This window comes from Dendrobates tinctorius, unplaced genomic scaffold, assembly GCF_039654945.1.
Source record: "Dendrobates tinctorius isolate UK_male_01 unplaced genomic scaffold, ASM3965494v1 ptg000133l, whole genome shotgun sequence".
Classification (NCBI taxonomy): domain Eukaryota; kingdom Metazoa; phylum Chordata; class Amphibia; order Anura; family Dendrobatidae; genus Dendrobates; species Dendrobates tinctorius.
The window spans coordinates 43,312,695-43,747,475 of NW_027361801.1; the positions used below are offsets into that span (position 1 = coordinate 43,312,695).

General features: G+C 43.5%; 1 protein-coding gene across 1 annotated transcript; it reads left to right on the top strand.

Annotated features, from left to right (window-relative positions):
• The first annotated feature begins 13,397 nt into the window (after nt 1-13,397).
• MAMLD1 (mastermind like domain containing 1) lies at nt 13,398-310,942 on the top strand. The gene is made up of 5 exons (XM_073543599.1): nt 13,398-13,655; nt 193,011-194,681; nt 302,209-302,346; nt 306,344-306,425; nt 307,821-310,942. The coding sequence occupies exons 1-5, from the start codon at nt 13,602-13,604 to the stop codon at nt 308,837-308,839; spliced, it is 2,964 nt and encodes a 987-aa protein (XP_073399700.1). The 5' UTR covers nt 13,398-13,601; the 3' UTR covers nt 308,840-310,942.
• The last annotated feature ends 123,839 nt before the right edge of the window (nt 310,943-434,781 follow it).

The window sequence follows — 434,781 nt, forward strand, 5'->3', positions numbered from 1 at the left end:
TTCTGACTGGGTAACTGCTCAGAAGACACCCATCGCCTGAGTAAAGCCAATTCTTCATCTTCCTGCTGCACCCAGACCCACTCGTCCTGGGACTGGTCCAATGGACGGGCTTGGTCCGTCATCTGGGTTTGCTCCCATGTGGCTACTACCATCCTAGCAGAGTCTTGAAACACTGGAACCTCTTCAGCTTCCAAGTCTTCATCACGGTTGCATCCAGGCTTCCCATAGTTCACTCAGGACAGGGCATCAGCATGGGTATTCTCTGCCCCTCTTTTATAGGTAACCTTGTAACAGAACTTTGCCATCCGAGCCACCCAGCGCTGCTCCAGGTCCCCAACTTTGCATTCTCCAAATAAGCCAGAGGATTATTGTCCGTGCGCACATGAACTTCAGACCCCGAAAGGTATTCAGCGAATTTCTCTATCATGGCCCACACCAATGCCAACAGCTCCAGTTTAAACGAACTATAGTTGTCTGGATTCCTTTCTGAATCATGTAAAGAACGCCTAGCATAAGCGATCACGCGCTCTTCTCCCTTCTAAATCTGAGACAACATGGCCCCAAGTCCGTACAAACTTCCATCAGTGGGCAAAATGAATGGCTATATGATATTAGCATAGGCCAACACAGGTGCCTCCGTCAGAGCCCGTTTCAGAGCTTGAAATGCCTCTTCTGGTCTCTCTCCCCACTGTACGGCTCAATTTTTAGCACTCACTGGTACCCTTTTTAACAGCTTCTGCAACGGGTTCGCTATACGGGTGAAATTCTTGACAAAACGCCTGAAATATCCTGTGAGTCCCAGAAAACCTCTCACATCCTTCGTGGTCTTTGGGGTAGGTCAATCTTGTACCGCGGCAACCTTTTCTCAAGACGGCCTCACTCCCTCTGCAGAGACAAACATGCCCCAGGTACTCAATCTGAGTGTGGAACAGATGACACTTCTGGGACTCCACTTTTAGCCCACGTTGTTGTAGGCGACTAAGCACTTGTTCTAGCCTCCGTAGATGCTCTTCAAACGAGGGAGCAAAGACGATGATGTCATCCAGATAAATTAGGGTGGCCTCGAAGTTCAAATCCCCTAAACATCTCTCCATGAGCCGCTGAAACGTGCCATGAGCGTTGGCCAGTCCAAATGGCATTCGATCAAACTCGAATAATGCCATGGGAAATATGAAGGCCGTTTTAGCTCGATCCTGTTCAGACACGGGCACTTGCCTGTAGTCACTCGCGAGGTCTAGAGTGGAGAAATATTTAGCATTCCCCAAAGCAGAAAGGGACTCTTCAATACTTGGCAATGGGTACGAATCTCGCACCGTAGAGGCATTTGAGCTTGCGATAGTCCACACAGAAATGAAGCGTTCTATCTTTCTCTTGGACCAGCACAATGGGGGCAGCCCAGGGGCTTTGGGTCTCTTGAATCACCCCTCTCTGCAGCATTTGAGATAACATCCCCTTCTCCTCCTGATACATTTGGGGAGGAATTTGACGGTAATGTTCTCTGATAGGCGTGGCGTTTCCATCGGGTATCTCAAGCGTAATTGCTTTGGTGCATCCAAAATCCTCTTCGTGTTTTGCAACTACCTCCTGATACTTCCCTAGCAGTGTCTCTACCTGTTGAATCTGCTAAGGCGCAAGGTCAGTCAGCTCGGCTCTCAGTTGATCCAAAATATGACATCCCTCCTGCAAGTGAAGCGGATCAGGTTATAACGTTGTTTCCAGGGTCACCATCCAGGGATCCCCTTCTTTGATGGAAACCTGTATGGCCTGGGGCGGCACCAATTCTTCTGGCATGCACATGACCTGGGCCACCTCACACCTGGGTGGTAAAGTGACGTCCTTCTCCCCCAGATTTACACAGCGTACGAGCACTGTTCCGTCCCGTACTGTAGACAAAGTTCTAGCCATCAGGATCCCAGTTGGCAGCTGATTGGAATTGCTCGACTCAATCTGGACCTCTACGCCATCCAGAGGGATGCAGGTCTGAACAGGGAGAGTCAGCACTGATTGACCCAGTGGTAAGACTCTGCTGGAATCAGAAGGGGCAATTATTTTGCCTAGTGCCTTTCCTCCGCTGGAAGTCTCCTGAGCTTGGGTCGCTCTTATGAGCTGTTTAAAGATCCATCTTTGAGGCGATTGGGTACTACATTGTCTCAAAAATCTTTCGGGGGACTCATAATTAAGAAGGTTTCCAAACTCCTTCAGTACATTCATGCCCAACGTGACGGTGTGCTCTTTATGTACTTCTCCAGCTGTCAGCACTACCCCTTTTCGCCACAAGTCCTTACCACAGATCACAATATTCATTCATACTATCACTGTGAGTGTTTGACAAGCACTCACCAGCTGGGGGCCACAGTCCGGACAGCAGCAGACAGGAGTCTCCTTTCACTAGACACGGCAGCGCTCCAACCACTCAGAAGCGGCAGGAGTCAGGAGCGGTGCAGCAGCGCTGGAGGAAGCTGAATGCTGGGAATGGAATGTGCTGACAGGATCTGTGGTCACGTAACCTCAGGTCAGAGGAAAAGGGGAGACAAGGGGAGCATGTCCGAGATCCTCGGGCCAAAGAGGAGTAATGGGTAACTGGGCACCTAGGGAATAACGGTGCGTATTGATTTAGACAGGTCAGGGACAAGCCAAGGTCAGTAGCCAGGAGTAGCAACGCAGTACAAAGGGAGCAGACTCACAGGGAAAGTCAGAAAACCTTTAGAGGAGATAAACAGCACCAAGTCAGCAAGCCATAACACAACAGAGGACAAACTGGGTCAGAAACATGCAAGCAAATCAGAACACAGGCACAAGGCACAACGGGGTCGACACACTCAGCCGAGGGCAAAAGTATAACCGACAAATAACCTGAGGCTATAAAAAGCCTCAGAGAAGTCAAAGTGAGGCTGCCCGGATTAACCCCTGACTTTCCAACCAGAACCAACCATGACAGTACCCCCCTTTAACGGAGGGGGGCCACCGGACCCCAAGGTTTCCTAGGATGCCGAGCATGGAAAGCCCGAACCAAACGGTCGGCATGCACCATTCGAGCAGGAACCCAAGACCGATCCTCCAGTCCGTATCCCCTCCAGTGCACAAGGTACTGCAACGACCTACGGACCAGACGGGAGTCCACAACGTGTTCCACCTCAAATTCCATGTGTCCATCCACTATCACCAGAGAAGGAGCTGAACCAGGATCTTCCCGTACTGGTCATAGGGTTTTAACAGAGACCTATGGAACATGTCATGAAGTTTCAATGAAGGCGGAAGTTGTAACCAATAAGCCACTAGATTAATCTTTTCAATAACCTCATAAGGACCAATAAATTTAGGGGCCAGCTTGGTCGAAGGTAACTTAAGACTGATGTTTCGAGTGACAAGCCATACCTTATCCCCGAGTTGATACCCCTGGTCAGAGTTTATTTTTCTATCCGCAAAGGATTTATACCTCTTCTGCGCTTTGGAGATATTTCTCCGAACTTCCGCCCATAGGTGACTGAGCCGTTTGACCGACTCCTCCACCCCCGAGTATCCGGAGTTGAACCGCGAGAATTCCCCAAAGTGTGGATTAAACCCGTAATTAATCAAAAATGGAGACCTACCCGTGGATTGGCCCACCCGATTATTGAAGGCGAACTCTGCTAGAGGCAGAGCATCACAACATTCATCCTGCAAAACCGAAGTCAAACACCGAAGAATCCGTTCTAGAGACTGATTGGTGCTCTCAGTTTGGCCATTACTTTCAGGATGGTAAGGTCCTGGGGTTGAACCCACTCAACTATAGCCTGTACCTTCATGGGATCCATCGAAAACCCCTCAGCTGACACAATGAGTCCAAGAAAGGATAACTCTTGTACAAAGAAAGAACATTTTTCAAGCTCAACAAACAGTTGATTCTCTCTGAGTCTCTGAAGCACAGTTTTTAGATGACACAAATGAGCATGCTCGTCAGCACAATAAATCAAAATGTAATCTAAATAAATTACCACAAAATGGCCTATGAGGTCCGCAAAAACCACATTAATAAAATTTTGGAAAACTGCTGGGGCATTAGTGAGACCAAAGGGCATCACCAAGTTCTCAAAAAGCCCCTCGGATGTGAGGAAGGCCGTTTTCCATTCATTCCCCTCCCGCACCCTTATCAGATTGTAGACCCCCCGAAGGTCCAGTTTGGAGAACCATTTAGCCCCAGAGAATTGATTGCACAAATCCGGGATGAGCGGGAGGGGATAAGTATTTCTTATGGTAATCCTGTTAAGTTCCCGAAAGTCGAGGCAGGGGCGTAAACCCCCATTCTTTTTCTTAGCAAAAAATAATCTGGCTGCCACAGGAGAAAAGGAAGTTCGTATATGCCCCTTATGGAGGCTCTCAGCGATATACTCCTTCATGGCCACTCGTTCTGGGCCTGATAAATTAAACAAACGGGCCTTGGGCAGTTTAGCTCTGGGAATTAAATCGATGGCACAGTCAAATGGTCTATGCGGTGGTAAAACCTCAGCCTCACTTTCGGAGAACACATCTTATGCGCCACTGAGCTACCATACCTTACACTAGTGTCCATCAGTGACCGCTTCCCCGGCACTGACGTTAAGCGGCCTCAGTTTATGCCGCGCTGCAGTCAGCAGCATCTCTTGGCGTTCGCGGTTGCGACGCCAAATGCCGGCAGCCTGTGAGGTTAACAGGTCCGGCGCTTACGCCTTATTTCCTCTAGGGCATCTCTGTGCCTGTAACAGAGCCGCGCCTAGCACCTCGGGTGACGCTAACCCGAGAGTAGTGCTCCGCCTCCTAGCTAGTCTGCCATTGTCCAGCAGCGGTCTTATCACCTACCGCATGGTGGAACCCGGGCGGCGAACGCACCTCCTATTATTTATATTTGGTGCGTTCCGCCCTCTCTAACATTACACTAGCGCCAGGGTCTGGCTGGTAATGGCAGACCTGCAGCGCTACATTCGGCAGCTGGAGAGCAGGTTTGCGGCTATTGAGAGCACCAATTTAGCTGCGAATGCTGCGCTAGCTGCTGCCCAGACAGTCGCTGAGGCTGTCTCACGTGTGCCCGCACTTTTGCCCATGCCAACAATCTCTCGCCTCCCGCTTCCCGACAAGTTCTCGGGTGACAGCGCCACTTGTAGGGGATTCGTGAGCCAGTGCTCTATTCAGCTTGAGTTACTGGCTGCGCGGTTCCCTACAGAGCAGGCTAAGGGGGCGGTTTATCGTCTCATTGCTGTCTGGCAGGGCATTACAGTGGGCTACACCATTGTGGGAACGTGATGATCCCGTGGTTCAGGGTGCTGCTCAGTTCCTCGTGGCCCTGACACAGGTCTTTTTGGGACCACGGATCACGCACGATACCGCACTCCAATTATTATCCCTAACACAGGGGTCGCTCTCGGTTAGCCATTATGCCGTCCGGTTCCGGACATTGGCTTCCGAATTAGAGTGGCTGGACAAAGCATTAGTCCTGGTATTTTGGAGTGGGTTGTCTGAGCACGTCAAAGATACTCTAGCTACCAGAGAGGTTCCCACAAGTCCGGAGGAACTGATTGCCATCTCCACTCGCATTGACCTCCGGTTTACGGAGCGCGGGCTGGAACGTGCACAATCCAGACGTAGGGTTAATTTGGCTCCCACCTTCACCGAGCCGCTAAGAGATCCCGCACAGGAGCTCTCATCCTCCGAACCTATGGAGGTGTATCGCACCGGCCCCAAGCCACGTCCGATGCGAAGCTCCGTAAGTTGCTATCAATGCCGACAGTTTGGTCATTCGGCTAGCACGTGTCCACAGCGCTCAAATAAACTACCAGTGGCCGTAGGTGGTGGTCAGTCCAATAGGCAACCCTTTTCCCCTAAACCGGTTTTCCGGGGCACTTTAGATAGTGGGGCGTCCATCTGGGAGGCAGAGGTTACCGTGGATTCCGGGGCCGAAGGAAACTTTATGTCCTCGACCTTCGCCCAGAAACATGCTATTCCACTGGTGTTACTCCCTCAAACTCTGACCATTAGGGTGGTTAACGGTGCACCTTTACCATCTCAGGTGACCCACCAGACAGCTCCATTCGGGCTCTCTATCTCACCCTCTCATCGTGAGGTCCTGTCCCTGCTCATCTTGCCTGATGGCATCGACCAGGTGCTTCTCGGGGTTCCCTGGCTCCGTTGCCATTCCCCTCATATTGATTGGGCTTCGGGGAGTATACTGGGTTGGAGCAAGGACTGTGAGGGAAGGTGCCTGGGGGGCAGTGTTCAGGTAGCTTCCACGGAAGTGCCTGCGGATCTTTCCGCACTTCCGAAGCCCTACCACCAGTACGCGGACGTCTTCTCTAAGAAGTCTGCGGAGACGCTCCCGCCGCACCGTCCTTACGATTGCCCGATAGATCTCCTGAGAGGCACAGAACCTCCTAGAGGCTGTGTGTATCCGCTATCACTCCCTGAGACAGAGGCTATGTCGCAATATATCCGGGAGAACCTGGCTAGAAACCTTTTCTTACTTTTGACTCTGCAAAAACTCTGACTGTTTCTCTTATTCATTCTCGTCTCGACTATTGTAACTCCCATCTAATCGGTCTCCCTCTTACCAAACTCTCTCCCCTCCAATCTGTCTTGAATGCAGCTGCCAGGATCATATTCCTCGCCAATCGTTACACCGATGCCTCTACCTTGTGCCAGTCATTACACTGGCTACCCATCCACTCCAGAATCCAGTACAAACTTATTACCCTCACCCACAAAGCTCTTCATTGCTCAGCACCACCCTACATCCCCTCCCTTATTTCAGTATACCATCCTACCCGTGCCCTCCGTTCTGCTGATGACCTGAGGTTAGCATCCTCAATAATCAGAACCTCCCACTCCAGTCTTCAAGACTATACACGTGCTGCGCCAATTCTTTGGAATGCACTTCCCAGGTCAATACGATTAGTCCCCAATCCCAACAATTTTAAGCGTGCCCTGAAAACGCATTTACTCAGACTGGCCTACCGCCTCAACACATAATCTATCCCTATGTGGCACAGCCAAAAGTTTTTTACCATAACCAGGTTCCCCGCATCATGTTCCCACATGCTTTAGGCATCCATTAGCCCTCTGCATCCGTATTGTTACACACTTAACATTATGGCTGGTCAATACAATCAGGGCAACTGTTACCACCCACCTTTCGTGTCTCCCCTTTTTTCCTCATAGATTGTAAGCTTGCGAGCAGGGCCCTCACTCCTCTTGGTATCTGTTATGATCTATGTGATTACTGTTATGCTGTAATGTATATTGTCTGTACAAGTCCCCTCTGAAATGTAAAGTGCTGCAGAATATGTCAGCGCTATAGAAATAAAATTTATTATTATTATCAGAAAATCGGTGTCGCCGGCAGGTGCAGAGTTCTTCTTCGTACAGAAGAACGGAGAGTTACGTCCCTGCTTTGACTACAGAGGTCTCAACGCTATCACGGTCAAAAACAAATACCCTCTCCCGTTGATCTCTGAGTTATTTGACAGGTTGCGAGGGGCCCGGATATTTACAAAATTAGATCTACGGGGGGCATACAACCTAATCCGCATTCGCGAAGGAGACAAGTGGAAGACAGCTTTTAATACTAGGGATGGCCATTACGAATATCTGGTCATGCCCTTTGGCCTTTGTAATGCGCCTGCTGTCTTCCAGGATTTCGTTAACGACGTCTTCCGCGACATGCTCTCTACCTCGGTGGTGGTCTATCTGGATGACATACTCATCTTTTCGCCAGATTTGACCACCCACCGGAGAGACGTCTGCAGGGTCTTCGACCGTCTGCGGGCGAACTCTCTCTTTGCCAAGCTGGAGAAGTGCCAGTTTGAGCAGGAGTCTTTGCCGTTCCTGGGCTATATCATCTTGGCCCAGGGGTTGGCTATGGATCCTGCCAAACTGCAGGCGGTGATGGATTGGCAGGAACCCCATTCACTCAAAGCGGTGCAGCGCTTTTTAGGGTTCGTGAATTATTACCGCCAGTTTATACCGCACTTTTCCACACTGGTGGCTCCTTTGGTTGCTCTCACTAAAAAAAGGAGCTAACCCCAACGCTTGGTCTGAACAGGTCTCCAAGGCCTTCACGTCTACAAAATCTCATTTTGCTGGCGCTCCCTGCTTACATCGTCCCGATGTAGATAAGCCATTTATTCTGGAGGTTGATGCTTCTTCCGTCGGTGTAGGAGCAGTCCTTTTCCAGAAGGATGCTCAAGGTCGGAAGCATCCCTGCTTCTTTTTCTCAAAGACCTTCTCACCGGCGGAGAAGAATTACTCCATCGGTGACAGGGAGTTGCTAGCTATGAAGTTGGCCTTTTCCGAGTGGAGACACCTCCTGGAGGGAGCTCAGTTTCCCTTCCAGGTATATACGGACCATAAAAATCTGGTCTATTTACGGATGGCCCAGCGCCTGAACTCTAGTCAAGCTAGGTGGTCGCTCTTCTTTTCCCGCTTCTGCTTCACCCTGCATTATCTCTCAGGGGAAAAGAATGTCCGTGCGGATGCTCTCTCACGCTCGGTAGTTTCTGCGGAAGAAGGAGAGGCTGATCCTCGGCTAATTCTCCCGCCGGAGAGTTTTACGACCGTGGCTCCAGTTGCTCTCGAGTCAGTGCCACCGGGCAAGACCTTGGTGCCTCCCCAGCTATGGCCAGAGGTTCTCACTTGGGCACATGCCTCCAGGGTAGGTGGTCACTTTGGAAATAAGCGGACCACTGAACTCCTGGCAAGGTCATATTGGTGGCCACATATGGCTCGAGATGTTAAGGAATACGTACAAGCATGCGTCTCGTGTGCACGGAACAGACCCTCAAGACAAAGGCCGGCGCGGCATTTGTATCCAGTGGTGGATAGACCTTGGGAGATGGTTGGCATGGACTTCGTGGTTGGCCTGCCCAAGTTTGGCGGCAGTACGGTCATCTGGGTGGTCACCGACCATTTTTCCAAAATGGTGCATCTGGTGCCACTCGCATGGTTGCCTTCCGCTCGTGGTCTTGCCACTCTGTTCATAAAGCAAGTATTCCGTTTACATGGCATGCTGGACAAAATCGTTAGTGTCGAGGCCCCCAGTTTGCATCTCGGTTTTGGAGGGAGCTCTGCAGTCTACTCAGCATTGAGCTAAACCTGACCTCCGCTTACCATCCCGAGACGAACGGCTTGGTTGAGAGAGCCAACCAAACCTTGGTCACGTACCTGCGGCATTTTGTCGCTGCCAGGCAGGATGACTGGGCATCCTTGCTACCATGGGCTGAGTTTGCCCTGAATAATGCAGTGGCCGATTCCACTGGTCAGACGCCCTTTCTTTTAAACTACGGCCAACATCCACGCGTCCCTGTCCTGATGCCAGTGTCCTCCGCTGATTCCAGGGTGGCAGACTGGGCAGTGGAGGCTCGCGACATTTGGGATCGCACTCAGGATGCTATCCGGGCCTCTAAAGAAAGGATGAGGGCTACTGCCGACACACATCGGCGACCCGCTCCAAGTTTCTCCCCCGGCGACATGGTGTGGCTCTCTACTCGAAACATCAAACAGCGAGTAGAGTCCCCCAAGTTCGCGCCGCGATACATTGGGCCTTTTAAGGTTCTCGAGCGTATCAGCTCGGTGGTCTATCGCCTGGCTCTTCCTCCACACTTAGCCATTTCGGACGTTTTCCATGTGTCCCTCCTCAAACCAGTTCATATGGCCCGGTTCACCGAGTCATCTGCCAGGTCGTCAGACTTGTCATCTGACGAGTTCGAAGTTAACGCCATCATGGGACGCAGGATTGTCCGTGGCAAAAAATTTTATTTGGTGGATGGGAAGGGTCATGGACCGGAGGCTCGGACCTGGGAGCCGGTGGAGAATATCCATGCTCCACTTCTGATCGCGGCCTTTGAGCGTAGCAAGGCTCAGAGGGGGGCCATAGGAGGGGGGGTAATGTTAGGTGTCAGATTTCTGACTCTGCACAGCAGGAATCCAGAGCCATATATCCAGCGGTCTCCCATTCCCCTCCGACCGCTCAGGGTTCTGCTCAGCAATCTCGGCAATCCAGGCGTCCTGCTCAGAGCCACTCTGTGAGTCTGGATGTTGCTGCCACCTCTGGTGCAGCAAAGGTAGCACAACCTGCTTTGCAGGGAACCGCTCCAGAGGCTAAGTCCTCTTGCCGTGCTACTGGGCATGCCCGCAAGATGACCTCTCAGTGGAGAGCAGGGGTCACATGCTCAGGTCCTGCGTCAGATCTGATTGGTCCTTTCCAAAGTACTGGAAGGTCCTGGAAGTGCATGGCTATAAAAAGCCCTCATGGCGGCTCGGCCATGCGCTAGTGTAGACTTATTATGCTATGTGTGAATGGTGATGGATACATGTGTCTGGTGACTGACTTATTTGAAACCCCTACCCTCGGATATTACGAATGGTGACAGAGTGTTGGTTTAGTCAGCGCCAGGTAGTGGCTAGCTATGCGCCACTGAGCTACCATACCTCACACTAGCGTCCGTCAGTGACTGCTTCCCCGGCACTGACGTTAAGCGGCCTCAGTTTACGCTGCGCTGCAGTCAGCAGCATCTCTTGGCGTTCGCGGCTGCGATGCCACACGCCGGCAACCTGTGAGGTTAACAGGTCCGGCGCTTATGCCTTATTTCCTCTAGGGCGTCTCTGTGCCTGTGACGCTAACCCGAGTGTAGTGCTCCGCCTCCTAGCTTGTCTGCCATTGTCCAGCAGCGGTCTTATCACCTGCCGCACGGTGGACCCCGGGCGGTGAACGCACCTCCTATTATTTATATTTGGTGCGTTCCGCCGTCCCTAACACCTCCAGACTAACAGACGACGCAAAAACAGTTTTTGCAGGTTAAACACACAAGATAGGTTTATGACAAGAATTGACACAATTAGATTCCTGAATTGACAATAACCCCCGTCTCCCAGTTAATGACCGGGTTATGGCGTTTTAACCATGGCATCCCCGGTATCCAGCCCAAAGGGCAGATTGTCCAAAACAAAACACCTTTACTCCTTCACATGAGATGAACCAACTAGGAGGGAAAAGGTCTCTGAAACAAAAAGAATCCCAGAACCAACCATGACACATACCACCTCAGCCACAGGGATGGGCAACTGATTGGCCGCTGTGAGCCTAATCACAGGTCCCCATTCAGGCCGCAAGGCCTCAGTAAAGTGGCGGCGGAAGTATACTTCGGCATCGTGGTCACTTGGGAGTCCGTATCAACTAAACAATGTACAGCTCGTCAGTCCATCTCTGCCCAGACCAGGGGGCACGCAGACACCATACTGGTGGGACTTCAGTGCTCCTTCTAGACAAAACGGGCTCTGGACAGTGTCCCCTAAGCTCGGAGCCAGCTAGTTTAATTGACGGCGCTGAAGAGTTCTTCCCCTCCGCGTACACCACCGAGATACATTTCCTAATTCTCCACAATTGTAACACACAGGGAGCCCTTCTCTGCGGCCCATTCTCATCTCTCTCCTGGGAGCGGGACCTGTTCGGTTTTCAGGTAGGCTGACAGCTACAGCAGGGGTTTCCTTTGCTTCAGCCGGTTCTTCGCGTATCTGCTTTATCTCTTTGCGCAAATCTTCTACCCATTAGGGCACAGCAACTGCAGTGGTGGACACCTCTCCACTCCGGACCTTCCCCACCGGAACCATCACCCCCTGCTCTTCCTCATGGGTGCGCACCTCACTTCCTATCTCTGAGAAGGTCATAGTGGGTTTGACTCTTAGGCGCTCTCGCAAGGCTTGCTTTAACAGAACATCACGCAGTCCCATCACCAACTGGTCCCGCAACACTGTTTCTACGGTGCCTACCCCTACTCCGTCTTTGCGAGCAATAGCAGTGTGAAGCTCCTGCAGCGCATTCATAAACTGAGTCACCGTCTCCCCCTCTCTTTGAATACGCCTGAACAGACGCATGCGCAACTCTCCCACGTCAGTCAGGTCCCGGTGTGTCCCCTCGAGTATCAATAGGACCTTATCTAATGTGTCTGGACTGTGTAGAACTGGGAGCAAAACAGGGTTGGTAAGGGACGACAGAGAGTTCAGTAAGAAAGAGTTTAAACTTATCGGCATGTAGTTGTCAGGCGTGAGGAGGTTCAGGGTTCCAATGGTGGCACCGACAACAGCGGCGCGGGCCGTCCCGACGAAGTCCTGACTTGGCAGAAGTCCCTTAGTGGCACCGTCAACAGCGGCGCAGTTCGTCTCATCACAGTCTCCGAGTGACGGGCAGTTTTCCCGTACCTTATGATATCTGTCATGGTACTGAGTCCAACGTAAGATGCCGCTAGAACAAGCCTTTGCTCTGAGGCGTATGACAGTTCTGGCCTATCAAGACCTGGCTCCGCCTGGGGTCTCTCCTGGCGTTTAGTCAACAGTCCAGTCAGTAACTTCAGTTTGGAAGCTGTCAGAGAGGGCAGAGGTCTGTCTGCGGATCGCCTATCAACCGAGAGTACCGCTGCAGGGGGTCTGTCAGGGTGCTCGGCACCCACGAGAAACTCTGTCATCTCAGCAATGGCAGCACTCAATCTGCCACTCAGCTTTCCCGCGTGGGCTCTGTCTGTTTTCCTGTGCAGCGCGCTATATCTGCCTACCTTCCTCAAGTCAATCACATGACCCGGTCTGTCCTGCGCTTTTAGTCTCCCCCCCACAACATGGGTGACAGTCCTGGCAGTTCCGGCACCAGCGTGTAAAAGGCTCCCCGGCTCTGGCACTTCTCCTTACATAAGTAGAAAACATCCGGAAGAATTCTGGAAAAAGGGGAGACCAAGTGGACTCCCAGAAGAGTCAGTAGATATCCTAGGCACTGTAGAAACCGGAAAGTCACTGTGCAATGTTTCGCAAGCCTGTATTTTCCCCAGCATAACCTACAAAAGTTGTCAGGGATGCATATCATCTCATGGAGTATCAGGATGAGTTATCCCTCTGTGCTTGTGTACTTATCATAATTGATTGACATGAGATGCCATCTGGTATTCTGCCTCCTGTGACGTTTAGTAATCGGACATATACACTGACGATCAAAGCGACATTGTTAACGTCTACTTTTATACAGTATGGATGCTTTATAAAAAAAACAATAATTCTCCGTACGTCTTCACATAGCTATTGTTTACCTAATTATATTTGTGTCATTATTAGTCCTAGTGCCGCTGCTACAATGTAAATATGATTGTGCTACTCCAATGTGAACATCATGCTTTAACAAGTGGGGAGGGGGAGGAGGGCTGGCTGCTGCCATTGCTCCCTGTCCATTACTTTCCCACACTGGGTTGTAATTGTCAGGAATGAACAGTGTAAAGTGAATGCTTGTTTCCCCTTTAAGATTGAATGACTCCAGGCTGTCTCCTCCTCCCTTGGTGACACAGCAGTTGTAAATGTCCTATCAGTAATTTAAAGCCCAGAGACTCCTCCTTGAAGTGAGAACTGTGGGCTGATGGAAATGTAGTGAGCAGTCTGAGACAGGCACTGGGTGAATCATTAGCCAACTGCCTCACTGGGATGCTTTTGTCTGGAGTCTAAAAGGAAAATATATACATTTACACAGACACTGCAATATCTACTTCCTTCCTGACTGTATCTTTTGATTTTGGGGTTTTACCAATAAACCAAAGTGGATGTAATATCTGGTGGATCTCCAGTCCAAAATGCTGCTGGTTTCCCAGCGCACAGAAGCACCACGCATGGAGCCCTATATACCAGTAAGTAACACGCAGTGCCTATAGCTACACCTCTCCCTAAAGTGTCATTGTATCTGATCCAAGTGTCATTGTACCCCATCATCCCATACGACAAACCTCCGGGCTTGTGACTTGGACCGTGAAGTGTCAGTCAATCCAAAGTGTGCAGTATGTATCTTAATAGGTTACGGCGGCGAATCCATCAGCGAAGAGTGATCGGCGAAGGGTCGGACATGATTATAGGGCTTGTCATTATATAATGAGCATTACCAGACTAAACAATTGGCAAAGCCTGACTGATCAGATTGGAAGAAGCGGCAATTCTGGCCAGGCGGTCTCTTATATAATGGGCAGCATAGAACAAGGACAGCTGCCCAGCGCCTGGATTATTGATAGCCGCCTGGCTCCTGGTGGCGCTTTATTTTACAGTTGCGGTGTTACTGAAATAATGTCTGAATTATCCTAGATTAATGCCACCGACTGCAGTGGGGTGCGGAAGGGGGGGGACTAATAGGATTAAAATTTGCCAATAAACTCCGGCTTGAACGCAGGAATATCCCTGTGTAAACAGAAGGGTCTGCCTTATGCCCCGAATGTTGCTGTAAAATAGCCATCATCCTTGCGCCGCGGCGGGTTGTATTCAGCACCCTGGCCTTGAAGGGGTTACAGCACCCAGACTACATATGGGCTCACACTACACTGTACTACTGGTAGCAAGTCTCTCATTCAGAGTGCTCCATGCAGCCTTCTGGCAGCGACCATTGCACAGTAATAGGCAGAATGACTTCATTTGATGCCATTCTATGCAGGTCACAGGTCATCGCAGTGTCACCAGGAATTAATAGGCCACAAGGCTTTTTAACTGCAGTGCAGATCTGCGCGTTATCCATTTTGTTATTAATTGTAATCGCCATACCGCGCGTTATCCTACGCTTTTCCATACCACGAGTAGGATCAATGAAGCATGTGTTAATGCATCAGGTCCACCCCTCCATATCCAGTTATTGTTATCTTTTGTAAGCTAAAGACTTTGATAAATGCGCTGCCTCCTCTCCTTTGGTAAAGTGACACCTGCCTTGCAGACTTGTATTGTCAACCAGTGGCAAGGCTTGAGCTGATGTGCTTGAGTCCTGTCCAGCAGGGGGTGAATGTGTGTTTTGTGTGCTGAGCTATCTGGGATTACTTGATGATCATTGTGTGCCTTGTATGAGTAGGGATGTGGAAGAGCTGGGTTTGTCAGGCGTAGCAGGGCTGAATTTGTCCAGCGCAGCAGAGCTGAGTTTGTCAGGCTCAGCAGTGTTGCATTTTTCAGGCGTAGCAGTGCTGAATTTGTCAGGTGCAGCAGAGCTTAGTCCGGCGCAGCAGGGCTGAGTTTGTCAGGTGCAGCAGAGCTGAGTTTGTCAGATGTAGCAAAGCTGAATTTGTCAGGTACAGCAGAGCTTAGTCCGGCGCAGCAGGGCTGAGTTTGTCAGGTGCAGCAGAGCTGAGTTTGCAATTTTTAACAGATCACCCAGTAATGGCTCAATCAATGTTTTAACCTATGATCTCCTGTAAACCAACTGCAGATACGTATCCGATCCAAATTTTGCCCCCTCTCCCCACCAAAAAAAGGATGAATCCACCTTTGCTACATTACAGCTGGGTTTGTAAACAGAAGGGCCAATATTTATGAATATGTATGGAAACGTTCCCACGCTAGAGATGGATGACATGTGGTAGTGATCACGCAGGCAGACATTTTTCGATACTTTCTGTCACTAAACCCATTAAGATCACAAATGGTTGCTTAAAGGGAACAATAGATTGCAGCCGCTGGCAGAGCAAATATTGATGAGACAGGCCTTGCATTTAGCGACCCTTGCAATCGTCCTGGCACTGAACATGTTAATAGTTTGTGTTTCTGCAGCACATTGCACAGCCAGGAGAAATAGATTTTGTTGCAAGGAGGAAAACACCCTCAGAGCCTCCCAGACACAGTGTGGGAGCTTGGAGCTGGCTCATGTTTTTTAAAACTGGTTTATTTTCCCCCACCCACTCATTGATTAACCCATGCGTGGCCGCGGCGTACAGGGAGCACGGCCAGGGTTAAAGCTGTGGCTCCCTTGTGGACTGTCCTCTAGAAGTCAGTGGCAGTTCATGTCAATCTATTGTGTACATTATCCCCCCCCCCCCCCGCACATGGCAGCAGGTTGTGATGCAGTATTATAATAATAATCTTTATTTATATAGCGCCAACATATTCCGCAGCGCTTTACAGTTTAACAGTTTCAAAACACAAGTCATAAGTAACAACGTTAACAATACAATAATTAAAGTATTAATAAGCGTTTCCTTTCTTGTGTGCAGAGGAGCGAGTAACAGGTTCTGTACAAGGAGCCTCCTGATGCAGTGCTGCAGCGCGCCTGTCCCTCCAAGCAGTGCCGGACTGGGGTGCCAAGGGCCCACCCTAACACTGACTGTGGGGAGCCACTTTTCACCTGCATACAAATATTACACTACCCTCGTTCACAAATGTACCTATATCTCTATATAATAATAAGCTGGACAGTTTGGTGAATGAGTGCTGATATACTGCATTTTTCTGTATAGAGAGAATCAAGTGAATAATGCCAAGTACTGCCTTACAGAGGGGTTGGGCCCACCGGGAGATTCCCCTGTTACTCTATGGGCCAGTCCGAGCCTGCCTCCAAGAGAACCAACACGCTGCTGCCCCTAGGAGCTGGCCATCTTCATTCGATATCAACCTACCTACCTGTTGACTTTAGAAAGGTGCAACGTTCTCTGCAATCATTTTACCTTGAATTTAACGCTACGTCTTGCAGTCGCTTAAAAGAAAAATATTCCTGTACCCCGTGTCAGCACAGCCGTTCGATTCAGGAATTATTTTTAGATATCCCACAAAATGAATCTGTGGCAGTGATGGGGTGCCCTGCTAATGATCCCATCACCTGTGCAATACTAAGAAAATCCTGAAAACATGACCTGTTTTAGGCCTTGACGACTGGACTTGAGAATCACAATCAACTGATTTTCAGGATTTTTCAAATTTGAATTAATGGTAAATGTAAATAAGTGTGATTCTATTATTTTACATGGGACTGCAAGCATTGTTGTACCATTTGATAAACAAGAATTAAGAGTTAACGCAGGTTTAGCTCTGCTACATCTGCAGCATGTTGCTGAACTGCAGCACAGAAGATGGCAGTTATGAGTGTGGATTGATCGTTTTTTGTTTTTTCTTTATAAGACCTGCAGACATTTCATGGAAAATTTTATCAGATTAGCGATGAAAGTGTTGATAACTCACTTTTACTGTCTGGTGCCAGCAGTGCTGGCAGAAATGACCTCCATCGTTTGTCAAGAAGGGTCAAGTAAGTTTTTTGTGTGTGTGTAAGAGCGCACAGTGTTCCCCTCCCATCCCCAGGTCCCAGCGGTGCCAGGCCCTTGGATCACAGTCTTGGCTTTTGTTAGTGTGGCATCCTGCAGCTAATCCCTCTTGTCTATATCTGGAAAGCGGAGCCAATCCTTATTTACACTCCCATGGAAAATAGGCTGGCGGTCATGGAAATAAAAAAAAAAAAAAAAAAAAGCATTTTTTTCCGTTCTCTTTATTGCCGATAACGTCCTGACTCGGTATCACAAAGCCAGTCCTTGTTTTATAAGGCTATTATTGAAAAGCACACAATGCAGGATGCTAATATGGGGCAGCTCTTTATTCCATGATTGCATTTATTGCTATTATTGCCTGCTACCTTCCTGATAGATTCCTCATACACCATAGGATGGACGACTATGAACAAGTTATGGTAACCTTGTATTTCAGTCCTGTTTATCCTGCATGTAATTATGGTTGTGCCCACAAAGTACCTGCCTAAGGCTGCCATACACATTAGGTACCTGTCGCAGTCAGCCTATGGCCAATTCTCCAGACCCCTTACCTCTACCCCCTACACATGTAACAGACCCTACCATTACACTCCACCAAGCTCTGTATGAGAAGAGTGGAATAGGCTGCTGCCAGACACCTCTGGCGGCAGCTTATCTTCCCTGGTAACAAAAGGATTGGGCAAATCTAAATCCAGCTGCCCAATCCTTCTCTCCAGCCATGTGCTGGTGGTAGGCTCCTAGATACCCGCTGTTTACCTTGGAAATCGCCGTACACGCTGGTTTCCAAGGTAAACATCGGGTATCTAAGAGCCGCAGCGATGCATGCTGGCCAGCGGGAGACCAGTGATCGAAAAATGGCCCAGGCCGATCGAAGACGATCAGCGATAACCGGCTGGGGGGCCGGTCGCTGATCCCCGTCACACAGCGATCTCGCTGGCGAGATCGCTGTGGCTTCACAAAATCAGCGAGATCACTGTGTGTGATGGGGCCTTTAGTCTGCCAGTCCTATTGATATCAACAGGTTTAGCAACATTAAAGTGGATTTGTCACTAGGTTTCCCAATACAAACTGTATACATTATTAAGTAGAGCTGTGGACCATATGAGACTGGTGTATTTACTTTGAAAATCTGTCTCAGATTAGCTGTATAAGATGTTAAAAAGAGCAGTGAGAGAGCTCCAAGTCTATTATTATTGTTATAGCGCCATGTATTCCATAGCGCTTTACATGTGAGGAGGGGTATATATAATAAAAACCGAGTACAGTAATCTCAAACAATAAAAGTCACTACTGGTACAGGAGGAGAGAGGGCTCACAATCTACAAGAGTATGCAGTCTCTGACAGCTGCAGCTTGTACTGAGCAGTGTGAGATCTCAGCAGAGAGGCGGTACACTGAGGAGCTGTCGGTGAGGATAGGTGTTGGATTTTTATAAAGAATTATGCAGCAATTTTGACATGGCTCTTTAAAGTAAATACACCAGACTCGTCAGGTCTAAGAGCTCTACTCAATAAAGTATAGAGTTGGTATTGTGAAATCTGATGACCGATCTGCTAGAACCTAACAGGTATGGCCAATTGGAAAGTGTATGAGTATTGAGCGCATTTACCACAAATTAGTGTCCCATCAATGGTTGCCATGTAATATTGGCTGGGACTGGCTTTTGTGAATCAGCTGATTGCTGTGACAGCTCCCATATGAAATGGGTTATCTATAATAAGACAATCCTGTTACATACCAATTTATTAATATACCATTGATGTTATTCGGAGCAGCCATAATCCGCAGGTCTCCGGGCTCCTTTGAATGTGGACAAGGTATTGTTTCCTTCCATTTGTCTGAAAGGAAGAGACACACTCAGAGCCCTAATGTTTTGTGTCCACCCCCACTGCCTTATATCTGAGCTCAGTGTCAAGGGACCTGATGTAACAATGCAGTCCAACAGGAAATTAGAAAAAACAATTATTCCACTTATCAGATATATTTCTTAATAGAAGGAAATTGATCTCTTTGGCCACAACCTTAGGATTATACCCAGATAACCATAAAAAAAACGTACAGGGGTCTGTTCTGTAAAGAGATACCAATTTATATCTTATGTACAGCACCACGGAATCAATGGTGCTATATAAATAATAATATAATCACTGTTATGTAATAAAGTATCTAAACCCCATTTATTACAGTCATATATGGTTTTCTCCTTTAACTGCTTTTCTGTAAATATCGCTCTAGTGTGTGGTTTTCTATGTGTATTAATGTTACTGTCCAACACATAACTGGATATTGAGTATTATGGGGCACAGTAGGCTTCTGCCTATGGACAGCACAGCTTGTGGGGCAACTCTTTTTTTTTTTTTTTTTTTTTTTTTTTTTTTTTTTTTTTTTTTACAAAAGGAATTTATCAGGTAAACTCTAGCCTGTATTGACTAGTTTGTGGAAGGGTAACTTCAAACTACTTTAATAACTTTCATTGTATTAGGCAATTAAGTGATATGTGAGCTTCACCAGCGATCAGCACCAGCGACACGCAGGTAACAAGTGACGCATGTCGCTTAGTTACCACTGTGTACCTTAGTTACTAGCGCACTGGTGCAGGGAGCTGGTAACCAAGGTACACATCGGGTTTCTAAGCGCCGCGCGGCACTTAGAAACCCGATGTGTACCTTGGTTACCAGCTCCCTGTACCAGCGCGCTGGTAACTAAGGTACACATCGGGTTTCTAAGCGCTGCGTGCTGCTTAGAGACCCTCTGTTTACCTTAGTTACTAGTGCCAGCTCGCTGTTCTCCCGCCTGTCACACGCAGCGATGCGTGCTGGCCAGCGGGAGACCAGCGATCAAAAAAACGTCCTGGCCATTCCAGGACGATCAGCGATAACCGGCAGGGAGGCCGGTCGCTGAGAAATGTCACACACAGTGATCTCGCTGGTGAGATCGCTGTTGCGTCACAAAACTTGTGACTCAGCAGCGATCTCGCTAGCGAGATTGCTATGTGTGACGGGGGCTTTAGACCTGATGAGGCTGGTGTATTTACTTGGGAAGTACATGTCAGAATGTCTTCATAATCCTTTTTGAAAATAGACTTAAAATACTAATTTTAATATTAGGTGGACAAAGTTGGCAAAATTATCACACAGCAATTTTGACATACATTTTTCATAGAAAGTACATCATCCTCATCAGGTATAAGAGATCTACACTACTCACGAAAAGTTAGAGATGTTTGGCTTTCAGGCAAAATTTAAAGGTGATCCTAAAATGCCCTCTAACCTTTTCAGGTGAACTTTATGTGACCGTCTCTAAACTTCTGAATGCCCATGTCCTAGTGTTCAGTGTTTCAGTATTTTTTGCATAACTTGCTGTTGTCTAACATTGGCAAAATTCACAACATTTGTTGGATCCATGAATCGCCCATTACATTTTGGGATTCAATTAGAAATGGTATTTGGTCCTTTGGCCACATCCCACAATGCTTCACTGTGAACCTTCGGAACCGGATGATGAATGTCATACAACTCCAGGCACACTAAAGGGAGGGGAGAGGCACCCAAGTGTCACATCAGACCACTCGAAACCATTTATATCAGCATGGTCTGCGTGCCAGACGACCAGACACGGGCATCATCATCTTGCGTGGGCCAGGGAGAGTCTACACATTGGAGAGGAACCAGTGGGCGTCAGTGCTAGTCACTGAGCAGAAATGATGGCCACCAACGATGTTGGAGACGTCAAGGAGAGCGCTCTGCATCAGCCACTGTTGACCACCAAAGGCTTGTCTGCTGACATGTTACAGGGTGGCAAGGGTGGCTAGTTAATACAGAACTGCCGTACACTTTGTGACAAGCCCCTACTACTTCAATAACATCACAGACCTCATTTCATCTTCATGGACGACAGTTCTCCGGCTCATCGAGGTCACGGAACGGTTGCTGGAGACTGGGGGACCTCAAATGGAGTGGCCTGCGCTCTCTCCAGGGCTGAATCCCATTGAAAACCTATGGGATCAGCTGAGTCACCGTGTAAAGGCTCGTAACTCTGTACCCCAGAACCTCCATGACCTGAGGGCCACCCTTCAAGAAGAGTGGGATGCCATGCCTCACTCCACATGTGAATAGCAGGAGACATCATCCTCAAGCTGTAGGTGATGGTCAAGGCCACAGGACAAGTTATTGAGACACTGACATTATTTGTGGGTTCAGTTGCGACCCGCAAGGTACCACAACGGCGACAAGCGAGGCACAACAAATCCAACACTAACTTGTCTCCGTGGTGGCAGTGGTGGTCCACTGCTGGTCCCAATGTGACATCAATCACTGCTTTATGCTGCGACGTAACAGCGGCATAGAGCAATCTTTGCCCGCGTGACCTGTCTTCCTGCCAAAGTCGATGTGTAGCTCCAATGTAAATATTCTTCTAGTGCAAATAAATAGGGGATTTTTTGTGGGTCTGACTTAAAAAAGATATGTCTTTTTCAGGTATGTTCCACCTGGAATCTTGCCTAAAAAAATGTGCTGCAAAAATAAACATAATGTACATTATTGTAAAAATGACATGTGCACATGTTCAGTCTTTTGTTACTTCTTTTAACCACTTCAGGGTTCGGAAACCATGAAACAAGTAGCATGTCCATTCTTCGGGCAGTTTCCACCCAAGTTTTCCTGAAGCCGCTTTGCCTAGAAAAATAACAGAAAAAAAGGCATTGCCTAAAGTTGCGATCACACGAACGTATGTTTTATGAGCTAGCACTCGGCTCAATGTTATACTATTGGGCAGTGCAGAGCCACCTTTTAAGTCCTTATGCCCAATTGGCAAGAGAAAACAATTGCAGCATGCTGTGAATGCATCCAATGATTGAATTCAACCATACAAGTCTATGGGTGTGTGTGAAACATCTGACTGCACTCGGATGTCATCTGAGTGCAGTCCAACATCTGCGGACACAGTGAATGGAGAAATTAAGTTCTCTGTCTTTTCCATACCTGTGCTGTGATTCTTTCATGCAAGAGAATCGGATCACACTAAGGTGACCCTCTGCTCAAACTCTCACAGAGTTTGATCCGTGTGTCATTAGCATAATTGGTACAATTCTCATCCCAGAAAAACAGTCCAATTATTGTGATGAGACTTTGATCACAGTTTAATCAGACTTTGACCAGTGTCCTACAAGTGTCATCAGCTTTTTCTCTGACATGGAGAGGAAAAAAAAAAAGTTTCTCTACGTTCTCCATTTTGTCAGTCCATAAAAATCGGTCTGCGCTCAGATGTCATCTGAGTGCAGTTGGATGTTTTTCACAGACCCATAGACTTGCATTGCTGATTTTGATCTAACACTGGGATCTGAAAATTGGTCTGCACTCAGATGTCATCCGAGTGCAGTCTGATGTTTTTTCACAGACCCATAGACTTGCATTGCTGATTTTGATTTGACACTAGGATCAAAATCAAACATATCTCCAATTTTTTTCCGCGGGAAAAAAATCAGACATGTGCACATAGAATATCATGGTTTTGAGTGTTACCCGTGAAAGCCATAGTCAACACTCGTAGGAGAAAATTGGTCATGTGCATGAGCCCTTACACTGTACATCACAGACTTGTGCTGCAGAAAATAACCAATCTGTGTCAGAAAAGAGACAAGCCCTTTCTTCTCTGGCTCACAGAGTGTGGTCCCAAGCGAGAAACCCCCTCCTTATGTCGGCCAATAATAAGCTCCCAACCTTCTGTAGTATTCCGGCCCTTGTGTGTAAAGTTTACAGGGCACTTATAGTGACTGAGTGAGTGTTCTGTAGGGTGGTACCCGGCCGCGACACAGCCCATCGTCACCGGCTCCAGTAAAGGGCTTTAGTGGTTTTGTTCTTTACCTTGCTGCGTTCGCTACATTATACTGGCGAGAATAACGATCATTACGATTAAAGTCGTGTGAGTGGTCAGAAGTAAAACGTTGTCAGCGATTTCTGCGTGCGATTGAATAAAACCCGAGGAAGGAGCGGCCGGGGACGCACGCTGCGCTGACCCGCCTCTCAGTTGGGTGACATTGTAAGATTAGACCTGAAGATCTAACCCTCTGTAGACCAGACTCGATGACGCTGCGCCCGGTTTGATGTCAAGTTCGGAGCTGTTGCAGTCAGCAGAATATCTCTGGTTTAACCCTTCGCTGTTCCCTTTTGCGCGGCGGGTGTCAACTTGGGGCAAAAGGCTGATTAATCCGACTCGAATGATCCCTAATGTTTGTGTATGTTCCTATTTCAATGTGCGCCGCCATCGTCTTTGTTTCCATGACACTGGAGAAGTCTTTCGAGATTCCTTCCCAGAATTCAGCCCTCCTCCCTACGTCTGCATCGGTCCAGGCACCGGCTAAGAATCTGGATTTGCATGAGAAACAGTGCAGGCGAGGAGGGCTAGTTCAGGGGAACCACATCTGACTTTTGTGTGCGTTCTTTCCTTCTAAAACGGCGTGAGAAGTGAAACAGAAGAGGAAAAAAACAACATATTCTCAGAAAAGGGAGCACAGAAACCAAATAATACTCAGAAGCTGCGAGAGAGTTACAAGCGTAGCCCTATATGGACGGTTTATGGCCCCGGACCGAATAAACTCTAATAAACACCCAACATAGAAGTCCGACTTATAAGATGGCTTTCTAAGAAAGCAGATCGGCAAGTTTCCACCGTCTGCGTAGTTTTGCTGTTATGGAGTGTATTATTTGGCAGGATTTATTGATTTTATTTAGTGAAAAAGTTCTAGGAAGCAAATGTCGCTAAGAAAAGTTCCAAAAAGTAACTTATGTTTGACTGTCTCGTGTAATCCACCACGCGTTTCGCAGCCCGGTAAGGGTTACTGGGCTGCAGACGGAAAAGAGTTAAACGCTAAGCTGTTGAGACATGAGCGACCGCATAGGATAGGCTCTTGCCATAAATAGGCTTATTTCCCTACCAGTTTCCTGTTGCTGTGGTCATGTTGCCTCCGTGTGTCCTTTTCATGGCAAATCTCCCATGTCCGTTACATAAAACTTCTATTGAGAGTGCAGGGAGTTGCCGCTGCAGCCTGGCTGGCTACAGATTACTTTACTGCATGTTACTTGTAATAATTTCCCCCCCACCACCATGCTGCTGACCTTTATAGCATTTCACCGCCGTACACGTCAGTACACCGGCACCGACAAGCACAAGAGACTGTTACGTACGATAAAGAAATTGTATTCTCTGACATTTACATTTGTCTGTTTGTCTTCAGCTGCAATGTATATAATGAAGGGTGTAGAGGAACGGGTCTACAGATTATTAAGTGTCAATGTCCATGTCGTACGGGTCTCTCGTGATTTCCTCACTGTGTTCTGGAAATGTCCAAGAGAACCATTATGGGCAGCACAGTGGTTAGCACTGTTGCCTTGCAGTGCTGGAGTCCTGGGTTCAAATCCCACCAAGGACAACATCTGCAAGGAGTTTGTGTGGGTTTCCTCTAGGTACTCCGGTTTCCTCCCACATTCCAAAGAATAGGGAATTTAGATTGTGAGCCCCAATGGGGACAGTGATGATGATGTCTGTAAGGCGAGGAGGAATTAATGATGCAATATAAGGAAAGCAGAATAAAATAATAAATATACTGCTCAAAGAAATAAAGGGAACACAAACAGCCTGTTGCAAATGGAATACTGTTCCCTTGATTTTTTGAGCAGTATATGTGGACCTCATAGAGGGGTCAACTAGTATATGCCAAAAAAGGAGAGAAGGTTATGTCAACTATGACCTAAAAGTGGTTATTAGGTTTCTTGCACATGGCAGAACCAAGTGTATTTGGTGGCACACTTACTATGGAGACCTCAAATGATGCAGCAGCAGTGATATTTTCCTTAGAAAGTAAAACATAGAATATGCAGTGAGGTTTATTGGGGGCATCATAGTGCCCCATAGATGTCTATGGGTGGTCTACTACAGCTCTTGACTATATGAAGCTGTAATACTATAAGGTCTAATTTCCCCTATAAACGCTGATAAAAATGAAAAGCTTCAGACAATACACTCGTGTGAATGGTTTTGTTAGCTAGCCAATCTCAGGCATCATTAAGTCGACCATGTTTGGCTTTTTCTGCCATAAGTCGGAGGAAAGAGCTTCTGTTCAAAGAAAAGTTGTTCGTCCATGAACAATCTTCCATCGGGAGAATATTCCCAGAAAGAGCACTCATTTTCCCAGCCGGTGTTACTGAACTTGTATAGCCAGGTAGACCGACTATAACTGAGTTTTATGTGCATCGCTTCGTCGGCATTATGATCGTTCATTAAATGATCATTCAACCAACTACTTTAATCTGTTAGGTCTTTAGGGTTTCTGCTCCAACAAGACAGATGTCACCTACATGACATTTCCTCCTTTATGCAACAATCCAACAAAATCATTTGGTTTGGCAAATAAAAATTATCGTGACAGCCATTAAGAGTTGAATTGTGACTTGTCTTCATGTGCCATAGACTTGGTGTCACAGCCACCGGTGCATTCTCCTGGAGGCTAGACACCTGGGACTGTTAGTTTGTCTTGGCCACAAACTTGCTCACATCTGATTTGCAATCAAAAGGAATACAAAGAGATTCCATGTATTTCCATGAAGATATTAAATACTTGTTTTATTAATTACAACTATTGTACGTGGGATGCCATTCGGCCCAAGAGTGTTGGTCTGGTCTGGTAGGGTGCCAAAGCTGGAAATCTCCATACAGGGATTAACAAGGGTGCCTGCTCTGTATTTTATGCTAACATCCCCCTTCTCTCTGTACAATTCACATCCTTCCGTTCTGTACTTTTCTGGAGTGAGATATTAAAGAGCAAAGCTGCTGATGTGAGAGTTATAACATATGGTGCCTCCATGAAAGGGGACTCGAATTGGCCTTGAACCTGTCGGACTGCCCAGCTGTTTTTTGCCAGCAAGAACAGCTAATCAGCTTTTTGCTTAAAAAAGAGTCGTCTCCTTGGCAGATTCACTCATGCCATAATGTTCTGTAGGTCTGATAAAAGACAGGACCTTATCTACTAGTGCTGACTATGTAGGCCGTGTGCAGCCTAGTACCATATCCATGACCGTTGTATTGTGCGCCGTAGTAGTGAACACGCTGGGTACACTCAGGATCACATTTGTATCACGAAGTTCATCACTGATGTTTGATTCGCTTGTCTAGATAACAAATTAATTGCTGCCTGGTTAGTGCATCAATGTATGTAAGTTCTTAAAGGGAACTGGTCACATAGGACCATATGTGCAATCTGTGGGCAGCATGAGAAGGAGAACTTGAATTTTATTGGTTTAAAGGGGTAAAAGGTCCTCTCTCCTTCTGTACTTGTGTTTTCCCTTTTTTGCTCATGTTTATTGTACTTGTCTATATTTGCCCCCTTTTCACATGTAAAGCGCCATGGAATAAATGGCGCTATAAAAATGTATAATAATAATAATAAGAGTCTGCAGCCACTCTATGACTATGACTCGCTGGTGCCAGGAGCAGGCAGTCATGTGACCACAAGAGTGCAGTTTGAATACTTCTGGCCACATTCCGACTAGACTTGTCTCACCTCACTCAATGCTCTTGCATTGAGTGAGGCTGTGTATGCCTAGTCGGCATGTATGTAAATCGCATACTTGCGGTTATGCTCCTGACACCAAAGAATCCTCATAGTGCGCAGAGCATAGAGTGACTGCACACTTGTACCCTAAGGCTGAGCAAGCCCTTAAAATTCCTGCTATTTCTATGCTAAGGAGTCCGGTGGGCGGTCCTACTTAGGAATTGGCATATGCACCATAGCTGATGCAAAAACGTTTTTCGACAAGCAATGAATGGCATCGCGTCAATCAATAAAACGTTATTCCCACAATCGTCAGCCTCACTACATGCTGTAATCAGTATTTGCAATAATAAAACAGTCCTAAAAAAAAACATGATTTCTAAGTACCGTAATCGCTACAAAAATATGTAATCTATTTACTAACTGGTTGCCATCAGTTGTGCCGATTATGCAGATGATTAAGATTGCGCAGAACTCCGCTACTATCTGTGCTGTGCCCATCCTAACAGTACATCGGGCACAGATGTAAAATTGTGCTTTTCCTCTATAAAACAAAAGTGTCAGAGCAGGGTTCAGACCGAGGAACTACAGGTGAGAACAATCAAAATGCACAGTACGTGTCTTCACACTGCGTTCTGTGTCCCCGTCAGGGCATACGTTCGAAATCCCACACAAAACGGGGCATATGCACCAATGGGGACGTAGACGATAATGATACAGACAAAGCGACCATGCGCTCTGATGTGCCTCATTTTCGCGAGTCTACAGGAGGCGGACACTCAGACGCAAACTACTATGTCTGTGCTTCCACCTCCTGTAGGCGTTCGTTGTGTCTACATCATTACAGTCTATGGCCCCGTCAGTGCATACATCCAGTCCCTGATTTGCGGGGGATTTCGGAAGTAAGCCGCGATGGGGACACAGAAGTCAATGTGACAGCACCATTAGGGTAAGTGATATTCTGCTTAAAGCTGTTGCATCCATTCATAAAAGTTAGTCCCTGGATACAGGCTACTATAAAGAAACAAACCATGCTGTACTCATCTCCGCACGGCAGCCAATCAGTGAGCTCCTTCAATATGGGACTGCGCAACTGCGCAGCTAAGAGCTGCTGAGCCCAATAATTGGCCATCGTTCTATTGACGTGATGTTTTCTCCGCAGCCAAACACCAAGAGCAGTGGGGATTCTCGCCGGCGGACCCCTATAAGGGGACTACAGCACAATTTGCTTCCTTATAATAGCCTGCAGCCAGGGAAAACCCCTTTAAAGGGGTTGTCCAGGCTTTTCACATAATCTCAGTACATATCTGGGCTGCAGAATTATGCCAATAAGTAATTTACTTTCTGTTACTAGTTTGCACGGTTTTCTAGATATTCTGAACAGAACGTCCAAGGGGGGGGTGTTATGGCATTGAAATGAGAACTAGTCGTAACCTCCTACTCTACTCCAAACATGCCCTCTATAGCAACAACTGCACCCTCCATAGCTACAGGCCCTCCCAGTCCACATGAAGAAGCCCTCATCACACAGTAACAAATCCTCCCCCTCTAGCAGCCTCACTGCAGAGAGCAGCTGCTCCTCCTTCAGACACACGCTGAACAGTGATCTATGGAAAGTGAAACTAGTGAGGAGGAGGGAAAATCGTCCTGAAAACGCGCAGAAAAAAACGCACGGTTTCTGGGAAGGGAGTCAAGTTTTTCAGCAGAAATTTTCTGCTACGTGTGCACATAGCCTAAAGCTTGTTTTCTATACTCAATGTGTATTTTATAAGGATAGATTTTGCATATACATTTAGGCTCAGAAATATTTGGACAGTGACATGAGTTTTGGCATTGTAGCTGTTTGCCAAAACATATTCAAGATACAGTTTTGTAATCAATAAGGGCTTAAAGTGGAGACTCTCAGCCTTATTTTGAGGGGACTCACATCCTAATTGGAGTAAGGAGGAATTAAAACTCTATAATATGTAGCTTTCAAAGGACCAAAAGTAATTGGACAATTACCCCAAAAGCTCTTTAATAAGCAGCATGGGATGTTCCCTTGTTAATACATCATCAAGTAAGTAATTAAAAAGTTTGGTGCTGATTCCAGGTGTGGCATTTGCATTTGGAAGCTGTTTCTCTGTTCCCACAATATGAACCCTTACTTTTTTTGAGACTTTTTATTGAGGCCACCTTCAGTGTCAGAGGACACCAGAGCTCAACTGAACACTTCTGACTCTAGGGTTTAGTGAATGGTGGCGTTCACAGCACCCATACCCCAACCACTCATATCTCAGTCCAGACACATTAAATGTTTTTAGAAAATATAGTTTCAAATGTCTTTTAATTCCTGGATTACTGTGCACAATAATTGGTAACTGGCTTCTAACTGATCGTTATTTCATATGTAACTTGTGTATATTTTATATTTTCTTTCTTTAGTCATCCTAAATATAGGGAATATTCTTGCTAAAATTGCAGCCACTGGGTGCAGTAGTTATATAATTGACCTGCATGAAACTACTTTCTCCTTGTTGGTACACGCCTCAAATGGCAGGAAACTGACAAACAGATGTGGACATAGATTAGTAGTTTAAGCTGAAAGATTCCGAATGGTTGAGGTTTTTCTGTCAACCATTGCTAACCTAGGTCCAAAATGGTGGTGTTGCACATGCATTGCTTCTTCTTTAATAGAGATATAGTAACAAAATCCAAAACACATGAGAATCCTGGAAAAAACGGGAAAAAAAAGTGTGTTTGTTCTTTCTAGTTGAAAGTGTCAATCACAGCTTGTTACACTCCATGATATCATTACTGACTTCACTTCTTTTACACATGTAAGGCCTGTTTCACACTTCCGTTTTTTCAAATCCGTCAAAATCCGTTGGTTTCCGTAAAAAAACGGATCCGCCATTTTTTTGCAGGATCCGTTTTTTTGTCCCATAGACTTCCATTAGTGGTTACCGCGGATCCGTCAAAAAAACGGATCCGTTTTTTTAAAAACGGATCCGTCTGCATCAGTTTCCGTCAAAAAAACGGAAACGGATTCGTTTGGCGGACACAAAAACGGAAGTGTGAAACAGGCCTAAGATGCGTCCTCCACTTCTCCAACTCCTCATGCACTTGTTTTATCTGCAGACCTGAGTTCTGCAGCGTCTCCCCTTCATCTGATATTTCAGGGTACCGATGTACTGAGCCAGATGTGTTTCTGTGCACTTTGACTATGTGGAACATTAACCTTTTTTCAGGTTGATGATGCGTTACGAAGCAGCTCTTGTGGAAAAACACTTAGAGATACGTAAACAAGCGGTATTTTAATCCTGTTAAAGGAATATTAGCCTAAAGCTCCGGTCTGGTACGCTTTGTGTGACATAAATCTGAATACTATGTTAGATCGATACAATATTTGACCACCAGGGGAACGGTTTCATAGGATCAGTGCTATGGTATATGTTGGCACTATATGAAGAAATAGGATTCTGTCCTTATTTTGTACCTGTTGAAAAAAAACAAACATTATGTATAATACACATCTAATGTGTAAGGGTCCAACTGACTCCTCCTGTAAGCGGAAACACAAGTTTAACCAGTCGGGTTGTATCCTGATTTTTTTCTTAGTTAAAAGGGTTGTCCACTACTCGGACAACCCTTTGAAAATAACGTCACTTTTACTCCCCTCCGGTGTCGGCACGGTTACAGCAGTGTCAGCACTGTCTCTCCTGACAATCGTGTAACAGTATGATGTCATGTGATCACTGCAGCCAATCAGCGGTTGCGTCACTCACCCCGCCTTCGGACATATCACATACATCTGGAGGAAGAGACAGCAGCAGCGTTCACTTCCTCCAGATATAAGCGATTTGTCCGAAGGCGGGGCAAGTGACGCGACCAGTGATCACATGACATCATACTGTTACGTAATCCTTCGGAGAGCCGGTGCTGATACCACTGGAACCGCGCCAGCACCGGAGGGGAGCAAAAGTGGTGTTATTATAAAAAGGGGAAACACACAGATTGAGAAGGATTTGGACATCGCCTTTAAGACGAGTGGTACATAGCTAGCTGGAAACCATTTATTCACTATTTAAACCTGCAATCCAAATATGCATGTTTATAAAGATGAGACAGAAAAATGCCTGTTAGCCTAATGGTTGTTCACGCAATAACTATTCTATATTTAAAGGGAGTCAGTCGGCACAAAATGACTGTTGAATCCGAGCAAAAACACACGCTGCACTCTTGGAGTGGCCATACAGTGGCCATACAGTGGCCATACAGTTCAGTGCACCATGTCACTTAATTGTTTGCCTTCTATTCCTGTCTTCCTCTTCCTTGAGCTTTACAGGAACCAGAGAATGGTGAGAAATTATGAAAAACAAGTGGGTGGGAAGATGCACCAAATTATTTGGCCATACCAAGGGTCACTGTGCTAGGTTTGAATAGTCTGGTGGGCCAGTCCAACCCTGGTTGCTCTCATAGTAGGATGTTCTGCACTAATCCATATATACAAGGGTCTTTCCTGTAATTTGAAATGTACTTGTGTCAGTGGACGATGGAATATTTCTATGTGCTAACCATAGGCCAAAATCTTGAAAACACTTGAGGAATCGATATGGAATCGATATGCAAAATGTATTAGAAAGTTGCATAACTTTTCACTACACAAACTTTAGGCCCGTTTCCATCTGAAGCCAGATGGAACTGGTTTAGATTTAATAAGAGTCTTGACCTCTCGATAAAGTTCCCAGTCTGGGTAAGAGTTAGTAAGCACAGTAAAATCACGACTGAAAAGGACCAGGATATTCCAGACACGGCGCCCGATGTACAGTCCTGTTTTCCTGCTGCTGACGTCGAACATGACAAAGATGTGCTGTGTGGGCTGAGACCAGAACGTCACAGAGTTTTAGCTCAACCAGGAAATGGCCTGTTGCTGAGAGGTGGAAAACAAACAAGACATCATAAAATACACGTCTCGCAGCTTAGAGCTTATCCCCTGCACATATCACTCCGTTGCCTTGGATTTATTCCACGAGCAAAACTCCGTCAAGCTTTAAAATGTATCTGAAACTGTATTAAAGTATTTATTTGTATCATTGATCTTTGCATTTATAACTACAAGTAGTCACCTATAACGGTGTTGGATCAGGTGCCAAGGGCCCACCAGTAACCAACTCCGGGGCCCAACTTTTCAGCTAATGTGACATTATCCTCAATCAAATGTATATAACAATGAGCTGGGTAGATTGTTACATGAATAAGATGCCTCCTGTGTCTATAGTGACTCGTGTGCCAAGTACTGATCTCTCACTCTTGCACAGCGGCCCACCAGAGGATTCTCTTGTTCTCCTGTGGGCCAGTCCGAGCCTGTCTAATTATAGGGGTGACAGAGGTAGCAGTTCCGTCTGGATCCTAAAGGAACCACAACCACTCCCCCACACAGCCAAAGAATTCACATGCAAATTTGTAAATGGTAGATTTTTTTCTTAAGGCTATGTGCACACGTTGCGGATTCCGCTGCGGTTTTTTCCGCGCGGAAACGCAGGTAAAACCGCAGGTAAAGTGACCTGCGGTTTTCCTGCGGTTTGGTCTGCGGTTTTGCCCTGCGGTTTCACACCTCTACTATGGTAGAGGTATGAAACCGCTGCGGAAACCGCCCAAACAATTGACATGCTGCGGTTTGTAAACCGCAGCAAAACCGCGCGGAAAAAAACGCACCGTCAGCACAGCGTTTTTGAAACCCCATAGGGTTTCATTGTACTGTACTTGGTCTGCGGAACTGCTGCGTTTCCGCAGGGGCAAAACCGCTGCGGAAACGCAGCAGAAACCGCACCGTGTGCACACAGCCTTAGACCCAGGAGTTTTAAGTTACATTTCTGGTCATATTAATCTGTTCTCATTCAAAATGAGAATTTAACCTCTATAGTAAGATTATAATCAACATTACCAATTTCTTCCATAAGCAGAACCCCAACTGTCCATCGACTAGCATATAATTATTTTATATATCATAATATATACATATATTTATTACTGTATAATATTATACCTTGCAAAGTCAAAACAGTCAACCCCATTCCCAGAAATACCCCCAAAATTGCACTCTTCCTTTGATGCAATGTTTCATAGACTACTCATTTTCAAGGTTTAAGATTGTCTCACCGAAATCAAGACTGTTTGGCTCTAGGGAAGTTTTAAGGACTGGGCTGCAATAATATTCAAAATCTGTGAACAAGTGTGGCACTGTTTTTGGAAAAGGCAGTCTTGTTTTTCATAATTAGGACAGCACCTTTAATAAGATGCAGTCCGCAGGATTTGTCAGTTTTTTGACATCCAATGTACCTAGCAATTTGTTCCCAAAGTGTTGATTGCAAGACTGTTGTTACAGGTAAGAAGGACTGTCATGCCCGACATACATATTAGATGGCTGTTGGCCGAATGGTAAGCCAGTAGCCATTTTTACACGCTCTTCCTTACACATGAGCATTTGTAGGCTGAACGCTGCTGTGTTCTTCTCTATGAGAAAGATACTGCCAGACATGAAAAAGAAGAAATTTCACACTGACCACCTGGGCTTTTTTAGACTCTAACTTCCTGTAGTTTCAGGAAACAACACATGTATATAGCCACGATGGTAAGATCCCAGCCCTATCTTTTGAATTGAAGTGTTTAATCAGGGTGTGCAAAGATAATTGTGAAGGGAGGGTGAGCTGTGATATCATCTATTTTGATTGATGGATCTTGTGTTATTCGCTGTGCATAGAGGTGAAACTGTCATTGTAATCCTGCCTCTGCTGTTAATGAGACTGCTGAAAACTCTTTCTGAAAGTATAGGAAGTATGAGTCTAAAAAAAATCCAGTGACTGGTGTGAAAATTGCAAGATTGCTAATGTTATTTTTTTTTTTTTTATAAAGATTCCAACATGAAAAAAATACATTGCCAACAGTTTTCGAAATACATTTTACACAAAAACATGATTTAATCAGTAGGTTATTTTCTGGTGTGAAATTCTATTTGTATTTACTGTCATCTAGTCCATGAATATGTAACATAGTAACATAGTTAGCAAGGCCGAAAATAGACATTTCTCCATCCAGTTCAGCCTATATTCCATCAGAATAAATCCCCAGATCTACGTCCTTCTAAAGAATCTAATAACTGTAAGATACAATATTGTTGTGCTCCAGGAAGACATCTAGGCCTCTCTTGAACTCCTCGACTGAGTTTGCCATCACCACCTCCTCAGGCAGGGAATTCCAGATTCTCACTGCCCTAACAGTAAAGAATCCTCTTCTATGTTGGTGGAAAAACCTTCTCTCCTCCAGATGCAGAGAATGCCCCCTAGTGACCATCACCTTTCTTGGTATAAACAGATCCTCCTTGTATTGCCCCTTATATACTTACGTATACATGGCTATTAGATCGCCCTTCAGTCGTCTTTTTTATAGACTAAATAATCCTAATTTAGCTAATCTCTCTGGGTATTGTAGTTCCCCCATCCCCTTTATTAATTTTGTTGCCCTCCTTTGTACTCGTTCTAGTTCCATTATATCCTTTCTGAGCACTGGTGCCCAAAACTGTACACAGTATTCCATGTGCGGTCTAACCAGGGATTTGTACAGAGGCAGTATAATGCTCTCATCATGTGTATTCAGACCTCTTTTAATGCACCTCATGATCCTGTTTGCCTTGGCAGCCGCTGCCTGGCACTGGCTGCTCCAGGTAAGTTTATCATTAACTTGGATCCCCAAGTCCTTCTCCAGGTCAGATTTACCCAGTGGTTTCCCATTCAGTGTGTAATGGTGATATTGATTCCTTCTTTCCATGCGTAAAACCTTACATTTATCATTGCTAAACTGCATCTGCCACCTTTTGGACCAAGTTTCCAACTTATCCAGATCCATCTGTAGCAGAATACTATCTTCTCTTGTATTGACTGCTTTACATAGTTTTGTATCATCTGCAAATATCGATATTTTACTGCGCAAACCTTCTACTAGATTGATAATAAATATGTTCAAGAGTTTAGGTCCCAACACTGACCCCTGCGGTACCCCACTGGTCACAGTGACCCAGTTAGAGAATATACCATTTATAACCACCCTCTGCTTTCTATCACTCAGTCACTTACTCATTTACAGTCCAGAGGCGTTTCGGTTCAGCGGGTGCGAAACTTCTGAGTGGGCCCCTAACTAGGTAACTTTGATTACAACTCGGTGACGTACCCTAATAGTGGATGTAAGAGATGACTGCGCTGTTACTGAAAATAATCCCTATATAAAGACCAACATTGATATTACCGCAATATGGTCAGTGGTAAATACCAGTCCTACAAAACATATGTGATTACTGCACAGGTATAGTTGGTGTCTTACCGCTGACGTTCTTTCTGATGGAATGGGTCACTTTTCACGTCTTTTCCATCTGGCCCAGACCGACATGACAACTCCTCCAGCCAGGACTCGGCTACAGAGAATACAACAACGACACATTTCACTTCTCATATTCCAGCCCCATCACCATGTATCCCCAACCTGCACAAACTCCTCATCCTGCTGATACCCTAATGCTGAGCCGCTGCTGCCGTATGTGTCCCTATTACTGCACCTGATACCCCAATGCTGAGCCGCTGCTGCCGTATGTGTTCCTATTACTGCACCTGATACCCCAATGCTGAGCCGCTGCAGCCGTATGTGTTCCTATTACTGCAGCTGATACCCCAGTGCTGAGCCGCTGCTGCCGTATGTGTTCCTATTACTGCACCTGATACCCCAATGCTGAGCCGCTGCTGCCGCATGAGTCCCTATTACTGCACCTGATACACCTTATACACACGGCTCCGCTCCGCACCCCCTATACACACACGGCTCCACTCCGTACACCTTGTACACACGCAGCTCTGCTCCGTGCACGCTGTACACATGCAGCTTGGCTCCGTATGTGTACCTATTACTGCACCTGATACCCCAATGCTGAGCCGCTGCAGCCGTATGTGTCCCTATTACTGCAGCTGATACCCCAATGCTGAGCTGCTGCTGCCGTATGTGTCCCTATTACAGAACCTGATACCCCAATGCTGAGCCGCTGCTGCCATATGTGTCCCTATTACTTCACCTGATACCCCAATACTGAGCCGCTGCTGCTGTATGTGTCCCTATTACTGCACCTGATACCCCAATGCTGAGCCGCTGCTGCCGTATATGTCCCTATTACTGCACCTGATACCCCAATACTGAGCCGCTGCTGCCGTATGTGTCCTTATTACTACACCTGATACCCCAATACTGAGCCGCTGCTGCCGTATGTGTCCCTATTACTGCACCTGATACCCCAATACTGAGTCTCTGCTGCCGTATGTGTCCCTATTACTGCACCTGATACCCCAATGCTGAGCCACTGCTGCCGTATGTGTCCCTATTACTACACCTGATACCCCAATACTGAGCCGCTGCTGCCGTATGTGTCCCTATTACTGCACCTGATACCCCAATACTGAGTCTCTGCTGCCGTATGTGTCCCTATTACTGCACCTGATACCCCAATGCTGAGCCGCTGCTGCCGTATGTGTCCCTATTACTGCACCTGATACCCCTATACAAACACGGCTCTGCTCCACACCCCCTATACACACGGCTCTGCTCCGTACACGCTGTACACATGCGGCTCCGCTCCGTACACCTTGTACACACCTGGCTCCGCTCTGTACACCTTGTACACACACGGCTCCGCACCATAACCTTGTACACATATGAGTACGGTTCAAATCTGTACACTTTGCACACACGGCTCCACTCCGTACACGCCGCACACACACGGCTCTGCTCTGTACACCCCGTACACACACGGCTCTGCTCTGTACACCCCGTACACACTTGGCTCCGCTCCGTACACAAACGGCTCAGCTCACCCCATACACACACGGCTCCGCTCCTCTGTACACCTCATACATGCATATCTCTGCTCCGTACACCTTCTACACACACGGTTTCCCTCTGTACACCTCATACACACACAGCTCTGCTTTGTACACCCCATACACACATGGCTCCGCTCCTCTGTACAACTCATACATGCATATCTCTGCTCCATACACCTTCTACACACTCGGCTCCGCTCTGTACACCTCATACACACACAGCTCTGCTACATCCACCCTGTAAACCAATCCTGACCCCATACAGAAACTTACTTCACCTCATCCAGCACCATGACAACCAGCACAGCAGAGCCCTGCAGCAGCTGAAGCCCCTGATCATGTGACCCCCTGACTCCGCCCCTCCTGTGACCTCATCACAGGTCCTGTGCGCACAGAAATTAAAGCCCAGGAGTCCAGGATGACATTGCTGGGTGTGAGGTGGGGGGCCCACTGCTGGCACAGGGCCCCCCACCGCCTTTTCAGGGGCCCATAGCGGCTGGGCGGCAGAGTAGGGAGATCTATTCTCCCTGCTCTGCCACAGAATGTAACTGTATGGGTGCGCTGTGCACGCAGATACAGTTACAGTAGCATAGCTCAGTGGGCCCCTTCAAAGCTCGGGGCCTGGGGCGATCGCCCCCTCTGCCCCCCCGGTAGCTACGCTACTGATTTACACACATTTTCCCCCAGACCCAGCATTCTCATTTTGTGTACCAGCATCTTGTGTGGCACGGTACAAAACGCTTTGGAAAAAATCAAGATATACCACATTCAGTGACTCACTTTGGGCCAGTCTATAGCTTACCTCTTCATAAAAACTGATTAGATTGGTTTGACAGGAGCGATTCCTCATAAACCCATGCTGATATGGTGTTAAACAGTTATTCTCATTGAGATAATCCAGAATAACATCCCTCAGAAACCCTTCAAATATTTTACCAATAATAGAGGTAAGACATACTGGCCTATAATTTCCAGGTTCACTTTTAGAGTCCTTTTTGAATATTGGTACCACATTTGCTATGCGCCAGTCCTGTGGAACAGACCCTGTCACTATAGAGTCTCTAAATATAAGAAATAATGGTTTGTCTATTACATTACTTAGCTCTCTTAGTACTCGTGGGTGTATGCCACCCAGACCCGGAGATTTATCTATTTTAATCTTATTTAGCCGGATTTGCACCTCTTCTTGGGTTAGATTGGTGACCCTTAATATAGGGTTTTCTTTGCCTCTCGGCATTTCACCTAGTATTTCATTTTCCACCGTGAATACCGTGGAGAAGAAGGTGTTTAATATATTAGCTTTTCCCTCATCATTTACAACCATACTTTCCTCACAATTGTTTAAGGGGCCTACACTTTCACTTTTGATTCTTATACTATTGATATAGTTGAACAGCTTGGGATTAGCTTTACTCTCCTTAGCAATGTGCTTCTCTGTTTCTTTTTGGCAGCTTTAATTAGGTTTTTAGATAAAGTATTTTTCTCCCTATAGTTTTTTAGATCTTCAGCGGGGCCATCCTGACACATTGGGTTTCTCCTATTTCTTTCCTTATTTTTCCTATTTCTTTCCTTATTTACATGCCCCATAATCATGCACTAAATGGTATAGAGTATATTCTGAAATCAGGGCAAGTCCTGTCTGATAATTAAGCTATATTTATATCCACTCAAGATAATTCCTTTAATTTCCCCAGAGATGTGTGCAGGTCAATGTCTGTTCCACCATCTATGTGTCTGGTAGTATAGGGGTTGTAATCAGATCTAAGCAGTGAGTTTGGTCACATGAGGACTATATTGCTCCTTTTGATCATATCTGCTAAATTTCAAAGGTATTACAACTAACTGGAGATGAATCTATAAAGGAAATGACCACTGTATGCCTGTTTTGTATACAAGGACACTTTTCCAATACTCAGAATATTCATTCAGCTTAATAAATAATATATGGAACAGGATATTTCATAATTTTAGCAGATGTGTAAGATTAGAGAAACCAGTCTGCTTTCTTCTAGAAACAGTGCCACTTTTATCATCAGGCTGTGTGCGGTATTACAGCCTAATCTTGTTCAAGTGGCATTGAGCTGTAGTATGAGACATAATCTATGGATAAGGAATGCTCTTCTTGAAAGAAAGAATACATTTTTTTTAATCTCCTACAATCCCATTAAACAGCTGCTAAATCAAAATGAAATTTGGAATTTCTAAAAGTGATTATTAGTCGTGAACATGAAATGAAAGGAATGATGACACCATTTTTCCCTTAAAGGAGTGAATGGAAAAAAAAAACTACATAAATAGTGAAAATGTAATTTGAATTGAATTTATAAATGCCTTTATTTGCAAATCAAATTTGTATTGTCTGGTAGGTAATCTGTCCCATAATGTCAGTACAGGTACCAGTGAGCACGTGCAGTAGGATGCTTTGCCGCTGTGACCCAGAGATAACTTATACCACATAGTGTCAAGCTATCGCTGGGTCACAGAGGCGGAGCATCCTACTGCACATGCTCACAGGCTTGTATTATTCTAGGACAGGTTTCTGTCAGTGTAACAAGTGAGTGGCCATTTTAATGTACTATAGTGATTACCTCCCTAATAAAATTAATACGGTTTGATAATTAAAGATGTGTGGGAATTTATTTATAATGACATTTCCTAACTTTCTTTACTTTTTTTCTCTATTTTGGAAAACCCCTTTAAGGTGGTCATACTTTTTTTTTTTTCGGGGGGGGAGGAATTCCAATACAATCTTTTCTAAAGTGATGTTGGTTCACACTATATAAAGAAGAAAACACATATTCATAATTTGTCCTTTTCTGTCAAGCTGCTAAGTCTGCCTAGTGATATCATCAGTATTAAAGTGTTCATTTACTAGTCAATATAGCGGCATTCTTCTCCATGTTTTGACCTTAAGAGGGTTATCCATTAATCGACAACCCCTTATCAATAACTCCAGTGTGCAACATAAAGTTTTTTAAAAAATGTATACTTACCTCTTGGTCATACGCCTTCACTCTTTTCTCAACCCTGTGTCCCCTGCTGGTTTCCTGACATAAAAAATGCCACGTGACCACTGCAGCCAACAGGCTAATTAACTGCAAAATTCACATTTTTATGAAAGCTACAACCAATCGGGGGACACAGTGGTGAATGCAAAAGAGTGACGCCAATCCTAAAGTATAGATATATTTTAACTTTTTGCCTTGCCCTGGGGACATTTATTAGAGACTGTTCGGTAGTGGACAAGCCTTTAAAGGGGATCTATCGCCAGTTCAAAAGTGGTCAGTTTTAGCATTTATGTTATTCCCTCTGATCCTTTGAGTATTCCATTCTTATTTTTTTCTAAATCTGCCATATGGTTCCTGAGCTATAGGCTTTTTTATTTAGTTATAATTCTTATGGTCTATACAAGGGGGCGTGACTCACAGGATCCTCTTGGGTGTGTCATTATTCTGCTCTGTGAGCCACGCCTCTTTAGTAAAGACCATAGAAACTTGCAGTGAATAAAAAGGCTCATATCTCTAGAACCATATGTAGGATTTTAGAAAACCAAAAAGCAACATAGTCAGGGGAACAGCGGGAATAAATAAGATCAGAAACTGGTCACTTTTTAGTTGATGTTCCTTCAGTCAGAGTGAGAAAATACAATTGGGTGAATAAACCCTAGTAAGACTCTTCATATTTTGTATAAGTCTATATGCCTGATGAAGAGACCTGAGTAGTCTCGAAAGCTTGCAATGTGTTACCATCTTTTCAGTTAGCCATTAAAAGGTATCAACCACTGAGGACTCTCAATCCTGAATATTTTTAAACCCTAGTACTCAGCTTTCCTAGAAAAAAAATAAAACATGACTTTCAAAAGTTAGAATATTTAACAATGTGACAGAGGTGAAAAGCGAAAGAACGAGCGCACAGTAAATATATTTTCTTCAGAAGGGTGACACCAGATGTGTGGGGATTCTCTTCTATAAGCGAGAGCAAGGTCACAATGGCTGTCCTCAACGTCTCACTTAGAGGTGAGAAGCGAGTCTTCGTCCCCAGGGTGTCAGTGACACAGCTAAATAACCTACAATAAGGCTCCTCTTGTAAACCTCCTCCCTGTGAGCTTGCAGTCATGCAAAACCAACATCATAACAAGGAAATTCCTTTGAGCCCTTTAACTGAGCCCACCCCTTTACGAATGATTACAGTCACGTTATTTGGAGATATAACACAAGCCTTTTTCCTGTGTTACCTTTGTTCTGCTGCATTTTGTAGCTGTAGCTAAAGCTTCGTTGGTTTATTTTTTTCTTTAAAGTAATTCATATTAATATTGATTTTTTTTTTCAGGGGGCTTATGTTATAAAGAGGGAGCTTTTATTCCCCTGAGCTCTAGGGCAATTATCTTGCTGCCATAAATGTTGATACACACATAATGGATGTAACAAAAAAATCTCCTTATCCAAGCAGAAAAAGGCAGAGTGTTTGTTGGAGCAGACAGAATGCTGAGAGTGTGAATAGACAGACCCATATGTCACCGGCTCGGGAGATAAATGATGGACGAACAGAAGTTGGTTACTATGGATCAGCACAATAAACCAATTCCCATCATACACCTCTCTTAATAATGTACCAGACTTAATGCCATTGAAGGGTAACCTAGGTAGCGCCAGTCATCTGTAAGTTTTCAAATGTCCCTTTTATCTGTAATATAGAAATCTCCTAGTATATATTCAGCTGCAGAGAAATAAGCAGAACGTAGAAAAATGGGGAAAAAAAAACAGTTTGCCCTGTGTTATATCAATATGGAAATTTATTTCATTATTTCCTTTGTGCGTCTGTTAAATACGTCCATTTATGGTTCCACAATGGTTGGCACGCGCAGCATTACTGCATGCCAGCGCCTGCTTTTTCCAATTAGGATGGTTACTGGAAGACCACACTCGCTCCAGATGAGAAGAAGAAGAAATGGTCAGAGCTGAAGACAACTAAATGGGTTGAAAGGGTAACCAAAAACCTATGATAAAAATGTATAAAATTATTTTTTAAAAAATGGAATTTTTGGTAGCTGTGCCAGTAATAAAAATTCTTCAGCTTACAATTCTATCATCCTACAATTTTTGGTGCTAAAGTGGGAATTAAACTTCTTTCCTATTTGGATCATCCTGATCCTTCATGAATAGAACAACAACATTTAGCCAGGACTTGTAATAACGCAGGTAGAGATGTATAAGGCCTGATTCACATCATGTTTAACCAGCCCGTTCAACACATAGCGTTAACGGGCTGGTTAAACGGTCTAGCATAACACGATCGCGTTATGCTATACCCTCTAGCGCTGATGATACATCAGCGCTAGTGGTGACGGAGACTCAGACGCTGCAGCCCGCTTACGAGGCTCCGTCACTGAATGACGGCACATCGCGAATGCGTGCCGCTTTAAGGTAAGCGTCGCGATGTGCCCAACAATGGTGGTCTATGGCGGCATTAACGGACTGCGTTACACCATGTTATGCCACGGTGTAGCGCAGTCCATCTAACAGACTGCCATAACGCAGTGTGACCCGGGCCTAAGACAAGTTGCAAGAGGTTTGTAGCTTTGTATAGTAATGTGGATTTTTATGTTATTATATACTAATCAATGTTAAAGCGGAATGTATGACTGACTGATATTACATTTACACCTATCACGCCCACCCCTGATCCTGTTACCGGACCCTCTATCTGCCAATGAACCATTTACTGATGTCTCCTCTTACATGAGGTTCCTGGACCTAAAGTCTAATTTAGACATCCATGAAACACGGTACAAGGGTACAAGTACAGACCGTGTGTTTCCGATTTGAGCTCAGCAGCCTCACATATGACTGTATGGCTGTCAAGTTCACATCCAGAGACCCACATCCACTCCGTACATTATAGCCTGTACTTGCATCGTGCTTCATGCATAAAGAGAACCTATCGACAGGTCAAAAGTGGCCAGTTTTTACTCATATTTTATTTTGTTTCTTGGTTTTTTAAAATCCGCCATACTGGTCCAGAAATATGGACTTTTTTATTTGGTGCTAATTTTTATGGTCTTTACAAAGGGGCGGTGCTCATGGGATTCTCTAAGGGTGTGTCTGTAGGCTGTTTTGCATATTTACCTCATCAGTCACGCCCCTTAGTAAAGGCCATACAAGTATTCACTATATAAAATGGCCCATATCTCTGGAACCATATTTATGGCCAATTTAAAAAAAGCATAATTATCCAAGAGGAGCAGGAATAAGCTAAGAGCAAAAACTGGCCACTTTTGACCTGGAGAAAGGTATTCAGGCAAAATGTGTTATAGGATCTTCAACTGCTACCTTAGCACCGTATTACATCTATGTAGGAAGGAGAGGTGAGCATCAGTAGACACCACCAATTGAGCAAAAAAAGTCACAACGGAGCATAGTAAGCTGGTTAGGTATGAAGAGTCCAGAAACCTTAAGACCCCCATACACATTAAACTAAACTCCAACGAACTCTCTAATGAGGCCTCCAGAATTCCCCTTACAGATGATGCTGGAGAAGAGAAGGATCCAGTTTGTTACATTTCCAATGGCTGACCCCTTTGTTCTCCGAGAGATTAGCCACCAGAGGAGTCTTGTTAGATCATAGCCAACCAGAGTGCCCCTATGTATGGAGGAGTTGAGGGAGATAGCTAAATAGAAGCTATCTAAAGTGTATGGGGGGCTTTAACATGACCATACACTTTGAATTGCTGTTTGTAGCTTGTTCATCCAACAGTCATCTCCCCCAACTTCCCCATAAATGTGTGTGGTCAGCTTGGCCAAGTGTTCATGTGTTTTCAGTAGGAAGAGTGAAGTAGATGTTCATGTCCTTGGAGAATGAAAAGATCAGGCCTTAAAATCTAAGATGTCTGATCCTTCTCCCTTCAAAGTTTTCTGGAGGCGATTTGGAAAATTCCCATGAACAATAGATGGTCATTATGGTGGTATGGGGAACCTTTACATTGTCAAAGGATCACAGCTAAAATAATAAGTGATGCCACCAAAAAAATAAAAAGGGGCAGCCTATTGTATCAATCAAGAAAAGATACGGGATTGGAACTTAATAATGAGTATTAGCAGAACAATAATTACTTCTAAGAAAATGTCCAGATCTCACCACTGTAAATGCTGCCCGCGCCCACCCCAGTGCAACCATAGTGCAGGGAACAGTATTATTGTAGACAACGACTTCTGCTCTCCTGGTATCACAGTGGTTAAACTAATTTGGAGCAGTGCTGTATGCGTCTGATTTTAAGAGTGTTATAAGTTGACCCACTGAATGTCAGCTGTGACACAATGGCTGGAAATGATTGAATGGTGTCAATCTCTTTCCGCAGCCTCTCTTTCTCTGTAATCGAGATCTGTGTTGATAACCCCAGCAGTCAGGTATGTTTCCCGGCTGATTGATCTGATGTCTGGAGAGAGACTTTTCTGCTAAATATAATGCAATATAGGCTTTATACCCGTAGGAAAAAAAGTATATTGGAAAAGCATAATGTTTATTTATTGTCACATGTACATTTTACATTTATATTGCCAAAATTAATCTTCATTAATCTGAGACATTTTAAATAAGCAGCAAATTAATAGAAAACCCTAGGTTAATGTATTTGGAAAGTCCTCTAATAATGTAATACATCAGCATGTGAAATGCGTTGGGTACCTGTAATATTCTTCCTGGATATCTGGACTTCCTGGCAAATTTTTTTTAGCTACTCCTATAAAATAAAACAAATCTGGACCAACGTTCTGGAATAATTTTCATGACCATTTCATTTGTGCATCAGCCTAAAATTGCATTTCTCGTTAACTACCGCCGTACCAGTGGTTTTTTTTTTACCTGTTTTCCATGTTTTAGAAATCATCGGTTCCTGCCAGTTGTTAAGTTGCTATCTCACTTTAACACTCTCTACTCTTATTGGAAGCAAGAAATAAAATGCATTTTACGTGTTTTTGTAATTAATGATGATTATCAGATTAAACATGAAAAACGTGTTAAAAAAACCCTGCATTTTTTGTGTGTTTTTTGGTGCCCTTTTGATCAATTATGTTCCCTGAGTAAAAACATTAATGTGATAAAGCATGCTTACATTCCTATATTGGAAGTGTCCACAGCACACAATGAAGAAGAATGGCTTTGGAGGTCCACTACAAGTCTTTAGCTTTGATTTATCAATTTTAATTTAGGCTGGCACATGGATATACAGTATTAGCAGTCCCTGCCTTGTAAAGGTTCATATAAAGGAAGATGTGATCTCACCTTCTTTATTCAGGAGCACAGTTTTTCTTTCCCCCCAGCTTCTTAGAGGCTGGGGGGCAGTACGATCCAGATAATTGACAGATCAGGCCAGGAGCATGGTGGCACCACTGGACTGAAGTGAGCGCTCTCCGATGCTCCTAGCAGAGGCAGATTTGCTTTGAGGGACAAATACGGTGACTTAGGTTGGCCCGATCGAGCGAATCAGCCAGCTTCAGAGTGGCGTGTGTAGGCTTTAAAGCTTACATGCGCTTCTCGTCTAGGAAACTGGCCACTGAGACAGCAGAGTGGCAGATAAAATGGGCAGCAAGGTGCACACTGTAGAATCCATCTGTTCTTGATAATAGAGTATTTTTAATAAGACGTTGCATGTTCTTACAAGACCTTTGAAGTTTTATCCCCTTAAGAACTTTAGACCACCTTATTAAGTAGGCAGATAATCGGCAAGAAAATGGCAAAAAAGTATATAGCATGCCAACTGACGCTTACTTGCTTCATTTTACAAGAATATCTAACAGGCAATATGTTAGGCTAAACCAACATTTGTATGATCGTTCGTTCCCATACAGTCTCATTATTGTGGGCAGCGCATTTACACAAGTGGCTGTGCCGCTGACAATGATGATTTTTATATCCACATAAAAGATGCAATCAAATGAGGTTTTACTGGTTGGTAATTTGATCTGCGGACATGTATACACCGGTGCAATGAACGGGAACAAACTTTCTGATGAACGATCATTCATCAAATTGTCCTGTGTAAATGGACCTTTACGCTACACTGTTGTCGAGATGGAATTCTTTAAATCATGTTTTATACATTTTGCTGAAGTTCAATGAAATTAAATTATGTGCATATAGACTAATTGTAGGGATATGGGTACGGTCACCTCTGATAATCAAAAATTGCTATCTTTAGTAGATGTTCCGAATCATTTTAGAAGTTCATCAGCAATGCCAAGTCTCGCGTAAATGAATCCTACGACCAACCAGTGAGAGCTGCTGAGGAGGAAGAAGCTAGAACTCCACCACCTGTTGTACCAGTTTGACCATAGTGATACAAAGGATTGAATTAACCGAAGAGCTGGAATTTTGGTTTAGTTGATCATACTTAAGTCAGCTTCACACATAATTTTTCCACTCATATGTAAAAAAACAGTTTTTTGTTAGTTTGTACTTTTAGTGTGCTGGATCCAGTTTTGAAAAGTCACTTTTTACAATCTTTGTTGAATCTGTTTTTTGAGTAAGGGGAAAAAAATCTTGAGGCATTTTCTACCCGTTAAACAGTAAAATATGGACAGCTTTGTTTTTTTTTCACAGTCCATTGACTCGTGTTGGCGAATTTGATCCACTTCATGGATCAAAGTAAGGCATGTTTTTTAATTTATTTTTTTTTTGCCGGGGGGTGGAGAGCTTGTGAAAAACCCATCTATAATAACAAAAAAAATGTGAAAAGGTTCATTCATTGTAATAAGTCAGCGATTCATCTTCAAAAATAAGGGATTGCTCATGCACCAAAAACCTAATGATTATTCAAAAGCAATTATTGGTAACTTAGTGCTAAATAGAAGAGTGGTAGGTAGGTTGGACCAAACTATGACCATTTATTGACTCAGCATCTGTACATTTACGTATGTAGTCCATATTTTTATTTAAATTTTTGTATATTTTTATATATTATTCAATTATAAAGTGTCCAATGTGCATGTTACTTGTGAGAGTTATGGTATCTGCAAGAAATACTGTATTCATATTAGACAGCTGTATGTAGACATAGTAATGTGTCTTCTATTAGCTCTAAAGACAAGTTATGGATTGATCCAGCAGAGAGAATGGTAACAGCATTAAGCGATTTTTTTTTTTTACCTTCCTTCTTTATGTGTCAATCAATTGACTCTATGGATGTGTTCAGAAGGAAAAAGAACACTTTATTGAGCATCCTATTTATGATGTGAGTGTAGTGTTGCATTACAAGGGGATTTCATACACAGGATTTTCGGGAGAATGCTAGTTTCTATATTAGCTTTTCATACTTTTTTTTTATTCTAGGTTTTTGTTAAATCTAGAAGTTGATTCAAAAGGAATGAGAATTATAAAAAAAATAATGTTTTCACCGTCAGAGTTTTATCAGTATTTTTTTTCCTTTTTTTTGCATTAGAGAACTTTTTTCAAGCTTCCATCGAACACAAAATATGAACTGCACTAGGAAGAAACTAGTATGGCACCAAAGTGCTGTCTGAGTGTTTCACGGACCCATTGCCTTGCATTGGAGGGTTTGATCCATTATTCCGATCAAAATGAGATGTTTCTGCTACTTCTTTTGCAGACCACTTGTCTATGTGAGCTGTCACATTGAACTCGCAGACATTATAGTCTGTCTGTAAAAAACACGGATAGAACTGGTACATGAAAAATGGATGTCTGAATGAGGCTTTTTCCCATAGCAGTGAAAGTTCAGCACATATGCACTCATTTGCATCAAAAGTCTATGACCTCAATTCATCCAGACAGGTGTTTTTAAGATGGTCCAAATTCATTAGGACGCCTGTACAGTCAGACAATAGCAAACATTTCTGTGGTAATTTACCTCACTTTGGGGGCATAAATTGTGTTGGATTTGTTGCCCAGTCATACTTCCTCCAAACTTATCAAAACGTAGTCAGAGTTGGCCCGGAATGGTTTAAGCATGCCAAGAGTCGCAAAACTGGTGCGCAACGAAGAATTGCACAAGAATTTTCAAGCAATTTCATGCCAAAACACTACCGTAAACCCATTAAGGAATGATGCGGTCATAAAGAGATGTTTTAACTTATATTTTACTACATTGACCGTCAGTGTCATTTTTTTCAGATACTCCAATGCTGCTAAAAAAATGCTCCTTTATGGACAATCATCTATGAAAAATCAAAAACGTAAATTTGCTGAAAACTGGATTGCATCTAACCTCAAGTTGTTTGCTTTCCTTACTTTGAGACTGGCGAAGACAGGCCCTATTGGTACATTTTTTAGCATAATTTTTTAATAGGACAAAACTGTCCGATCCAATGGGAATTCACCCCTTACTAGTACAATGTAGACATGTGGTCTAACTTGCAGGTCCAATAACAGTATAGCATGACTTATCGCTGCACTTTGGGATGCAGGAAGTATTAGGCTGTCTTTTCCCTAATATATGTGTTTTTTTAAAGTAGTATACTCATGATGCCTCTTTTTGGCGTACCATGTACTGGATTAAAGGGGTTGCTAAACCTCTTTCTTTAGCAGTACACCACTCCTCTGCCTCCCGGCTTCCTGTTTGTCAGAGGGCAGTGTTCTCCTAAAGATTGACAGTTCAGACCCTTGGCATAGTTACTCCACTGTGTACGCATCAGGAGTGGAAAAATTGCAAGCTGTATAGCAAAGAGTTTGGAAATGGAATCTTCTTACATAGGAAACCTGCCACCTCTGATAGACTGGAGGAGTGTCCCGCAACAAGCTGTAAACTATAGAATTAAATATTCCTCTGTTCTTCAGAAAGAAGAGGACTTTTAATAAGAATTAAAGTTGATTGTTGTTACAAGCACTTTGCAATTCTTAAAAAGTTCTGCTAACGTCTTTAGGGTTCACTAAGCAGGGGGATGAATGCTAATAAAATCCCACAAGTAGTTATTGCTTTTGTTTGCCCTTGTTCCTTCTGTGAACGGACCATGACTAGTAGAAAGATTTAAGAAACCCATTTCATAGAATATGTAATGACACACCAGGCAAACACACCTAGATATCATAGACAAACTATACTTTATAATTGGTTAATGACCAATGTGTCATCTCAGTTCTTGTGCATCGTACATAACAGAGCTGGGAACCTTAGAGACTTCTAAAGCCTTCATAAATTCTTCATATTGCTCGCACCCTCATTAGTCTGCATTCATGATTCACAAGATAATGGTTTAGATTATACAAGTTTAGATCAATGTTTTCCAAATTACAGCTAGTTTGCTAATGGTTTCTCAGCAGTATGACTCTGGAGGATGAAATGCCCTATTGTCTCTTGGTAATGTGTGGCTAAAGTTTGGATTCTTGCTCCTCGTAAATGTAAAAAGCTTATTTAAAGGTAATGCCAGAGGGGGTGGAACTGTTCTCCACTGCTGGATTGATATAAAACAAGATCCAAGTACTGAGAAAGACATATGTGGTTGTTCGAATGGAACGGTAGTCCATCACGCTCTATTCAAAGTGGACAGGACTCAGAGTTACCTGATTGATGGTATTAAGCTATATACACTCACTGGCCACTTTATTAGGTACACCATGCTAGTAAGGGGTTGGACCCCCTTTTGCCTTCAGAACTGCCTCAATTCTTCGTGGCAGAGATTCAACAAGGTGCTGGAAGCATTCCTCAGAGATTTTGGACCATATTGACATGATGGCATCACACAGTTGGCGCAGATTTGTCGGCTGCACATCCCTGATGCGAATCTCCCGTTCCACCACATCCCAAAGATGCTCTATTGGATTGAGATCTGGTGACTGAGGAGGCCATTTGAGTACAGTAAACTCATTGTCATGTTCAAGAAACCAATCTGAGATGATTCGAGCTTTATGACATGGCGCATTATCCTGCTGAAAGTAGCCATCAGATGTTGGGTACATTGTGGTCATAAAGGGATGGACATGGTCAGCAACAATACTCAGGTAGGCTGTGGCGTTGCAACGATGCTCAATTGGTACCAAGGGGACCAAAGAGTGCCCAGAAAAAATTCCCCACACCATGACACCACCACCACCAGCCTGAACCGTTGATACAAGGCAGGATGGATCCATGCTTTCATGTTGTTTACGCCAAATTCTGACCCTACCATCCGAATGTCGCAGCAGAAATCGAGACTCATCAGACCAGGCAACGTTTTTCCAATCTTCTACTGTCCAATTTCGATGAGCTTGTGCAAATTGTAGCCTCAGTTTCCTGTTCTTAGCTGAGAGGAGTGGTACCCAGTGTGGTCTTCTGCTGCTGTAGCCCATCTGCCTCAAAGTTCGACGCACTGTGCGTTCAGAGATGCTCTTCTGCCTACCTTGGTTGTAACGGGTGGCAATTTGAGTCACTGTTGCCTTTCTATCAGCTCGAACCAGTCTGCCCATTCTCCTCTGACCTCTGGCATCAACATGGCATTTCCGGCCACAGAACTGCCGCTCACTGGATTTTTTTTCTTTTTCGGACCATTCTCTGTAAACCCTAGAGATGGTTGTGCGTGAAAATCCCAGTAGATCAGCAGTTTCTGAAATTCTCAGACCAGCCCTTCTGGCACCAACAATCATGCCACGTTCAAAGGCACTCAAATCACCTTTCTTCCCCATACTGATGCTCGGTTTGAACTGCAGGAGATTGTCTTGACCATGTCTACATGCCTAAATGCACTGAGTTGCCGCCATGTGATTGGCTGATTAGAAATTAAGTCTTAACACACAGTTGGACAGGTATACCTAATAAAGTGGCCAGTGAGTGTATATGCCAGTCACAGGGAGCAAAAGTGTAGTATGGTTTCCCCTTTCCCGATTCCTCCTAACAGTGTGTCTGGACACAGTGAATGACAGTTCTGCCAACCAGTCTAGGACAGGGGCATGCTGAACTGTCCCTATGGTGATGGACAGATTAACCATCCAATCAGATGCTGGGGTGTACTGAGCTGTCAGCTTCTTGAGTGACAGTTTAGCCATCCAATCAGGGCCAGGGCGTGCCAGGGCTTCATTCATGTGTTTCCTATTTGGAGTAATTACATGGCTATTTAGCCAGCTCTCTGCCATAGATTACTGCCAATTGTCTCTTTGCTCAAGAGGTGTGTGTGTGGTCTGTGCTCCTAGTCTTGTATTGTGATCTATGTTGCTTGACCTTGGATTTGCCGTTGACCTTGCATTTACCCAGTCCTTTAGATGTGATCAGCTATTTTCTTGGAATTCTGATCCTGGACTGTGACCTGACTACGCCTTTATCTCATTCCTCTGTCTATTATGTACCCTCCTGGCTCTTGACCTCAAACTTTTAGACTACCCAGCCTTGCAGCCTGTCCGTGAGTAGTGACTAGCATCACATCTCCGTTCTTGTGATTGTTGCAAATACCAGTGATCAGCGACTTCTCACCTATCTTGTGGATCAGGAATAGACTGTGAATGTGGGACAACGTCTTTAATGGACCAATGTTTTTGGATCAGAACAGAATTATTAAAAAATACTAAGTGACCCATAAAGGGAATAATTCAGTTTATCCATACAAACAACTTTCGTGATTGATCCCACACTTAAAATAAACCTAACATGTTGTCTCAGAGTGAACTCCACATTCATCAAATTCTCCAGTATGTCATCTCTAGCGGCTTAAGGATTTCACTTGATTAATTATGGTATCTTTGACAGACCAGTAATCATTAAGGGGGCTAATTAATGGTAAGATTGGGAAAAAGTTGCTACATTAATTCTTTGAGAAAGTGGGAAACTGCTTTGTATACTTAATGCAAACATTTGAATGGGTGACACTGGACAGCTCTCCATAGCCCCCAAAATGGCTACCTTACATCTTTTACACCGCAAAACCGTCTAGTGTAAATGGATCTTTTAGTATCTGATTGAAACGTCATGTTCACATCAACAGTAGGAGTTCAGCTCTGTAGAACAAATCTCTAATGTAGGAAGCATGCGGATGAGCTTTGGTAAACTGTTATTCTGGTACTAGATTATGGCCCGATGCTATCGCATCGGGAGGATGCGATAGCATCACACCTCTTGCCATGTTAACCCTCAACACACACACTCCTCAACACACACTCCTCTCACCTTTCACCATCTCCACTCACTCTTTCACTCCACATACGACCCCTTCTCTCACTCCGTCTCTCATACTCACGCCGTCATCGCCGCTGCTCCACGATCCCCGACATCTTCTTCCGCCGGCGCCATCCTGGATCCAGACGTTGTCCACGCCGGCGACATGTTCTTGCGGCGACGCCATCTTGAGTATCGTGAAATCCCGCGATAGTCAAGATAGCGTCGCCGGAAGAACATGTCGCCGGCGTGGACTACGTCGGGATCCAAAATGGCGTCAGCGAAATCTCGCGAGTTTTCGCCGACGCCATTTTGGATCCCGACATCGTCCTCGCTGGCGACATGTTCTTGCGGCGACGCCATCTTGACTATCGCGGGATTTCGCCGATCCAAAATGGCGTCGCCGCAAGAACATGTCGCCGGCGTGGACGACATCGGGATCCAAAATGGCGTCGGCGTAATCTCGCGAGATTTCGCCGACGCCATCTTTTTGGATCCCGAGTCGTCCATGCCAGCGACATGTTCTTGCGGCGACGCCATCTTGAATCTCGCGGGATTTCACGAAATCCAAGATGGCGTCGCCGCAAGAACATGTCGGCGGCCTGGAGAACGTCTGGATCCAGGATCGCGGCGGCGGAGGAAGATGTCGGGGCAGCGATGATGACGGTGTGAGTATGAGAAATGGAGTGAGAGAAAGGAACGTATGTGGAGTGAAAGAGTGAGTGGACATGAGTGGAGGTGAAAGGTGAGAGGAGTGTGTGTTGAGGCGGTGTGGTGTGTTGAGGGTTAACATGTGCGTGTGTGTGGTGACGTCACCGGTTACAACTGGACGGAAGTTGTTACAACCGGAAGCTGCTTAGGGCATTTATTATTATAGATGATGAGGAAGAAGCCGTCTGTTGTTGGCGGTGATGGCGTGTAGAGGCTTCTTCAGCCAATGTAATAGATTTAGAGTTAGGGGATTCGTGTGTGAGACGACGGCGTTTATAAGCCTTAATCTTGTCAAGTCGATGCTGTTTTTCCTCAGGAGTCTCATTAGCACGGCGTTGTTTTTGTCGTAGTGCTAAAGCTGCTTTCCTTTCACTGGCATTGGCATACTGTGCATCGGTATTGAATGGTGGTATTGATAGGGCAGAAACAGATTGCTGATTAGTTATGTCAGTGAACGGCATATGGGATGAAGTGTAGCAGTAAATTGTTCCACATGCTGATGTGGAAGCATCCTGTTGTGAGTCTAATAATAATGATGAGGAAGAGGCCGTCTGTTGTCGGCGGTGACGGCGTGCAGAGGCTTCTTCAGCCAATCTTATGGATTTAGAGTTAGGGGATTCGTGTGTGAGGCGACGGCGTTTATAAGCCTTAATCTTCTCAAGGCGATGGTGTTTTTCCTCAGGAGTCTCATTAGCACGGCGTTGTTTTTGTTGTAGTGCTAAAGCTGCTTTCCTTTCAATGGCATTGGCATACTTTTTGTTATGACTCATGTTGGCACAGGTAAAGGAGTCTATTTGGCAGTTATCTGGCAGTGAAGAAGGCGTCCTGGAGTATTGTAGAGTAAACAGATACTAATTGACCCTGTAATTGCCCAGCAGTAGTTATGAAGTGGTAGTGGCAAATTGGCCCTGTAGTTAGACACCGGCAGAGGAGCAAGGCAGCAGTAGTTATGGCAGTAGAGGCAAATTGGCCCTGTAATTAGACACCGGCAGAGGAGCAAGGCAGCAGTAGTTATGGCGGTAGAGGCAAATTGGCCCTGTAATTAGACACCGGCAGAGGAGCAAGGCAGCAGTAGTTATGGCGGTAGAGGCAAATTGGCCCTGTAATTAGACACAGGCAGTGAACAGTCAGAGGAGCAAGGCAGCAGTACTTATGGCGGTAGAGGCAAATTGGCCCTGTAATTAGACACCGGCAGAGGAGCAAGGCAGCAGTAGTTATGGCGGTATAGGCAAATTGGCCCTGTAATTAGACACCAGCAGAGGAGCAATGCAGCAGTAGTTATGGCGGTAGAGGCAAATTGATCCTGTAATTAGACACCGGCAGAGGAGCAAGGCAGCAGTAGTTATGGCGGTAGAGGCAAATTGATCCTGTAATTAGACACCGGCAGAGGAGCAAGGCAGCAGTAGTTATGGCGGTATTGGCAAATTGGCCCTGTAATTAGACACCAGCAGAGGAGCAATGCAGCAGTAGTTATGGCGGTAGAGGCAAATTGATCCTGTAATTAGACACCGGCAGAGGAGCAAGGCAGCAGTAGTTATGGCGGTAGAGGCAAATTAGCCCTGTAATTAGACACCGGCAGAGGAGCAAGGCTGCAGTAGTTATGGCGGTAGAGGCAAATTGATCCTGTAATTAGACACCGGCAGAGGAGCAATGCAGCAGTAGTTATGGCGGTAGAGGCAAATTAGCCCTGTAATTAGACACCGGCAGAGGAGCAAGGCAGCAGTAGTTATGGCGGTATAGGCAAATTGGCCCTGTAATTAGACACCGGCAGTAAACAGGCATAGGACCAAGGCAGCAGTAGTTATGGTGGTACAGGCAATGCCAAGCGTCCGCACAGCAAGTCGGCGTGAGGTAAATTACGCAATTTCACGAATGCAAGATGGCGTCGGTGAAATCTCGCGAGATTTCGCCGACGTCGTTAAGGCTGTGTGCACACGCTGCGGATTAGGTGCGGATTCATCCGCGCGGATTTTGTAAAATACGCAGGTGAAACCGCAGGTCAAAAGACCTGCGGTTTTACCTGCGGATTGCTCTGCGGTTTTGCCCTGCGGTTTTTCATCTCCTCAGTAGAGGAGATGGCAAACCGCAGGAGAATCCGCAGAAAGAATTGACATGTCAATTCTTTCTGCAGATTGAAAACCGCAGATAATCCGCGCGGAAAATTCCGCACCGTCTGCACTGTGGTTTTTGATTCCCATAGGGAATCATGGTACTGTACACCTCAGCAAAAACTGCTGCGGAACCGCAGCAAAATCCGCAGCGTGTGCACACAGCCTCACACCTCTTGCCATGTTAACCCTCAACACACCACACCGCCTCAACACACACTCCTCTCACCTTTCACCTCCACTCATGTCCACTCACTCTTTCACTCCACATACGTTCCTTTCTCTCACTCCGTTTCTCATACTCACACCGTCATCGTCGCTGCCCCGACATCTTGCTCCGCCGCGATCCAGGATCCAGACGTTCTCCAGGCCGCCGACATGTTCTTGCGGGACGCCATCTTGGATTTCGTGAAGTCCCGCGATATTCAAGATGGCGTCGCCGCAACAACATGTCGCTGGCATGGGCGACATCGGGATCCAAAATGGCATCGGCGTAATCTCGCGAGATTTCGCCGACGCCATCTTTTTGGATCCCGATGTCGGCGGCCTGGAGAACGTCTGGATCCTGGATCGCGGCGCCGGAGGAAGATGTCGGGGCAGCGACGATGACGGTGTGAGTATGAGAAACGGAGTGAGAGAAAGAAACGTATGTGGAGTGAAAGAGTGAGTGGACATGAGTGGAGGTGAAAGGTGAGAGGAGTGTGTGTTGAGGCGGTGTGGTGTGTTGAGGGTTAACGTGCGTGTGTGTGTGGTGACGTCACCGCTTACAACTGGACGGAAGTTGTTACAACCGGAAGCTGGTTAGGGCATTTATTATTATAGATTATAGTATGTTGCAAGTTTAGATAGCAAATAAGTAGAAAATTCACCTAGTGTAGACATACACTTAAGGCCCCATCACAAACAGCGGTCTCGCTAGCGAGATTGCTGATTTTGTGACACCACAGCGATTTCGCCAGCGAGATCGCTGTATGTGACGGTGATCAGCAACCGGCCACCTTGCAGGGTATCGCTGATCGTGCTCAATCGGCCTGGGCCATTTTTTGATTGCTGGTCTCCCGCTGGCCAGCACGCATCGCTGCATGTGGCAGCAAGAGACCAGCGATCAGAGACGCTGGACGCTGGTTTCTAACGTAAACATCGGGTATCCAGGAGCCGTGGCTCCTGGATACCCACTGTTTACCTTGGAAAAAGCCGTACACTCTGGTTTCCAAGGTAAACAGTGGGTATCCAGGAGTCGCGCGGCTCTTAGATACCTGATGTTTACCTTGGAAACCAGCGTGTACGCCGGTTTCCAAGGTAAACAGCGGGTATCCAAGAGCCGCGGCTCCTGGATACCCGATGTTTACATTAGAAACCAGCGTCCAGCGTTGCTGGTCCTGATCACTGGAGGGGCTGTCTTGTGACAGCTCACCAGCGATCAGCCTAACGATGTCCCAGTGATCCCATCCATGTCGGATCATTGGTGGGATCGCTGGGACATCGTTATGTGTAACGGGGGGCCTTAGAGACCACTGCACTACAAATGTATCAGATCCTCTGATAGTTAAGTGCAAAATTGTTGAAATATTCAGATCATTTACACCAATGGTTCCCAGAATATGCCCTGAATCAATTAAGTTGTTTTGTTATTGCTCACATCAGAGATTGGAGAATTAGAGAGCTCTTAAACATTATCTGCAAAATTCAGCTGGTTTAGGTGTACATCTGTCTTGTATTTTGCAGGCAGTATGAAGTGCATTTGCTGATTGAATTAATGTAGAGGTAGAGGGTAAATTGATGTAATTTATTACATTTTGACTATAATTATAAATTGACAGCAAGTACAAATTGTCACAATCTGAAAAAGCAGAACAATCTAACCCATTAACTGTAGAAATGGATCCTTACGCTCACACAATGCATTGAAGAAGAATCTGCCCAGCTTAACTGCATGGGAAAGTAGCCATATAGTAGGACAAGTAGCCATAGGACCTAATGTTGTCCTTACCAGCTAATCGAAGTCCATGTTGCATTTTCCCAGAACATGTAAGCTGGACTTGGATTGGTAGGCTTGGGAAGATTTTTGAAGGTCATAACATGAGACCTACCATAATTTCAGAAAATTGCCCATTTTCTACAAATTGGAAATCACTAACAAACCTGATAACTATAACCAACTTGTACACATTGCATACACTATATTAAAGATAAATGTTCTGTTTTCTATAGCGCTCCCTAGTCCCTATGTAATTTGCCATTTATCAGAAATCACTTATTGGTTACAAAATGACCAGTTCACAGCTCAGTGAAAATGTGAACGTAACATCTGAATTCCTGGCTAATTGCAAAGTCTGACTATCGGGATTAGGAATTTGACCTGCCCTTTTTATGTGTTCTTTCCTTCTTTCATAACTTCTGCAAGATGATGTAAGCTGACTTATAAGCTGTTTTATTTAGTCCTATATTCAGACATTACTTTATTTTATGTTTTATTATGCCATAGTAGAAATAAGAGAATTTTTTACTTGCCCCAAGTAAAAAATATACATCTCGGCAAGCATTGAAGTCCTGTCCTTGTTGGAGACATGTCACTTACAAATAAAGATGTCACTTTTTCACCTGGTATAAATTCTGCCGTTCTTCTGAATTTGGCATTTTTCATTTGATCCTCCACCTCTCCATTCCTGAGATATGGGCCCCTCTTCTGTTTACATAGATCTCATCTTTATACCCAAACCCAAGAAGAAGCCCATGGAGAAACGTTGAGGACCACGTCTACTTAGCTTAAAAACTAGATTTACTTGCAGAAAAGAGACAGACATATCTCAGGAACGGAAAGGCACATGAATTAAAGTACAATTAAGCCACATTCAGGACAACAGCGGCATCGACACCAAGTAAAAAAAAATACATATTTATGGCAAGTTACAGGTCCTCTAGTCTATAAGCCTAATACAAGCATATAGCTTTCCACAGAGAAGTCACAATCTATCAAAGATGGGTCTATATGCTGAAAATGTATTACAATATTCATTAGAAACTGTATTTACTTATATAAATAATCAAAAATATATTTATTTGTATTTAGAGGACACAATAGGTGCTACCTATTGTATATAGAAATCCTAAAAGTCAATATCGACCCTTTTAATAATCCTTGCCACATGAAGCCAAACCAGAAACTCCATTTGCAGACACCTGTTTTAGAGTAAGCAATTTTTAGATCACCCATTTTGATTTCTAAAGAGTAACTAAAAAACATGAAAATTTGAGAGTCCTCAGTGGCTGATACCTGCTAATCAATAAATTCCCTGTAAGCTCTCCCAAAAAATTTGCATTAGTGAATACTTGTATTCTTTGTGAACTAAAAATATTGGAATATCTTTTATTCCTCTTGAAAATCTATGAAAAACTTGACAATTGGGTGTTACCAGTTGGGGGTATGTCCATACCCTGTTTTTCCAATGTCCAGTGCTGCTCATTGTACATGTGTGTATATGCACACCTCTTTGACATAATGAAAGTTAACGCCTATTTGTCAATTAATTTTTGACATTTCTAAAAGGAATAGCAGAGACTTAATAACTATAGTTATAAGAAAATGTTTTACAAAATTGTTATTTTTATTGAGAATATAAGCATTTGTTACAATAGACGTGCAAAAACCTCAATGCCCCCTTTGTTGAACTTGGCAGGAAGAACAATCTTTTCCCTAGAAATAAAGGGAGGTGCAACTTTTAGGCTCTTTAAACCCTACATGATTGTTCATTTTATGTGTGAAGAGGGTAGTATGATGCAGGGTAACAACTCCAATTTAGAGGATGGATGACAGATGTGCTAGCCTCTCCTTTGATGCCATAGTAGTTTTAGGCGTTTGCTCTGGAGTCCGTGTACGATTCAGCGCTATACCTACGCTATAGTTGAATGTTTGCATTGATGTGTACTCAGTGGTGTTTCATTATTCTAGTAGTATTAAATGAGCTGAAAAACACGTTCATGAAAAATATGCAGCTACTATAACATTTTATGTATTTCTAACCTGTTCCTGAAAGTCAGTTTTATAAGACTAGACTGCAGTGATGTAGAGGACAGGGCTGGCACGGAGGCTGGGTGTGAACGATATGCAATTGGATTGTTGAAAGCTGTAATATCTGGCAGACAGTTGCCGTATATAATCTGGGTGAAAGTTGCTGCAAATCAAAAGCGGCGGCGAATTGAAGGCAGGTTATTGATGTGGCTGGATCACAATGTGACAGATTTGCAGAAATTATAAACTTGGTCATTGTCATTGTGTTCCGTCTCAGAATATGAAGGGATGTCCTGCACACAGGGATGACCTATTCATCCAGTATAGAACATACCACATCATGTGTACCTTACTGTATAGTATTCTAATGCGTGATTCTTCTGGTTATGTCCCTATGTTAACATTAGGGCCCCGTTACATGCTTAAATGTCCCAGCGATCCCACCAACATTCCGATGTGGATGGGATCGCTGGGACATAGTTAGCTGATCGCTGGTGAGCTGTCACATAGGCAGACTCACCAGCGATCAGGACCAGCAAGCACGCTGGTATCCAGGGTAAACAGCTGGTAAATAAGCGCAGCACGTCGCTTAGTTACCCGCTGTTTACCCTGGATACCCGATCAGGACCAGAGAGCATGCTGGTATCCAGGGTAAACAGCGGGTATCTAAGCGCAGTGTGGCGCTTAGTTACCTGCTGTTTACACTGGATACCAGCTCCCAGCGTCTGCTGTATGGCGCTGGGAGCTCGCTGATTGTTGGTTTCTCGCTGTCACACGCAGCGATGTGTGCTGTCCAGTGGGAGACCAATGATAGACTTATGGCCCAGACCATTAGGCAATGATTAGCGATCAGCCAACTGATCGTTGATCGATGCTATGTGTCACACGCAACGATGTCGTTTCGACATGGCAGCAATGTCACCAAACTGGTGATGTTGCAACGATATCGTTCACAATATCGTTGTGTGTAACGGGGCCTTTAGTCTGCACTGCAGATGTAGTCTAGTAACTGATTACATTGATTTACTCATCATCATCATTGGTCATTGGCCGATATTTGTCATTGAGTTCAATAACACCATACAGTCTACGTGAGAAGAAACCCAAACAGATCTATTCTGAAAGTACAGTATCCGTTATTCATACATGCCCCCTTCTAATATAAAACATGTCAGAGCCATCTGTAGCATCTCAGAACATGGTGTAATTATTTCAGATATGGTGGATGTTGCAAGCACAACTCTACTTTGCTCTTTATGTACTGTATTTACTGTATATCATTATTATTATTTTTTGAACACTAGTGATTCCATGCTGCTGAACATAAGGGCTTACATACTGAATGCTAATATAAATTACAGTAAACAAACTAATAATGACAGACTGATACAGAAAGGAGAGGATCCTACTCTCGCGGCTGACAGTCTACAGGATAATGGAAGGAGACAGTAGGTTCAGGGGGTTTGCAGGATCCGGTGGTGTTGAGGTGGCAGCAGGGTCATTGCAGGCTGTAAGCTTTCTTGAAGAGATGGGTTTTCAAGTTCTGTCTGAAAGTTCTGAATGAGGTGGATAATCTGAGGTGTTGAGGCACAGAATTCCAGAGGATGGGGATACTAGGGAGAAGTTTTGGAGGCATTTTTGTGGGGGGGAGCGAATAAGTGCCCAGGAGAGAAGGTCTTGACAGGAATGGAGATTATGTGTTGGAAGATATCGGGAGATAGGTTCAGAAATATAAGGCTGAAACAGATTTTGGACGGCTGTGTAGGTCAATGTCGGCAGTATGAACTGGACACATTGGTGAATTGGGAACCAATGAAGGGATTTGCAAAGGGGAGAAGCAGAAGAGTAGCGAGGTGGATTAGGTGGGCAGCAGAGTGAAGGACAGACTGGAGAGTGTTGGCATGAAGGCCACAGCAGTCGAGGCGGCAAACAATTAGGGTATGCACTAACATCTTAGTCGATTGAGGGTTGAGGAAAGGATGGATTCTGGAAATATTTTTGAGTTGGAGGTGGTAAGCGCTTGGATGTGCGGTTTTGAAGGATAAGGCAGAATCAAGAGTACTCCGATGTAGCAGGCCTCCAGTACAGGGTAAAGCATAATGTCACTTATTGTGATAGATAGATATATGCATGTGTGTGTGTATATACTATATTTATATAAAATCTCAAGTAAGACAGAAATAAAGATATTCCTCATGAATTTTTATATATGTTAGGTGTGGATTAGTGATGAGCGAACTTGCTCAGATAAGGTGTTATCCAAGCATGCTCGGGTGCCAAGCGAGTGACTTTGGCATTCTCGATAAATAAGTCCCCGCCCCTGCATGTCTCAATCAACAGCACAAAACATACAGTGATTGCCTTACAAACAGACAAAATCTGCATGTGTTGCGGCTGTCAACATATTTTTCGAGCATGCTGAAGACACTCGGTTAGCACCTGAGCATGCTCGTATAACACCTTATCCAAACACGTACGCTCAATAATAGTCGGGATCAGATCGCCATAATTCATGGATCACCACACCAATATTTTGGAGTTGAATATGGATTTCCTGAACCAACCTTGAAGCCTCAAAGCATTTATGAGTTCGGATCAGGAGACCCACAACCAATCCAAGCAGCGCAGTGCATATATGGACCATGACATATGGCCTTCCAAACCCAAGTTATCAGCCTTTTCCAGGAAAAAAAAATAATATATCCACAATTATGCTATCTAAATGTTGTTTTCAGTGTTGTACTAGCATTGCCACATGAAATATCTAGTTGACTTTTTGGCATTAGCACATGCCTGGGTCATGTTTGTCTTCAGTGTTTTATCTTCTGCTATTTTTCTCCAACTTTTTTCAATCTCTTCTATCCTGGTGAAGTATTTTAAAGCCTGTCAGTTCTTTTAATGAGTGTGCTTTTAATTGATCTTTATTATCTTCGGTTATTCTAATGCTGTCAGGTGTGAGAGAGACTCGCGTGCCGAGCGGTGTTGTAACTGTCTGTACCCATCTGTTGGTTGTGATACAATTTCTACCATGCATTAAAATGCCACAAATAATTTCCAATGAATGTATTACAGGCTCATGTGTGCACCTGCATTACACAAGCTAGCCCTGGCCAACCTAGGGTCTCATAGATGCCTACAAAAATGGTGCGCATGAGAGCCTATTATTGTTGTTCCCCTACTAATAGAATGAAAAATTACACAGTTCTTGGCTGGCAAGTTGTTTTGTGTTTTACAGATTAAGGCTATGTTGATATGACAAATAGTTATTTCCATTTTTGGATTCACCTTGTGATGAGAAAGATGAAAATAAAATGTTTCAGTACATGACTCAAATACCGGTATATGAATGGGGATGGAAATGTCCTAAACTTTCTTCCATTTTTCTGGATTTAATTTTTTACATTTTTGAAGTCTGTGGGAAATGGATCCTAACAGCTAGTCATTTGTTACACTATCTGTTACCAGATCTGTTTTTAAGGCTTGCACATGCCCAGAAAGCTAGAGGTGTTCAGAGACAATGGAACCAAAAGTGATGCAAAATGGACACCAAATTTTGCGTCCTTTTTTTCTCTGTTTTTAGTGGATCCAGTATTTTTTAATATTTGATCCATTACAAACAAATGATAACTAGACACATGAGCAAAGTTTCCTTCATGGAAAACCTCCTGTTCCTATCATTCCCTTTAAAATACTGTAAAGTGGAACAATTGAAAATAGATCTTTAGAAATTGAGTAGAGCTTCATAGAGACACCACTGAAAGGAGATAGAAGATATAATGGCTAGCGATGCCCCAGAGCTCCCCTTACACAACCTGTCAGCTGGTGTAGAGTGATTTCATTACTCTGTCGCGTTAAACTTGGAGAATAAATCTCGGCATCTTGGGAACAGGGAAGCAATCCAACAGTCAGAGGACAATGCTTGAAAGATGTGAAGTGCCAGTGTCACTAGTAATAAAATCCCATTACTACAGAGCTTATTTAGCCACTACCAGTATTCAGAGTTGAATTCCCTCTGCACTTCCATACACATTAACACTGGTGTTTTTAAAGGTTTTTACGCTACTATTAGTTAAATCAATTCTAAATTAGGGTGGCCCAAAGTAGGTATACAGCTGTATCAATGAAATTCTTTGTGATTGCATGGGTGCACATATTTACTGGCACACAAGTATATCCTAATCAAAATGTAATGTCACTATAAGAGTTTAATAAAGGAATAATAATAATAATAATACATTTTATTTCTATAGCGCCGACATATTCCGCAGCACTTTACATGATATGACTATACATACTTGTCTCCAAAACAAAATGATATTTTTTTTATAGATCCGATGCTCCAGTCCTGAAAAATCTAGAGTAGATTGTGGAAGTGCATTGGCGGCAAGTCCGTGCACTTGAACCTCTTTGACACGCCCCCAGTGCACTTCCACCTGATTTGCATATGACTTTGATGCCAAATTTTTTAATGACTGGTATATCGGATCTCTACAAAAATGGAATGATTTGATTTGAAAGATAAGTGCCTACACAGACATCCCATTACTTCCATGCGTAATAATGTGCCTATAATTGAGTAAGGTTGGATACTTTTGCCAGCACTTATCAGAATCGAAAGGGGTTCTTTAGAGTCATCAGGAATATATGAAATCTTTTATTTGCTGTGTATAAACTCTGAATTTCTGGAGTTGAATTAGCCCCTCCCTTAAGTAAGTACACCCTAGAATGTGTAGTAATCACACTGCAAGTAAAAGGCACCTTTTTGCACCTGTATGTACGAAAGTAGCCAAGATTTACCATATGTAAATTAAAAAGAAATCCTACTCTAATCCAAATTTTGTCTTTTGCTTGTTCAGAAAATATCCCGCAGAAGCCAGAACAGCTGTTAAATATTGAAATAATTTTCAGTGGAACAACTCAATTTCAATTTTTAAATGCATTGTAAATGACAAATTACGGCATAAATGAATTTAATCATAGAAAGCTGTTACCAGAGCAGATAATCTTTTTAAAGCCACTTGCCTTTATATTTCATTTTTTTAAAATAAAAAACATCTCCTTTGAAATGTAAAATTCTGCGTATCCCGATACTAGTTACACTAACGCTCGATAAACATTGGATCTTTTGTACGCTTCCGGGGCCCAAAAAAAAATTCTTTGCATGATCCAAGCGAGTGGACTATAATACAAGAATTGTTTGTATCGCCATTGTGCCGGAGTCTACGTCTTAAGTGCTGATTGCAGATGACTTTTTCTTTTCCAATTTATCTAGTAGCTTAAGAAACAATGCAGTTTTTGTGTTTGGCGTATACTGTGCCATTAAGGACTCCGAGATTCATTTCCCTGTTTTTGAAGGAGAATTTGCTGTGTTTTGAGGCAGAAAAGCCTTCTTTTTTTCACCTGGCTATTACAATTCCTAGTAGACAGCCTGAGGTCTGTAACTGAGAGGTGTTCAATTACAAGAAAGGGGACAGGGAGGGGGGAGAGCCTGCTTAATGGATAGCAGAACTATGCACTTAAGCTAATTTACAACAGTAGACAGGTTTGCCTAGCACTGAATCCGAGGGTAAAATTGTAAGTGTGAACACATCATTCTGACTTATCTCCCGAAAGCTTGTGAACATAAAAAGGTTTTATATACAACATGGTTCTCCTTAACTCTGAACTGCCTACAATGGAGGACATGTACTAAATGCCCAAGTCCTTTTTTGATTTTATAACCATAATATTCCAATTAATAATCCAGTAGCGTCCAAAGAAACGTATGTCTGCACACGTGGACCCAACATCCGAAAACTTATGGATAGAATAGCATCTGATTTCTTATTGTATATTTGAATATACCAGTATAGGATTTGAAGAACTAAAAGAGAACTCATTGCTTATAAGAAAAAAGTAAAAAAAATGACAGCGGATGATATTAGTTTTATTTTACTAAAAATGTATTTATCCTACTTTTCTCATAAATTCAACAAAATTAGATTGGCAAAGGAAATGCAAATCATACTGGATATAGTTATTTAGCAGCCATGTAATAAAAAGTCCCAGTGAATAATGTAGCCATAATAAAGGATGATGACACAGCTGCTTCTAAAGGACTAATCTGTAAATGGAGGACATGGCTGCATGTAAAAGGCTGACTTGCAGAAGAAGGAATCAGAAGTTTCTGAGTCTGTCACTATTTACAGTCAAATTAACAAATTAAGAAGATGTGGTGGGATTTACCCCTGTGATTGTTTGTAGCCTATTTTTCCACATGGATCCATCTTACATCTCTTCTTAACTACATTCACAATGAAAACGACAGCACATATCTCCCTTGTGCTTGCGTGCTGCATACACGTTTCCAACCACAGAGTGGATTCTCGTAATTGAAAAGAAGGGCGTCTCACATAGCCGCGAAATTGTGAAAAAGAAGAGAGCCCTGACTTCAACCAACTTCGCCATCTCCTTTTTAATTGTCCAGAGTTGTAATCCCTAAATTTGTCTTGATTTTTTTTGTATGTATTTGAGAAAGGTTTGTATGTTTGCCCTTTTTTACATCATGAAGTTTTCCAGGAGGTGATAGGTCCTCTTTAAAGGCATATACATATTTGCAGTTTAGAGTCCACTCATAGTATCCTATGCCTTTGTTCCCCATTTGTCCTTGTCTCACTCCCTCAGCACTGTGACTGTCACTGTGACTGTCCAGTTCCGTGTTTTCCAGGACTAAAAACCATGCTTGTTTCCAATAACAGCACCACACCTGTCTATAGGCTGACTGTGGTATTGTAATTTAGTTTTATTCACCTCAACTTTTAATATATTGCAATCATCATATTATATAGCACTGTGTACTTACAATTGCTCATTTTTACTTTCTACCCAGTTAATTCTTCTCTTTTCCATTAGGTCTATGACATCACATGATTAAAAACTGACTAGCTGAATCCTTAAAAGTTCTATGTAGAAACAGGAGGTCAAATTTCCCTGCTTGAGTCATGAGTCTCTTGAAAAGTCCCTGTCAGGTGGGGTAGGGAGCAGCTGGGTCAGATGTTGAAGAGGGGGATGATAAATGCAGGGACAAGAATCATAGAATCGTAGAGTTGGAAGGGACCTCCTGGGCCATCTTGTCCAACCCCCTGCTCAAAGCAGGATTTGCTAAATCATCCCAGACAGATGTCTGTCCAGCCTCTGTTTGAAGACTTATATTGAAGGAGAACTCACCACCTCTCGTGGCAGCCTGTTCTACTCATTGATCACTCTAACTGTCAAAAAGTCTGTGTCTACTCCCATTCAGTTTCATCCCATTGCTTCTAGTCTTTCCTTGTGCAAATAAGAATAAAGATGATCCCTCTACAATGTGACAGCCCTTGAGATATTTGTAGACAGCTATTAAGTCTCCTCTCAGTCTTCTCTTCTGCTAGCTAAACATTCCCAAATCCTGCAACCTTTCCTCATAAGACAGGGTTTGCAGACCGGTCACCATTATGGTCGCTCTTTTCTGAACTTGCTCCAGTTTGTTGATGTCTTTTTTAAAATGTGGCGCCCAAAACTGGACACAGTATTCCAGATGAGGTCTGACCAAAGAGGAGTAGAGGGCAATAATGACTTCACGTGATCTAGACTGTATGCTTCTGTTAATACATCCTAGAATTTTATTTGCCATTTTTGCTGCTGCATCACACTGTTGACTCATATTCAGTCTGTGATCTATTAGTATACCCAAGTCTTTTTCACATGTGCTGTTGCTTAGCCCTATTCCTCCCATTCTGTATATGCTTTTTTCATTTGTATTGCCCAGATGTAGTACTTTGCATTTTTCCCTGTTAAAAACCATTCTGTAATTTGCTGCCCACTGCTCCAGTTTATTTATATCTTTTTGAATTCTCTCTCTCTCTTCTCTAGTATTAGCTATAGAGACTTCCTGTTTCTACATAGAGCAGAAAAAAAGAGAAGCATTAGCTGGGTAGAAAGGCAAAATGAGCAATTGTAAGTACACAGTGCTGTATAAAATGTTGCCTGCAATATATTAAGAGGGTAAAAACTTTGATGGGAGGAGGAGTGCTTCTTTAACACAAGCTTGAGATACTGACATTTAAGAAAAACTAAATTTTAATCCTGAGCTCCTAATCTATTGCAACATATTATATTAATCTCATCCATGGTCTCTACCACACTACACTAACTCTCCAATAAACTCTTTTAAATCTGTAAAAATAATATTTCGCTTGGTGAAAGTCCATCAGGGGATTGGATATAAAATAAATGTGAATCCACTTAAAAAATTGAAAACTTGATGGAGCAGATCCAATCTTGTATACCAAACATTTATTTAAACCGCTATACATAAAATATTAAGTAAACCAATTTCAGTTCCATTAGCCAATAAACTTAGAAAAAAAAATACACATAGATGCCCAAATGTTCTGCATTGCCCAAACTGTAGATTTGTTCGAGCATGTTAGCGGCAAATAAGAAGATGTCAATGTAATTAATTATAGTAAAACAACGTGGAAAAGATTATTAAATGTAGTAAGTTTTTATAGTTTAATACGCTTAAGAATTTCTGCAATAATTCTGCTTTCTAAGCCTGTCAGCAATTAATTTCTCTTCCTAGTGTTTTGCCATATGCTAATTATATTGATATTTATTACAAAATATAAATAAATCAAATTTATATATCGGTGTTATGAAAGCTTACCAGGCCTAAACTTGTATTATGCTTTATGCTGCGCTCTGTAATATATGAGATAATAATCCTTGTATTGCACTTTATAATGAGATTAGAAGTTAAATTCTTTCTGGTAATTTACTCATTCTAAGGGTACCATTACACCTAGCGATGCACCAGTGATCCCGACCAGCGATATGACGCGGTCAGGATCGCTGTTGCATCGCTAGGTGGTCGCTAGTGAGCTGCCACACAGGCAGATCTCACCAGCGACATCGCAGGGGTTGGGGATCACTACTTACCTGTCAGATGCGGCGATCCTGCGTCCTCCCGCCCGGCTCCACGCGTCGCTCGTCGTCACAGCAGGAAACGCCGCAGGAAGTGACCGACGAGAAATGGTCCAGGAGCTTCTCGCGCGATCAGCGATAACCAGCGGGGGAGCCGGTCGGAGGTAAGTATCACATGCAGCGATATCGCTAGCAATATCGCTGCAACGTCACAAAATCGGTGACTTTACAGCGATATTGCTAGCGATATCGCAGTGTGTAACGGGGACTTAAGTCTTCCAATGAATGAGCGGTTGCTATCTATGATACTCCATATGGGCAAAAGTATTGGGACAATCTCTGATATTCCACAATCATCTGTGAGTGGTAGAGATGGGAGAATCGATTTGCAGGACTCCAGCCCCTCGGTCAAGTCAGTAATCTGCAACCGCTGAACGGGAAGCCTGCAAATCTTCTTACCTCCTGGCATTCCCGTCTTCTTTTGATTAACCTGGCTGACATGACATCATCATTGCAGTGTGACGCACGTATGGCATCGCACCAGTCCAGCTAATCAAAAGAAGAGCCAAAAATGCCAGAAGTAAGGAGAGTCGCAAGCCTCCCGTCCAGTAATCACAGATTACTGATGTGGCTGATGGACTGGAGGGCTGCAAATCATTTCTCCCTTCTCTAAAAAGTGGAAGTGTTTAGGAACCACGACAATTGTAAAATTACACACCGGGGTTGCTTACTGAGGGGCATAGTGCATAAAAAATACCCAATAACTGCATAGTACCTCCCTCCGCTGGTACTAATATTAGCACAAAAACTGTGCACCGGAAGCTTCACATTCTAGGTTTCCATTGTCAAGGATCTTCCCAAAAATCTTACATCACCAAGCACAATGCCAAGTGATGGATGGAGTGGTGTAAAGCGTCATCCCTGGACTCTGGAGCAGTAGAAGCAGTTTCTGTGGAGTGAAGAATTATTCTTCTGTATGTCGCAGTCCGATGGATGAGATTGACTGTTCTGTGCCAGCTGTAAAATTTGGTGGAGGAGGGATAATCCTGTAGGGTTGCATAAGAATAAAGATAATAATGTGGGATTGTTTATCAGGGGTTGCATTATTCCCCTTAGTTCCTGTGAATGGAAATCATAATACTTCAGCATTCCAAGACATGTTGGACATTTGTAGACTTTCAATTTTATGGGAACAGTTGGCACAAATCAAGGTCCATAATGGCAATGTTGGGTGAGTTTGATGTGGAAGAACTTGACTGGCCGCATAGAGCCCTGACCTCGACCCCACTGAAAAATTGTCTCTCATCTCCCTACAGAAAAAAGAATGTTCTACCAAGTTGCGCAGTCATGTGTATGGGAGCGCTTGGAGAGGTACCTGTATGGGTGCCTTTTAAAGCAAGATAAAATTAGTTCATTCCTACTGTCCTCTGGTAAGGCCTTGACCATGAGTAATGGCTAGGAAACATCACTATAGGACCATGCTAGATTGTAGAGAAATCCTGCTCTATGTTTATTGACACATCTCTCCTCTATACCCTCCATCCTTGTAAATACCACTATATCCTAAAATTTGTGACAAGGTTCTAATTTGCCTAAGGTCCAGAATTAAAGGACTCCTAGCTTATGCTTGTCTTTTTATGGGCTAGGAATACTCATTACTTTTATGATAAGTGAATTATTCGTGCTTGTCGTCAAACACAAATTTAGCCTAACTCAACGCAGAACACTGGCAAGTACGTCATCTTGATTAGTGTCGTCCTGAGCATCTAATACTCCCGTAGATTATATACAGGGTATGATGAGCTGTCATGTTCTTTAATTCTGTTAATGGCTTACTGCACCTCTTTAAAAGGCTTCACACTTGTCTTTATGACATAGTAATCTGTGGTCTGATTGTTCTTTACAGCAACATAATTCCATCATTCACTTCAGCAAACCCATTACTTTCACATAATAATACTGGTACATTGGTAAACAGAATGTTCTCCTGCCAGCAGGATTTGTGGCAAAACAAAAATTGGCTGCAATAAAATGATTGAATTTAATTTCTACATGATATCATTACATGTGTCGCCTGCTCCATCTGAACCTGCAATCAAAATGTCATGTTATCATGTTGCTCATATTAGGTAAAGATGATATATAAGATTCATTTTCTCCATTGCATTTGATGTATAATCCACTTACAGATGTCAGCTTTGCACAGAGGGATGTAATTACCAAAGTAGGACAACCTAAAACATGCTGTAGCCAATGTATAGTTGGGCTTCTATCGCAGAACCAGTCTCTCAACATGGACTTCTATGATGCCAATCATATCATGAGAATATCGTGTTTGCCCCTTAAAGTTAAATATATTTTTGCCAAGAGTAATAAACTAATGCCAATATTGAATTATCTTAAAATGTTTATGTATGACAACATTAAGAAACCCATTAAATAGTTTTCCCATAAGTAGATGTCCTGACTCGAATTCTTTAACTCCATTTGCTTTATGCCAGTCTAGATGCCATCAAAAGAAATAATCAAGCAAGACTCAAAAGCTGAAACCTTGTGACATACTACATGAAAATGGGTGATACGCAGTTTCAGGTGCCTTGTACCCAAAATCCCAATAGAGGAAAGGATGCAAAATTTGATCACCTTGTATTTCATAATCATAAGTTTGCCTGTCTTCCAAGTTGGGTGTATAAAGGCTCTATGGTGGCACTCAAAAGTCACATTATATAACTCAAGTTTATCGATGGGAAATTTAGTTCCCTTGATTATGATCAATACTGACCATGATAGACCATACTTGCCAAGTCTTCCAAAACTTATGGGAAACCACTGGACAAAAAAAGAAGCCTCCTAGATTCCCAAAAGAGTTCCAGGCACTGTTGAAGCTTCTCAGAAAATAGTGATTCATGAAGGTTTCTTGTGTGTGACACCAATGTGTGAAGATGATGAAGCTTTAGTATTCAGGGGATGTGGAAGAGGTGCGGAAAATATGTAAAAGTTCAGGAACATTTATGGTATTTGAACAATGTTCTCTTCAAAGTTGGCAAGTAATTGAAAGGGTTACATTTGTGCAGAAAAAGTAGTTTAAAATTTTGGAATGAAGTAACATTCTAAGATTAATTATGTATGTAATATGTGCAGGAAGGGTTTCAACATTTAGACTGGAGGGCCCAATATCTAAGCGTTTTCTATTGTGCCTCGTGCAGATTAAGGAGCAGTCATTGGAGGAGAATATCGTCCCAATGTCCTCTTTTGATGACCAGTTGACTGTTGAAAGGAAACTAATCACAAGCCATAAATATGTATTTTTTTACTTGGTGTAAATGCTGCTGGTCTTTTTAGCTTCAGATTCCTGTAGTCCTTTGACACTGAGATATAACCTTCTCTTCCTATATATAAGTCTGTTTATTTTAGTCTACCGGGAAGGTTCCTGAAGAAGACACAAACAGAGAAGAGTTGCAGACCTTGTCCAGTTAGCTAAAAAAAAGGTTCAGTGTACATACAGGGAATACAAAAATGTTCAGCAGACCAGCAGCATTTACACAGGGTAAAAAAAAATACAAAGGAAGTGAAAATCCTCTTTAAATGTGATTGACCAGTCTTAGGGCCCGTCATACACAGCGAGATCGCTAGCGAGATCGCTGATTTTGTGACGCATCAGCGATCTCTCCAGCGATATCCCTGTGTGTGACAGCTCTTGGATACCTGCTGTTTACCCTAGATACCAGTGCACGCTGGTATCTAGGGTAAACATCTGGGTATCCAAGAGCCGCAGCTCTTAGATACCCGCTGTTTACATTGGAAACCAGCTTGCTCGCTGGTCCTGATCGCTGGAGGGGCTGTCTATGTGACAGCTCACCAGGGATCAGCCTAGCGATGTCCCAGCGATCCCATCCATGTCAGATCGTTGGTGGGATCGCTGGGACTATTGGGGCCTTTAAGCTACAAGTCTGAAGTCACTCTTTGTGACTGCAAACTTGTGACTCTTCACAGCATGCAGTGTGCAGTCACATACTAACTAGACGTGCATGGCCTCAATCAATGTAACTGCATTGAACGAGACCACACACTTCTAGTCAGAATGTGGCCAGAAGTATGTAAATAGCATACTTTCGGTCATATGATGGCCTGCTCCCAGTGCTGGCACCAGAGAGTGTGTGTGCTGTGAGGATTCACAAGTCTGTCGTCTCATAGGGAGATTGTGGAGTTGTACCCTAAGGCCAGAAAAGCCCTTTAAGTATGCATGTTCTAACCCAAGCCTAGGGCCCCCGGACCCCTTGGATTCACCCCGTTTGGCTCAGCTCATCATGTTGATATAATATAAGCATTGTATATATACTTTCTTAATTCACTTTGCAATGATCTCTTTTTCTGAAGTAAAGCATAAAATCCTGCGGGTCGGATACTGACATTGTCAATCTGCTCCTCGGGATCCTGCCATTTTTCCGTAGAGCTAAGCCGCATCATGCTCTCCAGTGGGGAGTTGCCATGAAAACTGCCAGGGTTTACAGAGAAATGAACAGTCTGAACATTTGCTACAATTAAATAGCTTATTAACATGAAACAGTCTCCGCTTCACACAAACACAGCACTATTTGTTTAAAGGGATAACAATCTGCTACCGTCAGCTAAATGGTTTCTCTGTGATAAATCTTGTGGTTTATTGTTTTAAGCTGCAAGACTTTTGTAAACCGGTCGCTGCAGTTTGTTGTCCAAAGTTCTGCATCCAATTCATAATTATTCTGCTGTGCTGTTTAATACATAGCCACTGCCTATGACAGCAATATTGTAGCGGGCTCCGGGCATCTGGAAGAAGTGATCGGTGCCGGAGAGGTGAAATGCACTGAAGGGTAGACCATGGTGTAAGCTTAGACTGCACCATTATTGAGAACGAATGATCCAAGGACTGCTCGTTTCCCAATAATTGCCTATTGTAAACCCAAAACATTCGTTCATCAGGTTAAGTGATCATTTAGTGTGCTTAAAAAATCATTATTCTCGGCAGCACCTTTTCTTGGGTAAACCGAACCTTAGCTTTACATGGTCTAGTGTGGATAGATTTGTCACTTTAAAAGACAACATGAATCAGAGCCAAAAAATGAAAGGTTAAACCGCACCCTATAAGCGTCAAAGTCTTTAAGACAGATTTGTGAAGGCGCATGTCAAAATCAGGGACTCCATCCTGGAGCAAGTTCCATAGCAATAGATAAAGACAGCGCCTCAGACAGTGATGAAAAAAAAGCTTTACATTTTATTCTGCCTCCTGTGGCGACGCTTCGGTCCGAAGACCTTTTTCAAGCTGGCGCTGTCTTTTTTAACATGAATCAGAGCATGACGTCACGATTGTAGCCAGGGGTTTCTGGAACGCACCAGTGTTTCACAGAAAATATAGCTTCAAGATCCATAACCCAAACGTAAAGATGAGATAAGTCCAGTGCGGTCCCTGGGCAGCTCCTCCCAGGGCTACTCCAGTTGGTTTACCTGTCTCACGCTAACTATACACATGGGAGAGACTTTCCCGGGGGCTGACAGGTCTACAAACTATATTTTCTATATGCTGCAATCCCTATAAGGCAGGGATCACACTGCGTTAATGCAGTCCGTTTAACGGATTGAGTTACACCGCGGCATAACGCGATGTAACGCAATACGTTAATGCTGCCTTTCCCTCCCATTATTGGGCGCATCGCTAACGCATGCCACAATCTGCATGCGCTAGCGATGTGCTGTCATTCTGTGATGGACTCTGGGACGCGGGCTGCAGCATCCGAGGGTCCGTCACCGCTAGCGCAGATGAAGCATCTGCGCTAGCGGTATAGCACAACGTGATTGCGTTATGCTATAGTGTTAACGCAGTCTGTCAACGATACAGTATGCATTGAACAGACTGCATTAACGCAGTGTGACCCCAGCCTAAATATGAACATGTCTATGTTGGCTTTGTCTTGCAACCTAAGTCTGTCTTCATACTACCATTATGTCTTTCACTATAAAGGGGAACCATGATGGAACATTGGTTTCACCATACAATGAACACCATCAATGCCCATCCAACCAGACTGACTTATAATGGGGTCTGTTGGGGTTCTTTTGTGGTTTCCAAAAATTTTGATTGTAAGAAGCGAGTTGTGTGTTGCACTACTGTATTCTTCCCATCAAAACTGATGGACGTGCCAACCCTACAGAGGCTTTGAACGCAGCCTTAAAGATTTGGGCTCTACGATTGGTTGGACCCATCCCCTTCATTCTTAGGTGGCATAAACCCATGAAGGACCCCCTCAGCATTTCAAACAAACAAGGAGGCCTATTTTAGTTTTTGCTATGGGTCCCTCTTTTTTCTGTACTCTAACAAAAAGCTTTTTTTTATGTTTCCATTTCAGCCCAAGACTGTATTTGGGACCTATCTCCATGGAACAACCCTAATAAAAGCAGTTTTTGCTTTATATTAACCAATTTTCTATAACCCATGCTATGTGGGCTCTCAATCTAAATATTTACACAGCTTTTCCTCATTACAATGTTTTCCTCATTCCGAAAACAAAAAAACACCCTCTACTGCTGGAGATGCAATATTGTGTAATACGCATAGGTTGAAACAGCTACAGGATGTCCCTCTGGTTCCCCACTAATATTAGACATTCGAGGCAATAAACTACTTTTCCATATACAAGCCACGAGACTGTACTTTTATAACATAGTTTAAGCCTCCGCGCGAAGATCATATTTAATTAGCGGTATGAAGCCCAATTTTAAATCTAAATTTCAGAAATATTGAAGCAGGAGGTTCGAAAAAATGAAACCATATTTGGTTTGAAACAAATGAAGAAGATAAGAAAAAGTAAAATAGTAATGTATATGAGCGAAATCCTAAAATATCAGTATACGTAGTGACAATGAAGGATCGATTTCAGATAGATAGATAGATGGAATAGATAGATAGATAGATAGATAGATGATTGATAGATAGATAGATAGATAGATAGATAGATAGATAGATAGATAGATACGGAGATAGATAGATAGATAGATAGATAGATAGATAGATAGATAGGAGATAGCTATATGAGATAATAGATCATAGATATGAAGATGATAAAAGATAGATGATAGATAGATGATAGATGGATAGAGATAGATAGATAGATAGATAGATAGGATGGATACATAGATGATAGATAGATAGATAGATAGATAGATAGATAGATAGATAGATAGATAGATAGATATAGAGGATGGATACATAGATGATTACCTACATATTGCATTAAATATTCCGTTTGCAGTTTTCCTATCCCCGTGTTGTGTTTTTTAGCTCAGAAATGACTCTCCTTTGCAGTGCCATTCTGGCGGTGTACTATTTCTGCATTATTCCCAAAGTGCCAGCGACTTCATATTACTTTCAGGAAGAAACCAGTGAGTCTCGAGCCTTGTGAGTAAGACCTGTTAGAGATTAATTGTACAGGATGCTTTGTTGTGGCAATAAAACCTTACCCTCTTGAATAATGACAGATGTTCATGGCCCTGAGAGATTGCACCAGATTTTTTTTTCTTAGAGGCAAATGGTAATTTATTATTAACCCTTTCAATGAACTTGGTGTTTTCCGCCCTTGTACTAATTTGTTGAGTGACAAAAAAAGAAACCGCAAGTCTATAATATTATTGTATTATTTCATGACAAATGCTGATTTTCTCTATCATCAATGTAGAGTTTATATCTTAATGCTTATTTTTAATGGAGTTTGTAAAACCATCTCTTCCTCTACATCCTAATCTTTCTGTTACATTTAAACTGGTTTACTTACATATCTCATAATAGGGTTTTTCGGGATTTTAAAAAAAGGCTCTCCCATCAAACTTTTTATCCTTGATATATTGCAGTCACATATTATACAGCACTGTGTACTTACAATTGCTCATTTTACCCAGTTAATTCTTCTCTTTTCCATTAGGTCTATGACATCACATGATTAAAAACTGACTACCTAAATCTTTCTAAGCTCTTTGTAGAAACAAGAGGTCAATTTTCTCTGTATGAGTCATCAGTCACTGCAAAAGTCAATAGCGTGGTGGAGGAGGGAGCAGCTGGGTCAGGAGTGGTAAAGAAGAATAATACATGCAGGGACAAAAGACTTCCTGTTTCTACATAAAGCAGAGAAAGAAGACAATTAGCTGGGTAGAAAGGCAAAATGAGCAATTGTAAGTACACAGTGCTATATAATGTGATGAAGGCAATATATCAATACCACGGAGAGTACTCATCTGATTTATACAGTCATGTTCATGAGCCCTAATATATAGGGGGTCTTGCTGACGACTCTCCCCGAACACATGATGTTGGAGGAGAGAAGAATCCAGCATGTTGAATTTCCAATGACCAATCCTTTTTTTTTCGGGGAAATACAATGTTGCAGCCTTCACATACAGAATACAGGAGCGCTTGGCCGAACCAAGTTTTTCTGTGTATGCGGACTTAATAGAAAAGATTTGTTCAAATAAATCGTTTTGCTATGAGAATTGCAACCCATAAATATAATTCTCCGAAAATGATATATAGGAGCTGTGGATCCAAAAATGTTCTGTGGCTTATACGAACAATCCAATATTTATTCAATATCAGAACATCTGTCATATAACACTATCCATGCAGAAATATTAGCTGTGATCGAAAACAACTTTCCTATTGTGCAGTGTTATCCATTTTTGTAAAAGACCCATAAAGGAAATTATGGTGATTTGGTTCAACTGCTGGGTTAAAGCAGATCTGTTACCACAGTTCATAGTACAAGCTGCATACATTAATAATAGATCGCTTAGGTCAAATGAGGCTGCTGTATTTATTTTGTTAACCTCTATCAGAATGGCATTATGAAATTTTAAACCAATCTCCACCCCCATTGTCAAATTGACAGCTCATCAGGGCTCCTCCTCCCTGCTGTTACATAATCTCACATAATCTGATTGACAGTTCCTCGGGGCTCCTCCTCCCTGCTGCTACTAATCTCCTCTCACTTAGCCTTATTGACAGTTCCTCAGGGATCCTCCTCCCTGCTGTTGTATAATTTCTCCCATAATCTGATTGATAGTTCCTCAGGGATCCTCCTCCCTGCTGTTACATAATCTCTCACATAATCTGACTGACAGTTCCTCAGGGCTCCTCCTCCCTGCTGCTACTAATATCCTCTCACTTAGCCTTATTGAGAGTTCCTCGGGATCCTCCTCCCTGCAGTTACATAATCTCTCACATAATCTGATTGACAGTTCCTCAGGGATCCTCCTCCCTGCTGTTACATAATCTCTCACATAATCTGATTGACAGTTCCTCAGGGCTCCTCCTCCCTGCTGCTACATAATCTCCTCTCACTTAGACTTATTAACAGTACCTCATCACCCCTCCTCCCTGCTGCTACATAATCTCCTGTCGCTTAGCCTTATTGACAGCTCCTCAGGGATCTTCCTCCCTGCTGTTAAATAATTTCTCACATAATCTGATTTATACCTCCTCCTCATCCTTTCTCTCTGCTGCTTCATAATCTCCTCTCACCCTCAGGTCCCCTCCTCCCTGCTGTTACAGGCACTCCTCCCACATAGCCTGATTGACAGCTCCTTAGTGTCCCTTCTCCCTGCTGCTGAGATACCACACTGCTTAGTACACACTGCAGCTATCAGCCAGGCTGGTTGTGTGGGTGGAGACTTAATACAAATGAATGAACCAATGAGATATTTAATTCTGCGGCTGGACTCATAAAATGCTAATCTTAATATCAGGATTGAACAGGTCTTTTGACATGGATTTTCCAAGTTAGCACACCAGCCTCCTCAGGTCTAAAAGATCTCTTTAGTAATGTATACAGTTTACATTGTGAACTCTGGTAACCGATCTGCTTTAATAACTGCAAATAATCAAGAATAAAAGGGGTTTGAGACTAGAATTAAGGGTCTGCCACTCTTGCCATTGGCCTATATCAGGCATTGCCACTCGACACTACTCAAGGGACTGTTCCATAACACTGGTTGTGTTCTCATGAATGATGGTACATGATACAAGTATGTCTTCATATTTTATTGTAGTGCTCAGGATCTAACAAAGGAAACTGTAAAAGGGATTTTATTGTTGGACTGTACACTAAGTGCCTACCTGGCACAGAACAAAAAAAAAACAATTTTGCTGAAGTAAGCAGAGAATATTGCTGGATAAGGGCAATGGGTAGATTAGAGCACGCTTTGCATGTCCTGTGGCTTTACATATTTTCTGCTACGTGCAAAGCCATCTTTGCTAGGATGTCTGTCTGGGTGCAGTTTGTACAATGTATCGCAGTCTGTTTAAGCTATATGTGGGATCATTATAACACACAGAGGATAAATATACTGGTTTTGCTGGAGGCAGTCCTCAGGCTGTTTGTTATGTGCATCTTATACTGTCACTACATCACAGACTCGCTATTGCCCTACAAGCCTGTCTAATGGGATCCTCCGCTGCTGATTCCAGCTTACCCTGACCTACTTCTTTTCTTGTGTCCCAGCAAGCTGTCACGAGCTATCAGAGCACTGGGAGCTGAAATAAACACTCGCAGAGGAGAAAAAGCAAGCGCATCTACTGAACATAATTAGCTAGAACTAGCTTGTCTACCTCGCTGAATTTGCCCCGTTTTACTGGGTGATATTTATCTATATAAAAATCAGAGATGTAGCAGATGTGACTCAATCATGTAAACTTTGTGCAATACCGAGTAGTGTCATTTTATTGTTTCCTGATACATTGGTGTCCATGCAGTTGGCTGTCCATCAGGTTCATAGATTATAATATATCTGCGCATTATAAGGAGATCAAACTTAAGAGAAATCAAAATGGGCCCTGGGTGCTGGTAGTTCTCTAATTCATGATTACACCTTATCCTTTACAACCAACCTGTCCCTCCATTCTCCCACCATGCCTGCAAATGTGGGTAATCTACCACCAGAAATTGTCTTCTTCTTTAAATCAGGTTCTTGTGTTATATTTTTTTATATCATATATTCTGTATATATATATATATATATATATATATATATATATATATTTTTTTTTTCCCTGTCCTTTCATGATGTGTCTTGAGCAGGCTCCTTATCAGCAGAGGCATTATTACAATGACCAGTTACACCTGTATGCACAGCTTATAACAAAGGATTTATAAATCATTATAGGTAACTTTACATCTGACCCTGCTTCCTTCCCTCTACAATGACCTTTGCACATGCTCATTAGATACTTTAGCATAAAAAATAGTCTGGGTGTAACCATTGAAGCTCTGTACATGTGTTGTTTCCTGAAACAACAGGAATTTTGAGTTTCAAAAAAGCCCCAGTGGCCAGTGTAAAAATGACAAGATTTCTATTTTTAATTTGTGATCCAGATTGTGACAAGGAGAAATATTGCAAAAAATATTTAAAAAATACAAAAATCTGATTTAAACTATGAGTCATTTTCCCATTATAGTATCTCTTTAAGGGAAAAAGAGCACTATCTATACAGTCATCCACTATAATATAATCCGATGAAGACTTCCCAAACTCTCCTTTCGCTCCATAGACCCTGTAGGGTCTGCATTCATTGATAATAACTCATTGCATTGATATATATTCCCATTATCCTACCTAGGTACAGGTTGATAATACTAAACTTACACATCTCTGTGCTTTATGGAACTAGGACTCTCAGTCCAGAAAGGAAATAAAAAGCAACAATCCAGTCCTTGTAATACAATTACAAATCTATACAAAGGGGATTCCTACAGTCTAATCTTCATCATTTCTTATTCATACAGGTAGTGATGCAAACAAAACCCCCTTGATCCTGTGACAATAGATCAATTCAATAAAATAAAAAAAATCATTTATGTGATCCGACAGTCTTCTGTCAAACTGTGAAAAACTTATGTGAAAATTCATTTGTGTTGAGCTTTACAGGATTCTACTACAAAAGGAAAACAAACTTTTTACTTGCAGCTTGTGTGTAATCTGGAAATGATGGAGTTAAATATGACTCTGGGTAGAACAGATCCGGTGCTAGTACATATTGGAGCACACCTTGTGGATTACTTCTACTTACAGCCCTGCCCCTGTACTTGTAACCTGAAACCATTGGCAAGTACGGGTGCAGTGCGCACTTAGTGGTAAACCATGTGCGGTACCGATGTTTCAGCCACAGGTGTCATTGCATCCTTATTGTATTAACAGTTTTCTCTCAAACCGCCACCAACCTGTTATCAGAGACAATGACCGGTCACATCAATGATCTTCTCTCTACTGGTAGATCAGAGATAGGGACAAAAACAAACTGATCGCTACACAGGACATCCCCCCGGCCAGTTATATTGGGACAAGCCAACGTCGGCAGGATTTGGCGCATGCGCAGATAAAGCTGAGGCCAAGCGCTTCCTATCACTCCACATGCCGGATGCCAATGGAAGTTGCTTGTGATGATGTACCCAGCCTGAGGGATTTCAACCAAGCCAGAAGGGCAGCTGGCCAGAACGGTTTGTAGCCCTGTGACTTCTTATTTAGCTACATTACCAGCATGAGTACTTGGTGAATTTTTGATGTTGCAGATTTTTTCCACTTTTCATATAAATTAGGTTACTCACCTTTTTCTTTACTGCATTTCTTTACTTGTGTTTTTTGACGCTTAGTTTTTGTCTCTTTTTGATATGTCATGTTTAAGTAAAGCCTGTTTTTGGATTTGACAAAACTTTATTGATACATGCAAACTCTCTTCAGAGAGAAAAAGGACTAGTACTCTAGCGCCACCTATAGAAAGTACAAAGGAAAAACAAGGGAGGGGGTGCAGACATAGGGCTTCACCTGGTATAAATCAATGAAAATGAAAGAAGTACTCTGAAGTACTCACCCTTTATGGGTTGTGTTCAGACACAACCACTCACAACATTTTTTGCAGTTGTATAGCTGCTGCAGAGCTCGTGCAGGTGGAAACGTCCACTGGGAATCACAAGTTGAGGATCAAGTAAAGCACTTCTGAGCAACAGCTCTGCTACAGTGACACGAATTCTTCAGAAATCCATATAAATCTTTCAAGTTCTTTATTGAATGTACTACAAAAACTACGCATTTCGAGGAGACAAACCGCACCTCTTCTTCAGGTTGCAGTACTGTAACCTGAAGAAGAGGTGCGGTTTGTCTCCTCGAAATGCGTAGTTTTTGTAGTACATTCAATAAAGAACTTGAAAGATTTATATGGATTTCTGAAGAATTCGTGTCACTGTAGCAGCGCAGTTGCTCAGAAGTGCTTTTCTTGATCCTCAACTTGTGACCTATAGAAAGTACCAATCCTAAAAATCAATTTCGACCCTCTAACGAGCTTTGCCAGGTTACTTAGGATAAAAGCCAAAACTAAAATCTCAATTTGCAGACACTGTGTTTTGGAGGACTTCCCCTCATCAGTGCAAAGTGTGAGCTCTGGTTTGGCTGTGTGGGAGGCGTCTGACCGAGATCCAAAGGGTAACATTTCTCCTTGCGGAGAGTGACATGTCATGATTTAAACATGTGCGGATTGCTTTTTTCTTTTTTTGGTGACAGTCTGCATTTTTGCATTTTTACCTGCAGTTTCTCCACATCAAATGTAATTTTATGGGGAATCATCTGCACATAAAACTCAGCATATCAGATAAATTAGTATATTGCGGATTTCAAACAATCACCATAGGTCAGTTTACTCTGATGTTTTTAAAAATCCTATCCACTGTGCTGGAAAGGTAAGATGCTGCATTTGCACTCTGTGAAAATTTGCAGTGTCAGTAACTAATCATGGGAACTAAATCTAACTGTTTTAACCGTATAAAAAAATTTTTTTGTATATTCTAAGTTTACCAGGGGAAAGATGATGATTGTGAAACTTCCATCGTTCTAGATCGCAGATGGGTGATGGTTTGGGAGTTGGAATCCTGCTACTGTACCTGGTTCCCTTCAACTGTTCAATATCTGGAGATGCAGCAAGGGTCTGGGGTCAACTGGATAAGTGTCAAAGAGCAAAGAAAACATGTGAATTTTCTTATTTGGTGTTTTGCATGGGGCAGCATGGTGGCTCAGTGGATAGCATTGCAGCGCTGGGGTCCTGGGTTCAAATCCCCCCAAAGACAACATCTGCAAGGAGTTTGTATGTTCTCCCCGTGTTTGTGTGAGTTTCCTCCGGGTTCTCCAGTTTCCTCCCACATTCCAAAGGCATACTGATAGTGAATTTAGATTGTGAGCCCCATCGGGAGGACAGCGATGATAATGTGTGCAATAAAGATTCTTATTATTATTACAGTTAAAGAGTAAACCTCATTTTATTTTATTTATTTCATAAATCAGTATTACAAATGAGAATATGAAATTTTGCAATATATTCTCCTCCTGGACTGATCATTCATTCCCAATATTTTCAATTCACAGATAATTTCTGACTTTTGCATTACTGAGACAGGAGATGATAGTTGGTGCTCATAAAGTTCTATGGAAAGGGAGGAGGAAAGAGGAGCTACACAGACATTCTTCTGCATGTTCTCCTGAAACAACAGTTACATAATTCTAAAAATCTGTATACACTGAGTCCGGATTTTACGACTGCATTCAGAGTTTACAAAGTGAAATATCCATCCAGAAGTAGAAAGAAGCAGATTTCTTCAATAAAATCTATTACAAAGGTTCATATGTACTATTGATTTATGGGGAAAAAATAAAATGACGGTTACTCTTTAAGTTAAGGTCTCGTTTGTCATAATATAATGTATCAGATTTTCTCCTGTTTGGGGTATGGACTCTGAGACCCCCGCTCTTGTCTATCCACTAAAGCGCTCATTAGCGCTTCGGCTTTTTCTGCCATGACCCCGGAGACCTCAAGATGGTAATTCAGCCGTCGTCAGTCTCATTTGTGCTCCCGTGGATCCAAGTACCTGAGATTTCATTTGACATAAGGGTAATAATAAGTAATCTTTTAGCAAAGCCGCAATTTTATTAAAAAAAATTAATCGGACACCAATTTATTGCATTTGTGTAAGTGAAAATGTGGAACCCACCACACAAGTTCTCATACCTTCTCTTTTAGGTTCCACCTTGAATTGGGGAGTGGACTTTTGCGGGATCCTAAGCATGTAGATAGCTTGCGTTTGGCTTTGATTTGCCTCATTTGGATCTAATGGAAAGACGTGTCCTTGCATCCTTCACCTCCGTTTTATTAGGTTATCTCAGGCAACCTTCCTGAACCAGTTTCCTCCACTCTGCTTGGTATAAAATTAAACGCATGATCTGCTATGGGGAATGCCTCAGCGCTCGCTCAGTCACACGGAGAAATATAGAATGGAGCGCAGAGGAATTTTCCTTGATTATCATATAGAAATTTCCATTGTCTGCCTACAAAGACATCATCCTCTCCCTGCATTAGTGCCGCGCGCCGGCTGTTCTGCTGCGGATAAATATAGACACCGAGCACAAATCTGTCGCACCATCTTCCTCCTTTGTGCTATTATACTGAATGTGAGATCGGTTTTATTTTAATACCCAAACAGAAGTGAATTGATTTTCATCTTGAGAATTCACTACCATTTTGGTAGCAGGGAGAAGGAGCCAATTTATGCCTGCACCTTCCACATGCATGGACCTATAGGTAAGGATTTTTGACTTTTCCCATCACACAGCACCAGCCCCTAACTTTTTATACTGACACATAATCTGGATATAGGTCGTAATTAGTGGTGGAGAAACGTGCTCTGATAAGGTGTTATCTGAGAATGCGCGGGTGCCAACCAAGTGACTTCAGCGTGCGCGAAAAATATGTTCGAATCCCCGCAGCTGCATGTCTTGTGGCTGTTTGACAGCTGCAACACTTGCAAGGATTCCCTAACAAACAGGCAACCCCTGCATGAGTTGCAGCTGTCTAACAGCCACGAGACATGCAGCCGCTGGGACTTGAAAATATTATTCGAGCACGCTGAAGACACTCGGTTAAGCACCAGAGCATTCTCAGATAACACCTTATCCAAACACGTTTGCTCATCACTAGTAATAATGTTTCATTTGGATCAAACCTAGAAATCTTAAAACAAACCTTTCAAACATAATGATGTACTGTACATTCTATAGAGGAAGGTGCTGGGATGGAATCATTGAAAGGAATCTGTCAGCAGGTTTTTGCTATGTAATCTGACTGCACCTTACTTTAGGAGCAGAGACTCTTTATTCCAGCAATGTGTCACTTACTGAGCTGTGTTTTGCTGTTTCAATACAATCAGTGTTTTATCAGCAGGGGATTATCACTACAGGACAACTGACCTCGTGCCTCTTAGTCCAACCACACCTCTTCCAATGATTAGCAGCTTCCTGCTGCTATACAATGTACACAGAAATCTGTGGTGTGGTCTGGATGATACACAGATCAACTGCTGAGCTCTTCTAGATCTGCTGCCGAGAAAACTGTGATTCTATCACCCAGTAAACCAAGGGCCCCATCACACATAGCGACTCACCAGCAATCCCGACAACTATATGAAATTGTCAGGATCGCTGGTGTGTCACTACATGTTCGCTGGTGAGCTGCCAAACAGGCAGCTTCACCAGCGATCAGCACCAGCGACGATGTCGCTGTGTACCTTAGATACCAGCGTGCTGGTGCAGGGAGCTGGTAACCAAGGTAAACAGCGGGTTTCTAAGCGCCGCGCGGCACTTAGAAACCCGCTGTTTAGCTTGGTTACCAGCTCCCTGCATCAGCACGCTGGTATCTAAGGTACACAGAGGGTTTCTAAGCGCCGCACGCTGCTCTCCCGCCTGCCACACGCAGCGATCCGTGCTGGCCAGCGGGAGACCACCGATCAAAAAAAAGGCCAGGGCATTCGAGCACGATCAGCGATACCCAGCAGTGGGGGCAGTTGCTGATAGGTGTCACACACAGCGATTTCGCTGGTGAGATCGCTGTTGCGTCACAAAACTTGTGACTCAGCAGCAATCTCGCTAGTGAGATTGATGTGTGTGACGGGGGCTTTAAGTGATACATCACTGGAGTCAGGTTCTCTGTCCCTACATCATTCTGTTATCAGTTTAAATAGCAAAACCAGCCTGGTGACAGATTCCCTATAACATGTGCCCCGGTAAGCCAATACCAGTCTTGTTCGCTGATCAGCCTCCACTTTTTTTTTCCTTTTCTTCCAGTAATAGTAGCAGTCCCTGTAACTTATCCTAGGCAATTTCCCAGATCTCACAAATGTAAGCTTGTTTTCATTGCCAACTGATGTATAAAGTATTATCAGTTATAAGCAGAGGCCGACTAGGACAACCTACCAATCAGTTCCGCTGTGGAACATTTAATACTATGGCCATAATCTGTCTTTTACTTTATTTGTGCGTCTTTCCATGTGCATGATGTCATTTTTGAGGTGGTACATTATCTACGCTGGCAAGTCACTATGTGGCTAATTAATGTAATCATACTCTGATTTTTTAACTGTTCGGCAGGAAATGAAACTTTTGGAATAGATCTTGATTGCAAAAACTTTGTTTTATAAGCCATGTTCGGACAAGCCGCATTTAACTCAGTGAGTAGCACTCCCTCAATAGCTTTCTGCTAATTAAGTCCCCACGAAATGCTGTAGTACCCCTTTATTTCTTGCAGGCATTGAGATCTCTAGGTAGATGGGGTATGGAGGAGGAGCTGTGATAAGTCCCCGTGCACACTTGATTGTGCCTGGAACATAACAGTTGATGCTGTTCTTATCTTTCCCACCAAAAATTAAGAGAAAATTAATGTTTGATATTTAAATTGTTTGAATCTCGTTCATTTGAATTGATTGTCTGAGATAAGACAATGCGTCTTCATTTTCAGAAACGCTGTCCACTCTCATCTTGTAGCACTGTCATATTCACTTCCTCCAGATATGAGCTGTATGGAGCCATGGTATGGCATGCACAGAAGTGTCATACCGTTGCAGATTTCGATTGTCATAATAAAAACTTAGTGGGATAATGAAATGTATTACTTGTGGCAGATATCAATCAATTTTCATCATCAAAAGAGGGAAAATTACAGGCAACTGTAAAATCATACAGGAAAGAAATTACACCTATCAGCAAACAGTAAGAGTTAACACCACACCATTTTCAGTATAAGCCTGCAGCTGTTGTACTCACCAACTCAGACTACAACATTATACATTTATGTATGCCTTTTTTTATCAGTGTGCTCTGCCACCATAACCTTTCCCTACAGTTTGTTTGTCCTTCATTTGTTGGAACATATTTCAAAAATATATTATATAGAGCTATTAGCCAACTCAAAACCTGTCACTAGTTCAGACCCCTTTGGATGAGGGCATCTTTGTGACCATATGTGCATGAGCAGTAGTGCCTTGTGTGACCAGCAAGCTGTTATGCATATGACCTGATGAATTAGATACTCTTGTGCTCCATGTTGGGCTTGGTGTGCTCCAATGTCTTGTGTCGTCACCACGTAATGCGGGACGTTCTGAGACGTTGTGCCTGTTCCAAATTAAATTGTAAAGTCCAAATACGTGCACAGATAGCCACGCTGATACATGGAGCACTAAGGCAGACCTCTCTCTGTTTATTACATCATCGGTCATTCATATATATAGGCTTTCACTGGACATACAATGTAACAAGATAATTGGCTCAGCATATCTCTACATACGTGCTGGCATTAGCATATAATCATCTCGTTGGATACAGTTAATATCATCTACACCCACCTGAAGACTTTAGGTGTGGTTCTACTTTGTACTTTCACTTTTCTATGTTATCCCTATGTTCCATTAGACATAACATTTCCTGCAACTTTTTATCTCAAAACACAGTCAGACTCCATTTTGCAAAGCAAGGAGATGCACATAGAAGAACTAAAATGGAGTCAAGATAGATAAATAAGTCCTGCTCTCACACTTGCATTTCCTATGTCTATATAAAGGCCTCCGAAGACACACACCTGTGGCTTTAGTATTGTAGCAAGGCTTGTCAGTAACTCGTTTAGTTGTCTGTGCGCAGTTCCAGTTCACAGTCATCAGGACGTCTCCTGCCTGCCTGTGGTTTCCCATCCATGAGTTACTTATCTGCAGTTTCCAGTAGCCTTCCTAACTGTCAGTGGAGGACTTCACCTGCTTGTCTGTGGCTTCCTGGACCTCTTTTAGACTTTCAGTTTGCCTTTAACTGTCTGCATGTTGCTTCCAGGACACCTTTAAGACATTCAGTTTTCCTCTGCATGTCCACCTGTGACTTCCAGGAATTCCGCTGTTTCCTGCGTGCTACACCCAACTACTTGGGATAGATGTTGATCATGAGCTGTAAGCTGGGTGAGGCTATGAAAGACGGTTGACATCTCTGTGATAAATCACACCTCTGCAGTCTTCACGAGGACATTTGGTCATACCAGGAATCAAACGTGTTTTTCAGAAACAGATGTAGCAAAACAAAATAAATTGAATTATTAGCAATGAATCAGAAGACAATCACAGACTTTTTTTTGGTGATTTATAACTAATAATAGATGAAGGTTTTGCAATTAATGATGACATTGGCAGAAGTGTACAGCATTACATCCTATATACTGGCATGCATATTGGTGCCATCTGCTTCTTGTTTAGTGATCCAGTGCAGATATTTTGCTTTTCCATACCATATATATACTCACGACGTGCCTATTATCTATCGTAGTTGTAATTACCATTCTGCCATTTTCTAAGCATATCAGATATTATATTTTAATGATGTTACCAGGTTTATAACCAGAGGCTACCAAATCATCACATGCTGTAGATCTCTGTAAAAATGTTAATCTCATTTAACAAGGAAAATATGTAATATTAAACTGTTCTATCAAGTTCTATTGCACCATATATTTAGATTGTGTCACATATGCCATCTGTTTGCTTGCAGTGCAATTTGTCGCTCTATCTGGAGCTCCTTTGGTTAAAGTCTGCATCTGCATACTATCTACTGAAATATTTAAGGGCCCAATGAGTCATGCCTAATTGCACAAGTACTACATCTTGACTCACATAGCAGCCAATAGGAATGTCCCCCTGTGCAATTCACCAGGAGGACTGTTCAGCCTGCAAGGACATCTATTAACAGTAATGTTCCTATTCAGGCATTAATCAGATGAGGTTTGACTTTCAACTTCTAGGTCAAGTGAGTTGATGCAGTGAGCTCTGTACAGAGGTTTATGAGGCATTGGTTAAATACCCATTGGCAGTAGCTGGCCAAACCGTCTCCAAAATGGACATGTTAATTCCTATACATACCTACAGTGGGGAAAAAAAGTATTTAGTCAGTCAGCAATAGTGCAAGTTCCACCACTTAAAAAGATGAGAGGCGTCTGTAATTTACATCATAGGTAGACCTCAACTATGGGAGACAAACTGAGAAAAAAAAATCCAGAAAATCACACTGTCTGTTTTTTTTTCATTTTATTTGCATATTATGGTGGAAAATAAGTATTTGGTCAGAAACAAAATTTCATCTCAATACTTTGTGATATATCCTTTGTTAGCAATGACAGTGGTCAAACGTTTTCTGTAAGTCTTCACAAGGTTGCCACACACTGTTGTTGGTATGTTGGCCCATTCCTCCATGCAGATCTCCTCTAGAGCAGTGATGTTTTTGGCTTTTCGCTTGGCAACACGGACTTTCAACTCCCTCCAAAGGTTTTCTATAGGGTTGAGATCTGGAGACTGGCTAGGCCACTCCAGGACCTTGAAATGCTTCTTACGAAGCCACTCCTTCGTTGCCCTGGCGGTGTGCTTTGGATCATTGTCATGTTGAAAGACCCAGCCACGTTTCATCTTCAATGCCCTTGCTGATGGAAGGAGGTTTGCACTCAAAATCTCACGATACATGGCCCCATTCATTCTTTCATGTACCCGGATCAGTCGTCCTGGCCCCTTTGCAGTGAAACAGCCCCAAAGCATGATGTTTCCACCACCATGCTTTACAGTAGGTATGGTGTTTGATGGATGCAACTCAGTATTCTTTTTCCTCCAAACACGACAAGTTGTGTTTCTACCAAACAGTTCCAGTTTGGTTTCATCAGACCATAGGACATTATCCCAAAACTCCTCTGGATCATCCAAATGCTCTCTAGCAAACTTCAGACGGGCCCGGACATGTACAGGCTTAAGCAGTGGGACACGTCTGGCACTGCAGGATCTGAGTCCATGGTGGCGTAGTGTGTTACTTATGGTAGGCCTTGTTACATTGGTCCCAGCTCTCTGCAGTTCATTCACTAGGTCCCCCCGCGTGGTTCTGGGATTTTTGTTCACCGTTCTTGTGATCATTCTGACCCCACGGGGTGGGATTTTGCGTGGAGCACCAGATCGAGGGAGATTATCAGTGGTCTTGTATGTCTTCCATTTTCTAATTATTGCTCCCACAGTTGATTTCTTCACTCCAAGCTGGTTGGCTATTGCAGATTCAGTCTTCCCAGCCTGGTGCAGGGCTACAATTTTGTTTCTGGTGTCCTTTGACAGCTCTTTGGTCTTCACCATAGTGGAGTTTGGAGTCAGACTGTTTGAGGGTGTGCACAGGTGTCTTTTTATACTGATAACAAGTTTAAACAGGTGCCATTACTACAGGTAATGAGTGGAGGAAAGAGGAGACTCTTAAAGAAGAAGTTACAGGTCTGTGAGAGCCAGAAATCTTGATTGCTTGTTTCTGACCAAATACTTATTTTCCACCATAATATGCAAATAAAATGAAAAAAAAACAGACAATGTGATTTTCTGGATTTTTTTTTCTCAGTTTGTCTCCCATAGTTGAGGTCTACCTATGATGTAAATTACAGACGCCTCTCATCTTTTTAAGTGGTGGAACTTGCACTATTGCTGACTGACTAAATACTTTTTTTCCCCACTGTATATACTGTATATTTAATGTTTTCATTACACTTGTAGCAATTTTTTGTAGCAAATGTATAAAACGCAATATTCAACTACTAGAAAAGTTTACTTCTTTGGACCGTTAGGCCCCAAATCATCAAAATCAGCAATTTTCCAGCTGGTCTTGATGAGGGAAAATTGGAGGCACGTGCATTATTATAAAATGTAAGAGTTTAAAAGGAACCTGATTTATTTTGCTCAAAACAAGGGAATCAGGTATATTTTTCTTTGAAACACTGTTTAAGAGGAAAATATACTTTAAAGGGAATCTGTCAGTAGGATCACCTCTTTTAAGCCATCTATATGGGCATGGAGGTCATAGAAAGTTGAATGATAATGACAGATACCTTGATATCCTCTGTCCGATGTCTTATTCCAGCAAAATCCACATTTTTTATTTATGTAGATAAGCAGATCAGGACTAATACAGAACAGGAAAGCTAACAGTACAGCAGAGCTAGCACAGCTGAGTTAGCACTGTACAGAAGAGCTAACAGCAAAGCAGAACTAGCACAGTACAGCAGAGCTGACATAGCACAGCAGAGCTAGCACAGTACAGCAGAGATGACATAGCACAGCAGAGCATACATAGTACAGCAGAGCTAACAACACAGCAGGGCTAACACAGTACAGCAGAGCGAGAACAGTACAGCAGAGCTAGCACTGTATAGAAGAGATAACACAACATAGTGGAACTAGCACAGTACAGAAGTGCTAATATAGCAGAGCAGAGCTAGATCAGTACAGCAGAATTGAACTTTGTCTCATTACAAACATTTGCACTGTAGTTCTGGCAACTCTGCTGCTGAGCTAAGCCTTATTATATCCAACACAGGACAGCAATGTTGTGTCATTGCAAGCACATTGCAGTGATGTCAGCCCTGCTGTACGCCCCTCTTACCCTGCCACACAGACATACACACACATACACTGGCTGATGGTGAGATGAAAGCTGAAGCAGAGGACTGCAGTGCAATCACCTGAAATGTAAGGGTCCCTTTACACATAGCGACGCTCCAGCGATCCCGAAAGATATGGCCTGGTAAGGATCGCTGGAGCGTCGCTACATGGTCACTAGTAAGCTGTCAAACAGGCAGATCTATTCAACGACGCAGCAACGATACGGCGATCCTCTGCGGTCGTTGGGACCTTGTCACACAGCAGCTATTCTGACGATACAGACCTTGATACACATGCTTCAATGAGGTCGCTCATCGTTGTTGCAGCGTCAAACACAGTGTGTGTGAAGTACCCTTAGAATAGTACTGGACTAGTCTTGCCTCTGGCTATGGTCCCTGGCCACATTAAGATCTGGCAGAGACCATAGCCAAAGATGAGACTAGTCTGGCACAAGTATATTTTCTCAAAAACTAAGAATTTCAGAGAAAAATATACCTAACTGCAATTGTGCAGCCGGGCTCTGATTTGTGCTGCTGATGGTTTTGGTCACATGAATCAAGTGACAGTTTCCCTTTAAGTGAAAATTGATCCTAATGTAATCCTTTCCTCCAAGACCTAAGAAGCAATGGAAGTTTAGAAGGGCAAACAGTAAACAAATGTCCTGCTCCTGCCACTTAAGGCCCTTTTACATTTAGCGATGCACCAGCGATCCAACCAGCGATCCGACCCGGTCAGGATCGCTGGTGCATCGCTAAATGATCGCTAGTGAGCTTTCATACAGAAAGATCTCACAGCGATGCAGCAGCGACGCAGCGCACGATACTTACCATTCACACACAGCGATCCTGCGTCCTCCCGCCCGCGTCCAGCGTCGCTCGTCGTCACAGCAGGAAGTCTCAGCAGGAAGCGCTCGACGAGAAATGGAGCCGGACATTCTCGCGCGATCAGCGATGGACAGCGGGGGAGCCGGTCGCTGGTAAGTATCACACATAGCGATATCGCTAGCAATATCGCTATAACGTCACAAAACCAGTGACGTTTTAGCGATATTGCTAGCGATATCGCTTAGTGTAAAACCCCCTTTAGAATTAGCACCCACACAGCTCAGTGATCCCGTGGTAGATTGTGGTGAGCCGGTCCTGGCTCAATGACCCTATTATCCATCACACCACAAAGATAAGCAGATCCCTATTAAATTACGTCCAGGTTAATACCTGTTTGGATTGTTTATACTAAATGGCTCTTCCAAGAGAAAATGATTCCTGGAATCTTTTCAAATCTGTGCAGCGATTCTCTCATTATTCTCCGACCAAACAGCTCTCTCATTGTTAGCTACTGTCAGACGGCACAAATACCTTGTAAATTAGAATGCTTTCTGCCGCAATACGAACACTCTAGGATTTATCAGCACTTACTGGCCAATTCCTTCATTTTTAGTAACTTTTCTAACAATCCAATGTAAACCAAGCAAGTAAAAAGAATGGGAAATACAATCAAAACTTGACATTAAGAGGAATTTGCCACCCACTTATTTAAACTGTTTTTACAGTCACATAGAGGACTTTGCCCCTATAAAAATCAGTTGTATCATTTTTGCTGCATTCACTGTCTGGCATATAAGACATTAACTTTACTCTGCGAGTCAGTGGAGTTAAGGCAATAACTAATTTATGTAGGTTTTTTTTTACTTTTAACTTCTTTTGAACACTAAGATCACTTTTTCTTCTAATGGTTTTTGTTTTAGCATAATAGTGTTATGTTTCCATTAATTGAGCTGTATTAGGGTTTTTTTTTTGTAGTTGTGGAACCAAGCTTTTATTTTTATTATTATTTTGAGGTTCACGTGACTTTTTGGTCACATTTATACGCAATGTGTCCAGTCTTTATATTTTTTTAATTTTTAGCCTCTGCAATTTCAAACTTTAAAAAAGGAATTAAATGATTGATTTTTGCCATTTGTAGTTTGATTACACAACTTGACGCTGTGATTATCTACATTTCATCACTTAGCACAAATTATTTTAGGCTGAGCCTTTGATAATTAAATGTCACATGTTTTTGACGCTTGTTCCCTCGAGAACACCACATAGGCACGATGCAGAGAGCTGAAGTCCTGAACATGGATTTCGATAGATAGACTACAACTGTCCGGACTGTGTGATCCTATATTGCTTGGTAATTGGGAGTAAAAATGCTCCATGTCCACTAACAACTGGCCAGACCATTCGCTGTTAGAAACACATCGCTGTATGAGTCTTTCATTCATTCATTGAAGATATGGTAAAAAGGCATCAATTCCTTGAGTAGAAATACTTGTGACTCATGACATGAGCTTTCCTTGGCTTTGCAGATGAATGGAAAGGTGGTGGGTAAAAGCCGTAGTGTAGTGACCCTTTCAGTGAGGAATTGTATTGAAGTGTATTCCAAAGTCTTTTTTTATTATTATTTATTTTAGCTGTGAAATCAACTGCATGTTTTCATTTTTCAGAAATATGTTTTTATATAATAAAGCCATTTGAAAGAAAATTGAAGTTGCCTGTAATTTCCCCAGAATGGTTTTAACAATATTGCAGGCTCAAGCAACAGTTCTGAATCTTAAGCACACTTGTTGACTTCGGAATGTCTTTTGTTTTTTGTTGTTGTTTTTTTATCATTATAAACCTGTAAAAAAAAAAAGTTTGCCAAAAAATTGAACTTCTAAGGCTAGTTTCACACTTGCTTTTTTTTGCAGCGCGTTTTTCCCGCAAAAAAAGCATTGAAAAAACGCATACAAAAGCATACAACTGCTGCGTTTTTTTCAAGCATTTTTATGAGCATGCATGAAAAAAACGCAGCGTTTTTATGCGTTTGTATGCGTTTTTAGTGCGTTTTTACCGCGTTTGCGTTTTTTTCCAACATTAGGTGGCCCCTCACACTAACCCAAACCATGACTTTACTAACCCTAACCCTAACCCTAACCCTGACCCTAACCCTAACCCTGACCCTAACCCTTAACCAAACCATACTTAACCCTAACCCTAACCCTAACCCTGACCCTAACCCTTAACCAAACCATACTTAACCCTAACCCAAACCCTAAACCCTAACTAACCCTAACCCTAACCCTAACCCTGACCCTAACCCTTAACCAAACCATACTTAACCCTAACCCTGACCCTAATTCTAACCCTAACCCTAACCCTGACCCTAACCCTTAACCAAACCATACTTAACCCTAACCCAAACCCTAAACCCTAACTAACCCTAACCCTAACCCTAACCCTAACCCTGACCCTAACCCTTAACCAAACCATACTTAACCCTAACCCTGACCCTAATTCTAACCCTAACCCTAACCCTGACCCTAACCCTTAACCAAACCATACTTAACCCTAACCCTGACCCTAACCCTAACCCTGACCCTAACCCTTAACCAAACCATACTTAACCCTAACCCTGACCCTGACCCTAACCCTAAACCCCTTTAACTAACCCTAACTCTAACCCAAACCCCTAAATTCCATGGTTAACAAAAAAAAACGCATGTGCAAAAAAACGCATACATAAGCATGCCAATGCGCACATATGCGCACCCATAGGCTATAAAGGCCATTTTTAGCGCAAAACGTGCGCATACGTGCGCATGCGCTTTTTTGCAGGGCCAAAAAATGCAACATGCTGCGTCTGGAAAATACCAACACACACCCCAAAAAAACGCAGCGCATGAAAATCGCATACGTGCGCATGCCAGCGCGCAGGTATGTGCACCCATGTTAAATATAGGGGAAAAAACGCATGCGCACGTATGCGTTTTTTTCCAGCGCTAAAAAACGCAAATGTGAAATCAGCCTTAGATCTACCAGTTTTAGCATTCAGTACAGTCAGTACAATGCTGAGTTTCCACAAGCCAATCATTTCCATTAGTTGCATGGGGATCAGTTAATGGCCTGTTTTAGACTGACTGGCAGCACTTTCAAACACACAGAACGATTGTGAATGATCATTTTTGTTGGCCAAAATCTTGCGATACATGACCCCATTCATCCTTCCTTCAATACTGTGCTGTCATCATGTCCACTTTGCAGAAAAACATCCCCAAAGTATGTTTCCCACACCATGCTTCACTGTTGGGATGGTATTCTTGAGGTTGTACTCATCCCTCTTCTTCCTTCAAGCATGGCAAGTGGAGTTGATACCAAAAAGTTCTATTTTGGCGTGAACACGGAGACGTTGGGTGCCCTGCAGGATTTTAATATTTGATGGTGTAATGTGTTACTAATAATCTTGTTTAATACTGTGTTCTCAGCTCTCTTCAGGTCATTGACCAGGTCCTCTTTTGTAGTTCTGGGCTGATTCCTGACCATTCTCAAATTCATCCTTACCCCGCAAGGCGAGGTCTTGCATGGAGTCCCAGACTGAGGAAGATTAACAGTAATCTTGTGTTTCTTCCATTTTCTAATAATTGCACCAACAGTTGTTGCCTTCTCACCTAGCTGCTTGCCTATTGCCCTGTAGCCCATCCCAGCCTTGCGCATGTCTACAGTTTTGTCCCTCGTGTCCTTATACAGCTCTTTGGTGTTGGCCTTGGGGAAGAGGTTGGAGTGTGATTGATTGTATGGGCAGGAGTCTTTTACACAGCTAACAAGATGAAACAGGTGCAATTAACCCCTTAATGTCCGTCATGTCCAGGTGTCAGTTCCCGCACCAGGATGTACTGTGTCCGTCATGCATTTAAACTATCACTGTGTGTAAACACGCAGTGATAGTTCAGTGCTGACAGCTGTGAGACACACGAGAAGAGGTGCAGGGACCCATGCTGTTGGTCCCCGCACCCAGATCGCTGTGATCTTCCTGCCCGATCGGTTCAGCAGCTCAGCTCTGCCAGTGGCTGAGCGTCTGCACTAGCAGCCAGAAGCGGTGTCAGCTTCGCACTTGGTTGTTAACCCCCTAAATGTTGCGATCGAACGCGATAACGACGTTCAGGAGGGAGGCAGAGGGACGCGTGCATCATTGCCATTGTGACCCGGGGTCGTCATGACGACTCCTTGGTCATCAAGCTACAGAAAGCTTCTGAGACCATGCTCACATCATGGTATCAGAACCTTTCAGTATAGGTATGATGCATTGCAATGCTGGTGCATTGCAATGCATTATACCTTCAATCAAAATGAAAAAAGTGAAAGTCCCATAAAGGGACTAGGTAAAAAAGCAAATTAAAAAAAAAATATATATATATATATATATATATATATATATATATATTTACACAATAATAGTAATAATCCACTAATAAATACACATTTTTATGTAAAAGAAAATAACAAAAAAATACACATATTTGGTATCGCCATGTGCGAAAAATCTGGTCTATAAAAGTTAAGACTAGTTAACCCCTTCAGTGAGTGAAAGAAAAAAACAAAAAAAGTAGCAAACTAGGTTTTATCATGATACTGCTTGGAAAAAGTGGAATAAAACACAATCAAAAAGATGAATGTAAATAAAAATGGTAACACTGAAAACACCATCTTGTCCTGCAAAAAACAAGCCACTGTACAGCTGGATCAGCGTAAAAATAAAAAAGTTATAGCTCTCAGAATAAAGCAATGCAAAAATTATTATTTTTTCTATAAAAGTTTTTATTGTGTAAAAGCGCCAAAACATAAAAATAAACATAAATGTGTCATCGCTGTAATCGTACTAACCTAAAGAATAAAACTGACTTATCATATGCCCAAAAATGGTATCACTAAAAACGTCAGCTTGTCCTGCAGAAAACAAGCCATATTATGACTTTGTGGGCCAAAATATGGAAAAATTATAGCTCTCAAAATGTGGCGATGCAAAATCTTCTTGCAAATAGCGTCTGTTAGTGTGTGACAGCAGCCAAACCTAAAAAAAGGATGTAAATCTGGTATCCCTGTGATCGCATCGACCCGAAGAATAAAGTCGCCTAATCACTTATACTGCATGAGGAACGGCGTAAAAAATAAAATCAATTCTTCACCTGCTGTGGATTTGTTCTTTCTGCCTCCCAAAGATCACAGCAAGGCTCAGCACACATTTATCCTGCTCTCTACACTGAACACTTATACCGGGGTTTCCGTGTAAATCTCTGAAAAATGTGATTCAGACAGAACCGCCGGCGGAAGATTCCCTATAATGAGGCAGATGAAGGCACTGTGAACGCCCTAGGACCTGTGATCTGGCGGTGTCCGTCTTTTTAGGTGTTCATAAAACGCTGAACAGCCAATTTTGCGTTCAAAACATGAAACGTGTTCCTTCCTTTCCTTTCCCTGCCGTGCGCCCAAACAGTGGTCTTCCTCCACACATGGGCTATCGGCATACTCAGGAGAAATTGCACAACAAATTTTGTGGTTTATTTTCTCTTGATACCCTTGAGAAAATAAAAAAAATTGTATCCGAAGTAAAATTTCTGTGAAAAAAGTTAAATGTTCATTTTTTCCTTCAACATTGCTTCAATTCTTGTGAAGCACCTGAAGGGTTAATAAACTTCTTGAATGTGGTTTTGAGCACCTTGAGGGGTGCAGTTTTTCGACTGGTGACATTTTGGGTATTTTCAGTCATATAGACCCCCAAAGTGACTTCAAATGTGAGGTGGTTCCTAAAAAAAAATTGGTTTTGTAAATTTTGTTGGAAAAATGAGAAATCGCTGGTCAACTTTTAACCCTTATAACTTTCTAACAAAAAAACATTGTTTCAAAAATTGTGCTGATGTAATGTAGACATGTGGGAAATGTTATTTATTAACTATTTTGTGACATAACGCTCTGATTTAGAGGCATACAAATTAAAAGTTTGAAAATTGTGACATTTTCAAAATTTTTATCAAATTTACATTTTTTTTTCACAAATAAACACAAGAAATTTTGAAGAAATTTTACCACTATCATAAAGTACAATATGTCATGAAAAACCATTCTCAGAATCAGCGGGATCCGTTGAAGCGTTCCAGAGTTATAACCACATAAAGTGACAGTGGTCATATTTCAAAATTAAGGCCTGGTCATTAACCAACAAAGTGGCTTGGTCCTTAAGGGGTTAATACAAGTAATGAGTGCAGAGTAGGAGGGCTTCTTGAAGAAAAAACAGACAGGTCTGTGAGAGCCAGAATTCTCGCTGGTTGGCAGGTGATCAAATACTTATTTCATGCAATAAAATGTCATTTAGTTATTTAAAAATCATACAATGTGATTTTCTGATTTTTATTTTTAGATTCAGTCTCTCACAGTTGAAGTGTACCTACGATAAAAATTACAGACCTCTGTATTCTTTGTAGGTGGGGAAACTTACAAAATCGTCCATGTATCAAATACTTATTTTTATATATATATATATATATATATATATATATATATATATATATATATATATACTATACTAGTCCTTTGGATGACCTGTACAGTTTACTTGAGATCCAAAGACAGGAATCAACATAAAATAATCCTCTTTATCATGTGCAAAACATTTAACTTGTCGTTTACTTTGTGGCTAGATGTGTATCTTGTCGTATTCGTATAAATACAACTTGCGTGACATTTTTACAATGGTTACAAAGTTCTTGCCCACGGCCTTTGCAAATAATTAGATACAAACATTCAGGTACATCTTGGTCTCCTGCTACTGCAGAGGCAAAATCCTGTTGTACATGACAATTAGGTAACAGATGGCTCTGAAATTAATAACAACAAATGACACCTGAAATTTTGTTTCACAATGGCCAATTATTTTGAGACTCAGTGACATTTCCCAGAGGCCGTGCATCTTAGATACACATCATATCTGGTTGTTTAACACATTGTAGCTGCAAATATGTAAAATTCTTTGGTTTAACAGGATGAAAAGTGGAAGTTTTTGTAGCCCTTACTTGGCTTCTTTAAATCTTCTCCTTTTGGATTCCTATGGAAGCAAAGTTGTGACTTGTGCAAACAGTTATTGCAATGTTTATTTCCTAGGAGATTTCTAATCTTATATATGGCATATCACTAGGAAATACCATAATTTTACTCACCTCTAAGAGTCCAACTATCCTTAGACTAGAGGATGCATGACTAGTGCAGCGCTGCATCTCGGTATTTTCTCTGCACAGCGGCACTTTCCACCACCTGGCAGAAAACTGCAGCCAGCACCATTTGCAGACTCTTGTGCAGTTTTCTCACTGGGGACCACTGTTCAAAATACTGTATCACATTGAAGATGGAGCAGCTTTAAGGTACTGTCACACTTAGCGATGTACCAGCAATCCCGACCAGCGATATGACGCGGTCAGGATCGCTGGTACATCGCTAAGTGGTCGCTAGTGAGCTGCCACACAGGCATATCTCACCAGCGACATCGCTGGGGACGGGGGTCGCTACTTACCTGTCACACCAGGCGATCCTGACGTCCTCCCGCCTGGCTCCACGCGTCGCTCGTCTCTCCACAGGAAGCGCCGCAGGAAGCTGACGACGAGAAACGGTCCAGGACGTTCTCGCGCGATCAGCGATAACCAGCGGGGGAGCGGGTTGTAGGTAAGTATCAGACACAGCGATGTCGCTAGCAATATCGCTATAACGTCACAAGTTATAGCGATATTGCTAGCGATATTGCTTAGTGTGACAGTACCTTTACTATAGCACTCATCTCAGTCATTCTCTAGATTTGTGGGGTCTCAGAAGACGGCCCCCCACCGATTATAAAGTAATCATTGGGATATGCCATTGGTTGATGAGATGGGAAAACCCCTTTAGGCAATGTTCACACGTCCAGCAATCATCAGTTAGAACGGTTCCAGCAGCGATCTGCTGTCAAAAAAGAGGTGCAGATACTTTTTTGTTTGTCTAAAAAAAAACTTGATTTCAACTGGATTCGTTTTTCTAACATTGAAGTCTATGGAAAGTACAGTAGATTCACTAAATAGCCTTCTATTTTCGTCCCCTAGAGATTGATCCAGTAAGCAAAAAAAGGATCCTTTTCTAATGAATGAAATATAGATGGCTATTTTTTTTTAGACGGACATCTACACATCTTTTTTGTCAAATTATATCCGCTGGATCCATTCTAAACAATGATTGCTTGACATGTGAGCATAACCTTAACATGCCTACTCTTAGTTAAAGGGGTTGTCTACTACTTTAAATTAACCCCCCAATGTATCCCCCCGGGACCCCTAATGAATTTTATAAATACCTTATGTTGCCTATACTGCCTGTGAGCGGCACTATCCGTGGGCCCTCACAGGTAACCGTGACCAAGCACTGACGTCACGTCAAGTGAGGCATGACTCAGCGCTGGGTCCCCCACGGTGGCTGCTGGGTTGTGGGTGGGATTACCCCCGCATCACACCCAGCATCCACCATGCACTTTCTCAATGAATAGGCACGCAGTGGATGCCAGGTGTGACGTGGGGGGGATAACACCGCCCACAGCCTGGCAGCTAGCGTGGAAGGAGGAAAATGGACGCCTGGCTGCTGCCAACACTTGACGGGATGTCAGCGGAAGCAATAGCCATCTGCAGCCGGTGGTCACGTGCTGCCTGTGAGTGGCCAGCGATGGCGCTGCTCAAAGGCAGTATAGGCAACATGAGGTATTTACAAAATTCATTAGGGGCAAAGGGGGGATACATTGGGGGGTTAATTTAAAGTAGTGGACAACCCCTTTAATAGAGGGAAAACCTTTATGGGTGGCGAGCCTATAGTCTGAGTGTTGATTTTCAGAATAGAGAGGGAAACCTTCTGGATTTCCTCACGTATTGTTTTTCAAGGGATGGTCCTAGATGGTACAAGAGGGTCCTACAGCTGCTCACTCCTCCATGTAGCACACTGCACGCTAATGGGGAGAGGGTCATTGATAATTGCCAGCTGTACGAGATGTAACCCACAGTCATCTAATGTCTATGGTCATCCCAGAGCAGCCTGGGACATATGAACAGTGATATATTGTGGTCTTCCTGGGCTGATCATCAACACTTTTTCCATGCTACATATAATATATGAGGTTTGACCATTTCTCTTAGGATCTACTGTTCCATAACCATGATACGAGTATCAATACTTTGTTCATTTCTTTTGCCAAGTCTTTAATAACCCTCTATCCCGCTACAGTGACTTTTTTAAATGAAAACATTGATACTTGGCCATTGATTGCTCATGCTTTTAGATGTCAGGCTTGTCTCCTCTATAATTTCTATATAGCGCAGTGACAATGTCTGCTCTGTGTAGCCCGGTACTGTGCTGTGAAAGTGGTTTTGCTGTTTGGCAATGCACCAGCTCCCTTAAGCTGCCCCACAGCTGTAACTGATCATGTGACCAAACTTCCGGTCACAGCCGTGACCCCGGTGATTGCCGGAATACAGCGAATTTCTGACTCACAAGCTCCACTGTGAGATTCTGGAACAAGAGCAGCTTTTGACACTTTTAGCCTTAGCAACTGTTTTGTAAGACATCCTCAGTGTATTACATTGCTGGTATTCTCTTCTTCAGAGTGGATTAAAGATGACTTTAAAAACAAAAAAACAAAAACAATTTCTTATATTCCAAGGGCATCATTAGTTATTGGAAATAAAAAAATAAAAAGTTTTGCTAGTTTGTTTGCCTGGTTGCTGGTACAGGCTGCACACCTATATAACATCCTTATATATTACAATAAAACTGTTTCAGCAGCATGAATCCGGTGACATGGTACCTTTAATATCAGACAAGAAAACTTTAAAAATATTTATACAGCCATACTAATATGGATTTTCAAAGTAAGTACACCAGCCTCTCCAGATCTTAGGCCTGTTTCACACTTCCGTTTTTGTGTCCGCCAAACGGATCCGTTTCCGTTTTTTTGACGGATCCGCGGTAATCGTAATGGAAGTCTATGGGACAAAAAAAACGGATCCTGCAAAAAATGGCGGATCCGTTTTTTTACGGAAAACAACGGATTTTGACGGATTTGAAAAAACGGAAGTGTGAAACAGGCCTAAAGAGATCCACTTAATTTGCAATGTAAAACCTGTAGACTGTGATCCCTCGCGGGCAGGGTCCTCTCTCCTTCTGTACTTGTGTGTCCCTTGTCTTACACATGTTTATTGTACTTGTCTATATTTCCCCTTTTCACATGTAAAGCGCCATGGAATAAATGGCGCTATATAAATGCATAATAATAGTAATAATAAAACCTGATGACTAATTCAAATAAAATATATATTTTAGCTTACTTTACATCTGATTTGTTTCTTTATTATTACTACTACTACTATTAGATCACTGTATGTTGGTGTCCATTGAGCAGTGAATGATAGAATTTACTTGGGCACTGTGTGTCCCTACTACTTAAAGCAGTTGTCCGGTCCAAATCGATAAGTCTTCAGTTACTCTGTGTGACTGCAGAGTTATTAATCCCCCAGCGTATGGTACACACTGTGCACTGTGGGGATTTGCCGGTTTCTGACCTGGGATGGGAGGATATGTATGAGATATACTTACTCCCGCAAGTGGGCACAGCCTTGCTTCCATACACTTGTATGGAGCAAAGCCGCCCCCTTTAATCAACCACACCCACTGGACGGGGCTCAGACTTGCCCAATAGAAGTGTGTGGAGCAAGGTCACACCCACTAGATGAGCCCCGGCCAGGAGAATATATAACACATGCATGCCTTCCAGCAAATTCCCGCAGCGCACAAAGTTTGATGTCATCCGAGTGCCATCCTATTTTTTTCCACGGACCCATAGACATGAATCGTTGAGTATGATCCGAATTGGATGCAACTTATTGTGCTTCATGTTTTTCTCCAATCATCCCGATCTGAGGAAAACACTGGACATGTGCATGGCCCATAGAATACCATGGGGATGAGTGCACTCTCTCATAACGACGGGTAGCACTAGTCTGGTTTTTACCGTCGTGTGCACGAGCCCTTAAAGGGAACCTGTCACCACTTTTTTGGCCTACTAGGTAAAAATATAATTTAATTGAGTGTCAGCTATGCGTTCCACAACTAGTTCTGAAGCCCCCTGTCTCCCCATGTATCACCCATAAAAACCTTTTTTATTTGTCCCGCGCTGTATGTTAATCTGTTCGGTCCAGTCGGAGTTGCCTCTGTTCCATCACTCCACCCCTCCTCGGCTTGCTGTACGCATTCTTCGCTGTGAAGATCGCATGTGACCTCACGCGTGCGCAGTATGCTTTGCCCAACTGAGGGCAAAGCCGAAAATCAGTAGTGCGCATGCGCCGGCATACGCAGTTGTTTCTTATGTCCCGGAAGTAATTTGTGGCCTTGCGCACTACTGATTTTCGGTTTTACCGTCAGTTGCGCAAAGCATACTGCGCACGCGTGAGGTCACATTTCAATGTGTACGCACAAAATATGTACGCGGTCTGCGATATTCACAGCAAAGAATGCGTACAGCAAGCCGAGGAGGGGTGGAGTGACGGAACAGAGGCAACTCCCATCGGACCAGAGATTAACATACAGTGCGGGACAAATAAAAAAGTTTTTATGGATGATACATGAGAAGTCAGCTGACACTCAATTAAATGATATTTTTACCTAGTAGGCCAAAAAAGTGGTGGCAGGTTCCCTTTAAGGAGTTGAAGGTAACGTTTCACGTGCTAATTACCGGTGTCAAGTTAGGTATTGGGTTAGGCTTTTTTTGTGCAGTGATATTCCAGTGTTGTGTTATCGGGGTCTAGATAACCTTTACTAGATCTGTTTAACACCCTTGTTTGGGTTCCATGCAGTATGGTGGCTACAATTAAACAACGTATAAAATGATTATGACTAAACACCTGCAAAAGTGTTGGACATGGCGTCATCCAAGAAAAGGCCAGCCCAGAATGAAGCCATTCAGATAACACTGGCCTATTGGGCATTTTATGTTGTCGCATGTCCCTAATGTAATCTGTGGCTCCAAAAGCAGCGCTGCATTTTAATTTTAGTATTAACTAGACATTACTGACAGATCCGCTTTCGGCACTCCATGGCTCCATGGACTATGAGGCCAGTTTGTTAAAAGACATGGGTTAAATGGAAAGTCTTTTTCTATGCCTGTCTATAGAGACGCTGGGAAAAGGAGTGTTGTGAGCAGATCAATCATTGTCACTAGTAAAAGTGTTGTTACACCAGAGTCATTGTGCGTACCTGACCAGAAATTGGTTATACAACACTCCAGTAATGTCAGGTGTTTGCTCAGTAGTAGCATCTAAATGAAATGAGTTCTACATAACACAAAACTCAATAGGGACTGTCGCCTTTCCATGAAGTGCGGCTGCCATCTGACTTGACTGGGAGAATTATCCTTGCAAATTGTGTTTTTCCACTCTCCTTGACCGGCGTAATCAGAGCTCTTTTACATTACACTTTCCTGGAGAAAGAAGCAATTGCGCTTAAAGGTTATTGAATTGTCTGTGCCAGAAAATAATTTATTGTTTCTAAAGCCTAGATATCATTAAATAATTTGGAGAGGTGTTACATTAATTTATGAGATGCGGTGCGTGATTGGAAGAAAATGTGCTTTTTAAGCTCGGGCTGCCGGGATATGTCTATGTGGTTTCAGTCTTTACTCATTACTTGGCCAATTTGCAGAGGTTAGTGTAACACTAGAGCGTTAAATATGGATGGTGTATGGATTGTAACAATACGCTGTGTATCATTTGCATTAATGCCATTTACTTTAGGTTTTATGCTGCTGATATGAAGCACATTTTTGTTCTTTACACACTACGCATCTACCATGATGGTAGAACACTATTATCAACTCATCAACCCAAAAGACGCAGCTTAAATCTGCATCATGAGATGTAATTAGGATTTAGCGCATACCTGTCCTATCACACTAAACATGTAGAATAGTATAGTCTTTCTACCTTTATGATTCAGTTAAAAATTCTTACCAGGACATACCAAAAGCTCTGTAATTTTGTACCCACTGTTTTTCAATAGGACGTTTCCCTTTGTTAGCATTCTGCCAACACTATAAAGGCCCCTTTACATTTAGCCATGCACCAGCGATCCCGACCACGATATGACCCGGTCAGGATCACTGGTGCATCGCTGAATGGTCGCTAGTGAGCTGCCACACAGGCAGATCTCACAGCGATGTAGCGACGCAGCAGAGGTTGTTACTTACCTTTCAGACGCGGCGATCCTAACGTCCTCCCGTCCACGTGTCGCTCGTCGGCGCCAGCAGGAAGCCCAGCAGGAAGCGCCCGACGAGAAATGGAGCTGCACGATCTCACGCGATCAGCGATAGACAGCGGGGGAGCTGGTCGGAGGTGAGTATCACACATAGCGATATCGCTAGCGATATCACTGCTGCGTCACAAAATCGGTGACGCTTTAGTGATATCGCTAGCGATATCGCTATGTGTAAAGGCCCCAAGAGCTGGAACTTTTTTTTATTCATTTCCCAGTGTGCACCTCCCTGCCATTGTCTATCGGTCTCTTATCTCATGTCAGTCAGAATAATTCCTAGAGAACAGAGGGTGAGGCTACAAACTTCAAAAACAGAAGAAACCTACAAAGAAAAATTGAAGTGCTAGATTCAGATAATATGTAAATCACAACATTATATATTGCCTTGATATGAGGCACTTCCAATTATCAACAAAATCATACAAAAAGGAATGGAAGCTATATACCATAAAATCAGTAAAGTTTTATTAGGAATAAATTCAAAATGCCTTATAGCACAATATAATACATATGTTATTATATGTATTATATTGTGCTATAAGGCATTTTTAATTTATTCCTAATATATCTAATATATAAAGCTAAATGTGGGTGTGTATGTATGTGTGTATGTGTGTATGTCCGGGATTGGCATCCGCACCGTCGCAGCTACAGCCACAAAATTTGGCACAGTCACACGTCTGGACCCCGAGAGCGCGTCATAGGCTATGTTGTGATCAAAATTTTAACCCCGCACGTTCCAATTCACCAAACAATTTTGCCCCTATCTACATAATGGGGAAAAAGTGTATGTATGTATGTATGTATGTATGTCCGGGATTGGCATCTGCACCGTCGTAGCTACAGCCACAAAATTTTGCACAGTCACACGTCTGGACCCCGAGAGCGTCATAGGCTATGTTGTGAGGCGAAATTTTAACCCTGCGCATTCCAATTCACCAAACAATTTTGCCCCTATCTATATAATGGGGAAAAAGTGAAAGGAAAAGTGTTGGAGGCAAATTGACAGCTGCCAGATGTGAACAAAGAGGACTTAAAGAATGAGAGCGATGGCACCAAAGAGTATATACCGTACAGTTGCTAAGGTGGGGCCCTGACATGGGATACTCACCACACACGGGGATATGAACACACACACAAAATGCGCCACACACTACCACGTGCTTCAATACATATACCACCCTCAGCACACATTTCACCACACATACACCAACCTCGCCACATAAAAGTCGCCACTCAAAACTCACCACGCTGTCCCAGAGCTGTTTAAAAGATGAAAAATGAGCTGTGATTGGTTGCTATCAGCAACAGTTTTCTTTGTAGACAGTTGTGGTGACTGAGGTCTATTATTCTTATCATTTCTATGGTGTTATCATCTTTCTGTAAAGCTGGAAATAACACAATTTATTACCCTGCCAACACAGACCACCCTCTGACACAGACTGCAGGGGGAGCCCAGTATCACACAGGAAAGGATTAGATATACAGCTCAGCAGTCAGTATCACACAGGAGAGGATTAGATACACAGCTCAGCAGTCAGTATCACACAGGAGAGTATTAGACACATGGCTCAGCAGGCAGTATCACAGGATAGGATTAGATACACAGCTCAGCAGTCAGTATCACACAGGATAGGATTAGATACACAGCTCAGCAGTCAGTATCACACAGAATAGTATTAGATACACGGCTCAGCAGACAGTATCACACAGAATAGGATTAGATACACGGCTCAGCAGTCAGTATCACACAGGATAGGATTACATGCACGTTTTTTCTGTGCAATATAATCATTATAATTTGTTGTAACTAACCACAGTTGGTTACTATGCCCAGGCAACGCTGGGCTCTTCAGCTAGTTCTTAATAAAACTTTACTGATTTTATGGTATATAGCTTCCATTCCTTTTTGAACAATTTTCAGATAATATGTATAATGTTTATTGGTAATACATAATAAAATCAAAAATAATTTCTTTAAAACTACAAAAAAGGGGGAGGACAAGAGAAACTGCCGGTGTGTGACCATACAGATGAAAAAATTATCCAAAATATGTGAAATCTCCAAACAGTTAAATAAATAATATCAAATGAGAAGTATTATTGAATGAACATATACATAATTGGTGAATAAAGTGCTGTGCAAAGAAATATTAAAAAATATTTGATCATACTGATAAAAGATATACCTATGCCCTAAATAAACTGTTGTGCATCCATACTAAAGAATCCATACTAAACTGTCCTGCTATTTAACTCTGAATATATAGGGTAAACTTAGAAGCAATAATGTGCAAGTGCATGTAATCAGCTAACTGACCATCAAATCTTGGACAGGAAAAAGGCACAACCTAAAGTGCAAATGCAGTGCATGAACTATGTAGCCATTAAATACTATACAAATGAATAGGCATGGTATACGTGTAAGGTGCAAGTGCACACAAACCTGAATTAGTGGTCACAGCCTGGCAGCCAGAGACCCCGACGCGCGTTTTGCATATGGCTTCATCAATAGGGGAAAAGCTGATTTTAAAGAAATTATTTTTGATTTTTTATGTATTACCAATAAATATTATAAATTTTACCTGGGTCTAGCACTTCAATTTATCTTTGTAGGTTTTCTCATGTCAGTCAGACTGCATACAGGCATAATATAGAAGCTGACTATCACAGTTCAGGGTATGGGAAACAAAGACAAAGACTTGTGAACATTTTCAGTAATTCATCTTGGTGTCTCTGCTGCTAGAAATGTATTACAGCTGTCAACACAGAGTGGACAGCAAGTTGGATGAAAAGGATGTCCCTTAGGGAAGAGTCAGGCAACTGAATAATTTGGATGGGAATCACAATGCACTGCTCAGACTGGCCATCAGCTCTCCCCACCTGAGCATGACAGCTTCATTGAAATATATGTTGTCACTCTCAGGTCAGGAGAGCTGCCGGCCAGTCCAAGCATTGTGTTATGGTCACCATCTGAGTTATAATAATAATCTTTATTTTTATATAGTGCTAACATAATCCGCAGCGCTTTACAGTTTGCACACATTATCATCGCTGTCCCCGATGGGGCTCACAATCTATTTTCCCTATCAGTATGTCTTTGGAATGTGGGAGGAAACTTCTTGTAAATGTTGTCCTTGATGGGATTTGAACCCAGGACTCCAGCGCTGCAATGCTAACCAATGAGCCACCATGCTGCCCGAGTTATACAGCTATCTGACTGCACCCTTAGTAGTGTTTTTTTTTTTCGTGGGTAAGTCAATAGAATTTTTAACTAAAGTGAGTGGATTTTTGGCATTTTTTTACCAGTCTCTACCTAGCTCCTCCAACTTTTTGGAAAGTCGGCAGATTTTGCTAGGAGGGGGCATGGCCATCAAATTAATCATAATCAACACGAAAAGTGTTGTGTAATTTACAACAGAAATATATTCCACTCCCGAGTACATATGTTGAGGCAGTGACGCATCTTACTCCAAGACTTTTATTTAATAGGCAATGCCCTAATTCAGCAGATCAAGTTATCCAAACGTCCAGTGACTACTATATTGGAGATTTACCAAAAAGGCGATTCTGTAATACTTTTTTGTTTTCCAAACTGCTCCTTTATTAGTGCAAATATTTTAACAACAAAAATGAAAGGTACTCCAAGGAGGCTAGTTATAGAGCAGGGGTCCCCAACCTATGGCTCGCGGGCCCATGATGTGTGGCTTGCGGCTCTCTGTCAGCTCGTTGAATTAACAACAGGTCTAGAAAACAACTATGAAGATAAGGTCTCCAAATAGTGACTTTTGGGAGTAGCCCCGCACAGTAGAACAGATCTAAATGCACATCTAATAGCTTAAGGGTTTAAAACATCAATTAAATGCAGTCAGCTGCAGATAGGATGCTACTGCCAGTTAAAGAGTTGCTTGGAGCTGGATACAATAGTGTGGTGGAAGTACCAATCGGGTGTAAGGTGGGAAGCCCTGGATGTAAAGGTACTGCCTATTTCTATGGGGATGTTTTGGCTGTTATTTCAGAAATGGGGGCTTTGGATATCGCTACTGAGGGAGTTAGGGGGAGCGGTATCTTAATGTCACTACTCGGGGGAGGGCTCTGGATGTGGTTCGCAACACTTTCTCAGAGATGAATGTGGCTCTCAGAGTAAGGTTGAGGACTACTGTTGCAGAGCATGTGTTCACACCAAAGTCATGGTACTTGGAGGGGTAGTCCATATGTCCCTCTGCCATATAAATAAGAGGACACATTTTGCATTGGGATCCAGGAACTCAAAGTTACATCACTGAGATACAGTAACTCTGTGGCTTTATAGTGTGTACTTTCAAGGGCAACAGATGGGAAATTTTATTCCTTTGAGTCATGCATGTTTATTATTGAATCGTACTTGTTTTTGAAGGAAGCTATTCCAGGAATAACAATGTATTAAGAATTGCTCCTCCTCCAGTTTACACATGTGCATACAATTCATTTGATCAATTGGTACATTTGGTTTAAACATATGACTGCTTACCATGAATTTTAATAAGCTTGGTTGGACTGTATGAAGCATCAATAAATATTTATGTTGGACTAGGATGACACCTCTCACCCACTCCTAAAGTTGGGAAAGACTCCTTTCCCCATCGGCAGTGATCAGAGTACATCGTCTGGTGATTGCGTAATCTGCTGGTTGTTCCAGTTGGTTAGAAAGTAAGCTTCTTGACTCTGTCAGCAATTACACTCACAGGAAAGGCATTTTGAGGTCAGGCAGTAAAGAATTACCCAGGTAATGTAAAGCAGGATGGATTTCAGGCCTTTATTTACTCAATGGGGTCATGAAGGTTCAGCAATTCCTGTACATCTGTGAAGTTCTTGATTTATAGGTATTTTCTAATTTGAAATATCTTTATGATCTCTACCTCAATTAGCCATACTGCCCAGTAAACTTCCTGCTGCTGTATCATTACCTGGATATAATCTAGCCTTAAAGGGAAAATTTATTTACAGCAATAAGGGGATTTATAAGGTAAAAACCTGCATTGCTCATGCTATACAGTATAAATGGTAAAATGTGAGCTGATCCTCAGGACAGACACTAAAAACACCAGCTATGTACATCAAGACTTTACCCAAGAGGGTTCTGTTCTATCACTCTCTGGTTTGTGGTCTAACAGTCCTACTGCTAGTAGAATTGAGTTATGGAGTGCACAAAAGGGTTAGTCCAGAGAAGCCATTTAAAGTGTTCTTACCAATTCAGGTGATTTTTCAGAATAGGTTGTCATGGGTGTGTACATGAGGAGTAACACTATTTCATACCATTGTAGGGATTATATATGGATTTTTCCATCCTTTTTCCATCCATTTCCTCCTCTACATCCCTACATATCATTTCCATCAGCTAGTAGATGAAGACTTGCTGATGTTTCCTAATACATAGAAAACCGGTGCGCCTACTTCCTTATCTCTATGCATAAAACACCCAGGAGCAGCAGCATAGAGGACAATATCCAGCTGTACTGAGCTGTGTAACTGTGAATCCTACAAGGGGTGACATAAAGTACTTACTAGAGTTTTCTGCAGCAGCATTTCTATAGCTCTGCCTCTCAGTTGCTTCCTCCTCTTCTCCACTCTGCATAGATTTATATGGGCAACATATAATCGAATCACTCAGAGTGTTTATGTCAGGAACACCGCACTACACTCGCTCACTGAGCCAGTGCACGTGTCCTGAGTACAAAAACAGTGCTCAAAGATACCTGTGGAGCAGGGCAGCAGCGTGCTTCAAACTATCAGGACCTGAAGCATGTGACTGCTGGGGGCGTCGCTCAAGTTCCACAGAGCTAGGAGCTGCAGAGAAAGTCCTAGAAAGGTAACTACGGGATAAGTTACCAAGGGGCATAGACAGGGGCGGAAACCAGATCAAGCCGGGGTCAATGCATGAGATAGCAGGACAGTACCAAAGGGTTAGAAAGAGCGGATAGTCAGGACATTGCAGTAGATCAGAAAACCAGAACGGGAAATAGACGGTACAATAGGGGCAAATGGTAGTGGAGTAACAATAGCCAAGCCAGGAGGTCAGAGCCAGAGAAGACAATAGTACCTAAAACGTGAGACGGAGTTCAGAGTGAGGGGACAGGCCGGGTCATACACGGGAATCAAACAAGCAATGCAGTACATGCACACCAGGGGGGTCGGTCAGACACACAGCCAGAATAGCAGTATAGCTGACAGAGAATGCTAGTCTGGAGTGAGTATAAATACCCCTCCCAGATCCAAAGAGAGGCCTGCAAAAGTTAACCCTGTGAGAACAGGACATTAACCATGTCCTAGCCATGACAGTTTATAATCCATCTCATCTTTTGAAGGGAAGCTAGCTTCAAAAAATCACCAATTCTTTATATTAAATAAAGTTTTTATGTTAAGTGTATTTTTTCCCTTTTTTTGCAACATTTTCTTTTTTAAGATTACAATCTGTATGAAAAATAAAAATAGAATTATTGCTATTTTCACACCTGTAATTGAGGGTGACTCATACTTTCTTTTGTTTCAGGAAACAACATATGTACAAAGCTGCAATGGTCAGACTTTGACCCAATGTTTTCTGTTGAAGTGTCTAATGAGCAAGTGCCAAGTTCATTATAAAGGAAAGGGGAGAAGGATAATTGCCTATTGTAATTGGTGGATCCTGTGTTATCAGTGTGTATAAAGATGTTACTTGTCACTGTAATCCTGTCTCTACTAATTGAAAAACTCCTGTAAACACTTCCTGAAAGAACAGGAAATAGGAGTATAAAAAAGCAAGCCTGAAAATTGCAATTTTACTCTGATGATAGTTTTCATTATGAGTGATTTTGCCAAGAACTGCATGGTAAATGAAAAGTTCAGTAAGCAGAGCAGAGAAGTGGTTCATAAGTGGAGAAAGAAGCTTATATCTCTGATTATCATATATTACAATGACGTTTGTTATATTTACTTGTACTTACCTCCCTTTCTTATCCTATTATCTCTAACACTGAGAGAAGAGAAGGGGAGACCAGGGGCTCTGATCATTCAGCCAGACAAATTATTTAAAGATACTCTGTAGCAATCAAAATGGTGGAAATTTTGCACTGAAGACTATTTAGAAAGTTGCTTACCTTTGCATTTAGGAAGCAAATATGCAATAAAAATGCAATGCAATAGAGTACATCGCTCTTCCCTTCTTTTATTAAAAAGCCAAATCCAGGGCAACTGTAAGTACTAGGGGTGTAGCAATATGAGATGGTAGGTAGTAGCTACACTTTGGACCTGGTGCCTGTGGGGACCCATGGGCCATGTGAAACATAAGAAGACCGCCATATTGAAAATACACATGATAAAGGGGTTATGCATCTTGTGTTGAGTCCCAAGGAACCTCCTAAGGAAGCCATATTTTAAACAACAGATGAAAAATAAAGCTATAACAGCACCAACATTTTGGTTTGCACACAGTAAAGAGCTTTTTAGTGACTCTATCAACAGTAAAAACTCTTGAGATCAGGTATACCAAATGTGGCCCCATGGCTTCTGTGCTACCAGTGGCTCATAGTATGTGCTGTGAACAGTACAATATATGATATATATGATTATCCTATAGATTAAAAAGCACACATTGTCCCACTTCATCATTGCCTTTGCGCCTGTTTTTTGTCTAGTTCTCTGTCTCTTGCACCTTTTTTTTTGCTCCCAATTCATTATTTAATTTGTGCCTTTTTTAAGTCTATTTTATAGGTCCATTTCCACCCTACCCCCCATTTTCCACTTTGTGAGCGGAGTCTACAAATTCCATCTATGTTCACTTGATTCATCAATTACAACTTTCTAGCAAGTCACAAAATTTGGTGAAACTCTGGTTTATTTTTCTCAATTCTTGCACAACTTTCGACTTTTGGCTCTAAAAGTCATAAGAACAATTGAAGACAGGAAGAAAACCCATTTTTGACTTTGCACCAAATTCATGAATCCCTCGAGCCATTTTGATGAATTTTATGCCAAAAACGGCAATTAATACCACGAGACAGAAAAGGAAAGTGTCTTTAAAAAAATGGGTCTAAGAAGTAAGGTTTCTCCTTGCGGAGAGTGACATGCCAGCTGTGGCTTGTCAAGGTAAGGAGACTTATTCGCCGTGCAATGCTTCTCTGGGAAAATAATATGCAAATTGCCTCTTCAGAAAGAAAGAGGACTTTTACTCTACAGCGCCACCTATTGGTAGTAGCGATCCTACAAGTCCGCAAGGAGAAACCTTACTTCTTAGACCCTAGTCCAGAGCCTCTCACCTTGCCAAATCAGATCTCATACTTTGCACTGACGAGAGCCAACAGCTCGAAACACCGTGTCTGCAAATTGAGATTCTGATTTGGCTTGTATCCTAAGTCATACTACAAGACTCGTTAAAGGGTTGATTGTGACTTGTAGGATCGCTACTACCAATAGGTGGCGCTGTAGAGTAAAAGTCCTCTTTCTTTTTAAAAAAATGAAAAACGTAAATAATGAATCAAGGCGTAGTAATCACAATAGATCTGCATCTTCTGCTTCTACCACTAATCTCTCCTCTTGTTTCATGCATTCTTGGCTTTTTCGCGTTCTTAATGGGACAGATGGTGTTTATAAATAACATCAGCATGCAAATCTCTTTACACTATAGAATGGTGTTTATGCATTTCATATGCTGTAAAGTGGTGAAGAATATATTGTTCTTCTAAATATTATTCATAAGTGACAAAGTGTTAGATTTGTCAGATTTGAGAGAGATTTTAGGAACAGAATGTCACAATATAGCAATTTTTATATTAAAGGAAGCAATGGAATTTGTAATAATATAATGTACATGAAATCTCCAGATCTGATACTCAGTGGGATTACTAGAAAACCAGTATTATATGTGACAATGGTGCTAACTGGGTAGCTGATATTTTAATTAGCTTTGTAGCACAATCTGTGGAGCCATCTCTTTTGTTTTCAGTGTGTACATTTGTGTCGTGTTCTGAATGCCCAGTGGGCAAAGCATGAAAGCTTGTGAAAGGCTGCCCTGTGAATGGCGTTCTTTTATTTTCTATATTCTCTAAAGGCCCCGTTACACACAGCGATCTCGCTGGCAAGATCGCTGATTTTGTGACACATCAGCGATCTCTCCAGCGAGATCGCTGTGTGTGACATCCAGCAGTGATCAGCCCCCCCGCGGGGTATCGCTGATCGTGCTGGATTGTCCTGGCCCGTTTTTTCATCGCTGGTCTCCCGCTGGCCAGCTTGCATCGCTGCGTGTGGCAGTGGGAGCCAGCGATGAGCGACACTGCACGCTGGTTACCAACGTAAACATCGGGTTTCTAAGGGCGGCGGGGCACTTAGAAACCTGATGTTTACCCTAGATACCAGCGTGCACTGCAGGCAGGGCGGGAGGTGGAGGCAGAGCGGCGCACAGACCGGAGTAGCTCTGCTATCTGCTACTCCAGTCTGTCAGACCGGAGTAGCAGATAGCAGAGCTACGCCGGTCTGTCTGCGCCGCTCTGCCTCCACCTCCCGCCCTGCCTGCAGTGCACGCTGGTATCTAGGGTAAACATCGGGTTTCTAACGGCCCCGCAGCCCTTGGAAACCCGATGTTTACGTTGATAACCAGCGTGCTCGCTGGTCCTGATCGCTGGAGGGGCTGTCTATGTGACAGCTCACCAGCGATCAGCTAACAATGTCCCAGCAATCCCATCCACGTCGGATCATTGGTGGGCTCGCTGGGACATCGTTATGTGTAACGGTACCCTAAGACTGCCCTGGCTTCAGTTTAGGATCATTTTAGGCTTAATGTATCCCAAATAGCTGTTCAATATAGACAGCCTTCAATGCCATTGAAAGTCATTAGATCTTATGTATCAAAAGTTGAACTTGACGTGACCGAAAACAATCCAAATTTTATTTTTCTTGAGTGGAGTTTTTTGTGAAACCTGCACTCTTATTGGCTGCATGTCCACAAAGGCTGTGATTTATCAGACATGGTGTTTAGACCCTACAACTAGAGATGAGTGAACCCGAACTTAAAGCGTCGAACACGGACTTCTCCCGGAAGTCCATTGCAATGTTTGGCGTTCCAGGGAAGTCCGTTTCAGAGAGAGAGAGAATTTTCCTACTCAAAAGTCAGGGTCCCCATTTTTTTCAAAGGGGTTTGGGTTCAAGTTCGGCTACAATTCTGGTACCTGAACAAACTATGGAATAAAGCTCAGGTTGGCTACCATAACCCAAACTTCCACAGGTTCGTGCATCCATACTTACAACCATTTTTCCTTTTTGTTATAGGATTTTTTCTTACACTAGTGGTGGGGTTTATACTTACACCAGGAGGGTAAGTAGATGTTGGTGGGCAGATAGTCCAGAGTTTAACCCCTTTCTGACATAAGACGTACTATCCCATCCAGGTTCCCTGGGCCTGAATGCCCATGGATGGAATAGTATGTCATACGCGATCAGTCGCGCTCACGGGGGGAGCGTGGCTGATTGTGGCCGGGTGTCAGTTGATTATCACAGCTGAAACCCGGAACTATGTGCCAGGAGCAGTCACGGACCACTCCCAGCACTTTAAAACCCAGCACAATGCGATCAAACATGATCGCAGCGTTCCGGTGGCATAGGGAAGCATCGTGCAGGGAGGGGGCTCCCTGCGTGCTTCCCTGAGACCCTCAGAACAACGCGATGGCCGTGGGGTCCTTCAGGGTCTTGCAGGGAGGTGGCTTGTTAGTGCCTGCTGAGAGCAGGCACCGGCAAGCCTCCTTCCCTCCTGTCTTTTCGCTGATCTGACGCAGTGCTCTGCAAAGTGTCAGATCAGCGATCTGATATAATATAGTGATATCTCACCCTGGGACAAAGTAAAAAAATAAAAGTATCGCCGCGTCTGTAACGACCTGCCCTATAAAACTGTCCCACTAGTTAACCCCTTTAGTGAACCCCTTAAAAAAAGGCAAAAAAACAATGCTTTATCATCATACCGCCGAACAAAAAGCGGAATAACATGCGATCAAAAACACGGCTATAAATAAACATGGTACCGCTGAAAACGTCACCTTGTCTCACAAAAAACGAGCTGGCATACAGTGTCATCAGCGAAAAAAGAAAAGAGTTATAGCTATCAGAATAAAGTGATGCAAAAATTATTTATTTTTTATATAAAAATAGTTTTTATTGTATAAAAGTGCCAAAACATAAAAAAATTATATAAGTGAGGTATCGCTGTAATGATTCTGACCTGAAGAATAAAACCACTTTATCAATTTTACCACATGCAGAATGGTATAAGCGCCCCTCCCCCAAAAGAAATTCATGAATTGCTGGTTTTTGTTCATTCGGCCCCCCAAAAAGCGTAATAAAAAGTGATCAAAAAATGTCATGTGCCCGAAAATGGTACCAATAAAAACTTCAACTCATCCCGCAAAAAATAAGACCTCACATGACTCTGTGGGCCAAAATATGGAAAAATTATAGCTCTCAAAATGTGGTGATGCAAAAACTATTTTGTTGCAATATAAAGCATTTTTTAGCGTGTGACAGCTGCCAAACATAAAAACCCACTGAAATAGTAAATCAAACCCCCCTTTATCACCCCCTTAGGGAAAAATAATAAAATAAAAAAATGTATTTATTTCCATTTTCCCATTAGGGTTAGAGATAGGGTTAGGGTTAGGGTGGGGGCTAAAGTTAGGATTTGGGTTGAGGCTAAAGTTTGGCTTGGGGCTAAAGTTAGGGTTGGGGCTAAAGTTAGGGTTAGGGTTGGGGATAAAGTTAGGGATAGGGTTGGGATTAGGGTTAGGGGTGTGTTAGGGTTAGGTTTATGGCTAGGGTTATGGTTACAATTGGGAATAGGGTTAGGGGTGTGTTGGGGTTAGGGTTGGAGTTAGAATTAGGGTGTTTCCACTGTTTAGGCACATCAGGGGCTCTCCAAACGCGACATGGCGTCTGATCTCAATTCCAGCCAATTCTGCGTTGAAAAAGTCAAACGGTGCTCCTTCTCTTCCGAGCTCTGCCATGCGCCAAAACAGTGGTTTACCCCTACATATGGGGTAACAGCGTACTCAAGACAAATTGCACAATAACTCTTGGGGTCCAATTTCTTTTGTTACTCTTTGAAAAATAAAAAATTGGGGGCGTAAATATCATTTTTGTGGAAAAAAATGTGATTTTTTATTTTTATGGCTCTACGTTATAAACTTCTGTGAAGCACTTGGAGGGTCAAAGTTCTCACCACACATCTAGATAAGTCCCCAGGGGGGTCTAGTTTCCAAAATGGGGTCACTTGTGGGGGTTTCCACTGTTAAGGCACATCAGGGTCTCTCCAAACAGGACATGGCGTCCGATCTCAATTCCAGACAATTTTGCGTTGAAAAAGTCAAACGGCGCTCCTTCCCTTCCGTGCTCTCCCATGCGTTGAACCAGTGGTTCCCCCCCACATATGGGGTATCAGCGTACTCAGGACAAATTGAACAATAACTTTTGTGGTCCAATTTCTCCTGTTACCCTTGCAAAAATTAAAAAAAACTGGACCTGAATTAATTTTTTTGTGAAAAAAGTTAAATGTTCATTTTTTTTTAAACATTCGAAAAATTCCTGTGGAGCACCTGAAAGGTTAATAAACTTCTTGAATGTGGTTTTGAGCACCTTGAGTGGTGCAGTTTTTAGAATGGTGTCACTTTTGGGTATTTTCTATCATATAGACCCCTCAAAGTGACTTCAAATGTGATGTGGTGCCCCCCCCAAAAAAATAGTGTTGTAAAAATGAGAAATCGCTGGTTAACTTTTAACCCTTATAACTTCCTAACAAAAAAAAATTATTTCCAAAATTGTGCTGATGTAAAGTAAATATGTGGGAAAGTATTTTGTGTGCCATATCTCTGTGATTTAAGGGCAAAAAAATTCAAAGTTGAAAAATTGCAAAATTTTCGCCAAATTTTCTTTTTTTTAAAAATAAACACAAGTTATATCAAAGAAATTTTACCACTAACATGAAGTACAATATGTCATGAGAAAACAGTGTCAGAATCACCGTGATCCATTGAAGCGTTCCAGCGTTATTACCTCATAAAGGGACAGTGGTGAGAATTGTAAAAATTGGCCCGGTCATTAATGTGCAAACCACCCTTGGGGGTAAAGGGGTTAAAGGTCTTGTAAATGGGAATGCACCTTTGATGGTATTCATACATGATGACCACTTAAGCACATATAGTCAGTGTGCCTGAGCAGAATAGCCATCATTGTATATTTTTGCAAACGTCCATGTCAAGCTTTCAACAGTAGCCTTTGCCTTTTCTGCACTGCAATATAATTTGTTGTTGTTTTTTTTTTTCATGATCAGGTCTTAGTTTTGTAAAGGAAACCGCTCAAGAAACATTTTTCAGTCAAATTGTCCGATTGAAGGGGAAATGGAAAACAGTTTTACAAAGGGGGGAAATGCTATAAAATCACAAAAGAATCAGTATCCACCTGATAAATCCATATCTACAGCAGCAATGTCACTAAGGTTCTCCGTGCAAGTCTCTGTTTACTTCACTGTGGCAATCATGTACCATCAAGCTTCTTGACAGGTGTGGCCTGGCGGTGGTCTTGTGCCATAAAGTACAGCATCACAGCTGAGGCCAGAGATTGTCTGCAGTGGACACATGGGTAGATGGCGCATGATCCCTGCAAGAAAATAAACAGAGGCCCCTGGACACTACCAGAAGGGTGGGAGATTTATTTGTTGAGTATTGGTTCTTTCATTTTTATTGACATTTCCACCATGTAGCCAAGTTTTTTCCGATTTCAGAAAACTTCTTTAAAGTTAAAAGCTATAGAAAATCATGGCGCACGCACGGTGGCTCAGTGGTTAGTATTATAGATCTGGCGTCCTGGGTTCAAATCCCACCAAGGTTCTCCTGTTTCCTCTCACAGTCCAAAGACAGACTGATCAGATTCATATTGTGAGCCCCAATGGGTACAGTGATGGTAATCTACATAAAGTGCTGTGGAGTATGATGGTGCTATATAAGCAAAGCATAAAAATATAAATATATATTAATATTATAGTACATTACAATATATACTGCTCAAAAAAATAAAGGGAACACTAAAATACCACATCCTATGTTATAGTGTTCACTTTATTTTTTGAGCAGTATATATTATAATGGAATAAAGAAGCATAAGAACCTAAAATCAATCAACTCTTATAGAAAATGTAGTTTATCGTAGAAGACAACTGACCATGGTGGTGGTCTACCAACACAACTGCTCGCTGCACGCTTTTACCTAACTAGGCATTTAGTAACTGCAACCTAAGTGGTAATGTTGTTGAAACCAACCAGATATTATACAAACTTGGCTATTTAGTGACTTACCACAGGAATGTGCTGTCTGCGAATCTGAGCGCTTTGTATTCCTGAGAATCAGCCCTTTGTCTATAGGAGAGCAGTCATTTTGTCTGCATTCCTCAGGAGGTTCAGAAGAACTTTTCTTGTTTGTGCTTGCGCTGCTGCTCAGGTTCTCAGTCTTATGACACAAACCCGTGTGTTTCCACCTTAAATCAAGGATCTTCCTAGTAACAATGAGTCTTTACCAAGACTTCCTAATCTTAGTTCTGCTGGGCTACATTAGTACATAATGCTAAGGACAGTAGTGTCCTTGTGGGACCTGTGGTGGTGGTCATATTGTGTCCCCCACCCTTCCCAGAAACGCATATCTATAAATCATCTAAATTGAATGTTTAACAAGAAGAGAACTCAATGACTTGCATTTTAGGTAGAGAAGATCTTTATCATTCTGTATTAGAGGCTTTCTTGCTGGCAGAGCTCTGATTCATCTTGTTATGTACCTAGTCTTAGATGTCACGGTAGCAAGTATCGGAGTTATATAGCCTATGCCTCTGGCTTTGTGTCTTCCGTACACGAGGCTGGTTCATGTCTTCTATTTCATAAAAAGCAGGATGTGTCAGAAGACTGGATACACCGTGGTAAAGGCCATTACCTTATTGAAGGTCATTGCATATTTCTTATAGACTGTGGGGAATTTGTTTGACAACAAAAGGGAAAAGATAATAGATTGGAGCTATATTACGTTATTGTAGCTGGCAGGTCGGCCAGCTTCAGCAAGATTAATGCAATTGTTACAGAACAAAGCCTTGAAATATTGACTTATATATCAGTATCATCTCAAAGAGTGTGGTCATTATGCGCAAATTCCTACTATAGGCTTCTTACAGGGGTCATTTGGGTAAAAACACCCTGTTTTTTTCGAAAACATGCTCTCAGGAGATTATCAGGTGCAAGAGAGTTATCCTCTATTCAAAGCTATTCTCCAGACTAGAGAGTGGCTTCAAAGAGTATCTCTACTTCTGGAAGATGTAACATGTGCATGGATTAGGCTACTTTCACATTAGAGTTTTTTAGCGCTGCGCTTCGTGCGCAATAGAAACGCATGTAAAAAACGCATCATGCGTTTGCATGCATTTGCGTTTTTTAGGCGCATGCGTTTTAACCTGTTTCTAGCCATGTTAACTCTTAAAACGCATGGGATTTCAAATGCAGGCGTGCGCATGTCCATGCACACGCCTGTGTTCCCATAGGCTGTAATGTGTTATTTTGGCGCTTTCCGTGCACATGCGTTTTTTTTACGCCATTTGACGGACCCAAAAATGCAACAGGTTGCGTTGGGCGCGCCTAGGCGCACACTACAAAAAAGCGCATGTGCACGAAAACACATACAAACGCGTGCAAACGCTAGACCATGCGCCCTCCATGTTAAACATAGGGGCGCTTGGCCGCGCATGATGCACTTCGCTAAAAAACGCTAATGTGAAACCAGCCTAAGGGTATGTGCACACGCTGCGGATTCCGCTGCGTTTCCGCAGTGGTTTTGACCGCTGCGGACCCGCAGCAGTTTTAGCTGCGGTGTACAGTACCATTCAAATGAATGGTAAAAAAAAACGTTGTGTAGACGTTGCGGAAAAATCCGCGCGGATTTGCTGCGGTTTTGAAACCGCAGAAAGAATTGACATGTCAATTCTTTCTGCGGAATCCGCAGCGGGTTCCTATCTCCACCATTGTGGAAATGGTGAATCCGCAGGACCAAACCTACGGTTTATCTGCGGTTTTTGCAAAATCCGTGCGGATTAATCCGCAGCGGATTCCGCAGCGTCTGCACACACCCTTAGATGGACACTATATAATGCTTCATTTTCTCAGTAGTGACTGCAGAACAATTTCTGCTGAAATTCGATTAAAGCTGACACAAGGCTCTTAATAGAGCGACACCCTCCTACATCTCCTCCCTCATCTCTGTCTATTACCCATCCTCCACAGAGCAGCACCGCTCTACATCTCCTCCCTCATCTCTATTACACATCCTCCACAGAGTGGCACCACCCTACATCTCCTTTTTCATCTCTGTCTATTACCCATCCTTCACAGAGCGGCACTGCCCTACATCTCCCTCATCTTTGTCTATTACCCATCCTCCACAGAGCAGCACTGGCCTACGTCTCCTCCCCCATCTCTGTCTATTATCCATCCTCCACAGTGCGGCACCGCCCTACATCTCCTCCCTCGTCTCTATTATCCATCCTCCACAGAGTGACTCCTGCCTACATCTCCTCCCTCATCTTTGTCTATAACCCATCCTCCACAGAGAAGCCCCGGCCTACATCTCCTCCCTCATCTCTGTCTATTACCCATCCTCCACAGAGCGGCACCGCCCTACTTCCCCTCCTTCAGCTCTGTCTATTACTTATCCTGTGCTCTCAATTTAATTAATGATATAAGACTAAAATCCTCCATCTTTAAGACTTTTCTCATGCTGCACCAGCTTTCTGGATTGTGCTAACCATGACAATCAGGTTAATTCCACAGATTTAAGAATGCCCTAAAATCACATCATTTTACCCAGACCTATTATATCACCTCTATCTTTTTCCTCAGAATTTATTTTTTCCACACTACACAATACTTTATTTTTGTAGTACTCGGATATTGGGTAATAAACAGTTCATGCAGCTTTACATGAATGCTCTTATTTATTTTAATGGTGGCTGGACCTTACACGACGAGCACTTTTTACATTTTTGTCACCCCTATTTCCTTATGGATTGTTAACTCTTGCAAGCAGGACCCTCAATCCTCTTGGTTAAATTGCTGAATTATATGTTGCTCTATAATGTGTGATATTGTTTGCACACATACCTTCTGACTTGTAAAGTGCTGCACAATTTCTTAACCCTGGATTCCTCAAAACCGTCTTCCCCGCCGCTCTGGATTTCCCCACCAATATCAGGAGTGCTTTGTCCCATCTATTAGTTATCTGACCACTGCAGCCAATCACTGACCTCAGTGGTAACAATAACATCCACAGCATGTAACCACTAAAGCTAGTAATTGGCTACAGGTGACTGGTCTATATTACGACATCACTTCCAGTAATTATTTCCCTAACATAGGGTCAAATTTTGTATCGCAGAAAAAAACCTTAATGTGAAATATATTACGTTTTCCAGTTAGCTTAAGCTGTATTTCAATATATTTTTGTGTTTGGGACTGTGTATCGCAAAAATAAAGCTCTGGCTGCTTTTAAGATGTATTAAGAAATGAATCAGCAGAGAACATTGGTCCCATTCCTAAAGAACGTTCCTCATGGGTGGACATTCATTTTAAGGAATTGCCATTTATTGCACTTTCTTTGGCTGCAATGAAATATTTGTACATGGTCAATAATAATATAAGAGGTTGTCCTATTATAATTATCAACATTAGAAATAAAGAGAGATCGGATGAAACTCTTCCACCGCGCCTCGTTGCTTTATTGTTCCCTTAATAAAAGCTCAGCTATGAGATGTTTAATAGTGAAATTGCCAAAATGTTCAATGGTTTCAATTTACTCAGAGGCAGTATGTTAATAAGTACTTTACGGGAAAGTGCAGCGTTGCAGTGTAGATTTTTCTGAGCTAACCCCGGCTTAGAGAACCTAACAGGTAATGACTAATGACAAGAGAAATGAAAATTGACTTGAACATCAAACAGTTCCTCAAAATGCACCTTTTATCTAGCGCTTTCGTTTTCATAGCACAAAGAGCTCACAGCAAGTCTCTCTCTGATTCCATCACACTCGGCACCGTCAAGAACTTGCCGCTAATTACAGGAACACGGCTTGTTACCTTAACCCTTTCACAACTGCTCACGGGAGGATAACCGTGGATATCACGTGTTCACAGCCAATTACCTTCCATCAAGCCCACTCAGGGATCCTCCGCACAATCAAACTGCTGGAATGTTAATGAGTGCTGGGACTTCTGGTTCCATCATTTTATTTCTAAGAGAATACTGTTTAGATATGGCCACAGACTGGTCATTTATTTTCTGTAGAAGTGATACACGATCTGACATGTTTCAAATAAGCATATGACTATTTAATGAGAATGATTGCCAATGCAAATGGCTTACAAAATGACACTTTTGGATTAAAAATATCACAAGTGCTGGCTATGAGGTGTCGCGCTTGTATCTTGCCATCTACTGCCTGCTGCCAAGTATAATCCATCTCTCGCAGCAAAGACGTCGAGACGGATTACAGGAAGTGGAGCAGGGTTTTTGGCTCTCTGCTATTGCATATTTGTAAAAGTGTATAAAAGCATAACAAGAATGTGGGCTCTTGGTGCAGGCATGTAATCCATTCAATGGGCAGCACTGTGGCTAACACTGGCGTATTGTAGCTCTGGGGTCCTGGGTCCAAATACCACTAAGGACAATATGTACATGGAGTTTGTATGTTCTCCCCGTATTTGTGTGGGTTTCCTCTGGGTTCTCTGGTTTCCTTCCACACTACAAAGACATACTGATAGGGAATTTAGATTGTGACCCCTTATGGCGACAGTGATGATGATGTCTATAAAGATCTATGGAATTAATGGCACTGTATAACCAAGAAAAATAAATAAACATAATGGTAGTGTTAGGCGTCGGATTCCTGCAGCGACACAACAGGAATCCAGAGCCTCACATGCTGCTCTGCAGCAAGCCATTCCTCAGGCTAAGTCCCTCTGCTACTCCACTGAGCATGCTCACGCGATGATCTCCCATTGGAGGTCAGGAGTCACATGCTCAGGTACTTCTCCAGATCTGATAGGTCCATCTCAGAGATCTGGAAGGTCCCAGCAGCGCACGGCTATAAAAGGCCCGCATGGCCGCTCGGCCATGCGCTAGTATAGACTTTACTTGCTAGATGTGTGAATGGTAATGGATGTATGATTCTGGTGACTGACTTATTAAGATTCCCCTCCCTCTGATATTACGCATGTGGATAGGGAACTAGCGAAAGAGTCAGCGCCAGTCAGTGGCAAGCCTTAGGCCACTGTGCACACCGCACCTCTACACTAGTGTCCGATCGTGCCACACCTCACGGCACTATCGTATAGCGGCTGTGTTTGCCGCTGCGCTGCAGTCAGCAGCACTTACCGGCGTCCGCGGTAGCAACGCCGCACGCACGGTAGGTCTAGACGGACACCGACCTCAGCCTTGGGCCCGTGTCCTGTGACCGTATACCGCGCATGCAATTTAGCTGAGATCTGTGAGTCTAACAGGCTCGGCGTTTATGTTTATGTTACAGCGTCTCTGTGAGCTAACAGAGTCCGCTCAGAGCACATCGGGTGGCGTTTAACCCGTGCACGTTATACCGCCATATAGCGTGTCTGCCATTACTCAGCAGCAGTGATAACACCTTCTGCACGGTGGACCCCGAGCGGCTTACGCACTTTATTATTTATTTATTTAGTGCTTTCCGCCATTCCTAACAGGTAGGCACAGTGTATTGTGATAAGAGAGGGGGGAAGGCAGTTCCAGCACCTGTAAAGCTGGCAGAATGCAGATGAACTAGAATGACCCATTAAAAATCAGTGAATGGAAAGTTTAAGAGCATGACAGTAAAGTTTCTTCTTCATTCCAAATGGCAGTCTTAACCTTTATTTATAGAGGATATATTTTTTCTGGTAAGGTCGAGGGATGACATATGATGGTGCAACCTGTGCAGCCACACCGGAATCCAGGAGGTAGCGAGCCCACTTCCACCTCCAAAGCAGGTGAAACTGTACATTATGATGAGCTATTGGCCTGCAAAGAGCCCTATATACTATTCTTGCACAGGGGCCCTTTCCTGTTTGTGTCTGCCAGTGGGTGAGATGATGGGTACATTTTAAGTCAATTAGTCATAACCGTGTACAACTGGAGTCGGACATATAGAGAGAGAGAGAGAGTCCCTACAGCACTGTAATAAATCAAGTGGGCAAAAATGTATATCTCCAGATGATTTCGGGTTGTGTCGGCTCCCATAGATTTTTCATTCAAAGCTTGAATGGAGCCATGATATTCCCATTGTCTTCAAAGTAATTCATGACCAATGCAAATTCCAGACTCTTGTCCACTTGCAAATACATGAGGTCAAAAGATAAAACTAATAGATATCCAAAGTTGTATTGTGGCTGTGAATAGTGATGAGCGCAAGTGCTCGTTATTCGAGTTTGCCGAGGTGCTCGGGTATGGCGGGTGCTCGAGTGACACGTTCTAGTCCCCGCAGCCTCAGGTGTCGTGGCTGTTAGACAGCTGTAAATCATGCCGGGATTTCCTGATGAATCCTGGCAATCCCAGCATGTTTTGTGGCTGTCTATCAGCCAGGAAACATGCGTCGCGGGGACTCGAACATGTCACACGAGCACCCGCCATACCCGAGCACCCTCGGCAAAATCGAATAACGAGCCCTTACTCTCATAACTAGCTGTGAATCATGCTATGAGATACCTAGGGTACAAAAAGAGATTTTGTATTTCTATAGTTGCCCTGCTTTGTTTCCTCATTGTTACTTTTGATCGTAGAAGCCACTTTGTTAGTGACATTGCAGAAGGGAATTGACGCATTATCTCGAATATTTCATTTCATAGTTTTTATATACATTTCATTATTGTTGCTTGCTTATGTCACTTCATGCTTCCCACTTTATCCTTCTAGTACCATGGACAGGGGCGGCACGTAAAGCAGGTATGAACAGGAGGGTAACTTTTGGTTAGCAGGGTAGAGGCATGTTTACTATGAAAACACTGAGTTATTAGACTTTTATAGACCATAAACACAAAACTCAATACATACGTAACCGGAAGACATAAATTGGGTATTGAGATCTCTGGCGTATAGACCAAGCTACATTCTAGAAAGTTAAAATACTACAAAGGACCCGATTGGCTTTTCTAGATAACGGCTCGGCTTCTGCTCAGGCTCGTTATATAGAATCATCCGGATACATTGGGAATAAGTTGATTACGGTGAAGTGGATTTAAACCTCTACAGAGTTGATAAGTTTTAATTGTGTCGGGGTAATGTAGACATTACATTTTGCAACCAAGACAAAGAAACTGTTCACAGCCGGACATGATGATTGTTTCATGAGGTGGAAAACCAGTCCTGGCTGTGCCTGTCCATATCTACTCGGATAAGCTGGCAGTATTTCAAGGCTTTCCGCAGAGCTGTGTGTGCCTGTATGTTTGCCTCTCTGAATCCATCTCCACCAAGCCAGAGGCAAGAATGAAAAGTCAACATATATTTATCTTTTCTGGATATATGGGGCACTGTTCTGGCATTTCTTCTTTTTACTACTCCTCATGGTAACTACTGGACATGGAATAAGGAAATATTTCTTCTTTTTTGTCAGGAATGTAGAATTTTGATAACGCTGCGAGCCTTCCAGGCATATAACAACAGTAAACCAATAATCTTATAGAAATATGAATGGTTTATAGCCATGGGGAAAAAAGAGCAGTGGATTTACACAAAATGCATCATTCTTTTTCTGCAAACTGTAAGAAGTGAATCCTGTTACTGTATAAATTCAGTATCTTAAAGGCATTAAATAAACACCCACACAAATTGTGCCCTCCCTACAGCAAAAAAAACGCTTTAAAGTAAAATATCTCATTTCATCTAGAAATTTGTGATTGCCGACTTCTGGCACTGGTAGAGAGCAAAAACTTCCCAATCCTTTGGTACCTTCACCTATCTGGCTTTCTATCACATCACTGCAGAAGGTAGTTCATACAGTAAAGTTGTTCTCCATAATGTATCCTTAAAGTGGTTGTCCACTAATTTTTCATTGATGACCTATCCTTGGGATAGGTCATCAATGCCCGACCTGACATGCTACCTGACCTATGAAAAGCATGAATCAGAGCCTCATTCCATGACTGCCGTCAGGTATGGTTTTCTCTGAAATCTTCCTTTCGTTTCAAACAAAACATAGATTAAAGACGATAAGGAGAGATCGTGATTGACAGGTATCTTCAGATATACACACATGGCATAGACCTGTCAATCAACTGGGGCAGGGTAGTGGGAAGCTGCCCAGGGGCGGCACTAGACTAGTCTTGTCTCTCCGTCTGATCTCGGCCAGATCATTAAAGTAAGTTTCCTCTGAAACGCCAGTGTTTCAGAGAAAGACATAACTGACTGCAATTGTACAGAAAGGCTCTGACTCGTGCTGAACATGGCTGAAGCAGCACAAATCATCTGATGGGTTCACTTTAACAGCTTTTCTTTGCAATAGATGGAGTACAAACACATTAACAAAACTTACTGACTTTCTTACCGGTGCAAATTTTGGAGAGAAAAACAAGTTTTCATGTTGCAATTTTGTTCCGGCACATTAGCATGACCTTTTTCCAATGTTGGCCAAGCCTTTTACTAATATAATATGCAATTAGAGAAGTGGATTAACTAATGGCTGCAGCTACCCTTATTACCATAATTGAGTGGGTCAGGATTAGGAAACCATAGCTGCTTTCTTTCAGAAAGAGCACCACACCTTACCATGGGGTTGGCATAGGCCCATCTAAATTCACTTCAATAGAATTCAGTTCTAATCCCGGGCAACCTTTTTAAGTTTATAGTGTTTTTCTTTTATTTAGTATTAAAGGGGTTGTCCTCTACTCATACACACCCGTGTCAATCAGCATGTAAAATAGCAAAACTGATGCTGGCGCCATTCCAGTGGTATCCGGCTATTGTGTCACATTATGTCATGCGATCCCTGAGCCCAATCCATGCTGGCTTAACTCAGCTCTGTTGCCTTCTCGATGTCTGATTCGTCCGGAGGCCAGGAGAATGAAACCAATGCTGATTGGTCGCAGGTATCCCATGACATAACAATTCAACGCGAGTCCCAGGATAGCCAGGGCCAAAGTTGCTGGTATGGCGCCGGCACCAGAAGTGAGGGCAAGTGTTGTTATTCTACTGGAAGCAAACAGGGATTCAGAGAAGGTTGTCCGAGTAGTGGACAACCCGTTTAATGAGCAGCAATATTACAAGACGAGAAAGATGTTTTAAAATGGACAACTTGTCTCAGACATACACCTTTCCTGTGTCATGCAGAAGTGACTCTTCCTCTTCTGATACAATTTTCTTATACAAACCTTAAAATCTGTACAAACCACAATAAGACTTGGCAAGTTTCTCTCTTTCTTGTTGAGCTAGTGCATTTCTTTCATCTCTTATGACGTACATATGAGATCTGGAAATCATCTTTGTGCAACTCAATTCAACTGTCAACTTATGTTCGGGATGTGACGTGGTCGCTTTAATACATTTTATTTGGATTGTTTTGGATACCCCGATAATCTCAGTGTTGCTGATGGAAGGAAACAAGGGAGAAGATATGTAAAGTACTCCGCTTCTTATGTGTGTTCTTCATGTTCTTGTCAATATTTACCCTGGAAGACCTCCCACCTTATCTTTACCTTTAATATTCAGTTTCAGCAAATCAATTTCATGCATTATGGAGTGAAAAGTAATGTAACTTTCTAATATACAGTATTTTGTATATCAATTACTTATGGAGCTGTAATTCGCTGGGAGCCTCCAATACTTGCTGTGGGATGTTGAACATCTGCCCATCGAGGGGTGTCTTATTGCAATAAACTTATCTTATTACAAAACCTATGTGACCATCACATGACCTAGAAAGTAAATCTGGTAGGACGTCATCAATTGACATCAAGCACAGATGAAGAATTAATACATAGAGTAAAATAGAAAATTACATAACTTTTTATTGAAGATGATTAATATCTGAAGGCAGAATATCCATTTAAAGGAGACCTGTTGCAACTCCAAATGCCTATTTTGATTAATATATAAATTCTCTTATAAATAACAAATCCTAAAGAGGACCTGATCCTAGTGATATTATTTTAGCCCCTCTGCTTCCCTAAGTAATGTGCTATTTTTTTGAAAAAAAAAATGCACCATGCGATTTCCGAAATATGAGCGTTTTTATTTGCTGTCAATTTTTATGGTCCTTACCAATGGGGATGTGCTTACAGGGTTCCTTGGGGGCGTGTCTTTATGCTGCTCTGCATGATTAACCTATAAGTCACGCCCCATTGTAAAGGTGATAAAATTAGCACTAAATAAAAAAGATCAATAACTTGGAACTGGTCACATGTCCTCTTTAAAGGAAATGTGTTGCCAGAAAATGACCTATTGTTTAAATCAGGTTTTTGTGTTACATGTACTTTAAAAAAAAATGCTAACAATGTTTTTCTTTCATATGATCCTTATTAAAAAACAAATTTGGTAATCTTGAAACTTTCACAATGGTCTTGAATTTTCTCCATTTGAGCACATTCTGTCTGACTGATCATTAGTGGAGCTCAAACTCTTTACAGCCCGATGAGAATCAACAGCTCTTGTTCTGAGGTCTTCAGAAATCTTCTTTATTCCTGTCAAATACCCTTATTCCCTATTCTTTAAGTAAAGCCCCCGTTACACATAGCGATATCGCTAGCAATATCGCTGTAACGTCACCGATTTTGTGACGTAGCAGCGATATTGCTAGCGATATCGCTATGTCTGATACTTACCTCCGACCGGCTCCCCCGCTGATTATCGCTGGTCGCGAGAGAATGTCCTGGACCATTTCTCGTCAGGCGCTTCCTGCTGGGCTTCCTGTGGCACCGACGAGCGACGAGTGGACGCGGGTGGGAGGACGTCAGGATCGCCGCGTCTGACAGGTAAGTAGCGACCCCCAACCCCTGCGATGTCGCTGGTGAGATCTGCCTGAGTGGCTGCTCACTAGCGACCACTTAGCGATGCACCAGCGATACATATCGTTGTCGGGATCGCTGGTGCATCGCTAAGTGTAACGGTACCCTAAAACAAGTCACCCACTCACAACTGATTGTCATCCCATTGATCTAAAACACCTGAATGACATTTTGTCTTCAAATTATCTATTAATCTTAAAGATTCATATACTTCCGCCACTCACAGACATGTGATCTTGGCAAAACATTTTTTGTTAATTTGTTATTGTCATTTGTTAATGACAGGTTGAATGCTGCCCACACCCTGCTTGGCTTTTTTCTGTCTTTGGCGCCAGTATTTGAATTGGACACTCTATTTAAGGCACAGTTCTGTTGTTTTCTGTACTCGTGGTTCTCCTGATGGAGAAGTGAGTGCACTTTGAATCGCGTTGATATAAAACCACATTATCTACTAAGATAATCTAAGATTATCTACTAAGACTAATATTTGTGACTCGTTTGGTTGATGTTGTTCTCTTTATCTACTTTTAAGATTTATGTGAAAATCTGATGTAGTTTTTGGTCAATTTTAGGCAGAAATATGGAAAAATTCTGAATGGTTCACAAACATTCGAGCACCACGATACATTTCGATTTGCTGAAACAACCTGAAATTAGAGTATAAAATATTCCTCAAAGGCCTAGATTTCTAAATTATATTTTAATAAATTTTATGATATGGAGATAAAATAGCCAATTTGTTTAAAAAAACACAGTTAATGCAAAATCCTCTTTTTAAAAAATAGCTAATTTTATCATTGATGACATAATAACTTATGCATCTATTCTCAGAACTCGTTTCTCTGTTATTCCTCCCGGATAATTAAGAATACATTAATAACTTGGCGTTAGCGTTCCACTTAGTCAAAGGGGTTTGTCCATTTCTAGCCGTATTGATTGGACAGAGTCAGAGTGTGTAGGGACACGCCCTCAACTGGGGGCAGCACATTGGCTCAGTGGTTAGCACTGTTGCTTTGGAGCGCTGGGGTCCTGGGTACAAATCCCACCAAGGACAACATCTGCAAGGAGTTTGTATGTTCTCCCCTTGTTTGTGTGGGTTTCCTCTGAGTTCTCCAGTTTCCTCCCACATTACAAAGACATACTGATAGGGAATCTAGATTGTGAGCCCCATCGGGGACAGTGATGCTAATGTCTGTAAGGTGCTGTGAAATATAATGGAGCTATGTAAGCAAAACCATAATAATAATAACAATTCATATTTATTCATTAAAGGAATAAAAGAGGGAACAGCACATCTAGGGAAAAGTGTTATTTCATGAGAAATAAAAGTATATACTAAAATGGGCAATATCAGAGGAGGTGACCGGTTATATTTAAGACGTCCATAAACATTAGATTGCTGGCACTTCCAACCAAAATTGCCAACAAATTTATCAGCTTTCCTCTTCCAGCAGATTTCCTACACTTTTTATATTTGGGATGTGTGCCAAACACCTAGCTTGCAACCAATTCTCTTCCAAGATCCCTAGGGGCGGTGTTGGATTTCTCCCAGAGTTGGCGTGGAATGAAGGTGTTTCCCTACTTCCCGGCTATATGTGAGAAGCACTGAAAGTACTGGGAAACCCAATTTAATGTTTTTAGTAGGAAGCTTGAGTTACTTATTTTAACTCTTAAAAAAGATGTGCTGAGTAGTGATGAGCGAACGTGCTCAGGTAAGGCGTTATCTGAACATGCTCATGTGCTAACCAAGTGTCTTCGGTGTGCTCGAATACCATGTTCGAGTCCCCGCGGCTGCATGTCTCACGACTGTTAGACAGCCAGAACACATACAGAGATTGCCTAACAAACACCATGCTCGCTCATCACTAGTATTGAGTATAGTTACCTCCTTCTTCTTGGGTTAATAGTACTCCATTGGTGGAACAGTGAATTTCAAGCGGCATTGTGCTGTTTTGAGTTTTTGCTTTTGCCTTCATTTCTTTCCTAGAGCAAGCACGACGGAGAATTAATTGCTAAAAATACAAGCACATTGATATTACAATACTGCAATTAGTTCTTTAACACTGGCGGAGAAACATTTTAAATAGTCTAAATACAATTTCTATTGCAACATTATCCTGCAGTCAAGGGCCTAACATCATCAAATTTAGTATTCCGCTTTGTCTCTTATCATTTGTAACCTACATTGCTAAAAGGATTTTGATTGTAGCAGCAGCAGTTTTATCAGGCAAATGTGTTCTATCCAATCTAAGAGCTTGTTAAGATTGTACTATCCTTATTAAATCCTTGGCATCTGCAGCGCTAGAGGGACCACTGAATTGTGATGCAGATTAATAGATTAATCTTCACTATATTACTTTATTACATTGTTGTTTTTGTAATATTTCTATCCGTTTTATCTTCTTCAAACACAGAAAGGATGGATTATAGTTTTTCTTACTGTTTGATAGGTTTCAGCTGCTTGACAATGCTTTCTGCCCTACTATATAAACAATGGCCTTTGTTCTAATCATAATGTTATATGTATAGTCTAAATATTGTCTCCCGAAAGGCTCATCCATCAACTGAGATCCATCACGAGGACAGGGCCATTTAGGAGAGGGCATTGGGCATGATTCCGCTAAATAGGCATCTAGCATAGTGAAAAATGAGTCACAATGACGTTATTGTGGAGCATCGGTGGTGGCCACTGAATAACTAGGAGAAAGGCTTTAAACTGGTGTCAACAAGCCACTTTGGGGGCCATCAAAATGCCACACTGGGGGGGGGGGGCATCAAAATGAAACTCCACCGGGGCTTCAACAAGCCATCTTGCTTAGATCATAGTATTTAGACACAGGAGTAGGATAAGCAAAATATGGTCCCATTCTTCAAGTGGTTTACACCACAAAATGGCTTAAATTACAACAAGAATATATGAAAAGTTGACAACACCTGACCTGCATATATTTGTTCCTCTGGCTCATGGCAGGGACAAATGTCTAAAATTCATTAAAGAGGTACACACGTCTTATCGGGAATCTGTTGGCAGATTTTTGCTATGGAATCTCATTGCAGCATAATGCAGGGGCAGAGACCTTGATTTTGGTGATGTATCACTTGCTTTACTGCTTGGTGCAGTTTTGATAGAATATTTGTTCTCTATGTTGTAGATGCAGCAGTGGTCAGAATGCTGAGCTGTGAATAATCCCGCCCACACCCCTGATTGGCGTCCAATCAGTGCTGGGAACTGGGTTGCATATTACATAGTTTTGAAGGCTGAAGGAAGACCTTATGTCCATCTAGTTCAGCCTATTTTTAGTGCAGCTGTTCTGCATTGTTGATCCTGGGGAAGGCAAAATCCCACAGAGTAGAAGCCAATTTTCTCCATAGGGAAAAAGATTCCTTCCCCTAAGCTGGGTCAACCATCTACCTATAATATTCTGCTATTCGTAACCTTCTATACTGTTACTCACAAGAAAAGCATCCATTCCTTTCTTAAATTCATTCAGTGAGTTGGCCATCACCACTTCCTCAGGAAGAGAATTCCAGAGCCTCACTGCTCTTACCGTGAAGAACCCTCTTCTATGCTGGTGCAGAAATTGTCTTTCCTCCAAACGAAGAGAATGCCCCCTTGTTCTTGTCACAGTCCTTGGTACAAACAGTTCATTGGAGAGATCTCTGTATTGCCCTCTGATATACTTGTACATATATATTAGGTCTCCCCTAAGTCTTCTCTTTTCTAGAGTAAATAGACCTAATTTTGATAACCTTTCTGGGTATTGTAGTGAACCAACTCCATTTATCATTTTAGTAGCCCGCCTTTGAACCCTTTCAAGTTCAGTAATGTCTTTCTTGAGCACCGGCGTCCAAAATTGCACACAATACTCCAAGTGTGGTCTGACGAGTGATTTGTACAGAGGGAGAATTATATTTTCATCTCGTGTCCCCAGACCTCTTCTAATGCATCCCATGACCCTATTTGCTTTAGTGGCAGCTGCCTGACACTGGGCACTCCAATTTAGCTTCTTATTGACTAAGATGCCCAAGTCTTTTTCCATGTCTGATTTCCCCAGCAGTTTCCCATTTAGTAAGTAATTGTAGCATCTGTTTCTCCTTCCCATGTGCATAACCTTACACTTATCTGTGTTAAACCTCATTTGCCATTTTTCAGCCCAATTCTCCAATTTACTCAAATCTGTCTGTAGTTGCAAAATGTCGTCCTTAGTGTTAACTACCTTACATAGTTTTGTATCATCTGCAAATACTGATATTTTACTGTGTAAGCCATCCACTAGATCATTAATAAATATATTAAATAGTAGGGGGCCCAATACAGAACCCTGTGGTACCCCACTAGTAACCCTGGCCCAATCTGAGTATGCACCATTAATAACCACTCATTGTTTTCTATCACTAAGCCAGCTACCTATCCATCTACACACATTTTCCCCTAGCCCAAGCTTTCTCATCTCACTTACCAAATATTAGGTGGACTGGTTTGCATGGGATGCCTAGTGATAATTTCCTGTTGATAAAACAGTGATTGTATGGAAATTACAGCAAGTAGCCCAAGAAGTGACACACCACCGGAATCAGACAGATTTCCTTTAATGAATATGGTGTATCCAGCACAATGTTCATCAAGACTTGCATGCGAAATGCCATTTTTTATGAATACCCAAACTATACTATAAATCCATGGTTACTTTGCACTCTTTAGTGATTCCTGCCAAAATGCCAAAACATGTATGTGTGTATATATATATATATACAGTATATCTCTCTCTCTCTCTCTCTATCTCTCTCTCTCTATATATATATAGATATATAGATAGATAGATAGATAGATAGATAGATACACACACCGAATATGCTCGTGTATAAGCTGAGTTTTCCATCACAAGATGCGGGAGCCACGCATAGCAGGACAGGGACAGGAGACAATGCATACCTGGCTTATACTCGAGTCAATACTCTTACCTCGATTTACATGGCAAAATTAGGTGCTTCAGCTTATACTCGGATCGGCTTATACTCGAGTATGTATGGTACATATAAAAATATACAGTATATATATATATATATATATATATATATATATATATATATATATACACACGGGAAAAAATTATTTAGTCAGCCACTAATTGTGCAAGTTCTCCCACTTAAAAAGATGAGAGAGGCCTGTAATTGACATCATAGGTAGACCACAACTATGAGGCTGTGTGCACACGCTGCAGATTCTGACTAAAAGGGATAAACGGGCACCATCCACATTATATACTCAGGTGGGATCACCTAGTGCAGGGGTCCCCAACCGCCGGTCCGCGGCCCAGCACCGGGCCGCTGCAATGCCCTTGCCGGTCCGCGGACACAAGGGGAGCCAGGGGCGGTCAGTGGCGTAGCGGGGGCTGGGGCGCCGCGCAGCAGTTCTTAGCGGCGGCCAGGGAGCGATCCAAGCAGCTCCGCTGCCTGCATGAGGGAATAGCAGGAGCGGAGCTGCAAGGACCCGTCCACTGCGTCCAGCTTCCTGCCCGCACTTCCTGTCTCTGACTGACACAGAGAGGAGAGCGCGGCTGCTGTGTCAGAGCGAGGAAGCGCGGGCGGCGGGCAGGTGAGAGGAGAGAGGTGGTGTGTGTGTGTATATATAATGTGTCTGTCTGTCTGTCTGTCTGTGTGTGTGTGTGTGTGTGTGTGTGTTGGTCTGTGTTTGTGTAGCCTGGCCCTGGAGGAGATGGGGACATGAGGAGAAGGCCATGAGGGGAGTGATGGAGAGACGGCAGTGATGGGGAGTGATGGGGTGAAGGCAATGATGGGGAGAAGGGAGTGATGGGGTGAAGGCAATGATGGAGAGACGTCAGTGATGGGGTGAAGGCAATGATGGAGAGACGTCAGTGATGGGGTGAAGGCAATGATGGGGAGACAGCAGTGATGGGGTGAAGGCAATGATGGAGAGATGGCAGTGATGGGGTGAAGGCAATGATGGAGAGATGGCAGTGATGGGGTGAAGGCAATGATGGAGAGATGGCAGTGATGGAGAGAGGGGAGTGATGGGTTGAAGGCCATGATGGAGAGACGGCAGTGATGGGGTGAAGGCAATGATGGAGAGACGTCAGTGATGGGGTGAAGGCAATGATGGGGAGACAGCAGTGATGGGGTGAAGGCAATGATGGGGAGACAGCAGTGATGGGGTGAAGGCAATGATGGAGAGATGGCAGTGATGGGGAGAAGGGAGTGATGGGGTGAAGGCAATGATGGGGAGAAGGGAGTGATGGGGTGAAGGCAATGATGGGGAGAAGGGAGTGATGGGGTGAAGGCAATGATGGGGAGAAGGGAGTGATGGGGTGAAGGCAATGATGGGGAGAAGGGGGTGATGGAGCACTTATTCAAAACCTATGGTGAGTTGAGTCACATTATAAATGTTATTTAATTATAAGTATGCACTGCTACACTACAACCGTGTCCATAGCCCCGCCCCCTTATGACCAAAGCCCCACCCCTGCCACACCTCCATCCCCGCCCTGCCGGGCCATGGAAGAATGGTCTTGCTTGAAACCGGTCCCTGGTGCAAAAAAGGTTGGGGACCACTGACCTAGTGCATCTAAATAAATTAACACAGTAACAAATTAAGAGAAAAGTATATGCACACAAATAGGGATCACCATACACTAATATAGTCAAAAATCAAATTTTATTATAGTGAACACATCAAGCAAACACTTAGTTTAAAAACAATTAAAATGTCTGAACTCACAGACACACATAGACAAACAAAAACAATGGGTCATGTTAATAGACAGTTAAATACTGTGGGCCCCAGAATTAACCATTTAATCAAATAACAAATATCTACTGAATTTCAATATCTGGGATCTAACACCACAGGTTAACAATCCCAATCTTATTCATTGTCATAATATCATGGTGTTAATACAAATAAACCAGAATATCTACATATCAAGTCCTATAGGGAAACACTGTAATTGCATAAGGGATACACAAGCAAAATAAATGCCATGTGTATGCATCAAATTCTCAACATGTTACCACTAAATCAAATACAAGAAAATAGGGACAACATAACCCCTTTCCCTAACATGATATCACCTGGTTTCTGAGGACAAGCAGACCAATGGTTAAATTGTATGGGACCCCCAAACCCACGCGTATCGACACTATGAAGTGTCTTTCTCAAGGCAGTTTCGGTCCTGCGGATCCGCAGCAGTTTCTGCTGCTGTGTACAGTACCATTAAAATCAATGCAAAATGAAAACCACTGTGCAGGCAGTACGGATTTTTCTGGGTGGATTTGCTGCGGTTTCAAAACCGCAGCATGTCAATTCTTTGTGCGGATTCTGCTGCGGTTTGGCACCTGCTCCATGTCAGGTGTCAAACCGCAGGGGAAACCCGCAGGCTAAACCGCAGAAAATCTGCAGATAAACCACAGGTCTTTTGACCTGCGGATTTACCTGCAGTTTTTGACAAATCCGCGCTGATAAATCCGCAGGACAATCCACAGCGTGTGCACACAGCCTAAGAGGCAAAATGAGAAAACAAATCCAGAAAATCACCTTGTCGGATTTAGCAAGATTTATTTTGCAAATTATGGTGGAAAATAAGTATTTGGTCACCTAATAACATGCAAGATTTCTGGCTCTCACAGACCTGTAATTTCTTCTTTAAGCGGCTCCTCTGTCCCCCACTCATTACCTGTATTAATGGCACCTGTTTAAACTTGTTATCAGTATAAAAGACACCTGTCTACAACCTCAAACAGTCACACTCCAAACTCCACTATGATGAAGACCAAAGAGCTGTCGAAGGACACCAGAAACAAAATTGTAGCCCTGCACCAGGCTGGGAAGACTGAATCTGCAATAGGCAAGCAGCTTGGTGGGATGAAATCAACAGTGGGAGCAATAATCAGAAAATGGAAGACATACAAGACCACTGATAATCTCCCTCGATCTGAGGTTCCATGCAAGATCTCACCCCGTGGGGTCAAAATGATCACAAGAACGGTGATCAAAAATCCCAGAACCACACGGGGGACCTAGTGAATGACCTGCATAGAGCTGGGACCACCGTAACAAAGGCTACCTTCAGTAAGGGCCCTGTTACACTCTTCAATGTCCCAGCGATCCCACCAATGATCTGACGTGGATGGGATCGCTGGGACATAGTTAGCTGATCGCTGGTGAGCTGTCACATAGACAGACTCACCAGGGATCAGGACCCAGCGAGCAAGCTGGTATTTAGGGTAAACAGCGGGTAACTAAGAGCCGCGCTGCTCTTAGTTACGCACTGTTTACCCTGGATACCAGCTCCCAGCGCCGCTGATTGTTGGTCTCTCACTGTCACACGCAGCGATGTGTGCTGCCCAGCGGGAGACCAACGATCGAATTATGGCCCAGACCATTAGGCAACGATTAATGATCAGCCAACTGATCGTTGATCGTTGCTACATGTCACACACAACAATGTCGTTTCGACATCTCTGCAAAGTCACCAAACTAGTGACGTTGCAACGATATCGTTCACAATATTGTTGTGTGTAACGGGGCCCTAACACACTACACCGCCAGGGACTGAGATCCTGCAGTGCCAGACGTGTCCCCCTGCTTAAGCCAGTACATGTCCGGGCCCGTCTGAAGTTTGCTAGAGAGCATTTGCATTATCCAGAAGAGTATTGGGAGAATGTCATATGGTCTGATGAAACCAAAGTAGAACTGTTTGGTAGAAACAAAACTCATGTTTGGAGGAGACAGAATGCTGAGTTGCATTCAAACAGCACCATACCTACTGTGAAGCATGGGGGTGGCAACATTATGCTTTGGGGCTGTTTCTCTGCAAAAGGACCAGGATGACTGATCCGTGTCCATGAAAGAATGAATGGGGCTATGTATCGTGAGATTTTGAGTGCAGACCTCCTTCTATCAGCATGGGGAATTGAAAATGAAATGTGGATTGGTCTTTCAGCATGATAATGATCCCAAGCACAAAACCAGAGCAACGAAGGAGTGGCTTCGTAAGAAGCATATGAAGGTCCTGGAGTGGCCTAGCCAGTCTCCAGATCTCAACCCCATAGAAAACCTTTGGAGGGATTTGAAAGTCCGTGTTGCCCAACGACAGGCCCAAAACATCACTGCTCTAAAGGAGATCTGCGTGGAGGAATGGGCCCAACATACCACCAATAGTGTGTGCCAACCTTGTGAAGACTTACAGAACACGTTTGACCTCTGTATTGAGATGTATATTGAAATGTACTTTTGTTAATGACCAAATACTTATTTTCCACCATAATTTGAAAAATAAATGTTGACAAGTCAGACAAGGTGATTTTCTGGATTTTTTTTTCTCATTTTGACTCTCATAGTTGTGGTCTACCTATGATGTCAATTACAGGCATCTCTCATCTTTTTAAGTGGGAGAACTTGCACAATTGTTGACTGACTAAATACTTTTTTCCCATTGTGTATATATATATATATATATATATATATATATATATATTATTTTTTTTTTAAGCTCAGAGAAGCACTTTCATCTTTATTACCTGATCAAATTTGAAAGTCATTTTCTAAAAAAAAGAAAATAAATTCGAAAACTAAAAGGGTTGACTGTGATTAAAAAAAAAGTTCTGGTATAGACTTGAGTCTAGCAATTTGCAGGTCCTTGTTACACTGGCCACCTCAGTACTCCAATGTAGCCGGGTTAGAGCACTGCGATCACTCTGCTACTTGATGGCCTCATTGGTGCCTCTTCTGGCATACATGGCACCATGATGTTGTGTTGGACCAGGGTACTGAGAATCATTTTGCTCGACCCTAATCTGCTATTTTCCCAGAACCAGCACTGCTTTTGTCCATAGGCTGTGTTTGGTTGGGAATAAGTTGTAGTATAAAACACAGCCAATACAAAAGAATGGCGATGTTGCTTAAAAAGGGTTTCCTCCGGGTTCCCTGGTTTCCTCCCACACTCCAAAGACATACTGATAGGGAATTCATATTGTGAGCCCGAATGGGGACAGTGATATTGTCTGTAAAGTGCAGCGGAATATGATGAGCATAATAAATAATACTAATGGCCCCCGTCAACACAAAATTCGAATCCTGTTCTCCAAAGCTTCAGATATAAGCCCCGATGGAGCCACTGACTGTAGACTAAAACGCAATGTGAACCCATCCTTAGCAAAACCTACTTTTTTATTTTTCAGAATCCTCAATCTGCAGGGACCCATCTTAACATCCTGTGCTGTATTTAGTTTGTATTTTCTGAGCAACGCAGTGCTTAATGTTGACCTAAGAGTCAAGGATTTGGTGATCAGCATAATCACTGATAATTAACCAATGTCTTCAGATTAGACTATTTATTACCCCTTTATTATCTCCCACTGACATAAATCCACTTAGATTTTCATGCTAACAGCACACTCTTAAGGTACTGTCACACTTAGCGATGCACCAGCGATCCCGACCAGCGATATGACGCGGTCAGGATCGCTGGTGCATCGCTAAGTGGTCGCTAGTGAGCTGCCACACAGGCAGATCTCACCAGCGACATCGCAGGGGTCGGGGGTCGCTACTTACCTGTCAGACGAGGCAATCCTGACGTCCTCCCGCCCGGCTCCACAGGTCACTCGTCGCCACAGCATGAAGCTGGCGACGAGAAATGGCCCAGGACATTCTCGCGCGATCAGCGATAACCAGCGGGGGAGCAGGTCGGAGGTAAGTATCAGACAGAGCGATATCGCTAGCAATATCGCTATAACGTCACAAAAACCAGTGACGTTATAGCGATATTGCTAGCGATATCGCTTAGTGTGACAGGGCCTTTAGTCACTGACAAGACTCATTCCACCAATTTCCACCCAGTGGAACATGAACTGTCATTTTCCCTTTTTTTTTTATTCCCATTTTTCTTTTTCTTTTTTTTTTTCTTTTTTTAATTGTTCAGCCAAATGAGAAAATGAGTGTTGGAGTAATTATAGTTGTGTGATATTTTGTGTTCCTTTTCCCGTGTGCTAATCATGTGGGTTTAATCATTGCATGATTTCTGGGTCAATCCAGATGTTGATAGGATTTCTTTGTTTGGATCATTTAATTGAAATAAGCGCATTCACTAAAGGTCGTGAAGGTTTCAGCTGCCACGGTTTGGAGCCGGGAGCAGACGGCCGTCCAGCACTTTGGGATGTGGCAGGAAATCTACATGACAATAGCCATATCCTGTGCTGCGGGGTTTATTCTGTGAGCAGTAAAATACAGGTGAATTTAAGATTTTATTCTAAAACCAAGCCTGTCGCCACTTAACAGCCGTTTTGTTTTATTGTTGTTTTTTTACAATAGATGTAAATTTCAAATATTAAAATTCTTTTATTGATGCTGATTTTAACATTCAAGACTCATATTTCCCTCTAATTTCGCTTCCTCACACCTTGCAAATTGCGTTTCGCCATCACCGCTCTTTCCAGTGAGTCTTGTCATTGTGTAATTAGTCATACAGGTACAATAGTGAATCCCTAAGGACAGCAGAGCTGCTGGCGAAGTGATTTCATTGTAGCTTGTAACAGATGGGCATGTCCTGGGGCCTCAGAATCAAAAGCACTTCAAGCGTAATACTACGAAGCTTAATGTATAATGCTACATTCATGGGAACGGTGTTGGTGGAATTCACAAGTTCCAATTAGGTTGTTATACTCAATAGACCTAAAAGTGGTTTACAATTACCTAAGGATTCTCACTGTAAAATATTCTTTTATCTTTCCAAATTTCTGCCATAGGGACATGAATAGTGTGACTACTGGGAAAATACAAGAATATGATTGGACCAGAAGAATACTATTCTATAAATAATGGCATAGATATAAGTATATGGCAAGAAACTCCAAACAACAGTAAGGTTATATTCACACTTTACTGCGAAAAGCAATGCGTTTTACTTTATCAGCAAAGTGAAACCTCATGCAGACGCTGCTAATTTTTCCTTGCACCGAAGAGTAATTTGTGGCGCAGTGGTGGATGCAGGCACCGCCGTGCTTCCTGCATCCACCACTGCGCCACCAATTACTCTTCGGCATACTCCAAGGAGCTCTGATCTTCTGTAAGCAGGACCTCTGACCACATCAGATAATCCGCTTCTTTTTGAAATATTGCCTAGCAGTGATCATAATTACCCGGTGACTACTGAAACTCTACTTTAGAAGGGCGACTATATGATAAAGGCCTTTGTTAGGCCGAAACGTCAGCTGTCGCTTCATCACCGTCAAATAAAATAAAAAGTTCACTTTGAGCATATTCCACGTGTGCAGTGATTCTATATTGAACTCATGTTTATGGGGCCACTGGCTCCTTCTCACTAGCACTGTAGACTCAACTTCTCAGTCGAGTGCTAACCATCTCAAGTATCTAGTGTACATGTGCGGGGAGATATGTATCACGGAGATTGCTTTCTTCTGTGATCTAGAAACCCATAAGTTTCTCTCCAGCATGATATGTGCTGAAGGAATTAATCAGTCATGATAAGGGACGGGTTTTTTAGATGAGTAGGTCAGAGATGGGTGGGACGCCTACTCACCATATCTCCACCTCAAGGCAGTGGCTGGAGAGTTAAATGTTGAGCCGCTGTTTTTTTTCTCTGTTTTACCGTATATACTCGAATATAAGCCGAGATTTTCAGCCCGTTTTTTTGGGCTGAAAGTCCCCCTCTCGGCTTATATTCGAGTCATATACACCGGGGGTCAGAGGGGGAGGGGGGCGGGGGTGTCAGGTCATACTTACCCGTCCTGACGCTGTGTCTTGAGCCCCCAGCTTCTCCCCGTGCTCTCTCTTCCTGCCTTCAGCGGTCACGTGGTGCCGCTCATTAAAACTCATGAATATGCGCATATTCATGAGTTTTAATGAGCGGCACCACGTGACCGCTGAAGGCAGGAAGAGAGAGCGCGGAGAAACTGGGGGCTCAAGACACAGCGTCAGGACGGGTAAGTATAGCGATACTCACCTGTCCTGCGTCCATGGCTGCTTGCTGCTGTCTGTCATCGGTCAGTGACTTCAGACAGCAGAGGGCGCGGTGACGTGATTAGTGCGCGCCGCGCCCCCTGCAGTCTGAACGTCACTGACCGATGACGTGGCAGATAGCGGTGAGCAGCCATGGACGCAGGACAGGTGAGTATCTGACACCCAGCGACGGAGAGGTGAGTATGTCATTTTTTTTATTTTTACATGCAGCAGCAGCACATGGGGGCATAATCTAAGGAGCTTCTTATGGGGGCAGCATATGGGGGAATAATATGGAGCTTCTAATGGGGGCAGCATATGGGGGAACAATATGGAGCTTCTAATGGGGGCAGTATATGGAGCTTCTAATGGGGGCAGTATATGGGGGAACAATATGGAGCTTCTAATGGGGGCAGTATATGGGGGCACAATATGGAGCTTCTAATGGGGGCAGCATATGGGGGAACAATATGGAGCTTCTAATGGGGGCAGTATATGGAGCTTCTAATGGGGGCAGTATCTGGGGGGACAATATGGAGCTTCTTATGGGGGCAGTATATGGGGGAATAATCTATGGAGCTTCTTATGAGGGCAGCATATGGGGGAATAATCTATGGAGCATTTCCCACCCTAGGCTTATACTCGAGTCAATAAGTTTTCCCAGTTTTTTGTGGCAAAATTAGGGGGGTCGGCTTATACTTGGGTCGGCTTATACTCGAGTATATACGGTATGTTTGGAGAGGAAAGACTCCAGACATGGCTCCAGGAGGAGCTGAGGACTTTGTATGTTACCTGCGGGTGAATCCTGCAGGAAAAAGAACTCTATAGAACTTTGTCTTTGTTTTTTTTGCTATTAGACCAGAAAGGCCACGTTTACTTTATTTAACCCTGCTACGGTTTATGCTGTGCTCTAAAAAAACAGCAGGTGATTTACCCCAAGAGTCGATCCCGAGTTTACCTCTACAAACAGCTGATTGAGTCAACCCCTCACAATAGCAATACTCGGCATGTGTCACTGGTGTTAAGGCCCTTTTACATTTAGCGATGCACCAGCGATCCGACCAGCGTTCTGACCCGGTCAGGATCGCTGGTGCATCGCTAAATGATCGCTAGTGAGCTTTCATACAGAAAGATCTCACAGCGATGCAGCAGCGACGCAGCGCACGATATTCACCTTTCACACACAGCGATCCAGACGTCCTCCCGCCCGCCTCCAGCGTCGCTCGTCGTCACAGCAGGAAGTCTCAGCAGGAAGCACCCGACGAGAAATGGAGCCGGACATTCTCGCGCGATCAGCGATGGACAGCGGGGGAGCCGGTCGGAGGTAAGTATCACAGATAGTGATATCGCTAGCAATATCGCTATAACGTCACAAAACCAGTGACGTTTTAGCGATATTGCTAGCGATATCGCTTAGTGTAAAACCCCCTTTAGTCCACAGGTAGGTTTTCAGCAGAAAAACATACTTATGTGCTTTTTTTATACTACGGTATATTTTAACTCATATGTACATCATAATTGTATATTACATATAGCATATTTTTAAAAGGATGATGTGCTTCTGAGAATGATGATTATTTTTAAAGCAAGCTTAAAACTCATCTCACCCAAGTTTTTTGCTCGTCTGTCAGGTGATTGGCAGCCTGTTTACACTGGATGATTATAATCGGCTGGTGTTAATTACTCCCAGACAACGTTAGCCTTTCAATGCATATTCCATTCTCAGAAGGTTATCACATATCCTTTGAGCGCAGTCAGATGGCCGTATAAATCGCATGGAGATCGGAATGTAATGCTGGGACTGGCCGGCGGCCCTCCCAACCCAAGGGTGACAGCTACATAGAAATATATTGAGCTGTCACTCTTGGGTTGAGAAAACTGTCAATCCTCTCATTAAGTTCCAATTTCCTTCCAATTAATACGGCTATCTGACTGTTTCCTTAGGACACACAATAAATGAGGATGCTGCAGCTCAGTGACATTTACTATTGGAGAAGAGCTGCAGTACCTTACGCAGCCCATGCACAAGAGAGGTGCTGTTTCTGTGTACATTTTAAAAGACCCTTTATTCCAATTTCAGAAAATCTCTTAAAGTTGGAGGTCCCATACACAATGGGTAGCCGTTCGCCAAATAATGACCGTTCGGCCAGCACCCATCTATCCTGCTGGTCCTGTACACAGAAGTGCTAGTTCTGTTGTGCTCTTCCATATTCTCTATGAGAGAGACACTGCAAGACTCCTCTGATAGTGTCTTATGTAACCGTGAACAAAAGGATTATGTAACTGAGAACAAAAGGATTTGCAGTCCCAAAGCAGACATGCTGGATCCTTATTTATCTCCAACATCATCTGTCTGGGAAGAGCCAGGAGGCCCCCATATATGTTAGGGCCCCATCACACATAGCGACTCACCAGCGATCCCGACAACGATATCAACTTGTCAGAATCGCTGGTGAGCTGTCAAACAGACAGCTTCACCAGCGATCAGCACCAGCGACGCCGAGCGGGCACGTCACTGTGTACGTTAGTTACCAGCGCGCTGGTGCAGGGAGCTGGTAACTAAGGTACACATCGGGTTTCTAAGCGGCGTGTGTCACGTAGAAACCCGATGTGTACCTTGGTTACCAGCTCCCTGCATCAGCGCGCTGGTAGCTAAGGTACACATTGGGTTTCTAAGCATCGCGTGCTGCTTAGAAACCTGACGTTTACCTTGGTTACCAGCACGCTGATCGCTAGTCGTTGCTCTCCCGCCTGTCACAAACAGCGATGCGTGCTGGCCAATGGGAGACCAACGACTCAAAAAAAAGTCCTGACCTTTCAGGAACGATCAGCGATAACTGGCAGGGGGGCCGGTCGCTGGTCAGTGTCACACACAGCGATCTCGCTGGTGAGATCGCTGTTGCGTCACAAAACTTGTGACTCAGCGAGATCGCTATGTGTGACTGGGGCTTTACACTGTTGGGGGAGCTTGCTGATATTGGCCAACTTTAGTCTAATGTGAATGGGGATCTTGACATAGGTTTGTATACAATTTCCCTACTGTAAATGTTTCCTAATGATGTGTCTGGACAAGACATAACATCAGAGCCATATCCTACTGTAGGTCTCTAATTGCCTCTAATTGCACATAATTATATTTGTTACCTTGGCAATGCTTTCAATATTAGGCCTCTTTCACACATCAGGTTTTCGCCGTCAGGCGCGATCCGGCGCTTTTGACAGAAACCGGATCAGGCGAAATGCAATGCCGGATCCGGTTTCCCCCCCATTGACTTGCATTTGCGCCGTATCGCGCCGGATGGCCATGCGTTTCATCCGGTTTTCGCCGGATCCGGCAATGTGTCGCAATGTGTCGCGATCCGGCGTCTGGAAAAAACGTCTACTGTAACGTTTTTTGTCTCCGGCGAAAAAGCCGTACCCGCCGGATCCGGCGCGTCCGGCTTTTTCACACAATGAAAGCCTATGAGCGCCGCAATGCGCCGGATCCGGTTTTTTGGTCTGAGCATGCTCAGTAGCTCTGCCCACAAGACATATATAAAAGCAAGACAGTGGGACCCACAGCCACACCCAACATGCCACCCAAGAAAGCAACCAAGCGAAGCAGGAGAAGGCAGGAGACCACTGCAGCACCATCAGCACCACCACCACCCCAAATGGAGCAGCAAATAGAACATGCTGAGGAGGGGAGGCCAGCAGCAGATGAGAGACGGTAATTATCAAATCCCCCATTCCTCCAAACTAGGGCCATGGAATATCAAGATATTCATTGGCCCTTTGTTTCTCTTTATTCAACAGCCGCCAAAGAGATGCAGCAGCAGCAGCAGAAATGGCATCACTGGCAGCAGCAATACCCACAGCCATGGAGTCTGGCCATCAACAGGACAGCACATCTTCTTCTGGGAGCCCTCCCTCGCATCGTCAGCGTTTGACGGTAAGTTTTTATTTCCAAAATCCATCATCTCTGTAATATAGGTCTATTCATTGCCTTTTATTTCAAAACAGGAATCACAAGATGAAGAGGAGCTCCCAGAAGAAGAAGGAAGGGGTGGACAGACACCTGGAGTGGGCTCACAATTGGTAAGTTTTTTGCATCAAACGCAGAAACACAACATCACACTACACACAACACATAGAAAACAATGTTCTGCAGACCACACACAGCAAACAAATGCCTACATCCAAAGACATAACATTTTTTGTTTTCTTCTCTAGTCTTCCCAATCTGGTGCTCGGCCAAGAGGTCCTCGCAGTGCCTCCCAGGGTCGTCGGCGACAGCAACGCGGCGGTCACCAGCGTGTAAGTATAAATATTTTTGCTTTTTTTTTGCACTTTTTATTTCATTTCTTTTGTGGAGGCTAATTATGTTATTTTTGTCTTTTTCTTTAACAGCCTTCACAGCGTGCTCCCGACTCTGACGGTGAGGATGGAGGACTCGATGTGGACCACCTCATCGATCTCGTCAGAGAAAGGGAGCCGCTCTGGAATATGGCTGACCGCCGCCACGCTGACCTTATCGTTACCCGACGACTCTGGGAGGAAATCTGTTCTCTCCTTGTGGGCCGCTGGGAGGACCTCGAAGCTCGGGCCCAGATTAAAGAGCGTAAGTATATACAGTACCGGTTGCTTGATGTAAACCAGTGTTTCCCGAACTCCAGTCCTCGTGGTCCCCACGGATCATGTGTTCAGGATTTCTATTTACTATGGAAATCCTGAAAACATGACCCCTGGGGACCATGAGGACTGGAGTTTGTGAAACACTGATGTTGTATACTAACCACTCCTTTCTCGTTTCAGGGAACAGAATTGTGAATCGGTGGCGGTCTGTGAGGGATCGTTTCAAGAAGGAGTTCAATAAAGAGATGCGGGCCCCGAGTGGATCTGGAGGACGCAGGAGCAAGTACAAGTACGCACAAGCCCTGTCGTTCCTCCGGGAAACAATGCTCACCAGAAGGTAAATATTACACACCACATGTGAAAAAAATGTTAGATGTAACTTTTTTTTTTCAGCCAGGGCCATACCATGTCAGTATTTTAATTGTTTTTTTTTCTCTTTATTCCACAGCACGGTGAGCAGCACTCGGGAGCCTGCACGATTGGACCCTTCTGAGGCGATCCCTGAGGAGACCGGCACCGAGGGACACTTCGACCGCCCCGGTACATCTGCACCTTCCCAGCCTTCCCACACATTCGACCCATCTGTCCCATCCACCAGCACAGGAGCATCGTGGCCGCCTACATTACATGAAGCTGCTGGTGAGGAGATCGATTTCCCTTTACCCCACCCTTCTGCCCCTGCCACCTCTAGTACACCTGCGGGTACTGGGCGGCTGCGGCAGAGGGGTCAGGAAAAGAGTTATGCGCAAGAGTTCTTGCATCTGAATGCATCTTTCCAGAACTGTCTCAAAGTCTTGTCAGAGCAAATCTCCGCAGGCTTTCAGCAGATCAACTCCAGCATTCTGGAGGTGAAGACACTTCTGCAAACCATGCATTCAGAAGCAAGATCTTCGCCAAACCACACCTTTTTCAGGTCTGTTGTGGAGCGCATGGCAACACTATCTCCTACCCAGCAGATGCATGTAATGCATTCGTGCCACGGAGCTCTACAGCAGGTTACCTCCCAACCTCCACCTCCCACCACTGTAGTTCCTCCACCTGCACCCCCTCCAGCCACTTTCCATCCTCCCCCTCCTATTACATCTGCACCCCCTCCAGCCACTTTCCATCCTCCCCCTCCTATTACATCTGCACCCCCTCCAGCCACTTTCCATCCTCCCCCTCCTATTACATACCAGCAACCTCACCAGTACCAGACATCTCCCCACTTCCAGCAACCTGCCCCGTACCAAACTCCTTCCCCGTACCAAACTCCTTCCCCGTACCAAACTCCTTCCCCATACAACTTTCCATCAACATCATCTGCTCCTACAGTCCCTGCCCAACCCTCCACTCCACCGCCCACCACCTCTTCTGCCTCCCACATGTCCACCCATTCTGTAGCTTTTTCCACACCTTCACCTCTAACTGTTCCTTCCCCACCACGATCCCAGTCCTCTCTCCACACACCTAGTGTCGAAGTGTCCCGCAGCCCCTCCAGCAGTATTTCCACCCCACAGTACACAGAGTTGTAATGTTTTTTTTTTGTAATAAAAATGCCCATTGGGTTTAAAACCTTTATTAAAAAAGTTTTTTGCACTTTAAAAACATAAAAAAAAAAAAAATTTAAATAAAAGTTAAATTATCGTTTCACAATGGTTGTCTGTCATTTCTTTCTGCGGCGAACTATGTTTTAAAAAAAGGTTAAATACAGGGTATTTCAAAGGTAAAAAGGTATTCAAAACCAGGTATATAACTGTGGGTAAATTTTAGCTTTTTGCCACAGTTGTGTTCCTGGTTGTGTTTGAAGCAAAGTATTTCACCTAAAAAGTTGTGTTTATTGTTGGTGATTTCCTACCAATGTACACAACTTTTGTTAAAAGGTGAAATACTTTGCATAAAACACAACCAGGTACACACCTGTGGCCTAAAGGTAAAAATAGTAAGACCATGACAAGATAGCCAACTTTGGTTGGCAAAGGTATATACTGTTGGTCCAGAAGGTACACAAGTTTAGGGCACAAATCTTTCACACTCTGTCATCCCAGTGTACTCTGCCTTGAGGTGACATAAAGTATAGTGGAAAATTGTCCCTGAAACCGTCACAGAACTTCTAGTGGTAATATTTCCAATGACAACATCCATCTTCGCCAGTAACTTGCTCTTCTCTCCAACCTGCACTTTCTTCTCTACAACCTGTCAAAGAAGGGCTGTAGGAACATGCTATATCTAGTTTTCCAGAAGCCAATCCCGTTCGGAAGGCCACAAGGGTCAATTTTAAAAACCGGATCCGGCGTAATCCGTCGAAAAACGGATAGAAAAACGGATAGAAAAACGGATGAACCGGATGAGACGGATCCGGTTTTGTCTGTCAAGAACTAGACGGATCCGGTTGAAAACCGGATCCGGCACTTCAGGTTTTACAAAACATTTGCCGGATCCGGCATTCCAGCACGACGCCGGATCGCGCCTGACGCCGAAAACCTGATGTGTGAAAGTAGCCTTAGCTGTTGCTGACTTTTACAATTTTCAAATTTCTACCCAAAATAAGTCAATGCTTTCCTCCTAATTAACTGTATGAATCCATATCCCGCTTGGTTATGTCCATACATCACGTCTTGATGCGATTGAAAAACGTGAAGTTTTAGATATACAGAATAATAATGGCATTATTATAATGATATGATTTATCCATAATTTATTTTCTAGATGAACAGTAAATTAAACATATAATAATAATAATGCTAAAAATAATTATCTATTATTCAATTAGAAAGGAAATTAAGGATAAACTAGTTTCCACTCAGTGGATGCAAATCCTCATAAGCCACTGTGACAGGCGGCACTACGGAGATAAAGGGAAGTCTTGTGACACGTACAACAAACCCCTTCAATTGTGTGTCTGTAGCAGCTTGTACAGTGCGAATAAGAAGTGATTAGAAGATAAAGGGGGTCTTTTATCGCAACCACTTTACAAAGTATCTGAGTGATCACAGAAAATCCTTAGTATATCATAGGATCCTCGTGTTATGTCTGCAATGGGAAGTGGAGTACTTTTATGTAAATAAAGATGTTTAGACCAAATATGTTCCCTTGTAATGTAGGGACCATTTACCGCTGCCAGTTAATTGACAAAAACAAGGCTTTTGGTTTATTTTCTATGTCTGTAAATGGGAACATATTTTTCAGCTAAAAAACAACAACTTTTTTTTTCTGTTGGGGAATATTGTGCAGGGGTCGAACTGATCACAATGGGTTCGGTTCCTGGAAAATACGATAAACAGTTGTCTATGCCATACATGGATGATTTTGTCCGCTATAGCACTCTTCTCTGACTCACAAAGGTAGAGCCACAAGGCTCAATAATGCCCATAAGACACTAGAAGGCATGTGGCCAGGGGTGGTCTTAAAAGGTGGGAGAATAATGTGTTAATTATTTATTTATTATGCATTTTTTATATAGAGCCTTAAATTCCACAGCGTTTTACAGACATTATGATCACTGTCCCCATTGAGGGTTCACAGTCTGCATTCCCTATCAGTGGGAATGTGGGAGGAAACTGGAGGAAACCCACGGAAACATGGGGAGAACATACAAACTTCTTGCAGATGTTGTCCTTGATGGGATTTGAACCCAAAAACTCAGCACTGCAAAGTAACAGTGCTAACCACTGATCCACCATTGCATGTATTTCAGCAAATGATTGTTGGTGTTATTGTTCATTCCCCCTTATCATAACTTTCATTGCATGCAACAGACAGATGCATGAAAATGCGATCAAGACCTAAGAAAAGAATTATCATTCACCATTTGATCAGAAAGCATCATTCATACAAAATATTTGAACAATTATTTTCCCTTGTAAGAGACACTTAACCCCTTAACGAATGACAGGCAGAGTCCGTCATTGGACGCCTCCCCCAGTTTGGTGCGGGCTCCGGCGATGAACCCGCACCGTTTCTGGCACATGACAGCTGATCTGTACAGCTGACATGTGCCCCTAACAGCCACTAGTGGAATCGCGATCTACCTGGGCTGTTAAAATGTTAAATGTCGCTGTCAAACTCTAAAAGTGGCATGTAACATACACGTGCAGGAAGCGCGTCATTACCTCCTCCCATCGGCACCCGTGTCACAAGACTGCAGATCGCAGATGTGTTGGCATGACAACCCGGGGTCAGCAGAAGCCCCCTGTGGTTGTCATAGCCAGATAGCTATGAGTGCTGCCCAGCGATCGGCGCTCATAGCAAATGAGCATATCTTCTACATAGAGCAGGGCTGCAGCCCTGCTCTGTGTAGCACAAGTGATCGGATGATCGCAGCTTCTAGTCTCCTATGGAGACTATTGAAGCAAGTAAAAAGTTGAAAAAAGTGTTTTTAAAAATATAAAAGTTCAAATCATCGCCCTTTCGCCCAATTCAAAATAAAACAATAAAAAAATCAAATATACACTGTGGTGTGAATGGTGGCCGCATGGGTAATGGGAAGTATATGTCACAGGGATGGATGCTCCCTGTGATGCAACCCGGAGTATTTTGTCTCTAGCGCACATGAGCACTAAAGATGTCGTTTAGTGCACCTGGGTCCGGGTTGCGGGTAGCTATGAGAGATGGGAGGGTCTGGCTACCCATGTGCTCACTGTACCCCTTTTCCCTGCAGGAGTTTGAGGACTGCAGTGATGTCATGGTCACGTGACCAGTGCATGTGATGTTACCTCACCTGTGGTTGTGGTTACAGGCTGCCTAATGGAGCCTGTGTGTTTGGCATATGTTGCAGTGCTGGCTAGTCTGAGCCAGAGGAAGGAGGTCTGTGAGATACCTCCAGAGTGGACAGTCTGACAACCGTGAGTTATACTGACCGGGGTCAGTGAGGAGTGTTTATGGAGATACCTCTGAGGATAAGAGGCATCCGGAAAACTGTGTGACTGACACCAACAGGTAACCGACAGGAATCCGTGGTAAACTGACTGGAGTCAGTGAGGGACTATAGAGACCCTGTAAAGCTGATTGTTTCATAGACATTGTACTGGCGGCTGCATGTTATTAAGTTCCTGAGGAGCGGTTTATGCTGTACTTAATAAACCGAATAGACTTTTTTTTAACCCTAAGTGTCCCGGTATCTTGCTCAAACGACCAGCCAAGTGAGTACTCCACGTCCACTCATAGTGTGGGATGTTACAACACATATTTGGTATCACTATGTTCAGAATCGCCTGATCTATCAATACAGAAAAAGAATTAATCCAATCGGTAAACGGTGTAGCGAGAATAAAAATTGAAATGCCAGATTTACTTTTTTTGGTTGCTTCAACATTGCAATAAAATAAAGTAATGGGTGATCAAAAGGTTGTATACACACCAATATGATATCAATAAAAAAACCAGATCTCAAAAAATGAACCTAGACATGACCTCGAGAATCAAAATGGCAGGTCAGTTTTAGCATTTAGTGAACATGGTAAAAAAAAATCCAAAAAACAAATGTGGAATTGCATTTTTTTTTTTTTTTGCAATTTCACCGCATTTGGAATTTTTTTCCCATTTTCCAGTTCATGATATGGTGAAATCAATGGTGCAATTCAAAAGTACAACTCGTCCAACAAAAAACAAGCCCTCACATGGACACATTGACAGAAAAACAAAATAGTTATGGCCGTGGGAAGAAGGGGGAGAAAAATGGGAAAAATGGAAATGCAAAAACAGAAATATCCCTGGCCCTTAAGGGGTTAAGGCATGTGTCTACCTTTTTTTAACTGCACAAATTAATGTGGGTGGACAAAAGGTGGGTTGTGTCAGCTCACCAATCTGGGTACTCTAGAAGAGGGATTTCAGGAAGTCCCAGGTCAGAGCAACATATAAGGTAATGGAACAGCAAGCCAAAAAAAAATCCAGCATGGGACTTACAATCCTGGCTAAACAAAATTTCACATTTATTGGATATAATTAAAATACTACATAATAAAAATACTACATAATATAGTGCTGAACACAATATGGTAGTGATCTAAGCCTTTCGGTGTGGAGCCTTGATCATGGTCTAGTTGGGTAGATCCTTACGGCAGAATTATATGTATTGTTATCTCCCAAATGTTAAGACAAACTAGAACATGCCGAATCCTAATTTTCTGAATGACTGGGAATAAAGTTACCGAGTTAAATGAGCATTTGGACACCAGCAATTTTTTCCAACATATCCACAAATGTGTTCTCAATGTAGAGAGTAGAGTAAAGAGTAAAGGCCCCGTCACTCACAGCGATTTTGTGACGCCAGCGATATTGCTGTGTGTGACGTGTATCAGCCACCAGCCCCCCTGCCGGGTATCGCTGATTGCGCTTGAACGTCCTGGGCCATTTTATGATCGTTGGTCTCCCGCTGGCCAGCATGCATCGCTGCGTGTGGCAGCAGGAGAGCAGCGATCAGCGACGCTGGGATCTGGTTTCCAATGTAAACAGCAGGTATCTAAGAGCTGCGCAGATCTTAGTTACCCGCTGTTTACCTTGGAAACCAACGTGCATGCTGGTTTGCAGGGTAAATAGCGGGTATCTAAGAGCCGCGCGGCTCTTAGATACCTGCTGTTTACAATGGAAACCAGCTTGCTCGCTGGTCCTGATCGCTGGTGGGTCTGTTTATGTGACAGCTCACCAGCGATCAGCTAACTACGTCACAGCGATCCCATCCACGTCAGATCGTTGATGGGATCGCTGGGACATTGATGCGTGTAACGGTTCCTTAAGCCTTTGATGGCAATTTTCTTCTTCAGAGAACAGGAGGATTGGGTATAAAAATTCAAGGTGCACAATGCTTTTCTCATCCAATATCATCTGTTGAGGAGAGTCGGAAGGCCTTGTGCACAATAGATGGTCTGCCAAGACTGTAGACATTAGTTTGGCCAACTAATGTAAATGAGGTCTTCACCCATTGTGAAAAGTCAATGACAGCAGCTTGGCTTTCTCTCCCTATTAAAATATCATATTTATGTGGCCAGTAGAGATAGTAATGGGCTGAACGATTCTTCAGCCGGCATCTATTTGCGTATAGATGTGACCATCATTGAAGGCTAAATCTTCGCTGGATGCTTTTTGACCAGAAGGCTGGACAACAATGGGAAAATCTTACCAGAATGCTTCCATGACTGAAGATCGTAACGTCAATAATATCGTTAAAGCAATAACTATTGAGATATGAGCATTGTTTGCAGCTCACTGTACTGAGTAATAATATTTGGCGACTGCAAAGTTGTGTTTTTCTTTAAATTACTTTATAAGGCTAACATTTTTACATGTCCAATTCTAAAGAATTCATCATTGCAATGTTCACAAAAATGTTTATTAAAACGAGTTTGGTTATATCAGTTAGTGAGCTAATATTACTACAGAATGGAAATGTCGATGTCTCCTGCCTGTGTGCACATATCCTTTTTTAATATTTATGCGCCAAAGCGACATTGAACAAAGGGTGAGGTACAGAAGGTCAGATGTGTTTATGGGAAATGAATAGACTGTGCTAATTACAGTGGTAAAAAAAATGTGTCTTTTGGAAGAAAGAAAGATATCCATTACAGTCATCAAATGCAAATCCTGCTACAGGACAAAAGAACAGAAAATTAAAGTTCTGATTTTTCCAAATTAGTCAAAGCAGGTAACTGTATTTCAGCTGTGATATAAAGCGCAGATCAATTTTATGTGCTAAAATGTATTTTTTTAACATTAATTTTTTATTTAGATTTAAAAAGGAAATTTTGCTAAGTTTTCAAGTGCAGCCATAGGACTAATGAACCTCAGCTCCCCAGTGCATGGTTTATATAGGTTTATTTATCTTTGGTATAAACAATTTACAGGTTTTCGATTTATTTATAGCAGCAGTGCACCATAGGTGGAGGCGCCCAATGTATTTCCCATTTTAAAGAGGACCTTTTGCCACTTTTAGTATAGTAAACTTCCCACATCAAGGAATAGTGACTGCAGAGCTTAGTAAAATCTTGTATTTATGTTTTAATTTCTCCTCTCCATTGCAGAGATATTTGTTTGTTAATTTAGGTTGTAATTTATGATAATTCCAAGAAAGCATAACCAGAGGTTTGTCTTTGGGGGCGTGTACTTTTTCACCTGCATGAGGTTGACGAATAATAAATAGGAAGCATCTTGTAGTGGAAAAAAGAACACGCCCCTAAATAATCTTAAAGCAGGCGCTCTCCTGTGTGAGACATGTAATGACAGACAGCCCTGCTCTCAACCCTGTTCTATGCATGTGAACTGAGTGTGATTACAAATGCCTGCAGCTCTCTTAGGCCTGTTTCACACTTCCGTTTTTGTGTCCGCCAAACGGATCCGTTTCCGTTTTTTTGACGGAAACTGATGCAAACGGATCCGTTTTTAAAAAAACGGATCCGTTTTTTTGACGGATCCGCGGTAACCACTAATGGAAGTCTATGGGACAAAAAAACGGATCCTGCAAAAAAATGGCGGATCCGTTTTTTTACGGAAACCAACGGATTTTGACGGATTTGAAAAAACGGAAGTGTGAAACAGGCCTATGGTGATCAGCGTGAGTGTGTGTACAGGGAATACTGCAGAGCTGAATGTGATTACAAACACTTCCAGCTTTCATCTCATGGAAGTTAATACTTCTGTTCCCCCACACTAACTGATGTGAGATCAGAATGGAAGTGTTTCTAATCACACTCAACTTTGCTATATCTACACTGAGTAGGTGCAAAGATCAGGGTTGAGAGCAAGGCTGTCGGTCATTACATGTCTCACCCAGGAGAAAATCTATTCTAAGCCTATTTAGGGGTGTGTTTTTTCCCCTGCATGATGCCTCCTGCTCATGATTGGTGAATATCATGCAGGAGAAAAAGTACACACCTCTAGACATAAAGCTCTGGTAATAACCCGTTGGACTTATCATGATTTATAACCAAAATTTTACAAGTTAATATCTCCACAACTGAGATGAGAAATTAACTAATAAAAACTATGTTTTACTCAGCTGTGCAGCCACTGTTCCTTGATTTTGCTAGTTTAACGTTCTAAAACTGGTGAAAAGTCCTCCTTAAGCATTGCAATTGGTATTTAGAATTATAATTTACCTTTTTTTAACCCCTTCCTGACATCCGACGTACTATCCCGTCCATGGGACCCGGGCCCCTATGCCCATGGACGGGATAGTACGTCTACCGCGATCAGCGGCGCCCACGTGGTGAGCACCGCTGATCGCGGCCGGGTGTCAGCTGATTATCACAGCTGACACCCGGCCCAATGTGTCAGGGGCGGTCACGGACCGCCCCCGACACGTTAACCCCTTGCACACCGCGATCAAACATGATCGCGGTGTACCGGGGGTTAAAGGGAAGCATCGGCAGGGAGGGGGCTCCCTCCGTGCTTCCCTGAGCCCCCCACGGCAGCGCAATGTGCAGCGCTGCTGCCGGGGGCTCCTTTCCTGCAGGCCCCCGAATCCAAGATGGCGACGGGGGCCTTCGGGGGCCTGCAGGAAGCTGGCTTCCTCAGTGCCTGCAAAGCGCAGGCATGAGGAAGCCTTGTGCACTGCCTGTGACAGATCGCTGATCTGTCACAGTGATCTGTGATGTGACAGATCAGCGATCTGTCACAGGACAGTGATGTCCCACCTGGGACTATTTAATAAAGTAAAAAAAAAATAAAAATAAAGTGTTAAAATAATTTAAAAAAAATCGCCAAATAAATTACAAAAAAAAAAAAAATATTCCCCCAAATAAATCCATTTTTTGAAAAAAAAAGCAAAAAAAAACAATAAAAGTACACATATTAGGTATCGCCGCGTCCGTAACGACCCGCCCTATAAAACTGTCCCATTAGTTAACCCCTTTAGCGAACCCCTTAAAAAATAAAAATAAAAAACGAAGCAAAAAATAATGATTTATTATCATACTGCCAAACAAAAAGTGTAATAACGCGCGATCAAAAAGACGCATATAAATATCCATGGTACCGCTGAAAACGTCATCTTGTCCCGCAAAAAACGAGCCACCACACAGCATCATCAGCGAAAAAATAAAAAGTTATAGCTCGCAGAATAAAGCGATGCAAAAATAATTATTTTTTATATAAAATAGTTTTCATTGCATAAAACCGACAGAACATAAAAAAACGACCTAAATGAGGCATCGCTGTAACCGTACCGACCCGAAGAATAAAACCGCTTTATCAATTTTACCGCACGTGGAACGGTGTAAACGCACCCCCCCAAAAGAAATTCATGAAACGCTGGTTTTTGTTCATTCTGCGTCCCAAAAATCGGAATAAAAAGCGATCAAAAAATGTCACGTGCCCGAAAATGGTACCAATAAAAACGTCAACTCGTCCCGCAAAAAATAAGACCTCACATGACTCGGTAGATCAAAATACGGAAAAATTATAGCTCTCAATATGTGGTGATGCAAAAACTATTTTTACAATAAAAAGAGTCTTTTAGCGTGCGACAGCCGCCAAACATAAAAACCGCCATAAATAGTAAATCAAAAAATGATTTTTTTATTTTCACGTCCGAGCATTATAAAATTCTGTGATGCACTTGGGGGTTCAAAGTGCTCACCACACATCTAGATAAGTTCCGTGGGGGGTCTAGTGTCCAAAATGGGGTCACTTGTGGGGAGTTTCAATAGTTTAGGTACATCAGGGGCTCTCCAAACGCACATGACACCCGCAGACCATTCCATCAAAGTCTGCATTCCAAAACGTCACTACTTCCCTTCCGAGCCCCGACGTGTGTCCATACAGTAGTTTTCTCCCACATTTGGGGTGTCAGCGTACTCATGACAAATTGGACAACAACTTTTGGGGTCCAATTTCTCCTGTTACCCTTGGGAAAATGAAAAAATTGGGGACTAATTGATCATGTTTGTGGAAAAAATACGATTTTTTTATTTTCATGCCCGGGCATTATAAACTTCTGTGAAGCCCTTGGGGGTTCAAAGTGCTCACCACACATCTAGATAAGTTCCTTAGGGGGTCTCGTTTCCAAAATGGGGTCATTTGTGGGGGGTTTCCACTGTTTAGGTACATTAGGGGCTCTCCAAAGGCAACATGACACCCGCAGACCATTCCATCAAAGTCTGCATTCCAAAACGTCACTACTTCCCTTCCGAGCCCCGACGTGTGTCCATACAGTAGTTTTCTCCCACATATGGGGTATCAGCATACTCAGGACAAATTGGACAACAACTTTTGGGGTCCAATTTCTCCTGGTACCCTTGGGAAAATAAAAAAATGGTGACTAAAAGATCATGTTTGTGGAAAAAATACAAATTTTTTATTTTCACGCCCGGGCGTTATAAACTTCTGTGAAGCACTGGGGGATTCAAAGTTCTCACCACACATCTAGATAAGTTCCTTGGGGGGTCTAGTTTCCAAAATGGTGTCATTTGTGGGGGGTTTCCACTGTTTTGGTACATCAGGGGTTTTCCAATCGCGACATGGTGTCCGATCTCAATTCCAGCCAAAAACGTCAAATGGCGCTGCTTCCCTTTCGAGCTCTGCCATGCGCCCAAATAGTGGTTTACCCCCACATGTGGGGTATCAGCGTACTCAGGACAAATTGCACAATAACTTTTAGGGTCCTGTTACGCTTGGAAATATAAGAATTGAGGGTGAAAAGATCATTTTTGTGGAAAAAATATGATTTTTTAATTGTACGGCTTTATGTTATAAACTTCTGTGAAGCCCTTGGGGGTTCAAAGTTCTCACCACACATCTAGATAAGTTCCTTAGGGGGTCTAGTTTCCAAAATGGTGTCATTTGTGGGGGGTTTCCACTGTTTTGGTACATCAGGGGTTTTCCAATCGCGACATGATGTCCGATCTCAATTCCAGCCAAAACGTCAAATGGCGCTGCTTCCCTTTCGAGCTCTGCTATGCGCCCAAATAGTGGTTTACCCCCACATGTGGGGTATCAGCGTACTCAGGACAAATTGCACAATAACTTTTAGGGTCCTGTTACGCTTGGGAAAATAAAAATTGGGGTGAAAAGATCATTTTTGTGGAAAAAATATGATTTTTTAATTGTACTGCTGTACGTTATAAACTTCTGTAAAGCCCTTGTGGGTTCAAAGTTCTCACCACATATCTAGATAAGTTCCTTGGGGGGTCTAGTTTCCAAAATGGGGTCACTTGTAGGGGGTTTCCACTGTTTAGGTACATCAGGGACTCTCCAAATGTGACATGGCGTCCGATCTGAATTCCAGACAATTTTGCATTGAAAAAGTTAAACGGCGCTCCTTCCATTTTGAGCTTTGCCATGCGCCAAAACAGTCGTTCCCCCCCACATATCAGGTATCAGCGTACTCAGGACAAATTGCACAATAACTTTTGCAGTCCAATTTCTCCTGTTACCCTTGGTAAAATAAAAAAAATTGAACCTGAAGTACTTTTTTTGTGAAAAAAAGTTAGATGTTCATTTTTTTTAAATGTTCAAAAAAATTCCTGTGACGCACCTAAAGGGTTACTAAACTTCTTGAATGTGGTTTTGAGCACCTTAAGGGGTGAAGTTTTTAGAATGATGTCACTTTTGGGTATTTTCTATCATATAGACCCCTCAAAGTGGCTTCAAATGTGATGCGGTCCCTAAAAATAAAATGGTGTTGTAAAAATGAGAAATCGCTGGTCAACTTTTAACCCTTATAACTTCCTAAAATTGAGCTGATGTAAAGTAAACATGTGGGAAATGTTAGTTATCAAGTTTTTTGGGTGCCATATCTCTGTGATTTAAGGGCATAAAAATTCAAAGTTGGAAAATTGCGAAATTTTCAAAATTTTCGCCAAATTTCCATTTTTCTCACAAATAAACGCAAGTTATTTGAATGAAATTTTACCACTAACATGAAGTACAATATGTTACGAGAAAACATTGTCAGAATCACCGGGATCCATGGAAGCGTTCCAGAGTTATGACCTCATAAAGGTACAGTGGTCAGAATTGTAAAAATTGGCCCGGTCATGAACGTGCAAACCACCCTTGGGGGTGAAGGGGTTAATACTGCACAATTGGTTAGACTGTGGGGAATAATAGCACACTGGCCTAAATTGCTTTCTGTGGCTCAATGTGATGCGTCCATGGTCGAAACATCATGTTGCTCGTGCGAACTGGTCTGACTGACATATTGTTGCATTACAATAGATGATAACATGATATTAAATTTTAGGTCCTTATGACACAAGATACATTTAAAGCACATCGATCATAACGCTATGTCTCCATGTTCAGGATTCCCTGCGCTTTGGACCCAGCGGATACCCCGCTCAGCCCTAAGCGCTGCCACCTATTGTACGCGCGGTGATTCTGGATGTGTTCATTAAACACATGCGGAATTACCGCTTCGTATTCATAGACTGGGTTATTTATCTTGCGGAGACAGAGTGTCTTCGCAAGATAAATAGACATGCTGCGGTCTGGAAAGATGCGCCACATGTCCAGTTACGCAGGGCCGCCGCATGCGGGCCTGGACGCATAGTGGAGATGGGATTTCATAAAATCTCTTCCACTATGCTGTAACATCTGGCCGCTGTGGATTGGACGCTGCGGCTGTACGTAGTGTCCAATCCGCAGCAAATCCTGAAGGTTTCCTGACCATGGAAACATAGCCTTACAATCCCTGCTTAGGCATCTGTGGATAGATATTAATAATTTTCAGTAATAGTGGAGGCACAACTATCTTGTCTTACCTACATATTTTAGGTCTTTTGTCTTCTCTGTGTTTGGAAATATTTTGGTTTCCCCTTAACTATTATTTTGCCTGGTATCTTAACCGTGCTTGAAGTCATTTGGTTGCTTGGCTTAACATAAAATTCTGGTTCCAACTTGCAAATTATTTATATCTTCACATTTTGTGTGATCACAGCGAGAGATTAGGTTTGCCAAGATATCGTCTAGAGAAAAGTTCCTGAAGACAATCCTATGACAATGGTCTCAAATTGGATGCGCTCCAGCGGCTGTGAAACTGCAACTCCTAGAAAAGCCCGTACATGTTGAGAAAACTGGGAGCTGTAGTTTTCCAACTGCTGTAGATGCACCGTTGTCTAAAATGATAATAATGGCAATGTAACAATTGTATCATATCACTAATTAATATTGAATGATATATCTTTGTATAAATGGCATGAATAAAGGAATTTTTCAAAATTGTTAATCTACATTCTTCAACATTGAAATTGCAACATCAAGAAGGAAAATTTGTGAAATTATGGAAATCACAGGTTGGATAGACATATTAATGATATGCAAATGAGAATAAAATATACACAATATTTTCAACTGTCAGTGAGCATTATAGGGGCAGAATGTGCTGAGCAGAGACCAGCTCCACCCCGAAAGTAATATCTGTTTCAGGGGAGGGGATGGTCTGTGCTCTCCTTGCTTCTTGCATTCTCTCCTTATAATGTCTGCTCTCTTGCCAAATTGTCTTTTCCCATTAGAGTTAGAGAGGGAGTGCACTGTCACTGTGCATTGAAAAGAATACTGCACAGTGACAAGGGAGCGCGTACTGAGCATATCTTAGAATTGACAATTGGCGCATGCTCAGTATAGCAGGGAATAACCCAGTCCATGAAACGGATGTCACTGATGACACTTTGTTTCAGGCTGGGGGCAGTCATCGCAGCTTCTGCCCAAATGATGTCCAGTTTGAGCATGCTCTGGGGTTCTCAAACGAAGCGTTATTAAAACTCAGTTACAGAGAGTAGAGCAGGAATGATAGGGACTTTTATAGTATATTAGAAAAGAGATTAGATTATTACAATAAATAGATATTTAAGATTAAAATGAATATTAGTTTCGGACCATTACTTTAATGGTTGCTTGAGGAATGTTCTGTCTCCCTGAAAGCACTTGGGCAAATCATCAAGATCCAGTGCAGGCAGTTCCCTTTGCAGTTGATGACCAATTATGTCTCCGATTTGCTCAATGGGAAACATGTACGAAGACTTCAAAGTTTCTCAGGAGCCATTTTTTAACATAACAATGGCAGGAAGGATGTTACTCATATCACTGTGAGCAACCTGTTTGGCATAAGCATGCTTACCATGGCCTGCAGCATCTCCTTAATCGTATCCCATCGAGCACATCTGGGAGATCATTGGACAGCCAATGCAAAGGGAGGTGCCAGCGGTGGATTTTGATGATTTGTTTTCTAAGTGCATTCAGCAAAGCAGAACATTCCTCAGACAACCATTAATAACATCATAGATAGAAGCAAAGGCACTTTTATTTGATACTGAATATATTGAGATGTTTTGTACAATTTATTTCTATTTTTTCATCATTTGCATTTCATTAACATGTCTATCAATCCTGTGATTTCCATGATTCCATCACTTTTCCTTATTGGTGTTGCGATTTCAATGTTTAGAAGTGTATATAAGCTATATGTATTCATTTCTGCAAGGGTATACGTTTTCATTTTCTGCTGAATAACTATTTTATCTTCCGGTTCTGTAACATTTATCTTCCTGCTGTAACTTTAATAGACAGAGCGATAAGCCTCTAAAAGCCACTTGATGATACAAATCTATTCATTGTGCTGCAAAATATACTGTATAGACCATATGTGGTCATACCAAAGATTATATTTTGGAGTCAGACATAATGAACATGCTAGAAGCCGCTAATCCCTTGTCAAGAACATTTCTATTTAACACCTGTAGTCAAATAAACAGGCTTGTGTACTGATTGCAGTTGACTGTGGGGCTTAAATGGCATTATAAATCAATCGCTAAACAGTGCCACACCTATTCACAGGTTGTGAATGGTATTGCTCCTCGGCTTGATTAACTTGAAGAAGCCCATTTACTGAAAGAAAGCAGCCATGTTTTTCTCAGCTTGTACAGCCCCTGCAGATCAGTAGCATGACAAATAATCATATAGCCCCACATCAAGAATTAAGAAGCATTCCATTTAATTTCTTTTCTGATAAACTTATGTAAATATTAGTGTATTAATATATTGTCATCTCCTCCGATGTCCAGCACCATTCCGCTCCTCTTCTGAGTTACATGACGGCAATTCAGACTCTCCAGAACACATTTGGGTCTATTTGTGACCTGGAAGTGATTTTACAATGTAAGTATATAGAGTGTTATAACGAGGCGCTGAGAGAACTGGAGAGTCTGAATTGCTGCCATGTGACCCAGGAAAGGAGCCGGATGGTGCTGGACACCGGAAGAGAAGACTATTGGTGAGTATACTGGCACACTGACACCTCATTGGGTGGGCTTATTTAAGAGGGGACCCAACCCTACCCCGAATACTATGAGCAGTTAACGTGTTGAGGACAAGAGGTTTAAGGGACTCTGACAGCACAAAATGACTGTTCAAACCAAGTGCAGGCGCATGGCAATTAGTTTAGTGCAATGGAACGACCTTCAGCTGCTTGTCAGCTCTCATGCATGACTACTAGTTATCTTACATCAGTCCCTCTAATTAGATTAGGACTCACAAAATACCTGCCAAGCATGAATGATACTTGTGAATACCTGGCAACCGGTGATGGACGCCATATTAGCAGCACTTCCCATCTGGAAAACTGCATTAAGGATCATATAAGTAGAATATTTTTATATGAGATCTAAAAGCACTAACATGTACAAAAGAAAAAAATTGTAAAAATCCCTTTGCCAGATGTTGGGATTTCATTTTCATGGAGTCAGCTTATATCCCATGTTACGTCAACCATGCCATGATCTCGTCTCTATTCTGTATAAAAAGAAATCACTTTACCAGGCATAAAGTTAGGGCTACGTGGCAATGTGTGTTGCACGACATTGAAATCGCAGTGTCCTATTGCAACAACGCATCTAATGACCTCCTATGGTGTCGCATTGTGACCTGCAAGAAATTATTCCAAATCTTGGTGGATTTTCTGTTGCTGCTTGCAACTTATTTGTGAGTTCGCTAATATTTTTTACATCACATTGCAGAGAAGTTGTAGAGATGTTTTTGGTCGAGCAACAGGTCTGAAAACTGCTGTTGCACGACATATAGCCTTAGCCGTATTGAACAAAATACATCAATAGGGCCACAGACCAATTAATATTGCAAGCCAAATACCGTAATTATATTTCCAGTCTATACATACACTAAAATACATATTAATATATGTCATCCTAAGATTCCATTTTGGCGATACATATCACAGTGATGTATCAGATATTCTGCTTGGACTTCTGACATCGCCATTGCATTTCCTATTACCAACCTTGCCTATTTAGACATCCAACTATTGTATCTCGTAAGCAGTTTCTAATACTGACCCAGAAGAAATAGATTTGTGGAAAGAAATGTACAAACAAGTTGTTAACAATCTGAACAGAAAGAGGTAACTCTGGGTCATCAAAACTAAATGGAGAAAGTTGTGTAGAAATAGGCCATGCTTTGTAGTCGCGTTATTCGTTCTGTCCCTTCATTCCAGTGAACATGAAACCAATGAATATTTTTCGACAATGACAGATCTTCAAGTGCTACAAGAAATTCAATCAAGCCACATACATATCTTATTTTCTTCATGTTCCACTTAACAGCAGCCATCACTTCTCATCCATTGTCTTCAATAACCTGGTCTCATTGGCCATGAAAGGCTGTAGCCTAATTCCTTTCCTCTAATTCCTCTAATCACTTTATTAAAATTGACCACTGGTGTCCAGAACAATTGATGTCATGGAGAGCAATATGACATGCTTTAGGCAGAGCAGATTAGAAGAAGGAAAAAGCAATATTGGTGGAGATGTAACAGAGCGAAGAATATGGTAGTATAATGGAGTGGCGTATTTCTTGTATTGCAAAACAATACAGGGTGGCCCATGGAAAAGTACCCAATCTCCAATACCTGTGCAACTTACTTGGAAGAGGCAATGCACCCCATGTGCATCATTGCTGCCTTATTTTGCCTCCTTCTGGTGCACACTGTGTCTGAAAGACTGTGCTCTCACTGGAAGGCTATGCGGGAACCTGATTGATCACGGAAATGCAAGAGGCCTTCACCGACAAGTTCTCAGGAACAAAACCACCAGCTAAATCACCAGCTAAATGTTGCATTCAGAATGTGGTTCAGAAATGGCATTAAACCGGTTCATACGCAAAAAGGAAGAAACTGAGGCCACAGTGGCTGAAAACCTGGATGAAATTCAGTAGGCTACTTCTCCATGGGCCAATCTGTAGTTAACATTTATCTCTAATACATCTGTAGATCACTATGAATACTTGTATAGACATTACGTTAGAGAGATGCATAGATTCATATTTATGTTAATGATTTATTAATTGTAGGGTATTATAATGCATGAGAGGAAGAAATCCTTTTTCCGTAGCTCAAACTTATATTAATAGGTTTGAGCACACAAGTGAATAGAGGTATGTATTTACCATAAGGCTGGCCAAAGCGCCAATTTTTGCACACTGAAAACACAAAACTTAAGAGGTCAGTGAGAACATAGTAAGACCAGTAGAGTGTGACACATTGACCAGCATGACCAATTTAAAGAGGTAACTTGCCAGAAATATGTACTTTTTAATGTTGCGTAAATGCCGGTGTTCTCCTGAACAAGGCGCTATTTTTCTTTTGTTCCTGTGCCTTTCCTTTTCTGAGATATGGCCTTCTCTTCACTATAAGTAAATTATGTCTTGTAAGCCAAGTGGGCATGGTCCTCAACACTTTTCTGTAGCAGTCTTCTTGAGGATCACACCACTATGGCTAGCAAGATTGAATGTACAGTATATACAGGGACACATTTGCCATATCTTAGGAATGAGAAGTGTGGGAGCAAAAGAAAACCAACACCAGACTCTAGGATATACAGCAGATTAAAAAAATTACATATTTATATCAAGTTACAGGTCGTCTTAAAGCAGCAATAGTGATCATCTTGGTATCATACCTAATACCAAAACAAAGACGCTACACATAGAAATCCTGCCTATATCCAAAATGCCCAAAGGAACACATCCAGTTCTCTTTGAAGTACAGTGTTATTTTATTAGGTCACAAAAGACAAAACCATCAACACAAAGACCATCATTTAAAAGCATACAGAAATATTATGGGGTTTGTATTATTTTTTATTTATTTATGTGTAGCGGTGTCTTATTCCACAGTGCTTTACAGACATCTTTATTTCTGTTCCCATTGGGGCTCACAATCTAAATTCCCTATCAGTATGTCTTTGGAATGTGGGTGGAAACTGGAGAATCCAAAGGAAACCCACCAGTGGCGTAGCAACTGTTTGTGGCGCCCGGGGCGGTCGAAAAATTTGCCGCCCCTTTGGTCAATGATAATCCGGATTCCGGAAGCATCTGAAGAGCCCACACTACACTCAAAGATATAATTTTTAGTCTGCTACTAAAGGTACAGTCACACTTAGCGATCTACCAGTGATATGACGCGGTCAGGATCGCTGGTACATCGCTAAGTGGTCGCTAGTGAGCTGCCACACAGGCAGATCTCACCAGCGACATCGCTGGGGACGGGGGTCGCTACTTACCAGTCAGACGTGGCGATCCTACGTCCTCCCGCCCGGCTCCACGCTCGTCGCTCGTCTCGCCGCAGGAAGCTGACGACGAGAAACAGTCCTGGACGTTCTCGCGCGATCAGCGATAATCAGCGGGGGAGCGGGTCGTAGGTAAGTATCACACACAGCGATGTCGCTAGCAATATCACTATATCGTCACAAGTTATAGCGATATTGCTAGCGATATCACTTAGTGTGACAGTACCTTTACTCTGCTGTTATTATTTCTAAATTTCTAGACTTTCATCTTCTTGCAGTTCTCTATATATACACGGGTATAGGATGTGTATGAAATCCAGCAGACCTGTGTATGCGGTCATACATGATGAGAGAGGAACCCCGGCCCCTGCACTCGGCTGGGGGCCACCGTACGGCTGTGTACTTAAGGAGCATCCCCAGAATGACAACCGATGGCGGCGGTGTGACATCACATCACTACGACCATTAGACAGGACGGCTAGATGAGGTCTCCACCATCATCATCTACGACGCAGGACAGAACGTGAACACTGCAGATGATTGGTGGCATTGGACTGGCTGCAGCGGTCACGCGACACCCCTTCCAGACATTGATGACCATAGATTGCCCAAGACTCTGCTGTGAGCGTGATGAGCGGCGCTGATCCAGGGGGCAAGAATAGGATTTGGGGGTCTCGGCTTAATTATTCCACCTTGGACCCAACAATAAGTGATGGAAATCCCCTTAAACTGTGGTGTAGAGATGAGGAGACCACCCAGCACCGGCCTCACTATCAGGGGGCGCAGAGAATTGCCCCATTTATATCACATCAGGACTACAACCCCCAGCAGACACCCCCACAGTAATGTGCCTGCCCCACACCCCAGGACGCAAGTAATGAGGGGAAGAGAACTGGTGACAGTACAGACCCCAAGGAGCCCTTGTGGGGTCCCAGACGAGGACTGTGGGCTGTCAGTGTGTGCGCCCACCTCCACCTGCCCTGCTGTACTGGGCACAGGAATGGCGCTGGTGTCGGGCACTCACACACCACCGGAGACCTCTCACCTAGTCAGACGACGGCTCCGCCATGAATGAATGGGGCCTCGGCCCGTCCTCCCGGGAAGGCTGCCAGCGTCCCCACTTCCTCCACAGCCCCCAGCGCCGAAGCCGCCTCAGTACCGAGGAGCAAAGGCTGGAGGGGGCGGGACGCTGCTGAACGACGTCACAGCCCGCCCCTTCTATCGATGGCGAACAGGCCGCTCTGCTCAGCCTCATGTGCCCGCACACAGGCCGGCCCGATGCTGCTGCACTGTGCCTCCGCGCTTCTCCCACAGAGGAGATGAATTGCTGCTGCTGCCGCGCCGCCCCCACACACGTGCCGCCTGGGGCGGACCGCCCCCCCCGCCCCCCCCACGCCAAGCCACTGAAACCCACACAGACACGAGGAGAACATACAATCTCCTTGCAGATGTTGCCATGGTGGGATTTGAACTCAGGAGCCCGGTGCTCCAAGGCTGCAGTGTTAACCACTGAGCCACAGGGTTTAATAGAGACCTACCAACAAGCAATGTCTTTAATTTGGGTTTCGGGGTTCCCTATATACTCCCTCATAAGTCAGTAAAATTACAAAATGCACATCTATATGCTAAATTAATTGCCACATATCATTAGGGTTAACTTATTACCAAAAATAGTAGGATAAAAAGTCTCAGATAATGTGACATTGAAATAAAAAGTGTCAGTGTCCAGTACTTACCAATGATAATAGGAATGGAGCATCAGTAGATGAAGTGTTTGCTGGTAAAAGGACTCAAGCATATCACTGCCGCCACAGCTTCCTCAGGGGTCGCCTTTATGATGGATACATACTTTACATGTAAAAACAGTACATTATAATTACAAAATTGCATCTGATTTGATAGTGGTATCTACACCCTCAGAATATGTAGTTCATTAGTATAGTTTCTTCAGGTGTTATTAGAAATGTCTGCTGCAATAATTTGTCTTTGTAATTTTTCAATATTGGAGATTAGTAAAAGTCTTGTATTATCCTCACTGATATTCTTTTTTTCTTGTAGTATCCAGTAGTGAACTTAATAAGATAAAAGGATAAACCTAACTTTATATAAAATACTTGTGACTCATACACCTTAATTACATGTGCTACCTATGGGTTCTAGTATTTGCCTTTCATTGTGCTAGAATACCTTTCCAATAACTATCTTTTATGGTAATGATTCAAGGTTTACTGGATGCCATATATTTCATGATGGTACAAGTGTTCACATTTTCGACTAGGGAAAGCTAATTGGGTAACTTCAGAAGAGTATATCTATCCATCTAACCTATTCTAATGGCCTTATTGACTGTGACACCTGTAGTCTAGATACGACTGGTATCCCGCAGTTTTGAAGTTGGGAAACACAATCCTTGCAGAGAAAGAACCAGCATTTTACTCCACCACTTATATGTCTGTCTTAGTAAAAACTATAATCCCCAGTGTATATATCCTTTCATATCTTGGCTCTGTTAAATGTCGAGAAGCCACAAGTCTGTTGATCTTTGTACTTAGCCTTTCCTTTCAGTGTTTGAACAGCCTGTTTTCAGTTTCTTCTAGTGTTTTTTTCTTTTATATCGGCTGATTGAACCTCTGTGCTTTGGTAAACTTTTCAAAGCCAAAGTATTGTGCACCATTTTGGTGAGAACCTCATTTGTTAAAGACTAAATCCATAACTAAAGGTTACATTTCACTCCCAACACCAAGTGTTGTTAATCTGAGCTTAAAGATGTACAAAAAATATTGGTGAAGGAGATGGGTTCCATGGATACGTTATTATTTGCCTTCAGATCCATACTGTGAGCATTGTTTCCCCCAACAACTGAGTCCCATGCGCTTTTTAAAGGCATATACTGTAGAAATATAGAGGAACCTTTCTGAATAAGCCAAACTTAGAGCAGGTAACAAAGTGCAGTGTCCTCTATGGTGGACCAGCTGTGCCCATGGTCAACCATTCATTGACATGTATTACAATTCTACTGCAAGATGAAAGCATAGCCATAGGGTTTTATGTTGGACATCGGTACATCTAGCTTTGTGGTTTTAATATGAATCCTAAAATGCATTTCAATTGCAATCACTGGAAAGCGGCCTAATGCTTTGTTTTGGCATAAACACTATTTATTATACTTTCATATAGCGCCATAATTTTCCACAACACTTTACAAATATTGGCCTTACTGTACCCATTGGAGTTCAAAGTCCATTTTCCCTATCAGTATGTCTTTGGAGTAGGGGAGGAAACTGGAGAACCCAGAGGTAACTCATGCAAACATGGAGAGAGCATCTAAACTCCTTCCAGACATTATTCTTGGTGGGACTTCAACCTAGGACTGAAAACCTTCAGAAGAAAATTTGCTAGGTTATGGAATCCCAAGAAATATAGTTCCATAATTATAAATTTGAAAGGGTCATATGTGGAAATAATAGGGTTATGTAGATGGGCATTATTGCTCACATTGGTCCATATAGGAGCCTAGCTATACCCAAATTGATCTAAACAGCCTTCAAATCAACATGATGATTTCATAAAAAGTTCACAATTGTGACATTGAGACTTTTACATATAACACCTTCTTTCTTGTTCTTGTATTTATAGTGGAACTTCTCCAAAGACCATCTCTCAGAAGACTATCTCGCTATCTCCACCAAGTTTTCCCTGATAGATTTTCTCAATAAGGTTTCTTTGTAATCTGCCTTAATCTTAGCAAAAGTCGACTCTGGGATTGCGTTGTCCCATTCCATGAACTGTGTTATTTTAGACCTGAATATGCTATGCTATAGAACACATGTAGATATTTTTACAGAGTTATACTATTCTAACTTAATACTGGTGTTTTCCAAGATTATATATATATATATATATATATATATATATACACACTCTACAATATATATGTATATACAGCACAGACCAAAAGTTTGGACACACCTTCTCATTCAAAGAGTTTTCTTTATTTTCATGACTATGAAAATTGTAGATTCACGCTGAAGGCATCAAAACTATGAATTAACACATGTGGAATTATATAATTAACAAAAAAGTGTGAAACAACTGAAAATACTGTATGTCTTATATTCTAGGTTCTTCAAAGTAGCCACCTTTTGCTTTGATTACTGCTTTGCACACTCTTGGCTTTCTCTTGATGAGCTTCAAGAGGTAGTCACCAGAAATGGTTTTCACTTCACAGGTGTGCCCTGTCAGGTTTAATAAGTGGGTTTTCTTGCCTTATAAATGCGGTTGGGACCATCAGTTGTGTTGTGCAGAAGTTTGGTGGATACACAGCTGATTGTCCTACTGAATAGACTGTTAGAATTTGTATTATGGCAAGAAAAAGCAGCTAAGTAAAGAAAAACAAGTGGCCATCATTACTTTAAGAAATGAAGGTCAATCAGTCCGAAAAATTGGGAAAACTTTGGAAGTGTCCCCAAGTGCAGTGGCAAAAATCATCAAGCACTACAAAGAAACTGGCTCACATGAGTACCGGCCCAGGAAAGGAAGACCAAGAGTCACCTCTGCTGCAGAGGATAAGTTCATCCGAGTCACCAGCCTCAGAAATCGCAGGTTAACAGCAGCTCAGATTAGAGACCAGGTCAATGCCACACAGAGTTCTAGCAGCAGACACATCTCTACAACTGTTAAGAGGAGACTTTGTGCAGCAGGCCTTCATGGTAAAATAGCTGCTAGGAAACCACTGCTAAGGACAGGCAACAAGCAGAAGAGACTTGTTTGGGCTAAAGAACACAAGGAATGGACATTAGACCAGTGGAAATCTGTGCTTTGGTCTGATGAGTCCAAATTTGAGATCTTTGGTTCCAACCACTGTGTCTTTGAGCGACGCAGAAAAGATGAACGGATGGACTCTACATGCCTGGTTTCCACCGTAAAGCAAGGAGGTGTGATGGTATGGGGGTGCTTTGCTTGGTGACACAGTTGGGGATTTATTCAAAATTGAAGGCATACTGAACCAGCATGGCTACCACAGCATCTTGCAGCGGCACGCTATTCCATCCGGTTTGCGTTTAGTTGGACCATCATTTATTTTTCAACAGGACAATGATCCCAAACACACCTCCAGGCTGTGTAAGGGCTATTTGACCAAGAAGGAGAGTGATGGGGTGCTACGCCAGATGACCTGGCCTCCACAGTCACCAGACCTGAACCCAATCGAGATGGTTTGGGGTGAGCTGGACCGCAGAGTGAAGGCAAAAGGGCCAACAAGTGCTAAGCATCTCTGGGAACTCATTTAAGACTGTTGGAAGACCATTTCCGGTGACTACCTCTTGAAGCTCATCAAGAGAATGCAAAGAGTGTGCAAAGCAGTAATCAAAGCAAAAGGTGGCTACTTTGAAGAACCTAGAATATAAGACATATTTTCAGTTGTTTCACACTTTTTTGCTAATTATATAATTCCACATGTATTAATTCATAGTTTTGATGCCTTCAGAGTGAATCTACAATTTTCATAGTCATGAAAATAAAGAAAACTCTTTGAATGAGAAGGTGTGTCCAAACTTTTGGTCTGTACTGTATATATATATACTGTGTATATATATATATATATATATATATATATACAGTCATGGCCAAAAGTATTGACACCCCTGCAATTCTGTCAGATAATATTCAGTTTCTTCCTGAAAATGATTGCAAACACAAATTCTTTGGTATTATTATCTTCATTTAATTTGTCTTAAATGAAAAAACACAAAAGAGAATGAAGCAAAAAGCAAAACATTGATCATTTCACACAAAACTCCAAAAATGGGCCGGACAAAAGTATTGGCACCCTCAGCCTAATACTTGGTTGCACAACCTTTAGCCAAAATAACTGCGACCAACTGCTTCCGGTAACCATCAATGAGTTTCTTACAATGCTCTGCTGGAATTTTAGACCATTCTTCTTTGGCAAACTACTCCAGGTCCCTGATATTTGAAGGGTGCCTTCTCCAAACTGCCATTTTTAGATCTCTCCACAGGTGTTCTATGGGATTCAGGTCTGGACTCATTGCTGGCCACCTTAGAAGTCTCCAGTGCTTTCTCTCAAACCATTTTCTAGTGCTTTTTGAAGTGTGTTTTGGGTTATTGTCCTGCTGGAAGACCTATGACCTCTGAGGTAGACCCAGCTTTCTCACACTGGGCCCTATATTATGCTGCAAAATTTGTTGGTAGTCTTCTGACTTCATAATGCCAAGCACACAGTCAAGCAGTCCAGTGCCAGAGGCATCAAAGCAACCCCAAAACATCAGGGAACCTCCGCCATGTTTGACTGTAGGGACCGTGTACTTTTCTTTGAATGCCTCTTTTTTCTCCTGTAAACTCTATGTTGATGCTTTTGCCCTAAAAGCTCTACTTTTGTCTCATCTGACCAGAGAACATTCTTCCAAAATGTTTTAGGCTTTTTCAGGTAAGTTTTGGCAAACTCCAGCCTGGCTTTTTTATGTCTCGGGGTAAGAAGTGGAGTCTTCCTGGGTCTCCTACCATACAGTCCCTTTTCATTCAGATGCCGACGGATAGTACGGGTTGACACCGTTGTACCCTCGGACTGCAGGGCAGCTTGAACTTGTTTGGATGTTAGTGGAGGTTCTTTATCCAACATCCGCACAATCTTGCATTGAAATCTCTTATCAATTTTTCTTTTCCGGCCACATCTAGGGAGGTTAGCCACAGTGCCATGGGCTTTAAACTTCTTGATGACACTGCGCACGGTAGACACAGGAACATTCTGGTCTTTGGAGATGGACTTGTAGCCTTGATATTGCTCATGCTTCCTCACAATTTGGTTTCTCAAGTCCTCAGACAGTTCTTTGGTCTTCTTTCTTTTCTCCATGCTCAATGTGGTACACACAAGGACACAGGACAGAGGTTGAGTCAACTCTAATCCATGTCAACTGGCTGCAAGTGTGATTTAGTTATTGCCAACACCTGTATGGTGCCACAGGTAAGTTACAGGTGCTGTTAATTACACAAATTAGAGAAGCATCACATGATTTTTCGAACAGTGCCAAGACTTTTGTCCACCCTCTTTGTTATGTTTGGTGTGGAATTATATCCAATTTGGCTTTAGGACAATTCTTTTTGTGTTTTTTCATTTAAGACAAATTAAATGAAGATAATAATACCAAAGAATTTGTGTTTGCAATCATTTTCAGGAAGAAACTGAGTATTATCTAACAGAATTGCAGGGGTGTCAATACTTTTGGCCATGACTGTATATATAAACTCCACCTTGCTGCCTTTGCTTTATAATTGTCCACCATGAAAGTCCTATAAACCTCAGTCAACAAGGAACCTCACAATTGCAGCTTATAAGATATTCGATATCCTACAACCCCCTCCCAAAGAAATGAGCTATGAGGATGAAACATTAAAAGCTTTCGTTTTGCATTCTTAAAATAATGAAAGTATCAGCTGAACCAATGGTTTTTAAGAACTTCTTTTTTTTATTATTTAAAGATGAAAGTTACTATATGGGATTAACATTCTCTTACTTGTTAAACCATGTGTTGCTGTGTTTGAACTCTTAATTCGAGCCTACTTTTTGGCACATGTTGTAATGTTTCGGTAAGACTACTTCACAGTTTATAAACTGCTTGATAAACATCTCTGCAAACATATTAATATGGCCGTGAGTCAATCTTTCTACACCATAAATATATTTACTCACCTCCCCCACTAGCTATAATGACTATCGCATAGAAAACAAGAATGAATGGACGCTTCCTCAATTAGCCGACCGCCTTAGTTAAGTATTTATGAAACAATCCCAGTAAAGACATCAGAGTACAGTCGCCATTGTAAAGCCCCCCTTTCTCTTTAGCATTCACAGCACATTGGATCGTGTGTGCATTGGTGAAGCATACTGCCCTCTAATATGTAAATAAGTGACTAAAATAGAATCGCCATTAATTAATTGCATTCTGTTTTAGGAATTACATGTATATGATCTGAGCCTGGTGCTGATGGGAGATTTCAATGCAAATTATCCTTGCGTTTGGTCACCAGCCTGATCAAAATGGGAAAAAAATACAGCATTTAATTAAATAGCAAGACAGCCGACCTAGACGTAAAACAACAGTACAGGTTATTTTATACAGCTACTTTTTATTTTGCCATCATTCAATGTTTGAGACCCTTTTTACATGTTCATCAGAGGCAATGGTGAAGTAATTATTCCGAATGTTGATATAAAATGCCATTTCTTGCCATGTTGACTACATAAACATTGCTTCATAATATACATCTGTTACTTTGTATATTAGGTCATTTGTACATCATAGATTGGGGGACGTCCTTATTCAACAACTACAGCTGGTTATTCACATTAGATTAATGTTACCAAACCCAACAATATTGTCATGATCAACTAACCATATAATGTGTATGGAGCCACTGACTCTCCGAAAGGGGAAGACATGACTGATCCTTCTGTTCTCGGAAAAGTCAAGCAGTGGCTTATTTCCCTCTTTCCATTCAGAACACATTCATTCTCATCCAAGCCAATGTGTGCATATGTTGGTGAAGTCAGAAGAGGCAGCCGTTGGTTCAACAAGTTCTTGGTTGGCACCTATCTGAAGTGTGTGCCAGCTTGTAGGGATTCGCCACTACTAGACAACTCTTTATTAATTGCCAAAGCAGGTGAAGAAAAAAAGTTATTCACCTCCCGGAGCATCTACACTCCTGCAAACTCAGTGCTGCGCCTCTTGCTGATTTCCTGGCATAAACATCTGGTGGAGGCACCATGTGAGCACCACAGCCTAAGAGCAGCGACTGATTGGTGGCAGGATTCACATTTCTTGTTAGTTGGCTTCTTATTTGAATAGATATCTACTTTTTATGGTAGATCCTTCTGTTCTTGGAGATGTCTGACAATGGCTAAAGGCCCTGTCACACTAAACGACGCACCAGCAATCCCGACAATGATACAACCTTGTCAGGATCGCTGGTGCCTCGCTACATGATCGCTGGTGAGCTGCCAAACAGGCAGCTTCACCAGCGATCAGGACCAGAGAGGACGCTGGTATCTAAGGTAAATGTCAGGTAGCTAAGCGAGCGTGTCACTTAATTACCCGCTGTGTACCTTAGACACCTGCATGCTCGCGCTAGGACGCTGGTATCTAAGGTAAATATCGGGTAACTAAGCGCGCGCGTCACTTAGTTACCTGATATTAACCTTGGATACCAGCTCCCAGCGCCAGCACGCAGGTATCCAAGGTACACAGCGGGTAACTAAGCACCGCGCATGCTTAGTTACCCGATATTTACCTTGGATACCAGCTCCCAGTGTCTGCTTACAGCGCTGGGAGCTCGCTGATCGTTGCTGTAATGGTCAACGTGTGACTGGACACAGCGCCTCCAGCAGGGCGAATTTATGACACACGTGACCCTGGATACAGCGCCTCCAGCGGGGCGAATTTAAATAATACCGGGATGTGCAGCCGGACACACCGCCTCCAGCTGGCGAATTTAAAAAGTACACGTAAAACTGGATACCCCGCCTCCAGCTGGCGAATTTAAATAATAAGGGGAAACACAGGAACAATTACAGTGGTGGGCCCTGTAATAGGAAATAGGGATGTGGAGACCTCCTGAGCTCCCCTGAGGCAGCGTCCCTACACTCCTTACGTTCCCTATACAGGCTCCTCACCTGTCGCCGCACGCGAACCTTATGCCCTGACTCGCCCTGAACCTAGTCCCTCGCTAGGGCATTGGCCGGTGCGGAAACTAATCCCACCACTGCACTAGATCACACATAAGGAAAGTCACAAACAGGGGAAATAGAAAACTTAGCTCTCTCTGTGCAAATGCTCCAGCACAGAGTCCAGCAACCGACTGCAGCCTTCCTCCTGAATAGCTGCCACCAAGTTCAGTCAGCGCTGCAAAGAACTCCCTTCTGTGACTCCTTCCACACCAGGACTCAGACTGAGCTGAGCAATCTCTCCAGCTCCTTCCACCACCAAGGTTGGTTGCAAATGAACAACTATCACCAACAGTGATTGCACCCCCCTAGCACACCTTTATAGGGTGTCACACCAGATACATGATTAAGTGCACAAAAACCTAAAGTGCAATATCAAAACCACCACCGGGGACAGTCAAGACACCTTGGAACTTTCCAAAGTAAAAAAAGTTCACCCAGTGATTTTAATACCGCCAGATCCAAAACTGGATCATGACAGTACCCCCTCCTTAATGAGGGGCCTCTGGACCCTCAAGACCAACCCTCATTAGGGAAACACCTACAGCGGGGACGCCCAGACCCTGAGTTCACCCCACCACTACCTGACACTTCAGGTTTATGACAAACGCACCGCTGGTATTGGCAATAAAGTTCATTTTGGAGGCACCACTCATCTCCACAGCGCCGACCTGGGGAACGAGTTTATGTAAGTGTATGTTTGTTTGTTATGAGCTGATCAGGCTCCACAACACACTTCCACAAGATGTTTTTTGGTGGCACACATACACGCTCGTTCACACACAGGTCCGGACCTGAACGTTTATTGCACACATTCGTTTGTCATAAAATAGGTGAACTAATTCTGGACCTGATAACAGAGGCGTCCCCCTGTGTCACCACACTCACACCCCCGCACTACACCATAGGGTACACCACCCTCCAACCCTTTCCACCACGAGGTCTGCCTCTCACAGGGTTTGGTAGCGGCGAGGGCTGAAACTTGCCCCTACTCTCCCGCCGCACAATCGCTGCTCTCACAGGAGAGGAAGGGGTCCCCTGAAGAGAGACGGCAGAGACAGTAGTCCCAAGGCAGCAGCCCTCACACGACTGCCCCCAGCTAACTACTTCCCTTGCTCGCCAATCTATCCCCGGGTTGTGTTTTTTTAGCCAAGGGAAGCCTAAAACGATAGGTACTGGCATTCCCTCCAAGACGTAGCATGACAAGGACTCCTCATGACGTCCTATACGCAGATGGATGTTTTCTACGACTTGGGTAAGGCTCCCCTGGCTCAGTGGAACAGAGTTAATGGCCTGGACGCTTATAGGTTGGGCCAGCGTCCTACACTTCAGGCCATGAGTCTGGACAAAACCAGCATCCACCAGACTGACTCCTGCTCCGCTGTCCACAAGCACCGGTACTACCTCCGGTACCCCGCCAGCCAACACTTCCGCTGACATAATACCTTGGGAGGGCAAAATGGAGGAAATGTACATTCCCTGGTTGTCTTCCTCCAAACGACCAGGGGTCTGCGGCTTCTGAGATGACACAGATATTTTGGCACGTAATGGGCACGCCTTAAGGAAATGACCAATCTGCCCACAGGAAAAACATGCCAACCCCACTCCCTGAACCGTAGGCAGGCCTGAACACAACCCAACACCTCCTACTTGCATAGGTTCGTCCGGAGACTTGGCACGCCCTGGGCAGGCTCCCATGAAATGGCCTGGCTTCCCACAGGAAAAGCATACCCCCCCACCACGGCGAACCCCAGGCAACCCCCTATTTGTACCAACAACCCCGGGCTGCCTGGGTTCCACCAACCGTACCGGGGGGTCCTCCCCCCCGGAGGGGACTACAGGGGGCACATTTTGTGTATGTCTTTCCCTAAGGCGTCTATCCACCCGGATGGCGAGGGACATGGCGGCCTCCAGCGACCTGGGGGCGGCGTACTGCACCAGAGTGTCCTGCAACTTTGGAGACAGACCCTGCACAAATTGACTCCTAAGTGCAGGGTCATTCCACTGAGTGTTAGTGGCCCATCTCCTAAACTCAGAGCAGTACTCCTCAGCAACCCGGGCTCCCTGTTTACACCTACGGAGTCGGGATTCCGCCAGAGAGACGCCATCAGGATCCCCATACACAAGCGCCAAAGCCGCAAAAAACTCGTCCACGGACTCTAAAGATGGTGAATCGTCCGGCAGGGAGAAGGCCCAGGATTGGGGATCCCCCTTCAAAAGGGACATAATGATTCCCACCCGTTGCTCTTCGCTCCCTGAAAAACGAGGGCGCAGCCTGAAATATAATTTACAGGCTTGCTGAAATACCAAGAATTGATCTCTCCCTCCAGAAAACCGGTCTGGGAGAGATATCTTGGGTTCTGGCTGAGCCTGTGCCTGAATCAAACCTCCAAAACCCACCAACAGCTGCAGTTGCTGCACCATCTCACCGCGCAGCCCCCTAATCTCTTCAGTAAAGGTCTGCAGTACCTGGGTAAAGGTTTGCATTAGGTCCATGGCTCAGCAGAAGAAAAAAAAAAAACTTTATTGGTTGGTGATAATGTAATAGTCAATGTGTGACTGGACACAGCGCCTCCAGCAGGGCGAATTTATGACACACGTGACCCTGGATACAGCGCCTCCAGCGGGGCGAATTTAAATACCGGGACGTGCAGCCGGACACACCGCCTCCAGCTGGCGAATTTAAAAAGTACACGTAAAACTGGATACCCCACCTCCAGCTGGCGAATTTAAATAATAAGGGGAAACACAGGAACAATTACAGTGGTGGGCCCTGTAATAGGAAATAGGGACGTGGAGACCTCCTGAGCTCCCCTGAGGCAGCGTCCCTACACTCCTTACGTTCCCTATACAGGCTCCTCACCTGTCGCCGCACGCGAACCTTATGCCCTGACTCGCCCTGAACCTAGTCCCTCGCTAGGGCATTGGCCGGTGCGGAAACTAATCCCACCACTGCACTAGATCACACATAAGGAAAGTCACAAACAGGGGAAATAGAAAACTTAGCTCTCTCTGTGCAAATGCTCCAGCACAGAGTCCAGCAACCGACTGCAGCCTTCCTCCTGAATAGCTGCCACCAAGTTCAGTCAGCGCTGCAAAGAACTCCCTTCTGTGACTCCTTCCACACCAGGACTCAGACTGAGCTGAGCAATTTCTCCAGCTCCTTCCACCACCAAGGTTGGTTGCAAATGAACAACTATCACCAACAGTGATTGCACCCCCCTAGCACACCTTTATAGGGTGTCACACCAGATACATGATTAAGTGCACAAAAACCTAAAGTGCAATATCAAAACCACCACCGGGGACAGTCAAGACACCTTGGAACTTTCCAAAGTAAAAAAAGTTCACCCAGTGATTTTAATACTGCCAGATCCAAAACTGGATCATGACAGTTGCTCTCCCGCTGCCACACGCAGCGATGCGTGCTGGCCAGCGGGAGACTAACAATCAAAAAATGGCCCAGGACATTCCTGCATGATCAGCGATACCCAGCGGGGGGGCTGGTCGCTGATGCGTGTCACACACAGCGAGATTGCTGGCGAGATCGCTGATGCATCACAAAATCAGCAATCTCGCTAGCGATCTCGCTGTGTGTGACGGGGCCTTTACTTCACTCTTGCCATTAAAACTTAGTGCTGCACCTCTTGCCAGTCTTATGGCGTCAACATTCGGTAGAGGCATCGTGTGAGCACCGCAGCCAGAGACCAGCTGCTGATCGGTGGCAGGGTTCACATTCTATCTAAGTCGGCTTCTTAATTGAGTAGATATGTACTTTATTATGGTTTTAAGTGACTCTTTTAGTGAAAGTTATTGACTACAAATTCATTATGTTAACAAACCTGTTATTTTCTTAAAAATTGAATACTATTTTCTCTAAAAGGCAACTATGTATTCTTTACTTTTTAAAGAACTAAAAAAAATATATGTTTTTATATTTTACAATAATTATTATTTTTGTTTTCATTTCAAATTATATTCATGGTCAGGGCACATTAGGCATGTAGGGAATCAACCTTGAAATGATCTTGAGTTTCTTTGACTGTGATACAGTATACTGGTATGTTTATTCTGCCATATGCATGCATAGCTGTTATATTTTCATACCCCGCTGTTAGAAAAGAAGGCTTACCAAGATTAATGCTCTCTGCTGATATTAGCCACAAACAAAGGTCAGAAACTCGGCATGTTTCTGGAATAAATCACTGGAAATAAAACTCCTCTTCCTTACTCACTAAAAGAATATTTGGTTCAAAGAAGGGCACATTAAATCTTCAGACATGTAGCAATTAATGTTCTACAGACAATGCCCACAAAGCTCTGTAACCTATCATCTGATAGCATTCTGTCAAAAGTACAAGGAAAATAAAAGGGAAAAAAATCTCCTCTTGTATCTTTTCTGGTAATAAAGCTGGCACAAAGTGGCATAAAATCGGATTGTGGAGCAGGAGATAGCAACAAGATCCAAAACTCTAGACGTTTCGTAAGCTGCCTACAACATTGGAAGCAGACATATAAGTGGACACAATGGCGCAACATGGCTCAATGTTGATTTAAATAGTCCATAAAACACATTTACGGTATGACATCATATTCAAAGTAACAAAAAAAGGCAGAAACCCAGCTCACCAAAGCAGAAAAACGTCCTCCAGAGCCCAAAGAATAGCCACTGCCATGGACATCAAACTGTTAAAATATAGAGAGGAGATACAGCTCAAGACGGTGCTACATAGTAATTGGTGCATTTTTCTGATGTTATCACTATTTTAGCGCACATCAATAAAATCTGAAAATTAATCATATACAAAGACCTGTGAAAATCATGCAAGGATAACTGATAGACTCCAAAGAAAAAATGTAACTTGACCTAAGTGCCTAATTGTAACGACTGGTGGCACAGCCTAACTGAAGTCTTATTGGACAGATCAATTATTTAAAAAAAATTATAAAAAAATCTACAGATGTACCATAAACTATTTATTACCAGAACTTTCATCACAATAGAAATAAAAATTTCAAAGGGGGTTGTCCCGTCAAGATAATTTCCTTCTAAAATGCAGCTGACCTGACTGTGGGGCTCACTTCAGTGCCCCTCCTGTGACCAACTGTTATCACCGGGGAACCTGAGGCATATCCTACAATGTGGTACGACATGAATGACCAACATAGTAAAACATGGCCAAGAAGGAGCCATGAGAGATGCTCTTTGTAAGTCAGTTTTTCACTCCATCTAGTTCAGGGGGCTCTAAGGGAGGGACCACCTTTTATGATGCTCATATTCTCCAATAGGGCATTTAGAAAGTGTTTGGCCTAGCCAGTTTAATTAAGATTATTTCACAAGAAATGGTAGAAAACTTCTGCATCTTATTTTGCAATTTACCAACATCCCAAATGTTCTATTACAAAAGCTGAAGTTGTTCAAACCAACCAATCGGACCACTTCTTCCATCTTATAGAACTGAAAAATATAAAATCTATGGGTAAGGCTAGTTACACACTAGCATTTTTTAGCGCTGCGCTTCATGCGCAATAGAATCGCATACTAAAAAACGCATTATGCGTTTGCTTTTTCTAGGCGCATGCGCTTTAACCAGTTTCTAGCCATGTTCACACTTGCGTCTTTTTGCGCTGCGTGTGCAGTGCAAACGCGCATAAAAAAACGCATTATGCGTTTTTAATGCGTTTTCTTGTTTTTTGCGCATGGTTTTTACCTAAAAACGCATGCGTTTTTAAACACTGACATGCGCATGACCATGCGCACGTCAGCGCTCCCATAGACTTTAATGTGCTTTTGGGTGAATTCCGTGCGCAAGCGTTTTTTTGAGACAGGTCGGACGGACCAAAAATGCAACAGGTTGCGTCCGGCGCGCCTAGGCGCACACTAAAAAAAACACATGGGCACGAAAACGCATACGAACGCATGCATACGCTAGACCATGTGCCCCATGTTAAAGATAGGGGCTCAGTACGCATGCGCATGGACACGCATGAAGCGCAGCGCTAAAAAACGCTAGTGTGAAACCAGCCTAACACTTTTTTTTTGCACTTTTTTTATTTTATATCGTTATTGTTTGTATTTTTCTATCATCTATTAGTTTAAATGATTAAACATAGGTTGCGATATTTAATGTCGAGAGGTGATTATTGTTGTTGGTTTAGACCAAAGATATAACAGAAGAACTATCGCTAATTGTTGCTTAGACTTAGACTAACTACTTTTCCTAATTAATTGCATACTAAACCCTACTGTTCCTTATTTTACAGTGCTTTCATCGAGGCCACAGTGTGCCATCTATGCAATGTTCTCAACACAAAAGCACTGTTATGAATAAGTAATTCCGATGCCTGGGTGTTTCCTATGAAATTATGCTTTTTGTTATGTTTTGTTACTGGCTGTTCTTTTTTTAGATTTCACAGCATGAGTTCATGGTTTTATTTAGTAAAGAGCAAATAAACTCTTCTTTGTGTTCTATAACAGTCTTTCAATACCTCCTGATGGCGCACAGCTCCTGTCACGTGCTCCGCACCGTTACTATCTGAGTGATTTGTAAAGCTAGATATTAAGATTTTGTAACTTCCGAGTCATATTTGAAGTGACTCGCCGAAAGAAATGCGATTGGATATTTTATTGATTAAGACATGGGTTTATGAATACAGTTGTTGGAGCATACACCACCGGACACGCATAGCATCCTTTTTGTTACAAGGTCCTAGACCAAGTGACATTAGCCTTAATTTCTTACATAGGCGGTGCAGATTATAGGGTAGGAAAACATATTACCGTGAAAGCAAACAATGTTTATCAAAGGTTTGGTGACCAAAAACAGGGGTTTGGATTAGGTGATGCCCTGCACGGTACTTACAATTGACACAACCCCTTCCTAGCACTTACAGCTTGCCATAGTATTCCTGTAGGGTCGGTAGGCCGGGCTGGGGGGGGGGTGGTCCCTCTTCTTACCGTGCAGAGACGAGACAGAGACAAGATGGAGACAGGTTCGGGGTGCAACAGGTCCAAGTTTATTTTTCCACCATCCGACTGACGGCCCTTACAGCACACCGCAATATCTCTTTCTCACGGCCCTCGGTGTCCAGGGCTGCTTCACACACCGTACTTTTACACCAGGGACGTATTTGTACTTACCGCCCCTTTTCCACTCGACGATCCTGTCAGCTCAGTCACTGTGGCCGCCTTAGGCCCGTACACCATCAGCACTTTACTGGTCAGTTTCGTCGTCACAAATACGGTGTCCTACACCCAGAGCCTCGTCTCTACTGTGGTGCTTCCTGTCAGGACCACCCCCCTGACGTTCTCTCTCCTCAGTCCCCCTGGTTCAGTTTTCCTCACAGTGCACAAACTGTCATAGTCCTCCTGTCACTGGAGCTCCCACTGGGGACTGGAACTTTCTGGAACCCTCCTGTCAAATTTATATCAAACCCGGTTCCCTGTAACTCCGCCCCCATGACCAAAGGTTTCCTAAGCTGATGTCAAGTCCTTTGCTCACACTCCTCCCTGCCCTCTAATGGTCAACCCAAGGTTCTGCACGTCCACTACACTTTCTCAGCTGTTTCCCTACTGTAGTAACTGACACCTATCTTAACTGTGCAAACCTTCCTTTCTCTATTCTGACAAGTCCGTCCGTCAGGTCACCTTCCCTACACTCCTATAATACAATCCTACACTTCCTAAACAAGCAATGGATCCAGCAGGAACAATTTCTGGCCAATACGACTGAAAAAAGTCACTGTGGCGACCACTATACTGAATCTTTCAAAATGGTGAATTGCACAGTGATGCTCAGAAGCTGATTTCTTGGGCCTTGAGCAACGCGTTTCAACTTCGGCACAAGGTGATCAATAGGCTCATCATGCCAAAGTTGAAACATATTGCTCCATGCATTATAAATCAAATGTTCATGACTGCGAAGTTCACCATCCTCGATGTTTTTCAGTAGAGATGGTAATGTAGCTGCAGCTAATTTTTTTTCAATGCCCCCATATTGGCTGGAGATTAGTTAAGAATGATGTGGATTCTCCGACAATGGGGTTGTTTAAAGCATAGGAGCAGATTATTAAAACATAGTACTAATACATTCCTGGAAATTAGGAAACAATTGGCAACTATGTGTCTTGTTTAAAAACATCAAGGGTTGGGTGGTATAAAGATAGTACAACAGGTCATGAAACCATTTACATCTATATTTATACATTACATACTTGTGCATCATTATTTCCAGCCTTCATTGTATCTAGACTCAATGTTAAAACCACCCAACTTCATCATTTATTACACATCCCATGTAATTATTCCTTGTTTTTAGTAATACCATCTTTCTTAGAGGAAGTCACATTAGTATAGGTCACTTATTCATACTTTCTCCTTTTAAGGCCCCGTTACACACAGCGATCTCGCTGGCGAGATCGTTGATTTTGTGACACATCAGCGATCTCTCCAGCGATATCGCTGTGTGACATTGAGCAGCGACTGGCCCCCCCCGCCGGGTATCGCTGATCGTGTTGGATCGTCCTGGGCCATTTTTTCATCGCTGGTCTCCCGCTGGCCAGCGCGCATCGCTGCATGTGGCAGCGGGAGCCAGCGACGCTGCACGCTGGTATCCAACGTAAACATCGGGTTTCTAAGAGCCGCACGGCTCTTAGAAACCCGATGTTTACGTTGGATACCAGCTTGCTGGCTGGTCCTGATCGCTGGAGGGGCTGTCTATGTGACAGCTCACCAGCGATCAGCCTAACATGTCCCAGCAATCCCATCCATGTGGGATCGTTGGGACATCGTTATGTGTACAGGGGGCTTTAGATTACTTCACCTTGGCAGCTAATGTCGCTGGATGTAATCTATGTAATTAGTTATTTATCTTGGTATTTTGCTGCTAGATTCATATCTTAGTACATGGCTTGTGAATCAAGGTCTGCAAGGAATGTTTTTGGCAAAAGAAACATGCCATTTGAAATTCGCTGTGGTCATATATTGGAGCTTTGGAATGGCAAAAGGTGTAAATATTGTGCCATGGATTTGGATGGGTATGTGTAACAGATAGACCTAGAAATGGAACTTCCTATGAAAGAATGATAACTAGTGATGAGCGAACAAACAGGCAATCCCTGCATATGTTGTGGTTGTCGAAAAGCCGCGAGACATGCAGCCGTGGGGACTCGAACATATTTTTTGAGCACGCCGAAGACACGGTTAGCACCCGAGCATACTCAGATAATACCTTATCCCAGCACGTTCACTCATCACCAATAATAACCAATCACATACTATTAACCTTGCAGAAACATTTACACTCATTTTGAGTTTTGAAACATTTTTACCAGCAGTGAGTTGATACTTAAAGTGGTTGTACAGGATTAGTAAACATGGCTGCTTTTTCCATCACATGTCCACCTGTGCCAGATCTGCCTACATTTTGTGTCTGGTCATTTCAATAAAAAAATAACTTTAATTACTCTTTAAATATTTAATTAACTTTTGGATTGGCAGTTCAAAGTTATTATTCTTTGTAATATATTGCATCAATTTTATTTTGCATCCTTAACGCTCAAACACAATTCTCTAATGCTGTTTCAATACTGAGTTCAAGCTCCTTTAGAAGCTGCTTTCAACTGCTGCTCACAAAAATCCATCCACTATATTCACTCAGTGTATGTTAAGTCCCCCTATGAGCCTTTCTGTCCCCACTCCTGTACTCAGAGAGCAGAATTCTTTTACTCTGATATTTTTTATTATAGTGTAGTGATCTTTGCTGAGCAGTAGGAGTATAAACTGGGCATTGAATATCGTGTTTGGGAGAGAAGGAAGCAAAATAAATTAATGAGGTATTTTTTGGAATGCAGAACATTGCAATGCTTAGAGGAAAATAATATTAAAAAAAATAAAAGTTGAGCTGCCCTGCAATACCAAACTCAACCTATGTACCGATGCAGTAGAAATATGATTTTCTAACTTTTCACAGCCCCTTTGTGTTGCTCAAAGCTCAAGTTGGTCACACGCTTCAAATTCTTCTTATACATGTACTCTCAGGTAAGAATATTTCTGGCCACAGGGAGAGGATATTCGATGACCGGCACCTCTTATGATGCTGAATTCCTAGAAGAACATGGCATCTGGTATCTTAAAATTCAACATGGCTGGACGTCCATTCTTAAGGCTAGTCAAGCTGTTCCATACACGTTAGACCTCATATGTCTACAATGTATAGAATATACCATAAGAAGAGTAATGTTTAAGGGTTTAGACCTCCTTCACAATTTGCATTCTAGATCTTATTACAAGAAGTATGAATCATTAAATCATTGGAGCAACATATTGTCACCTAATGCCAAACACAGAAAAAAATCTCCTTGTTATGGGCAACCTTTTTTCCTTGTGAATTTGAGGCATATGGAAGATCTTGTAAAGGAGACGATAAGCCATGTAATGCTAAAATAGAATGTCTGCGGAGAGTAGACAAAGGATAACTGCAGGGGGGCTATTAAAATGGATGAGTACCTCATCTTTCCTAAGAATTGCTGGCTCTGTGACAGAGGAAAGGGGCTTAGGTATTACTAAGTCTATGCTTAAATTCTCCTGCCGTAGGCATATAGCACGTATATTTACCGAAAAAAAAAATTGCAAACTCCGCAGGACTTTTGCATTCAAAGTGTACACTTTGTACGGCTCGAGTACTTGCATAAAGCTACAGAGATTTACTGAGCTTCAGGGAATATTATGCTCATCTTGGAAACAAAATATGAAGGTAATACGACAGATTATTTTGTAGCAGTGTGTAAAGTCAGGCAAACCCTTAGTGAATACATTGTATTTATTGTGGCTTGTTTCTAGCCTCAGCATATATACTATATGAGGTTTCTATAAGCTTCTGATGGGCAAAATATGTCTTCAAAGACCCTTCAGGGCATAATCTAGTTGTTCTGTAAATAATAGGCCAATGGCTAAGTATTTTATACTCCCGTTTTGGTTTCCCAAGGGATTATATACTTATTTTTCTTTGGCTGCAAATACTCCATATGTTAGTTTGTACATTCTTAGTGCATGCGGACGCGGAAATTGAGTGGAAAAGCAAAGTTTTAGAAGTTTGGAGAAGGACTTAGCGAGTTTTCTGTCACGAGTCACGACTCATTTTTTGAGTCCTGACAGCTTTAGTTTTGCTGTAATTTAAATGTGGTTTTTACTTTTGGGCCAGCAAGGGTTCATGTCAGTTTCCTTGCTGGCAGCTGCTGTGTTGCCGGTCAGCTGATGTGAGTGGGGACCATTCCCTCCATCCTTTAAATAGACACATGATGCATCAGCTGACTGTTGGTAATAGAGTTTTCCTATGATGATCAGCCTAGAAGTGTGGAGCTTTCTGGTGCCAGCGGCTTATCTGCTACATCTGTGGAGTTTTGTTTCCTGAGTCCGTGTCCACTGCTGTGTGGAGCTTGGCAGCAGTGGTGGGACCTTCTTGTTCCTCTCTTCTTATCTGTCTCATACTCTTCACTACCCCACCTGTGTTTATACCATCAGCAGTGGTGGGGCTAGCATCCTTGCAGGCCAGTGCACTAGCCAGGGTTTAGTGAGGTGACAGCTAGGGACTTGGCACGTGATGGCAGCAGGGGGAAGGAGCCGCATAGGGCAATAGGGGAGCTTAGGGATAGGCACAAGCTGTGTTAGCTCGTTCCCTGCTGTTAGGGCCTTCCTCTCCCTTTTTCTGTCCCGTTTTTGGTGTTTGTTGTACTGTCCGCTGGACTGACCTTTGTGGCTCGTGCCATTTTCATTCCGTTTCTGCTCAGTCTTTGAAAACCTCTGTGTGTACATAGCCTTAGGATGTTATCATACTGATGGCTTTATTTATGCATTTTTAAAAATGGATTCGCTCCAAAATCCACATCAAAGAATTTTCAACTGTATTTGAAAAAGGATTTTCATGTTGATTTTGAAACGGATCAAAATCCGCATAAAAAAATAATGTACACACAGTTAGAAATCCAGAACAAAAGTCATGGGGACTGATTCATAAAGCGGTTCACCACAGTTTTTCTGGTGTAAAACTACTTCAAATGTTTCAAAGTTTTTATGACTTTTGGCCTTTTTATGAGGGTGTAGTTGTGTGTGCTTGACAAATTCATCATAATTAATGCCGCACAAGTGGTGACGCTCAACAGCTGAAAACGACGCCAAAATTGTTAAGATTAATTATTAAAATTAAGAGAAGCACGCCTTCTAATGATTTTGACGCATCTTTCTTTAGCGCATGCTTCATCAAGACTGGAGTACAAAATGCTAGTCTTGATTAATTAGAATCCAAGTGTATAAACAGCCAAATGAATCATCTACTATACAACACTAGAAGATAATATGTCACCAAGATGATAAACTGGTAGAATAGGCTCCAAGTGATCCGTTCATTACACTCATCACCGAGTGAAGTAAATGTGTGAATAATTAGCGTAAAACTGGCATTCCTTTCCACTGACCCAGAATTAGCTGAGATAATTAGGTTTGTACGTCCATTGTTTCATATCCAAAATTATACCTCTTAGTTGGGGAGAAATATGTCTAGCTTTATGGGATCTGAGCTGAAATGCCACAGATCACCCACTACACAGTGTATGGAGACGTGGTCTCGTGGTTCTATACAGTATTTACATCTGGCCACCATGGGATGTGCCAACAGCCTGATGTCCATCTGGGTCGCCCTCCCAGGGCTGTGGGGTACTCGGTATCGGGCCGGTATCAGTGGGATGTGTCACAGCAGCAGTGACCCGGACCGTGGCCCTGGACGCCCAAGTAATAGGAAGATGTTGTGAATGGTGGAATGTAGTTAAATTAATAGTTTGTGACGCCACCTGTGGTGTTCGGCAAGGGAGGTGTTAAGCCGACGCTGCAGACAGATCCTCCGGGACAGATGGTGTGGTGCAGCAATGATGTTATAGCCCTCCACAGGCAGGGCTGTTGTCCCAGGGCAGTGTAGATGTGGAGACACTTAGATGGTGTAGTGTTTGGAGCAGGGGATGTAGCAGTGCCAGGCGGACGGACGCAGGAAGGAATGGAGGACACCAGGGCATGTAGTTCCAAAGCTTTACTCACAGTCCGTAGTGCCCGCTTCTGTGCCGTGTCCTCTGGGTCAGGGACTCAGTCAACCTCCAGGCAAGATGGAATGCTCCCTTCCACACTCCGCCAACTTATGTGTCTTTTCTGAACGTCTCCTCTATAGTGCCTTTAAGTGTGAAGATCTCCTAGTACTGAGTTACACTGCAGTTCCTCCTGACAGATGTTCCCAAGAACTCTACTTGCACGGCAGACAGCTGTAGCCTGCTTCCGGGACTCTACTCCTGAGTCCCGGCTCTCTATCCATGTTGCTGTTGTGCCCTCAAGTATTAGATGGTAGTAGTGCATTTACAGCCCACTACTCCACCGGTGTCTGCTGCAGAACCATTAGCGTTCATACAACCTCGGGGACCGGGCCCCGGGCTTGCGCTTAGAACTTCTAGGCAGGCTTCTTCCTCTAACCCACGTCCTCTATGTTCCCTTTTACTCCTATGTTCCGTACTTGTCCTTTCCCTTCTATGGAAGCTCAGGCTTCGATTCAATGTCCTTCTCCTTCTTTCCTTTCCCGTGCCAGCTGGCTCAGATCACTGAGGCAGCTGCAGCACTCCTTCCTCCATCCCTCCTCCAGGGATCCCCACTCCTCCCGAGTGGCTTCCTCTCCCAGACTCTCCGTCTGACTCACTGAACCTAATCCTGGAACCGTCCCACTCTTTTATATCTATTCTAAACTCCACCCACCTCCCAGCACGTCTAGTGTTCCAAGCAGGGAACCACCAAAGGTGCTCCGCTTCTCTCTAAGCAAGGAGCCGCAATGTGGTTTTGCTGAACTACTCTATTGTGTGGGATGCGAGTGTTGGAGCGTGGTCAGGAGCCTCCATCTTACCTGGATGGTGGGGCACCACACCTTAGGGGAAGGTGCAGTACCTCTGTGGCGACTGAGCCTCAGGGGCGCCACACATCCCCTTCTGATCTGACATTGTTGACCTATCCTAAGGCTATTCCTTCAATATAAAAGTCTTAGACTAATTCTTTAAGGCACTGTCTCAAGATGTAGCTTTATTGACGAATTGTTCTTCTGCCTCCCACTTTTTGCTTTGGTGGTAGCATGTTCTTGAAGATTGACAGTTCAGACTAGTGATGGAGAAGCGCAGTGGGATTGAGATCCAGTGATTCAGCTAGCTTCAGAGCTGCCTAAAGCCTCATTTTGTTGGGTGGCCACTTATGGATAAAAAAATGCTTTTTGTTACATTTTTTGTACCATCCAACTAAACACTGGAAGCCAGCTGTTAAAATGGTGTAGGTACCAGGGTAAGATGAGCGCCTCTGTTTAGTGTGTCTGGGGGATAAATTAATGAGACTTACAAACTGTGAGGGAAAGTCAAACTTTTGAATTTAGAAAAATGAAAAAATCACATTTGGCACCGAGAAAACTTGAACATCTTTATATAACAGAGCCCATTGTGTATCATGTTAATGTTGCTTCTACGGAGGAGATTTATTTCAACCAAGTTCACCGTCTGTTTTTTTGCAGGTAGCTTGATTACTTGTCAAATTATGTACTCAATGTTATTTTTGCTGTTTTTTTGTCTTGTTAGAGTCTTGTTAACACCTTGATGATTTGGTGTCTTTGTTTGTTGTGCTTCTTATGAGCTATAAAGATTTTTCCTCATTACATGAGGCAGTGGTGTTAATGATAGATTAATCAAGTTGACACATAGGTCATAGCTATTAAACCAGTGGCTGAACGCACTGTAATAACACTTATATTGGAATGCTTTGCTCTGTTTGCTTTTATTTATATACTTGCTACATTTTTTTTCTATTCTTCATTTTTTTACGAATTATTTTAAAGGGAAAGTATCAATTTTAACATTTAAAGTGTAACTCTCATTTTAATTTTATAACTCAATAGTGCATGTGAAAATAAGAAACTTTATAATATATCTTAATACAGAAATCTGCTTCATTCATGCTCAAAATGTTCAATTCACAGATAAAATCTATATTTAGTTAAGACAAAATGTAACAGTTGACCCTATCTTTGTGTTTGGTCATCTCAGTTGTGACCTCTCAATTAATATCTCACAAATCTATGTCATACTACAAGATCTACAAGATACCAAGAAGCTATGATCTGTAGTTGTGTTCGTTGGAGAGCTATAATCTGTAATTCTGGTCCATGTAAAGCTATGATCTGTGGTCCTGGTCAATATAGAGCTATGATCTGTGGTTCTGGTCCATGTAGAGCTATGATCTGTGGTTCTGGTCCATGTAGACTATGATCTGTAGTTTTGATCCCTGGAGAGCTACGATCTGTGGTCCTGGTCAATATAGAGCTATGATCTGTGGTTCTGGTCCCTGGGGTGCTATGATCTGTAGTTTTGGTCCCTGGAAAGCTATGATCTGTGGTTCTGGTCCCTGGAGAGCTTTGATCTGTGGTCTGGTCCCTGGAGAGCTATGATCTGTGGTTCTGGTCCATTTAGAGCTATGATCTGTGGTTCTGGTCCCTGGAGAGCTATGATCTGTAGTTCTGGTCCCTGGAGAGCTATGATCTGTGGTTCTGGTCCATGTAGAGCTATGATCTGTGGTTCTGTTCCATGTAGACTATGATCTGTAGTTCTGGTCCCTGGAGAGCTATGATCTGTGGTTCTGTACCATGTTGTTTTCGTTTTGAACAGTAAACCCTGCATAATCATTGTGACTTAATTACATATAGAAAATTACTGATGGTCACAATATATCCTTCATGTCGCATGAAAACCAAAGAAATTAGCAGAAACACATGTTGGTGTAATTACAATGTGTAGGAGCACATTCACACTGTGGTCATTAAGAAGCAGAATCTAAGATAAAAGCAAAATGAGCAGTTGCCCCGCAGTAAGTAAATTAATAGTAATAGTACATGGCAACTAATACCCTGTTATTGACATTGTATCTATCAAAACAGTTTAAAAGTTATCTCACCGCGACAAGGTGAACCCAATTCGGGCCAGCAGGTCTCAAATTCGATGGAGGCAGAGCAGGATCTAGACCTGACCAGAAACCTGCCCGGGGAAAGCTATATAGACAAGATGGTCATCGTCACATCCTATAAAAGGGGGAGCTAGACCCCTGTGTTTACAAAGTACAAGAAACTAAAGCAAAACTACAATGTCACAACCAAAGAAAAGGACAGAAGCCTTGTGGTGTTAGGATCCCTTCAAACAAGATCTCATATCTCCACTTCCTGGACCTTCCTGGGTATGACCTAGGGTCCAGGTTCAGATTTACGTATTTTATGATCTGTCAAAGGACCAAGATACAAGGACTTGCCACTGGTCTCCTGACACAAGCCAACAGTCTCATGGGAATATACACAGGTTTATATGAGACTGTTGATTTGGGACAGAAGACGTGCAGTCGGTCCAGGCATTGTGATCTCCACAAAAGGAGATGGGATGTTGCGATTTATCGCAGTATTGCTGTTGTGTTAAAATCATGGATTTGCAAAGATTTTTTAATGTGTTCCTTCACGTGAGACGGATGTTGGATTAATGTTTGTATAGATAATTTTAGTTATACACATGATGATAAGAATCATGTATCAGGGACCAAGTGGTAAAGAATTACATATCATGGATCAGTAGCATCTATCCTCCTCACATTTGACATATTGTAAAGAGACGAATGTAAAATATTACAGCCTGGTGACAGTATTAATCATTTTGACAATGACATTTTAATATGAAGATTTGTAAAATCTTTTATGCTATCTTTTTCTGTTTGTAATCTTTCTAATGTGACTTAAATGCCGTGATTAACAAATAGAGATAACAATGTCTGTTCTTATCTTTCAGCTACAAGGATCCATAAAGAGAAAGCTGGAAGATGACAGTTCCCCTGTGTCCTCTGGCATAAACGATATTATATTTTCAAGTGACAACAAACGACTCTGTCTCGATGATGTTACACTTCCCATGGGCCAAACGCAAAGTACCAGCTCAAGTGTACCCTGTTCTGATTTGCAGCATTCTCCTTTCTCCAATCATAGCACTTCATCCATGGGGGTCAGTGGACACCAAGTTTTGCTTGAAAATAACCACATGAATGGGAGAGGGATGGCTTCACCATTCTCAAACACAGATATGAGTCAGAAAGTAACATATGAAGAAAAAAATCCCAATCTACAATCTGTGGATCAAGAACTTCAGGACCTTTTGGAAGAATTAACCAAAATGCCTGATCCATCTCCAAATGACCTGGATCTTGAGAAAATCTTGGCAGGTAAGCCAGATGAGCCACTTGTCATGAGCCATTCTCAACCTAATTTAAGTACAACTTCCAAGCTCTCCCCAGCACAATCAACTCATTTGGACAACCATATCTCTGGCAAGGATTTCTCTGGTGGCTGTAGTTCTGCAAATGCAGGATCTCCTCAAATTAGACCTTCATCTGCTGGAACCAACTATCCAATTGCATCATCAAGTAAGCCTGTTCAGTCACCTATTCCTGCAAGTCAGAGTAAGAGTCAGTCACAGCCTATGTTACCTGGATCAATGGCCAACATGCCTGGGACAAACTGGCATGCACAACAGTTGAAACAACTGGCAGCAAGCAAACAAGTACCTCCAGGCAAGCAGCAAGTGCCAACACCAAACTGGCCAACAATATCACCTACAGGTCTGTCTCCGCCATACAGACCTGGCTCTTCTCCTCAGCAACCTTTCAGTCCACAAAATGTCATGGTACCCAGTATGAGCACAGGGAATTTACAGGGGAGCGCTATACAGGGTTCACAAAATGCCATGTTGTCAAGCATGCCTTCAACCAACAACCCAAGCAACAGACCTTCCCCACCTTATGTGTCCGAAAAGATTGCAAGTCCAGCTCTGAACCAGCAACCCTTCAGCCCTCAGAACTCTATATTACAGAATATTACAACAAGCAACATCCCAGCAAACACTATTAAAAGCCCCCAAAACAACATGGTGCCAAGTATGGCACCTGCCAATGCTGGACCTTCACCTCCCTATCAACCAGAGAAACTTTCAAGCCCAGCTTTGCATCAACAGCCATTTAGCCCCCAGAACACGTTGATGTCCAGTCTCACCCCTACAGGCAACCAGTCGAGCCTACAGAATTCTCTTTTCAAGTCAATGACCACAAACCAGCCAAAAAACATGAACATGATTATGCAACAGCCTTCCAACGGCTTGCAGTCCTCAATAGTCAACGATAATTCAGGAGGTCACGACCAGTTTTCCTTTAACAACACCAAGCCACTGTCTCATTTTGCACCTGATTCTGGTAACCAGAAAATGAACTTGTCATCAAATCCTGGATCACTTATCCATTATCTCCAGCAGCAGCAACAACAGCAACAACCCCAACATCAGCCCACAACAGTGCAGCAGAATCCGCAGGTCAGCAACAATCAGTTTCTCCAACAACAGATAAGACAACTGATGCAGCCTACAAGGATGCAGAGACAGATGCAGACCAGTGGATTGCCTCCTCAGTCCAGACAGGTAAGGTTTTTTTATCTGTACACTGCTGTATTCAAGTCAATAAGATTCATGTCATTTATATTATTTCTTAACTTAATAGTATACATCAAAATAGGAAATTTTGTTATGTATCTTATCAGAGAAATCTGCTTTTTTCTCCTCCTGATGGGTAAAATCTGTAAAATATATATTCAGTCAAGGCAGATTTTCCCAGTACTGAGGTAGGAGAAGACAGTTTATCGTATAATTTAACGGCCTGCGGCTCATTCTCGAGCCATGGCAGCTTGATGGATGAACGATCGGTAGGAAGATCAATCTTGTGCAAGTGTAGATAGGTCCACCAGGGGCTTCTCTGCCATTATCTTGATAGTATCAAGCCATCGGGTTGCTGGTCTTCCTCTACGCCTTGTTCCTTCTAGTCTTCCAACCATGATGTCCTTCTCCAGTGATTGCTCTCTTCATATGATGTGTCCAAAGTAGCTTGGTGATCCTTGCTTTGAGTAACATGTCTGGCTTGATTTTGTTCCAAAATTGATTTGTTTGTTCTTCATGCAATCCATAGTTTTAATAACATTGTTCTCCAGGACCATATTTCAAAGGCGCCAGATCTTCTTCTGCTTTTTTCTTTATCGTCTTTGTTTCGCATCCATATGTTACCAAAGAAAAGAGCAAACTATGTAAACAGTTAGTTCTCATAAAGTTAGTTCTATGGGGAGCTCCACTTGTCATTTCAAGAAAACTTTTAGGCTGTGTGCACACGCTGCGGATTATGTGCGGATTCATCCGCGCGGATTTTGTAAAATCCGCAGGTGAAACCGCAGGTCAAAAGACCTGCGGTTTTACCTGCGGATTGCTCTGCGGTTTTGCCCTGCGGTTTTTCATCTCCTCAATGGAGGAGATGGCAAACCGCAGGAGAATCCACAGAAAGAATTGACATGTCAATTCTTTCTGCGGATTGAAAACCGCAGATAATCCGCGCGGAAAATTCCGCACCGTCTGCATTGCGGTTTTTGATTCCCATAGGGAATCATGGTACTGTACACCGCAGCAAAAACTGCTGCGGGTCCGCAGCGGCCAAAACCGCTGCGGAACCGCAGCAAAATCCGCAGCGTGTGCACACAGCCTTAGGAGAATGTCTGCCTCTGCCTTGAGCTGGCCCTCCCTCTCCATAGAATTACAAAAGCACCAACTGGCATCTCCTATTACTGAGATAGGAGAACGAGGAGGGAAGAGATAAAGACAGACAGTCATTCTGCTGCAAGTTCTCCTGAAAGTTACAGATACTGATCTCTATAGAACTTTATTGAGCACCAACTGTCTTCTCCTATCTCCATAATGAGAAAATCTGTTTTCACTGAAGACAGATTTTAATTGTGATTTGAGAATTTTGAGAATAAAAGATCAGTCTTGGAGAAAAAAGAAGCAGATTTTTCTAGAATCATAGAATGGTAAAGTTGGTAGGGACCTCCTGGGTCTTCTGGTCCAACCCCCTGCTCAAAGCAGGATTCACTAGATCATCCCAGACAGATGTTTGTCCAGCCTCTGTTTGAAGAGTTCAATTGAAGGAGAACTCACCACTAGAGTTGAGCGACTTTGGTCGGATCGGGTTTCATGAAACAAAATTTGTTTCAGATGAAACTGGTCTGACTAGGGCAAAAAAGTCGGAGTTTCGTCCGAAACCCGACCCCAATGCAAGTCAATGGGAAATAAAAGTCGGCATTGAGCGGATGACATTCATTCACTCAATGCCGACTTTTGTTCCCCATTGACTTGCATTGGGGTCGGGTTTCGAATGAAACTCCGACTTTTTTTGCCCTAGTCGGACCAGTTTCATCTGAAACAAATTTTGTTTCATGAAACCCGATCCGACCAAAGTCGATCAACTCTACTCACCACCTCTCGTGGCAGCCTCTTCCACTCATTGATCACCCTCACTGTCAAAAAGTTTTTTCTAATATCTAATCTGTGTCTCCTCCCATTCAGTTTTATCCCATTGCTTCTAGTCATTACTTGTGCAAATGAAAATAAAGATGATCCTTCTACAATGTGACAGCCCTTGAGATATTTATAGACAGCTATTAAGTCTCCTCTCAGTCTTCTTTTTTGCAAGCTAAATATTCCCAGATCTTGTAACCGTTGCTCATAGGACATGGTTTGCAGACCGGTCACCATTCTGGTCGCTCTTCTCTGAACTTGCTCCAGTTTGTTGATGTCTTTTTTAAAATGTGGTGCCCAAAACTGGACCCAGTATTCCAGATGAGGTCTGACCAAAGATGAGTAGAGGGGGATAATGAATTCACGTGATCTAGACTGTATGCTTCCAGTAATACATCCCAGAATTGTATTTCCCTTTTTGCTGCTGCATCACACTGTTGACTCATGTTTGTTTTATGACCTATTGGTATACCCAAGTCTTTTTCACATGTGCTTTTGCTAAGCCCTATTTCTCCCATTCAGTATATGCTTTCTTCATTTTTATTGCTCAGATGTAGTACTTTGCATTTTTCCCTGTTAAAAACCATTCTGTTAGTTGCTGCCCACTGCTCCAGTTTATTTATATCTTTTTGAATCCGCTCTCTCTCGTCTCTAGTGTTAGCTATCCCTCCTGTATGTCATCAACAAATTTAATCAGTGTACCTACAATTCCTTCATCTAAATCATTGATAAAGATGTTGAACAATACAGGAACCAGAACAGAGCTCTGGGGTACCCCATTTAAGACATTCTTCCAACTGGATGTGCAGCCATTTACGACCATTCTTTGGGTCCGATCACTAAGCCAGTTATGAATCCACCTAACAGTTGCCTTGTCCATTCCATACTTAGTCATTTATTCAATAAGGATGGTGTGAGATACTTTGTCAAATGCTTTGCTGAAGTCAAGCTATACTATATCTACAGCATTTCCCTGATCCACCCAGTCAGTGATTCTGTCATAGAAGGAAATTAAGTTAGCCTGACATGACTCTGCTGACTCTGGTTAATCACTTCATTCTTATCCAGGTACTTACATACATGTTGTTTATTAATTTGTTCAAAGATCTTTCCTGGTATAGAAGTCAGACTCACTGGCCTATAGTTCCCTGGGTCTACCTTCTTCCCTTTTTTTGAAGATAGGAGCAACATTTGCTCTTCTCCAGTCTTCTGAGACTTCTCCTGATCTCAAAGAATTTTCAAAGAATATGGAGAGTGGTTCAGAAATTTCTTCTGCTATCTCCTTCAGTACTCTGGGGTGTAATTCATCTGGACCTGGAGACTTGAATTCATTTATGTTAGCTAAGTATTCCCTCACTATCTTTTTGTTTATAATTAGCCTGGATTCTTCTATTCCTTTAATAGAACAGTGAAGATCAGTTGATGTTACTTTTCCTTTCTGAGAGAAAACAGATGCAAAATAGGAATTTAAATGTTCGACTTTCTCAACATCCTTTCTTACTATTTCATCATTTTCATCTTGTAAAAATCCTATAGCATCTTTGACTTTTACTTTTGACATATCCTGAAAAACCTTTTTTATTGCTTTTGACGTCTCTTGCAAGCCTTAATTCATTGCCAGCTTTAGATAATCTGATTCGTGCCCTGCAGGTTCTACAGACAGCATTACATTCTTCTTTAGATATGCCTCCCTCTTATATTTGATAAACATTTCCTTCTTCCTTTTTAGCACGTGTTTAAGTTCTGTGTTCATCCATCCTGGCTTCCTTAAATGCTTCCTATTTTTCCCTCTTTATGGAATTGTTAACGATTTTGAGAATCTTATTTTTCAAAATTTCCCATCCTTCCTGGACATTATTGTCCTTAAGGATATCCAGCCATTGGATCCCTTCGATTCTCTTTCTGAGTCCCTTGAAGGGAATCTGTCACCCCTTTTTTCGAATATGAGCTGCCAGCACCGCCATCAGGGGCTTATCTACAGCATTCTGTAATGCTGTAGATAAGCCCCCGATGTAACCTGAAAGATAAGAAAAAAGAGTTAGATTATACTCACCTGGGGGGGGGGTCCAGTCTAATGGGTGTCGAGGTCTGGTCCGGCGCCTCTCATCTTCATACGATGCCGTTCTCTTCTTTCCTTCCTGTCGTGGCGCAGGCGCACTGCTCTGCCCTGTTGCGGGCAGAGCAGAGTCCTGCAGTGCGCAGCCTTGGGAGAGGTCCGGCGCCTGCGCACTGCAGTATTCTGCTCTTCCATCATCAACAGGGCAGAGCAGTGCGCCTGCGCCGGAGCCAAGACAGGAAGGAAAGAAGAGGACGGCATCGTATGAAGATGGGAGGCGCCGGACGGGATGGCAACACCCATTGGAGCGGACCGCCCCCCCAGTGAGTATAATCTAACTCTTTTTTTCTTATCTTTCAGGTTGCATCAGGGGCTTATCTACAGCATTACAGAATGCTGTAGATATGCCCCTGATATCAGTGCCGACAGCTCATATTCGAAAAAAGGGGTGACAGATTCCCTTTAAAATCTGCCTATCTGAAATCTAACCTTGAAGTTTGAGTCTTTACAGGTCTTCGTCCTCTAGTTATCCAAAATTCTAAAATAGCATGATTGCTGCCTCCTAGGGTCCCAGCCACTCTTACCTCCTCAACCAGTTTCTCCCTGTTTATAAAGATTAGATCCAAGGTAGCAGATCCCCTTGTTTTCTCCCCTACCTTTTGGAAAATAAAGTTGTCAGCAAGAGAGGATAAGAATTTGCCTGACCTGTTAGTTCTGATAAGAATATATTACAAAGTTTCTTATTTTAACATTACTATTGATTTAAGAAATAAAAAAATAATGGTTGCTCTTTAAATATTATAACCATAGGTTTTGTTGCATTTATCATTTTCTATAAAAGTCTTGAATGACTCCATTCTGCTTTACTTTACGAATGTATGCAGAGTATGTCGGAAAATGACTTTGACTCATGTTCAAGTCTTAATATTTGGGCGATATTCGATGCTTTACACTTTTTGAATGTATTGCATATTTGATGTGAGAATTCTTTTTGCGTCGTTTTCCGTTCTTTAGGGCATTTCCACTTTTAGGATGTCTGCTTTTATGGAGAAAAAAAAATCCACCTAGATGAATATTGAGCACGAGGAGAAGTTATGCTCATTTTTCCTAGTATGTAGCTTATACTGGATGTAACAAAGGTCAGGAAGGAAGCATATTTCAGAGAAAGATAAGAACAAGAATAGCTGTGAAACAGGAGGATCATAGGCTAACAGGAAATGCAAGGAAATTCTGGGATAAAGAAAAACCAATAAATCTTGAAAGATCTGAAACTAATTTATAGTGCATCTCCGGACTGGAAGGATCTTGGCATTATGGAATTGCAATATTAGCAATAGCTACATTGGGGGTTGCAGAAAGAAGCAATATAAGCCTGAATCCATGAAATGAAGATATCCCATAACTGTGTTTGGACAACTAGGTTCAGTATAATATATAAAACATATTTTAAAGGGAACCTGTCATCTAGTTTTCCAAATATAAAGTACAGCCATCACCTTTAATCCCTCTTTTAGCACTTGCCAGTAAGCTGTATGTAAGTCACCAATCCCTTCTGCATAGTACAAAAAAGTAATTTTATTATACCCACAAACTGTGCCATCCAGTCCAATCGGCATCTCTCGTCTTGATGTAACGATTCTTCTCTTCCCACTCTCGCCGTCCTCCTGCCCTGCTTCATGTGGATGACGAGTCCAACATCATCCACGCAGTGGCCCCATCACGCTCCTGCACAGGCGCACTTCTCTCGACCCTGCTGAGGACAAAGCAAAGTACTGTAGTGTTCATGCACCAGTTTTATTTTCAAGTCACCAGCGCTCTTTGACCTTTACTGACGCATGCACATTACCGTACTTTAGTATGCCCTTGGCAGGGCTGACAGAAATGCATCTGTGGGGGACCGTGATGGGGGACACTGTGTGGATGATATAGAACTTGTCATTCACATGAAGCAGGGCGAGATGATGACGGAAGAGAAGAGGCACCGGATCAAGACCAGAGACGCTCATCAGACTGGACCACTTTATGTGCTATGCGGTGGGGATTGCGGACATACATATAGCTTACTAGAATGCTGAAACAGAGGGCTTAAAGGTGCTGGCGGCCGTACTTCATATTGGAAAAAACTGGTGACCGTTTCCCTTTAATATTTAGCTAAAATAACATCAAGAATATAATAAATATAAGTATAAAATATAGCTATTAACAATAAATTACATATTTATTAGCAATGAATACTCTATTACAATACATGAGCTAAGCGTACAAAACAATGATAAAAAAAAGTTGGTCCTTAAAAGAGTTGTTTGGAGCTTCTCGTTTCCGCTTCGGAAGGTAATAGGCGCTGATGGCGTCTCACGTGCGCTCACCATTCAGGAAACATGCATGTTCCGTAGGTGTCATGTAACTTTCTTATTTATTAAAATAGGGTGTTTTCATGATACCTGCCAATCATGTTCACATCCCGACAGATACAGTGGGGCAAAAAAGTATTTAGTCAGTCAGCAATTGTTAGGGTCGGCGGAACGCACCAGATATAAATAATAGGAGGCGCGTTCGCCGCCCGGGGTCCACTGTGCGGTAGGTGACAAGACCGCTGCTGGACAATGGCAGATACGCTAGGAGTGCGATACAGCGCTCGGGTTAACGTCACCCGAGAGCCTGAGGGCGGACTCTGTTGAGTCACAGAGACGCCTAAATATACAATAGACGTGAAGGCTGAACCTGTTAGCTGCACAGGTCAGCCGACGTGTGGCGTCGCAGCCGTGAACACCAAAAGCTGCTGCTACTGCAGCGCGGCCGTAACTGAAGCCGCTAAGCGACGGTGCCGGAGGAGCCGGGCGCCGACGGACGCTAGTGTAGGTGAGGAAGGCTCAGTGGCGTGTAGTTTGCCACAATCTGGAGCTGACTAACCCAGCATACAGTCACCACTCGTAATATCCAAGGGAAGGGGTTTCATAATAAGTCAGACACCAGTCCATGCATCCATCACCATACACACACAGCATAATATGCTACACTAGCGCATGGCCGAGCCGCCATGCGGGCTTTTTATAGCCATGCGCTTCCGGGACCTTCCAGTACTATAGGAAGGACCAATCAGATCCGACATAGGACCTGCACATGTGACCCCTGCTCTCCACTGAGAGGACAAGTTGCGGGCATGCCCAGTAGCACGGCATGAGGACTTAGCCTCAGGAGCAGTTCCCTGCAAAGCAGGTTGCGCTATCATTGCTGCACCAGAGGTGGCAGCAACATCCAGGCTCACAGAACGAGTCTGCGGGGAATGCCTGGTTTGCCGAGATTGCTGAGCAGGAGTCCGAGCGGTCGGAGGAGAATGGGAGACCGCAGGATGTCTTTCTCTGGATTCCCGCTGTGCAGTGCCAGGAATCCGACGCCTAACATGGCCCCCCCTCTGAGCCTCACTGCGCTCAAAGGCCGCGATCAGGAGCGGTGCATGAATGTTTTCCACCGGCTCCCAGGTCCGAGCCTCGGGCCCATGACCCTTCCAGTCCACCAAATAAAATTTTTTGCCACAGACAAACCTGCGCCCCACGATGGCGTTAACCTCAAACTCATCAGACGATAAGTCTGATGACCCGGCAGATGACTCAGAAAACCGGACCATATGAACTGGTTTGAGGAGGGAAACATGGAACACGTCCGAAATGGCCAAATGTGGAGGAAGAGCCAGGCGGTAGACCACCGAGCTAAGTCGCTCGAGGACCTTGAATGGTCCAATGTATCGCGGTGCGAACTTGGGAGACTCAACCCGCAGTTTAATGTTTCGGGTGGAGAGCCATACCACGTCGCCAGGGGAGAAACTTGGCGCGGGCCGCCGATGCGTGTCGGCGGACGCCCTCATCCTTTTTTTAGATGCCCGGATAGCATCCTGAGTGCGATCCCAAATGTCCCGGGCCTCCACTGCCCAGTCTACCACCCTGGAGTCGGTGGAGGACACTGGCATCGGGACAGGGACACGTGGATGTTGACCATAGTTTAGAAGAAAGGGCGTCTGACCAGTGGAATCGGCCACCGCATTGTTTAGGGCAAATTCAGCCCAAGGTAGCAAGGATGCCCAGTCATCCTGCCTGGCAGAGACAAAATGCCGTAAATAGGTGACCAAGGTCTGACTGGCTCTCTCGACCAAGCCATTCGTCTCGGGATGGTAAGCGGAGGATAGATTTAGCTCGATGCTGAGTAAACTGCAGAGCTCTCTCCAAAATCGAGACGCAAACTGGGGACCGCGGTCACTCACGATTTTGTCCGGCATGCCATGCAAACGGAATACGTGTTTAATGAACAAGGTGGCCAGACCTCGAGCGGAAGGCAGGCGTGCGAGTGGCACCAGATGCACCATTTTGGAAAAATGGTCGGTGACCACCCAGATGACCGTACTGCCACCAGACTTGGGCAGGCCAACTATGAAGTCCATGCCAACCATCTCCCAAGGTCTATCCGCCACTGGCAGGGGGAACAACAGCCCCGCCGGCCTCTGTCTAGAGGGTCTGTTCCGAGCACACGAAACACACGCTTGCACGTACTCCTTGACATCTCGAGCCATATGTGGCCACCAATATGACCTTGCCAGGAGTTCGGCGGTCCGTTTTTTACCAAAATGGCCACCCACTCTGGAGGCATGTGCCCAGGCAAGGACCTCCGGCCGTAGCTGAGGAGGCACCAAGGTCTTGCCCGGTGGTACCACCTCGAGGGCAACTGGAGCCACGGTCGTAAAACTCTCCGGTGGGAGAATTAACCGAGGCTCAGCTTCTCCTTCTTCCGCTGAGACCACTGAACGTGAGAGAGCATCCGCATGGACGTTCTTCTCTCCAGAGAGGTAGTGGAGGGTGAAGCGGAATCGTGAGAAGAAGAGCGACCACCTGGCCTGACGGGAATTCAGGCGTTGGGCCGTCTGTAGATAGACCAGGTTTTTATGGTCCGTGTATACCAGAAAGGGAAACCGGGCTCCCTCCAGGAGATGTCTCCACTCAGAGAAGGCCAACTTCATGGCTAGCAGCTCCCTGTCGCCGATGGAGTAATTTTTCTCCACCGGTGAGAAGGTCTTGGAATAGAAGAAGCAGGGGTGCTTCCGACCTTGAGCATCCTTTTGATAAAGGACTGCTCCTGCACCGACGGAAGAAGCGTCTACCTCAAGGATAAACGGCTTATCCACATCGGGACGGTGTAATATGGGAGCGCCAGCAAAATGTGATTTTACAGCCGAGAAGGCCTTGGAGACATGTTCTGACCAAGCATTGGGGTTAGCTCCTTTCTTGGTGAGAGCAACCAAAGGAGCCACCAGTGTGGAAAAGTGTGGTATGAACTGGCGGTAGTAATTTGCGAACCCCAAAAAGCGCTGCACCGCTTTGAGGGAATGGGGTTCCTGCCAGTCCATTACCGCCTGTAGTTTGGCCGGATCCATGGCCAGCCCCTGGGCCGAGATGATATAGCCCAGGAACGGCAAGGACTCCTGCTCAAACTGGCACTTCTCCAGCTTGGCAAATAACGAGTTCGCCCGCAGGTAGAGAGCATGTCGCGGAAGACGTCGTTGACAAAATCTTGGAAGACAGCTGGCGCATTACAAAGACCAAAGGGCATAACCAGGTATTCGTAATGGCCATCCCTGGTATTAAAAGCTGTCTTCCATTCGTCTCCCTCGCGAATGCGGATCAGGTTGTATGCACCCCGCAGATCTAATTTAGTAAAGATCCAGGCCCCCCGAAACCTGTCAAATAACTCCGAGATCAACAGTAGGGGGTATTTGTTTTTAACCGTGATGGCATTGAGACCTCGGTAGTCGATGCAGGGGCGTAGCTCTCCATTCTTCTTCTGTACGAAGAAGAACCCGGCACCAGCTGGTGACACCGATTTTCTGATGAAACCCCTAGCCAGGTTCTCCCGGATATACTGGGACATAGCCTCCATCTCAGGGAGTGATAAGGGGTAAACACAGCCTCGGGGAGGCTCTGTGCCTGGCAGGAGATCAATCGGGCAATCATAGGAACGGTGCGGCGGGAGTGTCTCCGCAGACTTCTTAGAGAAGACGTCCGCGTACTGGTGGTAGGGTTTGGGGAGCGCGGAGAGATCCGCAGGCACTTCTGTGGAAGCCACCTGAACGCTGCCCCTCAGGCACCTTCCCTCACAGTCCTTGCCCCAGCCCAGTATCCTCCCCGAAGCCCAGTCAATATGAGGGGAGTGGCAACGAAGCCAGGGAACTCCGAGGAGCACCTGATCGATGCCATTGGGCATAATTAGCAGGGACAGAGTCTCCTGGTGTGAGGGTGAAATAGAAAGTCCGAGTGGGACTGTCTGATGGGTCACCTGAGATGGTAACGGTGCCCCATTCACCACCCTGATGGTCAGAGGTTGGGAGAGTAACACCAGAGGGATAGCGTGTCTCTGGGCAAAAGTCGAGGACATAAAGTTCCCCTCGGCCCCGGAATCCAGGGTGACCTCTGCCTCCCAGGAGGAGGACCCACTATGTAATGTACCCCGAAACACCGGTTTGGGTGAAAAGGGTCCCACCTTGGACTGACCACCACCTACGGCTACTGAACGTGGTCGCCTTTTCGGCCGCTGAGGGCATGTGCCAGCCGAGTGGCCGAACGGTCGGCATTGATAACAGCGCACAGAGCTCTGCATCGGACGCGACTTAGTGCCGGTGCGAGACACCTCCATAGGCTCAGAGGCAGGGAGCTCCTGTGCGGGATATATCAGCGGCTCAGTAAAGGTGGGAGCCAAATTAACCCTGCGTCTGGATTGCGCTCTTTCCATCCCGCGCTCCGTGAAGCGGAGGTCAATGCTGGTGGAAACGGCGATCAACTCCTCCAGACTGGTGGGAATTTCCCTAGTAGCTAGAGCATCTTTTACGTGCTCAGCCAGGCCTCTCCAAAACACCGGGACCAACACTTTGTCCGGCCACTCTAACTCGGAAGCCAGTGTCCGAAACTGGACAGCATGATGGCTAACCGAAAGTGACCCTTGTGTTAAGGATAAGAGTTGGAGAGCCGTATCGTGTGTGACCCGTGGTCCCAAGAAGACTTGCTTCAGAGCCGCGAGGAACTGAGCAGCCCCCTGTACCACGGGATCATCACGTTCCCACAATGGCGTGGCCCACTGTAGTGCCCGGCCAGACAACAGAGAGACAATAAATCCCACCTTAGCCCGCTCCGTAGGAAACCGTGCAGCCAGCAACTCCAGCTGAATGGAGCACTGACTAACGAATCTCCTACAGGAGGCACTATCACCCGAAAACTTATCGGGGAGGCGAGACATTGTCGGCAGGGGCAAAAGTGTGGGCACACGTGAGACAGCCTCAGCGACTGTCTGAGCAGCAGCCAGCGCAGCATTCGCAGCTGAGTTGGTGCTCTCAATAGCCGCCAACCTGCTCTCCAGCTGCCGAATGTAGCGCTGCAGCTGCTGCACGTCTGCCATTGCCAGCCAGACCCTGGCGCTACTGTAATGTTAGGGTCGGCGGAACGCACCAGATATAAATAATAGGAGGCGCGTTCGCCGCCCGGGGTCCACTGTGCGGTAGGTGACAAGACCGCTGCTGGACAATGGCAGATACGCTAGGAGTGCGATACAGCGCTCGGGTTAACGTCACCCGAGAGCCTGAGGGCGGACTCTGTTGAGTCACAGAGACGCCTAAATATACAATAGACGTGAAGGCTGAACATGTTAGCTGCACAGGTCAGCCGACGTGTGGCGTCGCAGCCGCGAACACCAAAAGCTGCTGCTACTGCAGCGCGGCCGTAACTGAAGCCTCTAAGCGACGGTGCCGGAGGAGCCGGGCGCCGACGGACGCTAGTGTAGGTGAGGAAGGCTCAGTGGCGTGTAGCTTGCCACAATCTGGAGCTGACTAACCCAGCATACAGTCACCATTCGTAATATCCAAGGGAAGGGGTTTCATAATAAGTCAGACACCAGTCCATGCATCCATCACCATACACACACAGCATAATATGCTACACTAGCGCATGGCTGAGCCGCCATGCGGGCTTTTTATAGCCATGCGCTTCCGGGACCTTCCAGTACTATAGGAAGGACCAATCAGATCCGACATAGGACCTGCACATATGACCCCTGCTCTCCACTGAGAGGACAAGTTGCGGGCATGCCCAGTAGCACGGCACGAGGACTTAGCCTCAGGAGCAGTTCCCTGCAAGGCAGGTTGCGCTATCATTGCTGCACCAGAGGTGGCAGCAACATCCAGGCTCACAGAACGAGTCTGCGGGGAATGCCTGGTTTGCCGAGATTGCTGAGCAGGAGTCCGAGCGGTCGGAGGAGAATGGGAGACCGCAGGATGTCTGGCTCTGGATTCCCGCTGCGCAGTGCCAGGAATCCGACACTTAACAGCAATAGTGCAAGTTCCACCACTTAAAAAGATGAGAGGCGTCTGTAATTTACATCATAGGTAGACCTCAACTATGGGAGACAAACTGAGAAAAAAAAATCCAGAAAATCACATTGTCTGGTTTTTTTTCATTTTATTTGCATATTATGGTGGAAAATAAGTATTTGGTCAGAAACAAGCAATCAAGATTTCTGGCTCTCACAGACCTGTAACTTCTTCTTTAAGAGTCTCCTCTTTCCTCCACTCATTACCTGTAGTAATGGCACCTGTTTAAACTTGTTATCAGTATAAAAAGACACCTGTGCACACCCTCAAACAGTCTGACTCCAAACTCCACTATGGTGAAGACCAAAGAGCTGTCAAAGGACACCAGAAACAAAATTGTAGCCCTGCACCAGGCTGGGAAGACTGAATCTGCAATAGCCAACCAGCTTGGAGTGAAGAAATCAACTGTGGGAGCAATAATTAGAAAATGGAAGACATACAAGACCACTGATAATCTCCCTCGATCTGGTGCTCCACGCAAAATCCCACCCCGTGGGGTCAGAATGATCACAAGAACGGTGAGCAAAAATCCCAGAACCACGCGGGGGGACCTAGTGAATGAACTGCAGAGAGCTGGGATCAATGTAACAAGGCCTACCATATGTAACACACTACGCCACCATGGACTCAGATCCTGCAGTGCCAGACGTGTCCCACTGCTTAAGCCTGTACATGTCCGGGCCCGTCTGAAGTTTGCTAGAGAGCATTTGGATGATCCAGAGGAGTTTTGGGAGAATGTCCTATGGTCTGATGAAACCAAACTGGAACTGTTTGGTAGAAACACAACTTGTCGTGTTTGGAGGAAAAAGAATACTGAGTTGCATCCATCAAACACCATACCTACTGTAAAGCATGGTGGTGGAAACATCATGCTTTTGGGGCTGTTTCTCTGCAAAGGGGCCAGGACGACTGATCCGGGTACATGAAAGAATGAATAGGGCCATGTATCGTGAGATTTTGAGTGCAAACCTCCTTCCATCAGCAAGGGCATTGAAGATGAAACGTGGCTGGGTCTTTCAACATGACAATGATCCAAAGCACACCGCCAGGGCAACGAAGGAGTGGCTTCGTAAGAAACATTTCAAGGTCCTGGAGTGGCCTAGCCAGTCTCCAGATCTCAACCCTATAGAAAACCTTTGGAGGGAGTTGAAAGTCCGTGTTGCCAAGCGAAAAGCCAAAAACATCACTGCTCTAGAGGAGATCTGCATGGAGGAATGGGCCAACATACCAACAACAGTGTGTGGCAACCTTGTGAAGACTTACAGAAAACGTTTGACCTCTGTCATTGCCAACAAAGGATATATCACAAAGTATTGAGATGAAATTTTGTTTCTGACCAAATACTTATTTTCCACCATAATATGCAAATAAAATGAAAAAAAAACAGACAATGTGATTTTCTGGATTTTTTTTTCTCAGTTTGTCTCCCATAGTTGAGGTCTACCTATGATGTAAATTACAGACGCCTCTCATCTTTTTAAGTGGTGGAACTTGCACTATTGCTGATTGACTAAATACTTTTTTGCCCCACTGTATGTGCGGCGACAACGTCATCACCTACTGGTGCGGAAGTGAGCAATGGCAGACAAGCCCTTTAACCTGTGCTCATGTATAGTTAGTATTCCTCCCTTGCATCACCAAAGCCATTGGTTTACCCTCGGCGACAACATCATCTGCTCATTGCTTATATTCTATGATCGTATAGGTCTTCCCAGGGTTTGTATGTTTGCAAAAATAAATTTCAAGTGCTTTGTAGAGTTCCACCCATGCCGAAATAGAGACTATAGTGTTAATGAAGTACTGTAGGTCTGTGGTGGTTTCACTGCATCCCCTGCTGTAATTCGAGGCGTACACTAAATACCACTCCAGGGCCCTAATGATGGTACTGTCAATTTTGACCTTCAGTATACTTATCCTCACCACAGCATTGCGCGAGCCCTTTTGTTAGCTGGCTCCTCTTTATTTTCCTCTAGTCATATTAGATCTTATTAATTAAACTGCCCAATTAGGTGAAATGGTTCATTATTTCCAATAAAGAGATCTAGTGCAATTTAGGACAGGAACTAAAGCTGCACAGCATTTTTCCCATATAATGGAAAGAGGTGCAGCTTGTGTACTGAGAAGGAATGTGGATGGCTGCCAGTTGGAGTAGGAACACAAAGACATGAAATTTGATCTTTGTAGCAAACAGTGGAGCAGAGGGAAAGGCACAGCTGTTGTGACATAAACCCACAAGAACAGTCGTTTAGGTACTCTTTATATTTCAAGAAAAGACTCCTAAAGACACTAAACTTTTCAGAGTCGAAGGAATGTGCCAAAAGGAACCTGTGAATCAAACACATGGATGCTTAGGGCAATGGATGAGCAATTGTTTTTTATATATATATATTTCACCTAAGACCCTTAGAGTTCATCAACTATTGGATAGAAAACCAAATGTGTCACTATACTAGAGCCCCAGAGGAAGCAGATTACAAGAGGAAGCAGATTACAAAACACATTTGGGAATGCACAAATTGCAGGCATTTTTTAAAGTGGTGACCCAACATTAGTATATTTGGTTCACATCTTTCCTACACTCCCTACATCCAATCACTCACCCGTAGAGTTGAGCGACTTTGGTCGGATCGGGTTTTGTGAAACCTGAATTAAACAAAATTTGAGTCGGACGAAACTGGTCCGACTAGGGCAAAAAAAGTCGGAGTTTCGTCCGAAACCCAACCCCAATGCAAGTCAATGGGAAATAAAAGTCGGCATTGAGTGGATGACATTCATCCACTCAATGCCGACTTTTATTCCTCATTGACTTGCTTTGGGATCGTGTTTCAGACGAAACTCCGACTTTTTTTGCCCTAGTCGGACCAGTTTCGTCCGACTCAAATTTTGTTTCAGTCGGGTTTCACGAAACCCGATCCGACCAAAGTCGCTCAACTCTACTCGCCCGCTCATGTCACCTACACCTCAAAAACATCTCTAGAATTCAACATTTGACTCGGCAAAAATTCTTATTGAAGCTCTTACTCATTCTCATCTGGATTATTGCAACACTCCTCTAATCCGTCTCCCTCTTACCAAACTCTCCCCTCTCCAGTCCTGGATACAGCAACCAGGATCATATTCCTCTCCACTCGTTACTTACACTGATACCTCTACACTGTGCGAGTCATTGAACTGGTTGCAATCTCTCTTCCGTCTCTGCACAGCTACTCGCTTCACTTTCAGATGTCTCTCCTCTCCAGGGTCTTACTATCTGCCTCACTCGTCTCCCTCTTGCCACAGAGACACTCACTACATGCAGTTCTGCTATCTATCCAGACCTGAGGTCTGCTGTAACTGCAAGCTGTGCCCTATCTCTCCAACTACCAGGAAACCATCACCTGTACATTCACATAGCCCCTCCCATTCTTGGCTAGTCGCACCTGTTAACTCGGTATATGCCTACTAACTACCGATTGCTGAGCATTGCACAACCTCATCACATAACAATGCAGAATCGTAAATGGGTAAAACAATACATTATATTAGCACAGATTCTTTCAGTGGTGTGCACAATATCTCCACTTCCTTACAACCCAAGACAAGTAATTGGCTCCAAAGTGAGAGTCATATGGGGTTGTCTTTTGTTGGACATTTGTAGCTTATTGTGTCATAGACTGGGCTCTCTGGTACACCAGTCTGGCATTGACACATACAGGTGCTTCTCTTGGGCTCTCTCATCTCCAAGGCCTGGGAGCAATTGCAACTCCTGCAACTATTATAGTTACGCCCCTGGACATAGTATAAATTCTTTATAGTCAAGTTTTACTATTTTACAAAACAAATGAAAATACATTGGTAGATACCTGAAAATTTCCCTTAAGTGAACAGGTCACCATATTACACAATACAATATGCATACAACTATAAAACTATATCTTGGTCCTAATGAGGCTGGTGTACTTAGTTTGAAAACCTATAGAAAATGGTTGTGTAATCTGGATATTAAAATAAACACTCTAAAAGTCCAGAGGGAGGTGGATTCAAAACATTCTAATTTTAATATTAGGCAGGGAAACTTTTAAAAAAGGATTATGCAGCTCTTCTATCATGGATTTTGAAAATAAATATCATAGCCTCATCAGGTTTAAGAGATCTTTTTAATATTGTGTACAATTTGGATTGTAAAATTTGGTGACAGCTACCCTTTAAAACGTAATTTTCTTAATATTTGTATTTAAATCTGTTAATTCTAAAGTTTTACCCGTAGAAAGTGTAGTCTTTAAATGCTTCATCAAAATAAAAATACCATAAGGAAATACAATTGGCCACAGCTCTTATCATGCCTTTCTAAATGTTTTTTTAATCAAGTGCACAAAATGATTTAATTTCCATCAAATATGAAAAGCAGCTGCCATGAGAATGTGCATGACTGAAATGTAGATGATTAAACAGTGTTCGGCAGAGAAGTCGAAGCAAGCAAAATCCTAAAATAACACTAGAAGCTATTTATACAATAAGATTATTTTGGTGTGGAGTCAATGGAGCTTGATGGGTGCCAGATCATCAGATTTTCTGGATTATTAGACGATCTTAAACAAGTATGTAATAGCAAAATACGCTGTTTTAGATTATTTTTCTCATTTCTTCTGCACCTGTTCTACGGGAATTTTATATTATATTGCAGTTCTGAAAAGAAGTGCCAGATAACCAGATTCTCAGGAGTACTGAATGCCGAACTAAAGGAATTTCGTATACACAGTGTTTTGCCCCAAAATTTTGAGACTGACACAAATTTTAGTTTACACAAAGTTTGCTGCTTCAGTGTTTTTAAATCTTTTTGTCAGATAATCATTTCATAAATTCTTCAATTTTTATTGAAAAACACATCAAGTTTATGCAAAGACTCCATATCTACACAGTTTACCCTTACTTTTTCTTTATATTTTAAGATTTGGCATGCTAGATCTAAGTTTCTGGGCAAAATCCTGACTAGTGGCAACTAGAGATGAGTGACTTTGCCTTTTTTAGGGTCGACTCGGGTTTCATGAAACCCGACTTTCTCAAAAGTCGGGTCGAGCGAAATCGGCCGACTGTAGCGAAAAGTCGGAGGCCGACTGAAACACGAAACCCAATGCAAGTCAATGGGGAAGCAACGTTGGCAGGGAGTGGAGGACAGTAAACACACCTACAGTGCCCATTTCAATGCCAAAAACATCAATTCTTATTACTGAAGCTTGTCAACCTTAATTTACTTCATAATAATAGTTACGCATTGAAAACAGGGGGTTATTTGGCTAAAGTTGTGGGGGGGTAGGGCTGGCTCCAGATTTTCGTGTGCCCTGGGCCAAAGAGTGTCAGTGCGCTCCTTTAAGACATACCACAACTCATGATGCTCCGATACGGCACAGAAATATAGGTATAGTACAATGACACATACTTCACTGCTTACATGACATGACTGATCTATTTTAAATTGTACAATAGCTCAAAAACAGGACAGTATGTTACTCCATACAGTGTTATGGCCACCACATTGTGCGCCATACAGAATAATGAGCCCCATATATTACTCCATACAGAATAATTGGTCACATATAATGTTCCATACAGTATATGATGAGCTCCACATAATGCTACAGTATATGATGGACCCTATGGACGATGCTCCAGTGTGTTATGGGCCCAAATAATGCTCCATATATAATGGGCCCCATTTCTAATGCTCCAGTGTATAATGTGCCCCACAGATGTTGCTCCAGTGTCTGATCTGCCCCATTTACAATGCTCAGGTATATGATGGGCCTCATGGATGATGCTCCAGTGTATGATGGGCCCAAATAATGCTCCATATATAATGGGCCCCATTTCTAATGCTTCAGTGTATAATTTTCCCCATAGATGCTGATCCAGTGTCTGATCTGCCCCATTTATAATGCTCCAGTATATGATGGGCCTCATGGATGATGCTCCAGTGTATAATGGGCCCCATAAATGCTGCTCCAGTGTCTGATGTCCCCAATCTGGAATGCTCCAGTATATGATGGGCCTCTTGGATGATGCTCCAGTGTATGATAGGCCCTAATAATGCTCCATATATAATGGGCCCCATTTCTAATGCTCCACTGTATAATGTGCCCCATAGATGCTGCTCCAGTGTCTGATCTGCCCCATTTACAATGCTCCAGTATATGATGGGCCTTATGGATGATGCTGCAATGTATGATGGGCCCAAATAATGCTCCCTATATAATGGGCCCCATTTCTAATGCTCCAGTGTATAATGGGCCCCATAAATGCTGCTCCAGTGTCTGATGTCCCTCATTTGGAATGCTCCAGTATATGACGGGCCCCATTTTTAATTAACCCAGGCATGGTATGTGAAAAGATCTCAATGGAGTAGTCTGAAGTGTGTGCTGCCGCATCCTTCACTTTTGGTGTGGGTGAAGGACACAAGGAAAGGGGTTGCTCCTGACCAGAAGCCTGCACTTATGACTCAGTGCTTGCATTTTTTTAAACTTCAGAAGAGGAGGCGATAGAGCTGGAGGCTGTTTCAGCAATGTAAGCCAAAAACAGTTCCTGATGCTCCTGCTTTAAAAGCAGTGTACCTACTCCCAGAAAACCGAGCCTTACTGGCCTTCCAGAGCTACACCATGATGCAGGCTGAACACCTCCTGCCTTAGCTGCTATTGTGTTTTTGGCACTACCAGCAGATGCACCACCACCACCATCAGTACCAGGTGGCCCTCCACGCCCACGTCCGCATCCTCTTCCACCATACTTCCTCATGGTTTGTAAAATGGACCCAAAATACCAGCAGATATATGGTACTGTATCAGAAGCGTACAGCTCTAAACAGTCTAGGGATAACAGTAAATCTCTGTATATATTTCATGAGTCATACACAGACGCTTACAGGCTCAGTATGAATTACCCAATAAAATAAAAAGTTGTAAAAGGGTACAGTATCACCAGATACAAGGTATATATAGTATAGTGTAAACATTCTGAATCTCCGTATACATTTCAGGAGGCAAACGCTCTCAGACCCAGTATGGATTACACAAGAATATGAAAAGCTGTAAATGGGTAATGTAACACAAGCATACGGCTGTATACAGTATTGGGGTTATCATAAAACTCCAAATATATTGCCGGAGTAACAGACAGACGTTCACAGGCTCATTATGGATTACACCAGAATCTAAATAGCTAAAAAGGTTACTGCATCAGAAGCGTACAGCTGTATACAGTTTTGGACAAATTTTAAATCTCGGTATATATTTCCGGAGTCACCCTCAGACGCTCACTCAGCCTGGGTTTGACCATAATAAAAAATGTTGTAAAAAAGGTACTGGATAACAAGATAGCAAGTATATATATTATAGGGTACAATTGAAATCTCCATATACATAGTCCCGTAGTCACTCTCAGACGCTCACTCAGTATGGATTTGACCGTAATACTAAATGTCGAACAAAGGTACTGTATAACAAGATACATGCTGTATCGAGTATAGGGTAAAAATTGGTATCTCCAATTCACCGTGTATATAGAAGGCGTAAACCACACACGCTCACTCACTATGGATGATACCATAATACAAAATTTTGAACAAAGGTACTGTATCAGCACATACCAGGTGTATCCAGTCTAGAGGTAATTGTAAATTTCCGTCTATACTTCCGGAGTCAGACACAGACACTCACAGGCTCACTATGTATTACATCAGAATTTAAAAAGTAGAAAAAGGGAAAGGTAGTAGAAGCGTACAACAGTATACAGTGTTGTGGTACTTTTAAATCTTCGTATATATTTCAATCTCAGTAAGCCAGTCCAGACTCTCCGCTACTGGAAACTACATGGATACATGTATAGACGGAAAGTTGAGTGTTAGCAGAAATTTGGGAATTACTCATCGCGGGAAAACCTACCGGTAGATGTTGCAGAGGTGATGCAGACCCTCAATTACTGTGTCTGTGGAGACAGCGAAAACGGTTCTTTGTGAAGAAAGGATTGCTTTATCGCAGTAGCGTGGATTACATCACCGCTACTCGTCTCCATCAAATTGTGATCACAGGGAGAGATGAAGACATGGTCCTCAATGCCTATCATGATGTGTCTGGTGCAAAAGACAGAAGCCACAGGCCATTTGCGATTCTATTGGATTGGCATGAGAGGAGACATTGAAAAAAGGTGGCAGGAATGTCACACGTCTGTGACTATCACAACTGTGAAAGGTGATCATAAAGCACCACTGCATCCGCTTGTAAGTTGACGTCCATTACAAATGGTAGCCATTAATCATCTGAAGGTAGAGGCCAGCAGGACAGGCCATAGCTACATCTTAACCATCATCGATCATTACACCAAATTTCTAGTGGCCGTCCCTGTGAAGGATTTAACTGCCCAGACTACACAGCGGTGGAGCAGGGAGAGGTAAGTATTGCAACTTGCAAGTGCTGTGACCATGACCAAGCAGAGGGGGAACACTCGTGGTCGACGGTACTGGCAGAGGGCCCCTCATAGTACGCTGGTGTGTCTGATGGCGAGTTGGCCCCCCACTGTCAGAGACACTGTATTGTACTAAGAGGGGCCCTGTGCCAGTGCCGTCGGCCATCAGTGGGCCCATCCACTTGTTCAGAGCAACGGCACTTGCCCGGGTGTGCCAGGTGTTGACCCCAGCCCTTGGGGGGGCAGCCCAGTTAGGGTGGTTTAAAAAATGGCATATGTTGATGTGTTGGCTGGACATTCAGCTGCTGCAAAGGGCGGAATTGGGCAAGTCCGAGGAAGAGGAGGAGAAAAGCGAGGCAGTTTTCTGGCAACCTATGTGTCATCAGGGGAAGGTGGGACAAAATTCTTTGAAACCCATGCATGGTTCATTTTAATGAAGGTTAGATCATCAACATTTTGGGTCGACAGATGGGTCCTTTTTTCTGTCAGGATTGATCCAGCAGCACTGAAGACTCTTTCAGATAACACACTAGCAGCAGGGCAAGTTAACTCCTGTAATGCATATTGTGCCAATTCAGGCCAGGTGTCCAGTTTAGAGGCCCAATAGTCAAAGGGGAATGACCTGTGAGGGAGAACATCGATATGGGAGGAGAAGTAGTTTGTAACCATAGTTGACAACTGCTGTCTCCTGTCACTTTTAATCGATGCAGTATTATCAGTCGTGTGAGCGGTACTTGAGAAATCATTCCACAACATGGTCATTAAACCCCTGTCTCCAACGTCACTTCGGCTGTGTGCACCACGAACACCTCTTCCATTGTGCCAACTATGGCTAGTGGGAGAACCAGCACCGCTGCTGTGTGCTGGGAAAGCCTCAAACAAACGGTTTACCAGAGTTGCTTGTTTGTTAGCCAATATTATCTCTAGGTTCTCCTGTGGCACGAAGTTGTGTAATTTGCCTTTGTAGCGTGGATCGAGGATGCTGGCCAGCCAGTAGTCGTCATCCCACATCATTTTGGCAATGCGGGGGTCCCTTTTTAGGATCCGCAAGGCATAATCGCACATGTGGGACAATGTTCCTGGTGTCAATGATGCACTGCCACTGCTGGGTGGAGGAACACTTTCTGGCAAATCCACATCCCTACAGTCACGCGCAAACACTATACCTGACCTTGGAGAGCCAACATTTTCTCTTGCCCCCTGAGAAGCATCCTCCTGCCCAAAATAATAATCCCCCTACTCCTCCTCCTCCTCTTCTTCCTCCACCTCGTCCAGGACAGTTCCCTGACCAAACATTGGCTGACTGTCATAAAGGCTTCCCTCCTCCTCCGCTGCAGACGCCTGATCCTTAATGTGCGTCAAAACTTTGCAAGAGCAGACGCATAAGTGGGATGCTCATGCTTATGATGGCGTCGTCTGCGCTTACTAACCGTGTGCATTCCTCAAAACACTGAAGGACTTTACAGAGGTCTTTCAGCTTTGACCACTGCACACCAGACAAATCCATGTCTTCCCTCAAACTGCCTGCCCGTGTATCCTCCCACAAATGCATTACAGCCAGCCTCTGTTCGCACAGCCTTTCAACCATGTGCAGGGTGGAGTTCCACCTTGTTGCAACGTCTATGATTAGACGGTGCTTGGGGAGGTGGAGCAATCGCTGCAGCTTCTGCATACGAGTGGAATGGACGCTTGAGTGACGGATGTGCGAGCACAGTCTTCGCACCTTATGTAGCAGGGATGTTAACTCCGGATAATTATTAAGGAAGCACTGCACCACCAGGTTCAAAGTGTGAGCCAGGCAAGGTATGTGTGTGAGTTTTGCGCGGGCTATGACTGCCACAAAATTACAGCCGTTATCACTGACTACCGTGCCTGTCTCAAGATGTAGACTGCCAAGCCATGACTCCGTTTGTCGCTGCAAGTAGTCGGTCAGTACCTCCGCGGTGTGTCTATTGTCGCCCAAAGACATCATCTTCAACACAGCCTGCTGACTCTTACCACTAACTGTTAGATAGTGGGACACCTCGTGTGCAACACTGCCAGCTGCGGATGGAGTGCTCATGCGACTGCGCTCTGTGGACGAGCTTTCGCTTAGGGAGGAGGGTCGAAAGCCTACAGCCAACTGTTTCCTATACCGTGGGCTAGGCAGCACTGATCCACCGCCGCTGTCCCCTGTGGAGCCTGCATCCACCACATTAACCCAGTGCGCAGTGATGGACATGTAACGGCCCTGGCCATGCCTTCTGGTCCATGCATCTGTTGTGAGGTGCACCTTTCCACTCACTGACTGTTTTAGTGCATGGACAATGCAGTCTTTCACATGCCAGTGTAGGGCAGGGATGGCTTTTCGAGAAAAGAAGTGCCGACTGGGTAGGTCATAGCGTGGGACAGCGTAGGCCATGAGCTCGCGGAAAGCTTCGCTTTCAACCAAACGGTAGGGCATCATCTCTAATGAGATTAGTTTGGCAATGTCAAACACAGTGTACATGGATGAGAGGATGAGTACTTTCTTGTCCTACTCAGAATGTCTGGTAGGGTGAGCAGGACTGGAGAGCTGCATATGGGGGAAGTAGCGGTGGACCGGACGGAGTGAGAGGGGTATTGGTGGTGATGGCCTAGATTCAGTGTTGTGTTGCAAAGCCATTGTGATTCCCTGAGTGCTTTGGCCTTGCGACGACACCTCCACATTTAGTGCAGGTGGTGTGCTTAACGGTGGCAGTGGTCTTACAGTGGGGGAAGCGATGGAGCGTTGCTGGCTACCTTCAGTCGGAGCAGGTGCACAGGTGCTACCTGAGGTTTTGTAGTCGTCCACGCTTGCAAGTGCATGTTGATTAAATGTCTAAGCATGCAACTGGTATTCAAATTTCGGAGTTGTTTACCTCGGCTAAAGGTCCTTCCGCACTTCTTACAGGTAACCTTTGCCTCATCAGTAGGATTTTGGACAAAGAAGTGCCACACTGCACTCTTCCTACTATGGTATACATTTTCTGGCTTTGCTCGCTGTGCTAAGTTGACCGTCTGGCCAAGCTGTCCTGCAACTCTATTAGTTTTTGGTCCACGTTTTTGGACAGCTACGGGCCTGCCAGATAACCGCTGCTGCGATGTCAGTGCCTGCTGCGGATCCTTCTCCTTATCTGAACTATTGCCAGTGCCACCCTCCTCCCCCAATGGATGCCAATCTGGGGCAAGAACTGGGTCATCCACCACCTCCTCTTCAAAGTCATCTGCACCTTCCTCTTTACCTTCCTCTGTGTCTCCGTGTAAGGTGGTTTAGTATGTGGGAAGGGGCACCTGAGTTTCATCAGGGTCATATTCTGGCTCAGTAGACTGCGAGGGCAATGTAGTGCTCTGGGTCAAAGTAACAGCAGAATCATCTAGCAGTGGCTGTGCATCAGTGCACTCCATGTCTGATTCATCTTGGACTGGGGAATTCGGGATTTGACTGGATAACCCAGGCATGGTATGTGAAAAGAGCTCCATAGAGTAATCTGAAGTGTGGACTGCCGCATCCTTAACTTTTGGTGGAGGTGAAGGACACAAGGAAAGGTGTTTTTCCTGACCAGAACCCTGCACTGATGACTCCGTGCTTGCAGGTTTCGAACGTTCAGAAGAGGAGGCAATAGAGCTGGTGGCTGTTTCGGTAATGTATGCCAAAACCTGTTCCTGATGCTCCGGCTTTAAAAGCGTTTTTCCTACTCCAAGAAAAGGCAACTTTACAGGCCTTCTTGGGCCAGACGATGATGCAGGCTCAACACCTCCTGCCTTAGCTGCTATTGTGCTTTTGCCAGAACCAGCCGATGCACCACCACCATCAGTACCAGCTGCGCCCCCTGCCCACGTCCGCGGCCTCTTCCACCATACTTCCTCATGTTTAGGAAAATGTACCAAAAATACCAGCAGAGAGATGGTACTGTGTGAGGAGCATCCAGCTGTGTAAGGTGTATAAAAAAATTAAATCTATGTATATATTTTGCTAGTCACAGACGCTCTCACAGTATGTATTTGACCGTATTCCAACAAGCAGATATACGGAACTGTATCAGAAGTGTACAGCTGTGTTCATTTTTTGTGTAATTAACAATCTCCTATATGTATTTACTGAGTGTCACACACACACGCTGACTCTGTATAGATGTGACTGTAATGCTAACGGCAGATATGCAATACTGTTTGAAAATCGGACAGCTCAATATGGTGTCTGTATGGAAAATTGTCAATCTCCGTCTATTTGTATACGGACTGACACACGCTGTCTCTGTCTAGTTTTGACCGTGATCAAACAGCAGATAAACAAAACTGTTTGAAAAGCGGACAGCTCTCTAAGGTGTATTTCTGGAAAAATGGAAAATCTCCTCGGCTTGTTTTTCCAGAGTCACACACAGATAGCTTCTATTTGTCCGTGATACAAGGTGGCACACGGTAGTGTGTGAGGAGCGTACACCGCTATATGGTGTGTGAAAAAATGAACGCTCAGTAGCTCACCAGAACAAAATAATAAAAGTTGGAGTGCTTTGAAAAAAGCAGTTTTGAACAGCAGTGTGTACTCAGCAATGCACCTAGCAGGTAGCCTTAAAAGGCAGTCTAATCACCACCAGCGCTGCTGCACACAACAAAAATCCTCCCCTTTCACTGCACTCTAACTGTACAGTGAAAAGCCCTATCAGCAGAAGCAATTTTTTTTCTTCCTCCCTGCCTAACGCTCTCCCTATTCAGAATCAGCAGCAGCAGCACCTCTCCCTATTCTAAGATCGGCAGAAGTAAGATGGCGGTCGGCGGTCACGGCCTTTTATACACACTGTGATGCCACACAAAGCCAGCCAATCACCTCAATGCCCTTCTCTAAGATGGTGGTGGCCACTGCCCATGTCATCGCGTTGCCCACAGTGAGCGTCCTCCATCATTGGCTGAGAAAAAGCACTGGAAGCATTATTTGAAACGCGACTTTGGAGCTCGGCTCGGCGACCTCATTGCCGACCACACTATGGTCGGGTTTCGATCGGCGAAACCCACCTTTAGCTAAAGTCGGCGATTTTTGAATTTGACCGACCCGTTTCGCTCAACTCTAGTGGCAACCCATTCCTGCCTAAACCGTTATTTGGAGTTTATCACAATTTCTGTGTTTTTGTATTTCTTCCTAATTGACGATTGACAACAGGTTCTCATTGGAATTGAGATCTGTGAAGGTTCCTTGCCAAAATTTCAATGTTTTGTTCACCATCTTTTGCCTTGTGACATTATGATCCATTATGCTGATAAAACATTGTTAATCACCAAACTGCCTTTGGATTATTTGGAGTTGATTTTAGATGATCTTTAAATGCAATTCTTTATTAAAGGCAGTGTTCTTAGGCAAACATGTGAGTGAGCCCACTCCCTTGGATGAAAAGCCCCCATAGGATATTTTACTGTTGACATGACACCAGACTCATGGTATTCTTCTCCCAACAATAAGTCTTTCAGAACCCCACACAGTCCAAAAAGGGCTTCATCAGTGAGATTAACTTCAGTCCAGTCCAATCACTGTATTTACGGCAAAATGTCAATCTGTCTTTGATATTTTTCTTTAAGAGAAGTGGGTCTTTGCAGCCGATCTTGACACCAGGCCAGCCTCTAAAAGTCTTCTCTTCAGTGTGTGTGCAGATATAATGACACCTGTTTGCAGCGGAATCCTTCCTGGACTTTCAGCCATCTTTACAGTAATTGAATTTCTTTTTTTGAAGTTCATGATGATCCAATACATGGTTGATTTAGGGGCAATCTTTAAGCAACAATCTCCTTGCCTGTAAAGCCCTTTTGATGCAAAGCAATGATGACTGCATATGTTTTCTTGTAGCTCTTTTTAACAGAAGATGACAATGATTTCAAGCTCCACACCTATTTTAAAACAACTTGTCTGCTATTATAATTCAAATCATTAGCTGCCTTGTCCTCCTTATCACTTTTTCCTGAGCTATTGAGAAGATCACTGGAATGCTGTAAGCAGGTCAGGGCAGGTTTGTGGCAGGGCTGAAATTTAGTGGAAATTTAGTTTTTGTGATTAAGCTAATTTTAATGGCAAGGAATGGTATTACATTTGTTTTGTAATTCATCTGATCAATCTTTAGAACAATCTGAGTGAATACAAATTTCAACCATAAAAATAAAAGAAAACTTTATAAAAAGCTAAATTTGTGTCCAGCTAAAAACGTTATCCTCATCAGTAGTTATTTAAATATAAATGTCATTGAGTGATTGAAAACATTTCATAGAAACATAAGTCTTGCAAGGCACTTATCCTACTCATTACAACTACTCCAGTTGCTTCCTCCCTGGACTGATTTCCGGTTGCATAAAATCACACTACAAGCTATTTAATTTTTTTTTTTTGCTTATTTTGCTCCACTGTGGCTCACACTCGCCAAAGCTAATATTTCAGTGTACTTACATAAATTCAATAATAAGTCATAATGTCGGGCAGGCATTGTGCAATCTATTATCTATTTATTTTATTTATGAGGGTATCGAGCACTTGGAAATGTCTTCATAGGCTGTAGACTTAAAGGTAATCTGTCACCCTTTTTTGGACTATGAGCTGCCGGCATCGACATCAGGGGCTTATCTACAGCATTCTGTAATGCTGTAGATAAGCCCCCAATGTAACCTGAAAGTTAAGAAAAAAGAGTTATATTATACTCACCCCGGAGTTCGGTCCGGTCCGATTGGTGTTGCCGTCTGGTCTGGCACCTCCCATCTTCATACGATGCCGTCCTCTTCTTCCCTTCCTGTCGTGGCTCCGGCGCAGGCGCACTGCTCTGCCCTGTTGAGCGCAGAGCAGACTCCTGCAGTGCGCAGTCCCCGGGAGAGGTCTGGCGCCTGTGCACTGCAGTATTCTGCTCTGCCCTCAACAGGGCAGAGCAGTGCACCTGCGCCGGAGCCATGACAGACAGCAAAGAAGAGGATGTCACCATTAGAAAATGGGAGGCGCCGGACCGCAACACCCATCGGACCAAGACTGGACCGCCCCCCCCCCCCCCTTGGTGAGTATAATCTAACTATTTTTTTCTTATCTTTCAGGTTACATCAGGGGCTTATCTACAGCATTACAGAATGCTATAGATATGCCCCTGATGTCGGTGCCGGCAGCTCTTAGTCCAAAAAAAGAGTGACAGATTCCCTTTAAAGAGATCGTCAGCCCTATCAGCCGCCAGGTGCTTATTCTGACCCTGCTGGCAATTTCTTCTGCTCCACCTCCAGATTCTGAGTTTATTTCTGACTTTTTTCTTTTGGTATGGACTATGGCTTATCCCTATGCTGCCGATTCAATATTTGTGCTTTCCTGGCTCCTGTTCTTACTCTGTCTTTAGACCTTGCCATCATTCCCAACAACTATCATTGATTACTGATTACACAGAGAGCTGTAACCGCCTTGAGAAGGTTAAATTCTATTTAAAGTGCACCTGATCATGACTAACTCTATAACCAAATGGTATATATTTTGGTGTTTCGCTTGGGTGAACAGTCTGTGCAGTTTATGCAATACAGTCTAGTGCCAGAAAAATAAGCTATTTTTGCCATCTACTAAATTGCCAAAATTCCTAGAGTTCACAATTTAATCATAAATTCCCCTAAAGATATTGCCAGTTCGATGAAGAATGTGCTGTTGAGCTATTTTAGAGGTTTTCTAAGATAAGGGAGAGCTTCAAAGGAAGCTTATGATGATTCAATATCCGGTACATTATAATTTATTATTCCTTAATGTTTTAGATTTTATCCCTTGATAGTTTGTTATACATGAGGTTCTTTTGCAGTCAGTTTTTTGACACCTTTTGTATATTACATTTTCGTATTCTGCATGTCCAAAATATCAGAGTTGTTTCAGCCTTTTAGCGCTCATCAGTATGAGGCTCAATGAAATTCAGAAAAAAAGGTATCAAATAGCCATTAAAATTTCCTCACACAGCTTTTTTTAAGATAAATATCAAAGCCTAATGTTTCTCTTCCAGTGCCAGATGCTAATGTAGGGACAATGGAAAAGACATCTGTACTACAGTGCTGTCAGATCAAGAAAGCTTACCCAGAATCCTGCCGGCATCAGTGTGGGCCTTCCCTGGTGGATTTCTTTTCTTTAAGTGTAGATGGATTTGGGACACTAAACCTAATATCTGCTTCATATCCCAGTCTTTAATCTTAAATCTATTTCTTAGGGTGTGAAAAGCTATTAATCACTACCGCTGCTTGGCACACATAAGTAATCCGGAATGTCAATACATCTTTAGCGTGCCACCATTAAGCAACCGTAGGAGGAATTCAAGACAATTAAGGCTCATAGTCTGTGTAATGTATTACTAGTGTACATGCCGGTAGTAATTTCAAATGCTTGCGAAAATGCACTATTCTAAAATGAGTGACACGGATGATAACAATAATTCCGCATGTTTGTCCAAAAGTAATATCCCTCTCCTGTCCCACAGAAAACAATATTGGGAAAAAAAAGAGATTTGATTTGCCAGCCAAACCACCTATCAGAGGACAAGTTCAACAGCTATTCCGTACTCCAGTTAAATCCCTGGAGTCCTGTTACCAGTGACAACTGTTTTATACTTTTGGTGCACTCTTGAACTGTTTTTCTCTGTTCCAACCCTGCCGAATTCTTGACCATTTTTATGACTAAACCCAGGATGGTTTGACTCTCTGACCTGACTCTTTTAAGTCTTTCATTCTGTCTGACTTTCTGAACGTGACTATCTCTGTCTACACATTTGGATCCAAATTTGCCACGCACTCACTTTTTCTGATCTGGTTGGGTTGGTATTTTTCTACAGTTCAGTCAAACAGTTTGCAGCTACTCTGCAAATGCAACCAGGAAAAAAGTGGGGTCTTCAGCAGAGCCTAGATCTCTGTAATGTATTAAGTGTGATAACAAGGGTTCCCCTAGACCCCGCTAAGCAGAGTGGCTATCGCAAAGTCAGCCAAAGTTACCAAAAATTCTGCACTGATGACCTAACGGAAAATTAAAGGAGCTGAGAGATTCTTCATAATCCAGAAATTTCAGAATCTTCTCTTAACAATTAAGGAATTATTCTTGCATCACAAAATCAAATGTTCACTGGTTAATGTGCAAGGGTTAGAATGGCATGACTTCTGCTCAAGGTATAGATGTTTACATTTTTTTGGTAGCCACACAGATATTTTATAAGGATTTCCCTCTGATATTGAATATGCATAATATCACTAATAAGTTAAAATTTCCATAAAAAACGATTAGTTATCCAGTGAAAGTTATTCTTGACAAGTCCATCAGATGATGATTCGTCATTTCAATGGAAAGTGACCAATCATGCATGAGCACCTCACCTTCGAAATTGGAAAACTGGATCCATTTCTCAAAGTATGGGTGTAGATCTTGACATCTAAACCATTACTTACCGCAGTAATATATTATTTCCAGCTGACACATCAAAAGAGTGTTTTGGGAAACACCTACCCGTGTTTCCCCGAAAGTAAGACCCTGTCTTACATTAATTTTACCCCAAAAAGTCCCACCCTGTCTTACTTTCGGGGGAGGTCTTACATTAGCCGAAAAAAAATGACAATTTCTTTTTAACCAATAAATTAACATTTATTAACATGCTGTTATACCCCATAACAGTGCCGTATCCCACTGCACACAGCCCCACACCCCATAACAGTGCCGTATCCCACTGCACACAGCCCACACCCCATAACAGTGCCGTATCCCACTGCACACAGCCCCACACCCCATAACAGTGCCGTATCCCACTGCACACAGCCCCACACCCCATAACAGTGCCGTATCCCACTGCACACAGCCCCACACCCCATAACAGTGCCGTATCCCACTGCACACAGCCCCATACCCTATACAGTACATATTTCCCTACTTGGTTTTTAAATGCTGGACGTTTTCCTCTGCGGTGCGGCTGTGGGTGTGGAAGGCCTGTGCTGCAGGGAACGCTGTGCCAATCAGCAGGGAAACAGCGGTGACGTGGGGCTGGGGCGGCCAATTACAGCCCGAGCTGCTGGACCAATCAGTGCTCGAGCCGGGGGCCGGCGGTGACGTGGGGAACAGGGGCGGCCAATGAGCTGTTGAGCTGGGCGGATTGCGGGGTTAACACGGCGAGTTAACCCCATGAGCGCTGGACCCGCCCAGCTGCACCTGAGGACACCTCTGGAGCCTGGGGACCCAATGGGAGACAGCGGCGGCCCAAAGGTAAGGGCCTTACATTTCACAGCGGCCCCCAACCCTGCCTTACATTCTGGGGAGGCCTTACATTGAAGGACCCCCCCCGTAACCCCCACCCTGTCTTACTTTCGGGGGGGTCCTACTTTCGGGGAAACACGGTAATATACCGGTCAGGTTTACAGTATATTTTTTCTACTGTAGAAGAGATAGTTGTTTGTCAGTCTATAAAGAATACACATTATTAGCTCTATAAAATGTAACTGCTGTAATTATACCCAGTTATTGCAAGGCACTTCTGTTAAAAGGAACTAAGATGGCCAAAAAGGCATGGCATTACCAACTAACGAAGTAAGTAGTGGATAAATATTGTTAAGTAAACTCTAGAACATACGCACTATGAGGATTAGATTTCACTGCTAGATAATAGATCTTATATCAGAATACAACAACCTTGAGAGACTCCACCAATGCGCTGCAAAACAGAGAAAAGGTTTGCTCAGCAATTAGCATTCTCTCAAAGATATGTGCTTCAAACCTTATTAAGCTTCTTCTAGTAAGAAAGCAGCTTTTGACGTTTTTGAAGTGCATAATCTGAGATGTCTAGACCTACTTAAGGCTTCAGGAAAATTCTGCGGGAGATCCTTTCCCTACTGAGCAATTTTATAAATACAAGAAGACTTATTCTTAAGGTGGCCATACAAGTTCTGATTTTTTTCTTGTAGCCATGTTGACGTATGGGGATATATTAGCAGCATCTGACTATTAGCAAATACTGCATATGATACATAATTTCCAAAATGAACATAAGGGAAGTATTGGACAGCTTGGTGGTTCAGTGCTTAGCACTAGGGTCTTGGGTTCAAACCCCACCATGGACAACTTCTGCAAGGAGTTTGTATGTTTGCCTGGGTTTCCTCCATGTTTTCTGTTTTCCTTCCACATTCCAAACAATTACTCATAGGGAATTTAGATTGTGAGAGCTGATGGAGATAGTGATTACCGTATTTTGCGGTTTATAAGATGCACCGGATTATAAGACACACCTCAAATTTTGAGGAGGTATGTGGTGCCCCTGAGGCTCGGGCGCCACAGAGGTACTGCACCTTCTCCTAAGGTGTGGTACCCCACCATCCAGGTAAGGTGGGAACTCCCGACCACGCTCCAACACTCGTACCCCACACAATAGAGTAGTTCAGCAAAACCACATTGCGGCTCCTTGCTTAGAGAGAAGCAGAGCACCTTTGGTGGTTCCCTGCTTGGAACACTAAACGTGCTGGGAGGTGGGTGGAGTTGATGATACATAAAAGAGTGAGAAGGTTTAGGATTACGGGTCAGTCAGTCTGAAGGAGAGTCTGAGAGAGGAAGCCACTCTGAGAGGAGTGGGGATCCCTGGGAGAGGGATGGAGGAAGGAGTGCTGCAGCAGGCCTGAGGGACCGGGGTCTGCTGGCACGGGAAAGGAAAGAAGGAGAAAGACGTTGAACTGAAACCTGAGCTTCCATAAGAGAGAAAGACAAGTACGGAACATAGGAGAAAAGGGAACACAGAGGACGTGGGTTAGGAGAGAACCCTGCCTAGAAGTTCTAAGCGCAAGGCCGGGGCCCGGTCCCCGAGGTTGTATGGACACTAATGGTTCTGCAGCAGACACCGGTGGAGTAGTGGGCTATAAATGCACTACTCCCATCTAAGACTTGGGGGCACAACAGCAACATGGAAAGAGAGCCGGGACTCAGGAGTAGGGAGTCCCTGAAGCAGGCTACAGCTGTCTGCCGTACAAGTAGAGTTCTTGGGAACATCTGATAGGAGGAACTCCAGTGTAACTCAGTACTAGGAGATCCTCACACTTAAAGGTGCTATAGAGGAGAAGTTCAGAAAAGGTACATAAGTTGGCGGAGTGTTGGAAGGAGCGTCCTATCTTGTCTGGAGGTTGACTGAGTCCCTGACCCGGAGGACACGGCACAGAAGCGGGCACTACAGACTGTGAGTAAAACTTTGGAACTACATGCCCTGGTGTCCTCCATTCCTTCCTGCGTCTGCCTGCTTGGCACTGCTGCATCCCCTGCGCCGGACACTACACCATCTAAGTGTCACTTCACCTATTCTGCCCTGGGACAGCAGCCCTGCCTGTGGAGGACTATAACATCACCGCTGCACCACACCATCTGTCCCAGAGGATCTGTCTGCAGCGTCAGCCTAACATCTCACTTGCCGAACACCACAGGTGGCGTCACGAACTATTCCATTAACTACATTCCACCATTTCAATTCCCCATTACTTGGGCGCCCAGGGCCACGGACCGGGTCACCGCTGCTGTGACACATCTCCCTGACACCGGCCCGGTACCGAGTACCCCACAGCCCTGGGAGGGCGACCCAGAAACATAGGAAAAAAAGCTTTTTTTTAATAAAATGGTGGTGCTTCTTACAATCCAGGTGTCTTATTACCAAGGGTGGTGGCTGCAGTGAAGCGGGGTCCCAGGGTCACTGCTGATGGAGGCAGGAGTGGGGCGATGCTGCTGACCCCAGACTGGGAGAAAGGGGTGTTCAGTGATGCAGGTCACATTGGAGCAGGGTCCCAGGGTCGCAGCTGGAGGAGGTAAGAGTGGAGCTGCATGTGTTCGGTGGTGCAGGCCGCAGTGGAGCAGGGTCCCAGGGTCACACCTGGAGGAGGGAAGAGTGGTCCTGTGGGTGTTCGGTGGGGCGGGAGCTCCGCCGACATTTTGTGAAAGCCCAGAGCCCCTGCACAGATTACTATGTGGTGGACTCTGGGAAAATGGCTGCCGGGGCGGCACATGTGCAGATGGAGATCTTGGTGCCGAGATCTCCATCTGCACCTGCACCGCATCCACGGCCATTTTTCTTGAGACATCGCGTATAGGCAGGCGCAAATGAATATCTCAGCTTTCCTCCATCTGCACCGAGTGAGAAGCCGGACCCCGGAAAAAGAATGGGGGCCGCCATATGCCAATGCCGCAGGGCTATTGCTTGCTGCCGGACCACCACCGCAGGACCACCGCTTGCTGCCATGCCACCACCGCACCACCACCGCAACACCCCCAACTCCTGGCCCGCAGCATTGACTCTTCGGTAAGAACAGTGTTCGGTTTATAAGACGCATCCCCATTTTCCCCCTAATTGTGGGGATCATAAAAGTGCGTCTTATAATCCGAAAAATACGGTATGTCTGTACAGCGTTGTGGAATATGATGGTGCAATGTAAGTGAGTAAAGTAAATAAATTGGAACTCCATATCTAAGCTGTATGTCTAGTGCAGATGAGTATGGGAAAACTTCTTACTATCTAAATTTAATTGAGTTTCATATTGAAAATATAATTTTTTGCTTATCAAACGGTGGCTACAATCTGATTAAATGGAACTTGTCAGGTGATTCATGCTGCTCAAACCGCAAGCAGCATGATTGGTATATTATTTTCTGAAACGCTCCGGTTGGGGACAATAGTCAGAGATGAGATTAGTCTGACGCCACCATTAACTTTTTCCAGCACTGCTAGAAGTGATCGACAGGTCCCTCCTATTTATACTAAATGGTGATACCTAGCAGTTTGGGCAGCATGAATCAAATGACAGGTGCCAATGTAAGTATTGGTGAGCGCACACATCCATGTTATTGATACATGACCATAATATGGTGCCAATATCCTTGTATGGATCAATACTGTACCTCAATGTGCCTAAGTTTTATTTCAGAGACACAACACCTCTTCCTGCCCATGCCATAGTTATCATGGACCCATGTGTATGTGGCTCTCATGTGTGCATGGACCCTATTGTTTCCTTATTTTCGCATGTGCTAAACCTTATCTACATAACCCAAATTTTGTATTTATTTTTTTCACTGCATTCCGATTGACATCTTGCTATTAAATTAAGAGACCACTAACTAACTTGATTAAAAGGTTAAATACTTTTCATATCTTATTCTTAGCTCATTCATAAAATATGACCATCATTTGACAAGCAGTTGTATTAGCATAATGTTAATTATAAATGGCCTATTAGTCTAATATGAGCAGGATATAGAGTTCGTTAGTTCCATGTTTCTGTAATCATTGTCCAAAACAGTTGTGATGTGATATATACAATTTTTCTATATTTTTATTGCATATGTTACATGTATCAGCCTAGTTGACAATGAGCAGTGAAAGTGATTGCTATTTCTAATGAGTGCATTACAATTATACCTACACTGCATATCAGACGCTAACATGGACTAAGCCTCGCTAGGCATTGGGCATGTATGTTTTTAATAAATGGTATTCCTTTACTGCCCCGGGCTCGACCAGATGCTTATAATCATTTTGTTTACATGGATCCAAATCTTTTCTTACTGTGATCCAGTACCGGCCACACAAAGCTGCTCCCATATAAAATGCACTCCGAGATTTTGGAGACATTTTCGTTGCCTGTGTGGAGAAAGGGACTGAGCTGTAAACAGGAAGCGATATGTCAGGTGCTGACGGATGGAAGTCCTGTTTCTTTTGCTGCGTTATATAAACCACAGAGTGGAAATCTTAGATGAAAAGAGGCTCAACATCAAAATTTATTTGTACAAAAACCTAATGACTATCATGCCTCTTAATTTTCAGACATATGAACGAGAAACACCCTTCTATTCTTGGTTCTTTTGGGGCCTCCTAAAAGGTGTCAAGTATAGGGGGAAATAATTGTATTTGTTTATACGGCGCTATCATATTCAACAGCACTTCACAGACACTTATTCAGAATCATAAATTCCCTATCAGTATGTCTTTGGAGTGTGGGAGGAAACCGGAGAGCTAAAGGAAACCCACGCAAACACAGGGAGAACATACAAACTCCTTGAAGAATTTGCCCTTGGTGGGACTTGAAGCCAAGACCCCAGTGCTGCAAAGCAACAGTGCTAACCACTGAGCCACCTTGGAAGTATCGGGCACATTCTCTACCATACAAAGTGCCAACAAATACAATGTACCCCACATATGGCAACCACATGCTCCACCACAGAAAACACCTACCACATGTCTCACTGTATAAAGTGTTTACGAAACCCACCATGCACAGTGCCAGAGAGTTGCTTCCCGTAAGAGCCAACAACATGTCGTTACGCAGTGCTTGCTACATGTTCACCTCACAAATTACAAAAATAAATACACTATATTAACCAAAGTATTTGGCCACATGTCTTCATTGAATTTTTTTTATTATTTAATCCCATTGACCAGGTATATAAAATCTGTCATCTCGCCATGCCATCTGCCTTTACTAACATTTGCAAAAGAATAACTCACTCTAAATATCTCACTGAATTCATCTGTGGTCCTGGAATAGAATGTCAACAAGTTGGTTCATGAAATATTCCTCGATCAACTGCAAAGTGTATTATTGAAAGATGGAAATGTCATTAACACTAGCACAAAAACTGTGCCACCACTGGGAGCTTCATGACATGGGTTTCCATGGTCAAGCAGTTCTATGCAAAAGCATGCAAACCTTATATCACCAAGTACAATGTCAAGCATCGGATGGAGTGGTGTAAACCAGCCACTACTGGGCTCTGGAGCAGTTGAATCGTGTTCTATGGAGTGATGATTTATGCTTCCCTACTGGCATCTGATGGACAAGTCTGGGTTTGGCATATACCAGGAGAATGCTACCTGCCTGTCTGTAGTGTAATGTAAAGTTTGGTGTACAAGGGATAATACTATAGGGGGGTGTTTAAGGGGTCATTCAAAGTCCCTTAGTAAAGGAAAATCTTAATGCTTCAGCATACAAAGATATTTTGGACATTTGGATGCTTCCAACTTTGTGGGAACAGTTTGAGGAAGTCGAGTTTCTGTTCCCCATGACTGTGCTTTAGTGGAAAATGAAAGTCCAAAAAGACTTGGTTGGGTGAGTTTGGTATAGAAAATCATGACCAGCCGCACCCTAGTATAGGTCATCAGTGTCACATTAATTGAATCCCAACTCCTTACATTTCCAGCAATCATCTGTTCCAGCTCTGTCCGGATATAAAAAGTGATTGGAGCTGAACCAGCACAGCTCCATACATAGTGGTCGCGGCTAAATTCTGCACCTTGATGACCTATCCATCACAAGGATGGACAATAATCTGTTGGTCCTGGACAACTTTTTCATTGCCAAAAACTAGAGTCATCACTTCTACAGAACGAGCACCTTCATGTGTAATGCACTTTGCAATTTAAAATTTTGACAATATGCACAAAATCACATCGCAAAATGTTCAAAATCTCCGGTACTTGGGAATTTCAGAAAATGTGACAGAAATTCGATTTGCATAGAATCAATTCGCTCTAATTTTGATCATAAAGAAATCAGTAAATAAGATCGGATATTCCACTTAGGTTTCATTGTAATAGACTTATGGCACCTGCTGATGTCCTGTTCTAAACTATTACAACTTACATATATCCCAATTGCTGGCTAACTTATACAATTATGAAAAAGATTATTTCCCCTTTAGATCTTGTATAACAGATACATCCTATTTAATTTCCCTCTTCAGCACTAGCCTTTGAGCATAAGCTCTTAAATCTTCAAGTTCTGCAAATACAATGCACAGAGGGGTCATGTTACATTACAAGTCATATTTCTCCGTTCTGCAGAGATTGTCTTTATTTAACAGGTCTGTGTAATGATGTAACAGGTCTGTGTAGTGATGTAACAGGTATGTGTAGTGATGTAACAGATCTGTGCAGTGATGTATCAGATCTGTGCAGTGCTGTATCAGATCTGTGCAGTGATGCATTAGATCTGTGTAGTGATGTAACAGGTATGTGCAGTAATGTAACAGATCTGTGTAGTGATGTAACAGGTCTGTGTAATGATGTAACAGGTCTGTGTAGTGATGTAACAGGTATGTGTAGTGATGTAACAGATCTGTGCAGTGATGTATCAGATCTGTGCAGTGCTGTATCAGATCTGTGCAGTGATGCATCAGATCTGTGTAGTGATGTAACAGGTATGTGCAGTAATGTAACAGATCTGTGTAGTGATGTAACAGGTCTGTGTAGTGATGTAACAGGTCTGTGCAGTAATGTAACAGATCTGTGCAGCGATGTAACAGATCTGTGTAGTGATGTAACAGGTCTGTGCAGTAATCTAAAAGATCTGTGCAGTGATGTAACAGGTCTGTGTTGTGATGTAACAGGTCTGTGCAGTGATGTAACAATGTCTGAATATGGACCGATTTTTTTTCTCGGACAGCACACGGACCCATAGCGTTTCATGGATCTATTCACATATCTGTAAAAATCATAGATCTGGTCCTATTCTGATCTGTGTTTTGTGAATCAGAATCAGCCATTAAAGTCAGTGGGGATTCATGAGAAATGCATGTCTCGCGGATCTGTTGTTTAGTGTTAATTTTGTATAAAAACATGTTATTTTCCAAGGAACTTTTTAGTGGCTTGAAAGCAAGAACAACTCTTCAGTGAATAGAAGCGCAAGAGAAAGAAAAAAAGGAAACATCTAAAAGGCAACTAGGATAATGACTGAGAAAAGATTTGTCCTTTTCTCACAAATGGTAACACACGGATGTGTAAATGTAGCCTGAATCAGAAGTGGACCTTTTAGTATTTTAGCGAGTCTTGGACATTATTGACATCCCTGCATAAACTTGGGATTTTGTCAATTGTACTCAACATTTGAAGATCTCTATTACATTGTAGAAGTTCACCCTCTCTTGTTACTACAAGGTTTTGCATGACCGAACCAAGACCATGTTTCAATGTAAGTGTAATGTAGCCCAAAAGGTAAGCGAATGCAGAACAGCCCGTCCTGCAAAACAATCCAAAGCTGCAATCGTTTCCTGGAGAAATTGTGTCCAAAGGCTGCTACACAAGTGAAGGCAGAAGTGATAGTAGGAGAGTTGTGGGTCATTGTAGTCAGTAAAGATAAAAGAAGATTACTGGTAAATTGATGCCAGGCTATATGCCAGACAGGAAAGAGACTGGGCGGCATGCTTAAGTGTTCAAATCTATGTTCCTATGAAAGATAAGCCCAGAGTATGTAAGGGATGGCACCTAGAGACGCAGAATACAAAGTGGGACATTTCTAGGGGGTTCTGATTTCAAGAATACAGTAAATGGTTTACAAATAAACGACAACTTCAGAAGTAACTGTACTGCCATCTTTATAGTTGGTGAGGCTTTATGTATGAGTATGGGGCCAACTGGTTATCTACAGTGCCAAACAATACATATTAAAGGGCATCTGTCAGTAGGATCCATCCTCCTAAGCCATTTATATGGGCATGTAGGTCATGGGAAGCTGAATAAAATGATACCTTGATATCTGCGATCTGATGTCTTATTCCAGAGAAATCTGCATCTTTCTTCATATGTAATGAGCTGTAAAGATCTATGGGCTGAGCATTGATCTGCCTGATACTCTGCCTCCAGAGCTTATTTTATATGAAGGTGGAGTTACCAGTGTGAGGTATATAGAGCAGGAGAGCAGACTGTCAGTCATTACATGTCGCACATTAGTATCGCCCTTTCATATAATATAAGCTCTGGAAGCAGATTCTCAGAGAAACCTATGTCCGGCCCATAGATCTTAACAGCTCATTTACATATTAAGAAAAATGTGGATTTCTCTGGAATAACACATCGGATCCCAGATATCAAGGTATCATTTTATTCAGCTTTCCTCTATGTTTCTAAGTTAGTTTTACAACTAAACTGTATATAGAAAATCAGCTTTCTAATGTTTCCAGCTTCACATGAGCCCATTTGCCTCTCTTGTATTGTAAAATGTGTAAATTGTGTAGGGGGTAGTTGTTGTTTTTTTATTTTAATTTCATTAATATTCTAAAAATTAGAAAAAAAATTTGCAGCCACTCATTCTGCATTGTCAGCACTTGTTTTAACCCCTTATATTTTCGTTTTTGCGTTTTCATTTTTCGCTCCCCTTTTTCCCAGAGCCATAACTTTTTTATTTTTCTGTCAATATGGCCATATGAGGACTTGTTTTTTGCAGGACGAGTTGTACCTTTGAAAGACACCATTGATTTTAACATATCGTGTACTGGAAAATGGGAAAAAAAATTCCAAGTGCGATGAAATTGCAAAAAAAATGCAATTCCACACTTGTTTTTTGTTTGTCTTTGTTGCTAGGTTCACTAAATGCTAAAACTGACCTGCCATTATGATTCTCCAGGTCATTACGAGTTCATAGACACCAAACATATCTAGGTTCTTTTTTTATCTAAGTGGTGAAAAAAAACTACAAACTTTGTTTTAAAAAATTGCGCTATTTTCCAATACCCGTAGTGTCTCCATTGTTCGTAATCTTGGGTTGAGTGAGGGCTTATTTTTTGCGAGCCGACGTTTTTAATAATATAATTTTGGTGCCGATACGATCTTTTGATTGCCTGTTATTGCATTTTAATGCAATGTCGCGGCGTCCAAAAAACCGGAATTCTGGTGTTTTGACTTTTTTCTCACTACGCCGTTTAGCGATCTGGTTAATCCTTTTTTTATATTAATAGATCGGGCGATTCTGAACGCGGCAATGCAAAATATGTGCATGTTGGCAATGCAAAATATGTGTATGTTTGATTTTTTTTTATTGTTTTATTTTGAATGGGGCATAAGGGATGTGATTTGAACTTTTATATTTTTTTATTTTTTTATTATTTTTAAAAACTTTTTTTAACTTTTGGCATGCTTCAATAGCCTCCATAGGAGACTAGAAGCTGCCACAACCTGATCGGCTCTGCTACATATAAGCGATGATCACATCACCTCTATGTAGCAGAATTAATCACTTGCTTTGAGCACAGATCACTGGGCAGCACTCACAGCAAGCCAGCAGTGACAACCAGTAAACCTCCAGTTGTCATGCCAACCTACCGGTGACCCGCCATCACGTGACGTAGGTCTCCGGTGTCCGTATTTCGAGAGCGATAGTCGCAAGTGCTTGTTAAATGCCGTTGTCAGCTGTTCAAAACAGCTGACATGTATCAGGAAAGATGTGGGCTCACCGCTGGAGCCCACATCAAAGGGAGGAAGTGTGATGTCAGCGTAAATGTACGCCCAATGTCAGAAAGGGGTTAAGGGAAAATAGTTTCTAAAGTTGTCCAATAGTATTTAAATAACTGTCAGCTAAAAACTGCCCCCCCCCAGGAGAATAGGTGAATGATTTCATCCATTTTAAGTTTATGCTTAGAACATACAACACTGCCCTTCACCTCTCCAAACAAACCTATTTCAACACCCTCATCACCTCACTGTCCAATAACCCGAAATGTCTCTTTGACACTTTTCATTCTCTACTCAATCCAAGAGTACAGGCCCCAACCACGGAGCTCCGAGCTGACGATCTGGCCAATTAGTTCAAAGAAAAAATTGACCAGATCCGACAGGAAATTATCTCCCAATCACCTCATACCATGCACTGTCCTCCCTCCCCCACTGCATCTAACTCACTCTCTGATTTTGAACCAGTCACAGAAGAAGAAGTAAGCAGGCTCCTTGCATCTTCTCGCCCAACTACTTGCACCAGTGACCCATTTCCGTCACAGCTCCTCCAGTCCCTTTCCCCTGCTGTCACCCCTCACCTAACTAAAATATTTAACCTCTCTCTCTCTTCTGGTATTTTTCCCTCCTCATTTAACCATGCCATCATACATCCACTACTTAAAAAACCATCCCTCGACCAAAACTGTGCCGCTAACTATAGACCTGTCTCTAATCTTCCCTTCATCTCTAAACTCCTGGAACGCCTGGTCCACTCCCGTCTTATCCGCTATCTCTCAGAAAACTCTTCTCGACCCTCTGCAATCCGGTTTCCGCTCTTTACACTCCACCGAAACTGCCCTCACTAAAGTCTCTAATGATCTGCTAACAGCTAAATCAAATGGTCACTACTCCATGCTAATTCTCTTGGATCTCTCGGCAGCATTCGACACTGTGGATCATCAGCTCCTCCTCACTATGCTCCGTTCCATTGGCCTCAAGGATACCGTTCTCTCCTGGTTCTCCTCCTATCTCTCCGACCGCTCCTTTACTGTATCTTTTGCCAGTTCCTCCTCCTCTCATCTTCCCCTTACTGTTGGGGTCCCCCAAGGATCGGTTCTAGGCCCCCTCCTCTTCTCCTTGTACACTGCCCCTAATGGTCAAACAATCAGTAGATTTGGTTTCCAGTACCATCTCTATGCTGATGACACCCAATTATACGCTTCTTCTCCTGACATCACGCCAGCCTTTCTAGAAAACACCGGCGATTGTCTAAACGCTGTGTCTAATATCATGTCCTCACTATATCTGAAACTGAACCTGTCAAAGACTGAACTCCTGGTGTTTCCTCCCTCTACTAATGTAACTATACCCGACATTGCCATTTCTGTGTGTGGTTCCACTATTACTCCCCAGCAACAGGCCCGCTGTCTTGGGGTCATACTTGATTCCGAGCTTTCCTTTGCCCCCCACATTCGATCACTGGCTCGCTCTTGTCATCTGCACCTCAAAAACATTTCTAGAATTCGACCTTTTCTTACCTTTGACTCTGCAAAAACTCTTACTGTTTCTCTTATTCATTCTCGTCTCGACTATTGTAACTCTCTTCTAATCGGTCTCCCTCTTACCAAACTCTCCCCTCTCCAATCTGTCTTGAATGCTGCAGCCAGGATCATATTCCTCACCAATCGTTACACCAATGCCTCTACCTTGTGCCAGTCATTACACTGGCTACCCATCCACTCCAGAATTCAGTATAAACTTATTACCCTCACTCACAAAGATCTCCATGGCTCAGCACCACCCTACATCTCCTCCCTTGTTTCAGTATACCACCCTACCCACGCCCTCCGTTCTGCTGATGACCTGAGGTTAGCATCCTCAATAGTCAGAACCTCCCACTCCCGTCTCCAAGACTTTACACGTGCCGCGCCAATTCTTTGGAATGCACTTCCCAGGTCAATACGATTAGTCCCCAATCCCCACAATTTTAAGCGTGTCCTGAAAACGCATTTATTCAGACTGGCCTACAACCTCAACACATTAACCTAATCTATCCCTGTGTGGCACATTCAAAAGTTTTACCATAACCAGGTTCCCCGCATCATTCTCCCACATGCTTTATGCATCCATTAGCCCTCTGTGTCCGTACTGTCACACACCTAACATTATGGCTGGTCCATACAATCAGGGCAACTGTTACCACCCACCTTTCGTGTCTACCTCTTTCCTCATAGACTGTAAGCTTGCGAGCAGGGCCCTCTTTCCTCTTGGTATTTGTTATAATCTACTGTATGTGATTATTGTTATGCTGTAATGTCTATTGTCTGTACAAATCCCCTCTGAAATGTAAAGTGCTGCGGAATATGTCGGCGCTATAAAAATAAAATTTATTATTATTATATTATTATTATTATTGCCAGACCCCTTTTACGCCACTCTTCCCCATCTCTAAACGGGATGAAAGGATGCCAGGGCTGCTGGCATCCATACACATTAGATTGTGGGCGGATCCCACTGAAAATACATGCACAGCCTCCTTAATAGTAAAGGAACCATAAGCTTTCTGTTTAGCGGGTAAAGCTGGTGTTTACATCAAATTATTATGAAAATTCATTTTTATTTAATTTTTTTCTTTTTCCATTATATTTCTGGTAATTTTTTTTTGTAATGTTAGAAATATTTCTTGGTTATTTTTCTGATAAATGAAACAATTAAAATGCAAAGTAACCCTCACCCACAAAGCTCTTCATTGCTCAGCACCACCCTACATCTCCTCCCTTGTTTCAGTATACCATCCTACCTGCGCCCTCCGTTCTGCTGATGACCTGAGGTTAGCATCCTCAATAATCAGAACCTCCCACTCCCGTCTTCAAGACTATACACGTGCTGCGCCAATTCTTTGGAATGCACTTCCCAGGTCAATACGATTAGTTCCCAATCCCCACAATTTTAAGCGTGCCCTGAAAACACATTTATTCAGACTGGCCTATTGCCTCAACACATTAACCTAATCTATCCCTGTGTGGCACAGCCAAAAGTTTTTTACCATAACCAGGTTCCCCGCATCATGTTCCCACATGGTTTATGCATCCATTAGCCCTCTGTGTCCGTACTGTCACACACCTAACATTATGGCTGGTCCATACAATCAGGGCAACTGTTACCACCCACCTTTCGTGTCTACCTCTTTTCTCATAGACTGTAAGCTTGCGAGCAGGGCCCTCTTTCCTCTTGGTATTTGTTATAATCTACTGTATGTGATTATTGTTATGCTGTAATGTCTATTGTCTGTACAAATCCCCTCTGAAATGTAAAGTGCTGCGGAATATCTCAGCGCTATAGAAATAAAATTTATTATTATTATAAAGTAACACATGCTATAACTGATGTAAACTTTATGGGATACTTGGGAGAAATTCACATTTAGATACCGAACAGGAAATGAACCTGCTCCCACTGGTAGTTAAATACTATATTGAGGAAATGGATACACATACCCAAAAAGTTTGAGAGAGGCCGAGAGCACTACAACACCTCTTCCAAGTTTAGAAAATCCAGGCAAACACAATACCGCTGCCAACCACAGAAAATAAGATGGCTTTTTAACCAGCGGCTTTCAGTCTAAGCATGGCCTTATAGGAGAATGAAAAGGGGGGTAATAATTTATTTCCGCACTCCAACTCATAGAGAGCAAAAGAAAACACTTTGACACCTCAATTATTATTGAAATGAATTAACGCCTTTGAAATGTGTCCACTGTTGAATTAGTATTCATAATACGTCTGGAAACATTACCCGGTACTTAAGATAAAGTATGAACACATATATTACAACGTTATCAAACACTGCCGTATATTCACTAATTTACCTGCATCCTTATATTGCCTGCTGAATGTGTGCAGCCATTTCTGCCACGGATGCTGAGCACAGCTGAGATTAAAGTCGGTCATTTCAAATTGAGGGAAAAAAATACAAAATTTTACGTTTCCAAATTTAAAGCCAGGACCTGCAAATTCTGCGATTAAAACATTACTAGTAACCACAGAACTACTGTGCCGCGCATATTACTTTACTTGGATTCATTTTTTTTTAAAGTATAGGTTTCAAAACAGGAACATTAATAAATGAGGATAACTATTAGAATGAATGGTGTATACGTTTTTTTTTTACAGGAAACATACTTTTTTAGAAATAGAAATGAGTTAAAAAAAAACATTTCTTCCATAGTAGTAGTACCTGTATTTAGTTTTAGTAATTAAAATCTGTATTATATATACTTATTTGTAGTCATCATGTTTCATTTATGATAATGTAAAATATGGAGACAGATTCACCAGTTAGTGCCAAAAAACTGGTGTAAAAAAAAAAGCACGGACGACAATCACATCGCAGTGCACGGACTGGCCGGTGGCAGGATGACAGCCTGTATTTCTATGCAGCTGTCACACTCAGATCAGGGAAGCTGAAGGTCAGCCCAAGTATTGAGATGCGATGCGATTGTTGACAGTGTTATCGGCCGTATGACTGTGCCCTTAGACTGACAAATGCAATATAATTTTTGAGACAAAGATGCTGTAAGTTCTGTCTCTGGTGCGCAGCAACTGAAAGATAAATCCGATTCATTAAAGTTGTTATGCACTACTCAGACAATCCCCTTCTCAATCCTTATGTTTCCTCCATGTAAAATAACGACATTTTTATTCACCTCTTTTGCCAGCGTCGTTCCAGCGGTGTCAGGACTGGCTCTCCCAGGGCTTGCATGACATTGTTATGTCATACAATCCCAGCAGCCAATCTGCACTGGCTCCCCTCCATCAGACAAACTGCACAACTGCAGCTGCTCTCTCACTTCCTTCGGATGTGTATTACATATCATGGCGAGGACAGTGAAACCATTGCAGATTGCAGCAGGGATCTCGTCACAATGTCAAGTGAACCCCGAGAGAGGCACTGACGACACTGCTGGAATGCTGCTGGCACTGTAGGTGAGTATTTGTTATTTTTTTACCTTTAAGAAGTGTATGCCTCTATGTGAATTTTGATTATTTTACTCCAGCTAAGGCTAGTTTTACACTAGCGTTCTCAGGCGCAGCGCAGGGCCGCCGCTTAGCTCCGCCCCCGGCCGCGCCCCCTCCGGTCAGCTCCTCCTAGGATCGCATGACACTGCATGCGATCATCGTACCGTATATTTAGCGTTGGGTGTGCTGACCGTGTTCTGGTCGTGCACTGATCTGATTTTGCTGGCGTTGAGCCCTTTTGGCACTGCGCCCAGTGCACAAAAATGCAACACAGAGCATTTTTGTGCGCTGGGCGCAGCCACAAAATCAGACCAGCGCACGGTCAGCGTACCCAATGCTAAATATATGGTATGCTGATTGCATGCAGCATCATGCAATCCTAGGAGGAGCTGACCAGATGGGGCGTGGCCAGGGGCTGAGCTAAGCGGCGGCCCTGCGCTGCGCCCGAGAACGCTTGTGTGAAACTAGCCTAACTCTGCATAAAGACTGGTATGTAAAATGCCGTTCTACATGAATCGGTCCCAAAGTATAATATATAGTGACAAATATTGACCAGGCATAATCTATGGGATTATAAGAGAAGTCCTGGGTTCATATCTCACCAAGGGATTGTATGTTCTCCCTGTGTTTGCGTGGGTTTCCTCCCACACTACAGACATATACTGATAGGGTATCTAGACTGTGAGCCCCAATGAGGACAGTGATGATGTCTATAAAGCAATGAGGAAATGAATTGCGCTATATAAGAAAGTCAAATAAATTTATAAATAAAACTGGAGGATTTTCTAAATTTCATTCTTCATTCTATATGCTGGAAGGTAGAGAAAAGCATTATAATATCACCAGACCAGTTTATCTTTATGTTTTTATTTACTTATCATTCAAATTTGTTCAATTTTTGTAAAAAACAACATCATTATAAAGGCTTCTATATACACAGGACATCGGCCAGGTCTACACATGGCATTTCTGTAACATTTGTCTGGGACGCAATTTTACATATATTGTCCCGTAGAAGAAAAATATTACAATAAAACTATAAAAATATGTGAACTACAACCTTTTCTGAGGCTCAGGCGTTTCCATTTGTTATCACGCTTATTTCTTCCATTGCACTCTATCGAAGTCAATGGTTAAAAGAAAAGAAAACAAAAAACAAAACAAGGGCCACTGTTGCACTGTAAGCTGTAATTTAGTTTTGCACTAAATGGATGACTTCATTTATATATTATTAGCAATCATTTAGCTGTCTGACAAATTTTACCGAAAGATTCTATTATGGATTCAGGTGACTCCATTTACTCGGTTGCTTTAGCCACATTATGCAAAACGTAAAGTGATTTGCGCTTGTTTTAATCTGGCTTAATAAGGCATTACTTCCTAATTAAACTTGGTATAAATAAACAAGACTTCCAGAAACTTGGAAGAAGTGGAAAAATCTCCGTACGGTGGTTGTTTAGTAGAAGATGGGGAAAACACATTTACAACTCTCTTAACCCGTTCTGTAAAGAGAGGATAGCGGGAATGCTGAATAAAGACACAACTCCCAGACTACTAAAAGGCTGTAGTGCTTTGTTTGATCCATATCTTAAGCCAAGTCTTTTTTTTTTCCTTGGAAGCACTGACTGGGAAGGGCCTTCTTGGCTGCGGAGATGAAGTGGGCAGACAGCCCCTTTCCTGAGTCCTGGGCAGGCACCAGACGGCTGAAGGAAGAAAGGCACCAAGCTGATTTAGGTTGACTGCTCGGGACACCGAGAGGGAGTCACATCTAATTGGATTGCAGCTGTTGTTATTGTTCTGTCCATTTTCATCTCCCAGATTTCCAGATCCAATATTATTACAGCTAAGAGAAACATTGTGAAACGCCAGGATACAAAGTGTGTTCTTAAGCAGTTGTTTATGATATTTCCACTACTCGCAATCATTGTCAGTGAAATCACTCTCTCAAATTCATCCATTACAAAAATAAGTGGTCCGATGGCAGCTTCTCCAAGAAGCTTAGAATCCATAAAGTGGAGCATTTCTTTTCTTGAGTTAAACACCTTCTATAAACTTTTTGGATTACTGTCAGCATTAGCTAAAACTTATTCTGAAAACTTTGTTTACTTGGAAACTTAATCATGAATTAGTTACAGAAATGAGTTGAATTAGGGAATTGCGTTAGAAGTGTTCTCTCATCACGACAACCCCTTTTTAAGTTGAAGCTAAAAATGACCATATATTTCTTTATGCACTACTAGATTCTGGGCCTAAATGCAAAATAGGTAGGTGGGCCCCAAAAGCATCACACTTAATTTATCACATACACCTCATGGGTCATTGTGAACATCAAGGCCAACATGCAAACAGAACCTATGCACCTACTTGCGGTACATCCCTGACTACATGACACTCATGGGCTTTCCAAAATGAGGACTATTTGTTAGTGACTCTTCCATCTGAAAAAATAGAGTTGGTAGGGGAGTACAGAGTATGGATTCTAAGGCTATTCAAACAGATTAGATGGATGTGTGCCGAACAATGTGTTGGCTAATCGTTCGATGGACAGCAATCTCAACCAACTATCCAATACATAGGAGCACTTTTGTGTTCTCTATGAGAAAGCCGCCAACTAACATGTCAGCTTACAGATTATTTCTGGGAGAACAATGTGATCAGCAGTCCAAAATCAGACATGATCGACTGACATCTGTTCAGACCATCAGTCGTACATATTAAGCCACCGGTCGAACCCGTCAACATTGGTGGAACCCACCACTGAACCAGCCGGCGTTATTCTAATGTGTATAAGGGCCTTAACTCTTAAAGAGGAGTTGTGCAACACAAAAAAAACTTCTTTTTTTAGGCATGGATGTTTTCAAAATAACAAGCCGAAACACCCTAGCCTTCTGTTACCATTGTGGATCCAGTGCAGGCCATTCCAGAGGTCTGTGCTGCCTTTAGAAGCAATGGCTGTACTGTCTGGATTGAAACAAGATTTCTTTGATTGGCTGCAGAGGTGTCAAATAAGTGGAAGGGAGCAAAAAAAACATCAGATAGCACGCTCTTCCAAGTAACCTGACCACTGCAGCCAATCACTGGTTTCAGTGATCATGTTAAGATCTGGACTGACATTACTTCCAAAGGCAGTGCAGACCACCAAAGTAGCTTGCAAGCTGTTTCCGTGGAGGAGATGGAAGGTGAGTATACCTTAATTATTTTGAAAACAACCATTCCCCACCCCCCCAAATTTTTCACCGTTCGATCAATATCTACTGGCTAACACGGTACAAAGATATATATCTTTCCTGTACTTGAGACCAATCATTATCCTTATCAGAATTTTCCCTTTTTGACCATGAAGAAAGCCAATTTCACTGTTTCCCTGAAGAAACCACCAGCATTACCCACACATCTGCAGTGCTCTCACCCATGATACGATACAGGTCTCCACGGTTAAGCACCCTATGTAGGCAGCAGATTGACAGAATGCAGGCTGCTATGAATGGAGCCTGTATTCTGCTGACAGCTCCGGCAGTGAAGTAATGGGGAATGGAGAGCATGTACATATGCGTATCTGCATAACATACATATACTGAACTCTATTCCATCTTGTATCAATTGAAAAATAATCTGAATCATTACATTTTTCATGTGCAGTAGAACATAAAAGCCAACCTGGGTTTTCTAGAGAAAAGCCATATCGTTTTAAAGTTCCAAATTGCAGGTAATTTAATACTGCATACGTCATCCTGCCTGTTAGCATTGTAATAAGAGTATTTGTGTCCCGGTTTATGCAAGTACATAGTTACCAGTGAGGTCAATGTCTGGAATTTACAGGAAAGTAAATCAGTCAATTGTAAGGCTTAATGCTGTTTTCAGATTATTTAATAGCAATTTCTAAGCTCAGCCTGTAATTAAAACAAAGCAGACAGCGGTGTCGGTACTTCAGGTACAATAAGTGCTAGGCAAGCAGTCTATATTCTCCAGCCATGAATATTTTATACCTTAAAACAGAGCAGTTTGGGCCTTAGCTGATGTGGAGATTACATTCTGATGAATATACAGAGGCTGAATGACCTTTAGAAAGAATCCCCAGGAAATCCTTGGGTTAAAGGCAGGGATGAAACGATAGTTTGTGCAGGGCTTGCGATTGCCCCTGTGCCCTGTAGCCTATGGGGGGCATAAAAGGTTCATTTAAGTAGACCAATTCTTTTTAAGTCCAATGATCGTTGAGAGAGCACTCTTATTTTTGCATTAGCGCTCACAGGCTTGAAGTTATGGTACAGATTGAAGGCAGTTGTAGAGGTGCCACCCAACACTAAAACTCAGCCCTTTTTTAGCTTTGGCTAACCGGTTGTCCACTTTTGCTTATGCTCCTTCTTTCAATATGGAGTCACTTATACCTCCAATGATTGCTGATGTACACGAGCAGTCTGAGTCACATTATTATTCTTTTGTATTTTTGAATATCTGTGACCATTTTTCCCCACAAAATGCTGAATGCAGAAGTACTGGTGGTTGATGATTAATTTAATGAGTACATTTAATGACTTATCAGTAATGTCACTCTTTTCAAGCTACACCTGTAGATAGGCAATTTCCCAAACTTAACTTCTGATATTAATACAGTACCATTGCAAATGATCAAATAGCTTAGAGCTAAGCCAGTAGGGCGGCCAGTTAGGTGGCAACCAAACCTGGGCATAATTCACTTCCTGATATCTTGGGCACCTCTTGCACTTACTAGGCTCTCACAAAATGTTACGGCACAACATTTGCCATGATATTGCTTAAAGGGTTTGTCTGGCTTTAGGCTAAAAGTCTTAACTCACTCTGTGACTGCAGACTTGAGAATCCTCATAACTAGTGTTGAGCGATACCTTCCGATATCGGGGAATATCGGATCGGATTGGATTGGACTGATACCCAAAAAGTATCGGATATCGCCGATTCCGATACCGGAAACCAATGCAAGTCAATGGGACAGAAATATCGGAATTAAACCCTTTCTTTCCTTGTAGGTTAATTCTACATGAAGGAAAACAACTAAGAATAATGTAGAATGTATTGGGGGAGGTGGAGGAGACATTAAAGGCATAGAGGTTTAGCCCAATCAAATGGAATAGCGGGAATTAATTTTTTTTTAAGACGTTCGGAGTTACAAAGACATTGACTATGTTAAGGGGTTGTGTAGCAATAGAAGGAGACGTTCAGAAAAGGCACATGTTGGCGGAGTGTTGGATCGGAGTGCTTCATCTAGCTTGGAGGTTGACTGAGCCCCTGACCCAGAGGACATGGCACAGATGCGGGCACCTGTATGCACAACAGACTGTGAGTAAAGCTTTGGAACTACATGCCCTGGTGTCCTCCAGTTATTCCTGCGCCAACACACTCAGCACTGCTACATCTCTGTGCCTGGCACTGCACCATCTGCGTCTCTTCACTACCTCTCCATCTACACTGCCCTGGGACTACAGCCCTACCTGTGGAGGGCCACAACATCAAAGCTGCACCACACCATCTGTCCCAGAGGATCTGTCTGCAGCGTCAGCTTAACATCTTCATTGCCAAACACCACAGGTGGCGTCACGAATCATTCACTCATAAACTTTAATCATCATCCACACGTTCAACATTTCCCTTTTACAATGGACACCCAGGGCCACGGACCGGGTCACAGCTACCGTGACATCTCCCATTGAAACCAACGGGCCCGGTACTGAGTACCCCACCAGCCCTAGCGGGCGATCCAACTTGGCGGAAATACATAACAGAATAGGTTGTCCGGGCTTTTCACATAATCTCAGTGCATATCTAGGCTGCAGAATGCTGACAATAAGTAATTTACCTTCTGTGGCTAGTCTGCACGGTTTCCAAGATATCATCTCTTGCTTCTAAGATAAACGTCCAGGGGGGGTGTTCTGGCATTGAAATGAGAACTGGTCGTTTCCTCCTCACTAGTTTCACTTTCCATAGATCACTGTTAAGCGTGTGTCTGGGGGAGGAGCAGCTGGGTGGTCTGGTCGCAGCCAATCACAGCCATGCCAATAGTTAACATGCATACATGCCTAACAGGATGTGCCCACACTTCTTAGGATTCCTCATTGGCTGAATCAAATCAAACTGGCTCATAGCATTATGGGAACTTCTGATTCCGGTATTCGATATGCAAAAAGTATCGGAACTCAGTATCGGAATTCCAATACCGCGAATATCGGCCGATACCCGATATTTGCAGTATCGGAATGCTCAACGCTACTCATAACACACACACTGCGCACAATGAGAATTTTCCAGTGCCATGACTGCAAGTATGTGTTTTGAATACATGCGGTCAACTGCCGACTAGATGATACTGTTTAGTCAAAATATGGCTGGAAGTGTGAAAATCACATACTTGTGATGACACGACCACCAGCTACTGTGGTTGACACCAGAGAATCCCTAAAGTGCGCACGTGCATGCGATGTAGAGATTAACGAGTCTGCAGTCACATAGAATGACTTCAGATTTATGGCCAAAGGCCAGACAAACCCTTCGAGGCAGAGTCAGTAGGCCTTACATGGCGTGATGATGTCACCATGAAGTCTAGGATGTAAGGTAGAGGATCGCCAGCACAGGAGTGAACGCTTTCCTGGTCCATCTGGCGCGGAGGACCCAACTGGATGGCAGGTAGTTTCCATCTGTGTGCTTATTTCTAAGTACCATACTGGGTGCATTGAAGTGTAATTTCATCACAGTTTTATGTGATATTAGAATCAAATGATATCGCAGTTGACAAGAAATTATACATACAACTTTATTCATAAAGATTCACTGACATGTTACAAAAGGCTAACACTGTAATATGATTGTCCCTATAAGTAATACCCACATACTGTTACATGGAAACCTTTCTAAAGAATAATGAATTATTTATCTGTGGACGACTGTCTCTTGCCAGCTATTTCTTTTAGAATACCATTTAGAAAAAGCCATATGAATGTTACCTTAGGTAAGGTGAAAGGGAAAAATCCTCATGCATCAGTAGCTGCTCCTTGTGAGGAATCATTTCTTGTATTAATACAACTGTTATTCTTTATACAGGCCCTGCCCAGGTTTTGTGTCTCGGGGACTGTGGGCAGCACAGACACTAGATGTGATCATGATGATAGGAAATCTAAAGTAGAGTAATGATTTTATGGGACAATTAAAGGGGCCTGCCACTGTCTTTATTATAACAAAAGTGTTGTGGACACGCCTTTGTGATACTTATTGTTATATATGTAGAATACTTAGGTATTAAAGAAAACCAGTCATGTTAATTAACGCTGTTAACCTGTAGAAATCTGTGGCTAATCTACAGGATAATGGCATTCTGACACTTTGCAGTGCTGGCACTGAGAGCCCTGCTGCCGGGAGGAAATTAAGTTTATTCCCTACGCAACATTAAGCTTACAGTCATAGAGGTGGCGCCAGTACGGTTTCAGTCACCGCTCAGTTTATAGAGAGCAGCAGCTGAAACCGCACCGCAGCACTGTGTTAGGGCTGGCGGAACGCACCAAATAATAAAGATGGTAATAAGGTGCGTTCGCAGCCCGGGGTCCACTGTGCAGGGGTGGTAACCTGCTGCTCAGTAATGGCGGATGCTATATGGCGGTATACTATAAGAACACACACGGGTTAACGTCACCCGGTGTGTACAGGGGCGGACTCTGTTGCTTCACAGAGCCGCACTACCGCTGAACATAAACGCCGGAGCCAAGGACACGGGGTTAGAGTCCTTCTAGGCCCACTGAACGCGTGGCGGCGCTGCCGCGAGCGCCGCTATAGACGCTGGCTATGGAGCAAGTGCACTGAGGCGTGCCGAGTCCCTGGTGAGTCCTGATGCCTGACTCAACCTCAGACCTACCTACGCCTAAGCCTGGGCGCTAGCAGGCTAGGCTGCACAACACATGCGTACCAAGGGTAGGGGTTTCTTAATGAGTCATTCACCAGAGACATTCATACGTGCATACATCACTCACTCCACATAGTCTGTAAATACAGTCTATCCTAGCACATGGGCGAGCTGCCATGCGAACCTTTTATAGCCACGGGCGTCCAGGACCTTCCTGGCTTCTCGGATGGGCCAATCCGAACACGAGCAGGACCTGAGCACGTGACCCTCGATCTCCAATGGGAGATCACTCCACGGACATGCTCAGTGGCCCGACATGAGGACTTGGTCCCTGGAGAATCTCGCTGCTGAGCAGCATGCATTGTCATAGCTGTGCCAGAGGTGGCAGCAGCAAGCAAACCCATGGAGCTGGCCTGGGCAGAGCGCCGGGATCGACGAGTCTGCTGAGCAGGCTCCACTGCGGCTGAAGAAGAATGGGAGACCACTGGGTGCATGGCTCTGGATTCCTGCTGTGCAGTGGCAGGAACCTGACGCCTAATACACTGACTGACAGCCGCCTCAGCATTAGGGCCGCTGCTGTCTATACACTGAGCGGTGACTGAAACTGTGCCCCGACGCCCCTATTATTATTGCAAGCTGAATGCTGCCAATGGGAATGACTTTAATTTCCTCCCGGCAGCGGGGCTGTCGGAGCCGGCGCTGCATGATGTCAGAATGCTATTAACCTGCAGATCAGCCCCATATCTGAAAGTTAATAGTGTTACTTTACCTGACAGGTTCCCTTTAAAGGTTCTCATCCTGCACTTGTTAGTGAAGCCTTCCTGACAGACTGCACAGCTCTCCTCTCGACAAGAAGGATGCTAGTTTAGGAGCATGGGACCAGACCTTCCAACCATCCTCCTCCCATTGAAAAACACCTCAATTGGACAAGGCACATGCTCCTCCTACAGCAGCCATTTTGTGGAGAGGAAAGCTGTGCAGTCTGTGAGAATGGCAGCACTATCAAGTACAGGAGGAGAACTTGTAATACTGAGATATTAGTAAGTGACACAAAATCATGTCCCCAACACACCTGGCAAAATAAAGTTAAGGTGGTCAACCCCTTTACGAATTCTCAGAAAAGGTAAAACAAAAGTTATCAATATCTCAATATCCTGAAAAGCTAAGGCAGTTCTAGTGGGAGACCCTACATTTTAAACACTTCCACCCTACATATTAGACTAATATCTGCTGCACCCTCCCAATATAAATGGGTATAGCTGAAAGTCTAATGATCATGGGGCTCCGACTCTCATCCAACTTATGATGTAGGCAGAAATAAGGTTTCTGCGTGTAGGATTTTCTGATTTCATGCTGCTGATTCTTTTGTTCACTAGAGATAAGCCACTGCTAGAGATGCAATGACTGATCTTGACCATGGCTCAGCACCACCCTACATCTCCTCCCTTGTTTCATTATACCACCCTACCAGCGCCCTCTGTTCTGCTGATGACCTGAGGTTAGCATCCTCAATATTTCAAACCTCCCGCTCCCGTCTCCAAGACTTTACACGTGCTGCACCAATTCTTTGGAATGCACTTTCCAGGTCAATACGATTAGTCCCCAATCCCCTCAATTTTAAGCATGCCCTGTAAACGCATTTATTCAGACTGGCCTACCGCCTCAACACATTAACCTAACTGTCCCTGTGTGGCACAGCCAAAAGTTTTACCATAACCAGGTTCCCTGTATCATGTTCCCACATGCTTTATGCATCCATTAGCCCTCTGTGTCTGTACTGTCACACACTTAACATTATGGCTGGTCCATACAATCAGGGCAATTGTTACCACCCACCTTTCGTGTCTACCTTTTTTCCTCATAGACTGTAAGCTTGTGAGCAGGGCCCTCATTCCTCTTGGTAACTGTTATGATCTATGTGATTATTGTAATGCTGTAATGTCTATCGTCATGTCTCCTCTGAAATGTAAAGTGCTGCGTCATGTGTCGGCGCTATAGAAATAAAATGTATTATTATTATCATTATTATTATTATAGCCATTTATTCCATGGCGCTTTACATGTGAGGAGGGGTACACATAATAAAAACAAGTGCAGTAATCTTAAACGATACAAGTCATGACTGGTACAGGAGGAGAGAGGACCCTGCCCATGAGGGCTGACAATCTACAAGACCATGACCTCATCTTGTTCACCAATACACTAAAAACACTATGGGGGTCTAATCACTGGTAAATTCAAAATCTATTTTCTCCATCCATTATCCTGTACAACATAACACATAACCTTCACACAGTGGTGCTTGTGGATAGAGATGGCAGAAGAGGAAATTTGGGAAGTATTGACTACCCCAATGCACCAAACTGAACCCTAGAAATATCACATAGACCCCAAACCATGACTGGCCTTTTGTGCTGACATTAGGGAATGTTATATAAGTTTTTATTGGTTTTACCTTTTTAATAAACGAATGTGTCTGCAGGGTTTTACCATTTAATCTGAAAGTATAATAATGTACAGCACAAAAGCCTGATTCCAGGGATGTGTCATTTATTAGACTGTGTGTCATAGTTTCAATACAATCAGTATTTTATAAGCAGTAGATTATCACTGAGTGACTACATCTCAGGTGCAGAGCTGTCAGGCTAATCTGTGTAACCCCGCCCCCACCACTGATTGGTGGCTTGCTGACAATGCACAGTGTAAACAGGAAGCTGCCAATCAGGGGGTGTGGGTGGGGTTATACATAGCCCAGAAGTCTTAGCTTTGCTACATCACACAAGACAGATATTCAATCAAAACTACACAAAGCAGCCCAGTAAGTGACACATCCCTGGAATCTAGCACTTGTGCCCTATACTATGCTGCTATCTGATTATATAGCAAAAACTTGCTGACGGATTCCCTTTAAGACTAATAATGTGCCTCCTTAATGTCATATTGAATGTTTGGAAGCACAAAGATGGCACCACTACTTAAGTCTGCTATACTTGAAATGTAAATTAATGGTGATATTAACCGATCATAGTTGTGATCTTTCAGTCTGCCCAATATGATCATTATACCCTTGGCTTTTCTAGCCCTGTCTAACACTGACTAAAACATTCTTGTTCCGTGCACATATTTTTACTGCCTACATGAACGTGAATGAGTTAATAGAATTTTTCATTGCCTCTCGATAGTGAAGCAACTGTTTACAGGCAAAAGAAATCCAAGATTTCCAGACATAAGCAGGATCAAATTCCTAAAATAGTTTCCAAGTCCACCCTGTGAAAGAGACTTGCACATTTTTAGTAGCCTATGTGTATAGCCGTGTCTTCCCATAAGTATGTGGCAGTGTTTTGTGAAGGATTACTGGTCTTCTTCCTAGACACCCGTCTGTTAGATGTTCCGAGCAGGGACCGCTGAGGTTAGTCGTGATATGCTCGTAGGCTTGGATATGCCTTGGAGTAATTAATCACTGAGTGGAATGTATTCTACTATCTAAACATCAAATAAAAGCTGTAGCAGCACAGGAAAGTAGAGGTAGCAAGAGAGTGCATGGTATTAGGGAGCTGTTAAAGGGGAACCACTATTAACCTGCATATATGGGGTTAATCTGCAGGTTAATAGTGTTCTGACATTGTGTGGACACCGCACTGAGAGCCCCGCTGCCAGGAGGCTGAGCCGGCACGGTTTCATAGAGAGAAGCTACTGGAACTGCACCCCTGCCACTGACTGTTAGCCGGCTCTAAAGCTGAGCCTTAATGCTAAGCTGCTGTCAGTCAGTGCTGGGGGTGCAATTACATCCTCCGCTCTCTATACACAGAGTGGTGACTGAAACTGTGTCTGCACCACCTCTATGACAAAAAGAGAGAGTCTGGCAGGGGAAATAAAGTTAATTTCTTCCCGGCAGTGTGGCTCTCAGTGCTGGTGCCACATGGTGTCAGAATACTATTAGGCTATGTGCCCATGTTGCGTTTTTTATGCATTTCCGCCACATTTTTGCCGCAGCGGAAACACTTAAAAAAACGCTAATAAAACGCACCCCCATGCAATCCTATGGGATTCCGCAGCTGCTGTGCCCATGTTGCGGATTTTACTGCTGCGGAATCGCGGTGATTCCACCGCCATAGAATTGCATTAAAACGCTCACTTTACGCATGTGGCTACATGGTTGTACCAGCTCTACCAAACCAAAAGTCACTGTTGGCAGAGGACGCTCCACTCTGGGTTATAGAGTCAAGTCTTCCAAGTGTCAAAGGGAGTATTCACCAAATGGCTGTTGAAACTAAACACAGGCGCTTGGTGCTCCTTTTCCATGGCAAAACCATTCTACCCACCTACTTGTCTTCCATCTCTCATTGTTCATCTCCAGTTACTTTAAAGCAGGGTTCCCCAACTCCAGTCCTCAAGGCCCTCCATCAGATCATGTTTTCAGCATTTCCTTAGTATTGCATCACCTGTACAATGCAAGGGAAATCCTGAAAACATGACCTGTTGGTGGGCCTTGAGGACTGGAGTTGGGGAACCCTGCTTTAAAGCTCTGTCAGAGAGGGAAGGAACAGATGAAAACAATAAGGTGGCTGGGTGCACTTTTTGACAATGATTGTCCCTTTAAACTCCTCTCCATAACATGTGGACAATGATTGAACAGTTGGGATGTCCCTTTAATTAAGGTAGGTATCAATGATCCACACTATCAGTGTTTGATCGGTATTTTACCTCAGTATTTGGTCGGTATTTTACCTCAGTGTTTGGTCGGTATTTTACCTCAGTATTTGGTCGGTATTTTACCTCAGTGTTTGGTCGGTATTTTACCTCAGTGTTTGGTCGGTATTTTACCTCAGTATTTGGTCGGTATTTTACCTCAGTGTTTGGTCGGTATTTTACCTCAGTATTTGGTCGGTATTTTACCTCAGTGTTTGGTCGGTATTTTACCTCAGTATTTGGTCGGTATTTTACCTCAGTGTTTGGTCGGTATTTTACCTCAGTGTTTGGTCGGTATTTTACCTCAGTATTTGGTCGGTATTTTACCTCAGTGTTTGGTCGGTATTTTACCTCAGTATTTGGTCAGTATTTTACCTCAGTATCTGTAAGCCAAAACCAGGAGTGGATGATAAATCCAGAAGTGGTGACAGGTTTCTATTATACTTTTCCTCTGACCATCCCACTCCTGGTTTTGGCTACAAATACTAAATACTGACCAAATACTGAACGCGTGAACCTGTCCTAAGAGTCGTGCTCAGTTATACAGGCGACGCCCTAGTATAACAGATAGAATGGGATAATCTATGTCAAGACGACTCCTTTAAAACTAATATTAGCATTATTGCAGTGGCGTCAGTTGCTATCCCAATGGACATTGCGATTTCCTAAGGACATGGGTATTATTTGCATATATTCCTTAAAGGCACATTAAGTTATTAAATAGAAAAAAAGTAGCCTTAGAAGCTAAGACACTGTGACATTTAAGCATAAGAACATAATTAATTTCATCCAGCAAAGCTAGTAACCCATGTGATTTCAGATTACCCATCTGCAGAAAGAAGATGGAAAGGGAAAAAAAACAAACAAACAACCCTCACCATTTAACTTCTGGCAAATCCTCAACATTCCATGTCACACATGCCAAGTGTATCAGACCTTCCAGTCAAACAAGCGCTTACCTAATCATTTAAGCATGAAGCAAATGTCTTCCCTCTTGACTCTCCTGCTTTGTTTTAGAAGTTCATTACAAAACTCATAGCTCTGACAATGATGGCTGTTGTATTAACACTACATATATGTTTCCATAGGCTTGAAAATGCAGCATCATAGGTCATTAAAGGTCATATTATTGCATCTCCATTTAATGCAAACACATACTCTACATGTCGCCTATAATCAGTGCCTATTATTGCTGCTTAAGTAGGTTTTTGCTATGTAATCTGACAGCCCCATCATGTACAGGCAGAGATCCTGATTCCAGCAATGTGTCACTTAGTTTACTGGGTGCAGCAGTTGTGACAAAATCACAGCTGCAAATGACTGCTGTAGATCTAGCAGAGCTCTGATTGAGGTGCTCTGATTAACCCCACCCACACCACTGATTAGCAGCTTACTGTGTACTTTATATATTGAAAAGAATGCGGCCAATCACTGGTGGGGGTGTGGTTGGACTAGGAGGCACAAGACACCTAGTCCTGTAGTAATAATCTACTGTTGCTAAAACTTGTATTGTAACAGCCTAGTAAATAAGATCACTGGAATCAGGGTCTCTGTCCCTACATCATGGTCTTTTCAGATTACATAGCAAAAACCATCTGACAGATTGCATTTACGTAGAAGTAATTATTTATCTTTGGGCTCTAGATCATTGTTCCCATCAAACTCTTGTCTTGCCTAACATCTGAAATGGGGTGCATCCTTGATAGTCATCACTTTTCCTCCTTATTGATATATATACATGGATCGCCCGCCAGGGCAGTGGGGTTACTCAGTAACGGGCCGGTGTCTCAGAGGGATGTGTCACAGTGGCGGTGACCTGGTCCGTGGCCCTGGGCGTCCATGCAAAAGGGGTGAAATGTGGCTGAATAAAGTTTATAGGTGGATGATACGTGACGCCACCTGTGGTGCTCGGCAATGAAGGTGTTAAGCCGACGCTGCAGTGCAGATCCTCTGGGACAGATGGTATAAGGCAGCAGAGATGTAATAGCTCCCCACAGGTAAAGCTGTAATCCCAGGGCAGTAATAGTAGGAGTTGAGATAGATGTTGTAGTGTTAGGCACAGAGATGTAGCAGTGCTGAGTGGGTTGGTGCAGGAAGATTGCAAAGACACAGCTGAGTGCAGTTCCGATAGTTTACTCACAGTTCAGTTGCATGCAGATGCCCACTTGGTGCTGCGTCCTTCAGGCCAGGAGTCCAGCAAACTTCCCAGACAGAGTACACCTTTCAAGCACTCCCCTCAATATGTACCTTTCCTGGCCATCTCACTGTGTTGCTTTTCCCGCCTTCTCCTACGCAACACCTCACAGTCAGTGTCCCAGGCTAGCAGCTGCGGATCCTGTCAGATAACGTGCACAATTCGTTTCCTTGATCCTACTCCTTGCTGCCTTTCCGGCGAGATAACTGTGGATAGTGGCTGTGGCCCCTAAAGGGACCACAGCTGTCGGCTTTGCTAGTTAAGTCCTTAGTTCCACTCCACTAGGCTAAGGGGCTGAGTCCCTTCTGCGACCTAATTCCTGGGATGATTTAGCGAATCCTGCTTTGAGCAGGGGGTTGGACCAGATGGCCCAGGAGGTTCCTTCCAACTCTACGATTCTATGATTCTATGATTCTCCACCTGATGGCTATCAGCGTGAAACGAGTCCCACGGGTGGCCTCTGCCTATCTCGTGCCTCTAGAATCCCTTCCCTCTTCCAGGGAACCTTCCTTCCGTCCTTATCTTCCCCCAGCAGCTCCTCCAGCATAGGAGCTGCTGGACCATATGTCCGTTCACTTCCTCCCCCAAAGGAGAATCTCTCTCACTTCCCCTTCTGCTCTCCCTCAGCCTACAAGCTCCACCCACCTCCCAGCACCCATTCCTATCCAAACAGGGCAAGTCAATCCCTGTCGGGCCATAGTGTAAGTGTGAGGTGAGTGTCAGAATACTTGTCAGGTCTTCTGAATGTGGTTGGGTGTCTCTCCCTTACCTCGGAAGTGGGATACCACACCTCTGGGTGAGATGCAGTACCTCTGTGGTGACTGAACCCTCTGGGGCGCCACATACGCACAGTAGATATTTCTTTTACTGACACTAAAGCTAGGTCTCTGAAGTCCATTCATCTAGAAATCAGTATACGTACTGTTACAAATGTTTATGGTGCTGCTCATAGTTTGTATATAGCACAGATGGCCCTTTCTCATTTTATGTGTAGAATGTTTTGGCACCTCCATCGTAACACACCTAGCTCCGCTCTCTGTGTATAGAAAACTCATCATCCGCTTTATTCATCTCGAACTATTGGCACCATAAAATCGGGACCATCTCTGTCATCACATAACTTATGTATTTGATATGCTGGAGCATTTCTGAGAATGCATAGCTTAATAAATTAGCCAGGCAAGAGGAGATATGTCTACAGAGCAGCTTCCATTGGTTTCTCCATGCTCCATTTGCGTAAGCTTGCCAGTCAAACCTAGCCTTGTGGGGAGATGCTGGAGGGAGATGATCAGTGGACTTCTCTCCTTGATCCTGAATCGTTTTTTAGTTTTTTTCTGAAACACATTCTGCTGTACTGAGGTTATGGCATGGACCACAGTCTATTGCTAGCTGCACAACTCTGTAGACTTCTCAGCTCCAACATGCCACTCTTCCCTGCTTGTTGCAGAAGTTAGACAGGTGATGTGTAGCGTAGACATCTCCATATTCATCATACACAATGCCTGACATCTATCATGTCCATTCGGCTGACAGATATCTTTCCCAACTCCCCCATACACAGGAACACTCGGCTCAGCAGAGCGCTCCTCTACTCTCTAGGACAGAGGCGCTGATCGACTCCTCCAGGAAGAAGTAAGGGATCAGCTGCGGAATATCAGCAGGTCAGATCCTTCTCTCTCCTGAGATCACCTGTTGGGGAGGAGTAAGGAGGTCCCCATACACATTAGACTGCAGGATGTTTCTTTTGATATGGGTGGGTTTGACTGACTTTTCTCGGATGTGAAAGGCAGCATTTAGGCTTTACAGCAGACATGAAAAAGTAATCCCTTTGTAAAAACTTGCTTAAAACTAACAAATTACCAGCATGGATTATAACAGTATTATTGTAAGTGAAGGAAAGCTGGAAAAATAATAGCGCCATAGGGTCTTATCCGGTGTATGGGGAAGATTATGGTGCTGGGGATTGTTCACCTGATGGATCTGTGTGAAACACAACAAATCAAACAGCTTCAAAATATTGGCTGCTGCCGATCCGGTAAATTAAAGGAGAAGAACCAATGGAGAGACATGGTTCACTGCACTGCCGAAGATACCAGTAGATGAAACCAGGAAATATTGGTAGATGATTGTATGGTTTGTCCTAATGAAGACGTTTGTTAACCTTGAAACGCGTCGACAATAAAGTGCACAACACCTTGGGTTATTTAGTTTGGAAAAACGAAGGCTTAGGGGTGATCTTATTACAATGTACAAATAGATCTTTCTAATGATTTTTTTTTACATCTAGGCCTGAGATGGGGACAAGGGGGCATCCTCTACGTCTGCAGGAAAGAAGGTTTAATCATACTCACAGACGCGGATTCTTTACTGTAAGAGCAGTGAGACTATGGAACTCTCTGCCATATGATGTGGTAATGAGTGATTCCCTACTAAAATTCAATAAGAGCCTGGATGCTGGATCAACATGTTAGGCTGTAGGTTGAACTCGATGGACTTCAGTCTATCTTCAACTTTCATATCTATGAAACTATAATAGCAAACAACAGAACTATCAATGCAGCTCTGGAGTATAAGTCAATAATAAGTAGCACGATGTCATTACAAAGTTACTCAACTTTTTATTTCAATTATACTCATGTTTAACGTGAAAATGGTGTTCAAAGACTGACATGTGCCTTAATAGCCTTAGTGCTAGCCAATGCCATATGTTCCGTCTTACTGCCAGTTTGGCACCCAGCTCAGGACCGGAAGCAACTTGGCAGAATTGAAGAAATTCTCTTTCCCACCTCAGCTGGAAACAGTAATGGAAAATGGTTTGTTCTCCATGGCCTGCACTTATAGGGAACCTGTCATGTCCTTATTAGCATGTAAAGTGTCCACAGTGTGTTGTTAGTGATGAAATGTGCATCACTAACACGTTTTTATCATTAAAAACGCTGGTCTAATCATGTGCAAAATGCACTTTATATAGTTATATCATCGTTGCTCATTTATTTCATTCAGTCATGGTTGGCGCCTCCTGCGCAATTTGAATGATGTTCCCGGGGTTGCGCCAATGTGGCGCCCCTGAGGCTCAATCGCCACAGAGGTACTGCACCTCCTCCTGAGGTGTGGTACCCCACCATCCAGGTAAGGTGGAGACTCCTGACCACACTCCAACACCTGAACCCCACACCACAAAGTAGTGTAGCAAAGCACCTTCGGTGGCTCCCTGCTTGGAACACGAAACGTGCTGGGAGGTGGGTGGAGCTGAGTTTAGATTAAAAAGAGCGGGAAGAGTTTAGGATTTTAGTAGTAGTTAGTGAGGAGTCAGTAAGAAGATCCCCAGAGAGAAAGATAGATGGATGGAAGTGCTGCAGCAGAACCCAGTGACCTGGGTCTGCTGGCACAGGAAAGGAAGAGAGAGAGAGTGACATAGACTGAAAGCCTGATTTTCCATAGAAAGAAAGATTAGTACGGAACGTGAGGAGTAAAGAGAACAGAGGACGTGGGTTAGAAGAGAACCCTTCCTAGAAGTTCTAAGTGCAAGGCCGGGGCCCGGTCCCCGAGGTTGTATGGATACTAATGGTCCTGCAGCAGACACCGGAGAAATAGAAGTTATCACTTTATTCCCACACAAGACTTTGGGGCACAACAGCATGAGAGAAGTGAGCCGGGACTTAGTAGCAAGGAGTCCCCGAAGCAAGCTACAGCTGTCTGCCGTACAAGTAGAGTTCATAAGAACAACGGACAGGAGGAACTCCAGTGTAACTCATTACTAGGAGTACTTAATTTAAAGGCACTATAAGAGGAGACGTACAGAAAGGCACATGTTGGCGGAGTGTTGGAAAGGAGTATTCCATCTGGCCTGGAGGTTGACTGAGTCCCTGACCCGGAGGACACGGCACGGAGGCAGGCACCTGTTTGTACAACAGACTGTGAGTAAAGCTTTGGAACTACATGCCCTCGTGTCCTCCACTCATTCTTGCGCCACACACCTGGCACTGCTACATCCCTGTGCCTACACTGCACCATTCCTGCAACGCTTATCTACACTGCCCTGGGACTACAGCTTCACCTGTGGGGAGCTATAAGATCTTTGAAGCGCAATACCATCAGTCCCAGAGGATCTGCATGCAGCGTCGAATACCGAATACCACAGGTGGCGTCACGAACCATTCAACTTTATTCCATCATTCAATTCCCCTTTTTACTTGGGTGCCCAGGGCCATGGACCGGGTCACCGCTGCTGTGACACCTTCCCCCTGAGTTACTGGCCCGGTACCGAGTACCCCACAGCCCTGGGAGGGCGACCCACCAACGTCACACAAATCTGCTTTAAAAACTCTCGCGCTTGCGCAGTGTATTTATTCAGTTTATAGTCCTATGAGTGAAACAACCCTAATTTCATGGGTGACACTTCCTAAATAGTAAACTATATATCACTTTTGCACAGATGTCTGTTTATCCCTAGGTGAATAGGAAGTATTACAAATAGCAGGTTAAAAATTAAATTTTATGAATATAACAATGAAAAAATTCATTTAAATTTGAGAAAAGGTGCAGGATTGAAAAGAGAGACTGAGATCTACATAAATAATTTGCATATCAGCAATAGTTATCTTCCATCTTCTAAAATCACATTATCAATATATAATATAATTTATATAGGAACAATAAATAATCCAATAAGAAATAGTAGTAGTTATGTAGTTTGATTCAATAAAGTGCCAAAAAAGTGCATATAAAATGTTAGTGTGGTTAATATATTAAGGTGCTAAGTGCATTTTTATATTCCTTTAGAATAACTCTTAGAAACTTAAATATAAGGTATTCAATAGCGCTAGCACCTAAGCTAACAATTGCACAATTAGTGAATCAGATAAGTAATCATTAGACAAGTCTATCTCTGTACATGAAATCAATCACAGCTGAACATCACATAGCACATAACAGCACTAGTTGAACTGACCTAACAACAATCCTGGTTTTTTTTTTTTCATTGGTGTTTGTCATGACTGCTCTGTTACTAATGATAGGATGGGCAATCAAACCAATTTATATACCTGAATAAGTGTATCGCAGTGTAACATAATGGAGTCTCGTTCCTCTACCCCGACGCGCACCTTTCTCCTACCCCGACGCGCACTTTTCTCCAATCTTCTTCCTTCTGGAGATGGCTATTCCTGATATGCGAATTATTTATGCAAGTCTCAGTCCCTTTTTTCAATCCTGCACCTTTTCTCAATTTTGAATGCCATTTTTTACTACATTAATAAAATCTAAATTTTAACTTGCTAATTGTAACACTTCCTATTTACCTAGGGATAAACAGACACCTGGGCAAATGTGATATATTGCACAGTGCATTGTGGAGCCGCGCTTGCGCAGTGTCGATCGGGGAGTCGCGCATGCACTGTGATGAGTGACTCTCCAGCGCTTGCGCCGTGACAAGTGGCTCCTGCCGCACTGTCAGTAAAGCTGGGTACTACACACAGCTTCAGTGCGCAAATGCGGGGAGCCGCATGTCACGGCGCTAGCACGGCTCCACAGTACACTGTTCAAGCGAATGATTTTTCAAAACATATTTGAGTGTTGTCGGTGCAACCCCGGGAACCGGGCGCCGGTTGACAGCGCCAACAGTGATTGAATGAACTGAAGCACACCCCTATGACTAAATGAGCAAGAGTGATAAAACTATAAAGTGCATTTTGCACATGATTAGACCGTCATTTTCTATGAAAAAACATGTTAGTGATGCACGCTACGTCACTAACAACGCATCGGGGACAGTTTACATGCTACGAAGGACATGACAGGTTCCGTTTAATACCCAAGTGATGTCACTGTCTGCCGTCAGCATGTTGATTGCTCTATGACAACTATAAATTACGAGCAAAATGGCTTCCTTCACTCAATGTAAAGCGCAGGTAACACACTTTAATCCAGCAGTGTGAAAATGATCATCTCCAGCTCCAGATTTAATTAGCTAATGCATTTGAAACGCTTGCTAAATGAACCGCAGGCATTGGAAGCATAGGTCATTGGATTACATTTTACATAAACTGCTTTGTAGCAGGAGCAGAAATAGAAATGCGGTCTGGAGGCTTAATAATAGACGCTATGCCTGGTTATACAAGGAAACATGTTGATAGAACGCTTGTTGTTATTTATTTTTTTTGCATGGGACTGATTGGCTAATGTTAATGGGAACTGCAATTTGGAGGCTTTTGGAGAAGGGGAGGCGATCTCGTCTAGAAAGTGTTTGCTTAGATTATATTCTCATATGAATGTTTAATAATGGCGTAGATCGCATTGCTTGTAGGTGATAAGCCTATGACAGTTAGGGGTTTGACGAGGCTTAAAATCAAGACGAGCTTGATGACCTAATTTATTTTTTTCCTCTCTCCAGTTATCAAGCTTACTCATTCTCCTTTCCCCAGAGAAAACCTATTTAAATGCACAGTTCAGCTACCTTTTAAACTGGAAGATTAATTGGATTTTATGTTTCACAGAAAGGAAAAATGGATCAGACGGTATGCCAGGTCCTCTGCTCTGTGTCACATATGTGCAGGCGTTGTTGATTCTTTCTTTTTTTTTATTTTTCTGTTTATCGCTGTAGAGCCATGTTATTAAAATATACAATTACTTTCACTTGCCAAATCACTGCAACATAAATGTACACCCCCATTGCCTGTCCTATGTGTCTGCATGCAGCGGATACAGCCATCTTCCAGGCTATTTCTCAGTTCTGTCTGTCCCCTAGAGAGCTGAAGGGGTGTATCTATTGGGAGTGATAAAATAAAGGGCTATGCTAAACGAAAGGGCTCAAAGGGCCGAAATGCCACAAAAGTGGTGAATGCTGGATGGGGACTCTGTTCTTGAAGCTTTAAGATATGTCTATAGATATTTGAACGTATTCATCAACTTTTGTAACTGGTATACTGGGATACCAATATTTTTGTGACAATAAAAGCTATATCCCTTTTGGAGGCCAAACTCTTCTTGCCCGTGCCTCACCATACCCTTTTTCAGCCCCTTCTGAATGTGTGATTGGACACCAATGCAGGAGAATCCTAGAATCGCTGAATTCTAGATATTTTGGGCAGTTTTATTAGGATCCTGTAAATTTCTTTACTCTTACAAGAAGTATCCTTTTTATGGGACTCTCCAAAAAGTTCCAGCAAATGTGCAACGTGACCCAAAAAAAGTTCAATATGAAAGTATGTATTTATTGACATATGCAGTCATAGGGTATGTGTCCACAGTCCGGATATGCAGCGCTTTGGACGCAGCGGAAACCGGCTCCACCCAAAGTGCTGCCCCCTTTTGTACACGCGGTGATTCCACATGTGTTCATTGAACACATGCGGAATTACCGCATCGTATTCATAGACTGGGTTATTTCTCTTGCGGAAACGGAGCGTCTCCGCAAGATAAATAGACATGCTGCGGTCTGGTAAGACGCGCCGCATGTCTGGTTACGCAGGTCTGCCACCTGCATGTTTGTACGCATGTACGCATAGTGGAGATGGGATTTCATAAAATCCCCTCCAGTATGCTGTAACATCTGGACGCTGCGGCTGTACGCAGCATCCAATCCACAACAAATCCTGGAGGAATCCTGACTGTGGAAACATACCCATATAATACACTCCTCACAATTTAAATTGCAACAGGTAGGAAAAGTCATGGAAATATGGAAATCACAGGATGAATAGACAGGTTAACTATATGCAAACGATTAAAAAATGGAAACAACATTTTCAAAACATCTCAGTTTATTCAATATTGAGTATGAGCACCACATGCTAAAATCCCCACACTTACACATCAAGCCTGCTATCAATGAGGTCATTAATGGTTGTGTGAGGAATGTTCCACCGTGCTGAATTCATTTGGGCAAATCATCAAGATCCGCTCTGCCATGTTAGGTCACAAAGGCTGCTCACAGTAGCATCAGCAACATGCAGCCTGGTGTTGACCTGTTGAAAAACGTCTCTTGGGACACTTTGGGGAAATGGCTGTACCAGTAGTTCCAGCACCAAGTCAATTTCCTGCTGTGCTGTTAGTATATCTAGAATGAAGACTAGAGGGGTATGGCTACCGCACATCATGCCACCCCACACCATAATCCCAGGTATAGGATGGAAGTGACAACCCTCTTATTAAGGCCATGCATGTATATTCATATATACACATGACTCAATGGGTTTCTAATGGAGGTCCTCTTTAAAAAACACTTTCTCATCATGACAACCCTCTTTGCAATGGAGCCCATCGGGCGGTGACTTGATTACCAAGGGTCAGGCTGCAGAAAACGGTTATGACTGCCTGTTATTACCAGGGAAAACTGTGACCAGCCATAGAAACGTATTATATCATCTGGTTGACCATCGTAGTGAGAAAACCTGTTAGATAGTAATTGGGCACCACCCTCGTTATTGCCCCTGTACCCTTACAGGACGCATAGAAGAGGTTGTCTTAGTGCTATAACCTGTTTAGTTCTCTAATCTGAGTCTTATTTGCTGAGAATACTTCGAGAAATGAATCAATTTCTACCATCTCTATATATTAATGATGTATTTCCTAAGGATAAATATTTGCCTGGATACCACCATCAGACATGTTCCTGCTCGGTCTTATTTGATACAACGCTGCTTTTAAAGGTCTTTTATCTGAGCCTGTAAAAATCAATTGCCCCTGACAACCTAGATAGAAGTCAGCAAGGTCCCGCCGAAATAAAGCTCAAACCCCCATTAACCACTGTAAAGCAGAGACATTTGTAAGCAGAATATTCCACGTGCCAGATTGCAATGCAGATTACAGTCAGGAAGCCTGTGTGAGCCCCTCCATAATCAGACCACCCACTTTTTTGCAATCTTACATATGCACATACATACTTGTGCAAGGACTTGCTGTTTTATGGGGGCAGCTGGTAGTTTTTGTGCATTGAGTGCAGTTATTGTTGTGCTTGATAGAATACAGAGGACCCCAGAGCATATGTTAATGTGGAAGGAGGTCCTGTTCCCTGACCCATAGCTAATAACTAACCAATCATATGGAACTGCAGAAGATTCCAAAGCTAAGACTTGAAATGCCTCAGCTATCTACAAATAAACACCATTAATTGCTCTTGCCTAAATACTTCAGCTCCTTGTTAATGTGCCTCTGCCTGCAGTCCCCCCCCCCAAAAAAAAAACATAAGAATCTGAAAGGGTGAAAAGAGTTTGAAATAAGCAAGCAGATTTACAGGAAGCATAAAGAATTGTCAGATGTGAGAAGCTTCAGTTTTTGTGCATGTCCCAAATGACCTTGCTCCAAGGATATAAAGAGAGGCTGATGAAATGAGTCTACAGATGGCGAGTGATCTCAACTCTGCAATAATGAAATGACACAAGGAGAAAAAATGGGCCAGATACAGTTTGTAAATACAAGGACAAGGGACTTCCAGCATCTCCACACATCTCCACCGGAGTTATTGAAATGGATAAACAAGTCAGCCCCTCCAGAGGGACACGATGGGTTTTACACCGGTCTTACCGGGCTTATCGATCATGGGCAGATTGCGGAAGGATTCATAACACATCTGAGAAACGAGCAATCAAGTATGTACCATTGTAACAGGCAAGCAGTGCCGTCTAATCCCCTGTACAATGGTTCACTTTAGACCCGCAAACTTAAATGATTTTACGTGATATACCATCACAAAGTAGCAAGTTTTATTGTAGTGTAAAGGAAATTATACATTGTTTTCTAATCATTTCAAAAATATAAAACTGAAAACTGTGACGTTCATTTGTCATCAACCCACCTGACACTACTGTCTACGACCACCTTTCACTACAATTATTGCTCAAAAGTCTTTTGGGGTATGTCTTTATCAGCTTTTCACATCTTGAGGCTGAAATTCTTTACCACTTTCCTTTGCATACTTGCTCTAGCTCAGATTGATTAGATGGAGGTGTCTGTGAACAGCAATTTTCTAGTCTTGCCATAGAGTCTCTATGGGGTTTAGGTCTGGGCTGTGACTGGGCCATTCACACACATGAATATGCTTTGCACACTTGCTCTAGCTCAGATTGATTAGATGGAGGCATCTGTGAACAGCAATTTTCAAGTCTTGCCATAGATTCTCAATGGGGTTTAGGTCTGGACTGTGACTGGGCCATTCACACACATGAATATACTTTGATGTAAACCATCCATTGTAGCCAGGCAGTATGTTTAGGGTCGTTGTCTTGCTGAAAGATGAACCTACACTCCAGTATCAAGTCTATTTCCATTAGGATAGTCCTGCATTTGGCTCCATCCATATTCCCATTAACTTCAACCAGATTCCCTGTCCCTGCTAAATAAAAGCATCCCCACAGTATGATGCTGACACCACCATGTTTGACAGTGAGGACGGTGATTTCAGGGTGAAGTGCAGTGTTAGTTTTCCTCCACACACAGGGTTTTGCATTTAGCTCAGAAATTTCTACTTTGGTCTCTTCTAACCAGAAAACCTTCCTACACATGCTCGCTGTGTTCCATGTACATGGCTTTTTGCAAACTGCAAACAGGACTTGTTATAGCTTTCTTTCAAAAATGTCTTCCTACTTGACACTCTTCCATAAAGGCCAGATTTATGGTGCATATGACTAATAGTTGTCCTGTGGACAGATTCGCTCACCTTAGCTGTGGATCTCCACAGCTCCTCCAGAATGACCATGGGCCACTTGGCTGCTTCTCTAATTAGTGTTTTCTTTGATTGAGATGTCTGTTTAGGTGGACAGCCATGCGTTGGTAGGTTTGCAGCTTTGCCATGCTCCTTCCATTTTTGAACGATGGATTGAAGAGTTCCCCATGAGATGTTCAGAGCTTGAGCTATTTTTTTTTTTACTACCTAACCCTGCTTTACTCTTCTCTACAACTTTATCCTTGACCTATTTCTTTTGTTCTATGATTTTCATGGTGCTGCTTAATGTGAATGGGGGTGTATAAATTGTAATTTGCTGCATTTTTATATTATTCTATTTATTAAAATGTAGTAAGAAAGTAACATTCTTGGTTTTATTGTTGTTATTATTATTTCTCTAGTCCTTCTCTCCAGGTAGCACAGGATTCAGTCATCCACCCTGGAAAACCTTTTGCTGCTGTAGTTTGTTCTGGCCATGACATCATGGACCTTAATCACGACCCCATGACCACTTTGTTCAATTCAATGCATTTCCATAGGCCATTACATTGCAAATGCAACCACTGTAAATTGTGTTACCTAAGTATTTTTCTAACACTGACCTTATTAGTATCTGTGTTGTACTTCACTGCCCAACAGGATTTGTAATCTTGAGAAATCCCATTTTTCTCATGCATTGTACTTCCCGTTCTATGTATCGACCATATTAGTAAAATGACTGTAGTCGAAAGCACCTAAGTAAAATAAGATGGATAGCGCCTACCGATTCCAAACCAGAAAGTATTTTTGCATTGTTTGCATATTACCTTTGCTCCCTTCTCCCTGTTCTTCAAATCTCCGCACTCACCAGGGTAAGATAGACAGTTTTTATAGAGATCTTCCAGCATGGAAAGCTACCCATACATTCAGCAATTCATTGTTTCAGATCAGAATGGTATAAATCACTGCACTCCAGAGCCTGAAATGACAGGCAATTCATCCAAGAGCTGATCAAGGAAAACAGATGCAGTCTGATAGTGAGCGCAGCTGTCAGGTGACCTCATAGCGAGGGTCTTCATAAGAAATGGTGGGGAAATTTACTATGGATAATAGTGACAGTGAAAAAATATTTGACAACATTATTAGAAGTCGGAGCTCAATAAGACTATACTGCAATCTAACCTATTCCCAATTTAATGCTTACGGCTTTATATTCAGTTGACTGTTATATGTTTATAGGAAAGTTTCATCTGTTCTGACTTATTTTAGTCATTTGCCATGTTATACTAATGCTTTGTACAGGACATTGGGTCCTAATCCCAAAAAAGGGACGACATTCAATGCTCTTATGTAAATCAACATACAGTCATATGTTAAAGTTTGGGCACCCCTATTAATGTTAACCTTTTTTCTTTATAACAATTTTGGTTTTTGCAACAGCTATTTCAGTTTCATATATCTAATAACTGATGGACTCAGTTATATTTCTGGATTCAAATGAGGTTTACTGTACTAACAGAAAATGTGCAATCTGCATTTAAACAAAATTTGACCGGTGCAAAACTATGGGCACCCTTATCATTTTCTTGATTTGAACACTCCTAACTACTTTTTACTGACTTCCTGAAGCACTAAATTGGTTTTGTAACCTCATTGAGCTTTGAACTTCATAGCCAGGTGTATCAAATCATGAGAAAAGGTATTTAAGGTGGCCACTTGCAAGTAGTTCTCCTATTTGATTCTCCTATGAAGAGTGGCATCATGGGCTCCTCAAAACAACTCTCAAATGATCTGAAAACAAAGATTATTCAACATAGCTTTTCCGGGGAAGGCTACAAAAAGTTGTCTCAGAGATTTACCGTAACCTGTCAGTTTCCACTGTGAGGAACATAGTAAGGAAATGGAAGAACACAGGTACAGTTCTTGTTAAGCCCAGAAGTGGCAGGCCAAGAAAAATATCAGAAAGGCAGAGAAGAAGAATGGTGAGAACAGTCAAGGACAATCCACAGACCACCTCCAAAGACCTGCAGCATCATCTTGCTGCAGATGGTGTCACTGTGCATCGGTCAACAATACAGCGCACTTTGCACAAGGAGAAGCTGTATGGGAGAGTGATGCGAAAGAAGCCATTTCTGCAAGCACGCCACAAACAGAGTTGCCTGAGGTGTGCAAAAGCACAATTGGACAAGCCAGTTACATTTTGGAAGAAGGTCCTGTGGACTGATGAAACAAAGATTGAGTTGTTTGGTCATACAAAAAGGTGTTATGCATGGAGGCTAAAAAACACAGAAGAAAAAGAAAAACACTTGCTACCCACAGTAAAATTTGGTGGAGGTTCCATCATGCTTTGGGGCTGTGTGGTCAATGCCGGCACCGGGAATCTTGTTAAAGTTGAGGGTCGCATGGATTCAACTCAGTATCAGCAGATTCTTGACAATAATGTGCAAGAATCAGTGACGAAGTTGAAGTTACGCAGGGGATGGATATTTCAGCAAGACAATGATCCAAAACACCGCTCCAAATTTACTCAGGCATTCATGCAGAGGAACAATTACAATGTTCTGGAATGGCCATCCCAGTCCCCAGACCTGAATATCATTGAACATCTGTGGGATGATTTGAAGCGGGCTGTCCATGCTCGGCGATCATCAAACGAAACTGAACTGGAATTGTTTTGTAAACAGGAATGGTCACAAATACCTTCATCCAGGATCCAGGAACTCATTAATAGCTACAGGAAGCGACTAGAGGCTGTTATTTTTGCAAAAGGAGGATCTACGAAATATTAATGTCACTTTTATGTTGAGGTGCCCATACTTTTGCACCGGTCAAATTTTGTTAAAATGCTGATTGCACATTTTCAGTTAGTACAATAAACCTCATTTGAATCCAGAAATATAACTGAGTCCATCAGTTATTAGATATATGAAACTGAAATAGCTGTTGCAAAAACCAAAATTGTTATAAACAAAAAAGGTTAACATTAATAGGGGTGCCCAAACTTTAACATATGACTGTACATAGTTGAGAGTGGCCCCACCATTGTAATAGAGTGCACCTCTCAAAGCTCCTTTTATGTCTTACACCATTTATATCACTTATGCGAGTAGGAATGTGAGTCCGTGGTGTAGCAAGTCATTTTAAGTTCCAGTTCCAACACCAACATCCAGCAAACCTGGACAAGCGCTAGCGCTCCCAGTGCCGGAGAGACACACTTGACCCAGGTTTCCATTGGTGACATCTGCCGTACATACAGCACGGATGCCGGCCTTGTTATACAGCGGCATTGGATTCTAACTGCTGCACACGTCACAAAGCCATCTCTGATCGCAACAGATTAATCTCCTAGATTGTCAATTATGAGAGCAATATTTAAGAGATTGGAACTGAGAACCAATCGGCACTACACCCGCTGCAGTATTGTGGGGTGCTGATGATATTATCATGTCAGCCTGGGGCCCCCTGCCTACAGTATTTGTATACTTGTGAAGGAAGCTCAGGCTTAGGCTGGGCTTCCTAGACGATGGATAATTTTACAATACACTGCAATATTGTACTATCGCTATGTAATGTGTAATTAATAAAATGATCAAAAAAAGAGAATGAACCTCACCTCCAAAAATCATACAATGATCTAATGCCACTGGGAAAAATTATATAACTGAATATGAGGTTCTTAGTTTAACAATCTGATCAGACTGTATGAAGCCCACTACCACGTCATGGCAAACCTCATAGTGGGTCCCTATCATCCTAATGGAGCAGAGCCGTACGCCGACCACCGCCACAGCAGCCATGCACCAGCAGGGCAGACAGCCCGGCGTCACCAGACTGCGCTGCTCCACCAGCACAAAACCACAGCAAAAATGGCCACCACACAGCACCAACACCAAAAGAAAGGCGTCCCTGTAGCCCCAAAGGAGCAGAGCCGTGCGCTGACCACTGTCACAGTGGCAATGCAACGTTATTTTTTTTCCTTTGGATATGCACTCCTCCGATTTGGCACATGTGATTTTAATTAACAGGAGACTGCAAAGTAAGGGGTCTAGCCCATTTCTGCACTCACTGAAGAGCTAGAGGAAGGTGAGTTTCTTTGCTTCTTACATTTGGTGTTGGTGCTGTGTGGCGACCATTGTCGCTGTGGTTTTGTGCTGGTGGGCGTCGCGGTCTGGAGTTATGGGGACTTTGTCTTGCAGCATGGGTGCTGTGAGATACCAGGCCATGTGCCCTACCGCTGCATTGCCGCTGTGGTGGTGGTCAGCGCCCAGCTCCGCTCCGTGGGAGCGATGGGGACTCCTTTCATTTGGTGCTGTGTGGTGGCCATTGTTGCTGTGGTTTTGTGCTGGTGGAGCAGCGCGGTCGGGAGATAAAGGGCCATCTGCTTTGCTGCTGCATTACCGCTGTGGCGGTGGTCAGCGCACGGCTCCGTTCTGTTAGGGCGGTAGGACACACTACAAGGTTTGCTGTGACATGGCAGTGGTCTTCATACAGTCTGATCAGAATGTTAAACCTAGACCCTCATGTTCAGTTATATAATTTTCCCGAGAGGCATGAGATCATTGTATGATTTTTTGAGGTGCTGTCCTCTCTCTTTTTTCAGCATGTTTTAATGAAATGATCACAGTTTCATGTTCCCTAGTGGGACTATTCTAAAATTTTAAAAAATAAATAAAAATAAAGGCATTTATAAAAGCTTATATCACCCCCAATTTTTCAGAATATAAGTAAAGCCTAAAAAATAAGATATTTTTTTATTTCCGTATGTGTAACTGTCAAAACTAATAAAATATCATAAAAGTTCTCTAAGACGGGAAGCATGCATTAAAGCATGTCTTTTCATATAGGACAATGGGATTTTTTTGGCCACTAGTCTACATAGCTCGGGGGCAATTGCAATCCCTGCACCTATTGTAGTTACTCCTCTGATTAAGATTTGATTCCTGCTTACTTAGCTTCTCTACACTTTGTTTTCTCTCTTCCATCTTCTTATGCCTCTCACCTCAGAGGTTTCATTAACAGTCAGGCTGGTCCATTTAAGCTCCATGGCACCTGCTGTGCCCACCACCCTGCTCGTATACATTGACCCTTGTATTAGAATGGGAAAAAAAAAACATTTTTTTCCATAAAACCTCTCAAGCGTCAACTTATAATAATAATCTTTATATAGCGCTAACATATTCCGCAGCGCTTTACAGTTTTCACACATTATCATCACTGTCCCCGATGGGGCTCACAATCTAAAGTCCCTCTCAGTATGTCTTTGGAATGTGGGAGGAAACCCAAGCAAACACGGGGAGAACATACAAACGCCTTGCAGATGTTGTCCTTGGTGGATTCAAACCCAGGACTCCAGCACTGCAAGACTGCAGTGCTTACCACTGAGCCACCATGCTGTCAACTTAGATTTGGGTTCGCAGCAGAGGATACTGTAAAATTCCAATGTGATAAATGGGAAGCCTAACAGAATTTGCAAAAAGCCCTTTGTCCACATGTATCACAACGGAATAAGTCAGTGGAGCACATACTCTGCTGGAGATAACCTTTTTTCCTATATTTCCTCTCACATTGACTGGTACAATGATCTTTTCGGCTACACCCTGTTAAAAATCTTCTTGCCGGTTCAAGCCAAGTTGAATGACTTTTCTTCACATGAACCTTCATATTAGCCACTCTATTCATTGTTACCAAGATGTAATGGAGGAATAAAATGTTTTACAGAGGACACACTAAATCAACTTGTGTAGGAGGCAGAGCGGCCTCACATCACAGATTCTGGCTGTACAAGGTCATGGAGGCTAGGTAGCAATGTTCAGACAAGATACTATGAAGCCTTTATTTTATTCAGTGATGGAACTAAGTGATTGAGTTGGTGGCTTCTACTTCTAGGGCTTTAAAATGTACAGTTTCCCTGTGAAAATGTTTTAATTTTCACCTGATCCGAGAAATGTCACTTGTGTGCAGCGTGTATAGCCTTGTGTTCTGTACTCTGATAATTATACAGAAAGGGGCCATAGAGAGCTATACTGAGGCATTCCTGACAACGCATCCATGACCAGGAACAATCATAATGTTGTTTATTATAGTAATAATTATTATTTATATATAATCCTATAGATTGAATATTATTGTATATTTTAGTCATACTGTATATATATTTATATAATTTTATATAAATAATTGTATATTTATAATATCCTATATAATTACACATATATGTGTGCGTGTATATATTAATTATAATTATATAAATAATACATTATTTAGATAAATATATAAATTATTATTATTTATGAAATTATAGGATTACTACAATATTTAATAGTAGTATTAATAAAATTGTATAAATAATTATTTAATTATCTAACTAATTTATTTATATAATTCTAATATATATATACATACGCACACATATACATATATATAATTATATAGGATATTATAGATATGCAATAATTTATATATAATTATATAAATATATGACTATAACATACCGTATGTGTGTGTGTATATATATATATAAATAATAATGAGTATATATAAATATATACTGTAGATATGTTTACACATATATGTTAACTATGTTACTCACTTGGGAGCGATGTGAGGTATCACAGGAACAGTTTCTATTTAAAGTCCGGCTGGTTCATTTCAATCCTCATATTGCACATCACAGGAAAACTTGAACACAGCCTTTTTCCAGTACATAGTAAAACATGAAGTAAAAGGAAACCTGTCAGCTGTTTTGGCCACTATAAGATGCGGCCACTGCCTATCAGGGCTTATCTACAGTATTCTATAATGCCGTAGATAAACCCCCAGTCCGACCTGCAAGATAAGAAAAATAAGTTTTATTATTCTCACCCGGGTAAGGGGGGGCGGTTCCATGCGGTCTGGTCTGATTAGTGTCGCAGGTCTGGGTCCGGCGCCTCTCATCTTCTTGTGATGCCGCCCTCCTGCTTCCTTCATCACTCCTCACCATCGCGCTCCTACGCAGGCATACTTCTCTGCCCTGTTGAAGGCAGAGCAAATTCCTGCAGTGCGCAGGTGCCGAGAATGGTCAGAGAGGCCCAGTGTCTGCACACTGCAGTACTTTGCTCTGCCATCAACAGGGCAAAGAAGTACGCCTGCGCAGGAGCGTGATGCCGGGGAGGCAAGAAGCAATCAGGAGGGTGGCGTATCAAGAAGATGGGAGGCGCCGGACCCAGACATGCGACAACCATCGGACTGGACTGCACCGGACCGCCCCCCGGGTGAGTATAATAAAACTTATTTTTCTTATCTTGCAGGTTGGATCAGGGGTTTATCAGGGGTTTATCTACAGCATTATAGAATGCTGTAGATAAGCCCTGAAAGGCAGTGGCCAAAACAGCCAACAGGTTCACTTTAGCCATCCATCAATAGTGCAGGTTTGCCCGCTTGGCTTAGAGTCCAAATTCTTAGTCCTTTTGCAAAGCGACACAATCCAGGAGGTCTTCAACCTCCATACACAGCACCATGTGCTATATAAACAGGTCCCATTTTACAATGTGTACCACACCCAAGGGTGGAGATATGGTGAGCAGCCTATCTACAATAACTCTTCATCTGCTCACAATTAGAGCTGAACCTAACATGGCCAATTAACTCTTCTTAGCACTATGTGTACTAGAGAATTACTCCAGGTTTCTATCATGGAGGACATGCACCTTGCAAGTTTTCCCACCTACAAAGAATGGAAAGGTCTGTAATTTTTATCTTAGGTACGCTGTGAGAGACAGAATTTAAAAATAAAAAAAGCAGAAAATCATATTGTATGATTTTTAAATAATGACACCAGGGACAGAATTATAGACCTGCACAAGGCTGGGATCGGTTACAGGATAATAGTCAAGCAGCTTGGTGAGAAGGCAACAACTTTTGTCACAATTTTTAGCAAAAGGAAGAAACACAAGATGACTGTAAATCTTAATCGGTCTGGAGTTCCATGGTAGATCTCGCCTCTTGGGGTAAGGATGATTCTGAGAAAGGTCAGGAATCAACCCAGAACTACACGGGAGGAACTGGTCAATGATCTGAAGAGAATTGGGCCCACAGTCTCAAACATTACCGTTATTAACATATTTATGCCATCATGGATTAAAATCCTGCATGGCACGCAAGGTCACCCTGCTCACGTAAGCACATGTCCAGGCCCATTTGAAGTTCGCCAATGATCCAGAGGAGGCATGGGAGAAGGTTATGTAGTCAGATGAGACCAAAATAGAACTTATTAGTAGCACCGCCACTCACCATATTTGGAGAAAGAAGAAGGATGAGTACAACCCCAATAACACCGTCCCAATCGTGAAACATGGTGGAGGAAACATCATACTTTGTAGGTGCTTTTCTGCAAAGGTGACAGGACGACTGCGCCGTACTGAAGGGAGGATGGATGGGGTCATATATTGCAAGATTTTGGCCGCCAACCTCCTTCCCTCAGTAATAGCATTGAAAATGGGTCATGGATGGGTCTTCCAGCATAACAATGACCTGAAACACACAGCCAGGGAAAATAAGGAGTGGCTCCTTTAGAAGTATTTCCAGGACCTGGAGTGGCATAGCCAGTCTCCAGACCACAACTCAATAGAAAATCTTTGGAGGGAGCTAAAACTCAATGTTGTCCAGCGACAGCTCTGAAACCTGAAAGAACTGGAGAAGATCTGTATGGAGGAGAGGGTCAAAATCCCTACTGCAGTGTGTGCAAACTTGGTCAAGAACTAAAGGGAACGTATGACCTCTGTAATTGCAAAGGTTTCTGTACCAAATATTAAGTTCTGTTTTTCTATTGTATCAAATACTTATTTAATGCAATAAAATGCAAATTAATAATGTAAAAATCATACAATGTGATTTTTTCGATTTTTTTTTTTTCGATTTTTTTTTTTTTTTTAGATTCTGTCTCACACAGTTGATGTGTACCTGCGATAAAAATAACAAATCTATCCATTCTTTCTAGGTAGGAAAACTTGCAACATCGGCAGTGTACAAGATACTTATTTTCTCCACTGTATATCTGTAACTGGCAGGTACAAAGCTTGCACCTCACACGGACACAAAACTGTTGCAAGTTACCCTTTTGTCCAGGGGGCATACCACAACCTTAAAAGAAATATAGCTTTCTATTTTCAATGCTTGCGTGGGACTGCAGTGATCCTTATGATCATAATTACTTATAGGCTGTAATCCATTATAGACATTTCCATATTGATGAGAAATTTGTGAAGATGGTGCTTTCCCATCAGCCCCTTAATATTGGCATAAATAGCTGTTGAACAATAAGGTGTCCATATACTCATGCTGAGCATGGATTGTCTGCTGTCGATGCCTATTTTATAGTACTGTATGTGATCCTTTGTGACAAACATATTCAATAGAGCTGTTCACACTAGCAATTTTCATGTGCAAATACCACTAATAAAATTTGCCTTTATTGGACTATATAGGACCGCTTAAAATGATGAAAATGTGAAATAATGTTTTAAATAATTAAAGGATCTGTTTGCTAATAGCTTACAAAAGTTAAAGCTGGAAATCATTGGTAGGACTAATAAATGCAGATTACAGGGCTGCTCGGATCATGTTTTTCTGGAAGCAAAGCTAGTTGCTCTCAGCTTAATGATCCCACAAAGGACCTTCCTCATTTATGCAGCAGTTTGTGTCTGTATCAAAGGGATCTATTTATGCCTTCAATAGCCCAGTAATAGGGGTTGAATTCAATGGTAGCAAGACTGCGCAGCCTCGTTTATAAACCGGCTAATGTGCTGACTATATGTTTTATTTGGCTACGGAGAATAATGTAATATTTGGAAACTCTGCATGTCAATGCAAACTGTCATAATTCTGGACATCATTGTCTTCATTTTTGCAAGCAGCCTATGCTAAGTATGGTTATTTTATGAGGCTTTTATACAATGTGACATTTTCAAGTAATGTATGCAGAGTTGAGCTGGCCCACAAGAGGGTTCTTCTGGAAGCCCAGATATGATAATGGGACCCAAGGAAGAAAATTATGTCCATAGTGGGCAGCCTTACTTGAGATAAGTTACTGTTGGGTCACTTTTTAGATGCTATTGATAAATGATACATGCCTTTACCTTGGATAGATAAAATGTGTACCCAAGATTGTTAAATATCTCCAATGATGGGTACCACCACTGCAGTCAATATTTCTAGCTGCATCAGAGGCCATCTTGATTACTTTTCAAACCAATAGAATAGAGATCTGCTTGTTTTGTCATGATAGAAGAATTATGCCTAAGTCATTATCAGTCAAAGCTAGCCAAAATATTTCTGTGTCTACTATTTCCAGTCTGCGGTGAGAGCTACACAACCGAAACAGGGGCTTTAAGCCTTTAGTTTTCTACTTATCATTAGTTTAGAACAGTTCAAGGCAAAACAAGGCGCTGGTATCTCAAACATCTTTCGTCTTGGCTCCGTTTTGCAGTAGATATCTGACTAACTGCTCAGTTTTGTTAAATGCCTAGAACTTTCCCTGCCAGGTGTGAGAATCTTCTCATGGCTCCCATCAAAGCTATTTTGCTTTGTTGTGTGCAGTTGGATGTGCCAAGCGCCACAAGGACAGAAGAAAGACAAACTTAAAAGAACTTCTTCACAATAGCATCTACTCATGGATCACTTACAGCCTTCAAACAAAACCTGCCGTAACTGCCAGCCCCCGAGATAAACTCAGAAACCCGAGCTTGATACTATTTCCACATAGCTGTACATCAAGAAGGGAAGAAGAGATAGAATAAATCTAAGGCTACATTATGGCTCCTTTTATCAGCGTTCATATATCAGGATTAGAAGAAAAGGAAAATACAAGATGAATCGACCCGAAACACAAATAAATTGGTTTAAAATCACAGACTTATAGTACACAAAGTTCATTTCTGTATACTGGGATCTTTAACGACAATACGAGTGTATCTGACAGTTTATCTGTAGCTTGGAAGATAATACCTTCAAGGGGAAAAATAATTTTTCAATCCCGTGGATCAGTTTTTGCCTATCGGTACAATATTTAGCAAACCCCTCTAGGAAAGTGGTGTTTGACTATGGAGTTACAATCAGAGATAGCTCAGTAGATGTGTAAAATTACAGTACTGGGGAAGAGTCAGACAGCTGTATAACGCGTACGAGGATCACAACGCAATGCTGGGACTGGCCAGCAGCTCTCACGAGTGTGACAGCTGCATAGAAATACATGCTGTCAGGCTTAGGTTGAGAGAGCCACCAGCCAGTCGGAACATTGCGTTGCAATACCTGTCCGAGTGTCTGACTTCTCTCTTAGTTATAGCAAAAAATTGTACCAATTCAGATATCTTTATTAGTTCAAACTGGTGTCCATCTGTTTTAAGATGATCATGTAATGTCCTTCAACCATGACTGACTGTCACAACAGGATGTATTCTGCTTTGACTTATACCTTTAGTCCTGTTGCAAGGCTTGTTAAAATTGCTGGACATTGATTCTTAGGATAACTACTATCAGCGGATTAATCTGCTGAGGATCGACTTTGAATCAAATTCCCTAAAATTCACTGGTCCCCAAGAATTTGAACAATCTGTGATTTGATTTGCAAAGATCTAAAAAAAAAATCCTGGCCCCATTTCACTCACTGCTGCAGACACAACGAGCAAGCTAATGACATCAGGCATGAGCGTGCGTACTTCCCCATAATGCCATGCAGCCATCACGTAGTCCAGCTCAGCCAATCGAAGGGGGGCTATCACAGTCGATATCAAAGATGAGTGGGGCAACCAAGGAGCGCCGTTATATGCTTGTACACTGTAGGGATTAGACCTCAGACCACACAGTTCATTCTAGCTAGTGATAAAGAAAGGCCTAATCTAATTGAGGTGTACTACTTTCAGTACTTAAGCAGATTCAAAATGAGAGTGGTACTCTGTGAGTGAATACTAATCCAGAAAAATTCAAGTGATATAGGAAACTGTTGTAGTCCCTCAGTGTGACTGAATTGATTGATGTGTGATGTACTACGGTAACAACACCTTAATAATAGCCTTTTTTTTATTCTTTACACACTACAAAAAAAGAGGGGCAGTATTAAACCCCTCAGTGCTATTTTGAATTTTTCTCTCTCTAATTCCTTTTTCTAGACAACTCAAAGCTTTGCAGTGTTATAATTTGCAGCAAATTTCATAAAATATAGATCAAATATTTGCAGAAAATTTGACGTACCCAGCGAATTCGATTTTGAAAAGATATGCTCATCTCTACTAACTAACTCCATTTATTGGCATTATAAAGAAAATGTTCTTCCTTATTATGGTTCTTTCATAGCAAATCAGTGAACTTTATGTTTTATTTATGACGTGGATCGTGGATGGCTTCCACTTTGAACAAGCTGTATACAAATCTATACAAAAACAGTAAAATATAGTTTTTTCAAATTGACTTAAACTCATTAATATAATGGGTCACTCATTAATATAAGATGCCATACATATACAGGTGCATCTCACAAAATTAGAATATCATAAAAAAGTTAATTTATTTCAGTTCTTCAATACAAAAAGTGAAACTCATATATTATATAAAGTCATTACAAACAGAGTGATCTATTTTAAGTGCTTATTTCTGTTAATGTTGATGATTATGGCCTACAGCCAATGAAAGCCCAAAAGTCATTATCTCAGTAAATTAGAATACTTTATAACACCAGCTAGAAAAATTATTTTAAAATCCGAAATGTTGGCCTACTGAAATATATATTCAGTATATGCACTCTACAATAAAAAAAACTGTTTTTATCAAGAACTTTGGTACTGGATTTATCTTTGGTTTCTTCAATACCGTACTTGAGAAAGCCTTTGACCTGTGACGCCGGTGAGGCTGAGCTACATTAACTCCTTGTACAATAAAAAGATTGGGTTTGCTGAAATACAACATTCCCAATAGTGTTTTCCCTCATTATCTGCTGTTGAGGGAAAGTCTACATATTAAATGTTTGTACAGTCTTGTAGAAATCTGCAGGTCTTTGCCAACTTGTTTATATTTTTTACTTCCTCAAATTTCCAGTGAATTTCCCAACTTTTTAAAACTTGTCATAATACGAGCAGCTTTTGAGAATACAAAATCGTCAATAAATCATTTGACTGAATCATAGACAATTATTTCTACTTTCTGAGAAATTTCAGCTCTGTAGCCTGCATAATTTTGAATGCAGCCCTAGACTTTGAACTGCAAGTATAATTTACAAACCTTTTGGAAGATCATTGATCATCTATAAACACACATAACACACATTTATTACCCTTTAAGTAAAATATCATTTTTACTGCCAATATTAGCCCTATACAGCTGCACGCAAATCAAAACTAAGGGCCAACAACATAGAACGCTACCTAGTAACTATATGATATAACGGAAGAAAATGGACTATCTCTAACGTTGATACTACAGTGAGAGGAACCTTTTGTCATAAAGATACAGCAACAAACGTTATATATTTGTCACACAATATGTTTCAGCTGTATAGAGCAATAGAGTGAGCCTTCATCAGGTATTTACTCTATAGAGCCAAAACGCGTTGTGTGCCTAATGAATAGCATTTGTTTCTGTACCTTCTGTCTCACGCTTCCTTTCACTGTAGCATCGTTACTAGAAATAATTTCTTCCAATGGACAACAGTACAACATTTAGCTTAGAGGTTGAGTTTAACGAATCTCCCAGTTGGACTATAATGGCTTAAAGCCCCATGATATCTCACTGTGTACAATGGAGTTGTGCACACTCATACCACATCAGGATGACTGTAATCCTTCATCATTTAGTATCCTTTTAATCAATTACTAAGATTATAGCGTCATCTCTCCGGCTGCTTACTAGAGCTGAGCGAATATGTTTGGAAATGATCGCCAAATCTGAATTTGCCATATTTGTGCCATATTGGTACCCTATTAGTACCGAATTTATGTCTGAAGATCGTTTCCGAACATATTTGCTCATTTGTACTCCCAATGACATTCGGCTATGTTCGGCGAATATTGCAAAAACCATTTTACCAGCCAAGCGTAATCCGAACCGAATATTGAAAAATTCGCTCAGCTCTACCGCTTATTTAAGTCACTGCATCCATCTATTTAATGCGTGAATCATTTTCTTTACTAGCAAGACTAGGGGTGGTGGTACACTGGACAAATATCGTGAAGTAGTGTTCCTAGTCATACTCATCTCTAGAGATGAGCAGATCACTTTGCACAACACCTTTCCACCACCCAGATCAGTGTGCTCTGGCCAGGGATAGGAGTTACATAAATTTCCTTATCCTCGAGGATCCAAGGCTAAGCTTATGAGTAGCCGGGCTGGCAAGGTTTCACCTACGCACTGCACAAACAATGTCATGACAAGGCTGTGATTGAATTGCCTCATCAGAGAACCCAACAGCTCAGGACATTTATAAAACTGCATGTCCATAGCCAGAGAGCACTGACCTACACTGTTGACCAGGGTTGTGCAAAGCTATCTGCTACCGATCACCCAAGGAATGAGCAACATACCTGGTCAGTACATCGTCCTTTGTATTTATTACAGGTCATTCCGTGGGCAATGGGAGAATGGTCAGCCTGTGAAAACAGACTATTATGCAACCGATCTGCCAACATGAGGCCAACTGGTGGTAATTTAGTCGCCTAGTGTGAACCCACCTTAATTGTCTGATATACCAGGCCAGCAGCGGGGAAATCAGATTCCCCTATGTCTGCCTTCTCAACGCAGTCGGCAAGAAACAAGCAGTCTGTATAGTGTAAAACGAGGGGGAAAATAGATAGACAGGACATTATTGCCTAAATTGCATTATTTGACAATGAAAGATGAGGAACTAGGGTGTAACAGCTTCCAATTCACAAACATAAGAGAAAGCGGGCTCCAGAGGCGGTGCGAGTGTGTGTCTGTGTGTAATATCTGTGCTGCATATGAATTTGCCTTTAATAACGAAGCCCCAGGGCACATGCTCATACCTGAAAACATTTGCAATGCTAATTGCATACAGATTAACTGGAAACATATTATGATTACAAGTGGCATAAATATAAAATTGTCATTTGATACTTCCTGAAATGTAAAGAAAGCACCGACTGATTGAAACCCGGCAAACGTCATCTTTTTTGTGGCATACCGAATTGCTGTGAAACCCTTTCAAATCTTGCCGAACATTGACCACCCAAGAAGCCCACGTCAGATCATAATTCCTGTAAATAATCTTTACATTCTGATCTGACTGCATGGACGGGTGGTGCATGATGCCTATGAGCTGTCGCTTTAAGAGGAAATTCAATTGTTTCCTTGAAAAGAAAATGAAGGAATGTGTTTCAATATCCACAAACATCTAACAATGTGATAACAAAGCTGCACTGTTAGCTGCTACTGAGCCATAAGAAATACAGCACTTCCCACTAGTGGCGATCCACTTACCTACACGTGCGGCTGCTCTTGTGAAAGAGAGCACATTCTTATAGCAGTTCATGGAAAAGCTGAGGAACAACCAATATGGCCGGAATTACAGAACCAGCATAAATGGTGCCAGGTCCATGGGTGGAGGTAACCCTCGATATTGTATGTGGTGGTGTATTTCTATACTCTGATGACCCTTGCTACTTGTAATATGCCAGGAATATGTTCCAACCTATTTGACAAATAAGACATTCAGATATCAGAGACCTCACTGTAAGAAGTGATTACCTACCACCCTACTTTGAAAAGCATAACGGCCACATCGCAAGAAAAAAAATCTAAATGTATGCAAAAGGGCAATAGGCATCCTAGATGTGTATATGCCGAAGAAACGTAATAAGATGTGTTGTGCCTTTTTTGTATGTTATATTTAGGGTGTGCATTGAATACTATACTAGATATATAATACTAGAAAAGTATTGGGACACCTACAGATTCCACCTCCAAGAGCTTTTATGACCTCCCAATCTAAAGCCATATGTATTAAAAATATCTGCTTGCACTCTTCTGGGAAGACTGTCTGCAAGAATTTGGAGATGCCTAAGAATTTTTGCCCATTTATCCAGAAGAGCATTTGTGAGACCATACATTGATGTTGGATGAGAGAGCCGGGCTCACGATCTCCATTCTAATGTTCAGTGCTATCACTCCAAACTCACCCAACTATGCCTTTACGGACCTTGTTTTGCACACTGGGGCACAGTCATAGGGAACAGAACATGGCAGTCCCCAAATCATTACATCAAAGTTGGATGCAACAATTGTCCAAAATGTTGTCAGGGCCCAGTGCCACTGACATTGTGTTTGGTGATGTAAGGCGTGTCTGTAACTTCTTGGCCATAAAACCCATGCCATGATGTTCCCAATGGGGGCATAGATCTTGTGCTGATGTCCACAGGAGGTTTAGATTCTGCAGTTATGGAGTCAGCAGAACGTTGGTTTTATGCACTACACGTCTCAGCACATGGCAACCCTTCTCTGTAACTTTATGTAGTCTCCATTTTATAGTGGAGTTTCTGTTATTCCTACATGTATGCATGTATATGCACTTGCCAATCCAGGGCAGTGGGCGAGGAGAAGCCATCGGGGACCCGCCTGTCCCAACTAGTTTATGCCGCAGAGTCATACCTGGCTGAGGTCTTACAGCCAGTGTCTGATCCATGCTGCCTATTGATTGGGCAGCATGTGTCAGGTTCATTTTAAAGGGTTAATTCAAGTACCTATCTTCAGGAGCGCACTGCTCCCTGGTCTTCTGCTACTTGGGGGGTGCTCCTGAATATTGGCAGTTTGAGCCAGAGGCACTAGCCCACACTTTCCACTCTCTGAAGCTGCTAGCAGTGGCAGCTTTGTCTCTGCAGCATGGGAGGAGCACTGGAGCATTGAAGTTGGCTGGATCCAGGGACTCGACCACCTTCAGATCAGCGCTGGCAACATGTAGAGCAAACAGGTGGCTGGTAGAGTTGAGCGATACCAGCCGATACTTGAAAATATCGGATCGGAATGGATCGGCCGATCTTAAAAAAAAGTATCAGTATCGCCGATTCCGATACCGGGAACCAATGCAAGTCAATGGGGCCAAAATATCGGAATTAAAAAAAAACCTTTCTTTCCTTGTAGGTTAATTCTACATGAAGAAAAACAACTAAGAATAATGTAGAATGTATTGTGGGAGGTGGAGGAGACATTAAAGCCATAGAGGTTTAGCCCAATCAAATGGAATAGCAGGAATTAAACTTTTTTTTTAAAGATGTTAGGAGTTACAAAGATATTGACTATGTTAGCCTCATTTATATTTTGCCAGACATGTATGTCTTCTTCTTCTTTCTTCTTTCTTCTTCTTTCTTATTCTTCTTCCTTTTTTTACCTTCTTCTTCTTCTTCTTATTCCTTTTTTTACATTCTTCTTCTTCTTCTTCCTTTTTTTACATTCTTCTACTTCCTTTTTTTACATTCTTCTTCTTCTTCCTTTTTTTACATTCTTCTTCTTATTCCTTTTTTTACATTCTTCTTCTTCCTTTTTTAAATTCTTCTACTTCCTTTTTTTACATTCTTCTTCTTCTTCTTCCTTTTCTTACATTCTTCATATTCTTCTTATTCAACAATTATTATTCTACATATTCAACTTCTTCATCTTCTTCCTATTCTTCTTCATCATATTCTTGTTTGTGTCAGGCATTCCTGTAGTTGTTATCTAGAAAAGTTAGAAGTTTACACCTTCCGTTCTGCCTGTCACAAAAGATTTACAACAGGATTTGTCCGCGTTCAGTTTGGCCTGCAGCAGCAGGCCTTTTCCAGGGGCACCACGAGGAGGAACGGACTCACCCCCATACACTGCTTAGTCTTCTTCTGCTTATAAATAAGATAATATCATTTGCTCAGAGTATTAGTCTTATGCTTAATGTTCTTCTGCTTTGTTTTTTTTATGCTTCTTTGTCTTCTCTCTCTTGTTGTTCTGCATCTTGGTGGTTGTCTTCCTGTTCTTTGTCCTCTTGAACCAGCTGACGGTACTGGCACCCGGAGGGGCAGCAGAAGGAACAAGAGCCAATGGCACTACCGAGGACCAGCTGACGGTGCTGGAACCCGGTTACTAAGCAGGAGGTACCTGTGCTACAAAGCACTACCAAGGACCAGCAGATGTTGCCGGAACTCGGATACCGAGATGGAGGCACCTAGGCCAAAGGCTCTGACGAGAACCAGCTGACGGTGCTGGAACCCGGAGGGGTAGCATAAGCTGCAAGAGCAAATGGAAATAGCGAGGACCAGCTGACAGTGCTGGCACCCGGAGGGGCAGCAGAAGGAATAAGAGCCAATGGCACAACCGAGGACCAGCTGACGGTGCTGGAACCCGGTTACTAAGCAGGAGGTACCTGTGCTACAAAGCACTACCAAGGACCAGCAGACGTTGCCGGAACTCGGATACCGAGATGGAGGCACCTAGGCCAAAGGCTCTGACGAGAACCAGCTGACGGTGCTGGAACCCGGAGGGGTAGCATAAGCTGCAAGAGCAAATGGAAATAGCGAGGACCAGCTGACAGTGCTGGCACCCGGAGGGGCAGCAGAAGGAATAAGAGCCAATGGCACAACCGAGGACCAGCTGACGGTGCTGGAACCTGGTTACTAAGCAGGAGGTACCTGTGCTACAAAGCACTACCAAGGACCAGCAGACGTTGCCGGAACTCGGATACCGAGATGGAGGCACCTAGGCCAAAGGCTCTGACGAGAACCAGCTGACGGTGCTGGAACCCGGAGGGGTATCAGAAGTTACCCCTGAAAAGCAAAGTTGGCATGCCGCAAGCTGGCCGCAGTTACCGAATCACACAGTCCTACAGGGGGTGCTTGTCCTACTGGCACTATGGAACAAGCCTTTCTTACCAGAACCCGCAGTCCACATAGGAAGCACCTAAACTGCTGGCACCCTAGCCTCGGCTAACCCAACCGCAACACGACATGGCAACTTGGGGTGGCAAACTGACATTGACACTTCCCGGAAACAGCAGGCAGGGCTGGAACCAAGCTGGGCAGGAGGGAGTACCCGTGCCAAAGTCAGTTATGAGCAGCAACTGGCGATGTTGGAGCCCAGGACAAGCACTTAGCAGGCTGAGGCCTGATGTGCTGTCAATTGGGAGGCAGCAGGACAGATTGCCATCAAAACAGCAGGGGAACAGCTGACGTTACTGAACCCCACAAACACAGGAGCTAGTGTTTTACTCTGTGAAGACGGCACTTCCGAGCAACAACTGGCTGTGTTGAAGCCCAGGGACAAGCACGGAGCAGGCTGAGGCTGCATTGAAGAAATTTTAAGATCGGTTGTAGACTACTAATTTGAACCAAGTTCCACTTAGGCCTGTGGCTTCACTGATTTTCGTATTTCCCCTGTCCTCCAACCCCGCCAGTTACAGCTCCGAAGTGGCGTCTGCACAATCCACACTTGTTCCTGTGTTACAGGTGTTCAGTCCGGTCAGTTAATCCCCTGATGTGTGTCCGGCAATGTCGCCTGCTCTGTACACATTCCCGGAATGTGTACAGAGCAGGCGACATTGCCGGACACACATCAGGGGATTAACTGACCGGACTGAACACCTGTAACACAGGAACAAGTGTGGATTGTGCAGACGCCACTTCGGAGCTGTAACTGGCAGGGTTGGAGGACAGGGGAAATACGAGAGACAGTGGAGCCACAGGCCTAATTGGAGCACGGTTAAAAATCAGTAGTGGTACGACTGTGTAGGCAGCAGGAGACTTTGCCATCTACACAGCAGGGATCAGCTGACGTTACTGAACCCCACTGAGACACGGGAGCAAGTGTCTCTTTCCGTGTGGACGGCACTTCCGAACTACAACTGGCTGTGTTGAAGCCCAGGAAATAGGAGGGTGTAGGCAGAGGCCTACTGTATTTTGAATGAGGTGACAGCAGGAGAGACTGCCATCCACAAAGCAGGGGATCAGCTGACGTTACTGAACCCCACTGAGACACGGGAGCAAGTATCTCTTTCCGTGTGGACGGCACTTCCGAACTACAACTGGCTGTGTTGAAGCCCAGGAAATAGGAGGGTGTAGGCAGAGGCCTACTGTATTTTGAATGAGGTGACAGCAGGAGAGACTGCCATCCACACAGCAGGGGATCAGCTGACGTTATTGAACCCCACAGAGACACGGGAGCAAGTATCTCTTTCCGTGTGGACGGCACTTCCGAACTACAACTGGCTGTGTTGAAGCCCAGGAAATAGGAGGGTGTAGGCAGAGGCCTACTGTATTTTGAATGAGGTGACAGCACGAGAGACTGCCATCCACACAGCAGGGGATCAGCTGACGTTACTGAACCCCACTGAGACACGGGAGCAAGTATCTCTTTCCGTGTGGACGGCACTTCCGAACTACAACTGGCTGTGTTGAAGCCCAGGAAATAGGAGGGTGTAGGCAGAGGCCTACTGTATTTTGAATGAGGTGACAGCAGGAGAGACTGCCATCCACAAAGCAGGGGATCAGCTGACGTTACTGAACCCCACTGAGACACGGGAGCAAGTATCTCTTTCCGTGTGGACGGCACTTCCGAACTACAACTGGCTGTGTTGAAGCCCAGGAAATAGGAGGGTGTAGGCAGAGGCCTACTGTATTTTGAATGAGGTGACAGCAGGAGAGACTGCCATCCACACAGCAGGGGATCAGCTGACGTTACTGAACCCCACAGAGACATGGGAGCAAGTATCTCTTTCCGTGTGGACGGCACTTCCGAACTACAACTGGCTGTGTTGAAGCCCAGGAAATAGGAGGGTGTAGGCAGAGGCCTACTGTATTTTGAATGAGGTGACAGCAGGAGAGTCTGCCATCCACACAGCAGGGGATCAGCTGACATTACTGAACCCCACTGAGACACGGGAGCAAGTATCTCTTTCCGTGTGGACGGCACTTCCGAACTACAACTGGCTGTGTTGAAGCCCAGGAAATAGGAGGGTGTAGGCAGAGGCCTACTGTATTTTGAATGAGGTGACAGCAGGAGAGACTGCCATCCACACAGCAGGGGATCAGCTGACATTACTGAACCCCACTGAGACACGGGAGCAAGTATCTCTTTCCGTGTGGACGGCACTTCCGAACTACAACTGGCTGTGTTGAAGCCCAGGAAATAGGAGGGTGTAGGCAGAGGCCTACTGTATTTTGAATGAGGTGACAGCAGGAGAGACTGCCATCCACACAGCAGGGGATCAGCTGACATTACTGAACCCCACTGAGACACGGGAGCAAGTATCTCTTTCCGTGTGGACGGCACTTCCGAACTACAACTGGCTGTGTTGAAGCCCAGGAAATAGGAGGGTGTAGGCAGAGGCCTACTGTATTTTGAATGAGGTGACAGCAGGAGAGACTGCCATCCACACAGCAGGGGATCAGCTGACATTACTGAACCCCACTGAGACACGGGAGCAAGTATCTCTTTCCGTGTGGACGGCACTTCCGAACTACAACTGGCTGTGTTGAAGCCCAGGAAATAGGAGGGTGTAGGCAGAGGCCTACTGTATTTTGAATGAGGTGACAGCAGGAGAGACTGCCATCCACACAGCAGGGGATCAGCTGACATTACTGAACCCCACTGAGACACGGGAGCAAGTATCTCTTTCCGTGTGGACGGCACTTCCGAACTACAACTGGCTGTGTTGAAGCCCAGGAAATAGGAGGGTGTAGGCAGAGGCCTACTGTATTTTGAATGAGGTGACAGCAGGAGAGACTGCCATCCACACAGCAGGGGATCAGCTGACATTACTGAACCCCACTGAGACACGGGAGCAAGTATCTCTTTCCGTGTGGACGGCACTTCCGAACTACAACTGGCTGTGTTGAAGCCCAGGAAATAGGAGGGTGTAGGCAGAGGCCTACTGTATTTTGAATGAGGTGACAGCAGGAGAGACTGCCATCCACACAGCAGGGGATCAGCTGACATTACTGAACCCCACTGAGACACGGGAGCAAGTATCTCTTTCCGTGTGGCGGCACTTCCGAACTACAACTGGCTGTGTTGAAGCCCAGGAAATAGGAGGGTGTAGGCAGAGGCCTACTGTATTTTGAATGAGGTGACAGCAGGAGAGACTGCCATCCACACAGCAGGGGATCAGCTGACATTACTGAACCCCACTGAGACACGGGAGCAAGTATCTCTTTCCGTGTGGACGGCACTTCCGAACTACAACTGGCTGTGTTGAAGCCCAGGAAATAGGAGGGTGTAGGCAGAGGCCTACTGTATTTTGAATGAGGTGACAGCAGGAGAGACTGCCATCCACACAGCAGGGGATCAGCTGACGTTACTGAACCCCACTGAGACACGGGAGCAAGTATCTCTTTCCGTGTGGACGGCACTTCCGAACTACAACTGGCTGTGTTGAAGCCCAGGAAATAGGAGGGTGTAGGCAGAGGCCTACTGTATTTTGAATGAGGTGACAGCAGGAGAGACTGCCATCCACACAGCAGGGGATCAGCTGACGTTACTGAACCCCACTGAGACACGGGAACAAGTATCTCTTTCCGTGTGGACGGCACTTCCGAACTACAACTGGCTGTGTTGAAGCCCAGGAAATAGGAGGGTGTAGGCAGAGGCCTACTGTATTTTGAATGAGGTGACAGCAGGAGAGACTGCCATCCACAAAGCAGGGGATCAGCTGACGTTACTGAACCCCACTGAGACACGGGAGCAAGTATCTCTTTCCGTGTGGACGGCACTTCCGAGCTACAACTGGCTGTGTTGAAGCCCAGGAAATAGGAGGGTGTAGGCAGAGGCCTACTGTATTTTGAATGAGGTGACAGCAGGAGAGACTGCCATCCACACAGCAGGGGATCAGCTGACATTACTGAACCCCACTGAGACACGGGAGCAATTATCTCTTTCCGTGTGGACGGCACTTCCGAACTACAACTGGCTGTGTTGAAGCCCAGGAAATAGGAGGGTGTAGGCAGAGGCCTACTGTATTTTGAATGAGGTGACAGCAGGAGAGACTGCCATCCACACAGCAGGGGATCAGCTGACATTACTGAACCCCACTGAGACACGGGAGCAAGTATCTCTTTCCGTGTGGACGGCACTTCCGAACTACAACTGGCTGTGTTGAAGCCCAGGAAATAGGAGGGTGTAGGCAGAGGCCTACTGTATTTTGAATTAGGTGACAGCAGGAGAGACTGCCATCCACAAAGCAGGGGATCAGCTGACGTTACTGAACCCCACTGAGACACGGGAGCAAGTATCTCTTTCCGTGTGGACGGCACTTCCGAGCTACAACTGGCTGAGTTGAAGCCCAGGAAATAGGAGGGTGTAGGCAGAGGCCTACTGTCTTTGGAATGCGGAGACAGCAGGAGAGACTGCCATCTCCACAGCAGGGGATCAGCTGGCAATGATGAACCCCACTAACACTTGAACGAATGTGTTTGGCTCTGTGGAGACGACACTTCTGAACACCAACTGACGCTGTTGGAGCCCAGGATTAGGCGTGGAGCAGGCTGGGGCCTACTGGATTTTGGCAGGTGAAGGCAGCAGGAGACTTGCCATCTCCACAGCAGGGGAACAGCTGGCAGTGCTGAACCCCACTAACACTCTAACGAATGTGTTTGGCTCTGTGGAGACGACACTTCTGAACACCAACTGACGCTGTTGGAGCCCAGGATTAGGCGAGGAGCAGGCTGGGGCCTACTGGATTTTAGCAGGTGAAGGCAGCAGGAGACTTGCCATCTCCACAGCAGGGGAACAGCTGGCAGTGCTGAAACCCACTAACACTCTAACGAATGTGTTTGGCTCTGTGGAGACGACACTTCTGAACACCAACTGACGCTGTTGGAGCCCAGGATTAGGCGAGGAGCAGGCTGGGGCCTACTGGATTTTGGCAGGTGAAGGCAGCAGGAGACTTGCCATCTCCACAGCAGGGGAACAGCTGGCAGTGCTGAAACCCACTAACACTTGAACGAATGTGTTTGGCTCTGTGGAGACGACACTTCTGAACACCAACTGACGCTGTTGGAGCCCAGGATTAGGCGAGGAGCAGGCTGGGGCCTACTGGATTTTGGCATGTGAAGGCAGCAGGAGACTTGCCATCTCCACAGCAGGGGAACAGCTGGCAGTGCTGAACCCCACTAACACTCTAACGAATGTGTTTGGCTCTGTGGAGACGACACTTCTGAACACCAACTGACGCTGTTGGAGCCCAGGATTACGCATGCCGCATGCAGAGGCCAATGGGCAGCGGTTTTTATGGAGGTTGTGGACTACTACTGATTCTAACCATGCTCCACTTAGGCCTCTGGCTCCACTGTCTCTACTATTTACCCTGGCCTCCAACCCCGCCAGCTACATCTCTGAAGTGGCGTCAGCACAATCTACACTTGTTCCTGTGTTACTGGTGCTCAGTCCCGTCAGTTGATCCCCTGATGTTTGTCCGGCAAGTTCGCCAGCTCTGTCCTCATTCCCACTACTGGTTATGGGAATGTGGACAGAGCAGGAGACCTTGCCGGACACACATCAGGGGATAAACTGATGGGACTGAGCCACAGGAACACAGGAACAAGTGTAGATTGTGCTGACGCCACTTCAGAGATGTAGATGGCGGGGTTGGAGGTCAGGAGAAATAGTAGAGACAGTGGAGCCAGAGACCTAAGTTGGGCACGGTTAAAAATCAGTAGTGGTTTGAATGTTGATGGAGCTGGTGACTTTGCCGTCCACACAGCAGGGGATCAGCTGGCATTACTGAACCCCACTAACACAGGAGCTAGTGTGTTTCTCTGTGCAGACGACACATCTGAGCGACAACTGGCTGTGTTGAAGCAAAGGGATTATAGTTCAGGTGGTAGAAAAATGAACACACCAGCAGACCTGGATACAGTTGCCAACCACTAATTTAGTCTGTAAGAGGAATGGCAAAGTCTTTGGAGATCCAGGCCTTGTTCATTTTCAGAAAAGTCAGCCGGTCAACATTATCGGAAGATAGTCGCGTGCGACGGTCTGTTAGTACACCACCTGCGGCACTAAAGACACGTTTCGATAATACACTGGCAGCAGGGCAAGCCAGCACCTCCAATGCATACTGGCTAAGCTCTGGCCATGTATCCAGCTTAGAGACCCAAAACTTGAAGGGGGAAGAGCCATCTGGGAGTACAGCGACAGGGCAAGACATGTAGTCTGACACCATCTGACGGAAGCGTTGCCTCCTGCTGACTCGAGGCGTCGCTGATGGTGTAGACAATTGTGGTGGACACACAAAACTTTGCCACATTTGGGCCATAGTGGTCTTGCCTTGTGCTGCGGCGCTGCCTCTGCTCCCTCTTTGTGCAGAGTTTCCTCCACTGCCTCGACGCACAGAGCTGCTTTGTAAAGCACTAGCAACAATGCTGTCGGGTGGAATGGAAAACATTATGGACTGCACCAGTGACTCTTCGTACTCCCGCATTTTACGCTCCCGGTTCAACGTTGGTATGAGCCTTTGTACGCTGTCCCGGTAGCGAGGATCTAGGAGGGTGTACACCCAATAATCAGCCGAGACGAGAATGTGGGCGATGCGGCGGTCGTTTCTCAGGCACTGCAGCATGAAATCAACCATGTGCTGCAGACTCCCAACTGCCAAAGAACCGCTGTCCCCTGTTTGAGGCGTGACCTCGGCCTGCTCTGCATCACCCCACCCTCGCTGTACATACTGAGTAGAGGTTTGTGTACCTCCCTCCTCTGGAGAGATGTCTTCCTCCTCCATCGACTCCTCCTCATCCTCCTCACAAAGTGTCCCCTGCCTAGGCCTTTGTGAGGAAACACGTAGCGCAGACTGTCCAGAAGCAGATGGCACTTGGGACTCCTCATCCTCCACCTCTTCTGAAACCTCATCCCTTAGTGCTTGCAGTGTTTGTTGAAGCAGGCAGATAAGGGGGACAGTCATGCTGACTAGTGCATCATCTGCACTCGCCATCCGCGTGGATTCATCGAAGGCACGCAAAACGAGGCAGATGTCCTTCATAGAGGCCCACTCAATGGTGCTGAAGTGTGAACGGCGCACAGTGCGACTTGTTTGCGCCTGATGCAGCTGGTACTCCATGACTGCTGCCTGCTGCTCACACAACCGCTCCAACATATGTAACGTTGAATTCCACCGGGTGGGTAGGTCACATATGATGCGATGTTCCGGAAGGCCAAATCGTCGCTGCAGAGCAGCGAGGCGCGATCTTGCCGTGCTGGAACGTCGCAAGTGAGCGCACTCTATGCGGACCTTGTGCAACAGTGCAGCAAGATCCGGATAGTCCCTCAGAAAGCTCTGCACGACCAAGTTAAGAACATGTGCCAGACATGGGATGTGTGTGAGATTGCCTAGGCCAAGAGCTGCCACCAGATTTCGGCCATTGTCACACACTACCAAGCCCGGCTGGAGATTCGCTGGCCCAAACCACACATCGCTCTCCAGCTTGATAGCATTCCAGAGCTCCTGCGCTGTGTGGCTTCGATTCCCCAAAGAAATTAATTTGAGTACAGCCTGTTGACGTTTGGCCACGGCTGTGCTCATATCGGTCGTAACAGGCTCCTGCTCTGCTGTTTCTGAGGAACTTGAGTAGGAGGAGGAGTCTATGTGTACAGACTGGAGTCCTGCAATCCGTGGCGTTGGAAGAACACGTACAGCGCCACTCTCCAGATCCGTACCCGGCTCCACAACATTGACCCAGTGGGCAGTGAGGGAAAGGTATCATCCCTGTCCATGGTTACTGGTCCACGCATCGGTGGTCAGGTGGACCTTGCTACTAACGGCGTTTAGTAGCGCATGTTTTATTTTGCCCTCAACATGTTTCTGCAGGGCAGGGACGGCTCGCCTGCTGAAATAAAAGCGGCTGGGCACGTTGTATTGGGGGACTGCCAATGCCATTAAGTCCCGGAAGGTGTCAGTGTCCACCAGCCTGAATGACAGCATTTCAACTGCCAGAAGTTTGGCAATGCCAGCATTCAGAGACTGTGCTCGGGGATGGTTTGCCGAGTAAGGGCGCCTTTTATCCCATGCCTGTGCTACCGATGGCTGTGATGGATGGGAACGTGCTGCTATGGGTGTAATCTGACAGGGTCTCCGGACAACAGTGGCAGAGGTTCTTCCTTGGCGATCCTGTGAGGAAGCCGAACCAGCAGTGTGTGAGCTGGAGGAAGAGGGCCCAACACGAACTGAAGAGGTGGTAGGTGGTGCTGTACGTTGGCCTACGTCTTCAGGGTGTCTCTGCAACTCCAACTCGTGCTTGGTGCGCACATGTTTCCACATATTTGTGGTATTGAGGTTGCTGACATTTCTCCCTCTTTTGACTCTCTGATGACACAGCTTGCATTTGACAAAGCAAATGTCATCTGCAACTGTGTCAAAAAAGGACCACGCACTGCAACTCTTGTGAGCGCCCGGTTTGCCTTTGGAAGGAGGAATGCTCCTAACGGGTGCCGAAGTGAAGGGTACTGGCAACCAAGTCTTCCCCCTCCCTCTGCCTCCTGTTTTGGCCGGTAGGGGAATCTCTTCCTCCGAGCTGCTCCCACCACCTTCCTGTTGCTCACGCCATGATGGGTCAAGGACCTCATCATCTTCCCTCCCCTCTTCAAACAGCTGCTTCTCCGGGGTTGTCTCGCCAGCACCGTACGCACCAGAAAGTGGCAACTGAGTCTCGTCATCATCTGATGCGTACTGAGGTGTGCTGACCATAGGCACTGGCCCACTCGCCTCTTCAGATTCAGAGGGACAAAGAAGTTGCGCATCACTGCATACTCCCTCTTCTTCACATTCAGGAATGCTGCTTGGCTGGCCCCCTCTTTCCAAGCCAACAGATTCCGAGAACAGAAGTAGAGACTGTGATGGCTCCTGTCCATGTCTCTCTGACTGCCTGGGCACTTTGGCAGGTGGTGAAGAGACAGATGGTTGCTCTTCGGTGCTCTGACCCTGAGAGGATGCGGAAGTAATTGAAGTCGATGCGTTAGCTGCCATCCATCCGACAACGGCTTCAATTTGTTCCTCCCGCAGCAGTGGGGTACGTTGAGGTCCTACAAAGCTGCGCATAAAGGACTGTTGCCTGCTAAAACTGGGGGATGCTGATCCACTGGTGCCCGCAGCAGGCCCAGAATCCCCACGTCCTCTACCTGTAGAATCCCCACGTCCTCTCCCTGCAGAATCCCCACGTCCTCTCCCTGCTGAAACTCCACGCCCACGCCCACACGCCTTACTCCCTGCCTTCTTCATCTTGCAAGACTGCTTAAGATAGGCAAAAAAGTACAAAGGGGGGCCTTAGTGTGCTTATTCCTGAACAGCTGGTTACAGGTACAAGAAACACTAATTTTATGAAGTGTGTGTGTGTGGACTAGACTTTAATAGGAGCTGATGTGGCCTACACAAGTTCCAAATGTAGTGTTTGGTGAACTTTTTTTGTGGTTTCTTTGTTGGAAACAAACTCAAAGTATGTGAACAAAGAATTGAAACTGATAGTATCACCAACTTTTTGGAGCTATTACAATGCAGGCAGGTAACCTACAATGCAAAAGATGAGGCTCCAAAAAAATTGGGTAATACTAATCTGGCTGCGCCGGCAGGGCACAAGCCAGAAAAAAAGGCTCCTCTATCTACTCCTATATAGTGTTTGCAACCAACCAATGTTGATGGATACGGATGGATGCACACTAATAGGAGAAGAAAAAATGAGCTGCACTCAAAGACAAATATGTGTGAGGCAGTGACGCACGTTGAGCGTCCTACAACCAGACGTAGCTGCAGGACACTCTACTCAGCGTGAGCTGCACTCACACACAGTCAGAGGCCTCTCAGACAGCCGTCAACAGTGCAGCTAAGTGGGCACTGGCACTGACAGGCTGCAGAAAGGCTCCGCTGTGTACTCCTATATAGTGTTTGCAACCACCGTAGATGGAGACGGATGGATGCACACTAATAGAAGAAAAAATGAGCTGCACTCAAATAAAAATATGTGTGAGGCACTGACGCACGCTGAGCGTCCTACAGCCAGACGTAGCTGCAGGACACACTACTCAGCGTGAGCTGCACTCACACACAGTCAGAGACCTCTCAGACAGCCGTGAACAGTGCAGCAAAGTGGACACTAGCACTGAAAGGCTGCAGAAAGGCTCCGCTGTCTACTACTAGTGTTTGCAACCAACGTATATGGATACGGATGGAAGCACACTAGATTGAAATTATGTAAAAAATGCAGCTCAAAAAATAAAAGATGTATGAGGCAGCAGTGATCACACTGGGTGGCCTACAGCCTGACGTGGCTGCAGGACCCACTCCACAGCGTGAGCTGCACTCACACAGCCCTTGCAGACAGCTGTGAACACTGCTGCTAGGGCAAAGAAGGCTACAGTGGTGGTTTATGTAGCCTGGGTAAAGCACTAGATGTTTGGTGGAATCGCTATTTCTAACTGTCCCTCACAGTCTTCTACAGCAGCCTGTCCCTAACTGAATTCACAGCAGAGTGACCAGAAATGGCGGCTGCAGTGGCTTTTATAGTGCATCATGACATCATTTCAGCAGCCAATCACAGCCATGCCAATAGTTAACATGCCTACATGCCTAACAGGATGTGCCCACACTTCGGAGGATTCCCATTGGCTTAATCAAAGCAAGCAGGCTCATAGCATGATGGGAACTTCCGATTCCGATTCCGATTCCAGAATCCGATATGACAAAAGTATCGGAACTAAGTATCGGAATTCCGATACCGCTAATATCGGCCGATACCCGATACTTGCGGTATCGGAATGCTCAACACTAGTGGCTGGTAACCTTGGTTGTGAACAGTGCATTATGGAATTAAAAATCCCTTTGTTCCTAAGAACTGAAAAGGTTTTTAATTATGGGGTAAAATGAAAAGTTGCTTGATTTTACAAGAGCTTCTTCAATTTTAAGGGCCTGTCACACTAAGCGATATCGCTAGCAATATCGCTATAACGTCACAGGTTTTGTGACGTTATAGCGATATCACTACATGTGATACTTAACTCCGACCTGCTCCCCCGCTGGTTATCGCTGATCGCGCGAGAACGTTTCTCGTCGTCAGCTTCCTGCGGAGAGACGAGCGTGGACGCGGGCGGGAGGACGTCAGGATCGCCTCGTCTGACAGGTAAGTAGCGACCCCCGTCCTCTGCGATGTCGCTGGTGAGATCTGCCTGTTTGGCAGCTCACTAGCAACCACTTAGCGATGCACCAGCGATCCTGACCGCGTCATATCGCTGGTCAGGATCGCTGGTGCATCGCTAAGTGTGACAGTACCTTTACCCATCTAATAAAATTAGGCAATCCCTGTAAAGGCCCCGTCACACACTGACGCATCAGCGATCACTCCAGCGAGATCGCTGTGTGTGACGGAGATCAGCGACCGGCCCCCCCGCCGGTTATCGCTGATCGTGCTCGATCGGCCAGGGCCATTTTTCGATCGCTGGTCTCCCGCTGCCAAGCACGCATCGCAAGAGACCAGCGATCAGCAACCCTGAACTTTGGTTTCTAATGTAAACATCGGGTATCCAGGAGCCACTCACCAGCGATCAGCCTAACGATGTCCCAGCGATCCCATCATGTCGGATCGTTGGGACATCGTTATGTGTAATGGGGCCTTAAGAGAGAGAACCTTCTGTGATAACATGGTGTGAGCTGAGCCAAGATAACTTTTAAGACATCACTACATCTGTGTTGATTGAACTGAATGACAAGCCTGAATATAGTTAATTACTAATTATCCACAGGTTTATCCATATAGTGTACCTCATATTCCAAAGCTCTTTACAGACATTATCATCACTGTCCCCATTGGGGCTCACAATCCAGATTCCCAATCAGTATGTCTTTGAAGTGTGGGAGGAAACTCACACAAACACAGGGAGAACATACAAACTCCTTGCAGATGTTGTCTTTGGTAGGATTTGAACCCAGGACCCCAGCACTGCAAGGCTGCAGTTCTAGCAACTGAGCCACCATTGCAAGTACAGTGTTTCAATATGCCCAAAGCTCTTTTTTTTTATCACGGAGAACATACAAACTCCTTGCCCTAATAATATCTCAATGACCATTCCGAATTTCCCCAATGATACCTCAATTAATGTGTAATAGCAGCCTTGTTTGTCGTCACCTTGAAAGATTTTTGCGGAATCGGACAATTTATGGACTCTTAAGTGAATTATCATTTTATCCCATGAAGCTAATAGGGCATAGACATGTACAGTGATGTAAGGAGGAGAAGAGGATCTTATATTGATTGTTTGATCATATGGTTAACAAATCCAGATGTCATCTAGCAGGGCAGCATACACTGAGATCTATATACAGTATACACATAGGGGAGCCGACTTTTGGAAGATGTCAAACCTCCATTCATAAGTGTCAGTGAAGGAAGGGAGGGCGGACTGCCTGGGTTAGCTGCCTACATCTCAGGGGTGAACACAATGATGCTATGTCACCCATTGTTGTGACTAGTAATAGCCGTAAGCAAAACATCAGAAAGGATCTTAGTATGTGAAACTTGCATGCAACAAGCGGCACCTAGGGGAAGGAAAAAAGCAAGACGGCGGTAAGGCTCGTGGTGTTAGAAGCACTGCGGCCTCTTTCATGTAAAGAATATACAAACTGGATCCGTTCTTTTTTTTTTTCAAAATATTCCCCCAGAGGTGATCCATATTATTCAAAGCTTACCAGTAAGTGTGGGATAATAGATAGCTTGTGACACAGAGGCAGCCAGCCAGCTGGAGATCTACGATGCTGCACTGTTTGCACTCACTGCTTATATTTTAAGGTGCTTTGTTAAGCAACAATGGAGGGGCGACGGTATTCACCTAGTGACACATTGAGAAATAAAGTGATTTTAGCAGCACCAAGTACCTGGCGGGGAATTCTGTCTTTCCAAGGTACATACAAAATAGTGATTTTTCAGTGGTTGACTTTGAATTGCTCTGACAGGCATCACGATGGGATTGTTATACTTCGTGGATTGCAAAAAGCAGCATTACATGGCTATAAAAAGCACGTTATTTTAGTATTGCATAGTGATTTCATTCAGAGGCTTTTCTAACCACATTTCTGGAATGGCGTTCAGATCTGCTCGTCTATATGAATGGGTTTCCAGTAAATGAGGTCATGAAGTGATGTAAATTCACTATACAATATGTAACATCTATGCCGGTTCCTGTCCCCATTGCTCCTGTTTTCTCGGCACCTCTGCTGCGGGGGATGCGTGACAGCATCGGTTCTGTTCAATTCCTGGGACTTTTGGTGCCGCTAGATCAGGGAGCTATGGGGTTATTTGCCTGATTTTTTGATTACTCCTATTTGGTAGCCTTGGTCAGAGATGTCTGCTATTTAACTCCCTGGGGCTCTGACTTCCACTGCCAATTAGTTTTGCTACCTGACTTGTACCCTGGTCCTTGCTTCCACCAGTTTCCTGAGTCCTCCTGTTTTATGACCTCGGTAGGAAGTTTGACCATCCTCTTGTCTTACAATTCTATTCTTGATGTGACCTCTTTGCTCTGACCCCGCTTGGTGACCCATCCTGCCTCTGTTTTGCTCCTTTAGATAGCAGCCCTTCCGTGGAAGTAATCTACTGTACTCTGTTGTAAGACCAGATCCCTGTATAGGGGATAAATGGCGAAGGTCGGGGTTCTTCAGGAATCTGTCAGATGGAGTGGCTTGTACCAAGTCTGTCCGGGGCAGCCTATTTGAGTCTGTGGTCTCTTACAGTCGTGACATTATAGAAAAGCAATATGGACCCAAATATCCACATCCAAATATTATGCATTGATCTATTGTGGACAAGCAAAATCTACAAAACTGAACACTAGGTTCTAACTTAACATTTGACCAGCCCACTACCACGTCACAGCGAACCTCTCAGTGGGTCCCTAACTTGTTAGGAGTAGCATTGTATGACGAACACTACCGCCACAACACCATGCCACCATAGGGAGCTTCCCAGGAGGACCACAACACCCATGCTGCCAAGCAAAGCCCCCATGACTTTCATTTGTTCCCTACATTTCTGGTATAATGACGTAGATTAAATATTCTACGATTGCATTGTCCTTGTCTTTTCTATTGCACAAGTCCAATGCTAGATCAGAGGAAAATGAGCAAATCGTATTTCAACTCATATTTCACTTCTGGACACAAAAAAATGGAGTCCTGTATTATTAACCAAATAAAAATATCATACTGCATCTCAATGCTACCGTACAGTGCCAAATGTTCACTTTAGGGCTAGTTTCACACTAGCGTTTATGAGCGCAGCGACGGCCTGCGCACGGCCGCCGCTAAGCCCCGCCCCCTGCCGCGCCCAGCCCGTAGCTCCGCCCACCGGCGCATGACGCTGCATGCGCCCTGCGTCCCCTATCTTTATCACAGGGGGCGCAGGCCGTGCGTAGTATGCATTTGGCGGCGCATGCGCCTTTTTGACGGTGCGCCGACGCAACCAAACTGCAGCAGGTCAAAAGGACGCATGCGCCGCCAAACGCATATTGCGCACGGCCTGCGCCCCCTGTGATAAGGATAGGGGACGCAGGGCGCATGCAGCGTCATGCGCCGGTGGGCGGAGCTACCGGCGGGGGCACGGCAGGGGGCGGGTTTTAGCGGCGGCCGTGCGCAGGCCGTCGCTGCGCTCATAAACGCTAGTGTGAAACTAGCCTTAGATATATATTTTTAGTGATCCGTAGGAAAATTTTGTGTATAATGTCAAATCGCTGATGCTGATGATTCTGTTAAAACGTGTAAAAAGAATAGACGTGCTACCAGTGCTGACCACTAGATGTCATCCCATTTCAAAGACATATGAGTTAATTTGTATGTTATATTGGTTAGTATTAGCATTTATAGGATACAATGTATAGATTTATTGCTCATGAGAACTAATATTTTTCTTTGTAAATGACCCAGCTAACTTTTACCTAAAATGTAGCTCATATAGGGAAATGTCTGTCTGAGAATAATAATAATAATAATAATAATAATAATAATTAATTTTATTTCTATAGCACCAACATACTCCACAGGATTCTGTATGAAAAAAAGTTCCAATAATTTCTATATCTTATATGGGATTCCAAAATATTACTGCAAATACCAAATAGAAAATTACTCCCTCCGTGTACAGTGGGCCACAGACTTCCTCCAGGCTTGTGCTGCCTCCTGGTTTCTGCACTGCAGCCCGGTTGTTACAGCACATACCGCCTGGGTTTTTTTTCTAGGAGTTTATCTGTTGATAACACTGAAGTCGAAACTAAAGATGCTAAGCCTAGATGTATACATACAGGAAATTATTGTTTTGCTAACACAGCACCTTAATCACAGAATACAGTGGGATTTAAAGGGATGCTGCAGAATACTCTGCAATAAAGAAATTCCTTGAGACGGATAAATCATTTTTCCAATATTCCCTTTGAATCCATACACAGCATTTCCTTGTGGGTTTTTAGGCTTATTATCTGTTGTTAGGCTCTGATTTCAGGAAGCCTGGTGAAAACTGCTGTTTTTTTTTTTCGCATTGCATTTATTTGCCATTCAATATATATTTCTGCTGTAAGAATGGCGCAGCGAACAACTGTAGAAATGAGCTATTAAGACGTAAAAAATGTGGTTCCGCCACGTAATAAATGGCCAAGTGGCACGCGTCTTCTTAAGTGAATCCAGCCTTAATGGGAATATTTCAGCAGATTTTTGCTATGTAATCTGAAGACAGCATGAGGGCAGGGACAGAATTCAGTGATGTGTCACTTATTAAGCTGTGTGCTGATATTTGCAATGAATGTTTTATCACCAGGACATTATCACTGCCCAGACTACAGTTCTTGTGAGCCCTAGTCCGATCACACCCACTCTTGTAAGCAGCTCACTGTCTATACCCAATGTGCACAGAGATCCTGGTGTGGGCGAGAGAGCAGCATTTCCGAGCTCTGCTATGTCTAAAAATTCTGATTGAGTCACAACTGTTGCACCCAGTAAACTTGAGTGATACATCACTGGAAACAGAGTCTCTTTTCTTACATTATGCTGCTCTCAGATGATGTATCAAAAACCTGGGGACCGATTCCCTTTAAGGATACACATCAATATAATGTGTAGGGGGAGTCTGGGTGAGCGCACATTTGTATCCAATGAAAATCCTCAATGAATTGATGACCTTATCTATTCAAAGGAAATCAAATTTACTGCAAATTAAACAAAAAAATGGATTTGCCAGAATACTTTTTTTTGTTGGTTCCAATACACTCGAATCCAGCAAAGGATGACGGCTAGCTATTTATGGAGCTGGGAAGGGGTTAATAAAAAAAAATACTAGACTATGATTACCCCTCACCTGTCCTTAGTAGCCAACTGGTCCTTCAGCGCTGACTCCTAGTCTTACAGCATGTTCCGCAGTGACTAAGCTGCTCCCATGTTATTGACATCTATGACGTAAAGGCAAGCTAGTAAGTGGGGATGTGCAGGAAACCTACGAGTCACCATTGAAGAACCAGAGGGGAGAGCGGCTGACGGGCAGGTGTGAGCTCTTGCAGCAGGACACAGAAAGTATAATATTGAACTTTTTTAACCCTTCCAAGCCCTCCTTTGCTAAGCTTTGGGTTCTAGAGGTCTCTCAGCGCATATTAAAGGTGACCTGTCATGTCCTCAAACGCCTTTAACTTTCAGATATTGGGTTAACTTTTGGTTTAATAGTGATCTAAGGCCGTCTTTATGCCACACTGAATGACCGACTGCCAGGAGGTAGTGAACTTTATTCCTCCGGCCAGCTTGTGATTGTCAGTCATAGAGGTGCCACCGATGCGGCTTCGGTCACGGCTCAGTACATAGACATTTCTCAGGTCCCCTCTAGGGGGCAGGCTAGCAGCCCACAAGCATGAGTTCAGCTTTCCAATACCGACTTGTACTTAAAGCAAATGTAACTATCTTGGTGATCGGTCCCCTTAAATAATGAGCGCCATCTTTATTACTGCGATGCTGTAATACTGCATAGCCAAAAATATTCTCATCATATTCTGAGAAATACATTAATCCATTGTTCTTCAAAACAAAATAAGGAAATCTGGGAGAAATTTGCTTGAAAGGACCTTAAATGATATGAATGCTGCAAAATATGGTTAAATTCCAGTTTAGTAATCATTCTCATCTGATTTATTGTTTCTGTTTTTTTCAATTTTTTTTTGCTTCTTTATTTTTTGGCAGGATCCAAATGTTGGAATTGTTCCCAGAATGCAAGAACCAGGCTCCATACCAAGTGCCGGCCCAGGGCCTGCGCCTCTCACGGCTAATGGCTACATACGCAACGCAATCTTGAAGGAGCAAATAATGAGGCGGCAGCAGGTTTGTCAAAAATCATTTCTTTATTTCTCACCTGGATAGAACTTGTTTAATAGAATGTTTTTGGAAATGTACCTTGCAGCCTAAGGCCTGTACGCAGGTTGTATCTTACTACTGAAAAAATAAGAATGGTGCGAATCATCTGATAAAAGAACAACACAGCTTTGCTTTATGGATCATTCAGATAAATCTGTCACCCAGTTTTTACTACCCCATCTGAGAGCAGCATGATGTAGAGGCAGAGACCCTGATTCCAACGATGTATCACTTACTAGTCTCTGTGCTCCTGTTTTAACAAAATCTCTGCAGATCTAGCAGTTCTCTGAATGCTGAGCTGTCTATAACCCCGCCCACACCACTGATTGGCTGCTTTCTGTGTACACTGTGCATAGACAGAAAGCTGTCAATCAATGGTGGCAGCGGAGTTTCACAGACATCAGGAATACAGATGACTAAATGACGGCAGATTGACTAATCCTCTAGTGATAATCAACCGCTGATAAATCAGTGATTGTATCTAAACTACAGCAAGCAGCCCAGTAAGTGACACATCTCTGGAATCTGGGTTTATGTCTCTGCTACTCTCTCATAAGGTGTGAAAAACCTAGTTTTTCCTCCTATTTTTCCAAGAGCCATAACTTTTTTTGAAGATAAGGCCTTATGAGGGCTTATTCTTTTGTAGTGCCATCTATAAAACTGGGCTCAGAGGAAATGAGGGTCTGGATTTGCTAATTCTGCACTCCCTGTTGCTTCACTTTTGGTCAATTCCAGTGGTAAAGTGAGCAGTTCCCAAACTAAGAGCGATATTAGGAAGCTAAGATAGCATAGTGGAGCCGTTGATGGCTGTCAGTTTATTTGTATCTGGTGATAATATATAATATAATTATCGTCCCTATTGGTAAAACACGCAGCATTGGGTCCGTATACTAATAACGGATATATATTGAGGAGGCACAAGAGTTAACAAATGACCTTCTGGTAGCGTCTGCGGTAGCAGAGATGTCTCCCCATGCTGACCACACAAGGCTACAGTGACCTTCTCCGGGGAAACAACTGAAAGGCAGTCACCAGGTATAAAGAGCAGACGCGTACATCTCACCTCCAGATATACATGTTTGCTGCCATCTGCGGAGGAGGCTATGGTTGGCTGTTACTGAGGTGATGGGGACCCATCAAAGGTATGATTCACTAAGGGTGGTTTCACATTAGCGTTTCAGGGTGCAGCGACGGCCTGCGCACGGCCGCCGCTAAGCCCCGCCCCTGCCGCGCCTCCTCCGGTAGCTCCGCCTAGGGGCGCATGACGCTGCATGTGTCTTGCGTCCCCTATCTTTATCACTGGGGATGCAGGCCGTGCACAGTATGCGTTGGAGGCGCATACGTCCTTTTGACGGTGCGCCGACCAGCGCCAAAAGCAACCTGTTGCAATTTGTTTTCGCTCGGCGCACCGTCAAAAGGACGCATGCGCCGCCAAACGCATGCTGCGCACGACCTGTGTCCCCAGTGATAAAGATAGGGGACGCAGGACACATGCAGCGTCATGCGCCCGTAGGCGGAGTTACCAGAGGAGGCGCGGCAGGGAATGGGGCTTAGCGGCGGCCGTGCACAGGCCGTCACTGCGCCCTGAAACGCTAATGTCAAACCACCCTAAGTGTTATGGTCAGAATCTAAGATGAGAACAAAATGAGCACATACCCTGTAATAAGTAAGAAATAGTACATATAAATAACATAGGATGCTTAGTTAACATTGCTTTCATCAAAAAAGCATAAAAGCCATCCCATCGCGACAAGGTGAACCCAATCGGGAAAGTACCTATCTGCAGAGGGGTGGCTGCACAATCGGGACCCCATCCTGCTCTACCCTTCTCTAGCCAGACATCTGCTGATGCATGAGTTAGTTAACATCCTGATTGGGTCACCTTGTCGTGGTGGGATGGCTTTTACGCTTTTTTGATTAAAATAGTGTTAGCTAAGTTCCCTATGATATTTACATGTACTATTACTATTTATTTACTCACTACAGGGTATTTGCTCACTTTGTTTTTATCTTAGGTTCTGCATATTAAATGGCCATAGTGTGAATGCACACCTATGCATTGCACTTATACCAACATATTCTCTGGCTCATTTGTTTAGGTTTTGGTCAAGTGCTATGCTCAGTAGACATGTTCCTTCCACTAAAATGCCTTGTGGGGATTGGGGACCAGTTTTTGAAAAGAACCGTGAGGCAGTGCCTTGGACAGATTTGTCACGCCATAGCATTGGAATTGAAAGTTCAGTAATTTTTTTTTGATACTGTAAGAAAACGTCCAAGATCTCCTCACTTTGACATTGTTTTTCGCCATTTTTGGGGAATATTATGTATGCACATCATGTTAATTAATTAATTTATTTTGAGTGTGGAAATGATTGTATATAATAAGCATTTAATGTGAATCTGTCACATTGTACATGCTGTCCGATCTGTGAACAGCACAGTATAGAGAAGGAGAAGCTGAGCAGAAGGATATGTAGGCTTTTCAAAAAGATTCAGTAGATTCCCTGGTGTCTGTATGTATAAGTCCAGTCCTACTAGTGATTGACAGCTGTATCTGCAGTGATTGACAGCTGTATCTGCATTCAGAGTCATACAGAGAAGACTGTCAGTCACTGAATAGGACCGACCACTGGACTCATGCATACCAATCAGGGATTTTACTGAACCTTTTCCCATAAAAATGTTTATCAATCTGATCAGCTCCTCTATAACATTCTGCCTGCAGATCAGAGACCATTTTCAATATGACAGGTTCTCTTTAAAGTACCAGTTTGCATTTTTTTATTTCACCACAGGAGTGGTATTGATAATGTATGTTCCCTATGTATAGTAAAATACCTACTGTTTCCAGTCCCTATCCGGCATCTTTTGACCACAGCTCTGACTGGCCAGAAGTCACTGCTAACGAATACCATCTCTCTTAGGGCTCGTTCACCCAACCATATTTTCGGTCCCAGTGTTGCCCATGGAAAAAAGGACAGCATTCGGACTACTGTTATTCAATGTAGCAAGTCCAGATGAACAATATTTTTTCACTGACCAAATCCGCTTGCAAAAAAATCTCTGCATGCGCTAGTTTATTTCGGAAATCGGATGAGACTCATCCATTCAATTCTGTGTGAGCGTAAAAAAAAATCCGATACCATAAGGATCCACCGTATGGCAACTGATTATTACAGATACACCAAGGAGAAAAAGAGCAACAATGGTTTGAACGTTTGGCTTTCAGGCTCCATCTCACCATCCGCTATTGCTTTGAATGTGAGATTACCATAATTTTATATAATTATTATTATTTATTATTATAGCGCCATTTATTCCATGGCACTTTACATGTGAGGCGGGGTGTACATAATAAAAAACAAGTACAGTAATCTTAAACAATACAAGTCACAATTAGTACAGGAGAAGAGAGGACCCTGCCCGGGAAGGCTCACAATCTACAAGGGATGGGGGAGGATACAGTCGGTGAGGACAGGTTGAGGTCACTATCCAACAGTGAACTAGCGTTAAGAACATTGAACAATAGAAAAAAAAATGTCATTGCGATGTGACAATCGAAATTAAAATAAATATTATGTAATATCCTAAAGCTCAACTTCAAGGGGGAGCAAAATGGAAAACTTCTTTTGCAATTAACGAACCCTAACTTTTTGCTAGTGAAAGCAGAACGAGAATCAGCAGGATACCAGTGGAACCATCTTGGATATGACCACCTAAAGGGGTTTTCTAATCATCACAAGTGTTGTTACATAGCAAGTCACTTGCTACAACTGTAATATACCTTTGTTAAGAAAAAAAATAAGCAAACTAATGCACATTTCTCGATAACTTTTATCCTATTTGTATATTAGGGAAATATACTATATACGGTATATTCTGCATAGTTCAGACTTTCTCTCATTGCAATCTGCAGAGGACTATATTATGATGTGCAATGTTACATGATATTTTTTTATTTCAGGTAAAACCCCGGCCAAATATGATGAGCATGACGTCTGAACAGCGCAGTGCATTTGTAGCTCAACAAATGAACCAATTTCAAAGTAAGAAACCCAAATATTTACCCACAGTCTCCAATATCACTGTAGTCTGAATTATGCATCCACATGTATCTGTTATGCAGGCTTGGACTGGGCCACAGGAGAACAGGAAAATCCTCCGGTGGGCCCCTCTTATATGAGCAGTGCTTGGCGCAATATACATGAGTCACTATGTACAGACAGAGGCAGCATCTTATTCATGTAACAATCTACCCAGCTCATTGTTATATACATCTGTGATTGAGGATGTCACATCTGCATGTAGCTGAACAGTGGGGCCCTGCAGTTGGTTACTGGTGGACCCTTGGCACCTCAATCTGACAGTGCTGTTATATAATCCTATTGTATAAGTGATAGGTGCATGCTGATTCCTGTTCTCCGAGCAGAAGCAGACGATAAATAGAAATATACAGTATATTCTAGTATCTAAACAAAGTCCTTAAATTCAGCAGATGTCCGAGACTGGAGGGCGTAGAGCCAAATCCAGGACTGTCAGCAGTATCTGGGACAGTTGGGACTAGAGAGGAGTGGATGGATTCACAGGTCTCTGGTCCAGAATCCACGTCAGTGGTACCTGGCGGCTTATCGAGAGGCCGCGAATCTCTAAAATTCCCGCATCCCTGGCGCGGCTTCTGATCACCCAGAGCTGGAGCAACATCATCTGCATGTCCTGTTCATCCCTAGTTGGAACCTGTGGATTATTTTTTATTCCTTCATTCACTTACATGCATTTTTTTTAGGCTCCATATAGAAGAAAAGAGAAAAAACAAAGCACCAAAACTGCACAGTTCAGCCACGTCCTTGGGCACACAGCGAGCGCCATTTTGTGAAAGTAGTTTTTATTAAGGATTTTTTACATAAATGGGGTAAAGAAAAAGGGGGGGGGACAGCTCCTTTGTATAAAGTAACACAGAAAAGGAGTTGTTAGTTAAGCAGAAGGCGGTGCTGGGCGGGAAATATAGCAAGTGAGATCAGATTCTTGGAAAAAGCTTCCACACACCGAAAGCACTTAAGCTTAATTTGTTGTAATGACTCAAATTGCAATTACTTGGTAATGGACCAATGGACTGGCTGGTTAAAGGTATGCATGGACTCACCTTTACAAGAGCTACAGGTGCACGCAAACAGTTTGGGTGGTGAAATCCTGATGACAGAATCCCTTTAATATCCAATTTCACCAATACGATATAGTGACCCTCTAATCTCCCAGGGATAATGAGGATATCTTGCTGCATTGATCTAGTGATTAATGCTTCTCACTGGTCACATAACATTTCCTTATCTGATGTTAAATTCTAATTATGTTGCAATGGTGATATTATGATATAACTGAGCTGTGTTGATCTGAAAAGTTTCATCCATCCTACTAAATATTTCAACTTGGCCTTTGTATTGCAGATATCCCGCAGTCTATCCGTACAGACTGTGTTCAGCCTATGCCAACGCCTCCCCAAGCTCATCGAATTATCACATCAACACAAGGGATGATTCAGACAAACATGGGTGCTGGAATAACACCAACAACAATGAATCAGAACAGTGGGTCCATGGTTATGATGAACACTGCAAAGCAGCAAGGAATATTTCCAGGATCTTCAGATTTCAGTATGCCACTTAGACAAAATCAAAATGCACTTAGTATGACTGCTGGCTACCAAACCATGCACGGCCAGCCTAACGTCCGACCGGGCATGGCATTATCCGGACATACCACCAGTTCACTAATAAATCATTCTGCAGCTCAACAACATTTACGGCAGTCCAACATATCAAGAATTCCTAATGTCTATGCCAGCCCATCTTCTCAGATGTGGACTCAGAGTGGAGTTTCAAGATTAACAGGTCAAAGCCAAATGGAGCCCAGTTTGCAGCAATTTTCTAACAACCCACTGTTCACCAAACAAAATGTCAGACCAAATATGACAAGCCAGCAATTTTCCCATCAGGGAGTGGTTCCTCCAAACCAGATAGCTCCTGGGGTTCAAATCAGACAAATGCAAAAACTTAGCCTGACCCAGGCAAATCAAGGGGTAGGGTCTCTGAACAACCCTAATATTGGGACCAGCTTGTCCCGGGGACAGATTGCAGCCCTTAATGCTATGAAAGCAATGCCTCAAGGTCTTTCCACCTTTAACCAAATGAACCCTGGTCAACTTGGTCCACCTTCTTATGGGCCAACATCAGTCCAAACACCCGAAACCTTTGATAGGATAAACTCTGGGGCTGAGATGCATCAGTATGATTTTGTTGCAGCCCAAAACAGTTCTGTCCTGTCAGCGAACTGTAATGAAGCCGACTTTATTGACTGTCTAATGAAAGGTGGCGGCGGTAGCAGTAACGATGAAGACTGGCTAAACAATTTGACGATTCTTGATGATATTTTGGGACAGCACAATCAAAACTCTGGTCCTGTGTAGCCCTCCCAGCAAACAAACCGACGTGGAATTCAATTCTTTCGAAAGACTTGCAATCAATTGTTTGAATAGTGACGTTAACCCTTCGGTTAATATCGGCAATTGTTTTCTGCCCCTTGTATATATTTAAATATTTTCTAAATTATGTTTTTTTTCCAACAATTAATAGAAGTATTGCTACTTCTGTGCGTGACTGTACATAAAATTATAGCATAATGTTTTGTTACATTATAGAGTTTTCATTTTTAACACCTTGTTTTAAATATGCAAATCATTAGTTTCAGTAATACTATGTATTACAGTATGAAAAAAATTGTTATGTTTTTTGACATAACAAAATGTAGGGGGGTGACAAAGCAAACTGAATGCAATGCATGCCCAGTTGCCCACATATTACAATAATACTGAAAATTTCATGATAATATGGCCCAAAAATAAAATCAATGAAAACCAAAACAAAAACTTGTAGCAAGAATTGACTAATTTAAGCATACAGGGTTGCCAACCTTCCATTATGCCCTATTAGCACATGTTAAGCTGATTAATTGAGGCCCCTAACTGGAACTTGCCTCTAACAGCTGAAGCTCAACACTGGGTTATATAGTCATCATCAGCTGAGATCACTCGATCACTCCATTTATTTCAGTGGCTTCCATGTGGGGCTTGTCATGAGGGAACCACCAACATAAAAAAGGGTTATCTTTTTAATTATAGGATTAAAAATAAATTGCACCTTTAAATGTTACCATAATAAACAAGCAGGTGTTTAAATGAAAAAGCCCATCCTTATGCCAATTTATATCCAAACCCCTAGTTACTTTTACAAAATCAAACTGGCTGTAAATATTTTTCTATAATAGTCCTGTATCTTTCTGAAATCTGACCCATAGGTGCCAGATGATCCTCAGACCACAGGTGTAAAGCCAGCCATACACATTTGATGACTGTCAGTTGAAAGACACCACCACCACTGATCTTGGCCAATTCTCCTATACCCATGAGCGCTTGTTCGACCAATTGCTCCTGTGTTCCCTATGAGAAAGCCGCCAACTGACACATCAGCTTATCTCCAGGAGAACAATGCTATTGTCACTCCAAAATCAGATATGGAAGATCTACATCTACCCAAACCATGAGTTGGCCAGTGCCCCCACACTTTAGACCAGTGTTTCTCATCTCCAGTCCTCAAGACCCACCAACAGGTCATGTTTTCAGGATTTCCTTAGTGATGGAATTAATGCTTGAGCAGGTGATGAAATTATCACCTATCTAATACTCAGGATATCCTGAAAACTTGATCTGTTGGTGGGTCTTGAGGACTGGAGTTGAGAAACGCGGCATGAGACCATCTACAGAACCTGTCGATGTTGGCAAATTGTTTCAACATTAGTCTAATGTGTATGAGGGCCTTAACTGGAAACCTCTGGATCATAGTGCAAACTTTTTGATAGGCCTCTGAATTAACATGTGCCATCTATAATACTGGAGTATTCTTATGTGGCCGAGTACGTTCAGCCCCCTTAGGCCGCAGAGCCCAGGTATGAGTGCTGCTATCTTTGCGTACCCTGTGTAGCTATGCACCGGGTACAGAACCATTTGCTACCTATGTAGAGAATGAAAATAAACCACAAAGGTGACATTGTCCACCAAAATATAATCAAATGCCCTTAGGGTTATCAATGAATTAATCAAATATTCTGCCCCATTATCCATTTGTGTAAAATATAAGCGGAAAACACATTGTTGGTTTGCACACCTCTGTAAATATTTGTAGTATAAAGGCGACTGGTTCCTGAGTTTAAGGCTTTTTCCCAATTATGTTTTACTGAAAAAACTGTTTCAACGAAAAAGCCTAGACATGGATTTTGTCAATTTTGTCTATGATGTTTTCTGTCAGCTAATATTGTCTGATGTATATTTAAGAGTCTGTTTATAAGAAAATCCACTGTACTGTAAAACCTATAAATGTTCATACTTTTTGTGTAATCATATTTTAATAGTCACACCATATTTCTGTAATGCATTTGTAATATAATGTCTGCATCAAGCACAGAATCAATGATGTTTTTCTTCATACCATAATAAAGAGCCAGGGAAATAAATTGATTTTGTTATTTAATGATAAAAATTCCTTTCGGAGGTCAATTAATAGACGAAGACATGAAGAAATTTTCTAGGAAGTGTAAAAAAATTCACCCACTGTTACATCATGGTTAAAATCACGTGTATCGAAAATGTATCAGCTGTTTTGTTTTGTTTTTTTTTTTACCCTCCCTAATTTTCTGTGTAGCCATAGTCGTGCATGTGAGCAACTTGCACTAGGTGCGGAAATTCCGCATATAAAAAACACGTGCGTTTTTTGTGCGTTTCTGCAGCGGAAATGCATTAAAAGCACATTTAATCCGCACTGAAGTATGTTAATAAAGTTTTGTCAGAGCTAAATACCAGGAAGTATCAAAAGCAAAACAGCTTTATTTAAAGCATTACACGCCAACGAGAGACAAAAAACGCAGTCAAAAACGCGAAAAAAAGGCATGTAAAAAAAACACAAAAAGGTGATGATAAGGCATGTAAAAAACACAATGAAAAAGCTCAAGTAGCCTAATTTAAATAATAGATGAAGAAATGCTGCAGAAATTCTGCAACATCAAAAACTCTACAAAAACTCATTGTGGGAACGTAGTCTAGTTTACTGGAGTTGTGAAACATTAGAAAGCATGCGCAAAACCCATAACCTATGGTACAGAGCCATGTGCATGCCTGACCGCTTCCTCTTTAGGGTTTATTCACACAGTTTTTTTTTACAAGGATTTTGAATAGGATTTTACTCCAAATTCTATACTTAACAAATGCTTCAAATACTTTTTTTTGTAAGCTTCCTATTGGTTTTACTGGGAAATGGGCAAAAGAACATGAAAAAAACAGTTCTGTGTGAACTAAAGGAGCTTTTTCCATTAAAATCAGTTGGGAACCTATACCAAGATTTTTTGACACAGTTTTTAATGTGGGTTTAGGAGCAGACTCTATTCTAAATCCTCATAAAAAAAATATGTGAACGTATTATTACAGGTCCTATAACGAACAGCAATAGGTGAGATAGGTGAGTAATATAAAACTTAAAGGGGGTATTCCCATCTTCAAGATCCCATCCCAATATCCCAATATGTAGTAGGTGTAATAATAATTATAATATTAGCAGATACCTCCAGTTAGAAATGTAGTATAGTTTTTCTGATTCGCTATGTCTCTTTCCTCATGTGCAGGCATTGCAGGACCTTAGGTATCCATGGTTACGTCCACTGATGAAGTGACAGTATGCTAGTTGCTAGTGGTTGTAGCCATGGATTCCTAAGGTCCTGCAATGCCTGCACATGAGGAAAGTGACATAGTGAATCAGAAAAACTATACTACATTTCAAATTGTAGGTATTTGCTAATATTATTATTATGACTATTACATATTGGGATGGGATCTTGGAGATGGGAATACCCCTTTAACTAAATATATATAAGATAATAAGGTGCTGCCTAGAAAGAGGACAGATTCTCCAGCCCAGGCATAAGTGACCTTATTTGTTGGTGGACGGAGGTCTGTTTCTCTTAATTAAAATCAAAAATTTGATCCTCACTGCCCTTCAGTAAGGCTTTCTAGTTCATAATAATGAAAAGTGCTGTGGTGTTGATCCAGTAAAACAGAATAGGACAATAGTCAATCATGTGTGCAAAGGTCCACCACAATCGAGGAGACAACTGTATCCTAATGCTGAATGGTTTTTAGGACAGTTGATTGTTAATTAGGCCTCTTTCATACTCCAGTCTTTTGACGTCAGTCCCAAACCGTCAAAGTGTGAAAAACGGATCCGTTGCAGATTAGCAAAAAACTGATGCACCGGATCCGTTTTTTGGACGTATCCGTTGCAGCAGCAAGTGTATGAAATTTAAAGGAACAGAACTCTGGAGAGAGAGAGAGACGTGGACGCTGAAATAACAATGGATCCATCAAATAACGGATGCAAAGGATGACCATCCATGCATGTCTATGAGAAACAAAAACAGATTCCGCCAAAAAAACCCAGATCTGTTAATTTAAAAAAAGGGTGAATTTCGACTGACGTTAAAAAACTGAAATGTGAAAGAGGCCTTAGCTGTTAATGGCATAGATGTCATCACAAGTCATTTATTCTTGTAGAAAGACCAAAATCTCTCAAGTGATCAGCTGACAGTGTGCAAATTGCCTCTTCAGAGAGAAAGAGGACTTGAACTCTATAGCGCCACCTGTTGGTAGTAGCGATCCTACAAATCACAATCAACCCTTTAACGAGTCTTGTAATATGACAGGATAAAAGCCAAATCAGAATCTCAGTTTGCAGACAGTGTTTCGGGCTATTGGCCCTCGTCAGTGCAAAGTATGAGAACTGATTGGGCTAGGTGAGAGGCTCTGGACTGAGGTCTAAGGGGTAAGGTTTCTCCTTGTGGAGAGTGACATACCAGCTTTGGCTTGTCAAGGTAAGGAGGATTATTCGGCATGCAATGCTCCTCTGGGAAATTTAACATGCAAAATGCCTCTTCAGAGAGAGAGAGGACTTGCAGCTGACAGTGCTCAGACTCAATGACCACCAGCTAAAGTAACCTGACCACATATAGATAATTAAATCTATGGTCAAAGAATACACATTAGATTAAACCAACGTATAGTCCTTTTTATATGTAGGAACACACTGTTAAAAACAAATAGGAACCTTCTCACTCATTTATTGTTCTTTGCCATCTGTCTGTCCTCTTTCTAGGCAGCACCTTATTACCTTATATATATATTTATTAAAAGTTACGTTTTATATTACTCTCACATATTGCAGTTCCTGATTTGATACAGTGAGATGTCTTTGATTGCAAATGGACTATATTTCCACTAATTTAGATTTTTTTTTTCCAAGAGTCCTATAACTATTATTTGCACCTTCTATCACACATTTATTGTATATACAGGTACTTTCGATATACCATAATTGTCACTAAAAGTAATACCTCTTTAATTTTTAGTGCGGCCCCCGATTAGTTCAGTATGACAATGTGGCCCTTGAACCAACAAAGGTTGTGCACCCCTGCCCTACATGAAAAGGTAGCTGTATATGCCACTCTTAGTTTATAAAAGGCTTTATGACAACTCCATTCAACCCCTATAAGGGTAGTCGTACATACAGTCATGGCAGAAAGTGTTGGCACCCTTGAAATTGTTACAGAAAATGAAGTATTTCTCCCAGAATATTATTATAATTACACATGTTTTGGTATTCAAATGTTTATTCCATTTGTGTGTATTGGAGCAAAAAAAGGCAAACTGGACATATTTTCACTCAAAACCTCAAAAATTGGCCAAACAAAATTGTTGCACCCTCAACTTAATATTTGGTTGCACAAGCTTTTGAATAAATAACTGCAATCAATCGCTTCTTATAACCATCAACAAGCTTCTTACACCTCTCAACTGGAATTTTGGAGCACTCTTCTTTTGCAAACTGCTCCCAGTCTCTCATATTTGAAGGCACCTTCTCTCAACAGCAATTTTAAGATCTCTCCACAGGTGTTAAATGAGATTCATATCCGGACTCATTGCTGCCCACTTCAGAGCTCTCCAGCACTTTGTTTCCATCCATTTCTGGGTGCTTCTTGAAGTATGTTTCGGGTCTTTGTCCTGCTGTAAGAGCTATTTCCTAGGCTTTCTGACACTAGATATTACATTGCAACCCAAAATAATTTGGTAATCTTCTGATTTCATGATGTCTAGAACATAGTCAAAGCATGCAGTGTCAGAGACAGCAAAACAAACCCAAAACATCTTTGAACCTTCATCATATTTGACTGTAGGTACTGTGTACTTTTCTTTGTAGGCCTCATGCAGTTTTTGGTAAATAGTAGAATGATGTTGTCACGAGGATACGGGGACAGAGAGGGGCCAGAAGGTTGCAGCATCCAGTTTCACAAACTCCTGCACTGGTTAAAAAGTACTTCACCATCTTAATAAATAGTGCAGTTTTTTCCTTGCTGGCAGTGCAAGGGTTAATATGTTCAGTTGAAGCTTTTGGAGCTTTCCTACCTGGATTGTCTCAACTGTTCAGTGTTCGCCACTCTCCTCTGCCATATATGCTTGCCTCAGGCACTTAGGAATTGCCAGTGTTAGTTCTTACTGCATGGTTTGGAGATGGAGGTGTAGTTCAAGGTTGGAGTTGGTGTTTGGAGATTTGTTCAGATGATTGTTTCTTGGCCCAGGGGACAGGGATAAACTAGGGTGCCCCTAGTTCTAGGGACCTAGTTAGTGCCCATAGTACCAAGGCATTGCGTGAGAGATGTGCTTTACCAAAAATTTCTATCTTGGTCTCATCTGTCCACAAGATGCTTTCTCAGAAGGATTTTTGCTTACTAACATTTTGGCAAACTGCAGTCTCTGTGTCAGCAGTGGAGTCCTCCTGGTTCTCCTACCATAGCATTTCATTGAATTAAAATGTCGACGGATAGTTTGCACTAACACTGCCTACAGGACAGCTTGTACAGTGGGTACGGAAAGTATACAGACCCCTTTAAATTTTTGACTCTTTGTTTCATTGCAGCCATTTGGTAAATTCAAAAATGTACATTTTTTTCTCATTAATGTACACTCTGCGCAACCATCTTGACAGAAAAAAAACATGTAGAAATTTTTGAAAATCTATTAAAAAAGAAAAACTGAATCATCACATTGTCATAAGTATTCAGACACTTTGCTCAGACACTCATATTTAAGTCACATGCTGTCCATTACCTTGTGATCCTCCTTGAGATGGTTTTACTCCTTCATTGGATTCCAGCTGTGTTTAATTAAACTGATAGGACTTGATGTGTTAAGCCCCCGTTACACACTGCGATATTGCTAGCAATAGCGCTGTAGTCACTGATTTTGTGACGTTGCAGCGATATTGCTAGCGATATCACTGCATGTGATACTTACCTCTGACCGGCTCCCCCGCTGGCTATCGCTGATCGCGCGAGAACCTCCTGGATCATTTCTCGTCGGCCACTTCCTGCTGGGCTTTCTGTGGCGCCGATGAGCAACGCGTGGACGCGGGCGGGAGGACGCAGGATCACCGCGTCTGACAGGTAAGTAGCGATCCCCGACCACCGCTATGTCGCTGGTGAAATCTGCCTGTGTGGCAGCTCACTAGCGACCACTTAGCGATGCACCAGCGATCCTGACCGCGTCATATCGCTAGTCGGGATCGCTGGTGCATCGCTAGGTGTAACGGTACCCTAAAGGCTCACACCTGTCTATATAAAGCCCCCTTCTCACATAGTGAGATCGCTAGCGAGATAGCTGAAGCGTCACGGATTTTGTGACACAACAGCGACCTCGCCAGCGATCTCGCTACATGTGACACACAGCTGCGACCGGCCCCCCCGCTGGATATTGCTGATCGTGCTCAAATGTCATGGGCCATTTTTTCAGAGTCGGCATCTCGCTGGCAAGTGCGTATCGCTGTGTTTGACGCCAACGAGCGACCTCGTTGGCGATGCTGAACTCAGGGACGCAGGCGGGAATCATCTGGAAAGCTGATGTGTTACAAGATACCAACGACCGGCGAGGTCGTTACACGGATCGCCGGATCGTTGCTGCGTCGCTGAAGAGATCTGCCTGCTTAGCAGCTTACTAGCGACCATTTAGCGAGGCACCAGCGATCCTTACCTGGTCGTATCGTTGTCGGGATCGCTGGTGTGTCGCTAAGTGAAACGGGACCCAAAGACAACAGAGCATGTCGACCAAATGAGATTAATGAGGTCAATTGAACTTGCCATGGAGCTCAGAGACAGAATTGTGGCAAGACACAGATCTGTCCAAGGTTACAAAAGAATTTCTGCAGTACTCAAGGTTCCGAAGAGCACAGTGGCCTCTGTAATCCTTAAATGGAAGAAGTTTGAGACCACCAGAAGTCTTCCTAGACCTGGCCGTCAAGCCAAACTGAGCAATTGTGGGAGAAGAGCCTTGGTGAGAGAGGTAAAGAAGAACCGCAAGATCACTGTGGCTGAACTCCACAAATGCAGTGGGGAGATGGGAGAAAGTTCCACAAAGTCAATTATCACTGCAGCCCTCCACCAGTCAGGCCTTTATGGCAGAGTGGCCCAATGGAAGCCTCTCCTCAATGCCAGACATATGAAAGCCTGCATAGTTTGCTAAAAAAAAAAACCATGAAGGACTCCCAGACTATGAGAAATAAGATTCTCTGGTCTGATGAGATGAAGATAGAACTTTTTGGCGATAATTCTAAACAGTATGCGTGGAGAAAACCAGGCACTGCTCATAATCTGCCCAATATACTCCCAACAGTGAAACATGTGTGGTGGCAGCATCATGCTATGGGGGTGTTTTTCAGCTGCGGGGACAGGACGACTGGTTGCAATTGAAGGAAAAATGAATGGGTCAAGTACAGCGATATCCTGGATGAAAACCTCTTCCAGAGCGCTCTGGACCTCAGACTTGGCCGAAGGTTCACCTTTCAATAAGACAATGACCCTAAGCACACCTAAAATAACAAAGGAGTGGCTTCAGAACAACTCTGTGACCATTCTTGACTGGCCCAGCCAGAGCATCTCTGGAGAGACCTTAAAATGGCTGTCCACCAACGTTCACCATCCAACCTGACGGAACTTGAGAGGATCTGCAATGAAGAATGGCAGAGGGTCCCCAAATCCAGGTGTGAAAGAATTTGTTGCATCATTCCCAAGAAGACTCATGGCTGTACTAGCTCAAAATGGTGCTTCTACTCAATACAGAGCAAAGGGTCTGAATACTTATGACCACGTGATATTTCAGTTTTTCTTTTTAACCCCTTACCGACATCTGGCGTAATAGTATGCCGATGTCGGTATCCCTCCCTTTGATGTGGGCTCCGGCGGTGAGCACAGATCTTTTCTGAGACATATCAGCGTCACAAAATCAGCGATTTCGCTAGCGAGATCGCTGTGTGTGACGTGGCCTTTAAGGGTGCCTTTAGATAGCTGTCAGACGAACACTTATTATATTCAAATCAGAGTTCAGTTTACTTTAGTCTAATGACTATAGGGGCCTTAATTTACAGCAGAGGTAAACGCTTTCTAAGATATAAAAGTTATGGATACTATCAGTAACATTGTTTTTTTACTGAAATGCTTTAATTGTCTTCTATTGCCTCTGCGTGGCACTATCTATTGCTGTCTGCAAAATGAGTTATCTAATAATCCGTCAGTAAGCTCAATGGAGAGTTTGTATGGCTTTTATCTGTCTTTTTCTAACCTTTACTTAGCTGGTTTGTTACCACAGCTGAACTTTGATGTGGTCATAAGTCAGCACAAAGGAGCGTCAGGAGAAAAAGACAGATTTGCAGTTTACTCATTCTGCAGCCACCAATGTGCAGGGAAACAAAGAGCTTACTGGAAGCTACCGTAAGTGGTGCAACATTTTTAATTAAATAAAATTGCAAAAAATATTTTTAGCCCAACACATGCATTTAATTTAAAAAAAATCCTAAAAGTGTTGACCTCCTTTATTTCCGATGTACAATGCTATTAGACAACAGTTACTGTTATATGGCAAATTTAATCTTAAACAGGTTGTATTTTATGGGCAATCCCTTTTTTTGTTCAAAGAGTCCCATGATAATAGACTGATCTCTGGATGTCCCTCTGCAGTGACCCACCAGTAATCAGCAGGAATGTGAACTTGGCACCTAGTGCGCAATTTCCCTTCAGTGTCACCTTAGAAGAACTGAAGCATCCATTGAAGCTCAATGAAGTGTCCATTGAAATCAGCCTCTCCATGTAAAGTGCAGCCAAGTTGAGCTATCCAGGGTGAGGACTCCAGACTTGCTGACAGAGGAAGATTTGTGATTTGTGATCCAGCTCTATTCATTTACAATTCTATTACAGAATATTTGAAAAACAATTTACTAAACCGGACAATGAATTTGATTGGAAACTGTACTTTCAACATACTTTGCATAAATAACTAGTAGAGGTGATTTTTTTTTTATTTTTACTCATTTATTAATCTATTAATTCCACAGCACTTTACAGACTTTATCATCACTGCCCCATTGGGGCTCACAATCTACATTCCCTATCAGTATGTCTTTTGAGTGTGGGAGGAAACCGGAGAACCCACAGGAAACCCACAAAAACACGGGGAGAACATACAAACTCCTTGCAGTTGTCCTTGCTGGGATTTGAACCCAGGCTCCCAGGCTACAGTGCTAACCACTGAGCCACCATGAATATAAGGCTCTTTGTAATATATCATATTAGAGAAATGTATTCATACACTGTGAATTTTTTCACATTACACCTGCAAATTTAAATGTGTTTTATTGGGATTTTATGTGATACAGCAACACAAATAAGCAAGTATGTGGCAAGTGTAAAGAAAATGATACATGGTTTTCTAATTATTTTAAAAATATATATAAAAAAAATTGTGACCTGTATTTGTATTCAGCCTCCTGTAGTCTGATACCCCTAAATAAAACCCTGAGTGACCAATTACCTTCAGAAGTCACATAATTAGTAAATTGAGTCCACTTATGTGTAATTTATTCTCAGTATAACTACAACTGTTCTGTGAAGGCCTCAGAGGTTTGTTTGAGAACATTAGAGATAGAGATCAAACAGCATCATGAAAACCAAGGAACACAATAGACAGGTCTGGGATAAAGTTGTGGAGAAGAGTTAAGCAGGGTTAGGTTATAAGAAAAAAATAGACAGGGGCGTAAATATAATAGGTACAGGGGTTACAATCGGAAGGGGGGGTGAAGGCATTGCTTACGACACACAGGTCTCCATAGTCATTCAAGTACTGTGACCCCCCCTCTACAAAAACATATATAATGAATTATAGGTATCATGTATCTAAAGTCAAGTTGCTGAGAAGAGGAGTCCAATAGGTACAGGAATGATATGAATAAGTATCCAATAAGAGGAATATATAATCCACCCTTATCCCAAAATAGCAAAAGGTCCTATAGTTCACATATACATATAAGTAAGGACGAATCAAAGTAAAAGTATATATTTGAAATCAATACCGGACCAACAGTTGAAAGGTTATGTACAGTACCAGGGACAAGTCAGTGCACAGGGAAAAGTGGAATTCCATCATATCTAAACCCATAAAACCTCCCATATAATGCTCATATCCAAATCTCTAATGATAGTAGAGGTACCTGTATATGATGACGTTGATGAATGGGCACCACTTGCGTCCCCTCACCCCGAACGCGTGTTTTTATTTTGGCTACACTAGCGTCCTCTGTTGAATATTCTGCTTTTTTAGTGTTTTTATAAATTTTTTTGTGTCAATAAAAGTTTATTTAGTGGATCTATTCAATATCAGCCTTTTATATATCTAGTCTGAGTTGGTGGTTTGAATTATATCATATGGGAAGGGCCATTTATGATTACATGTGGATATTCATGAGTTATTATCACTAAAGACCCTCAATAGTTGGGGGCCCTGTTGGAGAATTTTTATCGGAGTCCAAACACTTCAATTTATGCCACTGCATACTGAACAGCTTATTCTCAAATGTTTCCTGAATGTACAGTTAGTTGGTTATTCTGTAAGGTGAGGCTTCACACTCTGAGCTATCAGAATTTCTACATGTAGGCTCGTTCTGAGACCAACCAGTAAGAAAAATGTAGGCCGTGTTGATGGACTTCATACTGACACAAACCGCGAAGGGCAATCAAGTTATTATATTGTTAATACCACTACTGAAGATATTTCTCCTTGCATGTTAGCATAACACAAGAGACCAAAGACATGGTTGAATATCAAGAGGAATCAGCAATTGCAAGCCGACATATCTGCTGGCAACAACCAGTAAAATCACGGTGACTGGGTATTTGGTTTCAGAGTGATTGGTCGTCAGATTTAATAGTAAAGGATTGGAGCAAGACCTTCATATGGACATAGACCTATAAATATGAGGTATTGGGCTTCAAAGTCATAATAGACAGGACGTAGATTTTTTTATTTGGAACTGAAGGCAAGAAAACAGTAAAATAGAAGGGGCAAGCTGTCCAAGTAAAAAATATACACAGTTATCGTAAGCACAGTCAATGATTATCAGCTGGGATATTATCATAGTAAGTCAAATACACCTTAAATACTTAGGGCTCATGTTGTATTTAACCTGAATAATTTGTCTTATCACCACAATAAAAATCTGGCCCGGTCTTATTTTTCTGGGAAACTTCCTGATAATGTCACTTACACAAAGATCATATAATGCTTTACTATTATTATTAACTGTTTTCAGGCAACAGCCATTCACCTTTCCTCCCGTATAAATATACCACAAACTTAGATCACCAGGTTAAAGCCCCTACACATTAAACTAATATCAGCCAAAAACACTGATCCATGTCTTTGGCCAACAATTGTATGTGGGAACCCCTTGACAATTTATCTTGGGGAAAATATCAATCTGGAATATCCGATTTTGGATCACTTTGCTCTCCCAAAAATAAGTCGCTGGCAGAAATGTCTGGCAGTGGCTTTCTCATAGAGTACACAAGGACACCCGGTCGATGCAGTGATATTGTTTATGAGAGAGACGGCCAAACATGGTTTAGCCAAAAGTCATCTAATGTGTATGGCAGGACTTACTGTCACATCTGAAAGTATCTTCTCTACTGGGAGAACAAAGTATTAGGCATGTTCACATCAATACACCTGGTTCTTGTTTCTTGGACAGTGGGCTTGAGGGACAGTGCTATTGCCACATAGGTATTAGATTCTCCATGGACCCTATCGAACATTTTAGAATCCTCCAACAAACTTCCTTTGTAAATTTTCAGCTTAAAGGACATCGGATTGGACAAACATGAATACGGATGTTTGTTCTTCATCTAATAAAAGTTTAGTAAGTAAACTAATACGTAGTCCTTTAGTTTAGATTGCCAAAATTTTACTGTTTTAGATCAGTTCATAAAAAATAAGTTTCCCAAATTATTAAAACAATTTGCTAAAATTACAGCGCACTGATGCTGGGCCATGGGGTTTTTTTTATTTCTGCCCATAGTTGTGAATTAGCAGTAGGTGATTTTTTTTTTTTCGCATTTATGACTTTCTATGGAATATAATAACTGGTGCGGACTGGCCCTCAGGCAGCAATATGGTTAAAATTCCCCTTTATAAATGTCTCTTTACTTCCAGGTATCAGTTACATGGTGTTACTTTTGCACCTGCAATAAAGCTCTGCCTGCTAACCTCTGGGGTTGTAGCGTTGGCAGCTGTATAAAAGCACAATTTAATCTTGCTGATAATGTTACTTTGTTGCAATAAACAGATAATAATTTACTGTAACAGCAATAAGGGATTTTTGTGAAAATTAAAAATTAATAAAACATTGTTTAAACGAACCTGTCAGCACGATTTAGCCATGTAAAGTAAAGACATTGCTGGAATGGTGCTGTAATACTGATTATATTAAAACTTTTGGTGAAGAAATCCGCTTTGTGGTTTTTGTTTAATCACCATTTGAAGTTTTCCTCTAATGAGATTTTGGTGCATCGGGGCAGGTATGTGGGTAGGGTCTTCTTTCTTGCCCCGGTCGCTCTGCCTACCTCCTATGTTTCAATGACAGGTCACCGTCATCCAACTATAACCCAGCATCGCAAGTTCATATATTGTCCAATTGCAGTAGGCTCCATTTATGTATAAACTATATCTCAGATTCTCAACCTTTTGTACATGTACATAAAGGAGGTAGGCAACATATTTTAGAGTGTATGTATAAACCTATAAATAACTTATCAAAGTACAAAACAATACAAAAATGCAAAGACATATGTTAATATCTAAAATAATTGGTATTGTATTAATTACAAAAAAACACAAAATCAAAAGAAAGCAATAAAACCCTACATACATCACCAAAAAGGGACAGTATGGTGATCTTTTTACCATTGGTTACTGTGTTTGATTTTTCATGAAATGTGTATGATTTGTAATTTATTATGTCTGGAATTCCACAATGTGACTCCGCACTGTCCATTTTGGGGTTTTATAGGGTGTTTTTATAGGTTTCTTTTGGGCTGTGTTCTTTTTTTGCAATTAAAAAAATTATAATTATTTTGGATAAAAACATTTCTTGGTACTTTTTTGGCCTTTGATAAGATAATTATAGGTTTATAATATTAGTATGGGGAACTTTATCAAAGGTTATATATTTTTTGTTTTATTAGTATGGGTCTTTCTATCCAGTATTAGTTTAAACATGTTTTAGAGGCATGCTTTGCAATGCTGTACAATATATCATCATTGCCTGGAGGAACTTTGATTAGATGTTTAGATTTATCAGATTATTTGAGAAGGGCATGACCACTCAGTTGTTAAGAGCAATGAGTCCTTTGGTTAAATGGGGTCCTAGGTTTCCTCCCACAATCCAGATACATAACGATGTGCAGCATAGATTGTGTCCCCAGTGATGATCATGTCTGTAAACTATTTTGAATTAATGTTGATATATAAGCAAATTGTCACGAGTTTACCGCGACAGAGAGGAACCAGAAGACTGCAGCGTCTAATTGCTCTTCACCATCTTCTTATAAAAGGTGTAACTTTATTTTGGCAGTACAGGGGTTAATCGGCCATGTTAAGCGCTCTGGGAGCTAGAACTTTCAGCTGAGCATGATTAGCCACTCCTATCTCCTATATAATCTGGGAGGATAGTAGTTGGTGGTTATATGAGAAGGCATTTAGAATCATAGAATCATAGAATCGTAGAGTTGGAAGGGACCTCCTGGGCCATCTGGTCCAACCCCCTGCTCAAAGCAGGATTCGCTAAATCATCCCAGTCAGATGTCTGTCCAGCCTCTGTTTGAAGACTTCCATTGAAGGAGAACTCACCACTTCTCGTGGCAGCCTGTTCCACTCATTGATCACTCTAACTGTCAAAAAGTTTTTTCTAATATCTAATCTGTGTCTCCTCCCATTCAGTTTCATCCCATTGCTTCTAGTCTTTCCTTGTGCAAATGAGAATAAAGTTGATCCTTCTACAATGTGACAGCCCTTTAGATATTTGTAGACAGCTATTAAGTCTCCTCTTAGTCTTCTCTTTTGCAAACTAAACATTCCCAAATCCTGCAACCTTTCCTCATAAGACAGGGTTTGCAGACCGGTCACCATTCTGGTCGCTCTTTTCTGAACTTGCTCCAGTTTGTTGATGTCTTTTTTAAAATGTGGTGCCCAAAACTGGACACAATATTCCAGATGAGGTCTGACCAAAGAGGAGTAGAGGGAAATAATGACTTCACGTGATCTAGACTGTATGCTTCTGTTAATACATCCTAGAATTGCATTTGCCTTTTTTGCTGCTGCATCACACTGTTGACTCATATTCAGTCTGTGATCTATTAGTATACCCAAGTCTTTTTCACATGTGCTGTCACTTAGCCCTATTCCTCCCATTCTATATATGCTTTTTTCATTTTTATTGCCCAGATGTAATACTTTGCATTTCTCCCTGTTAAAAACCATTCTGTTAGTTGCTGCCCACTTCTCCAGTTTATTTAAATCTTTTTGAATCCTCTCTCTCTCTTCTCTAGTATTAGCTATCCCTCCTAGCTTTGTGTCATCAGCAAATTTAATCAGTTTACCCTCAATTCCTTCATCTAAATCATTGATAAAGATGTTGAACAATACAGGGCCCAGGACAGAGCCCTGTGGTACCCCACTTGAGACATTCTTCCAACTGGATGTGCAGCCATTTACGACCACTCTTTGGGTCCGATCACTAAGCCAGTTATGAATCCACCTAACAGTTGCCTTGTCCATTCCATACTTAGTCATTTTTTCAATAGGGATTGTATGAGAGACTTTGTCAAATGCTTTGCTGAAGTCAAGATATACTATATCTACAGCATTTCCTTGATCCACCCAATCAGTGATACCGTCATAGAAGGAAATTAAGTTAGTCTGACATGACTTATTAGTTACAAACCCATGCTGACTCTGTTTAATCACTTCATTCTTATCCAGGTATTGACATACATGTTGTTTAATAATTTGTTCAAAGATCTTTCCTGGTATAGAAGTCAGTCTCACCGGCCTATAGTTGCCTGGGTCCACCTTCTTACCCTTTTTGAAGATAGGAACAACATTTGCTCTTCTCCAGTCTTCTGGCACTTCTCCTCTTCTCCAAGAATTTTCAAAGATTATGGAGAGGGGTTCAAAAATTTCTTCTGCTATCTCCTTCAGTACTCTGGGGTGTAATTCATCTGGACCTGGAGACTTGAATTCATTTAGGTTAGCTAAGTGTTTCCTCACTATCTTTCTGTTTATAGATATCCTGGATTCTCCTATTCCCTTAATAGGACAGTGAAGAACGGTTGATATTACATTTCCTTTCTGAGAGAAAACAGATGCAAAATAGGAATTTAAAAGTTCAGCCTTCTCAACATCCTGTCTTACCATTTCATCATTTTCATCCTGTAATAATCCTATAGCATCTTTGACTTTTCTTTTACTTTTGACATATCCCCAAAATCCTTTATTATTGCTTTTGACATCTCTTGCAAGCCTCAATTCATTTTCATTCATTTGGTGGGTTTATCTGTGACTGTTGCTTGGTTTAGTAAGTGTGATAATTCCCTTTCCTCCTCCTACTTTGCTGTTACCCCATCCTTCACTCCCCGGTACAGTCCTCTGTTATATGTAAGTGATTATTCATATGTTTGGTATTTTCCATTTCCCCTGTTCGTGGTACCTTGTTCATCTGGTTGGTCTACTATGGTGCACAACTACTCCCATCTTCCCTGTGTGGGGAAAATGTACAAATGGAGAGCAGATTCAGTATATGAGGCAAGGTACGTGGCCCCGGAATCTTCACCTTCAGAAGTAACCCGGGGAACAGGGCGAGCTAGGGCACCCCCTAGTGTTAGGGACAGGGAAGGAGCCCATGGTCCCGTATCACCCAACCACAACGTTGTGACACAAATAAATACAATGGCATAAAATTAGGTGACAGTCATGTGAAAATATCATTTGGCTGTAGACACAAAAGAATTTAAATGTATTATCTATTCACTTGCATAAGAGGTCTTTAAAAATATGGATATCCCTCACAAGGTAGACTAATACATGTCAGCGACATCCTTTGTACAGTCAGGAGGATACAGCTGATACAGTCTATTCCAAGTTCATTTACAAAAGAAATATTAATCAGCCCTATATCTGAGTAATAAATGTCTCTTTCATAACTCCACACAGACTCACATCTCCGTACAAAAATAGATTTCCCTCACTGTGTTTCCTGCCTCATTTGCATCGGAAAGCTGATTTAGAATATCTAATAAGAACATTTGCATTTTGTGCCGGCTTCTAACACCAAATTGGTTTGGGGCACATTACTGAAATCTTATGGAAGGTCAGTTCTGCTTAAATTTCAAGATGCCATTTCAAGCAATACCTGACCGATGTGTATTTAATACTGAGTTTCTAATGGATTACATGTATATAGATGATGCCCTCCTATATACACAGCTTCTAGGTCTTCTAATTAGCAGATAGTTCATCTTTTATTAACAGCTTGTTGGTTTTTTGATGTCATCCTATATTTAAAGAGAACCTGTCAGCTGATTCTTGCGGCCCAAACCATGATTCAGCTTTTTAGAAAATAAAAATATATTCGAAAGCACGACCTGAAGATGAAGTGATTAGTCTAAGAAGCATTCCCCCACCGGCTTCACCCCATGGGCTCAGCTAGACTGACATGTCCTACGTGTATTTATAAGGTGAGACCTGTCAGTCAAGCTGAGATGACAGGGAGAAGGTAGTGAGGACCTGCCTCTTGGAATAGTCACCTTGTCTATGGTTACGCCTTTAACTGTGTTTTTCTCTGAAATATCACAGCATTCAACTGCTTCACCCCGAAGCCTGTTTTCACCTTCCTGACCAGGCTAAATTTTACAATTCTGACCACTGTCAATTTATGAGGTCATAACTCTAGAACGCTCCAACGGATCCCGCTGATTCTGAGACTGTTTTCTCGTGACATATTGTACTTTAGTGTTAAACATTCTTTGATATGACTTGCATTTATTTGTTAAAAAAATGGAAATTTGGTGAAAATTTAGCAATTTTCAAAATTTTCAATTTTATGCCCTTAAATCAGAGAGTCAAATCACACAAAATAGTTAATAAATAACATTTTCTACATGTCTACTTTACATCAGCTCAATTTTGGAAACATAATTTTTTTTTGTTAGGAAGTTATAAGGGTTAAAAGTTGCCCAGCGATTTCTCATTTTTACAACAAAATTTACAAAACCATTTTTTTAGGGACCACATAACATTTGAAGTCACTTTGAGGGGTCTATATGACAGAAAATGCTTAAAAATGACACCATTCTAAAAACTGCACCCCTCAAGGTGCCCAAAACCACTCTTAAGGTGCTTCACAAGAATTTTTGGACTGTGGAAGGAAAAAATGAACATTTACTTTTCTTTCACAAAAATTTTCCTTTAGACATAATTTTTTTTTTACTTTCGCAAAAGGTAACAGGAGAAAATGCACCATACATTTTGTTGTGCAATTTCTCCTGAGCATGCTGATACCCCACATGTGGGGGAAATCTACTGTTTGGGCACACGGCAGGACTCGGAAGGGAAGGAGCACCGTTTCACTTTTTCAATGTAAAATTTGCTGGAATAATTAGTGGTTGCCATGTCGTGTTTGGAGTACCCCAGATGTGCCTAAACAGTGGAAACTCCCCACAAGTGACCCCATTTTCTAAACTAGACCCCTTAGGGAACTTATCTAGATGTGTATTGAGCACCTTGAACCCCCAGGTGCTTCACAGAAGTTTACAGGAATTGCTTTTTGTTTTTTTTGTTTTTTTATACCATTCCATGTGTGGTAAAATTGGTAAGGGAGCTTTATTTTTCCGGTCAGTATGATTACAGCGATAGCTCATTTATATTTTTGTTTTGTTTTGGCGCTTTTATGCAATAAAAACTATTTTATAGAAAAAATAATTATTTTTGATCACTTTATTCTGAGAGCTATAACTTTTTTATTTTTCTGCTGATGGAGCTGTATGGCGGCTTGTTTTTTGCGGGACAAGATGACGTTTTACCATTTTTATTTACATTCGTCTTTTTGATTGCATTTTATTGCACTTTTTTCAGTAGTATGATGATAAAGCATTGTTTTTTGCCTTTTTTTAAATTTTTTTATGGTGTTCACTGAAGGGGTTTTATAGGTCGGGTCGTTAAGGATGCGGCAATACCAAATATGTGTACTTTTATTGTTTTTTTATTTACATAAATAAATGTATTTATTGGGAAAATATATATATATTTTTTTATTTAGGAAATTAAAAAAAAATATTTTTACACACAATAATATTTTTTTTTAACTTTTTTACATTGTCCCAGTTTGGGACATCACTATATTACATCACATCGCTGATCTGACACTTTGCACAGCACAGTGTCAAATCAGCGATCTGACAGGCAGTGAAGGAGGCTTGCCGGTGCGTGCTCTCAGTAGGCGCTCGCAAGCCACCTCACTGAAGGACCCCGCGGCCATCGTGGTGCCGGGGGTCTCCACGGAGACCACCGGAACAGCACGATTGCATTGCGTTGTTCTGGTGGGAGCGCGCAGGGAGCCCCCTCCCTGCGCGATGCTTTTCTATGCTGCTGTCACTACTGACAGCGGCATCAGAGGGGTTAAATGCCCGCGATCGGTGCTAGCACTGATCGTGGGCATTGCTGTGGGGTGTCAGCTGTTACATACTGCTGACACCTGCACCAGATCTCCGAGGAGCTCAGCATGAGGCCACTTGATGGTGCCGCCGAACTAGCACTGCTGTTTGCGGGAATGCAGTTCTTGCAGAGCAGTACTAGTACGGCCGATGTCGGGAAGGGGTTAAAAGGAATCTGTCACCAAGTTTTTGTTAGCTCATCTGAGAGCAACATGATGTAGGAAAAGAGACCCTGATTCCAATAATATATCACTTAGTATACTGGGTGTAGCAGTTGGGAAAAAAATCAGATTTTTTAGATGCAGCAAGTAGAGGAGCTCAGAAAGCTGCCCTTGCCCATACTAGGCTCCCGATGTACATTGTCTATTGACAGTGAGCTGCTTATCAGAGTGAGGGGGCATGGTCGGACCGCTTGCCATTACAGAGCTAGTCAGGACAGCGATAATGTACTGGTGATAAAACATTCATTGTATGTAAACATTAGCACACAGCCTACCAAGTGACATATCCCTGAGATCTCAGCCATGACCTCATGCTGCCCTCAGCAAAAACCTGCTGACAGATTCCCTTCAAGAGTAAAACATAAGTGTTTATGATGCAGGAGTCAATCTCTGATTCTTGGTGCCTGTGGTTCCTGTAACATGAATCAGCGGAAGGGTCTCCTGAAAATAAACATTTCAAAACAGCTACAGTGTTAAAAATATAACCGCCACATAAAGTAGCACTGTATTGTAGTGATATTTAAGGACCAAGTACCATATATACTCGAGTATAAGCCGACCCCCCTAATTTTGCCTCAAAAAACTGGGAAAACTTATTAACTCGCGTATAAGCCTAGGGTGGAAAATGCAGCAGCTAATGGTAAATTTCAAAAATAAAAATAGATACCTATAAAAGTAAAATTAATTGAGACATCACTAAGTTAAATGTTTTTGAATATCCATATTGAATCAGGAGTCCCATATGCTTCATACAGTTCATGATGGCCCCATAAGATATTCCATACAAATTATGCCCCATATAATGCTGCACAAATGTTAATAATGGCCCTATAAGATGCTCCATAAAAAATACACCCCATATAATGCTGCGCAAAGGTTAATAATGGCCCCATAAGATGCTCCTTAGAATATGCCCCATATGCTGCCCCATAAAATACTCTATAGATTATACCCCCATAAGATGCTCCATAAAATGCTCCATAGATTATGCCCCATAAGATGTTCCATAAAATTCTCCATAGATTATGCCCCCATATGCTGCTCCATAAGATGCTCCATAGATTATTCCCCCATATGCTGCCCCATAAAATGCTCCATAGATTATGCCCCATATGATGCTTCATAGAATATGCCCCATATGCTGTTCCATAGATTATGCCCCATAAGATACCCCATAGATTATGTCCCCATAAGATGCTCCATAGATTATTCCCCCATATGCTGCCCCATAAAATGCTCCATAGATTATGCCCCATATGATGCTCCATAGAATATTCCCCATATGCTGTTCCATAGATTATGCCCCATAAGATACCCCATAGATTATGCCCCCATAAGATGCTCCATAGATTATGCCCCCATAAGATGCCCATAAGGTGCTCCATAGATTATGCCCCATATGCTGCCCCATAAGATGCTCCACAGATTATTTTTCAAGCAGAAAATTGATAACATCAGGGACAGTTTTGGTCAACAACCCCCAGAGCCCTTCCTCCCGACTTCCCAGCCCTCCACCTTCAAAACCAACTTCTCCACCATTACAGAAGATCGACTCTCCACTCTACTCTCAAGATCACATCTCACCACCTGTGCACTCGACCCGATCCCATCCCACTTCATCCCAAACCTCACCACAGTCTTCATCCCAACCCTAACCCATCTCTTCAACCTATCACTAACAACTGGTGTTTTCCCCTCAAGCTTTAAACATGCCTCCATCACACCTATCCTCAAAAAGCCCTCTCTTGACCCATCCTCTGCATCTAGCTATCGCCCTATATCACTTCTCCCATACGCCTCCAAGCTACTGGAACAACACGTCTACCTTGAACTGTCCTCCCATCTCTCTTCTTGCTCCCTCTTCGACCGCTTACAATCTGGCTTCCGGTCACACCACTCCACTGAAACTGCCCTTACTAAGGTCACCAATGACCTCTTAACTGCCAAGAGCAAGCGACACTACTCTGTCCTCCTCCTCCTGGACCTGTCGGCTGCCTTTGACACAGTGGACCATTCCCTATTATTACAGACCCTCTCATCCCTCGGCATCACAGACTTGGCCCTCTCCTGGATCTCATCATACCTAACAGACCGGACATTCAGCGTCTCCCACTCACACACCACCTCCTCACCTCGCCCCCTATCTGTCGGAGTCCCACAAGGTTCAGTCCTAGGGCCCCTGCTGTTCTCTATTTACACCTTTGGCCTGGGACAGCTCATAGAATCTCATGGCTTTCAATATCATCTTTATGCTGATGACACACAGATCTACATCTCTGGACCAGATATCACCTCCCTACTAACCAGAATCCCTCAATGTCTGTCCACTATTTCATCCTTCTTCTCCACTAGATTTCTGAAACTCAACATGGACAAAACAGAATTCATCATCTTTCCCCCATCTCACGTGACCCCCCCTACGAACCTATCAATTACAGTAAATGACTGCCCACTCTCCCCAGTCCCACAAGCTCGCTGCCTCGGAGTAATCCTTGATGCTGATCTCTCCTTCAAACCACATATCCAAACCCTTTCCACTTCCTGCCGACTTCAACTCAAAAATATTTCACGCATCCGTTCATTCCTCACCCAAGAATCTGCAAAAACCCTAGTCCATGCCCTCATCATCTCTCGCCTTGACTACTGCAACCTCATGCTCTGCGGCCTCCCCTCAAACACTCTCGCACCCCTCCAATCTATTCTAAACTCTGCTGCCCGGCTAATCCACCTGTCCCCCCGCTATTCCCCAGCTTCTCCCCTCTGTCAATCCCTTCACTGGCTCCCAATTGCCCAGAGACTCCATTACAAAACCCTAACCATGACATACAAAGCCATCCACAACTTGTCTCCTCCATACATCTGTGACCTCGTCTCCCGGTACTTTCCTGCACGCAACCTCCGATCCTCACAAGATCTCCTTCTCTACTCCCCTCTTATCTCCTCTTCCCACAATCGCATACAAGATTTCTCTCGCGCATCACCCCTACTCTGGAACTCTCTACCACAACATATCAGACTCTCACCTACCATCGAAACCTTCAAAAAGAGCCTGAAGACCCACCTCTTCCGACAAGCCTATAACCTGCAGTAACCACCGATCGACCAAACCGCTGCACGACCAGCTCTACCCTCGCCTACTGTATTATCACCCATCCCTTGAAGATTGTGAGCCCTCGCGGGCAGGGTCCTCTCTCCACCTGTACCAGTTATGACTTGTATTGTTTAAGATTATTGTACTTGTTTTTATGTATACCCCCCTCACATGTAAAGCGCCATGGAATAAATGGCGCTATAACAATAAATAATAATAAATAATAATAATAATTATGCCCCCTTATGCTGCCCCATAAGATGCTCCATAGATTATGCCCCTTATGCTGCCGCTGCTGCAAATAAAGAAAAAATGACCAGGTGCCGGTTTCCTGAGCAGATGAGGACACTGGCGCGCTATGGGGGCCAGGTGCCAGTGTCACTGCTGGCTCAGGGCCCTGGCACCTCAGATATTCACCTGTCCCCGTTCCACCACTGCCACTCTGTCTTCAGGGTCCTCTGTCAGTGACGTTCAGGCAGCAGGGGGCGCGGCACTCACTAACTAAGTCACAGTGCCCTCTGACCTGAACATCACAGCCAGAGGACGCAGAGGACAGAGCAAAGTGCAGCAGTGGACCGGGGACAGGGGAATATTGTATATTCTTACCCCCTTCTGGCGCGGTCTCTGCAGCCCCGCTTCTCCCATGGTCTCAGGCTCCTTCCTTCAGCGGTCACGTGGTAACGCTCATTAACCCCTTCATGACCTATGACGCCTACGTAGGTGTCATGAAAAGTCATGCCCAAACAACCCATGACGCCCCCGTAGGCGTCATGCTATAAATCGCGTTCCTGCGGGTCGGGTGACCTGGGTCACTGAAATGTCACCCGACGATACAGGATGACGTGCAGTTAACCCCAGGGGGGTGGCTTTGCCCCGACGTGGATACGATCGCTCTGATTGGCTGTTAAAAGTGAAACAGCCAATCAGAGCGATTGTAATATTTCACCAATGAAACTTGGTGAAATATTACACTCCAGCAATGGCTGATGCTGTAATAGCATCAGCCATTGGCTAGAGCTAGGTGACCTCTGTGTAACCTCCCCCAGATCTGATTGGAGCTAGCGTCCATGTGACGCAAGCCCTCCAATCAGATGTGGAGGGGCGGTGTCAAAGAATGGCTGCGCTTGTTCTTCACCTCATTCCGTCCGTGGAAGGTGAAGAGCGAGGTGCTGCATTCTGCCCTGACACCCGACAGGTCCCTGCTTGCTGCTCCCGCTGCCGATCGCCGCCTGCTGCCACCGATCGCCGCCTGCTGCCACAGATCACCGCGCCTGCTGCCGCTGCCTGCTGCTGATATCCCCTCTGGTAGTGTGCACCGCTCCCCTAATTCCACCCCTCCTGCCCCAGTAATCGCCCCCCCGCCCCTCTGATCGCCCCCCCCACTCCTCTGATCGCCCCCCTGCCCAGTAATCACCCCCCCGCTCCTCTGATCGGCCCACTACCTCTCTGATCGCCCCTCCTGCGCAGTAATCACCACCCCACCCCTCTGATCGCCCCACCACCTCTCTGATCGCCCCCCCCTGCCCAGTAATCACCCCACCACCTCTCTGATCGCCCCCCTGCCCAGTAAGCACCCCCCCACCCCTCTGATCGCCCCCCACAACAGGTGATCACCCCCCACAACAGGTGATCACCCCCCAGCCCTGTGATCACCCGCTGCTACCACTGATCTCCCCTCTGTGCTTTCTGTGCTGTCCTCCACTCCCCTCTGCAGTCTGATTCCATCCCCCCCGGCCCTTGTGCTCCCCTGCGCCTGACAGCCCCCTCGTGCTCCCCCGCGCCTGACAGCCCCCACACAGTAGAAAGTTTCACCAAACACTCTCACATACACATACACACACACACTATAATAAAGTTTATCTTTTTATACACATGCACACACACACGCCACACACACACATTGTCCCGCTCGTCCCAGTCTCAAAAGGTGTACTCAGCTGAGGAGGCATGTGCCATATTGCCTCCGAAGCTGATAGTGATGACGATGACGACCCCACCTTTCTCTATTCCTCCCACTCTTCCTCCTCCAGCGACACAGACTTGCCTCAACCAAGATGTTGCAGGATGAGGAAGCGTCCGCAGACCGGGGAAGAAGACCCACAGCCAAATGTAAGTAACCCCCAACCTAGTGCTAGTCACGCCCAACCTAGCACTAGTGCCCCCTCCTGGACCCCCGTCCCTGAAAATTTTGCACCACGGATTCCTGATTTCGTTCCCCAATCAGGAATCCAGTTCGAGACTGCCAACTTCAGGGAAATAGACTTTTTCAAAGTCTTTTTCTCTGAGTCACTTGTCAGTCTCATGGTGGAGCAAACAAACTTGTACGCCCTGCAATTTTTGGCCGAACACCCAATTTCTTCATTTTCTACTTGGAGTCCTGTGGACTCTGTAGAAATGATTAAATATTGGAGACTAGTCCTTCACATGGGGATTCCCTGTTGAGAGGAACAGAGGCCGCTATCTGCAGACCGGATATAACTTCAAGAGAAATGTGCTGTCTTCCAGGTGCAAAAATTAAAGATGTGTCTGACAGGATATCAGGACTCTTCAGACCTACAGATGACTACCCATTCCTGCTACTACATGTGGAGACAAATGACACGGCAAGAAATGACCTGGAAACCATCTGCAGAGACTTTGAAGACTTAGGCAAGAAAGTGAAAGAACTGGGAGCGCAGGTGGTCTTCTCTTCCATCCTCCCAGTGGATGGCCATGGAACAAGGAGGTGGAATAAGATTCTGCAGGTGAACAACTGGCTACGTCGATGGTGCCGTCAGCAAAGATTTGGATTTCTGGATCACGGAGTGAATTACTTATACGATGGACTGCTTGCTAGAGATGGGGTGCACCTTACGAAGACTGGAAAACATGTATTTGGAAGTCACCTTGCTACACTTGTAAGGAGAGCTTTAAACTAGAACAACATGGGAAGGGAAGCAAAAGACCAGAAAAAGCCATACACCTGACAAATGCTATTGAGAACTCTGCTATTAGAAGTGGAAAGGAAGAACAAAGACAAAAGAATCTAATTAATAAAAATATTGGAGAAAGAGAAACCAATCACAAACTAAAATGTTTCTATACTAATGCACAAAGCATGGGCAACAAAAAAGGAGAATTGGAACTACTAACAAAGGAAAAGAAATATGATGTCATTGGAATCACTGAAACTTGGTGGGACGATACACATGATTGGAATACAAGACTAGAAGGATACAACTTATTTGCAAGAAACAGACTTGATAAACGAGGAGGAGGTGTCGCATTGTATGTTAGAAACGCGTATATCTGCACAGAGATTGAAGCTTCAGAGACTGGGAGTTCTGTGGAAACTGTTTGGGTAAGAATACAAGGACAGAACAATGGAAAGGACAACATTGTAGGCATTTACTACAGGCCTCCTGTGCAAGCTGAAGATATGGATGAACTCTTTATGCATCAAATGGCCAAGTTCTCCAAAAAATATGACATAGTTGTCATGGGAGATTTCAACTATCCAGACATTTGTTGGGAATCTCTCTCAGGCAAAACTAACAGGTCAAGGAAATTCTTATCCTCTCTTGCTGACAACTTTATCTTCCAAAAGGTAGGGGAGAAAACAAGGGGAACTGCTACCTTGGATCTAATCCTTATAAACAGGGAGGAAATGGTTGAGGAGGTAAAAGTGGCTGGGACCCTAGGAGGTAGCGACCATGCTATTTTAGAATTTTGGATAACTAGAGGCGGAAGACCTGTGAAGACTCAGACGTCAAGGTTAGATTTCAGAAAGGCAGATTTTAAGGGATTCAGAAAGAGAATTGGAGGGATCCAATGGCTGGATATCCTTAAAGACAAAAATGTCCAGGAAGGATGGGAAATCTTGAAAAATGAAATTCTCAAAGCACAGTTGTTAACATTTCTGAAAAGAGGGAAGAAAAGGAAGCATTTAAGGAAACCAGGATGGATGAACACAGAACTCAAGCACATGCTAAAAAGGAAGAAAAAAATGTTTATAAAATGGAAAGAGGGAGGCATATCTAAAGAAGAATATAATGCTGTCTGCAGAACCTGCAGGGCACAAATCAGATTAGCTAAAGCTGAAAATGAATTGAGGCTTGCAAGAGATGTCAAAAGCAATAATAAAGGATTTTGGGGATATGTCAAAAGTAAAAGAAAAGTCAAAGATGCTATAGGATTTTTACAGGATGAAAATGATGAAATGGTAAGACAGGATGTTGAGAAGGCTGAACTTTTAAATTCCTATTTTGCATCTGTTTTCTCTCAGAAAGGAAATGTAACATCAACTGTTCTTCACTGTCCAATTAAGGGAATAGAAGAATCCAGGATATCTATAAACAGAAAGATAGTGAGGAAACACTTAGCTAACCTAAATGAATTCAAGTCTCCAGGTCCAGATGAATTACACCCCAGAGTACTGAAGGAGATAGCAGAAGAAATTTTTGAACCCCTCTCCATAATCTTTGAAAATTCTTGGAGAACAGGAGAAGTGCCAGAAGACTGGAGAAGAGCAAATGTTGTTCCTATCTTCAAAAAGGGGAAGAAGGTGGACCCAGGCAACTATAGGCCGGTGAGTCTGACTTCTATACCAGGAAAGATCTTTGAACAAATTATTAAACAACATGTATGTCAGTACCTGGATAAGAATGAAGTGATTAAACAGAGTCAGCATGGGTTTGTAACTAATAAGTCATGTCAGACTAACTTAATTTCCTTCTATGACGGAATCACTGATTGGGTGGATCAAGGAAATGCTGTAGATATAGTATATCTTGACTTCAGCAAAGCATTTGACAAAGTCTCTCATACAATCCTTATCGAAAAAATGACTAAGTATGGAATGGACAAGGCAACTGTTAGGTGGATTCATAACTGGCTTAGTGATCGGACCCAAAGAGTGGTCGTAAATGGCTGCACATCCAGTTGGAAGAATGTCTCAAGTGGGGTACCACAGGGCTCTGTCCTGGGCCCTGTATTGTTCAACATCTTTATCAACGATTTAGATGAAGGAATTGAGGGTAAACTGATTAAATTTGCTGATGACACAAAGCTAGGAGGGATAGCTAATACTAGAGAAGAGAGAGAGAGGATTCAAAAAGATATAAATAAACTGGAGCAGTGGGCAGCAACTAACAGAATGGTTTTTAACAGGGAGAAATGCAAAGTACTACATCTGGGCAATAAAAATGAAAAAAGCATATACAGAATGGGAGGAATAGGGCTAAGTGACAGCACATGTGAAAAAGACTTGGGTATACTAATAGATCACAGACTGAATATGAGTCAACAGTGTGATGCAGCAGCAAAAAAGGCAAATGCAATTCTAGGATGTATTAACAGAAGCATACAGTCTAGATCACGTGAAGTCATTATTTCCCTCTACTCCTCTTTGGTCAGACCTCATCTGGAATATTGTGTCCAGTTTTGGGCACCACATTTTAAAAAAGACATCAATAAACTGGAGCAAGTTCAGAAAAGAGCGACCAGAATGGTGACCGGTCTGCAAACCCTGTCTTATGAGGAAAGGTTGCAGGATTTGGGAATGTTTAGTTTGCAAAAGAGAAGACTGAGAGGAGACTTAATAGCTGTCTACAAATATCTAAAGGGCTGTCACATTGTAGAAGGATCAACTTTATTCTCATTTGCACAAGGAAAGACTAGAAGCAATGGGATGAAACTGAATGGGAGGAGACACAGATTAGATATTAGAAAAAACTTTTTGACAGTTAGAGTGATCAATGAGTGGAACAGGCTGCCACGAGAAGTGGTGAGTTCTCCTTCAATGGAAGTCTTCAAACAGAGGCTGGACAGACATCTGACTGGGATGATTTAGCGAATCCTGCTTTGAGCAGGGGGTTGGACCAGATGGCCCAGGAGGTCCCTTCCAACTCTACGATTCTATGATTCTATGATCTATGATTCTATGAAACCGGAAATTTGCCAATACTGGAGTACTGATATTTTATACAGTATCAAACTCCAGTATTTGGCATGGTTATGACTCGCAAACGTTTTGAGGCAATTCATAAATTTCATCATTTCAGGGACAACACTGACAGCCTTCCCCGCGATGACCCAAATTTTGGTAGACTGTTCAAAATTCGACCAGTCATCGAACACTTTAGCAACAAGTTTGCTGAAGTGTACATTCCTGAAAGGGAAATTTGTGTGGATGAATCCCTCATCCACTTCAAAGGGAGGCTTCAGTTCCGTCAGTACCTGCCCAGCAAAAGGGCGAGGTACGGGATAGAACTATACAAGCTGTGTGAGAGTACCTCAGGGTACACTCTCAGCTTTAGAGTTCACCAAGGAAAGGAGACCAAGATCCAGCCCCCAGAATGTCCACCTGCTCTGGGGGTGAGTGGGAAAATAGTGTGGGATTTGGTCCACCCAATGCTTGATAAAGGTTACCATCTGTACGTTGATAACTTTTATACAAGCGTCCCATTCTTTCAATCCCTCTCTGCCAGAGCTACCGTCGCTTGCAGTACCGTGCACAGAAACCAGAGGGGTCTCCCTTTGTCGCTAATTGAGCAGCCTCTCCGAAAGGGTGACAGCCGAGCCCAATGTAGCGGCAACATGCTTGTTGTCAAGTTCAAAGACAAAAGAGACGTCTTTTTCTTGACAACAATCCATGGTCCCGGCACCACGGCCACCACCGTTCGAGGTACCCCTGCACAGGTCCACAAACCGGACTGTGCCCTGGATTACAACCATCACATGGGGGAAGTTGATCTTTCTGATGAAGTCCTCCAGCCCTATAGTGCCATGCGGATGGCAAAGGTGTGGTACAAAAAGCTGGCTGTGCACATCGTACAAATGGCACTGTATAATGCATGCATGCTATCACGATGTGCAGGCCAGAACCCCTCCTTCCTTCAGTTCCAGGAGGCGGTGATAAAGGCCATGATTTTTGGAGATGAGGACGGAGCGCGGCCCAGCACCCCTGGAACTCAAGTTTCCCGTATGGTACCAGAGTAACATGCTCCCACTAAGGTGAGAGCAAAAAAAAAAAGGTGCCGAGTGTGCTATAAAAGGGGGATAAGAAGGGAAACTCATTTCCAATGTGAAACTTGTCCCGACAAAACCGCACTGTGTTTGAATGAATGCTTTAGCATTCATCACGTGTCCGGGGACTAAACACATCCTGACACTCCACTACAGAACTCACCCACACCAGCCTGACATAACACCACACACACCAACCTGATGTACACTACACCACACACACCAACCTGACACAACTTGTCAGGTTGGTGTGTGTGGCGTAGTGTACATCAGATTGGTGTGTGTGTGGTGTATACTACAAAGAACACACCAACTTGACGTACACTACACCACACTAACCTAACAGACACTATACCACACACACCACCCTGACATAGTTTGTCAGGTTGGTGTGTGTGGCGTAGTGTACGTAAGGTTGGTGTGTGTAGTGTAGTGTACGTCAGGTTGGTGTGTGTGCTATACTACACCACACACACCAACCTGACGTACACCACACCACACCCACCAACCTGACAAGTTGTGTCAGGTTGGTGTGTGTGGTGTAGTGTACATCAGGTTGGTGTGTGTGTGTGGTGTATACTACACCACACACACCAACTTGACGTACACTACACCACACCACCCTAACATACACTATACCACACACACCACCCTGACATAGTTTGTCAGGTTGGTGTATGTGGCGTAGTGTACGTCAGGTTGGTGCGTGTGGCGTAGTGTACGTCAGGTTGGTGTATGTGTGGTGTATACTACACCACACACACCAACCTGACATACACTACACCACACCACACACCAACCTAACATATACTACACCACACATACCAACCTGACATAGTTTGTCAGGTTGGTGTGTGTGGCGTAGTGTACGTCAGGTTGGTGTGTGTGGTGTACTGTACGTCAAGTTGGTGTGTGTGGTATACTACACCACACATACCAACCTGACGTACACTACACCACACACACCAACCTAACATAGTTTGTCAGCTTGGTGTGTGTGGCGTAGTGTACGTCAGGTTGGTGTGTGGTGTAGTGTACGTCAGGTTGGTGTGTGTGGTATACTACACCACACACACCAACCTGACGTACACTACACTACATCACACACCAACCTGATGTACACTGTGCCACACACACCAACCTGACGTAGTTTGTCAGGTTGGTGTTTGTGGTGTAGTGTACGTCAGGTTGGTGTGTGTGGCATAGTGTACGTCAGGTTGGTGTATGTGTGGTGTATACTACAACACACACACCAACCTAACATACGCTACACTACACCACACACCAACCTAACATACATTACACCACACACCAACCTGACGTAGTTTGTCAGGTTGGTGTGTGTGGCGTAGTGTACATCAGGTTGGTGTGTGGCATAGTGTACGTCAGGTTAGTGTGTGTGGTGTAGTGTACGTCAGGTTGGTGTGTGGTGTATACTACACCACACACATCAACCTGATGTACACTACACCACACCACACACCAACCTAACATACACTACACCACACACACCAACCTGACATAGTTTGTCAGGTTGGTTTGTGGCGTAGTGTACGTCAGGTTGGTGTGTGTGGTATACTACACCACACACACCAACCTGACATACACTACACCACACACCAACCTGATGTACACTACACCACACACACCAAACTGACGTAGTTTGTCAGGTTGGTGTGTGTGGCATAGTGTACGTCAGGTTAGTGTGTGTGGCGTAGTGTACATCACGGTGTGTGTGTGTGGTATACTACACCACACACATCAACCTGACGTACACTACACTACACCACGCACAAACCTGACACACACAACACCACACACGCCAACCTGACATAGTGTATGTTAGGTTTATGTGTGGTGTAGTACACGTCAGGTTGATGTGCGTGGTGTAGTAAGCACCACACATAACAACTTGACATATACTACACTACACACACCAATCTGAAACTACATACTTTCCATACGCGACATGGTGTCTGCTAACGATTAGAGCTAATTTTCCATTTGAAAAGTCAAATGGCGCTCCTTCCCTTCTGAGCCCTGCCGTGCGCCCAAACAGTGGTTTATGACCACATATGAGGCATCGGTGTACTCAGGAGAAATTGCCCAACAAATTTTAGGATCCATTTTATCCTGTTGCCCATGTAAAAATGAAAAATGTAGGCGAAAATAAATTTTTTGTGAAAAAAAAAGTACGTTTTCATTTTTACAGATCAATTTGTGAAGAGAGTTCATTCTCTTCCATGAGCGATTCCTCCGAATGGTCTACATCATCTATTGTGACATGTTTTGAATCAAGACTGAGACTTGAGAGATGAAAATTTCCATCCATATAGACGCATGAAAAGGGGATCATCAAGGAATAACAATAAAGTAATTAATTTAAGTACGCATGTATTAACTGATGCAAATCTTTCCTTGTTGAGTAAGGGACTCTCATTTTTTCCTAAATATAATTTCGATGCCTTTGTAGCCATTAAGGACCTACACTTATTTGCTAGATCCTTGATGCTTAAAAAGCATTTCTTTGATCCTCACCTGCATGCTCTATTTCCAACAAAGGAGGAACAAATAGCGTTGTAAGATCTTGAGGAATTGTCTACAGATCATTATTCCAGCGAGGAAGGTAAGATTTTCCCATCCATTAGGATTAAATAAAATAAATTTCCTCCATTGTCAACATGTCCAGCCATTGATTTGTTCGTACAAGTAGTTACCAAGGATTCATGGACATCCCTAGGGGTGTTGGACGTGATAACATGAGTAGAGATGAACGCAAGAGATTGGACGTTCTGCAGGCACTCCCTGATGAGATCCTGAAGCCAACGGACAAAGGTGGGAACATTGTCATATGGCCGAAGTCCCTCTAAAGGTACTGTCACACTAAGTGATATCGCTAGCAATATCGCTATAACTTGTGACGTGATACTTACCTACAACCTGCTCCCCCTTTGGTTATCGCTGATCACGCGAGAACGTCCTGGACCGTTTCTCGTCGTCAGCTTCCTGCGGCGCTTCCTGCTGTGACGACGAACGATGCGTGGAGCCGGGCTGGAGGATGCAGGATCGCCTGGTGTGACAGGTAAGTAGCGACCCCCGTCCCCTGCGATGCCGCTAGTGAGATCTGCCTGTGTGGCAGCTCAATAGCGACCACTTAGTGATGTACCAGCGATCCTGACCGCGTCATATCGCTGGTCGGGATCGCTGGTACATCGCTAAGTGTGACAGTACCTTTAGAACAGGAGGCATTTAGGCAACTTGGCAATGTGACTTGTTATAAACGGCTCACCTTTAATCCCTTGTCATCATTTATGGGACAATTATCTAAAATTTTGGATTCAGCAGTTTATAATGATGTCATTACTAAAGAGCTGGCTTTGGCACTACGTGTTGATGAACCATCTATATCCACATTGTATCTTTTACCTAAGATACATAAAAACAGGGATGCCCCACAAGGACGTCCAATCATCTCTGGTTCAGGTAACGGCTTAGAAAATATCAATCTCTGGATTGACTCAAAATTACAACCTTTGGTAGAGAGTTTGCCCTCCTTTCTGTTGGATACAAGGTAGTTCCTCAATAGGGTAGATGGTCTCCATGTGGGTCAAGAGACGATGTTGGTAACAGGTGATGTGGAGTCCCTGTATACCAACATCAAACATACTGATGAATTGGCTGCTGCCAAATACTTTTTAAACATGTCCAATTTACCAATGGGGATCATCTGCCTAATTTTGGAGCTCCTCGAGTTTTCACTCACACACGATTTTTTCATCTTTAAGTAGTCCTTTTACCTGCAGCTCCAAGGTACTGCAATGGGTGCCTCTTTTGCACTGGCCTATGCAAACCTGTTCCTGGGGCTGTGGGAGATGGTCCTCAACCTGTCGGATCAGTATTCGTCGATGGACCGCATCCCGTTTTGGATGCATTCCATCAACGATATTTTTCTGATCTGGCAGGGACCTAGTGATGAATTGCATGAGTTCATGACAAGACTAAATAAAATTTCCAAAAACATTAACATCACATATCAATATACAGTATATGCGCATTGTGCCCCCATGTATTTTTATTTAGATTGCAGCGATGAGAACATTTCCAGCTTCCACTAGTACGCATGCACACTGGGACCTTGCTTTGCTCTGCGGCTCTCGACATCTGTTTGATGCTGACGCCGCTGTGCATCTTGGTTGCCATGGCGGTGCATGCATCATCGATAGTGGACGCTGGGCGACCGGACAGGGTCCGGTCATGTGACAGGATGTGATGTCATCTCCTTATGTGGGTTAGTGGTGTTGCTTGCGCATGCACTATTATAACAGGCCAGGCGGCTGAGTTGCAACTGAGTCCGTTCATCTGACCGGATATGATGTCATGTTTCTATGTGGGCCAGTGGCGATATTTGTGCATGCGTTATTATCTTATGCTGGATGTTTGGTTTATAAATTGCTTTTGGTACCATGAGATAAGGGTGGTTAAACGTGGTCTTTGCGCATACCTGTTGGTCAGATAGATGGTATGAAATGCCCAATGTTATTAGAGTGGCCATTTCGGCTATATAGTGGGCATTATTATTTACTTTGGTTTCCATTGTAACAAGGGGCGTAATCTTAAGTGGACATGGGCGCACCACATTATAGATCATATTGTGCATCACATGTGTGTGTTCCAGATTCTGATTGGTGGATGGTGTGGTTTTAAACCCTCATTTCTCTTGTTTCCTGCACTCTTTGACAAGGGCGCATGCTGTGGAACTCCCTGCGAATTTTTGAACAGGTATTATACACATTATGACCTATGATCTCATTTGGGATTTGCGTAATTGTTTGTAACCATTGGTTTATGTATATCCTGCCCAACATCACTGTGAAGGCCAATAGGGAATGTGCAATTTGCACTATTGATTTGTATAAAGTGCTTAATTATGAACTTCTGGAGTGTTTGCGGCACTGAAAGTAAAGTAGCCGAATAATATTGCATGTCCCACTTTTCAGTTTTTGAATTTCCACAAAAATGTAAAATAACCAATAAATTTCGTTCAACTTCACAATTGTGTTCCACTTGTTGACTCTTTACCAAAAATTTACATTTGGTATCTTTATGTTTGAAGCATGATATGTGGGAAAAGGTTGAAAAGTTTCAGGGGGCCGAATACTTTCGCAAGGCACTATATCCAACCTTCAGGATATCTTTGCCACTGGAGGACCCAGGTTGGAGATATTTTTGTCAAATGCTTCCTATCACAATTTTACTTATTTACAGAGATGAAATATCGCATGGATAGCATCATCCATCTGATGTATATTAAGTTGGAGGTGTTTAGCTGCCCTTACTGTGATGTCTTACTGGTTCTAGAGTGTCTGAGATAATTCCTTTGACCAGAAGAAACCCCTGAACTTCTTCTCTGAGTATACAAACTCTAGACTTGCTGTCTGGTTCTCAGCAGATCTCCTGTTGTAATTACCTGTTCACTGCAGGAGGTCCTACATCTATATAGGTTGAAGTGCCATCTCTTTCTCACTACACCAATTATAATTAATCCCACATGTTCAATGTGAGGGTGATATGTCCCTTTTCCGGAGTTTACAATTTTGCTCTACAACATCTATATGTAAATGTTTAAACAAAATGGTTTTAGTAACTTTTTGAGGTTGTCTAAATCTTTAGACTGAAATTTGGGAAAAGTTGGGCCAAAATCTCAAACAGCTTAAAGTGTACAACATACTTTCAAAAGCACCCAAAGTTATGCCAAGATCTGGAAGCCAAGCTGTAGGCAATGATGGACCATAGCATCGAGCATAGAAAATATTTGTTCCCGGTTATTGCATGAAGTACATTAGAAAAAATTTGTTATCACTGATGCTTTTCAGTAAAACTATACATGTTAAAGAGAATAGAAATGTAAAGAATTCCACAAAGATCTCAGTAAATTGCCATCAGGTATTTCAAATGTGAGTATTATTCAGGACTTCCTTCTCAGATCATCCAAAGTTATGACTTATTTGATGTCAGGGCATGTCTTGACACAAGCACTGCTAGTGGTAGTCTCTCTAAGGACTGGAAGAAACAGTTCTGTGAAGTGCATGTACTTCTCAGAAAAGAGACAATCTAGAGGGGTTTTTTTTACTAGGAACTCATACTAAACCAGATAGGTTATAAAAAAGCTGTCGGACCTGGTATTATCAAAGTAATAAAAGCTGTTTTGTCAGTCTGCAAAGTTGAGTCAGAATAAAGTTTCAATTCCTGGCTTTTTCAGTTGTGACATATGCAGCTAAAACATTTGTGAGATGAGTGCAGACAAAAGTTTTTACATAAAACAAAGTGTAAAAAATAATAGTGACACTTTATTGAGTCTTTTTTCTATGGTGAATTTATAATTTTAAAATGAACAACCTAAAACAATTGTGGGCAATAATAACTTAAAAATAGCCAAATATGCAGTACACAGAAGTTATGTTCTGAAAAAAATTATATTCGCCTATCCATATGTTTGGAATTATCCACCCAGATTTAAGTAGTTAAAATGATTTTACTAGCTTCCAAAAAAAAAACCCATTTCAAACATGCTACTAGGAAATTATGATATTGCGAAATTTTGCATATTTAATTTAATGGAAAATCCTCTTTTCAGAAACTGTTGGGCACCACTTGACCATGTATTACAAGTACAATATATTGGATTCCAGGAAAGCTATTCAATGCTTTTTTTACTCAATACTTTTTGTTGACTTCCCCACAGATCAATGTAGGGGCCATTGGGGGTCCCAATATCAGGACATCCTGAGCCTATAACAGGTGTGGCCTGAAGGTTCACACACAAGCAACAAGAAATTTAATTTCCCTAGAAGAAGAAATAAATGGTAATCAGTTCATCTTCTAGGGAGGACAATTCAGTGTGAAAACCAATGGTATTCACATGGGAACCCTGGTAGACCTTGTTTGGTCTGGGTGTGGGGCACGGAGTGTAGTAACATAGTAACACACCAGGCTGGTATCCAGGTCAGAAATGGAAAAAGGGTCCATGAGGACTGAGCTCCAGCACCAGAAAATGATAAAACAAAACTTTCACTGTGCATTTAAAACATGGTGAAAAAAAAAGCAAAAAGGATAATAAAGATTAAGGATCCATAAGTTTACACATTTTGTGTTAGCAACCTTTATTCATTGCTGTTTTAGCCTTTTTGCTTTTTTTCCACCATGTTTTTAATTGCACAGTAAAAGTTGTGTTTTAACATTTTCTCATTGGTGCTGGTGTGAGGGAATGCCAGGGCCGTAGTCATGACCGAGGCTGGTTGTGTATTCGCGCCCTGGGTTCCCGTCACACATGAAGAATGTCCATTACTCAGCATACCTGTGGCTTCACTTTCTACACTGTCAGGGTCTCCTCTTATCAGCTGAAAGCTCCCGCTGTCCAGTGTTGCATAAATTGAGACTCAGTCCATTTCAACTTTTAAACGCATAAATTTACTGTTCTTCATACACAGCACATCCATATTCATCACAGCATCAACATCAGATTTTACATAGTGCTTCTCCTTCCTCTTTCCCTGTACCTCTCTCCTGGTTATCCAGCACATTCCCGGGTTGGACCGTATCATACGGTTCCTCAGCATCCTCCTTGTTCAGAATCTCTGCGCTTGGGGGTTCCCTCAGCCGTTTCACCCCAGATCTGAGGGCATCAGCCCATGCGATGACCTGCCACATGATGAGCAACCTGCCCATCTAAACTTCTGTGTCTTTTCCTGCAGTTCCAGTTCTCACTACTGCTGTCACTGCTACCTCTGCTGTAGTACTGACCCACTGATACTGGATGGCTGGGCTGCTTCTTCATAAATGTTATGTGGTCACAATAGAGCCCGGACTATAGAGCCCACCCAAGCTTACTGGGCGCCCTGGCCCCAACTAAAACTAATCAGGATGTCCTCCTGTCTTATCCACAGTGACCCCTCCTATAGTTAACTATGTACATACAACCAATGATCTCTGTGCCCCCATCTAGTGGCTGAACTTAGCACTGTGCTTTCCCAATATATACAGTGCAGCAGCAGCTAAAATACTTTATATATATATATATACATAACAGATATGACATAAAATATTCACAGTAGCAGCAATCAAATATAAAACATTAACCATTACTCTTCTGAGTAGTGTGGGAGAGTATGAGGTGAACTCTGCAGCCCCTTACACTGGAGCCTAGTCCTCATAGACCCTTCTTCCATGTCAAGAAGTTGTTGCATACTCAGTTGCCAAATATACAAATGTAGATCTAACCTACTTTATTACATTGTTGAAATTCTCTGTCATGATCCAGACTGGGTTTTGAGTCCTGTCTTTCCATGTTCCCGGTCTGGTCAATTTAGGGGTTAACTTTTCTCAGCCTCAGTCTGGTCTCAGGTTTGCTATTTAGCTCCGCTGCATCATGCAGGCGCAGTCAGCTATAGTTCTGCCTTCAGCGTGTGTATCTAACTCTGGTATATACTGATTTGTCATGCTGTGATCCCTGACTTGCCCCGTGTCTGTTTATTCCCTCTGTCTATCCTGACTCAGTGTTTCCCTGTAAGTTTGTTGACTCCCTGGTTTTGACTTGGCTTGCATTCGGACCTGCTTCTGTCTTTGTCTTATCCACTTCCGACAGTTGCAGACCCCCTGGCATGTTTCAGACCACACGTACTGCTATGACCTCTGGTACTTCTGCTCCTGACTGTTTCTGACTCGGCTTGTCTGACCATTTTTTCGCCACCTGGTGGCGCTTGTGCTGCTGCTCAGTGTAGCTACGCTGTGTCTGCAACCTCTCTTCCCTCTCTTCTCTCACCAGCACCCCCTGGTGGAGGTTGCACTATACTGCACTGCAGTAGCATTACACTAACAATGTGGTATGCTTTTATATAGCTGGACAATGGCTAGAGCAGTATGGACTGTGTGTTTTGTCAGCAAATCTAATGGGACTGTGAGAAATCTTAGTTTGGAAGCAGATTGTCAATGCTTTGCTCATACCTGGTGCAGAAGCTACAGATAAGACCAGGTGAAGCTACGTGGGATATTAGCCTAAGCACACAGCCAGATGGCTGTATAAATCAGACCGAGACCAGACCGCAATGCTGAGACTGGTCATGGCTCTCATGATCCGAGCATCACAGCTGCATAGAAATACAAGCTGTTATGCTCAGATCTGGAGAGCCACCAGCCAATCCATGCATTACGATCCGCACTCAGTCCCATTTATTCTGTCATCTAACTGTGCTCTAAGATGAACTTGTGTTGCAAAGAGATTCCTATCCTACAGACTCTTGGATGCAGAATGGCTTCTGAGAATATGGATAAGAATATTTTTGACCCTTCTGTTGGTATGCTGAAAGTCATTGTCATGAATCTGTTGTCGGGTGACCCAGGACCAGGAGCTCCTTCCCTGTCCCTAATGCTAGGGGTTCCCTAGCTCACCCTGTTGCCCGGATTACTTCTGATGGTGAAGATGCTAGGGCTATGTACCTTGCCTTACCTCCTGAATCCGCCCTCAGTCTATACCCTTCCACCACCCAGGGAAGAGGGGAGTAGTAGTGTACCATAGAACACTAACCAGACTAACCAGGTAATACGAACAGGGCTAACGAAAAATACCAAATACAAAAATACTAATACATATAGCAGAACAATACACCTGGGAGTGGAGAATGGGGTTAAACCAAAGTAAGAGAAGAAATGGAATTATCACACACTCAAAACCTAGCAACAGTCACAGAGGAGCTTGTTCTCCTATAATAATCAACAACAACCTCCAGCCATGCACCATAAGCTATCTGACAATGAGTACTAGCTAGGGCCTGGTTTATACAGGAGATGAGAGTGGCTAACAGTGCACAACTGAGAGCCTAAAAGCTCCATAAGCGCTCAACAGAGCAGATTAACCCCTGCACTGCCAAAATAAATTTACAGCATTAAATAAGAAGGTGAAGTGCTTCTAATCAGTGCAGGAGTAGGAGATTTCAGATGCTGAGGTCTTCTGGCACCTCTTTGTCAAGGTGAATCTGTGGCACTATATACACTTGTGCAATGGGCAACAGTACAGAAATACAGTATTTTATGGGCATAGACAACTGGATTGTATGACCAAGAATAGTTTTAATTAGTCATGATGAATGGGTGTAGTCAATAATTTCCCGTATAATAAAGAGCCTAGTTCTAGGATAAGCGCACACTACATCTGTGCAGATAGCTGAATGCGTTCTCTGGGAAAGCTTCCAGCATATTTTTTGTTTCCTTAGACCTCCATTCACCAGACTTAGCCTAAATGTTTTTCTGATTTCCATCTGCTTGTTACGAGATAGCATACGGTTTATTTAAAGGTAGCGTGTCGTCAGTAAATGACCTGTTGTATGAAACAGGTTTTCTGCTACATGTATTTTTTATTTACATTTTTGTCAATTTTTTTTATTCCATGTAACAATGCGCTTTAAAAGAAAAATTTTAATTTTTCACACTGGTCACTAGGGCTTATTTATTCTTTTATTTCCTGTTATTTCAGGATATTCACTTGTACATTAGAAGCAATAAACTGACTCAGACCCTATGTTTTGTATTTAAGCATCTTATGAGCTTGTGAAAAAATCATTGCTAAGGGTGGGGGACCAGGATCAGCTGTAACGTTGTTTATGGTAAATGTTGGGTCCTGTTTTATCAGCTGTGTATATAGATTGTATTAGTCACTGCAATTTTATGTCTGATGAAAGTGAGACTGCTGAAAACTCTTCCTGAAAGGACACAAAACATGAGACTAAAATTTCCTAGTGGCCATTGTGACAATTGCAAGATTTCCAACTGTTTTTTTAATGCAGATGTTACATACTTGTCCTGGGTATTCCAGGTTCTGCTTCCTTCACTTTGGCCCACTGCCCTCTGTTGTACGTCACATCTGATTTTGCAGGTTGCCCAGCATGGCTCAGTGACATCATTTCCCTATTCCTATTTAAGGTGGTAGGGCGGCACGGTGGCTCAGTGGCTCAGTGGTTAGCGCTGCAGCCTTGCAGCCTTGGGTTCAAATCCCACCAAGGACAACATCTGCAAGGAGTTTGTATGTTCTCCCCGTGTTTGCGTGGTTTTCCTTCGGGTACTCCGGTTTCCTCCCACACTCCAAAGACATACCGATAGGGAATTTAGATTGTGAGCCCCATCGGGGACAGTGATGATAATGTGTGCAAACTGTAAAGTGCTGCGGAATATGTTAGCGCTATATAAAGATTATTTATTAAAGATTAAAACGCACTTGTGTCTTAGGACTGAGACTCTAGACCTTGATGTTTGGTGTGCTACACTTTCTGTGCATACTGTGCTTTTCTTTCTACCATCTCCGCTGGGATCCACGTCATCCATCCTGCTGCTCCTGAGATGCTGAGCGTGTCAAGTTCTCACTGCCCACATGCCTTCCTGCTTCCTCCACTAATGCCAAGGGTCTGTGTGACCTGAGGCTTAGAGAATCCACCTCACCAGGTGAACCAAAACAACAAATCATGATTTGAGGGAAAAAAACATTGGTAATTTAAATGTATATATATATATATATATATATATATATATACAGTATATATATATATATCTACACACATATGAAACGAAAACCTGGTTTAAAAAAAAATAGATCGTTTTCTGTTGATACAGTCCCTTCAGCTGTAAAGGAAAGTGTAGTAATTCTAAGGGCTATGACAAAATAACATATACAACGTATATGTATATACTTTGTGAGCTTTTATGTCTGACAGTGGCCCGAAACGCGACGTGCACTTAGCCTTATTACTAGAAAAATACCATATAAATGGTGAAAGGAAGGTATGAGCAATGAAACGTCTTTATTTTACTACAGTGGAAACAATTTTTGCAGCTAAGTGCATGAATGTAAATATACAGCCGGCTACTGTCCTGGTAATTTATACATTTCTGCGTTGCCTCTGAAGGTCTGTTAAGGAAATAGTGGATCTTGGATGGCACAGTATTAGAAACTCAAATTTCCGTTGTATAAAAATACATTTAAATACAAGCTCAACATCATAGCAATAATGAAAAAACACACATCCATTGAGCGAGATATTCTGCAACATTTTTTCCCCGCGTATTGATTTCCAAAACCATTTTTACTGCTGAAGTTCTGCTTTCAAGTCTTATGCAGATTAACGAGTCATGTGATAATTTGGCTCTTTAGAAAAATATCATTTCAAATAGCAAAGTGCTGTCAGCGTTTAATTCTCATTGCGGATGCATGAAAAGCCATTTTCGTGACTGAGGTGTCTGCATAATTTGTATTCAGCAGTAATTCTGTCTGCCGCTGGCACTAAGTGAAGTTGGTATAGGTACTAATAAGAGTCTAGTGTTAATGAAATTGTCAAGAATTATCCACAGCCGTTTAAAGGAAATCTTGACTTAATTGGAGCATTTATTGGCTATGCAGTATCCTTACATAAACTGAAAAATGTCATAACCAGTTTTTTTTATCGCACATGCAAGAGATTTTAGGTGTGTATTAAAATGTCCTGATCATTTTAACAACGGCAGTCATTCCTGTTAAGCCCCATTTACTGCTTCCACCAACTGATTTGCAGCATTATATAAATGACCATTCGTAAAAAAGGATAAATAAACTCAAGAGAATAGAAAAAGTAGCTAAATGTGCAAAATCATACTAAGAGATTATAATCATGGGAGAATCAGGAGAGATAGCAAGTGTCTGAATGATGTCCAATGTGCATGGCAAACCTAAAGGGGTGTTACGTTATTCTCTGTCAACAGAATAGGGGATAATGAAAAATCCTGGGAAGAAAAAGGGGGAAAATGGGAGCACTATCCAAGCGTAATGTTAAAAGTGTCATATCAAAGTAGGGTGTGAGCGATTAAACTCACCTCATGGGGATGTGCAAGCAGGCACAACTCTAAAAGGAACGGCTAATCCACCTTTGAGATCCTAAACATATCCCCAAAGAGACTCCCCGCAAGGGACCAGTAGGTACATACGGTGAGAGAAACACAGCTGAAAGTCATAGCAATATTTGATGCTTTGAGGAACTCATGGAAAAATTCAAAACATTTTATCAATTAAAATCTAATAAATATATAATAAAACTAAAAAAGGAAGCTACAATACATACTTGGAGAAAGTCAAGCATGAATTTAAATTCTATAAAGAACAAGACAATTGTATCTGAGCTTTTTCAACCACATGTGCAAATATCCATATATGTCATTTGCCTTCAGATGTTCGTTTTTTTCAATTTTTAATATCATTATTTTAGTGACCAAAAATTAATATACACTACCATTCAAAAGTTTGGGGCCACCCAGACAATTTTGTGCTTTCCATGAAAACTCATACTTTTATTAATGAAATGAGTTGCCAAATGAATATAAAATCTAGTCCAGACATTGACAAGATTCGAAAAAAAGATTTTTATTTGAAATAATAATTTTCTCCTTCAAACTTTGCTTTCACCAAAGAATGCTCCCTTTGCAGTAATTACAGCATTGTAGACCTTTGGCATTTTAGCAGCTAATTTGCTGAGGTAATCTGGAGAAATTTCACCCCATGCTTCCAGAAGCCCCTCCCACAAGTTGGTTTGGCTTGATGGGCACTTTTTTGCGTACCATACTGTCAAGCTGCTCCCACAACAGCTCAATGGGGTTGAGATCTGGTGACTGCGCTGGCCACTCCATTACAGATAGAATACCAGCTGCCTGCTTCTTCCTTAAATAGTTTGTGCATAATTTGGAGGTGTGCTTTGGGTCATTGTCCTGTTGTAGGATGAAATTGGCTCCAATCAAGCGCTGTCCACAGGGTATGGCATGGCGTTGCAAAATGGAGTGATAGCCTTCCTTATTCAAAATCCCTTTTACCTTGTACAAATCTCCCACTTTACCAGCACCAAAACAACCCAAGACCATCACATTACCCCCACCGTGCTTACATTCAATGGGAATTTGCAGTTAAAACTCTGCGCTGCCGCAAGAATAAATTCCAGGAGAGAGATGTCATAGATTCACAGTGGCTTTATTCAATGCGTTTCAGGGTTCTCATGCCCCCTTCATCAGGAAATACCACCATCAGGAGGTAAGAGTGAATGGCCGCTGATTTGCTGCAGTGATCGCGTAATGTAACAGTGTCACACGAGCCTTGGGAAAGCCAGTGCCGACACCTCTGAAACAGCGCAGGCACCAGTATTGAGAATAGGTGTTATTATTTTATTATTTTATTTATTGTTATTTATTTTATTGGAATCACTGTGTACATACTTTGCATATACTGCACTGATCCTGAGTTACATACTGAACTGTACTCCAGATCTGCACTTTGCTGGTGCAGTCACTGTGTACACACATTATTTATCTTATACTGATCCTGATTCACATCTTGTATTAATCTCCCATGATGAGTATTTGATGAGTTTTTGTAAATAAGGCTACTTGTGGGGGATTTTTACATATGTTTTTGATGCTGCAGTTTTTGTCTCTTTTTGGTGTGTCATGTTTTAAATAATGCTGCTTTGCTTTTGATACTTCCTGGTATTTGGCATTGACAAAACTTTATTGATATAGTCATGACCAGAGCATATGAATTTTTAATGCATTTCCACAACGGACATGCACTTAAAATCCATGTACTGTCACGCATTTACCGCGATAGAGAGGTGCCAGAAGACCACAGCATCTGATTTCCCGCATTTTTGCATTAGTAGCACCTCACCATCATATTAAATGGTGCAGGTTTCTGTTAGCAGTGCAGGGGTTAAACTGTTTAGTTGAGCGCTTCTGGAAGCATTCCTGCATTGATAGTCTCAGCTGTTCAGTGTTGGCCACTCCCCTCTCCACGACAGCCATCTAACTGTAGCTATGAGAAAATACTAGGAGTCATAATTTCACAACAGCTGGAGTGTCAAAGGTTGCTGATGAAGCGTGATGTTCAAGATGAGGAAAAGCAGAAAGATTCTGAGGTGGCCAGAACACCATAAGGTCATAGAAGCAGTCATCACTGGGGATCAAATTTCCTTTTATAAATTTGAAATGTGGGAGAGGGGCATAAACATAAATATAACGTGGCAAACTTCTCTTCATGGTATCATAGAGCCCCAGTGTAAATTTTGTTTCATGCCCCTCTTTCCCAGCATTTTGATTTTACACATGGGGTAAAATTCAGGTACAAAGTTTTAAGGTTACAAATAGATACAAGTCCATAAAGTTCAACCTAATATCTAACAAGTTAATCACCTTCTCACCTTCCTGAAAACCTCAGCCCATCTTGCCCAAACACATTGCACAAAAAAACTGCTAACATTTCAAACAACTACTTGCTCTTTATGTTCTTACTCCTACTGATTTCAGGGGACATCTCCCCCAACCCTGGTCCACCATCCCCCAACCTCAACCCCTACCCTACCTCATATCAAAACCATAATAATCTAATTAATATTACTTGCACTCCTTCATCTCCTTCTTTCAATTGTGCCCTCTGGAATCCACGGTAAGTATGTATCAAGCTTCCTTTCCTGCACAACTACTTTCTGAACAAGTCTCTGAATCTGTTGGCCCTCAATGAAACCTGGATTCAGGATTCTGACACTGTCTCCCCTGCTCCCATCTCCAATGGTGGCTTACAAATCACCCATTCCCCAAGACCCACAAACAGACTTGGTGGCGGAGTCGGCATACTCTTGTCGCCACAATGCACTTTCCAGGTCATCTCCCCAGTTCCATCACTCTCATTCACTTCTTTTGAGGTTCACACCATCAGACTCTTCCGTCCCCTCTCCCTCAGAGTAGCGGTCATATACCGGCCTCCAGGCTCACCCACCCACTTCCTTGACCCTTCTCAGCCTGGCTGCAGCACTTCATGTCCTCAGAACTACCAACCCTTATCCTGGGAGACTTCAACATCCCCATTAACAGCCCCAATTCCACATCTGCATCCCAGCTTCTATCACTAACCATTTCTCTCGGCCTCTAACAGCTCTCAACCTCTGAGACACACAAAGAGGGTAACACCTTTGACCTGGTCTTTGTCCGGCTAAGCTCAATCTCCTACCTAAATATCTCACCGCTTCCCCTGTCTGACCACAACATTCTCTCCTTCACGCTCACAAATCCTCGCCCACCCCAGCACACTCCTACCTATTACACATTCAGAAATCTACAAGCCATTAACCCTCAGACACTTTCAGACTCCTTACAATCTTCCCTGTCCCCAATCTCCTCTTTTTCCTGTCCTGATCTGGCTGTTCATCACTACAACAACACTCTTAGAAGCACCCTTGACAAGGTAGCACCCCTCACCCTCAGAACCTCCAAACACAGAGTAAAACAGCCCTAGCTCACATTGCAAACTCAATTTCTCCAGCGATGCTCTAGGAGTGCTGAACGCCGATAGAGAAAAACCTGCACACCAGAAGACTTCATCCACTTCAAATTTATGTTAAGAACCTACAACTCTGCCCTTCACCTCGCCAAACAGACCTACTTCACCACCCTGATCTCCTTACTAGCTAACAGCCCCAAGAAACTTTTTGACACCTTTCACTCCCTCCTCAGGCCAAAAGCACAAGCTCCTATCTCAGACATTTGTGCAGATGACCTGGCCTCCCATTTTATAGAGAAAATAGATAATATCCGTCAGGAAATCCGCTCCCAACCACCAAGTGCTGTGATTCCCATCCCTACCTTCACTTCCCCTGGCTCACTTTCCACATTTGATCCCATCACAGAAGAAGAAATATCCAGACTCCTCTCTTCTTCTCGTCCGACTGCATGCACTACCGACCCCATTCCCTCACATCTCCTCCAGTCTCTCTCTCCAGTTGTCACAACTCACCTAATTACAATCTTTAATCTCTCCCTCTCCTCGGGCATTTTCCCATCCTCCTTCAAACACTCTATCATTACTCCATTATTAAAGAAACCTGCTCTCGACCCATCCTGCACAAGCAACTACAGACCAGTCTCTAATCTCCCATTCATCTCTAACCTTTTGGAGCGCCTAGTCTACTCCCGCCTTACCCATTACCTCTACACTCACTGCCTCCTAGACCCTTCACAGTCTGGCTTCCGACCCCTACATTTGACTGAAACTGCACTCATCAAAGTTACCAATGACCTTCTGACAGCAAAATTTAACGGTGAACATTCTTCTAGACCTTTCTGCAGCTTTCGACACTGTTGACCACCGTCTCCTACTCCATAGGCTCCAGTCACTAGGCATTAAGGACACCGCTCTCTCCTGGTTCTCTTCCTATCTCTCTGACCTCTCCTTCAGTGTTTTGTTCGCTGGCTCCACGTCATCTCCTCTTCCTCTCGCTGTCGGGGTACCTCAGGGCTCAGTCCTTGGCCTCCTTCTCTTCTCTCTCTACACGGCCCCAATTGGACAGACCACCATCAGATTTGGCTTTCAGTACCATCTTTAGGCTGATGACACACAACTATACATGTCATCCCCTGACCTTACCCCCGCTGTACTACAGAACGCCAGTGTCTATCTGTCTGCAGTCTCCAACATCATGTCCGCTCTCTATCTGAAACTCAACCTCTCCAAAACTGAACTTCTTCTGCTCCCGCCACCTACTAACCTCCCTAAATCTGACATTTCCCTCTCCGTGGGAGGCATCATAATAACAACCCGGCAGCAGGCACGCTGTCTGGGTGTTATGTTTGACACCAATCTCTCCATCACATCTCATATACAATCTCTTGCATGCTCTTGCCGCTTACACCTAAAGAACATCTCCATAATTCGCCCTTTTCTCACCATGGAAGCAACAAAAACCCTCACTGTCGCATTGTTCCACTCCCGCCTGGACTACTGCAAGCTCTATTAATTGGCCTCCCCATTATTCGACTTTCCCCTTTCCAGTCCATACTTAATACAGCAGCTAGGATCATCCATCTGACTAATCGGTACTCGGAAGCGTCCGCTCTTCGCCAATCGTTACACTGGCTGCCCATTTATTATAGGATCCAATTCAAAGTACTTGTTCTCACCCACAAAGCTCTCCACAGTGCGGCACCCCCTACATCTCCTCCCTCATTTCTGTCTATCGGCCTAGCCGACCGCTGCGCTCTACAAAAGACTTTCGACTAACCTCTGCACTAATCCACACCTCCCAGTCCCGACTCCAAGACTTCTCCCGTGCTGCGCCAATCCTCTGGAATGCTCTACCCCAACAAATTAGGACTATCCACAATTTGCACAGTTTTAGGCGCTCCCTCAAAACACATCTGTTCAGATCAGCCTATCACGTTCACTAATCAAAGTCATTTTATGTGTAAGTGTGCGTGTGTAGCCCATTCACTATCTCTATCCCCCACCTTCTCAAGCTGGCTGGACCATCATTGCAAATACACCATTGTAAATACACACCTGTATTTTGTATCTCCCCCTCCTCATTGTAGATTGTAAGCACTCACGAGCAGGGTCATCTTATTATACTTTAATTATTGTATTGTTAACGTTGTTACTTATGACTTGTGTTTTGAAACTGTTAAACTGTAAAGCGCTGTGGAATATGTTGGCGCTATTTAAATAAAGATTATTATTATAATTATTATTAGGAGTATCATCAAGAGGAAGACAAAAACTCAATGTGGCAAATGGTAATTGCCCCATATTTGGGGAAAAACTCCACATATGGCAATCAGACTAGTTTCCTCGATCATCATCTCATCCCAGAATTTAGTACCCATAACCTGTAATATTTTATTTCTCAAGTTTTCTTCCTTGGGTTATCATTTTGTATTTAGCTGTTAAAGGGAACCTGTCAGCATGATTGTGCACAGTAAGGCTGGTTTCACATTTGCGTCTGTGCGTGCAGCGTTTGATCCGCATCAATCCGCATGCGTCATGTTTCCCTATCTTTAACATGGTGTACGCAGGGACATGCGTTTGCATGCGTTCGCATGAAAACGCGTACGCATGCGTCGTTTCGCGGTGTCCGGCGAACACATCATGTTGTATTTTTTGAGGCGTCAAAAATCATTCAAATATGCGCAGGCATGCGCATGCAGATGAGTGCGTAAAAAAGCATTGCTGTCTATGGAAACGCATGCATACGCAAGGACATGTGTAAGCTTGCGTTCGAAATGCATGCGTTTTTCACATAATCATGTCCGGGAAATGAGACACGCCCACTGGGTGTGGCTTTTGTCAAGGAAATTATCTGAACACATGCGCTGAAAAAAACGCAAACACATGCAAAAAACGCAAGCAAGCGCATGCAAACACAGTGTTTTCTTTTCCATCATGCATAAGCTGATGCAGATAAAAAACCCTCCGTAAACATGCGTTTGTACGTGTTTTGACATGCGTTTGCGCATGCAGACAAAACACTGCGCACACAAACGCTAATGTGAACCTAGCCTAACCTACACACAGTGTCAGGTCGGTGCCGTTATACTGAATAAAATGATACTTTGGTTGATGAAATCCGTCTTGTGTTTGCTGTTTAATCTTTATTTTAAGTTTTAAGTTATTGATATGTTCATGCTCCGGGGCGGCCTGTGTCTTCATGTGGCGCTCTGCTTATGTATTCATAATGCAGACTGCTGACAGGTCACTGATCCCTCACTGACCTGCCCCCTAGTTTACATAATGAATATTATATATATATATATTTAAGAAAAAAAAACACAGCTGGCACCTGCACTGCAGCATGATCGCATATGTAACAAATTATATACACATTTGTTTGATGTAATCCTGAAGTTCCTAAAAAAAATCCGCCTGGTTCTTGCGCAGTGACAGCCAGCGCCATTTTCAAAGGATTTTTTCTTTTCAAACATATATTTAATATTCATCATGTAAACTAGGGGGCAGGTCAGTAGGTTACTGTGCACAACCCTGCTGACAAGATCCCTTTAATGAGAAAATATGCCATAATAGTGTTGATAAAGGGGAGAAGAAGAAAAATATGTGAAGCAAAATTCTTCAATGACAAGATTTTTGTGCATATACTTCTGTATGAAATATCCTCAACTGATCAGCAGACTATTTTTACCAAATTTATGAGTTTCTGGAGGCACACCTTAATTTTTCCAGTTTTAGATGGCACCATTGACAAAAGTTAGCAATCCATCCAAGAATATTGTGGAGGTCTAAATATTTGGTATTATTATTACGCATCGCTTTGCTTAAAGGCTATGGACACATTTAACATGGAAAAAAATTCTTTGCACAAGTGTTAAAGGTTCCCTATAGTTTTTTTTTTACAAAATTACCAAGTGTCAGTCTACAATTTTCTTTTATTCATTTCTTTTCATGCTATCTGATATAAAATGTCCAGCTTGACTGAAGTTTCAGATTTTTCTCCTCTCCAGGTGCACTTTCTATCTTCATGTGTTTTCCTTCTTTTTTTTTTTTTTACGCTGTTTTCACTGCCCTCCATGAGACTGTACATGCTTTCTCCCACCTCGACAATGGTTAAATCTGTGCTGTCCCCTTTCACAAATGTTGCCATCGCTAATCCTGATAAAATGGAAGGTGACAGCAAAGAGAGAGATCAGGAGAAGGAGCTCTCCTGGATTTGTAGCAGTTTTTTCAAAACACTCAGATAGATAAAGGACTTACAGACACTGTGCGTCAGCAAAATTGTATCAAACGTTTAATGAAGATTATTTAAAAAGAAATTTTTCATTTAGGAAGCAAATGAACAATAAAAAAAAGGTGTGCATAGCCTTTAAGAAACTTGGTTTTGGTGCTCGCTAGCCTGTTAGGCCGGAGTCACACTGGCGAGGAATACGGCTGAGTGAGAGGCGCTAAAAGCACGCATTAGACACGGACAAATGATTCTCTATGGGGTCACTCGCACCAGGCGTATATTTCTCCTCAGTATCCTACGCTCCGTGCCAATCGCAGCATGCTGCGATTGTCAGCGTACTACGCCAATGCAAGTCTATGGGTGCGCAAAAAATACGGATTACACACGGACCACACGTGTGACCTGCGAACAATACGCAGGTCTTTTGGCTGGTGACAGGAAATGGGCCAATCCATCATCAGGTAGCCTAGACATGCAAATGAGCTCAAAAAGCGCTCCAGACATCCAGGAAGTACGCCTCCACGGAGTATAGCAGCAGCATGGCGTCCACGTACATAAATGTGGAGATGCTCATTGTCCTGGTGCAGGAGCGTCCCGAAATATGGGACCCACGCGATGCAAATTATGCTAACCGGACAAGAAAGGAGGCGTCATGGAGGCGCATCTGTCACCAGATGTACCATGACTTTGGTGACCGACCACGTGATGAGCAGCATAAAATTCGTAAGTGCAACGCAAAACATCATTAACCTTAGCGCGCAAGAAAAAAGGAATCTAGAATTAGCACCCCCTTCCTGTGCATGTACTTTTAGCCTCATGAGGCCATTACATTTGGATGTGACACGTGGCTTCAAACAGCCATAATTTGGGGTTAGGCCACAAGCTCCTCATCCTCCTAGCCAATAAAATTATTTTAAGTGTAGCTAATGAGACCCTGTGTATCTGCCCATTTACATATGCCACCATGGGTAGAAAGCACACCCAAGAAGGCCCCATGCCTAGACTACTGGTAGAAAATGTGACCTCTCAAATATGTGAATTTTACAATATTTCCTGTCACATTGCAGTGGAAGATGTGATGAAACGCTGGCGAAGCATCCGGGACCAGTTCCGCCGGGAACGCCAGCAGCGGTCCAGGAGTGGGGATGCTGGATATGTAAAAAGAAAGTACATATACTATGACCGGCTGTCCTTCCTCGCCCCAATTCTGGATCTGAGACCGTAAGTAGATACCTCACACCACATTACACAAATACATTACACAAATACTTTACAGGGACAAAAATATTGATGTATTTTTGGCTCTGTTCTATTTCATAACAGAACTCAATCCAACCTTACGGATCGAGGAACGGCCTCAGAGGCAGAGCCCATTATAGATCCTGTAGGGGATGAGGTGGCTGGCCCATCTTCTCCCCCTACAAGTAGGATGGCTGAAGATGAGGCATCACAGGACAACACAATGGCTGGCCTACACACAACACCACCAGGACGGTCTGCTGCTGCCTCATCACCCATCCTGGAAGAGCCGGGCAACTTGAGCAGCAGCCCAACTGCCCAGATCAGGGCCTCCCCACAGGCTGCTCTTACATCACGGCGAACAAGAAGAAGGCGCCAGGTCACTATTCAAGAGAGCAGGACCAATGTGGACACAGGGGTGCTCAATTATTTATCTAGAGTAACTACAGATGATGGGGAGGAGGCCTATGCACGTAGCCTCACCCTTTATCTCCGTGCCCTTACCCGTGAGGTCAGGCTCCGTATTAGGGGATGTATTCAGATCCTGCTTGATGCAAGAACCCCCCCCAATACCCCATATGAGGTTTTTGAATTTCTGGAGAAGTGGCAGCACTCACCACGAAATCTAATGCGCATGAGACCATCCACACAGATGCTTGCTCAAGCAGGGTCCGAACAGCCCCTAATACGTGGGCCAACACGTCAACCCCTTCCTCCCCCTACCCAACCTTCTATTCCGCAGCCCCAAATGTCAGCCTCAAGCCAACCCCACCAATATGGCCACTTGTACCCACCCAGTGTTGGAGGCTGGTCCCAACCTGGTTGGTGACGATCTGGTTATCTTGGTGGGTATGAGCCACGTGCCTACCAGAGCCAACAAGAAGCCCCTCACCATCATCATTACTCTGGCCAGTATCCCCAACAGTCCCAGGAGGCAGGACAATTCCAGCATCATGGGCAACAGTATGGCCCCACACAGGGCGATGTTGGCCACAGTGTCCAGCAGCACCCACAGGCTGTTCTTCCACGCTCCCCTTCCCCAACCTATGAGGAATTATGATTCTGATGGCGGGAGATGTCCAGTGGGTTTTAACTGGTGCTCCAAACAGAAAGGAAAAGACAGGTGTTCTCCATCACCAACATTTTGTACAGAATTTAACATTCTCATTTTTAGACAATGTTTTCAAAACATATGAAACAATCCATCATGATAGGCAAGGCTACCTCACGCCTTTCAGACAGATATTACATGTGTGTACAAAAGAGAATATTTCAACGTGCTATACTGTAACATGAAAGGATGAAAATACACTACTCACTTGCTAATGCCTAGGAAAGGCGTGCTGGCCTTAGTGAAGTAGTCACCTTTTTTGGTAGCAATCTCTAGTAAAACTATTCAAGGCGACCAGCATTCAGAATATCATGCTCTCTCTATGTCTTAACAAGTAAGTTTTGTTTTTTCATCCTTTCAAGTATAGCATGGTTAAATATTCTCTGTTCTACAGACAGGTAATATCTGTCTGAAAGCCGTGAGGTAGCCTTGCCTGTCATGGTGGAATCTTTCTATGATTGGAAAACATTATGAGGAAATGTGAGTGTTATCTTTTAGCATTTATTTTGGTGATGGAGCTCACCTTTTTTTGGCAAATCTAGTTTAATCTTGTCATGCAGCAATGTTGTTATTGCCTAATCTTTTTTGTGTTTTGTTATGTAATGTTATTTTTCAAAAAAGTTAAAGAAGGCACAAAGGGTCATTTTGCCCATTGCCAAAATGTTCTTATGGCAATATTATGTTTGCCTTTAAGCAAACCAAAAAAAAAAAGGCAAAACTAAAAATTTGTCTACTCTAGTTAACGTCTCTGTGTGATTTTTCACAATCCCTCACAACATACTAACATACACTAACCAATGCAATGAAACACTCATAGAATCATAAGGGGTGGAGTAATATATATTTAGACACAATTAAAGAAACAAATTATAACATAGACACAGCATTCTCTTGCCAAGAAGTTGCCCCCTCAGGTGAGATAAAGTAATTAGTGAAAATATCACGCACTTTTAGGCCAGAGAGCGGTCTACGTTGAGGGTTCATAGGTGGTCTCACCCTGCGCACATTGTCCGGCCTACGCACAACACCATCAGAGGAGGAACAATCATGTATCCTGGTGAAGTTATGCAGAACAACACAGGCTTTCACAACTTCATTCACATTTTGCTCACTCAACTGAATGGCAGACTGGAGTACCCGCCATTTGGCACAAAGAATCCCAAAGGAACAATCCACCAGTCGCCTAGCACGTGATAGTCGCAAGTTAAAAATTCTGCGCCTGTGGTCAAGGTTGCGCTGGGGATATGGCCTCATGACATTGCGCGGTAACTGAAAGGCCTCATCTGCCACAAGGACATAAGGGACTGATTCTTCAGGGGAGCCTGGTAGCTGGCGTCGTGGTGGTAGATCCAACTGGTTGGTGCGTAGCCGCCGAGCCATTATGGAAGTATTGAAGACTCTAGAGTCTCCCGTCCTTCCATAGGCCCCAATGTCAACAATTATAAACTTGTATTGAGGGTCTACCAGAGCCAACAATACAACAGAAAAGTATTGTTTATAATTGAAGAATTGGAAGCCAGGGTTCGGCGGCTTATGCACCCTGATATGTTTGCCATCCAGGGCCCCAATACAATTTGGAAACTGGCAGTCCTCCTCAAAGTCCCTTGATATCCTCAACCAGTCTTCCATCCTGGGCTCGGGCATGACCACTTGATGGAGTCTTGTCCAGATTTCTGTACATGTAGACCTCACTATGCCTGAAATGGTTGATTTTCCTATGAGAAACTCATGGTGGAGGGCGGCATAAGACAGGCCAGTGGACAGGAAGCTGTAGAACAACAGAAATTGTTAAGTTTAGAATGCCTAAAGTCCGAAAACATCAGTTACATGCCGACCAAACTTGGTAGGAATTGAGATAGAATAACACACACATATTTGGTGGCACAATGACTAAGTGATATGCAGGATATATTAGATCTAACATTCTGGTGTGTCAGTTGAAACATATTTGGAGTAAGATGAGGGCATTAAACTTTGTCCAAGAAGGCCAAAAAACATAATTTAGCCCACACATTATGACCATAGAGAATGTGGTTGTGTAGTACATACCGTATTGTGAGTAGAAGTCGCTCCTCTGCAGATATGGCTTTGCGCATCCTTGTGTCCTGAAAGGTTATCCCAGGGCGTACTGTCTCCAAGAGTCTATCAAATGTGGAAATGCTCATGCGACAGTACTGATAAAATTTCTACGGATGCTCCCGCAGAGAAGAATAGAGGCGGTGAAAATGACCTCTTGTGAGTCGTTGCCTCAAAAGTGGATGTACCCACATGCGTCTCCTCCTCCGCGGATCCACTATCACTGGGTATGGTTGCCCAAAGCGCCGTGACAAAAGCCAGGTAAAGAGAACCTGCTCAGTTGTATTGAATCTCAGACCCTCTGCCATGTTGCACAAAGAACACCAACACACCTCGTGAAAGCAAGGTCACAAATGGACAGAATGGAGGCAGCCACATGTTTCAGACTGTATAAATAGGGTGCAGGCTAATGATTTAAATTGTTTACAGGCCTCAAAACCGTTAAATGTCCATTTTGCAAGGCTGCGAGAAAATCTCGCCATACGGATTGCATACGGATGCCACACGGATTACATACGGATGCTGACATGCGCAAAATACGTGACCTCACCTTGCTTACGGATGACCTACGGAGCACTATTTAGGGGTCATTCATCCGTATTACGCATGTAAACTACGGACCGTATTTTGCGCAGGTTAGTGTGACTCCAGCCTCACTATCAAAATACATTAAAAAAAGATGTATATATACATGGAAACTGATAGGCAACTGATTTTCAATAATGATATAAAATTCAATATTCAGTAATGAGATATAAATGCTAAAATTTGCCCAATTTATATAGTCTCAAAATAAATACATTCATGTTAATTCATCATCTCTCATTTCCCAAAAACAATCTCTCAACGATGAAGATAAGAAGAGTATGGCTTTGGTTGAATATTTGGATTTTTATGGCACTTTGTTTACATTATTTGAAAACAAAAGACTTTCACTAGAGGGTGACATTGCTTTTTGGTTATTGCTGATCTCTCCTGATGGCATCAGTTCTCTTGGCTGTGAATGTGTATTTTATTCTGACATGGCTTCTCTTTAACTTTCCATTTTAAGTTTTATTTATAGAGTTCTGATGAGATATGATCATATTAATCCATTACCAATTTTTTTTATGGGTCTAGCTAGTTCTAAAGGTTCTTCTGCTTTTTTCTTTAAGTCTTTTTAGCGTTATTGACTCTTTTACATGCCTTTGGCAAAAGAAAAGATGGTTTTTACACGCAAATAGGAGTTTTTAACCATTTGTAATAATACTGCTATCATGGAATGATGACAAAAGTTTTGATCAAAAGTTATTATTTTTTAGCAAGAGGACACGTCTATATAGGAGATTTATGATAAAAACAGAGCCAATCACTATAAGAAAAAAATAATTGGGACACAAATGTGGAGTAAATCTGGATAAGAAAAGAATAAAATAAACATTTGACTTAAACTTCCGAAAAAGTTCTATACTTGTCAACATGCTGAACAGGAGTGAAATGCAGAATATGTTGAATATAGTTACACTTTCTTGTTTTTCATGTACATTATTTAGCTAAGTACGGTAGTAATTTCGCCTGCTCTTTAAAGACTTTCAGAGCAAGACATCTTCTATTAATAGAAATTCAAGCTTTTCATGTTAAGTTGAATTCTCTTAACCATAGTAACAGAGTAAATACCCACTGAGAAGCCTGTAGTGATAAGAAAGTATATTAAGGCCTTGTCTAATGTATAATGAACTGGTAAATTACAGATATCATAAGGGGGTCCAAATGCCTGCAGATGAGCATTGTAGGGAGGGGGCAAGGAGTGCAGACATGAGATGATATGAATAGGAAAGTAAGAGAAACATTTTTAGAAGTGTATAAAAGAAGCTTGGAAGAGTTGGAAGAGAATGCCGCTACAAAGACCAGAATAGTAGTAATGATAACTTAAAATATGGCAGCAGAATAGATTGTTATCAGTAAAAATCATGTTAAGTGGCACATTACATCTGATAGTTGGTGTTCACTTTGATAATGCAATATAATGATAGTAGTCATAGTTGTGAATAAATGTCTCATATGCTTAGTGTTTGCAATATACTGTAAAGGTAGGCTTACAACCAACCATTTGTGGCACCAAACCACCGCCGATCAGTTTAGACAGAAAGACCACATTTCATATGCACAGATGGATCAGTAGAAGATCATTCCATGCACAGAGGCTACTGTTGTTCCCGGCAACGCAGGACCTGTTTTTGCAGAATGATGTGCTGTCGAGAATGATGATGATGTCACGCACAGTGTAGGAAAGACTAAGTGCAACACGAAGGGATAAGGAGAAGTGAACCCAACACTAGGGAAGGGGGGATTGGAGACCGCTAGGCAGATCTGACATCACCCTGTCTGTCCTATAGTCCCTATATAGGTTCCTCACGTATCGCCATGCAGGATACCTAACCCCTGCCTAACCCTGGTGATAAGTCCTGTATAGGGAAGGGCAGGATGAGCACTAGTCAATCTCCTCTACCACTAAAGACAGATGGGAAACACAAACAAGGGGAACTCTTAGCTTGAGCAGACTCAGAGCGATACACAGACGGCCTCCAAACACCAAGTAGGAAGATAGCCGCCTGCTATAGCTCCAAGCCTCAACAGGGAAATGGAAATGGAAATATCACTGGCAACTTCCAACAGCAAGCTGGGAGTTATAAACACCTGGTCCCAGGTGTGTCCATTAGAGTAGAAGAAAATGATCTGGACAAGATGTATGAATGGGTTAACACTTGACATATGAGGTTTAATGTAGGTAAATGTAAAGTAATGCACCTAGAATGAAGTAATCCTATTACTGCATATACATTAAATGGGAGTGTACTCGGGACTACAGAACAGGAGAAGGACTTCTGTATTCTGGTTACAAGTAATCTGAGCAGCAGTACTCAATGTCAAGCAGCAGCCACAAAAGCAAACAAGATTTTAGGATGTATAAAAAGAGAGATAAAATCCTGCGATCCCAACATATTATTACCACTTTATAAAACACTGGTGAGGCTCCATCTAGAAGATAGGATCCAGTTTTGGGCTCCACATTTATAAAAGGATATTCAGAAGTTAGAATCAGTTCAAAGACAGACAACTAGATTATTACAAGGGATGGAAGGCCTTTCATATGATGAAAGGTTGAAAAAGTTGTGCTTGCTTAGCTTAGAAAAAAGATGTCTCAGTGAAAATCTCATTTACATGTATAAATATACAGTATGTGTGGCCAGTACAGAACACTGGCACATGACTTGTTCCTTCCAAAGACCATACTGAAGACAAGTGGACACTCAATACGGGTGGAAGAAAGGCAATTCTGCCAGCTAAACAGGAAAGGGTTCTTTACAGTTAGAGCAGTCAGAATGTGGATTGCTGACTACAAGAGGTAGTATCGTAATGGCCAACACTATAACAGCTTTTATACAAGGGCTGGATGATTTCCTCAATACACATAACATTGTGGATTATAGGTAAATTAGTGACAAAATTAGTGACAAAATATACAATTGGTGGAGAAAGGTTGAACTTGATGGAGTTAGATCTTTTTTCGACCTATGTAACTATGTGATAAACTTCTTCTGGAATCTTCACACATGCCTCTGCAGTTGCGTTGAAAGAAATCTGATGACATTTTTGCTATCAGTACTGGTACAAAACAAAAATCCATAAAAACACTGTTTCCAGAGACCTACACTGACAGCCTAGACATGGAGTCAAAAAAAGCTCCTTTATGTGTCATGTGGCTTCAGCCATACACTGCCTGCCTTCCTAGATTCTGCAACACCATAGAAATATTAATACTTGTACATCGAATTGCATACAATTACAAGAAAACTGCAAAATAAAGAAACTCCAGCTCCACGAACAGTGAATGCTTGATTCACACATAATATATAACTTTTAATCAAAGTCTCATAAAATAATGATCACCCAGTGAAAAAGCAACAAAAAGCAAAAACCACAAAACCATGAAGACACACAGGTAAAAATACTCGCAGGTTTGTCCTGCCTATATTGAGTATAGGCCACTTGGCAATAACAAATAATTTATCGGCATTATTGTCTTTGAGCTGGTTATGGCCACTTGGATTGCTCAATGATATAGTGAGGTAGCTTGGTTCCTCTAATGTGATTTGTCATAACATATTGCTTCCATCACTGCCTTATTAGCTGCAATTTTATTAATAACATTGGCCTCCTGATATCCATTGTTTGTTTCCTTTTACTAGTAGCAGTGGCCATTTAGGAACTCTTTACATATGCAAATACATGTTCCATTGGTTCATTATCACTGTCTATTTGGTTCAATGGTATAATCATCTTCTATTGGCATAAGAATTGATATGTTTTCTTGGTAAAGCAATATTAGGCTGCACGATTAGTTAACCATTGAAGCATTTATATTGAATATACTGTGGCCTTTTTTGATACACTACAGATAAATTATTCGTTATTGCCAAGAGGCCTATACTCAATATAGGCAGGACAAACCTGCGAGTATTTTTACCTGTGTATCTTCATGGTTTTGTGGTTTTTGTTTTTTGTTGTTTTTTCACTGGGTGATCATTATTTTATGAGACTTTGATTAAAAGTTATATTTTATCCATTGCTATCTACTAGAAGAATTTGGTGGATTTATAATCCCGCTACGTTACTTTATTCACACATAATGCTTCGAGCACATACAGAATCAGTAATATATCTTACATGACACGGGGCATCGACACGTTTCAGGTGTCTGGTAACTTATGCTGCCTATCCGGTGAGCAAACCAGTATACTAATTAGCTTATACAAACAGCATAAAACATATATATAAAAAGAAGCAAACTTGGGCAAATGTAATTGGGCAGCTAACAATACAATTAATCATAATATAACTATAAGCATATATACCTGTTACAAATTCTGTAGAAATACAGGGTGGGCCATTTATATGGATACACCTAAATAAAATGGGAATGGATGGTGACCCAGATCGGCGCGCTGGATTTGCAGAATGGGCAAAACAAAAATTGGCACAGGACCCTCAGTTTACACAGAACATTATGTTCAGCGATGAGGCAAACTTTTTTGGGTGGGCCATTTATATGGATAAACCTAAATAAAATGGGAATGGTTACAGTGTTCTTGCGTAGGGTGCCTTGCATTGAAATCTGCTGCAATGACCCGGGTATTGCGTTCACCAGACATCAACACGATTTCTATCTGCTCCTCACATGTTAACCTCTGCGACATGTGAATGGCTGTAAACAAAGAGAAACTTGTAAATAACTCATTAAAGAATAAAGTTCTGTTAAAACCAAGCACAGCATTGGTTTTTTTGTGAAATTCTCAATAAGTTTGATGTGTCACATGACCCTCTTCCCATTGAAAAAAATAAAGTTGGATCCAAAATGGCCAACTTCAAAATGGCCGCCATGGTCACCACCCATCTTGAAAAGTTTTCCCCCTCCCATATACTAATTTGTCACAAACAGGAAGTTGATATCACCAACCATTTCCATTTTATTTAGGTGTATCCATAAAAATGGCCCACCCAGGTCTAACCTTATAAATGGCCCACCCTGTATATGTGGTCTCATATCGGAAAGCATGGGCTCATATAACGACAATATCAAATGAGCAACATTGAATAGAGATGGTCACGATATAAGCATAAATTATGGGATGATAAACGCTTTTATGGAAATATGTGATGCCATGCCAATGAACATGAACTTAAATAATAATAATTAAATGAACTGAATAAAATACCAAATGGATTTAATAATTCATTTATTTTTGTGTATATTGCAATACCTGCTATATGGATTTGGTTGAAAGACTCAACAGATGCATGTACTAGCATGGATGTACTGTAGTCGCAATAATATAAAGGATTTTTAATGTTTTTTTATTTTTTGTAATTATTTTTAAAGTTCTTTTGTAACATCAAAATGTTTTATGTTGTTTGTATATCATGGGTTTGTTAGGGACATTTTAATGAGTTAAGCTAATTAGTATACTGGTGTGCTCACTGGATAGACAGCATAAGTTACCTCCCAGTGCTAGGCGTCATGATTAAGAATGCACAGACACCTGAAATGCGTTGATGTCGCGTGTCAAATAAGCTGTATTGCCGACTTAGTATGTCCTTGAAGCATTTTGTGTGAATCAAACAGTCACCTTCACGTGGCATTTTTGTGCTCTGAACACCTCTAGTATGTATTTCATGATGAGCTGGACTATATTTTTGAACAGAGAACTGCAGCATGTGCATCAGTCACCTCGGACACAATGATCGCGGTCGTTGCGGGCACACCGATGTCAGCAGAAACTTCAACTGAATTTGCATCCTCGGACCCACATCCAGTTAAAATGTATTACCGCGCCGGCCAATCAGAGTCCAGCAGCTGGCATCGGCATGCATGTAATGGGGCGGTGATGTCGTACACTCCCACTGCATGCCAAAGTCAGCTACCGGCTTCACGAGGAAGAGAAGTGAAAGTATGGGCTGTGCATTACTGTGTATTATATGAAGGATATGGGCTGTGTATTATACTTTACGGATGACTATGGGCTGTGCAGTATATTATATGGAGGACTATGGGATGCATTCTACAGGGTGGGCCATTTATATGGATACACCTAAATAAAATGGGAATGGTTGGTGATATCAACTTCCTGTTGTGGCACATTAGTATATGGGAGGGGGAAAACTTTTCAAGATGGGTGGTGACATGGCGGCCATTTTGAAGTCGGCCATTATGGATTGCATCTTTATAAATGGCCCACCAAGGTGTATCCATATAAATGGCCCACCCTGTACTATATGGAGGACCATGGGTAATGCATTATATTTCTGTTATGGATTCCCATGACTTCTATGCACACCCTGGTGAGTATAGTGGTTTATTTTTTCTATACATTAAAGAAACAGTGACAGAACGAGGGATATACACCAAGATGGGGGATATATATACCAGGATTGAACCAGGAGGACGGATATACTGTATATGCCAGGTTGGAGGGAATATATATATATATATATATATTGTATATATATAATGTATTCAGGATGGGAGGCCCCAGGTCCAAGTCTTGCACTGGGCAATCTGACTCCACTGTCAGTCACATATCCATGTCGCCAGTAGCAGAGCCTGCCTAGCGACAGAGTAGCGGTCAGAACAGCAGCTACAAGGGATCTATGAGGTGAGTATTGTTTTGAGGATATTTTTGTCTCTAATATTTTCAGATACAAATTCATTTATTTTTTAATACAACCCCTTTAAGCAGGAGAGCAGTACATCTCTGCGTGGAAGCTGTAATAAGCATATAAAACAGCAGATAACTGGATTTTTGTTACTATTAAAATAAAACTGTCAAATAAAAGCAGAAAGAAGAGAAGCCTTCAAAATCTATCTGAGATTGCAAAATGTGTCAAAAGCTATGTGGCTTCAGCCAGCCTGTACAATAAACAGTTTAGACATTAATGGGAGACATGTATGATAAGGCCAGACATAGCACAAAGATGTGTGAAAGGCAAAAAGCTAAAGTAGAAAGGATAAAATAAATCAACCAAAATAAAATATCTTACAGATATTGGGGGGGAAAAACCCCAAACATTTACTTAAATAAATTATACCTAAATTTAAATGCGCTAGTTTCTGGCTTAATATTGCTCTCTGCGCCTTTTTTATCCCGAGGGTTTACTAGCTTGTTAATGCATGTAAAAGAGGCAAGCGGAATTAAAAAAAAAAATCCGGTCTGTGCAAACATCAGAATCTTGGGCCCCTGCGGTGACATTAGTTGTACAGCAGGAGGACAGCAATTGGATTGAGGGACAGACTTGTCCAAAATGCACCATATTTTAATTAAGACGATTACTGTGAGAAGTAATCGCCTTAGATTAAACATTGCCTTTGTACAGTTTAAGGGTACGATTAACAGATGGCTTCTGATCATTAAGGACAGCAGAGCTACGGCACAGTGTTTCAAACACATCACATTCGGAGGCTGGTAATTATGTTTGATTAAGAAGAAAAAAATATAAGACCTTCCAATCCTATAATTCAGAGTAATATTACTTTGTACACAGGCTTCAGCAGATTTGATAGATCACAAGTTTATTAAAAAAAGCATCTAAGGTGTTAATCTTCGTCGGGCTATACACACGCCACAAACTGAACTGACAAGTGATTACAACGCAGACACATACAACTGACTCCTACGTGTAAAGTAAGTACCCCCCTTTCTTTGTCTAGTCTATGATGTTTAGTCTGGTTGAATCTGTGCCACACACACAGTGGTGCCAAGGACGGATTAGACCACAGACCGTGAACTCTGTGCACTCTGTATTTTCAAGCCTACAAATGGCCATTCCATTGTTACATTAGTCACTTGCAGGATGAAATACCTTTTAGCTATTTTTATCTTGTTTCATCAGAGAACTGGATAATTGCTATATTGAGCGATATCCTTTCTGTTTTCCACTGAGAGTCTGTTCGGGAACCAGATTGTGGACAGATGGGAGAGGGGGGGATCTCATCTATCTCAAGAGATAGGTTATTTTAGGACCAAGTGGTCAGACAAAAAATTATAGTCAGGACACAGGCCTTCTTTGACATTGAAAGCCATACATTTTGTCATTGAAAGATATATTATTTGAATATATACTGTATAAGTATCAGACTAGAATTAGCCTATACAGATAGGTGAAAACTGGAGCAGTCTAACGCAAATGCAAAGCTATTCGGAAATACCTTGATCTACAAAATGACTTTGACTGTCTTATGGTACTTTCTACAGTATATCAAGTGCTTTAGAAAATGGGGTTTGGCCACAATATTAAATACTAGAGATGGGTGGGTTAGTTTGCAGGCATCTGGTCTATCTGCCTGGTCAGTAGTCTGTGGCTTCTGAATGTAGGGCTTGCAAATCTCTTACCTTCTGGGATCCCTGGTATAGCTTTTGATTAGTTGGGCTGGCATGATGTTATCATTGTGTCATGATGCCAAGATGACATCACTCCAGCCCACACAAGTGTGTGATATTGTCACAGTTTCATGATTTGGGGATGCTGTGAGTGACAGCTCAGCCACCTTATGGAATATGGAGTGTGTTGGTCTGTCAGTATTGTGAGTGACAACCCAGTCATCCAATCTGATGCTGGGACATGCTGGACTGCCAGCTAGCTATTTAGCTGGCTAGCTTTGACCAGACCATTGTCAGCTGTAGCTTTGCTATGTTTGATGTATACTTTTATCTGTGTCTGATTACCTAAACTTGTTGCTGATCCGATTTGTTGTGGCTATTCGTGTGTGTTATCCTCTTTGCTCTTGACACTCTCTGACCTTAGGTAGCTGACCCCGAACTTGGACTCTGTTTGTCTTATCCCCTTATTTCAATGTACCCTCCTGACATTTGACCTCAGACTGATACTTGACCACATCTTTGTCTTGCCCCTCTGTACTACAAGCCCTCTTGGTATCTGAACTCGAACCTCCTGACTATATTGTCTCACAGCTTGTCCGTGAGTCACTCAGTGTCACAGATATACCGTATTTTTCAGAATATAAGACTATAAGACACACCGGACCATAAAACGCACCTAGGTTTTAGAGGAAGAAAATTGAAAGAAAAATTGAAGCAAAAATGACACACTGTTATTGGGGGACACTGCTGCTGATACTGCTATAGGGGTAATATCCCCCAGCCTGGTATATATATATGTATATATATATATATATATATCCCCCCATCCTAATATATATGTCCCCATCCAGGTATACATAGCCCTCCATCTAAGTATAAAGTGAAGGTCAAAAGGGTAACAATGTTTTGAACTTTTGACTTTCAGTCTCCTTATTTCACCATTCACTACTTTTTTGATTGTGAGACTGCCATCAATTTATAGACAATCATCTTGGCTATCTCATATATAAATTTGACTTGTAACTATTTAGCATATGATTAGTTATGCAGATTCTTGTCATGTCACTGCATTGTTACTGTTTTGCTCCTAGTGGTGTAAAAAAATATTTCTTCCTAAATACTACAAAATACAACTTGTTCTTACATTCCCTAATAGCTCAGTGTGTTATTAGGTTGATTCCCAAGTGAAAGATCATTGGTTTGAATCGAGGAGCAGCCATGACGACGTTTTCCCAAGAAAAGAGATACAGCATCATCCAGTTCATCGATAGTGGTCTCATGGCCAAGAAATTGCCAAACTGCATTATGTGAGTGCCATGACAGTTGGAAGAATAGCAAATGAAGTCCATCCATCCATTCAGAAGACTAAAGATGGATATCCAGGCAAAATATTGGAGTGAACAAGTCAGCTCATACCAAGATCTATCAGTTCTTGCACGACAAATACAGCTGTGAAGGTGGCTCGTATGTTTCATAATAGTGAGATCGCAGAGTTTGATGCAAGCACTGTGCGACGCACATTACCCAAGTTTGGAATGGTGGCCCGAAAAAAGGTGAAGAAGCCTCTACTTCAATATTGTCATAAGAAGTGTCATTTTGAGGGAACCTGGCTTTTATATGCGGGGGGCCAATGACTGTACAACCGGATTTAAGAGAATATGTTATCCCTATATTTTCCCTTGGGAGCGCAGTTAAGGGGTTAAAAAGCTGGGTTTGTGGGCTTACCTTAGGATGCGCGCGGATTGGGTAATAGGTATCCCTTCCGAGTCTGGTTCATCTCAGCAGGGGTATAAATTGGAGGGCCGGATGTTGCTCAGCCTCTTTGACCAGTGGATCGAGAGCGGAGGTGCCACTGTGAGGTGGGTGCAGGGATGGCAGCATGGGAGGCCGAGATCAGGGAAAGGATAGGCAAGGAGGGTCTGGGTTGGATAGCGGCGCTAATGCAGGTGCCGGGGGTACCGCAGCAGAATACAACAGCGGGGCGGCGGTCCGGGCGGGGGTCTCGTCCCCAGGCGTGTTGGAGCCCAGGGACTGCTCAGAGTAGCTGCGCGCGGGCAGACATGGATAAGTTTTCGGGCTTTTTTCCCAGTTGGTTATGGTTTGGTCGGAGATAATTCCTAGACTTGTATGGAGTGGGGCTAGAGACTGGGCTGGTATTGAAAGGTCAAGAAGAGTTGTAAATCAACGTATAGCTCGTTTCGTGCATTTTAAACGAGGCTTTGTGGTTAGGCACAAGCAGCTAGAGGGTAATAATGCCAGGTTTATGTGTGCGGATGGGGTTCACTTAATGGAAATAGGGTTGGATATTTTCTTGAAAGGATTGCGTGATGGTATTGAGGAGGCATTGTTTTCATTGGGGGGGGTCGTAGCTCCGTGGAGTCGTAGCTACTCCATGGCGGAAGAACAAGACTGGGTAACATGTGCCGGGAGTCCAGTGACATAACCCCACAATCAGAGGCTGGCTGGCACTTTTTAGCCTGGGGGGCAATCACAAGGCAGCGGTGCTTTTGCCCTGCTTATCTCTGGCCGCTGCATTAAAGAAGCAGAGATAACAGGCTTTAAAAACAGGGTGGTACATAGATATGGGAACAGAACGGAGCTAGCTACATATATATGGAAGCAGGGAACAGAACGGAGCTAGCTACATATATATGGAAGCAGAACCAAGTTTGCTGCCTACATAGATATTGTAACAGAAGCAAGCTGACTACATAGACATGAGACCGGAACCAAGCTCAAGGAAACTAACTGGAGCTTACTACAGAGAAATGGGAGCCGAACCGAGCTTACTACAGAGAAATTGGAGCCGAACCGAGCTTACTACAGAGATATGGGAGCAGAACCGAGCGTACTACAGAGTTATGGGAGCAGAACAGAGCTTACTACAGAAATATAGGAGCAAAATGGAGCTTACTATAGAGCTATGGGAGCAGAACTGAGCTTACTACAGAGATATGGGAGCAGAACGGAGCTTACTACAGAAATATAGGAGCAAAATGGAGCTTACTATAGCGATATGGGAACAGAACGGAGCTTACTATAGAGATATGGGAGCAGAACTGAGCTTGCTACAGAGATATGAGAGCAGAACCGAGCTTACTACAGAAGTATAGGAGCAGAACTGAGCTTACTACAGAGATATGGAGGGAGAACTAAGCTTACTACAGAGATATGTGAGCAGAACCGAGCCCTAAGAAAAAAATAATGGAACCTGAGTGCCCCTATCAAAACTAACAATCTCCCCATTTATAACAAATAATGTGCTCTGAGTGCCCACAAAGCTCTGAATATACAGAATGATGGCCCTACATACCACTAAACAAAATATGTTGGTCCCCAAAGCCCTTATATATAGTAAAATGGCTACATACTCCCTATATAAAATAAGATGTTCTCATTGCCCCTAAATATAGTATGAAGGTCCCCACTGCCCCCTATATATAGTATGAAGGTCCCCACTGCTCCCTGTATATAGTATGAAATCCCCACTGCCCCCTATGTATATACAGTTGAAACCAGAAGTTTATATCCACTATATACTGTATAAAAATACAAATCTGCATGTTTTTCTCTATCTGACATGAAATCAGAATAAACCTTTCCCGTTTTAGGTCAGATGTGCCTTTTTATATAGTGTATGGAAACTTCTAGTTTCAATAGTATAGTATGATGGCCCCATTTCCCTGTATATATAGTATAAAGATCCCCACTGCACCAAATAAATAGTTTGATGCCCCCCGTGTATATAGTAGGATGTTCCCAGTTCCCCCATATATATAGTATGATGACCCCAGTTCCCTCATATATAAAGTATGATGGTCCCACAGCCCCATATATATAGTATGGAGGCACCAGTTCTCCCCATATATATAGTAAGATATCCCCAGCTCACCCCATATAAATGATGACCCCAGTTGCCTTAAATATATATATATATATATATATATAGTAGAATGGCTCCAGTTCCTCCATGTATATAATAAGGTGGCCCTTGTTCTCCCATATATATAGTATGATGGCCCCAGTTCACTCATATACTGTATATAGTATGATGGCCCCAGCCCCCATATATACAGTATGGTGGTCCCAGTTCCACCCCATATACATAGGATGGCCTCAGCCCCCATATACAGTATGATGGCGCCTCAGCCCGTTCATATATACAGTATGATGGCCGCAGTTTCCCCCCATATATACAGTATGATGGCCCCACAGCCCGTTCATATATACAGTATGATGGCCACAGTTTCCCCCCATATATACAGTATAATGGCCCCATAACCCATTCATATATTCAGTATGATGGCCCCACTGCCCGTTCGTATATACAGTATGATGTCCGCAGTTACCCCCCATATATACAGTATGATGGCCCCACAGCCCGTCCATATAATCAGTATGATGTCCGCAGTTTCTCCCCATATATTCAGTATGATGGCCCCACAGCCCGTTCACATATACAGTTTGATGGCCCCAGCCCCATATATATAGTATGATGGCAGCAGTTTCCCCCCCATATATACAGTATGATGGCCGCAGTTTCTCCCCATATATACAGTAGGATGGCCGCAGTTTCGCCTCATATATACAATATGATGGCCGCAGTTTCTCTCCAAATATACAGTAGGATGGCCGCAGTTTCCCCCCCATATATACAGTAGGATGGCAGCAGTTTCCCCCCCATATATACAGTATGATGGCCACAGTTTCTCCCCATATATACAGTAGGATGGCCGCAGTTTCCCCCCATATATACAGTAGGATGACCGCAGTTTCCCCCCATATATACAGTAGGATGGCAGCAGTTTCCCCCCCCCATATATACAGTAGGATGGCCGCAGTTTCTCCCCATATATACAGTAGGATGGCCGCAGTTTCCCCCCAAATATACAGTAGGATGGCCGCAGTTTCTCCCCATATATACAGTAGGATGGCCGCAGTTCCCCCCCCCCATATATACAGTAGGATGGCAGCAGATTCCCCCTCATATACACAGTAGGATGGCAGCAGTTTCCCCCCCATATATACAGTAGGATGGCCGCAGTTTTCCCCCCATATATACAGTAGGATGGCCACAGTTTCTCCCCATATATACAGTAGGATGGCAGCAGTTTCCCCCCCATATATACAGTAGGATGGCCGCAGTTTCCCCCCATATATACAGTAGAATGGCCGCAGTTTCTCCCCATATATACAGTATGGCCGCAGTTTCCCCCCATATATACAGTAGGATGGCCACAGTTTCCCCCCCATATATGCAGTAGGATGGCCGCAGTTTCTCCCCATATATATATATACTATGGCCACAGTTTCCCCCCATTTATACAGTAGGATGGCCGCAGTTTCTCCCCATATATATATACTATGGCCACAGTTTCCCCCCATTTATACAGTAGGATGGCCGCAGTTTCTCCCCATATATACAGTATGATGGCCGCAGTTTCCCCCCATATATACAGTAGGATGGCCGCAGTTTCTCCCCATATATACAGCATGATGGCCGCAGTTTCTCTCCATATATACAGTATGATGGCCGCAGTTTCTCCCAATATATACAGTATGATGGCCGCAGTTTCCCCCCATATATACAGTAGGATGGCCGCAGTTTCTCCCCATATATACAGTATGATGGCCGCAGTTTCTCTCCATATATACAGTATGATGGCCGCAGTTTCTCCCCATATATACAGTAGGATGGCCGCAGTTTCTCCCCATATATACAGTATGATGGCCGCAGTTTCCCCCCATATATACAGTGGGATGGCCGCAGTTTCTCCCCATATATACAGTATGATGGCCGCAGTTTCTCCCCCATATATACAGTAGGATGGCCGCAGTTTCCCCCCATATATACAGTAGGATGGCCGCAGTTTCCCCCCATATATACAGTAGGATGGCCGCAGTTTCTCCCCTATATATACAGTAGGATGGCCGCAGTTTCTCCCCATATATACAGTAGGATCGCCGCAGTTTCCCCCCATATATACAGTAGGATGGCAGCAGTTTCCCCCGATATATACAGTAGGATAGCCGCAGTTTGCCCCCCATATATACAGTAGGATGGCCGCAGATTCTCCCCATATATAAAGTAGGATGGCCGCAGTTTCCCCCCCATATATAGAGTAGGATGGCCGCAGTTTCCCCCCATATATACAGTAGGATGGCCGCAGTTTCTCCCCATATATACAGTATGGCCGCAGTTTCCCCCCATATATACAGTAGGATGGCCGCAGTTTCTCTCCATATATACAGTATGATGGCCGCAGTTTCTCCCCAAATATACAGTAGGATGGCCACAGTTTGCCCCCCATATATACAGTAGGATGGTCGCAGTTTCTCCCCATATATACAGTATGATGGCCGCAGTTTCTCCCCAAATATACAGTAGGATGGCCGCAGTTTCCCCCCCATATACACAGCAGGATGGCAGCAGTTTCCCCCCATATATACAGTATGATGGCCGCAGTTTCTCCCCATATATACAGTAGCATGGCTGCAGTTTCCCCCCCATATATACAGTAGGATGGCAGCAGTTTCCCCCCATATGTACAGTAGGATGGCCGCAGTTTCTCCCCATATACAAAGTCCCCCATATATACAGTAGGATGGCCGCAATTTCCCCCCCATATATACAGTAGGATGGCCGCAGTTTCTCCCCATATATACAGTAGGATGGCCGCAGTTTCCACCACATATATACAGTAGGATGGCAGCAGTTTCCCCCTTATATATACAGTAGGATGGCAGCAGTTTCCCCCCATATATACAGTAGGATGGCCGCAGTTTGCCCCCCATATATACAGTAGGATGGCCGCAGTTTCTCCCCATATATAAAGTAGGATGGCAGCAGTTTCCCCCCCATATATACAGTAGGATGGCCGCAGTTTCCCCACATATACAGTAGGATGGACGCAATTTCTCCCCATATATACAGTAGGATGGCCGCAGTTTCCCCCCATATATACAGTAGGATGGCCGCAGTTTCCCCCCATATATACAGTAGGATGGCCGCAGTTTCCCCCCCATATATACAGTAGGATGGCCGCAGTTTCTCCCCATATATAAAGTAGGATGGCAGCAGTTTCCCCCCATATATACAGTAGGATGGCCGCAGTTTGCCCCCCATATATACAGTAGGATGGCCGCAGTTTCTCCCCATATATAAAGTAGGATGGCAGCAGTTTCCCCCCCATATATACAGTAGGATGGCCACAGTTTCCCCCCCCCATATATACAGTAGGATGGCAGCAGTTTCCCCCTCATATATACAGTAGGATGGCAGCAGTTTCCCCCTCATATATACAGTAGGATGGCCGCAGTTTGCCCCCCATATATACAGTAGGATGGCCACAGTTTCTCCCCATATATACAGTAGGATGGCAGCAGTTTCCCCCCCATATATACAGTAGGATGGCCGCAGTTCCCCCCATATATATACTATGGCCACAGTTTCCCCCCATTTATACAGTAGGATGGCCGCAGTTTCTCCCCATATATACAGTATGATGGCCGCAGTTTCTCCCCATATATACAGTATGATGGCAGCAGTTTCCCCCCCTTATATACAGTAGGATGGCCGCAGTTTCTCCCCATATATACAGTAGGATGGCAGCAGTTTCCCCCCATATATACAGTAGGATGGCCGCATTTTGCCCCCCATATATACAGTAGGATGGCCGCAGTTTCTCCCCATATATAAAGTAGGATGGCAGCAGTTTCCCCCCATATATACAGTAGGATGGCCACAGCTTCCCCCCCTCCCATATATACAGTAGGATGGCAGCAGTTTCCCCCTCATATATACAGTAGGATGGCAGCAGTTTCCCCCTCATATATACAGTAGGATGGCCGCAGTTTGCCCCCCATATATACAGTAGGATGGCCACAGTTTCTCCCCATATATACAGTAGGATGGCAGCAGTTTCCCCCCCATATATACAGTAGGATGGCCGCAGTTTCCCCCCATATATACAGTAGAATGGCCGCAGTTTCTCCCCATATATACAGTATGGCCGCAGTTTCCCCCCATATATACAGTAGGATGGCCGCAGTTTCTCCCCATATATACAGTAGGATGGCCGCAGTTCCCCCCCATATATACAGTAGGATGGCCGCAGTTTCCCCCCATATATACAGTAGGATGGCAGCAGTTTCCCCCCATATATACAGTAGGATGGCCGCAGTTTCCCCCCCATATATACAGTAGGATGGCAGCAGTTTCCCCCTCATATATACAGTAGGATGGCCGCAGTTTCTCCCCATATATACAGTAGAATGGCCGCAGTTTGCCCCCCATATATACAGTAGGATGGCCGCAGTTTCTCCCCATATATAAAGTAGGATGGCAGCAGTTTCCCCCCCATATATACAGTAGGATGGCCGCAGTTTCCCCCCCATATATACAGTAGGATGGCAGCAGTTTCCCCCTCATATATACAGTAGGATGGCCGCAGTTTCTCCCCATATATACAGTAGAATGGCCGCAGTTTGCCCCCCATATATACAGTAGGATGGCCGCAGTTTCCCCCCATATATAAAGTAGAATGGCCGCAGTTTCTCCCCATATATACAGTATGGCCGCAGTTTCCGCCCATTTATACAGTAGGATGGCCGCAGTTTCTCCCCATATATACAGTAGGATGGCCGCAGTTTCCCCCCATATATACAGTAGGATGGCCGCAGTTTCCCCCCATATATACAGTATGATGGCCGCAGTTTCCCCCCCATATATACAGTAGGATGGCAGCAGTTTCCCCCTCATATATACAGTAGGATGGCCGCAGTTTCTCCCCATATATAAAGTAGGATGGCCGCAGTTTCCCCCCCAAATATACAGTAGGATGGCCGCAGTTTCCCCCCATATAGACAGTAGGATGGCTGCAGTTTCTCCCCATATATACAGTATGGCCGCAGTTTCCCCCCCATATATACAGTAGGATGGCCAGTTTCCCCCCCAATATATACAGTACGATGGCCGCAGTTTCTCCCCATATATACAGTATGGCCGCAGTTTCCCCCCATATATACAGTAGGATGGCCGCAGTTTCTCTCCATATATACAGTATGATGGCTGTAGTTTCTCCCCAAATATACAGTAGGATGGCCACAGTTTGCCCCCCATATATACAGTAGGATGGCCGCAGTTTCTCCCCCCCCATATATACAGTAGGATGGCAGCAGTTTCCCCCTCATATATACAGTAGGATGGCAGCAGTTTCCCCCTCATATATACAGTAGGATGGCCGCAGTTTGCCCCCCATATATACAGTAGGATGGCCACAGTTTCTCCCCATATATACAGTAGGATGGCAGCAGTTTCCCCCCCATATATACAGTAGGATGGCCGCAGTTTCCCCCCATATATAAAGTAGAATGGCCGCAGTTTCTCCCCATATATACAGTATGGCCGCAGTTTCCGCCCATTTATACAGTAGGATGGCCGCAGTTTCTCCCCATATATACAGTAGGATGGCCGCAGTTTCCCCCCATATATACAGTAGGATGGCCGCAGTTTCCCCCCATATATACAGTAGGATGGCCGCAGTTTCCCCCCCATATATACAGTAGGATGGCAGCAGTTTCCCCCTCATATATACAGTAGGATGGCCGTAGTTTCTCCCCATATATAAAGTAGGATGGCCGCAGTTTCCCCCCCAAATATACAGTAGGATGGCCGCAGTTTCCCCCCATATAGACAGTAGGATGGCTGCAGTTTCTCCCCATATATACAGTATGGCCGCAGTTTCCCCCCCATATATACAGTAGGATGGCCAGTTTCCCCCCCCAATATATACAGTACGATGGCCGCAGTTTCTCCCCATATATACAGTATGGCCGCAGTTTCCCCCCATATACACAGTAGGATGGCCGCAGTTTCTCTCCATATATACAGTATGATGGCTGTAGTTTCTCCCCAAATATACAGTAGGATGGCCACAGTTTGCCCCCCATATATACAGTAGGATGGCCGCAGTTTCTCCCCATATATAAAGTAGGATGGCCGCAGTTTCGCCCCATATATACAGTATGATGGCCGCAGTTTCTCCCCAAATATACAGTAGGATGGCCGCAGTTTCCCCCCCATATATACAGTAGGATGGCAGCAGTTTCCCCCCATATATACAGCATGATGGCCGCAGTTTCTCCCCATATATACAGTAGGATGGCAGCAGTTTCCCCCCATATATACAGTAGGATGGCCGCAGTTTCTCCCCATATATACAGTCCCCCATATATACAGTAGGATGGCCGCAGTTTCCCCCCCATATATACAGTAGGATGACCGCAGTTTCTCCCCATATATACAGTAGGATGGCCGCAGTTTCCACCACATATATACAGTAGGATGGCAGCAGTTTCCCCCTCATATATACAGTAGGATGGCAGCAGTTTCCCCCCATATATACAGTAGGATGGCCGCAGTTTGCCCCCCATATATACAGTAGGATGGCCGCAGTTTCCCCACATATATACAGTAGGATGGCCGCAGTTTCTCCCCATATATACAGTAGGATGGCTGCAGTTTCCCCCCATATATACAGTAGGATGGCCGCAATTTCCCCCCCATATATACAGTAGGATTGGCCGCAGTTTCCCCCCCATATATACAGTAGGATGGCCGCAGTTTCTCCCCATTGTGATGTAGTTACCACTATGTCAGCTAGGGGGCGCTGCGTGGGTGTCCCAGGACGGGTGTACAGGCACATTCAGTGTGGTAACAGGAGCAGGGTCCTAAATGACCATTATGGGTCTCAAGGTGGGTGGCCTTGGGATGCAGGCTCCAGGGTGTATTGATCAGCAGAGGTACTGCTGATCTTTCTGTTACACCCGGTCAGGGAAGCCTGTGTGTGTCTATACAACGTTTAGTGATGTCATAGTCATGTGATCACCTGTGGGTGTGGTTACAGGGCTATGTAATTGAGGTGTTTGGCACATGTGAGAGAGAGTGGAGGGAGTCTGTCTGAGTGTGGACAGACTTCCATGTGTCCAGGTGGGACACTACAGAGAGTGTATATGGGGAGGACTACAGCTCCCAGCATGTGCTGAGACTCTCAGTCCGAGTCTGAAGCCACGGACATTTCTGTTCCTTTGCCTGAAGTGAAGGTTACATTTCAGTGTTATGCTGTCTATGGTTTATGGAGTAATAAACCTGGTGAAATTTTAAAGGAACGTGCCTCATGTTTGTCTCCCGCTGCACCTGAGCGAGTCGAATCCCTACACCATATATAAAGTAGGATGGCAGCAGTTTCCCCCCATATATGCAGTAGGATGTCCGCAGTTTGCCCCCCATATATACAGTAGGATGGCCGCAGTTTCTCCCCATATATAAAGTAGGATGGCAGCAGTTTCCTCCCCATATATACAGTAGGATGGCCGCAGTTTCCCCCCATATATACAGTAGGATGGCCGCAGTTTCTCCCCATATATACAGTAGGATGGCCGCAGTTTCCCCCCATATATACAGTAGGATGGCCGCAGTTTCCCCCTCATATATACAGTAGGATGGCAGCAGTTTCCCCCCCATATATACAGTAGGATGGCCGCAGTTTCCCCCCATATATACAGTAGGATGGCCGCAGTTTCTCCTCATATATACAGTACGATGGCCACAGTTTCCCCCCATATATACAGTATGATGGCCGCAGTTTCTCCCCCAAATATACAGTAGGATGGCCGCAGTTTCCCCCCCATATATACAGTAGGATGGCCGCAGTTTCCCCCCATATATAAAGTATGATGGCCGCAGTTTGCCCCCCATATATACAGTAGGATGGCCACAGTTTCTCGCCATATATACAGTAGGATGGCCGCAGTTTCGCCCCATATATACAGTATGATGGCCGCAGTTTCTCCCCAAATATACAGTAGGATGGCCGCAGTTTCCCCCCATATATACAGTAGGATGGCAGCAGTTTCCCCCCCATACAGTATATACAGTAGGATGGCCGCAGTTTCCCCCCATATATACAGTAGGATGGCCGCAGTTTCCCCCCATATATACAGTAGGATGGCCACAGTTTCCCCCCATTTATACAGTAGGATGGCCGCAGTTTCCCCCCATATATACAGTACGATGGCTGCAGTTTCTCCCCATATATACAGTACGATGGCCGCAGTTTCCCCCCATATATACAGTAGGATGGCAGCAGTTTCCCCCTCATATATACAGTAGGATGGCAGCAGTTTCTCCCCCAAATATACAGTAGGATGGCCGCAGTTTCCCCCCCATATATACAGTAGGATGGCCGCAGTTTCCCCCCATATATAAAGTATGATCGCCGCAGTTTGCCCCCCATATATACAGTAGGATGGCCACAGTTTCTCGCCATATATACAGTAGGATGGCCGCAGTTTCGCCCCATATATACAGTATGATGGCCGCAGTTTCTCCCCAAATATACAGTAGGATGGCCGCAGTTTCCCCCCATATATACAGTAGGATGGCAGCAGTTTCCCCCCCATACAGTATATACAGTATGATGGCCGCAGTTTCTCCCCATATTTACAGTAGGATGGCCGCAGTTTCCCCCCATATATACAGTAGGATGGCCGCAGTTTCCCCCCATATATACAGTAGGATGGCCGCAGTTTCCCCCCATTTATACAGTAGGATGGCCGCAGTTTCCCCCCATATATACAGTACGATGGCTGCAGTTTCTCCCCATATATACAGTAGGATGGCCGCAGTTTCCCCCCATATACACAGTAGGATGGCAGCAGTTTCCCCCTCATATATACAGTAGGATGGCAGCAGTTTCCCCCATATATACAGTAGGATGGCCGCAGTTTGCCCCCATATATACAGTAGGATGGCCGCAGTTTCTCCCCATATATACAGTAGGATGGCAGCAGTTTCCCCCCCATATATACAGTAGGATGGCCGCAGTTTCCCCCCATATATACAGTAGAGTGGCCGCAGTTTCTCCCCATATATACAGTATGGCCGCAGTTTCCCCCCATATATACGGTAGGATGGCCACAGTTTCCCTTCCATATATGCAGTAGGATGGCCGCAGTTTCCCCCCATACATACAGTAGGATGGCCGCAGTTTCCCCCCATATATACAGTAGGATGGCTGCAGTTTCTCCCCATATATACAGTATTATGGCCGCAGTTTCCCCCCCCACATATATACAGTATGATGGCCGCAGTTTCCCCCCCATATATATATAGTATGATGGCCCCAGCCCCCATATATGCAGTATGATGGCCCCCGTTTTCCCCCATATATACAGTATGATGGCCCCAACCCATATATATAGTATGATGGCCCCACAGCCCATTCATATAAAAATAATAAAGTTTATACTCACCTCATCCTGATTCCTGGCACCGCGGCCTCTGTGTCCTCTTCTGGCCTGTAGAGCGGCGCGAGACAATCATGTCATCGCGCCGCCTGCGTGCACAACACAGTCTGTCTCATAATAGCCGCAGACGGCGGCTGAGACAGACTGTGATGTGCGCGGCCCTGCACAGCTGCTGGGGAAGCGGCCCGGGGGGCATTTGCCTCCCTGCCACCCAGCCCAGCCCGCCCCTGCCCACAATCTTCCAATGGTTAATACGAGAGCTGCGACCTTACCCCTCCAACAGTGGGTGTTATATAAAAGAAGAGAGTTGTTGTTAAAAGGTTACTCTCCAATAAATTTGTTTTCTGAATTGCTTTATTGGTGTGTTTTGCTGCACTGGGAAAATGAGAAGAGGAAGTTTATAAGGTATGGGCAGTCTGAGGGAACCCGGCTTTTATATGCGGGGGCCAATGACTGTACAACCGGATTTAAGAGACTATGTTATCCCTAAATTTTCCCTCGGGAGCGCAGTTAAGGGGTTAAAAAGCTGGGTTTGTGGGCTTACCTTAGGATGCGCGCTGATTGGGTAATAGGTATCCCTTCCGGGTCTGGTTCATCTCAGCAGGGGTATAAATTGGAGGGCCGGATGTTGCTCAGCCTCTTTGACCAGTGGATCGAGAGCGGCCCACCCTCCCTCCCATGTTTTGATTATTGGATGTTTCGATATGTACAGTTGTGGCCAAAAGAATTGACACCCCTGCATTTCTGTCAGATAATACTCAGTTTCTTCCTGAAAATGATTGCAAACACAAATTCTTTGGTATTATTATCTTCATTTAATTTGACTCATCGGGGAGCTCTGCGCAGCAGGTTAAAATTGTCATCTCCTTGCTGCGTGGCGATCCCTAGGATTGGGCGTTTTCTTTGACACCTGAAAATCCTATTCTGACTAATGTGGATGCATTTTTTCAAGCCTTGGGGTTGTTGTATGATGAACCTAAAGCTATTGATCAAGCTGAGAAAGCCCTATTGGCATTGAACCAGGGTGAGGATTCTGCAGTTATACTGTCAAAAATTCCGAATGTGGGCGGTCCTTACTACATGGAATGATGGTGCCTTGGCAGCTCTCTTTCGCAAGGGTTTATCAGAAACCGTAAAAGATATTATGGTGGGATTTCCTGTTCCCTCTGGTCTTGACGATTCTATGTCATTAGCCATTCAAGTTGATCGGCGTTTACGTGAATGTAAAAATACACGAGAGGTGTTGCCACCTTTTGAACAAATGTCTGAACCTATGCAATGTGATAGAGTTTTGTCTAGGGTGCAACGTCAGGAGTATAGAAGGTGTAATAAGCTGTGTTTTTTCTGAGATGCCTCTCATATTATTTCTGTCTGCCCTAAACGAGAGAAACGTTTTGCACACACATTTGCCGTGGGTGGCGTACAACCTAAGTTTCTTTTGGCAATTACTCTGATCTGCTCCTTATCCACATTTTCCACCAAGGCTTTTGTGGATTCAGGAGCGGCTTTGAATCTGATGGATTTGGATTTTGCTAAACGTTGTGGTTTTCCCATGATACCTCTGCGGATGCCTATTCCTTTGAGGGGTATTGATGGTACTCCTTTGGCGGAGAATAAACCTCAGTTTTGGACCCAGGTGATAATGCGTGTCGCCCCAGACCACCAAGAAAATTGTAGATTTTTGGTACTGCATAATTTGCATGATACTATTGTTCTGGGTTTTCCCTGGTTGCAAATCCATAATCCAGTTTTGGATTGGAAATCTATGTCTGTGGTGAGTTGGGGCTGTCGGTGCGCTCTTGGTGACACTCATGTTTTCTCCACCTCTCCCCAGTCTCATGATGTTGCTGACTATTTGGCTGATTTTTATGATGTATTTAGTGAGAGTAAGTCTGCGTCCCTGCCTCCTCATAGGAGTTATGACTGTGCAATTGAGTTGAGGCCTGGGTGTTAATTTCCCAAGGGTCGGCTTTTCAACTTATCTGTACCTGAACACGAGGCTATGCGATCTTATATTAAGGAGTCGTTGGAGAAGGGTCTTATTAGACCATCCTCTTCACCCTTAGGTGCTGTTTTTTTTTTCGTGGCTAAGAAAGATGGTTCATTAAGGCCTTGTATTGACTATCATTCCCTTAACAAGATTACGGTTAAATATCAGTATCCGTTACCCCTGATTTCTGATTTATTCTCCAGAGTTAAAGGTGCCTGCTGGTTTACTAAGTTTGACCTCAGGGGGGCGTATAATCTTATTCGCATCAAGCACGGGGATGAATGGAAGATGACGTTTAATACTCCGGAGGGACATTTTGAGTACCTGGTGATGCCTTTTTGGCTCACTAATGCCCCTTCTGTCTTCCAATCCTTCATGAATGATATTTTCCGGGACTTTGTGGATAAGTTTTTGATCATCTATTTGGATGATATTCTTATCTTTTCCAGTGATTGGGATTCTCATGTGGACTGTGCTCCGGATTTTGAGGGAGAATTCCCTGTATGTTAAGGGATCAAAATGCCTTTTTGGTGTACAGAGGATTTCATTTTTGGGATTTATTTTGTCTCCGTCAACTATTGAAATGGACCCGGCCAAGGTACAGGCCATTTATGATTGGGTTCAGCCCACTTCTTTGAAGGTTCTAGAGAAGTTTTTGGGTTTTGCTAATTTTTATCGTAAATTTATAGCTAATTTTTCTGGTATTGCCAAACCACTGACTGATCTGACCAAGAAGGGTGCTGATGTGCTGAATTGGTCTCCAGAGGCTGTTTTGGCATTTCAGGAGCTGAAGCGGAGGTTCACTTCTGCTCCAGTTTTACGGCAACCTGATGTCTCACTTCCATTTCAGGTAGAGGTAGATGCTTCGGACATTGGTGCAGGAGCTGTTTTGTCCCAAAAAGATCCGGTGACTTCTAAAATGAATCCCTGTGCCTTCTTTTCCCGAAAGTTCTCCCCATCTGAACGCAACTATTATATGGGGAATCGGGAATTGTTGGCCATGAAGTGGGCATTCGAGGAGTGGAGACATTGGTTGGAGGGAGCTAGACATCAAGTTGTGGTCCTCACTGACCACAAGAATTTGATTTACCTGGAGTCGGCCAAACGCTTGAATCCTAGACAGGCTAGGTGGGCCTTGTTTTTCACGCGTTTTGATTTTGTGGTCTCCTTTCTTCCGGGCACTAAGAATGTTAAGGCTTTCTAGGAGTTTCTTTGCTGATTCTCCTATTGTGACCGAGCCTACTCCCATCCTAGGTGAGGGGGTAGTTCTTTCTGCCATCTCGCCCGATTTGAGACGTGCCCTGGAAGAATTTCAGGAGGACAAACCTGAGCGTTGTCCTATGGGAAAATTGTATGTTCCTGACCAGTGGAGGAAGAGAGTGATGTCTGAAGTTCATTGCTCCGCGTTGGCTCGTCATCCAGGTATTTTTGGTACCAGAGATTTGGTGAGTCGTTCTTTTTGGTGGCCCTTATCTCGTGATGTCAGGAATTTTGTGCAGTCTTGTGGGACTTTTTCCCGGTCTAAACCCTGTTCTCTTTCTAATGGGCTGTTGATGCCCTTGCCGGTGCCCAAGAGGCCATGGACCCATATCTCAATGGATTTTATTTCTGATCTTCCTGTCTCTCAGAGAGTGACTGTTATCTTGGTGATTTGTGATAGATTTTCTAAAATGGTCCATCTTGTACCACTCCCAAAGCTGCCATCTTCCTCAGAGTTGGTGCCCTTGTTTTTACAACAGGTGGTTCGATTGCATGGGATTCCTGAGAACATTGTGTCGGACAGAGGAGTCCAGTTTGTCACCAGATTTTGGAAAGCTTTTTGTTCCAAAATGGGAATTCAGTTATCCTTCTCCTCTGCGTTTCACCCACAGACCAATGGGCAGACTAAGAGAACAAACCAGACTTTGGAGTCCTATTTGAGATGTTTTATATCTGCTGATCAGGATGATTGGGTCTCATTTTTGCCCTTGGCCGAATTCGCCCTAAATAATAGAGCTAGTTCTGCCACATTGATGTCGCCCTTTTTCTGTAACTTTGGGTTTCATCCTCGATTTTCTTCAGGGCAAGTGGAATCTTCAGCCTGCCCAGGTGTTGACACTGTGGTAGAGAGAATGCAGCAGATTTGGGACCAAGTGGTGGATAAGTTGTCCCTCTCTCAAGAAAAGGCCCAGCGGTTTTCCAACTGGCATAGGACCATTGGTCCCTGGTTTAAAGTGGGTGATATGGTTTGGTTGTCGTCAAAAAATATCTCTATGAAGGTTGCGTCTCCAAAGTTCAAGCCAAGATTTATTGGACCTTATAGGATTTTGGAGATTCTTAACCTGGTTTCTTTTCGATTGGCTCTTCCAGTTACGTTTAAGATCCATAACGTGTTTCATTTCTCTGTTGAAGAGGTTTGTTGAACCAGTGGTTCCTCTGGCGGCACCTCCTGACCCTGTGTTGGTTGAAGGTAATGTGGAATATGAGGTAGAGAAAATACTGGATTCTCGTCTGGCTAGACGGAGACTCCAGTATTTGGTCAAGTGGAAGGGTTATGGCCAGGAGGACAATTCTTGGGTCTCTGCCTCTGACATTCATGCCGATAGATTGGTTCGTGCTTTTCACCAGGCCCATCCTGATCGGCCTGGTGGCGTGGATGAGGGTTCGGTGACCCCTCCTCAAGGGGGGTACTGTTGTGAACTCATTTTCTGGTTTACCTCTGGCTTCTGGTGAGGGTGGTGGTGCTGGCTGTGTTGACAGAGGAGTCGTGAGTTCTCTATCCGGGCTCCCTCTAGTGGTGACAGTAGGGAATGAAGCTGATCTAAATGGCAGAGACCTGCCACCTGAGGAGGAGGACTTTGTGTGGACATCAGGAGTCTCTGACTGGATTTAAGTCAGCCGACTCCCTACTTTTGTGCTGGTGATTTTTTCCTGCCCTGAGGTTCTGGTTTCCAGTTCTGTTCCTGCCTTCTCAAGCTAAGTGTGCTCTGCTATTTTTTCACATGAGATTTGGTTTGATTTACTCAGCTTTTGTGGTCAGCCAGCCCCTACTGGGGCTGTGCTGAATTTCCATTCTTATGTCTCTGTTTATGCTAGTTTGCTTTTTGTCCCTGATCAGATTGGTCTCTTTTTGCTCTGTCTTCAGAATATACCAGAGTGCTGATATAGGGAATTGAAGTCTAGCGACTTCAGGGTTTTTTTTATCAGAAAGTGTTGGACTTTTTTTGGCAGGGTTTTGTGCGTGATTGCAGACAGCATCTTTCCTTTCCTGTCCTTTCTAGTTATTGTGGGCCCCATCGTTTGCTCAGCCTATTTTTCTATCTGTGTTTGTGTTTTCATCTTGTCTCACCGACAATACATGTTTGGGGGCTGTCTATTGCTTTGGGGTCTGCTCTGGGGCAGTTTAGATTTCCCCTTTTCTTGCTTTAGTCTTATTTAGTTCTCCGGCTGTGACGTGGCATCTAGGATCATCGTAGGTATGCTCCACGGCTACTGCTAGTTGTGTGGATAGGATCAGGGGTCTGCAATCCGCTTAGTTACCAACCTTTCTGGTTTTCTGTGGCTTAGCTTATTCTTGCTTTTCCTCATCGGTGACTCAATCATAACAGGTGGCGCCGGAGAGCTGCGAGTTCCAAAGTGGAATTGAAAAGTTTCATGAAGTATTGTGGGCAGTGGCGGGACAACCAAAATAAACCCCCCTGCTGTAAATTGTTAGGGCAAGACTAGCTTGCATTTTTTTATCATATGGTGCCAGTGGTGGGATAACTAAGTTAAGCCCACCTGTGCCTGTGATAGCCGTGTGTTGGCAGTACATCGCGTCCCTCCGTCCGTGACATACTGGTGTCAGCAGCGGGATCGTGACAGCCACCATCCCCATTCTGGTATACATGGCCACCATCCCCATCTTGGTATACATGGCCACCATCCCAATCCTGTTGTACATTGCCCGCCATCCCCATTCTGGAATATATGGCCACCATCCCCATCCTGGTATACTTGGCCCTCATCCTGGTATACATGTCCACCTTTCCCATCCTTGTATACATGGCCACTATCCCCATCCTTGTATACATGGCCTCATCCCCATCCTGGTATACATGGCCACCATCCCCATCCTGGTATACAATGGGGGAAATAAGTGTTTGATCCCTTGTTGATTTTGTAAGTTTTCCTACTGACAATGAATGAACACGTTGCCTTTTATGCACAGAGCATCACAGCACAGACAGCCCTAATAGGGAACAGGTGGCCTGCTGCTTTAAGTATGTGCTGGAAGTGGGGAGCACCTACTAAGTGCATTTCCAGTAGACCTGCCAAGGGGATGCAGGTTCCTAGCAGAGAAAGGAGCCGCCAATCATCTTGAGCTACGGACAGGGTGAGCAGTACCATTGGAGCTGCGTGATATGCGCTGGTCTCCCTGCTCAGCGGAGACCGGACCCACAGCAGGGACAGAGCAGGTGAGGTGCATACGCCACATGATGAGCGCTGGTCTCCCTGTCCATGAGAGACTGGGCCAGAGGCTGAGGGCATGACAGTACCCTCCCCCTTACGCCCCCTTCTTCAAACCTGCCAGGAACTTTCTAAGGAGGACCGGGGCATTAATGTTCTCCTCAGACTCCCAGGATCTCTCTTCAGGACTGTATCCCTTCCAGTCAACCAGAAAGAGCGATCTGCCACCTCTTCTCTTCATGGCCAGGATGCCCTTAACCCTCCGTCAGGAACAATATTCGCACTAACTCGTAATGGAACAATGTGCCTGTCAAGCGCAGGCTAGAAAAATGCCTAGAATATCTAATTTTCTCAATTTCAGTGATCTAAAAGTGATCAGAGACCTTCATAGGGATGTAATAAAAGAGACTACACATTATCAGGTGCAAAACAAACCCATTTACTCAACATAAAAGTAATAACTTTGATATACACAAATTTCAAAACTCCTGAGAAGTACACTTTCATTTGTAAGAAAATCTGCCTTATTTATATGAAATATCCACAAACCTTTCTCTATCAATTCATAAAACAAGCTAAATAAACAATAGTAATGACTAAAAACATTACATACCATCCTTATAAAGTGTGATGTGTTCGGGACCAATGAACCTGAGAAGCCAGCACAGCCAGTGGCGGATTATAATGAGGTCAATTTGGGCAGTTGCCCCGGGCCCAGTGGGGTTAAGGGGCCCACAGCCCAGGCCAGTAAATTGCCCCATTATAATCCGCCACCGCGCAGGGCCGGATTATAGGCAGGGCAGGCGGGGCTTCAGCCCCGGGGCCCCCACCACAAGAGCTTCTAAGGGGGCCCCCACCACATTCCTGCTGGCTGCTGCAATGGCACTCCATCTTCTCCCCACCTAAAAGTGAGTGACCGTGGGGGCGGCATTATGTGCTCTGCTACCAGCAGCATCTACAAGTAGCGTGAACGCTGATGCTGCTGGTAGCGTGCAAAGGCTTGTGATGAGATCACAGGAGGTAAGGTGTCAGGGCCCCCGATCATGTGACCCCTGTCTCCTCCCCTCCTGTGACCTCATCACAGGTCCTGTGCGCACAGCACAGAGCACTGAGAGCAGCCATGTATGTGGAGTGCGGCTCTGCGGGTGGAGGTCGGTGCTGGAGGCTCCATTATTCTCTATGTGGAGTGCGGCTCTGCGGGTGGAGGTCAGTGCTGGAGGCCCCATTATTCTCTATGTGGAGTGCGGCTCTGCGGGTGGAGGTCGGTGCTGGAGGCCCCATTATCCTCTATGTGGAGTGCGGCTCTGCGGGTGGAGGTAGGTGCCGGAGGCTCCATTATTCTCTATGTGGAGTGCGGCTCTGCGGGTGGAGGTCGGTGCTGGAGGCTCCATTATTCTCTATGTGGAGTGCGGGTGGAGGTCGGTGCTGGAGGCTCCATTATTCTCTATGTGGAGTGTGGCTCTGCGGGTGGAGGTCGGTGCTGGAGGCTCCATTATTCTCTATGTGGGGTGCGGCTCTGCGGGTGGAGGTCGGTGCTGGAGGCTCCATTATTCTCTATGTGGAGTGCGGCTCTGCGGGTGGAGGTCGGTGCTGGAGGCTCCTATTATTCTCTATGTGGGGTGCGGCTCTGCGGGTGGAGGTCGGTGCTGGAGGCCCCATTATTCTCTATGTGGGGTGTGGCTCTGCGGGTGGAGGTAGGTGCCGGAGGCTCCATTATTCTCTATGTGGAGTGCGGCTCTGCGGGTGGAGGTCGGTGCCGGAGGCTCCATTATTCTCTATGTGGAGTGTGGCTCTGCGGGTGGAGGTCGGTGCTGGAGGCTCCATTATTCTCTATGTGGGGTGCGGCTCTGCGGGTGGAGGTCGGTGCTGGAGGCTCCATTATTCTCTATGTGGGGTGCGGCTCTGCGGGTGGAGGTCGGTGCTGGAGGCCCCATTATTCGCTATGTGGGGTGTGGCTCTGCGGGTGGAGGTAGGTGCCGGAGGCTACATTATTCTCTATGTGGAGTGTGGCTCTGCGGGTGGAGGTCGGTGCTGGAGGCTCCATTATTCTCTATGTGGAGTGCGGCTCTGCGGGTGGAGGTCGGTGCTGGAGGCCCCATTATTCTCTGTGTGGGGTGTGGCTCTGCGGGTGGAGGTAGGTGCCGGAGGCTCCATTATTCTCTATGTGGAGTGTGGCTCTGCGGGTGGAGGTCGGTGCTGGAGGCTCCATTATTCTCTATGTGGAGTGCGGCTCTGCGGGTGGAGGTCGGTGCTGGAGGCTCCATTATTCTCTATGTGGGGTGCGGCTCTGCGGGTGGAGGTCGGTGCTGGAGGCCCCATTATTCTCTATGTGGGGTGTGGCTCTGCGGGTGGAGGTAGGTGCCGGAGGCTCCATTATTCTCTATGTGGAGTGCGGCTCTGCGGGTGGAGGTCGGTGCCGGAGGCTCCATTATTCTCTATGTGGAGTGTGGCTCTGCGGGTGGAGGTCGGTGCTGGAGGCTCCATTATTCTCTATGTGGGGTGCGGCTCTGCGGGTGGAGGTCGGTGCTGGAGGCTCCATTATTCTCTATGTGGGGTGCGGCTCTGCGGGTGGAGGTCGGTGCTGGAGGCCCCATTATTCGCTATGTGGGGTGTGGCTCTGCGGGTGGAGGTAGGTGCCGGAGGCTACATTATTCTCTATGTGGAGTGTGGCTCTGCGGGTGGAGGTCGGTGCTGGAGGCTCCATTATTCTCTATGTGGAGTGCGGCTCTGCGGGTGGAGGTCGGTGCTGGAGGCCCCATTATTCTCTGTGTGGGGTGTGGCTCTGCGGGTGGAGGTAGGTGCCGGAGGCTCCATTATTCTCTATGTGGAGTGTGGCTCTGCGGGTGGAGGTCGGTGCTGGAGGGTCCATTATTCTCTATGTGGAGTGCGGCTCTGCGGGTGGAGGTCGGTGCTGGAGGCTCCATTATTCTCTATGTGGAGTGCGGGTGGAGGTAGGTGCCGGAGGCTCCATTATTCTCTATGTGGAGTGCGGCTCTGCGGATGGAGGTCGGTGTCGGAGGCCCCATTATTCTCTATGTGGAGTGCGGCTCTGCGGATGGAGGTCGGTGCTGGAGGCCCCATTATTCTCTATGTGGAGTGTGGCTCTGCGGGTGGAGGTCGGTGCTGGAGGCCCCATTATTCTCTATGTGGAGTGCGGCTCTGCGGGTGGAGGTCGGTGCTGGAGGCCCCATTATTCTCTATGTAGAGTGCGGCTCTGCGGGTGGAGGTCGGTGCTGGAGGCCCCATTATTCTCTATGTAGAGTGTGGCTCTGCGGGTGGAGGTCGGTGCTGGAGGCTCCATTATTCTCTATGTAGAGTGTGGCTCTACGATTCGTGACCCCCGTCACGTGACGAGGGGGGCCCACAGAGTCTGAACTGCCCCGGGCCCTGGCTACCCTTAATCCACCCCTGAGCACAGCTATATCTTCCTACCTGAAGCTCTGCAGACGAACTGTGGTATCAGGTTTCACACAGCAGCTAGAGCCAGGAGACTATCTAGAGGGAGGGGGTTTCCTGAAAATCTGGTGAGAAGGGAGAAATGAAAGTAGAAGAGCTGCGCCTGTCAGATCCATTGTTCCTGACGGAGGGTTAACTTCATAGACATCCTCGGTACTGACAGGAGAAGGAAAATTATCTGGATCCTGGACGAAGCGACTGAGAACAACTGGCTTCAGCAGGGAGACATGGAAGGAGTTATAGATCCGTAAGGAAGCAGACTTACAACGATAACACACATTGTTGATTCAGTGGAGCACTTCAAATGATTGTGCTGGATCCGTTTTTTTCTCATAGACTTGTATTAGCAACGGATTGTGACGGATGGCCACACGTTTCATCCATCGTCCGACGAAAATCTTTGTCCGTTGGCCAGAGACAATGGACAAAGTAACTTTGTTTTGCATGTAGAAAAGTCGGACAGCAACGGATCCAGCGCCATCCGTCGATGGCTATAATGGAAGCCTATGGGCGGTAAGAAGGAGGTAAGGTCCTGGATAGAATGTATGTATCACTGAGGCGGCTGGCCTTGGTAATGTAAAGTTTCCACCAGTAGCACTAAGTCACTATTTAGGTTGCCGTAAGACCGGAGCAGCAGTGAATCTCAGCTTATGCTCCTGGAACGCCGAGACTGCCTCTTAAACATCACACCATGATGGGTATGTTTCTTTAGCAGTTATTTAATCTTTGTGGGCTTAGTGCAATACAAATAAAGCACGGTATACTTTATTCTGCGGAGTTCAAAACCCTAACCATGACATACAAAGCCATCCACAACCTGTCTCCTCCATACATCTGTAACATGGTCTCCCGGGACCTACCCGCACGCCACCTTCGATCCTCTCAAGATCTCCTTCTCTTCTTCCCACAACCGCATACAAGACTTCTCCCGTGCTTCCCCCATACTCTGGAACTCTCTGCCGCAACACATCAGACTCTCACCAACAACGGAAACCTTCAAGAAGAACCTGAAGACCCACCTGTTCCGACAAGCCTACAGCCTGCAATGATCCTTGGTCTACTGAACCACTGCACAACCAGCTCTACCCTCTTCTAGTGTATCTTCACCCATCCCTGTTGACTGTGACTGTGAGCCCTCGCAGCCAGGGTCCTCTCTCCTTCTGTACTTGTGTGTCCCTTGTCTTGCACATGTTTATTGTACTTGTCTATATTTCCCCTTTTCCCTGTAAAGTGCCATGGAATAAATGGCACTATATAAATGTATAATAATAATAATAATAATGTTATTACTACATTTGTGCCTACTGTAACTGCATCCCCCACTGAAGCAACAGTTACCGTAATTATTATTTGTTTGGGCAAAGTGCAATATTTCACAATTACTGTGAACTATTATAGCGATTAGCTTAGGGACTTTCCCAGAGATTTTTCAGCCCCATGATTTATTGGCTATTTATATAAAAAAAATAAAAAAAATACTTACCCTTCATGAGATTGTCCCACTTGGTTTTTTGACAACTATTTGGTTGCTGGTTTGCCTTTTTCATTGTTCTGGGCTACTTACCTATAGAGTGTCTCATCTATTGATATATTATACTTGTCCTGTTTCTCATGTGTATCTTTTTTGTGCACCAATAAAAGCTTATTTTTATTTAAATAGTTCTGGACTCCGTATTTCTCCTGTTTTTCAGAAAATAAACAGTCTATATAGAACTGCGGGTCAGCCCGCTCAGGTCAGTGTCTTTCAGCAAACACACAGGAGGCCTCCACGACTCCAGTCACAGACCCTGAATGAGACACTTGGTCTCCATTTTATCTGCCAAACCAGGCCCCTGGGGGGGGAATAAGTGTGCAGTCATTCCCACTCATCTCTTTTCACCGACACAAAAAGAGGACTTAAAAATCCCCCTAAATTTTTAAAAATCACAGAAAAAAGGCAGAGATGCTTACCTGCCCAGGCCTGCAAACAAATGCACTATCAGGGTACAGTAGACCCGATTAAAGAAGGCAGCAACAAAGGTGTAGCTATACCGATGAGACAATTACTCTCAACCTACCAATCAATGGAGGGGGTGATTGTTTGGTATATTAGTGCACAAAAGATAATAATCTGTAATAATAATAATAATAAATTTTATTTCTATAGCGCCGACATATTCCGCAGCACTTTACATTTCAGAGGGGACTTGTACAGACGATAGACATTACAGCATAACAATAATCACATAGATCATAACAGATACGAAGAGGAATGAGGGCCCTGCTCGCAAGCTTACAGTCTATGAGGGAAAAAGGGGAGACACGAAAGGTGGGTGGTAACAATTGCCCTGATTGTTTGGACCAGCCATAATGTTAAGTGTGTAACAGTACGGACACAGAGGGCTAATAGATGCATAAAGCATGTGGGAACATGATACGGGGAACCTGGTTATGGTAAAACTTTTGACTGTGCCACACAGGGATAGTTAGGTTAATGTGTTGAGGCGGTAGGCCAGTCTGAATAAATGAGTTTTCAGGGCACGCTTAAAATTGTAGGGATTGGGGACTACTCGTATTGACCTGGGAAGTGCATTCCAAAGAATTGGCGCAGCACGTGTATAGTCGTGGAGACGGGAATAGGAGGTTCTGATTATCGAGGATGCTAACCTCAGGTCATCAGCAGAACGGAGGGCACGGGTAGGATGGTAGACTGAAACAAGGGAGGAGATGTAGGGTGTGCTGAGCCATGGAGTGCTTTGTGGGTGAGGGCAATAAGTTTGTACTGGATTCTGGAGTGGATGGGTATCCAGTGTAAGGACTGGCACAAGGTACAGGCATCGGTGTAACGATTGGCGAGGAATATGATCCTGGCTGCAGCATTCAAGACAGATTGGAGGGGGGAAAGTTTGGTAAGAGGGAGACCAATTAGAAGAGAGTTACAGTAGTCCAGACGAGAATGAATGAGAGAAACAGTAAGAATTTTTGCAGAGTCAAAGGTAAGAAAAGGTCGAATTCTAGAAATGTTTTTGAGATGCAGATAACAAGTGCGAGCCAGTGATTTATTAAACGACTTGCTCTTTTTTTAAGTTGTCTTGTTGTTTAGTTCGCATTCTTATTTTTTCCGAATCATAGGTTGCGGGGGTTTTTTAGGCGTTTCCGCCGCTGCGGAAATGCTTAGAAACGCTACCAAAACGCATCACATTGATTTTCAATGCAATCTGCAATTGCTGTGCCCATGCTGCGGATTTTTCCGCTGCAGAATCGCATTGCGGTAAAATCCGCAGCATGTCCATTAATTTTGCGGAATCGCAGCAATTCCACCGCCATAGGTTTGCTTTGAAACGCACACTTTACGCATGTGGTCATGCTCGCCATGTGAAAAGTGAGCATTTCATGTGCGGATGGTACCCAGGGTCTGGAGGAGAGAAGACTCTCCTCCATGCCCTGGGTCCATATTCCTGTAAAAAATAGAATTAAAATAAAAATAGGGATATACTTACCCTCTGTCGGTCGCGGTCGCGTCATCAGAGGTCATTCGCGCAATGCATCCCTGGAAACGGAACTTGCTGGCAGCGATGCTGAGGGCCGGGAGGACTCCGGGGGCTGACAGAGGGTAAGTATATCCCTATTTTTTTTATTATTTTTAACATTCTATTTTTTGCTATTGATGCTGCATAGGCAGCATCAATTGTAAAAAGTTGGTCACACTTGTCAAGCACTATGCTTGACAAGTGTGACCAACCTGTCATTAACTTTTCCAAGTGATGCTTCAAATCGCTTGGAAAAGCGCTAGCATTCTGCAAGCTAAAAATGCTTGCAAAACGCTTGCGAATTCTGCATTCGTTTTACCCGTGGCAGACAATTCCGCAGCATTTCTGCAACGTGGACACATAGCCTTAAAGTAGATAGATTCATCCAGGGTCGGACTGAGGCACCGGGACACCAGAGGATCTTCTGGTGGGCCACACCCCCAGCTCCTGCCTCCTTCATTAGTCACTCATTGCCCTGCCCTGCATGTCAATAGTGCCTACAACTGACCGGCCATGCTGTGTGCAGATGTCAGGCGCATCTGCGACTGGACACAACTCCTAGGCTAGGCGCAAACTCCCCTCATCCAGCTGAGAGCACTGTGCCAGCCATTTCCACATCATCCTATAAGGGTATGTGCACACTTTGCGGTTTCTGCTGCGTTTCCGCAGCGTTTTTGGCTCTGCAGAAACACAGCAGATTCTGCTGCGTTGTACAGTACCTTTATTTCCTATGGAAATAAAAAAAAGCTGTGCACATGCTGCATTTTTTTCCGCGCGGTTTTGCGCCATTATGAGGTGTAAAACCGCAGGGCAAAACCGCAGAAAAAACACAGATAAACCGCAGAAAAACCGCAGCACTTTGTCCTGCGGATTTCCTGCAGTTTTCTCTACAAAATCCGCAGAGACAAAAAACTATGTGTGCACATACCCTAAATCCCAGCAATGACGTCGCTGGGCTGCTCTGTGCGCAGAAGATCTGTGATGAGGTCACAGGAGGGGAGGAGTCAGGGGTCACATGATCAGGGGCCTCAGTGTATGCAGAACTCTGCTGTGCTGGTTGTCATGGTGCTGGATGAGGGGAAGTTATGTGTGGAGTCAGGTGGGGTTTACAGTGTGGATGTAGCAGAGCTGTGTGTGTACGAGGTGTACGGAGCGGAGCCACGTGTATGAGGTGTATGGAGCGGAGCCGCGTGTGTACGAGGCGTACGAAGCGGAGCCGCGTGTGCACTTGGTGTACGGAGTGGAGCCGCGTGTGTACGAGGTGTACGGAGCGGAGCCGCGTGTGTACGAGGTGTATTGAGCGGAGCTGCTTGTGTACAAGGTGTACGGAGCAGAGCTGCGTGTGTGTATGAGGTATACGGAGCGGAGCCTGTGTGTACGAGGTGTACGGAATGGAGCCCTAGATGTATGAAGTGTACGGAGTCATGTGTGTGTGCAGTTTGTACAGAGCCGCGTGTGTGTATGAGGTGTACGGAGCGGAGCCTGTGTGTATGGGGTGTATGAAATGGAGCCCTGTGTGTACAAAGTGTACGGAGCTGAGCCGTGTGTGTACGGAGCGGAGCAGAGCCATGTGTGTACGAGGTTTACGGAGTGGAGCCATGTGTGTACTGAGTAGAGCTGTGTGCGTGCGAGGTGTATGGAGCGGAGAAGTGTGTGTACGAGGCATACAAAGTGGAAACGTGTGTATATTCGGTGTGTGGAGCCGTGTACAAGGTGTATGGTAGGGACCATTCATACCTCCCATCCGTCCCGGATCCAGCGGGACAGTCCCGATTTTGAGAGTCTGCCCCACTGTCCAGGCCAGGAGCTTACTTTTCCTGCGGACACAGGAGTACCCCGAGGAGCACTTTAAAACTCGCACGTGACATTCCATCGGAAGTAACGTGCTAGAAGCTGACCGGAAATGAGGTAATTTCGGGAGGAGATTGTGACGAAACCATGGAGGCACTTCAGGGAATACTTCAGATCCATCACAGGGTCCTCCTCCAACAGCACGGACAGCGGGATCGCCTTGGAATCGGGGATGCCGGCCATGTGAGCCGATCATGATATGTCCGGCATCGGGAGGCTCAGGTGGGAGCCGGACTGCTAAAGTATCTTTATAGAATCTTTCTTTCTCTCTGTTTCTTTCTCTGTTCTTTCTTTTTTTTTTTCTCTGTTTCTTTCTCTCTCTCTCTTTCTCTCTCTGTTCTTTCTTTCTCTCTCTGTTTTTCTTTCTCTCTGGTTCCTTCTCTCTCTCTGTTCTTTCTTTCCCTCTCTAATCTTTCTTTGTTTCTTTCTCTCTCTCTATTCTTTCCTTCCCTTTCAAATCTTTCTTTCCCTTTGTTTCTTTCTTTCTCTGGTCTTTCTTTCTCTCTCTGTTTATTTCTCTCACTGTTCTTTCTTTCCCTCTCTAATCTTTCTTTCTCTCTTTCTGTTCTTTCTCTCTCTAATCTTTCTTTTTTTCTCTCTGTTATTTCTTTCTCTCTGTTCTTTCTTTCTATGTTCTTTCTTTCTTTCTCTCGCTGTTTTTCTTTCTCTATTCTTTCTTTCCTATTTCTTTCTTTCTTTCTATCTGTTCGCTTTCTTTCCCCTCCTTTCTTTCTCTCTCTGTTCTTTCTTTCCCCTCTTTCTCTGTTCTTTCTTTCGCTCTCACTTCTGTCTTTCTTTCTCTCTCTCTGATCTTTGTTTCTTTCTCTAATCTTTCTTTCTTTCTCTGTTCTATCTTTCTCTCTGTTCTTTCTTTCTCTCTCTGTTCTTTCTTTTTTCTTTCCCCTTTCTTTCGCTCTCTCTCTGTGTTCTTTCTTTCACTCTCTCTGTTCTTAATTTCTTTTTTTCCCTCTTTCTTTCTCTCTGTTCTTTCTTTCTTTCCCCTCTTTCTTTCTCTTGGTTCTTTTTTTCTGTCCCCTCTTTCTTTCTCTCTCTCTGTTCTTTCTTTCTCTCTCTGTTCTTTCTTCCCCTCTTTCTTTCTCTTTCTGTTCTTTCTTTGTTTCTTTCTTTCTCGCTCTCTGTTCTTTCTTTCTTTCTTTCCCCTCTTTCTTTTTTACTCTTTCTCTCTCTCTGTTTGGAAGTGCATTGAGCAGCAGGGTGGTGTACTGGTAAAAGGAAAAAAAAAAATCTTTTAAACCTTCTGCCTGAGCGAGTGTGAACGAGCTGAGTGTGACCTGTGGTAAGTGTGTGACTTGAGATTCAGTGGAGAGGTGTTTGGAAAAGCTAAAACAAATACCTGTGTGAGTTGCTGAATTGTAGGTTGCTGAGTGCTTTCTACCAGTTCAATTTTTTGGGGGCTTGTTTAACCCATTTTTTCTCTCTACAGGATTAATCTCTTATTTTACTATCTGTGTTTTTAAGGGTTAACTATATTGCAATTAAATCTTGAGGTGTAACTATATTCACAAGGGGTTAATTAAGGGTGGGAGTTCATAATTAAGGGTTTATAAGGGGCAGCTGGTTGGGGCTCAACTCCTTTTGGAAGTGCATTGAGCAGCAGGGTGGTGTACTGGTAAAAGGGATAAAAAAAAAATCTTTTAAATCTTCTGCCTGAGCGAGTGTGAACAAGCTGAGTGTGACCAGAGTGTAAGTGCGAACTGTGGTAAGTGTGTGACTTGAGATTCAGTGACTTTGGATTCAGGGAGTTACCAAGGGAGGTATTACTGAATTGCTGTTATATTTTATTAATACTTTTTATTTATTTTTGCTTATCTTTTTGTCTGGTGCAATCCCCATTAGGATGTGCTCCACTATTGCCAATGCCATCCAGTGCACGTCTTGCCGCATGTATGAAATCCTTGAACAGCCGGTCGAGGGTGCATACTGCTGTGCGAGATGTGGGCACGTTGTGCATTTGGAAGCCCAGATACTGGATCTAAATGTGCAGCTGGCAACACTGAGATCCATAGACAATATGGAAAGGAGTCTTCTGCTCACTGAGCAGACGCTCAATGGGATAGATGAGGGGGGGAATGCTAGGTTGGAGCTGCAGGACAATGAAGCAGCTAGCTGGGTGACAGTTAGAAGATGGGGTAGAGGGAAGAGCACCAGGGAGGCTTGTCCTGATCTGGCACACCCCAATAAGTTTGCTAAGTTGGCAGATGAGGGGAGTGTTAGTGCAGGAGTAGCACTGCTGCAGCAAGGCATGTCCTCTGAAAGCCGGAGGAGTGTCTGCTCCAGTAAGGGGGGAAATAGGAGAACAGGGCAGGCCAGACAGGTGCTGGTAGTGGGAGACTCAATTATTGGGGGAACAGATAGGGCGAACTGTCACAAAGACAAGGATCGTCGAACGGTGTGCTGCCTGCCTACATTTGTGCCAATGTGCTGACCGCTGGTGAGGATCCAGCGGTCATTGTGCACATTGGCACAAATGACAAAGTTAGAGGTAGGTGGAAGGTCTTAAAGATGATTTCAGGGATTTAGGCTGTAAGCTTAAAGCAAGGACCTCCAAGGTGGTATTTTCGGAAATACTTCCTGTACCATGTGCCACGCCAGAGAGGCAACGGGAGATTAGGGAGGTTAATAAGTGGCTCAGGAATTGGTGTAGGAAGGAGGGGTTTGGGTTCCTGCAGAACTGGGCCGACCTCTCAGTTGACTACAGGTTCTACGCTAGGGACGGGTTGCACCTCAATGGGGAGGGTGCAGCTGTGCTGGGGGAGAAAATGGCTAGAAGGTTGGAGGAGTGTTTAAACTAAGAACGGGGGGAGGGTATTCCTTTTATAGGAGGGGAAGACAGTGCAGATAGAGACCTGGGCACAAATAATGACATTGGGGTGGGGGTGGCATGGGGGGTGGGGTTAGAACAGTTAATAATTTAAGAAAGAATAGAGGTACAGAGAGATACATAAAGTGCATGTATACTAATGCCAGAAGCCTCGCCAACAAAATGGAGGAATTGGAGTTAATGTTGTTGGAACATAATTATGACATGGTGGGGATATCTGAGACATGGCTGGACGAGAGCCACGACTGGGCGGTTAATTTACAGGGCTATAGTCTGTTCAGAAATGACCGTACAAATAAACAAGGGGGGAGGCGTGTGTTTATATGTAAAATCATCCTTAAAACCCATCCTGCGTGATAATATATATGAATCTAATGAAAATGTAGAGTCCCTGTGGGTAGAGATAAGGGGAGGGGGGAAAAATAATAAATTACTAATAGGGGTTTGTTATAGGTCTCCAAAAATAATGGAAGCAACAGAGAATATCCTCATAAAGTAAATAGATGAAGCTGCGACTCAAGAAGTCATTATTATGGGTGACTTCAACTACCCTGAAATACATTGGGGAACCGAAACCTGCAGTTCCAGCAAAGGTAATAGGTTTTTGACAACTATGAGAGACAATTACCTTTCACAACTGGTTTCAGGACCCAACAAGAGGGGGAGCACTGCTAGACCTAATAATAACCAACAGGCCAGACTGCATATCAAATGTAAGGGTTGGGGGTCACTTGGGTAATAGTGATCACAAATTAATAACTTTTCATGTATCCTTTAATAAGATGTGTAGTAGAGGGATTACAAGGACACTAAACTTCAGGAAGGCAAATTTCCAACGAATGAAAGATGATCTTGGTGCAATTAACTGGGATGATATCCTGAGACATAAAAACACACAAAGAAAATGGGAGACGTTTATTAGCATCCTGAATAGGACCTGTGCACAATATATACCATATGGGAATAAACATGCGAGAAATAGGAGGAAACCACTATGGCTAAATAGAGCTGTAAGGGGCACAATAAGAAATAAAAATAAAGCATTTAGAGAATTAAAGCAAGTAGGTAGTGATGAGGCATTAACTAAATACAGAAGATTAACTAAATTCTGTAAAAAGCAAATCAAAACAGCAAAGATTGAGACAGAGAGACTCATTGCCAGAGAAAGTAAAAATAATCCCAAAATATTCTTTTAACTACATAAATAGTAAGAAACTAAAAAATGATAGTGTTGTTCCCCTTAAAAATAGTCTGGGTGAAATGGTGGATGAGGAAAAAGCCAATATGCTATATAACTTTTTTTCAACAGTATTTACACAAGAAAATCCCATGACGAATAACATGATCAGGGATAAAAATTCTCCATTAAATCTCACCTGCTTAACCCAGCAGAAGTACGGCGGCGTCTAAAAATCACTAAAATTGACAAATCCTCGGGCCCGGATGGGATACACCCCCGAGTGTTCCATAATAACAGGGTCTGTACCACAGGACTGGCGTATAGCAAATGTGGTGCCAATATTCAAAAAGGGGACAAAAACTGAACTTGGAAATTATAGGCCAGTAAGTTTAACCTCAACTGTGGGTAAAATCCTGGAGGGTTTTCTAAAAGATACTATACTGGAGTATCTGGAGAAGAATAACCTCATGACCCAATATCAACATGGGTTTACAAGGGACCGTTCCTGTCAGTCTAATCTGATAAGCTTTTATGAAGAAGTAAGTTCCGGACTGGACCAAGGGAATGCAGTGGACGTGGTGTACATGGACTTTTCAAAAGCTTTTGATACGGTGCCACACAAAAGGTTGATACATAAAATGAGAACAATGGGGATAGGGGAAAATATGTGTAGGTGGGTTAAGGGCTGGCTCAGGGATAGGAAACAAAGGGTGGTTATTAATGGAGCACACTCGGACTGGGTCACGGTTAGCAGTGGGGTACCACAGGGGTCAGTTTTGGGCCCGCTTCTTTTTAACATATTTATTAATGACCTTGTAAGGGGCATAGAGAGTAGAATTTCAATATTTGCAGATGACACTAAACTCTGCAGGGTAATCTGTTGTGAGTTCATTTTCCCCTTCACCATTGAGGTCTGATGAACTCCCTCCTCTGGTGAAGGAAGGTAGTGAGGCTGATTACCAAACACATGGGCAGCTAGATGATGACTGGGTGGCTGGAATTGAGGACTGGATATAAGGCTGCCGACGCCCTTCTTCCTGGCTGGTGATTTTCCTGCTGGATTCTTGGAGACCAGTCTCATTCCTGCATCTCAAAGCTAATTTTTTCTGCTCTGCTTTGTACTCTTCAGCTTTGTTTTTGTTTTGCCTTGTTTCCTGGGAGTTCTGCCATCCCCGGCCGGGGGTGAGCTGAATTCCATTTTTGTCTCTGATCTGTTGATCTTTTGCTCTGTCTTCAGAATATACCTGAGTGCTGATATAGTCTTTTGAAGCCTAGCGTCTTCAGGGCCTGTTTTTCCTATCAGTCGGTTGGCTCATTTTGATAGGGGTTTTGCGGATGGCAGACAGCAGCTTTCCTATCCTGTCCTATGTAGTTAGCTTGGGCCCCATCATTTGCTCAACCTATCTTTCTATCTGTGTTGGTGTTTTCATCTTGCTTCACCGTCATTATATGTTGGGGGCTGCCTATTGCTTTGGGGTCTGCTCTGGGGCAGTTTAGTTTTTCCCCTTTCTGTCTTTAGGCTATGTAGTTCTCCGGCTGTGATCGAGGGGTCTAGGGCACCGTAGGAACCCCCCACGGCTACTGCTAGTTGTTGTGGATAGGTTCAGGGTTCTGCAATGCAATAGCTACCAACCTCTCTGTTTTTTCTGGACTTAGCTGGTATTTTGTTTTTTCCTCCTTCGGTGACTCATCATAACAGAATCACCAGCCATACCGCACACCCTAGGGTACTCAATAGCAGGAGAGAATTGTGTAAAAAAAAAAAAAAAAAGGTGTCAGAATTTTTTTTTTGTGTGCATATTTTTTCCTCTATATCTCTGAGGCCGTAGGGGGAATTTTTCTCTCAATGGAGATGAAGCAATTGTCTGATCGTGTGGAGCGGCTCGCTGCTGAAGTGCGGGGAATTTCCGCCTATCTTGCTCATTCACATGCTGCTGAACCAAAGATTCCTACTCCTGATGTATTTTTGGGGGATCGGTCTAAATTCTTGAATTTCAAGAATAATTGTAAATTATTTTTTGCCTTGAAGCCTAACTCTAACTCGTCGGGGAACTCCGCGCAGCAGGTTAAAATTGTCATCTCTTTGCTGCGCGGCGATCCCCAGGATTGGGCGTTTTCTTTGAAACCTGATGATCCTATTCTGAATAATGTGAACGCATTTTTTCAAGCCTTGGGGTTGTTGTATGATGAACCTAATGCTATTGATCAGGCTGAAAAGACCCTGTTGGCATTAAGCCAGGGTCGGGATTCGGCAGAGTTGAACTGTCAAAAATTCCAAAAGTGGGCGGTCCTTACTACCTGGAATGATGGTGCCTTAGCAGCCCTCTTTCGGAAGGGTTTGTCAGAAACTGTAAAAGATACTATGGAGGGATTTCCTGTTCCCTCTGGTCTTGACGATTCTATGTCATTAGCCATTCAGGTGGATCAGCGTTTACGTGAACGCAAAACTACACGAGAGATGTCGCCACCTGTTCAACAAATGTCTGAACCTATGCAATGTGATAGTTTTGTCTAGGGCGCAACGTCAGGAGTTCAGAAGGCGTAATAAGCTGTGTTTTTTTTGTGGAGATGCCTCGCATATTATTTCTGTCTGCCCTAAACGAGAGAAACATTGTGCACACACGTTTTCTGTGGGTGGTGTTCAACCCAAGTTTCTTCTGGCAATTACTCTGATCTGCTCCCTGTCCACATTTTCCGCCAAGGCTTTTGTGGATTCAGGAGCAGCTCTTAACCTGATGGACTTGGATTTTGCTAAACGTTGTGGATTTCCTATGACACCTCTGCGGACGCCTATCCCTTTGAGGGGTATTGATGCTACTCCTTTGGCGAAGAATAAACCTCAGTTTTGGACCCAGGTGGTAATGCGGGTCGCCCCAGACCATCAAGAAAATTGCAGATTTTTGGTGTTGCATAATTTGCATGATACCATTGTTCTGGGGTTTCCCTGGTTGCATATTCATAATCCAGTTCTGGATTGGAAATCTTTGTCTGTGGTGAGTTGGGGTTGTCGGTGTGCCCTTAGTGATGCTCCTGTTTTCTCCACCTCTCCCCAGTCGCATGATGTTCCTGATTATTTGGCTGACTTTTATGATGTATTTAGTGAGAATGAGTCTGCGTCTTTGCCTCCTCATAGGAGTTATGACTGTGCAATTGAGCTGAACCTGGGGTGTAAATTCCCCAAGGGTCGGCTTTTCAATTTATCTGTACCCGAGCACGAGGCTATGCGATCCTATATTAAGGAGGCATTGGAGAAGTGTCATATTAGACCATCCTCTTCACCCTTAGGTGCTGGGTTTTTTTTCGTGGCTAAAAAGGATGGTTCATTAAGGCCTTGTATTGACTATCGTACCCTCAACAAAATTACTGTTAAATATCAGTATCCGTTACCCCTGATTTCTGATCTATTCTCCAGAGTTAAAGGTGCTTGCTGGTTTACCAAGCTTGACCTCAGGGGGGCGTATAATCTTATTCACATTAAGCATGGGGATGAATGGAAGACGGCGTTTAATACTCCGGAGGGACATTTTGAGTACCTGGTGATGCCTTTTGGGCTCACTAATGCCCCTTCTGTCTTCCAGTGCTTCATGAACGATATATTCCGAGACTTTGTGGATACATTTTTGATTATCTATCTGGATGATATTTTGATCTTCTCCAAGAATTGGGACTCTCATGTGGAACATGTTCGGACTGTGTTCCAGATTTTGAGGGAGAATTCCCTGTATGTCAAGGGATCGAAATGTCTTTTTGGGGTACAGAGGATTTCATTTTTGGGATTTATTTTGTCTCCGTCAACTATTGAAATGGACCCGGCCAAGGTACAGGCCATTTATGATTGGGTTCAGCCCACTTCTTTGAAGGCCCTCCAGAAGTTTTTGGGTTTTGCTAATTTTTATCGGAAATTTATAGCTAATTTTTCTGGTATTGCCAAGCCATTGAGGGATTTGACTAGGAAGGGTGCTGATGTGCTGAATTGGTCTCCGGAGGCTGTTTCTTCCTTTCAGGAGCTGAAGCGAAGATTCACTTCTGCTCCGGTTTTGCGGCAACCTGATGTCTCACTCCCGTTTCAGGTGGAGGTGGACGCTTCTGAGATTGGTGCAGGAGCGGTGTTGTCCCAAAAAGATCCTGTGACATCTAAAATGAATCCTTGTGCTTTCTTTTCCCGAAAGTTCTCCCCATCCGAACGTAACTATGATGTGGGGAATCGGGAACTGTTGGCCATGAAATGGGCATTTGAGGAGTGGAGACATTGGTTGGAGGGAGCCAAACACCAAGTCGTGGTCCTTACTGACCACAAGAATTTGATTTACCTGGAGTCGGCCAAGCGCTTGAATCCTAGACAGGCTAGGTGGGCCTTGTTTTTCACACGTTTTGATTTTGTGGTCTCTTTTCTTCCGGGCACTAAGAATGTCAAGGCAGACGCCCTCTCTAGGAGTTTCCTTGCTGATTCTCCTGTTGTGACTAAGCCTGCTACCATCTTAGGCGAGGGGGTAGTTCTTTCTGCCATCTCGCCCGATTTGAGACGTGCTCTGGAAGAGTTTCAGGAGGACAAACCTGAGCGTTGTCCCAGTGGAAAGTTGTATGTTCCTGACCAGTGGAGGAAGAGAGTGATGTCTGAAGTTCATTGCTCTGCATTGGCTGGTCATCCAGGTATTTTTGGTACTAGAGATCTGGTGAGTTGGTCTTTTTGGTGGCCCGCTTTGTCGTGATGTCAGGAATTTTGTGCAGTCCTGTGGGACTTGCTCCCGGTCCAAACCTTGTTCTCGCTCTAGTGGCTTGTTGATGTCTGATATGCCTGTCTCTCAGAGAATGACTGTTATTTGGGTGATTTGTGATAGATTCTCTAAGATGGTCCATCTTGTACCACTCCCTAAGTTGCCATCTTCCTCTGAGATGGTGCCCTTGTTTTTGCAACAGGTGGTTCGCTTGCACGGGATTCCTGAGAACATTGTATCTGACAGAGGAGTTCAGTTTGTGTCTAGATTTTGGAGGACTTTCTGTTCCAAGCTGGGAATTCAGTTGTCCTTCTCCTCTGCGTTTCACCCTCAGACCAATGGGCAGACGGAGAGAACAAACCAGACTTTGGAGTCGTATTTGAGATGTTTTATTTCTGCCGATCAGGATGATTGGGTTTCATTTTTGCCCTTGGCCGAATTTGCTTTAAATAATAGAGCTAGTTCTGCCACTTTGATGTCACCTTTTTTTTGTATCTTTGGTTTTCACCCTCGATTTTCTTCAGGGCAGGTGGAGCCTTCTGCCTGCCCAGGTGTTGACACTGTGGTGGAGAGAATGCACCAGATCTGGGACCAAGTAGTGGATAAGTTGTCTCTCTCCCAGGAAAAGGCCCAGCGGTTTTCCAACCGGCGTAGGACCGTTGGTCCCCAGTTTAAGGTGGGTGATATGGTTTGGTTGTCATCAAAAAATATCGCTATGAAGGTGGCTTCTCCTAAGTTTAAGCCTAGATTTATTGGACCTTACAAATTTTGGAGATTATTAATCCGGTCTCTTTTCAGTTGGCTCTTCCTGTCACATTTAAAATTCATAATGTGTTTCATAAGTCCTTGTTGAAGAGGTTTGTTGAACCAGTAGTTCCTGTGGTGGCACCTCCTGACCCTATATTGGTTGAAGGTAACATGGAATATGAGGTAGAGAAGATACTGGATTCCCGTCTGGCTAGACGGAGACTCCAGTATTTGGTTAAGTGGAAGGGTTATGGTCAGGAGGATAATTCCTGGGTCTCTGCCTCTGATATTCATGCCGAAAGATTGGTGTGTGCCTTTCATCGGGCTCACCCGGATCGCCCTGGTGGCATGGATGAGGGTTCGGTGACCCCTCCTCAAGGGGGAGGTACTGTTGTGAGTTCATTTTCCCCTTCACCATTGAGGTCTGATGAACTCCCTCCTCTGGTGAAGGAAGGTAGTGAGGCTGATTACCAAACACATGGGCAGCTAGATGATGACTGGGTGGCTGGAATTGAGGACTGGATATAAGGCTGCCGACGCCCTTCTTCCTGGCTGGTGATTTTCCTGCTGGATTCTTGGAGACCAGTCTCATTCCTGCATCTCAAAGCTAATTTTTTCTGCTCTGTTTTGTACTCTTCAGTTTTGTTTTTGTCTTGCCTTGTTTCCTGGGAGTTCTGCCATCCCCGGCCGGGGGTGGGCTGAATTCCATTTTTGTCTCTGATCTGTTGATCTTTTGCTCTGTCTTCAGAATATACCTGAGTGCTGATATAGTCTTTTGAAGCCTAGCGTCTTCAGGGCCTGTTTTTCCTATCAGTCGGTTGGCTCATTTTGATAGGGGTTTTGCGGATGGCAGACAGCAGCTTTCCTATCCTGTCCTATGTAGTTAGCTTGGGCCCCATCATTTGCTCAACCTATCTTTCTATCTGTGTTGGTGTTTTCATCTTGCTTCACCGTCATTATATGTTGGGGGCTGCCTATTGCTTTGGGGTCTGCTCTGGGGCAGTTTAGTTTTTCCCCTTTCTGTCTTTAGGCTATGTAGTTCTCCGGCTGTGATCGAGGGGTCTAGGGCACCGTAGGAACCCCCCACGGCTACTGCTAGTTGTTGTGGATAGGTTCAGGGGTCTGCAATCCGATAGCTGCCAACCTCTCTGGTTTTTCTGGACTTAGCTGGTATTTTGTTTTTTCCTCCTTCGGTGACTCATCATAACAGTAATCTATACAGAGGAGGACAATTTTATATTACAGGAGGATTTATGTAAACTAGAAGCCTGGGCTGATAAATAGCAAATGAGCTTTAATGGGGATAAATGTAAGGTCATGCACTTGGGTAGAACGAACAAGATGTATAATTATGTGCTTAATTGTAAAACACTGGGCAAAACTGTCACTGAAAAAGACCTGGGTGTATGGGTGGACGACAAACTCACATTTAGTGGCCAGTGTCAGGCAGCTGCTGCAAAGGCAAATAAAATAATGGGATGCATTAAAAGAGGCATAGATGCTCATGAGGAGAACATAATTTTACCTCTATATAAGTCACTAGTGCAACCACACTTAGAATAGTGTGCACAGTTCTGGTCTCCGGTGTATAAGAAAGACATAGCTGAACTGGAGCGGGTGCAGAGAAGAGCGACCAAGGTTATTAGGGAACTAGGGGGTCTGCAATACCAATACCAAGTCTGATGCCGTATGTGGAGATGGGAAGGAATTTTTTTCCCCAATTTGAAGCTTACTGTTTGCCACATGGGTTTTTTTTTGCCTTCCTCTGGATCAACATGTTAGGGCAGGTTAGGATAGAATATGGGTTGAACTAGATGGACTTAAAGTCTCCCTTCAACCTTAATAACTATGTTACTATGCTACTATGTTCTTTCTTTCTCTCTCTGTTCTTTCTTTCTTTGTTTCTTTCTTTCTCTCTCTGTGTTCTTTATTTCTTTCTTTCCCCTCTTTCTTTTTTTCTCTCTCTGTTCTTTCTTTCTTTCTTTCTTTCCCCTCTTTCTTTCTCTTTGTTCTTTATTTCTGTCCCCTCTTTCTTTCTCTCTCTTTGTTCTTTCTTTCTCTCTCTGTTCTTTCTTCCCCTCTTTCTTTCTCTCTCTGTTCTTTTTTTCTTTCTTTCTCGCTCTCTGTTCTTTCTTTCCCCTCTTTCTTTTTTAATCTCTCTGTTTTTTCTTTCTCTTTCTGTTCTTTCTTTCTCCTTTCTTTCTCTCTGTTTTCTTTTTCTCTCTGTTCTTTCTTTCTCTCTCTCCTTTCTCTCTGTTTTCTTTTTTCTCTCTCTGTTCTCTTTCTTTCTTTCCCCTCTTTCACTTTGTTCTTTATTTCTGTCCCCTCTTTCTTTCTCTCTTTGTTCTTTCTTTCTCTCTGTTCTTTCTTCCCCTCTTGCTTTCTCTCTCTGTTCTTTGTTTCTTTCTTTCTCGCTCTCTGTTCTCTCTTTCTTTCTTTCCCCTCTTTCTTTTTTACTCTCTCTCTCTGTTCTTTCTTTCTCTTTCTGTTCTTTCTTTCTCTCTCTCCTTTCTTTCTGTTTTCTTTTTCTCTCTGTTCTTTCTTTCTCTCTCCTTTCTCTGTTTTCTTTTTTCTCTCTCTCTCTGTTCTTTCTTTCTCTCTCTCTGTTCTTTGTTTCTTTCCCCTTTCTTTTTTCTCTCTCTGTTCTTTCTTTCTCTCTCTGTTCTTTCTTTCTCTTTCTCTCCTTTCTTTCTCTCTGTTTTCTTTTTTCTCTCTGTTCTTTCTTTCTCTTTCTCTCCTTTTTTTCTTTCTCTCTGTTTTCTTTTTTCTCTCTCTGTTCTTTCTTTCTTCTCCTCAGTACTAGTCAGTGTGCCCACAGTACCAGCCACTGTGCCCATAATGCCAGCCACTGTGCCCTTAATACTAGTCAGTGTGATCAGTAGTGCTAAATGGGTGCGGTTGGGATGTGGACATGGGTGTGACTAGTTGTGAAATGGGTGTGTTTGGAGCGTGGCCTAAATTTGCCACGACACGCACAGCATGCCGCAGCCTTTGTCCCTCTTTCCCTTCAAAAGATCGGAGGTATGATGGTGGGCCCCAATAATAATTTTTCTCTGATGGGCCCAAGGTACTCCAATCTGACACTGGATTCATCAAACTGTTTGTAACAAAATTGGTGCAAATGTGCTCCAGTTTCCCCCTGGAGAGATTTTATGTACACCAGTTATTTTGATGCAATTTTAGCACTATTTTGTAAAATGTTCGACTTTTGACGCAAAAGAGTTGCAAAACAGGTCAAAAGAAGAAAAAGAGCATTTTTGATGCATACATTTCTTGAAGCACGTGCACCATGTTGAAAACTTTGGTATAAAAAATACCCACAAAATAATATGACTAAAAAGGGACTTAAAAAATTGCAAGTGATTAATTGGGGATATACGGTAATAGTTTCCTGGACAAATATAAAAAATTAAAAAATTGCCAAATGTATATTAGAACAAATGGCCATGTCACCTGGTCTAGCATGGTATTATTCCCCACATGAATAGTACAATAGTGGGTTGTTTATGCTATTGGCAGATTTAAAGAAATATTCCCAGAATTGAACATTTTCCCCTATAATTCCTGGGCACTGTACTCCAGCAGTTCCATTGACAATAAATGGTGCAAGGATTGAGCACACACCTCCGCTCCACTGCATAATTCAAGATAGTGTTCTCCACTGCCCAGATTGCTGTGGATCTCAGCAGCTGGATACTCAGCAATCAATAAGTTATCTCTCATTCTATGGGTAAGAGATCATTTTCAATTCTGGCAATACCCCTTTAAAGGGAATCTGCTAGCAGGTTTTTGCTATGTTAGGCTACTTTCATACTAGCGTCTTGTGACGTACGTCGCAATGCGTCGTTTTGGAGAAAAAACGCATCCTACAAAGTTGCCCGCAGGATGCGTTTTTTCTCCATAGACTTGCATTAGCGATGCATTGCGACGTATGGCCACACGTCGCATCCATCGTGCGACGGATGCGTCGTGTTTTGGCAGCCGCGACGCACACAAAAACGTTACATGTAACTTTTTTTGTGCGTCGTGTCCGCCATTTTCGACCGCGCATGCGCGGCCGAAACTCCACCCCCTCCTCCCTGGACATTACAATGGATCAGCGGATGCGTTGAAAAACTGCATCCGCTGCCCCCCGTTGTGCAAATCTTTCACAACGTGTATCGGTACGTCGACCCGACGCATTGCGACGTACGTCACACGACGCTAGTGTGAAAGTAGCCTAATCTGAAGACAGCATGCTGTAGGAGTTAAAACACAGATTTCAGAGTTGACTCTCTTATCAAGCTCTGTGCTGTTTACTTGCAATGATTGTTTTACCACCAGGAGCTATTGTGAAGGAAGTTTATAATTTTTAGGTACACTAATGTCAGTAGAACAAATGGTTAAGGCTACATCCATATATTGTCGCCACACAAAGGACCTGGCATCTGCCTGCTCTTTTCGCAGGAACTCGGCTACAGGTGGGAATCTTGTGATAGTATGTAGAGTTGTAAAACATGGCAGCTGCACAGACCAACAGATGGATGTAACTAGAAGGCATATTATTTCCTATTGTATGTATAGAGAGAGTAAAGGAGGGGTGAAGACACAGGGTATTTGAAATGCCACAACTTGGCTCTGCAACCATTCACAGACAGCAAACTTTGAATTGGCCATCCTGGAAATATGAGCTTATGATAAAAAGCTGGGTGACACAAGAGAAGGTGTTCACGTGTGGGGGCTGCCTAAGGGCTGATGCAATCCATAATTTACTTTTACTTCCCTCAGGAAAACAGATGGTAACTATAGATGGAAAAGTTTAGGTATTCCTGTAATCCTTTTTCTTTTATAACTGTTTGCATATATGTGTCATTTCATTTATTCCTTTTTACCGTATTTTGCGGATTATAAGACGCACCAGATTATAAGACGCACCCCAGCACCAGATTATAAGACGCACCCCAGCACCAGATTATAAGACGCACCCCAAATTTTGAGAAAAATAGGAAAAAAAGCTTTTTTAATGAAATGTTAGTGCCTCTTATAATCCATGCGTCTTATTGCTGCGGTGGCTGTGGTGAAGCGGGGTCCCAGGGTCACTGCTGGAGGAGGCAAGAGTGGTGCGTTGCTTCAGGCAGAAGGCTGGGATAAGGGGGTGTTCCAATATGTGCCGCTGCGGGTAAAACTGGCTGTGGTGCGGGGGGGGGGGGCTCTGTCAGCATTTTGTGAAAATCAGGAGCCACCGCATATCCATTACTGCGAAGTGGTGGCCTCCGGGAAAATGGCCGCCAGGACGGCGCATGCTTAGATTGAGATCTTGGCAACTGTGGATTTCTACATTCCATATAGACATTTCCACATTCTCAGTTATGTTGTAGTGTAAGGATATGGACATTGGACATATTGCCCTCGTTCCCCCTTGAAGAATCGCATATTGTTATGATGTGTAAGGCCAAAGTTAACGACATCATGCGGCCTGCAGGGGTATAACACTCTCATAGACGTACCCCCCCACACACACCCAGGTCCCCCATGTTCATGCCAGGGTGTGAAAGATGAGTATCTCTCCCATGGCTACTGCCCTTTGTTATGTTACAGTAGCATGAATAGAATGGGGAACAGCGAGTACTATACTGTAGATAACAGCTTCAGTCTACTATTGCACTTCCAGCAAACTAATACAGGTGGTAAAGACAGATACATATAAATTCCCTATTGGACTGCTAATTATTGAATTCTGAATCTTCTCTCCTAAACAATGGAAATAATACTAGTGCTTCCCAGCAGCCTGAACATCAGTAGCATCTACTAAATGGATTTTCCTCAACACATTGTTGATATATCAGTAGATACAACAAAAATGTCTGACTTGGGGGGGATATGACCACATGGGGTTCCACCAACCAGAAGTAGAGAGTTGCGATTAGTGATGATCGTCTCGAGCACTAAAATGATCGAGTGCTCGGTACTGGAATCGAGCAGGTCAGACGCTCGGACAGGCTCCACTCAAGTACCAAGTAAAATGGCAGTCAATGGGGACAACCCTCTATTAGACATAAAGGAGGGCCTCATACTCATTCTGTTAAAACTCCTAGACTCATAAAGCCTATGTGCTAAGTGCAAGGGCTGCCAAAAATTAGGAGGGACTGCAATAAACTTTGGAAGACAGGTAGAGAGGGGCCTTAGAAAACATGTTTTTTTTACAGAGTGAGAGTCCTAGGTCACTAAGTGCAAAGGATGAAAAACATTTACCCCTATTGGTTATAGATAGACAGACAGAGAAATGCAGTATAGAAGATGAAGGATGGCACTTTGTGGATACTAATTAGTGAAAAAAATTTGTTTATCATTTGCATAAAAAAGACTTGGAGACGCAGGAGTGTAGTGAGTATGCAAAACGGCCATAGTCCATGTTCTCAATGTTCCTCCATGTCTTTTTTATGCAACTAATAAAGATTTTTTTTCACCGATCAGTGTCCACGAAGTGCCACCCTTCATCTTCTCTCCTGCACTTCTGAATGAACTCATCTGCTGGGATGTTCACATGCACCTGTGAGTCTTCGGTGCAAGAAGCAATCTGCAAGATTAATCCTATGCTCGTGTGGAGATACACTACCGTTCAAAAGTTTGAGGTCACCCAGACAATTTTGTGTTTTCCATGAAAAATCATACTTTTATTAATGAAATGAGTTGCCAAATGAATTTAAAATCTAGTCCAGACATTGACAAGGTTAAAAAAAAAAGATTTTTATTTGAAATAATAATTTTCTCCTTCAAACTTTGCTTTCATCAAAGAATGCTCCCTTTACAGCAATTACAGCATTGCAGATCTTTCATTCTAGCAGTTAATTTGCTGAGGTAATCTGGAGAAATTTCTCCCCATGCTTCCAGAAGCCCCTCTCACAAGTTGGTTTGGCTTGATGGGCACTTTTTGCATACCATACGGTCAAGCTGCTCCCACAACAGCTCAATGGGGTTGAGATCTGGTGACTGCGCTGGTCACTCTATTGCAGATAGAATACCAGCTGCCTGCTTCTTCCCTAAATAGTTCTTGCATAATTTGGAGGTGTGCTTTGGGTTATTGTCTTGTTGTAGGTTGAAATTGGCTCCAATCAAGCACTGTCCACAGGGTATGGCATGGCGTTGCAAAATGGAGTGATAGCCTTCCTAATTCAAAATCCCTTTTACCTTGTACAAATCTCCCATTTTACCAGCACCATAGCCACCCCAGACCATCACATTACCTCCACCATGCTTGACAGATGGCATCAGGTACTCTTCCAGCATCTTTTCAGTTGTTTTGTGTCTCACAAATGTTCTTCTGTGTGATCCAAACACCTCAAACTTGGATTTGTCTGTCCATAACACTTTTTACCAATCTTCCTCTGTCCAATGTCTGTGCTCTTTTTCCCATATTAATCTTTTCCTTTTATTAGCCAGTCTCAGATATGGCTTTTTCTTTGCCACTCTGCCCTGAAGGCCAGCATCCCGGAGTCGTCTCTTCACTGTAGACATTGACACAGGCGTTTTGCGTGTGCTATTTAATGAAGCTGCCAGTTGAGGACCTGTGAGGTGTCGATTTCTCAAACTACAGACTCTAATGTACTTGTCTTGTTGCTCAGTAGTGCAGCGGGGCCTCCCACTTCTCTTTCTACTCTGGTTAGAGCCCGTTTGAGCTCTCCTCCGAAGGTTTTAGTATACACCGTTGTAGGAAATCTTCAGTTTCTTGGCAACTTCTCGCATGGAATAGCCTTCATTTCTAACAACAAGAATAGACTGTCGAGTTTTACATGAAAGCTCTTTTTTTCTGGTCATTTTGAGAGTTTAATGGAACCAACAAATGTAATGCTCCAAATTCTCAACTAGCTCAAAGGACCGATTTATAGCTTCTCTAATCAGCCAAACTGTTTTCAGCTGTGCTAACATATTTGCACAAGGATTTTCAAGGGTATTCTAACCATCCATTAGCCTTCTTACACAGTTAGCAAACACAAAGTACTATAAGAACACTGGAGTGATGGTTGTTGGAAATGGGCCTCTATACACCTATGAAGATATTGCATTACAAAGTGTGTATTTCTGAATCATTTAATGTTAGCTTATTTGGAAAAACTGCTTTTCAACCCCCATCTGTGGACGTCGGGCATTCAGACCATCCTCATGTAGTCGGTTTCTAACCGTTTGTGCAGGCACATGCACATTTGTGGCCTGCTAGAGGTCATTTTTCAGGGCTCTGGCAGTGATCCTCCTGTTCCTCCTTGCACAAAGGCTGAGTTAGCGGTCCTGCTGCTGGGTTGTTGCCCTTCTACGGCCCCCTCTACATCTCCTGGGGTACTGGCCTGTCTCCTGGTAGCGCCTCCAGCCTCTGAACACTACGCTGATGACACAGCAAACCTTTTTGCCACAGCTCGCATTGATGTGCCATCCTGGATGAGCTGCACTACCTTAGCCACTTGTGTGGGTTGTAGAGTCCGTCTCATGCTACCACGAGTGTGAAAGCACAACCAACATTCAAGTGACCAAAGCATCAGCCAGAAAGCATTGGTACTGAGATGTGGTCTGTGGTCCCCACCCGCAGAACCACTCCTTTATTGAGGGTGTCTTGATAATTGCCAATAATTTCCATCTGTTGTCTATTCCATTTGCACAAAAGCATGTGAAATTGATTGTCAAACAGTGTTACTTCCTAAGTGGACAGTTTGATTTCACAGAAGTTTGATTTACTTGGAGTTATATTCTGTTGTTTAAGTGTTCCCTTTATTTCCTTGAGCAGTGTATATCAATAGTAAAAGAATCATAAGGAAAATTGTAGGCCACTTAAAAAACTATGAGGAAAGAATGATTGTAGATGACGAGGAAAAAGCTAATTTATTAAACACCTTTTTCTCCACGTTATTCACTGGGAAAATGAAATGCTAGGTGAAACGCCGAGAGTTTTTTGCATTGCACACGCAAGTGTGACCCCGGCCTAAAAGGAACTTTTGTTTTAATAGGGCAGCAACGGTATACAAGTGATGCAATAGAAATTAAATAAAGCCTATATGCCAGCTCTAATCTAAGCTCTCCCTTCTAGATCAACTCTCCCTGAACTGCTTCCAGAGGAAAGTGTGCCAAGCATTGCATCACCGGGTCTTATATAAGACGTGATGCGGCCTGCCAATCACAGCAATGCCAGTAGCCAACATGGCTATGGTATTACCATGTATTGCAGGCAATCCCTGCATGTTTATTGGCTGCCTAACAATAACGAGCGTACCCGAGCACCGTCGAAAATCCAGCAACTGGAATCATTAAAACATCACATATATTTGTAGATTAAAACATGAAAATGTAAAGTTTAAAAAACATGTTAATGCAACAGTCTACACATTTTGAGCTACAATAGCTCTTAATCCGAGCACCTAATGCTTGATCGAGTATCAAGCAATGGCAGGCACGCTCATCACCAGTTGCGATCTGTCTGCATTTACTGAAATGGATAGTGAGCACATATTTTCTAACATCTTTCTACTTCAAACATGAGATGCTGTAGGGATCCCTTAGGCTAGTTTTAGACTAGCGCATTTTACATGCAGCGCATGGCGCTGCTAAGCCCCGCCCCGTCCGGTCATTTCCTCCTACTATCACACACAGCTGCATGCGATCTGCACACCCTATCTTTAGCATAGGGTGTGCAGACCGTGCGCTAGTAGGATTTTTGCGTGCGCTGCGCACTTTTGAAGGTGCGCCAGGCGCACCAAAATGCAACATGGTGCATTCGGCGCACACCGGCGCACCTTCAAAAGTGCGCAGCACACGCAAAAATCCTACTAGCGCACGGTCAGCACACGGTCTGTGCACCCTATGCTAAAGATAGGGTGCGCAGATCGCATGCAGCCGTGTGCGATAGGAGGAGGAAATGACCGGGCAGGGGCGGGGCGTAGCGGCTCCATGAGCTGCATGTAAAATACGCTAGTCTGAAACTAGCCTTAGATTGGACATTCAGAGTTTGGATCTCTTAACCCCTTTACCCCCAAGAGTGGTTTGCATGTTAATGACCAGGCCATTTTTTACAATTCTGACCACTGTCCCTTTATGTGGAATGCTTCCATGGATCCTTGTGATTCTGACTAGGTTTTCTCATAACATATTGTACTTCATGATAGTGGTAAAATTTCTTTGATATTATTTGTGAAAAAAGCAGAAATTTGGCAGAAATTTTGAAAATGTTGCAATTTTCCAACTTTGAATTTTCATGCCCCTAAATCACAGAGATATGTCACACAAAATACTTAATAAGTAACATTTCTCACATGTCTACTTTACATCAGCACAATTTTGGAGCCAAAATTTATTTTTGTTAGGAAGTTATAAGGGTTAAAAGTTGACCAGCGATTTCTCATTTCTACAAAACCATTTTTTTAGGGACCACATCACATTTGAAGTCACTTTGAGGGGTTTAAATAATAGAAAATACCCAAAAGTGACACCATTCTAAAAACTGCACCCCAAGGTGCTGAAAACCACGTTCAAGTTTATTAACCCTTCAGGTGCTTTACAGAAATTTTTGGAATGTTTAAAAAAAAATGAACATTTCACTTTTTTCACAAAAAAATTATTTCACATCCAATTTTTTTTATTTTACCAAGGGTAGCAGGAGAAATTGGACCTAAAAAGTTGTTGTACAATTTGTAGGCTGATACCCCATATGTGGGGGTAAACCACTGTGTGGGCGCATGGCAGAGCTCGGAAGGGAAGGAGCACCATTTGACTTTTCAATGCAAAATTGGCTGGAATTGAGATCGGATGCCATGTCACGTTTGGAGAGCCCCTGATGTTCCTAAACAGTTGAAACCCCCCATATGTGAAACCATTTTGGAAAGTAGATACCCTAAGGATTTTATCTAGATATGTAGTGAGCACTTTGAACCCCCAAGTGCTTCACAGAAGTTTATAATGAAGAGCCGTAAAAATAAAAAATACTTTTTCTTCACAAAATTGATTTTTTTCGCCCCCAATTTTCTATTTTCCCAAGGGTAACAGGAGAAATTGGACACCAAAGGTTGTTGTGAAATTTGTCCTGAATATGCTAATACTCCATATGTGGGGGTAAACCACTGTTTGGGCACACGGCAGAGCTCTGAAGGGAAGGAGCGCCGTTTTACTTTTCAATTAAAAATTGTCTGGAGTTGAGATCAGACGCCATATTGTGTTTGGAGAGCCCCCGATGTGCCTAAACAGTGGAACCCCCCAATTCTAACTCCAACCCTATCCCCAACACAGCCCTAACCCTAATCCCAAACCTAACCCTAATCCCAACCGTAACCGCAATCCTAACTGTAGCCCCAACCCTAACTCTAGTCTCAACCCTAACTATAGACCCAACCCTAACCCAAGCCCTAATGGGAAAATGTAAATAAATACATTTTTTTTATTTTATTATTTTTCCCTAACTTAGGGGGTGATAACGGGGGGTTTGATTTACTAATTATGGTGGATTTTTATGTTTGGCAGCTGTCACATGCTAAAAGACGCTTTTTATTGCAAAAAATAGTTTTTGCATCACCACATTTTGAGAACTATAATTTTGCATATTTTGGCCCACAGTGTCTTGTTTTTTGTGGGACGAGTTGATGTTTTTATTGGTATCATTTTTGGGCACATGACATTTCTTGATCGCTTTTTATTCCAATTTTTGGGATGCAGAATGAACAAAAACCAGCAATTCATGAATTTCTTTTTTTTTTGGGGGGGGGTGATTATACCGTTCCATGTGTGGTAAGATTGATAAAGAAGTTTTATTCTATGGGTCAGTACGATGACAGCGATACCTCATTTATATCTTTTTTTATGTTTTTGCACTTTTATACAAAAAACCATTTTATATGAAAAAAATAATAATTTTTGCATCTCATTATTCTGAGAGCTATAACTTTTTTATTTTTCTGGTGATGGCGCTATATAGCAGCTTGTTTTTTGTGGGACAAGATGACGTTTTCAGCAGTACCATGTTTATTTATATCCACTTTTTGTTCGGCGGTATGATGTTAAAGCATTGTTTTTTGCCTTGTTTTTTTTTTTTAATGGTGTTCACTTAAGGGGTTAACTAGTGGGACAGTTTTATAGGAAGGGTTGTTACGGACGCGGCGATGCTAAATATGTGTACTTTTATTGTTTAGATTTTTTTCATTTAAATATTTATTCATTGATGGAATAAATATTGATCTTTTTATTTTTTTATTTTTTTAATATTTTTACAATTATTTAAAAAAAATTTTTTAATTTAATTCTTACTTTTACACTTTGTCCCACTATGAAACACATTTTGTGCACGCTGATCGCTTCTATAGCATGCAGATCTGCATGCTATTGAAGCTGTCAGCGCTGCAGCTTCTATACACTAACCTGAGAGACTTCCTGGTCATCACTGCGCATGATAAGGAAGTACTGTCTCAGCTCTTGAGACCCAGATTTCGTCATGATGACATTGGGTCTCCATGGCAGCGATTGGGACCCCGTGTCATGAAGCGGGGTCTCCGGTTCAAAGGCAGAGGGGCCGTGCTCCCCCCGTGAGCGCGGCTGATCGCGTATGACATAATATACCGTCCATGGGCATTAAGTCCCAGGGCACATGGACGGTATAGTAGGTCAAATGTCACAAAGGCGTTAAACAATGGTTTCCATATTTCTTCATGTTCATCATAATAGAGAGCAAGGGGATTATGCGGGACATTGAATGTAAGGTGTAGCCCTCAGATAAAGCGAAGGGCCCCACACGTGTTGTATTGATCATCATTGCTGCTCAGGAGTCCAATGTGCATCTCCATCCCACAGATGTCTTTAGGCATTGTGCATGGTGATCTCATGCAGGTAGGTAGCCTGTCATGCAAACTCAATCTGTTAGTTCTCAATTAGCAGGTCTTGCACTAATGTTCTTCACAGAATGAAACTTAGTCGTATTTGTAAGTATTGCAACTGACAAGTGATCATTAGATCCTGCTTCATGTACCACCTCCTGTTGCCTGATACCATGTAGCTCAGGCTCAGCCAGTTATGCACAGTTTTGGGGATAGGGCAGAAATCTGACCCACTGACTTCAGAATGAATCATTTTCTGCTTTCGGTCTTAGGAGACTTCATGACTGTTATCTACATTTTATGCAACTGTTGCCTAAATAAAATCAGAAATTAAATAAGACCATCAATTCAGGAGTGACAGAATAGTTTATCTGATCTGGATAACAATGACACCACGTAATGATACTTTATTATATTGCTGCAGGTGGTCTTTGTGCATCGGGGAAATCACATGTAGAAGATTCATTGCAGAATGTTCTGTACCTGTCCGCTTCGTCTGAGCATGCCGCCAATATATCTACTTTCAGATGAATGAAATTGATTTTTAGTCAGAGAGATTTCTGCTCTAAATCTAACATGTCTGAACTTAACTTAAAGAGGCAAGCACATCATTTCCTTAAAGGGGTTTTCCATTGAAAGAAATGTCCTTAAATAGTCTCAGTTCTCAACTGCTTTCTCTGTCTTAGGCCGGAGTCAGACTAGAGAGGAATACGGACGAGAGCTATGCGAGAAAAAAATCGCATAGCACTCGGACCAATGTTAATCTATGGGGCAGCTCGCATCATCCGTTTTTTTCTCGCCCGTTTTATACGTGCAGGTGAAATCGCAGCATGCTGTGATTTGCACCGTATTACGGCCAATAGTCACCAATACAAGTCTATGGGTGCGAGAAAAAAACGGATTACACACGGACCATGCGTGACTTGAAATGCGTGTGACGTCCTATAGAAAAGCTGTCAATTCAGTGCGCTATACTGTAAAATCACACTGACATGTTAAAATAGGATAGAATACATGTAAACACCTAGTATAGGTATGTACATGTATATATATATACTGCTCAAAAAAATAATGGGAACACTTAAACAACAGAATATAACTCCAAGTCAATCACACTTCTGTGAAATCAAACTGTCCACTTAGGAAGCAACGCTGATTGACAATCAACTTCACATGCTGTTGTGCAAATGGAATAGACAACAGATGGAAATTATTGGCAATTATCAAGACACCCTCAATAAAGCCGTGGTTCTGCAGGTGGGGAGCACAGACCACATCTCAGTACCAATGCTTTCCGCCTGATGCTTTGGTCACTTTTGAATGTTGGTTGTGCTTTCACACTCGTGGTAGCATGAGATGGACTCTACAACCCACACAAGTAACTCAGGTAGTGCAGCTCATCCAGGATGGCACATCAATGCGAGCTGTGGCAAGAAGGTTTGCTGTGTCACAAAATGAAGAAGGTTTGCTGTGTCTGTCAGTGTAGTGTCCAGAGGCTGGAGGCGCTACCAGGAGACAGGCTAGTACACCAGGAAATATGGAGGGGGCCGTAGGAGGGCAACAACACAGCAGCAGGACCGCTACCTCCACCTTTGTGCAAGGAGGAACAGGAGGAGCACTGCCAGAGCCCTGCAAAATGACCTCCAGCAGGCCACAAATGTGCATGTGTCTGCGCAAACGGTTACAGTAGAAACCGACTCCATGAGGATGGTATAGTATGACGGCCCGACGTCCACAGATGGGAGTTGTGCTCACAGCCCAACACCATGAAGGATGCTTGGCATTTGCCACAGAACACCAGGATTGGCAAATTCGCCACTGGTGCCCTGTGCTCTTCACAGATGAAAGCAGGTTCACACTGAGCACATGTGACAGAGTCTGGAGATGCCATGGAGAGCGATCTTCTGCCTGCAACATCCTTCAGCATGACCGGTTTAGCAGTGGGTCAGTAATGGTGTGGGGTGGTATTTCTATGGAGGGCCGCACAGCCCTCCGTGTGCTCGCCAGGAAGTAGCCTGACTGCCATTAGGTAGCGAGATGAGATCCTCAGACCCCTTGTGAGACCATATGCTGGTGCGGTTGGCCATGGGTTCCTCCTAATGCAGGACAATGCCAGACCTCATGTGGCTGGAGTGTGTCAGCAGTTCCTGCAAGATGAAGGCATTGAAGCTATGGAATGGCCTGCCCGTTCCACAGACCTGAATCTGATTGAGTGCATCTGGGACATCATGTCTCGCTCCATCCACCACACGTTGCACCACAGACTGTTCAGGAGTTGGCAGATGCTTTAGTGCAGGTCTGGGAGGAGATCCCTCAGGAGACCATCCGCAACCTCATCAGGAGCATGCCCTTGCGTTGTAGGGAGGTCATACAGGCACATGGAGGCCACACACACACTACTGAGCCTCATTTTGACTTGTTTTAAGGATATTACATTCCACTTTAGTTTTTTGGATGACTCCAAATCCTGGCCTCCATTGGTAAATACATTTGATTTTCATTGATGATTTTTGTGTGATTTTCTTGTCAGCACAGGGGGGGGAGGGGGGCAAAAACAATGGTCACTCTAGGCTATTAATTTCTGCCCTATCTGGCGGATAAAATTGCGCGTGGGCTCAGTTTTTTCCATGAATTAATTAACCCTTTAATTTATCACCTACAGTTCCAAAATTTTACACACATACACTACTAACATTATTAGTGAGGGACATATAAAAATATAACGGATATGCAATGGTTTACTGTATGTAAAGCATATAACCCATAGAAAAAAATTGCACAAAAAAGAACAATTATACCTTAAAATTGTGTATCTTTATTATTAAATATCATTAAAAAGCATACAGAAAACATACTAAAGGATATGAGATAGTGAGAGCTACTATGGTGGAACCACAGGTCAATAGGTAATGTAAAATATATACAGTTGTAGATACATTTACTCCATACTTCAATGTGAATTCAATATCCAAACTAGATCACTGCATCTCCATTGCACTCACTAGAGCCACAAATAACACATCAACATAGGACTTGTATAAAGAGTATGGAAGTAAAAAACAAAGAAATTATGTACACATGGAATAATTACCTCAGACCTTCGGTGCCACAGCCAATACGTACGTTTTGGCAAAACTCCTTCCTGGGGGAGTGGCATCGTCAGGTCCTAGTAAGGTTTATATACCCAGGCCAGCCTATAAGATATGAAAACCAATTATACTAAAACACAGCCATATATTAGAGCTTGCGCAGTACAGAAAAAGACTGACCGCAGCACCGAGAACATAGTCAGACACATGCAGTGGGAGGACTCAAAGACCGCCCACACAACCACGTGCGCAGGTACTATTTCCTTCACGCAAGGCTGGTATGAAAGAATAGAGAAACAGCTGTATATCGGCGCATGCACCAAATAATTTTTATAAAATGTACCATTTAACATTTGACTGCTCGCATTTCATAGCTTAGTTTGGTTTGTGTGATCTGTTACATCTTACGTCGCTGGGTATAGATGTCACGGATGCAAAATTAAGTTAATATTTTGCAAACAATTAAAAGGTTCTCAGCCACGCTGCCACCACACTATGGCCGCCCCATTTGGCCTTACCCTTATATTGTTCTGCCAGCTCAAATCCTTCCAGGTGTGCAGTGAGCACTATATGTAATTCAAGCTAAAACTTTGCTCTGAAAGCCATAGAGTGCTTTGTCACTTTTGGACGTCATGATCAGGAAACAGATTATAACCTAAGGGCTCATGCCCATTTGCGAGAAAAACGGACAAGTGCAATCCGATAAAAAATAATCGGATTTCTCTCTGACCATATTATTCATTGTGTTACATCTCATCTGCGATTTTTTTTTTCTCAGCTGAAATCGGACTGAGAAAAAAATTGCAACATGCTGTGATTTGCTGCGTATCTTGGACGAGACTCGCCAATGCAAGTCAATGGGTGCGAGAAAAAAATCTCACATCACTCGCACCATGCGAGTGCTGTCCGATTTTTAAGCATCGGTGTCCTTTGAAAAGCTGGCAATTCATGTGCGGTGTACAGTAAAATTACACTGACAGGTTAGAATAGATAGAATATATATACCGGTATACGCATAGCATATATATATATATATATATACACTCACTGGCCACTTTATTAGGTACACCTGTCCAACTGTGTGTTAAGACTTAATTTCTAATCAGCCAATCACATGGCGGCAACTCAGTGCATTTAGGCATGTAGACATGGTCAAGACAATCTCCTGCAGTTCAAACCGAGCATCAGTATGGGGAAGAAAGGTGATTTGAGTGCCTTTGAACGTGGCATGATTGTTGGTGCCAGAAGGGCTGGTCTGAGAATTTCAGAAACTGCTGATCTACTGGGATTTTCACGCACAACCATCTCTAGGGTTTACAGAGAATGGTCCGAAAAAGAAAAAAAATCCAGTGAGCGGCAGTTCTGTGGCCGGAAATGCCATGTTGATGCCAGAGGTCAGAGGAGAATGGGCAGACTGGTTCGAGCTGATAGAAAGGCAACAGTGACTCAAATTGCCACCCGTTACAACCAAGGTAGGCAGAAGAGCATCTCTGAACGCACAGTGCGTCGAACTTTGAGGCAGATGGGCTACAGCAGCAGAAGACCACACTGGGTACCACTCCTCTCAGCTAAGAACAGGAAACTGAGGCTACAATTTGCACAAGCTCATCGAAATTGGACAGTAGAAGATTGGAAAAACGTTGCCTGGTCTGATGAGTCTCGATTTCTGCTGCGACATTCGGATGGTAGGGTCAGAATTTGGCGTAAACAACATGAAAGCATGGATCCATCCTGCCTTGTATCAACGGTTCAGGCTGGTGGTGGTGGTGTCATGGTGTGGGGAATTTTTTCTGGGCACTCTTTGGGCCCCTTGGTACCAATTGAGCATCGTTGCAACGCCACAGCCTACCTGAGTATTGTTGCTGACCATGTCCATCCCTTTATGACCACAATGTACCCAACATCTGATGGCTACTTTCAGCAGGATAATGCGCCATGTCATAAAGCTCGAATCATCTCAGATTGGTTTCTTGAACATGACAATGAGTTTACTGTACTCAAATGGCCTCCTCAGTCACCAGATCTCAATCCAATAGAGCATCTTTGGGATGTGGTGGAACGGGAGATTCGCATCAGGGATGTGCAGCCGACAAATCTGCGCCAACTGTGTGATGCCATCATGTCAATATGGTCCAAAATCTCTGAGGAATGCTTCCAGCACCTTGTTGAATCTCTGCCACGAAGAATTGAGGCAGTTCTGAAGGCAAAAGGGGGTCCAACCCCTTACTAGCATGGTGTACCTAATAAAGTGGCCAGTGAGTGTATATATATATATATACACACACAGGTCAGTGACACACACACACTCATATATATGTATTTATATTACATGGATGGATAGATAGATAGATAGATAGAAAATAGGGGGAAGGGAAACCAAGAAACTTGCAATCAACAAAGTCCATATATTGCACAAAGTATGCTTTATTAGTCAGAAAGAAGAGCAGACAAGGACTGCTCTTACCTTCCCCCCTTTTTTCATGATTATAGGCAAACTGTCCTATTAGTCCTATATGTATACTGGGGATTCAGAGCCGGGTATATCTATTTAATTTTGTGATAGGTATTTTATTTTGGACTATATTGATATATATTTATTTTTCTTGGACCACTGGTTCCCCAGATATTCTAATGTCTTTCCTATAGATAGAAGAAAAGCCAGTAATTCAGTAGCCGCAGTAGTGTAAAATCAGAGCAGGAGCTGACAGGATAGAAGAAATGGATTACATGCAGTAAATAAAAAAGTGGTTTGGTACCGTGTTATCCAGCAGAAAAAAATATATAAAGTGTTCTCAGTGACATAAACAAAATAGGAATCTTGTGGGTATGATACCTTTTAATGGCTAACAAATAATAGTGAATGTTGTTGCAAAGCAAGCTTTCGGGACTGCTTACGTCCCTTCATCAGGCTGATATGACAAAATATTTGAAGAAACCTTATTTATATACAGTTTAAAGCACAACATTTCAATAAACAAACAATGAGCTTGAAGAGAGAATCCTAAAGGTACCGTCACACTTAGTGATGTACCAGCGATCCCGACCAGTGATATGACGCGGTCAGGATCGCTGGTGCATCGCTAAGTGGTCGATAGTGAGCTGCCACACAGGCAGATCTCACCAGCGACATCGCTGGGGACGGGGGTCGCTACTTACCTGTCAGACGCGGTGATCCTGACGTCCTTCTGCCCGCGTCCACGTGTCGCTCGTCGTCACAGCAGGAAGCCCAGCAGGAAGCTGACGACGAGAAGCTGCCCAGGACGTTCTCGCGCGATCAGCGATAATCAGCGGGGGAGCGGGTCGGAGGTAAGTATCAGACATAGCGATATCGCTAGCAATATTGCTGCAACGTCACAAAAACCAGTGACGTTAAATCGATATTGCTAGCGATATGGCTTAGTGTGACAGGCCCTTTAATTAGGTAAGATTAGATAGGTAGTGTGAAAAGTTCTGTGAGATCAAAGGGCTACTTGGAGGAGATAGCTCAGATATGGTAATGGGTCATAAAACCTTCTGACAAATTGAGTCCTGTGTGAATAAAATCAAAGATTGTAATGAATTTGTGCTCCCACACTCTCCGATGTGTCTGTGATTTAAAATTGCCTTTTAAAATGACAACTTTCATATTGCCTATGCTGTGTCCTGGATGACAGAAATGTTTAGCCACAGGTAAATGGTTTTTTTTGTCTATAATTGTATGACGATGAGACCTCATCCTAAGGCCGGGGTCACACTGGCGAGGAATACGGCCGAGTGAGAGGCGCTAAAAGCACGCATTAGACACGGACCAATGATTCTCTATGGGGTCCCTCGCACCAGCCGTATATTTCTCATCCGTATTCTACGCTCCGTGCCGATTGTCAGCGTACTACGGCCGTAGTACGCCAATGCAAGTCTATGGGTGCGCAAAAAATACGGATTACACACGGACCAGACATGTGACTTGCGAGAAATACGCACCCGGTGTCTTTTAGCAAAGCCGGCAATTCAGTGCACTATACAGTAAACTCACACTGACAGGTTTAATAAAGAAATGAAAGAATAGATATAGACACATAGAATACATATATATTGATATATATATATATATGCATTCTATGTGTCTATATCTATTCTTTCGTTTCTTTATTAAACCTGTCATAGGGCTCCATTATATGTCCATTTTGCAAGCCTGCGAGAAAATCTCGCCATACGGATGCTGACATGAGCAAAATACGCGACCACACCTTGATTACGGATGACATACGGAGCACTATTTAGGGGTCATTCATCCGTATTACGCATGTAAAATACTGACCGTATTTTGCGTCGGTTAGTGTGACCCCGGCCTTACTCTCAATCTCTGTCCTGTTTCTCCAACATAGAGGCCACCCACAGGAAATATATTGCATAGAATTAAATACACCACATTGGAAGAGGAACATGTGAATGTCCCCGGGATCTTCTAGTCCTGCTGTGTGTTGGGAATTTAGATTTTGTCTTTGGTCTCTATATGAATGCAGGTTTTACAGTAAATACATACAGAATAGGTAGATATATAGATGTCAGTGACAAATACAATTAGTACAGTGTGTGTGTGCAGCTTACTGTACATGTATTTAATTAATAGAAGTATTTTTCTGAAAAAAAATGGCATGGGTTCCCACGCAATATTTGTAATCAGCAGAGGGTAAGCCGACAGCTGGGGGTCAATGATTATAGCCTGGGAAGGGGGTAATACCCATGGAACTTCCCAGGCTATTAATATCAGCTCACATCTGTATACTGAGCCTTTACAGGCTATTAAAATGGGGGACCCCCCAAAACATGACATGGGGTCCCCCTATAATTAATAGCCAGCAAAGGCTATGCATACAGCTGTGGGCTGATATTAATAGCCTAGGAAGGGGCCATGGATACTGGCCCCTCCTGGCTAAAAACATCAGCTCTCAGCAGCCCCAGAAAAGGTGCATCTCTAAAATGAAAAAATTCTGGCACTTAGCCTTGCTCTTCCCACTTGACCTGTAGCGGTGGCAAGTGGGGTAATAGTTGGGGGGGTTGATGTCACCTTTGTGACATCAAGCTCCAAGGTTAGTACTGGAGAGGCATCAATAAGACGCCCCTATTACTAACCCCATTGTCAAATTGTAAATAAAACACAGACACCCAGTAAAAAAATCTTTTAATTGAAATAAAGACACAGAAGACTCCTTTAATATTATTAATTAAACCATACTTACGACAACACCTAATTCCTGCGAAGCCCTCGATCTCTTGTAACAAAAGTAAAATAATAAACCAACAATATACCATACCTGTTCGTCATGTCCAGTAATTTGCACATAAACTGTTTTAATTGTATTTGTAACTGACATCTATAGTATATATATATATATATATATATATGTGTGTGTGTTTTGAAGAATATTTTGTATGAAAATGATGTGTAAATGACAGAGAACTGCTGTATGTAAAAGCTCATGTTAAAATCGCATTGTAGTCGGATAGCAATCGCACTGCATTCTGATGTAAATCGGATGTTAGGTGTGAAAAATCAGATTGTACTTGCAGAAAAAACGCATGACACTTCTATTACATTCGTCCGACTCTCCTGCATCGAAATCGGTCCAATTTTAAAATCGCTAGTGTGTTTCTAGCCATAGGCCAGGGTCACACTTGCGAGTGTGATGTGAAAAACTTGTGCGAGTCTCTCACATCCATACCCGGCACTCGGGACCAGAGTGTGCGGCTGCATAGAAATACATGAAGACACACACTGCTGCCGGGTATTGATGTGTGAGTTTCTCACATCACACTCACAAATGTGACCCGGGCCTTAGGCCAAGGTCACACTTGCGAGAAACTCAGGACCGGAGTGTGCGGCTGCATGTATTTCTATGCAGCTGAGCGCTCCAATCCTGAGTGCCGGGTATAGAGACGCGAGACTTGTGTGAGTTTCTTGCAAGTGTTACCCCGTCCTAAGACCGGGGGATGACACTTGTGTTGAATATGGACAAGTGCTATGCGATAAAACATCACATAGCACTCGGACCACTGTTAACGTATGGGGCAGCTCCCATCACCGTTTTTTTCTCGGCCAAGTCTCGGCTCACTCGCACCCATATAAGGCCGGGGTCACACTAATGTAAGGCGTATATCGCACAGCACTCAGATGATTTCCGAGTGATGTGTGCTGTGTCACTCGCACCCATAGCCTTAGGTCGGGGTAAGGCTGACTTCACACGTGGCTTTTTTTTGCGTTTCAGCGGCGGTTTTAACTGCGCGATTTTGCCGCGACAAATAAGCATCCCATGCATTCCTATGGGATTCCGCAATGCTGTGCCGCGGCGGAATCGCTTCGCGGTAAAAAACGCAGCATGCTCATTAATTTTGCGGAATCGCTGCGATCCCGCACCCATAGGAATGCATTGTTCTGCTTACTTTCCGCATGTGGCTGTGCACACCATGCGAAAAGTAAGCAGAACAATTGCGGATGGTACCCACGGTCCGGAGGAGAGGAGACTGTCCTCCGGGCTGTGGGTACCATATCCCTGTAAAATATAGAATTTAAAATAAAAAATATTGTTATTCTCACCTTCCGACGTCCCGCACAGCCAGGGGTGGGATTCAGCGGGTTCTCCCAGGTTCGGTGGAACCGGTTGTTAAAAAAGCAGCCGGTTCCCCGAACCGGGGAGATTCACAGCCGCGATCCGGTACTTTGATGTTCCTGCAGCAGCCGGCAAGGAGCAGAGGAGGACTCTTGCTCTGCTTCCTAGTCCCGCCCGCCGCGCCGGATACCGCGCACTGATACGTGCAGCCGGCCAGCCGCAGGGACTGAGCACACCCCGCCGGACCCCAGTTGCCCCCGCGCACTGATACTAACCAGGACGAACCACGCGCCGCTACCCAGTGTGAGCTGCGCGTGGTCTGCAGCCTGCCTTCCTAGTCACTCCGGGCCCGGCCTGCCATCTTCATCATCCTGGACTGGTCACACCGGTGCTGCTGTGTCAGGTCAGTATGTGCTGCTGCTGCCTAATGGGGACCTGCTGTGCTGCCTAATGGGGACATGTGCTGGCTGCATATTGGGGACCTGTCCTGCCTAATGGGGACATGTGCTGCATATTGGGGACCTGTCCTGCCTAATGGGGACATGTGCTGCATATTGGGGACGTGTGCTGCCTAATGGGGATGTGTGCTGCCTAATGGGGATGTGTGCTGCCTAATGGGGACGTGTGCTGCCTAATGGGGACGTGTGCTGCCTAATGGGGACGTGTGCTGCCTATTGGGGACGTGTGCTGCCTATTGGGGACGTGTGCTGCCTAATGGGGACGTGTGCTGCCTAATGGGGATATGTGCTGCCTAATGGGGACATGTGCTGCCTAATGGGGACATGTGCTGCATATTGGGGACATGTGCTGCCTAATGGGGACATGTGCTGCCTAATGGGGACATGTGCTGCATATTGGGGACCTGTGCTGCCTAATGGGGACCTGTGCTGCCTAATGGGGACATGTGCTGCCTAATGGGGACATGTGCTGCCTAATGGGGACGTGTGCTGCCTAATGGGGACGTGTGCTGCCTAATGGGGACGTGTGCTGCCTAATGGGGACGTGTGCTGCATAATGGGGACGTGTGCTGCATAATGGGGACGTGTGCTGCCTAATGGGGACGTGTGCTGCCTAATGGGGACCTGTCCTGCCTAATGGGGACATGTGCTGCATATTGGGGACCTGTGCTGCCTAATGGGGACGTGTGCTGCCTAATGGGGACGTGTGCTGCCTATTGGGGACCTGTGCTGCCTAATGGGGACGTGTGCTGCCTAATGGGGACGTGTGCTGCCTATTTGGGAACAATGCTGCCTATTAGGGACCTGTGCACTGTTCTGATCTCATTCCAATTTATTTTTTTTTTAACTGTTTGACTGCGCCCCTACTTGTATATGTTTGAGGAAAAGGTGCGTGTAAATGGGTGTGGCCTAAAATGGGTGTGGCTTTCCTACACACAAACACAGAACCTGTTGTTAAAAATTTGAATCCCACCACTGCGCGCAGCCT

Coding starts and splice junctions, on each gene's coding strand:
- MAMLD1 (XM_073543599.1), top strand. CDS start 13,602: ATGCTGCTGGTTTCCCAGCGCACAGAAGCACCACGCATGGAGCCCTAT. Junction 13,656..193,010: donor GCATGGAGCCCTATATACCA/GTAAGTAACACG, acceptor CTTATCTTTCAG/CTACAAGGATCCATAAAGAG. Junction 194,682..302,208: donor TGCCTCCTCAGTCCAGACAG/GTAAGGTTTTTT, acceptor ATTTTTTGGCAG/GATCCAAATGTTGGAATTGT.